This window comes from Bradysia coprophila, unplaced genomic scaffold (genome assembly GCF_014529535.1).
Source record: "Bradysia coprophila strain Holo2 unplaced genomic scaffold, BU_Bcop_v1 contig_24, whole genome shotgun sequence".
NCBI classification, from domain to species: Eukaryota; Metazoa; Arthropoda; class Insecta; order Diptera; family Sciaridae; genus Bradysia; species Bradysia coprophila.
Window position 1 is genome coordinate 6,076,055 of NW_023503501.1, and position 534,251 is coordinate 6,610,305.

A 534,251-nucleotide genomic window follows, 5' to 3' on the forward strand; every position below is an offset into this window, starting at 1 on the left:
ATTTCCAATCAATTACTCTTTGTAATAAGTAAAACTGGGTACATTTTAGCACTAAAAGTTAATTAAAATAACAAAATACTAATAATTAATTATGGATAAAATATCTGAATGAATTGAGTCTTTTTTATAAGAAAGAATAAAACAAAAATTGTAAATGTTTCATATCAGTAACGATGATTGTGTCCATGCGATTGTTAATCGTATCGAAATTGTTTCTCTTTTGTTAAGAAAAATTTAAAAATAAACTAACTACACATTGTATAAAAATGCCACACGTATTTTAATGGAAGACTTTTCGTTTTTAGAATTTCATTCAATTCTAAATAGCCGCCAGCTTTGAAAAAGGGTTGTGGGATCAGTGTTCTCCCATACAAGTTTTATACTTTCATTCTACCCTTACAAATAAATTGTTTGAGACGTTCTCGAAACTCTTAAAGAAGTTGCGGGACCCACTCTACTTCAAATCTCAAAAGATTGTTCAAAACAATGTTTAAAACGACTGCTAGGAATCTCGCGCCGCGTCATTCACAATAATTCACATTTTGACACATTTTGTATAAGGAAAATGTCACTTTGTAAGTCATTGTGAATGACGCGGCGCGAGATTCCTAAACACCTTTAAAACCGGTACGGCCAATCGAAATCAATCACGACTTTACCCAACAGTACACATCTTGAAGGTGTCGTTTTAAGCTGAAACACCGTATTACATAGTTTGTGTGCTTTGGAGAGCTTTTGAAAGCTCTGATCTTTTGAAAGCTCTGATCTTTTGAAAGCTCTGATCTTTTGAAAGCTCTGATCTTTTGAAAGCTCTGATCTTTTAAAAGCTATGATCTTTTGAAAGCTCTGATCTTTTGAAAGCTCTGATCTTTTGAAAGCTCTGATCTTTTAAAAGCTATAATCTTTTGAAAGCTATGATCTTTTGAAAGCTCTGATCTTTTGAAAGCTCTGATCTTTTGAAAGCTCTGATCTTTTGAAAGCTCTGATCTTTTGAAAGCTCTAATATTTTAAAAGCTCTGATATTTTGAAAGCTCTGATATTTTGAAAGCTCTGATATTTTGAAAGCTCTGATAATTTTAAAGCTCTGATATTTTGAAAGCTCTGATCTTTTGAAAGCTCTGATCATTTGAAAGCTTTGATCTTTTGAAAGCTTTGATCTTTTTTGGATTCCAATGGAAAACTTGCGTATTTCAGTATAATATTCACGAAGCTTACAGCTCTCGAAATCTCCTTAAGTGCAAAGACACAAATGCAATCTCCTTAAGTACAAAGACACAAATGCAATACGGTATTTCGGCCTAACACGACGGAAAATTTCTATTAGTTACAATTAGGGGTGTGTGCCGACAAGTCGTCGATTGTAATTTTCGGTAATTTATATTTAGTGTAAACAATTGGAATTTGGATGATGCTTTACCTCTTGAATTTCACTCTTGAATGTTTAATCATTCACTTCGGCCGAAGTGGAAACGGCGCTTATTGTGAGACGTGCGAAATAGTCATTTGTGTACCTGATTTGCACGATTGATTTTAGGTAATTTCGCGAGTTGTAGGCCGAACGGAGTGAGGCTTACAAGCGTAAGTGCCTAAAATCAATCGTCCAAAGCAGGTACACTTGTGATTTTTCATGCAAAGGGCCGAAAACTCGAGAAAAAAAAATCAAAAATTGCCCTCATTTTCGGCCCGAAGCATGAAAAAGCTATAGGAAGACTAGATAATCCGATGCATTTCTACGATAAATACTATTCACATAAGGTGTATCCCCGGGTCAAAGAGTCACATTTTTGTAATTTTTGTTCTCTAAAAATGGAGTTTATCCGCACTTGCGACACACCCGCAGTTATTTATGAACATTATTGCAAACACCTTCTCTCTAAGTGCCCTCAAATTTAGAAAATATAATGATCAATCAAGTCAAGTCAACAACGACGTCGAAGAAATAAGCTATGATCTCTCTACGGCAAAGTAAATGTTAAGACAATAAATTTGCATCGAGAGGTCATTCGATGGAACGCAGTAGCGAAGGTGAATTTTTAATCTTGTCATCGAGGTAAATTCACACCCTTCACATTTACAAGAAACTGCAATGATAGTTTCACAGATTTTTGGTTTTGTATTGCGATGTTAACTGTCGAATATAATATGAATTTTCACATAGGCTACAGTCGAGGATACCACTTGCAGTATGTGACGATTAAAGAGGGGCCAAGTCTTTGAGTGACTTCACATTCCACAGATTTTCTTTGGTGATTTTGATGATTTCACGAGAATTTTTGTGATTTTCTTTGAATTCCCTGGATTTTGAATTTTTTGCGAATGACCAACTGCAGTGACAAACATTAACGTTTTATGACAAACTACAAATTGTGCTCAAGTTATTCGGTAGTCCCACTAACACTACAATGAATTGAACGACACGTTGAAGTGAAGAGAATAGACTTATAGACCTCATAGGCTGATCCGTTGTTTACGACGTCTATTGTCTACAAAATAACTTTGCCTGAGCAAACTTTCGCTGTCTTATGGATTTTATGGACAAACATTGTTTGGGAGCTTGAAAAACCATATTTTGAAAAAGATACCATTTCCACAACCTTTCGTTCTTCTCGAGGTTCTTGTCGATCCACGGAGAAAACAACTTAAACTGAGTTCGTGATCATAATCGCTGTACGGTGCACAGAAACAAAAACGCATCTCCTGTTTCATGAGCATCAAACGCTTTAATTACGCGAACTTGTCTTACATAATTTACAATTAAAAGCAGTTGCCTAGAACGGTTTCAATTACACGCCAGTCTTATCCATAGATTCACAAAATCACTTTCAAATGTCCTCGACAAACAAATTCATTTTCAAAAACGTACTATCGTCCGCCAGCATTTCCAAAATCTTTCGCTCAAATTTACTGTTTATGTAGGAAAAGTCCATGATGCTGGTCGGTTTGCATTCCATCCAGTAGTGATCGAATTCGAAAAACAAGTAGCAGTAGAACTTATGAAAATCGTCCACATTCGGCCACTGGCGACGTAAATTATAAAAGTGTGTGCGTGCCGCTCCGGATCTCAGCAGATTGTATGCCATCGAGGTGAGATTTATACCCACAATGGCAAACGTATAACCGTGCACCGGATGATGTGAATGAGCTAAAACATGCCTTGCTGCACCGTTGTATTGCTTGCAGAAGAACACAAGATTGTCCAAGCCGAGCATCCCCATTCCACGAAAATCTGTCTTCGGATCATCGCCCTAAAACAAACATCGGAGACCGTTTCGAACGTTTCATCGACACAATGTTTCATCCAACACGTATACGTACCTGAAAGCCGATACATTGCCATTGCTTGGTGACTCTTTGCTCCAAACACTCGTTCGGCATCAACAAGTCCCACAGTTCCAAGAGCTTTTCTTCGTGAGATGAATCGTCCGAATTGTATGGCGTTACGCGAATCATTTCGATAGTGTGAAACAACCTCTTGTATCCCCAGATTTGTTCGATGGTTGCACGAAACGATGGTGCAAAGTCTGGATGGATTTTGCTATTGATTTTTTTGCACTTGACTACATTTAGCACAGCCGAATAAACCACACGCTCCCGAATAGTTCGATCGCTAATGTCATCCTGGACGATGTAGTTCAAATTTTTGACCATTGAAATGATCGCAGGTCTACGTGACAGATTCAAAGACGTCTCGACAGCCTTTGCTCGTGGGGCTCCCGCAGGTTGCCCATAGCATATACGCTGCAGTTCACATAGTCGTGTGAAGCGACGTAAAAACCATTTGATTAACGGTCGCAGGTACAAGTAAATTATGTTGGTCAGATTGAAAAACATTTTGCTGATTATCAACTCGTCGTAAACTGAATTCTTTGCTATTGGTTATGTCAATGTGAAAGAGTAAGCTATCATATTGGTACACGTTGTTTTGCAGTGGCTAAATTATTGCCATAACAACAAGAAGTTTTTTGTTTGTTATTTTGATGCCGAACCGTTTCGCTTAGAAACATCAACTCTTCACCATAGTCCGGACGATATGTTCTTTGAGCCAGCAAAGGGATGTTCAATCAACAGTTGAATTCATTTTATTCACAAATCGGTGGATTCCTTTCCGGTAAATTTCACTCTAATTTTATGTAAACAAATTTGCCCTCACTGGGGAAATGTCAAATGTCAGTTGAGCATCATGGAAACGGAACCGTAAACGTCAAAATCGAAGGCATTTGCAAAACAAAGCAGCGTCTTTTTAAAAGAAAAGTGGAACATTGAAAGTGGAACCTTTCGACTTTTCCTCCTAGCCCCAACGACCCTCAAATTATACTATTTGTATAGGTTTCTTCCAAGGTCGTTCAAAATGTCAATCGTCATCCACATAGAAGCCAACACAGCCTCACTATGAAGTTTTAACGAACAATTTTGTTTAAGAGCAATCTTCACATGGCAAATTTGTAGCCTACATTTGGGCACAAAAATGTTACATTTTTGACGATAATATTGCCCTCGCATCCTTTTTGGAAAAAGTAAAAACATCGTTTGGTGCTGAAATGTGTTAGCTTTGAATAAAAAATAGAAAGTTTTGTGATGCTGTAACTTAAGTTGGAGAAAACTCAATAGTTCATGAAAATTGACACAAATTTTGAGTTTTCTCGACCTAGGTTACATCAACCACACACCTTTCTATTTTTTATTCAAAGCTAACACATTTCAACACCAAACGATGTTTTTACTTTTTCCAAAAACGATGCGAGGACAATATTATCGTCAAAAATGTAATATTTTTGTGCCCAAATGTAGGCTACAAATTCGCAATGTGAAGATTGCTCTTAAGAGCGCTCACCCCTTGGCAATTTTCTAGCCTACATTTGTGCGCAAAAATATTCGTTTTTTGATGATTTCTCAGAACCAAAATCTTTTTTTGGAAAAAGTAAAACCATTAAAGCATGCAAAAATGTGTTACTTTTAAGGGAAAAATTGGTTTGTGGTCGATAACTTGACCCACTTGGAGAAACCTTTGCAAAACACATAAATTTACACATTTATTATTAGAAAATTGCCAAGGGGTGAGCACTCTTAAGTAGTGCTTATGTTCAGTAGGCACAATGTAGAAATTATCCGTTTCACAGAGTGGTTATGATATATGTTTGTCGACTTCTTGAGGTATTATTTCCTAATCTATGTCTTTGGTTGCGCTGGTTTCTTCAACCATACTTCTAACTTCATTATTGAGCGTTTGGGCTTATACATTTTAAACCATCAATACATCAGTAACAATGTAGAAATTTTCCGTTTCACAGTTAACCCCTCTGTGACGAAAGGACGACTATTTTTCAGAGAGATGCTAAGATAACGGCTGGGACGCCGTTTCGACGGATAGAGGGAATTTGTCAGCCTTTTTCATATAACGAATGAAATGTCAAAAATGGCTGACTTTTTCCAAAATTGGTCGGTTGTTTACAAAATAATTAATTTTTGACCACAATGATTCGAGAAGCAGAATATGGAAATACGTTTGCATCGGTGTCAAAATTAACGTAAAGAGTTTTATTTGCAAGGTACTTTCGTATTATCTGAGATATACGCGTTCAAAAATTGGTCTCCAAAATTGTTTTTTTCAATTCGGAAATTGTGTACGAATACTGAATCTGATTTATAGATAAATGGACTTACGTTCATTCTGATCCCACAAGGATCATGTTAGCAATTTATTTCATTAAAATTGGTGATGCTGGAAGTATTAAAAAAAAATCTGTGGTTATGTCTATTTCAATTTGACAGCTGGTCGCATACGGTTCAATTTTTTTCAGAAATGATGGACAAATTCCCTCTATCCGTCGAAACGGCGTCCCAGCCGTCATATTAGCATCTCTCTGCTATTTTTGGATGTTTGCTCTTGGTATTTGGTATTATTTCCTAATCTATGTCTTTGCTTACACTGGTTTTATTACAGTAGTTTTCCAGCGCGTTTTCGCACTAACATTTTAAACTTGCAAATCTACACCAGCAGGCAGAAGGGTTGAAATGGATGATTTATTTTATTTTTAAGTAGTTTCTGCCTTATTCCAATTTAAAATGTATTTCTTATAAGGCTCGGAACAGGTCAGGTTCAGTTCAGGTCATATCAAGGTTGAAAAAAAAATGGATTCAGGTCAGGTTCAGGTAATTTGTAAACCTAACCTACCTGAATCTGGCCTGATCCGATTTTTCGTTGACCTGACCTGACCTGATCTAATTTATTTTTAACCTGAAATACCTGACCTGACCTGATCGCCACTGAGAATTATCGAATAGATTCGGTAGAATTATATGATTGAAACCATATATAAACCATAAGATACAGTAAAATTGCTTTAAATTAGTTTTGATTCTACTATACAAATGTGCAGAATAATTTTTTGTCAGGTCAGGTCATAACAGGTCTGATCTAGTTTCAGGTCAAGTTTCCAGGTTAACCTGACCTGTTCCGAACATTATGTCTTAACGCTATCTTTTGTTGCTCGGTTCGCAATTAGTGGGGGACTTGTAATTGGATAGTTTACAAAAATGATTGTTTGCACTTGAGCTGCAGAGGGCGTTACTTTTCATAAAAGAGAGTGTGAGTGAAGATCACGAGTTGTCATGTCTCTCATTTTTCCATATATTTTTGACTTATTGTGAGCTTTGCTAAATAGTGCTGACCAATGAAAGTACAAACCAGGTATGGTCTGTCCATGCAAACCGGAGGAAATAGCGATTTCACATAAACAAACTACATTTCAATGAAAATCATTGAGAGGTGAGTTTGTTTATGTGAAATCGCTATTTACTCCGCTCCGTACAAATGACATTAGACCATACGAACATTACCTATAGTCTATAGAGTATACTTTCATTGGTGTTGCCAGGCTTGCACTTCAAGTGCCAATTCCATGTAAATGCATACCAATAGCAATGGAAGAACTTTTGTTTTTGCTAAAAGTTGTAACACTTTGCAATGCACTTCGTCGATACCGTTTAAATGGAATATTCTTCTGATTTTGGCTATTTGGAATTAAATTCAAGGCGTGAATAAAACAGGGAAGAAACATTTGTAAAACTCAAAGAGTTGTTTCTTGTAAAACGTTAAAGACTCCCATCTTTTTAGAGGAGGATCGTCTGGATGATAAGGAATAGACGCCAATGTTATAAGAGCTTACTGCTCATTGTCCAATCATTCCAAAATGTCTTGCATGGTGGGCTCTGTTTGCAAATTTTTTTGTAGAGTTTCAAGCAATTAATTTTAGCGAGCAGAAGTGTCTCGTAACACCTAATGCGTCCAACGTTCATAATATTTTCATTTCAATATGGAGTGTTTGGTCTCATCATACAGCTGAGATCTGCAGCTTTAAGCTGATGTTACTTATTTTCTGTTAGACCTGAGTGCGAGAGTTACAGTTTTGGTCAAAGTTTATAAGTGGTAACAAATTAGCGTAATAAACACCACTACCATAGATCATTTTCATGACCTTGTAAACGTCAGACACGATCCCAACTGTCAGACATGTCGAAAAATATCGAATGAATTGAACGAACGATTTTCATATAAAAATCAGTAAATTGAACGCAGTTAACGTCAATTGATTGAGGTTAAGGACTACTTGACGAAAAATTAAGTGGGGTTACGTTGACAAGTACCGTATAATGAAAATGATCAATAAACCCTGTCCCTAAATTGGAAAACGAACTATTTTACTATTCTTCAGTCATTTGGTAGTTTTAACAAGTAATCTGCTTAAAAAACGACCAAAAGTTTTTTTGTCAAAAAAATCTCTTTAAAAATAGCTCAAATTTAACACAAAAATGGCACCTGCTACGTTTGAAAAATCCAGAAGAGGTTTCTTCGGGAAAGTCTGGCAAATTAAATATTAAACAATAATCCAAAAAGAAGTTTTCATTTTCAAAACAAACTTTTGAAGATATTTAAATTTAACTTGCAAATTCATAACTACCCCTGAAGAAAAATTGGAAAATGTGTGGAAAATCGGAAAATTTTGGGAAATTTTAGGATCCTGAAAAAAAGCTTGAACCTTCCTCTTTCATTTGAGCTATATATCACTACGATAGGTGAAGAAATCATAATAATAATCATAATCATAATAATTCATTCAAGTTGCCTCTACACTGAAAACTTTGAATAGGGGTTAAGGGTGGGTTTCTTAAGGGCTAGTAATCGTTTTTAAAATTTACATATCTATATTAATCACTGGTCCAAAGCACACAATTCTACTATAGTTTGCACTATTTTTATGCTATGGACCCGCACTAATAGAGTTGAGAAGGTTTTGCCGTTATAGTGTCTTAGATAAAGGCTTGCCTCGTGCATCATTCGGACATATTCGTGATAAAAATGCGGGACGGTTTACATTTGATCAAAAGTTAAATTTATTATTCACATTGTTTGTGTAATTCATGTAACAGTTACAGTGTAAATTTTAAACTCGATTTGATTATCAGCAGAACAATAATACATTAATTGTTATTGTTATTGTAGAGTTATGGTAGGAAGCTAGAAGAACTAAAGTGACCGATATCATGGAACATTAACAATAAATGAATCTAATTGTATACACACTTTTTAGTCGCCTATTCAGTGTTCTCATAAAATACTAATTCCTTAAAACTTAAATCATAAGTACATTCGGTTTATACAAAAAGAATTTAAAAAAATAATAATTTGCTCAATATGAGCTACAACGACTACAGCTAACATTCAGTTGTGGCGAAACATTTGAATCCATAAAACTATTTTTATATGTTTAACCTTCCATTCGTTGCTCATTCATTAGTAGATAATATAAAGCTAATGGCACAATAATAAACTTATCGAAAATCGAAATAATTATCAACATTCCAATTTATTGCATTTTTGGTTAATTTAATCAAAACGAAATAACTAAGAAATAAAAAGCTAGCGTAAAAAAGGATTTTTTTTCTCTTTCTTCCACGTCAGAGTAAAGTAAACCAGGCAGGAGCGCTTGATTTGACTGGGTACCTTATTCGCCATTTCAAAAATGAACCGCTCCTGCCTGATTTATATTACTCTGTCGTATTCCTTCTCAATATATATTTCTAGATTTAAATAACAAATTTTATTTTTCGATTTTTTATATAACTTTAAAGAATTTCCTTCCGTTTTTCTATTCTAAGTCAGACTTTTCAATTTTCTAAATATTTTTTTTATATAAGAACTTTGTTTTTTCAGAAAAACCTAAACTTTCACAATATTTATAATTAACAATGTCGATTAGATCGATGGCCAATATCGATTTGAGCAGACGGTAAAATCTGTGTAGGGCAAAAATAAGGTCAGGGTCGGGAACACATTGAACAGGTATTATTTTAGCTCAAACATTTTGCTCTAACTTCGGGAAGTGGAACGGAACTGGATACAAAAATAAATCAATTTTTTATGAATAGATTTTTTAAGTGTGAACACGATGCTAGAATGTTTTTGAAGAACGTGTTAGTGTGCTAGTGAAATTTCAGCATGAATTTCTTCAGCTGATCCACACAAACAATCAAAACTGTTTGAAGGATTGTTTTGAAAAACGACCTACTTAAATCGAACACATTCCCTAAAAAAGTCCTTGCGCCTAGATAGGTATCGATCCCAAGAAGCAAAAACCACTTTCAAAAAAATTAGTTGATTTTTGTGGACATTGATCGGGCTTCTTTTTCAAATTTCGGGAACTAGAACAAATTCTAAGAGGACTTTCTTGAGTCGGGCATTTTCGCATTTAATTTTCAGGATGGAATGGACAATGACGACAATGGTCCACTAATGATTTATGACAATGGGCGTGAATTTTCTCTGTGAAAAAATGTGAAAAAATGTGAAAAAATTTGAATTTCAAAATTAAAACTTTTTTAAGATTTTGAAAAATCAATTGCTGCTGCTACGTAACTCGCGCCAAGACTGGACTGATTTTTGCTAAATATGCCAAAAGATGTTTTAGCAAATTTTGGAAACTTTAGCAAGGTAGTAGGGGAACATCATGTTCAACATAGGCGACTACTGGAGGAGGTATTTATTCCCTTTGGACCATTCTCTTCAACCATTTTCACGGCATTCAGGAGGAATCATTTCGTATTGATTGTCGGTCACTATTTCCACAGAAATCACTGCCAGTGAGTCGGTTTTTTGAGCTCCAAAATTTAAATAAAAGTAATCATTTGTTAACAGAAGAAGGACCTGCCGAAAGCGTTAATCAGTGACAGTACTGAGAAATATTGCTCAAAGCAACACTCTATTGTTCTTCTGAGTAATTCTAGGAGGGCATGTCCAGAAAGTTACGAATTCTCCAAATTTAAGAATTCGAATTAGCGGCACCGACCATTGAGAAATGCGATACTCTAGTTACGTTTTTTCGAGTATTTTCCTCTAAAAGGATTGTCAAGGAATTTCTTGAAGATGTTTTAAAAATTCTACAGATAAACCTGGTGGCCGGACAGCAATTTTTTTTTTCTTAGTTCAAATCTAGAGTTAGTTGGATCACATTAAATCTGCTTATCGAACAAACTCACACTTTGTAAAATTGCTGCTTCCTTAATCATCACATTCTCTCCGACCGTCCTCATCGACCTAATCTTATATAAACAACATAAATTTACACCTAATAGAGGTTCAGAGAAACCACAGCAGCCTCAATGACACTTGCATTAAAATACTATTTTTCAACAAAATTCTCAGCGTACGTAACATTGTACTACTGTTTCTACATCATGATCACTATACTGTTCGGTGTTGAATGTTTAGATGAATCTTAGATTCGTAAAATGGCATTCAACAATTCCTTGTTGACTGTACAACCGTCAACGCAATCCGATTAAAATTTATCGTCCTCGATTGATCGCACCGGTCGCACATTGTTTAGTCCATGCGAATTCCGTTTTATTGTAGCCGTGTCAATCTCGTACGATTTGGCCAGTGCTTTCGGTGTATTATTTACCGCCACATTCACGGACTTCGTTAGTGTTCCGTGGCCGTTCATTAGCAGTTTTGCATTAGCTCCCGTATCGCAGCCTTTAAACGATGTTTGGCGCTTTACCTTCGGTCGGTCGTCCTTGGTGGGTAGGCTGGAGTATTGATTCGGATACGAGTCGAAGCACGGTGATCCAATGTTTTTGATGTCTCTCGGCAAGAGAAATCGTTTCTTCATGTACAAGTAGGTCGAGAATGCCGTGCCGACGATACAAACCAACATAATCACTGCCATTAGGGAGAATAATGTTCCAGCTCCTATGGAGGCTGACTGAACAATTTCTGGAATTTGGTGGGATTTTTTGAAAATTAGTGTCCAACTTGCAACATGGCGAGAAGTTAGATTTACCGTTACTCTTGTACGAGTCACATTGATGCACTTCCTGCTCGTGACCTTGACATTCCTTTGGGCTTGGATTTGTCGTTAAACATTTTCGATGTCTTGTTTTTAAGCCATCTTCACTGCAAACGGTCCATTCGCTCCAACTGCTCCATCCCAAGAATGCTAAAAATTGGCACAAACGTGTTATGTCTGCGTCGAGCCGTAATTAGGGTTAAAGACTTACAGTCACACAGCGGTAGTTCACAAGTTTCAAATTCTGTGCTCAGTCCTTCACATCCATCTTTTCCTGGTGTCATGCAATCTCTTGTGCGAGATCTCTTTCCTAGACCGCACGTTACCGAGCATGGCGACCAATCTGTCCAACAACTCCAAACACCTACAAAAATAGAATTCTTCTCTCAATCAAGCTCAACTTAAACAGACCCTGTTTAGCTTACCTTTGCAAGAGTGTGTGTTACAAGCCCTCGCCATTTTCGACGTTCCATCACAATTGCCGCGTTCACAAGTTCTCGTTCTAAATTGCTGTCCGCCGCCACATTCTACACTGCATTGACTCCACGATCCCCAATCCGTCCAACCAGCTTCATCGCCTCCATCACCAGATCGTTGACACGAACCGTCGGTATGACAGATTCTTGTTTCCTCTTTAGCCAGTGAAACTTTTAGGCTGTTCGCATCGGGAACGTTGGCTTTACAGGAAAATCGGAATCGTCGTTCCAACTGTCCACCATCTCCAGTCGAACCGTTTAATTGTACCATCCACGGAGTCCAAGAGCCCATTTTCTTCACTTCAGTACAAGGGTGCGTGTTACACACTTCATAGTCCAAATGACATCCAGAACAATCCAGGCCTCCGTTTTGCGGCTCTGGATCATCACATTTTCTTCGCCGAATCTTATAGCCTCCACCGCATTCTGCACTACATTCGCTGTACGAACCCCAAGGACCTGTTTGTGTAAGAGTTGGAAATTTTCATTTATTTTCCGTGACAAGCAAAGTGTCTGATTGTCTTTACCCCATGCACCATCAATCGGCGTTTGTTTCGGTACAGGACAGGGTGGCAAATGACTACAGTATAGTTCGGCACGATCAGGACCAACGCATACTCTTCCACCATGAGCTGGTTTTGGATTGCCACAAGTTCGGCGCCTCGTTTTGACGGCCATACCACAACTAAACGCGATAAAGGTTCAATGAAAAAAAACGTTCGCAGGGGACAAATGTAACGTAATACCTTTGAGAACAAGCCGACCAAGCACTCCAATCTGTCCATCCACCATTAACCGTGCAATTTGTTACCATTATTGACACACCTTCACACATGGTACCTCCATTTTTCGGACTCGGATTATCGCAAGATCTCGTTCGACACAGACAAGAGTCTGGGGATGATAGATCGTCATTTAACTGGCCCGATGTTTGTGAACACTTATGCCATTCGCCCCATGCTGACCATCCTCCGTCAACAACACTGTAAAGAAGAAAAAATCAAATTTCGAATTCGCTCCAGTTACACGGTTGTCTCTATCTATACCCAGCAGTTAACAGTGGACATGTTGTGCTATTTTGCACCCAATATCTCGCCAATGTGTCACCGTTCGGTGGCGCCGTGCATGCCTCTTGAAGTTCGTTCCATCCACAATACGGGTCCATTGCGTTTAAGCAGCTAGCCTTCGAAACATGACGGTTACAATGCTGAGCTGGTATTCTCATAAGGCCCGTATCACTTCCGACATACAGCGATTCTGTTTCCTGTAATTAAACGAAAATCATTGGTTCTGCATTCCTCACTAGAGAGTGATCCTAGCGTCTCCATACCTTCAAAAAGTCAATCACTCTTATGCGACCGTTGTTCACATCCGGCTGCCACATCTCGATCACACACGTTTCTTTCGTCCGCGGCAAAACGGATATCTTTTTGATAAGGCCAGCCTCCGTCGATACGTAAATGATGCGAACGTTTTCGTGCAACTTTGTCGATATATTGTCGAGGGCAATGTGAATAAATCGTTCCAGTTTCGAGACATGTAGCGGATAGGCCGTTGTCGGCTGAACGGCCTGATCCATGAGCTGATAACGTGACGAGTCGAGCAATTGATTGTGTCGGAAGTTTGTTCCTTTATCAATTTTGCATTCAAAGTGAGCGCGGTTCGGGAGATCCTGACGCTCCCAAGCCGAATTTATCGATTCCTGATGTTTGAACGGACCACTGAATGCAGCTTGGATTGAAGACATATTGAATGCACAGATGGCCGATCCGTGGATGCTGTTTCTGTTGGTTGAATGAAAATTTAAAGTTGAAAAATCTGAGAACAAAATCTTTCATCTCCAAGCATCTTACTCTGGTGTGGTGAATGTCCCATACATAACACCCTCTTCAGCGGAATATTTAATTCCTTGCACTTCGTTGAAATAGAAAGGATATTCACCAGGCAACGAACAATTCAATCGTGCCTTTACAAACGACGTCCAATTGTCTTTAAGGATATGTTCACCACCTGGATCCGATTTGCATACACGTGCTATGCGAGAGTATACAACCTATAATACATCGTACAAAATACCGAATTTTAATTAATTTCTCAATGAACCATTCATGCATAAGCGACGGATGTAATTACCTTTCCACAATTGATGTATTCTACAGCCGTTTCGCGAAACACGAAATAAACAAATTCGCCAGCCTCAAAACTATTAACGAATTGTGGATCGTTTAACCACTTTGAGTTGTACTGACTGGAGCGCAGCATTCGCGTACCATCCTTTTGAATAAAACGAGAAATTTCAGGTTTTTGTTTGTTTTTTGTCGGTGTTAGGTTAACTAATTGTTTAAAAAAAAAAAAAAAAAAAACAGAAAAAGGATGTCGGAAATTACAAACCTGCGAAACATCTGCCCGCAAAATGGCTGGATCGCTACCGGAGAAATCGGTCGGTGAACCAACAAACATTTGTCCATTTTCCGTCATTAGTGTGGTAATGTTAGCATGAGGATTGAACGGGCATTTTGCAACACCTTTATCGTATCGTGTTACGTTCAGGTTTTCCATCTGTAATTAGAATTTGATTTTATTTCGCTCATCGTCACGGTGTTTGATGTAAGTTTTATATTTCGTTTGCAGTCATTTCGGTTTATTGAGCGTCCGCAATGTCTGTGCAATATTTTGTACTTTATTCCGATTGCATTACATTTGTTGTCCTTTGATTCAGTATTTATAAAGGATGGAGATTTACTTCAACAAGGGGAATGCTACAAAGCGTTTTTTTTATAAAGCGCTTGGGTCGATCAGGGCCTATTATTGATAATTTTATTTACCGAAATTTACCACAAATTTATTCAATTTACCAACATTTCCAGAGATTTAACGAAAACTTTTTCGGTAAATTTCTCCTAAATTTCAGTAAATGTTGGTAAATATCGGAAATTTTCAGTAAATAAAATTCTGAGTTATAGACCCAAGGTGCATTTCCATGAGTTTCTCTAGGTTTTTAGAGTTTATCATGGGCCTGCGTTAGTGAAGGGCCGTGACGCAAGTCCGTTCACACTGAAAAATTTGACAAAATTTTTTTCCGCAGACTGAGGAACATGAACTTTTTGATCTTTCCCCCTTTGCTCCCCCAAAGTATTTTATTCGTAATCTGGGCATCCATACGAGTTCAACGAGCTATCACACGCCTCATACGGTCAAGATTTGGCCGAGATATTAAATTTCAAAAAGTGGAAATTTGTATGAAGAAATGGATTTTCCTTCTTCGCTTTGTCACTTTGTTACAACGAAACTTTTGAATTTACCGGTGGATTTGGCTGAAATTTTCAGAATATGTTAAGGAGGCAATTCTAAGAAACTAATTTGAAGGAATTTTTATACAAGTTTATAATTTCGGAGCTATGAGCGTGTTAGGCTATTTTGCTATAGGACCGACCCATAACTCGGAAAATACTGCAGATTAAAGTTCGTTTAAAAGACAAATTTATAGAGTTTCACATTCTAGTCGATACATGTTTCATGGTTTTCCTAAAAGGTCGTCTATATATGAGGTTTGAAGCGTTTTAAATGTTGGCTAAAGTTGGGTAAAGTGCCACTTTTTGACGCAATTTTTTTTGTCATAATTTTCTTCCTAAAATTTTTCTGGTAAGATTTTTGTTGATAAAACGTTCGCGTACTATCCTCATCAGCTGTCATTTGTGACGCATATCTTTTTGCGTGTCGACTCTGTAAGCGTCACCTACACCGATATCAGTTCTTTTGTAAGCGGATAACAGGACTTGCGTCACACGTCCACTGTAAGTGGTTTTGGGCGATTAAAGGTTTTCTTGAATTTTTCTACTTTCTCAGAAAAAAAAATGTTGCCGAGAATTCAAGAAAATTTGCAATTCGAGAAACTAAAATAGGCCATGCTATCCGAAGTATATTTTGGAATTTTCCAAAAAAGTCCTAAAAATTTCCTAATCTGCAAATTCAGAAATATTAAGAAATTTTTTTTAGATTTTTTTTTTTAATAACCCCTGGTTGTGATGTTTGACGGTACGACACACAGAAAACATTTTCTTTTCCTTAAAAGTTCTCCATCAATTCCGAAACGATTTCCTTCCTTGAGCAGAAAACGTTTTTCTTTTCAAAGTAAATCTCATTCGAGTTTAAAATACGGACTCACCTGTCTCCACGAACAATACGGACTGAATGCATACGTTCCGCAGGCATACAATTGATTTCCATAGTTCTGCAGTACCATAATGTGATTTCGACAATCCAATTCACTTTGTCCCTTATTCTGGCACGTTTCCATCATGGACATTGATGCTTCCCATACCGATTTTTCTCGGGTCTTCAATGTGAACGACATGCGATACAATGTGTCCCTGAAAGGTAAATGAAAAAGTCGTAAATTATAGCCACATTTAGATTAAACAAGAAAAAATTGTCTATAAAAATATGAAAAACGAAACGAGATTTTATGGAAATATGGAATATGAGTGTCGTTGCGCTACGTTTATTCGTTTTTTTATTATTGAGTAAAACATTGTGTCAGTTTTAATATCTATGTGGGTGAAAATGTTCGGTATTTGAATCTTAAATTAATAATTTTTCTCTGCACACACGGCACATAACATTGTAACCGCTTTGTACACAATAAAACACTTAATTGCGACTTATATTGTTCGGTTGGAATGAAATATTTAAATTGCTTCAATGAACTCTACTGGTTCCATTAAATTATCTCTGGATAAATCAGGTGGTAGCCATATGTTCATAACTTATAAAGTTTTCCATATACATCTCAGGTTAATTATCTTATCACATTATCTGGACTCCCATTGGTTGGTCCATTAATTAATCATTTATAGAATTGTGTATGAGTTCAACACAATTCGGAATGATTATTATCAGATGAACAATGCTTTTGGGAGTATGAACGGTGCCGTGTTCAAACCAGTCAATTACAGACAGGGCTTATTATTGGAAATTTTAATTCTGAGCATTCCGAAAAATTCGGAATAAGTTCCCGAAAATTATGAAAAAGTTCCCAAAAATTCGGAAAAAGTTCCGAAAAATTCGGAAAAAGTTCAGAAAAGTTGGAATTTTCAAAAATAAGCCCTGATTGCTGAACACCTTCGCCCGTATCAAATTCTTACAATCTCGAGTAAAAAGTGTCCGCAAAGAAATGTGCCCGTTTTGGATTTAATGTGAAATGCACTAAAAGAATGATGGTGTCCATTTACGCGAGTTATGCACTCTGCCCGTAACAATAGAATGTCGATTCGATAATATCGACAACTGTTTTAAGCGAGAGAAAAGCAATTCGTACTTAAGTTGTTAAGCTAACGACCATTTAAAAGTCGACTTGAATGTCATTATAATGCACAAAAGAAAAGGTTTATTTTGCATATTGAGAAATTGTTTGGTTTTTTGAAATAGAAAGATAGGCATGTTACGTACACAAATAGATCGGTTATTGACGGAGACGTACCAGTGTGTATTTAGTGGTGGTATATATATTCAAATGTGCACTATCTCGAATATCATACCTTACCAATAATTTACAAGTGGCTTACGAAAAGTTCCCATTTAATTCTTATGTGTATGCTGTGTGTATTGTACCAGCAGAATATTAATGCATCGTTTAAACGGAATGAAATACCCGACAGCAAATCGAAATTTATTTTAAAATACGAAATTATATTTGAGAAGAGTTTTTATTAACGGCGATGCTTAAAGTTTATCAATGTTTTTCAGTTTGAAGTAGCAACAAAAAAATGTGTTTGCCTGAAGCGATTAGGTTACTAAACAAAACAAAATTGTATTTACAATAATAGCAACAGCAGCTTCACTTGAATTTCCATCATTAACAAAATGCACCATGTATCCCATCCGTACTGATAAGTATCGGGTTAACGCATTTATATTATATTTAAGTAGGTAAAATATCTACGACTATGCGGGCTTAATTCAATGGTTTATTCATAAATTTAGCTGTAACACATATTCAATGCATTGTATTCGCCGCTTCAAAAGTCGATCAAATGTCATTCGCTATCGATTTATTTAATCGGAGATTAGACTTGAATTAAGTTTTGATTGGGCTCAGAGGGGAGCTTGGCATGAAATGATTTCACGGTGGAAATGCAACTTTATTTGCATTTGTTTACGAGATATCAATTGAAAATATCGGCTTGGTGTGTTAGATTACCAGCATTTTTCGAAAGTAAATGAGCAGCAGAGCTTTGCAATAATCGGTTTTTTACCGTACGCTTCCCTAAGACACTCTTTCCCCTATTGAAGCAGGGAACTGTGAATTTACTGAAATTACCGAAAACTACGGAAAATTAACTAAATTTACCGAAAAACCTTCTTGGTAAATTCAGGAAATTTTCGGCAAATTTCGGAAAGTTTTGGCAATTTCGTAAATAATATATTCTAAGTTGAATCGTCCGTAATTTTTGAATGGACCCTGAAGGGCTGATGACTTATAGCTGAAGCTAGCACTTTTGAATTTTTTATCGAAATGGTACAGCCAATGTAACTGACGTGGGACTAATTTATTTAAACGCCATTTAGAGTGCCCATGAACACATCAATCAATTATACTTTTGACAAATTATATTATAATGGCTGGCTGTCACATCCCAGTCACAATACATATGAACAATTCATTAGAAATTGAGTTGAAAATAGTTTTGCGCACCTTAACGAACCTTTTTGGCGCGAGTCATAATAGACCTCTATATAGACACCAAATAACTTTTATGTAAATTTGTATTATATTTTGCTGCCCACCAGCATTTATATATACACACACACGCCTTCTTACAATAAATTGCCACTATATTTACATTCGAATCAAAATATGTTAAAAATTACTTAAGAAAAATTAAAAAATTTAATGAATAAACATAATCACATCGCGCAGTAAGTAGTGAAGGTGTCTCTCGGATATATTGTAAACGAGGGGATCTATCAAGAAGAAAATACTCAACATACAACAGGGCCTATTTTTAAGAATTTTATTCACTGAAATTAGGAAAACTTTCTGTACATTTTTGGTAAATTTTGGACAAGTTACACTTAACACATTCAAAATAATTGCGGCTTGTCAACTTTCGGCACCCTGGACTTTACTTAAATAGTCGTGGAATGCCTCCAAATAAATTTCTAAAAATCTAGAATTCAGTTTTGGATTTTTTAGAAATTTATTTGGAGGTATTCCTCGACTATTTTAGTAAAGTCCAGGGTGCCGAAAGTTGGCAAGCCGCAATTAATTTCAATGTGTTAAGTTCAGTAAACAAAATTCTAAACAATAGCCCCTGACAGACACTGCCGAATCATGTGTGTTGTGTGCGCTCTTATATACTGGCACAAGTTCATCATAAAAATTAAACATTAAAGTGTGACTATGTTGCCTATGTATCGTAAATATTGTCTTAAGTAAGTACTTGATGGGTTCGGATTGGGTTATATTGCGCACTCGACAGTTAGGTGTGTTAATAATTTTTAACTTCAAATATTTGATGAGAGAGAAAATTTAGAAATAAAACACAGAACGGAATCAGCAAAACGGAGATATTTTCTCTTAAGGTAACGAGTAAAGTATGTTATGAATAGTCCATCTTCTTCAACATGGCCTATTATTTACTGAAATTACTGAAAATGTCAGAAATCTGATTTCGGTAAATTATATTCCCAATAAGAAGCCTTGTCTGCAATCATCTTCGTCTTCGACAATTGGGTTCTAACTTTTTCTGTCAAGCTTACAAGAAATTGGAGACACCATCCTTAAAAGCGTTGTCGACCCATTAAAATAATCATCATGATCATAATAACGACAACAACCAGTCACAATAAACAAAAATGTGTATAACTGTAGCTGTTACAACCTCCGGAAATTTCTAAATTAATTTTTACGTTTCGCTATTTTGCTGTGTCTGTATACGTATGAAATGATAGGTCGATGTTTCGATGTTTTCTTGAAAATATCTGCTAATTAAATCAGAAATGTGGAGGCGCACGAGACAAAATGAATGGGTTAATCATACACTAGTCTTTTAATAAGCACATCTGTGTTGTGCATGAAACGTCTTTTAAATAACAATATTAATATTAAAAAAAGCTACAAATTGCGCCTCTTCATTTCAATCATTTGAGAGTGATTTCTCTTTAGGTTAGAGTTTGATTCAATTTTGATTTGATAAAAATATTTTCGCTCGATTTCCAACATGCAAAGGCTTCATCAAATTTCATATTCCAGTCAACGTTCGAACGATTTCGATTTTTTTTTTCTCAACAACAAACATCACGACAATGATTGAATATCTAGATATTACACGAAAGGGTCGTACGACGTGCCAGAGTCAGCAGAATGAGCTTTCGTCATTGCATTTATGACAGTATAACTATTGCTATCTTTTGATCTTTGTCATATTTCTCGAATTAATCGATTCTTACTGCTGAAAAGTAATTTTCGTTGCATCCTCACATCATATCGCCTTGAATGAGAATTTTCTTGCGAATCGAAATGTACATTCTTTCCTACAAAGGACATACATGGAATTTAACGTGTTGGTGTCATTCTTTCCAGTCTACACAATCGCTTTGAAAGTCACAGCGAAATATCGAGAGCATCTGAAATCCTTCGTGCAGCTGTCTTACTTCTCAATTTTATAAATATGAAAGGAATGACTCTAAGAATGATAAGACATACTGATAAAGGGATCGATTTTATTGAAAGTGGTGCGTCTATTTTATTCGTCGCAACTTTCTTTGAACTTCTAAAATATTTCACTGAAATGGATATCGAGACCCGTTGGCGATCTCATGGGGCTTAACGAAAACATAAAAAAAATGAATGAACGCATCCATTGTAAATTATCCGTGTATGTAACTGTTAATCGCATAAAATGCAATTTATTTTAATGACCGCCATAACTGCATGCGCTTTATGTTCGTCCACATAATCTTCAAATTGAATTCATATTTTGGCACAGCTTCATTTTTTTCCTGTTGGTGGACTGATGCGTGGTATGACCCTATAGAAATTGACATAATCGTAAATTTATTTATTTTACCAGAACATTTTTATGATATTTCATGGCTTTTAATTCGGATGAGATATACTCGCGGCACGCGATTTTTTATTGTTCCGAAATGATGTGAGTACATATATATATATATATATATATATATAAGAAGATAGCCACCAATAACATAATCACCATGAAGTTTTGATTGTAAAGATTTTATGATTTCAAATGTGGCAATTCATTTTTGCGGCTCTTCAAATAATTTCGATTTAAAAGTTTGCATATTTGACCAAACAAACGAAATGGCATAATAATTCACTGGGATTCATGAAGTGCCGGGCCATAGAACTGGGCTGTTAAGAATAAATGCGGATTCAGAACGCCAGGCCAATGAACTTCTTTTTTTTCTGCATTGCACAGTGGTTCAGAAACATTTTAATCTTTTGCACGATACCCGCATATAATTTGAATAAAAACGACGATCACGTTTCTTCGATATATATTTTGTTTTCAATTGATTTTTATTGGTTCTTTTGTTTTTGCTTAAGTATTATTCAAACGAGCAAACAATAAAAAAAGTTTGATTTTTTTGTAGCGCATAATGGAGATATGGGACACCTTTTTCTTTATTATTTTAACCTTTTTTCTTCTCTAAGTTTAAAAACATTCACCCACTGTACATCATCACTATAATACGTTTTAGGGTTTTAACAAGAAAAAGAAACTTTTCTGCCCAAAAATAAAGAATATAAGGGGTAGGATGAGGTCCAACAAACTGATGTAAAACTAAACTTCTAAATTGGTAAAACATGTTGAGTATTGTGACCACCTCCTAACTGGTAATTTTTAATTAAATTCTTTTATCGCACAACATGTTAGAGAAGCTGTAACGCTGACATACGTGTAACGATATTGAGACTATTTGGATCTGAGTGAAATACATCTTTATAAACATTTTTGATTATACATGTGAATCAGCTGAAAAACCGCTGAAGCAAATTCATGTTGAAATTTCACTGCCTCTGACTGAACATTTTCTGTCGACATTTTGTAATCATTAGATTTTGTTAACCGGGAGAAAATAGGAAATTCCACCAAGAGCGAAAGTTTGCGACCAGAGCGAAGCGAGTGCTGCTTTTCTGCTCAAAGTGGAATTTTCTATTTCTCCCCTAGGTGAACAAAACGTTTCAAAATCCGCATTTTTGTAAACTTTAAAGATAATAAAACAAATAGCGTCTTTTGGTATTCAGCAATTTTAGGTAAGAAAATGTTTTTTTTTCTCAACCAATATTATTATTTTCTCACCTAAAATGGCGCCTCTCAGAATGACAATAGTCATTTATGCAACCGATGTGCAAAGTACTTTATTAGGCTCTAGATGTGTAATTATGACACGAGGCCGCACGTTTCGTTTCTTTGTTCGGCCTACATCGTTCCACATGTTGTCAACAAAAGAAGCGGTTTCACTCACACGTACGTGTGGAATTGAAAAAACGTAAAGACAAGCGCTACTCCTGTGTGATGGAATGCGAGTGGAACGAATAGAACGAAAGAAACAAACGAAACCCACGGAAAATAGATCTAATAATGAGTTCAGTTTTTAAAGAATTTTTCAGACATTTGTTATCGACTGAGACGACAAAATGAACAAAGTGCTCGAACTAATGTGGTCTCTTATAACAAAAATGTATGTTTAAACTGATGAAATAGCAGATTTTGTTAGCATAATCTGTTAAAAACAGTTGGATCAAATGAAGTAAAAGATTCGATAATTCTATTATACTCCATGTGATATATGCTAGCTAGAGCGGGTCAATTTTGTATGAAAATTAAAAAAAAAAATAACTTTAGGCACTTTGCCATCATCATTATGTGAAACATCCCTTTGGCTCTTATAAGAAGAAAATCAATTTGATTCACACATTTGAAAAATTGGAATAATATCTGTAATTGTATACAGTCGTGCGCTAAAGCGCATAATAATCGCCAAAACAAAATGTGTTTTGTTCAGTCAATTCTTTTCTTACTCTCTTCTGTATACATCAAAGTTTTGTTTATTTTTAAAATAAAATTTTCCTTTTAAATGTTTATAAACAAAGGAACGAGAAAGTGTACCGAAAACCTCTTATAAATATACAGAGAGCGTTCCTCTGAAGTGTACGTGTTATTTATGTGGATATTTTACAATTGTATAGGCTTTAGAATTTGTAATTTATTTTTAATTTTATGTCCACTTGCATTATAACATACAAAATTTGTCGTTTAAAGAAAAACAATGTGGCTGGTTGTTGTTGTGGATTTGGTTTTGTTTTTTTTTTTTTTGTCAAAAAAAACCTCGTGAAACTTTAACGGCGTAGAGTCGTTAATTCTTGGCATTTATTTAATTTATGTTTTATTTAATGGTAACTTTCATAGCTCCGACCAAAAGAAATTGGATTTTATTTTCTCAAAGATCCGAGTATTGAAGTGCATTTCATAATGTCCATCATCGATTCAACATTATATATTAAAAATCAACCGTCCAGACGTTACTTTTTTAGTGAACCTTATGCCAATCGTTACGTTTCTCTGTTTCTTATTACACCCGAAGCCCTAAAGCCGTACAAACATTTTTAATTAAATAAATTTCCCAACCAAAAGTAACTTTACAATCGAATATACAAACGAAAGCTTATCGCCACATCGTGGGTAATGAAATAAGTCTGCCCCGTTTAATTCGACTCAATCAAGCAAATGATTGCGATAAAACGACATTATTGAACTCTAATCCGCATTATATAGTATTTGAAGTTGTTTAGTGTCACGGCTGGTATAGCCTCCGAGCGTTAATTGAAAAATATTTGATCCAAGGCAGTCATAGTAATTGTTACAATTAACATAGACACCGGCTCCACATCATTTATAAATAATATTTTCATCCGGATGTTAAATGAAAAAGAAAAAAAAAATTGTTGCTCCAAACATTCAAACATTTTAATTTATTCTGATCAGTGGTTCAGGTCAGTGTAAATGTTTTTTTTTCTGTTCGTTCGAAAAGTAATTTAGTTATTAATTGTTAAATGGCTAAATGATGTTGTTTTGAAAGTCTAATGTAAATTTTGAAATGACTTGTTTTATCGATCTTAACAGCCGATAAGACGTTCACATGTTTTGCGCTTTTCTTTCGGTACATAACATACCTATTTATCCCATCATGAACATAAAGTGTGTACTTCAGTACTACACTCAACGTTAGTGTACATTGTGTATAATTCTTATGTTGCGCGTTGGCTTCAGATTATCCATATTTAAAATATTGTTATATGCATAGACATGTAATTAATGGTGTATTTAATCCATCAAGGTAATAGTAGGAACATTTACTTACATCAACGAAAAAAAAAAACTGCTGTTCGTGTGAAAATTAAAAAGAGAAAATGGTATAAACGGTCGGCTTTTAATAACTTCCACCCTATGTATATTTATAGGCACACGCAATACGCGAAGTGTTAAGTTTTTGAAATTTGCACAAGTAATTATTCTATGAATATTTGTAACCAAATACTTGACCGATTGATGACGGTTTGTTAGCCGTTTTATGGAATGTTACAATTTTCTTTTGTGTAATTCATATTTGAATAATAAAGCCTACGAAACGGCAAACTTATTGATCTAATGATCATTAAGTCTGGTACTTCTTCTGTTCAAAGTACTGCCTTCTACTTAAAATACAATAGTACATTACTTTGCCAGTGAAGTAATTTGATATCTCGTTTCCAGATGAGGAAAAGTATCCGAGGGCTTCAGCCCGAAGCACTTTTACTCATCGTGATACGAGATATCAAATAATTTCACGTGTAAAGTATAGCGTTTTACTTTATGAGCGAGGAAAAAGGTTTTCACTAGTGAGGGAATAGCCACATTACCTCGCACATTACCTCACTAGCAAAGTAAAATCTAGGGAGGGAATAAGCCCTTTCCCTCACTAGGGAAAAGTCGGGCTAAAGCCCTCGGATTCTTTTACTCATCTGGATACGAGATATCAAATTCCTTCACTGGTATAGTAATGTACTATTACTTCACTTGTTCAACCATAAAGTTTACCATATAAGATCACATTGACTGTAGGTTATCGTCTATTTTTAATAGTCACTGTTGATAACAGATGATCAGCAGTTTCTGAAAGACTATAATTGGATGAAATTGTGGTTTTTTATTGTTTACAGCTGAAAGTTCAGGTAAGAACAGGAAAAGGTACAGACCTGAATCAGGGTTTACTCCAAAATGTGAAATTAGTCTCCAGATAATTCCAACTGTACGTTCATGAAAAAAAAACTCAATAACAAACTTCCATCAATCACATATCAAATGTTCACAATTGAGGGATTTCGGGGATTTCATTCTAAATTTACCGAGTAAATGAATATGCGGAAATATTTTGTAAATGTTATTGTAAAACGCATCATATCGCGACCATGACATTCGTTTGTTTTGTATTGATGGTGAAATTCTGTTTCGAGACAAATGGTTTTAAAGGATTACAATAAACTGGACGAATTAGTAGGTTAAATCGCAACATTTAATTGGATATTGAAATGATGTAATAAGCTGAACTGTTACACAAATATTGATTAACAAATATTGACAAATATTTTAGTGCAGCGATTTGGTTTGTATTTATTAAGTCAGAGATAATCAGGATTTGTTTACAGTTTGAGAATTATAAGGACGGACAATTACAAACTACTATGTAGTTCATTCCACATGTGATATTTGCGTTAATAAAAACTTTTGTTCGCGCTGTAAGTGCGCTTCAGTATTTAAATTTAGCGTTAGAATTGAACAATAAGATTCGAGAATATCGTAAACGGAAGTAATTCAGCGCTGGTTGAGATCTTGTCAATTTTATGTCCTGAAGCGTTTTAAAATCGAAATTCATATCAACTCGAAAACGGATACCAAGTGGTACCTTTTGATCGAACTTTTGAATCAACTGTATCAACATCTTTGTACCCGGCATGGTTTCTACAAATTTGTAAAACCTCAAGAGTACATATCTCTCCTAAGTGTCACGTAGGTATAAACACAAATTCATCGTGTTTAGATTACGTCATTCGAATCATTCCATGTGCCCACCGTTACGTAACTTGAGTAAACTATAGGAAGTTACACCCAGTTCGATATATTCGACAGATTAAATTCCATATGGAATTTTGTGAAACAAGGAATTCTACCCAAATTATGTTAACTTGAGTGAACTATAGGACATTACTAATGCGATGCATTCGCTTGATTGAATTCTACTTGGAATTTGACCATATACAGGAATTGAGCGGACACATACGAAGTGTCGTTTCGTTGGTAATGTATGTTGAATGAATAAATAGAAATCTTTTTCTCGATGACTACTCTACTTATACTACAGTCATATGACTTTTATGACAATAATTTCAAATTGGAAATTGTTTACAGTTCTGTGATCACCGTCCAATGTTGAGAATGAAAGATTTCTGTTATCAGGGCCTCTTATTTAGATTTTTTTTTAGAAATTCTAGAAAACTTCTCAAATTTCACAAAATTTTAAAAATCATTTAAGACGTACAGACGGGGAAAAATAAGAAGTAACAATTATGTATGTATTATATTTTGTACATCCCATCTGGATAGAATAACTGAAGTTGGATTGTATTCGTCGAAACTGTGCTTCGATTACTTTCGTACACGTAGAGAATTCTTTTGTGAGAATTTTTTAGAACTTGTGCAATTTCTAAAAGTCGAGACTTTACAAAATTTTAGAAACTTCTAGAAATTGTAGAACGGAATTAAATAGGTCCTGCATGTTGAAAAACCCAAGTCATTCAGGATTCAACAAAAGAGTCCGTTCTTATATTTCGCAAACTGTAATTTGATATTGTCTTCTCTTATACGAAACTATAATTTCGACTGTAAATATACCATCGGTTTATTGCAATTCATGTTCAATATCAATCAAAACTTTTTTAAATTAAGAAAAAAACATTGAAATATTCCTCTTCATTAAGTGGGCATATATGCATAAATTAATGTACATTATTTTACAGGTATGTCTTCATTAATACCAATCAACAATTAAAATCAAGATCTCTTACTTTTTTAAATGCACGTAATCATAATTTATGGTTTTAACTTTGCCGAAAATAAAAACCAATAAAATAACTTATATGAACAAATATTTAAAGAATGAGGCAGAAAAAAATGTACCAAAACAACAACAACATCGAAAAAAATCACCATATCCAAAGTGGACGTCTCTTGGTCAATTCAATATATATGGTGAATAAACACACCATTTTTATGTTACAAAATCTTTCCTGTTTGCATACGAAGCACACTGGAGCTAATATTCAATTTTTTACACATGCTGCGTCGAAAGAAAGTTGTTAAATCAATTTTTTTTCTTCGTTCTTCTTTGCGATTATGATTTTTAATTACCTCACCGAATTTTGATTATAAACGTGCAGTAAATTAAGGTCATTTATCGAAGGAACTTAAGACAACACAAAATATAATTTTTTTTAAATTAAATTGATGTTAAAACGAACGGCTGAATAAAATATAATAAAAAACAGAAGGAGTTAATGCGTTAATAAATGCATAAAATATAAAAAAAATTCAGATTAATCTCAACTCAATACAACACATGAACATAATCGAGAACAGGTTTGATAATTATTCTTCAAAGAAAAGAAGAAAAAATTAATAAAACAAAAAAAATTGCTTATTAAAATCACTGTAAACTTACTTGTCTCGCCATCAGCGATCAAAGATCAAAAAACAAAATCATCGTTGCGCACTTACCACTAAAGTATATATAGTGGAACTTAACATGACCTGTCATATTAAGTTGTATTTTAAAACAAATATTTTGATTGACAATTTGAATGCAATTAAATGTTACGATTGTACATGATTCTCGCACTGTATATCGCTCATTCCACCTGTTACCTTCGTTACATTTTCAAAATTCTACAAAATTCATCAGAAGGAAATTTTGGTGTTCACCTATTTCGATAAATTCTCTAAAATTCACAGAAATTCTTGTGTCTTGCGTTCTCTGCGAAACTCTGTGCAAAATATCATAAATGCCAAAATTCTACAAAATTCAAAATCAAGGAAATTTTGGGTTTCAATAAAAACTCACAGAAATTCTTTCTATATTTTGTTCTATCCAAAACACTGTGAAAAATTCTGTGGATGTAGTAAATGTAACGCTGGAATGAGCCATATGTACTCAAAATATGATGAATTAAGCATTCAGTTGCACATATGTGCATATTGTTAGCTCCATCGAGTATAACAAGGTCGTGGCAGAGTTCTTTTTTTTAAATTTCAATCCAAATTCAAATTGATTTACAATCGTACGATAAACAAGAAGAAAAAGCAAGCCTTGAACGGAAAAGACGTGAAAAAATTTGCTCCAATAAATTTTAAATTTATTTCATTTTCTAATATGGGAGATATCCGTTCAAATGTGGCAGGAAGCTCAGGAATAAACAATTTAAAGGACCTGATCGAGAAAGTCAAAAAAGAATATTCAATCTTGTTTCCAGAGATGAAAGAATGGCCCTGTCCATTTTGCTATACGAAAAGTAAAGATAAGCTACAATGCCGAATACATATTGCGAGAGAACATCCAAGTATAAGTAAGGCAGACAGATCCGATCTCCAAAAATTTTGTGAAGAATTTAATAAAGATGAAGAAATTTCGATTAATACAAATGAAAGTGCTGTCAGTACGTCAATGAGTCAAATGAATGAAGATATGTCTACTCAAGATAGACCAGGTTATGACACGCAATGCGAAATATGTAAACAATTTTGCAAGGGGAAAAGAGGTTTAGCCATTCACAAATCTAAGAAGCATAAAACTGAACAAAGAAAGAAGATCGTCGACACATACAGCAAGAAAAAAACAGATAAAGAAGACCCAGTTTCAAGTAGTGGTGATACAATCGATCCGGAAGTAATTCCTGAAAACAACGGCAGATCAGATTTTCAAATATTTTGCGAAAGAATTGAAAATCAATTAAATTGTCTCCTGATGTCTGAAATTAAAGAAACTGAAAAATTCGAAAATTTAGTTGCAGAAATTGTCGAGAAACTCAAATTAACTCAAGAGCTACTACCAGGACCGAAAAATCCAATGTCAAAATTCTACAGAATTAGAAAAAGCAAAAATTTTCAAGATGTAAATCGTCATTTTAAACAAAGTTCAAATCCACAAAGACAATCTAAGCAGGATAGAGAAAAGAGAAAACAAAAGTACCAAAGGGATTGGATACAATGGTTATATTATAATCAAAGGAAAAAAGCGGTTCGAGAAATTTCTGACGAAAAAGACAATAATTGCCCGATTCCAATAGCTTCTCTGTGCGATAAATTCCAAGAACGTTGGGGAACGAAAAATGACAAGACAATCAAACAGGCTCCATTTCCAATTAAAGATCAGGAAGTAATAGATGCCGAATATGACAATGAAATAAAAGCCGAGGAAATCAAATTGGCAATTAAGAAAACTTCAAGCGATACGGCTCCAGGACCGGACTATATCATTCCAAGAACATTGAAGACTCATTCTAACGAAATATCTACAGTTTTGTCGAAATTAGCTACACTAATGATGAAATGGAACTACGTGCCGACGTGCTTCAAGAAATCTAGAACGGTACTTGGATACAAAGGAAATGACAGAAACGACGTTAAGAATTGGCGACCAATTACAGTCTGTTCATTACTACGACGCATTATTGAAAAGGTACTTGATAAACATTTACGATTCCATTTAACGGTAAGCTCGACGCAAAATGGATTCACAAATATGCCAGGAACGTTCATTAATACTACGATATTGTCAGCTGCATTGAATTCAGCGAAAGCTAAGAAAGACACATTAGTGGTTGTGTTGCTCGATATCCGCCAAGCTTATGATAAGATAGGTCACAAACAGATTGAAATGTCATTGAACTCTCAACCATTACCATCGAAATTAAGAGCACTAGTCCTTAAGCTTGACGAAGAAAATTCCACGCAAATTCGAACTAAAAACGGTTTATCAAGAAGCATTCAATTCAATTGTGGTATATTGCAAGGTGCACCAACGTCTCCTCAGAAGTTTAATGCTGCAACAAAAATCGTATTGGATGAGCTAAATGAAATTGAAATTAAACAGAAATATGGTTACAAAATTGCTGATCAATTGGAGCCAATTACTAACTTGGCCTTTGCCGATGATACTGGAATATTTGGAAACTCGAGAGAATCTGCATCATTCTTAATAACGGAAACGGTAAATAACTTCAATCGAATAGGATTAGAAATCAATTATGAAAAATCGATAGCAATTGTGATTCAGAATGGAAAGTTAAACACAGAAAATCTATACGTTAATGAAGAAATCACGATACCGGCGTTGAAGTTGAATGAAACCATTCGATATTTGGGTGTAACATTTGCAGATGAAATAACTTTTGACGAGGAAAAAACGATTCAAAATTTAAATAGTAAATTGGACAAAATAGTATCTACAGTGACTTTGAGACCCGATCAGAAAATGAAGATCATAAACATGTACATCTTTCCAACTTTAACTTATCAGTTCCAAACAGCACCATTGAACAAACTGAAAAAGAGCTTTTTGGAAAATGTGGATAAAATCATTCGTCATGCGATCAAAGAAATACTGCAAATTCCCGATGACACTCCGAATAACATGTTGTACTCTTGCACTTCCATGAAAGGTCTCTCATTAATTCGAGTAGAATGGGAAGCTTACATACAGAACATTAATGCCATTTTGGTTCTCATTAAGTCAAATCACCCAATTGTGAACGAGGTGCGTGATTTAGAAAAAGAAATGACGATTTGCCTGAGAAAATTAAGCATACCAACGGACTTCTTAGACAATGAAGAAACGAGAACAAGGAAGCCATCCGAACTGGTAAGATCTGAATTAAGAAAGAGAGAATATGAAGATTGGCAAAGGTTAAAAAGTAAAGGCAAAGGGGTCGTATTGTTTCAAGAGAGTCCAAAATTAAATCGATTAATCTACGAAAAACACGGACTAACAACATCGGAATGGATAACGTATTTAAAGATGGTTGGAAATGTTGCAGCAGTAAGAGTTATTCCTGGTAGAAGCTCCGGAACAAACCGTTGTCGAATTGATTCGTGCAACGAGATCGAAACACTTTCACACGTTCTAGGATCATGTCCCCAGGGTGAACTTTTACGGCATAACAGACACAACAAAGTGGTGAATCAGCTTGCAAACGAATTACGCAAAAATTGGACAGTGTTGGTAGAATTTACCTGTATCAGTACAGACGGATCAATTAGACGAGTGGATTTAGTCATATACAACGAAGACAGTCGAAATGGATATATATTGGATCCTACAGTTCGATTCGAAAGCGACGAAAATCAACCAGAGTCAGTGAACGAAGAAAAGAAACGATTATACGAACCATGTATAGCCGATATTCAAACCAAATTAAAACTGAAACAATTAAGTGTAATCGGTCTCATGGTGGGTGCTAGAGGAACAATACCAAAATTTTTTGCGGAATTCTGTCAAAAATTCAAAATTAATAAGTCAGTGATTCAAGAGATTGTAACGGAAGTGGTGAGAGGCAGTTGTCGAATATTACACAATCACACTTATGATCCGGGAAGGACATAAATCAAACGAAATCAAAACAATTAAATTATTCATACATGTTGAGTATACTGTGTCATTTGGCAATCATTAATGTAATGACAGTGTTGTTCTTTTGAGAATAAATGTATATATATATATAATACAATACAGAGTATTTGAATAGTGCAGTTGTATTATAAGCTTTTATTACATTTTGACATGTACATTATTATATCGTATCGAATCGAGAATGATCTTAAAGCGAGTCGTGAGCTTTGAAATTTATTGAATAACTGAAATTATGATTTGACTTCTTTTTCTGTTATTAAACCAGATGGAATATTATATTGCGATTATAATTGTTGTGATTGCATAGTATTTATATTATGTCGTTTGTGAACACTCTTTGTCATTACAATTTCTTTGTACACACTTCACGTTGTGCAATCTGTATTTTTGGACTCAGGTTTTCATCGGAAATCGTGAACTGGATTAAATAAATAAGTTGTGCATGTCGTTTGTTCACAGAATTTGGTAATAGTTCGATGAAACACGAGCTTTTCATTCTCTTTTCTTTTGTTCGTTCGAACAGCATCTTATTGCAGCAGGGACTCGTATTTGGTAGTTTTACCCCATTCGATTCAGAACGCTTATGCTATTTAAATTTTTGAAAAAATTGACATCGGATTAGTGTGGTCAGAATTTTTGTAAAATGTAAAGTGGTTTTTAGAAACGATTTTCTTCCCTACTTTCTCAAAATATTCTTCACTAATAAATCACCTTCTCTTAGTAGAGCTTCATTTTTGTTTAGTGAAGACGATCTGTTACTGTTTCGTAAGATCAAATTATTTTTAATGTGAAACAGTGCCCTCCAGTGCACTATTGATTTTTCTATATTTGAATAGGAACTTGAATGTAATTTAACATCCAGTTTAACTACTCTTTGACTCTTCTACTACACGTGATACTGTTTCTGGCCATTTGGCAGTTTTAAAGGTGATAGTTCATTGTCACGCCAAAATGGGTCATTTTCGTTTTTTTTTTTCGTTATTTTGAAAACTTTGAAAAGTGTTGCGAAACAAGAAATAAATCATTTTGGCGTGACGATTTACCATACCCTTAAAAGTCTCTAAAATCTTGAGTTGTCCACTTAAATTTAATTAATTTCTTGCTATTGTAACTCAAATGAATTGCTCCGACAAAGAATTTACAATGAAAATCGTCATATAATATGATGAGCCTTCGAACCAAGGACTATTTTAGGAAAAGAAATTTTCCAAATTTTTTCTGCAATTTACGTTTTTCTAAAATTCGAGAATTGAGAAAATTAGAAAAAAAAAGTCGCCAAAATTTTGAAAAATGTTTTGCCTAATATAGTCCCTGCCTCCAACACTCCAAATTTAAAACAAGAAATTGCGTGAAACAATTAATTTAATTGCAAACTTTCACACTGTCACCTCCATATAGCTCTGATATAAATAGAATTTTCGCCCAAAGTATTTAAATGTTATGGTTGTAACTGTACATTCTGTGTGCCAATCAATCTCAATAATTTCGTCGTATAAATCAAAATCGATTTTATTGATTGTTACGAAATCATATGTGTGTGAAGCGTTAAAAAAAACTCTGTTTACTGTCTTGCGATCAATTTTAATTTTAAACTCGAAAGCGTTTAATAAAAATTGAAAAGAAACTCAATGGGTGGTTTCGCGTACATCTCCGAAATTATGATATGAATGATGTAATAATTGCAGGTTTCTTTTTAATTTACACTATCGGGAAAAAAAATTGTAATTAAATTTGATGAATAAAAAACCTCACAAGTTGAAGAGAAGACGATGATTAAAAAAAAACTGTGTGTTCTACTTGCATAATATACATTTCTACACTTTTTCATAATTTAAACTTTCAAGAGTTTAAATAAATTTACAAAATGGGGCAAAAAAAAAACTCGCGATTCGCGATATTGAAAGGGAATGATTATGAAGAGAATATATATTTGAAGTGGCTTATACGCTTTTCTGTTTGAAATGCTTGGACGAACTGACTGTTGCTTTTAATCAACATCATTTTCAATGTTGAACAGAATCAATGTTCATTAAGGTTTCACCATTCAGAAAAATAACATTCAAAAGCATGACCACACAATCCATAAAAAACCTACCTATCAATTAAGTCTGTATAATTCTATACAGCAAATGCACCAGTTTTGCTATACTAAAGGGTTGCGATATACACAGAAATTGAAACAAATTCGCTCAATATTTAACGAGTCAAGTCATTTCCACTCGAATGTTTTTTTTTAGTCATGTGCTTGTATATACATACTGTGGTGATTACACTCACACTGGTGAAAAGATTCAATTCAAATTCGTATCGTAGTATCCTCGTTTATCAACTATTCATTGATAAAATCATAGTCCATAAATACCGATGTATTTCCATTAATAAATTCATTCTGATATATGGAATAGAACTAACAACAACAACTTGTTTATTATATTAGTTCCCCACATAATTGGTGACCCCGACATTTGAATATCTTATTCAAGTCTATTTGAAGTTTAAATAAACTTCACAAATAAAATTCATTTGATAATTTAGCGAGTTTCGAAACTCTAAATTACAAATCAAAGATTTTGTTCTACCGTTCCAAATAAAACTCAAATTATTTGTGAGAACAAAAATTTCTTCCGCATTATAATGCAGAATCTACAACCCAATGGTCAACCACTAGCTAATGCTCAAGCAAATGCTGCAGCATTACCTATCGTTCCACCCATTAATCTAGCTAATGCTCAAGCAAATGCTCCAGTAAATGCTGCAGCCAATGCTCCAGCATTACCTATGGCTCTGCCGGTTAACAACCAAGTCAACCGAATTCAGGTGCGAGTTCCTCCTTTTTGGAAACTCAATCCTCAACTCTGGTTCAAACAAATCGAAGCTCAATTTGCTAATTCAGGTATAGTAAATGACCTTACGAAATACAACACAATTGTTGGAGTCCTAGATAGCGACATTCTCGACACTGTAAGCGACATTGTCCTAAACCCTCCAGCAGTTAATTTGTATGTAGCAATCAAAAATCGTTTGATAAAAAGATACACTGAAACTGATCGTAAAAAACTTAACAGTCTTTTTACGGATCTCACTATCGGTGACATGAAACCCTCCGACCTTCTCCGCAAAATGAAAGATCTTTCATGTGGAAAAGTCGGAGACGAACTACTTCAAACGTTATGGTTACAAAGACTTCCACAACAACTTCAAACAATTCTATCTGCAAGCAACGAAGCACTAGAACAATTAGTCATTCTAGCAGACAAAATTTTTGAAACACTGGAAATCTCTTCGATTCAAGCAATTTCATCACAAACTAAACGTTCTGATAACGATTTTACTAACGCAATCTGCCAGCTGGAAGACAAAATTAATTCTCTTCAAAAAGATATCAATAGGTCTAGATCTAGCACCAGGTTTATACGAAAAAATCGTTCAAATTCTCGATCCAAAAGTTCGAAACCAAAAACCAACAAACTTTGTTGGTATCACAGAACGTATAATGAAAAAGCTCAAAAATGTGTAAAACCTTGTTCATTCAACGATTCACAAAATTCACAAATAAATGCTCAACAAACGAAGTCTCATTCAGACAGAAAGATCATTAGTCGTTTGTATGTCAAAGAAAAATCTTCAGGTCGTGACTATCTAATCGATACGGGTGCTGATATCTCAGTCATTCCACCTACTTCTTCGGAAAAAGGTAATGCTCCATGTAAATTTAAATTGTTTGCCGCCAATGGTTCACAAATTAAAACTTACGGAAGTAAATCTGTAAAACTTAATCTGGGTCTCCGACGAAATATTAGTTGGATATTTATAATTGCAGACGTGCAAACACCCATTATTGGATCAGATTTATTAAAAAAATTCGATTTGCTAATTGATATTAAAAATCATCAATTAATTGATAGCCTTACGTCCATATCGGCTAAAGGTTCCGTCGTTACTACTGAAAATGAAATCCAAGTTAAAACAATTAGCAGCATTTCATTATATCTTCAATTAGTTAACGACTATCCAGACATTCTAGACATGTCTACCTTTAAATCAAATGTTCGCAAACACAATGTAAAACATTTTATTGCAACAAATTGTCCTCCGCTTTTCTCAAAACCGAGACGACTTAATGCAGACAAACTGAAAATAGCAAAGAAAGAATTTGATGAGATGTTACGTCTAGGAATATGTAGACCGTCAAACAGCCCCTGGGCTACACCGTTACATATTACACAAAAACCAACGGGAGGCTGGCGTCCTTGCGGTGACTATCGTAGATTGAACGCCAATACAATCCCAGACAAATATCCTATTTCTAACATTCAGGATTTTAATTACTTTCTTGAAGGAAAGACTATTTTTAGTGTCGTTGACCTCATCCGTGCTTATCATCAAATACCAATGAATGAAGACGACATACAAAAGACCGCCATTATTACACCTTTCGGTCTATATGAATTTCCATTCATGAGTTTTGGTCTCTGCAATGCAGCACAGACTTTCCAACGTTTTATGAATGAAGTCCTTCAAGGTTTAGATTTTTGTTTCGTTTACCTAGATGATATTTTGATTGCATCTAAAAACGAAAACGAACATTTACAACATTTACGTACCCTTTTCTCACGCCTCAATGAGTACGGTATAGTAATCAATGTAGATAAATGCGTTTTCGGACAAGAGGAAGTAACTTTTCTAGGTTACTTAATAAACAAAGATGGAACAATGCCACTACCAAGTAAAGTAAAAATCATTCAAGATTATCATCAACCAGAAACAGTCGATAAACTTAAACGATTTCTTGGAATCTTGAATTTTTACAGACGTTTTCTTCCTAATTCTGCTGAAACGCAAATACCTCTTTTAGAATGTCTCAAAGGAAACAAAAAGAATGACCACACTCCAATCATTTGGACTGAACAAAGGATCAAAGCTTTCACAAATTGCAAAAACGATTTAGCTAACGCCACACTGTTAGTTCATCCTTCCGCAAATGCTCCACTCAGCCTAATGGTAGATGCTTCCGATTACGCTATCGGTGGAGTAGTTAACCAATGGAAAGATAATTCGTGGCAACCACTGTCATTTTTCTCAGTCAAATTGACAAATGCACAAACAAAGTATTCAACTTACGACCGAGAATTACTTGCCATCTACCTTTCAATTAAACACTTTAGATCCATTGTCGAAGGTAACGAATTTACCATATTCACAGATCATAAGCCACTCATCTTCGCATTTAATAAAAAAAGTAATGATGCTGCTCCTCGTCAATTACGTCAATTAGACTTCATTTCACAATTCTCTACTGATATTCAACACATATCAGGAAAAGACAATATTGTTGCAGACGCACTTTCACGAATTGACTCCATTACTTTCCAAAGTTCTATAAATTATGAACTTATGGCACAAGAACAAACTTCAGAGTTTGAAACTATTGCCAAAAAAGATTCTAATCTCAAATTCATTAAAATGGACTACAATAACATATTAATAACTTGCGACATTTCAACAGGAATCCCAAGACCTTTGGTTCCACCAAGTTTTTGTAAAATAGTTTTTGATAATGTCCACAAAGCTTCACACCCAGGAATTAAAGCAACAACTGCTCTTATAAAGAAAAATTTTGTTTGGCCACAAATGGCTCGCCAAATTAAAAACTTTTGTCACACTTGCATTCCTTGTCAAAAATCAAAAGTTACAAGACATAATTCTAGTCCAATTACGCCGATTCTAGTTCCTAATGAACGCTTCAATCACGTACATATGGATTTAGTTGGCCCTCTTCCGTCATCTGAAGGATTCACATATTGTTTAACTTGTATCGACCGCTTTACAAGATGGCCTGAAGCCATTCCAATTGTCGATGCATCAGCCGAAACAATTGCTAAAGCGTTTCTCCTTCATTGGATATCTCGTTTCGGAGTTCCTCAAAGGATTACGACCGACAGAGGCCGACAATTTGAATCAGAACTATTTAAAGAGTTGAATAAATTGTTAGGTACCCAAAGACTTCACACTACAGCTTACCATCCTCAAGCTAATGGAATTCTTGAACGCTGGCATCGAACATTTAAAAATGCAATCAAATGCCATGCCAATTCACGATGGATGGAATCACTTCCAATAATAATGTTAGGTTTAAGATCTACCATCCTACCTAACATCAATGCTTCAACATCAGAATTAGTTTATGGTGTCAACTTACGTTTACCATACTATTTCTTTAATACTGCTGAAACAAACATCACTACAGATCCATCTAGTTTTGTTGAAAAGCTAAAAGAACACATGAACAATTTACAACCAACACAGAGTTCGAATCACAATAAACAAAAAATTTTTGTTTACAAGGAATTAGAGAAATGTTCTCATGCATTTGTGCGCATCGACAGCTACAAAAAACCTCTTACTCCTAACTATGATGGTCCTTACGAAATCATACATCGAGATCCTAAATATTTCACTCTTAAAATTAAAAATCAAGAGAAAACGATTTCGATAGATCGACTGAAACCTTGTTTCGAACTCCGTTGCATTTACATGCTTCCCGAAAGCAACGTACAAAAACACGTTACTTTCAATGCCACCGAATAAAAATTAAGCTTCAAAAACCATATGTCCACATTAAATTACAAATATCTGGGCATAGCTAATAATTCTGGAAACAAAAATCTATAAAAAGATAATTCTTTCCACAACAAAAACACTCAAACCGGAAAACACTTTACTTTTGTTATGTTGACTAGATTAAACTTAAAAACATTTTTACCACAGTAAACATACTAAAGTCAACCCATAAATACAGCCGTTTTCCTATTAATCGTCCTATTCAGTTTTTTAAACTTGTGAAGTACACAACTAAAACTCTAAAAATCAAAAATTCAATCAAAAAAAATTCAATTTTTGTGCATCATGGACAAATCAAATTCATCTGCTGAGAATACACCAGATTGGGTGCGTACTATCCTTGCCGAACTAAATCAGTTGCGCAACGATAACGCCACAAACCGCCATTTATTGAATCAGGTCTTAACCTTTCAACAAACGCTCGTTCCGGTTATCCAACCGATTCAACCAGCGAACCTGGCACATCAATTGCATGCAGCTGGTCCTTCAGTGGTCCCTCATCACCGAAGCCAATCAACGAATCTGGTTCGTCAACCGACTCAACCAGCAAACCCCGATTCATTGAAACTTTTCCAACTATGTGGGGAACTAATATAATAAACAAGTTGTTGTTGTTAGTTCTATTCCATATATCAGAATGAATTTATTAATGGAAATACATCGGTATTTATGGACTATGATTTTATCAATGAATAGTTGATAAACGAGGATACTACGATACGAATTTGAATTGAATCTTTTTTGGCAATAGTTTCAAACTCTGAAGTTTGTTCTTGTGCCATAAGTTCATAATTTATAGAACTTTGGAAAGTAATGGAGTCAATTCGTGAAAGTGCGTCTGCAACAATATTGTCTTTTCCTGATATGTGTTGAATATCAGTAGAGAATTGTGAAATGAAGTCTAATTGACGTAATTGACGAGGAGCAGCATCATTACTTTTTTTATTAAATGCGAAGATGAGTGGCTTATGATCTGTGAATATGGTAAATTCGTTACCTTCGACAATGGATCTAAAGTGTTTAATTGAAAGGTAGATGGCAAGTAATTCTCGGTCGTAAGTTGAATACTTTGTTTGTGCATTTGTCAATTTGACTGAGAAAAATGACAGTGGTTGCCACGAATTATCTTTCCATTGGTTAACTATTCGTTGTAGTTGGTACAATGAAATGAAGGTCTATGTGGATGAAATCCTCAATCCTCAAACAAACATAGTGCTTACAATACAAACCCATTACCCTCTCGCCATTACCTATTTTACCATCCGATCAGATTTAATTGCAATAAAAATCAGAGAATAGAAACGAACACCGAGAATAGTTCTTCGGTTTTTCGATTTATTTATTTTTTTCTTATGCAGATCGCGTCTTGTCTTCGTTTGCAAAAGAACACAAAACAAAACGAATTTGCAGTAACACCCACAAGACCATGGTAAAAATAACATGAGATATATGTTAAATTTCACCTTTGTATACACAAAAGGCAATTATTTTCAAACAGATCGCTGAAAATTGTCTCGAAGATTTAATAAAAAAAAATGCAAAAAACAAAAGTGGAAGAAGGGAAGAGAACAATGTCGAGGATTACCACAACACATTACTTCATTACCTTAGACACTTTTATTTGTTTTGGTTCTTTTCTTTATTGTTTTTTATCTTTTGGTGCATTGTAATTCAAAAGCTCGTCAAACGTGATGAATCAACTCGGTATATATACGTATATGCGTTATTAATATGCATGATTTTTTGCGTCTTTCTGATATTTTGGTGTTTCTTCTCGTTTATAATTTGTTTAACACCTTTCGGGCTCACGAAAGATGGCGTCAAATTGATTATTTCATTGAAATTGAGTCACGTGTTTTTGTTTGAAATTGTTGATCTCGTAGCAGATGTAACGGAGAGCGTACAGTAATTATTAGCAAGCATGTCAGCTTTGTTACTATCGGATCTATTACTTCATTTGATCTTATATCTAATATCTTATATCTACAGTGTCCCAAAATTGGACTTCATGATCAAAAACGTGGTAGTAATGCTGAAAATTGATCGGTGTCCGTGATAGTTTGGTAATTTTTTGGGGAAATAGTTTTGCATAGAGAAGTCATTATTAAGTTGACTGTCATAAAAGGATCAAATCGAAAAACGTTGAACAGTGGCGGTGACGTCGGCTCACTGTCTAAGTAAAATGCACAAAAAATATTTAGAATTCTAGCACTCGAAATAATTGCCCTATGTTGTTCATTGAAGCTAGGTTTTTGCTTACGACAAATATTCCAATTTTCACATTGAAGTTGAAATCTCTGACCATTTCGACTTGGGCCCACAATTGCTCGCTTTCCAGGAATTTTAGCTGAGTTCCGACAACGATTACAAATACATTTTTACCGGTCACCGTTCCTAATAAAGCCTGTTGAGTATCGTTGTCCTTGTTATCACCAAAGTTGAAAATTGTTTGAGGTATGTTATTGCTCTTGTTCGGAATGTATCGATTCTGGTCAATTGAAGAGTCCAGGAAAACGATGTTATGATCGAAGTCGAAAAAATCGTTCAGTCGAGTGATTAGATTCACTTCGTGATACTCTTGCTGGCACTGAACGGTTGCCCATCGAAAGAATAAAATTACTGGAATAATTGTCATAGCGTTGTGATCGTAATGATGGAAGAAGTAAAACTGGCAGTACGAAATATTGGAAATATTTCTAATAAAATCGGGAACCATTAGCCGTTGATGGTGATATGAATTGTGTATAATGAAGCTTTGATTTCGGGTATATGGAATTGTTGTAGGAAGAACATCAGTTCGTTAAGTCACATATCAATTATACATCCATTTTTCATGGTTAATTAAAAGAATAAATGAATTTTTCATTAGGTGGACATTCATTTCAATAAGTTGCCTCAAAAGTGAATAATCGATTAAGTCCATCGAAATTGTTATTTCAAATTTTCATGCAACATAAAGTTCATTTAAAAACGGTTTGATGAGATCTAATTTCCAGAGAAATTATAGTAGATGGTGCTGCGCCAGTTGCGCGGAAGCAACGCCATCTGTTATCACTTATCCGCAAAGGAAAGTGGTTTATATTTTCATTCAATGAAAGTCTTTCATTAAGAAAGGCTGCATATGTGGCCTTAGAACAAATGAAATAATAGATTTTTTAGTGACATTTTAAACAAAAGACGTAACAGATTTGAACGTTTCGCGTTAACAAAGTTCAACGGAACAAAATATATTTATAAATATTTATAAATATAAATTAGTTGCAAGATGTTCATAATACATACAACTAAAAGTAGACAAAAATAGAAAAATGATTAACAGTCTTTGCAGCTTGACTTTCATGTTAAAGTAAGTCACCAAGAACGACATACAAATGAGATAAGTCTTCAACCGAAACCTTGCATTAATTTTAAATCGTCGATTGAGGCGAATAAATTTCCATTGTGGTACTTTTTTACCATCAAACGATGCAATGATTCTCTACGAACGTTTTTGTTTTCTGTGTTAGACCTACATCGATGAATTTAACACGAAAAGGTCTGGGTAAGATATCGTTCGTCACTCCATTTTGTTGTTGTTGTATTCTAACATTTTAAGGTTTTTATTTATTATGGTAATTTGTTATGTGTTTAATCTTGTGGTACAAATATACTTTCCATATTTGGTTGTTTCTTTTTTCTGAAATAAATTTTTTGGAGTAGGTTGCCTATGGTTAACCATAGAGAGTTGCGGAGCATTTGATGTGTGTTTTGATTTAAAATGCACAACAATTTAATATTTCAAAATATCCAAAGAATTTTTGGTAGATCTTTTCAAAAGTGGTTTTTATTGTTGCGTAAGTTCATTAGTTTAGATACAATCATGGTAAGGAATGGTACGCATCGATCATGGCATAATATTTAAAAAACGATCCCATTTTGATGCAGTTACATCGAGAAAGATACTGAAGTTAATGTTCTGCTAATTTCGCTAAACAGGCTGAATGTTAGCAAAAATTCTTTCACAAAGACGAAATCCTGCAACAACTAGGAGAAATAAACTTTCATAGCATGACTGAGATGGGGCAAAAACTACACTCATTTACTAGGGTGGGACATTTCCCTTGACTGACTATCAATACTTTCAATAATTCCAGTCCCAGTTGTCTTATCATTTTAAAAAAAGCTGGTGATTTTAAGAACACAAAATTATAGTCAGATGAAAAAGCGAAACAAGAATGGTCTATTTGCTACATCATTAATTGAGTATCTCTTTTATTTTCACTGGACGTTTAGAAAACTCAAAATTAATTTAATTTTCTGAAGGGCTGCTTGAATCGAAGGTTCAGCGAGCGATGTTTTACATCCAATAAGTATGAGTACTTACAAACGCTTTTAAAATTGCATATTTCTTGCCTACCTCTTGAATAAATTAAACTCGTGTGAATTACACTCGTTCAAATTTTCATAAGTCTAAGCATGGAAAATAGGAAATTAAAACACGATATGATCAGGAGAGGCATTTTTGAGTATGTTGTACATATACTGAGAAGAATACAAACAAGCAATATTTACAACGATTGAATATTGTCTCCTAAAAAGCGCAATGAGTGGAAGGTCCAGTGAGTTACGTTTAACTCCTAATATGAGTCTCCTATATAGTCTACTAAAAGCGCTGAAAAGGTGGCGTATTTCTTGCCTCCCTCTTGAAAAAATTAAACTCGCTTCGCTCTGGCCGCAAAGTCACACTCGTTCAAACATTTTAGGAACGAAAAAATTCTTTAAAGATTGCTCGAGCTATCGGTTTCTCAAGCAAGCAAGCAAAACTCTTTTGGGAAGTACTTCTAAATTGTTAGACCAGAAATCCAGAATTTCACTACTCGTCAGATAAGAAATTGTTCTGGAAATCCGTTGCAAAAATGTCGTGGTATAACAAGTTATGTTTACAATTACTCCAAACTCACTACTTCAATATCATTCTCTGTCAATTAAAACAAAAAATTTGAAAATCGGGTAAAAATTACTCAAGTTATCGCGCGGTAACAAGAAAAAGCGTCTGTGTAGAATTTCTCCCATCTCGTTATTCGAATATTATCCATCTGCAAACTCAGCCTCAAGAGTTTCAATCTTCGTCGATTAAGACAAAATCTTTGAAAATCGGATAAGAACTATGGAAGTTATCGCGGTAACAAGTAAAAAATTATATTGAGAATTACTCCCATCTCATTACTCCAATATTGCCCATCTACGAACTCAACCTCATGATTTTCATTCTCCGTCGATTAAAACCAAAATTTTGCAAATCGGTAAAGAATTACTCGAGTACACAAGTGTACGGACGTTTTCTGTATTTAACGTTTTTTGCCAATGTAGAACACTTTCAAAATATCATAGTGAACTTAGCGTTACGGACATTTAAGGGTATTTTCTTTCAGGCAAGGGAATTATGGTCATCACCATTTTGTTTGCAAGGTTAAACGGTACGATGTACGATTTCAACGACGTATCGTTAGCCAGTTCTATATTAATGATTAACCTCTCAAGGAGCACTGTTCGAAACAGAGTTTATGTTGAGAAAATATGTTCTTGAATTTTCTCGAATTTTATACGTTTTCCAAAGATTAAAGCCTCTGAAATTGGTGAAACGCTAACATTGTTTCAAATTCTATACAAGGACAATCTAACTATGACAACACATAAAATCATTTTTGAATGAACTGTGATCTTTTCACAGATCAAAACTATTCATCAAAAACCACATTTTCGTACTTACATTGCTATTAAATTGAAATTAACCAAAAACAATTCATTCAAACAATTATACTCTTTCATGGCCTCTCGAAATACAACACACTCCATTCGCACATTAACCTTCAGTCAACTGCAGAACCTCGTCAATAACAATAAATAATTGTCAACCGTCTTAGATAGCTCTCTGCAGTCTGTGTTCTTTTTCTCGTATACATACAATCTAGCCTGCGCCAGACACTTTAACTGTAACGCGCATTAAATTTAAATGAAATTAATAAATAATTTATCGAATGAAAAAAAAAACAATTTTTATATTGAAAACAGCATAAATTTGTCGCCTTCTGAATATGATCACAGCTTGAAATCATATCTCAAATTGGAAGGTGACAACACAACATTCAATTAATTGATCGTATCATTGTGTATGTCAACACACGAGAAAAGTCGGTTTTATGTGCTCTAGTCATTTCGATGCAGGTCGAATATATAAATGGCAAAAAATCAAAATACAAAAATAATTAACATCGAATAAAATGTCGTTTTCCATACGACGACTGTTGCTGTACGTTTCAACCGCCTGGCTGTCCATTTTATATGATTATTTAACATATAACGTTATGGAAAATATATATTTGTTACGCATTACATATTATACAAAGTGTATAGTGCATGCATGTATATACCTCAACTAACTTGTAACAAATTGTATATTTTGTGATTTACTGAAACTTTTACGTTACCTGGACCATTGTCCAACTAACTGTAGAAATAAAAAAGCTGCACTTCATATACCCACTAAAATTTCCAACTTTGTGCATAATGACATGGTTAAAAAAAACAAGTTTCTACTTCACGATATACATTTCGCATTTTGAATCTGTCATATGTAATGCACTTAACTTTTTTCTAGAGAACTGTGCAGTGTTTTCAAAATAATTGTAAACTTTACCATATGCCATAAAGTTTTGATGTAGATGACTGTGGCGCTAAACGTATTCATCCTGACATTATACTGTTGGAGAGTATACAAGAGTAGAGAAGAGGATTACATGTAAATTTAGCTGGAGCATACTACAGAGTTTTGTCATGGAAACGTAACATGTTTTTTTAAATGCAAAGTCCTCTTTGCTTCGGGGCAACTTTTCAAGCAGCTCTATAACGAACGATAAAATTATGTCCAAAAGGAGTGATGCAATTTCGGTCAATAGCCGCGAATCACTCGTGAGTGATACTCGTGAGTTTCATAGTGTCGAAAGTGGCTTATTACATCACCTATTACAGAACTCAGAATAAAGGTAAAAAGTCACCCTTTGTGATTGTTGATCCAACTCTTCAGCTTTTTATCCCTTTCCATGTAATTTGTGATTTAAAGTAAACTTTACTTCACGGTGCCAAAACTTTACCTCAACTTTTTGAATAAAATACCATACTTGGCAATGGGGTATATGATGAAAATAGTATTTCATGTGTGGGTGCAAATTTCGCACAACAAGTACCATTGCCATGTTTTGTCACATTAATAAGTAGTGTACTGCATGTTATAGTACATTACTCTACCAGATGAGTAAAAGTATCCGCGGAAAACCATTTAATCATAGTGATACGAAATATCGAATTATTTCCCGATTGTAAAGACTTTTCCCTAGGGAGTGAAGGGCCACTTTACATCCCTAGTACAGTAAAGGTTATTTGTGTATCTGTTTTGGACGATTAGGCTATTTTGCGAATTGTAGGCCCAACGAAGTGATGTCGTCAAGCGAAAGTGTCTTAAATCAACCGTCCCAAACAGGTCCACATGTAAGTTTTCATACAAAGGGCGAAAGCCCTCATTTTCGCCCAAGGTATCACACCATTGCTTTGTTTGTAAGAAGAAAAATCAAAATAAATGTCTATCAACTGACCGTCACTGAATTCAGAGAACATAAAAGATTCCATAGTCAATCTAAATCGTAACTTTACAACATTGTTGGCTACAATCTCGCCACTTTCAATTTATATCGCTGTATCGGCTCCGCACTCTATTGAACAAATTGTAAATGGTTTTCAAAGTACACAATCATCCTATATGAACGACATGTTCTTTCTGCAGAATCAACTGTACAAAAAAACAACAACAACTGTAATGTTGCTGTTCGATTGAAAATGCGTTAATGCATTAAATAGTTGATTTGAAAAATTTAACAGCAGGTTTATTTGCGGTTGAAAAGAAAACGAAGAAACTTATGAACAGATAGAAAAATACTTGTGGCGACTCGGGTATAAAACACCGAGCCAACGATGGCGCCGGTCACTTGTCTTAAACAACAATTATACCACCACATTACTTCTACGAATGCCCACGAGAAAATATCTTTGGTATAATGTTTTTGTTTATCCAAGAATTAATGAAGGAAAATGATAATAATTATGTGAGGTGGTTTATACGTGCACAGATATGTGTGTAACCGTATAACCAGTGTTCCCGATCAAACAATATATTAAATACTCTCAGCCTATAAGTGACATGGTGTGTCCAACTGGTTTCTGTGTTAAATCGTAAGAATATTAAATCATTTTCGATTAATCAAAAATGATTTATTTTCAACATTTGAGCTTCTTCTTATCATAGAGTGGATATTTACTCGATATAATTTGTCATATGTACGGATAATGGTGGTAAATTGGTCAGATTTATAGAAGCCAATAGCGGAGGTAACGCCAACCAGCCACCAGTTCTAATCTCCGATTCAAATTAAATTTTAATTTTTAAAATTTTCCAGGTTTTATGTCTTTAGAAGTAGCCAGGATCAATCAACTTTTTTGTGATATAAATTTATTGGACCAGATTGTGTGCATAATATAAGTTGACTGAGTTCGTAGTATGGCAGACCTACATTTAAAACATCATAATATGACAATTTATTGTTGCGAATGTTAGTCTTTCATAAATTCATATTCATTTAAATGCCATGTGAAAATGTGACATGTTTTCAACCATAAGCACACGTTCGTTTTCGTATAATGTGTACACATCAACTCGTTTTTGTAGAGCGAATTTCATACATTATGCTCTCGTGAATGTTTCTTTTTTTTTCATTGGTTTTTTCTTCGGTTAACTTGAACATTGTTGGTTTGCTAAGCCATCTGTTTAGTCTGCGTCTAATTTATGGCTAATTACTGATGGTAAGCGTGTTGCAAATTATTTATTTTTAAATCTAGATGGATGAAAGAGTTCAACATCTTTTACTGTTAAAATCTAGCGCCGAATTTCGGAGATATTATATTCAATCGTTCCAATATGTGACGACTTAGTGTTAACCATTTCATAAATGTTGTGTATCGATGGTTAAAGAGTTGTAGAAAGTGCATACTTTTCATGAATTTTTGTTTATCTGTACGTCAGCATTAACGTAGGCAATTTAACCACAAAGTAAACTGTTGTGTGTTACATGAAAGAATAACTTTGTGTTCACGATCTTTTTTTAATTATTAATTAAGTCGTTAATGTTTAAAGAGGTCTGTCAGACAATTTTTTTTTGTGTGTTCTCCATCATTCCGATAAACGTTCACCTTGGATCATTACGATCCATAAGCAATTGGGTCAATCTTATGCGATCACAATGCAATTCGATTTTTCGAAATGTCACTCCCGAGAGATAAGTGATGATGAGCCATAGTTGAAAGGTTATGCAGAGACTAAAAAAAAAAGTTATTGATTTAAATGATTGCATGACATTGTTACGGTGCACATTTAAAAGATAATCAACATTAACCGTAAATGGTGAAGTCATCCATTTAAAAGTCAAAGTGAAATGAATCTGGAGAGATAAGTATATAATTCGTGATGATTATTCAGAAAGAGCAATGGTGGCCTTTATGGTCTGTAGCTTTCTTCTAGACAACATTTTCTAGAAGTTCGTTACAAAATAGGTAGTTGTTTTCATCATGTGTGCTTAAATGGAGCTTTTTTGCAACAGATGTCAAAATTATCAACCCGAGGCGAAGCCGAACTATACGCAAATTTTAGTTAAGGTACAATTTAGGAACAAGATTGGGATTCTTATTTTTACACTAGTGCAGTATTATGCACGCACAGTCACAGTCACAGAGAACGGACGTGTTTATGCGTTGCTCTCTAAAAGTGTTTCTTTTGTGTGGCTGTGTGTGAATTCATTTTCGATTTTGTCTAATTTCTGTGCCAACTTTTACGGCTTTGGTGTTTTTATTTTGCTGTAATGGTTAAATGGTGAAATTATTTTAAAGGTTTTATTAACGAAGTCAAAGTGTTGTTCTCGTAGGTCATTTTCTCTTTGATCAATAAAGTTGTTCTCGCCTCATTGTGCGATATCAACAATTGTGTTATTTCCTTTGTTATTTAACATGTGCTTCGTGGCGTCGGTGTACGGATTAACAATCGACTCTACCAGAAGCTAATGCTAAATTACGTGCTCGATTAATGTACGAAAATGACACATTGCCGTATGGCATCTGGCAGTCAATTTTAGTGCAGGTAAGGTACAAACGCCTCGGGTTCTCATTTGACACCCCAAAACCACATAGCAAATTTTTACAAATTTGCTGTGGTACAATCCCAAGATACAGAAACTATCTTGTACTCCAAAATGACCGCGAGGTTTAACAGATCTATTGATTGATACGTTGTATGGATGTCAAGGGATATGACGAAATACGAATCATTCAAACGCTACAACCTGCAACGCCAGAACGAGTTCAGTCACATGGTGGCATGGCGATTTATACGAAGAGGCAACTCATGGCCTATGGTGATTAGACACTTGCTATTACCTAAAACTAATAGCCGTAACCGTAACAAAGTCGGAAATATCAAAAAACCCAACATTCGCTTTCTCCATAAAAGAAACCATATCGACATAATGTCAATAGTAGAAAGAGCTACAACATGACAATGTTGATAGCGCCATCTTTGGGAAAATGTACAGGTCAATTAGTGATGGTTGTGGTATTCGCATACCACCCACGGCTTGGAGAATTCACAACGTATGGGACGTTAACACACGGTCGATTTGTGAACAATCTAAGTCGGGAGAGATATGATGTAAAATCACAGTCCATATGATCAAGAGACTTGTACAATAGCACAACAGGCCCATCTGAGGCTTAGGTGCTGGGCTTACACCCTCCCATCTAATCTAATCTAATCTAATCTATTATGCACGCACTAGTGCTTAAATGTATGTATTAAAGTCAAACTACTGCACACAAAATATTTCCAGCGAATTATATAACGCTCCTATGAGTCGTGCTGGAAATGTCTCATTCACATTTTTTTTTTAAACATGCACTATGCGTCAGGGGAACTGCTATTTTTTGTTCATTTATCATCCACAATCGATTAGAACTTTGCCTTACTGCTCTGGAAGTCGAATGAAATTCATTTCAGCACTTGTGTCGAAAAGAACGCCATGCCATATTAGAGCCCATAGACGATACTCTCTGCGTAAATTCGTAAGAAAAACGTTCTCTAGCTTCAGTAACATATAAGCTATAGACCATCGTTATGTATAATTACCGAAAAAATTGTATTATTCAAGGAGGTTTACTACTTGAAATTCTTGCATAAATTTCAAAACAATCAAATCAGAAAAAAGCAAATAATTGTTTAGTAATAAATAAAGTGTGTACATGAACTGTGTAAAACACAAATAGAGAAATATATCCAAGGCATATTGATTAAATCACGGAGTTCAAGACATATTATTTCCATTCATTGTATATTATATCAGCAGCCCGTCAGCTCCCATTAATAACTCATTCGAACAATTCATTAAATGTTAGCACATTTGATAATTATATGGTGGAAGTACGGACGGACACTTTAACATAATACTGCGAGTACTGAACATTAAATAATTTATTTTATGTCCTCTTCTTAATCTCTGATCGAATTCAGAAAATACGTGACAATGGTGTCAATAATTAAAAATATGAAAAATTATGTTCAATTTGACGCGCGAGTAATGTGTGTGTTTAATAAGCCATATAGCCTCTAAAGAAACGAATTCATTTTTTATTTACTTGTTGTTATTGATTTTATGGGCTTGTTTTGAATAACTATTAAAATGCAAAATTTATTTTATTAATTTTCTCATAATGAATGTTTCAAACAGCTACGTATGACATGCGGAGTTGATTTGGCAAATTACTGTTTACTGCTTATGTTAATTTTACGAGTACGAATTTAACGACTAATTGTACTATGCCCCAGTTGGTTTCTTAAGTTTTTTTTTCTGTTCGTGGTTTCAACTAGTAATCGACAGAGATCGATAAACGCGCATTCATTCAAATGCAAAAGCAAATTAAAGATCATCGAAGAATGTAATGACACTTTCGAATAGAGAGCAAGGCTGTTCTGTTAATTATTAGGTCAGGCTGTGTATTTCTGATTGAATGTAGAGCGTAACCTTTAAAATTAGTCGTCCACAGTTTTAACAACCGGCAAGCATAGTTTGCATAGTCTGTTACTTCTTTTGTTATGCAATATATTAACCGGTGTTTTGATATGAAATCTTTTACTTCGTTTGTTTTGACGCATTAAGAGACCACTATCCACAAACGATATAATCTGCATAGTTTGTTACTTCTTTTGTTGTAATATATTGCATCGTGTTTGATACAAAATCTTGTACTTCGTTTGTTTTAACATTCATTTTACTATACAAGAGAGCAATAACCTCAGATTTTCGCTTATTTTCTTGTCGATGCCAATAACAAATGGTGGAAATTTTAGAGAAAGCTTTTTTACGATGTGTCGACTTATCACGGTGGTGGTCCACAAGCAAGAAAACGTTTTACCCAAAAAATTAGCATTGCTGGTAGTAAAGGGACCCTAGATGATACAAAATAACCACACCGCAAGGTCTGAGCTGATCCCTTCTCATACAACATTTTTTTGAAATAAAATTATCGATGAATCACAATATCTGTTAAGAAACACCAAGAAAATCGACAAAAAATCGAAATTCAAAAAATGTTGTATGAGAAGGGATCAGCTCAGATTTTGTGGTGTGGTTTTTTAGTATCCCACTGAAAGAATTGTTGAATTTTGCATCAGTTAGAGAGTGTGAAAATGATTGGTTGTTGCTTCAATGAAATGTATATATAAGACGAGAACGTACACGAGTACTTGCGCAACATGCACAATTTAGTTTACAGAGACAGAATTAGTTGGTTGAAGTAGATTTGACATCAAGGCATGGATAGAAACAAGAATGGGAAAGCATAAACACTGAGAAATTATGAATGCATTTGTAAATCGTAATCAACGATAATGTTTTTCGAGAAACGATTCATCATTTATGGTAATAGAAAAATGGGATTTTAATCTCTGAAAATGGAAAAAAAAATCCGGGAAAAATTCCGATTTTAAAGGATTATTTTTCCAAAAGGCGCTTGGCAAGAGCTCATAAACGAACCATGATTTAACAGCTAAGAGAAACAAAATCAGAAATATGTTCTAATATTTGTTCATTTCTGGGGAGCCGCTGGGCACGTATTTATTTAAAAGCTAGAACTCCTAACATTATCTTCTACCTATATCGATAAAAAATGTTGAACATTTCGACGCACACCGATCAGAAATGCTAACCTTCCACAATATAAATATTAACATCCAACACAATCGATAAAAGTCGTGCGAAATGCTCAATTCTTGCATTGATTTGCATAATAATTTTATTTTAATTTAATTTCAAAAAGTCTATTTTTCTTGAGAGAACCACTTGTCATACAGATATAAATTATGGACAATTTTTTTTGCAATTCTTCGAATTCCAATTACATCTACGTTTATTATTATATTGAATCACCTAAGTTACCATATAATATTGAGAGAGAGACACACTCAAGACACAAAATAGTACTTTATTGGTAGGCGAGACAAATTCGAGAATTACTTCGTATGTACATATTGTATATAACAAGTGAGCGTAGCGAACGCGTGTGTATACAATATGTACATAAGAAGTGATTCGAGAATTTTTCTCGCCTACCAATACAATGCTTTATCTTCCATGTGTGACTATTTCATACATTCAGCGTTTCTGTATATAAACTCGATGACATACAAACACAAACACCACTGAAATATTTGGTGTATCTAGTACACAAGCATCATGTGTGACAATCAAGCAAAATCATGGCAACATCGAGACGTAATCGTAAGTCTCGGTGGCCGAATCGGCTAGAGCGCGTCAATTTTATGCACATGATCGTGAGTTCTATTCTCACAACGAACATTTGTTTGTTTTTTTTTTCAATCTTCTATCGTAGGTAGATTTTCAATCGAATGAATATCTGCTGTAAACCGAGACCTTAGCCTTTTTGTCATATTGATTTGCAATGACACATTTCTCGGCAGATATTTGTACAATTGAAAAACTAATAACGTTACAGAAATCCTGATATAAAACACTAAACAACGTAATTTTGAATAACGAGAATCCGTTTAGTCAAAATTTGATTATTTTTCGTTCTAAACATACACACGCGACATTTTGTCGTGCATATTTTAAATTGATCGGACTACCTGCGACAGACTTACTAACACATCTATGCGAGCATCTATGTTCATTGCTTTTATGTTCTACATACATGTGGGGTTTCATGACAACAAAACTAAGTGGAATCATCAATCTCAGTGGCCGAATTGGCTAGAGCGTGAACTTTTTATGCCTGAGGTCGTGAGTTCTCTTCCCGCACCAAACATTTTTTTTTTTTATTCATTTTATTAAAATAAATTGCAAATAAACTATGCTCATCTCTTTATCGTAAGTTGATTTTCATTCGTACGAATTTCTGCTGAGCACTGAGACCCTACGCTTTTTTACACATTTTTACACCACATTTGCGATGGCATATTTCTCGGCAGATAAGTTCAATCGGAACACTAAATAATTTACAGAAATCTTGAGATAAAACAAAAAAAGAAGAAATTTTTGAATGAAGAGTATCCGTTTCATCAAAATTTGATTATTTTTCGCTCTAAACGAATTCCAACATGGCATTCACACATACACGCGACACATTTTGCAGTACATGTTGCTTATATACTTTATAAATTGAGTCGTACAATGCGGCATAAGACAATCATGAGGGTATGTATATCTGATATACCCGAAGACTCTGTGGTCAAATGGTTAGCGTAGTTTGTTCATAAGTCGGAGGTTCCGTGTTCGAATCTCCGTCGGGTCACTGGTTTTTTTCTTCAAAATAAAAAAAAACGGAAATAAAATTTACCCTAGAAGAGTAATAATAGAATTATATCCCTAGAAAACCAGAATTAACGTATGTCTTAGAGTTTATATACAGAAACGAGTAATGTATGAAATAGTCACACATGGAAGATAAAAAAATTGATTTCAAAACGAAATTCCATTGAAAAACCTGCAATTTTTGTCGCGTAGGCTTTTCAGATTTTACTTTTTTTTGACATTGCGTTAGCGTTTGTTTCACTTTTTTATGTTTGGGTTGGCTGAGAAAATTATATGAAACTTTACATGGAAAATTTATGAATTTTATTAACTCGTTCCATCTGATGCATTTTTTTCGGATCAAGAACACAAATAAATTGAAACGGAGAGATATCAAGTTATTTGTGTGTTCGATTCGTTCGATATGTGTTTATTTATGTGTGGCTTGTTATATTAAATGATTGCATTGATTCGATCGATTCGCGTTCGATTTGTTTAGGCTCGAAATAATAAATGAATAATCTTACACTCTCCGTCCCAAACAAATTAAATTCAGAAATTTTAGAATGTTGTAATTGAGAGCATTTGAGTTTCTAATTAATGAAACCGTTAACGAGCTGGTGTTTTCTGAGACTTTATGCAACAATTTAACGATTGTTGATGTACTGAGGCGAACACTGGGAAAGTGTTACGATATGTAATCAAACCAATCAGAAATTAGCTGACGCTTAACTTGAGTTCGATATTAATGGTTGATAACGTCAGCATCGTAAATTTACACTGATCTCAAAACTGTAAGGGCTAAGACGTCTTATTTAAATATGAGAGAAGTTTAGAATCTTCACTCATAGGGTGCCCATCCAATGAATCATAGTTGTGACAATACAACCCATATATCAATCTCATTCGATTGTTAGTTTGAAAAACTCTTCACTGACTTCTTATCCTTCTTATCGAACTAATTGAGGTCATTATTTAATATGAGCTACACGTATGTACACCTTGTTCAACAGGATTATTTACAAAGGAATCGATTTAGATCTATTAGGAAACCCAATTTAATTAACGCTAGAAACACAGTCAACAATTGAATGTAAATATTGTACATAAAAGTGGTGCCCTTCCCTTCACATACGGCCTGCAAAGACTGACAAACATTATGAAATTTTCCGTTTTAAATTTTGTGTCAGTTAATTCTTGTAGCAATATTCCGAGCCTCAAAACACTTTACTCTCAAGTGTATCAACCCATTCGGAAAAGACCTAAACAGCTTATTAATCCTACGTACGAGAAACAAAGCCGCAAAACATTATGCGTAGGATTCCAGCAGCAAAGATACAAAGTGAAACCTCTATCCGATTATATTCACACAGTGTGTGTACAAGAAAAAGTTACATTCTTAATCTTGATGCAAAAGGCATATGGTGTTTCTTGTGTCTTTCTTTTTCTTTTTGGATCGATGGTTTTGTTTATGATAATATTTTATGCGCCATTTGTATACTAATATACGTTATACAATGTTCGTTTCATTTAAGTCATTTTTAAGTCAATTGAATTTACCTAATGCAATAAACAAACCAATCGACCATGAGTCCAAAATCAAAGAGCAATTTAAAATGTATTTTCCTCGTTGCAAAGGCGATTACAAACTCTCATGTCAATTGTTTCGTTTTTTTTTCCTCCATCGATTGCATTTTAAGATGACTTTCAATATAAAATTTTCCACATAAATGGACTTGCATTACTAATTATCGATTTCCATCTCGCATCTTGCATATCTCATTAAAATAAATTTCTGTTTTTCCTCATCTTGTTGGTTTGGCTTGTCTTTTTTTCGTTATATTTCCTTGTCAATTGAAAATGCGTAACGTACAGACCTGTGTTCGTACATATGTTTATAATATTAACAATTCACATTTCAAATCGTAATTAGAAGTGAATGTGAATGTTTTATGATACGGTCTTACAGATATGGATACGATAGCCTGCGCTTATAGCTGAAACATTTTTCTGGTATTCCTTCCATCAGATTGAAATTCATCGTTTGTTTTATATGAACGGTATAATAAGCAAAGAGTTGTAATAGAAAAACATTTGCTGTTGTTGTTGCAGTGATTATTAAGTGATCATAAAAAAAACGTGTTTGCATATTAAGACTTTGACATTATTCTTTCAATTGACAGTAATTGATAGGTAATGATGTAATAAATATTTGATGGGGACTCGGATTTGAAGCATTAAGTCAGATTATATTGAATTCGTATTGGGAAACATTGTAACGTTTCTTTTGCTATCACCATCAAAGTCCGTCTAACTTATACACGATTCTAAAAGCCAAGGCTACGAACTCAAATGTAGTAAAATAGAAATGCTGATTGACTATGTTTGTGCGTAGAGATAGAATAACATATGTCTTCACATTCCATTCCATACTTCGTGAGTGTTCAGACCTTAGCGACAGAGTATGTATTTTAATGGTGTGAACTTTTCGATGAAAATCCTGAGCATTCTCCTTGTTGTTATCTGACAGTTGTAATGGTGTAAGAAAGTAGTAAGATTCAACGTAATTGAGACTAGGTTTTGATTGTTCATATTGCAATAGAGATTCACTGTAAGAACTAAGATTCATTTGCCAAAAATACGTCGAAGATTCACCGACAATTCATCGATGATTCACCGACAATTCATCGACGATTCACCGACGATTCATCGACGATTCACCGACAATTCATCGACGATTCACCGACAATTTATCGACGATTCACCGACAATTCATCGACGATTCACCGACAATTCATCGACGATTCACCGACAATTCATCGACGATTCACCGACAATTCATCGACGATTCACCGACAATTCATCGACGATTCACCGACAATTCATCGACGATTCACCGACAATTCATCGACGATTCACCGACGATTCATAGACAACTTATTGACGCTTTTCGAAGGATTGTTACACACACCATGAGGTAGTTTCGGAAAATCTCTACATTCGAAGCAAAACAAGAAAAAATACTCTTACATAACCTCAAAGTTTTTCTTTACAATGTATAGCCGTTATTGAGGTTATGTCAGATGATTATTTCACGATTTGCTTCAAAAGTAGCGAATTCCAGTAACTCCACTATAACTATTAGCTACATCTACTTTAAATGCCAACTCAAAGTCAGAAACCAAATCCTATCTCGCGTATTATAATCTTCAAATTACACAAAGTAACATTACTATTCAAGGTATTCGGGCCAAACTTCTCAACGACATAAAATGTCTAATTAAATTCTGACACTCTTTCGATAAACCGACCTAGTGAGAAAGTACGATGCTTTGTTGAAGCTCTACATTTTCTGTTACAAATAACGAGACTGACTTTGTAATGGAAATTAGCAATCGTTAACTTTGTTTGCTCACCCAGCTTCTATAACTAAAAATCTGTAATAACTCGGTCATAATTGATGAGATAAACATGGAGTGGACGTTGTGTGTAGACGTTATTTTCGGTGCAAATTCACAGACGCACGCATTGCGTTTTTGGTTAACACATTACAACAATATGATGGCTAGGAATAGCCATAAGATATCGTCTCGCTGACAGTGTTTCAAATGTTAATGCTGCTTAAAAACACCCGATATGGGATACTCAGATGTGAGAATGTAGCACGAATTTATGTAAGAAGTAAATTATTAAAAGTAAAAGAAAGAAAGAAGAAAAAATTATTGTAAAAAGCGATATATCCAAAAATGGATGGTATGTTTAACGGTTTATTATAAACGACATATTTTTGATTTTAACGCACCGTACTACGTTTTAAAAATGTACGAGACGGTATGTGGGATTGAACATTGAAGAAAAACGTAATTTTTTATCGTAACATTTTCTCATTTCATTTTGAGTGTAAGTGCACTTTTATCATATGAGGAATCGTAGGTACAATATACCAAATGTTCCCGAGTATAACAATGTTCAATGCAGCTTATAAAGAATACACTTTATCATGCCGGTTCGACCACATAGAGACAAGGAAATATTATTATTATGAAGCGACAAGATGAATTATGGATTGAGTGGAGAATTTTTGATATTGATAATGTCAAATGATCATATGGTGGACCGTGAAACCATACATAAAAAAGACATAATCACCTCGTAAAATATGAGCTCATGTGTAAGATCGAAGAGATGCGAGTAAAAGAACTTTCTTTTAAGTTTTTGCGGGAGTTTTATTAATGCGCATTCATTGTATGAAAATCAATGAAATTCTTCCATCAATTTTTATTAATGCGATTGACGTGATGTTTAAGGACGTCTAAAGAAAGCTTTTGGAAGCAGGTTCCTCATCCGTTTTTGACAACAACAACAACAAACAAAAGCCATGACTGTAGTTAACATGCCAGCGAAAAATTGAAGATGCAATTTGATATCACATGTTAACTACTACTAGTAGTACTATGACCTCTGGTTGATGTTCTACTATATGGTAAAATTAATGGTTAAACTACAGAAGTAATAGATTTGGTTGAAAAAGGTCGAAAGAAATTGCCTCAATCAATATCGCCAGTGATGTGCGTTAACAATCTTTGCCTAGTTGCGTGAAATATTAGGCGAAATTAAATCTTAGGTCGAAAACACATACGTACAATTTTACGTTGCTGAGGTCGACATTTCTGCCCTACGACCTACAACCATAGAAAACTTAGAGTCCTCCTATGGCTTTCTATCACAAAATCGTGCATCTCTTTTCCACTGCGTTGTAGGGAAGATTTATGCTGTGTTTTCCGCTGTAATCCGAGCAGACACGTTAAACGGTAGAATAACGCAGAATAATTGTTATCTTGGTAACGCAAAGTTGCTTGTGTGTTTTATATTAATATTTTCGTACAGATGCCAGTTGCTTTGCGATGTTTTTATTTGGTAGGTTAAAACTAGGCTTAGGTAGAAAACACATTAAAATTGCTCGTGTGTTTTCGGCCTCAGGTATAACAGATTGAATGATTGAAAATAATGTAAATATGTCTTGTACTTTCACGTGAAGCCATCACATTACTCGTGTTCCACTAACAAGAAAAGAAGAAGCAGTAAGATCTTTGAAAACCGAGTATCTGACGTTTTGATTAAATTTTGATGAGAAGGCTAACACCCTGATCCATATTTGTCTGAGCGTGGACAAATACACTTCAATACACTTGTGATCTTAACACTATTCCTGGAATTATACTCATTAAAGTCAATAACATCGTATAGGGTTAATCACATCGCCGACTTTATCGTCATGTTGTTATTAATAACGTGGTTGTGGTAACATAGTCGTGTCCTATCTTGAAGTGAATATCAACGTAAATATAAACGCGGAATAAAAAACGACAAGACTGATTAAGGTTCTCTATTTTTATAAGTAAACAGACAGTTTTTTTTTTGTGATAATAAATCCCATCATTTCAACAAAAATTTGTTTATCAGCTTTCTTCATATAAATATTATGCTTGATAAATCATAAAATATTATAATACCTTTAAAGGTTTTTGTGTTTGGTAAGATATAGATATAGAAATGCTCTTAAGATCATAAATTGAATGTTTGTTATTTTATTTATTTATGAGTGAGAATGACTTAGCGAGAGATGTGTGCTGTGGTTGACTTAAGAAAAGAAAAAGAAGAAGAAAACAACACACCAAATACAAATACAAAGTGTGTCAGTGAACTTTCAAGATTCAGATTTGTAATGGATAGTCGTGTAAGCTGCAATGCATATATTTATACACACAACAGACTGGAGTATGGCTTCGTCAAAATGCCAGTTATAGTTTTGATTGATTAATGTCTGAGGAAATTATTTAAGTCCTTAGGTGAAGGTCGGACGGGTAAAAAATATTGAAAAATTTTATTGTAAGCCCAATGACAGACGAACGATTATGGTTGAGAAAATCGACATAAATCATGAAAATCCCCAGATTGGTATACAGCACTATTTGGAGACGACATTCAGTGGAGTCTCATAAAATTTCATGGCTTTAAAATGCATATACAGTTAATTTGCCTCTGGGTTTGCTACTATTTTGTCAAATGCTTCACAAGATCCTATGATTGGTAATTCAATTTACTGAAATTACTGAGAATTACTAAAATCGGAGAAGGTTTTACGGTAAATTTCCGTAAATTTTTCAGAGATTTGTACAGGAGACGGAAGTGAAAATTAGACATGAACTTGCTTCAACTGTTTTTCACCTGGCATATACAAACTTAAAAGCAAGGTGGAATAGTTAAACGCACGCTTGTGGCAGTGGCAAGACCGTATTAAAACCTATAGGCAGGTTTGTTTGTATTAGTGGCCCGGCTAAAAAACAACTGAAGCAAATTCATTTCTACATTTTATTGACGTCCATTGCAATTTTCGTCAATAAAATTAATAAATAATAAGCCCTGCACTGCAGTCTGTAATTTACCACTGGTAAAACCGTATGAACACGCATAAGTAGTGTGTTTGTATTAGTGGAACAACCGGCAAATCAGCTGGAGCTTACTTAGACACAAAATCGGTTGACATCAACTGTACATTCATCTTACTAACTGACAAATCAAAATCCATTTATCCTTTGAACATAAATTTGTATTCTCACAATTTGGAAGTTGCTGGCTTATTTATGATTGACCAAATTCTTCATTCCTTCACAACCAATTTCAAACTTTCATCTTTCCATTCTATAGCATGATGCAATAACTCAAAAATTGATTGTCCAATTTTCATTAACAAATCATTTTCCCACTTCTCTAAAACATGATCATTATACCCGTTCACAATCAAATTAGAAGAAAATAACAACTTTAATGATCGAATCTATTTTCAACGATATTAGCTGTGGTATGATGCCTGGAAACAATGCATTTTCAAACTTATAAATTGCATGGTGATCAATTACCGGCTAACAAGGTGATCAGACTTTTCCCTCTAAGATTAATAAGATAATCATCTCATACAACACGTAATGCTGGCATGATTGTAACTCATAACTGTATTCATATTGCCCCGCTAAGACAAGAGCGAAGAAAAAAACACTTTCTTTTGGCCTGTGGACAGCTTACTATTATCATAATTTTGCTGAAAAAAATTGTTTTTCATATACAAAAGACATCTCACGGTTAGTATACTCGTTCAATTTAAAAATGTGTACAACATGATCCCGCGCATGCAATTTTTTCTTCTTCTCTCTCTCTCTTATTATCATCAGGTTGAATAGTTTTTTTGGTGTTACGAATTACACTTGAAACTATCACAAAAAGTGACTGGACGTGATAATATCTCGACCGTGTGTACAACATGCACAGAAGATTGTAACAATGAGGTGATTATAATATATTTCAAAACGTGATTTATCCTACGGCTAGATTGTCGGTTGATGAATATCATATTGAATTCGTACCGTTTTTCAAGCACACAGATTTGTATATAATACAGATTCGGTTGACTGATATAGCCAAGAGCAAGAAAGTCATTGACATTTTTCTCTAAGTGCAATGGTTCCCATCTCTGTGGTAATTGTTCGACTTTCTTTCAATTTATTAAATTGATTTTATTCTTGAACGTATATTCAATCTTAAGGGATTTATATAGGTCATTATTAATGGTCGCGATGCAGGTAACCAGCTGAGACGAATAGATTTTATTTAGATTGACCAAGGGTTCCTCATTCTTTGGTTTTAATACTTTTACATTCAAATGGTTATTCAACTAAATTTCAGAAAAATATATGGACCGTAGACATTACTACACATAGACATAGAATCAGATAACTCTAGAAGTATGCATTTTCGGAAGTTAAATTTATGCTCTACCCCAGGGATGTATTTAAGGGTTCAATCATAAATTTAACACCCCAAAAATCTTATTTATGGAGTTATAAATGATTTGACAATAGTGAGCCTTTGAGGAGTAATAGGTATCGAGGTAAAAATCGAGGTGTAAGTGTTTCAAAGCGAAAACTTTTGACGAAGTCATTATTCTCGGCAAAATTGCTGGGTACACCATAGCTATGAAAGACAGTCACATTCACCGTTTCCGAAATGATTCTACCTGAAGTACTTTAAACATCAAAAACAGATAGATCCTTTCATCAATGACAGACTTATCGCGATTTAATCATTAAATCTGCTACTTCTTCTGTTTAAAGTATCACGGTCTTGTATAGAAAATCTTTTAGATTCATTTAAAATAGTGTGTAGAATACAACACCATTCGAGTCTACTCCAGTAAGTTTCTACTCTCTATTCTACACAATTGAAGGAATATGTTCCAACTTATGCCTAACATTATCACATTTTAACATAGTTTCATAGATTTGTTTAGTTGCTAAATTACAAAAAATTCTTACCGTGCACCGACAATCACTTGATCTCTGGACACATCGAACAATAGTCTGGAAAACGATGTCACATTTCCATCAGTAAAACGATCGGACGACGGTATTAGATCTGTAAACAATGAAATAAAAACGGATATGTCTTAATTATTGTATTCTTTGAACAAAAATACTACGAAAAAACGATGAAATTATGATCACATTAAAATGTAAAATATCCGAGTAAAACATGTGCATGTTTCAGCAGTAAATGCACGAGCATATTAATGTACATTATTACGTTGCACATTTAATTACTTTCCATTTGTACACACTGGTGTTCTAGTGTATATATATAGTTAGCTTTTATCGATCGAAAAAACAGAAACAGAAGGAAAATGTTTATTTATTTCGATGAAGGTGTATTTACCAGACGTATTTGTACTTATAGGCAATAATACAGAAAAGATCGAACATCAAACTAATAAAAAATAATAAAAATAAAACTCGTGAAACTTGTGTAAAATTTACAATCTGATTCTAATCGCGTTCCGTTCGAGCGTAGCTAATTGGGTCGTTGATCTGTTCTTATGTAGTATGACCAAACGGGATGCAGTTGAAAGAATTCTTTTTTTTTACATAAGAAAATATTCTCAATTTAATATTTTGTGTGTTAGAAGTCAATTGAACAGTTAGAAAAAGCCCTACAGGTGTCACCACTCGTACCCACCGATTGATCATATTGCAATTGGTTTTCTGAGGAATTTTGTATCTACAAAATATATTTCAAACCAACAATTGATTTCACCTCAGGGCTCGATGCTGTGAAAATTAACAAGAATAGACCGGCTATAAGCCTGGTGAGGTCTTTTTTCTTTCTCTCAATTTTTTCTGGAGCTTCCAACTACCAAATACGTGAGTTATAAGCAAGCAGGAAGAATAGTTTCATCAGTCGATATCCAGCTGTTGAACAGTAAAAATCTCTACCACCTTCCTATCAGTTTGGTATTCAACTACCCGTTTGGTAGTTATTAAATACTAGTTAACTAGCAAATTATCGAATTATAAATAGGCAAGCAGCCTAAATAATCTCATCAGTTGGTGTGCAGCTCTCAAAAAGTAAACATCTCTACCACCTCTCTGTCAACTTGGTAGTCAACTACCAATTTGGTATTAAACTACCAGTTTGGTCAGCTACCAAAAACTCAAGCCTCTTTAAATAGGCAAGCAGGTAGAATCATTTCGTCAGTCGGTGCGTAGTTCTCGAATAGTAAACATCTCTGTCGAAAATCGCGTTTGGTAGTCAACAATAATCTTGGTAGTCAGCTACCAACTACCAAATTTTCGAACTGCAATGTTAACTGTGAGCCATCGGTTATCAGATAACAGATAATTATTATTTGTCTGGTGTTGATTTGCTCATAGTGGCTTTGCAATTTTGAATACCAATCCAACTACCAGCTACCAAAACTACCAACTTCCAAAACTACCGACTCCAAAATTTTCTATTGATAAATAGGCGAGCAAGTAGAATCATTTCGTCAGTCGGTGCGTAATTCTCGAATAGTAAACATCTCTGTCGAGCATCACGTTTGGTAGTCAACAATAATCTTGGTAGTCAGCTACCAACTACCAAATTTTCGAATTGCAATGTTACCAGTGAGCTATAGGTTATCAGATAACAGATAATTATTATTTGCCTGGTGTTGATTTGCTCATGGTGGCTTTGCAATTTTGAATATCAATCCAACTACCTGCTACCAAAGCTACCAAAACTACCGACTACCAAATTTGTGGAACAGACACATGGACGGACAGACAGACAGACAGACGGACAGATGAAGTGTCCACAATAGGGTTTTTTTCTAAAAGAAAAAAGACCTAAAAACGAACAACACGGTGATGCTTGACATAATAATGATGAATGCATATTCAATATTGATATCCAAATGGAAGCCTTACATTTAAATATAGAAATTGTTCTATTGTCAGTGGTGTATATGACTCGTTCTCATAAATTATCATTTCACAAGCAGAAAGATCATCACCATTAACAGTTATAGTGTATGATACTTTATATGATAAGGTGAACCTACAAATTGATTCGATGAATTGACTCAGGGTAATGTTGTGTATTTGGCCATCAGCGACTGATGTTCACATCTTTAAGGATTTCCCACTGACAGTAGCTCTACCGACACGACATAAGCGTAAGACAGTTATCATCTGTTATCGATAAAGACTTCGACGATAAACGACAAGATCTGATTAATTGGATTTTATATAGCGAAAACCATATTCAAAACAAATGAAGTCAAAGATTTGAAATCAATCTCTTGAAAATAATTTAGATCAAAAGAAGTAATAGATGCGATAGTAAAATTGCTGATATGATTTCCGTCTGTGAAAGGGTAATCTAGGATAACGTAAAATCGGATATTAGGCTAAGAGAGCATATACTATAATTCAATCTAATGTTGTTACCCATCTGAAATGATCGAACCTTTTGCTAACATTCCGTAGAAAATAATTTTTATTTTTATTTTCACAAACACTTCGCATTATTCATAAAGCAAGAAACAAATGTGTTATTGCATAAACGGCAATGTTGGAAGTTATACGACCTTGTTGCTGTATTCATCGGGTTTTTTTTTGCCATATGTACATTATATTGAACGTCGAAAACAAATAAAATTTTTCAAACATCTGATGATGGTATGGTTTTTTTACTATTGAAGAGTACCGTGATTCTGGTGAGGAATTTCACAAGTACACCCAAACAAGTAAGAATGTAGAATTTTAGTTTCGTTTAGTGACTATGAGCTAAAATCAACAAGTGTGTTGATTGTCTAAGTGAAAAGATGTGTGATGTGATGTGGTGTTTCTATCAACAAGTTCCACAGAAATTAACTGCAATGTGTGAAATCGAAATATTTGAAGTCCGATTAACCATAATTGTTTAATGTATTTGGTAAATAGTGGAAGGTATTTGCGAAAATTGTGATTGTTGTACTCGGATAAAACCCGGTACTTGTGGTTTTTGCATATTCTAACATATTGTTCCGGATATGTGAAAACTTTTGCGAATTCATTTTATTGTTCGATGAATTCTATTGTCGGTTTAGTGAGTCGGACGAAAAGTTTCGATTGGTTTCAATTCAAATTCAATGTATATTAAAGGAAATTTTAGTTCAATTTCTCACAAAACAAACCGAAAGTCTTCCGTGAAGGCTGCGACAGCAGGAATCATTAAATGGGATTTTACACAATCTCGGAAGTCTACTCTACTGTAAAAATAAACACAACTTTCTGATGAAAATTGTCGACAAGAAAATTCTGAGTAAACTTTTACAACATTCTACTTCTTAAAATACATTTTGTTGTTAGTTCTTACCCGGTTGCATTTGCAACTTCTCTGTTGGTTTAGTTATTTACAACGAAAACCATCATCACGAAAATACAATATTATTTCTGTTCTATGCAAGCATCGCACCTACAGGTATACATCTGTATGATCTGCGAAATGCGGCTCCCGGGTGAAAATGTCGGTCTCATGAGACCACGAAATACGTATTCTCAACGGTCTAACTCCAGTCTCAAAATTGCTGGAATTTTCATTTCGGTCTCAAAATATTTTTTGTGTGCTAAATACATTTTGGATGAACGAATGAGAATGCTGTAGGCTGAACGAGTAGTCTCTTTTCGATAAATGTCTTTGCCAGACCTTGTGAGGCTGAATGAGTGGTCTCATTGCTTATATGTTTTCAGATCGCTTCAGACGGAACGAGTAGTCTCTTTGCTAACATCTATGCGTGATCTGTACGAGACTGGATGAGTGGTCTCGTAGCAGTCATATCTCCAGATCGCTTGAGACTGAACGAATAGTCTTTTTGCTAACATTTATTTGTGAACAGTGCGAGACTGAATGAGTGGTCTCTGTGGCAGAAAATATTTTTTTGAATTGTGGAGACTGACTGAGTGGTCTCACGATGGAAAAAATATTTCTTTGGACTTGTGAGACTGGACAAGTGGTCTCATTGTAGTTATGTTTTCATTTCGTTTTTTCTTGGACTTGTGCGCCCGGTTGAGACGTCACATTTTCAGAATTTTTTTTCCGTTTCTGAGACCGGTAGAGACGTCTCTTTGCTAGAATAATTTTTGTTGGACTTGTGAGACCGGTTGAGACGTCTCATTGCTAGAATAATTTTTGTTGGACTTGTGAGACCGGTTGAGACGTCTCATTTTCAGAAAATATTTTTTTCCGTTTCTGAGACCGGTAGAGACGTCTCTTTACTAGAAAAATTTTTGTTGGACTTCTGAGACCGGTTGAGACGTCTCATTTTCAGAAATTATTTTTTTCCGTTTCTGAGACCAGTAGAGACGTCTCTTTACTAGAAAATTTTTTGTTGGACTTGTGAGACCGGTTGAGACGTCTCATTTTCAGAAAATATTTTTTTCCGTTTCTGAGACCGGTAAAACGTCTCTTTGCTAGAATAATTTTTGTTGGACTTTTGAGACCGGTTGAGACGTCTCATTTTCAGAAAATATTTTTTTTTTCACTTCTGAGACCGGTAGAGACGTCTCTTTGCTAGAATAATTTTTGTTGGACTTGTGAGACCGGTTGAGACGTCTCATTTTCAGAAAATATTTTTTTCCGTTTCTGAGACCAGTAGAGACGTCTCTTTGCTAGAATAATTTTTGTTGGACTTGTGAGACCGGTTGAGACGTATCATTTTCAGAAAATATTTTTTTCCGTTTCTGAGATTGGTAGAGACGTCTCATTGCTAGAAAAAATTTTGTTGGACTTGTGAGACCGGTTGAGACGTCTCATTTTCAGAAAATATTTTTTTCCGTTTCTGAGACCGGTAGAGACGTCTCTTTGCTAGAATAATTTTTGTTGGACTTGTGAGACCGGTTGAGACGTCTCATTTTCAGAAAATATTTTTTTCCGTTTCTGAGACCGGTAGAGACGTCTCTTTACTAGAAAATATTATTTCTGTTTTTGAGACCGGTAGAGACGTCTCTTTGCTCGAATAATTTTTGTTGGACTTTTCGAGACCGATGGAGACGTCTCTTTTTCGTGTGGTCTCACAATGGAAATTTTTTCAAACTAGTGAGACTGACTGAGTGGTCTCATGATGGAAGAAAGTTTCACGTGAAGTCCACTGTAAATTCAAAATGAAACGCACAACAGCTAAATCAAATCGTTGAATTTAATCTACTCGCTTTATTGTCATTTATTTTTTGATTCATTGGTTCATCATTCAAATTCTGAAATGCGCTTATAGCGTGAAGATTAAAAAAATTTCTTCAGAACTGTGAGACTTGTGGTCCACGATGGATTTTTTTTTTTTAATTTTGTGAGTGTTAGTGCGTACAAACAATCATTCAATCAAAAAAAAAACGAAAATTGTACTTCGGGTTTTGAAATCGAAGTGCAGTGTAGAAATAACAACAGAGACATTCAGTCTGTGCAAGCTTTAGCGAACGAACTAAATAATTTTTGTTCAATTTACGCAAAGTTTTGCTTTCTTCCATCATGAGACCACTCAGTCAGTCTCACTAGTTTGAAAAAATATTTCTTCCATTGTGAGACCACACGAAAAAGAGACGTCTCAACCGGTCTCAGAAGTCCAACAAAAAGTTTTCTAGTAAAGAGACGTCTCTACTGGTCTCAGAAACGGAAAAAAATATTTTCTGAAAATGAGACGTCTCAACCGGTCTCACAAGTCCAACAAAAATTATTCTAGCAAAGAGACGTCTCTACCGGTCTCAGAAGTGAAAAAAAAAATATTTTCTGCCAAAGAGACGTCTCAACCGGTCTCAAACATCCGAAATAATATTTTCTGCCAAAGAGACGTCTCAACCGGTCTCAAACATCCGAAATAATATTTTCTGCCAAAGAGACGTTTCAACCGGTCTCAAAAATCCGAAATAATATTTTCTGCCAAAGAGACGTTTCAACCGGTCTCAAAAATCCGAAATAATATTTTCTGCCAAAGAGACGTTTCAACCGATCTCAAAAATCCGAAATAATATTTTCTACTAAAGAGACGTCTCCACCGGTCTCAGAAACAAAAAAAAATATTTTCTGAAAATGAGACGTCTCAACCGGTCTCAGAAGTCCAAAAAAAAAAATTTCTAGTAAAGAGACGTCTCTACCGGTCTCAGAAACGGAAAAAAATATTTTCTGAAAATGAGACGTCTCAACCGGTCTCAGAAGTCCAACAAAAATTATTCTAGCAAAGAGACGTCTCTACCGGTCTCAGAAGTGAAAAAAAAACATTTTCTGAAAAGAGACGTCTCAACCGGTCTCAAAAATCCGAAATAATATTTTCTGCCAAAGAGACGTTTCAACCGGTCTCAAAAATCCGAAATAATATTTTCTGCCAAAGAGACGTTTCAACCGATCTCAAAAATCCGAAATAATATTTTCTACTAAAGAGACGTCTCCACCGGTCTCAGAAACAAAAAAAAATATTTTCTGAAAATGAGACGTCTCAACCGGTCTCAGAAGTCCAAAAAAAAAATTTCTAGTAAAGAGACGTCTCTACCGGTCTCAGAAACGGAAAAAAATATTTTCTGAAAATGAGACGTCTCAACCGGTCTCAAACATCCGAAATAATATTTTCTGCCAAAGAGACGTTTCAACCGGTCTCAAAAATCCGAAATAATATTTTCTACTAAAGAGACGTCTCAACCGGTCTCAAAAATCCGAAATAATATTTTCTACTAAAGAGACGTCTCCACCAGTCTCAGAACGGAAAAAAAATATTTTCTGAAAATGAGACGTCTCAACCGGTCTCAGAAGTCCAACAAAAATTATTCTAGCAAAGAGACGTCTCTACCGGTCTCAGAAGTGAAAAAAAAACATTTTCTGAAAAGAGACGTCTCAACCGGTCTCAAAAATCCGAAATAATATTTTCTGCCAAAGAGACGTTTCAACCGGTCTCAAAAATCCGAAATAATATTTTCTACTAAAGAGACGTCTCCACCAGTCTCAGAACGGAAAAAAATATTTTCTGAAAATGAGACGTCTCAACCGGTCTCAAAAATCCGAAATAATATTTTCTACTAAAGAGACGTCTCCACCAGTCTCAGAACGGAAAAAAATATTTTCTGAAAATGAGACGTCTCAACCGGTCTCAGAAGTCCAACAAAAATTATTCTAGCAAAGAGACGTCTCTACCGGTCTCAGAAGTGAAAAAAAAAATATTTTCTGAAAATGAGACGTCTCAACCGGTCTCAAAAATCCGAAATAATATTTTCTGCCAAAGAGACGTTTCAACCGGTCTCAAAAATCCGAAATAATATTTTCTACTAAAGAGACGTCTCAACCGGTCTCAAAAATCCGAAATAATATTTTCTACTAAAGAGACGTCTCCACCAGTCTCAGAACGGAAAAAAAATATTTTCTGAAAATGAGACGTCTCAACCGGTCTCAGAAGTCCAACAAAAATTATTCTAGCAAAGAGACGTCTCTACCGGTCTCAGAAGTGAAAAGAAAACATTTTCTGAAAAAGAGACGTCTCAACCGGCCTCAAAAATCCGAAATAATATTTTCTGCCAAAGAGACTTTTCAACCGGTCTCAAAAATCCGAAATAATATTTTCTACTAAAGAGACGTCTCCACCAGTCTCAGAACGGAAAAAAATATTTTCTGAAAATGAGACGTCTCGACCGGTCTCAGAAGTCCAACAAAAATTATTCTAGCAAAGAGACGTCTCTACCGGTCTCAGAAGTGAAAAAAAAACATTTTCTGAAAAAGAGACGTCTCAACCGGTCTCAAAAATCCGAAATAATATTTTCTACTAAAAAGACGTCTCCGCCGGTCTCAAAAATCCGAAACAATATTTTCTACCAAAGAGACGTTTCAACCGGTCTCGCACTGTCCACACATATTTATTAGCGATGAGACTACGCACTTAGTCTAAAGCGATCTGGAAACCTAACTACAATGAGACCTTTCATCCAGTCTCAGCATTTGTAACAACGGTTCAAAAGTAGAACTACCAGTACATATGTCAGATTTTGCAGCAAGCGTAAGGTCGTTGGCGGTCCACACTGGAAAGTTAAGCATCATTGGTCGCGGTTAGTACTTGGATGGGTGACCGGAAAAAACATCACGAAATAAAAAAAAAGGTAAAAATAAAATTCATAAATTCATAAAATTTACTAACACTTCTCTACATTTACAATAGCGAATTATAAAAAAAAATGAAAAGTGGTGGCCATCTGTTGACTCAATAAAGAAGTATACGAACAAAAAACTCGAAAAATGAGAGACGTCTCAAACAGTCTAAAAAAAGCTCGAATATGAGAGACGTTTCAAACAGTCTAAAAAAACTCGAATATGGGAGACGTCTCAAACAGTCTAAAAAAAGCTCGAATATGGGAGACGTTTCAAACAGTCTAAAAAAAATCTATTTTTTCCTGTCTTTAAAATAGCAATTCGCAATGAGACCACTCAGTCAGTCTCACCAGGTCTAGCAAATCCAAAAAGAGACCACTCAGTCAGTCTCACCAGGTCTAGCAAATTCAAAACGAGACCACTCAGTCAGTCTCACCAGGTCTAGCAAATCCAAAACGAGACCACTCAGTCAGTCTCACCAGGTCTAGCAAATTCAAAACGAGACCACTCAGTCAGTCTCACCAGGTCTAGCAAATCCAAAACGAGACCACTCAGTCAGTCTCACCAGGTCTAGCAAATCCAAAACGAGACCACTCAGTCAGTCTCACCAGGTCTAGCAAATCCAAAACGAGACCACTCAGTCAGTCTCACCAGGTCTAGCAAATCCAAAACGAGACCACTCACTTAGTTTCAGGACGTCTCGCAAATTCAAAACCATTCTCGAATGAGACGTCTCACCATTCTCGGATGAATTCCGATGAACAATCTCGATGAATTTTCGGTCTCAAAGGTCAAAAATACGTAGTCTCACTGCCATACAAGCGAACCGGTCTAAAATAGGTCTCAGAGACCACTTTTTTTTTCACCCGGGCTCGCTTCTTGAAACTATCATAACTTTTTTTTCCCTTCTTCGCTTCTTTTTTTTTCTTCTCTTCTTGTATTTGATGTTGATTTATTCCATTAAGAGATAAAGAAGACGACAAAGATTGACATTCTTCGGAAACAAACCAGCAATGAAATGCATAATGGCATAATAGTGACTGGTGTGATGGTCTTTTATATAGAGAAGACGCGTATATAATGCACGACAAACGGACTGAAAATTGTTGATGGTAGTGAAGATGATGTTTATTCTTGAATTAATTGTCTATGTGGATGGGAAAACATAATTTATGATCGGTTGATCGTTTGCTGTATATAAAACCGTAAAAAAACACAGAAAATCTTTCCATGTAACTTGGATAACTTTTCTGGAGAGATCGGTTGTTTGTTTATCGTTAACCAATTTCTTAACAAATTATTACGATGTCTATTTATCGAGTCAACATCAATGTAATTACGATAGAGCGATGATTGAACAGTATATATTTGATGTAAAACATTAGAAGTACACAAAATTGTCTTTATGCCAACGGTGGCTAATTTCGTTCTCATCTAATTCATGTACATCGTAAATTTATTTAATCGAATTTATGGACAGAGACGGCGAGAGAGGAAAAAAAACCAGAAGCAACTTGAAATGTTTCGATAAAAGTAAAAAAAAATCTAAAGAAAACTGCAATTGGATATCCTCCTGGTGTACGTTTTGATATACGTGCCCGTTTTACAATTGATTAATTTTTCAGTTACACATATATAACCAACAATCGAACCGAGCGATATCGTTCGAGACACCGATCAATATTGATATTCTCATCGAGTTTAAACGCACGTAAAACGGCAATGACCGCGCTGCATTTCTTCATAGTTATCAAGTGGAAATTGAAAATATGTGCAACATGCACCCATCAATTGATTTAAAATGCAATCCATTATCTAGCCGGTTCTGGTAGAATTTCTACGAAGAGAGTTTATGGACTCATCACAAGGCATACGTTTTGTTTGTTCGGATTGCAGATTCATTTTCGGTGTGCACATTGATTTGGAATACTTTACTGATTTACGATTTTGTAACTGTTTGTTGAAGACAGAGTGCAATGTAGTTTTAAATATGGATAATACTCTAGATTGCAGGAGTTTACAGAATATTCCGAGCGAATAACCAGTAAAAGAAACTGATGGTACAAGATAATGAATATATAATGAATGTAACCTTGAATTCAAACTGGATTTAAACAATACGGAGCGCTTGGATTTACATTTCCTCTATATATAATATGCATAGCATCGTAAGATGAAGAATAATTACGACACCTTGATTCGATACTTTGATTTTGCAATGATATAATAACTGATACTCGTCCGTATTATACATAAATAATGGACTCAGGTATGGCAAACTGTAAGAAAAATAGTGCAATGACTTTGTTTTTTCTCGAAGAACAATCAACCGTTTTTTTGTCTCTCTTTTTTATGGAAAAAAAATTATAAATCAGCGGTATTATTGTGATCAGTGATCGCACAATGCTTTTATTATGTTCCTACAAGTATGTGAAGAAAAAAACATCCTCTTATGTGGCATAAAGTCAAGTGTTTTGCCATTTTTTTCTGTAATATTTTATTCGTTGTTGTTCGATTAAGCCAAAGGCATCATCCGTTTAAACCAACCTGAAAATGTACAGACACATCAAACATTATATTGTATATATGGTGCATGGCCTTACAAAGAATGTTCAACACATTGCTTCAAGTATCAATGTGGCTACATTTTTGTTGTCTTGTCCTTACCAAATCAGTCAAAAAGAGGTTTACGTGAACAGAGTGAACAGGTTTCTCTCTTTTTTAATTTATCAATTTTTGTGCATAATGGTTTCCAAGACGGTTAAAGGCCGCTATCGTATGAATTATTTGAGAAAATTAATTTATTTGTTACGATTGGATCTTCTTTTCTCTTCAAATTCAATCATCGGTTTTTACCGTGGCAGTACGATAAGAAAGGAGCTGCTTGCATCAGTAATTTATGAACCGCTATCATTTGTTATCGATACCGAATTCGGAACTAAGAGAAGCTTAATGTTAAATGCAGAAAGATGACATGTCGCTAATTAGCGAATTATAAGAAAAATGAAAATTAATTATTTTTACTTCTTTCTAAAGCTACCCGTTGTAGAATGTGTTTGGTCTTTTATCGAAAAGAAAAAAATAATAATTAAACTGTGCCAACCGAGGTAACAAAGCAACTTTCATTTTTCTTATAATTCACTAATACATCTTCCGTATCTGTAATTAAATACAGATCGCAAAAAGCATGTTTGAAAAAACGAAGTAATAGATTTGGAATCAATCTCTTCAAAATATTAAGATCAAACGAAGTAATAGATCCAATACTAAGACTGCCGATAGACTTGTCGGCTGTGAAAGGTTAATTGAATCATAAATTAACTTCGGTATTTACTCAACTGCCAATAGTTTAATCATAGACCGCATAAATTATCGTTAACCATACAAATAATTTGAATTCTAATTTTATTTGTCGGTTGATTGGGTCACACGACTGTTTTTTTCTGCATTTCTTTAATGAAATTAATGTTTTATTTGAAGAGAAGTTTTTTTATTGTTTATGGAATGGCCGCATGGCTCTTTCGGTATGAGGAAGGTAGGTAGATTGCTGCCAGTCGGTAAGAAAATTTATGTTAAAAATTCATGATAAGTTGTTGAATGATGAATCCGGTTGTCGTTTTGAATATTTTGTTTAATTTTCATTTTTTGTTGTTCAATGTTGATAAAATGAAGTGATTGATGCGCAAAATGTACAAGTTAAATGTTCACTGTTAAACAAAATGATTTTTTTTTATTTTTTCATATAAATTACGGAAACCGGCTGTTGAGATTGTTTTTCGATTCACAAGTATCTTGAGAACCATTAATTTACACGCATAAAATGTAATTACTTCTGATGTAATTTCACATCCTTCGTTTTGTCATTTGATTGAAGATTAAATTCATTCGATTAAGCAAACATCGTGAAATTCACAACTCTTAATTAATGTGTCTCGTATTTACAATAATCTCGTACTCTGCGTAATCAAGGGAAATTTGACGACGATGTCTCAAAATTCACTTCATAAAAATAACAAGTGTCTATAGTGCGACAACGTTGTTCAGCGAAGAATTGTTTTTTGTTCGAAATTGCGGTGCATTGCACTATTAAGCAAACTATAGCCGGAGGGAAACAATGTCCATAAGATAAACATTAACAAGAAAAGAATGACAGAAAAAAAAACTATTATTCAGCACTCGTACACCTCATAAATGTGTACATGACTTTCAAAAGAACTCTTAAACAATATACATGCAGCATAGTCCGCACATTGTAAACCATAGCCACATTTCTACATCTCGAATTCAAAGGCATCCAGTTTCAAATATGGTAACAAATTTCACATTTATACGTCTCGTCATATGGAGAATCTAATTGAAAATCTCATGGAACAAGTAAAGGAAGCTGTAATGAAAGAAAAATATTCATGCGTGATATGATGCTACTACACTGGATGCACAATGGTCGGGAATAAAAAAACATGTTTGAATTACCTATAACTAAAGCTCTGTTCGTCAGAATGATGTTAATGAACGTTGTATGAGTTTGTGATATAGAAAGGGTTTCTAATGGAAAAGGAAGTCTCTTGACTTCAAGAGCAACTTCTTTTGGAGCTAACTTTCAAGTAGTCAATACGAACGGTTATGCTTTTACACAAGGCATTAAATTTTGCAAGTTCAAACATGGCCTAATTGACATAATTTGTGTATTCAATTGAGAATTGAGTCTGAAGTACACACAATCTCAATTATACGCAGCTGCGCTGTTTCGCGGAAATTTTCGATAAATTTTAATTTATTTTGACTGCGAAATTCGATGCAAATGAATGTGTTTTACCTGAGTGATATCCAAAATTAATGTGAAAGATGTAAAATGACACCATGCCGAGAAAATGGACCAACAACGAGAAAAAATGAGTGTAGATTTGGCAGAAAGTAAAATAATAATTCAACGGCTAAGGGTGTTGTTCATAAAGTACGTAACGCTAATGCGAGAGAGAGAACGGTGCATGAGGCCTATACATTTTGTTTGAAAATTCTCATTCATTTTGTGTGACAGTAGGTCTCTAAAATCCTTAATTTTTCGTTACGTAGTTTATGAACAAACCCAAGTCCAGTATATCAACGACCTATGTATAGTTACCAATCGTCTGAGAACTGAGAACATAGATACGAAACTACGAAGTTCGATTAAAATAATCTTTATAGAATCGTCGTGTTCGATTACATTTTAAAATAAAATCTCGTGATGCACCATGTGTTTCTCTCTCTGTTTAAAATTAAAATTTCATTTCACAAGCTCTAAGGCACATAATGAAGGAGAAATACATTACTTACTCAAAAGATATATGCATTCGGTTCGTCATTATCTCGTTGAAAGTTTAAACTAGTCAGATGAAGAACTGTTAAAAAGCGTTCAAATTACCAAGTATAAAAGATTGCGGTGTGCATTAAGAAAAAAATGTATACGAAATTGGGACTGGAAAAAATTGTAATTTCAGTAAATTTAAAATGTCCAATTTGAAGACGAAATGATTTTCTCATTTATGCATTCTCAGATTTCATTAGCATATCCAATGTATATATATGTGTGTAACAACCTTGGATGTAACAACCGGCGACATATAAGTACAAGCACATTCAAAACCGTTTCACTTAAAAATTTTATTTAAATATTTTAATTTTAGCACGAGAAGAAATAAAATCACAAATTTCTTCTTAAAATGTATTTTCATGTAAATGTGAAGCACATTTGCACCATCTAAAAAAAATATTTTTTTTTTTTGTTTTGATCCATGCATATCGAATAGCAATGTATTACAAGAATATATCTTGATCGGTTCGGTTTTTTTATTTAGTTTACAAAATTAAAATTTATCACTCTCTCGAGTGCCTTTTGGTGGGTACCTTCAATATAAATGAAAGAAGAAACAATTTGCGTGGTCTTCGATTGTATGTATCGAATGGCTGAATGACGAAAATCAATTTAAATTAAGTCAATTAAAGCCGAGAGCCGAGAGCTCATTAAGTGATATTAAATTCGTAATATTTTACAACGAAGGTGGAAAATGTTCGTATAATTAATTTTTTGTTTACGATATCTTCTCGTTTCATGCGACCATCGGGAAGGTATTTTACCTTTTAAAGTGTTAAGCATGCAGAACACATTTTCGATTTATAAATTACGATTCGGTTTATTTGGGCTAATGTTGGATTCCAACATAATATCATTGTGGAGTTGATGTTTTTCTTAAAAATGTTAGCACCGTAAAAGACGATGGATACACGTAGGCGATGTTACTGTCATGCATGTAGTTGGGTAATTAGTTGAAGAAATATTTCGGAGTCATTTTTGGTTACTTCTTGAAAATATGAAAAATATGAAAAAGAAACAAATCCGACGAAATTAAAAATTATCTGAGATCATTATCAGGTTACATTAAAAAATGCAGTTGGCGCCATATAAGCAATTAGTGAATTTTAATTCGAACGTTAAAAACTCAAAATAAAGACTTTTTGGTCTAGGTTGTCATAACTGACGGTAGGTTTGGCGCAACACCAGGGCTCATTATTGGGACTTTTATTTCTAAAAAACCCCAAAAATTACGAAAAAAAAAACAAAATTTGGATTTTTTTAGAAGATTTTTCCGAATAATTCGGAGTTTTTGGCATTTTCAGAAATAAAATTCCATCCCAATAATAAGCCCTGTCTTAACTCTCGAACTATCAATACAGTTGTCGATTATAATCTCGTTCGGTCGATAACAAAAACTTTCTTTCTCCATTTAAGTCAAAAAACAAAGTTTACTTTCTTTGTGTCTGATTCAACTGAAGCTCGATTCCAACTATTATACAAATAGTTCCGTTCATGGGTTGTACAGCATGACACAACGACACTTCCCAAAATGTATTATGTTTTTCATGGAAGAGATTTTCCACGTTAAGATGTTAATTAAATTATAATTCCAGAAAATTGCTGCCATGATGAGGCGATAACTTAAATATTCACTTTGTTCTATTGTAATTTAAGCAATAATTATACGCTTGGTGGCATAATTTATGTAGCCCTCTGATTGCACAATGAAATATGTAATTACAAACGTTTTGGTTATAGTTAACTGAGCGTATAGCTGCGATTAAGTGTGTACAACGAATTTAGATTGTGATCTGACGATGTGATGTTTAGAGAAGAGACGCTTCCAGCGTTTACGATGAAATTACATTTGGGTCAGTAATAAGGGACTATTTTCAGGAATCAATTCAAGAATTTTGAAGAAATTCTTGAAGAGTTTTTAATTTTATAATTTTGAGCGTTTTCAAGGATTTTAAGAATTTTGAAGAATGTCGAGCATTTTAAATTAAATTCTGGAAATTCTTGAAAATACTCGAAAATTTCGAGTTGAAATTCTTAATTCGAGAATTTTCATGAATTTCGAGCATTTTCAAGAATTCTTAAAACTTTCATGGGCTTTTAGAATTTTCTAAAAATTCAAAGAAAATAGTCCCTGGTATAATAAACGAAAAAAAAACGATGAATTTTCTTACCTTGATAGGAAATGTATCGAAAATCATTTTCCGATGCCGATAAGTTGATCACTGAATTGAATACAATCACAAAAGTCGCCAGTACGTGCACGTTTGTCATTCTGAAAATAAAATAAAAATTTGATTAAAACATAGAAAGCAAACAAACGACATTGTGAAAATCTGGTTTATGTCAACTGAAACTCACTATTACAACCGAAAGCATTTTAACTTCGTCATTACTTTCCATTTTAGATTTTATAATGAAAGCAACCGTGAACGTCGTTACAAACAATGTGAACAAGGATTCTCGTAAACTATTATGATTCCGAAATCGGTATAACATCCCTTTTTCGTACATATCCACACACAAAAAAGCGAAGGTCTGGATTCAACAACCACAACAAATTAATTGGTTTTTATTCTCTTAATAGCATCTTCAGGACCATTAAACATAATTATAGTGTGAAGATTCTATTAAATTGTTGAAAATTAAACGTTTAGTTAATGGCATCGAACAAAAACCGTCGTGCATTAAAAGGTTGTTCATAATAGCATCCCATACATTTTCAATCAAAGTGGAAGAAGAAAAAGATCTAATTTATTGCTGCAGATTGCATCAACTCTAATTTAAATCGCTTTTTCAATTTTCAATGCTATCATCTTTCAATTAACGCCATAATTCCGATGTGTGTTTTTTGGGAGCCAGGATTAGCACCACAAAGACTAGGTAGATGAAACGGTAATTCCTTCAAAAGAATATGAATTGTTACCTATTCCTATGAATTGTTCAGTCGTACAACAAAATTTATTTTCAAAATATTGTTAAACGAAAACAGGATGAAGTGGTCTGTATATAAGTGGCAAAGGTAAATATGTACGCAGGTATTTTGTCACCATAAATTACTTAAATTTACATTGTGCACAACACAAAGAAATAATTTGTGTATAACCTTTGAGGAAGAAAGAAAGAAAAAACTTTGACCGAGAATTGGTATCTGTATGTGACCGTAAAAATATCTATTGAAGGACACAGGACGACACGATAGTAACTCTGTCTATTCAACATGCCTGTCAGAGACCAAGGTTCTGAGACTTCGTGTCTCGTCCACGTTATCTGCATCATAATCTGTGTACAACGATATAAATTCTTGCAAACGGTATGCGAATCATGGTACTCACCATCGAATCTGTTATTATATTGTTTAAAGCATGTCTAAGTGAATGAGGCAAAATCTTGCATTTCATCAATTTTACCATATGCTTTTAGAACTGTCTAGTGATTTGTTTTAGCATTACGTCATTTATCGATGAATCCATATGTAAATATCTCGATTTTCGTGGTTCAAACATGGAACAACAATTTACCCTTTGGTCTCGTGTAGAGGATATATAGATAACATACAAATTCTTTCGGAATCGAAGCCTTAGTGACCCCAGTCTATGAAAAACATTTTTTATACATTTACAGTGGAAGCCAGTTAATTTCCTTCAGCTGTTTATACAAACAAAATTGTTCATGCGTCTTTATATGGGCGTAATAGTAATATTAATATGCGCCCATAGTACAATGAAAATAAATTCAACCAAATTGACTGTCAATTTTGAACAAACTATCAAATTGGTACAATGTACCAATGATTTTGCAGAGCATACCAAAAAGAACTTAATAAGTTTGTATGATGTACCAATTTGGAATGTTCATTCCAAATCAACCAGGAAATCGGTACGTGCTACGAAAAAAGTTTGAAGGAATTTTCTGCGGTTTTTCCGTCATTCCAACCACGTCACACGGTTAGTAAACAGTATAAAGACGTATCAGTACGTAGGTTTGTTCGATTTGATCAGCTGAAGTATAGTAGATTACATTGGATGCTGCGGAGGTAGTTCATTACATGAGGGATCAATTTTGTGATACGAGCCGAACTCACAAGTGTGGTTTTAAGCAACAAGCTTTGGAAACGGTTATTTTGACAAGTGTAGAGTTTGCATATCCGAGCCGAAGGCGAGGTATGCAACTACACGAGTCAAAATAACCGTTTCCAAAGCGAGTTGCTTAAAACTACACGAGCGAGTTCGTGAGTTCACAAAATTGATTCCGAGTGTAATGAAATACCAAGCAGCATCCAATGTATGATGTTATTTCCTATCCACCCGGAATATTGTTGTTACGAGTACATTTTCCCACCCAAGGACCTGTCAGTTCAAAACCAAAAGTGTTCCAATAGACAACTAGCAGATTCTTGAATATCAAAAGATTATTCTAAATTAATGTATAATTTCACAACATTTATGTCGCGCTATTTCATTCACTGCCAGACTAATAATAAACATAAAAAATACCGTTAGCACAAAACCAACAAAACAAATCTATTGTGTTGCATTGAAATGTTTATAAACGAATCTAGTCTGCTGATGAAATCGGCTCACACCTCTTCATTATATGAATCCCGAAAGCATCACTGGCAACACTACTATTTTGATGACATGTTGACAAACTACTTCGACTGTTTTGTTTTTGTGAAGTGCTAGATTCATATTTTGCGTGATATTTGTCGATTTTGGTGGTGTTACAATAAATTTTGCTGTGAAGTAAAGTGAATACATGATAATAAAGACAAAAGTGCTGATTAGGGAATGCAATCCCGGACCGTTTTTACAAAACCGGGATTCGGGATTTGATTCAGTATCAATACCGGGAATACCGGTATTTTCGGGATTGGAAAGAAAAATCGAAATGACTTATTTCTTGATAAAAATTTGGATTTCTAAGAAGAAATTTTAAAAAGCAGAATTCAAAAAACTTATCGTCGTTTTGTTTGAAACTTTACAATGTAGTCTGTACTCTGGGTCCTGTAGTCAGGGTGGTTTTACAAGACGGGCTGTGTGCAATATTATGAAACTACATGAGTTTTCAAAAGCAAAGACATTTTCGTTTCAACTTACACAAATGTTAAGTCTAACATTGCTAATTATTAGATTTTCTTTGATTAGTAACTTATGCAAGATAAATGAAAAGTTAGAAATATGCCAGTGAGGAAAGTAAAGAATTTTTTGAATTTAAAAATTTTTTTGGCCTATTAGTATAAAATTTTTATTTTCTTTCTAAATCCCAAAAGGATCACAGCAAATTTCCTCCTAACTACGGACTTGACAAATTCTTAAATTTAACGTACAAACCTTAATATACTCATTTCTAATGACATTAGCAACGTCAATTTTCTCTCTGAAAAACGCTCAAAGAAAGCACAAGTGTTGCAGCGTCTCACCGTTAAATCTTGAACGACACAAATAACCGCAATCAGAAAAAGCCATCTCTACTCTACTTTACTCAACTCTACGCTAGTCGGTTTGATGAGTAGTTTACACTCATGAATATGTATGAACATTAAATCATGTACATTAAGACCATTTCATGATGCGACTTTTTTAAAAAGTGATCCAGTATCTCTGGACTTTATTCCGATGTTTGTATAAGATTCTCAGGACAGAAGGCGTGAATCAATCCTTGTGTAGGCAAATACCTGGAACCTTATCTATTGATATGTACAACATCTGCTCGCTTAAATGTATGTAGCCATGCCAAATCAAAGCTCAGGCACCTTATGATGCGTTGTAAACGCGTAGTTAACACGTTGTCATTTTGTCATATGCTTTTGATCACTAGATTCTCACCATTTTCGATAAAATTCAACTCCTGTCTAATCATCAAAAGCTGTTGCCATACGAAATCGCTTTGTAAATGCTAAAAATCCGACTAAAAATTTTCAATTTATTTAATTTTAATCTTTCGGGAAAAATCCCGGTATTTTTTGGTGAAAACCGGTTTTCGGTACTGGAGTTTTCCGGGATTAGTACCGGGATTAATCCCGAGATTGCATTCCCTAGTGCTGATTGTTTTTGAAAATAGGTGAAAAGTGAAAAAATTAAAATTGTTTGGCCATAGGTGTTCGTCGAAACTGAATAAATTGAAATTATGGCTATAGACAAAATGGCCGTCACTTATTTTTGTGTTTTTATTTTTTTTTCGAAAGTTTTTAATGAATTTGCTTAGATTGGTGTGCAATTAATTCAAGTGACAAAGTTTGTCATATTAAAACTAAAATAACATCGCGAGTATTGTTTCTCAGTGCTAAAGAATATTTCATGTGATACATTTTTGCTGATAAGTAATGCAATTCTGCTGGTATGTAATGAAAATCTCCTGATATGTAATGAATTTTCATATGAATATTCCTTCACTTGTGATGTAATGAAAAAGTTCTCACGTGTAACGACCGCTTTCCGCGGGTGGGAAATGTACGTGTTACAACAATATTCCGGGTAGATAGGCAATAATAGTACATTACTATGCAAGGGAAGTAAAGTGGTATCTCGTATCCAGATGAGAAAAAGTATCCGAGGGCGGTAGCCCGAGGTACTTTTACTCATCGTGATACGAGATATAACTTTATTTTCCGTGTGTAGTACGACGTTTTACTATGCGAGTGATGTAAAGGTTATTGCCTATACATGTAACAGCCTTATTACATGCACCAGCATAGTAAAATTTATTCCTAAATTTCACTGCCTTCCACTGTAAGGAATTACCTAATCATATATGTTGCGTTAACTTAATACTTAATACTTAATTTAACGGTTCTTCGTGCGAATCAACATTTAACAGTTCAAATTCATTAAAAATGAGCGCATATTCAAAATGGTATTTCTGTTTACACAGTTCAATAGTAATACGAAAGTGTATTTTGAGGAGAGGCATATTTGCTTCGCATTCACGAGTATATTATTACTTATCGCACAAAAACCATACGAAATGAATATGACTAAAACTCACGAACATGATTACCTGCAAGTGCAAAATGGAATAAAAAATTAACCTAAATTTGCTGCCGCACACACTTCAAGATAGGTATCATTATTGTTGTAATTTAGTCGGTTTGAATGAATGAGTGGATACATTCGTATAATACATATTAACGCTCTATTACACCACTCGGTGTTGTTCTGGTGCTGGTTGCATAAACTCCTAGTTTGTACATATGGAATTGGGTCGAGCTACACATAAGTTTTTCCGGTGGTAAGGGTGTCGGGTTTAGTGCTAAGTGTGATACTTTTGAGAGTCAAGCTGAGTAATCAACATTGGGTTTTGTTGTTATGGTCACACATAATGAATGAAATGAGAATTATCTGAGCTCTTAGGATCAAGTCAAACAAAGTTTTAGAATTGTCTAAAATATAGGGACAATACAATTATCAAAAATTAGGAATTATCACATTTTTGTTTTACGTAATTTTTATCTATTGAAAACGAAGATGTGATAATTCGCTAATTTTGTTTTCTGTACCTTCGTTCATTTGAATAAAATAAACAAATTGATTCAAAGTCAAGTTCTTACGATGATTGTAATTTTTAAATTTCAAGTGTCTCCTTCACTTTTGTCCATCACCACATGCCATATACGTCTTTTGCTGTTAAGATTTTATTCTCATAAATTGAAAGCGTAATACATATTGAATGCACTAACCTTTCGGCCGCAGATGTGTCGTTTTTTGTTTCATTTATTGTTACTTTAAATATTTGCGGTAAAATTCAATATCCATTACGTTGCACATAAACAGATCGTATGTATGTAGCACGTTGGTTATTAAGAAATTGAATGCTAACCACAGAGCAAAATGGTCTTGAACGTAAATCCTGTTATATATTGTAATGTGTGTTCATAATTTGGATCTAATGTTACGTTTTCAATAATTTGTATAAATCGGTTGAGAGGTTAAATCAATAAAAAAAGCTCCCATGAAGCTTCACGATAATTATGGTGCGTTTGATTTGCCTTTATCACGCCTCAACTTTGTCAGAGTTGTTAAACTGTGACGGACTGTAATTAGAGGTGTGCACCGCCGATTTTACGCCGGCGCGCCGCCGATTTTTTGCTAAATTTTCGGCTCGCCGCCGCCGAAAAATAATAGCTCACGCCGCCGCCGCCGCCGATTGTATTTTCGTCGCGCCGAAATTTTATACGTTTAGTGCTTTCAGCCATTTTAATGGGCGGCAATATAAACTTAAATTGAAAAATCTATACAAAAGTGTGTGCCTGAGTACAAGGTTTTAGCAAATGTTTATCTCTCTTAATAATTTATAAGTCAGGTTTCTATATGCGTAGAAAGGAGTTTTTGGTTAAAAATTTTTTGTTGTAACTTTGGGTTTTTCTTCTTACCTGCACTGTACGACGGTGAGTTTGTTTCTGATGCTACGATAGGGTTATCTGCGAAGTAGCTTTCTATAACGTATCCTATTTCCATCAGTAGATGGCAAGTGTTTTATGCAAATTTTTAAATACTAGTCCAAAGAAAAAGTTTGTTGCCGTCTTGGGAAGGGTATCGATGGATACAACTGAGGATCACCATCGATACCCGAGGTCGAAACAGCATTTGTATTTTCTGTATCCTCACTTAACGTGAACCCTTGGGTACGTTACTCTATTTTCTGTGCAATGGAATGGAGCGCGGCAGACGGCAGACGGCAGACGACGTTTCTCTTATTGTCTGTTGATGCAGATAAGAGGAAGAAGAAAGAGAACAAAATTCAGTGAATCAGTCAAAACTGTGTGATACTACTGTAATTGTAAAGTGGCAAACTTAAGACCTTATGTGGAATTTGGGTGGAAAATGGCGCAAATCACATGTTTCAGGAATTTATAAAGTGGAAAATCTTTCCGGTTTCAAGTTTTTTCGTCAAAAGACGAGACACAGATATCTTTATTTACAATTTTTAGCTGCTTTATGTAAAAAATTTGGGGAAAAAATCATTTTGGCGTAGTCTATGCACTTATTACGCTTAGTACTTATAAATTTAAGTTTATCTGAATCTCTTATTTGCGAAAACCTTCTACTACGATCTCACTCCTACATCGAAGATGAACTAAATGCAACGGGAACGGTTATTGCATAAATCGAAAGATAATAGTAGTGAGTTTGCGTAAATGACATAAATTATAGTTGGAAATAAGAAACCTGCAGAACATCTAGTATGAAGATGTGACTTAAAATTTCCAACTTATAAGTTAACTTATAGCTTATATGTCATTTACGCAAACTCACTAATAATTCTTGGATTCATTAAATTAGATGCTTTTAAAATAATAGGTCAGTGATTGTACATTCAAACTATAAAAGATGAGATGCGTCTCAGTTGATTCCCCTTGTAGAAGTGGTTGATACTTCAGATCGCAAGACAGTAAGAATTCAGTGTTTTTGCATTATTTTCGAAAGTTTAGATTTTTTGTAAATTTATCGGCGCGCCGATCGGCGCACCGCCGCCGACTATACATTTCTCCCGGCGCGCCGCCGCCGATTCCTTGCCAGTCGGCGCACCGCCGCCGATTATTTTAAGATCGGCGCACACCTCTAACTGTAATGAAGTATGAAGAGCATGACAAATTTATGTTCCAAATTACTGTTACATTTTTGTTGACTTTCAAGTGAAATCGATTTTGTGATAAAAGCAAATTCGCAAGTGTGTTTTTGAGCAACACGCCTCAGCAATTATACTTGTCGAAGAACAGTTACTGGAGCCAGTTTCTCAGTAACACACGAGTGAGTTTGCAAATATTACAAATGTGTCTTCGGCCAACTAACAATGCAAAAGTTGATTTTTCCACATAGTAAAATGAAAAAAATGAACCGAAAATGTAATCCACATGTAATGGATCATTTCCACAGGGGTCAAATTGCTGTGTAATGGTCAACTTTCGCATGGGGCGAGTAATAAAATCATTTTTTTTCGTCAAAGATTTCTTGCTCACTTTCATCGTGAAAACAGTGAGATTTAATTATAGATCGCATGTAATTTGCAATCCCATATGGTTTACCTCATCTATATCATTACGTCCATAATGAACATAAATTTATTCAAAGCCGGATGAATTAGAGATAAACGGCGAAGTGAATAATAACCGTTTTGAACGACATCCATATGTTAAGCTTGATTGTCATCACACCATTTTAAATGTACACTGCTCCCGTAGAGCGAAATTTAAACGCACGAAAAGCCATATTACATTTTATATATATATATAAAGTGGCTGCGGGGTCTTTGCATTTATAGATTGAGATTGGTTAATGTAATAATTAGAGACTCCTCTGCCCTGCTCAAACAGAAAATAAATGTCTAACACGCAAAACAAAAGAATTTCCCGTCTGAATTAAACAATGTGTTGAATTTAAGAAAAAATTAAAAATATTTTTTGTAAAATGCGAAAACAAACAATCCATTAAAGGCTGGACACACCTTAATATAGGTATATGTTCTTGAATGCACACGAACACAGTGTATATATGAGGTAGTCCCCATAATTTGATAAAATAAATACTCAACCAAAATCGTCGTTTATTTTTATCTTTCGAAGGGCTATTGTGATCTGCACACTTAACAAAAGAAAAGAAAAAAATAAGTCTGTTGTGTGTGTGTGTCTCTTTTTTTCTGGTCCACATGAAATGCACACAATGCCCCTGTCCTAAGCAAGCAAAATATTATTTAAAATTTTTATAAAAGACCATCAAGATTACGAAGAAGCAACCGAAATGTTAAGCAGGCAGAGAGCAAAAAAACAACAACACACAAACACAATATATAAGATGATAGGAATCAAAAAGACGTGAAGTTGAATAAAGACAAAAAAAAATTCAATAAAAAAAGAACCCAAAACTGAATACAGTAAAGTGAGATGATAAATGAATGCAAATATTTCGTTAGACATATTATTAAAGGTAGAATTAAGACAGCAGAAATCTTTGAAAAACAATTTTGAAGAGAAAAAAAAAACATTTCGTTGTGTATTACATCTATGGAACTGGAAGACCCCAAAATGCTAAATAATTACGATAAATTTAGCCGGGTCTCATTAAACAATTTGGCGTTCAGCATACAGAAAATGCACCAATGAATTGGCTCTTTAATACGAAAAAAAAAATCCCAAAACGCGTTACGTGATTATTAGGCAAATGTTTTTTAATGAAGAAAAACAGAGTCACGTTTTCGAGGTTCGAACGTACAAAAAAAAAGATTCGAATTTTTAAGTCGGTTTTTAGTTGTAAATGTATATACTTATCGGCTCTCTCATATATAAAATATAAACGAGCACCTGTATTGTAGAACCGTTCAAAGCATATAAATTATTGTGTAGCAATGAAAGCGTGTCTTGGTTATGCAATATTATGCTGCGCTCTTTTTTTGACAGAGATCCGTGATGAGATGGGACAGGTAAACAGCATACCTACAACAAATTATAACAACATAATGAGTTTCTTAACCAGAGTGCATGATTCGTGACAAGGCCGCTGTCGAGTTCAAGGAATTTTCGTTTTAATGGTCGCGATTTTTTTTTCGTTTCGTAAATCATACGGTGAGCGCGGACTGTTTCTTTTTTTTCGTTGATTTCATTTGTTTCCGTTTGGAAACAAACGAAAATAATAAAAAAAAAAATTGTTGAATTGGCAGGAGATTCTTTTTTAATTACCGAGCTTCTTCTAAAAATGCATGCAACATAAATCTAAATGAAATTAGCTACCTCTCCGCTTCGTCTAAATTCCCTATGGGTTGCCGTTTCTCGAGATGAATTGTTTTTGGTTTTGTTTCGGTTCATTTGTAATTCGAACAAGTTTTGCCTGTTCGTTTTCAATTTTGTTCGGATTATTTATTTGAATGCCCTAAAATTAATCTGTCATGGTTTGAAATTTGTTGGTTCGGAGTTGTTCTCATTGTTATTAAATATTTCCTTCACTATGTCTTCATTTTGGTGCTAATTTTTATCAATACAAATACAAAATACGTTCTCTTTGAAATCACCAGAAATTTCATGTCACTTTCAAAGATTTATTGTAATTATACTCAAAACTGATCTTTTCAGAATTGTTAATCTTCTGGACTGTAATGAACATCACGAACTTATTGGTGTGACGAATTATACTTCTCTCGGAGTATCACGCTCAATTTCAGAACAATGTACGTATTACGTATTACGTATTAAGATAAAATTAAAACTGTCTGGTTTTGACTGAGATGACAAAAAATTTAAGTTTTGAGAAGCGGCAGGCGTATCGCGCTGTAAATCTGCTACTTCAGTTGTTTAAAGCAATGTTTGATACAACATCTTTTACTTCATTTGTTGTGACATGCATTTCGGTATTCAAGGCTCTATTAACGAAATTCTCCGCTCTTTTTTTTCGGTTCTATCGATATCTGGCAGTTTGTAATACATGAGCGAGTTTGCTTATAAGACTACTGCTATCAATTTTGTGGCTTGGATTGGGTGTGATATAAGCCGAGCACTAAAACGATTTAACTAACAGTTTTCGTTTTATTTATTTATCTACAAACAAGAAACTGAACCTTAAGTTAAACCAGTAGTAAAACGTTATCATAGCTACAGATTCATATCAGCGATTTGTAATACTTTTTTCTTCGTTTACTGACTGGGTTATAGCCGCAATGGTGCGATGTAACAAATTTAATTTAGTGATAAGATTATGTCCTCGAACTTTTTAGCTGGAGTACACTCGTTATTTCAGTTGAATTGACATATATTTGATTTGGTTATGACAGATATTGAAAATAAAATTAGCACTTACGAAAGGCCATAGATAAAAAAATATGCAAATATTGCCGAAAAAAGTACATTGCGTCTGAAATTGTTGAAGAAAGTAAACAATTTTAACATCCGGTGCGATAATAGCTAGAGATATACCTGAGATTTGTAAAAAAATGTTTTTCCTGAATTTTTGTTCAACTACAGGATGATACACTGTAAATTGTTCCGTTTCATAAAAACATTTAGAAAGTAGTTTTACGACGATTGAAGTGTTATTGTATGTCTAATTAGGGATCGTTACAAGGAAGTGGTTTATGGAAGGGACTGTGGCGCCAATATGATGAAGAAAACTCATGCATATTGATCACAATATTGTTCTTTTATTCATCATTTTTTTTATTAATGAAGGAGCAATAGTTGTCGGCCTACTGGTACATATCCACGGAGACAAGGGCCTTCTTACAGGTAGCAATTCATTATGCTCTTTGTGAAACTCTAAATCATATTCAATGATTTCTGGCTGGTGTTCTTTATGTAGTAATGTTGTTTAAGTACTAGATTTCGTGTCGAAGATCCGCCGAAAAGCAAGCGTTATTCTACTTGAGGAAAATTTAATAAGACATACGTCTGTCAACCACCTACACAGACGACATTCAATGTGTAAGCTCAATCAAACGATACTTAAACTACACATTGTTAATGGATTAACTGATGAGCGAGATTCGAGGACAATGTCAATTTAGGATCTTAGTCCACTCCGTTTGCTCATCTTTTATAATTGTTCTAATTGTCTTTATAAAAACGAAGATACAAACGAAGTGACAGCGTTCAGTGAACAATAGAATGTGAGCGTTCTGGTACATCAACATTGTAGAGAAGAGAGAAGCCAACGGTCGGTGTTCGACATTGTTGATATTTACGGCATTGAAGCGACAGTGGTTATCAAAACAAAACAGATAAGGTTGTGGGAGAATTACCTGTCTGATTTTAATTCGTTTCAAAAATTACATGCTGATTACAGCTCAAGGAAACGTTTTTGGTAGCAAAAAACTGTCTACCGTTAGTCTCTTTTCTCTCTTTTCTCACTCTCACTCTAAAACCAGTTCTGGAATTTTTAATTAAAAATCAAAATTGATCGGCGTGAAGTATTGAATTTGTTTTTTCGCCTATTAAGGTGCCACATTCTCCCCAATTCCAATTCATTAACGAAGAATGTGCATATAACATCTGATTCAAATATTTTCAGCGAATCGCGTTGATAGCAATCAAAACAACATTTCAATCCTACATTCGAAGCTGAGATGGTAAAATTCACTGCTTGAAATCTGGTTGTCTTTTTAGTGATTTAATATGCAAAATATCAGCTTCACCATTGGCTAAGATAATTTATTGATAAATTCGAAACGATGAAAAATAAGTCGAAATCAGCTCAAAAAGCACAACAACTCTCCACTGCAAAAAAAATGTATTTAAAAAGTGTAATTGCATGAGGTGGTCGCCACCGGTTACACACAATAACGAATGTGTAATTTGCACATTTTGATATGTCGCGTGAGAGCACAAAATTGTAATTTATTATAACTTTTTGTGCTTTAATGCATATTATATACATTGCGTCTTGCATATGATTGCATTTCAGCAATCGATAGCGCATTTTTAAATAACATTGTTTGACCAATGATTTATGGTCTTTGATCGTACTTGTTGAATATGAAATTGACTTCTGGAACGAATCTTTTTGCACATGTACGTATGAGATATGTTAAACTATTGTACGCTGTTCAATAATTTATGAACATATCATTTTCGAAAAATAATATTTTATTGATGATATTGATGAAGAGTAATTATTTTTCGGTTGCATATTGCCATATCGATTGAAAGTTGTTAAAAGCCCGTGTAACTGATGTGAGGTAATTGCTTTTGATGGAAGCAACTAATCAGATTAATTTATTTGAAAACCGTTTCGCAATGATGGCCAAGACCTCACCGAATTGATATATTTATGATTCTCTTGGGTTGTTTTAGGTAAACGTTTTAAGTCCTAATTTGAGCTTAAATTTTCATGATTCGTGGCTGATAATAATTAAATGTTTCGCATTTAATTATAGACTGAACCCGGTGGAAAGCAACCGTTAGCAACCAATGTTATTTTTTGGTGTGGAACCAACGAAATTTTCATCGATTTTTTCTCTTATTCGGTACTATTCGATACTAAACCAATGATTATACAGTTGATCCTTTATGGTCTTGAAGTACTATACTTAGGTGAATACGGTGTGCCATGGTTCTAATTGAATGTCCAATGTAGTGAGGGCCTTAATTCGCGAATTTTCTTTCCTGAAAATACTTGGAAAATCTAAGTCTTGAAAATTCTATAATTCTTGAAAACTCTCCAATTCCAAATTGTGTAGCGGAGGACCATAATATGATATTATCATAAAAATGGTGAATTTGTGATAAAAGCGTGAAAATTCGACTATATCACGTGAATGATGGAAAAAAAACTTTGTACCTTCAGCTTTCTTTTAAGTTTAATATCGTCCCTGCAGCTTCAATGCTAGCTTCACAGAAATTCGCCCAAGTTACCATTGCATCGAAAATTTGGGGGGGATGGGGTGAAGAAGTGGAAGATTTTTAGGATATCCAGATCATTCAGAATTTGAATATTTATCGATGGTGAAAATACACGATTTTTTTGTTGCTTTTAGTGAATTGCTGAAGACATTCTTTAAATCGATTTTTCACCATGATGGCTCATTTTTGGCCAAATGGAGAAAATGTAGATCTGCTTGTGCCTTGTGCTCTACATTTTTTTCCGTTTGGCCAAAAAAGAGCCATTATGGCTTCATGGTGAAAAATCGATTTAAAAAATGTCTTGGCCATAAACAACATGTCACTAAGCTTTATGATAAAATTATTTTTTTTGATAATTCTCGAAATTCTTGGCTGTTTTCGAAACTTTCAAATTTCTTGAACATTGGCCGTGGAAGGTTGTAGCCCTTGTAACAAGGTCTGTGAAACATAAATGAATGATTTGGTTGAATTTATTAAAGTCAAAAAAAAGTTTTTTTTTTTGTATTTTTCTTGGGTAGAGCCAGACTCTTGGAATATTTGCAATGCTTAGAAATTCAGTGAATGTTTTACAATTTGCAATTTAGAACAAAATTTTTTTTGACTTTTCTCCCTAAAAAATCCACTAATCTGTATAAATCTATGTTTCGGCTTACGAAATCAAAAAGCAGAACAAAAGAGTTCATAAGCACTCTAATTTATAGCATCTATAAAAATGTAAGCACGGTCAACGTTTGGATATTCACCGACGAATCACCACAGTTTATCGGAATTAATTAGTAATAAATTACATTCATAAATGTTCTTTGATTAAATCGAGTATAATTTCTATGAAACTGATATGAATGTGGGTTCCCACAAATATAGCATCAAAGTCGATGATGATGGAATATTTTTCCATCATTTTCGTATCTGACACCAAACCACAAATTTTTAATAAAAACATTTTTTTTGCATAAATTATTGGTTTCGAAAATATTGTCGCACAGCCATGTTCGACATCAATAATATAAAATAGTTCTGTGTTTTGTGGTGTCGAGCGGCACTGATTATAGTAGTTAGTTGAATAGCGAAAAAATTTTAATTTTTTATTTATTAATTTGCGTGAGACGTTCGCTAAACTATTTTAAATTGAGATAATAAATCCATTTGGATACGAACACGTGAAACGGAAATAACTCAATAATTACAAGGCTTACGTTTCCAATCCGATATTCTTTATATTATATTCCAATTCCATTTCGTTTCGTATTATACAATGGCCTGCGGTAATTATTGACTGATGCTCGCATCGCCAACACTAGTGCATTGTGCAGCATATATATTCAGATTGTTTAATGTTTATCCAATTCAGTTGATTTTGTTTTGGATCGACACCACGAACCGATTAATTGAAAATAACCAACCGAAAGAAGATTTGATTTCGTGTTTCAATATCAAGTCAATTTAGTCTATTAAAAAGGTAGTTCGCTTCAGGTGCTTTGAAATTGGTATAGTTCAGTATAAAGCATGAGTTAAATTAAGAAAATCAACTAATTTGTCAACTAAAACTTCTTCTGCAATAAACTCGGAAAGTATCGAAGCAAGACAGCGTTCGATGTTGATGCGAACTTTTCAAGTTAAACTAAAGTATCTCCATCGATATACATAATGTGCAAGCTTGTTTATCAAAAACTCACAACTGAAAATCGGTGCTAAGATGTTGTTATCGACAAATTTGCAACAGTAAAGAACATACAAACTTATGAGGTGAGTGATGCTTCAACAATTCACCACAGCTAACGCATTTCAGATTGCACACAGAGAACCATCATACTTACGTTATGTAACATAAACAGAACACTTACGCTTCAAATCATTCTTCGTAACATAATAAACGGGACCCTTAACGTCTTCAATGCGCTTTCCGCGAACCCTGGGAAAGGTAAGAGGCAAGCTCTGATTGAGTGATTTTCTCCATTTAATTGTTACACGCGCCAAACAATAAATGACTAAAAGATCGTTTTCCGTCCTAGGAGTGCTTTCGCGTTCATTTAAAGACAGACATGAAAACATATCTTTTACGCATATCGTTTGATGATTAATATTAAGTGTTTTCGTTCATCTTATTGTCGTCATTACGGATCAATGCCTGAATTATCTATGGTTTGTGATTGCTGAGAGCTACACGAGGGATTCTTTTGAAAAATAGCCTAACGAAATCGGACGCATTTTCCAGTGACCCTGGAAGCCAAATCCACTTTCAAAAAAAAAATCTTCGAAGCTTGTGTGACTGGTGAAAGGTGATCAAAAACCGAAAACTTGCATTTTTCTTACAAAAATTTCTCCAGTTACACGAACCGTACAGGGTCGTGTGGGGTGTCATTAGAAAGGTAATCACAAGAACTTTTGACCCAAATAGGGTCTTACTGGGTTTAAAATTCATCCATACTGAAATATGTGCAGATACAGTTTTCAACCGAAGACTTACACTGTTCTTACTGAAATTTCTCGAGGTACACAAAACGTACATGGTCGTGTAGGGTGTCATTTGACAGGTAATTTAATGTGCTTTTGGGCCAAATAGGGTCTTATAGGGCTTATGTGGCTCGTGTAACTGGAGAAATTTTTGTAAGAAAAGTGCATGTTTTCAGTTTTTGATCACCTCACACTAGCCACACAAGTTTCGAAGAATTTTTTTGAAAGTGGTTTTGGCTTCTAGGGTCGAAGTCCTTTCTAGGTAAATATGAAAAATTCCACTAGAAAATGCGTCCAATTTCGGTAGGCTGTTTTTCAAAAGAATCCCTCACACAAGGTTAGAACCGAATCCTGGAAATACTACAATACTACATAACCCCTCGCATTAACCTGTTCCCGCGTATTTTACGTATACTCTACATTATACATCGTTCGTATGTACAGTGTAATGTTATGACATATGTTTCAAACCGTATGACTGATATGAGCACTTAGTGGTGTGCACCGGGTGGTTTTTCTTCTATCGGCGTAACCGTCGGCGTTGGGTCTAAATGACACCCTAGACCATTGCACTCTTCAGAAGACTTTTAAGTAATAAACTAAAGAATCATTTTTTTTAGTTTGTAGAAATCGGCGCGAGGTAAAGTTAAAAGTTATAACGGATACGCCGACAATTTTCGAGAGTTTCTTCAAAAAGTCAAAAAATTATCGGCGTAAACTCTATAACTTTGTAATTTGCCTCGCGCCGATTTCTCCAAATTAAAAAAAATGATTCTTTAGTTTATTACTTAAAAGTCTTCTGAAGAGTGCAATGGTCCAGGGTGTCATTTAGACCCAACCCCGACGGTTACGCCGATAGAAGAAAAACCACCCGGCGCACACCTCTATGAGCACTTCGGCATCTAAGTTAACATTTCTTTCTATACATTTCTTCCATAAGATCAAAGCGCTAGTACCCTAACATGTGCATTAAAAGCGAAAATGTAAACATTTTTATTGGTTAAGTTTTACAGGTTTTACTGTAATCAGCATTGAACATAAAACTTACGAAACACACCGTCAATAAGAAAACATTAAACATACAAAAGTATATAAAAAAACAACCTAGCATTTGTGATAAGACGTTCCTTCTAGCTTAACGAATATTAAGTTTTTCGTCTTTATGAAATATTAAAAAAAAAAAGATAAAAAACGAACTGAACATCAAGTGTTATGAAGTGTACTGATAACGGAGAACGAACGATGTATAATGTAGAGTATACGTAAAATACGCGGGAACAGGTTAATGCGAGGGGTTATGTAGTATTGTAGTACACACATTTTCTTATACATCGTGTGCGCGAGATATCTATAAATGCTTTTTCAATGCATAAAACGAAATGTAGGTATAATGATTAAATATTTACTTTTCTCTCTATGTATTTATTTGCTTATCTGTTTATAGTACTTACAGCAGTTTCGTAGAGAAAATTTATAGAAATTATTATTAAAAACAAAAAATGTAGAGCGTTCATCGTTATGATCAAAGCATATTCAAATATTTAATACTGAAACGAAATTGGTGTGCTGTAACATTTTAAAGGACTTAGAGAGCGAGATCTATTTCAATAGGAGTGTCTTCCACAATATGAAATGAAATCGAAACGTTTCTCATACAATAAACTTTTCGAATCACGATTTTTAATACTTGATTAAATTTCGATTCAAACGAATTACCGAAAAGTTGAACTCATTCTGATGAAATTGGAATCGACGCAAATCTTTTCAGATATAAAATTCTCGAAAAGTCGTGACGTTCTTTTAATACAAAGAATTTTTTTAATTTTCCAAAGATCTTGGTCTATTTTTTTTCGAAATCGAGACCATGATTTAGAACGATTTACACAATATCAAACTTGCGGGACGCCTTTAACATTATTATAATGTCAATCGTACCGGGATCAATACAGTTAATTCCATGGAAAAAGTGTGCACGAATGTGGGGCGGTTTGTCCACTATTTATGTGGATTTGGGATAATCGTTTCAATAACGTAACGAGTTTACATTTCAAACAATTAAATCGATTAAAAGAGTAATGCCCAGCTGTGGTCTTTGTTTTGAATTGTTGAAACAGATGGCTGGTATTGGATGGTGGATGCAATGTGCTGTCGTGTAGCCTTTTGAGACCAATAAAATGGAAAAAGAATTTGAAGTGTACACATTACATATTCAACATATACAAATCATCGTACTAAAGTTTATCTTTCATGAATATTTCTATTTTCATGGAATTAGTTCTTGAAAATTTTTGAAACTCTTCCAAATTCTTTAAATTCTTGATTAAGTGCTCAAAATTCTTGAAATTTCTTGAATCAAGAATTTTGATAATTTTCAATAATTTCGAGAATTTGAATTCTTGATATTTCTACAATTCTTCACAATTCTCAGAATTCTTGACATTTTCTAAACAGCTTTCAAACTTTCTAATTCACTTCCTAAACTAAGATAAACGTTTTAAAATCGTTAAGTCTGTTACTTCATTTGTCATGTATAGAGTTTGATACAAAATCTATTACTTCAATATTACGATCATACATTTCGGTACATTATAAGAGTCAGATTTCATAGCTTTATTTTTGTCGTCATGGTTGATAGCAAATGACTATTGTTTCCATGAGGTTATCTGCTTTTTTTGCAGGTCTATATAAAGTGAATGACCACGTGCATGAACTTGCAGACTGTAAGTTTTAATAATAATTGTGATGTAAGCTTCAGAAACACTTGTAACTTAATGATCACAGTCTGTATTCGCAATTCGCATAGAGTACTAGGCTACCATTATAAATAAATTACCATCATTTGAAACCCTTCAATTAAAAAATATTTTTCCAATGAAATTGCACATAATAATGCATGCAAATCATGTGTTTATGAATTGGTATTTTGAGCCTATAAATGGCGCCAACATTCCAATTTTAATTTTTTTTTCTCTTTGCGAAATTTGTTTCAGCTGAGAACAAAGTTCTTATGTAACATATTGACTTAATAATCCATAATATCGATTAAGTAATAAATAAGCAAGCAATGTGTGATCGAATTTATTTAACGATTTTCATAATTTTTTTTTTTGCTTTTCGTTTGAATGCTATCCGCAGCAATGCCAACGCCAAAGATGTTTATACATTTATTTCGTTAATATGGGTGAGGTGGTAATTGGATGCAATTAGTAATAAAAATTGCAACCTATTTAATGCGAAAAAAAATGGAACTTTATTTGCTTTTAATGAGGTACGTGATTAAATGCTCAAAATTGACACATTAACTGTGTGCCTGCACATATCATGCAACATAATTTATATATTTCTCTTTCGGATTTTATTTTTAATTTAATTTTCGAGAAAGGTAATTACTTTATATGAATTTAGATATCATTTGGTATAATGAGGAAAATGTTCAGCTGTGGGTATATGTAATTATCGACATTTTGTATTTGCACACTCCTCAATTAAGGTAGACAGTTCTTGAAGCATTACTGGATACGGATATATTGTATGTTGCATTATTCATTCAAGTGTTTATGTACCTTTCAGTCATCATTACAAACAGTCGTAGATAAACATATAGCCCAATTACAGTATGCATTACAGCGTTCACCGAATTCAACCTCTCAAAATGTCTTAATTTGTACGAGTCCTTTTTCAACATTTATAATACCCAACAATTATGTGAAGCTAACAAGGAAATCAATTATGGATTTAAATGAAAAGCCACTGACATTTGGCTCATACAACTTTTTATATGCAACGTTTTTGTCGATCCAGATGAAATCTACAAGTTGTTCCCATTTACCTCTAATGTCTTATCGACATCGACATGAAAACGATGAAAAAGTTAGTAGCTCGGAAAACGTTTTTATCGGAACATTTTCATTATGGTAAAAGTTCTTAGTATTACGAAATCTTACAATGTAATCGTCGGTGATAATATCTAAATTTCCTCCGTATGTATAATAACCAAATATCGATCGGCACAGTTACCAACAAATGCACTTACCCAAAGTTGTAACATTACAGAAAAACCATAACTTCAACTAGACCGACGAACTGAAACTTAATTATTGATACAATGGTAAACTGTGGCAGCTTATAAAAGGCGGAAATTCGAAGAATTTTCTGTCATCCTCTCTGGATAATGTTTATCAATTCATCACAAATGGAATGAACTTAACTTTTTCAGTAATTCCGATTAATTGAACGGATAATGCACAGCGAAGCGAATTTAATTTGATTCAATTAGAATTTCCTTCAAGCATTTCTTTCATCAGTACTATAATACAGCAGAGGTGAATAACATCGTCCATTTAAGCCACAATTGCTATCATTGTGACTTGCTGCGTTAGCAAGTTAAACGTAATAAATCAAAAAATGTAAACAAATTATTTTCATAACAAATGGACATTTGCTGCTTTCATTTATAACGAACCAAAAAAATCGAGAAATTTTTTTTCGAAATCGTAAATGAAATTATGTATTCAAACAGCTACTCATAATCCGTGCACATATTGACTTACATGGAACACACTAAAAAAAAAACTCGAAACTGGAACAATAATATTTTGGGTTTGAATATAAAATGCAAGCATTTGTGGGTAAAAAAAAAAAACGAGAGCTCGATTATATGCGATATCTTGCTGTGTTTTGTGATGTTATACAGTTTTGCAACAATCACAAATCAAAAGAAAAAAGTTCATTCGAAAAAAAAGGTTTGGCTTCGAGTATCGTGTATGCATCGATGTTAGTATATTTATAAGCATCAGAAAAGTATACTTAAAAGTTTGATTTATTGTAAAGATCTTTACACCGAGCACTGAAAAGAAGTTATTATTTATTCCCTTTGAATATAAACGAAAAGAAAAACTCATCTTCTTCACCTACCATCCTACAAAATGCTGCCAGGTAGAATAGCAAGGTAGGAGCTGAAGATGTTTACTTTCATTCGATATATTCGATTACATTTGGTAAAAAATTGAGGCGGGCGGATATAATGCACTGTGTAGGTGCAATGCAAAACGATGTAAATTTATTCGGAAAGATGTCTGCGCAGAATATCCTCTATTCGAGGACCTCGAATCTATCTTTGATGGAGAGACAATGAATTGACACTATAGATGTTTCAATAGATGTATGTTCACACACATAAAAGCGAGTTTTAGATCAAGAGACTTGAGATTTGGAAACTATTGAGCTGTTTCCTAAGCAAAAGTTAGGAGAAACGGACTCTAATGCGTTATTTGACGCGTTGACGTATTTGATGCATTGTTGTTGACGCTTGAAACGTTTTCAAACGTTATTTAACATGACCAGTGAAACCAGAGGAATGGGGAATAACCGAAGGAATAATAGCTTAGATCAGAAAATGGAAGTATTTACTGGTATAGAACAGTAAAAATATATCGTTTCTTTCTGTTTTTCCACTGTTTATTGAACTCACTTTGTTAAGTGAAATAAAACAAAAGACTTATTCTATCTCACAATACTCTCACTCTGTACATATTTCAATTGCTAAACATCACGATCATCCTCAGCAGAACATCTGAGACTAAATTTAGCAACAAATACATCCGAATCAAGAGCAAAATTAACAAAAAGTGAAAACATGTTTGAGAAAAAATTCTTTTCTCTGGAAGAAAAGTTTATTATTGATGTGAAAATACGGTTAGGGGCAGGGAAATTCAACAAAGGTACAGTGAACGACATCTCAAATGTCTCACTGTCATTTTTTTCAGAGAATGTCATTTTGAATTTGCAATGACACAATAAAATTCTCAGAAAAATTTGACAGTGAGACATTTGAGATGTCGTTCACTGTACAACCAAAACCTTGTGTGGATCAGCTGAAAAACAGCTGAAGCAAGTTCATGCTGAAATTTCACTGCCTCTGACTGTATAACATGCGTGGAAATGCATTGATTGCATTAAATTTTGTCCTGAGCAAATTTATTAGTCACTAGCCACTACTCCGCTAGTTGCTAAAGACACAATCTCAGAGTATTTTCACAACAAACCCAAAGAGAGATGCGGAAATGATCAAAATAAAATTATCTACAATTCTGCATCCTTTCCATAGAAATGTTGCATAACTCGTCATAAGATAATATCATCAAGATATGCTGCAGGAAGACCGGTTTACCGATAAGACCCTTGCAATAAAATTCCATTTTTAAATAACAAACCAATAAATGATTCAAGGAATGAGTCAGTCAGTTAGATTGATCGGCACAAAAAATGTATCTGACAAATTAGATGTATTGCTTCGTACATAATGAATTCGTAGACATTTCGGTGTCAGCATATTTATCGCTACAAACGAAGATAATCATTCAATTAATTAGATTGATATACAGCTTGATCAATCTTTGGGTGTGTAGATTTTTCTATTGAAAAGAATGATGTACGTAGTGATAAGGCTTACTATAGTCTTCATCACTCTCTCTAGGTCTTTAACTACTCTACTTCTTCTCTTCATTTTGCGTATATTACTAAAAACAAACAAAACGAATCAGCCTGTTGACGCAATTAAGGTCGTTCAGCTTAGTAGGTAAACTTTTTAATCTAATCGCGAGCTTATTTTGTATTTTATTTAATAAACCTATCAAAATCACTGAGTCTACACATTTCAATCGCTTTATATGTTTGTATTTATATAATAAAAAACCGATAAGATTCTGCACCGCGTTCTTTGCTAAAGAAAAATAATATTTAAAAAAAAAGGTTTTAAGAAGCCTGAAAGTATATTACTTTACTAACAAAAATAGTTAGAGGAGACACTAGGAATAATATCGCGCAGTAAATCACAGTGATAACAAAAACAAAATTTTAATGAAAAAGATTTGTGGTGTGGATGACCGAATTCGCAGAATAGTCACTTGACGAAGACAAAGACTGGTTTCAGTGGAATTAGAAGATAGGCTACAACGGAAATTAACGACGATAATATTACTGAACTGATAGGAATAAGTTTGGAGGACAATTTCGGAGTACAGATACACTAAGTCATCTTCAGTCAAAGTTTCGGAATCTCTGGTTTCTGCAAATTTTTCATATACCTCTTTGACTTCACTGTTTGGTGCTATGTAGCCATTATTACTATATAGGCATATAGTACGTAGTAGATATAGATATGACAGCTTCGTGTCAATCTAACAATAAACAATACTCTTGCGATTGATGGAAGTGTTCAGTATAATTGAAATACTATGAAGTACATGGAAGATAACTGAAATAACGACACACAATGAAACTGTGCAATAAATTGGTAAGCGTATTTATCATCAGTGCAGTGCGTCTGTTGAATTCATTAAAATTTAAAAATCTAAATGGACCCGCTGTAATGCAATATTTTTTGACGCTGAAGATCCGACCGAATACGACGAATTGACATCCAGCATTTTTGTTACCCGAGATTTGTATGTTCCACAATTTAATTTATCTTTTAAATGAGGCATCATCATTTTATCACTTACAAATTTTAGATCATCTCATTTACGGTTATGGCTGCGGCGGTATGGTATAATGAAATTTAAATGATGAAAGTTTTATACAGTTGGGGCACGCTCTCTCCAACTAACTTAAATATCATAGCTTATAACATATGTCAACAAAAAATTTAATTTTTTCTAATGTGTTGCCCCTTTAACCTTTAATCGCTCTAATATAATGTGTTATATGTGTGTAAAATGTGTACGCTGTAATCAGTTCAGTATATTTTAATTAAATTATGTTATTATGAAAATGTTCCGCGAAATATGAATTCACTTGATAAACCTCAACAGCGACAAATCGTTTTTGTATTTTGTAAATTACGTTCTTAGTAGTTTGTATAACGTAGTTTGAAAATAGCAATTTTGAGGAGAGAATGTATACTTAAATGCTTGAGCAAATTTCATTTAAACAAAATTATTGGAATGAAGTTAATATAACGAGTACGAGAGAAACGTAAAATGAAAAACTTTTCATAATTTCATATTTCTGGGAGGTCTAATTTTTCTTCTTGCTCGTTTTGTTTATAAAATTATGAAGATAAATCATTTTAGCTTTTAATTAATTAGTTTGTGTCAGTGTCAGCCGAATAAAAATATTCAAAGAGAGAGGTCCTTCACCGATAACTTTCAGAGTATGAACGAAAAATCGGTATTTTAGATTGGATTATAAATTCATTAGAAGAGCATTATACAGAAAAAAATATTTTAATCTTATTATCATGTTGTGCTTGTTATGTTGCCATGAAACAAAAATTACTATTGCATCGCATGATTCGTTCAGTAGAAAAATAGGCATTTCCGAGCAAGGCTGTCAACCTCCCCAAGTTTACAGCCTTGATTTCCGAGATTAAAAGAGAACACGAGAGTGATTACGGCATCAATGGGTTGTGATTTTCGCCATTTTAAGAAGAAGAATGACGTTTCAGGTCTATGACGCTCAGTAAATACACAATTTGTGAAACTAATTATGTTTTAGGCATGTATACGTTGAATAAATTGGTTTATTGAGTCTATAACTCAATTTCAATAGATCATTGAAGTGAAAAATCAAAAAGAAAATGTTGACATTGGCGCTGGCGATCAGTTTCGACGGTCAAACCATGAACTTTCATCACAACCCCATTCTCTTTCCCCTAATGTTAAGTCTACCGATAGAGCACGATTCAATATTTCACTGAAAGATGTCGCTACAACAAAGCCAATGTCAACAGTAAAATAAGAAAATTTCTTACTCGGCGGATTTTAGTCAAAATGACCACGTATTGCAGAGTATCAGGACTCTGGAACAGTAATCCGTTTTTCAATCGGTTCTAGATCGGCTTGGCGATAAGAGTTTTAAAAAGGGATCATCATCATGATGACACGATAGCAAACGTTTTTCTAAACCTTTGTCTCCAAGGACCGATTGGAAAATTGATAACTGTTCCGGAGTCCTGAGGTCATGTGCTATACGATGGCATTTTGTTTGACTAAAATCCGTCGAGTAAAAATTCAATTAGGGACCGTCCATAAAGGACGTCCGTGATTTTTTTGGAATTTTAGACCCCCCCTCCCCCCTTGTCCGCACTTTTCCACTACACAAATGTATGGCGGTCACACTTTGGCGAACCCCTTCTCACCCCCACAGTGCGGACGTCCTTTATGGATGGCCCCTTATTTATCTATTGACATTGCCTTGTTGCAGCGACATCTTTGAGTGAAATGGGGAATCGTACTCTATTAGTAGAGTTGACATAGAATAGAGGAAAGAGAATTGATGCCGCAATCTCTCTCCAATTCAGGAATAACAAATGAAGGATCTTATAAGTAGCTAGATCGGAATTAGGACGGATAGTTGATACGACTATGAATCACTGTAAACTTAACGATCTCATCCACAGAATAGATCTACTGACCGAGTCCGTTCTTGTTCAACCGGTGTGCTTATCCTTAGGGATTATTTGCTCTACATCAACGTCAGGCTTTGTTCGTTTTGTTCCCTTCATTTATTATTTAGAACATCAGGTAAAAGTTTTCGTATGTTTCTTGAAACCTTTCAGTTATCCACTAACTGATGCATTTTATAATTGCAATTCAAATTTGTTATTGCTTTACATAATTCACCGGATGATAGTCTCTAAAAGCTTCAACATCCTTTCAACATGCAAAAAAAGAAGAGGAATAAATTGCAGGTGATTTACGGAGGATAATTTTAATATTCGAATTAAGAACACACTTCAGCGAATAAAATTTACGTTACAATGCATTTTGTGCAGTGCGAAAAAAAAATGGTTTTCTGTTTTCAAAAAATGCAAATTAAAAATTAATGCAATTATGAAGCTTGTATAACACTTCTTCAACGCCATTGCAAAAAAAAAAAAATTACAATGTGACAATTATATATTTTTGTATGAATATATTAAAATTTGCAAGCATTATTTGGCAACATTGTTTTTGTTTTTTTGTTTTTGTTCATTGAGTACGCTTGCATGCTTATGTTTCACAGCTATCATTACAGGGCTATAAATGTTTTATAAAATGGAAATCATATTTGCAGACTGAGAGGCTTTAAATATTTAATCGGTGAAAATGCATTCGCACATTGTTAAATCTAAGCTTAAATTCTCATTTAAAATTTAATTACATTTAATGTGTAGGGGGAGTTTTTTGTTTGTTATGTTCTCGTTTTGAAAAATTTCATTGTTTTGCTTCTATTGTTAGAAAGCTAAGACGTATTCAAAATAGTAAGTGTGAATATTTAATTACGGCAGGGTTAAAAACACCTCATTCTCGTAATTTACCGAAATTTACCAGATTTCAGTATAATACAATTTTTGAATTTTCATTTTCGCGAAGCCAAGAATGTGTCATTCTGGGGAGACTATGAACGGTCAACTTAAAAACAACCAAATAGCCACAAATTGTTCCATGAGAAGTAGTAGCCTTCAGTAAATTTTGATAAATTTAATTAAATTTCGGTAAATTTTTTAGTAAGTGGAAGCAAAATAAAATGATCGATTCTGAGTGTATACAGATTTGAAAGCCAGTATAGTCTTACATACCGCCCATTTGAACTGTTTATGGTACATTTGTTAGGTTTTTTTATTTGTAAACAGTTCCAATGCATACGCATAAGCTCGAGTTCGAAGTATAAACGTGCACGCTCAAGCTCAATACTAGGCATGGGCGATAATGATAATGATTATCGATAATTATCGATAATCGATAATTATCGACTTTTTTTATCGAAAATTATCAAAAAATATCGACAATCGATAATTATTGATATTTTGATAATTATCAACATATCGATAATTCGATATACCGATATTTCGGCCCGAAAATCCGATATTTATCGATATATTCCGATATATCGGTATATTATCATAAATTTTTAGATAAATATCAAAATATCGATATTTTGATAATTATCGAATTTAGATATTTTGATAATTATCGATAATTACCAAAATATCGATAACGATATGATTAATCGAATATCGATAATTTCTTTCGATTGATATTATCGATAATTTTGAACGTCTCCCATCCCTACTCAATACACCTAAAAAACGTTGTGAATGTTATGCAAATCGACCGAAAGCTTGTTATTTAGACCTATACTCGTTTTCAAATCGCAATGCGCTAAAAATCTTAATAATCGATCATTTCAATTTACCCTGCCTTTAAATTTCGGTAAATTTCATTATTTTACCGCGACAGCATTATGCCCTGCCAACGCGAGTTTTGCTCCAAAAAAAGCCTAATCTAGTACTTCAAAGTTTTAGAAATATATTAAGTGATGTGACATGGAGTTTGTTAAAAGTAAGCAGAGTGTCTACCACAGGTTTGTTGGTTGTAGGTACAACTGACGGAAATATAAAAAAGGAGAAAGTGAACTCTTTGTTGATTAAATGTGACGCAACACCCTAAATTTATCTACTCAAGCAGAAACGTTTGGGCTAACAGATTTTATAATATCAAGTCAACGTATTTTCTGTTGGTTGACTTTGTAATCGATGAACAGCAATCCTTCCTATTATTTCAATGTAGACCAATCGCGACATTCCGAATGCAGTTATTCTGAAAATTCCCACGACTAATTTGCTTACAGACGCCAATATTAATTAATTCGAAAACCACTCAAAAATCAAATTTTTAAAAGTTCGTTCTATCATAAGAATAAATATGTGTTTCGCACAAAAACTTTAAGCGCCAATAGAGTCGGATATGTAAGACAGTACCTTCATAAAGTTTAACTACTTTAAACAATTTTTTTTGTGAATTCTTGTTTGAAAGCCACAGAATCCATCGTAAATACGATACTATTATGAGGCTTAATCAAATCTACCTTTCATCCGTTTAAATACAGCCCATTTAATTAATTATTTTTTCATGACACCGAGAGATCGACATTAAAATCCGAAACACGATTATGAAAATTTTAAATCTTTTTGTTAACGTTTAACAATTAAATTGAAGTTTTTACGATTGTTATTTCGTTAACGAATCCATAAAACAAGCCATCACTTAGCGGATTTTCTGATTATTTATTTTTTTGACGATTTCAAGTTCAATATTAATTTTGGTTATAAAAATGAACAAAATTAACGAAAATAAAATCTCTGGCAAAAGTCGATTTGAATGATGAGCAGAATCGCATAAATCAAATGGAAATAAATCATTCGTCTTTAAGAAATGGAAAATGGATTTCTTTCATTTCTGGATCCTTATTATGTTCCATGCACATGTTTTTAACAATCAACGAGACAACAACAACAACAACAAAAGTTTTCTTTTAACACACAATTTGGTGTGTCGTTGTCGTACACACATTATTAGCGTTGTTGCCCCGTTCTTTTTTGAAATTTCTTAGGTCATGTTTTTCTGCATTCGAAACATCTTCCATATATCTTCTTAACGATATACCACGTACGCTGCGAACACAATGGCTCTTTAATATTATTTTTTCTTCTTCTCTTGTATTTATATTCCTTTTGCTATTTTAAAATAAAAAAAAAATTAGAATTCGTATGCGTTATACGTGTTATTTTGAGTGTTTTCTCATATTTCTTTGGGTTCGGTTTTTTTTTCCTCTTCTTTTTCCTTAACAAAATGTAAGTTTTTTATTTGTATTGTATAGTTATGAAGTGGATAACATTTCAGTTTTAGGTCATGGTCTGGCTCTAATAAGGACATAAAAAAATATTAAAAACTCTCTGATGAATGCGTACTGTGATTTTTATGGTTGTCGGGGCGATTTTATTGCTTCGAGAATTATATGAAACAGAAATTGTTTTCAAGTTGATTTTAATACTCGGGATGGATTTTACCATATGATGATGATATATGCGTACCATTTGGTATAGCATGTTGTTGGTGTTGTTTTTTGTTTTGTTTCGGAATATGAGACGAAGTAATGAACAAATGGGAAAAGATTGGGTGTTTTGATGTCGTTAGTTAATTTAATTTTTCTATTTTATTCGAGATATTTACAATCAGTAAATTAATTTCTAGTGCAGAATTAGCAACAGCTGTTTTTCCACCAGCGTGTGTACAATTACATAAAGAGTTTTTTTTTTACTCACATGCATATGCAAAACGAGCGCCATAATTTTTTTTTACATTATTTGGCTATTTTGGCAAACAAATCTCTAACGTCAAATAAAATGTCTCCGCAAAACGAATTTTTCATCTGCGGTGATTTGGGAAACAGTTTTCAATTTGGTGGGAAAGAAGCTTTTATCAATTTACTAACTAAATGAAGGTGAAATCACTGTAAAAATAGGTTTTGGAAAGACATTTCATCTTAGTAAAAATTCCAATAGATGATCTTCAAGTTCGTTTGAAATGCCATCCACGTTAAGAAATACCATCCACGTAAAAAAAATCTCAAACAAATGAATGATTGAACGAAATATTTAACGAAACTTAAGTGAGGTTACGTCTGAAAATAGTAGATTACGTACTTGTTTACAACTTTCTATTTCGCCAAGTGTGATGTTTGCAGCTCGAGCCGAAGACGAGGGATCAAACCACACACGGCAAAATACAAAGTTCCAATTACGTAAGTTATTATCCTCATTAGCCACCGGGAAATGAGTTTTAACATTCATGTCAATGAAGTAATAACTCATTTCCAGTGGGCTTAGTGACACACGGTGCAAGTAAACAACGTTCTCATGTGATTGTGTACCAACTGGTGAATAAACAACTGTTTCAAATTCTGCACACGAAATTGATTTACTGATTGTACCAACAATTTGTGCTTGGTGGAAAATGCAATCCAATTTTACAATTCTGAAGAAAAATATATTGAGCAGAAAGGGCATCCAGCGGAAGAAATTAAAATCTTTTCACCCATTAGTCTCGGCTTTATTGAATGCTAATGTAACAGACATTTATTTAATTGCAAAATATTTAATATTCGTGCTTCGTGATATTACAAAATATTGTGCACGCTGTTGTTGCTGTTGTTCTTGTGTTTTGCTACAGTTGTTTAAATGTTACTTTGTGGGACGTTTAGTTTTCTTTCTGTATATGAATAGTTACAAATGATTGATATTTTAGATGATTCATGCTTTTTCCCTGGTTTATAGTTCAACTTCATGATTCCTGCATTTTTTTAAACATTATAATCTCACCGACAAACAACAACAAACTCGGTTCGAAAAGACTAGAAATTGATCATTCAGATAATATCCCAGAAAATTGACTAAACTTCCCGGTTGTAATCTGATGTTTGAGAAAACCATATACAATTTACCTCACATTTTATATTCTAATTGCTCAATTCGTGTTATTTATCTTCAATCATCAAGCTTGTCACCGCTTTGGGGAGGTCGCATGTTCGAAAATAATTTTTGTCTAAATATAATCAACGAAACGAACGATATTACAATGTAAATATCATTTAGCGGTGAAGAGGTGGTAATAATATACCTATTTATATCCGTGCAGTATTCATTTATTTATTTTTTTAATAAATTAAATGGCTTGAATTGTCTGATAAATGGCATATGGACTTGCGACATTTTTGATTTCACATGAATCGGTTGGACTAAATTCTAGAAATTGGATACTTCTCGTATTCCTCTTTAGTTAGTGGTATATAAATGTTAAATTTATCAGTTTGAAACATTTTTCGTTTCTGTTTTCTTTCTTTTTTGACGTCCTTGCTTGTTGCAAAGTGTTGAGAAATGGAAATGTGAGAATGATAATTAAATGCAACATTGCAAAACAATGAAAACCAAGAACTTTACAATTCTGAGACTTGAAGACACCGCTGGTAAGCATGTTTCTAATTTAAATGAACTGTCAGAAGCATTTTGGTTTGATGTCTACAGCGACTTTACAAGTGTTTCATTCTGGTTAAAGGATAATTAGTTGTCAGATTTTGCTTCACATTTTTGTCAATAAATTAAGGTTAGCTCGTTTAAATTGTGAATTGCCGTCAGGGCCCATTATTGGGAAGTTTAATTAACGAAATTTACTAAAAATGTATTGAACGGTTTTCGGTAAATTTCGTCAACTTTCAATAATTTCAGTAAATACAATTCTCGATAGCAGAATACTAGAGCAAAAATTTTTTGATATGACCTCAAAACAGTGTCTATTTTAGTGGAATTAAATTCCTGTCACGGGTTATCTATTTCTCTAAAATAACAATAAATAGAAGTTCCTCCGTTGTATACACACAACACACACTTGCACTTTTTATTTAAACGGTTCCAAGCCCACCATAAGCTGGTTGAGGTATAACCTAGGGCTATACTAGTAATGAGTGTTCTAACACTCACAACCAAAGTACCAGAACAAGTCTTGTTGAGGAAATTCTTTTTACTTTACTAGCGAAGAGCCTTTCCCTCATTCGTAAAGTAAAACGCCATACTTTACACGTGAAATAATTTGATATCTCGTATACAGATGAGTAAAAGTATCCGAGGGCTTCAGTCCGAGATATCAAATTACTTCACTGGTATAGTAATGTACTATTTTATGACAATATTCTGCTGAAATGAACTAATGTAATGGGTAATCAATATCAGTAAAATTAGGTAAGCTTTTAGAAACCACAAGCATAATCGAGATAAATTCGTTAAGTTTGTGACTGATTTTCCTTAAAATATTGCTCAGTGATTGTCACAAGACAGAGGTTTTCCAAGAATTTTTGCCCGTCACATGTAAGTAGGTTTTTATTTTCGTAACTCAGAAGCTTCGTGGAAATAGGTACTTTCAAATCTCAAGTTATAGTTGGGTCAAGTTTTATTCAATTTGACGTTCCTTGAGGGAATTGCAACAAAAGTGAATTTTGTTGCTTGCGTGCACGGCTTTTTTCGCTCATTTTAATTCTAATAATTGAAAATAGTTCTGAAAAATTCAAGACACAAAATTCTTAATTTTTGTGGTAAGAATTAAGAATACTGAGAATAAGTCCTACTATAGCGTAGGACATTTGACGGAAAGCATCAAGGAAAGCATAACACCAGCGAAAGTGTTCAATCTTTTACTTTTATTGATCTATATAATACAATTCGCTTCGCTCTCTTGATAAGAGACGATCTGAATAAATCTTATTATCTTCTTAACATTCGCTGTTCTCAGTTGTCAACAACCACTTCATAGTACGAAATTTTTACTTACGTTTGTCTGTTTCTTTGTGATTCCAATTTCGAATTTAACTTCTCATCCAAGTCTTGCTGTATATTCGTTTCAAGTCCAATGTTATTCTCACCAATTTTGTATATCCAACATTTTCATTGAACACCCATGTGTAAGCATTACTATCAAACTATTTCGTATTTGAAAGCTATAATATTTTCGTCTTGTGTTTGTTTAATTTTATTGGTTTAGTTATATTCCCTTTTTGTATAACAACACTTGTTGTTTCAGATGCGTATTTATTTTTCCTTCTTGAAAATCTTGTATGCACAACTTTTTTCTCGATTTTTTTTTTGTTCTTTATTTACTCAAATAAAAATCGTATTTTTTCAAATAAAATGAAGAATTGAATTTTTTTGGGCTTTTTTAGAAATAAAACACTCATCAACGCACTCGTCTTGCATATAAATTCATTTAAAAAAAAATATTTTGTTATTCATATGGTTAGAATGATTGTAAAAAAAACTCGTTTTCTTCGCTGTTGTTTTTTTTTATTTTCTTCTAAAATGGGTATATATACCTTATATAACTTCTTTTATATTTCTTCTTCTTATAGAATAAACACCATAACACAACAAAATAATTTCAACCGCAGCGACGATGTGTGTATTTCACTTTAAATGTTCCTTCGCAATATTGCAATAAGATTGAATGTCTTCGACTTCTTACAATTAATTTCAAATGTTTTATAACTGTACTCCAACTCCTTATAGATCGTCTAATATATTTCCATCCACTTTCTATCCACAATTATTTCTGTATGTAATTATCAACACTTCAATTCCGAACACCATGCACATTAAACTAGTGCTGTATTCGAATCATAATCGCGAGACTACACAAAAAATATGTTTAATCGAGCGTCTTAACGAAACCGCGTCTTGCAATGGTCTGAAACTGAAAAGACTTCCAATTCTGAAATTATTTACATTTCCCTCTTCTTTTAAAAATTTTAAGATTACAATGTTGCTTGTTTTGAACGCGAGAGAACGGTTTTCATGTACATCGGTGAATGAGAATGTGAAACGAAAGAGAGGAAACGCACGTGATCGAAGAGCAAATTTTGTCGATTTGTTTTCTACATTTTTTTTCGTAAATAAAAAAATAAACAAAAAATGCGATAAAATGCCACGCTGATTTTGTATGCCGGTTCTCGGTGTGTTTATATGCTTCATTTGTATATAAAAGTGAGACGTATGTCGTGTATTTTAAGGTCGTTTGTATATAGAAATTTTCTCGATGTTTTTTATAATATTTATTGAGAGAAACAAGCTCAGCCACTTATTTGTTTTTATACCTGCAACAGACGTTTCTTAGAAGATGCATATATGTAGCTGGCTATAGAAAGAAGTCTTAATAAATGATAAATCGTATACCTACAACAAAGTGTGTGTGGATGGATACACAACTTGTTCCTTTGATACAAATTAGGACATACACGGGAAATTAAGATTTAACCTCTCACAGACGATATGCGTATCACTAGCATTAAATATTGAATCTATTACTTTTGTCGTTTATTTTAAATTATTAGATTTGTTAAGGATTAAAACCAAATGCTTTTTCCTAACAAGTGTTGAAATATCACGACTTCGTCGCTTATTTCCCACGTCGTTTAAGAAAAACGTTGTTCCTAACTTATACTAAATGAATCTTTTAGCGAATTCGAACCTCCCATTCACTAAAAAGGCATTTTAGCATGCGTTAGGAAAATAACTGTTATTTAACAAGTTGCGAAAAGTAGTATGTGGAAAAACCGCCAATGGAAAAACGGCGATTTTTCTGATAATTCTGTGTATAAAGATAAAAATTTTATGCTATGTGTTCTTGCCAAATATTTGATGTGGGCCATTTAATTGCCGCTTGAATAAGAAAAAATATCAAGAACCTGCCGTCCATCGTTGAAATTAATTCTATTTGTTGTTTTACTTATATACCGTACAGACAGCAAGCATATGACCAGTATTATTATCGGGTCTATTATTTCAATCGATCAAAGTATTTTTAATCGGATGATTTCAAATCTTGTACTTACATTTTTTAACATGCATTTTACTATGTAAAAGTAGTATATTAAGCAGAGCTTGTCATCATTTTTGTCGTCGTTATCGATAACAGATGAATAGCCGTGGCAGTCCATGCAGTACCAGTATATACTCGGCAATTTTCGCAAGCACTCGTTCAGAACCGGTTGAGGTTATCTTCGGCCTTACACGATATGTGGTACAAATCACCACATTTGTTACAGCACCTTATCCAATCCTTTTCCCCAGCAAGCTCGACACATTGGTTAGCCATTTCGGCGAACCGACTACCACTACCGATTGCAACCAAAACCAGTTTTCAATAGCTCTCCTTGTAGACTACATGGCCTACAACTGACTGCCACCGGATGGTACGGATGAAAATACAAATTTCTTGACAAAGTTTGTTCAGGGCTTTGAGGTGACTAATAATATCCAAAAATACCAAAAGCGCATCGGAATATTCAATTAAAATTCATATTTTTACAAAATGTGACACATTTTTTTTTTTTTCAAAAACACCTTTTATTGGTATTAATAGTACAATCTTAACTTCCGTTAATTTATTACTACTGATGAGATGTACTGACTGTTATAGGGTAGAAGTCAGTAAGACGTGTGAGGGTTTATCAGTCCAGTGATTGATTCCCATGATTCTTCATTCTTCAGCTTTTGTGAGTTCCAGTTCCACTTTTTCCAATCGTTTTGAAAGCGTTTCGATGTTATTTTTGAATTCGGCTTGCATGTTGATGAGCATTTTTACAATATCTCCAAGAGACGGCTCGCTCGATTCTGGCAGTTGCGTGTCGTTTTTTGTCAGTTGTTTTGCATTTTTCGTAACTTGCGCATACGAAGTTCCTGTATTGTGATGAGTCGTTGAACTAGTTGAAATGTGGCAGTGTGTTTCACGAAGGCGATCCACTGCTGTTTTTGCTGGTTGATTTTGACTTTTTACCTTTTTCTGGTATATTGGACATCCCTTGTAGTTGGCTGTATGACCTTCTTGTTGGCAAAGGGCACATTTTGGAGTTGCATTTCGCTTTTTGGTACAAACGTTTGTTTCATGCTTTCCTGCACATTTGACACAGTTTGGTTCCCTAGTGCAGAAATTTTTTGTGTGGCCCAGCTGTTGACACTTTGTGCATTGTGGTATTCCTTTTATTTTCCTAGGAGGTTCCACGGTAACCTTGCAATGGAGTAGGTTTTTGACTTTATAGATATCTTTATTGTTTTCATTTTGTTTCATGTCTACGAAAAACATTGGGAATTTTCGTACTATTTTCTTCCCATCTTTATTGATAACTTTTTTTATAATGTTTGTGGTTTTCACAATTTCGTGACCAATTTTTTTTAGTTCATCAGTAATCTCTTGCTCTTCGCAAGTTGGAGGTAAACCTCTGATTACTGCTCTATAATTTTTTTCACTTTTCAGTTGATAAGTGTGGTACACTATGTCTGATAGATCATCTCCTTCTATCGAGGATAATTCCTCTAGGATCTTTTTTGTTTTTCTGTAGTCGTCTTCGTTCGCTCCAGTGACTTTTATATCGTTATCTGAAGTAGCTCGAAATCTGGCTGAGTTAGCAACCGATAAGATTTTTTCACTGAATTTATTAAAATTCGTGACGTTGCTCACGTAAATTGGTGGTGGTGTTGGTGGCATTTTTATTTTTTGTTTTTTGTCGTTTTTTGGAGATTCATCTGGTATCGTGGAACCTTGGCCAACCTTTCGTCTCCGTTTTGATGATTGTTTAACCGTCTGAAATTCGTTTTCAAGTTCATCTTCATCGGTGATGTATTCTATACGGTGTTCAGTTTCCGCATTTTTTGATTGAATTGATTTGATAGAGTTTTCGAGCTCTATTATTTTTTTTGCATTGTCATCATTTAACTTTTTAAGTTGTTCATTTTCACTAACTATTGCACATATATTGTCATATTCTGTTTTGGTTAATTTATAAACATTGCTGACTGATGTCGGGCTTGTTTTTTGTTTATCTTTTTTTGTGAACATTATGTCTGTTTGTTTAATTAGTTCAAGAACATGTTCAATTTATTGTTAACTTTTTCGGTTAACTTTTTAATAAATGATAAATCGTATACCTACAACAAAGTGTGTGTGGATGGATACACAACTTGTTCCTTTGATACAAATTAGGACATACACGGGAAATTAAGATTTAACCTCTCACAGACGATATGCGTATCACTAGCATTAAATATTGAATCTATTACTTTTGTCGTTTATTTTAAATTATTAGATTTGTTAAGGATTAAAACCAAATGCTTTTTCCTAACAAGTGTTGAAATATCACGACTTCGTCGCTTATTTCCCACGTCGTTTAAGAAAAACGTTGTTCCTAACTTATACTAAATGAATCTTTTAGCGAATTCGAACCTCCCATTCACTAAAAAGGCATTTTAGCATGCGTTAGGAAAATAACTGTTATTTAACAAGTTGCGAAAAGTAGTATGTGGAAAAACCGCCAATGGAAAAACGGCGATTTTTCTGATAATTCTGTGTATAAAGATAAAAATTTTATGCTATGTGTTCTTGCCAAATATTTGATGTGGGCCATTTAATTGCCGCTTGAATAAGAAAAAATATCAAGAACCTGCCGTCCATCGTTGAAATTAATTCTATTTGTTGTTTTACTTATATACCGTACAGACAGCAAGCATATGACCAGTATTATTATCGGGTCTATTATTTCAATCGATCAAAGTATTTTTAATCGGATGATTTCAAATCTTGTACTTACATTTTTTTAACATGCATTTTACTATGTAAAAGTAGTATATTAAGCAGAGCTTGTCATCATTTTTGTCGTCGTTATCGATAACAGATGAATAGCCGTGGCAGTCCATGCAGTACCAGTATATACTCGGCAATTTTCGCAAGCACTCGTTCAGAACCGGTTGAGGTTATCTTCGGCCTTACACGATATGTGGTACAAATCACCACATTTGTTACAGCACCTTATCCAATCCTTTTCCCCAGCAAGCTCGACACATTGGTTAGCCATTTCGGCGAACCGACTACCACTACCGATTGCAACCAAAACCAGTTTTCAATAGCTCTCCTTGTAGACTACATGGCCTACAACTGACTGCCACCGGATGGTACGGATGAAAATACAAATTTCTTGACAAAGTTTGTTCAGGGCTTTGAGGTGACTAATAATATCCAAAAATACCAAAAGCGCATCGGAATATTCAATTAAAATTCATATTTTTACAAAATGTGACACATTTTTTTTTTTTTCAAAAACACCTTTTATTGGTATTAATAGTACAATCTTAACTTCCGTTAATTTATTACTACTGATGAGATGTACTGACTGTTATAGGGTAGAAGTCAGTAAGACGTGTGAGGGTTTATCAGTCCAGTGATTGATTCCCATGATTCTTCATTCTTCAGCTTTTGTGAGTTCCAGTTCCACTTTTTCCAATCGTTTTGAAAGCGTTTCGATGTTATTTTTGAATTCGGCTTGCATGTTGATGAGCATTTTTACAATATCTCCAAGAGACGGCTCGCTCGATTCTGGCAGTTGCGTGTCGTTTTTTGTCAGTTGTTTTGCATTTTTCGTAACTTGCGCATACGAAGTTCCTGTATTGTGATGAGTCGTTGAACTAGTTGAAATGTGGCAGTGTGTTTCACGAAGGCGATCCACTGCTGTTTTTGCTGGTTGATTTTGACTTTTTACCTTTTTCTGGTATATTGGACATCCCTTGTAGTTGGCTGTATGACCTTCTTGTTGGCAAAGGGCACATTTTGGAGTTGCATTTCGCTTTTTGGTACAAACGTTTGTTTCATGCTTTCCTGCACATTTGACACAGTTTGGTTCCCTAGTGCAGAAATTTTTTGTGTGGCCCAGCTGTTGACACTTTGTGCATTGTGGTATTCCTTTTATTTTCCTAGGAGGTTCCACGGTAACCTTGCAATGGAGTAGGTTTTTGACTTTATAGATATCTTTATTGTTTTCATTTTGTTTCATGTCTACGAAAAACATTGGGAATTTTCGTACTATTTTCTTCCCATCTTTATTGATAACTTTTTTTATAATGTTTGTGGTTTTCACAATTTCGTGACCAATTTTTTTTAGTTCATCAGTAATCTCTTGCTCTTCGCAAGTTGGAGGTAAACCTCTGATTACTGCTCTATAATTTTTTTCACTTTTCAGTTGATAAGTGTGGTACACTATGTCTGATAGATCATCTCCTTCTATCGAGGATAATTCCTCTAGGATCTTTTTTGTTTTTCTGTAGTCGTCTTCGTTCGCTCCAGTGACTTTTATATCGTTATCTGAAGTAGCTCGAAATCTGGCTGAGTTAGCAACCGATAAGATTTTTTCACTGAATTTATTAAAATTCGTGACGTTGCTCACGTAAATTGGTGGTGGTGTTGGTGGCATTTTTATTTTTTGTTTTTTGTCGTTTTTTGGAGATTCATCTGGTATCGTGGAACCTTGGCCAACCTTTCGTCTCCGTTTTGATGATTGTTTAACCGTCTGAAATTCGTTTTCAAGTTCATCTTCATCGGTGATGTATTCTATACGGTGTTCAGTTTCCGCATTTTTTGATTGAATTGATTTGATAGAGTTTTCGAGCTCTATTATTTTTTTTGCATTGTCATCATTTAACTTTTTAAGTTGTTCATTTTCACTAACTATTGCACATATATTGTCATATTCTGTTTTGGTTAATTTATAAACATTGCTGACTGATGTCGGGCTTGTTTTTTGTTTATCTTTTTTTGTGAACATTATGTCTGTTTGTTTAATTAGTTCAAGAACATGTTCAATTTATTGTTAACTTTTTCGGTTAACTTTTTAATAAATGATAAATCGTATACCTACAACAAAGTGTGTGTGGATGGATACACAACTTGTTCCTTTGATACAAATTAGGACATACACGGGAAATTAAGATTTAACCTCTCACAGACGATATGCGTATCACTAGCATTAAATATTGAATCTATTACTTTTGTCGTTTATTTTAAATTATTAGATTTGTTAAGGATTAAAACCAAATGCTTTTTCCTAACAAGTGTTGAAATATCACGACTTCGTCGCTTATTTCCCACGTCGTTTAAGAAAAACGTTGTTCCTAACTTATACTAAATGAATCTTTTAGCGAATTCGAACCTCCCATTCACTAAAAAGGCATTTTAGCATGCGTTAGGAAAATAACTGTTATTTAACAAGTTGCGAAAAGTAGTATGTGGAAAAACCGCCAATGGAAAAACGGCGATTTTTCTGATAATTCTGTGTATAAAGATAAAAATTTTATGCTATGTGTTCTTGCCAAATATTTGATGTGGGCCATTTAATTGCCGCTTGAATAAGAAAAAATATCAAGAACCTGCCGTCCATCGTTGAAATTAATTCTATTTGTTGTTTTACTTATATACCGTACAGACAGCAAGCATATGACCAGTATTATTATCGGGTCTATTATTTCAATCGATCAAAGTATTTTTAATCGGATGATTTCAAATCTTGTACTTACATTTTTTTAACATGCATTTTACTATGTAAAAGTAGTATATTAAGCAGAGCTTGTCATCATTTTTGTCGTCGTTATCGATAACAGATGAATAGCCGTGGCAGTCCATGCAGTACCAGTATATACTCGGCAATTTTCGCAAGCACTCGTTCAGAACCGGTTGAGGTTATCTTCGGCCTTACACGATATGTGGTACAAATCACCACATTTGTTACAGCACCTTATCCAATCCTTTTCCCCAGCAAGCTCGACACATTGGTTAGCCATTTCGGCGAACCGACTACCACTACCGATTGCAACCAAAACCAGTTTTCAATAGCTCTCCTTGTAGACTACATGGCCTACAACTGACTGCCACCGGATGGTACGGATGAAAATACAAATTTCTTGACAAAGTTTGTTCAGGGCTTTGAGGTGACTAATAATATCCAAAAATACCAAAAGCGCATCGGAATATTCAATTAAAATTCATATTTTTACAAAATGTGACACATTTTTTTTTTTTTCAAAAACACCTTTTATTGGTATTAATAGTACAATCTTAACTTCCGTTAATTTATTACTACTGATGAGATGTACTGACTGTTATAGGGTAGAAGTCAGTAAGACGTGTGAGGGTTTATCAGTCCAGTGATTGATTCCCATGATTCTTCATTCTTCAGCTTTTGTGAGTTCCAGTTCCACTTTTTCCAATCGTTTTGAAAGCGTTTCGATGTTATTTTTGAATTCGGCTTGCATGTTGATGAGCATTTTTACAATATCTCCAAGAGACGGCTCGCTCGATTCTGGCAGTTGCGTGTCGTTTTTTGTCAGTTGTTTTGCATTTTTCGTAACTTGCGCATACGAAGTTCCTGTATTGTGATGAGTCGTTGAACTAGTTGAAATGTGGCAGTGTGTTTCACGAAGGCGATCCACTGCTGTTTTTGCTGGTTGATTTTGACTTTTTACCTTTTTCTGGTATATTGGACATCCCTTGTAGTTGGCTGTATGACCTTCTTGTTGGCAAAGGGCACATTTTGGAGTTGCATTTCGCTTTTTGGTACAAACGTTTGTTTCATGCTTTCCTGCACATTTGACACAGTTTGGTTCCCTAGTGCAGAAATTTTTTGTGTGGCCCAGCTGTTGACACTTTGTGCATTGTGGTATTCCTTTTATTTTCCTAGGAGGTTCCACGGTAACCTTGCAATGGAGTAGGTTTTTGACTTTATAGATATCTTTATTGTTTTCATTTTGTTTCATGTCTACGAAAAACATTGGGAATTTTCGTACTATTTTCTTCCCATCTTTATTGATAACTTTTTTTATAATGTTTGTGGTTTTCACAATTTCGTGACCAATTTTTTTTAGTTCATCAGTAATCTCTTGCTCTTCGCAAGTTGGAGGTAAACCTCTGATTACTGCTCTATAATTTTTTTCACTTTTCAGTTGATAAGTGTGGTACACTATGTCTGATAGATCATCTCCTTCTATCGAGGATAATTCCTCTAGGATCTTTTTTGTTTTTCTGTAGTCGTCTTCGTTCGCTCCAGTGACTTTTATATCGTTATCTGAAGTAGCTCGAAATCTGGCTGAGTTAGCAACCGATAAGATTTTTTCACTGAATTTATTAAAATTCGTGACGTTGCTCACGTAAATTGGTGGTGGTGTTGGTGGCATTTTTATTTTTTGTTTTTTGTCGTTTTTTGGAGATTCATCTGGTATCGTGGAACCTTGGCCAACCTTTCGTCTCCGTTTTGATGATTGTTTAACCGTCTGAAATTCGTTTTCAAGTTCATCTTCATCGGTGATGTATTCTATACGGTGTTCAGTTTCCGCATTTTTTGATTGAATTGATTTGATAGAGTTTTCGAGCTCTATTATTTTTTTTGCATTGTCATCATTTAACTTTTTAAGTTGTTCATTTTCACTAACTATTGCACATATATTGTCATATTCTGTTTTGGTTAATTTATAAACATTGCTGACTGATGTCGGGCTTGTTTTTTGTTTATCTTTTTTTGTGAACATTATGTCTGTTTGTTTAATTAGTTCAAGAACATGTTCAATTTATTGTTAACTTTTTCACTGCACTGTTATGATATTACTTAATTATGTAAAACACTTGCACCTGCACTTTGAGTGTATGCATATTACATTATTGTTTTGATACTTTTTTTTAAATTAGCTAACTGCTTAATTTTATGAGTGATTACAAAGCACGTCTGTTCACTCCGACTGTTGAATGATGAATGAAATGTGACACATGGAGCTTATGCTCCCTTTTGTATAATGTCACATTAAATGTAAATGTAAATTTTACAAAATGTGACGAAGTAACTCGTGTTTCCTTGTAAAAAAAGATAATAATAAAATTGGTGAAACTTTGTAATTTTTTGTGAAACTTTGACAATTTTTTGCTGAACGTCTGACCATCGCTAAAAAGCGGACGTCTTTTCTGAATGGAGCCTAAATTTCTAATGCGTTTCAAATAGTTGAAGTTTGTCAGCGTTTTGTCAAAAATTCTCTCAAAAGATCATATGGAAAAATTTTCTTTAACATGTCTTGATAAACCTACTGCACAACATGCTCAAATAATAAAGATAATAAATTGAAATAATAATATCAACTGGAGACAGTAAACCTGAAGTCGATGAATGAATTTTTTGTGTTACCTAATAATCCAGTAATGAATTTTATTGCCTATCCACCCGGAATATTGTTGTTACAAGTACATTTCCCACCCGCGGAAAGCAGTCGTTACATATGGGAACTTTTTCATTACATCACAACTGAAGGAATATTCATATGAAAATTCATTACATATCAGGAGATTTTCATTACATACCAGCAGATTTTCATTACTTATCAGTAAAAATGTATCACATGAAATAGTATATTATTTCCGAGGTTCCAAGTTGTGTATTTGATAAGTGGGGTGTTACAGCCCGACCCGAAGCAAATTTCTTTATGTAAAACGTTCTTTCACAAACTTTTTGAGTCAATTTTTTGTTGATAAAACTTTTGCGTACGACGCACAATGCGTCACCCTCAGCGATATCAGTTATTTTGTAAGTAAGATAAAGGACATTTACCCTTTAAGGGTTTTTTTTTGACTGATAGCCATAATTTCAATTTTTTCAACTTCGACGAACACCAATGGCCGCACAATTTTTTTTTGCATTTTTCACTTATTTTCAAAAACACTTAACACTTTCACTTATATTATCATATATTCACTTCACAGCAAAATTTATTGAAACACCACCAAAATCAACAAATATTACGCAAAATATGAATCTAGCACTTCACAAAAACAAAACAGTCGAAGTAGTTTGTCAACATGTCACCAAAACAGTAGTGTTGCCAGTGATGTTTTTGGGATTAATATAATGAAGAAGTGTGAGCCGATTTCATCAGCATACTAGATTCGTTTTGCAGACTAGATTCGTTTTTAAACGTTTCAATGCAACAACAGATATTTTTGTTGGTTTTGTTGTATCGGTAGTTTTTATGTTTATTAGTCTGGCAGTGAATGAAATAGCGCGACATAAATGTTGTGAAATTGTGCATTAATTTAGAATAATCTTTTGATATTCAAGAGTCTGCCAGTAGGTTTGTTCCAAGGCCATATGAATTGTCAAATTTCATCCATAGAACCATAACCTCAATAATATCTCTGTGTAAATCGCGTAGGCGACGTTGCTCGATTTGTATGAAATATCACGTAAGCGACGTTGCTATGGATGAAATTGTCGTTGTTCGGGTTGTCAAAGTTCGTGTTTACAGTTACTTGGAACAAACCTGTTGTCTACCAAGGCTGTATACTTTGGGGAGGTCACGCAGATACAGATACGCGGGTTACACACCACAGTTGATGATAAAATGGCCGATTTCATACAAAAACTCACCTACTCTGATGATTCTAGTCGTCTTGATGATGTGGTGAATTTTTTGTATATGTAAAGTCATCAGAAGTGGTGTGTTCCCGCGTATCTAATAAAATGGCGGTCTGCGTGACCTCCCCAAAGTATACAGCCTTGTTGTCTACTGGAACAGTGTTCCAGGAACACTTTTGGTTTTGAATTCTCAGGTCCTTAGGTGTTAAAAAGTTCTAGTAACAACAATATTCCGGGTGGATAGGCAATAAAACAGCATACATTGGATGCTGTTTGGTAGTTCATTACATGAGGGATCAATTTTGTGATACGAGCCGAACTCACAAGTGTGGTTATAAGCAACAAGCTTTGAAAACGGTTATTTTGACAAGTGTAGAGTTTGCATATCCGAACCGAAGGCGATGAACTACCTCCGCAGCATCCAATGTAATCTACTATAGATCTCTTCGTTTGGTGAAACTGATGACGGAAACGTGAGGAATGGTGGGGAAAAGTGTGCAAACTAATTGAAACCAACTTCACAATTTCACATAGTAATGAATAAGTGAGTGCGTCCAATTCTTTGAAATGAATGTAAATGAACTAAATACGGGGAATTCCCTTAGAAGCAAAGTTGGTTGTCATTAGTTTGCACACAAAACTGAACCGTCGATCGTCACGCTAGCGGTCATTTTAGTCGATTACAATGCAGTAAAAAGCTTTCGTATGAAGTGCCGCTACTCTTTGATTTCTATTGCTCACAAATAACGTCACGCTAAAATTAGGAATTTTCGATACTCCATCACATCGCTAAATTACATTTTTATACCACTCAACACCTTAAAAATACGTTGTATTGGCGGAAAAATGGCAAACTTTTGTGAAACTTTTTAAAAATTTTGTGAAACGTTTGACAATTATTAGGTACTGGATCTTTTTAACCAGGATAATTCGTCCTTTTTCAAAACGCTTCAACAAAACGATCTCTTTAACCAGATAGAATCCAATTAATCCTTTAACGAAATACTTCAAAAAAGCGAGGGTAGATAAGCAAACTCACTTACGTTCTAAGAAAGCGCACGGATTAAACAAATATTTGAACATATGTCAAATCTTAATGTCACTTTCCCTTTTTGAGTGCACTTTTTAATGTACTTTCTCTTCATTTTGTGTTGTAATTAAACTTTTGTGTGTCATATTTTTCCGAATTTCCGTTCGTCGTGTGTGCCAATATACCCTATATTATATCGATGCTCACAGCAACACTGAATTTATGCCAGGACCTCACAGTGTGATTAATTCGAAATTTCTCCACAACTTCAAGTAAAATGGTAGTCTGCTGGTGAGGCAAAATTACTCATTACGTTCGTTTGTATTTGTTTTTATTAATTTACGCAGTTTAACACAATAAATAAAAGTAAAAATTATAAGTAAAATCACAATTAAGAATTAAACTAAATGATTGATTCACTTAAAAAATATTGCAACGATGTGTTGGTGAATTAGCAATGAGAATTTCCATTCAATTCAGTTGAGTGGTGTCAATTAACCTATCGCTAAGTTGAATACGAATGCTATGCAACTGCTCGGTAATGACATACTGCATTTACCGCTATAAGCTAAAAACGGTATTGCATTAGAACCTGCCACCGACAGCAAGCATAATCGTCATAGTTATCGGAATCTATTACTTTATTTAATGTAGTAGGATCTTTGCGACACACTGAAATGGTATCTTTCGCATCATTTATTTTAACATTTTTGTCTTTGTCGATAACCTACCACTGACAATATTGTCTGGAACCAAAATTTCATTGCCAAATTCCTGCATAATTTCCCACCAAATTAGCAGGCAAAGGACCGCCAGCCGAAAACAGTCGAGTGCCACTGTGATCGTAACAATGTGTATAAATGGCCGGTACATACTTGATCTGTTGAAAACCGTCCACCTCTTGATCGTCAGGGTACTGCGCAAATGGAGAAACGAATATTTTATGAAAAATCGAGGCCAAAACAATTTTTGGACGCATACGAACCACATATCCCTTGCTTGCTTTCAAAACAACTGTCCGTGACGCATTTATACTGCTCTCCAAATATTTTCCAGCTCGAACATCGTAAAACATCAACATTCCCAAACCGGTGCCAACAGTTAGTGTATCGCCTTGAAAACTGGCTGATCGTATTCCGCAGCCACTGTATCGGGATGGTATTTTTTTCACCGCCTAAATTTCGGTTAACGCACGGGGTAAGATCTGAAGTTTTAACGACAGAGTTAAAAGGGGATGTTACCTGAAGCGTTCTTGGATCTAATAGTAATGTGTATGATCTACATCCAACTGCATAAATACCGTTCGGTTGACAAGCTATGCACACATTGTCCTGGCAATTCGGGAGCTTTCTGGATAATTTCTGTTGGATAGGAATGAAAAGTTTAGAATTTTCCTGTTCTTCTTACGACCACAGGTGAACGTTTCTTTCAGCAAACGCGTAATTGCTTCAGAACTCACCTGAGAAAATGTCTCAGCATTGAACAAGTGAATGTAACCATTCAATGATATTACGGCTATCTCTTTGTATTCTTTGTTGAAGCACAACGACCGAATCTAAACGAACGACAAGAGTTAAAGTCAACAAATCGGGCGACAATTTTCTACGTTTAACTCACCTTCTGGGCACTTCGACATTCTTTCACCACTAATGGTGCTTCATACGCATAGCTGGGACAACTTTCCTTATTGTCCTCGTATGTATCGTACTGGTCTTCAGTTATACGCCACAGTGCCATTTTAGCGTCCTTAGAACCGGAAACAATAAACTGATCGTCCAACCAACACATGTCCATGACCTGAAAGCATTGATAGATTGTAGGTCAGTCCTGAATTTCACTGATGCCCAATCTCATACCCAGTCTCGATGTCCATTTTCGCCGATGCAAACCGGATCTAGAGTAGGAAGTCGATAAATAGCAATATCGGATGAATGCCTAGCACCAGTGGCCAACAGTGTTCTGCTTGGATTGATTTGAATTGCGTGTATTCCGTTCTGGCTTTCCGGACCATTTGCGCGTTTATTCGGCAACGTTGGAATTGCATCCAGTCGTCGCATGTTAACATCGTATACCATCAACTGAAAAATGAAATTTCTATGATAGTCATACAGATGATTGTCGCCAAACACAAACCTTGTTACACTTTGTACCGAACACGACCTGTCGATTGCTCAACCATTGTGAGCAGAACACTTTGTTGATATTTCCCAAGGATATAGCGCATTCCTTGAACATGTCATGAGTTAATATGTGACGACTGGCATGGTATTGGTTGACGCTGCGTATTTCTTTCAGATCGAATTCTCGACTCCGCACATAGTCGACAAAGTTAAAGGATGTACGCAGTGTTTCATTTTGTTGTTGCGGTGTTTCGTCCTCACTCTCCGAATCCTCGTAGGTGACGAAATCATCGGGTTTGTCGGGTTTCCGGCGTCGTTCTTGCCTAGATGTTCGAGTAAGGGAAATTAAAAAGGGCAACAAATCTTCGCTCGTTCATTTCAACAAAACACAAAAGTTACACTCCCACGACATTCCTTGAATGTTACACGTTCTCGATGTACCATTTTTAATCGCTTTTTCGGTTTGATCTTAGTCTTTTCAACAAATTGAGAGAAAACACTTCACCTCAGTTGTTTTGACAAGCATTTGGCTATTTAACACGACCTTTTCTAGAGCTCACTATTGATTTTTGTCGTCGTTGTGACGATAACCGTCTTTGACCCAATTTTAAGATACTGCAAAGATGGTCTTACCTTTCAGATTTGGCTTTGGATCTTCGTTCTTCGAGACGACTAGGAATGTAAGTTGGTGGAAGACTGTAATAGATACGTAAATATCAGCAATATCACAACTGAGTTTACTACATTCACAATGCACATTTATATTACCTTCCGAACACAGTTTTACGAATAACTTTCGCCATATTTGTCTCCGAGAAATATGGTTCGTGAAACTCTACGCCTTTATGAGCTCATTGTACATTTCGACTATTTATCAATTTGGTCATACTACACGTATCACTATCGTTGTTTGTAAAACGATTTCAATTCAATCGATTTTATTCGGTGGACTTTCAGGATTTGTAAACTTTTTAATGAATGAAAACAAAAACAAAGAACTTGTGCTATGCGATTGCTGTCACTGTCAGCGTAATATCCCATCACTATGGTAAACTGTTCGTTCCAAAATGTCCACATGACATAGGTACATACAGTATGAGCAGGCGAAACTCAACAAGAAAACGGAGCAGCCGCTAATCTAGCTACTATTTTTGAATTAAGTTTGGTGTTGAAATTTTGATTTATTGACTCAAAGACATTAAATACACTGATAGAAGGAGGATGTCGAACAACAAATGCGAGATCAACACCTCGAGATATTCGACAGTGGGCGAGACTCGAGATATTCGACAATTGGAGAGATGAATTGGTATATACAGTCTGTTTCAACTATCTAGGTTGCCTGTATTTGTATATCTCTATCGAGATGTTCATCTCGCATTTTTTGTTTGATATCCTTGTTCTATCAGCAAATTTAGGTTCTTTGTAATAACTTATCGTAAGCTGCTTTGTGCTTACGGTAAACAGAAACACATTAGCATACTATGAATTACCAATTTACTCAAAGAATTCTTTATTTATTCAAACGAAAATTTTAGATTACTTTGCAAAAAACAGCTTGTTGTCCAAAGAAGATCAAAAAAGTATCAAATTCTGATACTGACAATGCCAATTTCGAAGGTTGTTTTTTCGTCAAAAATATTTAGACTTGAATCCGTTGAAAATAGTTTGTTCTAAGGAAGTAATAGATTCAACAATAATACTAGTGAGCTTGCCGTCCGTGAGGTTAGTCAGTCATTTCGAGCAAAGGTTCCGGATCATTTTAACAAAACGACGATAATAGGTTATAATAGTAGGCACTGCGTTTCTTTTGTTCCCTTGACTGAAAGTCAAGGGTCTTACGCCAGAAAATACTCTAAAATGTTAGTAACCATACAGTGTATGAAAAATTATCAAAACCTTAATTGTTTGTAAGCATTTTTTTTGTCACGACGATAACTTGAGTAATTCTTAACCGATTTTGATGATTTTTTTTTAATCGACGAGGAATGAAATTCCTGAGGTTAAGTTCGAAGATGAGCCATGTCGGGATAAGGTTCTGGAAACTATTCCAGAAAAACATGATTTTATTGATAATTGTAATTAATAATACAGTGCTGATAATTGATATTGTGATAATGATAATTTAATGATAACAAATTGACAACATTGACAACATTAATTTTGGCGATATTGTATGAAATGTTATCAAAAACGTAATTGTTGGCAACAATTTTTTTTGTCATGACGATAACTTGAGTAATAATTCTTAACCGATTTTAATAAAATTTCTTTTAATCGACGAGGAATGGAATTTCCGAGATTAAGGTCGGAAGCTATTCCATTTACTATGTTGATAATTGATAATTATTATTGGTAATATTATTGATATTATTGATCATTGATCATTGATGATTCCCTTCACTGAGAGAAGAAGATACGTCTGTTTTGAATGAAGTCGTTGTCGTTCCTGTTGTCAAAGTTCGGATTAACAGTTAATTGGAACAAACCTTTAGGACTGTCGTATGACTTTTAAGTAAACAAAATAATTTACCGCTTTAACTTAAGTATGGTTTCCACTCAACAAAAAAGTACTCCTTGAGATAGCAAACTGTCAAGTAAACAAAGCAAAAATTCATTTTTTTTTTCTTTCACACGGAATATTTTTGTGGTAAATGGTAAATGGAGAAATAGAAATGGTTCCTACAGTGGTATTATTGATATTTAAGTATTTGATGATGATGAAGGACATTTATTAATATAATATTGTTGAGTTGTGGATATAATAATATTATTTGGTTTAAATATAGAGTTGAACCTATGCCGGTTTTACATCTAAATTTTAGGGTTAGTAGGTTAATAGTTGATTTTATATAATTCAATGATTTGTTTATGTAGATTGTAAGGAAAATTATCTGAACAAAAACCTTATCTAGTATTTTTATTTTTACATACTAACTTATAATTAGGGACAAAAATTTGGAATATATTAGAAAAAGTTGATTATATTTCGCGTTGGCTGTTTATTAGTCAATTAAATTGAAAATCAAGGGGTTGTCGGATTGAATACATTTAGATATGAATTTGTTAGTACGAATGGGAATGATATCTCGTATTAGTTTGATATTGGTGTGTGTATGTAATTTCGTGGTTTTGTAGTAATATGGTTTGTTTAATATTAATTTGAGAATTCTATTTTGTGTAGTCTGTAGTGATTTAATATGTGTGATTGCACAATTACCCCATATTGGTGATGCATAGAGAAAAATTGGATGAAAGATATTTTTAAAAATCAGAAGCTTATTCTTATAGTTTAATTTTGATTTCTTGTTAATGAATGGATAAAGAATTTTTATGAACTTTAAAACTTTTAATTTCGTGTACTGAATATGCTTTGAGAATGTAAGAGTTTTGTCTAACTCTACACCTAAATACTTTACCGAATTTGACCAGTTAATTTGGTAGTTAGTGAGTTGGAGTTGTCGATGTGGAAGAAACCGTTTAGCACGTCTTTTTGTAAAAAATATGCTTTTGGATTTCGTTTCGTTAATTTTGATCTTCCATTTAAAATAATATTTTGATATTTTTTTAAAGGATTTTTCAAGTGTATATAGTATTGGAATTGGACGTGTATTGTGAGTTAGTATATTGGTGTCATCAGCGAATTGGGCAAGAGTTGTGTTTTGTGGAATTTTGAGATCGGATGTGTAAATGTTATATAAAATTGGACTCAATGTACTTCCTTGTGGAAGACCAGCTGGGATAGGAAATTGTGTTGATTTGTCATTATAAATTTGAATATAGAAGTATCGATTCGAAAGAAAAGATTTGATAATCTTTATTAATGGTAAAGGAAATTTGAACTTTAATAATTTATGGATCAGTCCATCGTGCCACGTGGTATCATATGCTTTTTCTATGTCTAACGTTATCATTCCTGTCGATCTGTGCCTGGAGAAGTTGTCCTTAATCAGTTTAGTAACTCTATAAAGCTGATGCGCGGTAGAATGATTTTTTCTAAACCCGAACTGATGGTCAGGAATGATATCATTGACAACAACATGCTTATTTATCCTTTTCAGCAAAACCCTTTCCAACAGTTTACTCAGTGAGCTCAACAGACTGATCGGACGGTAGCTGGAAGGATCCATAGGATCTTTATTTTGTTTTTGAATCGCAATTACTTTGGCAATTTTCCAATCACTTGGGAAATAAGAATTTAAAATACAAGCATTGACTATTTTCGTAATTAGCACTATTGCTCTCTGTGGAAGTTTTTTGAGTACGAAATTTTGAACATGGTCTTGGCCAGGAGCCACTTTCGTTTTTAATCTTTTGATCAGTTTTTTAACTTCAGACGGTTTCGAAAGGAACGGTGTAACATCAGAAGTTGAGAGCTGAGCATTGTTGACAACGTTTACGGATCGATTTACTTTATTAATTGTTGGCTGATGGTTATAACCTTGAGTGAGGATATGAGATTTGTAAACAGTTTCTCCTATTAACTGCGTTTTCTCATTATTGGTGTAAACCATCGTATTTGAATCTCTTTTCAGCGGAGGGAGATTGGTCCTTTTATTCTTGATCAACTTAGTAAATTTCCAAAATGATTGAGAAGCATACGCAAGCGTTTTTAATTTCGATCCGAAAGAGCTATTACGAAGGTTCGTAATTTGGAATTTTATTTGCTTTGTTAATGATCTGAGAAGCATTAATTTACTCTGGTCATGAGCTCGTTGACATTGTCTCTTAACAGTATTTTTATAACAAATCAATTCACGGATATAAGGCGTTAATCTGAGATGTTGAGCTACATGGGGCCTCTTGGGGATGGACTCATTCATGGTATCGAAAATATTTTTGGTGAATTTAGATATTTCCGAATCAATTTCATCAGAATTTGATAGGCGAATGTCATTAAGATTAATTTTACCGTTCATTTTCCGTTCGAATTCTTTCCAATCAGTTAGATCAAACCTGAACTTCTTTGATTTATCAACATTTTTGGCAATTAAACAATTAATTTTGAATTCAATTGCACAGTGATCAGACATAAGATTATAATTTGGAAGAATTTGTGACAAATCATGTAAATTATTTGATAAAACGATGTCAATATTCGATGGGTTTCTATTCGCTTGTGGTGGAAAATATGTTGGTGTAATGGAGTGATGAACTGAAAAAGGTTTTCGCGTGAGTTGATCGTAAATTATATTACCAAGACAATTTCCTCTGGTATTGTTCCAAAGCCTATGTTTTGAATTAAGGTCTCCACAAATGAAGTAACTGTTACGAATTGAAGTGAGCATTTTAATGTCGTTTTCAAATAAAATTTTTGATTGACTGGATAATTTTGAATTTGAAAAATAAACAGAAATCAACGTTATATCACCAGTAGGGGTTTTTATGTTAATTGCTACATTTTCAATTATGTTGGTTTTAATGAAAGTTTGCTTATGTGGTATGGATTTATGAATTGCAATCGCAACACCACCGTGATTATTAGTTTCTATATCAGTTCGATAGAATTTATGAGATGGTAAATATATAACATCTGTGATGATGAGCCAGGTTTCACTAAAACATATTACATCAAAGTGTGTAGAGCCGAGATAATCAACAATTTCATAATATTTTGGTCGAAAGCTTTGGGTGTTCCAACAAAGTATTCTTAGATTACGTGTTAGTGTGTTAGTCATTATTTATATATTGTATGGCTAATTTAGTTATAACTTGAAATTGATCAAGTTTGGTTCGGCAGTTTTTTAGGTTCATTATTAAATCGGTTGTTAATTGTAAAAGGGTTTCGGTAGAAAAAAGTGTTTCATGTAAATTGTGTGAAGTGTTAATGTTTTGTGGTGAATAATTTTGTTGGTGAGGATTTGTTTGACTTGGTGTGTTAATAGTACCTGTGAACCAATCGGAATATCTTGTAGATTTTTGTACTCTTAAAGCGGGAAACATCGTATGGTTTTGATAGTTGATCGGTTCATTTGTATTAATTATTTCTTTTTTGTTGTTTCCGTTCCGTGATTGTTTTAATTTCATTTGAATGTAATTGTTACGGTTCGGGCAGTGGCGATCTCGTGATGAATGTTGATTACCACATAGGCAGCATTTGAAATCTGATTCTGGTATTTCACAGGATGTTGTAACGTGTTTTCCACCACATTTTGCACATCGTGATTGTAGGGTGCAATTTTTGCTGCCATGTCCATGTAATTGGCAATTATTGCATTGGGTGGGACCATTTCTAGATGTAATGTATGGTTGCCATTTAACTACAACATTGAGGATGTATTTTGTTTGTTTCAGGTCTTGAATTTTTATCGATTTGTTCTCAAAATAGACCAAGAACAATGCAAAATCTTCACTTTTATGTTTGGTGTTCATTTTTTTGACATCCAGGAACTTTACGTTGGCTGTAGTAAGACCTTCTTTAACTTGTTCGATTTCTAAATTTGGTAATCCCTTTAGGACCATCTTAGTTGTTTTTTGTGAGGGAATGTCATGTGTGAAGAACTCTGTTTTGATTTGTTGTAAATTATTTTTCGTAGTATTGAAATCATTGATTGATTTGCATAGTATTTTGATTCCCAGTGAAATGTATTGAATGTTGTAATCGGTGATTTTACTTTCTGTCATGAAGCTTATAATTTGATTATGTTTCATGTTGACGACGATTATCGGAGGGATTTTGACTTTGTCGATTGGTTTCGACTGAACCATAATTTCTTCTTCGTTGTCTGTTAATTCGGCATATGCGTTGAAGGTACTGGTTGATGGTTCATTTTCAACTCGAGTTCTTTTTTTGTTCTTATGTGGGATTTTTACTGTAGCTGGTCTTTTCAATCTGACCTTATTTTTCATTATAATTGTTTCTGTAGTCGTAATTATCAATACTTTCTTTTGATTTGAGTAATTGAATTGAAAATTTAGAAATTCTTTTTTATTGAAATGTAGAGCTAAATTTTTTCGTGTCTGACTTCAAGGCTGGCTTGATGTGAATAATTATTTAAGTATTTATCTTCGCTCTGGTTACTTCATTTTCGCATTAATGCCACAGCGAAGAATTCGCCTAATTTAAAATACAATGCAGTATCGGCAATTATTTTTGATTTAATGCCTCCACGAAAAAGTCTGTTGGCGCAACCTTCTAATAATACAACCTTGGAAACCACAGCGGATCATACTGATACAGAGTGTGAGCTGTGTGGATTGAGTGGAATTCATGTTGGCCCCTGTACCTGAAATTACATATGCAGTGAGCATATAGTATTACAATTCTAACATTAGACAACTCCGACGAGTGTGAAGTTTTCGGCCCGAGCGAAGCGAGGGTCGTAATTCACACGAGTTGCGGTATCATATTGCAATATTAGACAGCTCGAACGAGTGAGAAGTTTGCGGCTAGGCCACACCTAATATTAGACAACTCGTACGAGTGTGAAGTTTGAGGCCCGAGCGAAGCGAGGGTCGTAATTCACACGAGTTGCGGTATCGTATTGCAATATTAGGTAGCTCGGACGAGTGATAAGTTTGCGGCTATAGCGAATCGAAGGCCGTAATTGACACGAGTTGCGGTATCTTACTACATTATTTAACAACTCGGGTCATATTGGATTATTGCACAATTTGAACGAATACAAAGTGACAACATTTCATTTTTGTAGAAGTAAATATATCAAATTGAGAATTGTGTTAGATTATTACATCCATACCGTGACAAAAAGGTTTGGACTTCAGGAATTGTCCATTCTCACCCAGATGAAAAATCAGTTAAAATAAAATAAGATAATCAAACCTGAAAGAACCAGGTTAAGACAACCCTGAGTTGATCACGAAGGCGGTGACACACAAAAACTAAATCCTTTCAGAACCTTGATTATAATAGTGTGTAATACGAGGGGTGACGCACTAAGGATTAAATGGATTTAAATCCATTTAATCCCATGTATTTCTTGGATTAAATGGATTAAATTTGAAGAAGTGCGTGACCCCTCGGTGTAATATAAGGTAAAAGCAAAATGAAATGATCTAATCTGGTTTTTGACAATTGAAATTCAATTGACAAAAATGAGGCTCGATAATTTTATTTTGCTTTCACTTTAATTGATTAATTATTTTGGAAAAATTATCAGTCAAGGGACCCGACCCGCCCAAAAGGTGGGACCTAGTATAGATAGATGACTTCAATGTGTGAGTTAATACATACAATACAAACAATCGTAAGCGGTAGCTCTTATCACTAAAGCCTCCAAGTTTGACACTTGTCAAATCAGTGTTCATGCTAGGAGCAGTGCTGTGGTAACAGCTATTAGAGCCACGGTCAATAATTGCAAATTTGGTGAAATTTTCCATAGTGTTCCCATTTTTTGCGAGAACGTAAACTACGTCTTATGTTGCCTTTACTACAACTGATATCCTAGAGTAAGTGGTCATCATCAGTACGGTTAATTGGAAAATGAATACAATGACGTTCTCCAGGAGCAGTGCAGTCGATACAGATTATTGGGTACAAAAATGTGTAGCAAAATTAAAGTGTCAATATGATCAAGGTTGTAAATTTTGGGGAGGTCACGCAGATACCGATACGAGGGTGACACACCGCACTTGACAATAATATGTCGGTTTTTAATACAAAAAAATTCACGTCTCGTTATGACTGTCGTCGCCGTGATGATGTGACGATTTTTTTTATATGAAAAATCATCAGAAATGGTGTATCTAATAAAGTGGCAATCTGCGCAACCTCTCCAAAACTTACAGCCTTGAACAGGATTGACTATAAGTCGGAAAAATATCTACACAATGCTCTGATAAAAATATCCTTTGGACCGACTCGATCCGAATCGATTCAGGGGTCGCTGAAGGACTATAACAAAATTGTATAGAAGTGTATGGGATTCCATGCAATTTTGAGATATTTGAAAGATAAAATTTTCGTTGACGGGTTGAGCTCAGTTTAATTTTCAACTTGCTCATTCTTCATTCGGCTCCAATATCTTCATTTCGACATGAATTTGGATTTTATATGATGTGCATTTGTCGAGACATACACTCCCCTCGTTCTAGCCCTTCAACGAAAGTCGAAGAACAACTGTTTTCGGGTCAGGTAATGCAGCAATGTGGAATATAGGTTTCAAGTATGAGGATTCAATGTGCCGTGTTGAATTGGTCTAGAGATTTCTCCTCGTTGAACTAAACTCAATCCGGGACAAGTTAATTACTAAAAATACTTTTTTTATTCCAACCATCATTAACTAAATCAACAATCATGTCGGTCAATATTTTTTTTCTGTCTTTACGAAATGCAACGATTAAAAGCACCACCAGCAATCACATCTTCCAACATTTTCCGCATTTTACTTTGTCGTCATCGATGGATTGTTCTCGATCACCAATTTTTCCGATGCATACAAGTGTCCAACGATAACCTTTACAAGAGAGAAAGGTGTATCAGAACATGAATTATTGGTAATCTCAATGGTTCGCTTAAAGAACGAATAGGTTGTGGATTGGAGAATGGTAAGGATAAATACATGACCGAAAGTGTTTTGACAGCATTGTCAGTTTTGATGAATTTCAATTTCTATCTCAAACTCAAGGATCACTTTTTGAGCCTGACTACATTTCGTCCAATGATGCAATTACGATAAGATCTCCGTACAAAACAAAGATCAGAGTCACACACAAATTACCTGTCTGTGAATGACGTCCAGATTTTTAGTAGCAAACTCTAATTCAGCCTGAATAGAGGATGCATCCTGTAAGCTCTTATTGTCTCTGAAAGCATCACGAATCCTCCGCTTTGCATAATTTCTGAGATAACAAAATGGTTTTGTTGGTTATAGTCATGAGACATTGGATAATATAAAAGGTAATGTCCATTGAAACGAATCAATTCACCTGAAATTATAGGCCGACAGCTTTTCCGATTCTCTTAAAAGAGATCGATAAACTTGAAGGACTTTAGTTTTTGAGGACATTACGATGAGAGATGCTCCAGCTGTTCCAATTGATAACTTGGTTTCGGAAAATTAAATTTTAATAAACAAAAAATGAAGGAATATGACATTTGGAGACGTGGTGCCATCTGCCGACGGTGTTCGAAACTAAATTACTTTACGCGCAAGAATCAAATTTGGTTCTGATATTGTAATGGAAGTCGGTTTTAGAGTGTTTTGAACTCATATCATGTACATTGGTTGTGACACCAGACATTACTGTTTTTCTAGTTCGAAAAACTTCCTGCTGGCTTCATTGCCACGAGTTAAATATAAAACGATTCTGTCGATAGCGTATAGCGACTAACAACATTCTAAAAGTTTCAACAATCCAACCAAAGATGGCACAATTCCTTCCAAAGATCCACGACCAAACATTCCGAAATGGGTAGTAGATTGTCCAACCTCTAAAAATGACCTTTTTATTTTCTAAAAGTCAATTCCATTCATTCATCGTATGATTTTGGTGACTGCAACAAGTACCTCTCGTGAAGCATTCCGAAAACTTTACATTGAGTTTGTCGATAAATTCTTTTTTCTTGTGTTAAACCAACAATTTACATTCCATCAACATGTCTCAGTAAGTGGAACCACAAAAAATGTGTGCCTGGTAGTAAAATTTGAAGTGAATTCTAATTTTCTTCCCCAATCAATTTCTAACAGAAAAGCTGACATTGCACTTATCGGCCTTGCTGTAATGGGACAGAATTTGATATTGAACATGGACTCGCGAAATTTCGTAGTATGTGCATACAATCGTACGGTTGATAAGGTATGTCATTGAGATAAACAACTTTATGCCAATTTACTCTACGTGAGTGATTTGTGAGTGATTTTCATTCAATTATAAAATTTACATGGTGCAATGTGTCGGTGCCATTCACTACGTCAAGCTCATTGATTTTTATGTATGGAAAAAATGTGCGCCAATTTGGAAATTTTGCAATTATTAAAGGTCATTGATCGTGTAGTTAATGTTGCGAAAGGGTTTACTATAGCTGGCAAGTTTTGTGACTTCATAAAAAAATGAACGAAGTTCGTACTTGCTTGAAAAACTGTTGTAATGAGCGGCTAGCCAAAGGCGACTGATGTAATCACTGTTAGACCAAGTCCATTAATTTTATGTTCTGGTACATGGTTGCGAAATGTAACAATAAGAAAGACCTCTGCGGTCAAGAGAGGCATAGTGGATGGACGTGTAAAACTTTTTCCATCTGAAGATTTCTTTCTTTATTCCATTACCAGGCTCAAATCACATTGTTTTTTTTTAAACAATTTCATACCTGTGACCAGTACAGAGGAGAATGTCCTCTATGTCTAATGCATTCACTGTCACGACTTCGCCTTGAGTTAATGCAAATGCAGAATTAATTTACAAATTACATCATATTGCTCTACAAAAGCGTAGACAAATTAAATTATTCGAATTTGACTAGCTATGAATTTATGTGTAGAGGTCGCGGTAAGGGCATTGCAATCTGTTCGTGCTCAACCATTTTTTATCTGCCGCTTCCAAATTGATAACAATTCCGTATGATGTACGGTCTCGTCTTTCATTGTTTGAAATTATTGAATTAAGTGTTTATGTGATGGGATAAAGAAAAAGGGAAAGTAAAGAGTCTGGTTACACATTGATATTATCTTCGCAGTATTTGCTGCCACAATGTCCACGGTTTTTAAGTTTGCATTAGGTACAGGAAAAAAGGGAGCGCCTAGTTGCTACTATACCAATGCTTTGGTAATACAAATTTCATAGTACCATGTGAATTTGGAGCTGGTTCTTCTACACAATCCTCAAAAAACTGAAGATTTTAAATGCAAAAGTAAGCAAGGGCTCAGCACAGATTAGTGTTTCAGGGCTTAGAAGCAGATCATTCCCAACCTGAAAATTCTAATTGGTGTTCAGAAAACAATTTAAATCCATAGAGGTACGTTGTCAGTTTGTTCTATTGAGAGCGCCCTTTTTAAGTCTATAAAACCGGAGATTACCTGCTGCCGTAAAGCGCATAAGAACTTGGTTCAAAAGAGATGCAAGATTTTGTAAGAGATTTTCATAGATTTACTCTCTCAAAATTTTGCATCTTCTTTTCACTGAGTTTTCTATGCGTTGTTAGGCTGTTACCACTCTGACTCTCTTATCAGTGTAAATTTTTTCGCGTCCTTTAGTCTATGGGTAGAATGTGGTGGAACATCGTTATTTAGTGGTTGCAAGCAACGCACTTCAAGCAAAAGTGCTTGGAGTGACAGCTGCCAAATAGAGTAACTATTTTGTATGAAAATTTGTTGCAGATTTTTATACATTGCCAAAATTTGTTCGATACACTGTTCCAATTCAGTAATCTATTAAGAGTACCACTCATGCTTGAAGTGCGTTGGTGGTTGCTATAATTAGTGAACGCTAGATCGAAGAGACAAACTTTTAACAGATGAAAATAGATATCTCACTTCGCTCATATTTATATTCCTTATACGAACAAAGTCGTATGTCACCCCCGTCCAGTGGTTGTTCGATAATGCTCTTTTGAGAACATGTATTTCGTTACACTGCTTTAAGAACTTACGGAATTGTGTGAATTTTCCTCTAACAGGTCACCCAATTTCTCAACAATGAAGCTAAAGGCACGAAAGTTATTGGAGCTACATCGTTGCAAGATATGGTCAATAAATTGAAGACTCCACGCAAAATCATGATGTTGGTTAAAGGTAAGTGAACAGCATAAATGTAACACATAAAAAACATCATGTTGAGCCGTCCAGTTTCATTCATAAATCTTACTGAAAACTCGTTTGGATTTAATCAAACAAAAAAATCATAACGAGACTGGTGGAGAGGTAGTTTTTGCAACTAAAAATTGTTACTTAATCAGCAACACTCTAACAATCAATGTAAAATTTCAAGTGATCTGTTCTCAGCTGTTAATTATGTGGAATATTAACAAGGTCAGAGATTGTTTTTCATTAACACTTTTTGAGCATTTGTTTTCTTGCCGTAGCGTGCGTGTCGATTTTTTTCTTCATTATATGGAACAGTGAGAGTAAAATTCGTCGAGTGTTTTTTAATCGCAATTTTACAGATTGATATTGATGTCATATCGCATTATTGGTATGTGATTGAAAACATCAAATTCAATTGGTTACGTATTTTGTATGGCTGGTATTTTGATGGAATTTTTTTTCGCTCATTCGTCGTTTTGTGTTGCTGGTTTTTGTTAACTTAAATTAATTTCAATAATTCAATTGAAACATTTTGATATCACCAAGAGAGATTCTTGTTCGTCGTAGATGTTTGTAAGCCATACCTTTTTGCACTTAAAGAACATGAAATTACCTTTCTAATGACACCCCGCACGATCATAAACGTTTAATGTAGCTGGAGAAGTTTCCATTTGAAAAGTGCATGTTTTCGGTCTTTGATCGGGAGCCAAAACAAGCTTCAAAGAATTTTTTTGAAAGTGGCTTTGGCCTCTAGGGTCGAATTCCTTTCTAGGCACATACAAAAATACCACTGAAAAATGCGTCCGATTTCGATAGGCTGTTCAAAAGAATCCCTCCAAACGTTCCCAACATGAAAATTCAACGGACTCGGACATTTTACACCGAATCTCTCATTGTTTACGACTTACCAACCATCTTAAAATAATCTAATTCTCCCAGCCGGATCAGCTGTCGACGATTTCATTAAACAGCTTATACCACTTCTATCACCTGGTGACCTAATCATCGATGGAGGAAACTCCGAATACCAGGACACAACGCGTCGCTGCGATGAATTGAAGAAACAAGGTTTCCTTTTCGTCGGGTCCGGAGTTAGTGGTGGAGAAGAAGGTGCTCGATACGGGCCATCATTGATGCCTGGCGGACACAAAGAAGCTTGGCCTCTAATTAAGGATATATTCCAGGTACTGAGTCTGTAAATTACTTCATAGACCATCGGCATCCAATCGGTTCGTTTTTTCGTTTTTTAGTCTATTTCGGCAAAGGCAGGCAAAGATCCATGCTGTGAATGGGTTGGTGAGGGTGGTGCTGGACATTTTGTTAAAATGGTACACAACGGCATCGAGTACGGTGATATGCAATTGATTTGCGAAGCATACGATTTGATGAAGGGATTGGGTATGACTCAAGCGGAAATGGCTAAGGAAATGGATGAGTGGAACAAGGGGGAATTGGATTCATTTTTGATTGAAATTACCAGAGATATTCTCAATTACAAGGATGACAAAGGATATTTGTTGGAGAGAATCAGAGATACTGCCGGACAAAAAGGAACTGGAAAATGGACAGCCATTTCTGGTAAGAATGTTGTGATTCGTCGAGATGATTGAGTTCGGTTTCAATGAAATTTGTATTCCCTAGCTTTACATTATGGCGTTCCTGTTACACTAATTGGTGAAGCGGTCTTCTCTCGTTGCCTGTCCGCGCTAAAAGATGAACGGGTTCATGCCAGCAAACACCTTAAGGGACCGGAACGAAAAATTACCGTGCAAAACAGAGCCGAATTTCTGACGCACATCAAGCATGCTTTGTACTGCGCCAAAATTGTATCCTACGCTCAAGGCTTCATGCTGATGAGGGAAGCTGCTCGCGAATTCAACTGGAAATTGAACTATGGTGGCATTGCGTTAATGTGGCGCGGTGGCTGCATCATTCGCAGTGTTTTCTTGGGCAACATCAAGGAAGCATTCGAACGCAATCCTGAATTGTCAAATCTACTGCTGGACGATTTCTTCAAAAATGCGATTAACCGTTGCCAAGAGTCTTGGCGTCAAGTTGTTAGCAACTCTGTTTTGTGGGGCGTACCGGTACCGGCGATGTCTGCTGCGTTGGCATTCTACGATGGATATCGTACGGAACGTTTACCGGCCAATTTATTGCAAGCACAGCGAGATTTCTTCGGTGCACATACGTACGAATTGTTGGGACAGGAAGGTAAATTCGTGCACACAAATTGGACCGGTACAGGCGGAAATGTATCGGCCAGCACATATTTGGCTTAGATGCGTCATATAGGGTGTATGACACCGGTTTGTTGTTATTTATTTGGGGGTCTTTGACACACTATTCACACGATTTTCATTCCAAATTGGTTTCTTCTTAGAAGAAAATATTTTTTTTTGTTCATTTTTATTATTCAGCGAATTGAAGGTTGATAAATAATTAAGGTGCCGAATAATTATTATACAACGACAGCATGTCAATCTATTTTTTGTAATAAAAAATTTATTATTTTTGGTAAAAAGGTTTCGACTGTTTGTTTGTTTGCTTACTACACCGCCACGACAGTCCAGAGATCTTATAAGAGTCAATTCGCAAAAACGTCGAACAGTCGGGATTCAAGCCGACGGCGATCCAAACGAGCTAACAATCTGTTCGTCAGTCTGTTCTCTACAAAAAAAAAACTAGGACACATTGTCTGGCTCGATATTGTCCTGAAATTTCGACGACATGAGTATCGGTGACATCCTGAAGAAACGGTGACTTACTGAAAAAACAACGAGAAGAAATGGTGACTTCCTGAAAAAACGACGAGAAGAACCGGCCACTATAGTCGCCGTTTCTTCTCGTCGTTTCTTCAGGAAGTTATCGTTTCTTCAGGTAGTCACCATTTCTATAGGATGTCGCCGTTTCTTTAGGAAGTCACCGTTTCTTCTCACCGTTTCATCAGAAAATCTGAAGAGTCGTCATTACATGTCACCTTTTTTTCAGAAAGTCACCGTTTCTTCGAAACCGTCGACTTCCTGAAGAAACGACGAGAAGAAACAACGACTTTCAGAAGCATCGCATCTCACCGTTCAATCTCTGATTGCAAGCAACTAAAACAAATAAAATAAAAAGCTTTGTATTTTATTTCAAATGAATAAAATCTACGTACACTGGCTTATTCTTGATTTGAGATGAAATTTCGATTTCAAGAAATTCTTCAGTTGCCAATCTCAACTCAAGATTACTAATTCAGCTGACATTGAGATCCCAAATCAACTCTAATTTTCGTCTCGCCGTAAAGGCGTTTTGTTGGTTCCTATGGAATTCATCCTTTTACGAAATGTAACGTAAAGAAGTTTAGTTCATCACTACAGAATTCATCTTTTTACAACATGAAAACCAATTTTCATTGCACATAAAAAGCGTTTTAATACGCCGAGCGATCCGGCCCATTGCCCCGGAGCGAAGCGGAGGGCCGCAATGCGAGCCGGGCGCCGGAACGGTGTCGGTAACTTAGGAGTTAATTTTTTTTTCTCTCGCATCGTGTCATAAATAGTCTGTGTAATTCATTGCACATAAAAAGCGTTTTAACACGCCGAGCGATCCGGCCCATCGGGCGCCGGAACGGTGTCGGTAACTTAGGAGTTAATTTTTTTTCTCTCGCATCGTGTCATAAAAAGTCTGTGTCATTTTTTATATATACACGCTCTGAATTTTGAAAACCGACACATTTTTTGTTTTGTGCTTTACTGCCTTTTTCTTAATTTTACATACATTTTTATATGTAGAAATCAAAAAACTCAAGTACAACACAGAAACATATCGCTCGGTGTCTTAAAACACTTTTATGTGACTAATTATGACACGATGCGAGAGAAAAAAAATTAACTCCTAAGTTACCGACACCGTTCCGGCGCCCGGCTCGCATTGCGGCCCTCCGCTTCGCTCCGGGGCAATGGGCCGGATCGCTCGGCGTGTTAAAACGCTGTTTATGTGCAATGAAAATTCGTAGAGGGATTACTTCCTCATGGTTGGTATTCAATACAGAAAGATTATTACAGCAAGACTATTCAACAACCAAAAAGTTACTGCCAAAAAGATACCGCCAAATCGCTTATTATCGACTTTCTGTATAGAGACGATAGAATTTCTACTTCATGTATAGAGACGATAGAATTTGGTTTTTGGCCTTATGAAGAAACGTTGACTTCCCGAAGAAACGATGAGAAGAAATGGTGAGTTCCTGAAAAAACGATTAGAACCTTCCGTCGCCGTTTCTTCAGGAACTTGTTATTTCTTATGAATTCACCGTTTCTTCTCGTTGTTTCTTCAGGAAGTCATCGTTTTCACAGAAAGTCAGCGCTTTTTACATAAAACGGCGACATCCTGAAGAAACTGTGACTTTCTGAAGAAACGACGAGAAGAAACGGCGAGTTCCTGAAGAAACGGTGACTTCCTGAAGAAACAGCGACTTCCTGAAGAAACGGCGACTACTCGCCGTTTCTTCAGGAAGTCGCCGATACTCATGTCGTCGAAATTTCAGGACAATTGGCTCGATCATGTTAGTTTTACTATTTATCATCTATTTACCACCTTATGGGTGGGTCAGGTCCCTTGACTGACTGATTGATATTTTCTCAATAGATTTTTGTAATTGTTACAAAAATATCATAGATTGATCTTGATCAAAGTAGCTCTTTGTCTTGTTTTGTCATAAATTGTTCGCTCCTTTTATTTTATTGAAAATCAAATTTCAGAATAAACAAAGGGAGCTTATTTTCAAGGTTCTGAACCTTGCTTATTTCTACATTGTCAAACAAAAGATGCTTCGATATTACTGTGTCTGCTAAAAAGACGCTGTAATGAGGACGTATTTCTTGTTAAACTCCTGAATAAATTTAAACTCGTGTGAATACGGCCCTCGCTTCGTTCTGGCCGCAAAGTTCACACTCGTTGAAATTTTCTAGATTATAAGTCTTTTTTAGCAAGGAAATATTTTCGTTCGACAAAGGTGTCGAATCAGCGTAGCTGAATGTTTCAAATGAAACGTCAAATATTTTCGATGTTCTACTGAAAATTGGCCCTATTTGCTTATGAATAAGGTATGCAACTCGTGTGAATACGGCCCTCGCGTCACTCTGGCCGCAAAGTTCACACTCGTTTTTTTTCTAGCATAGGCAGCAAGTTTTTTCGGAATAAATCGCAGATCGCTGTCGAAAATTACTTCGTATGATAAGTAGACTATATAGACAGATGATCTGGTTACCCTCACGAATTTCATTCTTAGTCGAATAATACTTTTTTTAAATCTGTTGAGGATTACTCAAGCTATCGTGCTATCAAGCGACGCAACAAAAATTCTTTTGGGAATATCTCTAAGATCAATCGTTCGTCCTCAAAATTAACCTCAGGAATTTAATTCCCCTTCGAATAAAAAGAAGTTTTTGGAAATCCGTTAAGAATTACTCGATCTATCATGTTAACAAGCGATAACTCAAAAATTCTTTTAAGAATATCTATACGATCACCCGTCTGTTATAGACCATCATCTTCGAAATTAACTTCAGAAATTTAATTCGTCGTCGAATAAAAAAAAAATGTAAATCTGTTGAAAACTACTCGAGTTATCGTGGCATCAAGCGACAAAACCAAAATTCTTTTGAGAATATCTCTAAGATCACCCGTCTCTTATAGTTCATCTTCGAACTTAACCTGAGGGATTTAATTCCTCGTCGATAAAAAAACGTTTTTGGAAATCCGTCGAAAACTACTCGAGTTATCGTGGCAACAAGCGACGAGACAAAAATTATTTTTGGAATATCTCTAAGATCATCGGTCCTTCATAGCCCATCTTCGAACTTAACTTGATATGGGTGACCCTGTTTTGGAATAAATATCGTGCAATGCCCAGGTCCTCTGTCTATGTATGCCATAAACCAGACAAAATTAAATTTCGTTTCGCCTCCATTGCGTTTGATGTAAGTGACCAATTTTTCCAGAATTGCAGATTATTTCCAGATTCTGGACAGTATCGACTGATATTTTAGACCATTTTTGACATGGGTGACCAAATTTAGAAACAAATATCGTGCAATGCCGAGGTCCTCTGTCTATGAGGACCATAAACCAGGCAAAATTCATTTTCCCTTCGCTTCCATTGCATTTGATGTACGGTATCACTGTCTCCAAGATTCACAGAATTCTGCAGAGTCTTCGAAACATGTTTCGGATCGGAGTGTTTCGATTTGTATGACTTGGTACAATTTTATTTGGTTATTTTTGGAACCTTCTACTGTATACTTTGTATTTGGTTGTTGTAGAACTCTGAGAGTATCTCACATTCACATTGTGATCAGCCACGAAACTGGAGACATAGAATTTTCACAGTTAAAAAAATCGATTCTTCATGTTTTAGCCAAAAATCCAAAGGTGTTTCTTCGTACGGTTAATAAGTTACTGTTACACAAAAAATTTAAGAGGATGCTGACCTATTTTTCTATGCATTAGTAAAGTTGTACGACTCAATTGTCTACACTAAAATCTTATCAAGCGATTTTAAATAGAATTTTTTTTTAAGGATGTAAATAAAAAATGTAGTTTTGTTTCTGATTTCCCGCATCTCCCTGAGGAATTTAATTCCTCGTCGATTAAAAAAAGTTTTTGGAAATCCGTTTAGAATTACTGAAGTTATCGTGGTAACAAGGAATGAACAAAGTGTAACAAACATTTTCTGTATTTTTGGTTTTTGGTCATACGTTTCATGTATTTTCAATCATAGTAGTGAACATCGTGTGACAAACATTTTCGTAAGACCCATGACTTTCAAGGGAATAAAGAATACAATTTTGATGAAGTCGCTCGAAAAAACGTTATTTGAGAAACGTCAAGGTTCAACCATTTTCCAGAATTTGATGGGTGAGCAAAATCAACTCCATTTCTATCTGTGACTGTGGCTATAGTCGTGTGGAGTGTCAATGGATTGGATAGGTCGTGCTTAAACGAGCAATTTTGCTATGTTAAGTGGAAACTATTTCGCCTTCATCTGTCTTTCGGATCTCTGTGAATCAGTTTTCCTCACAATTTCTTAATTCTGGGACTAGCACGCATGAATGACTACAATGCACGTATGAATGCTTCCTCCAATCATTCTTCTTATAGATTTCGTCATTAACTGGTTACACAACGAATGTTATGATTAAAGAATAGTATGTTGTGTTACAGTATTGTAGTGTTGATTTTTTCGCTCCGCTCGTAAGGAAAACTTGGGTCGTGTGCTGAAAAAATCTCATTACAATGAGAACGCTGGACGAATCAAGAAGATAAAAAAAAACAAGAAACTCAGCTAAATCAGAATCCAAAATTTTGCGGAGCCAATACCGCACCGTACGCTGGTCCAACAGCACCATCCATTTCCGGTGCAAATCGATTAGTTCCCAGCAAGGCGTGATTCGCGCCAATGAAAGTAGAGTTTTACACTTTCATTGATTCGCGCCACCTGTTAAACATAACGGGGTGACATTGATACAGTTTTCACACAACCAATCATTAATTAACTGACCACACTCGTTACATTTCGCTGTTTCCATTCCTCCGCCACATTCCCCAATGAGATACAAGTGACCATTTGGACACTTGAACCAATGACCTTGTTTCATATTCAAAGCCTTTATGATATCCATACGTTCAACGTCGGATATTCCCAATCCAGTTTGTAAAATCTTTTCCAGATCCTGCAACGACCGAACTGGATAGGTAGATGGGATACGACGACGTGTTTGGATTCCCTTACATTGGTGTAGTCGATTACTTTCTGTTGCGATTTTTCATCATAAGAATTCTTCGATGTTAAAACATGCCTTGAAAATTATCGACGCACGTAATGTGAATCGGCTTAAGACTCTGAGACATGTTGAACTGTGACTTCAACAAAAACATTTGTCCAGTGTACGTTGTCAATACGGTTATAGACGACGCTTTGTAGCCCTGTTTTAATAAGTATCCAGCCAGACCAGCAATGTAATGGGCTTCAAAATCATTCGATTTGCTCAGTGTGTCACCCTCCTAAATTGAGAAGAACTCATAAAAGAAAGTTTTTTTTTAAGAAAGACAAAAGCGAAACACTTTACAGATTTCTCGTGCTTGTTGTGGGTTAAAAAGAACAGATCCTTGGTCATTCCTGTAATATGTTCGTAGTCGTGAACGTTCGGGGCATCATTCAGATTTTCGTAGATTGAGCCGCGGACCAGGTCAGCGATTTAGAATCTCATACGATGCTGAGCCTGAAATGCAAATACATTCGGAACCGATTCTAAGCAAATAATTTTAACATGGAGATGGGAAATACGTTCAAATAACGATACATCGAGATCATATTTGATGGATAGGTCATATACTGCTGTGCTTGGTTTCAATTGCTGGTGGTCGCCTTTTGAAATAATCGCGGTCAATGCACAGAAGGGCATTTATTCAAAAATCAAATTAAAAATGTTTACCGATCAGTATCAAGTGATCCGTATATTTAGTCAAGGATGTGACAATGTGAGCTTCTAGTACTTCAGCCTCTTCTTCGACGATAACTGCAACAAAGGTTGAAATGACATTTTTTCGGAAACTAAGAAATCCGCAAGCTTACCGACTCGAGACCTCATTTGCCTCAAATTGCAATGCAATTTTAGTGCAATGTGGATCGAAATAAAGAGCATTTCTTTCCAGCATTGTGCCACACTGACAGCAACGACAAGTTTCTGGTAGAAATGCACATATTTGGCATGCTTCTGTCACCGAATATCCGATGAACGTCGAATGACAAATTCCACAACGTATGCGACCGATACGGTTTAGATGGCAGCCACACTGCTGGCAGTTTTCTATAGAGTCTACGGTCGCTGCTGTCCAGCGTTCGCCCAAAGCACTGTCGCGTCGGTGCTAGACAGTGCGTTGGTTCGCCACAATTTGCGCAAACTCTGACACGTGATAGATACTCGATTTGATGGCGATAGTACATGTTACTTTATAAATGGGAAAGGCGATCCAAAAAATCTTTCGTACTAGGTAAGCATTAGTTCCTCACGGAAACATTGTCCCTTTCCTGTTCTGCTACAAAAAAAAAACATTCTAAAATGTCCTTTTTCTTGTTCTGCTTCAAAAAAAGACATTGTTTCCGTGAGGGACTAATGCTAGCTTACTTAATGAAAAGCTACTTCCGCTCGTCTATCTCATTCGTTTAAAAGCTACTTGCGCTCGTGTGATTTAAATTCAACTGAAAAATTTTCGACATGGTTTGTTGGAATTGTGGCACGGAGGTCCGTAAAAAAAGATATTGTTCGGACGATTGTATCATTGCTACGAAAAACCGTCGACGAATGCAAAGAATTTTCCTCTACTCCTCGAACCTTGTGGATGTGGAAATTTTGGGCAGCGGTCGAAGTTGCATGTTCCGATCGACATGCACCAATGTCCATACAATCGAACGGCTGCTGAGATCCCTCCACAGACACAAGAACACCAGCTACAGATACAACTGCAGATGTGACGGCAAATCTGATCAGTTGCGTAAGGCCACAAATATGAAACGGTACAATGTACCGCATGTAACGCAACATCCGGACATTCGTGCTAAATCCATTCGGTCCAGTTTCGCACGCAAAGGTTTTGTGTGGCCGTCCGGCAGGGAAACTCCGTACCAAGGGTACGAGAACTGGTTGTACGAAGTGCTGCAGGAAACAAACGCTGAAGGGGATATCGAAACAGTCGCTGTACCGTGTTTCGATTACTCAGACTGGGAAGGTAGATATTTCCCCGACGCACTGGTTGGCAATGTGGTCTACGAAGTTAAAAGCTGGTACGGCTACATGAACGACGCAGAACTCGGCCGGAAGCGAGTGGCAGTGCAGCAGATGGGTTTCACCTTCGAATTGTGGATCTTCCAAACCGCCACTTTCTACTTCCGGTTCACATATCATCAAGATGGTACGAAGACGGTGCACACAAAAAAAAGTTCTACGTTTTAATCGCCCAAAAACACGATAAGACCAATGGTTTACTCATCCGTACACCATGTACATTTAAAACGTACAGTAAGTGTCATACAGACTTTGACGTTTATTTGTCAATTTAAAAATAGATCAAAGCTAATTAACGATTGGTAATGATACAATCATATCATATCATCTGTTTTTTAGTTTGGAAAAAGGATCACAAGCATAAATAATAAAAGAAAAAAAAAACAGGTTTAGCTGGATTTGAACCGGGTACCTCTCACACGTCAGGCTAAGACTTTCCTGCTGAGCTAACAGGCCGTTGAGATAATCAACGTGAATTTCGACCGGCTTCTAATTAACGGTTAAAAAGTAAAGTAAATAATTGATTGGCACAGTGGTGCTTTTTTAGTTTCAGATTCGACGATTTTGTAAAAGTTTTATTTCGTTTTAAAATATTTCCCGACTTATATATCCAAAAAGTATTTCAAATCGAAGTTGGCAAAATCTTTTAAAAAATGACGTTCATGTTAAAAACTGACACGACAAAATTCATAACTCTTGTCAGTCATTAACATCACCTGCCAAATGACAGTCTTCCGCCATCAGCAAATAGTTTTTTCTACTTCCTACGTCTGTTGTGCTTCAAGCCTGTAGTCACATTTTAACCTAAGTGGGAATGGTAGACAAACTAGCTGCAAATTTTACGAGCAACCTTACATTTATCAATCACCTTGATCGGCCTCATCAGATCAAAGTTAGGAATTCTTGATGTGGCTGCCCTCTCCGTAATTTCGAATCAAACCCGCATCAGATTTTTTTTAAACATTTTCATTTAATTTTTTTTAATTACAAATAAAAATTATTGTTGTCTAAGAAAATAATTGCAAAAAAGATATCTGAGGAGCGGAATGAGGTCAAATTGGTTGAAATATAGAATTCACAATTGCAACTATGACAGTTGAACTGTCACATGATAAGTACGGATTAAATGTACAACAATGTACGAATAAAGTGTACATCAACATACGGATAAAACCCCCAAAAACACGATAAAACCAATGGTTTACTCATCCGTAAATTGTACATCCAAAACGTACTTTCTACGGGTTACTCGTAGAAATTGGGCGATTTTAATGTACATCCAAAATTTCATTTTTTTGGGTGTGTATGTTCCGGAGGCTTAAAACAATAAGAAGTCGATGACGACCCTGGCAATTCACAACGGATTATCTACAAACAACCGGCCCTTTTCAGGGCCACCAAATACATATAAAAAAACGATTGTATCATGGAGTAGGGGAAAAGCGATTCTTTGGGATTCAACAGTTAGAAATACTCTGGCTACGTCTTATTTACATAATTCGTCTAGATCCGCTGGATCGGTTGCCGAAGAAGCAGAGAGACGTAAACACAATCATTATATTCTGTTAAAAAAGGATACGTAAATACGCCTCTTGCATTTGAAACACTTGGTCCTATGGGTCCAGATACGATTTATTTTAATTTAAATGAAATGTTTTGTAATGAAACTTAATTGTAATATTTTAAAATATTTTTTATCTCGGAGTTTTAGTGCGGAAGAAGACGCTTTCTCCGAAAATATAAATTACTATAGCAAAAAAAAAATTGTATCATAATACGTAAAATTTCTTATGCAAAAAACCGAGGAAGAAAACACTCAGGTAATTGATTACGCACCCTGCTCGGAATTGCCGTAGAATCCGGTAATTAAACGGAATTGAAAGAAAGTAGAGCGAATTCGGCAGTTAGATGATTTGATTTGGCAATTGAGGTAATTAAATGGAATTGACAGGAATTAATGGGAATTTCCTCTTCTGCTACAAAAAAAGACATTCTAAAATGTACCTTTTCCTGTTCTGCTTCAAAAAAAGACAAAAAAGACAAAATTTCGTCGTAGAAGGACACATTTCACTTATTCACGCAACATGTCGGCACTGTTGACATGAGTCATTGCAAGTGTGGTGTCGATGGACAGCTGAGATTTCCAGCATTTCAGAATTACCCATTTTAATAACAAAAAATTTGAAAGAGTAGGTTTCAGGTGCCTCTGAAACTCGCAAATTTTACTAAACATGAGGGAAAAACTTTGAGCTACTGTCGGCCTCTGCGTAGACTGTCTCCAAAAATCATTTTTTGGTAATTGGTAGAGGAGATGTTGCTCTACTGCGAGAACTATTTATTAGCTTCATCCCTCAAGTATCCACGCCTGTATGACTGTTTGAAAATAACGTTTTTTAAACTTTAGCGTGTCTTTGCCGGCTTCCCTTGCACTAATGGTAAAATTTTTTTGTACAATTGTTATTAGAATTTCAGGCACTACCGATTGCAACCATAACCAGTTTTGTACCACTCTCTCTGTCGACAGGATGGGCTATGCACCACTGTCACCGACGGTACGGATGAAAATCAAAAATTTTTGTGGAACCTTGTTCAGGGCTCCGAGCTGACTAATAATATCCAAAAATATCAAAAGTGCATCGAAATAATCAGTTAAAATTCATTCAACCGCACCGTGATTAGCTTCCAAGCTCCGTATCTTAAGAAAATTTTGTTCTCCAGAAATTGTGTGTACATACCGGTAGGCCACTCTAATTCCGCAGTGGTTTGTTTGTGATTCTTTATACGATCTTGGAGTTGCTTCATTTTCTCTTCGTTCTCCTTTAAATTTCTCCAATGGAGTCCACTCATGGATTCGTCGGACGATTTCTCGTAGATTAAATTCGCTCAAGATCGTTGATTTGCTTCGTCCTCCAACGCGCACTATTTTTGGGTTCAAGAAATTTTTATTCATTATGCCCACTATGCCTTCCAAAAACTGATCCAACGCATGATTTGTACAACAAATGCAAAGCAACGGCGATTTGTACTCCCAAAACATGTCCAAATCTTCGGGAAGTTCTTTTAGTCCAGTCCTGAACCGAGGATTCTGTAAGATCGCTTCAACGACACGAAGACCTGCAAATGTACATGTCAACCATATTGCCATCTTCAGAACACCCAAATCATCGTACCAACATAAGTTTTACCTGTTCCGGGTGCGCCCTGTATAATTACGAATCGTTTGGTTAAAGCCGCCCTGAAAGCTTCAAATTGATTGGCATCCAATCCAAGCACATCAGCTGATGACCAGGTTTGAACTGTCAAAGGATTTATATTGTACCGTCTTTGTTCGGAAGACAACATGATCTCTTGGTCAGGATCCAGTCGTGGATCTAAGAGTGCGGGTGGAGGTTCAACGTCGGTGATAGCACGAACAATATATTTTTCCAGGGGAAATGCGGTCAAGTTCAGCATTTGAGCGGTTTTCAAAACGTGCCTAAGATGCAGAGTTTATGAGTCACAGCATTCCGACTTCATGCAATAAAACCTACCTGAACGATTCCCAATAAACTTCGGACTCAATTAGCAATAAATTATTGCCATCGCAGAGAACGACAAAGTTGCACAATTGTGTGCTTTCGGGAATGATTGTCAGACAGATTTATCAGACATTTTTACCTCATAGCCAAATACTCTTGAATGCCTTGCTTCAATGCCTGCAAGAAATCCTCTCGCAGGAGACAAAACTGAACGTCGAAATAGTGTTCTGCGTTTGCGTACGAACCGGACTGTTCTGATTTGGTCTCAGGAATGATGACTGTGACGATAACAGCTCTTCGATCGTAGGAATTACACAAATTTCTCTGAAGTCATCCGGTGGCTTCAGTCGATCGAAGGAATTTAAGTCGTTGACAAGTTCTCGCTGATGAATAATTTGAAATCATGCCACAAGGCATTGTGAAACGTAATGTGATCTTGAAATTATAGCATCCATTCAAGGAATCGCGAGAATCACTATTAATTCGAAGATCATAATAGTTAATTCATTTTTCGGGGCCGGAAATGAGAGTAATTTAGGATTTTCTTTCTGATTTTCTGCCAGTTGCATAATGGTTATTTATATAACCGAGTGATAAATATGTACATAAAAAAAGCATTTATCATCGAGTTGTATACAACGTTTTTCGCAATAAAAGCAACGGAAAGTCTCACTTTTCGTCACTTGTTGCGAAAGAACTACATACGTATCTGTCTTGGACGATTGATTTTAGGCTAAATAAGGTAAACGATGTAGTTGCTGACCGTGCAGGTGTACCTGACCAGCTACATTATTTATCAGTTTTGGAAAATAATTGCGAATGAAAATACGCAAATTAACGTTCTAATTAATCTTTAGAGCCTAAAGATTAATTTTTTCATGAAAATAGTGCGATTATTATGTTTACTTATTTGATAAAACCATAAAATGAAACCAGTGCACTCAGTACAAAGTTGCACATTTCTTAAGAAAATCGTAAGATCGGTGTTGTCTAATTTAAGGTTTTTATTGACAAAAGAATTATTAACGGACAAAGTTTTGGTGTTTTGAGGTAGTAAATAGTTCGACAATTAATATGATTAACATAAATAGCGTCGTCTAAAAGTTAATATTTGATTAATTACATGGTGGTCAAAACATTGCATCAAAAATATGCCATGTTTGTGTAGTTTACCGCACCAAATTCCGTAAATTTTTCTTCATGTGACAAATTCACCTTCCATGTACTTTGTTGTGTTGTGTTGATTAAAATTCGTTGATATTTTATGTTTTTATTCATTTTTATCATTGAAAATGGTTAATATCAGTGAAATAAGAGTGAAAATGTGTCGAATAATGCGAAATTATTGCGAAAAATGTGAAAAATGTCTTAATTTTGTATCGGTCAACTACTGCAACAAGACTGGTCAGGTAAAAAAAACTTGTTTTTTTGTGGTCAGCTACTGCATCAAAAACAGTGCTTCAGTAAAATTAGTTTTTTACAATAAAAATTAATTAATTGTCAATAGTTCTGATATTCTACGGAATGGGAACAGATCAAATTAAATTCTGACGAAGCAAAAACTTAGCTTCATCGAAATCATCTTGAGATACTGATGACCAAAGTTGAAAAATTGCTTAGCCGGTCAGCTACTACCTCACTTACCTTATATGTATTCACGCCGTAAGTGCGCTTCAGAATTTGAATTTTCATTGAATCGGATGGATGAACAAATGAATAAAAAAATAAACTTCAACGCGTTCTTATGATATAGTGCGTTTCATTTTGAGTTTGCAGCGGAGCGAGATAACAAGCGGAAGTGTCTAAAATGAATCGTCCAAAAGAGTTACGTAAATATGAAATTTTTCATGCAAAGGTACCAAACTCTTGAAAAATTTACAATTGACCTCATTTGAAGCATGAAAATTAATAATAATTAAAGTATCAAGTGACTAGTCGTACTGAAAACGGTTTCAATATAATAGCAACTGCAAGTGTTAAAAGACCGAGAGTAAAATTGTGACTGAACGTTATTTCATTCAATAAGCCAAAATTTTATGCTATGCCATAGATTGCGAACGTAAGCATAATTGTTATGTCTTCAAACGATAGGGCCGAAATTCCACGAGCAAAACTGCGTTGATAGGATCGAAAGTTATGCTGCGTTTTTCATTGTATATTCAGATTATTTACCACAGGCTGAACAATGGAAATACATTTATATATTTTCATCTCCGTTTTAATGCTCCTCTCACTACGCATGCTCATTTTAATAATGCGCAAGCGCAAAGAGGCTGATTATTGTAGATCACATCAACCACGGCAGAGTAAAATAAACCAGGCAGGAGCGGTTCATTTTCGAAACGTCAAATAAGGGACCTAATACACTGGATGAAAATGAACTCAAATGAACACTGACATAAATTGAAAAATTTTATTCGCAAAAAATATGGGGCTACTAGATTATTCGGGTCCCTAGTCAAATCAGCGCTCCTGCCTGGTTAACTTTACTCTGTCGTGCATCAACACAACATGGCTTGTAAGTGTTTTCGGCCTGAATAACCCGCTGTTTTCCCTTCGATCATTACGTTTACGTGTTACAGCAATGTAAATGGCACTTAGCTCATAAGAAATTGGAATATAGGCATTTACATTTCTTAACCACTTAAAGCACAGTACGTCCCCAAAGTTTACAGCCTTGAATTGCACAACATGCATATTTTGCCTTACTTCAAGTATCTTGTCATTGCATTTTTTCATATAAATTTTTTGGGGATACAAGGCAAGTTAAAATAACTAATCTAAATTCTATTTCCTTCTCTCTCATCATAAAGTCTATACAGTGTTAAAAGAGAGTAGAAATTTTGTCATATCACCCATCTAGATCAATTGAATTTACTGTTTTTTTTCCTTTTTAGATACAAATTTTGACATATCAAGCTCAGTTAAATCCGTTAAATTAACTCGTTTTTCCCCTATTTTTATACTGCATACTCTGCATACTATGAGTACGGGATAGTCAGAGAGACGATAAGCGACGTCCTTCGCCAAATTACCATCTCTCTGGTAAATGTATAGTAATGTCCGTCCGTGCTTCCAAATTCTTATTTTGACGAGTTGGAGCGTTGTCACCCGATCCGAAGACACTCACTCGTCAAAATAAAAATTTGGAAGCACGGGCGTAATGTACTATCGATTTAATTGTTGAAGCTATATGTCTCTATGATTTTTTTTTCTTTTTTCCAGGATTCTGAAAGAATATTGGAAAAATTTATTGTTTTATTGTGTTGTGTGACCCTTGTCCAATATTAACAAACAATCGAGGGTATTTTGTTTTTTACAAATAAAATATTTCATTTAAATTTTTTGAAGGCGGAAGCGTACTGAGGATTGATGCAACGTTTCCTCGTTGAATTGCCACTGATATTCTTTGGAAGAGGTAGCTTGTTGTTCTTTTTTCTTTCGTCACTTCAGTGATTCTGCTTCCAATTTGTTTTAATAATTGAAGCCCAATTTTTCCAAAAACTCCTGTCGTTTCGGTTGCCACTGGTACAAAGAAAAATTGATCTCGTAAATGGGCATATTTTTCAAGTTTTTTGTCCTCGCAAAAAATAAGACTACTAGATGATGCAGATCCCCAGTCAAATCAAGCGCTCCTGCCTGGTTTAGTTTACTGTGCATGCCTTGACAGATTAATTTTGGTCAGACTAAGACTGACAATAAAGAAAAGTTCACCCGTTTAGACGAAAAATTGATCCATTTACAAACAATGTTCATCCGTTTACGTAAACCACGCTTCTATTTTATTGTTTGAACACAACTGTCAAGTAAACGGATGATTTTTAGACCCGTACGAAGTACTGGGGTCTTATAGGTTTACGCATACGTTTGTAACACGTCGAATTGGACTCCCTGAGTAAGGGGAAACCTATTGTGGTTGTCCAGAGATGCCAAATCAGCAAGAAAAAAAATGTCAGTCCGTCCGTCCGTCTGTCTGTCTGCACGATAACTTGAGTAAAACGCATCCGATTTTGAAAATTCTTTTTTTCCCCGTTTGGTAATGTCAAAAGACAGGCTAAGTTCGAAGATGAGTGATTTTGGATCGACCCCTCCTGAGCTGGGGCCCAATAAGTGCTTTACGGTTTTTCGAAGATATCTCCGGACATTTAAACGCTATACTCGTAAATGATACATCGAATAAAAGGTATTTACAATACCGATCGACAAAAAAAAAGTTTATGGAAATCGGATGACCGACTTGTGAGTTAGACCCCTTGGTGTGAAACAGGCACAGGGCGGCAAGCAGTTTTTGCTTGTAGGTCGGCCAAATTTGAACATATTTCGTTCGTTTTAGCTTTATTAGATAGGTATTGACCGTACCAATCAGGGACCGTACCAAGTTTATGAAATTATGTTCTCCGGAGCGTGAGCTAGGTCTCTTGGAGTGAGCTCTTATCTGGCTACTCGGCCGTACAGTGAACGTAGAGTATTTTGTCAATATCTCGAGTAAATTTTGACCGAATTTCATGATTTTTTTTTTGTTTGAAAGGTATTAACGAATGTAAAGCGTCGGTAAAATTTCCGGTCTCCTAACAAAATGGCTGCCGGTGGCCATATTGGATTTTAATAAAAGTGATATATATTGGGAAAAATGGTACTTAGAGTGTTTCTGTTAACATGGAAATAATTTGTTATGTGTGTTGGGTGTTTCAGGCATTCCATATATGGACATCTATATATATATCTATATTCACCTATATTGAGCTATATACAGGCATATAGAGCTATATAATAGCATATTCATCTGTGAAATGTTTATTTATAGGAAAATATAGGTAAATATAGCGGTATATAGCTGTTTAAATAGGAATTTATGAAAGTTGACTTCGTACGGGGCTGTCTATATTGCCTCCGGCAATTTATTTGTATATGCTAACAAGGCAAAGAATGATAATGTAGGTGATTTTAAAAGGCGAATAGCTTTTCAGTAGAGAATGAAGTAAAAGAAATGAAGAGTTTCACAGTAAAGGCTTTTGATACGAATAGGTGTTTCGTACGGGTCGGCGTTAGGTATGTTTTTTAGTCTGAATTCAATGCAATTCAATTCGAAAAATTTCTTTTTTGTTTAAATTTTGACACGTAAAGATTGGTATACCACTTGCTCAAATTTGGAAAAAGTTGGATCGATTTCAACTTTTTGCCCTTTTTGCCAATATCTGCCATATCTGTTAAAACGTATGGAAATACTGCATTTTGGTCATATTGTTTGACAAGGCCATTACAGCATTTAGCGGTTTACTTGGCAGTTTAGTTTGGATAAGAGATAGTTGACTCCGCCCTCTAATCCATTAAAGATCTATTCAAATCAGGTCACTTACATAGCAAACCGTCGTTTTCGCTCCTTGTACTCTTTGCGTGTAATTGCTAATAACATCGAATATTGAGAGACCAAAAAACTGTTATTCACGCCGTAAGTGCGGTCGAAATTCAAAATGGAAAGTGCGGAGGTCTTTCTAACGTAGCGGCATTTTCATACAAGTGCTCGTGCAGAAACTCTTCGTTAAGTTTCTCTGGTGAGAATTTTGACACATCTTTCATATAAAATATGTCAAAATCTTCACTTTGGGTAACGAATCGTTGAAATGTATTTCTCGGTTCACTTTTTCATCAAATTTACATTTTAGGCACACTTACGGCGTTAATTGACGACAACTTTCGACACTGATGTTTTGTTGTGGTTTCGTAACATGTGTACAATCAGTTATTTACATAACAAGGGATAAAAGGGATTTTGTTGATTCGAAGCGAAGCCGAGGTCAATAGACACACGAAAAGGAGACGTTACATTTTATCCCTAGTTGTGCAATGAAAGTATAAATCAGGTATGGTCTGTTCATACAAACCGGAGGACATAGCGATTTCTTATAAACAAACTCACCTCTCATAAGAGGTTAGTTTGTTTATATGAAATCGCTATGTCCTCCGCTACATACAAAGTTTGACATTCGACCATACCTTGTGTTGACGTTCATTGTAGTTATGCACATGGAATTTACATGCTACATGCATCGAAAACCATACTTTTCATGTTTGAAGCACGTCTTTCGACGCCCTCAACATGTAAAATCCATTACATAACTCGGGATAAAAGTGAAAAGTCTCGTTTTCGTGTGTTTATTGACCTCGGCTTCGCCTCGGATCAACAAAATTAACACGAAAACTCTACTTTTCATCTTTTTATCCCTAGTCATGTAAAATACTATTACATGCTTTTGAAACCTAAACCAATTTTCTTGTTTTCGCTAGGTGTTTTCGACCCTAGGGAACACAGAATCATGTAAATTACAAGGGTTGAAAAACGATTTTTAAAAATTCGAGCTATACGCATTCTTCAGATTAGTTTTAGATTACACTCGCGGAATTTTGAAAACCGACACATTTTCTATTTAGTCGTTTAGTGGTTTTTTGTGAATTTTGCATGTAATTTTATATGGAGAAATGAGAAACTCAAGTAAAACACAGAAACAGAAAATGTGTCGGTTTTTAAAAATCCGTGTGTGTAATTTGATAATTTTTGGTGATTCTCGTGAGCTTCAATGTAAGGCGAATGTGAAGTTACTTACCTTTTCTGAAATGTTCGACACTACTCAAAGAAAATTTTGTCTGACAAGGGACAAGGCAACTAACTTCCTTTTCTTTTCCTCGGCTTCTTGTCTCTGTTTTAACTTTTAGAAATAACAAAGTCAATAAAACTGTTATACAGTCTTTGACATTTCAAATGTCTTACTGTCAAATTTTTCTCAGAATTTCATTGTGTCATTGCGAATTCACAATGGCATTCTTTGAAAAAAATGTCAGTGAGACATTTGAAATGTTAAAGCCTGTAACGTTATTTCTACGTTACGCCTAGTGTCTGATCAACGTTTTTATAGTACATTTTGGTAAATAGGAACTACAGCTCGAACTTGTGACTATCGTGGTAGTCAACAGCAGATGAGTAACAGTAAGATTAAATGTTGAATGTAAAAGTGGTAAAAGTTCTGTCACGCAATTTATTTTTGCAGGTCACTTTTTAATCATCATAAAATATCATTTACAAAACTAAGAATTATCTTCTTTGTACAAAAGTTTTAACTTAAAACATCTAATTTTATCACTACAATCTTGGAAGCACCTTATAAGGATTCAAAATGCCGTTCGGATCCATCATGCGCTTAACCTCCCCCATCAAATCAATTGCTTGTTGATTCTTTGAAAGTTTCAGATATTTCGTTTTCATAAAACCAATACCATGTTCGGCACTAATACTTCCACGCAACGTCGATGTGTGTTCGTATACGAATGGTTCAATTTGTTTATGCAGATCGGCAGAGTATTCAGAACTGGATATGTTTAGATGTAAATTGGCATCGCCAAGATGACCGTAACCGCATATCCGTCTGGCTTGATTGCCCAGTCTCTTTTTCATGATATCCACAATTTCATAGAATTGTGGCAACGGCAACGAAATGTCGTATTTGAAGCAGTATCCATCTCTTAAAATTGCTGCACCTATTTGTTCGCGAAGCGCCCATATGTCCTGGAAAATTTTAATGTTAATCATCTTCTTTATTTAGCGTCTCTAGGGACAATTTCTTACTTTTATTTTTGTTGGATTGTTCGTCACGGTACCATCTTGTATAAGGCCATTGTTCATACTGGTTTCCAAAAAATAATTTAGTTTTTCCTCGTCATGAGCTCCATTACTACCAGATGTTTCCACTAGCATGTAGAATGGGAATGGAGTGATTGGTGACCTATTTAGAATATTATAACGATTCCGTTATGAGTAAGGTGTTCATTTTAATCTGAAAATGAAAAGTGCGCGGAAAAGAGTATCTCGCTCCACAGCAGAGTAAGATAAACCAGGCATGAGCGGTTCATTTTTGTAACGTCAAACAAGAGACCTAACACTCTGTATGAAAATGAACTCAAATGAACACTGACATAAATTGAAAAATTGTATTCGCAAAACACAAATACTACTAGATAATTCAAGTCCCTAGTCAAATCAAGCGCTCATGCCTGGTTTACTTTCCTCTGCCACATTTGTTGACTAAGTGTGTGTTCTCGAGCCATCGAAAACTTAGTGAACACTTCATGAAAGTGTGACTCATTTTTCGGGAATACTTAATTTAACGATCGATAAAGAGAATGAACCAGTATGATGATAATCCAAACTTTGGACTCCGAAGATTTATTTACTAAAAAACCTTTTTGCTCGATCACATAAATATATTTCTGATGAATTTACTGTAGAATGAATTGAAATAAAATTTTCCCTACTTTCTGATGATGTCAACAGTCAACAGATTGAAGTACATTGATTGTATATCCCTAAATACATTCATGGAATATACTAAAATCTCTCTGGAAGGACTTTGTAAGGATTCAATATACCATTGGGATCCATTAGGCGTTTCACTTCTTTCATAACATCAAAACATTCAGATTTCTTAGAATATTTCAAGTAATTCGTTTTCAAAAATCCAATTCCATGCTCTGAACTGATGCTACCACAAAGCTTTGACGTGTATGCGTACACGAACGGTTCCAGGCGTTGATACACTTTCGGGTCGAATTCACTACATCGCACAACTAAATGCAAATTTGAATCACCGATATGACCAAAGCCAAAAACTTTTACTGGTAATTCATCCAATTGTTTTCGAGTTGCATCAACCAAATCGTAGAAATGTTTTAACGGGAGGGATACATCGTATGAAAAGCTGTAAGTATCTTTAAATATGGCTTGGCCGATCGATTCCCGAGGCGTCCAGATTAGCTGTTGAGATAAATACATTGTAGCATCTATACAAAACCGAAGGCCAATGATTTTGTGAGTATCAAAGTTCTAAAAACGTTTGTAAGGAAGCATATAAAATGTGAACGATCCACAATGCAATTGTTAGTTTGGAAAAACGTTGTTAGTTGTTAGACAAAATGTTGTCAGTCGAACTTAATTAACAACACGACTTTTTCAGCTGTTAACGAGAGTAACGACAAAAGTCAGCGATGAACTTTGGTTGGTTATCCTTCGCTTTGAAAAACGAATGTTAAATTAGATGCTTATATCAAACGAAGTAAAAGATTTGGTATTGGTGATACGTAACGCCAGTAAAATTTTGATTTAGGAGGCATCGGTGCTTTGCTGAAAAGATCAGTTGTACATTTTAAAAAAAGGATACTGATGGAAAGATGTCATCAAAAATGAAATATGAGGCACACGAATGTAAGCTACAATTTTTGCTAAGTACCGGTGCCTCTTAAGAGATCTGATTAAAAAGAAACGTTTTTCATCCAAATAATTTATTAATTCGTGATGGTTAACTACCATTGTGTCCCATTTACCATAACATCTCCCAAATTGCGAACTAACATTTTACCCAAGCACTTTGTACGGATTTAAAATTCCATTGGGATCCATACGATTTTTAATATCTCCCATCAAGTGAACACACTCGTTACTTTTCGAAAATTTCATGTAATCCGTTTTCAAAAAACCGATTCCATGCTCTGCACTGATGCTACCACGAAGGTTCGCAGTGTACTCATAAACAAATGGTTCCAGCTTGCGATGAACATTCTCGTCGTATTCGCTGCATTTTACACTCAAATGCAAGTTTGCGTCGCCAATGTGACCGAAACTGTAGACTTTAGTCTGAAGGGAGCCAAGTTGCTTCTTAGTAGCTTGCACCATGTGGTGGAAATACTTTTGCGGAATGGATATGTCGTAGAGAAAACAATAACCATCTTTACATATCGCAGCGCTGATGCATTCTCTCGGATCCCAAATAGCCTTTTTGAGATAAGTTACACAGCGAGAATAAATTTAAATTTCTTAAATCAATCTGAAGTCTTTTGTCAAATGTGTCTAGTGGTTGTAAGAGGAAAAATTGCGCTTTTGACTCAGAACATAGCACTCTCAAGTACCGAAGCTGACACTTGAAATTCAAGTACGACAAGTCCAATTTGTAAATATTTGCATGACGAAGAGAAATCCAATTTTTAAGTCAAAAACGCAATCTCTCCGGTTAGACCTCGTGTACCCATTGAGTGGATGTTGTAACAGTTACATTACAATACAACGTTTGGCCTTAAGTAGGAAAGCTAGAAAACGTTCAGTCCACCTAGAGAGAAATGATAGCCCGTACCAGAGAAATGATAACGGCAGGTCACGCTCCGACTCTGCGAGAACCGATATCATTTCTCTGCCAAGTACCCATTTAAACATTAAGAACCCCGCACTTACTTAACGATGACCAACTTTATTTCGAGCGCTTTTAATTAATTTCATCATTTTACAACATTAAAACATTAAAAAAATCATTTCCTCTCAGCAAACATTAAAATTCAACAACTCTTCATACTTGAAGTTAACATTAAACAAATTTTTTAGGAAGAACCTTGTAAGGATTGAGTATACCATTGGGATCCATTAGGCGTTTCACCTCTTTCATCACATCAAAACATTCAGATTTCTTAGAATATTTCAAGTAATTCGTTTTTAAAAAGCCAATTCCATGCTCTGAACTGATACTGCCGCAAAGTTTCGATGTGTATTCATATACAAATGGCTCTAGTCGACGATGGATTTCTGTATCATATTCTTTACATTTGACAATTAAATGCAAATTTGAATCCCCAATATGACCAAAACCAAAAACTGTTGCCGGAAGTGAGCCGATTTGCTTTTTCGTCGCTTCCACCATATCGTAGAAATTCTTTAACGGCACGGATATGTCGTACGAGAAACTGTAACAATCTTCAAACATTGCGCTGCCGATGGTTTCGCGTGGTTCCCAAATAGCCTTTTAGATAAGTTTTGTTTGGTGGATCAATTTTGAAAATTTTCGTGAGAAAAGGTGAAGTGTGCCATACTCCACCGTCGCTTCTATAGCACGTCTTTTGTGTCACTTTGAAAATATTAATTTGTTAAGAGCTGGGACGCATCAATAATTCTAAGGTACATGCCGTTTTTAATTGACGACATGTCATAGTCATGACAAGGTTTCCGTCTTTTAATAGAGCATATTCACTATGGAGTTTCATCTTTCTCACTTTTGAATCTGATTTTAAAATTCCATTTTAAGCATGGCCAGGAAAAGTTAGCTTAGATAGATACGTAATGCAGTATAATGCTAATGTTTCTGTGATTTCAATAATTTGAGTGTGGATTTGTGTAAATAGAAACGAAGGATAGAAACATGTAACTGTTACTACATTGTAACATGTAGAATGTAGAGCATGTACCTAACATTTATAGAAAATAACAAGAACGGTAGAGGATAGTTGAAAGTTTTGCATAGTGCACACTTAAAAGCGATCTAAGTAGAAACGGCGGTGTGTTGGACATTAAACATTTGGTTAACCTTCATTTTCCCGGGCTCATTGGTCACCGTTCCATCAAGTACTAGTCGTTTTTCCATCACATGTTGCAAAAAATTATTTAACTTCTCTTCATCATGGTCCATGCGACTTCCGGAAGTTTCAATCAGCATGTAAAATGGATATTTGGATATAGGCGATCTGGTTGTGGAGGAAAAAGTGCTGATTATTTGAAACATCGAGGATAGTCGTACAGTTAACGTCAACCAGAGTTGTGTCTCTAAGCATGATTTAGTTTTTCTAGAAGTTGTTCATTTATCCGAACACACTACTGCTCTACCACATTCACATATGCAATGATCTATGGTTAAACGACATAAGCAGTGTAATTGTATGAGTAGACCCGCTGGTAAACAGTTGAAGCAAACTCAGGCACAAATTCGATTGACGTTAGTTGTACTTAAAATTTAAACATATTGGCACCATGTAGTGGTCAACGGTCACGTTGGTTGAGAAGTAATTTTTTTTTACGGAACGAGGAGAAAGTGATGATGTGATGAATTTCTTTTTTGAGGTAATTCTTAAAATGAGAGGTGCAAGAAGAAGTCAGAAGTTACTAAGCAGTGCTTAGTAAGCACTGCTATTTTGCATTTATTTTTAAGATTTATCTTCCTAATTTAATTTCTAAAATGCGCAACGACATTCACGCTACACCTCAAGGAAAATCATTTTTCCTATTAACGAAATGTAACAACTTTTTGTCAAAGCACCTAGAATAGAAATAGAATATTTGGCGTGTCTAAATACTACTTTTAGACGGCAAGGAGCGCTTGATTTGACTAGGAACCTGAATTATCAAGTAGCCTTACATTTTGCGAATTAAATTAACTCAATTCATGTCAATGTTCACGGTGGGGTTGAACAAAACTTAAATAGAGTCGCGACACCACCTCTGATTTTTTTTTCATGTTCTGGTTGAGGGGCTCGAGTACTATAAGAAACTGTATTGAGTTTTCGGATCTGTCCAGCCGTTTCGGAGAACCGGCACATGTGGCCGTGCGGGACCCACGAGTCAATTTAAACACATATGGTTATAGCAACGGATAGAGGAGTCGGTTAAAGCTGATTTCCACATATTTTTGGGGTAAATTTCCTCTAACATGTAGCGAAATCAGCTTTAACCGACTCCTGATACACGTAATTAATGTCAGAATTGCTTCAAATAACTTTATTTATGAATAATCGATATCAATACCACTCATCCTAAAGGAACGGGCACTTGAAGATGGATAATAAATTGAAAATTTCATCGTAGAGTGACCTCGCTGCAAACAAAATGTGTAAACAGATACTTGTTGTGAGGCTGGTATGGCAAGTGAGACTGCAGCCTGATCAGGCCTTATTGTTTTGTTGCAAGAAGGGTCTACCTGTGTATTACAGATGAGTTGAAGTTTCGCCGAGGATGGTGACAATAAATTTTTTCAAATATTGTACAATTGAGACACATTTTGTAAAATCCAAAAGACATACATCCTGTAAATATTTTTCATATGCAGAATGAGCATCAGCTGAATATCACCAGCTGGATCTGCTAACACACACTTATCGTATGATAAACAATCAAAACACATTCTTAACAATGTGTTTACTTCATTCACACGTGTTATGTGCGCGTAGATGACGTTAACGTAGAAATGCACTGTGTGTAGGTTGTCTTTGAATTGTATACAATACAAAGTGTTTTTGTTTGTACACCAGCTGGTGATATTCAGCTGGTGCTCATTCTGCATATGAGAAACATTTAGCAATTGTATCACCATTCAAAAATGGCGAAATTTCCAAATTTCGACTTTAGCTGGCAGTTGCTCCGTGGCCAGGTTGTTAAGAGAAGCAATTTTGACACGAATTAACTTACAATTAGTCCCTCTATCCGTTGCTATAACAATCTGTATTTAAATTGACTCGTGGGTCCCGCACGGCCACGTTTGCCGGTTCTCCAAAACTGCTGGACAGATCCGGAAACTGAATACAGTTTCTTATAGTACTCGAGTCCCTCAACCAGAACAAGAAAAAAAATCAGAGGTGGTGTCTCGACTCTATTTAAGTTTTGTTCAACCCCACCGTGGTTCATTTGAGTTTATTTTCATACAGTGTGTTAGGTCCATCATTTGACGTTCTAAAAATGAACTGCTCTTGCCTGGTTTATTTTTACTCTGCCATGACTCTATCTAATTCCTATAGACCATAATGATATTGTGATTGATAGGGTGACTACGATTTTCACTGTAATTATAAGTTGACGTAAAACTTGAAATATATAAGTAACTTCTTCATACAAAGTTTAAGTCAACGTTAGTGCTATAAATGGTATTAATATAAGTATAGAGTAGTATTTTGACACCCGAAATAATGTATTCCTATGCTAGGTGCTTTGGTTGAATGAAACTCGGTGATAGATAATTTTCTTGTTGTCGTATGTCAGAAGGCAGATTGCCAATAGGACATGGATTTAGTTCACAAGACGTTACACTAGAGGGCGACGTAAATTCAGGATAAATGGCAACTTTTGTTCGGAGAAAGGGAATTTTATACGAGTTGCTCAATACACAGGATTTAACATAATCAGGAAGTAACTTATTTTGGAATGAAATTAAATGTTCTAATTAAAGTTGGCAGCTGGTCCGAGTAATATGTGGATTTATATTTTGTATTAGCAAAAAACCATTTTTCTCCATACAAAATACGCCGTTTACACTGAACGGAACGATGGAAAGTAGAGCGTGATCTATAACATTTTGACATATTTTGACAAAAACTACTACTGCGTGCCATGTCCTCCTATTGCATAAATAACTAATTCATCGCTGATAAACATATTATTCTAAAGGAAATAAACAAGGCTTCGCGAATGGTAGCACATTACTTGCTGTTATTTTCGCTGTTGTGAACGTGGGTCTGGCAAAATTCCAACATATCTACAATTAGGATTCATGATTTGGCGCTCTTTTTGTACCTTTATTGAATTATTTCCAAGCTTTTACTGTGCTTTACTACATCTGGTTGACCGTCAAACCAAACAATAGGAGAAAAAAAATCATTTTGAGGACTAACATTGTCGTAAGAGGTATTATGTTACCTCACGTAAATATATTTTTCTACAAATTTTGTTTTCTGTGAGTTTTTCGTTTATGTAAAAATTCAAAGTCCCTTTTCGTACCATTTACGTTCATATTTCGTATCTGAATAATCTAAATCACAAAAAAAGAGAAGAAATAGGGCAGGTAAGTGGAGCGATAAATTGTGGTTAAGTTTCTCATTCACTGAACCGAAAGCCTGGAAATATCATTCGAACTTGAATTCGTTTCCTTTTAATGTAACTTTTCAGTTCAGCATCCCGTCCCTTAAGTTAAAATGAATCTAATTCGGAAAATTCCATCGAAATTAATCCGAACTTCCCAGGTGGGGACGACATCAATTCCCAAAAATCGATGGATCGTTCGCAATCCATTCACTAAAAAAGGTGAAAATCAAAGTCATGACGAACGAGACAGCCTTGCTGGTTTATATACACCGCTGGAAGAATATACTCGTTACCGAAAGGAGGTTCTCAACTTGTCGGCGAATGCTGAACTGGAAGCTCTTGCTCTTAAAAAGAATCATAGAAAGCGAGCCCGATCCCCTTCTCATGACGATCATTCGTATGCAAAGAGACTGTCATCAGGTAGTAATCATACCAGCCGAGAAGATGACAATATTTTCGTTCGAAAGACAAATTCATTTTCTGACGATCATCGTAAAAAGCGAGCTCGTGAATCCAATTCCGATGACCATAATGCAGCGAAGAAGCCACGATTGAATGATACGCCTATCCAGTATGCGATTAAACATCCGAGTCAGTATGCCGATCCAAACCGAAAGGTTTTGGAGAGTTTATTCGATCCTGAAATTACTGCTGAAGGATGGAAAAAGAAAAGCGATGGATTTGAATACCACACACAGATCCGTGGAACCACCTACTACAATATGGGCAATTCAATCGATGATGCTAGAGAGCATGTGGCCGAGAAAGTTCTCAAGGAGCTGTGTGATTTCAGACGAGAGTATATTCGTTGGCCTGACCATTTGTTGCCGTTTCGATTGAATCAAGAATTCGCTGATCAGATTGAACGGTCAGTTGTTGTTGTTTTTCTATTACCACCGTTTTAAACATCGACGTTTGTTACAGAATGGTAAAGACCAAATTCGATGACATTATGGTGCGCGATCTTCGTTACAAGGAACACAAAGTACTAGCTGGAATCGTAATGACTACACATGCACTGTCGCCGCCAAGTGCTAAAGTGGTTGCCATTGGTACTGGAACCAAGTGCTTCGAAAACGTGAACCGTGACGGAGGTGGTACCATTCTGCATGACATGCATGCAGAGGTGGTGGCTCGGCGAAGTTTCAAGCGATTCCTTTGTCATCAACTAAATGAAATGCGCAAGAGTTCGTTTACCTATCGGAACATTCCTTTCGCTGTTCTCACATTTCCATATCAACTTAATTCCAGAAAAATCGTCTGTATTTGAATGGCAAGGCAAAGATATTCGACTGAAAGACGGGGTGAAGTTTCATTTGTATTGCAATGCAATACCCTGCGGTGATGCTCGCGTGTTCAGTTTGAGAGGCCTGATGCAAGTTAAAAATGAGTAAGTCAGTGAATAAGTCCGTGCAATACTCAGACTATAATTGACGAAACTTTCACCTTAGGGCGAAAATGGGATCGTTGAGAATCAAAAAAATTGGAGGGACAGAACCAATATCGGAAAATGTAAATTTCATTGATGAAACAAGCTTTTATTTGCACTGTTGTTGGTCAATCAATCAATTATTCTATTTGCAGATTTTCCGCATCACCTCCCTTTCATGCTCCGACAAAATTGCGCGATGGAATGTACTCGGACTACAAGGTTCCCAGTTGGCTAAATTCATCAAACCAATTTATTTGGAATCTATTGTCCTGGGCAGCCGTTACAGTCCCGTTCACTTGTATCGAGCAATAGGTGGACGCTTAACAGACATTTTGCCCGTTCTACCTTCCGATTATCGCTTGAACAAGCCATACTTCGAATCCACATCACTAATTGAAACCGAAAACTCTCCTGCACGTGAGTCAATGAAGTATGGCATTTGTTGGAGCGATGTATCCGACGATGAAAACGGGCCAGAAGTTCTTGATTTGTTGACCGGTTTAACAAATCGCGGACACACATCGAAGATATCGAAGCTTTCCTTTATGCGTATGTTTAACAGCATAAATCAAAAGCTACCGTATCGGTCCAATGACGGAATTGCTAACTTTCAGAAAGTGAAAGAGCAATTTTATCTGGCGTTGAAGAAAGGAAATTATGGAGCCTGGGAGAAGATCGCTGTCTAGCTTCGTACACTTGCACTTGAATTATGTTTATCTGCATTTACATTATGTTTGCGTTAATCTGTTTTATTTTTTTATATTTTGAGACTCTGATGAATATTTTTCGTTTTCATAATAAATTTCTTTGGTTCCAAATGGATATTTGCTTTTTTAACACACTATGCTGCCCATTGTAGACGGAGAGTCTGCGATCATATCAGTACGTGAAAATACTAGTGCTATAAACTAGTGAAACTAGTGCTATAGTTTTACACTATCCCCAACGCCTGAATTGAAAAATGATTACAGGGGAAAAACAAAGATATTCCTGGTATATACCTCAGCCGTCACATAAAATCCAAAACGATCCAAGAAATTCTAAAATTTTACTCTTTTGGCACGTCGTCAACAACTAATTCATTTGAAAATTCAACGCACTTCGAGCCTGAGTGTTACTCTAAATAGGTTGACAGTGTGTAATTTAACTGCAAAATACGTGAAAGACCATTTCATACAAAATAATACTCTATATGGCAGCTGTCGACCATCACTTTTGCTTGAAGTTGGAAAAAGCATTATTCTTGCGGCAAATCCAGTATGGGACAAGTGTGTTACAAAGGTAAATATAGTGAGGAGGTAATGCCATATATAACCGAATCTCATCCCTTCGTTGAAAGCAAAAAATGGAATAGAAAGTCGGGCCATCTGCTGTGAGATAGCGAAAATATTTTTGTGAAATACAAGTAAATCGTAGGCAACCATTTAAAAAAAAAGATGTCATTGGCATCAAACTTATGTCCTAGGCGTCTGAATGGCATTACCTCCTCACTATATTTACCTTGGTCACTACAGAACAAATGTGAAGTTGGTTCACATGAAAATAAGCGCAGTGACAGCAGTAATTCTATGACAGAATGTTCTAAAATATGGGAAAACTCTATTAAATTTCTTCTTAGTTTCTAAACATCATTCTCCTATAGAATAATTGACATGTTAAAATACAACTGACAGAGTATTATTTTGACACTACCAACTCTTCTATTACTATAGGTTTCTTCGAAGCCGAACAAAATGAACCAAACACGAACCGATGTCATCCATAGAACCATAACCACAACTTATTTTTCTCTGTTATTTTGACAATTGCATTGTTAATAGTGTTGAGGTTATGGCTCTATGGATGACGGTTTGACATTTCATTTCACCTTAGAAGAAAACTATGCTATAGATCATCTTTAAGGCCGTTTGAAATGCCATCTATGTACATCAAAAAAAAAATCTCATACAAATGAACGAACGAAACATTTAACGAAACTTAAGTGAGGTTATGTCTGAAAGTACCTTATCTTTAAGATGATCTATTGAGCACCTTTACTCAGCACCAATTAGGACTTTCTACGATGGTACTGTATAGACTACGTAGTCGACAACCAACGACGACGAAAATCAGTTATAAACTGTTGCTATAATTGCAGTCTTTCATAGTAAAATGAAGGTTTTATTTTGTCGAAAATCAAATAGTTCGGTCATACAATCGCTGCACCAGCTGGTCACATACAATTCCAAATGGGACCAGCTGGTGCAAAATAACGTATGCACGCCAGTTCGGTTTAGCGATTATAAGAAATAACAGATTCAATAAATAATGTTGGCATAGCTCTGCTCCAAGCATGAACACAAGAAATTGGTCTTGCATTTCTTTGTAAAGACAGTAGTCATGATATTTTGGTGTGAATAAGAACACACAACACATTTAGTCGTACAAGCATGTTTGAAAATTTTACTTTTTGACATTGGAAAAATTAGTGCTCGGGCTAGTGCTCGGGTTATGACGTTAGTGAAATTTAGGCATGAATTTGCTACAACTGTTTTTCAGATGGTACACTTATACAAAACTACTCATGCGTCTTCAGAGTTTCACCAGAGCGGGCCAGCTGAAAACAACTGTAGCAAATTCACGTCTAAATTTCGTTGACGTCGACTGTATGCCTGTCTGCATTAAATTAATAGCTATTTTGTACTAACTTGCAAATGGTGTTGTTTTGCGCAATAGATGTGAGTTTGCTGATACGAGCGAAGCGAGGAATCTGACAACGCTTTTACTAAACTATATCGGAAATATCATACACGTAAACTACATAACTTACTGGTCGGATTATAATACTAGGCCCCATCTTTTGGATGGGTCAGATCCCTTGACTGACTGACTACTTTTCTCAAGAAGATTTTTGTAATCCGAGCAAAAAAAAATCACTCTAAAAGTATATAAAAGTATAGCAGGGTATGCCCACCCTACTTTCGATACAAAACACGTATATGAGAAATTCCAGCACTTGATCATATACTGGCTCATACGTATTTTCAGTACTTAAGAGGCATCGATGATTTGCTGAAAAGTATACATTTGGGTGATTTTAAAATACTGTCTTTTGGTGATATATTTCCACCAAAATTATCATTTTTCAAGTATGTACGACCGCAATAACGACCACGAATGTGTTAGCTTTCAACATAAAATAGATTTGGTTGTAGCAGTTTGACCAACCCTGAGAAAACTGAGCAGTTTATGAAAATTTCGGTACACTGGTCACTTTTTTCAGAACTGGTCAAGTGACTACAACCAAATCTACTTTCTGTTGAAAGCTGATACATTCGTGGTCGTTATTGCGGTCGTGTGTTTTGAAAAAAGGATTCTGATGAAAAGATACCATAAAAAAGGCAGCACGAGATACAGACCCTGGAAAGAGGCGAATTTCTTGCTTACATATTGAATAAAAATGAAACTCGTGTGATTACGGCCCTCGCTTCGCTCTGGCCGCAAAGTTCACACTCGTCCAAACTTTAATTTTTTCCTTATCATCGATATAAAGATATTACACACACAAAATTTTGGAATGAATCCTAGAATATTACTCCAGTATATTCCATTAACGAGGTTAACCCAAAAATGTCTTTCTTAGTGGGATAATTGTCTTTTGTGGACCATTAAGAATTACTCAACTAATAACACGATAATATCACGGGACGATACAAAAATTCTTTTAGGAATATTTCTGAGATCCCCCGACCGTCATAGCCCAACTTTGAACTTATCATCGGGAATGGAATTCCCCGTCGAATAAAAAAAGTTTTTGAAATCCGTTGAGGATTACGTCAAGCTATCGTGTTATCTAGGAACGAGACAAAAATTCTTTTGGGAATATCTCTAAGATCACCAGCCCGTTACGACCCATCTTCGAACGTAGCCTTCGTAATTTTATTCCCTGTCGATTAAAAAAAAGTTTTTGGAAATCCGTTGAGGATTACGTCAAGTTATCGTGTTATTAAGGAACGAGACAAAAATTCTTTTGGGAATATCTCTAAGATCACCAGCCCGTTACGACCCATCTCCAAACTTAGTCTCAGCAATTTAATTCCCCGTCGATTAAAAAAAAAGTTTTTGGAAATTCGTCGAAAACTACTCGAGTTATCGTGGAATCAAGCGACCAGACAAAAATTCTCTTGAGAATATCTCTAAGATCACCCGTCCGTTATAACCCATCTTCGAACTTAACCTGAGGAATTTAATTCCCCGTCAAATAAAAAAAAGTTTTTGGAAATCCGTCGAAAACTACTCGAGTTATCGTGGAATCAAGGGACGAGACAAAAATTCTTTTGGGAATATCTCTAAGAACACCCGACCGTAATAGCCCATCTTCGAACTTAACCTGAGGAATTTAATTCCCCGTCGATTAAAAAAAAGTTTTTGAAAATCCGTTGAAAATTACTCAAGTTATCGTGTTATCAACGAATCATCAAAGTGTGACAAACATTTTCTGTATTTAAGGTTTTTGGTCATACATTCATGCATTTTCAATCATAGTAGTGATCATTGTGTGACAAACATTTTAGGGTGTTTATCATCCGTAAGACCCATGACTTTCAGTCAAGGGAATTATTAAACAAATTGGAAAATCAACTATCTGGTTAGGAGAATTTGAATTAGGTTAATTCGTAAAAAAAGGGCTTATCAAAGTCGTGTGAGTTTAGTAGATGAAGAACCTTTGACAATCATGGATATTATACACCACTTCGTTGCAGTCGATAATAATTAGATGCCTCATGGCAAAGATTTGTCTGTTTAAACGGTAATTAAGAAGACATCTTCCAGGCAGAGAAAAGAATATTAATTATATCACAAGTGATATAGATTTAGATATTCTTGTTAAATATATATCAGTTATAGATGGGCTAAACGTTAACCGCCTTAACCTAATTCAATTAAAATTATTAGTGAAAAACCTACCTTAGATTAAAGGCATTCAGACTGCAATCCAGAGCTTCCTGATCTATCATCTCGCATGATGACAGAATTTCACCCAAATCTCTTTTCGCTGCAAGAAATGTTTTCAAAACAGCATCGTAACTCTCCAAACCTAAGCAAATTAAGGAAAACAAAAAATCTATAAAATTTGGTCTAACTCAGCCAATTTACTGCTCAATTACCGAGGAATGCAACATTAATTGCTCTGGATGCTGTTGGACAGAATATCGATACCTTGGTTAGAAATCCTAATGTGCCTTCCGAGCCAATGAACATGTGTTTAAGATGGTAGCCAGTATTGTCCTTCTTGAAATTCGACATCAAATCTAACACTGTACCGTCGGCTTTGACCGCTTCGACACCGAGGACAGAGCCATGTAAATTACCATAGCGTAGAAGTCTAATACCTCCAGCATTTGTGGAAACATTTCCTCCAATGTGACACGAACCTTTCGCACCAAGATCCAGTGGCATACCTGGATTTGAGTGAATATTTTGATGCTCAAGTTTTCGATTAATATTAAAAACGATTTGCGGAACTTACAAAGTCCTTTTTCGGAGACAGCTTGTTCCAGTTGCTCTAAAATACATCCTGATTGACACTCAAGAGTTCCTAAATTCATTTGGTTAATTTTGGTCCGGTTAAACGGCTTTTTATCGTAAGTAGCTACCTGAGAGTTCATCGATATTATCAATTCGATTCATTAATTGAGTCGAAACAACTATTTCATCGAATACTGGAACAGATCCACCGACCAAACCTGTATTTCCCCCTTGTGGACAAACGGCTAATTTTCTATCGTTACAGTAACGCAGAATTCCCGACACCTCCTCAGTTGTTTTCGGCTTTAGAACGACTCGACTAAAACCTGGAATATTTTTACTTCTTCGTTGTGTATTTGATGCTGGAAAAGGCATTAGTTTACCTCGAACACTTTTCATGAAATCAATGTTATAGCTCTGCGTGTCGCTTTCATCCAGTAAAACACGTGAATTTTCTAGAATTGACTGGAAAAATCCTACATCCGCATCCGTTACTTGTGAATAGTCTCCTCTTTTTACTTGGTATCGATCCTGTTTTTATGATGAATCATTTAGCAATAAAACAGAGATCAAATTCATTTCCTCAATGATTTACCTTTGTTAAGTCTGGTAACTGAGCGGATGCATTATAGGAACGCTTAATCAAAGACGCTTGCTTCCACACGATATTCCTTACTCTCAGTGAAGACAACATCTAAATTTAACGTAAATTTTAAATGAGAACTAGCGTAAAATTTTGAACAGAACAGTCTTTGTTCTTTACATTTTAAGATCATTTGTCAACAGTGTGCAATATTTAATCACTAACTGGTTTGGGTATGCATGTACAAAGTATAAGTACTGAGTGGCTTATTTGGATTTTCTATATTTTTGTTTCAATCTCATATTGGAGAAAAGTATCGTTAGACTTTATAATTGAGACATTGCATTAGAAATGTTTTCACAAATATAGTCACTGGGGACAAAGGATACTCCGAAAACTAGAATTATCTGTTTTTGTCAAACAAGCAACAATATAGTCTAAGGAAGCCTTACAGAACAGTTAACAGTGTTATAATCATCTGCTGTCGACAACGACGTGTTCTTCTCATTTATAGTATGGTAAAAATATTGAAGTACTAGATTTTGTATCAAACAATGATAGATACTTTACTCAAATTAATACTTAGTTTCCTCTTACCTAAAAAGTACTCCGTGTGAGAGACAAAATTGATTTTTTTCAATTTTTCCTTTGTTTATTTGACAGCTCTCTCTCTCTCGGCTCTCTCACGGAGTACTTTTTGTTGAGTGGAATGGACACTTAACAAAGTAACAATTTCCTACTAGCAAAGAGCTTGAAAAGCAACAGTTCGCCTTTTTTACAAAAAAGGATTTTTCCTATTTGCACTAAGGAACATCTTTTTAAAAAGTAATGCCTAAGTTGAATGATTTGATTATTATGTACTAAAATTTTCGAAAACTGGAGGAAAACAATTTTCCAAAGAAAAATCCTAACTGCTATGATAACATAAGATCTAAGAAATCGGTTGTTCTTTCATTTATCTCTACCTATTAGTGTGATACGTTTGCCATTTGCAAAAGGCTAGTCTGTGCAATATTAAATTAGAATGATAAAAAAAATAAACGAAACCATTAATTCAACATGATATAATACGAGTCTAAGTCCACCTTCATCTTCAATCATAATCATATTAAATGATAAGAGACAAAAATATCAAAATTGTTGTCATGCGCGGTAAAGCGCATTCATTCAAATCACAAATACATATGCAATTAGCCGCTATATTGGACATACATAATTTTATTGGTGGAAAATATTTATTAGCGTGTTATGCGCAATTCTTTTGAAGTGATTTAATTGCTTATTATAAATGTATATGTACAGTGGAGACATCAATAGGAGCAACATATATTTATTATAGGAAATAATATCTCTGATGGACCGAATCTAGTACTAACCGAAGCTACGAAAATCAGTGGTAATAAGAAACAACAACAACAAAAACAATCTATTCGGCTAATGTCGTCGTATCCCTTAGACGAATTATTCCTATATGGAAGTGGCAGCGACCGGTTTTTTAACGTTACGCTTTTGCAACGGACTAAATGCAACACCAGAACTCACCCACAGCGCGAGGCTATTAAACTACAAACCACTTTCACGCATAGGGTAAATGACTGAAACAGAACATTTAACAGAGCAGATGCTCGTCCCTTACCCAAAAGGATCACGTGAAGTGAATTTTAATGAAGCAAAGACACTGTTTGAACCTAGGGAGTCAGTGGCGGTCCGAGGCTAGCGTTGTCTAGCCATCATCAGTTGTTTCCACTGATTCCTTCCCCAGACAGCAGTATATTTTCAATTGGACGAGTTTTGAAAGTTTACAAAAATAAGTTCATCTTCTGATGGAAAATCGGGAATTATATAATTTGTCTAAGTCTTATCCAACAAAAAATAGGTTGAAACAATCTAAGTAAAAGATTTTAATAAAAGAAGGGAAATGTTGGATTGGGCCCAGTATCGACTATTGGGTCATTTTCGGAAGGTAGATATGGTGTGGGCGTAACGTCATATATAACCGAATCAGATGTGCGGTTGCACGGAAGATCGATACCAGCGCCATCTCCACACTATATCTACCTGGGATTTTCCTGATTTTCTTAATTTTAGTCCAAATTTTGTGTCATTGGCAAGTGACGGTTCTAAATTTCAATGAAAAAGGATTTCCAAAATTAAAATCCAACGATTTTCTGAGTTTTTTTTTCGATTTTTAAGGCTTTTGGGTCTAAAATGATTTTTAGTTTACAGTTATGCACATTTCAAAGTACCGTCTACAACTTTTCTCATTTCTCCATAACGAGAAATGAGAGAAGTATAAGCAAAATACAGAGAGATGCTAATTTCACGATTGGGTCGTTTCGACGGAATAAGAGAAATCTTCGAGTAATTATATCTGTAGTCCAGGTAGCTCAATCGGTAGAGCATAGGACTCATACCCAAGAGGTCCCGGGTTCGACTCCCGGTGCAAAAAAGCTTGCCTGGTTTTATTCTAATCACTTGGTGATTAAGCACTCGCTATTAGTTATCTAATGGCTGTACGACCGTAACAAAGTCGCAAATTTCAAAGAAATCCAATATTCGATTTCTTCGCAACAATCACGCCAAATTAACATAATGTCAATGACACAATTCACAATATACAACAGACTGTAGGGTAAGCGCCATCTATGATCGACTAGTCGCTCATTGGGAAAATGCATGAGTCATTAGTGGTGGTTGTGGCTTAGAGAATTCACAACGTATGGGACGTTTACACGGTCGATTTGTGAACTATCTGAGTCCGGAGAGATATGATGAAAAATCACAATTCATATGATCAAGTGACTTGTGCAATAGCACAACAGGCCCACTAGAGGCTTAGGTGCTGGGCTAACCTGACCCCCTTCCCATCCAATCCAATCCAATCCAATTATATCTAGAGAGGAGATTACGAACAGAATTACGTAAAATTTTTGGTCCCGACATGGTCCGATGGATTAAACGCTGAGTTAGATAGACATTGACCCGTTCTGTTTTGAATTGGAAGCGGAATTGTGGTTGATATGGTAATGTTTTTGAGTACTGAAATAATTGACGATATTTGAACACCTCTTAGTAAAATCCGTGGAGATTGAGATAGCCGACGGCTAAGCTCGACTTAATGAGCAATTTGTGGTTTATTCAATACAAGTGGAGTAACGCCCGCTTTGCTCTGGATTACTAAATTGAGAATAAACTTTATCCAAAGAATATTTTGAAGCTTTAAACTTTTCACGCGAAACAAAAACGTTTACGTGAATAGGTAAGATAACATTTCACGCATCAAATACTGCGAAAGTGATTTTTTTTGCCATAACCACAGCACTGCTAAGTAGGGATGGGAGACGGTCAAAATTATCGATAATATCAATCGAAAGAAATTATCGATAATCGATTAATCATATCGTTATCGATAATTTAATAATTGAGTTACAAACAATTTATTTTTTATTTTTTATCGATGGAGAACCTAATTATAAGACACTTTGTCTCGTATCATATGCCAAATAAAGTTAAAACTTTTTTTATAAATCATTTTGAAAGTCACTGAAAACACGAAAATTCGAATCGAAATACAAAATTTTTTGATGACATACTGTATTTGTCTTATAATTAGGTCCATCGATAAAAAAAAATGTTTGTAACTCAATTATCGATAATTATCAAGATATCGAAATTCGATAATTATTAAAATATCGATATTTTGATATTTATCTGAAAATTCATGATAATATATCGGAATATATCGATAAATATCGGATTTTCGGACCAAAATATCGATATATTGAATTATCGATATCTTGATATTATCAAAATATCAATAATTATCGATTATAGATATTTTTTTGATAATTTTCGATAAAAAAAGTCGATAATTATCGATTATCGATAATCATTAGCATTATCGCCCATGCCTAATTGCTACGCTAGTAGCAGAGCTGTGCCAGAACACATTCCTTTATCAGTCGGTAACTATGCTAATTTGCGTTGTAAATGCTATATATGATTTAAATTTAGAAAAATAAATTTCAACGTACTCTAATAGTATATTGTAAACTCAACTAATAGATCAGTTTCAAATAGCGGTTTCTTCTCTCAAATAGTGTCAAATGAGTTGTCAATTTCACAAAGCCAACTTCAAACGATGACAGCTTCATACAATTTTTTTAAATATTGTCAAGATGACAGCTTATTTGACGTCTCAAACGACATTGACAATGATCTATTCAACTCTGCGTTTATTTTGTTCCTGCCAATTTTCATTTTCAATTTTCAGCGCACTTACGACTCTTGGACTTTTCGTATTTGCTCATTTAAAGACAAATTTGCCAAGGGGAGAAAATAGGAAATTCCAATAAGAATGGAAATTTTCTATTTATCCTCGAGGTGAACACATAGTTATTCATCTGAGCGTGGCGTTAATAACTGTTTTTTATCCTTGAAACAACACATTCTTAGATTAAACAAGAGAAACTCTACCGAATCGAGAAAATACATTTTATTTGTTTTCAGATGGTCAATTTGTTGCAACATTTTCAAAAGAAATATAGAACTGCAAAGATAAATAGTATTTTTCGCAACAAGTGACAAAAAGTAGGACTTTCTGTTGCCTTTATTGCAAAAAACGTTGTATACTACGGCCTCGAGTGACAATCTACACATCTAGTGCCTAAAAAAGCATTTATCACTCGGTTGCATAATAGTATTTTGTGTTACAAGTATTGTAATGTTGATTTTTTCAGCACTAGACCCAAGTTTTCCTTACGAGCGGAGCGAAAGTGCCTAAAATCAATCGTCCAAAACAGATACTCAAAAAAAATTTCATGTAAGGGGTCAAAAACCAGAGAAAAATCTCAAAACTCCCTCATTTTCGACCCCGACACATGAAAATAACTATTGTTTAACTAGGGAAGAAAAGTTGAAAATTGCATGTCAACCAAGAAAATGCAATTTCCAACTTTTTTCCTGACACACAACGTTTTTCACAACAAAGGTTTCTGCAGTATTGGTAGAGGGGATAAAATAACTATTTTCTCGACTGCGTTGGTAAATGTTAAACTTTATAGATTTGACGTCACTTTTTCATTAGTTTAATTCCAACTAAAGAAATTCTGGAAAACGGAGGCAAAACGGCTGGAAAACAGACGACTGTGAGGCTCCCTCTAATGAAGGCGAATGATTTCGCAGGCGTTAATTAGTATCTATGAAAATACGACGAATTTTGCCGAAAATTATTAGTGTGAACAGCGAACCTTATCTATCGAAGCTAACAAAATTTTGAAAACAATCACCACCCATGTTCTCTATCTGAAAAAAAAAATGAAGTAAAACATTCGCCATTTATTTTAATTTTTTTCTTCTTCATGTGACAGCAATATTTCTTTTTTACTGCCTAATTATATTACCCATCAAGTTGTATGTATAATATTTACAATCGGACAAGCCGTATACAATCGTAACCCATCGCACCCATTCCTATCGCATACAACTGTCTCATTTCAATGTACACAATTAAAAATTGATCTTACGCAACACAGACATTTCTGAATGTAAAAAAGTAATAAAAGTTTATGGCTCGTATTGCGCATCATTTTCAAAAGCAAACGTAACAAAGAAAAAAAAAGAATCACGCCTAAATGCCACATGCGCAATAGCGTGATAAAATTTCTCCTAAAATGGGCGAGGTTTCTGATACAATTGGATTGGACAGTGAATGGAACCAATTGTGCAAATGCTTGAATTGTGAAACGTCACGAAAACGGTTTGAAAAGCATCACATCAACGAACCTTTGAAGATAGTTACCCGTCGGTTCCCGCGAACGATATATATTATCGAACTAGTGTGTATGGTTGTAAGTTACGTTTGCGGCATTTTTGTTTTGTTTAATATAATTGGGGTGAACAATACTGTGCAAGGGTGCTGTAATTGTGTGTGGAATTCAAAATAAAATTAAAATTGTTGTGATGGAGCCGTCATATTGGATAAATTTGCGGACAGTTGCTTAGGTAAGCTTCAATAAAATCTTCTCTTTAGTTCATTATTTAGTAAAGTGAAATCCGTTTCTTCTTCTGTTCTTGCTTTGTCAACATTTTTTTTTATACGAATGTTTTGAGTATATTCTGTAGAGAGTCTTATTCGAAATATCTCTGAATCATTTGAATCAACCTTACCAATGTGTTAAATTTTGCGTTAAATTTGAAAAGAAATTAAAATTTTGTGGCATTAAATTGCAGCGAAATGAGCCATTCGATTGTAGTTCAGATGAATTAAATTAAAATTCCTAAAAGTATACGTTGAATAAAACGCACACGTAAAGCTATGTCATCAATTATCGTGCCAGTGGCCCTTTTCTCGACGATTCTATTCCAACGTTTTGAGGGGAGTCCGTTACTACATTCTGAACAATCTGAATTCATTATATTGGTATGAATAAGTCAAAGTGAGACGATATAAATCCACCGTACGGTGGGGTGAAGAAGACAGACCTTTGGATATTTTTTTTCTTCGTATTGTTGTTTGGTAAACACGAACTTAGCGAACATGAAGACAGAAAAAAAAAGAAAAAAAAATTGGGCTCATGCGCTCAACGTTACTTCGTATAATCGTCTATCTATGTGGTATTTTCGACGTTATTAATGTATTGTATTTGCTTTGATGTGCTTCTTGAGATTGAACATTTCGTTTTTGAATAGAACCGAGAATAAAACCTCATACAAAATTAATTTGTTTGTACAACGCCAGAACAAACTTTCAGTGTGAAGCCCGTGAAGCCTTTCAGTGGTTTCGTTTGGTTTCTTTCCATTTTCCGTTCGAAATTTTATATAAACGACAACCGAAATTAGAAGTGAAATGTCGATTTTGTTGAGTTAATTAAAATTAAATATCAGAGCCTGAAAAGGTCAATTATTTATGGAATAAACGGACCGGAATTTAATATTCAATCAACAACTTGAAAGTGTGCAAATGTTGTGTTCAAATCTTTTGAAATTGGCAAGCGTACCGCTAAAATTTCTGTTACTTCGTTTGATTGAAGTATTGACGTGTGTGATACCACATCTTGTACTTCTTCAGTTTTACTCGCTTTACTATTTGTTATGATATAATAAAAGAACCTTAGTTAGAGACAACGCACTTCCAGCAAAAGTGCTATTAATGACAGCTGTCAAATATAGTACTATTTTGTATGAAAAAATTGTCTGAATTGTTTTACAGTGTCAAAATTTGTTCGATACAATGTCCAGTTTCAGTACTCTATTTAGAGTACCACTCATGCTTGAAGTGCGCTGCTAGACTCATTGACGTCGACAACAGAAGATTAGCGGTTTTTGAAGTTTGATTATTCGCATTGAGCGTGTCGAACTGATGAAAATAGTGAAATAGTGGGATGACTCCTACCAAAACCAATTGAATTCGTTTTTCACCTCTGGTGATTTAAACAACTATTACATGACTAGAGATTAAGAGCAAAGCGATACAATCAGTGACGAGTCTATCGCGTTATCATCACTCACACTCGGTAAATTTCATTAGCCGACAAATACACACTACTTTCGTTAACAATAGCATGAACAATAGCTGCAAAAAAAAAACAGCCGTTGCAAATTCAGAACTCGAGTGTAATTTACCGAGTCCTTGGATCACAATGAAAATCTGTTTATTTTCAGATAATTTTATTTCCAGGGTCCAGAGCCACAAACAACTGATTTAGGTTAGACCGGCATAAGATGCGATTACTTAACGATATTTCTTAGCATTTCACAAACGTTCCTTGTGATGTCTAAATGCATGCGATGGTGTCGAAGTGAATTCAAATTAAAACTTTACTTAGAATCCCTAAATAATTATTGTGTCGTTTGTGGTGGTATCGGAATAAATGTCCGCTCATACTTTTATAGATATTTGAATTCTTAAAGTGGAGTAATTTTTAAGATAATTGAGTTACGATCTGAAAAAGCCAACAATGAAGTTGAGAATAGTCGGCCTTTATACAAAACAACTCGGATCACTGATTCGCCAGGGCCTAACTTGATTGTAGACCTTCACACAAAAATTAAAAATTAAATTTTGGGCCTGGTAACCAACTATGGCCAGTTCAGGCATTGAATCCGCCGTCATTTTTTCCTAATAGGACACAGATGTTTGTAAACGTGTGCTTCATTTCACTGTACTATCAGATAGGTGGAAGACCTCACAAATACAATTCTATCTACTCATTCCATGAGAACAACAATACAACACTTTTGTACGTATAGCATCGATGTCGCATATGAACGTACGAATTGTATTGAAATTACCGGTAAATATAATTCTCTCCCTGTGCCATATTCCTAAAAAAATCTTTTTATAAAATTTCGCAAAAGAAATGTGACATCTGTTCGGCGGTCTTATAACTCTGGTGAATAGACGGTCTTCTTAGACTACCAAGCCGCTCGTTATAATAACTGAACTGTGTATAAACCTCACACTCAATTTAGAAATACAGACGGCTGGAAAGGTATTATTTTGTATAATCTTAGTTCGCTTTGATTTGTGGTCTGTTTAAACTGCGAACTGTAGTATTGTGTTAGACCAGCTGGATAAAGCCACTGGACACTATGTCTCGTTGTCCACGAGCTCATATCACATATATGGGATATCACGTCAGAACTATAATTATTTTGCTATGTAAGACCACATCTGCAAAATTTGCACGTGCGCGCTGCGAAAATTCTGTTTTTCGCAACAAGTGACGAAACGAAGGACTTTCCGTTGCCTTTATTGCGAAAAACGTTGTATACAACTCGATGATAAATGCTTTTTTAGGCACTCGATGTGTATTGTCACACTCGGCCTACGGCCTCAACACATCTAGTGCCTAAAAAATCATTTATCATCGAGTTGTATAAATAACTATTTCTCAACTCAGTGACGAAAAGTAAAACTTTCGTTTTGGCTTTTTTAAGATAAACGTTGTATGCAACTTGGTGATAAATGATTTTTTTTTAATTTTCGTCACTGAGTTGAGAAATAGTTATTTATGTCACCGAGTGACTAATGCTTCTTTAGGTACAAGATGAGTAGATAGCCGTAGGCTGAGTGTGACAATACATATAGTGTGCCAAAAAAACATTTATCACTCAGTGGCATAAATAACTATTTCTTCACTCAAATGCATTGAGGAAACGACACATTTTGTCACATGAACTGTCAATTCCGGTTTTTTATTGAATTGTTCCAGGATTTGCTTTTCGTGTACAAAAAACGAATTTTCGCAAAAATACTCAAATAAAAAACGTCCTAGGGAAAAATAGAAACTTCAAACCGAGTGGATTACAACCTTCGCTACGCTCTGATCGAAAATTTCGCACTTCTTGGAACCTATTTTGCCCACTTGGTAAACAAATAACTATTCTCTAAAGCAATGTCGTATGAACTTAATAAAAAAATAAAAAACGCCTTCGCATCCCAAAGAAGAATGTGTCTGTTTTGTGAACTGAAACAAAATCTTATAGATACGGATGAACGCTTTCTAGTCCAAGCATGAAGGGTCGTCTTCTTGTTGGATGTATAAGTACGAATTGTTAGATTTGTAAATTATTGTAATTGGCTTAGTTGAAAAGAGCGGACGTGACTGTGAGCTTCGAAAAATATATCTCGTGCATTTTCCTTTATTCTTATTTTCGCCGCACACTTTCTTTCTGATCAAGCTGTTATACGTGCAAATAAATAAGCTACCAAAACTACATTTTGTCTGAGAACATCATAAGCGAAAAAAAACTTAGTTTAACAGAAAAAGTATTTTGGAAGGTTAGTTCCTCTTTAATCTTGAAGTGTTAAAGCAACCATCACAGACGTATAGACCCATCTACTTTAATAAGCCAGACATAAACATCCCCTTTAAATGCGAAGTAAAATTTCTTTTCAGAAATAAAATATGAATGAATGTAGAATGAGGGAATAGCAGAAAAAGGTTGCAAGACGTGTATTATAATGGTATAATTTTGTCTATATACACACTAGCGAGCAGACACAAAATGTGAGGTAACTGGTTGAAGGCGGTATATGGATTTTAGACTTTAGTAGTTAGCACCGAATATGGCAGTGAATTTGGATGATTTCAACCCCGGCGTACATGAAAAGTTTTCGGTACCGAAATACAGATCATTACATTACCTACAGCTAGCAGAAGTTCAATTTTTTTTTTTGGCTAATCATTTGCAATAAGATGAAGTGAGTAATAGAGGACAAAGGACCCAAAATTCTTGAGATTTTTTAATTCCTCCTGTATTAGATAAATGAGAATACTGCCGTAATTTGCATTTGGGACTTAAGGGAAAATTTAACAAATTAAAAAGTTAAAATGTTCACTAATTCACTTATGCAAATTACGGCAGAATAGCGATCCAAGCGCAAATTGAATCAACTTAAAAGAAGTCTTCAATTTTTACCGGCAAATTGTCTAGACGTTTTTCACATATGACAGGTAGGAAGTGACTTGAGCAATGATTTCCGGACCTACCCATCAAGTATGTACTCATCTACGAGCAACTTTTCTAATCTCTTATCTAATATTGTTCGTCCTGTCATTAGGGTTAATTCGTTGGGGGGAAGGGAGTCAGAAGAATGCGTGCTCTTCCTTCATACGTTTAAAAAAAATGTCCACAAACATTTTAATTTGCGATGTGGAAGAAGAGGGTCTCATTTCCCGTGTACGTACTCTGTGAATGGCCCCTTACTTTCAATTTTCACATTGTGTTTACGAAGATAATAACTTATTCATGTTACCAGATCAATATTCCGGCTATCATTTATGTCCGGCCAACTTAAGTCTTGAATGACACATTTATGTTCAGAAATTCACTATATTTTTGAGTGAATCGAAAGAAAAATGTTAAATTCTACAGCTTCCAGTTAAATTCACAAAAAGTGTGGAGATCATCTTTTTTGCAGAGAAATGATAAGTTGGTACGCCTGTGGCGTGATAGAAAGTACATGTGAATGACAATTGGCTCCTATGGGAGAGAATGTGAGAGAATTGCATACAAATTCTCTCACATTCTCTGCCATAGGAGCCAACTGCCATTCATACGTTATGTTCCTTCTATCTCGCCGCAGACGTACCAACTTATCATTTCTTTGCCTTTTCGCCGGAATTTTTTGAATTCACGGAAAATGAAAATGTTTTAATCATGTCCCTTACATCAGAAAAGAAGATCTAACAAGTGACGACGATCATGGTCCAGTGCGCTGGAAAAATTGGGCGCTGGAATAAGATCAAGGGCAATTAAAAAAGACAATTTTTACCACAAAAAAATTTGTAAAGTAAAAGAGGTACTAGAGAGTTGAATGGTCCAGGTCGCGGAATATCCTAGATGCGGCACTGGCAATGCTTCACTCTAACATTCAAAGTACTAAGGGAATACTTGTGAACAGAATCTACCACGTACTAAGCACAGTGCGAGAAAATAAACAAGTCACATTTTTAACGAATACAATCCAATTGAAGTTATTCAATCAACATGCGATAGGACAAATAGATTGTAATTGTGACTTCTTATATTTCCTCGCCTGTACGAAGAAGTTTCCGGTCTTCGAACATATTTATTTTTGTTTATTATCATCGTACTCAGATAAAAACCCCAAAAGGAATTCATACCTAAAATGAGCCTCGTTATCCACAGCGGAACATAACTACAAAAGTCAATATTTGTCTTAAAATATATGCGGAAAACCATTTGGAGGATATAGCTTTGATAAGGGTTTTAGATTGATGCACCAACTCAATATCTTTGACGAAGCTCATGTACGGTACACGTGCTTAGTATAAAAAAAAATCTCTCTGAAACTGACTTCCATTTTGTGATTTGCCAACTTAAAAAAAGTTATTGCCTCTAATTTAGCTCTGGCCATTAAAACATAAAGAAAGCAATAAAAATTATAAAAAGGCTCCTACAGAGAGTCTATTAATCTTCATTGGACTCGTTCGAGTTTTTTTTTCTTTGTCGATTTATGGTCGTAAGTAAAAAAACTCCGATTTATAGTTTGAATATATTTTTTTTCAGCGTCCCATGTCCCTGGCCATGCTCACAATAAATAACCATGAACCGTTTTTGGTCTATTTTAAATTTCTATTTTGTTTCGTTAAGTTCATAAAATCATCAGAACGTATATTGTGTAACGTACAATGGCAGACAAAAAATATTTTATTTTCTCGAGACCATTCTCTTGAGTTGCGTAAGTAAATAAAACCGAGAGTCAATATAATCGTCGATTCGCTTTGGTTTTTATACCTGAAACCGTAATCCCTTATCGAGAATTAATGTTTATAATGTGCTATTTCCATCTAGAGATTTCGATCTGACGGAAGATACGTCTAATTTATTGGAATTAATCTAAATATTTTATCACATTTTCTAATTCTACAAAAAAAATTTCTCTTCTACACGCCTGCCCATATCCTGAACCTCTAACACTGTATGAAAGTATTGTTTGCCGACGGTTCAAAATTCGATAAGAGACGACAAGTAACAATCAGAGATATTTGCCTTATTCGCTTTTATATCGAGTTGAGCTGAAAGGAACGTTTTCTGTTCTATTCGTGTTGGTTTGATAAAATTATGAATTTCAGCTGTGGACACAGAAATGATAACTTTTTTCAATCAGACTACAAATGAATAAAAATGGGTTTTAAGGATCACACTATGACGGGCGTCATTCATAAATGCCATGTAGGAAAATAGGGGGTGCGTACAATAAAAGTTTTACAATTAACTTATTAGGGATAGGTGACGATAATGTTGTAAGGTTTAGGAAAGACTCAGACATAGTAGTAAGAGACAATGGAAAATCGGGAAAAATCGTACGTCCTTTATCAATGACAACTTATGAACGATTGAATGAAACCACAATATGAACGCTATCTGAAATTGTTTAAAAAAAATGTGTACCGTGCGTACACTGCAACTTACAGCAATTATTTCTTTAAAAAAAACATTTACACATGTCACTGTACTGTCTACGTGTATATTCGACTTACACGGAAACATTTGTGCGATTGATGTTAATTTTAGAGTATAAAAAACATCAGCTACAAAGAGAGGAACTGAATACTTTTGTGGTATTTGGTAAAACAACATTGTAAAGAGATATGCCATATGATCTAGTGTGATATGACCGATTGGAGCGTATTGTGAAACGAAGTGAGTAAAAATAGTTGTTTATGCAACCGAGTGATGTATAATTCCTTTTTAGGCACTAGATGTGTAGATTGTCACTCGAAGCCGTAGATCGAGTGTGACAATACACATCGTGTGCCTGAAAAATCAAATATCACCGAGTTGCATACAACGTTTTACTCAATAAAAACATCGAAAATTTTACTTTTCATTAGCATATCTGACGTATAATCATACATACTACTCGTGACTATTCTTGTCACTCGGTATGTTTGTACGTCGAACATGTACGATATACTTGTCAGACGTTGCATTATACATATCCGAAGTAAGGCAGAAATGAAGCTGTTTGCCAGCCATTTCATACACACTGCACGTATGTTGACGATTTTTTTAATCTGACGCCAGTTTGGATTTTCTATGATTTGTGACGGCTGAGATATACACTTCCTTACTCTTCCTATAAATCTGGAGTAGGTGAAGTCATAGAAGAAATCCTTTTCGTATCGGGTAATGTGACAATATGGCGGTTTCAAACCGTGTCCTTGGGGCGAACATGCTTTCGGGTTATTTATTTTTTAAGAAATGAGAGAAATGAGAATTAATAAGCATTGATAATAATTGGTGGTGCAAATTATTGTACTTACTTTGTTTTAACATACATTTTCCTGCAACACATAATAAACTAGTGCAAAAGAGATGCACGATTTTGAGAGAATTTCATAAGTGTACTCTCTCAAAATCTTGCATCTCTTTTGTACTAAGTTTTTTCTGCGTTATGTGAACATAAGATAGAGATTTATAAATATGATGGCCGTTGTAAACAGATGAACATTGATTACGTACACTCATCTTATTTATAAAGATCGTTCATGTTGATTGCTGAATTGCATTTTTTATCGCAGAATACGCTGTTGAAATATTTAATCAACTATAATGTATAATACTTTCATGAATGATTTACAGTGATCGGTTGGCGTTACGATAAACCACATATTTGTATTGTTAAGGAGACATTGTAAAGAGAATGCTTGAAGGTATAAAATGAGATAACAAACATTTTTGAAATGATAAGCTGTTATCATTTTGGCTTCGCTTCGAGCTAAATAAAGAGACAGGCCGTAGTTATTTAGCGCAATGTGTGTATTTTGTTGCTTGCGTTTACTTTAGCGGTTGGAGGAAAATTTTCATTTGTCTCAAACGAAATGCAAGATGTCCAATGATAAATTCGTTTCGTCTCAATAAATATCATTGTCCCACGTTAATAAGGAGCCTGCGTCCACACTGCAATACATTTCAAAAACCTTTTTTTTAGGACTAAGTAACGTTTCTAATTTCTTCAGGAAAAATTTTTCCGTTTGACGTGTCATTCTTATAACATTTCTATTTCTATCCTACCTATCCTACTCGCTCGAACGACGTTAAAATATAGTTGTCTAACTCATGTTCATGTGATAATCCAAAGTAATTTTGCTCAAAGTACTAAGGCGAAAGAATAGGAGTAGAACAAATAGAGTCAGGACAGTGCACAATGCAATTTAACATTTTTCGATTGTTTCAAGGTCATGCGATAAGAGGTATACTATTTTTCTAGGTGATTTGACAAAGGCAACATATAGTGAAACGTAGATGAATACTGAATTCATTTTCTCGGTTTATTTAGCAACAATCGACTCAATCCATGACAAATAACTTGTTTCAGGTAGGTATCATTAATGAATGTTTCAAGCTAATGATAACAGTACAGTCTGGTAATTAAATTTACATTTAAAAATTATTATTTTTTACTAACCTCAGCTTTACTTAAACCACCTAATTGACGAAACGTTTGCGTAGTCAACACTTTAAACTTAGCCGTATAATGACAAAACGTTCACTTCTATGTTTGTTTTTATTTTTAAAATCGAAATTAAAAACAGAAACCTATTCAATCACTGACTAATTGTTCTGTCAAAATATTTTTTTTTACTTTTCAATTCACACACGTTGAGTCCAACACCTAATCGGTGGTTATCAGCAATATTCTCTTTGCATTTTATACTTGATTCCAGTTTTAGAAAATGTTTCTTCTTTTCGTTAATCTCTTATCTGTGTTCAATGTCAATATTTTACACTGTCTTTGTAGCTATTTCGCTCGTGCGCATTTTAGTTTCAAACATATACTATGTGTTCATGTTCCACGTCTATACTTTTTTTCATTTGTCGTATACATATACCATCATCACTATTACGATTTACTTGGCAACATTGCAAGGTCTTCTGTTCGAATATGGCCAGTAGTTTTGAATGCAAGTCGTTTGTGTGAAGTCATGGAATATCGTGGTTTGTTGCTGTTGTGGTTAAATATTTACTGAGAATACTCTAATATAAGTTTTTCTTTAATCTTACAATGACTTCGTATGGCAGACATTGCTAGATGTTTGATTTTTAATTGAATTAGGAATGAGTGTGACTTGTAAGGAATTGAGGCTTGGTCCCTTTATTTATCTTAAATTTGGATTTCTTTAGCAAAATGTAGTTATTTGGTCTTTGTGGAGTTCTTGATAACCTTAATAAGATTGCAAAAATAATTCTAGCCTAAGTTGTATACTTGACTGTATACGAAAACAAAATTCTTGAAAAAAATCGTTCGTTTTCTGAAACCTATGCAACTATCACAACAATACTTCGATTGCAGCTGATACTTTTCCTCGCAAGCTAAAAATGTCCGAATATAATTGACGCTGTCATACATTTTATTATTAGACGTGTACAAACATCAAACAGCAAACACTTCGAAATAACTATTCACAAAACTGTATGTTGTGCCTGTTAAAACGGAAAGCATTTTCTTTGTATATACTTATACGTAGCGTATACTATTCACGAAAGAAAATTCTCACTCGACTCTCGACACTCACACAAAAGTACAATTTGTTTTCATAACATTTATAAATAATCGCTTTTGATATTTGATTTACATTCAAAACCATGCATTTCAAAGAATCGTATCGTATATCATGTGAATATACCATATATTCAAGCAGACATCAATCGACATCCAAACAGCTGATTTTAATAGCACACTGACCCGAGAACTGGCTTGTCTATCAAAATGAAAATAAACACGCTTTCACCCATACACTGGTGACGACCCACTTGAAATACCATTGCATTTTCATATCGTCTCTACCACATATACATTTCACAGCCACACATGTATAGGAGACGCGCTGTACTATCTGCAATTGTTTTGTGTGTAAATGTGTGTGCGATTCGAAGAAGATATCTTAAAATGCAATAGGCTAGTCGTCTTACCACTTTTTTCGATTGAAATATTTCTGATGTCAAAGAAATGAATTAACAAATTCTAAATTATCGCTAAAATGACTGGTTAATGGTCATCTGAACTTCAGAGTCTGAAGTTAAATAAATATCACTGATGGTTTAATTTAGGTGGGGCATGGTGGGTGGTAATGTAACGAGATATCTTATTTTTTAAATGTCAAAGAGGTTGTAAATTTAACGCGGTTAGCCTCAAAAACAATAATAATACATTTTTCGAACTTTGAAGTATATTCACGCCGTAAGTAAGTAGGTATAGTAAGTATACGCTTCAAAATTTGAATTTTGAGAGAATTAGTAGATGAATAAATGAGTTTGAGTTTGACCATAGCACTGCTACTAGCACGAACACTCATTCTATCAACGTCAAAATATCATCCAAATTTCAAAGATGTATGCGTGTAAGATTGCATGTGTTGTGCGTCTTTATTCACCTTAACAAAGCATGACTCCTGTCTTTACGAAAGAATTAAGATAGCATTAGCTTCCAAATATTTCTTAGCATAGCGGTTTGACACTTTAAATTTTGAATTTTCAGCAGACAACTTATTTGACATATCAAGTGACGTTGACAATGATGTGACAGTTTGATTAAACAATTAAACCCCGCCTCTTTTCTATTATTTGAACGGACTGTCAACTAAACGGAGAGCTAAACGGCGAAGGCTAAGCTCCTCCTACTTTTCATTGTTAAAAAGTAAACGAAGAGCTAAACGACGTAAGTGCGATTACAGCTTGCAGTTCGTCTACGTCTCCGTTAGCTTTACAACAAAAGAAAGTGGGAGGAGTTTACATTGTGTGGTCGTAGGCGGAAGGCTAAACGGCGTAAATTTCACGCACTTACGCGCTTAAGCCAGTTGACAAAAATTTGTAAGGGAAAATAATTATTTTAAATATTTGACAGCTACACCTGCAGCGATAATTATCAATTATTTTTCTACTTATTTGAAACCCTCTATGTCAAATTGTAGGTCCGCTGAATATCATTAATGGCTTTGAGCAAATAGTTATTTATGCAACAGGTTTCTTATTAAAATATTTTATCACAAGATTTTGTGGAATTATAAATCTGAGGAGAAGTCGAGGCTCGAAACACATCGTACAATTTTTCCATTTAACATACTTGAGAATGTTTCATTTTCATATGACATAATGGAAATTTTGACCATATAAGATCCTAATTTCTACAAACTTCAATTTTATGCTTTTTAAGCATTAGATGTGTAACTGACACTCGAGGTCGTAGACACTAACACTCAGTTTCGTGCATAGCCCGTTTATAAATAATGATCGTTTCAGTTACATCCCAAAAAGACAAACATTTAGTAGGATCCCTGAGTTGATCGTGAGCTTACAGAGAAAATAATGTCTGACTTTCAACATGTCCCCATTGGAAAAAAATGATACCTCCAGATCTGACAACCGCACGAGGACATTCTCGATTATTTAAATTAAAAGTTTCGTCATGTTTTTTGCACTTAGCACTGTCACATATCATCTGTTATCGATAACAATGACAAAAATAATGACAAGCTCTGGGTAATATGGTCCTTTATACAGTAAAATGCATGTTAAAAAAATTGAAGTATTAGATTTGAAATCAACAGATTAAAAACACTTTTATCGATGGAAGTAATAGATCTGAAAATAATGCTGGTCATATGCTTGTCGTCTGTAACAGGTTAAAACTGATGAAAAATGCAACTTAAACCAGAATCTTTCCATGTCACATTGAAAAGGTCTATTTTGCCGACGGTTAAATTGAAATGATCGTCTGTCAAAATGATCAAGCGAGATCATTAGCAACCTTCAACTGTAATAAGCTAATTCAATTTATCATGCTATTTTGGCATTTTTCTCTACTTGAAAGTTTCATTTTGTTACAAACATTAGTTATAAATGTCATTCACGCCATTTTAACCTTTCACTTAAAAATTATAAAATGGCAGCAACTTTACAACATCGTAATTATATTTTGGGAACCCCTTGTTATAAACCGACGAAAACATGACATAACACACACATTGTATACATGAGTTCCATTCACTCCAATATATTGTTTGAATGGTTTGAATAATTAATTCGTTGATTGCAGATGGAACGAGACAAAAATGTTCTCTCTGTTCCAGGTAAGAATTGTGTTCTTTCATTGCGTCCGTCTCCCACCACAAAAGCGAATGCATATCACTGAGTTGACGGTACACGCCCAGAAACCAAACATCCCTACTCTTGTGACATGCGCATCATCAGCGTCTTCGTTGATGTGGTGGGGATTTAAATGAAATTCAAAAAAAAAAAAATGAATGGAGGGATTAAGCTTTTTCGTTTACCTATATTTGAATAAGAATGAAGCCAAGCCAAACATAGAGTGGATAAGCGTATTAAATGAGTGAATAGAATGTAGGTATAGGGAATTGTTCGGCATTTTTTTGATTGCACGCAGCTTCGATTTGAATTATAATAAAGACCCTGGAGAATTAGATAACTGAAAGCGTTCATTGGTCATTCGTAATAGGTGCATTTGACAAATAGAAATGCATTTATGTTCCCTAGATTACTATATCATCAGCAACTCTTACCTGTTGTATATATCACAAAGGTAAACCAGTTCTTCAAATAAATAAATTCTTTTTATGGTAAATCCGCATTCGATTGCGTCATTTACTTCCGTGAATATTTTAGATCTTTTCAACCGAACTGATTGTAATTTCTTTCTTTACTGAAACACGTAACAAGTAATTTTGTCGGTATGATTCATTAACCATTGTCTATCCATTTGATTAACATTTCTTTTTTTTAATATTTATTGAATTTCCTTATCACATTCCATTGAGTTACGTAATTACTGTAGGAATGAAACAATCATATCACAATATTTTTGATATAGCTCAAAAGTTTCTGAGAATTTTAAAATCGAGTTCAATCTCTCTGGGGACTCGGATTTTGCAATTGTTTAACCTGTAAAATTCGGCAAGCGTTTAATGTTACTCCTTTTGTTTCAAGTAACCATTATAGTGCTTGACATCAAATCTTTTACTTCATTAATTTAAATTCACGTTTTCCTATATAAGATAATACTAGACACAGCCCATCATCGCTTATTTTTGGCGTCATTGTCAATAACAGACGTAAAAAGCTGTTCTAAAAGGTTTCTCATCAGTAAAACAAAATTTAATTTTTGTTGAAAATTCGGTCGCAAACTAAAATGGTGTTCAACTTTTATTGCTAACCAATCATTTGTAACAATTGTTCGCATTATTATATATAAACGTTATGCGTGTTTATATACAGAAACTCCCTCCGAGCAAACAAACACTGATGTCACACCGACCCCTTTTATGATATACCCGATATACTCTATACTGTTCTCTTATAGCAGTAAAAGATTGAAATAAGGAATTCAATTTTATTGTGTGCACAATAGAATTGCGCATATCCCTTCGAGAGTTTGTTTCTCGCTACTTTTTTTTGATGTGTTAGTGAGGTACAGTTTATATATAATCGCTTTTGTTATCTTTCAAAGATACCATTCTTTTGGACTGCCTCTTAAATGTCTCACAATGTCGTAATGTAGCTATTTCGATCAACAGCTTAGAATTACATCCTTCGTTTTGCATTTTTCTTCTATTCTTTTTGTTTGCATGTTAAGAAAAAGAAGTCTTGGAGAAAGCTTGGAGACATTATGATTCTTAGACTCTTAGACCTATGGAGACTTACCGGTTTTCCTTGTTTTCACATAAAATATTTAATTCAAATTTATTTAAAATGAATGAAGATCTGAGATAGTTGATAGTATGGTCTGAGAGTTAAAGCAAGAAGAAAATATTTAATTTACCTCATCATCATCAATCGAAACGACACTAACCGTTAAGGGTTTACACCTGTCCTCATACCCAAGCAAAAGCTAGTCAGGAACTTAAAATTTCACGAAAATATTACTCACTTTCTTAAAATTACTTCGAAGTGAAGGTTCTCCTTCCGAACCTGGGAACCTGAACCTGAAAAGGCTTCCACTGAAAAATGATTTGTAACCTTTAGTTGGAACTAATACCAAATCAATTCTAGTTTGAATTTAGGTTTAGGTTTAGAAGACCTAGGTTCATTGCATAAACAGTTTGTTTATTTACAGTTTGTTCGTGAATGTGATATCAATATCTCATTAATCTGAGACATTCAAATTCCAACTATTCCAATGTAAATATTTGTGTAATACTCCTACTGACAGAAGATGCATTGAGACTTAAACAAAAGCATTGTGGCGGGGTGAACAATAACAATATATAGTAATAAACGTGACACAAGAACACATTAACTTTTGGTATTCCTAAGCTTGGAGTGCGAGAAATATTTTTAAGGATGGTAGGTTGAAATTTCAAAAATATTCGGTGATTTGTTACCTGTTATTATTGTAAAGTTTGTCTAGGTAGAATTAAATCTAACATAAACGTTAAGGCAGGAGACATCTTCAGAAAAGAACCCATCCCTCTTCTCATCTCAATTCCTTATGATTTAGTAATAAGATTTTGCTAATGCTCGGAACAAGTCAAATTTTATCTGAACATGGACTGATTCACCTGATACCCGTTTTGACCTGAATTCGACTCCATCAATGACCTGATCTGGAGAGGGATTACGGCGTCATGATGTTAGGGCTCCGGAACAGTAATTAGTTTTTCAATCGACCCCATATCAACTTGGGGATAAGGGCTTGAAAAAACGTTTGCTGCCCGTTTCATCACATCCTTTTTTAAGACTCTTATCGCCAATCCGATATAGGACCGATTTAAAAAATAATTGCTGTTTCAGAGTCCAGCGATGGCATTTTGTTTGACTAAAATCCCCGTCGAGTAAAAAATTATTTAATTTCCTGTTGACAATGGTTTTGTTGCAGCGACATCTCTCAGTGAAAGAGTGAATCGTTCTCTATCAGTAGAGTGTTGATTGAATAGAGAAAAGTGAACTGACGTCGTAATCCATCTCCTGAATAGACCCGAAATCTGAAGTTAGGGATCAGATGAATAGACGACTATTTTTTAGGAAAATGGATTTTATAAATTTGCCAAACTTTTCTTGAATTTGTCGGGTTTGAATTTGAATTTTAATTCTTGAATTTGACTTACATCCATTATATAACTTGGAGGATCAAACGGTGGTTCTGTCGGTAACACTTTGTGCTACCAAAGGTCCAACGTTCATATCCTTCTGGTCGTGTGCAATGGCACCAAGCTTGATTGTGTCAGGTCAGGTCATGTGAGGTCAGTTCAGATCAGGTCAAACTTATCTTGAATTTGTCGGGTCGTTTGGGCAAATTTTGAAAAGTCAATCTGCCAAAAATATGAAATAAAATTACCTGAACTGATCTGAACTTCAGGTCGAGTCATATTGGTATGACTGATTTTGAACAATGAATTTATGATACACAAAAAATTGGGCAACATCAGAATAATGAGAGGGAGAGTAAGACAGATGTAATTAAAGTATTGATGTTAGAAGCGTGAAGAGAATATTGGACTTAACTGTGTTTGATACAACACTCCTCAGTTATGTATACATCAAATATGTCAGCATTAGAAATCAGAGGTTCGTACTTCGAACCTGGAAAACCAACGTGTCCTGGACCGATGGCTCTATTGCTAGATAGATATCCATTCAGGTTGGAACAAAGCTATTATTTTGAAATATTGAGACATTAGAGGCACATGTATTGAAAATAACCGAATTTAATCAAAATTTTTGTCGGTGAATTTTCAGTATATAAAATTGTTAATAATAGGCCCTGATACATGGATGGAATACTTCTGGTGCAAATAATCGAAAAGCCAGAGCAAAGTTTCATTGAAACGTCCGCGTGTATCATATTCTTACTACTTTTTTTACTCTTTACAAGCAGCAATGATTCACATCGTTTGATATAAAATTTCCTTCAACAATCGACAGGTTACTTCAAAAAAGGATTAAAAAATTCCTTAAATTATTCAAAATATTATTCCGATGGTATGCTGTTGTACCATCAGACAGATCTGCAAATTCTTTCATTTTCAACGAAAAAACCAACATGATGAATGATTCATCGATATAAATCGCCGAAAAGTAATTTATTTTTAAATGTAAAATGGCTGTTCTCTCGTTGACGACATTTTTTGTCGACATTTTATTGAATTTGAAAATATAATACAACCGTCGTCGTTCCGTTTAAATTGAATGAATTATGAGTTCTCAAAGAGGTCTCTTGCTTATTCAGCACAAAACGAACATTGCATTATACGGATCCCAACAACAATTCACGTTTTTTTGTGTGTTCTGTCCAAAGTATTTCTTCTACCATGCTATTATAGCTATGAATTAGAACGGAGGAGCTACAACATCGGTATAAACCAATATTTATGCGGTAGAAAAGAGTCTGCAAGCGTTCGTGTTATATTCATTACAGATCGCATGACTGGTTTTTACTGTGGGGCATTTTCAACCAGACTCTGAACATAATTTTTCTCTTCTTGCTGGCCTGTTGTGAAGAACCGACATCGGTGTGTATATATTTCCAATTTAATGTCTGGTTTTTGTACACAGCCGCTTTAATGATTTCGTTTCGGGAACATATATCTCTGTAGACTTGATAAACGAGTCGAATATTATACATTGTATGTGTAATTATATAGTTGTATGTCGTTTTGATCGAGGGAGAGTGAAGAGTACAGACAGATGGGGCAGCAAATGGTGTCAGGTGAGACAGTATACCAACGCGTAGTTATTTGTTATATGGATATATACATTGTTTACCTATACGGTCGGCAGATGTGAAATTATAAAATGAAAATTGGTAGGAATACATTGCTTTCATGCTTACAAAATGCTCATTTCGAATGTATGAGATATATTGGTCTGCGACTGCGCCAGATGGTTTCTACAACGATTGAGGGAATAAACAGATTGTTGTTGGTGCGAGTGAATGCGAAACAAGAGACTTCCAATGGCGGTGAAGAAATTTTTGGCTTTTCAATAAACCCCTCCACATTGTCGCTTTCGAAAAAAAAAACAGAGCGCTGTTTGTATTGCACACAACATTTTTTGTTGTACAAAATACAAATAATTCACATTTGTATTGGTGTTATAATATGAAGTCTGTGTGCCTTGTGACCCTCTGCGAGTTTAGTTTACCATTTACTTTCGAGTTTTATAGATCGGTTGTGAACGCGAAAACGTTTCTTCGGTGGTGGTGTTTTTATTTTTGGATTTAAAGAGCAAAAAAAAAAAACGAACAAGGTCTTGCTAAATTTGTGCAATTGCGAGCTTTATATCGTGTTAAGCATCGTTCTAAAATCTATCGTATATCTGTCAATATTTATGTGAAACTATGAAATGTGGATAAACATCGGCGAATCAATGACATTATTTGTTTATAATAATTTTGTGTTGCACTTTGATTTTGTTAATTTTCATTTGTAATATGGAACGCAGAACTTATCGTTTTTTTACAAAAAGGTATTTTATTTCATTGAGTATTTTCTTCTGTTCTTTTGTTTGATTTCGATTTTTTTAATTTTCTTTTCGTTAACAATCTTGGTTATGCCAAAACATAAAGTTAGTCATCCACCGTATACATTCCTAATGTTCAATTTTTTAAAAAAATATGAAATTTAAACCCGAAAGGAACTTGTATTATATGATTTACTAACATATACAGTCCCCAGTAAACCGGTTTTCGCTTTTAAGAAGACTTGTTATAAAGAAGGTTGGTAATAAAAATTTCTTACATTCGCTCGTAAAACAGTTTGTGTCTGAATGGTTCTGTGTGTTTGCCTGGATATGTGTGTGTGTATTCCCCAGATAATGGTATTGGTGCTGCTGAGTGTATTACAAAATAAAATTTAAAGTCCAACTTTAATGCACACTAAACAATCATTGTGCAAACTGCGCAAACTCTTCCATTTGTATATAAATGAAACGAACTCTCGACTACATTTTTGTTATACCCAGAATCAATATGAGACATTGCATTTTCGCAGTTCATGTCTCCCTAGAGCATTTGTGCAGGTTTCCATAGCGATAAGTAATAACATGGATACGAAAAGCATTGAGTGAGCACAATGTATGGATATATATTTCGCCATACTTTGGATATATACATTAATGGTACAATGGTTACATTACAATGAAGACTAGTCTTACAGCAGCACATACACCACGTTGAATTTGTATAAATGGTTTAAGATGAGAATTTCCATTTTTCGCGATATACTTGCTAGTCAGAATGAAGATTGAAGTTAGTGAAACATGGTAAAAAAAAGCAACAACACCGTTTGGTTATCTGAGACTTACTATAACTACACGGGCTGTGTATCAGAGGGACCTGCATTGTATTTTAATAATATTTTTTTTTAACGATGGTTACATATACAAAATGGGGTCTTTCTCGATAAATATAACTCTGCTGTTGATGTTTCGATTATGCATTCAACTGTTGTCGCTTTTTTTATATATCGTCGTATTGTGTGCAAATATAAAATACAATCTGGCATGAGAGCCATATTACTATACACATTCATAATGTTGGCTTTGTCGAGTGTGACATTATGAAATCGAATATGTTTTATGTTTATGGTGTATTTTAGTTGTGAGCTGTGATTTGTATTTTGATAAAAATTTTGCAATTTTGCTTTTTAAAAGGTAAATGTGAGACTATTACCTTCAAAAAAAAAAAAAACTTTGATTGCATGAGTTGTACATTTCTTTGAATACTCAAATCTTACTTCGAATCTGTCCCTAAAAAGTCTGCCGGATAATGCCTTCTTTTCGATTAGCACCGTTTCATTTTGATTCCGAATTAAACGAAATTTGTGTGTGAGTACTGCATAAAAACCGGAAACAATTTCCTTTAAACTTTCTAACGAATTTTTTTAGTCCTTCTTTGATGTTGACAAAACGTTGTATTGCTTTAACTTGACCAAAATTGTTGAAAAAATTTCTTTTATTGAACCAATGGCCTGTCGTCAAAGGCGAAGCTTAATTTTGCGAAAACTTAAGGCTTATTTTTCTGAATTTTTATCATCAGAGAAATGAAGCCATAATGAAACCGGCTAGCATACCACTACAACTGCACTTGTCGACTCAGTTACTTCCCATGAACTATATATTTTCAAGATATATGTGAATCCAACCGGTGAAAAATTGGAGTGAAATTTACCGGCAAGTTTCATACAGATTTTTTTCCGATATTGGTAAATGTAACGTATTTGTCTGAAAATGTAACATTTGCCGGTAATTTCATACAACGTTTTTAGCGGTTAGATTTGTATGCGACTTATCTGTAAATGTAACGTTTACCGGTACATTTCATATAAAGTTTTTTCCGGTGGTGTTTGCATGCAATTTATCTATAAATGTAATGTTTACAGGTAAATTTCATTCAAACATTTTACCGGTTGAATTTACAAACCTGAACAAAATCTTTTACTTCATTAGTCTGAACATAAACTTTAAGTAAGAATTAGAATACATTTGCCAATGCTGCAGCATCTTCGTTTGTCGTCGTGAACAATTAAGAGGTTCCGAGCGTACGCTGAAATCGTAGCCTACATTTCTGCGTTTCGAAATTTTTGATCGCTGATATCTTTTTACGAGAGCCCTTTTTGAAAAATGTACGACCACATTTTCGAGTAAAAATATGTCAGCTTTGAATAAAAAATAAAATTGTCTGTGAAAGTTTCATGTGCTTTGAGAAAACTGTACCGATGCCCCAAATTTGCATATTTGTTTTTTGATGATTTCTCTTTAATGGTTTTACTTTTTCAAAAAAAGATTTTCGTTCAGAGAAATCATCAAAAAACGAATATTTTTGCACACAAATGTAGGCTAGAATTTTGCCAAGGGGTGAGCGCTCTTAATAATTATAAATAGTCAATTGGTAAAAGTCCTAGATTTGATTAATAAGTTATAATATCATTGATGTCGACTTATTACATAAAAAATTGCATATCATGTGTAGTCGTCTGGTGACTAAGCAATCTTCACCAAAAAGTCATAATTACGACTATTTGAATACATCTGTTAGTTTTAGCATATTCTGAAATATTGAGGAAAACTGAAGTAGCCCAACCCTATTCAGGTTTAGTGTACTACTATAGAAGAATTGGGAATCAGATTTGTTGTGAAATGCATTAATTATTAGAATTGGGTATTAAAAATATTACATTACGTCCAAGGTTCCAAATTTCTATTTTGACGAGTGGGGACGTTATGGCCCGGCCCGAAGGGGACATCAGTATTCCAACTCGTCAAAATAAAAATTTGGAACCTCGTACGTACAGTGCTTTACGTGCTTCTGGTCGGTAAATGCGAAAAATTTACTCAAAAAATTGCATTTACTGACCAGAAGCACGTTAAATCTCATGATCGACTTTTGAATCCAAATCGACTTTTGAATCCAAATCGACTTTTGAATCCCAATCGAGTTTTGAATCCAGATAGACTTTTAAATGCAAATCGACTTTTGAATCCAGATCGACTTTTGAATCCAAATCGACTTTTGAGTCCAAATCAACTTTTGAATCCAAATCAACTTTTGAATCCAAATCAACTTTTGAATCCAAATCAACTTTTGAATCCAAATCGACTTTTGAATCCAAATCGACTTTTGAATCCAGATCGACTTTTAAATGCAAATCGACTTTTGAATCCAAATCGACTTTTGAATCCAAATCGACTTTTGAATCCAAATCGACTTTTGAATCCAAATCGACTTTTGAATCCAAATCGACTTTTGAATCCAAATCGACTTTTGAATCCAAATCGACTTTTGAATCCAAATCGACTTTTGAATCCAAATCGACTTTTGAATCCAAATCGACTTTTGAATCCAAATCGACTTTTGAATCTAAATCAACTTTTGAATCCAAATCGACTTTAGAATCCAAATCGACTTTTGATTCCAGATCGACTTTTGAATCCAGATCGACTTTTGAATCCAAATCGACTTTTGAATCCAGATAGACTTTTGAATCCAAATCGACTTTTGAATCCAAATCGACTTTTGAAACCAAATCGACTTTTGAATCCAAATCGATTGAATCCAAATCGACTTTTGAATCCAAATCGACTTTTAAATCGAAATCGACTTTTGAATCCAAATCGACTTTTAAATCCAAATCGACTTTTAAATTTTAATCGACATTTTTACTTCAGTTTAGCATCAGTTTTCCGACCTTCTGTCGTTCAATCATTCAAGTTTTTTTTATATCTAATGCTTCATTCCCGAAATGTTTTCATTAATATCATTGTCTCTCATGGACATTATAGCATCATTGAAGTTGACTTGATTACATAAACACAAGACGACAGTGTGGTATTGCATTAAATTCTAAAAAAGAACTTAAGGGTCGATAAAAAATTTGAAACGAAAAATCGAAATGTTAGCCACATCCATTATAAAGACATATATAAAAAGAGCTCGTTAACCTAGACTGATTAATAAATTAAATTATTTTCCGACATCTGACACGCTGCATCTACTACCATCTATTATCGAACACGATAACAGAAGAACCAATTTTTTCCCAAAGATGATAAGAGATTTTGCACAAAGATATTCTCTGTTCTTAAACTTTTTTTTGTTAAAAAATCGATTGTAGACGAAACATTGAATAAAACTACGAGAAAAAGTTGGAATGTGTTTACCAGATACAAAGTACGTCTTTGTCTGTTGGTAACACACTAACAGAAAAACCATCAACTAACTCAGTTATATTATGAGTCGTTATTTCATTAAATGGAACACTTGTTTACAGCCCCCATGTATGCGATTCTACACACATGTCGAATTCCTTATAAATCTCCGTATAATCTCCAATACAACACTCCATAGCCAATGCCACCATAAATCGTATATATACTTATATGGACATTATAACCGGTTCTGCTCGCCAGTTTCTTCTCGCAAGTTTTAAATTCACAATGTCAGACCATTAATGAAAAAAACACAGCTCTGTGTAAAATGTCGTTAGAACAAAGGGCTGAGGTTTTTCCTCTTTTTTTATGTTTGAGCTTTAATAGTTTCGTGTTCACATGCAGTTTTAATTTGTTCATGTTCAGTTAGTGGACTTAACTAATGCGAAAATGGATTTTTTTTTTAAGTTTATTGTATGCAAAAACAATAGCAACATCAGGCGATATCTAAAGCGAATATGCATCAATGGGTAGTAGTTTGATGAAATTATTTTATTGAATGGGAATCCAAATGAATGGTTTGCATAATTCGGTTACAACCTACGTCCTAGCGATGTTAGTAACCACCAAATTTTCATTTTTAAAATGCGAATTCGAAATTCTTTACCAAGGCATATTTAAAATGTTCCGACGGCCATTCGTACAAGGAATCTCTCCCCCCCTTTCCTACTATAGTGTCTGTGAGCATAAATAAAACCCCACAGAGCCTACAAATATGTGAGTTGCTTTCGTCATAGTCTTCGTCATAGCAACTCGTTTCAATAACGTCTCGACAATAAGAAAAGTAGACAAATAACTCTTCATGTTTGTGGTGTGAATAACCTTATTTTCTTCACTGAAAATAACTTTTTGTCTATTGACTGTTCAGTTTAGAAAATGACTGCTTTCTCTTCCGATGGCAGGAAAAAAGTCATATCGAATTGATGTTTTTTTTTTTCGTGTGAGGGGTATGAATAATCAATACTCTCTCTAGCAAACAAACTCTCTGAAGAAATCGAATTAGGGAGCAAAACAAGTCTGAAAAACTCCACTTCTTAATAAAGCTTATAAAACAAAGAAGCAGAGATTCACGCACGTCTTTACCACCTTAACAATTATAGTTTGTTTGTTAGAGAGAGAGTGTTGGAATATAGTATTTCCATCACTCCAAATACCTTTTGTCTGTTGACCATTCAGCCTTCAACCTTCTATCCCGTGGTGAAAAAATTGAACATTTCTCACCTGCATTGATGTTTTCATTTTGTGGATTCGCACAGATGAAAAACGTTGTGTTAACCTTTGGGTAAAATAGGAAATTTTAACTTGAGCAATTTCGATCTGGATGAAACTTCGCTCTTGTTGGAAATTTCCTATCTTCTCTCGGGGAACAAATAAAATTAAATTAATGTTCACCGACTCTAATTTTGCCGATTGCCACACCTTTTCGTTGGTATCATGTATGGTAAAGAAAATGGCCCATAATAAAGAAATGAAAAATTCAAAATTCTTCCTCCAAAGCTCATTTGAATTAATTATGATTTGAACGTAAACCACCCTTTCTAACCATACTAATTTTTGATGTTTATTCGAGTCTGTAACGTGTTTTTTTTTATAAACTCAAATAGTATACGCAACACACATCATTTTTGCTACCTACCTACATCTACCCCTGCCAATCAATCGATCGATCACCCCAAATAAAGTTAAAGGAAATAGAACGAAAAAAAATAATGGATTTTTTGCCATTTTTCATTTATAATAACAACTAACAGAGAAGAAAAAAAAATCAGTACGGTGTACGGTAGAGAATGCAATAATGCAATTTCTATTCATCTTTGGGATTAAATAGAAAATGGAACCGAAGAGTAATTTGTTTCATTTCGAAATGTTGTATCTGAAATGATATTTTTTCTGAAATCTATTCATTTTCTGGCAATATAGATGTTTGAAAGGCAATTTATATTATTCTTAGTATTGTAAAATTGACTTTTATAATTAGGCGAAAATGATTTGTAATCAAAAACTTCAAGAAACACATTATTCATGTGATATTTTTGAATTAAGACGAATCGATACAATGCTAAATTGTAGTCTACGTTTGTGCGTATTGTGTCTTTGATATCCTTTTACTAAAATTTGAGTTAATGTCAACCAAATTTGTGTCTTGGTTCGCTTCAGATCTGTTATCAGATGGTCCACTGCAATGACATTCTAGGTCAAAGTTCTAAACACCTCTCAGTTTCACAAAGGAACTGACGTCAAAACTGGTATTCGTCACAAAGAAATTCTGTTAAAATTCTCGACTTTGCCATGTTCAAAATAACTCAACTGTGATAAAACGTATTTTGAATTAATTGCAACGCCCCAAGTCCATTACTCTTTCAACTCTTTTAATCATGCATGATTTAAATATCTCTTTCTCATTTGCACTCACGATATTTACGCAATATATATATAAAGGGGACCTGACCCGTATTGGCAATTCGCTGTTCGTGGTATATTAATTAATATATCTGCAAGCAAATTTAAGAAATTTTCAGCAGCATCACTCCGCTTTTTATGTGTAGTGTTGATTTTCATGTGGTTTAGAGTGAATTGGATTGATACCCGTGTAAACCTGACTCCAGTAGTTTTACTGAGACTAATGAACGTATTGAAATTGAGATCGTGAATCGACTCTTATTGTGGTATTGCGGTTTTGAGCAGAATTTCAAAAACATTTCTACAATGGATATCGCAATCGAATACACTGCTAGAAGTTGTAATTCGATGGCTGTAACCCGACAATGTTTGGAGACGTTATAACGAACTTGAAAGCCATTTTTTGAACTTGCAATTATTTCGATCCATTAAAGAATAAAAGGAAATGTTCAACAAAATGATATAGTTGTAAGTGCCGTTGAACCCTGAAAGCTATTGTCTATAGTACATGCAATGATTTCAGTTAAACCTACAGTTTTAAATAATTGCACATTTTTACAATGTTATCTGTGTTGGATTTACAGATTTCCAAAAATAGTTACTAAACCAGAGAGATCCAAAATATGTAGAACTTTAATCAAAAACGTCTTCTTTAGCTAAACATTACAATTAGACTGACTTGCTCACTATGATTCAACATGAAATGAATTACGATTTGGTGAACTAGATTTCACCAAATCCAACGTACTCCCTTCAAGTTCAATCGTCCGTTCACAAGCGATCCAAAATCGATCAATGGTCGCCTGAGTCGTAAACTAAATTGCTCAATTTCGTGCACATTTTCTATATTCCAATCGTTATTCCACGCCATAATGCTTGCCGTTTCTATGTCACCCGTCTATTCTCGTTTTTCTCACGGAAATCAGCTGGACTATAGCTGGCTACTCCCAACATCACTAATACTGTTATACTCGTTTTCCAAGTCCTTAATTCGAGTTTCGTAAGTCCGATTCCGTAATCCGAGTTCCGTATTTCCATCTCGGTAATCTAATTCTGTAGTTTCCAATTCTGTATTCCGTAACTTCCTCACTTGTAATTGTCATGACTTCCTCAACTGTACTTGTTGCAACTTCCCCGAATGGCAGCATCTTTTAAGACTTTTCTGCAATCGTATTACAAGTTTCCGTACAATCGTATCATAATTTTCCTTCATTTCTGTTTGTCGAAATAAATATGTCCTGGGCCCATAACCTGTTAGATTTACAGATTTCCAGTAATAGTTAATAAACCAGAGAGATACGAAATAGGTATAACTTTAATGTTAAACGACTTTTTTAGCTGAATATTACAATTAGACTGACTTGCTCACTATGATTCAACATCAATAGAATTACGATTTGGTGAACTAAATTTGAGCAAATCCAACATACTGCTGGTGCCTTGAATAGTGGGATTGCGTCTACTTGCTATTCGGTTTAGGTTTCAAATGTATCCAAGAAGTTATAGGCACAATGTTTCACAGATTCTGGAACACAGAATGAATCCCTGCTGTTAAGTCTGGATCTGTAGATATATTAGTTTGAAGTCAAATGAGGATTCCATTTCTTCTAGCGGGTGAAAATAAAATCTCTTTTTCTTTTCAACGGAGTCCCTTTGACTTCAAATGGATTTATCTATAGATACAAACCTGATAGCAGAGATTCAATTTGTGTTCCATAGTTGTTCGGATTTATGTAACAACTAGACGTACTTTTAAAAAGAAGTCGCATTTAACGGACATTTTCCTTATGCAAAGTTTAATATTTCTTCAAGATAGGCAATTCAAATGAAATGTTAGTTTGATTTTGAATATAGCCAGCCATTTCATAACGAAACGTTTTACCGCTCGGAACATCTCCAAATTCTAATGGTTGCATTTCAGAATCACTGTACCTACAAAGGGCTCATATTCGAGAATAGCCAAACGCTTTGCATTATCCTCAACCAAATATGATGTATTGTGCCCTCTTACCTACTACTACCAATTAGAATTAACAAAAGGCTTTATACGAAGCCAAACGTGCTTATCTCTATCTCATACTGGTTCACTTCAAGAATATTTTCATTGAATTAAATACGTTTCAGTCCTTTTGATATCGTAATACGTTTAGGTTTATGGCGTACTGCTACTCTTTCATTCGTAAATAAATATGCAAACGTTCATTACATAATTCAAAGCATGTTTGTGGCTGAACATTACATGTTCTTTATGAATACTCGGTAAAGAGCCAAGTGTCTTATTAAGCATACCTCTAATATGCCAACCGAAACGCTTCATACAGAGTCAGATTCAGTTGAAAATCTAACGTATATAACCCGGCTTATATTAATGAGACGCAAAGTATGGCAGCGTTTGAATTTGATTGTTCACGATGTACGGCTCTATATATATACCTTCTTGTTAACTCAACACATCCCATTAAATTTATGCGATGCATGTGAAAACTGAAGCTAAACGACGCGACGATACGTATACCGTACACATGCCGAAAATTTAAATTTTACACCTTTTTTACTGCCATTCGCTCTTTTAATTGACTTAATGGCAATGATGATACCTCTCTCACTTTTATCGCAAGTAGATTTCATTGTATCGTGTCAATCTATTGGGTAATTTGCACACGAATATTTTCGCTCAATGCGGCTTAGTAAAAGAAAGTTTGGGGGAAAAAAATTTGGAAACAAAATGTGCTGTCTCCTGGTTTCCAGAATTTTTTTTTCACAAACTTTCTTCCATACCAAAAAATTGGCAAAGAAAGATGATGAGGGAGTTAAGTTCAACATGAGAGAATTGCAGACGTGACGTACTGTATAAACGATACCTAAAGCCCATCGAGAACATTGCTATAAGCTAAATCCTACAACTAACAAAACTCTGGATTTATTCATTTAAACGAAAGTGTTTCTTGTTCTAATTAGCATTGTAATTTCGAAAATGTGCACCTGCTGCACCACTCATAAATTATTAGAACACAGTTTCCGTTTCTGTGTAGCTTGCTATACTACATTATCAAGTACACGTTTTCTGTTGCGATTTGTTAATTATTATTGCAATTCCCTTTATGTTGAACATATATATGTTAGACAAACACTATACGATTTCAAGTGGAAACCATCGATTTCTTTCGATTTCGTTTATCCTATTATATGATCATCGAAATATTCAAGTATCATCATCATCATAAGGACCTACATGGTATCAATGCAACGATAAAAACCATTTGAATGAATATCAATGTTTGTCTGTTGTTGGAATGAAATGTGCGCTGCGAGCGTGATATGTACGTATACGTACACTCTCTGTGATATTAAGGGAAAGAATTCATAAATAAATATTATTTTCGTTTCAACCCCATCCGAAGCCAAGCAAGGGAGAAAAAAAATATTTGGAGTGTATATGCTCTGAGCTACAAGCAATATCAATGGCAGACACATTGTCGGCTGTTGTGTTGAGACATTAGATGGTAGGGTCACACCATCGGGGCGTAAATCATTTGTTATGTGACACTTTCGAATTTTGATATTGCACTCCGGTTCACTCGTATATATTTGAGCCAACGAAAGAAATTTATTGCAAATTTTATAATTAAAATTGTTCTCAACTTTGTCCTAATTTTGGTTTTTCTCAATTATTTTTCCAGATCAGAGCACTACAATAACCTCCAAAAAGAAGAAGAGAAATTGAATAATTCGATTAACAACAACAATTTACAAGTAGCGTCTGGTGGTGCCAGTCCTCTAAAAGATCATTCGAATATACAAAATAATCGTGTGCCTACATCAACTGCCAGTGAAACGTCCCGAGTAGAAAGTAGATTGGAAAGTACCAACACGCAGCCAACGGAACAAAATCAGAAAAATTCACCTTCACAGCCACAACAACGTCAACAACCGGCAGTATCATCACCAAATGTTCTAGCTAAGACTTACACCACAAAGAATACGGTTACGTCTACGCAATCATCGACTACATCGCACGTACAATCAAACACAACTACTACATCAAGCAACGAACGACCTCTAAAGTGTCTTGAAACCCTTGCCCAAAAGGCAGGCATAACCTTTGACGAAAAATACGAAGTAGCTAGTACACTCCTTACGCTGGAGAAATCACAGAGCCCCGCGCAGCAGGTTGCTGCGCCAACGTCGGTGCCCCTGCAAATATCACAAGAACAGTTGCAACAGCTGTACTTACAGCAAGCATATGGAGGAGCCGTTCAAGTGAAACAGGAGTTTCCGAACCAAACCATTAGCAATATGGAGTTGAAACAACAGATTGCCGACCACAATCAGCAACAAGTACAGCAAATGCAGATTGTCGAAGCACCACCCAGTCCACATCAACCGCCTAACAGTTCAGCGATGTCGATGCCTCAACAGAATCAACAGAATGCCACGATAAACACGATGTCGCCTCTTCAACTGTCCAGTGGTCAAATGCCAGCTGATTGGGGTGGTCGAGTACAAGTTGTGCAACAACAGATCCAAAACCCTCAGTATTTACAAGGAATGTACGGAGCGCCACAAGTTTTAATGAACGGAAACATTTTGACACCTGGACTTGGGCCACAAGTCCAAGTAATTGCTGCCGGAAAGCACTTTCAAGGCGGTCAGTTAACATCTCAAATGCTTGCTCAAGGTAAACAAATGATTGGTAATGGACAGGGATTTAGCGGAACTTACACGCTACCAACCATTCCATCGAGCCAACAGCAAACTTTGCTGTTTAGTCCAGTAAGTGCAGTAAATGTGATCAGCTCACCCCAGCAACAGCAACAACAAAATATTTTACCGGCACTTACGTCTAACCAAGGGAATGCTAACAAGCAACCGACCCAACAAGACTTACAAAAAGCCGCCTTAGGACAAAAAGTCTTGCAAAAAATCACTGCCAATGGAACGCTTAGCAATAATCAAATTCAGGGAAACAATCAGGCCGGCGGTCAATGTGTTCAAGTATCTCAGGCGATGCCCACAGCTCAAATGATCAGTCCAATACAGCAAGCTGGTGCTCAACATATGCAATTCGCTCCGTGGAATGCAATACCACAATTTCAGTGGACCAATGGACTGTCACCGCAGCCTATGTTAGCCCAAAACAATCGTTATATTATCGCAACAAATCAAGATGGAACAGCTGGTCTTCAATTCATTCAACATAATCCACAAACGAATCAAACAATTCAAACGCAACCTCAGACGCAGACCTTAGCACTGTCCAATTTGCAACAAGCTGTACAACAACAACAACAACAACAGCAGCAGGTAGATCTGTGCATTTAGCCATGTAACAATAAATTAATTGACGTTGTTTAATTTAGCAGCAACAACAGCAAGCCCAGCAAGTGCAACAAGCTCAGCAAGCACAACAGGCCCAACAACAAGCACAGCAGAATCAGCAGCAGCAACAACAGGTAATTATTCCGACGATTTTCATTCGCCGATTGCATTTCCTTTCAATTAATTCAAAATCTAATGAAATCGAAACTTTCAGCAACAACAACAAGCGCAGCAACAGCAACAGCAACAACAAAAACGAGCTGAGACTTTAGCACCGAAATTGCAAGCAAATCGTACACCAAATATCCTGCCACAAGGAGCTCAGGGTCAACTTATTCGGCCCGCAAGTTCTGTATCAACTCAAACGGCTCAGAACCAAGCAATGCTGAATCAAAAGCAGAGTAAAATGCGTACCAAACAGCATCCCACTGTTCGGCCAGCCGTTCCCAATTTGAAAACAGATGCGTCAAACCAAACAAAAACTGGAAATATGGCTGGTCAGCAACAACAGAGCGTACACACCGTTGCGACCTCAGCCGGAAACAAGTAAATAACATTTCTAAAGGTGATAGAGCTGTAACTAATCAAGACTTTTTACCATTTTAGGATGGTAGTGTTTGGTGGAACCACCATGATTTCTCAACAAATGCAAAACTCGTTAAACAATGTTGGCAATGATAAGCAACAGCAACAACTACAACAACAGATGAAAGTTCAACAACAACATATGATACAGGTAAGCGGTGGTTCATTAGCCAAGATGTTGAGGGCTCATAACTCTATCGGAGTTGCTACTACCGAGGAATTATGAATCTCGGATAGCAATAACTCTCGAAGGGTAATGACTGTCGGAAACTTTTCGCGCTCGGAATGGTTGCAATGGAAATTTGTTAATGAAAAAATTATTTACAGCAGCAACAACAACAGCAGGCTTTACTGCAGCAACAACAAGCCATTCAACAACAAATACAGCTTCAGCAGCAACTTCAGCTTCAACATCAAATTCAAATCCAACCAGCCCAACAGCAACAATTTAGTATCCAAAGTCAACAGCAACATCAGCAACAAGTGCAAAATCAATTAATTCAACAGCAACAAGCGCATGGAACAATACTTCAGCAACAAATTGTGGTTCAGCCACAGCAACAACAAACCCAAGTCAATCAAATGACAATCACCACATCCAGTCCGAACGTGCAACAACACGTCAACATTCAACCGAAGCCTCCACTCCTCATTAGTCAACAATCCACATCCCAGGCCCAACAAATTGACAATCATCGTCCTGTAATGTCTATGGTTTCCATATCCGGTAACACAACGATGTCCAGCGGACCAACGCTAATGGCCCAATCTCAGCCGATAAATTCAATGTGCCATTTGACCACACCGCTGACATCTCCACCACAAGTACCATTGATACCACCACCGAATCCATTGGTTGCAATGTCTACGCTCTCCGCCGGTCCATACAACAGCAACTCTGTGACAGTTACTCCGAGTCTGGTGCATTCGAACAAAGAGAAAACAAATGAAGTGGCTCCGAATACAGTTTCGTCGGAAAAGAATGCCGATAGTGAAAATGTTCTAAGTACACCCGTGACAACGACGACAACATCAAATGGGGACAGTAAAGAAAATGAAGTTACTCCAATGGACACAACACCAGCTGAAGGTTAGTAGGATCGGCACAAACGGGTAGATCTTGAATAGCATAGAATATAATTGTAAGAATGAGTCCACGACGTTAACTGCACGGGAAAATCGAACATACTTGTACTCACGAGAGATCGAGGTGTGTTTTTTAGCACTTGGGCCAAGGGCTGATAACGTGCCGATTCGGAACATTTTGTGTTAACTATTGCCATAATTTCCTAGCAGTAAATCGTGACAGGACTTCATGTTACGTTTTGGTGCATATCGTATCATCTTTGCTGTTATCGCAAATTGTGCAATATCGACGACCGTAGTATGACTGCATGTGATATACACTTGTATATAGAAGTACACCATGCCTGCAAAATTGTACAACTTACAGTCACATCACCACTTTTTCAGTGTGTAGTAGCGGCACCAGACTCCGGACTGGTACATGTTGGACACATATTGTTCTTTCATTCATAAAAAAGGTTAACAAGGAAATAACCATAGGTGTCCTGTTACATGTCCGGAAACTGGACCGTACTAAAAGCACATTTCTTAACTGACCGCTAGAATTTCGATAGGATTGTTGTAAAATCTGTTATCAATTCCTCCAGATAAGTGCGATGTCTCCTCACATTTCTATGTTTCTACATAACAAAGCACCAGGTAGAGCTCATCAAATAAGCGATGTTGTCTTTTCACAAATTCAGTTACAAAATTATTTATTTGTGGTCTGTGTCAATGGGGAATTGAGCAAAACAAAAAATAAAATGAAAAAGTAGGTTGATAAACAGATGACTTTACCTTCTCGCCTGCAGACTTCTATGGTTTCGATATCATTTTGACAATTAGGTTCTCTCCTAAATTTTTTTAAATTTCATTTATATGTCGAATATTATTTTCAGCGTTTTTAAATTCTAACATACATCAAATTTTTGCTTATTTGTTTTTTAATTGTAAAAATATTGGTAAAGTTAGCAGAATTACCAACGTTCGTCAACATGCGACCAACGCGCCATCTTAATTATTCACAAGAAGCTGTTACAATTTACATATAAAAGTATCAGGATGTTTAGCAAATAATCAAACCAAATATCCTTTAAATTTTAGAATTTGACCTTTTAAATTTTGTTATTTAAATTCGTCACTTTTTCAACTTTATAAAAAAAACAGCACATTTTTTGGCATAGTGTACAATAATTTTTGGTTGCTGTTTGTACATGGAATTGAAATAAATTCATATGCGAGACATTATCATTTCAATAGAAAATGTAAATTGTCTGAGTGGACTGGTTTTGTTGAATAAATTTCGTACATTCAATAAAACAAAGATCAAATGGATATGTGTAACAGAAATGAACTCAACTCTCTTCTCGCGTAGCAGGCAATAATTACGAAAGTAAACACCAAAATTGATTGATCAACGTGTTTACTGAATTTCACTAGAATTAATTTGAATTTAATAGAAGCCACACTGAAGTATTCAGCCAATTCGTTTTAACAACCTAAATCAGTGGAATGTATGTGGAATGTGATTAATTTGAAAATCTCGTTAGTGGCTGGTTCTTAGATGTTAAAAACTATGGTTCATAAATCGAATCTACTACAATTTTTGATCGAAATACGTTCAGCAGAGTTTAAAAAAATCTTTTACTTCTTTTACTCCCGAAGTTACAGAACTCGAAATACATGAGCACAACTAGAAAATTTTGTAAGAAAATGTTAGTCGACTATCATGTGCACTAGAACCATAAAGAATCATGAAAGTCGAAATCAGAAAAGGAGATAACATAAGAGATTATCATGATTATTTATGGTTCTAGTTCAGACTTAGCTGCTTTAGGTGACTTTCCTGTAAGTGACATTAAAGTCGTCGGATTATTCACAAATCAACACTAATACACGCTTATTTTTGATGTCTCTGTCACTGACGAATGAACCCTCCGAAAAAGGTTAATTATCCTAAATAATATTTGTTATCACACACTTACGTCACGGTGAGTGAAGTTATTTCAATCATTTAATTTTTATGGTTACTCTGGACAATACTGTTTTTTACCCATGCGACAAAAAGGACAAAAAAGTTGTAAAATCGGGGGTGTTGCCTGCGGCCAGAGCGTTGCGAGAGCCACAAGTCACTCGCGAAAATGAAATTTCCTACTTTTTCCCGATGTCAACGCAATGTTTTTTACAACCAAGGATCTCGAATCTGACAATTTTCTCGTCTGTTTGAAGAAAAGTATTTTTTTTTCGTTTTATTCGAATTTTTTTGATCCGAGGCGAGGCCGATTTGCCTTATTTTCTCCCCCCAATAAGCCATGAGAAAATTCAGTTTGACGACTGGTTAAATGACATTTCTAGTGAGAAAAGTGCAGCACTTTCTCTCCCATGAGGAGAAAATAGAACATTTCTCATTCAAACAGTCACTTTGTTTATGTTTTCGAAAATGGTATGCCGAATTGATGTTTTCGTTTTGTGGAGAAAAACTGCAAAACACAACATGCACACATGAAAAACGTTGTGTTCACCTCTGGGAGATATACGAAATTCCAACTCAAGCGAAGTTACGGTCATCGCTTCGCTCTGGCCACAAACATCACTCTTGTTGGAAATTCCTATTGTCTCCCCTCGGTACAAAAATAACTATTTCACAACTCAGACGAGAAAATAGCTATTTTCTCACCTCATCTGATACGTATTTTTGATATGCATGTTTGTGAAAAACATGTTGGTAACCTCGGGCAAAAAGTTGGAAATTCTGGTGCTCAAATAAAGAGTGTAGTTGTCGCTTTCCTCACTTACTGTAGGTACTGATATTACAAGCGCAAATGTACCAGCTGGTTTTCATCCGTTTCAAATTCTGCACCTCATTGAAATTCACCCGGTGTAACATTCATTTCCAAAACCGAGCCACCAGAACTCTTTTAATTACCACCAATTCAAGTCATAAAATCGAGAAAAAAAATTCAGACTCGAAATTTCAGTTAAATTTTCATATCAATGAACCACTAAATCCAAACAAATATTACTCCAGTATCAACCGCTGACACCTCTCAACCATAATAAATTAATCCAATTATAGTCATACAGTAAATTCCACTAACATCGCACTTCACACATATTATAATCGTCAATGGTGTACCGAAATCAACTCTCCACTTTTTATTGTGTATATATGACATGGCATACACGAAAGCTTTGCATGTACTAATGCTAACGATATATTCGGTTCTGAGAACAAATATAAATGAACGAGAAATAGAAGTAAAAAAAACCAACAAAACACGAAATTTAATTTTTCTTTCAAAAAACATATTTGCGCAGTTCCGTAAAAGACGCTTTTTTAGCCAGTGAGGTTTTTCGGTGAGAGAGCGAAACGAGGTGAATCATGAAGTGTTTTCAATTAATATTATACACATCGTCATAATGTGTTCGTCGTTTGAGCTCGAAACAATAAACCAACATCGCATTTGAATATTACATATTCGGTTAGTTTGCGTCAATATAGCAATTCATTTACAATAAAAAAATTTCTATGTATAACACTCTCGGTTGACTTTATAATATATTTATCCGAAATATCATTGATGGCATGTGTTGTGTACAAAAAATTAATATTTTTTTTTTATCATGAAAATTGTGCGTGTAAACGATGCAAACTAATGAAATCATTTTTATTCCATCAGGTGATGATGCATCGCAAACGGATTTAAAATCTAATACGGATACAACAGCAATCACAACAACAACCAGTACACCATCAACCACTGCAGTAAAACTTGAAAGCATATCGTCATTGACAACATCGACCAGCAATTCAACATTGACGACATCAACAACAACGTCCGTTGCAGATGCAAATGATAGTTGCATTGGTGGCACCGGCAGTAGTGGCAGCATCGTAACCAACGGTACAACGTGCAATGCGGCTTCATCGCCGAGCAGTAATTTGCTCAACAATAACAATAAAAATGAAAAAGGTCTGCCCAAAGCAATGGTGAAACCGAACGTTCTGACCCATGTGATTGGAGACTTTGTCATACAGGAAGCGAACGAACCGTTCCCGTTGACCCGACAACGTTATCCGGATGATGCGGCTGATGAACCGCCAAGTAAGTTTATATCTTTTATGATCCGTTCGAATATCGAAATAAATGTTATATTGATGCACCTCCTGCACCGACACCCTTCAGCGATTAATGTTCCGTTTCGTGTATAGAGGAATGAAAAAAAAAAATTGAATAACTATGAGCATGTCATTAAGTGAATGCTATTCAAGTGACCCATATTTTGCCAATTTTATATGTGGCACTTCACAAAATCATGGCTTCGATTGTGTATACACACCGTAGATATATATATCACGAGTATGGCTTGCTGTATCGATTTATTGAATATTTGATGTAACATTGAACATGTGAACGAGGCATTTTAACATTATTATCGGTGTTTGTATGATTGAATGAAACGATTTAAAGCTCGTGAATAATGAATTGTGAAGATAAATTTAAATTATTTTTCTGTTTCCTAAGAATTTCGAACTAGCGCTTTCACTGATATGTTAAACAGAATGTTTAGCTAAAATGTAGTAAAGCGTAGGATCGAAATTTTGAATGGCAGTTTTAAGAATGGAAATCTTTTTGCAAGTTAAAAAAGCTTCTGAGATCTGAGGTCATCACTGCTTCATTCCATCGTGTAAAGCGATTTATTATTCATCTTGCACACCGCACTGCTCCTAGCATGAACATAAAAAAAATGCTTAGGCTGATGAAATCACTGTTAGCACTACGTTACTTTTGTAAAGATAGATAACTTGTATCAAAAGCTCTATACCAGGCAAAAGATCAACATTTTTTGTCTGTCAAAAAAAGTCCCAAACATCCACCGTTTTCAAAACGTAAACAAACTGGAGCTCTTAGGGACCTTTTTTGACAGATAAGAAATGTTGATCTTTTGCCTGGTATAGAGCCTTTGCTTGTACTCGTTGTATGAGTTAAAACATAGAATCGTAAGGATCCTATGCAGTAGCTCTTATCACAAGAGCCTCCAAATTTGACACTTGTCAGTTCGGTGTTCATGCTCAGAGTGCTGTGCATTGCGTCATGCTGTGAAAAATTCGCTCCAATTCAACTGAGCTCTTCAATTGCATCTTCGATCAGATTTGTGGACTGCAGTCGTGTTAAGCCAAAAAACCGTACCGCATATTGTTTGTGCGCTTTGAAGAGCTTTCGAAATCTTAGAGCTTCTTTTGGATGCAATTGAATAAGTGGACTACAAACGAAGCTAAAAGCTATCGGAAGAGCCCCTTATGGTGTTTTGGATTGCTAATCCAAATCGAATATCGTTATGTTCGTTGTGACGTGTGTAGAAGACTTTGTGATCTCAGTTCAGTAGTTTTGTCTCAGTAATTTTTTCAACCGGTGGAGCAACCGGTATTGAGACTCAGTAGTTTTTATGCCACACGAATGAAATTGTTTGGAAACGACTTTGGAGGCTCTCTTATTCATTTATCAGGTGCTCATGACATGAGCCTCATGTAACTTACGCTTCACACGTCTTTTCTGAAGCCACTTCTTTGTTGGTACAATTTACACAAGTCACAGGATGACGCACTGTTCTCAGTTAATGGTACCCTGGGTTCCATGTTCTCCATGAAACCCTTTTTTGGGTGCAACTCATTTTCAGCAGCTTTTTTGCAACTCTTGTAACTGGTTCGTCCCTCGAATAATCCTTATCTTCTCTCAAGTTTTCTTGGATCAATTATAACGCGGAATTTTCTATATTCTAACTGAAACCACCTTAAGTACCACTTAACTAACGAACAATTTTGTGCATTTTTAGAAAAACGCCAAACCATCGAAGCCGTCGAAAAACCATCGTCCTGTGAAAATTGCCGCAAACTAGAAAAATCGTCGAAAAAGAAGAAGCAATACTGTTCTCAAGCCTGTGCCAAGGCAGCAAACAAATCAACCGACGATCAATCAACACTACAATCACCCGACCAAACCACACCGAACGAACCGACATCGAACGGTAATTCTCAAAAGCAACAAGCGAATGTATCGCGTACCCAGACCAATGACACAACAAACGCATCTGATAGCAGCACGAATGAAAAATCAGCATCGGAAGTGGTGGCAAAATGGACCGTTGCGGAAGTGTGTGAATTTATACGTAACTTACAGGAATGCAGCACCCATGCTGAAGACTTTGAGAATCAGGAAATTGATGGTCAAGCATTGCTACTGTTGAAGGAAGACAATTTGGTGAATGTGATGCAAATGAAATTGGGTCCGGCTGTTAAGTTAGTGGCACGCGTAAGGGAAATGGTTGAAAAGAATCAAGAGCAGTAGATTGTACGCTATGACGATTGCAGAAAGTGGTTTTTTGTTGTTGTCAGGAGCGAAGAAAATGCAATTTTGTAGATATCTGTAGTGTAAATAAGACACGGACATTATTGCTCTGGATAGGTATTATAATTGTAGTGAGTACGAAGAACATTTTCATTTTAATTAATTAATTAATCAATTGTAACTAGTGATAAGTTTAAGTAGAACAACAAGAAACATTTATTTATCGTAAAAGTTTAAGGTTACAAATGTACTTGATAATATGCACAGCTTCAGACCAGCATGCTAACAATTTTTAAAGATCTACGGAACAAAGAAATATTTTAACACTCAATAGGACAAAAGAATTGGCCGATGTTTTTTCCCCGGAAAACTTTTTTTTTTGAGTCTGTAATTTGAACATGTCTGCAACCATTAACAATTTTAAGTTGAATTTGTACAAAATTTTTACATTTTTTACGGTCATTCGTAATGATGTTAGTAAATATCTCGAAATTGAAAAATGGAATTGTGAATTTTCACCGGAGGAAATGTTGTACATTCGGAAAGTAATAAATTTTTTAAAAATTGTAAAATCTTAGTGTTTTTGTTACATTTTATTTTTGAACGTGTTTTGTTGTACACTTTTATAGCCTTAAGAGTCAATAGGCAATTTTTAGAGCTAGGCGTTGAATGATTCAAGGGACGTTTACTTACTCAGAAACCGGACAAATTTTTTCTTGAAACAACTTCGGTTTCATGCTGGAACTGGTCAAAGTTGGTCTACATTTGGGTAGTCGAAATCGTTTTTGATTGATATCTCTCACAATAAGAAACGGGTTTATCTGAAATTATAGTAGTTCTTAGGCATTTCCGAAACACAAACTTTGCACGTTTTAAAATTTCAAAAATCTTCGTGTGAACGGTGTAGGTGGCGACCTTAGATCATAGAATAAAAAATTACAAACTTCTCAATGTATTTACAAAAAAAACTACAGACGATTCATGACACCCTAAAATTTATCGCTCCCACTCATCCAGGAATCCACAATTTTGGTTCAACTACTTAAACTACTTCAACTACTTAAATCATTGCTTCAATTTATTTTTTTCTGACCTATGAGTTTTTTTTTGTGTCTAATGCTGTTTATTTTCGAAAGATATTAAAAATATATAAATTGATGATTGATGAATTATTGACGGTCTCTGACGTGCCAGTACATTTCTGAAAATAATTCTTCGTCGTCGAGATTTCTCTTCATAAGATCGTTTTTAACGGCCGATAGTGCGGTGCAACTAATGATATGGTCGGATGTCTGCTCGCTTCGATTGCAAAATGGACATTGTGAATTGCTTTTTACACCGATTCGATTGAGGTGTTTATATAACAGATCATGACCAGTCATTTTTCGGAAGTTCGCTACGTAGATCTTCCTGGTGGTAGATTTTATGTTGCGAAAGCTTGATCGGTGACGATTTTCTCGGTAATCTTTTGCCTAATTTCCTTTTTTGCAATTTTGAATTTTCTTTGATGCGATCTTCGTTTCTTTTTCGTTGTGAATCGACGGGTCTTCGATTGGGTAGGAATATCATATTTTCTGTGGAGTGCTTTTATGTTGTCTATGAATGAAACTTTCGACCTAAGTTCATTTTCGACCGGATTGAGGTTGTTCCAGAGACAGTTCGGTATTCTGCGAATCCGTTCATACATTTTTAAGGCAGCTTCTTCACAATGTGATTCGATCGGTCTGATTTTGCTGAACATTTCCATTGCAGTAATCGGAGTGGATTTGACGCCTCCAGTTATGATTCGAAGTGCCTTATTTTGAACGATTTCCAGCCTTTTCTTCTGAGATTTACTAGCACATATAAGCAATTCGCATCCGTTCATTAACACTGGTAAAATGTATGTTTTGTATGTTAATGTTAAAGTGTCTTTTGATGCGCCCCATTTTGTGCCAGCTAATCGTTTTAGTATTTTCAATCTCTTCTCTGATTTGGTGATCAACTCGGTTATGTGCGATTTGAAAGACAAGCGTTGGTCGAGCTTAACTCCTAGGTAGCGTTGTTCCGTTGTCTCTTTAACTTCTTCGTTGTTGTAGAATAAATTGAATTTTCTACAGTCATTTCGCATACTGAAGAGCTGGTATTTCGTTTTTTCCATGTTTACGACCATTTTATTCGATTTCACCCAACTTGATAGATTTTCTAGAGCGCAGTTCATAATCGATTCCATCATTGAAATGACGTCTCCGGATACCACGATAGCGATGTCATCGGCGAACACAATTACTTCCACACCAGGTATTGATTTTAGTAGTACGCATAGATCATTCAGCATACAATTGAATAGAGTTGTACTCGAAACAGCTCCTTGTGGTAATCCTTGACCTATGAGTGAGACAATATTAAGTCAAGACCGGATTGGATGCCAAAAGACTCTTGGGGAAATTTTGTTTCGGGCTTATAAAATTTGAAAGTCAATTAATTTAATTTTGCAACATAAAAATTTTTATGACCTTGGGGAATCGCCAGTATGTCCAGTGCGACACTGTATTAAGTGTTTATAGTGTATATATTAGCATACATACATTGACCGCGTAGTGGAAGGAATCGGAAAATTGTCGACATTTCTGTGTTCGTGAATTTGTGAAAATTTTTGCCGTTTAAATTCTAAAATTTTTAAAGAGTCGACACAGACTGACGACATAGTTTTTAGTCAAATGACGGAAAATATAAATCGGTAAAGAAATTCTTCGAAGCTTGTGTTGCTGATGTATGACGATTAAAAACCCAAAACATCCACTTCTTTTGTAAATTTGAGAGTAGGTTCCTCGAGAACAAAAAAAAATTTGATCCAAAAATATTTTTTCATTAGCATGTACGGCCCCTAGTTTACATTTCCGATATCAATCAAAGCTCAATATAAAACGAGCCATCAGAACAGTCGGAGCGTTTGCTGCGACTGAGCCCCGTACAAACCCGTATATCTATTGCGTACGTGACCCTAGTGCGTCTGTCACCCTACTTTGACCGTAAGCCTATGCGCCGGTTAATGAAGTTAAAGTAAAATTATTATGAAATGTGTATATCTTAGAACTTGCGCATAGCGCAATTACGAAGCCCCGTACGACGTTCCTTTCAAATAACACAAAAATTTCAAATAGCCCTAAAATTTTAATTTATTGAGTATAAATACACATAGGGCCTAGTATCGGCCTCAGTCCGAGGATCCAAATTTATTTATTTTTTTCAACTACATTCTATTCGGCCTTTGATTACCTTCCAAATGAAACAAAAAATACGAAAAACGGATGAAATTTGCTCGAGTAATATTTAAAATACGCATAGGGCCCTAGAAGCGGCCTTAGTCCGAGGACCCAAATTTAATTTTTTTTTCAACAACATTCTATTCGGCCTTTGATTACCTTCCAAATGACACAAAAATTACGAAGAACGAATGAAATTTACTCGAGTTCAATGTAAAATACACATAGGGCCCTAGTAGTGGCCTTAGTCCAAGGACCCAAATTTAATTTTTTTTTCAACAACTTTCTATTCGGCGTTCGATTACCTTCCAAATGAAACAAAAATTACGAAAAACGGATTAAATTTACTTGAGTTCTGTGTAAAATACACATAGGGCCCTAGTAGCTTTTCACTTCTAAGGCCCTAACTCACGGTCCACTCACCCGATTTAAAAAAAAACTTTTTTTTCCTGGATTGGTATTGACAATACCTAATACCTATCATTTGCCGTGTCATTTACGTTTCCATCGTTTATTTTGCCATAAATATCACCAAAAGACCTTAAATCACTTAGGTGGCCCTAACTCACGAAGGGCCGACCCGAATATGCTCATCTTCGAACTTGGCCTCACTATTTTGACTATCTTTCAGGGAAAAAAAAAATTTGAAATCGGATTTGATTTACTCAAGATATCGACGTGACAGACAGACCGTCTGCTTCGAATTCCATCAATTACACACGGCATCGTAATCCTATAAGCCCCTTCGTACTTCGTACGGGGCTAAAAACGAAATTCTGTTCACAATTTACTCCAAACTTAAATTTTTGCCTCTCACAGTGACAAGTTGTCAATAGCAATTGTGTAGATCCAGAGTTAATTTCGACTGAATTTTCGTCATTTATTATTAGTTTACGTTTCCTTATAACGAAAACGTAGGTCAACAGCATTTAACTTCATTTGGCCAAAAATGTGCCAATGTTCACGATAAAAGATTTAAACATTTAGAGAATGTCTCGGTCAAAAATAGGTCAACTAAGTATTGCGGCTCTGCATTAAATAAAGACGAAAACATATGACTTTTTTCAAAATTGTGAATGCCGAGCGTTGGCGTAATTTTTTTTCTATATCAGTTCACGATTTTGCAATAGTTCCTGTAAAAAAATAATTTGTGGTAAAAAAAGTCAAAGTCAAAGCTGAACTTGATCAATAAGCAGTCGATTTATTTGGAAATGTGTAGACTTGAAGGATGTAAATTATGTCCAAAAAGACCAATAACACAAGGCAACACTAGGTACACGGATGGTGACATAGTGCGTTGGATAGGTCTTGGTGCCCTGAATATGGAACGCACCTTGGTGTGGTAAGGTATTCGGAACTACTGAGTTCAAATAACAACTCCATTGGTCTCGATCACCTATCTGTGGTTCAGACCAGAAATTTTGTTTGACTTTGTGGGTGAAATTCCAGTATAAGCCCTAAGTCGTCACTGCTTCACAAGCCTTGGCTACAAACTCTGACACGTGATAGATACTCGATTTGATGGCGATCGTACATGTTACTTTATAAATGGGAAAGGCGATCCAAAAAATCTTTCATAACTATGTAAGCTGCATTAGTCACTCACGGAAACAATGTCCGTTTTCCTGTTCTGGCAGGAAAAAAGACATTGTTCCATTGTAAAATCTATTTTTTTCTGGCAGAACAATCGTTTTTTTATATGTATTTGGTGGTTGTTTATAGAATGTCCGTTGTGGATTGCCAGGGACCGTAGCTGTTTGGAAAATCCACAGTTCGAAGATGAAGCCCATTTGCTGAACTGCGACTCTCTTCCGGTCGATTTCGGTGTCCAGCATGCAGATGTACCAGCTTTTCACCTCGTACACCACATTACCAACCTTTGCGTCCGGGAAATATCTACGCCGGTGCTGGTTCTCAGAAACAGTTCAAGAGTTTTCGATAAAACTTGCTGAATAGTTGAATAGTCCATAAGTCCCCCATCCCAACTCACCTATGAAATACGTTCAGCGCCGCCGTGCAAATGTGAATTAATTTGATTGTGAGATTAGGCTGGCTCCGATGATGAGAAATCAAACGAGGACATCAAAAACAACTGAGTGAGTCAATGGAACGAAAATAGATATTTTGATAAGTAAGGCGAAAATGTTAGAATTTTTAAGAATATAATTTCATGAAAATACTGGATATTGGGATATTGGAAATGTGTTTTAAAGGAAAAATTGGTTTGTGTGTGATAACTTGGCCCACTTGAAGAAACCTGTGCAGATTACACAAATCTACAAAATCTTCTAAGGTTTCTCAAAGTGGTATAAGTTATCACCCACAAACCAATTTTTGCTTTAAAGGTAACACATTTTTGTATGCTTTAATGGTTTTACATTTTCGAAAAAGATTGTAGTTCAGAGAAATCATCGAAAAACGAATATTTTTCCGCCTAAATGTAGGCTACAAATATACAAAGGGGTTAGCGCTCTTAAGTATGTGTTCGAAGTTTATACGCGAACGGATTTAGAAACGATACTTTGGCCATGAACCGAAATATTCTCAAAATTGTCGAAAGAGTCGTAAAAAATTGTTACGAAAATTAAATATGGATAAGCTCGAACAAGCTGCCAAAGGGGACAAAATCAAGTTGCACAAATTTTGATTAGTAATAGAATATTGCATATTTCAAATAGGGTAATATTTCAATTCCCGCAACGCACTTCAAGCATGAGTGATACTCTAAATATATAACTGAAACGGGACAGTGCATCAAACAAATTTTGACACTGTAAAAAGAGTGGGGATAAAATTTCATACTAAATAGTACTCTATTTAGCAGCTGTCACTCGAAACACTTTTGCTTGAAGTGCGTTGACTCACAGCATGACATTGAAACAGTGTAAAAATAAAAAAGTGCATGGTACACTGTCGTAATTTATTACTCTATTTGACTTAAGCAACGCACTTCAAGCAAAAGTGCTATTAATGTCAGCTGCCAAATAGAGTACTATTTTATATGAAATTTTATTCCCACTCTTTTTACAGTGTGAAATTTTGTATGAAGCACTGTCAAGTTTCAGTACCCTATTCAGAGTACCACTTTTGCTTGAAGTGCGTTGACTTAAGCAATATTCTACTACTTTGTTTGGTAGGTTCTGGTTTCGTTTTTAAATAATGTTAAAACCATAATTTTGTGGGAATGATGGTAAACTGAAATGATTGACTGTACATAGGTTGTGCGTTTAGATATCTTGCCTTAAAATGTAGGCTACAGACAAAGTCATTGCATTTGGGTTACGCGGCGCTATGTGGAATTGTCTGACATCGGAATTGAGCACGTAACCACTGAGCACTACGGACGGATAGTGACACGTCCAAAGATTTTCTTCGTTTCGAGAAAGATCAAGCCGGCGCGGCGTTAAATCGAATGGAAATCAAAAATACTCTCAAAAACTTTGTATTTTACAACACTACTGCTGGTGTGATTCGGAAATTTTTCACTTGAGTGTCTCCTTTTTCTTTTTTGTTTAAAAAAGATATTTGCTACCGTTTGAAGCAGGTATAAGCTGAGTTTTAGCAGTTGCCATTGGATGTATAGAGTCATAAAGAATAGAAATTCAATTAACTGCAGAGCAGACAAAAATGTACTGACAATTATGCAACGTTCACATCATAAGAGCAATAGTAATGTGCGTTTCTTCGCACAGTATGTAATTTGCCAGTGATTCAACAAATCACACAATTAAATGTAAAAAACAATATGCAGTTTTGCATAAATTTGCATACTTAAATGGAAGAAAATACAACCTTGCATAATGCTGTTGATAAAAAATTTATTTACAAAAAAAATAATTTCTCATTGTGTGTTATAGAGAAGAGCCGAGCTTGGCGTTCGTTGGTTAGTATATTCGGTTGGTAATATATGTTATACCTTCATGGAATAATTCTGCGCACCTCATTGTCTACCTGTTTTGCTCCACTGCGTCCGATAATTTTTTCCATTCAACGATAACACAGAAAAAAAAAACATTTTCCCCCCATTTGTTCGTTTCTTTTTATTATTTCCCACGCAAAGGTCGTAGATCTTTGGATATAAAAATGTAATTTACAGAGAGAAGAACATCAAGACATAAAACATTTTCATTTCATTTATTTTATAATAAATTCGTCGTCGGTGATATTTACTTTATTACACATAATTGTAACTTAAGATACTTGAGAATTTTAGCTATGTCTCGTTTGCAAAATATCTAAAAAGTTGAAGATATTTGTTGCGTCTTCGTTTTTATTTCATTGTTATGTATTCATATTGGTTGGAGTAATATAAATTGATATGGACAAATTACTTATTTAGTGAAAATAATATTTGTCTTACCACCAAAACGATGCGATGGAAGGGTCGACTGAGTATATTGGAATTCATAATGGAGACCATTTTACAAGGTGTCGTCAGTTGTATTGAACTAAAATTAATAAACAAATTTCATTGCCGAAGGTGTCGATGGAAGTAATTGATACGAGGCTTGAAACATTACAGTTTCAGTCGTATGAAGTAGTAGATTAAGTCCCTGTTTATTTCTCAAGTCTAAGAGTCACATAAGGCAAAATATAAATTTCCAAACAATTAATTTTTTTTACTCACTGAGTCCGCGGAAAATGCATTTTAATTCCTGTCCCATGCGAAAATTCATGCCGTAAGTGTGCCTAAAATTTAAATTTCGAGTGAACGAATCGATGCATGCAAAAGTGAACCGAAAAATAAATTTCAACGCTGCGTTAGAAAGACTTGCGTGAGAAAGATTTTGAATTTCGACCGCACTTACGGCGTGAATTTGCCGTTACTGCGAAAATGATCCGTTCATTACACGAAAAATATTTTCGGTTCATTTCACTAGAATTCTTTCGCATGGAACATGCAGTAAACCAGAATATATTGGATGCTGCCACAGCTTCGTTATTCATTACTTCGAAAACAACCTTGTGATACTCGTAAGCCCACTTTTTTGTTTTTGTTTGAGCAACTTACTTCGTGAACAGTTTGTAAAGTTTGTGTATCTGAGCCGAAGGCGAGCGACAGTTACCAAAACTTGTTGCTCCAAAGATACACTTGTGAATTTGCTTTGACTTTGTTGTCTCGCGTAATGAATTACTTCCGCAGCACCTAATATAATCTACTATAAACACTCGTTTTATTAAAGTAGGGATTCATTCCGGACTCACTGAAGTTCAGTGCCTGAACCACCGTGAAACTCGTTTTCAATCAATGACAGTGACAGTAGCGTTAAAAGCCGCTTCTATCTTCTACCTTGGAATTAAAAAAAAAAAAACTCAAGTTGTGTTTTACTGATCTCACATTTTCATTGAAGAGCCGGAAGTTATTGCTTTTCTTTGATTTGTTCGTTTTGATTCTGATTCTTGTTCGCCTACAAATTGCAGCCATTGCAGCCTACAAACACACTATAACTACAGAAATGATGAAGCTTGAGTGAACTTTAGGATTCCATTTGGAATGGTCTGACATGGGATTCGAACCTGGATCATTTTGGTGAAAGGCTAATTTTTAGTCACTCTCATGGCGATCACTCGACCGCATTTAAAACTTTTCTCAAAATCTTTTTACTTCTTGGTTCCCTATAAACGTAGCTTTAAAATAAGCATTTTGTGGAAAAATCTGTAAAAGAAACCTCTCTCAAATAAAAATATCGGAAACCTGCGAAACTTTTTTACCCGGAAAAAGTATTTTCGTCACAAAAAGGATGTGTCTTTTGGGTTTGTTTAATTAGAGTAGACCCTGTATACTAAGACCGTTTTACCAACAATTCACTTTTTGGCATAGACAAGAAACTAAAGGCTAAAAGTGTCGATACCTCTAAAAACTAGACGATTTTCAAAAAATCGTCTTGGGCAAAGCATAGAACATTTTTGAAAATACTTTTTTTGGTCTTAAAATTTTCTTTAGACTTCTCTGAGTCGGAACAGCTAGGTCCAAAAGCTCGGATGGAAAATATTCGAAAATCGAACGACCCTATTGATTAGTCATTGACTCGTAAAATTATTGAGTTCATGTTTCATATAACGTAGTTTTTGAAAGACAGCACACATAATACGTTCCGCTTCCCTGATGAATCGATCATCTTAACCCATTCCAAAAATTTGTTATTACTCATTAGCATACAATAAAAAAATACCTTTTTTTTAACAATTGCGTGATATTATTTTTCTTTTCGTTTGTATAATATAAATATTCTTCTTTTTGACTGAACTAATTTCTGTACACTATATAATCATGATCGCCGTTCTTCAGGACTGAAATACTTTATTTCGGCATATTATATGCGAACATCCTCGCATTTAAGAATGTGCAATAGTATGATGAGCAGCGGTGAACATCCAAGACGAACGTAAACAACTTAAGGTAAAAAAGTGTTTACCTTTGGGTTAAACTCTTTAACCATGCTAACCCAACAGTTCACAGACAGCAACAATTTAACATTCCACGTAAAAAAAATTCAATTGTTTTTCGTTATTAGGTAGATATATGTACATAATAGTGTGCGTGTGGAGTACGACGAGAATAAAATAATAATAAAAAAGAACATAGAAATATATAGACAGGGCGCACGACGACTTCATACATCTATGACAATTTTGAAGGACTAAGTGGTAGTCAAGATATGAGCTTTTGAAGGGCTTTTCTTTCATATTTTAGTGCCAAACTATTCATTGTTCGCCTCTGTACCTATAACGCGATGCTAGTAATTGGTGATCCACGTAACCACAGCTCTGCTAGCAATATAGCAAAATATACACTAACATGAAGTACAAGATTTTACACACGTAGTGATGAGAAATCCATGCCAAAAGTTAAGCGATACCATCGTATGATGTTCATTGTGTGCTTGCAACAGAACCCCGGACTGGCTACTGAAGGGCGCACTGGTGAAATGCAGGAGAAAAAGCTTGAAATGTAGCAAAAGGTGCTTAAAGTGAAGAAAATTGAATGAATTCAGAAAATTTTGGCATCACAAGTTTGAGTGTGAATTCTTCTATAGCTATATCCCTGCGTGACGTAATGCTAATTGCAATCAGTGTACGCACATTCCATACATAAATACAACGCGACGCCCCGACTAAACATTATTTAAAGTGAGACAGAGTCATACTATATAATGGTAAAAAAAAGTTTTGTTTTGAGTTATAGATACCTACTCTTCGATTTTGTTTATGTTAACCGTAGTTACCGTGCCAAGTTAGTTTGTACAAATATGAAATAGTCTTCTATGGTTCAGTCGCGCGATATCAACACAGGTTCTTGTTTATATGTTGGATATAATACGAACCGAAAAGACTATCACCAAAATTCATTTGAAGAAAAAAAGTTTTTGGTTTCATTTATGTCATTTGATCAATTGGTGAGAGGGATACAAAAAAGCGATTATAACTCCAAATGAACTTTTTTTTTCGTCTTCTATTCTTCATTTCATTCACTTCATAAAGACACAATTAAATAAGCATTTTAATAATTTCATTTTTCGCTGAACTAATCAGTTTACATTCAGATACGATGGAGGACGGTCGTGCGGTCGGTCGACAATTCGAATTATAAAAAGTGTGGATTTTTTGTTTGATACTTTTTTAATATTTATATACTTATGCATCGAGGTGATGTTTGGGTTATCATTAGAAAATGTACAGTAATGAATAAATATTGAATTGTTTGAAATGTTTACACAGTGGGTTAACAGTTAAAACAGTTAACAGATGGTGCAAATATATATATATTGTGTTGAGTAAAATTGTTTTTCCAATAAAATGCATGTTCAGTTCATGTGGTATAAAACGAATTAATTTTACATTTTATTATTCAAAAATATAAGTGAGTTTTACGGTCAATCCTCGCTGGATATTGCACTGTAAAGTGTATTGTGTGTGATAAGAGAGTCTTCGCATTGAAGAATATTTATACCGTGTTGTGTAATAGTAAAAAAAATTCTTTTGGATAGCCGCAGCTGTGAGGTGCTCAACCAGCCGCAACGTAAATATTCAAGGTATGCTCAAAATATTAACTTTTTGATGGGTTGATTGAATTGTTGAGTTTTGGTCAAAATTTTATTTGCTTTGCGAAAAAAAAAATCTGGGCTTCATGATCTGAGATATAATATTCAACAGGCAGTCGTTGCCACAAAGTATCGGACTGTTTGACCAAATATTTTTTTGTTATCGGCAAAATACAACAAACAACTATTGAACTCTGTAACGAGTGTTTTGATACAAATAAAGTGAATGTTAACATAAAGTGAAGTAAAAGATTTGCCATTACTAGAATAAGGACAAGGTAAATATAGTGCGGAAGTAATGCCAATGTGTAGGTAGATAATGTCATTCAGATGCGCGGCGTAGCAAATAAGTTCGATGCCAATGACGTCGTTTGACGCCCATCTGATTCGGTTACGGCATTACCTCCTCACTATATTCACCTTGACTAGGGGATATTTCCAAGGTAAATATAGTGAGGAGGCAATGCCATATATAACCGAAAGATGCACGAAACGTCGATACAAACGCCATCTCATCCCTTCGGTAGAAGCAATAAAAAATGGAATGGAAAGTCGGGCCATCTGTTGTGAGATTGTGAAAATATTTTGTGAAATACGTAAATCGTAGTCAACCATTTTAAAAAAAGATGTCATCGGCATCGAACTTATGTGCTACGCTGCGCATCTGAATGGCATTATCTACCTACACACTGTATTTACCTTGGATATTTCAAACGAAAGAAGTAAAAAGACCTCTTATTTACCAATAATTCCATCGATTCCATCACTACATGGAAATAATGTTTTCTTCCCTGGGACCAGTGAAAGTTTCCCAAAAAAAACAGTAAAAATTACTCATGAGCCGGTGAAAATTTCCCGGTAATGAATAATTGAAAATTGATTCCATCCATACATTGCGCGGTGTTTTGTTCAGTAAAGGATACATCTTCCGGAAATAAAATCAGTTCCGAAAAAAATACCAGGAAACTCGGTTCGCGAGTTTACAAATTATTTCCATGATTGGATTCGAATTTATCTGTATAAAATTGGGACCACAATACCTCTCGTAAAATTCAATAATGATATGACGAGGACCATAAACTTACTGTTTGTTAACATATTGTCTTAAAAGTCATTGACTCTTTTTGCGAGATATCACATTTTAGAATCGGCTAACCATCTGTTATCAAAAGCAACAAAAATAATAAACGATTTACACTGGTCATTGTTGACTTACATATAGCAAAATCGGTGGTTTAACAATTGAAGTAAAAGATTTTCTGCGAAGCGTTATACGATACTATAATCAGAACCAGAAGCAGATTCAACTAGCCATTTATATCAGGTTGATTAGAAGTGCACGTCCTGTCGTATGTCACTGTTAACTTCATGTCTATTAGGTTAGGTAAATTTTACTCCAGGCAATTTTTTTCCGGTTGACACAATAATTGGTCGTTAATTACAATCCATTAGCTTAATCTTTAGAAAAATAATAATACGTGAAACCGTTTGTTTTACCTTTCTAGCTATTTTTTTCACCAATTTTTAGCAATCTTGTGTTGTTAATTGTCGTGTGGATTTATTTGTAATAATAAAAAATATTATTGTTGTCGTATAAAATAAAAATTATTTTCATAATAAAACAATTTTCGAATTACTCGCAACGGTATCCCATTTAGATATATAAAGGTATACTTAGCATGAAAGGTTAGAAAATAAACAAAATATTCTCTTGATAAATATTTGCGGTCTCGTGTGTATTTTATGTTAGAAAACTTAAATATAGGACACATTGTTTGTACGGTAGATTATGATGCGGGGACAAAATAAGTAGAACAATTTTTGGAAATAGAATTTTTCGTTTAATATTTTTAGCCCATTCATCGAACATTCACAATTTGGTAATACCTTCTCTACCTGTTCTACCAAAGTCTGTCGAAATGAATATAACCTGTAATATTTACATAATTTTTAAATATATTGCGGTAGTTTGAGGTATGAGATGTCGTTATGTTTAGTAATTTATGTTCAGAGCTTCATTTCTTTTATCCGAATTTTTAATGAATTTATTGTCTCGATGAAAAAATTTCTTAGAATATAAGCCGAAGATAATGGGAATGTTTAGAGTATCTTTGATGCCTGTCACGTTCTGTCTTGTCACAACAGGTAAAAGAAGTGCCTTAGAGAAAATATTATCTAAAATTTCATTTGCTCGGATTTTTAAAAATTTTCTTGAAATGCTTTCAAGAAATTATAGAGAATCCATCGAAAGTATTTCCTTTTACCTTTCACATACATCAGACTTACTTTTATTATTGAATCTATAACTTCATTTGATCTAGTTATTTTAGCGAAATTGATTTCAAATCTTGTACTTCAATTTTCTTGAACATGATTTTTGTTATATAAGAACACATTAGTCAGAGCTTGTCGTTTATTCCTGAATTCGTTATCAGTAACATATGGTAGTCGTTCGAAGTGGATTTATCTTTGATGATTTTAAAGATTTCGGTAAATCAACAGTACCTAATACGTAATTATATTCAGAACGCTTCAATCAGTGAAACAAGTTGTTACAAAAAGTTGTATTCTTTGACGAAATTGGCCATAACAACATTTCTTTTGCAATAGCGTACCAACCCTCTGACAAGAATGAGTCTTCGGACACGGGACACCTATTGTTCTCAATTTTTGATTTCTATAATATTTTGTCAATGGCGCCCTGGCGTGTTAATACGCAGGTAAAGCGACTGATCTTACAAAAAAAAATCTGAAATGTTTGCATGGTCAATAGATCAGATCCGAACTCAAGAGTGTGGGCCGTAAACCTACTCTGACTTAGACTTACATCAGTATAGTTGAATTGAACGTTCTCACAAACAAACAAAACCATCATTTAAAAAGGCAAAAATCTTTAATTTAATCGCATGGTACTTTCAAGTAGCACAACCAAATATATCCAAATTCCTAGCATATCTTCCTCCGTGATCGATGGTCAGATATTCAAAATTTTGTTCAGAAAAAAAAAATTTAATCAAATGAACTCGGAACAATCAAACTATTTAGTGTGCCATTCACCTGTATCTGTTGAACAATCTATGTTATATAAGACGATTTATACATACACACAGGTGACTGAAACCAATTCCATCGTCAACCAAATGAACCATTGCCGTACATAATATACTGGTTAAATGTGGAAAAGTGTTGTTGTAGAATATGAAGAAATAATACACCGAATGCCGTTATACACTCCATAAAGAACGCTAAACGTGTGTTCGATTTTTTTTTTATCTCTTTGGAGGAAAATACAAATTAAATTATACCAAATACGGTTTATGATAAAACGACGAAGAAGATATTTAAAACTGGTTTTTTCGGATATGAACACGTTGTTCGTGAAACTTTTTCTGCTATTGTTGATGGTGATTTGCCATGGAAGATTTAATGGTGAATTATACTGACAATGGTGTCGAAAAGAATTAGTTATGTACAATTTCATGGAGTTTTTTTTTTACTCGCTTCAAATAGATTGGAATTGAAGAAACTGAAAAAAGTGACACTTCGATGTGTGGGTGTAATTTCTCGGAATGATTTAAATTGGAACGTTATTGCGTTCGGATTGATTTGAATTTGATGGGCTGGTTTTCGATTCACTTTAAATCATCATAAACTTTCGTAGTGAATTGGATTGTAGAATACTTTAGGTTAATACAGGTCAATCCTAAATTCGTCGCTTTGTTTGTTGTTGTTGCCGCTAAAAATTAACCTGTTACGGACTGATATGACGTTGCGTTGTAACGATAACGACTTCAGGAATAAACGAAGAGCTGCCACTGATGTGGTCTTATATAGTGAGACAAATGAAGTAACAGATTTTAAATCAATATCTTATATATCAATCAATCAATCAATCAATACTTAATAATGAAGTAATAGATGCTGTAGTAAACCTGCGGATATGCTCGCCTTTAGTCAATCAATTAAACTAGATTGCTAACACTCATGCACTAATGTTTCTAACGTCAGAAGTCCTGACCTGTAATGATATCTCAATAGACCAGTGTGATGCACTGTGTCACGCACGTCACTTTAAGACCTGTGCCATATATTAGATATAGCAGCAACTAAAAAACGAGCCATCAGAACAGTCGGAGCGACTGCTGCGACTGAGCCCCGTACAAACCCGTATATCTATTGCTAAACAGCCTCGATGAAGCGCTTCATCGAGGCTGTTTATCTATTGCGTACGTGACCCTAGTGCGTCTGTCACCCTACTTTGACCGTAGACCTATTGCACCCGTAAACGTAGTTGAAGTCAAATTATTATGTAATGTGTACATCTTAGAAATTGCGCATAGTGCAATTACGAAGCCCCGTACGACGTTCCTTTCAAATAAAACAAAAATTTCAAATAGCCCTAAAATTTAAATTTATTTAGTATAAATACACATAGGGCCTAGTATCGGCCTCAGTCCGAGGATCCAAATTTATTTTTTTTTTTCAACAACATTCTATTCGGTGTTCGATTATCTTTCAAATGAAACAAAAATTACGAAAAACGGATGAAATATACTCGAGTTATATGTGAAATACACATAGGGCCCTAGTAGCGGCCTTAGGCCAGGGACCCAAATTTAATTTTTTTTCAACAACATTCTATTCGGCCTTTGATTACCTTCCAAATGATACAAAAATTACGAAAAACGGATTAAATTTACTTGAGTTCTATGTAAAATACACATAGGGCCCTAGTAGCTTTTCACTTCTAAGGCCCTAACTCACGGTCCACTCACCCGATTTTAAAAAACTTTTTCTTCCTGGATTGGTATTGACAATACCTATCATTTGCCGTGTCATTTACATTTCCATCGTTTATTTTGCCATAAATATCACCAAAAGACCTTAAATCACTTAGGTGGCCCTAACTCACGAAGGGCCGACCCGAATATGCCCATCTTCGAACTTAGCCTCACTATTTTGACTATCTTTCAGGGAAAAAAAAATTTGAAATCGAATTTGATTTACTCAAGACAAGATATCGACGTGACGGACAGACGGCCCAAATTTTTATTGCGGATTCGTCATCTATGAACATAGGCAAACACTTTGCCCTTACCATCTGCTTCGAATTCCATCAATTACACACGGCATCGTAATCCTATAAGCCCCATCGTACTTCGTACGGGGCTAAAAACGCACTTTGGGAACTTAAATGTATGCTCTCGATTTAAGCGGTGTATGGTCATACATTTCACACCCCAGAAAAGCATACCAATGGAGCTAACAACGATTTTAAATCTGAGTGGCAACACTCAATCGCAGACGTCGTGTAGAAGGATCCTAATGAGGATAAGCCTAGTGTATATCTCGGCAAGTTAACTCAAATTTTCGGATTTTCGGAACTTCTCAGAATTTTAAGATGATTATGATATTTGTCGGATGTGTCTTTTTTAACGAAGGCGATCTGGGAAGGTTTGCTAAAGAACATTTTAGAGGTCGCATGAACAATCATATCTGATTATGAGGAATATTCGAGAAAGAATTTAGCCCAAAATAACGTAGCCAGTCTACGGTATTGACAAGGACTTTCACATATAGTCATATCTTTCTACGACATAAATTTCATTTGTTCCTAACAAATGGGTTCAATGTTTTGAGACTTTCGCACTACGTAAATTATTTTAAAAATGGTTGAGATCCAGTAGAGCATATTTTTCAACACATAAAGTTACAGCTCCACAATATTCTTGGCAAATATACTTTTCATGCGATTACTGTACTCTCCGCATCAATCTTCATAATGATTTTTTATATTTTATCCAAATTTAAACAGATTTCTGAAAAGAATGAAAAACAATGTTGGATATGCTTGAAATTTGCATGTGTTTTCTATCTTAGACGATGATGATCGTTTAAGATGATTAAATTGAATAGATATAATCCCCCTCGAAATGGAAGGTATATTTTCAGAAAAATATTTCGCCAAATTAGGGTATTGAAGGTATTGAAGCTTCGTGCCCAACAATACCAAAATTAATTGACTTTATTAATATACCTTCCAGACAATCCGCTATTCATACCCTCTTCATGGCCTCTTACACAACGTATTATTGCTATCGCAACGGTCAAAATAAATGAAATTACAGTGAATAGGAGAGGACTGAAAATAATCCTTTTAAGAGTTTTATGTCTGGCTATAAATAGTTTAGCAGAGTTCGAATGTCAGACATTTCCCCAGCTACTGTTTCTTCTTTTCTTCTAACAGAAAACCATTATCCATATCGAAGAAAATTTTATTCAAAATATTCCTATTTCGACATGTGCATAAAATACGAAAACAACAATTCGTACGTTGACTCTTCGATACATAAAACGGATGGCGCTAATAACATATCATCAGCTTCTACCTACAGCATTTATGGTTTGATATTAACCGTGTGGTATAATATTACATAGGAGAAAATAGAATTGTCACAAAAAACATGCTGTTGTAACTGTTTGATTGATATAATTGATAGTTGTTCGGTACATGCCAGCAACGATGCTAAGCTTTCACATTTATGAAACCATTAAATTTTTTTTTGTACAAATTTGTTCTCTCTATCCACAGACACAATATCAGTCATGCAATATGTCAGCCATTCGAAGAGAACAACAAAATACGTCGCCAGACTATTGGCAAAATTGCCAAGATATTCAAAATTTAACCAGCGATCGAGTTCAGTCACCCAGTTCGCCAGACAAAAATATTGAATTTGTTTACTTGCCAAAGACAACGCAATCACCAACGATCGTTGGCGTTGCCATTAAGCGTTCGTTGAAGGTATCGGACGAGTCCGGCCTTGAACTTTTAGACAAGCTTCAGAAAACTGTGCTAAGTCATTGCGCTCCAATTGCTTCCACAAACGAAATCATTGATGCAAATGATGAATTCTTTGAGTGCAATTCCAATTACCACACCGATGAAGATATTACCATCAACAACGTAAATAACAATGAACCGAATGCAGATCAGCTACAACATGAAGACGAATTTAACTGTGAGAATGAAAATCGTTACGGTTGTGATTCGCTGAAAAATTTATTTTGGAATAAATTGATAGCAACGGAACGTATTGCAGACGATATACACGACCGGACGAATGTAAAAAACTTTGAAAATATCATCAATTTGTTGAACGATGACAATGAAAGTGGTGGCAACATCGGTGGTGGTGGTGGTGGTGGTAGTGGTGGTCGTATCAAAATAAACAATGGAATTGATGATGGCGAAAGAAAATGTAATCGAGGCAAGAATGTTGTTGATAAACAAAAAATGGCCGGAAGTAGTAAAGACATTATTGTTGTGCGACACGAATGTGAAGTGACAAATAATAATATCAACGATGAAAACCGTAATTCAAGCCATAGTGGTGCAGATGGGGTCATGGTACCGTTGGTGGTGGTTGGCAATAGTGAGGAATCAATAGTTGGCAATAGTCGTGACGTTGAACGGAACGTGTTTTGTGAACGTATAGAACAACAAGACAATGGATGGTTGAATTGTGAAAATAGATTTTCTGTGAAAAATAGCGTGACGGTTGATAGTGACGGTAATTGTGCTATTAAGGAAATCGATTGCGATACTTTCAATAATGGATGTCATCATGACAAAGGTAAATATGAAATTTCAATGCGACGAAAAAGTGCTTACGATTTATGTACATTGAATTCTATAGTCTGATGCCTTACCTTTTGTAAACCCATTTCCTACATCAATGTATAGCAATGTAGAGTGTAGTGAATACTTTGAACTAAAGAAAGGATAAACGGTGTTCTCTTATTAATCGCTAAATGCATATTCGGTGTCTTTTATGTCGATTTGAGTTCGACGATTCCTTTATAGACTGAGAGCCACTGTATATATTAGTCTGGCCAAGCGGTTTCGAACATTACGAAGTTACTACTTTGAGTTGAGTGTAGTAGAGAGTGGAGTGGACTAAGAGGAATTTAAGGAGAGTAAGACTAGAAAGAAACACATGGACTTTAGGTGGTGTACAAATCGTGCGTGTGATAGATTCATTTTGACATTATTTCCAGTCAAATTACATTCTTTGGTGCTTGCCAGTTCCTATATTCGCGAAAATATTTTCACGAATTTTCTCAAATTTTCGCGATTTTCTCCAATTTTCACACAAAAAACTTTTTGGCGAAAGTTCATCGTGAAATAACAAAATTTCGAAATTTTTCAAATCTATTGGGAATTTTCAGTAATATAAAGAATCTTTCATCGCGGGCTAATCATACGTTATCTGCTGAAAGTCAAATTCATAAATTTTACATCAAACACTAGGCGATGCATTGAACAAATGAAGTAACAGATCTAATCACGAATAGCGATATGCCGTTTTTAAAGGGCTAACTGTGTTGATGTTGTTTGTTTTTCAAAATAATAAAAAAAAACTCCATTGGAAACTGAATAAAATATCAAAATTCATCGTACCCTGCGGCTGTTATAACATTTACCTATATTCAATACGAAATGTAAATGTAAATGGGTGGAACGAATGGATTTTTTTTGTTATTGTGTACACAACATTGCATTTTTGGGATAAGTGATGCATTAAAATTTCAATATTTTCGCAATTTAAAGTCCAACTTTCCGAGAAATTGATGCAGCATTGCTATATAGTTCTATGCAGCAGTTTAGCTTTCGTGAAATTGTATTTAAAATTCGATTTCGTAATGAAGTTTTTGATGAAAATGTTGGTAATTACGTTAATGATGCTAATAAAATAATCCTGCTCCTTCAAGGTAATCCCGATTTTTTAGTAGAATTTTCATCTCGGTTTTGAGTGCAAATTTATAATTTCAGTTTCTTCATTTAAAAATAAAGTTTGTTAATCGTTCTTATGAACAACGGATTGAAAAATATATTAATTACCCAACAACGTACATAAAATAGTTACATAAATCTGTGACTTCCTCTGTTGAAAGTTTCAGTTAGTGCTTGAAACCTAAGAGTAATTATACCTAGAGAGTAAGACCTTTCGACCACTGTTTCGATCGGTGAGAAAATTAAATACGTCTTTTGACGTTTTGCATTAATATGTAGTTCAAAATTCCATTTCTCATCAGGCCATGGCGACAGTGGTACTCGATACAGTGCTCATTGCACCTTGTATCTATAAAAGAATCACCCACGTTACATGAATACGTGCGACTTATGAAGTTAAAAAAAAAAACTCGCATAAGTTTAACGCGTCTGTACGATACTTAGTATACCTAGAAGAAATTTAGAAAAAAATTACGTAAAATATGTGGTCCCAACATAAAATACGAAATGTTTATTGGTTCATTGGCCCATTTTTGTCGTCGGTGACGATAACAATTATCTGTTTCTTATAGCCTGAAATTGAGCGTTTTCATCACACAAAATCTCTCTATTGTGTTCATTTAAGAATCATGTGGCAGGTAAATGATTTTCCATAGCAGTTTTCAAGGCCCGTCATTGGGAAATGACAGGACAGTTTCCCGAAAATATATGGAAAATTTTATCACAAAAATTCACCGAAAAGATTCAAAGAAACTCACCCTTGATGCTTTCCATTGGATTCGTGCACCGTCTCTTTATGTCCCCAAGGCATATTTAAACACTAAAACACTTTTTACTCGATGCAAAAACAATTTTTTTTTTGTTTTGTCGCAATAAAACACAGAAAATATTTCGACACAACTGTGACACTCCGCTATTATAAGGACTAGAATGAATATTTGCTGTGTTCACTTCGGCGGTAAAATATTTTCATTTAAAAAAGTCGCCGACACTTCAACGATGGTAGACATTTATTAAAATTGTAACCTCTCCCACTTCTTTAGTAAGCTAACAAGACTTCGCTGAGTCTAATTATGCCATCTCTTCGAACAAAAATATCGGCTGAGGTCGAATAATTCTCCGCTGAGCTTTACCAACCTCCGCTGAGCTCTAATAATTCTCCGCTGAGCTTTGACAAACCTCTAATGAGTTCTAATAATTCTCCGCTAGGCTTCAGTAAGAGTCCGTCAGGCCTTAGCACGTTGTAGTAAGGCAATGAAGCTAAGCGAACACTCAATAAGCATCAGCGGATACCTAGTAAGTGTTCGCTATGATTTAATAAAACTCCATTTAGCTGTGGTAGATCTCCGCTGAGTGTCCGATTCGCTCCATTAAGCCTTCCTGCAACTTGCTTAGGCCTAACGGACACTTCCTGAAGCTTACCGGAGAATTATTAGAGCTCAGCGGAGAATTATTAGAACTCAGCCGATATTTGTATTCAAAGAGGTGGCATAATTAGACTTCGCGAAGTCTTCTTAGCTTACTAAAGAGGAACGAACATTTATTTACGCTCAGCGCAGTCTTACGAGAGGCTAAATTTTTAATAAATGCTCTCCCATCGTTGAGAGAATGTCCGCTGAGCTCTCGTAAAGCTTTAAAAAATGGTCGATGATTATTATTAAATGTATACGCTACCCTTTGTCAACCGTTTGATGATTGTTTTAAATGTCCGCCACTTTTTTGAATGAAAATATTTTACTGCCGAAGTGAACACAGCAAACATTGATTCTAGTACTTATAGTAGCGGAGTGTCACAGTTGCGTCGAAATATTTTCTGTGTTTTTGTCGAGTAAAAAGTGTTTTAGTGCTCAAATATGCCTTGGCGACCTAAAAAGACTATGCCCGAATACAATGGAAAGCATAAGAGGTAAGTTTCTTTGAATTTTTTCGGTGAATTTTTGTGATACAATTTTACATACATTTTCGGGAAACTGTCCTGTCATTTCCCAATGACGGGCCTTAGATCTATAACAATATTTTCCAACACAGATGACTGATCCGTATACGATCAAAGCTTATAGGAGGTTAGGATAATTGGGCTAAATCCGCAACAGTTAAATTGTATTTTGATGAAAGATACTACTGCCTATGTATTATGCTGTATTCGTGGGAAGGAACACCAAACTAAGAATCGATTTTATTGACGAAGTCTCAATAAGAATATTAGAATTGACCAATCTCCTTCCGTGGTGTAATACTTACTTACTTAGCAGCCTTTGTCAACACAAGCGGGTTTTGGCTGACTCTTCTAACTTACGAGACGTAATGGATTTTCATTGATATTTTACAACCCTTGGGTTGTGACGTATATGAATTGGGAATGATAGTGAAAAGTCACGTTTACGTGTAATTTTATTGACCTTCGGCTTCGCCTGAGATCAACAAAATGTACAACGTAAACTCTTTGTTCCTACTTATGTAGATGACTAATAAAATTTAGATTGCAAAAGTTCAACTGATCTTACATTTAAATTAAACAAATATGCCAAGTGTTCCCGCCTCGAAAAGCTATAAAACTTTCAACACTTTCCGAATAACTACTTTACAAAGGCAGTAAATTTCTCAGCGAATTTTCCTTAATTATCTTAGCATACTGGTAAGATGCAATGAAAATTCAAAACTTTTGATTGTCGTTGGATTTGCATATATTATAGCAAGCACCGTGAGGAAAGTACACTGGCATATGGACAGGTTTTCTTTATAGATTCGAATTCTGAAGCAGTATCTGGTAGTTGATATTCTACAAACTGTTTCATCGACTTGATTATATGGAGGTGTGATCCGAAATTAATGGCTTACCGTTTTGTAGATGGTATCTAAATTTTTTCAAACACTATTGTATATCAATCGTATACCGACTTTTTTACGATACAGATAATGTTCTTCTAACAGGACAAGTAATTCTTTTCCCTTTCGCCATTCGTAAAATATCAATGAAATCCCATAAATCAACCATTTAATGGATGATATTCATGCAATCCACTCCCCGAAAGAACAGAAAGGAATATTCTTTGTATAGCATCATTCATTATCCCTCCCGTTCCATTTTCTATCCCGTCTACAACCGAACTCTACCGTTCGACTTATACATAAACAATTAATTGAATCCTTCAATCTTTGCAGAAAATGCTCATTCATTCTACGAAGAAAATGTAATTAAGTCGACGTCAATAGAACCAACATCGATCCACAGCTACGATAACAGTCTGATAAATGCCACACCATCTGAGCGTGATGTATCGCAGACACCAACTAGTCCAACACTGGGTCCCAAAGGCAATGACTACGTAAATCATACTGAGTGCAATAACGAAGTGTACTCAGAGCAAATAAATGTTTGCTTCAAGTGTAACAATGTCTGCAATAACATTGATAGTGCACATAATATTGCCAACGACATTCTAAACACCGAAACGGTCCAGTGCGCATCCACGTCTCATACATCTGAACGAAATGTAGATGGTAACCTGAACCTTCTTTCAACTGACACGGCTACCATCGTTCCACATAACCCATGCATTGCAATTTTATGTGGCGCATGTGCACAACAGGTCACCACCAACAATACTTCGTACGAAAATCGTCAACGGAATAAATCGATTCATTCACACGAACAAGTTGAAAATATTAGCCAGGACATCGTCGTTATTGGTGGCGAGACACAATCGCGAGGTAACAGAGCAGACAGTTTGCGGACAGCATTGAAGATTGATGTTGTCGATGTGATACCAGCGATAGACATTAATCAGCTGAACCAAATTAACGTTCAGGATGATGTTAAGTTGAAGAATTTAAAAAATCTGTGCCACTTTCTACATCTACAAGGTCAAAATAAACACCAATTTGTGGAACAAGGTGTTCAAGTACCCTCAACACCCTCAAAGTGCAACGAATCCAGTCCAATAAATTGCCATCAATCGAAAAATGATGGAAATGAAACCAGCAATAAGCAATTTACATTAAACGAATTGTGTAGTGATAGCAAAAGCAGCTGTAAATCGGACCACATTGAATCAGCTTCAAACAGTGTCGATAACAATTGTGTTCGCAACGAAAGCTTCATTAAGTGCTTAACGAGCCACTCGGACGAGTGTAATAACCTTGTGTCGGTAGAAGAGTCATTGTGTGAAAAAACAGAAGAAAATCGATTAGGTGCTTTGCATTGTACCGAAAACAATAAGAAAAAGGATATCAGTGAACAGTGTCATATAAGTGGCTCACATGTAAATAACGATACAAAGCATGAACATCGACAGTGTTCGCCAAATTGTGAAAATTTCGAGGCCAGTAATCGGTTAAGACGTCTGGAAAATCGGTTCAAAGATTTAGCATTTACGAAAAAGTTACTACAACATCGCGAAGACCCATCTGTTGTCGAAAATTGGTCTGAAAAATCCACGTTACATTGTTCGGTCACAGATGAACATCATAGTACATCGGATACGGTACGTTGTGCGTCGTCTCAGCTATTGATCGATCCACCAACATCCACAATAATCTCCAATTACGACCATTCATGCTGCAGAAGTTCCATTAAAGAAGTTGAGTGGAAAGTTGGCAGAAACGAACAGCAAAGCAAATACACACCACACCACCACCGTCGTCCGACTAACGGCAACGGGAATGGTATTGACACTTTTTCATCTTGCGATAAATGTGGAGGAAAAATACAACAGCGACTGAAACCACACACAACATATGATAACAATTTAGACGATACTCAACAGCACCATCAAAAGGAGTTGTTCAGCATATCACCGACAAAGGGACAATTATTGTCTGTTGACGAAAGCAATTTCAAAAGCAACCCATCAACGTGTAAAAAGGATTTTTTAAATGAAAACAGGAACGATGAATCCGAGCTAAATGGGAATGTGGTGGGTGAGCAAATAATTTCAGATACGCTCGAGTCAACAGCCGATTCAGAGGAAATTTCGAAATTATTTTTTGAACAAGATATTAGTAAGAGTGAGATTGATGACGATAAAAGTGAGAACAATGTCACATCTGCGACAAACAGTTTAAAAACAATTTTGCAGGGTGGTGATTTGCACACAAATTGTGAATTTGATGTACGCCACTTACAAGACTATTCAACCCAATTAGGCCGTGTATTCGAGTGTTACGATGAATTAGACTTTGATTCAAACGAGGACGATGATTGCAGTTCGTCGTCGTGTGATTGTTCTGTAGAACCAATTGTGCCCTCGGTCGTATCGTATTCAACTATGCGAGAGACAATTGGACCGTTGCGGGGTTTGCTAAAAAATCCGAATCGGGCGGCACCGGTGCGGAAAAATCGCGTTGTGTTTGATGAGACTCGTAATCAGTTTTTCGATGCCGATTACATTATTCTAATTCGCGAAGATTGCCAATATGACGAAGAGGACGAAGAGCCGTGTACGTGTGGTGAACATGAGCTGGTACGGCTCTGCTGTGAAGAGAATTGCCAATGTACAGGCTACAGTGAGGATAATCGAACGCCACAGGTAAGACAGACAAATTTTCAATCAAAATTTTTGTTGATTTTTTCCCCCCGACGATTGATTTAGATTTACTGTCTACTGATATGCCGTCGTAAATATTGATTTCCATGGGCCTAATAAATTCCATCTATTTGACGCCCTTTTGTCGAAGGGGTAATGACTTTTTAATCTGTTTATTTTCTTGGCTGCCGAACTTCGAACTTTTTCAGGAAAGCGAAAAAGTAAATTTCGTCTCGATTGTTGTGTTGTTTGCGAAAACACAACGAGAATCGGTTGTCTCAGAGACGTAAAATTTTTTCTCAAAAATAACAAACATCTTCCACTGAATGTTGAGAAAGTAAAATAAAGAAAACAAGAATCGTCTTTCGGGATTTGACTGTAAAGCATAACGAAGACACCCTGGCAAAAGCCGCAGGTTCAATATTACATTTCGTCTTCCATCAAATGTGGGAAAAACCGAATTGATTTCTAATTTGATTTCAAAAGTAAATTTGAAAAGGGGAGAAACATGCAAACGACCATTTATTGGATAACACGTATGGAAAGAGGAAGAGAGATGCTTGTGCGTACCAGTTAATTGAATTCAATTTTGTTGTGTGCTTTATATAATTCTGCGATATGTCGCCCCATTTCACACCTGTATGCACAGATGCAAATCGATTATTAGTCAATTACAATCATTTTCCAATTTTCGAAGGGATTTCTGATCGTGTCGCATTGTTGGTTCTCGTGCATCGGTAGATTTCAAATTTTAAAAGCCAGTATTGTAGGGGTGATGAAAAGTCATGCACGGGACCTGTACTGAATCACTTAGAAACTGTCCTTTTAGAATTTTTCATCACCCCGACAAAACTGGGTTTTAAAATTGAAATCTATCGATGAACGAAAAGAGGGATTCTTCTGTAAAACAGCAGACCGAAATCGTACGCATTTTCCATTGGAATTTTTTATGTGTGCCCAGTAAGGTAGAAGCTAAAACCACTTTCAAAAAAATTCTTCGAAGCTTGTGTGGCTTGTGTGAAAACATGCACTTTTCTTACAAAAATTTCTCCAGTGACACGAACCGGACAGGGTCTTGTGGGGTGTCATTAGAAAGGTAATTGTATGTACTTTCGGGGTAAATAGGGTCTTAATGGGTATAAAATTCATCCACACTGAGATATGTGCAGTTGTAGTTTTCAACCGAAAAAAGTCTGAGAACTTACACTTTTCTTACAGAAATTTGTCGAGGTACACGAAACGTCCATGGTCGTGTGTGGTATCATTAGAAAGGTAATTGCATTTTCTTCCAGGACAAATAGGGTCTTATGGGGGTTTAGAAGCATCTACGATGAAATATGAGAAGTTGAAATGTTTAAACGGTTATATTTCATCGTAGATGGTAGCTAACTTCCGTAAGACTGTACTTCCCCTGAAAGTACATGCAATTACCTTTCTAGTGACACCACTATGTGGCTATGTCTAGTGACTATGAACGTTTTGTGTACCTCGAGAAATTTCTGTAAGAAAAGTGTAAGTTTTCAGTCTTTTTTTGGTTGAAAACTTCAACTGCAAATATCTCAGTGTGGATGAATTTTAAACCCAACAAGCACTAGTTGCCCCGAAAGTACATTCAATTACCCTGTACGGCTCGTGTAGCTGGAGAAATTTTTGTAAGAAAAGTGCATGTTTTCGGTTTATTATCACCTCACACTAGCCACACAAGCTTCGAAGAATTTTTTGAAAGGGGTTTTGGCTTCTACCTTACTGGGCACATATAAAAAATTCCAATGGAAAATGCGTATTTTCAGAAGAGTCTCTCAAACAAACAACACTCCGAAACTGAATTAATCTGTTAAACAATAATGTAAATAAGAGATAAGCTCCAGATATTGCTGTCTTATACATCAATGTAGCAAAACTATTTAAGTAAAAGATTTTCAGTCAAATTAGTCAAACTTTAAACAAAATAAGTAACGGATTTATGAACGCGTACAACAGTTCTACATTAAATTTCTGTTCTCGAATGAACCATAACTCTGGATATCAGCAATGAGCAATGAGCAATGTGGTAGAGGAATATACAACAGTCAACAGTCGCTGTTTAATGCATCGGTAAACGTAAAATGCTGTGTGTAAGAAAATATAATTAGTTTGCTGCAACGTATACAAGGAAGAAAATGTCATTACAGAATGCCGATAAAATTCCACTATAACACGAAAAAACATACGTCTACAAATTCTGTTCGGCCTAATTTGATATTACTATGTCAACAAGATAAAAATCCCAACGAACAAATACTTCGCACAAAATCGCTCCCACTTTGTACACAAGTATATCCTGCATATTTAACATCACTAAGAATTAGCATATTTGGACCATCTAGTCTGTACTACCGATGTTAGCAAAAAAACCGACAAGGAATTTAATTAATTAAAACATAATTTGAATACCAACTCTACCAACCAATATGTAACCAAGTTAGTAACGAGTTATGCAGATGGTTGGCAGTAAATATAGTAACGGGTAATATAGGCAAAGTTAAATAAATTTCCATTGCAACTATAAATTCACCCACAACAAAATTTATCTTTTGTTTGTGGAGTTTGATTTCAGTATATCATTTGTGTGAAACTCTGCACCGAACGTTTTAGTTATTATTATGGAATTCGAATACATCAGGTAGTTAGTGTAACTTTTCGAATCTATTCGACAAAACATAATGGTATGAATTCGTTATTGTTGGTCTATCCCTTTTTGTTTTTCTGCAAATTCGGTCACAATATTGATTAAGGTACAAATAGATTTAGGTAAATTGGGATTGTGCAAAAGGTTGATAAAGTGTTTTATATACGAAATGGTCCCAATTTTGATGTCAAGAGGCGGGTGAATAAAAGGAAATCGTTTAGGAAAACCATTAAAAATATGGAAGGTACTTGAAAAATTGATTTGAGTTGGTACGTACTTCAAAGCTCTTGAATCAAAAGAATCATTAAAAATAGATGGAAGAGAGTTTAGGTCAGTAATACTTTACATTCAATCAATATCCCCTCTACACGCTAATAGTTACGATTATATTTGTCTCCACCAGCTAATATCGCTTCTTCGGTAATAGACAAGAATCGGCAAGCGTATCGCAACAAAATAACTAAATCTGTTACTTCATTTGTGCGAATTATTTTTACATTGTTTTGTTTTATCTAGCGTCGAAAATGGTTTATTACACCCCTAGATATGAAAATGGTTTATTACAACCCTAGGGATGAAAATTAAATTGAATTTAAGCTTAAAAGCGTGTAATAGTTATTTGTTCAACGATAGAAGAAAAGTTGGCAATTGCATTTCTGTGAGAGCGTAGCGAGAGCCAAAATTCACTCGAGAAAATGCAACTTCCAACTTTTTCCCCGACTTAAACACCAACGTTCTTTACAACAAAGGCTTCACAACTTTCGGCAGATGGGAGAAAATGATTATTTTCTCGCATACGTTTTGAAAAATCCATTACACAACTCGGAATAAAAATGAAAAATCTCGTTTTCGTGTGTTCGGCTTAGCCTCAGATCAACACTATTTACAACTTGATACAAAATCTATCACTTCGATATCATACATTTCGCCATAAATTAGAGAATTAGCCAGAGCTAAACGCTTATTCTAGTCGTCGGTATCGATCTGCTAGCCGTTTCGAATCCCATATTTGTAACAAAGCCAATGACCTCACACCGAATTGCCAATCATCTGTTAACCATAACGTCAAATAAATCGGTGGGGTTTGACTATACTTGTCCTTTAAATAGTGGAGAATGTCAGATTTTTTAAACGCTAAATCCCAAAATGCCAGTGTGTAGCGTATGATCTGAGGACTCCGCTATACGTCCTTGTTTGGAGATTTTTATTTTGCCGAGAGGGAAGTTTAAAGCCAGAGCTGAAGGCGAGGGCTATAATCCCTCGTGGCAAAATAACAATATCTAAACAATTACGTAAGGTATTTATTTTTCATTACATCACAAGTGAAGGAATATTCATATGAAAATTCATTACATATCAGGAGATTTTCATTACTTGTCAGTAAAAATGTGTCACATGAAATATTCTTTAACACTGAAATGGAAACAATACTTGCGATGTTATTTTAGTTTTGATATCACAAACTTTGTCACTTGAATTAAGTGCACACCAATCTAAGCAAATTCATTAAAAACTTTCGAAAAAAAAATTAAAACACAAAAATAAGTGACGGCCATTTTGTCTATAGCCATAATTTCAATTTTTTCAACTTCGACGAACACCTATGGCCAAACAATTTTAATTTTTGCATTTTTCACTTATTTTCATGTATTCACTTCACTTCACAGCAAAATTTATTGAAACACCACCAAAATCGACAAATATTACGCTAAATATTAATCTAGCACTTCACAAAAACAAAACAGTGGAAGTAGTTTGTCAACATGTCACCAAAACAGTAGTGTTGCCAGTGATGCTTTCGGGATTAATATAATGAAGAAGTGTGAGCCGATTTCATCAACAGACTAGATTCGTTTTTAAACGTTTCAATGCAACAACAGATATTTTTGTTGGTTTTGTTGTATCGGTAGTATTTATGTTTAGTATTAGTCTGGCAGTGAATGAAATAGCGCGACATAAATGTTGTGAAATTGTGCATTAATTTAGAATAATCTTTTGATATTCAAGAGTCTGCCAGTTGTCTACTGGAACAGTGTTCCAGGAACACTTTTGGTTTTGAACTCTCAGGTCCTTGGGTGGGAAAATGTACTCGTAACAACAATATTCCGGGTGGATAGGCAATAAAACAGCACAATGGGCCCAAACGGTGGCCCCCGTGCGTGTTTTACTTAGTAAAACAGCTGCATTTAATAAAAAAAAAACAGCATACATTGGATGCTGCTTGGTAGTTCATTACACTCGGAATCAATTTTGTGAACTCGCGAACTCACTCGTGTGGTTTTAAGCAACTCGCTTTGGAAACGGTTATTTTGACTCGTGTAGTCTCTACACTTGTCAAAATAACCGTTTCCTAAGCTTTTTGCTTATAACCACACTTGTGAGTTCGGCTCGTATCACAAAATTGATCCCTCATGTAATGAACTACCTCCGCAGCATCCAATGTAATCTACTATTACTTGCGAAGCCCTGCGAAAATGAAAATTATCGCAGGTGTCAACGATGTGCCCCTTGCAAAAATTTCATTTTCATGAGTTTCATGAGTACGCTTTCAATTAGTTAAGATGTAAAAAACTATTGTATTGTCTTGTCGCAACGCACTTCAAGCAAAAGTGCTATTAATGACAGCTGCCAAATAGAGTACTATTTTGTATTTTGTCAAGTTTCAGTACCCTATTTAGAGTGCCACTTTCGCTTGAAGTGCGTTACTTGTCGTCATAGTATCAATAGCTGCCTTTGATAGTTTTGGGTAATTATGGGTACTTTGATGTAAATAAATAGTTTTAAAAAAGTTCTTCTTTCGCTAAAATATTTTAAGACTAAAGTATCTTGAAAATCGTCTAGTTGTTTAGCAATAATTTGAAAAACTTCCAACTTTAGCTCTGTTCCAAGCATACTTAATTAGAATGCTCAAAGTTAACATAAAATTGCATCCTGTTTACTACGGATAAATAGGTCAATACAGCTGCGAATCGGAAACCCAAAACTCGAGGCCGCCGTTATACGTGCAGCTTTGCATCTGACATTTTACATAATAATATTTTATACAAATGTTAAGCTTTCAAGACGTGTTCAGTTTGCATGTTCAATCGAAAGTATACTCGGAATTGAATTTTTCAACGATTTGTTGAAAGTGCTCGACAAAATTGTTATTTTCAATCATCTTCTCGATTTACCAACCCATCACTTTATCTTGCATGAATCGATAGAGAGGAATGAATGCAAGCAGAAACTTGTAAGGGAAACCTACAATTTAGTTTTGATGTTAACTTAAGTAGAGCAACTCAATGTATCGTATGGTTTTTGTTGCATTTTTTTTTATAGAAAAATAAATGCGAACGAAGAGCAGAAAAGCTTCTATAAAGGGAGACTGAATGTTTTTTTTTGATATTTTTAAATTGATCGACGGTTTTCTTTCTTTGAATATCCTGAAAATATTGTGTCAAGGTTTTTTATTTCTACGGTCTCCTTTTATCGTATACACAGAAAATGAAGCAATTTAATGAATATAAAGAGAACGCTTTTTCAGTTCACGAGTATATTTTCATCGAACCGATATGCTGAAAACATTTTTTAATTTTTGATTAGATTTGATTGATGTGTAAATATTATTGATTATGGTGTGTTTCAAGGATGGAGTACCTTCCCATATTTCAACTCATTCCATGTAAAAAAAATCGTTTTTTATTCACTTTTGTTTGTGTTTTATTCCAAATTTCAAATTACTTTCCGTAATTTGAATGTAAACTTTGATTCGAAAAAAAAACTCAATTTCGACTAAATTACCTCTCGTTTAACTGCGAAAGATTGAATATGGCTTTGGATTCAAAACGTTACATAAATGTAGAGTTTGAGCCTGTACACACCCTCAATACAATTATTTCCGCTATGATTTTTTTCTTCTCTGTCGTCATGTTTCTGCGTTTTTTTTTTAAAGGTTCACTGCCGTGTGATTATGCAGACAAAACGAATATCTTTTGTTTCAACAGAAATGGAACGGAATACCTCGCCCGTGATTGTTATAAAAATTATTCAGCTCCAAAGGTTTTTATGGATATAAATTTTCATGAAACAAACCGTTTCGCAAGGCATATAGACTAAACATTCTTGTACCTTAATGGAAGAAGCTCGATCAACTGAAACTATCACAACAACACCGCCGCGCTCATTAATTCTTGTCCTTTCAATTTTCAGAGTCCCAAATACGCTCCTCCAATCGAATTTGTTGATCCAGCTGCATTGAGTCCGCCCGAAGGATACAAAGATGGCGGATCTCTGTCCAATGCACTGGGTGGAGCGCTTGGTGGACATGTGTTCGGTGCACAGCATATGCAACAGTTGCAGGTTATTCAACGACTCCAGGCCCAACGAGCTGCTATGCTGGCAGCAAGGGCGTCGAACGGACAACAAGGTCAGACTGCTCAGAATGTAAATAATAGTGGACCAATAGTGGACTCGAATCCAAGTACTGTTTGTACCGAGTGTGCTGAATGTGCGGAATGTGCTGCTAAGCAGTTACAAGATGAGGGTGAGTTGCAAAAGATCTCTTTTTTTGTGGAATTAAATTTGAATTTTAAAGTAGAAAGTGGTTCTGGGTGGTGTTTTTATAGTTGCTACACGACTCATAGCGAAGACATTTTTTATGACTTTGCAAACATTAAACCCATTAAGCGACATTGCTTGTGAACATTTTGATAAGAGGTGAAACACATACAGTGAACGACATCTCAAATGTCTCACTGTCATTTTTTTCAGAGAATGTCATTGTGAATTTGCAATGACCAACGCACTGCTCCTAGCATGAACATAAGAAATATTTGGAGGCTGATGAAGTCACAGTAGGCACTGCGTTTCTTTCGTGAAGATAGGTGACTTGTTTTAGTTGTGTGAGTTCAAACACACAATACAATCAATCTTAAGCGGTAGCTCTCATCACAAAAGCCTCCAAATTCGACGTTTGTCAAAGTAGTGTTCATGCTAGGAGCAGTGCGTTGCAATGACACAATAAAATTCTCAGAAAAATTTGACAGTGAGACATTTGAGATGTCGTTCACTGCAGGAGAAAAGCTACAGCAAAACCCTTACAAGGTATTTTATACCTACTCATGATGGAACGTCAAGCATAAATTTGTTGTTCATCAATATTGATCTTAAATCATTCAAGGACATATTTGACCATTGGTAATACGTTATCTGTCATGTCACTACAATCTCCGATTATGTATTTGACACACCTACAATGAGCACGTTTGTTCACCCAAAATTCTTATCTTAAATATTTGCTGTTTACTCAACTTGCAAACCTAACATAAAGGGGTCGACACGCGCAAAATATAATGCCTTATGTCTCATCAAATGTTTATCTATTCCCAGCTTATGTTTACACTTCAAGACTCATTCGTAGCGCACATATATCCCTTTAAATAATAAATGAATGCTGCAAATAAACATTTTCGCTATAAAAATAATCAGAAATGGACCTTTCCTTTCCATCATCGTCGTCGGTTGTTTTTTTTTCTTCTTCTTCTTCGTCTTCCTTCTTTGCTTTTTATATTCAACCATTCGTTATCGTATGTACGATTGTCTCGATTGAAGCAATGGTTTTTTTTGTTTGTTATTATAAAAAAGGAAGTATCGACGTCATAAAAATGCTTCATTTACATTGGGTCGTCTATATGCTTTCGTTCATTAATGTGGATTCATCTTTAAAGGTTATTGATAGATAATGAACTGACCGTTTTTAGTACAAACATTCATCTTTCGTTTATTTTACCGTTTTTGTATGTTTAAGGAAAATGTGTAATTTTCGTGGGTTCGACTAAAAATATTATGAATAGCTTAATACGCAACTTCTAGGAAATTCATTTTTGATGAAATACATTCTCGTAAAAATGAGAAATAAATAAATTCGTCTCCTTTTCAAGCTTTTTTTTATCAAAACTTTTTTCAATGTGTGATTTACCTTTTTTCCCACTCAAAATACCATGAGAAAATGACGTTTTGTTCTGATGACAGTTTGCGGTAGAAAATGCTTATTTTCTTCCCTCTTGTTTTGACAGAATGGAACTATTTTGAAAAATCGTGTAACAAATTGATGTAAAACTTCCTGTTTTCTTCCCTCGATAAACAAATAACTATTTCGCTGACCATTCAGAAACGGTTAGCTTTGACTATGTAAAAAAAACGACGAATAATTGATTTAATTTTATATGGCATCTGAGAGCTACAGTTAGAGGCTGTAAAATTTCAGCATAAATGTTTCAGCTGATCGTTTTTATACGGTTTTCACGCTGAAATCTCATTGTCTCTGACTGGATCTCCCATAATATAAGGCAAATGTTTGGTTTGCTTATAATTGCCTTTTCTTTTTGCACTTACCCCATGATAAAGGATCTCGAATTTGATTTGTTAAACAGCTACGTCTCCAACTGCAATGATTCTCTTTTGCGTGTAATTGTGCATTACGCATCTGTGGGAAAAAGTAGATTACGTCTTTGTTTGAAACTTTTTATTTTGCCAAATATGGTGTTTGCAAGTCGAGCCGAAGGTGAGGGACCATACCATTCAAAATGTAAAGTTCCAAAAAATTACGTAAGTTGTTTTAGACTGAGGTGCATAATCTACTATTACTCACCAAGTCCCCTGAAACTCAGTTTTAACGCTCATATCAATAAATTAATGACTCATTTCCCGGGTGTTGAGTGAGTAAATCCTAGTCGATTGGAAATCGTTGTTTTGATTGGTGCATTATAGTCCTTATACCTTCGTCTCGTCTACTAGTCAAAACAACAAACTGATGAAGTTTTATGGATGCGACATTTTTACACGTCTTTAGTCAGAGATAGTTTGTTTTGACAATGTTTATGATCGCTTGGCAGAATGAAGGTATTGTCACAAATTTAGTTTCTTTGTGAGTTAGGCTAACTGGAAGTATACACTATAGGCCCAGCTCTTGTTATGACTAGAGCACTGCGCCGTTCAGCCACACCGAGGCCGCCGCCGAAAAAGCACATTAGCCGGAACCGCCGCCGATACCTATCTCAGCCGCCTCAGCCGTGTTAAAAATCGGCGGCGGAAGATGGCTTGCGAAAGTTTTGGTTTCAACACAGTTTGGGAGACTTTTGCAGCATTCTTTTTCGTTGGCTTACAAAATTGTGTACGCACCTGTCGACTGGTAGAGGGCAGTACAATAAAGGCATGAATGTACTACATGTGAAATGGTAAAACGTGCGCGTGTTGTAGTTGTAGTACTAGTGAGATCAGCTTAAACAGCTAAAGCCTTTGTTGAATGTTTGATTCCATTTTTGAATAGAAGCGGTTTCGCCTAATTCATATGAAACAAATATCTCTGTAACTGACTTCTGACTTGCGTACTTCTATGAGATTTGATTCGATTGTTGCAATACAGGAGAAAAAAAGTGAATATCGTCAGGTATTTTGATTTGGGACTCATTGTGGATTCCAAATGATTCCACACAAAATGTGTTTAACAAAAGAGGACCTAGATTAATTTCATTTCAGCTGGCGATCGCGTGCCTACCAAAAATTCCGAATATTTATTTATTTATTTAAACTTTAAATTTTGTTATTCAACCGGCTGAGCCGGCTAGCCGCCATAAATATCATACTAGCCGGCCGCCGAAGGGTGTCGGCTACGTTTTAGCCGCCAACTGTCCATCGGCTGAACGGCGCAGTGCTCTAGTTATGACGAAGGTCTGTTTTAAGAAATTTGAATTTCCAAAATTGCTAAAAATTACCAAAGAATTTTTGGGTAAGTTTTACTAGTAATTTTCGTCCTTTTAAATTCCTTAAAATAGGTCCTGGTTATCACTCATACCAAAAGCACAAAAGCATACATATATATTTCAATGGACTATGATATGTGCGAAACCACTAGATCTCTAACTTTGTATGAGTATATCCACACTTCGTGAAAAAAAAACCAAAAAAAAAAAATAATTGGGAGCTCATAATTCAATTGGTAATAAACAAAATTACATTGAATTGAAACATATTTTGAATGAATTCAGCACAATTTCGTAAATCAAACCCCACTATGTTGCTCGTATTTTATGTGTGGAATGTGCTAAAAAAACAAAATTGTACGAAAAGGGCGTAATTGTCCTGTTTATTTTTCCGCATAAATAATGGGATTGGGGATGGGATGGAGAGGTTGAGGTTTAATTAAAATTGTAATCAAATTCGATATACCTTTTTTTTAAAGCTTCATCATTTGGTCTTTAAACACAAAAAAAAGATTTTCTAAAATGTGAGATAAATTTAGAAATTTAGAAATAAATACACCTATGACAAGTTAGACTGGTTGATAACGGTTTTCTGTGTTTGATGTTCCTTGGTTTTTGTTGTTAATTGAAAACAAAGTGGGAAGGTTGTATATAACACGTCTATTTTGGTACCGGACCGAAAGGACTGGTATTTTTCTTCCGATTAAAATGCAACGAGTTCATTACCGAAAACAAAACTACAAATCATTTCCCCCCGGGAAATAAATATTTTTCCACCTAATTTAACTTAGAAAATCGGACGCAATTTATATACTTGGATGCAACAGTTTTCGCATTACGAAACAAAATGAAAAGATAAATGCTTCCACTTCCACCCATCAATGTTAAATGTGAAATACACACCGAGCCTATAACCCCTTCAGAAAAGAGTTATACCGAACCAACCGAATAAATAACAAATAAATTTACGGTTATTGAGTAAACGAATAGCTGCGATAAAAGAAATGTTTTTAAAAATTCGTATGCGTCAGTGAACTTCCGGCCTTGACCAGTGCTGGATACTCTTCCTCTTTGCCGTCACATCAACAGTAATTATTTATAATTAAGCAAAACTGCATTTAAATGGAAGATTATTCAACAACAACCATGTAAAAATAGCTCAACAAACAATCCTATATTCTGAAATATCAATACTTTCGACGGTAACACGGATTTTAACTCACAACTTTCTCATGCGTGGCTCCGGTCTATGTTTTGTATGATTCCATTTTTTTGAATTTAAATAAATTCGTTTGACTTGTAGCATTTTTGTTCATTTTAATCCCGTAGGTAAATTTACCTTGATTGTGCGGGTATGAATGCTCCCTCCACTAAATGTTTTGATTTTGTTCATTATGCAGTCGTTACTACATTATTACATTATATCGCTCATGATAAAACATGTAAATTGTCCCAAGCATATACAACACAATGTCAGTCCGAACTCTCCGTCAGCTGAAATCAAATTAAATTCTGATGTTCAACATCATAAAGTGTCTAACAAAAATAAAGTTTGTGTGTTGCAAAAAACATTCTTTTTTTAATTGATTTACTTTGCACATGGTGTCGATTGTTAATTAAAAATTTAAATGAAAATTTTTATGAAGTGGATAATATGTTAAACAATTGAAAGTTGCTGGGCATATTGTGGTGAATAAACCCATATTATAAATGTGGTGATACGTTGCCCAAACATTTTGTATGTTAGGTAATTATATACGACAGTATAACATTGTCATCATAATAGCATTATGTTGTATAGCTAGAGCGGTTGTAGGTCGTGCCAATGAAATTTGAAACGGATTTCTGGTTTTAAATTTAATTTAAATTTTGTTTTTGTTTAAATTTAAAACGGTCGACGATTTGAAACTTGATATGACAGAAATAGTTAACTATTTCGATGGCTCCAGACGGTTGTACGTTTTAATTAAAATGTGAACGCTAAACGTACATTCAAAACGTTTTTGCTGGAAAATTTTCGTAAACGATTCATGCAATTATGCCACACAACGACGTACACTTTATTTTTTAATTCAATGGGAAACCAACCGCTCTATGAAATATAAAGAAGCTTGTTGTGCAGAGTGTATAATACTCTTAACTAGCGAATCATTTTCTCGCGGATGTTTTTAATTAAAATTCTTTTCTTTAATTCTACCATTATTGTTCTTATCAAATTTTAACACGGATATTTTCTGCATGTCTTTTTTTCTGTAGTAACTGTTTAATGTTGGATGAGGTTCTGGAACTCTTTATGTCTTTGAAAATGTTTCTGGTATTAGTTTGTTGCTATTCAGCCGTTTTAGCTTTCATAAATGGTCTGTTACATTTGTTATCGACAGTTGTCTTATATAATAAAATGAATGGCTAAACAAATGAAGTAAAAGATTTTGTGTTCAACCACAGAGTGTTAAACAGGAGAAGTAACAGATCTAATGATAAAATTTCTAAAAATAGACTCTTTTGAAAAACAGCCAACAAAATTTAACGCATTTTCCAGTGGACTTTTTTATATGGGCCAAAGCTATTCCACCCTAGGGACCAAAGCCACTTTCAAAAAAAATCCGCGACACTTGCGTGGCTGGAGGAAGGTGTTCGAAAACCGAAACTATCTATTTTTCTTTTGGAAATTTTAAAGGTCGAGTAGGGCGTTATTAGATGAGTAATTGCATTTCGGGTCAAAAATGTCATTATTGGGTTTAACATTGGTCCACATTGAAATATGAGGAGCTGAAAAAATAGGTCAAAATTCGAATATTTCGGTGTCCTTCTAGCGGTTCCCCTGCATCCGAAACCCAACAAAAACTGCTAGCCACTGGTCTCAGATTTAAAATAACACCAAACATGCATGGATAGTGTCATGATGAATGTACCTTTGAAGTGTAAATTTGAGACTCAGTTCCTCAAGTCGAATATGCAATGTAAAGATTTTATCAAAAAATATTCCTTTCAAAGTAGTTTCGGCTAGTAGGGACCTTTCTAAGTACATGTTGAATGACTCCCTGTCTAATATCAATCTATTTCGCTGATCTTTTGTGCCAAATGACCAACATTTATGTAAGAAGTAAAAACTTTGCGAATGGACTGTAAACTCTCACTGTTACTGTTTGGGAAAAAGTGTCTTGGAAAATGTTGGAGTCGTGGTTCGTGCATCTGATATGAAGAAGTGAAACAATAACAATATTTTTAACCCTGTCTCGCATAATTTTTATCGATAGTCTCGCTTCGTCATCATGCTCGGAGTTATGCGACAAAGACTATTTCCTTGAAAGCAATATTTGACTCCAAATTACTAGCTGCACTCCTGCAGAGAGCTCATATAACTGAAGACGCTACTGACTGTTCTAGAAAGTAGAGAAATAATCAAGCTGAATTATCTCTATAGAGGTATGTTAGGTATCGAGTCTGTTGCTGTCACTTCATTAATTTTAACATGCAATTTACTTTGATGTTCACTGTACAGTGTACAGCACGTCATATGGTTTAACTGATTATTGATTTTTGTCATTGTTCTCGATTACATAATGATATAGTCGTCCGTAAAAGGCTAAAAGCTCTTGACGATAATTACATTGCTGTCACTATAAATTTATGCTCGGAAATTATAGCCCATCTCCCATACTCCCACAGTCTTTATTATTTTTAATTTGATCCAAAAGTTGAATAACTTTTACACGATTCTTCTTCTAATGTACGAAATCTTTCAACGGCTTGTGTCTTCTTGAAAGGACAATCTCCTCCAAATATTCGATTTAAATTCAAGCGATGAAGGATGTGGTATCCAATTTCTTTTGTCGTGCTTTCCTTTCATTCCGCTATTCTACCCCCATCCCATATGTATGCCATTCGGAAAAGCTTCAACACATTGGAACCGAAATACGAATTTAACAAATTCACATTCGCTTCGGCTTACATAAATAAAATATGATCTCGATATCTATCTGAGGAAAAGATATACATTTTTCAGTTGTAATCTTTGAATCATGAACGTAGAGCGTGGGAATAAAACGTGGTGCAAGTCGTCTTTTATTGTTATATTATCGTATTCTAACGTCAAATATAAAGGAAATTACATTTTCGTTTCGATTCATAAAATACGTTGATCAAATCCGAATACATTCGTCATTTGTCAGATTAATTAAACTGAAAATAAATAAATCACCAAAGGAACTTTTGGTTTATATTCATGAATTTAAATTAGGATAATGGTGTTATCCGGCACTCACTGGGGGTACGACACACATTTACAGCCAACAGCCAACGGATTCTGTCGGCACAAAGACAAAATTTAATACACGACACAATTTGCTAAGTAGGTTCTCTCGAATCGAGCATACATAATTTTCATTTCCATCAGCAAAATGTAGCCTAATCACTTATGATTTTCAACAACAACGTTTCCATTATTTACATCGTTCTTCGGGTATCATATATCTCCACCTCTGCCATGTTTAGTTATTGTGTATACAATGTGATATTGTACTCAAATAAATTCCATATTTATAAACAACAAGAACAGCAACTTTCAATAGAAGGGAGGTGTGTTGTATACATGAGTATGTGGGTTTTAGGTGAAACGACTTCTGTTTGGGTAGTTTGTAACATGAAAATTTTTGTCAGGAATCATGACCTAGTTTGAATTTTACTCCTAAATGGTGCTTTGTAGTTTCTCTCCATTTAAAAGCAAACTTATTTGCCTCTAGAAATTTAAATTGAACTGTGATCGTCGAAATTGTTTTGTTCGTTTGTTTCAAAGCGAATACTTTGAATTTTTGAGATATCTGCTTTACAATGACGTTGCTGTTTTAGGTGGGGTGTTGGGTATAAGGTTAATAAAAATCAGGAATGTGTTGACTCTCCCATTTACCTATAATTAATTATGTGTTTAGTCCTTGAACAAATGTTAATGGAAATAATTAATCAAGTCGCAATCGTATCCACGTATCTGGTCAGCTGAAGGATTGAGTTTGGGAATTGTATATTGTGCACGGTGTTGAGCAAAATCGATCTTTGTAGCACCTTAAGAAAATTAGGACTCTTGCTACAAAAAATCAAATTGTGCAAATTCACAGCTCTGCTACTAGCATGAACATAAGAAATATTTGGAGGCTAATGCTATCTTAATAGGCGTTGCATTTCTTTGGTAAAGACAGGAGTCATGATTTTTTAGTGTGAATAAAAACGCACAACACATGCAATCGTAACACGCATACATCTTTGAAATTGGAAGGCTATTTTGACGTTGATACAATGAGTGGTCGAGCTAGTAGCAGTGCTATGGCAAATTTCATTATGATATTATTATGATTTTGTAATTGTTTTAATTTCTAGCGCACTATGCGTGCATTATAAGATCTATTCCCACAACGACAAAGCTGATAAGAATTACTAGTATGGTTCGTAAAGTTCGTAAGTGTGGCGAGTTCGTGAACGTTTGACATTTGTGCTATATGTTTTATGTCAAAAGTGTACGAAATCGTCATTCTCACGAACTTCACGAACCATAATGGTTTACCCCTACTATATGTAACATTTTTGGTAAAAATCATAGCAAATGTTCAAGGAATATTTATAATTTGCAATAACCTTTGAATTTTTTAAGTTTTCTTCCGATTTTGAAGAATTTTAAGAATTTCGAAAATTGTTTCTTCAAAATTCCGAAATTTTAAATTTTTTTGAAGAACTTCAAGAATTTTACGATATTTTTAAAAATATTTGGAGATTCTTCTAATTCCCAGGATTCTTCCCTTTCCTCAAAAACTTCGTTTGGCCAGGTTATAGTCTTGTTGGATTTTGAGTAATCAGAATAATCTAGGAATCGGTGCATTCGTTTTAGTTTGCTGAGACGAAATATTTTTTACTATGCTGGTGCATGTAATAAGGCTATTACATGTATAGGCAATAGCCTTTACATCACTCGCATAGTAAAACGTCGTACTACACACGGAAAATAAAGTGATATCTCGTATCACGATGAGTAAATGTACCTCGGGCTAAAGCCCTCGGTTACTTTTACTCATCTGGATACGAGATATCACTTTACTTCCCTTGCATAGTAATGTACTATAGTTAGTCTTTTGATAATCGTTTACACAAACAGACGTTTACAATAAAGTTGCTTATATTTTGTATGTGATTGGTCTATTTGTCGTTCCTGATACTGTGGAAAACCAGGAAGTCTCATATATCGCACAGATGTAAGAGAGCATAGCCTGGCTAACAAGATTTTTATTTTCATTTTTTTTTTGTTAGGTACGCTTGCGACCTGCAACAAATTACTAAAATATAGAATCTAGACTTTTATTTGTTACACGAAATCTATGTGGTAAGAATTTCAAGCAACAACTCCCAAATCAGAAATTCTAAAGGAATCTGTTTCGCGAGTGGGAAAATTTTAAAGAATTTTACGGAATTTAACTCCTAAAATATGTTTGTTCACCCGTATGAAACTAAAATAAATGATAAAATCGAGTGGCTGATTCAGGCAATCAATTCGTGCATTTTTCGTGAAACTTTTAATTTTTATTTGGCTCCGTTGCATACATATACTCTTTATAGAAACGACCCCGCTATAAACTGATAAAACAATCGTTTGTCGAAATTAATTCAGAATTCAATTGCATACCTAAAAAAACTTATCCAAATGGATTACTTTAAAATGCGAACGTTATCAAAACAAATGCTTTCAATTAATTGTTTGTTTGCTTTTCGGAATCTGCAGTTCAACCATGAAATCGATAACTGTGTTAGTTAATGAACAGAAAAATTTAAAAATTGTTTACTGTTTTAATCGATAGAATAGGTACGAAATCGAAATTACATTATGAACACTTGAAGAAATATGTGAGAAATTTAATCAAATTATTAAATTGAATGGATGTAGAGGATGGACGAGACCATCACTTCGTTTTTGGGGTTTATTTCGTTTATACTTATAACTTGTTTAAGCCAAGGTCCTAATGCTCGTCGCTAATAATTCAGTAACATCGTTGATTATATCACAAGAAATATTAGAGGAGCAATACCACTGACAACCCTAATTAATATTAATACATCGCTCATGTGGAAATAATGTACCCGGCACAGAAACATGCAAAAGGCACAAGGCCACATGTGAAAATTGTGAGCGATTTTCGTCCTATGTTCACACTATTTCTATTGGAAATTTTAACGTTATGCTGAACTTTGATCACTGAAAAGGGAACTAAAATATCTTACAATTGGATCACACTCCAGATAAATTTTCTTAGAAGTGTGTAGTGTATCTCAACAGCTGCCAGTCGAAGCAGATTTTTGTTGAAAAATTTTTCAGTCAAAATTTTCTTGATCAAATTTTTTTGCATACTCTCGCAGAATGCGTCAACAACAGCCTTATCAGATGTTTTGGAAGTTGGAAAAGATCTGAACTGCGTCAGTTATTTCTCTTTAGAGGTTTTTGTGGGATGAATAATAGCCTGGAAAAAATTTTAATTTTGGAGATGGGAAGTTTTTCTAATCTACAATCGCTAAACCGAACTGGTGTGCATACGTTATTTTGCACCAGCTGGTCCCATTTGAAATTGTATGTGACCAGCTGGTGCAAAATAACGTATGCACACCAGTTTGGTTTAGCGATTGTAACACCATTCCTCTACAACGACAAAAATTTCAAATAAAATTCACGGAACGATAACAAATGGGTCGCGGTTTCATCGTTGTACAGATTCAACAAATTTTTTGTTGATATTCGGCATGAGGATAATGGTCACCTGTTCGTGCTGAATTTGAGTGCTTTGAAAGTAAGCACTCTCACATAATTGTCCTAATTGCAGGGACTATTTTTAAGGACAGTCGGCATTCGGCTCAAAAAAAATTAAGCCACCCAAATGGCGGTCAATCGGCTCTTCTTTCATTTTTTCATATACCTTTCCTTAACATTCGTACAGCTAAGTGAAAATCATCCATCACTTCATTTTCAAGCAAGACAAAGGATATTCTGTTGTATAATGATGCAGATCTGGGTTTAGTGGGATGATGGAGAACATAGAATGTTCTGCTGAGTCCTGCATGTTCTTTTCATTAAAGTATTTTTAAGCCAAAGGCTATACAATAGATCAATAACTGTAGGTTATGTGTCGTGTTGAATGGCAAAATGGTGTTCTCCTTAATAGCCAGAAAAAAATTACAATTTTGGAGATGGGGTGTCATATTTCCGATCTAACACCATTCCTCTACAAAGAGAACAATTTCAGATAAAATTCACAGAACGGTAACAAATGGGTCGCTGGTAATTTCCTTATTAATAAATCTTTTGTAGACTGAAAGGTTTTCGACCGTTTTCTATAAAAATAGATTTCACAATTAAACTTTTCCGAGAAAATTCTTTACGAACTCAACTGTGAATTATTAGCGAAGTTAATCAGCTACATCCGACTCACATAATTGAATAACATAGCCGAAAAATGCAATATCATGAACAGAAGTGAATAAAAACGAAACTTTTCGGTAAGTTTTGATGTACATACTCTCTCTCAATAGAATATTTCGTCCTTTGAATTTGTATTACGAAAATTGAGAATAATCCGAAAAAACTAAAAAGAAAGTTTCCGACATCATTTCTAGCCCATCTGTTTAGGTTCCCATTAATTTATCTGTGAAGTTAAAAAGGAACTTGTTCATTCTGTGCGCTACATAACTCTATATGCATTACAGCGTCACAGATTTATACGTGCTGAATGCGAAAGTATGATGTGAATAATATTTCCTTTGAAACATGAGTTAGCTTCTTCATAACATGTTTACATTGTTGACGATCGTTTTTCTCTCTGAATGGAAGCCAATTTATAACAAATACGAAAATCAATAAACAGAAAATATATATTTTTCCGAGACGAATGTGTGTATAGGCTAAATTGAAGTTATTTATTTTAAAGTTACACTTTTAACACCCCCATCATGTTTGGTGTAAATAACATTATAACACGGTAAAAGAGAAATTGGATGTGTGATTTTTCTCAAAAGTTATTTTTTTGAAAAATTCATTTACAGATGTCGAAACGTATTCACCACATTTTCGATTTGTAAAGGACGTCACAGCAAAAGTTCACATTCGTTTATGTTAGACTCAATGAAGTCATCCGTGATTCGATAACACAACATTCCATAAGGGTTCACGGGTGCTAGGAATTGATTTTATCTCACCATTAGTCATTCCTGGCAATATTTTTTAAAGAAATTTCATGACGTTCTGTAATTGTTAATATAGAAAAATGTAACGTTTATTCAGGAAACCTTTCATAGACGGCAAGCATCCATCGAAAAAGTTCAATGCTTATTTTCGTCGTCGCTTTCATCAACAGATGAGTTAATTGTTTTTCTTCTTATTGTGTTGGACCTTCATATTATACATGTTGTAAAACGATTTTTGAAACGAAATGGAGTAGTATGTGTGTGGTGAAAACCCTTTGAAACCTGAAACGGTACAAGCGCGTTTGTAACAAGATTCTTGTTACAAGAAGTCTCAATTCGATCTCTTTGCAACCACCCCTCCATTAACACAATGTCAATAATTCACAATACAAAGTTTTTTAAAAACAACTTCCTATATGTATTTAAAACACTTCATGGCCACTCACATCAGGCACGAGTTAGGAAACAAACATTTATTGTAAGGAGGCGAATATATAATTTCATCTCTTTCTATGGCTAGAACGTTTTTATGTTCCACAATATTCGTAGGCTTTCCATTTCTGATGAGTCAGTGAATTTTAGATGATGTATTGATCCAGATGCAGTAGTTATTGGGTGTAATGCTCTTACGGAAATGTTTCATGCTGAAATTATTTTTTTTATTGAGAGGATCGAGCGAATGTAAGGATTTTTTTTCTGAAGGAAGTTTCGAATATTTCATATTTCGATCAACCCAGCATTTCAAGCGGCCGGAGAGCCTGATTAAACTTTACAACACTTACGTCCGCAGTAGACTGGAATATTGTTGTGCTGTGTGGAATCCGCACTATGACAAGTACAAGGAACAATTGTAAAAGGTACAACGGAAATTTACGCGGATGCTCCACTACAGGTTCAACTGGGCCAAACCAGCCTATCCGGCTAGGCTTAAACGACTCAAAATGAAAACCCTTGAGACCAGGAGACTAGAAATGGATGAGTTGGTTCTGTACAAGCTAATTCATAATAAGATTGTTACCAACCTGTCGTCACGAATCTCAATTCATCAACCCCAACGGTTTACTCGACAAAATGTCCACGTTCTCTTCCACCTATCAACACCTTCATCCAATGTACAATTCAACTCGCCAATCTACCGTTTACAGAATCACCATAACATTTATTTTAAGTCCAATGATGTTTTCAGTTTAACGCTTAATCAGTACAAAAGGCTTGTGAAGAGTATGTATCAGTTTTGATGAGTGAAGTGTGACTTTGATTTGATAAGTTTCTTTTGCTTTCTCTTTTCTCTTTACTGCTTATTAATTGAATTATTATTTTTATTATAATCCGATCGATGTATAATTGGGCGTCATGCCTGTTCGTTTGATCTAAATAAATAAATAAATAAATAAATAAATAAATATGTCGCGTTTATTGAATCCCAACTATATTTGTGACGAAATTTGCTTCAACTATTTTTCAGCTGATCCACTCATGCAATCTCACTGCTTATATGTGTTTAATAGTCGTGATAAAACGGTATAAACGCGTATATTACAGTAAGACTGAATGGACTGAATGAGTGGACCAACTTAAAAATAGTTGAAGCAAAATGTGTCACAAGTTTGGTTGTGTCACTCTTAATCTCAGCTCGTATCATATTTAGTTCTGAACACTTGTATTTTGTCCTTTCGTCCTCTCGTTTCGTTTTCTCTTTGATTTCCTGTTTGAGACACCAAGATTTTTCGTAGTGACTATTCGCAGGCGCCTGCCAATAGCCAAATTAATAGCCTATACAAAATGCTATTGACAGGCGAACTTGCCTGCGAATAGGGTTTTTCCTTTTACGGAGGCTATTGGCAGGCGCCTTCCAATAGCATTTTTCCTTTTACAAAGACAATTTGCAGGTGAAATGGCCTGGCAGTAGCATCTACGAAGATTTTTATAATTTTCTAAGTCAATAACATCAACATTCACAAACATCCATTGATTTTACTAGCAAATTTTGCTCTATGATGCGAATCTTTGTCCGTTCTTTGTTTCAACCCAAAGTGGAATTTGCCATAAACTTTTTCGAAAATCGAATCATAAATGTGAAAAAGTGAATAAGAAACAGAACAGGACACCTGTGGAGGTGTGTGTTGAAGAAAACGTTGTTTGTAACCTTTGTATGAAGGTTGAAATAATATCTGTGTCCCACTACCAGGGCCTATTTTTTAGAAAACGATTTCTAAAATTTTCTAAAATTTTCTTGAATTTTCATGGACTGATAATTAGTTTTAAATTACTCCCAAAAATATTATATTCAGCACAGCTGAACTTTGTTTTTGAGGCGGGACAAGTACAAATGTGTACTTACAACTAAAATGCATTAATATTCAGCTGAGCAAAGCATCTTCTATCTTCTATATAGTACAGCACAACAGACAATAATACTGTTCAAAAGTACAATAGTACTGTTCAACAACAACGAAAAATATACTGCTATACTGTACAAATTCGGGGCAAGTATGTACAATTGTTAACGTAGCAGTACAATGTACATCTTAGATGCACTTAGTGAGGTATGTAAAATGTACATTTATGCGGAACATAATATTCAGCTGTCTTGTAAAATAGTTCTGCACAGTTAATAACATACTCAGATAAAAAAAAATTCCGTGATAGGTACCAGTTCTTTTTGAAAATTTGTTTGACATGCTTCTGTTTTCCGTAGGGTCAAAAGTGGCTTATTACACAACTAGGTAAAACAAGAAATTTGCTTTAGTTTTATCTTGTTATATAAATAACAATTTTTTTGTTTTAACGTTCAAAATTTAATTAAATAGTCAGAAGCAGTCTTGATATGGTTTTACCTCTATCACGCTCGTGCGTGAAGCAGTTAGCTTCAACCATGTCAACAAGTATTAACAGTTTCGATTGTATCAGCTAAAAAACAGCTGGAGCAAATTTCTGCTGAAATTTCTCTGCCTATCACTGTATTTTTAATAATTTTCTTTTTTCGCAACAAGTGACGAAAAGTTGCCTCTTTTGCGTAAAACGTTTTATACAACCGAGGGATAAATGCTTTTTTTAGGCACACGATGTGTATTGTCACACTCGACCTGCGGATAATCTACACATCTAGTTCCTAGAAAAGGATTTATCCCTCGGTTGTATAAATAACTATTTCGCATCTGTTTTACATCGGAACATCATCACTTGGATCGAATAATAAAGTTAATTAAAGAAAGTATCGGGTGATTTTTGAATAGATTGTGAACTCCTGAACAAAAAATGTGTTGTTATTCAACCTTCGTAAACATAATATGATGAAATTACTTTGCCGAATAATTCCCAACATTGATTAACGTGGCTTATGATCGATATTCAGTCACTACGAGGTTTACTTCTACTAATTTTATTACATGTTTCCAGTCAAACTTATTTCGTTCAGTAAAATGTTTTTCACGATTTCTGTCACTGGATTTTTCCGTTTGATTTTTGAGAGCAATTCAAATGCTGATTGCTTGTTCTACTGGTTTGTTGTGTTACGATTCGGATCACTTGGAAGTTTTTGCCTTCTCCAATTTATTTATTTCAGTTTTTAGGCATTTTAATGGCTGGAAACGACATGAAAGTTAAATTCAAGACTATGACCGTCGTTACCATTGCGTAGCACCCTTTCTATTCTGTTCGAGAATATGAAAGTGATTTTTAAGAATATTTCATTTAAGTATATATGAAAAAGTCGTCCAAATTACAAAAAAAATAACGAGCAAAATATAATCCACGTTATTATCCATTTATTTTCAGACGTTTTCTCGAAATTTTCTTCAATATTCTAGAAATTTCTAGATATTTCTAAAACTTTCTAGAATTTTCTAAAATTTTCTAAAAATTCTAGAAATTTCTACATTTTTCTAAAACTTCTAGAAATTTCTAAAATTCTAAAATTTTCTACAATATTCTTAAAATTCTAGAAATTCTTTAAAATATTCTAAAAAAAAATAGGCCCTGCCCACTACAGTCACAAAAAACACTTGAACGAACACTTGATCATTTCTCATCAAACTATTAATAAAGCTCCACAGAGGGTAATCCAAAGTCAATTAATTTCACCCAGCTGCCTTTACGCTTGTGATATTAGCACAATGACTATAAACAAAATGTACCTACTATACGTACCCAAATGGTTCGTCAATCCTCGAATACTCACTCAATTTCTTATTTTTAATGTATTAGAGTAATCTGGATGTGGATGTTAATTGTTTAACCTTTCTAAATTTATGAAAATTTTATACGGAAAATATATACACGCGCTGTTTTGTGGGTATAAATAATGTTAGTCATATTTAAAACGAAGCAACGATATGCAAATTTGTATCTTGGTACAGAGAAAGTCCTTAGGAAAATCAAGAAAATCAATTATGTAAATTAAATTATTTTCTCTCTAAAAAAACGGGAAAAAAATCGCCAAGCAATGGCTTTGTTTACAGATAAACATTTCGCTCGGTCCTTCGAGGAAAACTGTCCGAGAAAATGAAAATTCTCTTGGTAAATTGCAAAGTGGTTTCGTTGTTTACACAAAAGTTTACTAATTTAATTTATATTTTGGCGTTTTGTGTGCCTTACGCGTCTGCATTCTTAAAAAAGAAAATATTTATTTTATCCCGACAACAACCAGCCACAATGTATAACTGTAAATATAAAAAAAATAAACATTTTCCTTTTTCTCATTCGACGTGAAATATGTGACCTTAAAAGTTATAAAAAAAATCCAAATATATAAATCCGCCAACTGAACCATACATTATACGCTCAAATCCCTTCTATTAATAAAATTTTTATGGATTTCTTTTATTCGTCCTTGCAGAATGTGTTTCACCGTGCTCGGATGAAAATACAACGCTAGAGGTTCCCCACGTAGCTTTAGTGCCTATTCAAACAAGTTCACCAGAACGACGAATTACATCACAAAAGGAAATTATTGCTGGAGAGGAACGACCAAAATATTTGCTCATAAAACAGTTACAGGAAGCACAAGGTATGTTTGGTTGTGTCATATAGTGGTTTTGTACGAAATTTATTGTAATTTGATATTCTGTGTTGGTGTTTGAAGTTCACTGAATACTTCGATCTCGTGAGGTAGTTCTCCTATAAATACATGTTGTTGATGCGCTTTATGTCATAAAATTGAATGAGGTAAACCTTTGCTACACGTTAATGAAAACGTTTCCCAATTACGAGTAGAGTTGCAGCATGTGGGAGTCGCTCGATTTTAATGGAATTTAGTGAGTGTACCTTCAAAATGGGAATTGTGTCTATTCATGAAATCATTAAAAGGACATCGGTCCATGGAATCTTATCACAAACTTGTTCATTACAAACTTCCAAATTCTAACAAAAACCATAATCCCTGTTCCGGTAAAACACACCAGGTGTGACTACAATTTATTTAATCCAATTTATCATTTCACAATACCAAAACCGTCTGCTCATTACATCCTAATGATCTGTAAAAGGGATCCGTTCGTACGAAAAGGACAGAGAAAATGTCAATGAAATTATTTTCACCCATCTTAAAGTTGTGTCGACTCTAAAACACGTAACTTTACCACCCCATTACCGTTGGAAACATATTTTCGTACATCGTTTCCACTTCGCCCTTTCTTTTCATTTCATTCCATTCCATTTCTTTCTTTGTTATCTAGCCACAGCAAAATTTCTCGCAACTCATCAATAATTTCTTTTTAATAAATTTATGTTAAACAAACCCATCGAGGTTATTTTCATCTCGACTGTAATTTGAATATATTGATAAGGCATGCCCATGTACCACAAAATGGAACACTGAAAAAAAGAATCGAAAGAAAATGAAATATTTCCATTTCCCAACAAAACATCTGAGAAATATATTACGTAGTCGTCGACGACGTCGGTCCACAATTATCTTTGTGAGGATTCCCCATATCCACACGCCGCTAAGCTTTTTAACATATGAGTAGAAATATTTTGCTGGCATTAAAAAGGGATAGAAGTTAGAGCAAAATTTTGTGGAATTAAATTTTGTGAAATTTTTGTTGTTCGTATTGTCCTTGTATACATCCCTCCATTTTTATTTTTTTTCGTTTTCAGTGCTGTTTTATTTTATTGGCTTTGTGAAAAGTAATTGAATGAGTTAAAGCTTAAAACAAATCAATTTAAAGCTAATGTAGTGTAGTGGCTACGCTGTAAATAAGTCCTTTGTCGTAAATTCAAAAAAATCCTTCAGCATTACTCACCCCCACAAAGTTGGTGCGACGAATAAAAATAGTCCTCGGTTGACATAGATATACATTCTCTCTCTCTCTCTCTCTGTCCATATAGTTGGTAATTTAGATGGAAAATTAAATCACTGAATATCGTGTGCGCTTGAAAATGACGGCAATTATATTGTATGACATCGTGGGTGTATTGAAAATAGCACCCAGCACACAATAAATTAGTTTTGTCGTAGGTGTTTGCTTTGGCCAAACACCACGATATACGCTTTTAACACCGAAATAATTATGCTAAATGTTGCAGAGAATGAATAGCGGTTTTTATTGTGTATATGGCGCGGTACAAATGTTCTGTTTGTTGTTGTTGGTTTTTTTAATGTTTCCTCTGTATCTGTCGGGGGTCTTTCCATTCAACGGTCGCTCCTTCATAAAATCGTATTTTGTTTTGGAAACATTTTGGTGTTCTCTTTGTGGATTTTATGATATTTTTTTCCCACATCAAAAATGATTACATTTAAAACAGTTTGGTGTACTGATTCGTCGTACAATAATTTGTTGAATTAAAAAAAGAAACCCACTAAATTACCGAGAAAGAAAAAGGTTAACGAACAACGTCTCGTTATCTGCGAAATAATCGTTCTAAATTACGAAACTCCTAGAAGTTAAAAAAAAATTATTTCTTCCGACCTACAACATAAATACCAACGTACATTCCAGTCGAATCGTAATTGAGTTCTTTCCGTTGAACTAATAATCCCTTAAATAATCCCAGTAGCTAATGTTATACCCATTTCCTAATTAAGTATTGTAACCGTATATTGCATGTATATCTATCGTATTTTGTGTATTTCTTTTTTCTATATAAATCAATACATTGATGCCGTACGCAACATCTTCAATCAATGGTCCCATAAAAACATCAATCTGTTTGTGGCAACCAAATGATAAAACATTTTGTTTGTTTTGATAAAAACTAAAAAACTTTCAAACCAAAAAAAAAAAAATTGAACCAAAATGTGAAGATGGAATGGAAAAAATCCGTTCGGCGGCGCATCAAAATCAAAGCTATGTTGTTGAAACAATCACAATGACTACCGTAACAGAACGACGGATCATTCGAGAACGCGAAGCCATCGAAAATCGTACGGCCAGCGGTCAAACGACAACGGTGAACAAAGCTTGCAGCGAAACGGAGAAGACTGTGGAGGACAATGAAAGCAACGGCGGCGTGAAATCAACACTCGTGACTGCCATTTTGCAGCCCTCTATCGAACGAAGCACATATCTAAACAATTCATCGGATGGGAAGTTAACAACATCGGCACAAATAGCAGGAATTTTGAAGGGTGGCAAATTGTGGAAGAGTGAGGTCACTCAGGTGAGTTTTGAAAAATATTCTTTAAAAAATGTTCGGTGAATAGGTCTGGTAAAGCTTGTATTTGATGTTATGAACTTTTTGGTACATATTTTTCCATATTACGTTCGATTCTATTTTAAATCCACATTACGTATTCAATATAACAGGAGCTTAAAATTCTATAAAAAGCGAAACGTTCCAATCACAAAATGCTTTGTATTGAGGCTTTTTATGTTTCTAGGGATACGTACCTACGGATTAATGATCTCGTTTACTACGTTACAATCTCATTTTTACAAACTTTCGTCTTTAATTTATATCCGAAAAAACGTTTTTATTCGTAATACCATGTAGGCTGTAGGTATGAATGAATGTCTATTACAAAGACATTTTTTCTCGGTTTGACTGTTTTTACCTGGAATTTAAAAATTCATGACTCTGGTTCAACGGACTTTTGTGCGGTTATAATATTAATGTATCGTTGAGAATTCGTCGTAGTTACATTGCATTGAGTGGTATTAAAAAGAATTTCTTAGAAAATTGAAACTAAAAGACTGAAATTTCAAGAGACTTCAGGCGATTGGGGAACAAGCGGTCTCCGATTTTAATGAGTGGACTCGGTGGATTCGTCTTTCAATTCTAGAAAACACGTATCTTTCACTTTTTCTAAAAAAAAATTATTTTCTGTCAAAAGCTCTCAAAAGTAAAGACATGTCAGAGGGTACCGAAAACCGTTTTTCGGCAATAACTCAAGAAAAAATTATTTTAAATTGTTGTAATGTTTAGGCCTTGGAAAGACCTACAGATAGAGTATACGCACTGCGTTCCACAAGAGTTATGACTGAAAATATAGTGAATGTTCGGAGAGTCCGGATGAGTATGGGGTGTTGTAGCTGGCCTCACCCACTATCGTTGCACATATAAATGAACCCAGTACTTTTGCCCACAGATGCCTTGGAAAAAAAGTTGGTGCCAAAATGCAGATTTTTTCTTTTTTTCTGAGGGCTCTACAGCTGGAACAGCATCTGGAACGGTACTACGGCAGTCATTTTTTATCGTCTACTATTCTTTTACCTTATCAATAGAAAAACGCTTCGATATGTCGCGAATATATCAGATCCACTATTAGTAATATCAAGAAGAAAATCGTTAAATTTTTCTCCGAGGATTTTAGTCAAATAAAGTGTTAGCGTATAGCAAATGACCTCAGGACTCCGGAACCGTAATTATTTTTTCAATTGGACCAATATTTGCTACGTGACAGAAGATTGGGAAACCGTTTGCTCCCACTTGATCATATCTGCAGAGAATCCGGACTCTCCGAACATTCACTATATTTTTAGTCATAACTCTCGTGGATGTACTCGCACCAAGCAGTGCGTATATTCTATCTGTAGGTCTTTCCAAGGCCGACATTCGTACAACATTACAACAATTTAAAATAATTTTTTCTTGAGTTATTGCCGAAAAACTGTTTTCGGTACCCTCTGACTTGTCTTCACTTTTGAGCTCTTTTCACAGAAAATTTTTTTTTTTAGAAAAAGTGAAAGATACGTGTTTCCTAGAATTGAAAGACGAATCCAACGACCTATCACTCATTAAAATCGGAGACCGCTTGTTCCCAAAGTTAAAAAAACGCCTGAAGATTTGGCGATATGACTCTCAAGACTTCACGTACCTACTTCAGAGATGAGGATTCTTTGAGACTCTTACATATTTCAAATATATTTTTTAGAGGCAATGGCGTCACAGTAGGATCCATTAGACGCTGTTTCTACAACAAAACAATAAAAAAAAGAATAATTGTATGTCATGAACAGCTACAAAACCCATAGTCAGGTCGTCAAAATTTCCATAACGTCGGCTTGCTGAAATATTTTCGTGACACTGCATGGCCTTGGTTTTCTGACCAGTTTATGTGAACACTTTACAAAAAATACTTTTGAGGTTGCGTCTTTATGACTTGGAAAACATGAGTTCCATAAAATGAAACATTTGTCTAAATTCGTTATAATATCACTGTCAAACGAATTCATATTGAACATCTGACGTAGTAGATCTAACTATAGCACTTACGAATTAATAATTCCATTGCTGTGATCGCACAGCATTAAATTAATTATTTAAATGGAAGTATCAAGCGCATACAGCAAATAAAAATCAACCTTCATTAAAGTGCTCTCATAAAACCTCGTTCGGAGACATCATTCATCCTAAAATTAACATGAAAATGTTTTCTGCAAAAGCTGTTTTTCCACCATTACAAGCCGCCAGATATACGGACGAACATAAGCACACTCTCATAAGATTTTCACATTTTATACTTTACGCTATTCCTGCCAGCGCAAAAATTTATTATCAACATCCTTGAGATATCACAAAAAGAACGAAAGGTGCTGTGCATGTCTGTATGTGACGTTGGCATATGTATGGAAAGATGTAAGACATTTTAGAGAAAAAAGAAATCTTCAGCATTTCGAGGATTTTATATTTCATTAAATGTGTAAAGGCAAACACGACAGAATTTTTTTTCGTATTTTTATGCAAAATATTCGGTTTTCGAAGAAAAAGAAAAAAGTTTCTCTTTTCATCTTCGTACATTTTCCATCACCAAGGGGTTGGAAAAATCCACAACTTTCATCTGTTTAGAGCTTGTAATATTAAATTGTTATGTATATTGTGTGTGTACCAGTACCTGCACATATACTTTACATACATACATACGTCTTCTTCTTCTTCTTCTTCATGCATAAACATATCTATGCTACTGAAATCCGGATTAAAGTGTCACAAGTATATCTTAGGTGTATAAGCTTTCCACTGAAGTTCATGTTATTGATGTAGAATAGGGTTGTTTGCATATGGTATTTGTTTTCTGAAAATCTACCGAGATATACTGACGTTGTAAGAAAAGCGCTGTTGAATCACATCTCAAGAAAACTAAGTGTTACTGCCGTAGCAAACGGTTTTTTTTTCTCCTTTAAGATGGAAATATCGTCTGTAGAGAAAGATAAATGGCTGAAGTTCTGTAGTAAGCCTTTTGTGATTTTAAAAGTTTGTGTGGAATGCAAATGCATTGTTTTCAACGCGTGCTATTGACTTTTTCAATAATCTGTCGTCGCTGAATGAGTACCTTAACAGGTAGAGTATAGTAAGTTTATGGATGAAATCGAACAGTACTTACTTTCGAACAATTAGAGAAAGAACTAATATAAAATCCGATAAGACGATTATAAGGACAATCAGAATGGGGAATTGAAATTCAATATCAATCTATAAGACTGTAAAAGTGGGAGATTAACTGTCAGCTTATCATGAACGGAGCATATTAAAATTTCCATGTTCAAAAATGCGAACTAGAATAGAAAATATTTACCTCATTTTAAGACTCATACCTCAGACCTAATTTTAGCTTTATCCTCTCATTACTCAATCATTCCAATAAATCTCTTAATCTTCAGTGCGAAGAGTCAACAAACGTAACATCAGACGACGAAGGATCGAAGCGTTCTGTACGTTTCACCGATAACACCAAAGAGGATCTAGACGAACATTTGCTCAACGGTCGAGATGTGTGCGATGGTCAAGCGCAAAATGATCAAAACGAAGACGACAGTCAGAGCAATGATGCGGCTCCAATGAAAAAACATTCCAGCCTCTATCACAATGCACTTCGGCCAAATTCAGCTGTTCGACAGCTATTTCCAACGACTGTTCAACAACAGCCAGCTGCTCCGTTAACGCACGAAGTTTTGCGTGCGTTTGAAGACTCGAAGAAGACCATCATGTCAACAGTTGTTCATCCTAGCAGCGACTCTGAAACGGATACGATTCGTCGAACAATTGAAAGAAACGCTCTGAGGCGCTCCTTGATTAAATACGAACCAAAGTACGTATTGAATTTGCTGTGCTGGCCAATTAGGTTGTTGATGCGACGAAACGTTTAAAATTTCAGGAAGAAAATGCAACGGGCAGAAACCTCGTTAGAAGAACGAATTCGGCGCTTAACATGCGATGTTGACGAGAACGTCAATTCGGAAACTGACTCCGTTCAAGATGGATTCAATTCGAACTCTTTGGAGAGACGAGACAGTCCCGCAGGTGAAGAAAATCCTCAGCAGCCGAAATACGACAAAAGTTTTTCGCCAAGTTCATCGGCTAGTAGTTCTTCTAGCGGTTCCACATCGGCGTATCGGAAAATTACTGACATTTTCAACCGAGATCGTCGTCAAGAGCGAATCCCAGAAGCCGATGAAAATCCAATTGTAATCATTCCACAGGTACTTTTAGCACAATGTACAAGTTTAAAGTTAACGCTTTTCGTTTCGCAGCAGTTACAAGAGTTGCCGTGTCGTTGTCCTGCTGCACCAGATCTTGGTATGGGTATACAGATGCCAGCCTCACATACCCAAATCCATCAAACACCGCCACGCCAACAAGAAGCTAGGAGACAATTCCTGTCAACGTTAGCACCATTGACTTCCTGTGTTGCCGGACAACGGGACGATCTGTCGTATTACACACTTGCACCTGGCGACCGTACTTCAGCTGCCAGTTCTCAGTGTTCCGAATATAGTTTAGGTGACATTGAAGCGGTCCTGCAACACAATGACGAAGTTAAGAAAGTTGCGCCAGATGTAATTGCTGGTACACCAGGACAGGAACAGGACGAATTAGCAGCATTTGCACAACAAGAAGCTTTAAGAACTGAAAGACTTAAGAAACGATATAGTGCCGAAACGTCGGCCTCAGCGCCAAATTCGAATGCTGGTTCCGATGATGATGAGCAAAATGATTACGGGTTCAATAAGCGTCCATCGGTTCGCGGTATCAAACCCAGATTTAGTTCCACCAACGAAATATTACAGCAAATGCAAGCGCAATTATCGACTCCAACACACCCACAAACTCAGGTAAAAATGTCTCATTCATTCGTATAGCAACAGGTTGAGTTACATCGTCAACATCACTTTAGGTTCAACAACAAATCGAACATTCGAACACATTACCAAAGACTCACAATCACGCAATGCAATTAGCAGCAACACCAAAGAATCAACCGACAGCACCAAATCAGCAAATCGCAACGTTACCTAACCAAACGACTCATCAACAGCACATCGCTGCGTGGAACTATTTAAATTATAATGAACAACACCAACGGCACGTCGGCGCTGCCGCCCACTTACCTGGTAATCCCAACTCTAATTACTATCATCATTTGCCTATCAATAGCCGTCACAGCTTTGGCCATGAAGAAGCCACCGTCTATCAGAATTGTCAGAGTCAAAGTGTTGCCGTGGGTCAACATTACGGCACGTATGCACGAAGTCCGACCAGAAGACCGGAATCACCGCCTCCACTTCGCAATTATCATCAAACAATGGTGTTGATTCCGTACAACACCGAATCGTATGCACATTTCTCTACGAATGAAGTTGCTGGTCAACCGTTCCAACGTCACAACGTACTTGAATATCAGCAGGTAAGGCATGAATAAAACGGAATGTCGTTGTTCGAATAGGTGAATGTAATCACGTTGGATAGTTGTGGATAACGAAACACCCCCAGACAAAACCCAGCATCGTGACAAAGATTTCATTACAGGTCACCCAGCAAACCATTCGCGTTCCAATGGGCTATCCTCTTCCCGGTATGCAATTGCATGTTGTTGCCGGACGAGGTAATGCGATTGGTGCTCAACAATATGCTCAGTATGCGCGCCATCAGGGAGCGCAACGTAACTATGCCTACTTGCCCGAAAAGCCAGCAGTTAAGTTCACAGAACGTGGCGTTCCTGAAGGTGCGGCTAGCGTAACCCAATCGGACGCGAACAACGGCTTAATGTCTCCGACATCAAGTAATGCCCAAAGTTCACAAAATGGTTTGCACATCACAACACAAACCAGCACAACGACACAGCCTGGCGTCTTTTATGCGATGAATGTTTGACCAAACGAATAGGAATTTATTCAATTTTCTACATTTAAGTCAACTGCATTCCATTTTCGCTCATAAGATTTGAACTGTGAAATTTACGTTGGACGTGACAGTATTTTAACATTTAGAGATTTTTTCGGTCTGTTCGTTCCGTGGTCAATGATCATTCACCGTGATTCTTATCAAGGAATGTCTGATCTGGATGCTCATATGATAAATCAATTTTTCGAGTCCAGAGTCTTGGGGACTTTTTTGTCAAAACATAGGCAATGTATTGCTTAATTTTGAAGTCTTGGAAGGTTGGGGGAAATGGGGGAAGTGAAGTACACACAGGAAAATATCTCCTCTTCAATGTAAAACAGTCACTCTCAAAGAACATTGAAAAGAAATGTTGAAATAGTCCTAGTATCACAAGACCTTTAGGTCGTCCATCTCTTTGCCATTTGGTAAATTTCAGTTCGAGAAAATATTAGACCAAATATATTGGACTGTAACTCGATGCAACTCATTCTTGTACTTCCTCCGCCTAATTCACAAAGTTGTCAATATTGGTGTATTATGAACCGTTGCAAAACAGGCACAATTATAGGCCGTGTCTGTATCTTATAATACCGAAAGATATGCAATTATAGGCCAGAGACATTTAAGTTTATCTACTGTCTTCACCATATTAATGTCAGTGTACAGCTCAAACGGTCGTAATTCTGATCGGTATTCTTGTGTAGCCATATTATGTCCTGGTAGTTATGCGTCATTTGACGAAGTTAGAATGATTTGTTTCCATAAAAAAAATGAAATTAACTACCGATCCGACAGTCAAACCTTTCATAAAGTTCCGCACATCTTGGACTAAATTGAAGTTTGACAAGGGGACACCCAAAGGGAGGCTCTAATCCTATTGAATCATTTCAAAGGCTCTCTACCTTTGATCATAATATATTACACTCGCCAAACCATGAAAGCACTGAATATCACGCGTCAAAAGTTATCGGGAACCACACTTTTTTAGTTCTCTTTCAGCAGACCTTGCAAACAGGTCTAGGGATCCAGGCGATGTTTTCCTTAATGGTGGAGTTTGTTTACGAATAACAATAACGAATAACAGTCAAAGAGAGAAATTTGATATGAAGGCGGAGCTTACTCTCAGTATCAACGAGTAGTGTGATGCACATCGAACGATCAACTGGTTCGGCTTTATATCGCGTATTTTCGGTTTCGTTTTTATTCTCATTCTTCTTCTATACATTCAAGTTCAACCATGACGGGTGTGCATTATATTTGGTTTTGTTGTTTCGACCCATTACATAACTCGGGATAAAAATTAAAAGTCTCGTATGTCTCGGTTTCGCCTCGGATCAACAAACTTCACACGAAAACTCTACTTTCCATCTTTTTCCTAGTTTTGCACAAAATTATTTAAGGGTGCACCAAAGCAACTTTTACTTTTTTTCCCGACGTAACGACGATATGTTTACAACAAAAGAACCCACACTCTGATCTGTTGTGAGAAAATATCTCGTTATGTGTTGTGAAAAATTCATTGAACTACATGAAAATAGAAAGTTGTTAAACTAGAAGACCAAAATCGATAAATTGATTTATTTCTGAAGCAACGCAGGTCATCATCATTTATATTAATCCAATCATCTCGTTACGAAATAAATAAAAATTAATTGGACGGCAATTACCAAAAAAAAAGAATTATATTTAATCAAACTTTAAGCATTTAAAAATAAATTAAATGGAAAACTTTGAAGAAGAGTATAAAAAATTGTAGACAAAGAAGAGTATAGTTTATGAGATAAGGTAAACCGGTTATTTTTATATTTCTCATCAATGTAAATAATTTCTTGAATGGCTACTAATATTGTGGTTTGTAAATTTAAAAACATAACAAAAAATAAAGAAAAAAATATTTTAAAAAAATTAAAAAAATTATTGACAAAAAAATTATATTTATTACAATGAAATGAGTTACGATTATGAATAATAATTAAAAAAAACTCCGACAGGGGGCCTAAATGCGACGTGAAAAAAATGGCAACATTAAAAAAATTAATTTAAAGAAATCACTTAGTGATGTTACGTAAAAAATTATTTTAAAAAAAATGGAAAACAAGGAAATTATTGTAAAACAATTTCCAGATTGTTGATTGAAAAGTTTTTTCGAATTAAAAAAAAAAGGTAAACCATCAAGGTAAATATTAGGTAAATATGGGAACGTGGATTTTAAATGAAAATTATTATAAAATTTATAAAAAGACAGAAAAAGAAAATTAGAAAAAACAAACAGAGAAACAACAAACTAGAAATCGAAACTTTATTAACATATAAACAAACATACAAATATATGTCTTTGGTTATTATAAGAACCTACCCCAAAATAAAAATTTAAAAAAAATTTATGGAAAGGCAAACTAATACAAATAATTTCCAATAAAAAAGAATTTAAGAAGAAAAAAAACAAAAATTTAATCGACTTAACAAGAAAGAATAATTGACAAATACTATAAACAAGAGGGTATGATAAATAATCAAAAACATGTTTCTTTATAGACTAAGTAAACAAAACAAAAAAAAAGTATTAAAACATGTTGGTCAGTACGCAAATTGTTTCATTATTGGATCGAGGAAAATGGGTTTCAGACCGAGGCCCAATATTTATGAAATTGAATATCGCAAAAAATTCAAAAAAAATCGAATGTGAAACTTACATTTTGATATCTTTACACAGAGGCGCCGACTACGGTATTGCCGCGAGGCTCGAGCAACACTATGACCAAATTCGACGAGGCTGAGCAACACTCGACGACACAATAAACATTTTTAAATCAAAAATGGTTTAAACTGTAGAAGAAAACGAAGTAAGTCAAAAATTCTCGCTGCGCGGCATTTCACTTTATATGACTAATTTCAGCGTTACCTTCACTACATTCTCGGAATTACGTTACCTCCATTTTCAATTTTATTTTTAATCGGTGCGGAACTTTATTCTGATAAAAATTTGGAGATTTTGAGGATCCACAGCAACAATGCAATCTCCATTTCTTAAAAAATGTTTCACTGAAACGAAGCGAAATGAATGAGATTTATCAAACTGAATCAAATTTGTTTTACGGGACAATAATCAAAAATCTCATTCCAGTTTTGTAACAGTATGTTAATTACATGACGAATGTGTGCGTGCGTATATATATCCAAGTGTGAATGTTTATGTACGAGAGCGTTAGCGAAGTTTTTGAGGGTCCGTCTAGGAACGAACTTTATCTTCATTCGAATTTACGACAACATTTGATCTTTTTAGCAGCATAATTATAAAAAAAGATCGCTACGCTCGCAATTATCTTATTTTTTGTACAGTCGTTGTCATTTCATTTTACTTGCTATCAAAATTCAGCTGTTTTGCCAATTCAAAATGCATTGAAAAAACAGCTGAAATTTGACAGTAAGTAAAATGAAATAACAACGACTGTATATCATGGGTCCTATAAAGCAGTCTTACCCAATGTTCAAGTGTCCAGTACACGGCTGTTATCGATAAGTAAATTTTACAAAAATATCAATTTCGGATTATACGAAAAAGGGACTTTTTTGGGCAACACTATTCGAAAAATGAAGTCGGCGCCTCTGTCTTTACAGTGTAAAAATTTCTGTACCGTTTCAGTACTCTATTTAGAGTACCACTCATGCTTGAAGTGCGTTGAAGAGCCTTTTCACTTAAATGTCAATTTTTGGCCTACACATTTTTTAAATCGATATTTAACCGTGAAGGCACTTTGGCACTTTGGCACTTTTTTGGCCAAATGGAGAAAAATGTAGAAGACAGCATTAAAATCAATTTTAAGAATGTGTAGGCCAAAAATCTTCTAGAAATCAGGATTTTTAAACGAAAATGCTTTTTATTTACTTCAAAACATTTTCGGTCAGTACAGTGGTGGTAGCTCGATCAAATTGTGAAATAAGTTGGAAAACTTTCCTGTCTTGAATTCTTTTAAATTATCTATCGCAATCTCATATCGACATACTCTTAGTCACATTTTTTATCAAAATTTCAATTTTTGTATGACGAGACAAACATCGTTAACTTTGACTCAATCTTCAAACCGTACAATCCAACTTTTTTGACTTTCTTATGTGCTATGGACCCTCAGAAAAACACCGAATGAAAATATCGTAAAATGTAAATTTGGTGTAGAAATGTCCAAAATCGAACTTAGAGCTTTTTGGTATCTTCAAGTGACTACAATTTTTCTGGATAGATCCATTTCCGATCCTGTAAAATAGGCCAAGTACCCAGTCTAAGAGTATGCTACAACATGAGTTTAATTTTGATGCAACACTTTGCACGTAGGAAGGATGTTATAAGAAATAGAGACTTGCCAGCAACAGCAAAGAAAAATTGGGCTTGTCAACCTATTTGTAGAAGGAAACATAAAAGGTTGGTAACAAATTTCATTCTTCCCAGCAACGTAAGTTTAAATATTTTAGGAGATCCGATTGGTGAATGTTCAACGAAGTCTAGAGGACTATGAAATTTCAACAAATCCCGGTTATTGGTGACTCTGACCCACGAATCGTCTTATGAGACCGCATTAACTTTCCGTTGCACTTATCTTTTAAAGTTGTGAACATTTTCAAGCTTAATATCCTAACAGATCAACTTCAAAGACATAAATACCATCCTGTGTTCCAAGCTTTTCAAGAAATCGGTGTTCAAGGTGTTTACGGTTCTTATTCCAACACGACGGTCCACGTTAATAAACAACACAATTTTACAATTTTTCGGTATTTTTTTTTTCCTTTCAGTATTTCACATCTCGCATGTGTCACATGCAATAGTGACACCATATTTTCCATTCATCAGATTAGACATTAACAATTTTAAGTTTGAATTACTGAGCCACAACAATTTACGATCTTCGACGATTTCTACCACTGCGAACTTTACGACCAGACTTATCATTAGATCGACTGCTGCTTTCGTTGCCACTCGGTCTTCGTCGACTTTCATTCCCATTATCAAAACGACTGCCACCTCGCCTATTGTCACCATCACGGCCATCACGTACATCCCGTCGCCGTCCTCTATCGTCACGATTTCGGCCATTGTCACCCGACCGTCGATCCCAATTCCCATTGGAATTATCTGTCGGTGACATATCGGGCGGCTGTATAGTGATGTTCAGTAGACTGGGCGGCATATTATTATTGGAATTGAATGATGGTCCGTTCGAGCCCCATGGATTGTTTGGATTGGATTGCCAAATATCACGATCGTTAGTACCGTTTGTGTTGCGTTTGTAGTCTTTATCAGCACTTGGATCAGGTAAAACATTTAGTGCCATCAATGGTGGTATAAATGTCGGTGGATTTGTGCTGTCCTTCTCAAACACTAGCTGAGCGTTATGATCGTACGGTTGCTTTCGGCGCTTACGTTCAGATGGTTTATCGTAGCTACTGTCTGAATCGTAGTCATCGTCTTTCATAGGAGGTAAAAGATCGTTAAGTTCTTCAATTTCACCGGAACTGATGTACTCATTTAGTGCCGTGGAACCTTCTGAAATGACTTGATCGAGACGTGATCCGGCTGAAAAATAAACGATTCAATGAGACCTTCGTTTGATGATTGTATACAACAATAGGCTTACGAGTAACTGGTATCGTTTTTCCGTAAACGATTATTGCTGTTGGTGCAACTTTCTGCAGAGGTATCATTGGTACATCGATAATTTGCGTCATCGAATCTTTAATATCTTTGGACATCAGTTCATCATCTTCTGTTCGGCCCGTATCATTCCAATGGGCCTGGAAGTTTCGCGGAATGGGTTTACTGTATGGTACTTTCTTATCTCGATCAGATCGTCTGTCGTTCAAGTGAGAAGTGTCCAGATCCAGGCCAGGTATAAACCCACGATCGCTCGTAAGACTTTCGGTGAAATCGACTTTGTCTTCAGGTCCCATACCAGGAATAATTGCAGCACTGTCATCTGTAATGTTCAAACGGTGAATGTAGGACGAAGCACGCAAACAGCAAATTCTCAAGTTATTACCGATATCACAATCGTCCATTCCTTGCAATCCAGCTGGCAACGTATTCAGATTGTATTTGTCAGTCATTCGATCTCCGGGGCGATTTCTCGTCCAAAATTTTATTGTGTGATCGTTTGATCCAGAACACAAAATATGTCCCAGGGGATGCCATGCCAATGTCCAGACAATACTGTCATGAGCTGTGTCAATAGCACCAACTTCCTTGCTGTAATTTTAAAGAAAACATTAGGAAAAACACCGAAAATTGAGTCAGAATTCAAGAGAATCGTTTACTCACTCTGTTCCAACATTCCAGAATAGAATAGAACCATCTGATCCACCCGAACTGAACAATCCTTCGTGTATTGGATGCCATGACACAGCGCTGGCCTCCTTTTTGTGGCCTCGGAAAACTTGTACCTCTTCTCTCAGATTACGCAGATCGAACAGTTTCAACAGATGATCTCTGGACGCTGTGATTAACCAATTTCCGTTGTCATTCCACTTCAAATCCATTACAGTTGACTTATGTGCATGACTGAAAGTAGCAAACCAAAAATTCATTTCGATTCAAGATGTTAGTCGAATGATTCCAGACTACTAACAGTGTTGCTAAGGCTTGTCCACTTTTTGGATCCCATAATTTTATTGGCTGTTGGTTATCTTTGCTACCGGATACTATTAAAGCTTTTTGCGGATGCCAGTGAACACATTTGACGTCAGCACCATGACCTATAAGTTTTTTAATTGGTAGGTTACGTAATTTCATTAAGATTGACTACTAACAGAAGCTTTTGTGAAGTATAGGGAAATAAGTTGAAACGATAAAATGCCCTCAATATGAGCAGAAAGAGCTGAAAAGAAAATTACAAGAAACGCACTTGTGATTCTCTAAGTCGCCACAAATGACCAGGTCGGGTCTGGATTCTAAAGCTATCTTTCAGAGACGGCTAATCATCTCCTATCGAGAGTAACGACAAAAATAACCTTTGACCTCCGACTGACGTGGTATTATTGAATAAAATGTGTCGTAAAACAAATGAAGTAAAAGATTTTTTTTATCAAGAAACAGACGATACGTTGAACAAATTTCATTATTATATGCCGCACCGTTTCTTAAAGATTTAAATGTGGGAAGTCAATTATAAGAAATGAAATGAAGAAGAGACTGATACTCGTCAATGGTTATTGTTCTTTGAAGGAAGATTTACTGACTCTTAACATATGACTGTGTGAGTGTGTATTGATTGTAGCCAGGATATAAAAATAAAATTTTGCATCATCATTTGCATCACGTTTCATTCACAACAATTGATGAAGATAAATGCGAAAAAGAAGAAATGAATGATGTGTTTGTTGGGCGACAGTCGTTTTGTATCATAATGTCAAATATATATGCATGGCATGGCACACAGTTCGGCGTAAGTATATTTATGCTTTGAAATGAATATGCCAGAGCGATACATAGTAACATCAATATTCAGTTATGTGGAAAACACCGTAATGATTCGCAAAATTCAGTAAACTTTCGGAAAGCTTAAATTCCTCTGTTCATGCCTACAGCTGTCCAACCTTTGTAAAACTTACCCCTTAAAACTTTTTCCTCTTGGCATCGCATAAAGTCCCACACCCTCAATGTTCCATCATCGCTGCAGCTAACGAATTTACTATCCGATGGGCTAAAACTGTGAAATTAAACGTTTCTTTCATCAAAAAATGCAGTCAAAGTAAAATAAATTAAATAAATTTTAATGAAAAAGGATTGAGAATATAAAACGCAGTCGTTAAGCGCGGACATTTTCACTTTTCTGTGGAATTTTTTATAAGCATCCCAATCGAACCGAAAATTTAGCCAATAACATGAGAAAATCGGATCTCGATTTTCTATCATTTTTAGAGTTGATTGCCTTTAGCCGACTCATAAATTAACCAGGAAATACTTCACACAAATGAAGTAACAGATTTCCTAGCTTAGTTGCGATACGTTTGCCGTTCGCAGAAGGTCAACAGCATTATACATGAAAAATGGGATCAATAATCAGCTTTGTTGATTTTTAGTGAAGTCTCAACTTTACAGATCTCTATTCTATAGACGCTAAAAATCCTAAAAATTATGATGAAAATTGTAAAGTACAACGCTTAAATAAATAATAGGGAGAGTAAAGGTTGAAAAGTTCAGTATTCGAGCGAATTGAGGCGAGGTTGAGGTCAATAAAAACACGAATGCGGTAAAAGAAGTGCTTCAACTTGAACTATGAAAGCTACAGCTTCCGAAGTATTGGTGAAATCTGGCCATACAAAACTGGAAGTCTTTTTGTAGCTACAAGTGTGAATGTACTACTGACGAAATAGTACATTAGTGTCTTGACAGTGGTGTGTGTGAACGTTGTACTCGCATCGAAACAGTACCGTATTTTGTTTGCTTGTGGCCAGAAAATACAAAAAACTTGTTTTTTATTTATTTACAAGCATTTAATGAAGTGTCTATGATGATAGCTCGGATTTTGTTTGTGTTTCGACATGTGGGATGTACTTTCCATCTTCGGCTCAAAGTTGTTTTTTTGGAATTCTGGGCCATAGTTCTCACCTTTCCATGCATCGACTTGATGTAAATAGACATGTTTTCATCGAATACAAGAAAATATTTCTTGCACTACAAATGAGTTTAAGGCGTGTAAGGATAAGATATAACTTTTGTGAGAAAAATTTTCGCCAGTGACGACAAAACTAAATGATGAGCTCTGGATATTGAGATCTTTTATAGTAAAATGTGTGTTAGAACTAATGAAGTAAAAGATTTTTATTTATGTCGAAAAACTTCGATCAAATGAAGCATTGAGTGTGATGAGGTCATTACGGTTTTGTGATGAATGATCATACTGAAAATCATCAGCTCGGCCTGTATGACTAGTACATCTACTACATCAAACTCAGTCTTTTAATTAAAAGGAAACGCAATAGGTTTATTTTCCATATAATTACGATATCGAAATTCCTCAGCGGCCCACGTTTTTACAACGAAATTATTTTCCTTTTCTCACTTTTAATTAATTTCATAATAATCCGATTAGTCTCCCGCGCCACGAATTATGTATACATCATTGCATTCAGAAAAAATGGTTATTTTGTAGAGTGTAACGCGTAACAAAACAAAATTAAAGCGAAAAAGGACTACGGTGTGACCGTCAAAATAAACGGCTCGATGCACGTTTCACACTAATTAATATTTTCGTGTTCTTATTTGTTGACTGTCTGGTTTTTTTTAACAAATTCAAATTGAGTATTATGGAAAGACCTACAAATTCCATTAATTAAAGAAAATTAAACGGAAACGATGAACACATTTTTGGTCAATAAATTTGGTCGGCCACTGATAAAATTGGTTTAATAATATTTTTCTGTACTTTTCTCGAGTTTTTCCTTGTCCGACGATACAAATTATTGATTTTTTACTAAGTACTAAGTGAGTATAACTGTAAATTGTAAAAGTTCGAGGCGAAACAAATGAAGCCTTCTGTGAAGTAAGATCATATTTGAAGACGGGCGCTAGCCCTTGTATGTTTACAGTGTTTTTTTTAAATAAAAATCTCAAACGTACAAACTCCTGAAGTAAAAGTACTACAGGTGATAGTTTAAACAAAAGAAGTAACAGATTTCGTTGCAAATCGGTGTGAAGCCATTAAATCTCAAATATTTGCAGACTTCTGTATACTACCAAATACGACTAGCGGACAGACTAAATTGACTACGATATCCCCGATAAAAATTCATGTTTGTTTACTGTAGCGAAAGAATTTACGTTTTCACCACTATCAGCAAACAGAACCGAATCTATTACATTACGTTAAAATCATGTTGACGAAGTTTTTATTGCAAAATATCTCAGCATCCGCAACTCGTTCATCACGGTAGAAAAGATTTTATGACAATAAAGAGTTATCGCTGAACGCGTATATACCATGCAGTTAATTGGTATGCTTTCGTTCCACATATAAGTCATCGTTTTCGTCTGAATGATTTCATTGTCTAACAACGAACGAACTCTGATTTTCAAACTGACTTCATTACAAATCTAAATTATTTTAATTTGTTGGTTTTTATCGTTGTGTACTTTCTTGTACATACAAATGCAACCAGCAATTTCAGACTTTAATTTACTCACGCCGTTTGATTACACATTCGTACGTAATATACGCTTTGGAAATTTGTTGTTTTCCGGAACAGCCGAGGGCGAGTGAAATAATCACACAAATCAAAACAACAAGCAATAACGTATATTTCATTATAAATATTGGCGAGATGTAAAGTCTAGAAGTGCTATTTACTCAGAGATAGCAAATAATAGAGAAATACATAAAGTTTTAAACTTGAGCTTGATGTTTTCCACGCCTGAAGCATATTTTATGATTGACCGCTTGCAAATTAGCAAGCATATCGCGATCTTTACATTTTTTGTTTGATATACAGGAAAGGGTTATCAAATTTCAGCCGAAATTTGCGTCAGCTGATTTTCACTCACCCATAGGCTGAAATTTGATTTCCCTTTCCAGTATCGTCTAATACTTGATACAAATTCCTTTACTTCATTTGTTTTAGCAAATATTTTGCTACAAAAGATAATTAGCTATCAGTCGCCGTTGTCGATGACAGATAACAGAACTGAATTCAAACACAGTCCAATACATCTATGGACTCAAGAACATCATGCTGCAGTAGTTACGTTCAACTTTCAGTATTCAAATAACTGCAAGTCATCTGCTGGCGACGACGACGACAAAAATAAAAGCGGAACTCTAGCTAGTGTTCTCGTTTAAGTATAGCTTAATGTACTATTAAAACTGACGAGGTCAAACTCTCGACGATAGTTTAGAAAAATGTATAGTAAACAGACTTAAACGTGGTACTCTTAACTACACAGACGATATTTCGTTATTTCATGGTTCAAATTCTGTTTCTTTTTGTAATTACAAAGGAAAACATACACCTATGCCAGTACTTCATAAAGTGTTCGATTGAAACCTTTCTTAAGACGAACCATTTTTGCGTTGACCTTTTTTGGTATTTGCAAGACATATTAAAATTCAAAAATTTGAGGGGTCTCGAACGACAAGTTTTTCAATAAATAGTTGATTGTAAGTCCTTGTTTTAGTTATTTGTGTATCTGTTTTGTACGATTGTTTTTAGGCAATTTCCCGAGTTGTAGTCCGAACGAAGTCAAACAAATTTTCATGTAAGGGGTCGAAAACCAGAGAAAAATCTCAAAACTCCCTCATTTTCGGCCGACACATGAAAAGATCTTTTTATTTTTCCTAGTGTGTGGGCTGCGGACCGAGCCGAGCAAAATACAAAGTGAGTTTTCCCGCTAATATCAATGAAGTAATGAATTATTTCCTGAGGGACACAGTGAGTAAAATTTTATTTACACGCCTATGCACGGTAAGGTGCACTTACCATCACTGTTTGTGACAGTGAAAATGCACTTACCGTACACAAGCATTTATAATATCTGACGTAATTGCTTGTTAGTGTTTTGACTTGTGTGATTACTCCACTCGCCTTCGGCTCGTTCCGCAAAGCTCACACTTGCCTAAACAGCAAACTTACAAGCAAGGACGTAATATACTATTCAAAATTTCATTCTTCTCGTGTTAATTAAGAATACGTTAGGTTTGAAACCAATTTTTTTTTGTCTAAGAGGTAAACAAACTGAGGTACTCGCTTGTTGTCCTCTTAGCGTGCAAAAACGAAAATGTGAAAAAATCAAAAAATTAAAAAAAAAAAATTTAAACCGACGTCATATAATATACTCTAAGTCTTAGGACAGCTACATGAAATGATTTCACAAAAAAATGGAAATTTCCATCATAAACCAGTATGCCATAGTATTGCAGTAAATGATACGGAAAACGTGCGTTCTGGCTTTCAATCTGTTAGTTGTAGGATGACCCTAAGAGATAGCAAGGTATAGCAAAGGAATATTATTTGGAAAGTTCTCAAATTTTCACAGACTTTTTTTTTCTCTAAAGTGTCAGTGACAAACGAAGTTAATAGTTATTTCCTTTACTAGTGAGGGAAAATTGACTTTCCGTCCCTAGGTAAAAGTCTTTCCCTCCTTCCTAAAGGAAAACGTCATACTACACTCGGGAAATAATTTGATATTTCGTATCACGATGAGTAAAACTACATCTGGCCCTCGGACACTTTTACTCATCTCGATACGAAATAACAAATTCCTTCCCTTGTATAGTAATATACTATTACTTTACGTATGAGAGTGTATTGGTATGAATGTAACGGCGATACATAACAAAGAATGAACATCACATAAGTAGGGAATGAATATTACTTGACCTTTTCGCGTGTATAGTAAAATGTGATACAGCTACTTGAAGTATGTAACTCGAAATGTACTACCACTCGGACAAGCCCTCAGGTACGGTACATACATGTCTCATAATATACTTCATGTACAGCAGAATTTTTTTATAAAAATAATTTTGAGTACTGCAATGTGTTTTGAACTGTCAAAATTATTTTTACTGTAACATACTATTACGTAACAAAGGATAAAAAGTTGAAAAGTGGAGTTTTCGTGGGAATTTTGTTGATCCGAGGCAAAGCCGATGTCAATAAACACACGAAAACGAGACTTTTCATTCTTATACCGAGTTATGTAATGGCTTTTTCATGCTTTTGAAACCTAATAGGCAATAGGCAATTTAGGCAATTCCGCGAGCTGCAGCACTTTCGCCTAAAATAAAACATCCAAAACAGATGCATACACAACATTTCATGCTGAGTGCCTAAATTAAGAGAAAAATTCCGTAATTTTATGACCAAGACATTAAAATAATTTGTTTTTATCAAAATATTTGTCATGCCAGACTTTTATATTTGGCACCATTTTGACACGAATATGTTGTGAATACTAGAAGTACCGTTATAAACTCTCAAATGACCGTCTTTTTCTAAATTTCTTATTTCTCTTAATTCTCTCATTTCTCTTAAAAATTCGTTATGGAAAAATGAGAGAAGTTGGAAAAATAAGAGATTTAGAAAAAGACGGTAATTTAGAGAGCTTATCGCTGTCAGACAACTCTTTTAGGCCCTCCTTAGCATTCAATTTAAAAAGTCGTACAACGAATGTGTTTACTTTCAGGTAATGTAACAGTGTTGCATAGGTTTCAAACGTGTAACAAAGTTAAAAAATCTTGTTTTTTACCCAAAATAAATTGACCCCAAAAAAGGTAAAAAATTAAAAGTATTGACATTAATGTAGCGACAAATTTCTAATTCTACCATTTCACAATTAAGACAATTAAATTGGGTTAGTTTGAAAAATTAATTTTTTATTCCTTTAATAATTTGACCCTAATTTGTTAATGGATTTGTGATAGACCCGTATAGAAAAACACATTTCACAAATTCGTTTGATTTTTTTTTGTTCTAATTTATTCGAATTCAGCGAACAATGTTCGATCGCCGTTAGGTGAGGACTAGAAATTAAACAACTTTTGAAATTTTCTAAAGTTTTTCATTTCATTTTTTCTTTATTGATCCCCATTGCTGCATTTTTGCGCGATTTTTAGCTAATGAAAAAAAACTTGAAATTTGATTTGATAAAAATGCATTTATTCCAGTCAAATACAATTTGTGTTGTTAAAATTTTAAAATTGAAATGCAATTTTTGTGTAAAATTAACTTTTTAATTTTTTTCTCTCTATTTTTTCAGTATTTTATTTTGTTTATGACAAAAAAAACTCTATCACAGCTAAGATCACAGACAAATTTTCTCGTTTATTTTTTTACATTATAAAAATATCAGTTCGTTATGGAGATACGGATGGGGGAATGCCATTATAAAGCAAAATTAAAAAAATTCTTTATTCAATCAAATCACATAATAATCGTTCGTTGGTGCGCAGAGACTTGCAGACCAAAAGAGGAAGAGAGATACAGAGCGAGAATATCAGATTTTATGGAATCGAATGGTTTCTTTATTTCATCTCAACAACCAGTTTTCGAAAATAGATTAGCAATGAGTGAATGAGTGTTGTCGCAGTTAGACATCGCTTCTATGATGATCGAGATTCGGAAACCGCTAGCGAAATTTTCATCGGATATCGTCAAATTCTACATTTCTATTGAGTGTGTTATCCATATCCCAGCCCGAAATTATCTCGTGTCGGAGATGAAGACGGAGAGGGAAAGGGTGAGACGGAGAGAGTGAGACACGCCACATTTATTTAACACAATCGATCGTACGCTACAATTTTTCGTACGTGTTTGGTCGGAACGTTTAAAGTAAAAAAAAAAATATTTTTTGTTTAGATCTACCTTATTCCTCGGACGGGCTCCTTATGCGCTTGAAACATGCGAACATTATTCATGTTTGACTGCCAGTATTTGACGAAGCCAGCATGATCACCGGTCACCATCCAGTTGTCATTGTGCGACCACACCATGGTACGAACGGGAACGTCATGAGCCTGTAATTTTTTTTTTATGAAAATGTAAATCTTTGAAACTGAAGGATTTGGCAGAATTCCCCTACCAAACCATTTATATGTCATCTGTTGTCGACATCGACGACAAACGAATGTTAAAACTAGTCAAGTAGAAGATTTTGTATCAATCTTTCGAAAATATTAAAATCAAAGGAAGTAACAGGCACTTAACACTGGTGATATGCTTGACAGTCATGTCAAGCCTTGCGAACAGATAAAACGATGCCGTTATAGATGGACCAACAGGTCAAGAAAAAAATAAGACGAGACGGCGATACAAAAGAAACGGATCGTTCTGCCGACTGCCACAGACAGTGAAATCAGAGACGCAAATGTCGGATAAGAACTTGTAACGAAAAGTTGAATAGCCAGACTAGAGACACACGGACTAGAGTAGAGTAACACCTCTGAAGTGTCTAGACCAATTGATAAAACACATGTGCTGTCACCATGCGACATAACTTACTTGTAAAATCGTCTCGAAGTTAAATGTCAATCCATTCCAAAGGGTAAACTCTCCCGAACTAGCACCAGTAACTAATCGTCGACCCTCCGGCGTCCAAGCCAATGTAAATATGGGACAGCGCATTTTGTTTGTAGCAGTTTTGACAAATCGCGTCGTAACGGCATTGGTGGGATTATCCATGTAACTCGGTGGCGGCATCATTTCCGGTGCATAGATACTTTCCGGCTGAAGTGCTCGTCTATCCCGAAAGTCTCGTTGCCAGATGCGATTCTTTGAATATAACACGAGTTTAGACGGGGTGCTTATCACACCGACAATCAAAATGCACACTAACCTCTAACGCCTTAATTATAGCTGCATTGTAGTCGACCGTCTTTCGCATAACACTTTTCCGTAGTCGTTTGCCATCGAAATCATCTTGTGTCATTGGCAGTGCACCCGGACCGCGATTGAAATTTACAAAGGGTCTGAAAAATGGCTGACCTGGTTTGCCCGCATGATAGATTTGTCCAGCTGGCCGATGATTCGATTGAACGGGTGGCGGAACGCTGAAATTATTGAATTGATTGCCCATATTGGACATATCGGGAGGTGGTTGCGAAAACTCCATTTTTTTTCGGTGAAAAAATTATAATTTTTGTGCACGCACAGTAAAACTTCAGAAAATAATGTTCAGGGTCATAGTTCAAAAGCACTAAAATCAACGTATCAACGTTTTAACCAATCTGGTTTTTGAAACGATTATATTGTCGGACCGCTTTTTGAGTAGATCTACAGCAAAGCACGAACGCGCGAATAAATAAATTCTGTTAGAAAACGCTTTCACACACCGCGTCACAAAAAAGCAAAAATTATGGATACTAAACACATAGTTCGCCTGACAGCAATGTGGCCATATTTTTTGTCAATTCGAATGTCATGGATGTCGGTTTTCGAAATGGACTAATGCGCCGCAGCGTAATGCTTTTAAAATTAAATGAATCACTTCACGGTTTGTAGTTCCAATTAACTGTAAACCCGAACTTTGACAACACGAACGACAACGATCTAATCAACAGAGAACATAGCCTAAACTTCTTGTAAATTCTTTGTAAATTTTTAGTTAAAAATTATCGTCAGCCTGAAAGTTGAAGTTAAGTTGCTTTCTGTAGCATTTTGTAAAAGTAAGAGCAAGTTTTAATAAGCTGGTCTTAGGTCCTCTCGCTCGCATCATAACATGTTGAAAGAGAAGCAAACACTTTGACAAGTACCCGAAGGCAAGTCTTAACTAGTCTTCGATCTTCTCGCTCCGATCATAACAAAACATTTAAGAAATCGTAACTTGACAATTATCGACAACTGTCAAGTTACGAATTCTTAAGGACAGATTATTATATTATTGATTCGTTTAACGTCGGTATAGTGCACGCAGAATACAATTGTGCAATTTGAATATTAAATTATCACTGTGATAATCACAGTCTATAAGATCATTCTGTAGACTTAGGTCAACAATTCAAAATAAGTTGAAAACTCATAGATACAGTTTTTAACATTCAAAATTATCGACATATTATACATTTCTTATTTTGCTTACTTCTCTCATTTCTCCATATACTCGTTATGGAGAAATGAGAGAAGTTGGAGAAATATAGTTTGTTCATTTCATTTTTACACAGTTTTAGATATGTCAGAGTTTTAAATGTCACCCAGTCAATTAAGTTCTTCCCAAATTATGAATTTTTGGCGCAAAATTTAAAATTTCTATCGCGAATTCAAATACCAGAAGGAATAAAGAATAAACAGAAAGTAAATAAATAGAAAAATAAATGGTAAAGATATAAAGGTGAAGTTTAAAAATAAAAAATTGCATAAATACTCCATTTGGGATAAATTTTTCTGTGAAAAGCAAACAACCCACAGTTAACCATTTTAAAATACGATATCATTAGCATCGAATGGCATTGCCTCCCCAACATCTACCTTCGAAGTTACTTATCAGACAAACATGGCAAGACACCTTTGAGTGGATCACAAAGCACAAAAATTTCTGTTCATTCGCCTAATCGGTTGGCCTGTAGAGGCGCCACATTTTTTTATAGTACTTCATTCTCACTGTACTATTTTTTTGTGTAACAACTTCACATTGATCCATTTCCATGAAATGTCACTGCAGTGAAGTTTGTTCATGAAAAAATAATTCAGTGACAGCAGACTTTCGATGAAGAAAAGTACTAAATTGTAATAGATTTTACCCTTAGTTTCTAAACTCCATTCTCCTATACAAACCGGAGGTCATAGCGATTTCATATTAATAAATTCACCTCTCATGAAAGGTGAGTTTGTTTATATGAAATCGCTATGTCCTCCGCTACAAGTTTGACATTCGACCATACCTTGTGTTAACGTTCCTTCCGGGGCACCTCCTAGGTTTATGAAAGTTTACTTGACAATTTCACAAAATAAAAAATTCTTCCAGTGGACTTCTCACACAATCTCACACGCCGTCGTGCGGGATAGTATAAGAATAGACTAGACCTACAAGAATAATGTTTTTAAATTAATACCGCCGAAACTATCGTACTGTAGGTGCATCGGCGCACATGTCTTTCGAAAATCTAAAACGTCTCACTACTGTCACTTACTCATAAACAAATTATTGGGAAATGGAAATCTATTTTTATAATTGAATTTTGTAGAATCTTCTCGGTTTCTCAGTAAGGTGATATTAATGAGGGCAGACTGCTTTTGAGTGAAAAGTCTTCTTAAGGTGCTTTTAGTGACAATATTCAAATAATTCAATGGTGAGAATGGCCGAACCGCAAGTGGATCAAGTGATTGAACTCAAAGATAAAGGAAATGAAGCGTTTAAGTCCGGCGAATGGCAAACGGCAATTCAATTTTACACCAACGCAATCAAAGTTGGTGAAAAACACAAGGACCTAGCTACCTTCTATAAAAATCGGGCGGCTGCTTACTTAAAAACCGAAAACTATGAGGAAGCCATAAACGACTGTTCCAAGGCTTTAAGTTCACTACCCACCGATCCGAAAGCACTGTTCCGTCGATCGCAGGCGCTCGAAGCGTTGGGTCGTGTCGAAGAGTCCTACCAAGATCTTCAAAGCATCTGGAAATCAGATCCCGGTAACAAGTCAATCCAAGATTCAATGGTACGTCTGCATGCCATTGTCCAAGAACGTGTTCATCAAAACTCACAAACAACGAACAAGGTTTCACAAATGAGTCAAATTGCCTTCGACTTGAATGAACCTGAGGACAAACGTAAGGGTGCAATGAACAATTTGTTGGTATTGGCAAGGGAACCGGTTGCTGCTGATTTGATGCAGAAAGCGGGAGTGATTGAGAAAATTGTGTCGCTGGTTAAAATAGAAAAAAATCCGGAGATTTACTTGAACGCCATTCGTACGGTCGATGAAATGTGCACGAAATCAGTGCAGCGCACGAAGGCAATTCTTCGAGTCATTGGCATACCGTGGTTTTTGGAGATTTTGGACAGCACCAACGATGATCGAGTAACTGCATCGCAGCATTGTATGCAAACCATTCTGAACACATTTTCCGGTATGGGAAACAAAATCGATTCGAAACCGGACAAACAAATGTGCGACGATAACAGCAAGGAGATCGACACTTTGCTGACCTGTCTGACGTATTCGATTTCCAACCGTACGATCAGTGGAAAGGCTCGCGACGCTATAATGGAACTGTTAACTCGTAATATTCACCACACCGCTTTGAATTGGGCTGAACGTTTGGTGGACATCCGGGGATTGATTCGCTTGTTAGACGTTTGCAGCGAATTGGAAGAGTACAAGTACGAGAGTGCTATGGACATTACACCGTCATCCAGAACCATTGCGTCCGTTTGTTTGGCTCGTATTTACGAGAACATGTACTACGACGAGCTACGAGCCAAATACACCGAACAAATTGACGAATACATCAAGGATAAGCTCCTGGCTCCCGATCTTGAAGCGAAAGTACGTGTCACTGTGGCTATAACTTCACTACTTCAAGGAGCTGTTGATGTGGGAAATTCCATCATTTCAAGAGAGGGCATTTTGCCAATGATCCTGGTCATGGCCACCACCGAAGACGTGTTACAGCAAAAAGTGGCGTGTGAATGTATCGTTGCTGCCACATCGAAAAAGGAAAAAGCGAAGGCCATCATTACGCAGGGAGTGGACATTTTGAAAAAGTTATATCACTCGAAGGATGATGGTGTTCGTGTTCGAGCTTTGGTTGGATTGTGCAAACTTGGCAGTTACGGCGGATTGGATGCATCAATTCGACCGTTTGCTGACGGATCTACAATGAAATTGGCCGAGGCTTGTAGACGATTTCTAATTAAACCTGGTGAGTGGAATGTGATTTTTTGTCTTCTCAAGCAATTCTAACGACAAACCGACTTTATAGGGAAAGACAAGGACATTCGTAAGTGGGCGACAGATGGTCTAGCATATCTTACTTTGGACGCTGAAGTAAAAGAAAAATTGATCGAAGATCGACCGGCAATTCAAGCTCTCATTCAATTAGCAAAGACCGGCGATCAAAATGTTCTCTATGGTGCTGTCACCACGTTCGTGAATCTGTGCAACGCCTATGACAAACAGGAACTGGTTCCGGAAATGGTTGAATTGGCCAAATTTGCCAAACATCACATACCGGAAGAGCATGAATTGGACGATCCGGACTTTGTCAACAAACGATTGACCATTTTAGCCGATGAGGGAATAACAACAGCGCTGGTGGCTCTAGCCAAAACTGAAAGTCACAACAGTCGTGAGTTGATTGCCCGCGTCATGAATGCTCTATGTGGACTGCAGGAGCTACGTGGAAAAGTGGTTCAACACGGTGGTGCTAAGGCACTGTTGCCGTTATGTTTCGAAGGCACCGAAAAAGGAAAGCGACAAGCAGCACAGGCTCTATCCCGTATCGGAATCACAATCAACCCGGAAGTTGCATTCCCTGGGCAGCGTAAGTTTAAAAAGTGTGTGCACAATAGACGGACGCCCTTTACTAATTTGTATAAATTTCAGGCAACTTAGAAGTGATTCGACCGTTGCTGAACCAACTGCACATGGACTGTACGGCCCTCGAGAATTTCGAATCAATGATGGCTCTGTGCAATTTAGCTGCAATGAACGAAACCGTACGTCAGCGCATTTTGAAAGAGGGCGGTCTGCAAAAAGTCGAACTTTATCTGATGGAAGATCATCTTCTGTTATGTCGTGCTGCTGCACAAGTTATATGCAATATGGTCGTGTCCGAAGATGTGGTGAAAATTCATGAAAAGGAAAACGATCGAGTCAAATTTTTGGCATTACTGTGCCAGGAAGAGGATGAGGATACGGCAATGGCAGCGGCCGGCGCACTGGCATGCCTAACATCAAGCAGTGAGATTTGTTGCAAGAAAATGATAGAACCGGAAAGTTGGCTCGACGTACTTCATACATTGATTGCGAATCCCAGTCCACAAGTGCAACATCGCGGTACTGTTATCGTGTTGAATATGATCAACAGCAGCAATGAAGTAGCCGAAAAGTTATTCGACACAGACATTATGCAATTGCTGATGGGATTGACGCAATTACCCGACGATTCTAGGGCCAAGGCAAGAGACGTAGCAAAGTTATGTCTGGCCGCGGCGGAAAAGAAGAAATTGATTGTGAAGACAGACGAAATCGAAAAAACAGACGACATCGAAGTTCTGCCGAACGTAATTGAACCGCCAACTGTTGAGGAAATCATTGAATGAATGGTTTCACCCGAAAATGTGCCTTAATTGTGCTGGGAGCACTTTTTATTGTAAGGATTAATGTAAAGTTTGTCTGACAATTTTTCGTACTTGAAAATAAATTGAAAAATTATTTATTCCGAAAAAAAACTTTTGTTTCACGAACAGCAAACGTATCATCACCACTTTACGATCAGTTAATATTTTTTTTGGTTCAAGAATCGCACGATGTTTGATACGAAATCTTGTACTGCTTAAGTCTACTATACAAGCCGGAGTTGATCTTTTACTTCTGACGTCGTCTGAAACCACATTAGTTTCTATTTGGCTCAAAAGCACATAAAATTACCTTTCAAATGATACCCCACACGACCATGTACATTTTGTGTACCTCGAGAAATTTCAGTAAGAACAGTGTACGTCTTCGGTTAAAAACTTTATCTGCACATATTTCAGTGTGGATGAATTCTAAACCCAATAAGACCCTATTCGGCTCAATAGTACATGTGATTACCTTTCTAATGACACCCCACACGACCCTGTACGGCTCGTGTAACTGGAGCAATTTTTGTAAGAAAATTGCAATTTTTCGGCTTTTGCTCACCTTTGACCAGCCACACAAACTTCGAAGAATTTTTTTGAAAGTGGTTTTGGCCACTAGGGTCGAAGTCCTTTCTAGGCACATATAAAAAATTCCAATAGAAAATGCGTCCGATTTCGGTAGGCTGTTTTTCAAAAGAATCCCTCTGTAGTATCATTTATGTTAAAGCCAATGAAGTGAAAGATTTTGCATCAAAGAGTATATGACACTTGAAGTAGGAAGTAGTAGATTTATGGATTATATTTACTTAAAATGAAAACAATAGTTATTTGTGTATCTGTTTTGGACGATTGTTTTTAGGCAATTTCGCTTGTTGTAGCCCGAACGAAGTGAGGGCTACATGCGAAAGTGCCTAAAAACAATCGTCCAAAACAGATACTCAAAAAATTTTTCATGTAAGGGGTCGAAAACCTGAGAAAAATATCGAAACTCCCTCATTTTCGGCCCCGACACATGAAAATAGTATTTTGCATAACAAGGGGCGAAAGTAAAAAAATTCAAACGTGTGAAGTTTGCAGCCCGCGCCGCAGGCAAGGGCGGCAATCACACGATTTGATTTTTTTTACTTTTGCCCCGAGTGATGCATACTATTTTTTATGCCAAATACTGCGGAAGATTTGTATTTTCGGTCCGAAACAAAACATAATTTTAATTAAACTGTTGAGTTATCAACAAAATTTGCTGTAGAAACACCAAAATGCCGAAAAGCGCGGGGGTCCAGGGGGCGGCAGCCCCCTGGTATAAAAATAAAAACAATTTAACAAATGAAATTACTGTAAACATACATTCACTTGCTCACAAAACATTTGGCTATCGTCAACACAACACAACACTCAATGCGTACTTTCAATCAAGTGAACATGTGTTTTCGAGACATATGAGGACCGAAAGTAAAATGATGACAGTGACATTTACTTTCGGCCCGCAAATACGCAAGCCCACGGGGCGAAAGTAAAATGATGACAGTGACATTTACTTTCGGCCCAAGGCCTGAATTTTTTTACTTTCGGTCACCATTTGAGGACCGAAAATACAAACTTTCGCAGTATTTGGCATAAAAATAAAATGATCGAGTCTGGGTTTTTGACAATTGAAATTCAATTGTCAAAAACCAGACTCGATCATTTTATTTTGCTTTTACCTTATTCAGTTTTTTTACGTACGATAAACCGAAAACAACATGGCTATCGAAAACAACATATGCCGGATTTCATCACTTATTATTTTGTTGCTGTTATCGAAAAAATTATCGGTTTCTGAAGTTAAAACGAGGATCTCCGTTTCGTCATTTTATGCGGCCGAAGAGTGAATCATTGTTAAAACATAGAAAGAAAAATTGGAGTCAATTCCGTTCCACAAAATGTTCCCACGGTCCAAAAAAAATTCCTTCATCTGTTAAAGTTCCAGTTCCATGTAGAATGTTCAGAAGGCAAATACCCTTTGTCATTTTTCATTTCATTTATTATCTCTCACAAATCTACGCTTCAAAAGAAAAATTTTCATACTCGGCCAGACGCCTTTTCGATCCAAGTCAGAAGAAAAAGATAAACAAAACCCCTACATGATTAAGAGTCGCCCATACGACGAAAACGTCGACCATACCAATTGAAATTCAAGGGGTCTCCACATATAGCTTTTTTGGTATGGATGGATTCCTTGGACTATGTTAAGTCATCCGTAGAACGACACCTTGGGTGTCTATAGGAAAAGGTTGTTTTGAAACTAATACTAAAATGTAATAAATTTTTCTTTTAAACTATTACATTTTAGTACGTTTTGTCATGTGTCACTGATTCTATTTTTTCGTGAACAAACTTCACTGCTGTGACATTTCATGGGAATGAACCTATGTGAAGTTGTTACACAAGAAAATAGTACAGCGAGAATGAAGTACTATAAAAAAATGTGGCTCCTCTACAGTCCAACCGACTAGGCGAATCTCTGAGAAAAATGCACTACACCGGATGGTGCAAAAGTGTATTTAGGCAATATTCTCCTTACAACTAATCTCAAAAATGTAAAATTATGGTCAACTACCAGCCTAAACAAGGTACAATTTAACAGTATCGATATGTTCGAATAAGTTCTGATGAGTGGCTCCAGCAGCAATTTTACCTCGAAAACTTGACGATTTTCAAAGAGGTCCGTAGGACGGCGTGATCCGGATACCTGCATGGTATGGGATGTCGGCACTATGCACCTAGATTAGAACCATATATAAATCACTTTGGTTAAATAGGCTCGCAGGGAGCAGTATCACTTTTTCGAAAAATAAAGCAGGAAAATGGAACACTCGTGAAACTTGAGTCGCTTCAGCCAACGCACTGACAGTGCGATGCTTCAGCCAACGCACTGACAGTGCGATGCTTCAGCCAACGCACTGACAGTGCGATGCATCAGCCAACGCACTGACAGTGCGATGCTTCAGCTCATCCGTATCAAAATTTTGCGAAACAAGTTGCGAAATGGGGTTGTTTTCGTCACTGAATGTGATGTTATCAAACGAGCGAAGCGATTTCTCTCATTTTGACGTGTGACCCCGAGACCAGTTTAAACAAAGTGGTCAAAAATCGCTCTTCTTAAACACTGTATTAATCATAGCTTTTTTCGAGCCATAAATTGGCAAACTTTTCTCACACAATTTTTTCGCTAAATCTTTAATAGACGTCATTTTTCGGTAGAATGTAACGTATAAGAGCTGATTGTTGAAACAAAAAAATCTAACTTCGTTTACGTTTACTGTTCGAATTTTCGGAGTTCCTTTTTTTCTACACTTGGGAATGTTCATTCTACACTTGGGAATATTCATTCCACTGTTTCGTGTTACATAGAGTCATCAACCGGTATATGACGTCATAGTAGATTCCACGATTCGCTCGTATTTACTAGACTGAAAAAAGCTTATTATGACGTAATTAATTACTTTCATTAAATGTGACAGTTAATCTCTCGTAATTCGTATTCACCATCTCCTACAAACATTTTGTAAAAGGAAGCATTTTTGTTATAATTTTGTAGTAATGCTACCTTTTACAGAACGTTTGTAGATGGGAGTGATATTTTGCTCTACAAAGTGTTTGTAGATGGGAGGGATAGCACTTTGTACGATTAGACTTTATTTCGCTATCCGCACTTTGTGTGAAAATTCCGAAAAAATTGAGAAAAGTTCCTAAACATTCCCTGTCTTTAAATGATGCGATTTTTCCTAGAAATCAAATTTGTACAGATGAATGAGTCACATTATTACTCAATATTTTATTGGTATATCGAAAATGTACACAGAATCTCTACACGCTCCTCCAATTTGAAACGTCTGCAGTTATTTTATTTATTAAACCAGAGATAATTCCAAATTGTTGAATTGTATTAAACAAACCATTGCTACTGACTGTTTTAAATGTTTTATGATATTTTCTATGAAATTAAAACCTTTTATCATTTCATTCATGGTAAATATTTTTTTATTAAAAAAACATACAAAATGCTTGGGAATGTTTGCTTACGAATTCTATATAAAAGCACCGAATAAGCAAAGATAAAAATTAGAAAATTTGGGGTAATTGCATTAAAATCATTTCCTCGTAGACATTGAGAGTTGGATTGTCGCCTGAATAACATTAACACAACAGTGAATATAATATGGAATTATTAAATGACAAAATTGTTCTGTGTCCATCAGTGAATCTGAATTGTAAAAATCATTTAACTTCAGTGAAAGTTGATGCAGAAATGAATGATAAGCGATCAACAGTTCCATCACCGAAACCTTTGAAAATCACGAATTTTGCCTCGAATGCAGAATCGTACGATCTGCTGCATCAGAGTTCGTTCAATGTAAATATTCAGGACGTTTCAATTGAACCGAAAATTTTGTAGAGATCACAAATGAAGGAGATGCTTTCAAATTCGCTCCACCTGTATATCGTTTAGTTCTAAGATCGTTTGTGAATAACAACATATTCAGACAACATCTTGTATATCAGGTGACTAAATACGATCTCCGAACATGATACGAAAGTGAAATAACTTGACCAATTCGGGTTCCACAAATTACCTTTATATTTTTGTCCTAATTAAGCAAAAGCTTGTTCCCTTATTCACAAGTTATTTCTTTTGAAGTTTTGTGTGTAGAATGTTGAAGGCATCTCAATTGTCTCGATTGTCCATATTTTCGTGCAAAAGTACCTTAAATTCACGTGTACAGTGAGATTTAGCATTAAGGTTACACTCTTTTGTTTCGGATTTAGCTGGTCGTTCGCTCTGATTTGAAACATCAGTGTGTGATTGCTTGTTCCCTTCCTCAATCGTACGTGTAGAGAGAGATTTCCGTAGAGATGTGTATCAAAACAATGTAATGACCAAGTGAATCGAAGAAAGGAAACGTAGCAACACTAGTTTAGATACCCTTAATGTTGAATCTTGTTGTACCAAGCATAGCATGCATTAATTATTATATTAACTGACTAGCAACAGCGAATAGGATGTTCAAAAAACATTTGCAAGGGCAGCCTAGTTTCAGTGAACGTTCTACCAAACACCCTTCGCGAACCAGAAGCCATTCTTGAGCATGCCACAGATTTTATGATACAATATTACCAGTCCTTGAATGATGAAAACTCTGATCAGCACATTTCGAGATTGCGACAAGTCGAAGAGGACCTTACACAAACGGGCACATATCATCTAAGTGAAGATGAGCTGCTGTTTGGATGCAAAACTGCGTGGAGAAATGCTGCACGGTGTATAGCAAGGATTCAATGGAATAAATTGAAAGTAAAGTTTGAGATGAATATCTTTCTTAAAATTTAAAACTGCGTTCACTCTAACGCCTCTAACGTTAACTTTCGATTTAAAAAAAAGCTCTTCGATTGCCGTCATGTCACGACTGCGTCGGAAATGTTTGAAGCTTTATGCAATCAGTTGAGCTACAGCCAAAACGGTGGAAACGTGAGGTGAATCCAAATAAAACGAATTTGTATTTACAAGCCACCACTCATCCTATCTAAACAGATCTGCAGTTACCGTCTTTCCGCAAAGGACAAACTTGTCGTCCGATTTCAGAATATGGAACAGTTTACTCGTCTCCTATGCAGGCTATCAGGAGGCTGATGGATCCATTCTAGGAGACCCGAAAAACGTAGAACTAACGAAAATTTGTATTCAACTTGGATGGAAACCAGCACGGACGAATTTTGATGTTCTGCCACTCGTCCTCTCGGCAAACGGAAATGAGTAAAGATATTTGTCCACACTGGGAAAGTTGCCGACAATGGTCAGTTATTTAGGTGGACGAATTACAGTGAGCTGAGTACACTGATGTACTCAAAATGCTACGATTCATCCGACTAAAAATTTCCATCCATTTTAGCGACAACTTATCCCCGACTCTTTGTGGAATCATTAAAAATTTAACGAAAATAATAAAATTTCCAATTTTAGCCCAGAATATTTTGAGTATCCGAAAAATTTCATTATCGAAGTTCCTCTGACCCACCCAAAGTAAGCACTCTGTGATTTGTATGCATCGATTTACCATCTTCAAAACCATTCTTTCAGATTCGATTGGTTTGAAAAAATGAACTTGAAATGGTATGCATTACCGGCTGTAGCTAATATGAAATTAGACTGTGGTGGTTTAATATTTACCGGTTGTGTGTTCACCGCCTGGTACACATCGTATGAAATCGCTTGCCGCAATCTTTGCGAAGAAACGCGCCTGAATCTCATGAAGGTGCATATGATTGAGATAATTCATCATAATTGCCACACTCGAAATCATCAATTCTCTCATTAAACATTTGTTTAAACAGCCAATCGGTTTGAAGATGGGACTCAATACGAGAAACTCCACTTCCCTATGGAAGGACAAAGTTCTCGTAGAAGTGAACGTGGCAGTTCTCTACAGTTATCGAAAGGCGAAAGTAACGATTATGGATCATTACACGGCCAGTGAAAGTTTCATGAAGCATATGGACAATGAATCCAAGCTAAGACGAGGTTGTCCAGCTGATTGGGTGTGGATCGTTCCGTGAGTAACGAGTGAATTTCCGATTGCGATCAATGCGGAAGTTTCTATTTCACATTTCTCTTTATCCCTCTGTAGTCCCATTTCGTCGTCATTAACGCAAGTCTTTCATCAAGAAATGTTGAACTATCGGCTGTGGCCATCTTACGAGTATCAGGATAGTCCAAGTAAAATTCTTATCAACCACTTGTCGCAAATAACCAAAAAATGATAAAATTTCAGTCAAATCACACCAGTGGAGGGGACTTAACAAGAAATCATATGCAGGACATTTCAAGCATTTAAAGGAGGTCGCAATGTTAGGGAATTTCGAGACAGATATTCTAACAAATTGAGAATAAATATATTCCCTTTAGATCCGTTCTTTTCGCTGATGTCTTATATCGGAGAGCATTGAGAACACGAACCAATGTGACCGTTTTATATGCAACAGAAACGGGAAACGCCCAGTGCTATGCCGAAAAACTGGTGAAACTTATGAGCACTATTTTTAACGCAAAAGTGAGTGCTAAGTGATGATTCAGCAAGCTTCTTTTATCAATTTCCTTGGTTTCAGATTTATAATATGTCTGATTATAATGTTGAATCACTAGACAAGGAAACTATACTGTTCTGCATTGTCTCGACTACTGGAAATGGAGATCCACCAGAAAATGCGATAGAATTCTTTAAACATTTGGAGACTCTGAAGAACGATGACTTTCATCTAGCTCTCAAGTGAGTTCATTTTAGTTTCTAAAGAGGCCATCCAAGACGCACTCCATTTCTCAAAAATGTCCAACAGATTTTCCGTTTTCGCTCTCGGATCATCAGCATATCCTAATCTATGTAAGTTCGGAATTTCGCTGGACAGAACCATCAACGAACTTGGTGGGGAACGAATTTTGCCCGTTGTGCTTGGTGATGAGTTGTGCGACCAGAAACACGATTTTCAACAGTGGGCTGGAGATATTTTCAAGATATGCTGCGACAAATTCCTAGTTGATTTCAGTCATGTCCCGAAACACCTAATCTCATTGGAGACCTCGATTCGGACCGAGAAAAATGTACGACTGGCATCAGTTTGTGATGGCGCGTATGTTCGTGATTCTCTAGAGGAATTGCTCGGTAGATTCCACCGTAAAAATATTTATTCCTGTCAACTGAAGTGCAGACCACTAAATCTTCGGAGAGATACAGCCTCGGTCTGCATACTCGTGGAAATTTGTATTGATGGGGTAATGATGTGTTCAAAAGATTGTTCTCCTATCAGTCAGTATTATCTCTAACTCCATTAAAATGTCTTAAATTCGGATCTAGAGCGAAATCAACTACGAACCGGGTGATCATGTGGGCATATGTCCAGTCAACGATCCTCAACTTGTCAATGGATTGATAGAAAAGTTCAACGAAGTTGAAGATCCGGACGAAATACTCCGCATGGAAATCTTGGCTGATGCCAACGGAGAGGTCATTCAAACCTGGCGACATCACAACAAAATTCCCAAAGCCTCGATTCGCACATTGCTCTCAAGATTTTTGAATATTACAACCCCTCCATCGAAGCAATTTTTATCATTTCTGGCTGCTCACTGTCACAACGAAGAGGAAATGCTTCGAATGGAATTGCTTTCAACTGATAATGACCGTTATGAATTGTGGAAATCAAGAAAGTTACCACATATGTTGGCTGTTCTCGACGAGTTCCCATCATGTCGACCACCAATCGCGCCATTCCTTGCTAATTTGGATACACTCCAACCTCGATTCTACTCGATTTCGTCATCACAACGGAAGTATCCGGATGAAGTTCATTTGACTGTTGACATCGTTAAATATGAATCTGACGGTTCGTGGAAGTGCCATTGGTTTTTAAATTTTTTAAATTCTATTTTCCACTTCTTGTAGATGGAGAAATCCGATCAGGTGTCTGCTCAAATTATCTTAACAGCTTGACTGCCAACGATGAGATTCTATTGTATTTTCGTAGTGCCCACAATTTTCATTTGCCCACAACAGTGAGTGCTGATCCATCTCCGTTGATATTGATTGGACCAGGTGAGCATCGTTAAGTTATTCCGGAGACGGAATGATGACTCTGATCTCTATTTAGCCGATTGTTGTGGTCACAAGACTTTCACTTCTCTGATACGATATTATCATCGTTATCTTATCCGTTTTCCAGGTACTGGAATTGCACCTTTTAGAAGTTTCTGGCAGGAATACGAAATGCTCAAGCATAACAACTCTTCAACTGAAGGACCAAAAATTTGGATATTTTCTGGCAATCGAACTAAGAACCATGAGATTTACATGGACGAGAAGCTTGAAATGTTAGCGAAACAAGTTTTAGAGAAGAGCTACTTGGCTCTGTCACGCGAACCCGGTCAGAAAAGGGTAAGAGTTTGCAACATTTGAATCAAAAATCAATTGAAATTAACAATCAACTATCCATCAGACCTACGTCCAGGACCTTTTACTCCGTGACTTTAGCCAGATATATCAACTTACTAAGCACGAAAATGCACATGTCTATGTTTGCGGTGATGTTCGCATGGCCGAGGGTGTGCATGAAACCTTCAAGTATGGCTCTTGACTATGAATCCTCGAATTGACGATGGTGCAATCTAAAATTTTGTTTTTTTAAAGGAAAATCGTCGCGATTAAAGAACAAGTCGATGAGATGTCAGCTGAGAAATTCTTACAACAGTTGAAGGTTAGTTGAAACTTTTAGTTTTGTATTTCTAACATTCCGAGAGCCTAGTTTCTCCAGAGGACTCTATCCTAGCTATCTACAAAATCGTAGCTGAATTCTCAGTCATTTATCGTTGGCACATTTTCAGAACCAAAACCGCTATCACGTGGACTCATTTGGCGCCATTCATCATACAGCTAAGATCTAACGTACGGCATCTGCTATCGACAACATCAACAAAAAAACATCAAGACGAATGTTTGAAAATTGTAACATGCAAATTTGATACAATAATGCGTTTCTGTCGTGTTCAGCCAAAACACCGCATCATATTTGCTTTTCAAGAGCTTCCGAGAGCTTTAAGCTTCTTTTGTATTCCACTTTTCCAATGGAATCTAAAAGAAGCTCAAATCTATTGAAAGGTCTATAAAGTACACAAGCAATGCGATACGAGGATTTGGCTCAACACGGCAGGGCTGGAAAAGGTTTTAGATTTAAGAAAGCTATTTTTTACCTTAAAAAGATTTAAATTAATAAAATGAAAGCATTTTCTCCATCAATTTGTTTCTCATCGAACGATCCCCGCAATAAAACAAAAAGATTGATTTTTGAAGAGGTCAAAACATATCCGAAAATGGGTCATATAAGTTCACCAAAATATATGGAAAATTTGAGAATTGAAATGTCTCGTGTGGAATGAGTAGCCTGGGATTTTTGTATTTATTAAAAAAAAGTCAAGATTGAACTTGCCGAGAAAAATCCTCATCGCCACCGACAGCCCTATACTCGGCTAGCCACCGATGAGATTTTTCAATTGCCTTTATGAGTAACAAGCTATCCGACAACAATTTTTTTTTTCTTGAGCCGACCTTTGAAGAACACTTAATCGAACCTAATTGTTCAGACATTATTTTGCTTAGTTACTGTCTTTCAGTACCTCTAAAACGATATGTCACACATTTGGTCACGAAATGTGCTTTTGGTTCGAAGATTAAATAATCATAAAAAGCCTACAGCTCTAAATTACTTACTTAGACTTGCAACTTTAAAAACAAATCAAGAGCCAATAATAATCTCATGCCTCAAATAACTCTCTAGAAAGTTATTCAATGTATCTCTTCGAATAACAACCATTACAATAAAAAACAACAACTTCCTGTTGCGTATTTGGCGTGTAATTTATTTTGCCTGCCCAATGCGAAAGTCGAACATTACATAGCAATTTGCCCCCTCCGAAAATGATCGATTGCATGTGCAATATTTTCGGGTCATTTTTCGTGGAGTTTTATGCTATATTCAACTTTTGCGAATGTGGTAGAATACATTGGAAGCCTCGAAAGTAATTCATTCAGTAACTCTTGAGTATTTTTGAGGAGCAGCATCCAAAGTAATGTACTCTTATTATAAATTAGCAAAGCGATAAAATGGGCAGCATTTAAAACAATTGCAATGTCTTTTTCACAGGGAAAAATTCTATATTCGCCAACTTAATTTCAAACAAAATTCAAAGAAACAATTTTACATTTAAAAAACGATTTTCTCTCAAGAGGATTACAGTATTCCACGTAAATCGCGTTGTGTATTTAGTCAATTTATAGGTAAGTTCGTGTTAGCACACACATTTTTCGTTAAATTAGTATCACCAACTGAAAAGATCTGTTTGAGACAAAAATATTCACGTTGATTTACTGTGTCTGATTCCACCGAAATACACGTGTGACACTCTGTTAGTGTGTTGAGTTATGCGAATTGCATTAAATTAAGATAAACTTTCTTCTGTGAATTAACATAAACAAATCTAATCCAACCAGACTATGTTTAATTTACTCGACTTCATCAGAATTTGACTCTAGTGACTCCGGAATATTTGCCAAGCGTGAGATTTTAATTGTTTTCCCAGTTTCTCACCCGAATTCGAGATGAAGAAGGTGGATCTGGTAAGTGGGAATTCCGGTTATGCTATCACGACTAACACTACATAATGTGTTATCAAAAAATTGTGCTTAAAAGGTAACTATGAAACATGGCTAAAGTGTTATCAAGAATAGAAAAAAAAATTCTTTAGGCAACATAAGACAGATCGATATATCAAGACAATCCATTTTCGAACATAACCTTGAGAATATATTTCCTCGACGAATAAAAAAAGATCGAGATTTATTCAAGCCAAGGATCCACATTTCTAAGATTACAGCGCGACCTTCATACATTCTTAATCAGTGTGCTAAAAATTTTTAAATGTGGATAACCAAAACAGACAAACCGGACTACCATTGCCGATTTATATCGCCATGTCAAAAATCTTGCGAGGTGTTGATCTCGCATTCCTTGTTCGATATCCACCTTCTATCAAGTATATAAATTCATTGACTTAAGACGAATCTACACATGGCCAAATTGTTGCAACGCCATCTGTTATCATCTCTATGCGACTTTATGTTCATACAAATTGTTCCAAGGATAGTTTAAATAACTGATCCAAATAATATTTCCTTTTTCACATCATCACAGTCTTCATGGTTAACTATGGTTTCCACTGAACAAAAAGTACTCCGTGATAGAGAAAAAAAAATCAATCTAAAGTCTATTCGTAAAGTTTTGACCTGACGAGCGGAGTGAGTAAGGAAAACTGGGTCGTGTGCTGAAATAGTATGTTGTGTTACAAGTAATGTAATGTTGATTTTTTCAGCACTAGACCCAAGTTTTCCTTACGAGCGGAGCGAGTAAGGAAAATTGGGTCGTGTGCTGAAAAAGTCAACATTACAATACGTTTAACACATCATGCTTTGTGCCAACCGAGAATTGAAATAGACAAGAGCACAAAAAATCATAATTTTCATTGTAAACAATCACTCTTCAAATTTGATCGATCACATTGCTTTGCATTTTCTCAAACGAATGCTGTAACAACTCATACAAATTCCATTTCAACACTGCTTTGAGTGTTGTAATATCACATCAAACGGGTGCGGAAATAAATCACTTTACAACACTAAAATGAGTGCTGAAAAGAGTCGTATTTCAATTCTCGGTGGCACAAAAATCTCATTACAATACGTGTAACACATCATGCTTTGTGCCAACCGAGAATTGAAATAGACAAGAGCACAAAAAATCATAATTTTCATTGTAAACAATCACTCTTCAAATTTGATCGATCACATTGCTTTGCATTTTCTCAAACGAATGCTGTAACAACTCATAAAAATTCCATATCAACACTGAGTGTTGTAATATCACATCAAACGAGTGCTGAAATAAGTCACTTTACAACACTAAAATGAGTGCTGAAAAGAGTCATATTTTAATTATCGGTGGCACAAATACATTTTCCATCAAAAAATTATTCTGTTAAGTTACGATGATTTGCAGTGTCGAATTCCTCCGAAACACACGTGTACGACACTAATTTAGTGTCTTGTTATGCAAATTTCATTAAATCATGATAAATTTCTTCTGCGAATATTTAATACAATCCAATTTAATCCAACCAAAGCCTTTGTTTAATTTTCTCGAGTTTCGTTGTCAGACTTTGTTTTGTTGATGAGATTTCGCCTCTTAAATATTTGCCAAATAAAAGAGATACAAAGAAGCGTGAGATTTTAATTCTTTCCCAGTTAAACATTGAAATCGAGATGAAGAAGATGGATCAGGTAAATGAGAATTGCGGCAACGCCAACACTACGGACGCCAGCAGTGATACACTAGATAATGTGTTATCAAAAATTGGTTTCGGAAAATTCAATTATGTCGTTATCGCCCTGGCCGGCATCACATTGGCCTGTGTTTTTCTCGAGACCGTTACCATAAATGTAATTTTACCTCTTGCACAATGTGACTTGGACATGACTACTCAAGACAAGAGTATTTTGAGTTCGATCGGATTCGTCGGTATAATTCTGTCGTCGCATTTGTGGGGTTTTTTGGCGGATACAAGAGGACGAAAAAAGGTGATCGTTCCGACGCTGTTCATAGCGTCATTCTTATCGCTAGTATCGAGTATCGCAACATCATTTTGGTTATTGTTGCTTTTGAGATTTTTGAACGGAGTATTGTGAGTTAGATTGCTAATAGTTTTATGACTGAAATTACAATTCTGACCGATTTCTCCAGCATTTCCGGTCCGTCAGCAACAGTGTATGCGTATGTGGGTGAATTTCACTCTGTTGAAATGAGATCTAGAGCACTGATGTACGGTGAGTTGCAATTTGAACGATGTGTTGTGTTTCAATGGACCGAATTTTGATAGACAACACTCGCATTTACAGGATGTATAACAATTCTAGTGCCAATACCACTTTGAGTGGCGTAATCAGCGTGTAAATATTTATTTTTTGTTTAGTCTCTGCCGTCCTCGGGCTGGCATGCTACTGGTATCCAGGCACTGCTAGCTGGATCCTGAATCAAGAATGGTCTCATTACTTTGCAGCCTTGGATATAACGCTCAAGCCATGGAGATTGTTTATCATCATTGCAACCTTACCGACCATCGTTTGTGCAATCTGTCTGTTGATCTTCGTACCCGAGTCACCGAAATACACTTTCGCTCAGGGCGACGAAGCAGAAACTTTGAGTATTCTGCAGCTGGCCTACCGAAAAAATAAGGGGAATTCTTTCCATTTAAAAATCAAGTCACTCACCAAGGACGACGAATTCGGTGTCGGATTGAAAGAACGAAATCAAAATGTATTTGAATTTATGTGGAATCAAACGAAACCGCTGTTTCAGCATCCTCACCTGAAGAACACTTTACGCGCTTGTTTTATTCAATTTTCCATATTCAGTTCGACTAACGGATTCTGGACTTTTTTCCCAGAAATTGCTAATGGAATCGGTATATGGAGATATGATGGTGACCAGCCGGCGACAATTTGTGAGATTTACAATGCAACTCGGTCATTGCAAGTGAATTCCAACGTATCCCTTGCAAGCAATCAATGTCTGACTAAATTGGAACCCTCAACTTTTATCAATATTTTGGTGGAGCATACGATTTATGCTGTGGGATGGATCATATTGGCGGTGATTATCAACAAAATTGGAAAATTAATTGCAATCAATTCGATATTTACAATTTGCACGATTTCCGCTATCACACTGATTTTTTCAAAAAGTTCACTGCTCTCAAACATTTCCTATGTTACGGTAATGGCCGTTGGACTCACCATCACAGTTGTCAGTGCATCGACAGCCGAACTTTGTCCAACTCAATACAGGGCAATGGCATTATGCCTCTCGTTAATGGTTGGTCGACTCGGAGGAGTTTGTGGATCGCTGTTCATCGGATTTTTAATGGATCATTATTGCACTTACATATTTTTGATGCCAGCGGTTTTGTTAGCTATAAGTGCATGTCTTACGTTTACCATTCCGAATATTGGTAACATTGATTGACAAGGAATGTAGCGACGAATCTTACTATAAGATAGGTTTTGTATAAATAAGTTTTTTATGTGACAAATACGAGTCTTTAAATAAAACAACTCAATAGTTTTTCAAAGTTTGTTTTAAGCGACAGAATATTTTTAGCCCCGTACGAAGTACGAAGGGGCTTATAGGATTACGATGCCGTGTGTAATTGATGGAATTCGGTAAGACGGTAAGGGCAAATTGTTTGCCTATGTTCATAGATGACGAATCCGCAATAAAAATTTGGGCCGTCTGTCCGTCTGTCCGTCTGTACGTCACGTCGATATCTTGAGTAAATCAAATCCGATTTCAAAAATTTTTTTTTTCCCTGAAAGATAGTCAAAATAGTGAGACTAAGTTCGAAGATGGGCATATTCGGGTCGGCCCTTCGTGAGATAGGGCCACCAAAGTGATTTAAGGTCTTTTGGTGATATTTATGGCAAAATAAACGATGGAAATGTAAATGACACGGCAAATGATAGGTATTGTCAATACCAATCCAGGAAAAAAAAGTTTTTTAAAATCGGGTGAGTGGACCGTGAGTTAGGGCCTTAGAAGTGAAAAGCTACTAGGGCCCTATGTGTATTTTACATATAACTCGAGTAAATTTCATTCGTTTTTCGTAATTTTTGTGTCATTTGGAAGGTAATCGAACGCCGAATAGAAAGTTGTTGAAAAAAAAATTAAATTTGGGTCCTTGGACTAAGGCCACTACTAGGGCCCTATGTGTATTTTACATAGAACTCGAGTAAATTTCATTCGTTTTTCGTAATTTTTGTGTCATTTGGAAGGTAATCGAACGCCGAATAGAAAGTTGTTGAAAAAAAATTAAACTTGGGTCCTTGGACTAAGGCCACTATTAGGGCCCTATGTGTATTTTACATTGAACTCGAGTAAATTTCATTCGTTTTTCGTAATTTTTGTGTCATTTGGAAGGTAATCAAAGGCCGAATAGAATGTTGTTGAAAAAAAATTAAATTTGGGTCCTCGGACTAAGGCCGCTACTAGGGCCCTATGTGTATTTTACATACAACTCGAGTAAATTTCATCCGTTTTTCGTAATTTTTGTTTCATTTGAAAGATAATCGAACACCGAATAGAATGTTGTTGAAAAAAAAATTAAATTTGGGTCCTTGGACTAAGGCCGTTACTAGGGCCCTATGTGTATTTTACATATAACTCGAGCAAATTTCATCCGTTTTTCGTAATTTTTGTTTCATTTGGAAGGTAATCAAAGGCCGAATAGAATGTTGTTGAAAAAAAATTAAATTTGGGTCCTCGGACTAAGGCCGCTACTAGGGCCCTATGTGTATTTTACATATAACTCGAGCAAATTTCATACGTTTTTCGTATTTTTTGTTTCATTTGGAAGGTAATCAAAGGCCGAATAGAATGTAGTTGAAAAAAAAAAATTTGGATCCTCGGACTGAGGCCGATACTAGGCCTATGTGTATTTATACTCAATAAATTAAAATTTTAGGGCTATTTGAAAGTTTTGTTTTATTTGAAAGGAACGTCGTACGGGGCTTCGTAATTGCGCTATGCGCAATTTCTAAGATGTACACATTTCATAATAATTTTACTTTAACTACTTTAACCGGCGCATAGGCTTACGGTCAAAGTAGGGTGACAGACGCACTAGGGTCACGTACGCAATAGATATACGGGTTTGTACGGGGCTCAGTCGCAGCAAACGCTCCGACTGTTCTGATGGCTCGTTTTAAAATAATTAAATGAGGAGTCAAATCCCAGTTCCTTCGCCTTGGTCTCGGACTACAAACTTCCGAAGCGTCTCCACAACAAATATCTCAGCAAGAGAGTAGTATGCTATTACACATTTTATGTCCACAATTATCCTATAAGTAATTCTAAAAGTGGCGTAATAACACCTCACAGTTTACATCGAAAGATAAGACCAATTTGATAAGATAAAGTTTGGTGAGGTCTTGTTATTATGGTTTTGATAAAAAAATGTGTTCTGCAACGTCATTTTCAATCGCACAGAAGTATGTGAGTGTTTGTTCTATCCGAAGGCGAGGCAACACATCCGCACACTTAAGCAAAAATTATTACTAAGGTGAATTTACTGTAATTGAGTGGTTTTCGATGAGATGACGCACAAAGTTTTACACAAAGGGTGCAAAACGAAATAAAAATCGAAGATAAAGAGAGAGAAAGGGATATAGATCCGCCCTTGTATCAACCAAGCACTATAATCACTATGATCATCGTATCGAAGTAGTAGATTCTCTGATAATTTTACAATACATTTGTCGTTCAAACCGTTGGTTTACATGGAAAATCTTACATGTCCTTTATAGAACACTTATCTTACGGCAGTAATTCCTAGGCAAGGAAAGAAAATTCTAATTTTATCTAGAATTACAACAACAAAATGCGTTAGCTTAAGTAAGCCCCTCTTTCTTATAACGTAGGAGTAGTATATAATTGATAGGGAAAAGCTTACAAATTATTTACCGCTGATGTGATAAGATATGAACCTTCCGAACTGATAACCGCATAGCATATTGTATTTCATTGAGTTTACAATTTCAGTTCAGTTGATCAATAAGCAAGACTCATCTTTTTCAAGAAATAGACGATGATTCGAAGCAAATTTGGTCGATCCTTTCCTGTCGTTAGTGTCGTCCTCGCCGTTGCATTATTGAAAGGGTATGCAATTTAATGCAGATTTTAATGAGGTTTTGTTTCCTTCGGTCGTAAATGAATTGAAATTTTCACAAGATCTTCAAATGCAGTCACATCAGACATCAAAGATTGGACGAACCAGAACTGGACTTCTTTGGATCATGATGAAATTACCGCCAATTTGAAACTAATTCAAATCGATGTAAGCGATAATAACATCACCGAACTGAACTCAACGATGCTGGTCGACCATCGTTACCTGGAAGTTTTCATTTTATCGCGCAACAAACTGTACGATTTCCCACCGGACTCAAGCTTTCTGTCCAGCATATCATTGGAACGATTCGAATGTTGTTCGTGCGCGATTACAACCATCTTCAATGCCACATTCTCCGAATTGCCGAAACTGAAGGAATTGGATTTGAGTGGGAACGAGTTGTCAGTGATTCAACCGGCGGCATTCAGTACACAGTTTTTCTTGCAAAAATTAAATTTTGATTTCAACAAATTGACAAGCCTGCCGGTTAACATTCTGAAACAATCTAAGGTGAATGCGAGTATATCGATGAGTCACAATTCCGATTTCAACTTTCAACCTTACGAAGTGTTGATAAAAAGTAAAATTTTAAAAGAGTTCCGGTGCAGTTATTGTGGCATCTCAGCCATCTACGACGAGACCTTTTCCGAGTTGCCCAGCATTGAGAGCATTGATTTGAATAACAACAAGATATCAACGATAAATGCCAAAATGTTTGACAAGAATCGCAATCTAATTTCACTATCCATTGAACAGAACGATCTAAACGACTTTCCACAGAGCGTGTTCGATGCAATTCCAATGATAAAATCACTGTGCATTGACGGAAATCCGTTTATCATGACCGCTAAAAATGCGTTCAAAAGTTACTATGCAAGATTCTCATTGCGAACGAACTGCACCGAGGTGGACGGTACAAACTATTTTGAATATAATTTAAATCCGGCTGAGCCTACGAAAAATAAGGGCATTTCGGATGCATTCATTGCCAGCTACCTGTTAATTATACTGGTTGCACAGGCAGCCGTTATTGGCATCTTAGTTTTGTATTATTTTAAAATTGTCTTTACCGACAAGGACGATGAGTTTGACTACTCATCCAATGTACTCAACGATCATGATGTCTACAATGTTTCCTAGAAATTCAAGCAGCCTTAATGTCACGTCACATTAAAACCTTTTTTAGATTTTTATACCAAGTTTGTTTGTTATATGACTAACGGGTGTATACTTTCCAACGGCTATTTCATCTCTTATCGATTGCGACGACAAAAATAAGCCACCAACGTTCGTACAGCTCAACCAAGTTTGTGTCTAAGTTTGTTTCATAGTCACAGGCGTAGAAGTAGCAAAAGCGAGTAGGCGAGTAAGCAGAGTGATTGTACAGCTGGTAAAGCTGCTGAAGCAAACTTAGACACAAATTTGGTTGACATTAATTGTACTGTTAAATCTGATGAAGTACAAGATTGAAAATACTTCGATTGATTGCTTTATTTCACACGACAAAAACTTCATTTAATAAAAGATTTTCCTTCTTCTGTGCTTTCTTCCAATGATGGTTTGTACCTTTTGGCTAAGAACGCGAATAGAATCATATCGAGGAACATCAGTACGGCAAACAGAATAAACTCACACGCCTGTGACTCAAACAAATTCAACTTGACCACAATTATCACTAGGAGATTTCCCAAACCCATTGTCAAATTATTGCATGTTTGTAACATCGTCTTCATGCTCTTCGGTGCGACGGTGTACGAAAAGTTCATCATCGGAATGGTGACCAATATTTCGGCCATTGACATTATGGTGATTTGCGGTAGTAACCACGTCATATGCAAATATTTTCCATTTTCCAATTGCCACTCAACCATTGCAGACAATAGAAAAGCTACACCAGCTAGCACACCACCCATGGTTGTCTTTTGCAAATCGGTGATAATTCGTAGATTTGCTAGCAGTGGGTTGACAACTCTTTCGAATACTGGAATAAGTAATAAAACTAGCAGTGGATTGATGACACTGAGCTGTTCCGGAATGACAGTGAAAAGCCCTATGTCGCCATTCATTCGCATTGCTTGAAATATCCATCTCGATCCTTGTTGAAAAAATAGTGCCCAGAACAAAATAATTGGAACGTAGAGTACGAGTACGTTAACCATCACTCGTGTCTCCCACACAAGCGTCTTTCCATATTTTTTCTCGGAATATTTAAGCCAATGATCTTCAATCGATATACTACGCGTCACTTTCGATCTGATCTTTGCAACAGCTGCGTGCTAAGCAAGACAACAGTTATTTTAAAAAGGGTTTCTCGAATCTTGCCACATCTTACCCTTATGCAGGCAAAAAAGTCCTGCAGATTCCTACTTGCTGCGTGTGTAGTTTCCGAATATTGATTCGCGATAGCAGTCAATACTGCTACTAGTACCATACCAAATCCGGAAATACCGAATGCCACCGGAAAACAGTCATCATTGCCGAAACATTGAACTTCCTGACGTAGAAATGGATTGACTAGACGAGAGATTATACTACCTACATTGTAGGCGAAATAGTATAAAACAAAAAACAAAGCGATGCTGTCGACTTCAGTTGAATGATACTGATACGCTCCATATGTGGAAATTAATGGTGTAATGCATCCATCACCAATTGCCATTACCACTAAGCCGACGGCACTAAAGACTCTGAAAATATGATAATATTATGGTCGGCGGAAATTAGCGCTTCAATCTTGGGTGACACTCTTTGTAGTGTGGGTGCTAACATATGTGGAAATGTAGGACAACAAGCAGTGAGAGCTCACAGTTATAATAAGTTGTGGCAAGCGTTTGATGCTAAATCTTTTACTTCACAACACTTAACAAACTCTTTACTATTGTTAGGAAAAGCGACGTACACGTACTCACGAGTTGTCACTGACTTCCCGTTAGCACCCACATTATTTGACTCAAATGCAATTTACTGTATTGGAAGGTCGAATACATCAACGACTCCGATGGTAATTATAACACAACCAACTGCATAAACAATCGACACCAAAACTATGGTCCTGTAAATGCCGAACCGACTCTCTGCAATAATCGCTCCGATAACAGAGAAAGTAGATGCCATGAAAGTGTAAAAGTGATATACTGTCGTTGACATGTCCTTATCGTATTCCAGTTTCAAGTTAATGAAAATGGTTAAAATTGCTGAAAAGGAGATAGGTTCGATTGGTTCTTTTTCTCTCTAGTTAACTGGACATCCTGGACAATCTCACTTGTAATTGCAGCGGTACTATATCGTTTACAAATTACACTTAACAGTACGAATACTGCTGGTTTGGGAACACGTCGTTTTTGTCGTTCTGGAACGACTATATCGTGCAGTTCCATTGGAATATCTAAATGTTTCAGCTAGATGAACTTGAACTTGATATAGTCGAGTGTAAATATTAAAAGAAAATAGTGTACGGTATAAGCGCGAACATTTTCTTAAACGTGCTTATATCCACAAAATACAACGACTGACTGAGTAAGTAAAAGTGATGGCAAAATAACAAATTCGAAATTATGAAGTTCAGACAGTGCATCGACAACGATTGCGTTTGGAACCACAAAGTGTCGCTAAGTAGAACAAATTCGAAATATTGCTTGTATCAGCGATTAAGCTAAGGGCAAGGTGTTTACTATCGCAAAATATGAAGTTGTTTACATATTTTGCGATAGGAATAGGAAACACCTTCTCCTGGCCTTAAAACCTTTTTCTGGCAAAACTTGGTTGAATATGAATGTGACACGTGTGGAGGTTGGTGCATAATATCTAATCAAACGGATATTTAAAAAGAAAATGTGTGCCTTACTCGCAACCTCCAGCCAACACATAATTTTTTATATGACTGATGTGATCTCGTTATAATCAAAAGACGTAATTTATTCGATAACAAAGCTGTTGATATGTTTGCCATATGTGAAAGGTTGAGCTGTAGAATTATCTAAATTTGTGACTTAGAAAATTACAGCTCTCACAACACTATACTCTAGCATCGGTAAAAGTTTGTCAGATTGCATCGGTAAAAGTTTGTCCGATTTTGTTTCCTATAACTGATTTGCTGAATTGAATTGGATGGATCTGGTGGTTGAATTGAAAGAAATGAAGAATTGATGGTAACATCACCTCTGAGTTTTCACTTTAGAACTCTAAGGTGGTTGTCCAAAGAGAGACGAAAACTGTGATAGGAAAAGTGGAACGTATGGAAACTACAAATTGATAATTATAGGAACGAATCATTTCATAGTATGTCTGCGGGAAAATTTGCTGAGGTAAAGTTAGCTTTGCCTCACGGAGCCAAAACTTTACCTCAAGTTTTTGAATAAAATATCTTACTCGGCAATGGGTCAAATGATGGAAATGGTACTTCTTGTGTAAATTTCACTCATTTGCCCCATTGGTATGTAATGTACTTTTACATGCCAGCATCCGGTAAGCACTTCACAGTCACAAACCGCACGCTGTCATGTAATAGTATATTATGTTACTAGGAACAAAAAGATGCGTTTTTGACCCAGGTGGTGAAAGCATCCGAGGATGGAGCAGAGCTCCGCGAAGCGCAGTCCGACGACGTTTTCACTCCCGTGGTCAAAAACAAGCACCTTTTTGTTCCGTATGAAGTTAACATAACTGGGCACGAAAAAGGACGTGATTGGGAACGAAAAGTGACGTGATTGGGAACGAAAAGTGTAAAGAAGTGAGAGAAATGGTGAAAGCACAGCACTGCTACTAGCACAAACATAGAAAATATTCGGAGGTTGATGAAATCTCAGTAGGCACTGCGTTTCTGTTATACAGATCGATGACTTGTTTTCGTTGTATGAGTTAAAACATACAATACAAACAATCCGAAGCGTTAGCTCGTATCCAAATTTGACACTTGTCAATTCAGTAGCATTGAAGCTCATGAAGCAAAACTTTGATTAGCCCGAAAAATTCAGCTCAACGTTGTAAATTACCCGTCGTAAGATATACCGTGAATTACCGATCCCCCGATCCGTTGCAAAATTTCAAAAATTGAGCGGATTGACTTCGTGAATTCTTCTCTCACTACGATGAAAGAAACATTTTGGAAATATTTCTAACTTTCACGAAATTAACGAAACCAATCAGACGTTTCCCCAGTTTAAGTTAAAGATTCGTAACTTCGACTCGTACTTGTAAGGAACGGCTGGTTTTTCAACAAAAAATTTCTATCGCTCAAAGTCGATCTCGAGAGGAAAACTATGCGAGCAAATACTAGGAAAGGATTTTTTGCTATTGTTGACCAATGAAAGCCAATGAAAGTAGTAGGGACAGAGTTCGCCAAAGGTCGTAAAGCGAATGTTTGTTTATCTATAGTGATAAAATATTGCGGCGGCGTCTCGACGTTGTTCCTAACTTATTGTAAAAGGCATTTGCAGCGAATTCGATTCCAGAACTCACCTCCGGCTCGTGTCGGAAACCACTCATTCGTGATGAAAATTTGAAAGTGTGCCGAAAAATTCCACTTTCAACACGCTAAAAAATCAAACATCGAAGTCATCCAAACATGCCAAAACAAATTTCTACGAATGATCACCAACGCATACCGTTTTGTGACGAACAAAGAAATACACAGTGATCTAGAAATAAAATGGGTAGCCGAAGTATTTTAAGAATATGCCATCAAACACGAAACGAGACTGTTGAACCACACCAACATAGAAGCCATTCTCCTGCTCGACATCACAAGCGAAGTAAGGAGGCTGAACCGACTCAAACCACACGACGTAATGAAGAATCAGAACACTTCATTTGGGCCCGGTCAATGGATCGTCAAACTCGCACACGTTTTACAAATTTCGATGCATTCGTAAAGAAATTAGAAGTGTACTAATCAGTAGTAATAAATTAACGTCATGTTAAGATTGTACTATTCATAACCAATAAAAATTTTCGAAAAAAAAAACTTTCAACACGAGTCAGAAACGACGTTTTTTGAAATTCGACGGATTTTTACACTTCCAAACTACGAATAGTTCAATTTTTCTGTACTTCTCAAAAAGAGATATTTACGGCCGAAAAAACAGCCGAAAATGGTTGTAGAGGGATTTCTTTGTTTGTGTTGTTTCGTCTCATTTCAGCTTTCAAGCGCAAAAACAGTCGTTTCTGACTCGTGATGGAAGTGGAATTTTTCGGAACACGTCGCGACGTGTACCAAAACGTTACTATCACATTCATAAATCTATATGTGCATCCGACAACTGAAATACGACCTATTTTGCCATGATTTTTCATTTAGAAATGTCAGTTTTTCCCGAACTATATATCGTGCGGGAAAAAACTTCATTTCTTTACGATTTATAGTGCGGGAAAAGAATTACATGAATTTTTCTATGACTATACGATTGATTAAATTTAATATGGTGAATGTGAAGTGTGTATGTTTTCAAATAAATTGATGTGTTTTGTCTATTTCAGTTGTCCGATGCACAAAACGTTGTTCGTACCTCGACAGGAAATGGATTTTTTCAGCAAAATCGTCATTTCCTGTTGTCAGGTATTCTTGCAAGTCACTCGAGAGAAAATATAAGAAACAATCAAGAAGGCGAGTTTCGGGGGAGAAGAATCTAGACAGCGAGAAAAGGTGTGTGTCATAATGGTGTAATCGAGGAAGAAATAAAGAGATTGTCGGACAAGAGTTCGGGGGACAACATCCCCAAGTAAATAGTTTCAATGTAGAAAATAGTATTCCCAACACCTGTCTTGGTACGAAAAATACTATTTTGACATCAGTACGTCACTTTGCGACTTCTTTATGTACCGAATTATCCTACAGTAACAGTAGACTTTCGAAAAACCAAGAAAAAATGTTCTCGGTTTTTTGGTTTTTGGAGCCCATTTTCCCCTTGAGGGTTTTGTAAATTTTCCTTGTTAAATATAAAAATCCTAAAGACGTTGCAATTTGCATTGAGACACCTCAAGCATACACCTTATGGTATTTTCTATGTTCCCGAACCAACCTGCTCACCAATCGCTGTAAAACAGATCTCTTATTCCACATTTTCATCAATAACCAAAAAATTTCAAAAAAGCCTCATGAAATAAAATCGTTGTCTCTAACATTTCTGCAGCAGTAAGTGAAGGCGAGAGGCAGGGGAGTTGCAAGTTGCAACGTCCTTAAGAGGAATCACCCCTTTTTCCTAGCACAAAACCCGAAAAAACGGCCTGAAAACTGCAGCCCTAGCGCTTCGGCGGACGCACTACACGGCTTATGGCCTATTTACACTATTAATTCACACCTTTTCTGACATAATAATGGTTCCACATTTTTGAAAAAACAATTAAATGTGTTTTTTTTTAATATTTAAAAATGCGTCTTTTTGACTGAATTTTTCCACAAACTGCACGTTTATCTCGTCACACAATAATTTTCACTATATAGTGTTGAAAGAGAATGTCAAAAAGAGTGTTCACCCATCGAGCTCAGTTAAATTAACTGGTTTTTTCCTAGTTAACTGGACTTTTACATACAAATTTTGACGTATCACCCAACGGAACCAGTTAATTTTTCTCTCTTTTACGCTCTTTGAACACTGTATACTAAATGTTCAAACAAAACATTTCTGCGGTCGAAACTGACAAAGTAATGGTTCCATTTTTTTAAATCTCGTTTTGTAATTTGAACAAACTAATAAAAACCATTTTTATTGAAGCGAATATTCAAAATGGCGGCAGCCATTTTTGTCAGTTCATTTTGAGATTTCTATGGAATTTTTCACAATTTCCGCTATGCAATACCAGGTGGCAGAGTGAATTTGAATATTTTGGTGAGTGAATAAGCTAAAGGAATGGAAGCTCTTAAGATTTTTAACAAGGAAAATTTACAAAACCCTCAAGGGGAAAATGGGCTCCAAAACCCGAAAAACCAAGAAAAATTTTTCTTGGTTTTTCGAAAGTCTACTGTTACTGTAGGGTCGCAAAGGTTACATAAAGAGGTCGCAAAGTGACGTACTGATGTCAAAAATAGATTTATGAATGTGGGAGTAACGTTTTGGAACACTGTGGCGTCGTAAGCGTCCTGAGCACTGCCTACCTTTTAGAAAATTTTTCTTGATTTTCTCAAATTTTCTAAAATTTTCTAAATTTTCTAAAATTTTCTAAATTTTCTAAAATTTTCTAAATTTTCTAAAATTTTCTAAATTTTCTAAAATTTTCTAAATTTTCTAAAATTTTCTTGATTTTCTCAAAAAAATTTCTAAAACACAGGCAGTGGTCCTGAGCCAAAAAATTCAATATTTCATCACTCGTTACAAAATATCGTATCTGATTCGGGTACTAATATACGTTTTGAGATGTGGTCTTCTGAATACTTTTTTCCAGGGCACATTTTTGGAAAATAATTTTGGCTAAATTTAGCAAGTTTTCTAAAAATAGGCCCTGCTCGGGGAAATACGTTATCGTTATAATGACGAAGTCAGTGAGCTTAACTACTTGCAAATTCGTCGTCCAGATCATAATATCGTGCAAAGGTGAACACAGACAGAGAAAGAAACGAAACTGGCAGTGGTTCTCTTTTCTTCTTTTATTTTTATAAAATAAGTAAGGCGTTAAATCAAACATAATACTTAATTCTGATGATGTTCTGGCTACAATCTAGGAACAAAACGTTAGATTAATTCGCTAAAATTCTATTTCAATTCAATACGCCATTTCTCGTTCCAATTTATTTTTATTCTTCAATCAAAAAAAAGGTTTTAATTTTGTGTGTCATAGTCATATATTAGCATTAAAACGAGAGATTGAAACTGCAATCAAAAGTCAAAAACGATTTTTCATCTGGCGTACAAAAGGAAATGGAAAATACTAATTCAAATAAGTGAAACCCTTCACGTCGTACATTGCTGTGATTCTAAAGTAATAAATTCGAAAAAAAAGATCAACCGAAATTGAGAATTGAAATTGAGATAATTGCGCTAAAGACTTGGTATATCAAATGGTATATTGAATTGAGATGTCGAATTCAATAATGAATTATATTCCCAGACCGAAGATGATGTCAAATTGTTGGTATATCGAATATATTAAATTTTTGTGCTCTATGTACATAATTCTACATAATACACATACACGCACGCACACACATAATCCCATCATGAGTGAACAATGAGCATGGAAATTCAGTGTTGAAAACAAGTTACAAAAATGTCTTTTCGCCATCATCCGTTTAAGTACGTCCCGTTCAACTCTTCCTCTACCATTCAGCGTCACCATTTGATTTTTGGAAAACATAATCCTTACCGCCTATGTTCATGATGCCGTCTTTGAGATAAAATTTCCACTTGTTTCTCGATCGGGTGATCTGTACGGACAACAAAGTATGAGTGCAGTCTATAATAAGGAATAACCATCCACAATCTTTACCTTATCGTATTGACAAACAACCACATTGTCTGTGTCAAATAAATCAGCTTGTTCCTCTTCGGAAACATCATCGTCACTGTTTAAAGGCTCATCCTCTGGTCCTCCTTCACCTTCCGCTTCGTCATCGTCCTCTTTGTCTAAGTCGTCGTCATCATCTCCATCCAGGTTATCATCGCTGACATCACTTGCATCCTCGTCCGATGTATCGGCCGCACCATCCAATTGTTTCTGAACAGTCACAGCATCTGTAAAGCAGAATGGAATTCGTTACTGTCAATCTCTGGTCATGGTCCACAATAGCAGCCAGCGTTTCACTTACTTGAAACCATTACGATATTCTGAAGCATCGCAGTCACGTGCTGTTGCAGCACCGACGATGCCAATGTGGGCGGCAATTGCATTATTGACGATATTATTGGACCGGTGAGCACTTGTTGCAATTGATTCGCCTGGATTGCCGATGCGGGCACTTGAATGGTAAGTACACGGGGCTCGGAATTCGGAACATTTGGCTGGGGTGGGAGTGTTATCTGAATGGGAACAATTTTTGACGGATCCAGTCCAGCTACGATCGCTGGTGGAGCAGGCGGCGTCTGAGTCTGAGGTTGGGCCGTTGATTGTTGTGTTGTATTTGGCTGGCTTAATGGCTTGTGGGTACCATTTGTCTGATTGGGAAATGTTTGGTTTGAGGCGTTTCCATTGTTTTCGGTTGTATTTTGAGACGGTTGTTGTTGTTGCTGCTGCTGCTGCTGCTGCTGCGGTTGTGTTTGTTGCTGCGATTGCTGTAACAAGAATTGTTTTTATTAAAAATATTTTCTTTCAAGCATTTAAACTGCTCATTTCTCTTGTGGTACATATAATTCATGGATGTTCCTTTATATTTTAGTGAAATGTAGTTGAATTTAGTTAGAGTGAAAAGTTGAAAAGCAAAAGGTTTTACGGTTCAAAGACACCTATGAGATCATCATCGAATATTTTCAATTGTTAGATTTTTTCAAATTACCTGCTGTTGTTGCTGTTGCTGTTGCTGAGGTCGATTTTTTGATTTTGTCCCATTCGACTACAATAAAAAGAAATTATTTTTCTGAGCAATTCAACTTAACAATATGACAATAGATATGGGATATACCTTTGAGTTAAGTGATAAAATTGGTGGCGGTTGAGGTTCCAACGGATCTATTGATACTTCGATAGCTTTGCTAGCTAACAATTTATTGGTCCAGACTTGTTTCATTTCCTGTAGCACTTGTTCGTCCACACCTTCGTCCAAAAACGCATCCCGAACACCGGCGATAACATCGTCGATGACGGTGTGATAAAGTTTGAGCTGCAAAAATGTTCAAATTATTTTGAGATTCGGAAATGTGTTTGGCTGAACAAGAAATAGACGAATTTCCGCACATTCATTGAGACATTGAGTCACAAACATATATTGTCTCGCATACAGCTGATACATATTACAAAAGATAATTGCATCAATGCATCAGTCACGACCAGACAACGTACACATAAATGAAAATGAAATTAAAGTGATGCAAATTGATGCGACCTGAAGTTATTTATATCCGGAACCTATTAGTCATCTTAACCATAGCTCTGAACTTAATTAACATTGCAATGGAATCGACAATTGCATTGTGTGCTACATACATACTACATGCACACATACATTAGCAACATTCTCTCATTCTAATTATTGGTTCTCTTATCTTCATCCATACGTACCCGGATATCCCTAATGTCCTGCTGTTTACACTATTTAGACCTATAGCTAAGAATAAGCGCAACGTATATTGTCTAATGTGACGGGGTGTGGCAAATTTATCAATTTAGAAACGAAGGAAACTACCGTTGCGCTAACCGGATTCCCGAGTTGTCCCGTTGCTGGTGTAATCATTTCGAATCATTGCGTTATTAGCAAGTCATCAGCATTAAAGAAACAGTAACATGACTTTTTGTCGTCGTTGACGATAGAGGTTTCGGAGAATCCCAGAAGCCACGTATGTATCACGTGTACGCTGAATTTTTTACCATATTTACAATTTATCGAAATTAATCATTTTTGCATCTTTACGACTCTGCTTTTAAATATATTCGTCCGCTAATATTGTTTCACGTTCAGTGCTAATTTTTATGAAATTAAAATCCGGCGAAGTTTCCATATGGTACGGTGGAAAATTACCGAAATGTTAGCAAACAAATGTCAGTGCGGATATATCAGTCAACCTTTAAGACACAACGAATTATCATCGACATCGACAAAATGAAGGTATGAGAACTGTCTGGCAAAATGTAAGTTAGGGTAAATGAAGTAAAAGATTCTGTATAAAACTCAAGATTTATGAATGCTCGTCGTTTTTTTGTAAAGAATATTAAATCATTCAAATCGCGGACTCCGCTAGGGAACCCAACAAATTAAAATGTTTATACAAAACACCGACTTGTTGCAAACATTAGCAACTTGAATCAACGTAATATAGCGCGTATATAAGAATAGATTAAAATGAATGAATGTTGAAAAATCCGACAATGGTTTTAACAATCTCACACTCGCATGTATGCATAACAAAAAAAAATGTACGTGCTGCGAGTTCGGAACTGATAAGGTAATGCTAAGTATCGGGAAAACAATACTCCATTTCCACTATATTTTGCGGAAAATATGGAATAAAATTCGTAAATTTTCATAAAAAGAATTCGTTTCAGCGTTATCGACACCTCATTGTAATTCTGACGGAAAAGTCATTTGAATATAAATTCACTCACCACCGATGTCTGACTCAAAGCCATTTTTTTATTTAAATGGAAAAATTAATTCAAATCTACTGGCGTCTACTGCACTAAATTAAATTTAATGAAAAAATTCACAAATTTGTCGATAATTTCCCAGTCGGATTTCGACCTTTTGTATCGTTAAAAATCCAAAAACTGCTACGCAGCAATATTCTTTAGCGATATATTTTCAATGGCTAACTAAATGAAAGTGGAGACCTAACTACATATATCATTTCATCGAATACGACGATTACGAAGTTGACTTGCTTTTATATTCGACTTCATGCTTTCATACCAACGTAAAACTCACTAACACAGTCTCATTTGCTCTGTCATAAACAGTTTTCGTTAATCAAATCAGACACTAAGTGTCCGGTTAAATTGAAAATGATGAAGGCATAAATGCTTGATCGTTGATGGAATATTATTAGATTTGATTAGAAGAAATTTAATGTAAAAGATAAGTTCACAGAGGTGAACAAAAGTTTATTTTATTAAAATAAGACGTTAAATTGGAAAGTGTGTGCGTTTAGAGATTTTCTATTCAAAACGGACTTCAATCTATTACAATCATGCATACAGTGAGACCAGTAAGACACAATGAAAGTGTAACACATCAGGTATGATGGGTATGATCGATTCGGGGCTTTGTCTTAAGCGCTCACAATTTATGTCAAAATAATATAATTACTTAATCTTTGGATTGCTTTGATTTATTGAAATCGAAGCAATATAAAGATTAAGCAATTTAGATAGTATGTACATACCAGGCAAAACAACAATAGTAGATTATCATCATAGTCGAGGCTTGCCGAGAATTCTCTTTATATGCAAGGTTCTGAAAGAAGGCAGTTGAAACACAAATTCCGACACACTCATTAAAGATTGTACGAAAAGAAAACTTGAAGAAATTTTATTTTTATCAAGTTGAAATTTCACACAATCTCTAATTAGTGTGTCTAACAAAACCTGTCTAAATTGTCAAAATGCGTGTTTCACCACATTCGTGATCAACTCAATATCCTCAGATGTGTTAACCTGTTCTTTCCGAACCTTGAGAAAACGAGACAACCAAATGGGGAAATGACAATTTGCCCTAAAATTGTATGACTTAGACCTCTAGGGATATAATGATGACGTCGCAACATGGCGCGAATTCGATAAATCAAAATAATATACAAATGAGTTTATTTATCTCTGTATTATATGACTGTTAGAACACATTGAACACAGTTTAGTGGATTTTTGTTATAGAAAATTTCTAGTACACAAAACCTACTTTTCTTAGTCAATTTAAGAGCGGAATTTAAATATGACGCGGAATACAGCTGACAAGTTAACTCGAACTTTCGTTCTTGAGTACATACCGTAACGTGTCGCTTGTGGAATTAATTGAGTTGAAATTATGCATTTACATTGTCTAATCACAAAAAGTGCAGTACGCCTGACTGAGTATACGTGTGTAATCTGGTTCCAAATTTTTACTTTTGGGAACGTCAAAATAAAAATTTGAATCACGGACCACCGACGTTTCGAAGACGAATAATAAATATTTTCTTTGAATGCCTGCTAAGATTTCGTTTCTCTTAGCAGGTTAACAAAACTCACACGGAAAAGTACTTTCGGACTTACATCAGTCCTTGTGACGTAATAGTTATTCATGCTTGCTAAGAGAGACAAAAGTTTACTTTCGCCCCTCAAAATTGACAATTTTACTCTCGGCTCTCTTAGCAAGCATGAAATGGTTATTTGGATCACAAGGGACGAAAGTAAAAAAATTCAACCGTGTGCGAAGTTTGCAGCCCGTGGCCGAAGGCCAGGGCGGCAATCGCACAGGTTGAATTTTTTTACGTCGTGCCATGTGATCCACACAACTTTTCATTACAATAACTACGAAAATTGTAATTTGAGCTTCCTTATAATGTTCCAACTGATGAAATTTACCGAAATAAGCTGAAATATGCGGGGGTCCAGGGGGCGGTAAAAGAAAAATTTATAAATTATTGGCAACGTTCTTTTCTATCACAACAATCACAGTGATCACAACGACACCAGACGGAACACATGTTGTTGCTGTCATTTACTTTCGCATCCTCGTTTGAGGGGCGAAAGTACTTTCGCTCCTCTGTTGGGAGGCGAAAGTATTTTCGCACCTCTTGTGATATCGTGGCTAACTGAGAGTTGAATTTTTATACTTTCGCATCTCGTTCGGGAAGCGAAAATTACAACTTTCGTAGTTGGTGTAATGAAAATAACTATTTGTCTTTGCTGGCTGTACGAGACTACCTTGAGTGCGTCTAGTATGTAATGGTACATCTGCTTTACTGACTCTACTCTACAGACTGCATACATGCAACTCATTCACTTTTCGTGACAGCTCTGACAGCTCACACACATGCACAGACACCGTGAACAATTGTGAATTATTTACATTTTTGAACTAAACCACACGTGCATTTGCGGAAAAACTAAAGAAATAATTGGGAATTCGGTCGAAAAATGGCAGTGGTAGGTTAATTTTGCAAATATGACATTGAAATGTACCCAGCATATCAAATGCCGTTCAATTTTTAGAAAAAGAAAATCAAAATCAGCCATGTGAAGCACTCACAACACTTGAAACACAAGAAAAATTACACAAAACCGCTGAAGAAGAAGGAACAACTACAGGCCAGTCAGAACTCTAAGCTACAGAGCAGCAATGCCAAAGGCGGTAAGAAAAAAGTGTTTGGGAAGCCGACTGGCACGAGTTCTCATAAAAAGAAGCGAACGGTACAAAGTGTTCCGGTGGCTGTGACCGAAACTGAAATGGACGACGACACCGTTCAGGATATTTTAGAAAATGTTGCAATGGATGATGACGGTCACGATACATCCAGGCTCAAATCGAAAAAACGCAAACGGCTAGCAGCCGATTATGATGCGGAAGATGAGGCCAAAAATGCGAAACATTTCGAAAAGGAATATGCACAAATGACGCTGGCTGAAGAGAAAACGAAAAAACGGGTCGTGAGTTTGTTGCCAATCAAAACGAAGGCTGGCGAGGTTGTTACAAGAACAGCCGAGATGGAATACAAGGACCGTGAGGAAGAGAATGAATCCGACGAAGAGGAAGATGAAGAAGAAGAGATTGAAGAGGAGGTTGACTCGGACGACGATATTATTAAAGATAATGTGGCGGTAAGTGATTTGATTCAATGTGACCGATGACATCCAGTTTGACGAAGAAAATTTTCAGATGTCAACCGACCTTGCAGAATTGTCAAAGAACGCCGTGTCCACGGCTGATTTGTTGATCTATCGAGAGCAGGAAATTGCCCGACAAAAGTATCGCATCGGAATCATTTGCTCTGGGATACTCGAGAAACCAGAAGACAAGATGAAGAACTTTTCAGCTCTTTTCGAGTTAATGAGCGAACGTAGTGGTGACCAGACCAATCTGGTGACGGTTCGAAAAATTGCCGCCTTGTCATTGCTCGAGGTATTCAAAGATATTCTGCCCGAGTACAGAATCGGCCAATTGAATTTGAGAATGCAGACCGGTTAGTATTTTGCGGCCTTCTTATGTTAACAGTTCGGTCGTGAGTGTTATATCAATTTCAATATTCCAGTTCGCAAAAACACCATGGAACGCATAACCTACGAGAACAATCTGCTGGATCAGTTCAAAAAATATTTGCAGAAATTGGAGAAAATGTCAACGCTGCTGACCAAGAGACAAAATGCCAATCGCCAGTTCAGCCAGGAAAATATTAAATTGGGAGAGACAGCCGTCATCTGCTTGTGTGACCTGCTCACCGCTCATCCGTACTTTAATTTCGGACAAAATATAGCGCAACTGTTGGTCTATCTGCTGAATAGCAATTTTCCATCGACCAGAGCGAGGATATTGAAATGTTTCGAAGAAATATTCCAAAACGACAAGAAATTCGATTTGACGTTGTATGTAAGTATTTCAATCACCTATATTCGGTAAATTCAACATTTGAAGTATGCCAGCCAGCCCAATATTATCCAACAGTCGTTCACAGTTTCTTCCCTGTTCTGACCACACTTTTCCCTTAATTTTTAGATCGTTCGTCGACTCAACCATCTCATCAAATCTAAGTCAAATAATGTCCATGTGGAGGTGTTAACCTGTCTGCTCTCTCTGCAAATCAAAAGTATCAATTTGGACGTTGAAAAGGAAACCGAACTGAAGCAGAAAAAATTGGAAGCGCACAAGGCCCGTTTGATGAACATGTCGAAAAAGGAGAAGAAACGCCACAAGAAACTGTCCCAGCTGGACAAAGAATTGCAGGAGACGAAAGCCGAGGAGAATAAGCAAACGAAGCATTATAAGCTGACCGAAATAACGAAAATGGTTTTCACGATTTATTTTCGCATTTTGAAGAATGATCCCAATTCACAGCTGTTGAGTGCTACACTGGAGGGACTGGCTGAGTAAGTGGTGGATTTGGGGAATCTTAAACTATTTTTTATTAACTTACCATTCACCTAGATTTGCCCATGTCATCAATTTGGAGTTTTTCTCCGATTTGGTCGAGGTGCTGAACAACATCATGGAAATGGACGAACTCGGTTATCGTGAAGAATTGCATTGCATTCAAACGGTGTTCACAATACTTTCCGGTCAGGGAGAAGTTCTGAACATCGATCCGCTACGATTTTACGGCCATCTCTATCGCAATCTTCTCGTAGTGAATGCTGGCAAAAATCACACCGATTTCCTCATCATTCTACGAACGCTGCACGAAGTTCTGGTGAAACGTCGCAAAAATATCACACACCATCGGATGCTAGCGTTCGTCAAACGAATCGTAACGCTCAGTTTACAGTTGCTGCACAATGGCACCCTTGCCGGCTTAGGAATTGTGAAACAAGTGATGCAATTGACATCGTCATTGGAAATCATCCTGGACACAGACGCCGATATCGGTTCGGGTCGATACAATCCGGAATTGGACGATCCGGAATACTGTAACGCCAATTGTACGGCGTTGTACGAATTGACCACACTCAGTCGACATTATCATCCAACGGTTAGAAAGATGTCGCAGCATATAGCATCTGGAGTTCCAGCCACAGGTGAAGGCAGTTTGAATCCAGAAATCGGTAAACTGTAAGTGTGCACCAGGTTTGGACGAAAGAGATTTGAACTGAATTGTAACGTGAATTACAGGTCAGCCGTGGATCTTTACGACAAATATGACAGTTCACTAATGTCATTCAATCCGGCGATTCCAACTCCACGTCCGCAAGAGTTTAAAGACATGAAAGGGCGACATTTCTACATTAATGACACGTTCAAGACGGAATGTGAAAACCAGCTGAATTGCCGTCTGAACGGAGATGGCAATATTCTGAATTTCCTCGCTGATTTTACTAAATGAAAAAATCAATAAAATTTGGTGGGGAAGTAGTTGCCATCGTTTTATTTCATTAAATGGCTAGAAACGGTACAGTCGACGACGAATTGTCCATGTTGCGGTACAGGCCCAGCGTTCTGGTTGAAGCGATTGTGTGCCGACGAACGGCTTCCTGAATCTCCTGCACTGTAATCGGTTTGATGCCATCCATTCCACGACCCTGGGTCACTTCGGGACATAGATGAAGCATATTGTGTGACGCACCTGAAAAGCAGAATTGATGTGAATTTGGGATCCGAGAAGTTGAAACAAAGTCCACAAACCTGATGTCATGATTCGGCTGTAAGGTTCCGTTTGACGGTTAGCTGAATTCAGTCGGGTCAGTATACTAAAATCGACAATAGCTGCAATTGTCTCATGCGCTAGATACGATAGGATCGTGTACACTCTATTCGACATAACTGTGTCACTGGGTGGTTTCAACCACAACCGTAGCTTATTTCTGATGGTAGTTGAGTTTCTGATGACACTGAATGATGTGCGTCGTGACTCTGAGTATTCTTTGTATTGAGCTCCGCCAAGTATTTGCGATATTCTATCGGCTCGGAAGTGTCGACGAAGCTTCTCCTCATCGTTTTTTTGCTCAGGAATTGTTCTATCTTCTTCATCCTCAGCATCTTCATTTGATTCCAATTCGTTGTGATAACTGGATGGTATGACATTGTTCATTTCCTGGATGCGGCGAATCTTTTGTAGATTTGTCAAGTAATGCTGCAGTCGGTACACTCGAACCGGATTCTTTCTCATTAAAAATTCGAAGTCTCGCAGTGACGGTTCCGGTTTACCCTTCCGTTCTACTGCCAATTGAATAACTTCCTGTAAAATGCCGCGCAATTGTTGCAGCAAAATTTTGTCCACCAAAATGATGGATTCTTTTAATGGCTTCTGACAGTCACCGAATCCCCGCATAATATCCGAAATTTCATTGTAAAATATTGGCACATACTCATCCGATTCGGTTTTGCTGGTGGAATTGGCATTTTGCACCGAATTGTTATGGTTTAAGAGATTCGTTATTGTGGACATGGAGTTTTGTCGACCCACTTTCTGCTTAAAGCCGTCTCGACTGGATGACATATTATAAACCGACAGATATTTTGTTAACGAGCGATGTATAGCTGATATAGGTATACCCCCGAACTTAGGTATACTAGAAGCGGTATGCTATGGTAAGTAAATAAAAACAAATTTTAGTTCAACGCACCCTGTCACGACTGTCATCCATTTGTACAAAAATATGAAATGTCACATTTTTGCTGGAGATAAAAGCCATCTGCACTGCAGCCGTTCATGAGGAAAAACAGTCTTCTGAGAGAAAAATATATTTTCAACGAAAATTCAAGACGACCTTTCATTGAACTCATGGTTTATGGATTTCTCTGAATTTTCTTTAAGATTTCCTTTAGCTCATCTCTCATTGCAATGTCGTTGTGATTGGAAATCGTCATCGAGCACTGACAACATAGAACCACAAAGAAAATATTTTGATTTGGCTTATAAATACTTGCGGCTTTGGTACAGTCAGTTGTCGGAAAATATTCGAGGTTATTTTTCACTGTGCTGTCGAAGAGTTGTTTTGTTGCACAAAAAGTAATTTTCGAAAATTAGACAAAATGAACTTAACGCGCCAACTAACTCGTAACACTTTGATGTATAAATCAAGTGGAATGTCGACAGGTACTTTGTGGTGTTACACCATGAATATTCGTCAACTAATCTAACAATCTTTCGTTACCAGTTCACTACCGACTTCTCACATCAAAATCGGATCCTCTATTAGAGGCTACTGCAAATCCATTTAGCAAAGAACCCACCGATGTCCGGAAACCACTGGCACCAGCGGAATATCGTTTCATTTACCCGGAATTTCTACCCGATCCAACGATTGAGTTCCGCAATCCCATCAGAGAGAAAATCGAACGCATGGACATGTTAAACCGGCGAGTTCATCTCGACATACCCGAATTTTATGTTGGTTCGATTCTAGCCGTAACTAGTTCCGATCCACATGCAGCCGGCAAGACTTCTCGTTTCCTTGGGATATGTATTCAACGCACTGGTTGTGGATTACGAGCTCAATTCACTTTGCGAAATTTTGTCGATAATCAAGGTGTGGAGATCGCTTATCAACTGTACGATCCGACAATTCAGAAAATCGATTTAATTCGATTGGAAAAAAGACTTGATTCAGAGCTGCTCTACTTGCGTGATGCCTATCCGGAATACAGTACGTTCGATTTGAATATGGAACCGGAAATATTGCCAGAAGGTGTACCAGTGCCGCTGAATAAAGTAATGGTGAAACTGAGACCCCGTCCGTGGGAAAAACAGTGGGAACGGAAAAATTTTATCGGAATTGCCAACGTATCGGAACACATCACCGAGAAAATGGCTGCTAAAGCGGAAACGTTGAAAACGCCCTGGGAGAAATACGATCTTGTGAAAGAATATCGTAAGACGATACCGGAAGAAGAGCAACAAGAAATTTACGCTGAAGTCTATTCGAAATTGCATCAATTAGAAATTCAGCGCCGCAAAATCAAGAGATCGAGAACGTTTGTAAAGCCCACAAAATTAGCATAGAGTTTGTACGAATTGGTAGCTGGTTTCGGCACCCATTAAATAGTTGACACCTAAATTGTTTGTTTTACCATATTAGCGACTCTACACAAAATGTAAGCTGCATCGTCCTATGCTTGACTATTTCTTAGACAGACTCAGGCCTCAGGCGTGTATACTTCCAAGGTTAGCTAGGACAGATCCTCCTAACGGAATATAAAATTTGTTTGTAGGGCATACTTTGGTTGACTAGATTAGCCTTCTGCTTCTGCCCCCAATCAATCAAATCGAATTCAGCGTCAGCATAGGGAGTCAGTTAATTCACGCTGCTGAAACATAATTAAATTACAAAATCAGAATCAGAGCTACCTACAGTGCCTTTTCCTGATGGAATGATAAGGACAGACGGTCTACGTCTTCTGATATCAAAAAATTGTTCGAGTAAACAGGCTGCCAGTACATACATACACTATAATATTACTACAATGGCAACACGAATTGCAAATTTATAAATTCAGAAAACTAAAGATTTAGAAGAAAAGAGCGCATTCCATACTAAAGCTAGTTTAGCTAAAGCTAAATTTTTTCATTGAACTTACATTAGACGTTGCATAGAAACAATGCGCAAAGTGCGTTGGTAGAAATGATGCGTAGAGAAGTAGTTACTTTAGGGTCGTAAAATCTGTTACTTCCTTTGTATTTAGCAACGGCTAGAGGTTACCACGTTTACCAACAAATCTTCGTCTTACTGGACTCGAGGAGTATTTAAGGAAAATTGATCGGCTAAATTTTTAAAATTTGTCAATATTTTTAGCAAATTTAGCAAATTAATTTTCCAACACGCTACGAGCTTACCACTTTTTTTTGTCGTAAGTAGGTGTTTCTAAAAAGCCAACAGTTCGACCTCTTCACTCACTCCAATGTATCTAAATCCATTCAAACCCTGGTATCGTCAATACTTTCTTCAATGTTTCAATCGCACAAAACCAACCAATAGCTTGAGTTTTTGGTAGCTGACCAAACTTGGTAGTTGAATACCAACTTGGTATTATTGGGACCATTTGAAGGCTGCATTTTTTGCGTTACAATTTGGCAACGGGCTACCCACATATACATGTTGCTCGGACTGCAACTACGAATAAAACACATCTTTTTCAACAAATTTATTCAAGAACCAAAACAGCAGCTCCTTTCTTTTAATTTATTAGGGAAAGCACAGACGAGACAGTAAAACAAAACGCTCCTTTGCCTTATATTATTTACTGAAGATCCCCTGTAGATCAAATCGTTGCGTCCTTATCCAGGACGTTTGGAATTCCTTAAATAACCTCCCAGCTGAAATGCCTATAGAAGAAAAGCTAAAATAAAAGACAAAATTTCAAGAACAAACGAAGCTTTTTGCTTTTCCCTTTCCCATGGTTCACGTTTAGTGAATAAACTTGAGGCAAAGACGCTGTTTCGACCTCCGAATGTGATGGTGGTCACAGAACAGTACAGAACTGCTCATCTTCAATTGCTTTCATCACATTCGTTCACAAGACAGCATAAAATCGCAACGTTGAACAAGTAGTTGACGATTTTACTGAAAAATTGACAAATATAATCTGATGATTCTCGTCGTCTTGATGATGTGGTCAATTTTTTTACATGTAAAATCATCAGAAGTGGTGTGTTCCCGCGTATCTAATAAAATGGCGGTCTGCGTGACCTACCTCCTCAAAGTATACAGCCTTGATTAAGAGTCCCTTTTACTGTCTGTACGCGAAGCTGTCACACACACAATTAAATATATGATTTTTCATTTTAATTTGTCAGTTTGTTCTATTAAGAGGGCCCTTGGTTTAAGCTGATGAACGAAAAACACATTGAGGGTTTTCTGCGATTCATGAAGTTCTTATTATAAATTCTGACCTGCAGAGCACGAACGTTGTTTTTAACGACATTGTGTACATAGCAGAAAATGAAGAAGTAGATTGTGTATTACCGGACCAAACTCACACTGAACATCCGAATGAATCTGGATCGTCAAATGAAACTGCTATGTTTTCTGAATTGAGTGATCGATATCAGATATTTCGTTCAAATGTGGATACTGATTTTGATATGTTTGATTTTGGGATGTCTGACCATCGCAAAATCAAAATAAACTAACCAAGCTGACCCAAAAAATTCGACGGGACGTAAGAGAGCTGGGATTGTTATGTACTGCCACTGACTGACAAGAAGCAACTGATCAACACACTTGTCCTCTCTCGTGTGGGGCTGCTAAAGAATTGCTTCAATGACACAATGTGACCCAATGTGAGACTCGTAAGGGCTCACTAGCTGTATTTGAAAAAGTGACCTATAGCGCCATCTACATCCGGTTGAAGTTTTCGATGCAGAGGTAACTTTGATGAATTTCTGTGTAGCGGCAATCGAAACTACACAGGTGACATTGGACTCAAACGAAAGCTAAAGGTTCAAAGTTTTTTATACCACAAAATGCACAAAAAAATGTATTTTTCATACTTAGGACCTTTTTTCCGTCCAATATGAAAAATACTATTCGTACCACGGACTAAGTATTTTTTAGTGTATTCAGTTCCAGACCTAACCTTCGGCTCTGTCTGGAAACCTCTCATACGCGACTTTTAGTCCGTGGTCCGAAATGTACTTGTTCAACTAGTGAGCCCTACTATCGAGACAGAAAGCTTTCGAAAAGACGTTTTTTGCTTTACAAATTTATTTTCGACGAATTTATTGTCCGACATAAATCTCACTGGACTAAATATATCAATTTTAACAACAAAATTCTTCTTTTTTTTTTGTAAATATTTGATACACAACGGCATGATATTAAACTTAAGTCTATAAATTATGATGTTGATGAAAACCATCACGAGCGAACAAACTGTGCCGATTTTTCTCTGTTTTGTACAAGGACTATTGATGGAATTTTTAAAACTAAATTTGGCTCAGCGGCACAGGTAATTTTCGTTCGTTGGTTTCATCAAAGTAGCACCACTAAATTAAGTCACCATTTTAACGAACATTTAAGGCAGCCATTTTATTAAGAACATGAAATTTATATATTTTTTTTTAAACAAACCCAGTGCTTTGCACTCAATATTTATATTTACGCGTGTACAAACAATGTTTTTTGTGGAATGCGTATTATCATACAGCGGTGATATATCACGTTTATATCCATCTCCGCTCGCGATAAACCAGATTTTGATTCGATTTCTATTTTTAATCTGACTTATTCAGACGTTGTTCGTGCAGTTGCTTAGTGATCTGAAATAGTTTGTCGTATGTGCCACGGCCAGTTTCTTGCACCATCCCGTGGAATATTCGTGGACCGGTTTTTGTTGTTAGCAATTCATACGGCGAACCGAATTCGACAGCACGGCCAGCATCCATTACCAGCACTTTGTCACTGTCCATCACTGTATGTAACCGATGTGCAATTGTTAAAATCGTGCAATTGGCAAATTTGTCGCGAATTGTAGCTTGGATGAGAGCATCGGTTCTGAAAACGATCGAGTAGCATATTAACGACCGGAACGTTTTACAAACATAGCTAACGCCGACCCGTACGAAACACCTATTCGTATCAAAAGCCTTTAATGTGAAACTCTTCATTTCTCTTACTTCATTTTCTTCTCTGCTGAAAAACTATTCTTCCTTTAAAATCACTTACATTATACACTCTTTGCCTTGTTATCATATACAACTAAATTGCCGGAGGCAATATAGACAGCCCCGTACGAAGACAAATTTCATAAATTCCTATTTAAACAGCTATATACCGCTATATTTAACTATATTTCACTATAAATAAACATTTCACAGATAAATATATGCTATTATATAGCTCTATATGCCTGTATATAGCTCAATATAGCTGTATATAGGTATATTTAGATGTCCGTATATGGAATCCCTGAAACCCCACACACATAACAAATTATTTCCATGTTAACAGAAACTCTCTAAGTATCATTTTTCCCACTTTATATCACTTTTAATAAAATCCAATATGGCCGCCGGCAGCCATTTTGTTAGGAGACCGGAAATAGTACCGACGCTTTACATTCGTTAATACCTTTCAAACAAAAAAAAATTCATGAAATTCGGTCAAAATTTACTCGAGATATTGTCACTGTACTTCCGAGTAGCCAGATAAGAGCTCACTCCAAGAGACCTAGCTCACGCTCCGGAGAACATAATCTCATAAATTTTTTTTTCCCTGATTGGTACGGTCAGTACCTATCTAATAAAGCTAAAACAGACGAAATATGTTCAAATGTGGCCGACCTACAAGCAAAAACTGCTTGCCGCCCTGTGCCTGTTCTACACCAAGGGGTCTAACTCACGAGTCGGTCATCCGATTTCCATAAACTTTTTTTTTGTCGATCGGTATTGTAAATACCTTTTATTTGACGTATCACTTACAAGTTTAACGTTTAAATGTCCGGAGATATCTTCGAAAAACCGTAAAGCACTTATTGGGCCACAGCTCGGGAGGGGTCGATCCAAAATCACTCATCTTCGAACTTAGCCTGTCTTTTGACATTACCAAACGGAAAAAAAAAAGAATTTTCAAAATCGGATGCGTTTTACTCAAGTTATCGTGCAGACAGACAGACAGACAGACGGACAGACGGACATTTTTTTTTCGCGGATTTGGCATCTCTAGACAACCACAATAGGTTTCCCCTTACTCAGGGAGTCCAATTCGACGTGTTACAAACGTATGCGTAAACCTATAAGACCCCAGTACTTCGTACGGGTCTAAAAATTCCATTTAACTTAGGTTTGGTCATTAACCATTCCACATGAGAGTATACTATTGGCACTCAAGCGCCATTACTAGTCCACGTGACAGTGTTATACTGGTACTAGCGTACCAACAGCCAATTCAATATGAACTAGTTTTAGTGCACATAAACCCAATATGTACACGCTTAGCCTAGCGTGCCAATAGTCTACTCTTTTATGGATTAGCTTCGTTTAACTTACTGCGGATCCACATTCGCCGTTGCTTCATCCATCACTAATATTCGATTTTCTCGCAGAATAGCTCTTGCTAGACAAACCAATTGCCTCTGTCCTATGCTAAAGTTTCCGCCTCCTTCCGATATGCGACTGTTCAATCCTTGTGGCAACTCTTGGACGGCAGCTTTCAGCTTTACTTCTTCTAATGCACTCCACAGTTTATCGTCCGAATAGTCATCGAATGGATCCAAATTGTAGCGCATGGTTCCGGAAAACAGTACCGGCTCCTGTGGAATAATCGATATTTTTGTGCGAAGATCGTGTAGGCCCATGGAATTTGTGTCACGACTGTCAATTATGATGGAACCTGAAAATGGAATTGAAAAGTTTTAAATCCGAACACATGAAATGGAGGGATCGTTTACCATCGTTGTAAGACAAACGGAACAAAGCGTTGATCAGTGATGACTTCCCGGCTCCCGTTCTACCGACAATCTATAACCAGGGTTCATTTTATTGGCAAATTTGACGAAGGAACTCTAAATGAAATGTTACCCCAACTTTCTCCTTCGGCATGATATGAAATTCGAGATCCTTCAGCACCAAATCCGTACCAGGGTCTGGGAAGTATCTTAGCGACACTCGATCGAATTTTACTTCACCATTTTCTGGCCATTCCGCTGGCGGTTTCTTACTGGAATCGCTTGTTTCAAGTGCTGGTTCCGGATCGACCGATTCGTATTCAACCACACGTTCAACTGCAGTCATTGTGTTTTCCAGTTCCTAAAATTTTTTTAAATGAGTTGCAAGGCACAATGCAATTGTCGTCGATTTTAGGAACCGTACCGCTGACTGACGCATTCCCCATTGTACCATTCCTGTCATTCCCATTGCTTGGGTAATTGCCAGACCAACATTACCGCCTCCATCTCCCATTAGGAAGAACGACAAGGTAACAATAGCTATGTAGACAACACACCAAACGTCCAACCAAAACCCGAAAGCCCTTGATGTCGATATAAACAAATAGAACGCTGAACTGTGAAGATCTTGCAGACTGTCGAATTCCTTGACAAGAATTTCTTGCGCTCCAAAGGCACGTATCGTGGAAAGACCATTCAGCGAAGCGCCAAGATGGGAATAGATAGGGGACCGAGCTAAACAAAGATCGAGTTAGTCAGAACCGTTCATCTGAAACACAAGAAGTCGAATACATACTGGTGGCTTCCATTCGCTTGACGTTTCTCGAAGTCATCAAGTAGAAATTTCGCAAAAAGTAGAAAATGACGCCGATTATGAGCGTAGGCACCAAGAACCAATAGTTGACAATAGCGACGACGACAATGATACCGCCCAGTGAGAGGAAAATTTGAATCACATCGATCATCACTGATGGTAGGATTTCGTCCACTTGACCCATGTCTTTCGAGAATCGATTCAATATACGGCCGGAAGGATTTGTATTGAAGAAGAACATTGTAGCACGTGTCACACCTTGGAACATTAGGTTGTGCAGGTGGGTGGAAGCTTTCATTGCTAACTGTAAGAATTGGTTGTGTTAGTCGGGAGGATGACGAGTAAGTTCGCATTACACTTACACTGAAGAACAAGAAACTCCTAGACAGAGTTATAACCACCGTCGCTACCGTAATTGCCGAAAATATGTAAATATCTGTGAAAGGTTTACGGGTTATCGTCGGCGAAATGGTCTTTTCAAAATAAGATTTATTTTTACCAATCATTTGTTCGTCATTTTCCAGGCTACGCAGGCCAATATCTGATAGGAATTTGCTGAAGAAACCGACATCAGGACCCAATGTTGTCGTTTCTGTGTACAGTGAGTCGTTTGTGACACTCGATGTATTTAACATACGGGAATCGGCGACGATTTCTTCTTGGCGTTTTTCCTCTTTTGTGACCCTAAAACATCACATTTTGTTTGGACAACCAACATTTTCAAACCTTTCTGTTTCTTTCTTACCAAAACGATACGAAAAAGTCTCCACCAGAAGCAAGTAACTGCGACATCAAACAGAACACAATCATAATGTAGAACATGCAAAATCCACCGCCAGCCTTAAAGTATTTGTTGTACATCGACATGCCAATGGCTCCTTCAGCACTTTTCTCTTCCACTTGCATGGCGCTATCGTTTCCCTTATCATCCAGTGACGTTGTGCTCACCTCACTGCTTTGTCTGTTCAACTTACTGTTGGACCGTGATTTTTGCATACTTCCGTCCTTTTCATCATCTTTACTCTCAGCGGCTAATAATTTGGCAAAATCCAGACCTGTTTCACGTAGACTGTCGTAGGTGCCGACACCTTCAACTCGACCGTGGTTCAATATTACGATCTGATCAACGTGTTGCAGGTATTGCAATTGATGAGTGACCAGTATGACGATTTTGTTCCGCAGCAGGTCACGTAAACATTGATCGAACAAATGCTTTCCGACGTGAGTATCACTGTTTCAATTGAAGAGGCAAAGTGTAAGTTGGCATCGGATTTCGATTGAGTGTCTACTTACACAGCGCTCAGTGGATCATCCAATAAATATATTTCAGCTTCACGATAACAAGCTCGCGCTAAGCTTATACGCGCTTTTTGACCGCCAGATAATGATGTTCCTCGCTCGCCCACAATTGTTTTGTCGCCATACGGGAATAAGTCAAAATCACCTGAGACGGAAGTTCTTTATCAGGTTGCCAAACAAAATGAAAACAAATTCCTTACGTTCCAGCGCACATTTCCTCACAACTTTATTGTAGCGCTCCTTGTTCATTGGCAGACCGAATAAAATATTCGATCGAACAGTTCCTGAAAACAGCCATGGCTCTTGTGAAGCATACGACACGACTCTGCGAATCAAAACGCGTATAATGTCTGGACTTGTTGAATGGGGAGAAAAGCGACTTACCCGTTGACATCTATGGATCCCGCATCAATCTTAAGTTCACCGAGAATGGCTTGTATCAAACTTGATTTGCCAGAACCGACAGGTCCGATAATGCATGCCAACGTTCCCGGTTGAACCAATAGACTCACATTATCCAATGTTTCTTCGGTGTTCTCTTTATCCTAATATGATACACAAATCTAGTTACAATCCATCCTATTACAATCCATCAAATTATTAGTGTATTACCCAACGTGCGGTCACATTTTTAACATTTATGCCAGCCTCGGATAAGTGCGCAGAATATCGTTTTTCATCATTGAATACCTTATCATCCTCAAAATCGACATTCGACATTTTCTCCTTCACCTTTTCCTTTAAGACTATGTCAGTTTCATCATCGGCGAAGTTATCCGATGACTTATCTGATTGCTCCTCGTACAGCATGTATTTTTGGACTCTCTGGATGGAAACGAGCGTTTCGGCCTGGTGAACGAAACAATTTTACATTTTCGATTCGAAGACTGGCAAAGTGTTTGCACTTACGAATTGACCGATTCCTTGCGGGAAGAATACCGTCATCGTTTGACGGAGAATATTATAGTAAGCGGTGATAACGAATGCTTTCTCGGCAGTTACTACATTACCGAGTAAGGCAAATGCGACTAGACTCACGAAAATCGACACTCTTGTTGTGAACATAATGAAGGACAGCAATATACCACGGATATAAGACACATATCGGATCACCCTGATTTCTTTTCTGCGGAACGTGAACAACATTCAATGAAAGTTTCCATAATCTGCGTAGCTCAAATATTTCACTTACTTTCTAGCCATCGCTACCATCTTTCCGAACGGTTTCTCCCACGCATACATTTTTATAACCTGAATTCCCTGAATAATTTCATTCATCATTCGCACTCGTTCGTCGGTTCTCAGTGCCGTTTTCAATCGCAAACTCGATGTCTTCTTACCGAGAAAGGCTTGCAGAGGTATAAAGGCTAGTAGAAAGGCAACGCCGATCACAGACGAAATTCCAATCTGATGGTTAGAAATTGCAATTTCATTGTCACATGCTTCGCATTCACCTATGTCTCCAACTCACCTCACGATACATTAAATAAGTAACAACAATCGTTTCCAATGGCCCCACCCACAAGTGGTGGATAAACATGATGGACAGATCAAGGCGAGCAACATCGTTGGAAATCAAATTGACCACTTGTCCAGCAGTCGTATCACCCAACGCATTTTTGCTTAGTTTCAGCGCTTTCCTGTAGATCATACTACATACTGCCACTCGAATCTTCATACCACAATGCAATTGACCGAGAACGAATGGATGCATCAAAACGACGTTGATGGCACTGCAAAGTTGTAACGAAAAGAATTTTCAATTTTTGATGGTTGCATTCAATGATTCTTGTAGCAAACCTTGTCAGGACGACAGCAGCTGCGTATCCATATGCATCATAAATGGTCGATCCAGTGCCCGAATAATACGAAATTAGACCGCCAAGGAAAATCGGTTGGGTTACTCTGTATGTCAATGGAACGGAAATTAGTTTATCAATTTAATAATAGGTTGGGTGACGCGGAGCTATTGTACAGATTAGTTTGAATCGAATGAAAATTAGATAACACAATAGAATGCATGTTTATGGAACTCATGGTCATCCATCCATAAGGCATGAGATTGAACAGAAAAAAAAATTGTTAACAGAACTGCAGAGCCATTTTCATTACTGGCTATGTAGAAAAAAAAAACGGTGCTGATTATTGTAATCTGAATATAATTTGTTATTAATGGAGGTGGTATGCATGACAAGACAAAGAGTGCATTCCATTATGCAATTTTCACTTGGTAAGCATTCGCTATAATTTTGTCGAAATAACATGCTGAGTATGAGTATCGATGAACGTAAAAGACACACTTCGATTTACATTTTTTGCTGGTTTTGCGGTTTCTCCCATGTACATGGTATATAAATGGCTTTGTAAACGAAGTGTCCCCATAAAAGATAGCGTGCGATTTTGTGGTCTCTGCTTGAAATATTAAATTTCAACTGGGTTTTATGATCAATTGGTTATTTAGATTGAAGGCTTTTTTATGTTGATCATTGATTGATATCGGTGCCAAGATAAATAAATTAAGAAAATTATCATTTCGATTTGCGGTTCGCTGCGATATTTAGTAATAACCTAAAACATATTACGTCTGTCTGCTAATTTGGCGACAAACTAAGAAAAGATCGGAGTGAAAATGAACATTTTACGTAACTAAGTTAATAGAAACTATAGGCCTAGACTGGCTATTAGTGGGTGATCGGGCTGAGTATGATAGGTAGTTAACTCTTTTACATTCCGCTTGGATCATCTAAACTTGATTTAGACAGCCGTTCAGAGATCGGCCGTCGGGTAGTTCATCTGGCATTGCGAAATTCTCTCTCAGAACATTCTGAATTTTCCTGAAAATATTTCGCTATTGTCTGAAATAAAAGTGTCGGATTGGTGTCATAACTATTGGGGTATATCCGGTATATCGTAACACCTAAACGATTCATATAATCCGTCATGGCTGAAGTCTAATTAGTCCATTTAATGCACAGCCAATTATGAAACATGAAAATTATTCAGACTTTCCCATCAATAAAATTGGCAAAGGTTGAGGCTTTGTTAAAAACAACGATGCAATTAGAGTTTAAGATAAGATAAAATTGAAGAGTAAAACAAATCCGTTTTATCCATACAGTACAATTTTATCACTTTTAGTATTCGTGAATTGGTTGTGATAACGGCATGGAGAAAATAATTGCTTAAAGAATTGTGCACTTCCGTATTCTGTATGGTCTAGACCAGGTTAAGAAACTCTCCGCATGAAATCGTGTCGAACATAATGCGCTTCATTTTAGCAAAACATTTGAAAATTATCCTTTCAGAAACGACTAGCCTTTTGTTTTCGACCATGGTGACAAAAAGAAGTGGTGATCTTTGACTAGTATCCTGTTATATAGCAAAAATGAAAATTTTAACAATTAAAGTACAAGATTTTCTCATTGAATACGAGGTACAAAAAATGGAGATTCAATGATTATATCGTGGTTAAAAGGTTAAAATTGATGGCGACGACTGGATGGCAAACAAAATCATAAAATTTGAAATTCCAAAAATTTGAAGGATTTTTCGAAAAATTAAGCGTAGAATGTTGGTTATTAAAGCGAATAGATTAGTAATTGCTGCTCCTAATAATACTAATGCAAAACTATAAATAAATTACAAACGTGCGGCTACAATCTAGTGCATACATTTAGTGACTGCCAATTAGTTAGTATAGAAGCATCCGTAACATACAGTTTTTGTTCGGGAGAGAGACGAATAACTAAAGAAAGTGGCGAAAGAGTTTCGATATAGCAAAACAATTGCCACACATTTCGCGTAACGAATAATTGGAAGACAAACAATAATACGACAAAACGACTGCGGTTGAAACGCGCACAGATGGAATCAGAGGTCGAATTTGTTTAATCAATTTCCATACGGTCATGGACAAATAAATAAATCGTTAAACTTCTCTCAGCTGTTTTTAGTTCAGCTGGCAGACAAAAAATATGCAAACACAGTTGCGTTGCCATACGTCACTTTTACGTGTTTATAATAAGCTGAACGAAAACAATTAAAAGAAGATTCCATCTGTTACATACTAATGAGGCGAAAACCGTACTTTTCGTAATTCGAGCACCTCTTTCGATCTTATCTGCATGAAGAACAGTTTCCATAATTTGGGATAAAAATTAAAATTCTCGTATCCCGGTGTCTATTGACCTCGACCCCCTCTCGGATCAATATATTTCACACGAAAACTGAGCACGTATGTTTTGTCCCTAGTTGTGTAAATGACTATTGACGGTTTCTGTATTCGTCGACGTGTGCCATTTCTGTTTTCGATCAATTTTTGACTGTCGTCCTGTGGATTTGTGATATTGTGTCGGATATTGTGTTAACATTTCAAAAGTGATCAAAAACTGCACCGTTTCGAATAGTCAAAGACAATTTCTGTCCTTGATGTAATATACTGATAGAAACAAGGGAAATGTTTCGTTGATTTGATTCACCAAGGGATGTGTTTCGTTGATTCGGTTAAATAAGGCAAAATGCTACATCTCCACTCTCAAATTGCTTTCGTTATTCTTGAACTTCTCTCTTAGCAAAACTTTTGTACGTTAATGACGTTCTCCAATAGCTTTCAAAATTTCTATCGCTAATGTAGAAGTTACAGATAAAAAGTGTAATCAAATTATCAAACCGATAAACAGTATTTACGTTGTGTTCGTCATATTTGCGGATACCCTGCTAAAATGGGCAACGAGCGCTCCAAGGTATTGCGGTTGTTGTACTCTATATTATATATACACATTGTACAATATTGATAAAGAAAAACGGTAATCGAGTGTTTGAAGAGTTAAAAACTTGCTTCCAAAAAAACTCTACAGTTGGCGTCAGTGACATTTAAACATCAGTTTGCTTCAGCTGTTTTTCAGCTGGTTCACTCATACAAACAAAATTGAAGCCGTGTAAAAAGACGTGTGAGCAGTTTTGTTTGTATTAGTGGACCAACTGAAAAACAACTGAAGCAAATTGATGTCGAAATCTCACTGACGTTTACTCTATTTCGTTGAAAAAAAGAAAGGAAAATAATAAACTCAAATCACTCAACTCACCTTAGGAAAAATTCTAAGCATGCTAATATCAGGCCCAACAACAAAATTTGCCATCCAAAAACACTCAGTATAGCTTTCAGTAGACTTGGCTTTTTACCATTTTGTTCACTCTTTTTAATTTCGTTGTTCCACGCTTTGCTGAGCTTATCGCCGAGAACGTTTGATTTGTGGCTGTCCAGCGCTTGATACAAATCATCTTGAACCAGTTCACGTTTGCGTCCTTTGAAAAACACTGGAAATACCCAACTTGAAGACAGTTTTTTTTGGAAGGGTCTTGTTAGCTAAGAAGTAGTGCTACAAATTACAGGAAATTGCTCACCAAAAACACAGAAACGATAAACAGTTCGCTGATTCACGTGGATTTTTTGGCAGTTGTTTCGCTTTTAAATACTCCATTGAAACTGAAAAATGAGAAACAATATCATCATCACGTAACAGGTAATCTAATGTCTTATCAAAATGAGAGCCTCTTATGATTGAAAAAAAAAACTTGTCGACACAATCAACATCTTATTTCTGAGCGCATGTTTAGCGTCAAGTTTTGATAATGATTTTATAGTACAATCATTACAATACAACACTTTGTATATAAAAGAGAAACTACTCTCCTTCGCAACTGATAATATAGTTACACTAGACGGTGCAGTACTTGTAATGAATGCTAAGAAGCAAAATTTAATCAGTAGTTTGTCAAGTCAGCCACTTTTTATCTGTCTAGAAATCATGTTTCCTATGACGAATTTTGATGTAAGGGAGGGACACATACTGTTTCAGTTATAGAGCAAACAATTAGAACAATAAGCGACAGGCATATCGCGATGTAATCACTAAATCTGTTACTTCTTTAAAGTTAAGCAGTGTCATTCGATACAGTTAATGTCAGATAAGTCTGTGGCAACGTTTTACCACCTGTTTTGTGGCGTCAAATTTTTCAGCCTGTTTTACTATCTGGTCCACTCCAAACACATTCACTATTTCTACCTTTAGCTACACATCGCGACTGAAAAAGAACCTAATCCAATTTTTCCTTTTGTTCTTCTGTCAAGTTTGACAGTACAACAAAAGAAAAATATGAATTAGGTCTATTTCACGTCGCTGTGCCACAATCGTATAAGTGTAAGTAGTGTGATTGTTGAGTGGACCAGCTGATAACACAAATTCGGTTGACATCAACTGTATAAAATCTACTACTTCACTAGATTTACCAAATGCTTTTATGTATAAGAAAACACTGACCATAGATCATCGTTCACTTTTGTCGTTATTGTCGATCGCACATCACTAGCCGTTTCTAACAGGTAAACCTGGTCGTAACTACATCATTGTTGGCATATGGCATACACTTTCTTCTTCTAGAGCAAAGAACTCTCGACAATGACTCTGCAACAAATTTTATTGCCCAGAAATAAATTCTCGAAGATTTTATCGTCGACTCCGACACTAGCCTATAGCCAATGATAACCATAATTGTGTAATTGATAAAGCAATTAAACTTTACGTTAATTGTCTGTGACCAAGAAATTATTGAGTGTTTACCGAACGATAGTTAAATTCAATTCATGTCAGGTATTAAAAAGGTGTTGTACTGAAATCAGCGTATTATTTATGCGCGGTGATGTGAAGCACCAGAAATAATTTTGTTTTTCGTTTTACAAAACGCTGTTGTTTGTTACTGGTGATTGATAACTGTTAAGAGTTTGCTTTATCAATTTTTATTGAATGAAGTCATTATTATCGAATAAAAATGAAGAATTACATTTTGCATGCAAATGAAATGTCGAGGTTCAAAGCATGTAATCTCGGGCGAATGTCAAAGCACCGAAAATTGTGCCGTAGAATTGTTGTGGAGACAAGAATCTGAGCAATTAAAAAAATTGTTTTAAGTCTGTTCTAAAATGATACCGAAAGGAGCTCAAATGATTGTTAATTGATCTTGTTTCAACAAAAGATTTTTGAATTAATTCCATTGCTAGACTAGAGAAGAATAATAACGAAATGCAATACTGGCATATACAACTGGTATCCATTTAAATTATGTAACAATTGATGACACAATTGTCAATCTCGTAAAAAAGATTCATTTACGAGGATTGTTTTAGGTTTTTATGTTGTTAAAAAATGTCAATTCAATTGCATTACTACCTTGACACAATCGGATGCAATTAGACTTTTAAGAAATAGAGACAATGCGATTATACTGTCATAACAAACTTGTTGTGAAAATAGAAAATATCAACAAAGATGAGACACCTTCAAATATAGTGTCGATTAATTCAGAGACTTAATTCATTAACACTACTTAGTAAGCAGATTTATTTGATTTGGTTAGGGTGGTGTGAAAATATTCATTTATGCCACTCAGCATCATAAGATGCAAAACTTGCAAACTTTAGTTGCCTCTCTTCCATAAAACGTTATATGAATCTCAGCACAATCTCAGTGATCCCGTACACATCTAGCCACATCAAACCAGGCAGGACCAGAAGATGCGGGAAAAGGCAACAAAAACGCATATGATTCAATTCGATACAATTAGGCCGTGTCACATTCTTCAAAAGAATTAAAAATTCTCAAATAAGTTGACATTTTTAGTTCGAACATTTCTAACAACAAACTTGATGCAAGCCTGTACGCCAAATTTTCCAGTAGTTCAACAAACTAATCCGCGCCGAGTTAATACTACAAAATACACGTATAATATTGCAAGGTTCAGTGAGCGAATCTAACTACTAAGACCCAACTTTTTCTGGGTTCAGCAGGGCAATTTGGTGAACTTTTGTGAGTACTTTATAAGTTCACAAACCAAAAAATTTTATCATGTCCAAGGATGGCTTGAGAAATCAAAGGTGCAGTTTGTAACGCTACATTCATGTGCAATGTGTAATGTAATGTGTAATGCAGATGTAATGTTGGATTTCTTTAGTTATTTAGTGTTATTTCTTGAAAAGTGTACAAAAGTGTGCTGTAAAGCCCAAGAAAGATTAGGTCCATGTCTTCAGGATCGCTCACAGGACTCAGTGAAACACGTGGATTATTAGTACCACATTAAGATTTTTGGAGTTATGTTAGCGACTTAAAATTAGATTTTAGTGGGTTCAATAGCCTGCTGTGACGAGCTTTTGCATGTTCCCTAAAAATACGCAAATCGCAAGGTATATTGCCTAAAGACCTTGGAAGTGGAGAGTCTGGCTTTCAGTTAAAATAAGTGTGGTGAACTTGTAGGACAGTGTTGTGTTTATTCAATTTTTGTTAGCGATCAACTCTGATGCTATTATATTGACAATTTGTTTTTGTTTGGCAAAGTCCAAGTCAAAAATTGTGTCTTGTATTCGTATTTTGTAGTATTAACTCGGCGCAGATTAGTTTGTTGAACTACTGGAAAATTTGGCGTATAGGCTTACATCAAGTTTGTTGTTAGAAATGTTCAGACTAAAAATGTCAACTTATTTAATTACTTAACTTAATTCTTTTGAAGAATGTGCGGTGACACGAACTAATTGTACCGAATTGAATCATAATGCGTTTTTATTGCCTTTTCCCGCATCTTCCAGATGTCGCAAATACATTCAAAGGAGGGACCTTAATCCCGTTACAATCATTTACGTATTCCTTTCATGCATTTGCATTAGTAAGCATTTTACACCAAAATCAAAAGCCTTACTGTGCATTAAGGACCTTAACTTCTGGTCCCTCATCAAATCGACTGCTCTTGCCTGGTTTACTTTACTCTGTAGTGCTTTGCACTCGATGTCATAAATAGCCATTACATCTCGGTGATATAAATACCTATTTCCTACAGTAGTTCTAACGATTGTTTGGATTCCAACGCGAGCGAGAAGCTAAGACTATGACACTATTGTAGCGACAGTAAGTCCGATACAACTAAGGTGTAACGGCGAAAGTGAAATAATCGGCTAATCAATATGCTTTATCATTGAACAATTTGGGAAATTTTACAAAAACAAAAAGCAAACGTTCACAATTGTTCTGGTTGTAATCTCAACGATAAAACGAACAATAGAATGATGATTCTCGACACCACATACTTGGGTTATTTACGTTGAGATCTGTATTTCGTCACCACCTTTCATAATAAAACGAAAGACTTAGCTAAGATTAACTACGACAATGTTTCATTACAGTAATTTCAACTTAATATTGATTTCACAAAAAGCCTGAATTTAGAACCAATATAGTCCAGATGTTTCATTAAAGTCAATGTGATAACGTCGATGGACTCAATAAAAAATTGACATTGAATTGACTTGCTGATATACCGATAGCTAGCGAGTGTAATTTCACTTTGTCTGCATAATATATTAAGCAGAAACGAACAATTATTTGATGTCCACTAAACGCATTGATCAAATTAATTCGACTATTCCATACATGCTGGCATTATGCTGCCTATACAGTCTGTATTGTTAATCTTTCTTCTTTTTTAACTACTACCTGTATCTACAGCAAAAGTTATGAGCCGGTGGAAATTTTAATTGAATTTGCTTTAATAATGACATGGCAATATTGTATATTATTTCATCACAATGCAAAGAGAGGGAGAGAGAAGTCAACAATCATTTTGAGTTTGAATACATCATAAAAGTCACTTTTTGGTACATATTAAAATTTTTGTCTTTAGAGATCTTGAAGATCTTCTATACCAACCAAAATTGAGCGAAAAAAAGCTTCTTTGATTCACGGTTTACTCTTCGTTTAATTGATTCTGAAAAGCACAGTTTGTTTATTCAGTTTCGCGGGGTATATACGATATTACACCCAATAGTTACAACGAAAGACTTAATTATAAATAGATCTATAATTGAGGTTCTTCAGCATAACTACGCACACAACTCATACAAAATTGTACATAGAAAATGTACGAACTAAACGAACGTACCAATTATATATTTTTCAGTGAAGATAAAATCGACTACAGCACAGTAAATGAGTGAGCACCAGCAAAAATTGTATTGAAATATTCCTCTTTTTTTATCTAAAAAGGCACTTTTTATTACTGAGAATATTCTTATTCACTCAATGTTTTGTTAGTTTGTAAATCATAATTTAAGGTTAAATCGATGTTTATGTATTCGATTGTTATCACAAACTATTTCACTTTGAATTCCCGACGATTTTTTTTTTCGAACATTCTATTGAACGAGTCGCTGTTGCACATATAACAACCGCTATTGTCGAAATGCGAGTAGCAACTAAAAAGTGTCGGCAACGTTTTCATCGTAATGTCATGCTGAAGCTCTCTCTTTTTTTTACGAGTGGTGATTTATAACATGACGTTTTCCGATGAGAAGGCACACGTTGGTTGTATTCATTGCAACATCGAAATGTCAAACGTCATAACCATATATGACGCAACTAAACAAAATGTATAGAGTGTCATGATCTGAGCGAGACAACCGAATACCAGTTACTTATAACTTGCCTTGGGGTACTTGTCAAAGTATTTGCTTCTCTTTCAACATCTTACGATGTGAGCGAGAGGACCGAAGATCAGTCAATTATAACTCTCCTTGGGGTACTTGTCTTTCTCTTTCATCATAACACTATGAAAGATCTTTAAGGTTATGGCTCTGTGGATGACGTTTGACAGTAAACTGGACTTTACACCTGCCCTTGGAACAGATCTATTGGGTATGGTCTTGCTTGGATACCGTGAGTAGTGAGTAGAGCTTGCATAAGGAAGAGCCATACCAACACTTAGTACCGAAATGAAGAAATCTTTCACCTCTAGCTAGTGCCCTCCTTGAATTGACTTGTCTTGTCAAGCTAGTGCCCTCGTATATAAGAATATAGGACATTCGATATTTTTAACGTTATACTTTGGCAACAGACCATCAGAGCAACATATGACGTAACGTAGTAATAGACTTGGCATCTCGGTTTAAGCCGCAGTAAGTCGTTTCATATAGTTTTCAAATTCGTTCCCGCCATATTTCATCAAACATCGACACGCCCGACATTAGATCGACATCGACAACATCGATTGTCATGATGTTTGACGTCTTAATATATTCATACAGAAAGAGATCCTAGAGTGTCGTTTATCACTTTTGCATCAAAATTTTTTTAGAAATTATTTGGAAATTACGCAAATGGAACAACCGATTGATATTCGAGCTTTGGAAGAAGCTGTTTTAATATTTTATCGTTCTAATTCAACGGAACAGGCAGCGGCACACGATTGGCTGACAAGAGTACAATGTAGCCACCAAGCTTGGTCATTTGTCTGGGAGCTGATGAAACCAAACAAGGTTGGTCAAAATGTTGTGATTGGTTTTTCTGGTTGAAATAGGTGCTAATCGTCATTGTGTGTTCAGTCATCAGAAATACAATTTTTCGGAGCCTCCACACTGCATGCCAAACTAATGAAATTCTGGCATGAAGTTCCCAAAGAGAACCATGAAGAATTGAAACAAAAATTATTGGAGACCATTGTCGCTTTTGGTGCTGGTCCGAAGATCGTTCTAAACAGGCTCTGCATAGCGGTGAGTTGACCAGTGTTCGAATGTTACCTCGACATTTTCAAATATTTTTTTTTTCCTTTTGTGTTAGCTGAGCGCCCTGATCGTCAATATGCTATCGGACTGGCCCACAGCTATACCAGACGTGGTGAACACATTCCAGAATCAACAGCTACCGAATGTCAGCGAAAATACACAAATTTGGATTATGATGGAAGTGCTATGTGGTGTACCTGAAGAAGTGACGGCCATACATACGTCAGTGCAGCGAGTGGCACTACGCAGTACAGTCAATTCACATGCTCCGTTTGTGTTCAAAACAGTGGAACAGTACATTAGTCAAAAGTGCGAAGCAGTTCTCGATGACCAAGTGATGGCCACACTGTTACGGGCAGCCAAGTGTGCTACGATATGGTTTAAGTGAGTTTTGATGTTAACAATGAGGTGGATGTCGTGGAAACAATTTTTTTCTTGTTCATTTTGCAGACTGAACGGTTTCCCATTAGACTCTTGCCAGCTGTTGGCTTCGTCTTTGCTCAATTTGATTCACAATTGCTATTGGCGTGGTATTCAGAGTGACGGATGTATGTCGGCGGATGAGAATGAATTAGCAGAGGCATGCTTAGAAGCACTATCGGTAAGTTAGCACGTAGAAATGATAGTAACAATACGTACCAGCCAGACCACCCACACAATTTTCCGATCAAAATGGATTCCAATTTCTTAAACGACTTCGATTGAAATCAGAACTCAGCCAAATACCAACTGAACTGGCGTGTTGTATACTGTTCCCAACTTAACTTCGACAAAATAAATCAAAAAATAAATCAAGTTTAATGACACAAACAATCAATCTTCCCAGGCAATGATGACGCAACCGGATTCACAGCGATATTCGAACACAGCGCTCATACTGCTGAACATGTTTTTGTCGAAATTATCGCCGATAACGCAAGCCGAATGGAAGGAAAATAACTCGAACGAAGACATTGCCGTCAATATTTACACATTGTTTATCTCGTCGATTGAATGCCATTCACGTCTGCTGCTAGCTGGTTTAACGCGCGAAAGCTCCGAACATCGCGACTTGTATATGAGACTCATTCAAGAAATAATCAACTGCACCAGCAAACCGGGCATTTATCCAGTTGAAGAATCGTGCAGTACATTGGCTATGGGATTTTGGTATATGTTACAGGTGAGATGGGAGTGAATTTCTGGTAGTGTTTTCTTATGGAACCACATTAACTCCTTTAGGACGAAATATTATCGAAGGATCACCACAGTGAGAGTCAGACTGCTTGTTTGGAGATGATAGTTGAATTGTACAAGCAGCTGACGAAAATTTTGGTACGAAAAGCTCAGCAACCGGACGAATCATCCATTGATAAGTGGAGTTTGGACGATTTGGAGGCTTTTAGATGCTATAGGGAGGATATATCAGACACTTTGGTGAGATTGACTTTCCCAATTTTTAGTTTATCGGACGCGGCGAATTAATTTTCCACAATTTCCCGTGCAACAGATGTACTGCAATGAGGTTTTACATAGCGAATTATTAGAAATTTTATCAAATTTACTGGAAGAGAGTCTGGTTGCAATACAGCAAAATTGGACGCAATTGGAGTCGTGCATTTTTGCATTCTATTCGTTGGCCGAACATGTGGACGTTTCGGAGAAGAAGCATATACCAAAGTTGATGAGAGTCATACATGAGTTACCATACGACAAACTGAATGATAAACTACTGGGTACAGCCCTGGAGACGATAGGTAAGCGACGAACGAAAGAACAACGGACCGACGCTCACCGAACTTATTCAAATTCCAGGCGGCTATTGCGAATGGTTCAAAGCCAATCCCGAATATCTACTGTCAGCAACGGAACTTCTAGTCAAAGGATTGAATTCATCACAAGCTTCCCTGGCAACGCTAGGCTTAAAGGATCTGTGTCGTGAATGTCAGTTGGAAATGAAATCATATGCCGAACCATTGCTGCAGGCGTGTCAACAATCATTAGCCAGTGGTCGGTTAAAGAATCCCGAATCGGTTCGATTGATGTATTCCGTTGGGAAGATACTGAGCGTTCTGCAATACGACAAAATCATCCAGTACTTGAATTTGATGGTGTCACCGTGTTTCGAGGAATTACAGCAATTGACTCAAAGTGAACAAGTACGGAAAATGGTCTGTGTCCAGTTGATCGCATGACTCAGACGTTTCTCTTATTCCAGTTAAATGAATCAGCCAAAATTAGGACTACTTTCCGGCTCAATATGATAGCGACATTATTTCAATCGTTAAATATAAATATTGACGAGCCGCAACGTGATAGTGCACAATCGGAGAAATTGGTGCAACCGGTGCTATTTGTGATGCGAAATATGATGCACATTTTTACGACGATAGGAAAATTGTGGAGTAAGGAACCGCTTGTGATTGAAGTAAGTGAAGAGATTCTTTATTGTGATAGATTCAACGAAGAGGCAATTTTAGCATTGTCGACAGTGGCGGACGTTAGCGTCTAAAATGTAAAATTTTAAAATATTGTCTGGACGATGTTTATCGTTTTCTGGACGATATTATCGTACTAAATGATAATACCGTCCTGGACGTCTAAGAAACGATATTATTGTTCCTGACGATATTGACCGTATAGAAATTCCCCACGAGTCAGTCGAATTTTAAATTAGAAAGGGAAACTCGAGTTGAAAAATCGCTTCTTCATCACGAAAAACGTTCGAGTCTGCGGCTTCGTTCTTTAAATTAACTAAGTGGCTGATGGTGATGGAAAAAGTGTGGGAATGAGACGGAACGATTTACCCACTTTCCCGATAAATTTTTCCAGTTTTTTTTTACGAAACGGCAAAGCGGAAAGATTTTCAGTGGAGTAGGACCAAGAACTCCATTTTCTGTATCATTATCGAAAAAACAACAAATTTTCTTCATTATTCGCTCGCGATAGCAAATTTTATCTTTAGTGGAAATTTATTGAACTTCCACAGTCAATAAGTCATTCCTGTCGACAGTGCCTTTCAACATCCCTCCATATCATGTAACACAATTTTATACACAGCATAATCTGAAAGACAGAAACAGAGACGTAGAGAGAGGTATTCCCACATTTGTATGCATCGAGAGTAAAAGGTCTGTTTCGCACCCTGGACTGTTTGCAAGAACTTTCGTTCATTGAACGTCATATATTTCCCCTACTAAAAACCGATTCTTTCGAATAACTCACGTCGTGAGTAAAGCACTCTTTCGTTTCAATTACGAACTTATTTCAAGACGGGAAAATATTACTTCCATCAGCGAAGTATGTGATGCATATCTCGTGAGGACATGGTTATTTGTTCAACGCGGAAAAAAAATGGAAATTGGATTTCCAGTGTGTTGTCATAAGAGTCACCTGACAAAATGCAATTTCCAACTTTTTTACCAAGGTAAGAAATAGTCATCTCAGCTGAAACTTCAGGAGAAATTGTTGTCAAAAACGTTATGTTGACCTCGGGGAAAAACCGAGGAAAGTTCATTTTCTCTGGTGACTTGTTGCCCTCGCTACGCTCTGGCCACAAAACACACCCTCGAAATTAAATTTCCAACTTTTTTCCCTGTGTGAACAATAGTTTTTTGTGAGGGAAGAAAAGTTGGAAATTGTATTTCTAGTGTGTTGTCACTCGAGAAAATACATTTCCCGGCTTTTTCCCCCAGTTAAACACAAAGTTTTTCACAACAAAGGCTTCTGAAGTTTCAGCGGAGAGGAGAAAATGACCGTTTTCTCGACTGCGTTGTGAAAAATGCTATTACATCCTTCGGTTCCGTTTCAGTTCATCCATTGAACACCAAGTGAAATGGGGAACGTTATGAAGAGAAATGATACGGAGAGTCCTTGCGTTCCTAGACGAAACTAAGAAAATTTGTGGTTCCTTTAATAAAACATTGATCTGTTAGGTTCTTTATCGAAAATTTAGCGAATCCATATCAGTGAAAGCCCTGCATGATATATGAAAACAATTTTCCTTCTATTCCAGTCGCTGTGCAATGCTTTGAAGTTTGCATTGAACAATTTGTTAAACGACTTCAAGCCGATGTTACCGGATTTGTGCGGTCTTGTGGTGTCCATTATTTATTCGAAATTTGTACCCCCAGTGGAAATCGCCCAGAAATGTATAATTTTATTCTATAAAGATGCAGAGTGCCAAAGTATAATGAAACAATGTTTTATCGAGGTGGTCAGCTATAATATCCTCGTATTTGAGGTCTGTGATTCGGAGTATGACTAGGCCACTTCCCTCTCTCTAAATATTAAACTTTTGCCCACAGCAAACACCAGACAATGCATATTCCGACATTGCCGATTTGATGGAATCATTTTGCCAATTCAATTCGCAACTTGTCAACAAAGTTCCTTTAGCTTACATAGACACCAATGTCGATTGCAGTAAATTGATTGACTACGGTAATTCGCCTCTAATTTAGTCCCAACTAGAACATCCACCAATGAAATCGAAATCTATCCAACAGCGCTCAAAGCAATCACACTACCAGAAACTGGTCCGCGTGGTCACGGGGTCGCATTCATCACCCATTTCATAATGCAATCACGAACATATAACAACATTTACACAACTGTTCTGCAGAAGGGATCGGACATTTTGCGCACCGTTATCATGTGCATCGGTGCTATAACACCGCGAACGCATGTTGATACATTTGCGTCCATTTTTGTCGCATTGAACAAGAACTTCCCGTCGGAATACATTGTTTGGATGCAAGTGTTGGAAATACCACAGTATCCCACCAATTTGATTAGTGACAAGGAGAAGGAACATTTTGCCAAAGCTCTTATTAAGTGAGTTGCCATCATAAAATGAGTGAAAAGGAGACGTGGGACTAATGGATCTGTTTTTTTAATTCAAGGGAACGTGTTAATAAACGATTGGTGCAGACGCATATTCGGGTATTTGCAGCACAATGCCGGGGAATAATTGAAAAGGTTTAATTGGGACAAGTCAACCGTTGTGATCATTTTAGTATTTATGTCGAAAAGTAATTTTTGTGAGTGAATTTGTGAATAAATTTTTCGAAGCTTAACATTTTGATGGGTTTGATGGGTACTGAAAGCTACTGAAAGGAACTGCATCAAAGTGCTGCAGTGGAACTTCACATGCAACAAAAATTTATTGTCCAAAAGAAACTTTCTTTGACAATTCCTCTTGCTATCACAGTGAGATGCAACATTCAGGTTGCACTTTTCAGATGCTTCAGATGGTCGGTTCTATATTTTCGTACACATGTCTGTGTAAACATGCATGTTTGCCTACGTCTCTCTACCTACACGGATGATTGATTTGAGAACAGTGATGTAAGAAAACAGAGAAACTGCCAGCTGAATCCGAACTTCGAACTTCTGTCGAGGATTTGGAGCACTTTCCGTTGAGTCGCGACTATGTTTCTGCCTGCACTGACAAAAAAGAGTTGAAATTCTTACCTGTAGAAGGTAAATTTGTCGCCGGGTAATCTAGAATAGCTGCTACAGCTGTATCTTTTGTATGAGGCGCTACAGCTGAGACAGCTTTCGAAATTACCTGGAGACAAAGTTACCTGCTAACGAGGATAATCTCGACGTCACCATTGATCAGCTCGGTAGGAGTAGTCTTCGTAAAACAGGAACAGAGTTTTAAATAACTTGGGCGCTGTTGTCAAACAATAGGGCAAATCATTGAGTGTTCGGTGACGTTTCTGGACACAACAACAGATATTGATGTTCCAGAATCCTTCGATTCACTTCAAAATTAGTTTTGTTTGCTCAACTTCCGTTCATCATTTTTCAATTACATTTTTATTGAACAGATCTTGGAATGTGAAAATAAACAAATTTTTAATAAATTCAGAACTGGTGCGTTGACGCACTTAAACCACCAAAGTTTTCAGTTTCGTCAGAATGTCTCGAATTTCAGCGATGCTTGCGCCATTGGCCACCATAATTTTCGACACCAATTTCCGCTTCAAAGCTTCTGCTTCGACTTTCTTTGAGAGCTAAACAGAGAAGCAATTACCAATTTGGACGTTCAATTCAGTCAAAACTTCCGTACCTCGTGGGCTCTTTTAATGACGCCATTCGGCATTCCAGCCAGCTTAGCCGCGTTGAATCCATACGATTTTGGACACGCACCATCCGAATACTTATACAAAAAGGTGACGGTCTCTTGAGTGGGATCGTCATCGTTCTCATTCTCCACCATACAAGCCTGGAATAGAGTTGACAATTTTGTGAATTTGTTGAAGGAAATTTTGGATTGAAAAAGACCGTACCATATGTCCCAAGCTGACTCGGTTGTCTTTGTGGAAATTGTCGACGAGATTGTGGTAATGTGTCGAGAAGAGTGTACGACATTTCAGGTCTGCCAGAAAGTTGACGACAGACTGATTTGTGATTGGGAATGCAAAAAAATTTCAAAATTTAAATTTAAATTCCGAATCAAAACCCGCAAATCTTTTCACTTACAGCTGCGATTGCTGTGCCATCGTATGTTGCCGTTCCTCGTCCCAATTCATCCAACAGCACCAAACTCGATAGCGTAGCATGTTTTAGAATGGACGACGTTTCACTCAGTTCAACCAAAAATGTACTGTGACCAGCCATTATATCATCTTGGGCTCCGAGCCGGGTGAAAATACGATCAACCAAAGTCATTCGGCAACTCGTCGCTGGTATTGGGCATCCCTGAAACGTAAAGTCCGTCAAAAATCCGTAGTTTCTCGAACGTCAACCGTTTTCGAGCCATACCATTTGTGTCATGATAACAAGAATGGCCACTTGACGCATCAATGTGCTTTTACCACCCATATTCGGTCCTGTTAACAGTGCCAGTGGAGGCGAGCTGCCACCAAGAGTAATGCCATTCGGAATGAAGTCGTCAGTGAGTTTCATGCATGGATGGTAGCCGTCTTCCATTTCCAATATTGGCTGAAAATTGAGTCATTGAATCGAGGAACGTGATGAGAAAAGACGCATCTATCAATCACTTACACCGTCAGCACCATCAACAATATCTGGGAAACATAAATGTCCCTGAGTATTTCCATATGTTGCCATTGATAGCAGAACGTCCAACGTAGCGGCCAGGTCGACGCATTTCTTCCACTGTTGATACTCATTGGAAAACTTTTCGAACATTCTGCGCGACAGATCCTTTAGAATGGCGTTCCGTTGTTCTTCCGTTTCGATCATGCGTTTTAGCATGTCCTGGATGGAGGAGTTCATTTGTGTTATTCAAATCATTAATTCAATGGCTAGGCCGGAGGGTATTTTACCTTTAAATCCTCGGTATGGTACCGTTTGAAGCCCTTTTTCTGTCCCTCTAAAGTGTATTCGATATCACTTTTGTCCACCAAGTGGCAACATTTCTCTGGTACTTCGATCTGGAATCGTTTCTTATCCGTTCCGCTGTAACTGAGACGACAGCCGAAATATTTTTCTTGTTTCTTCAGGTACGCTTGCAATTCATTGTTGATCGACGCGATTTCACGGTTCACATAGTCGAATTCTCTGTCGACTCCTGCACCAGGTGCGATTACCCCTTTCTCGAGGGCGTCATTATGATCGAATCCGGTCTGTTGAATTGAGAAAAATTATATGAAAAGTCCACACAGAAACTGCCACAGTTCAAACCTTGAACACTTTCAGCGCTTCTCGTATGTCAGGAAAATTGCCGTTCGGCGAACATTGTGTCAGTGTCCGTAGATATTTCGATTTGCAATTTTTGAACATTGCTGGCAGCTTAGTGAGGGCATCGAACCCATCCAGTACAGCTATGAAATCTCGGATTTTGTTTTTATTGTAGCTCTTCTGTTCGAAGAAAACTGCCCGTCCATCCGGATGATCTTTGCTTCGTTTCACATTTCCGAATGCATGAATTTGGTTCAGTAATCGATCCAAGTCGGGCAACTGTCCAAGAATGGTTTTCGCTTCGTTCAGTAAATCGTCGTCGTCCATCAGATGTTTTATAGCGTCTTGCCGGTCGATTATGACTCCCTTTTCACAGCTTGGATTGTAAATCCAATTCTTGAGCATTCGTTTCCCGAATTTCGTGCAACAATGGTCCAACGTGTTCAGAAGCGAATGACTTTCTTCGGTCAATTTCAAATTGGACAATGTAATGGAATCGAGAACCATGTGGCGATTGGTCATTTTGGAACTGATCGTTCTGTTCAAGCTTCTCTCCAAATTCTCGACCGAATCCGAAGTCATATTGTCTGGTGGAATGTAGGTAGTGTATCGACCCAACGAAACAATCTGCTCGTCGATTAGACATTGAGACAAGTACCACAAACAGGCACCGATCGATCGTAGAGCCAGTGAATGGCTGGGTTTCGGCGTCAAGCCCAAATGGTCGGAGTCGCATTGAAGCGCCTTAATTTCTTCCGGCCAAACAATTTGGTTGTCCACCTTGTAGTATTTCTCAGCCATCATTTTCAACGTTTTGTCCGCAGCTAGGAACTGTGTTCCAGGAAGCAGCTGCTCTTTCTGAGTTTTGTTCAGCATCGACTTGAAAATTTGACTTGTACGAGCGGAAAGGCCGTTTCGTTCGTAGAGAATGAAAACAGGTAGGTTGTGTGAGAGTAATGTTAACAATCTGGAGCAGTGTTTGTCATCGTCAAACTCGCCGATGTTAAATTCTCCCAGAGATGTGTCGATGAAACATACACCGAAGCGGTTGGAAGTTAATGTGTGCTGAAATGGTCGAAATTACAAGAAAATTACTGTTGCAAACAAACAGTGAGGAGGTGTAGCTACCAACAGCAGAACGTTTCAGTAATTGTTTCGTCCAATGTGTGGAGCAGTAACACACTTTGAATAAGCTACTCACCTTTTCACAAACTGCCAGCATGTAGTTCGGTTCATAGTTGTTCGTCACACCAACTTGTTGAGAAAAAACCTGAGTGCCACGATTGGTTACTTGACAAATTTCGCGTCTGAGTCCCTTTTCAAATTTCGTTGCTCTTGGCGTGGTCTTTACTCGTTCGGCATTCATTTCTGGTGTTTCAGTTTGTTCAATTCGAGCCACCTGTAATCATCAGACATTTCACAATTGGCTGCGAATGCAACGAAACGAACAACAATTATGTCACCTTATAACCTTTGGCTACTAAAGTTGTAACCATGCGATCGTAAGATTGCTCCGGAAACCCGGAATGCGCAGCTTCACCTTTCATCGCTTTCATGTAAGTGAAGCCTAACTCAGTAACGCCAACATCCGCATCCATGTGATACAATTCGTAGAACTTTCCGATTTTGAAGAACAAAACGCAATCCATGGCTCTGGATTTCATATCCCACCATTGTCGTGTTGTCTGAAAAATGTTATTTTTTATTCGTTCAACCTGTTTCACTGACAATGGGCCAAATAGATGATCTTACCGGTGTCAGTTTGTCCAGGAAACTTTTTGGTACGTACAATGTTCTCGGATCATATTCCGGATCGGATTTCTTGTGTCCATTGATATCTTTGATGTTTTCCGGTTTTAAGAATTCCAGATTGTTGTGCATATATTCAACCGGTTCGTCAAATATATCTTCTACGACATCGTCGACATCTTGCACCTCCATCGCCTTCAGTTTCTCTTCGAAAGTCATAGGTTCTTTCGGTTCCATTTTCATTTTCTTCTTGGGCTGTGGAGTTGATGGTGCACTAGTGGCTGATCGTGCAGCTTTCTTCGGTGGAACAGTTTCAACGGATGGCACATTGTCGCATTCATTTTCGCGATCTGATTCCGAATCGGAATCGATTAATTTCAAACGCTTCGGCTTGACAGGACGAATTGGACTTTCATCATCATCCTGACGTTCATCCACAGCCTCTTTTTTATTGGATTGAACTTTTTGTTCGGTTGATTTGTCCTTGTTCAATGAACTTTTTGGTGTTGCACCGTCACCATTGGATACAGAGGTATTTCGATTTTGTTGCGGGGTTTGAGGTGATGCGGCTGGTGATCTTGCGAAATATTTGAATAAAGTGTTTGAGCCACTTGTATTGCCCAAACTGTTACGTTTCGACATCGTTTTTCGTTTTCAATTTACGCAAAAAAACATAGAGGTACGGAAACGACAACAGAAAATCATTCAACTCCTCACTTTGTTTGAGACGATTTTAGCGCGAATTGATTAACTGTCATTGAAAGCAGTGTTGGTAGCTAATTTACGAAAATAGATTGTCAGTGATGAATCTCCTAAGTTTGCCATGAAACATTCAAAATTTTACGGCAATTATTTAAGTGAACAATTAATTTCTTTATGAGTTACATATTGGTTGGTTAACATGATCAAGTACTAGATTATGAAAAATCGTGATTACATACAATTCGGTTTGTTACCAACCGGTTCATTGTTTTGTACACAATATCTTTAGAATTTGAATTTTCTCATAACTGCTGAACTTTACCAAATCACTCAATGAATAATACCCTACGTTAGTGAAGAACGCAAGTCCGTGAATTTTTTTTTTTCAGCAGGACTAAGGACTTTTCCACAAAAATCACCCATTTGGAAGCTATGATCGTTTTAAGTGCGAGATTTTGGAGCTATGAACATTTTAACCGTAATACAGAATTCTCAAAAAAATCTTCTTACAAAAGAACTGATATCGGTGGGGGTGACGCTTAAAGCTTCTATTCGCAACAAGAAACGCAAAAATTTTACCAACAAAATTCTAGAAAGAAATATCAAAAAAATTTTGCGTCACAAGTGGCAGATGTTGAGGAAAGAACTGTTAAAATAATTGTTACATATGGCTGTCATCTGTTATCGACAACGACAGCAATAATAAACAACAAGCTCTGACTAATGACGCCTTATACGCATAGCAAAAAGCATGTTCAAAACAAATGAAGTAAAAGATTTCTGAAATCAATCTCTGAAAATCTTCCATCAAATGAAGTAATTGATCAGATAGTAAAACTGTTAATATGCTTGCCGTCTATGACAGGTTAAAATAAATTAAGATTGGCTCACCTAGTTTGTGTATATTACGTAGGTGGAAGCACGGGGTTTCAGGGGGTTTCGAACATTTAGTTTTTTCATGCTGCAGATATTGCAGTGTCAAATTCTGTCCAAGATGTGACATATTTGCAAGGTATTGGCCTTTTTCACAAAGTATAATCAGCGTAACCTTCGTAAAAAGAATCTTGAATCTGACAAGAGCACGTGTGCCAACGTGTAAAAAACAAATGTTCAAAATCCCCTGCTGAACCGTGGCGATCCTCTTGTCAAACGGACAGTATGTACATAAACAAATTCCATCATTTATAGGGAAAAATACATCCTAAAAAAAACTGGAAACGCAAAATGTTTTTGCTATTTTTTTTTTTTGCGAGTCGAAGCTGTAAGCGATATCAGTTATTTTGTGAGAGGATAAAAGGATTTGCGTCACACCTCCACTGTAAGTGGTTTTGGGCGACAAGCTTACCTCAAAATAGATGACTGAGCCTAAGGCTTGTTGGATCCGTTATTTCAAGAGTGACAATAAAATTTCTGATGTCACTACAACTTAGAGGAAATGTTGTAGATTCTCCAGAATTTATAAAGTCCTCAACATAACGTTGACATAGATTCAGCGAATTGAAGACTCAACTGCCATGTTACACAAAAGAGTTTTCGGGAGCTTTAAGATTCTTCAGTGTTCCACTGAAATCTGAAATGAAGCAAATCAAGGCTTTTCACGAGTTTCGGTAATTTTCGTATTTTGAGAATTTTCAAGAATCAATTTCACGAAAAATTGCAATTTGGTCGAAAATAGTTGAGGTTAGGTATCTGTGGATGATATTGGATATTTTCGGTACGTCATTGTTCTGTTGTTACCGTAACTTGGAACGAACCTATTACAGTTGAGTCCTGTAACGATCATCACTACAATAGTTCGATGTTTAAGTGGTGTAAGTATAATCTCTTGTGGAGTTACCAACTTCTCTATGTTCTGTTTAGTTTAAAAAATCATTTTTTCAGACATATTCCAAACCATTTATTGTTTCAAATATCATTCTCATAATTCAATTGTTACAAAATAAATTTATTAAATTGTTGAAAACACTTCCCGTATCTTAGGGTTTCAATTAACAATTATAGAGTCTTGAGTATTAAATTGGTTAGTCAGTTATATTCTCAGCTACTGAAGGCAAATCTTCGGCCTCGGTAACATCATGATCTAATTCTTCGGTAAAAGCTTCACCATTCACAGGCGAGTGTAGTAATGCAGGCATACTCTCTTCAGATATACCTGAAGCCATATCATTAACACATAATGTTGCTTCATTAAGATTACATTCTTCAACGGTTTCCGTATCAGTTTTACTTGTTTCACCACCAGGTTCCTTGTCTCCAAATTTACTATGCAAAGCATCTAACGAAGTTTCGATATTTTTTGCTCTGCTGGATGACTGGGCCATTCTGTCCAATAATTCAGCACTCTGTTGTTCCAGCCTTTTTAGTCTTTCTGCTCGTCTAGCTGTGTACGCCTCTTCCGTCTCGGTTAGTACAACCTCTTTGGTTTCAGATGTGGTGGCTTCGGAGCTCTCTTGTGATCCATACCGTTGATGTAATTTATCCAATTTGTTGCTCATTTCGTTGGCACGAAGCTTGGATTGGTTTCGTTTGTTCAAGAATTCTTTGCATTCTTCCTCCAACCGTTTCAGACGTTCAGCTCTCCTGGATGTATATTCTTGTTCCTTTTGAGTTAGGCCTGCCATGTCGTCTTTGGAAACCGTCTCTGTGGAACATCCTGCAGCTCCTTCTTCATCAGTTTTGTCGATAGATTTACTACTTTCTCTCAAAGGAGTGAACCGTCGCTGAACGTTGTCCAAATGTGAATTTAATTCGTCGCCCCGAGTTGAATTGTTAATTACTTGAGTTATGAGTTGTTGACATTGTTCTTCCAATCGCTTGAATCTAGCTGCTCGCTGTACACGGCGCTCTTCGTCCTCTTCCGATAAAATCACATTAGAAATATCTTCGGGATTAGGTGATTCGTCGACCTGAATTGGTGGACAGACCTGAGCAGGTGGATTTACTTGTAGAACATCGTCTTCGAGTATTGTTGCTTGGTCATTTTTCGATTTGTCGTCGAGTTCTTCGTCATCGTCTTCCTCATCATTTGAAGAGTCTTCATGTTGTGGTGGCTCCTGTCCGCTAAGTCTAAAGAACATTTCTTCTAGAGTCTCTTCACCTTTTCGTTTTTCCTTGACTTTTGTTGATTTCTTTCTAATTTCCCTAGACAATCTCGGGCGAATTTCGTCGACACATTTTGGTCTGACCCCGCTATTAGATGTTGAAGGCCCCTCAGATGAAACATTGTTTACAGTAATCTTTGTCACAGTCTGTGGTACCACAACGGATGCACTAGCGGCATATTTCAAATCTAAGCTCTCTACAGGCTTAGTAACAACTGATGCCTCTAAGGTTAAATTCGGCGGCACAATTTCCGTTGTGGTTTGAAACACTTGGGTGGATAATGTGGCAATTGGTGGTGTTACACTCTCCTCTGCCTTTTTCGATGGTTCGTTTCGGACTGGCGAAACGCTTCTCACTCTAGTCGAATTTTTCGATGACGAACCCAAATCTGACTCTACGACTCGCTCATTTTTCGACTTTAGTGGTTCGTTATCCGAATTATCATCATCATCGGATACTGGCTCATCACTGTATCCACTTTCTCCGGAGTTGTTAGCGTCCTGTTGCTTACGTTTGGCGAATTCGGATCGCAGATCGTTCCACTGACTTTGAGATTCGTTATTCTTTTCGCGAGCTAGTGCCCATTTGCGACGGCAGTATTCCAATTCGTCTTTTAATTCATTCAACATGCGACGCTTCTGCTGCAATTGATAACGTAGAACTTGCTCATGTGTATGCAGTTGACGATGTTGTCGCTAAATAACGGAAAATCAGTTGCCTTCTACGACTTTCTTAGACAAAAATCTCATTTTACCTGCATTTTACCAACTAGGTTCCATGTCTTATTGAGCTCGATAGTGACGGCCCCTAGGCGTTTTTCCTGATGACTTAATCTGTGCTCCAGGTGATTGTTCAAGTTCTTCAATTTATTTGTTTCCTTTTGAAGGAATTTTTTCTCCAGAATGAGATCCTGAAACAATTTGGATGATAGAGAATGCCAATAAATTTGAACCAAGTCAAGTTAAAATATTTACCTTTAGCCTGATATACGTCTTGCTGACGCTCAGAACCAATTTTGGACCTGTCGGTGTTTGTACCGAGTTGTAACATTCCTCACTTTCACCGTTCTCCTGTCGAATAGTTTTCGTTTACAAAATGAATATTTTCTCAAAGTTATCCTAACTCACAGTGAATGAAACTTGTTCAGTTTTCTGGTGATTCAACAATTCAATCAGCACCTTCCAAACCTTCGGTAAATTGTGGCATATTTCTTGAGCTGTTGACACATTCGATTGTCCGGATGCCCCTTCCTCAACATTTTGTTCCACATTTGAACTGCTTGCTTCGTCTTTGCTCAAAAAATTTTCTTCAGCTTGCGTTACCAAATCGAACAGCAATTTTGGTATCGCAGCTGCACCGTCCTTACAAGTTTCCCGCTTCGTGATATCATTCAAAAGATCTCGATTGTCCTCAAGCATATTCGAAAGTTTGTCGATGTTAATATCGTTGCCACCATTGAAACCCATTAACAATTGACTGAACAGCTGGAATGAGAGATCGATTCGCAATTTAATTGGATGATTACGAGAGCTTAATTTCCAAACCCCTCACTTCATTTATGACTTTCATTTCCTCGTGAAGTTCACGGTTTTCGGATTTGTATTCACTGAGTTCATCTTTCGTTGAATTCAATTCGTCAATTGTTTTTTGCAAATCTGCTTCCAATGTTGCTACCCTTTCAGCTAAATCTGTACTTCTGAAATGATAAGTAATATTGGTTTCACCTTTAGTATAACTCTATTGGTAGTGAGGCTGAAAGTGTTTTTATTCCATGCACAATTGCACATATTCATAACTGTTAGCACAGCGATGAGATGATAGACATAATGAGCTTTGGTTAGTGTTCTGTTCAACGGAAAAACATTTTCTGAGAAGTAAATGATTACGACGATACTCTTTCCGTTTGTAAAATGTTAATTAAACTCAGAGGACTCAGGCATTATTAGTATATTGCAAACGGCAAGCATATCGCCGTCAGTATAATTGTTGAATCTATTACTTCGTTTGATCTAAGTATTTTCAACAGATCTTTTACTTCGTTTGTTGTAACATTTATTTTGCTATAAAAGACAGTGTAAGCAGGAGTAGAATTATTATTTTTGTCATCGCTGTCGTTAACAGATGAAGTAGATGTATGTAAGTGTATGGCTCGGTATGGCTTTGTTTAACTATTTAACAATGCATATAGATTCGAGATATCAAATTATAGTCCTTGTGTTGCAATGTGCTATTGGTATTCCCGGGATCTATTCGGATCTATTAATTCAAAAAAAGTGAAATCATCCTATTGCATCATGTCCACATTAAATGGAAACCATTAGCCGTTGCTATTTTGGAATTATTAAAAGCAAAAAATACTTGGAAAAAGAGAAACTGTGGTAACGGTAGTGAAAAATGAATTTGTTGATTGAGTGAAAATGGGAAATGACTTGCCACGCATGGAAAATCCACTTCAAAATTTCGTTACGGTTTGGTGTGAAATTTTAAATGAGTTTTTGAGTCATTGTAATAAGGAGTCGACTTAATGTAAAATTAAATCAATTTTTTCTTTTCAAATACAATTTGAGATGACTATGAGGACTATTAACCATAATCAGGCAACTTCTTTTGGGAAAGCGTTTTCCAATTTTTCTTAAATGAGTTGTTCCTCAAAATGTTCCCTGTTGTCGCAAAAAATGTTTTAGAGAGTGTTGAGAAATATTGGAAAATTGGGAAAATGTTTTCCTAAAAATAGTCGCTTCCGATTAACTAAATTTTCTTTGTGCGAATTCTCTGCAGGAAATTTATTTTTAACTAAAACTAAAATTGATAATATGAATCAACCTGTAGAATCAACCCGTGCAATTAAAGAATTTAAGAAAAGAATTCGTCAGATAAGAAAATTTAATCTTATTCGTTTCTTTAATTGCAATTACTATTTTAAAATAAATAACAAAACACCACCGCTTCAACCACACAATGAGACATAACACAGAAATAACACGGTGACTGACAGAAGATTTTTATTTAAAAAAACAACAAGAATTCGATTCTCATTTTCTGCTTGTGTTATATAGAATGCGAAGAAGAAAAAAAACTGTGGCGAAAGTCAATATATATTTACAACGATAGGTACTAGTCGTGTCGCCGTACGGATAGAGTACAGTTTTCTTTAAAAAAAAAAATGAAAATAAAATCGAGGAAAATGTTTGAGATTTTCTTTTTTATGCGTCGTCCATATACCATTTCGAATAAATTATGTCGATTAAAATGTGTACATGTGTTGATGCAACATAAATGTGAATAAAGAAAATATTTGCGTTGTTCTTTGTAAATATTTATACTTTAAAGATTCGGTAGCTGCGTTTAACTTTTCATTTTTAATTACTTTGTATGCACGCCGAATTTCGAAACTTCGTTGTAGATGAAGACATAAAACAAACGGTGCGTTGAAGGAAAAATCGCTCTAAACATTTCGGTTAAATGTTTGCTGGATGTCTGGACATGAAAGCATTTTTTTAAAGAGAGTAAAAAGCTGGAAAAATCCAACAAAACAGCTTAACTTGGCTTTATGTCATAGCTAGAAATCATTGTTTTTTAAGTTCAAATCCTCATTCACTCACCACATTCAATTTAACATTTCATTCATTCGTTGCTCTTTGAATTCTTTCAATTACTTCAATAGGTCAAGATACTTTCATAAAATTTATTTTTAATCGATCCAAGAAAATTGTCTTTTAGAGGCGTAAGAAAGTGTTATTCGTCTCAATGTTATTAAAAGAAAGGGTCCATTGCGCATCACTTACTTTTCAGTTTCTGCTTCCAATTCCGCCTTTTTTGTGTCCAACTGTCGATTCAAATTCTCCCTTTCTGCTGCACTCACGCGAGCTCTTTCTTCATACAAACTTCTCAAATTTCGAATATTTGCAAGCTGACGGTCATACTCTTGCCTCAAGCTCTCCGACATAAGTTTCAACTCTCGATCGGCTAGTGATTCTTCGATTGTCTTCAATTTATCGCGAAGCTGCAAAGGAGAAATTTGTCGAAATTATTTTTGCGAAATTTCAATGGTCAAAATTGCAAATCACTTGATTTAGTTGATCTTCCTTTATTTGGATCATTTGCTTGCTCACAACGTTTACTTCTTTCAATGTGTCGGTCTGCTTTTGGCGCACATTTAACTCGGCTTGCAACGACAATATTTCTGAATTGGCCAATTGCAATGATAATTGCACGTTTGCCAACTCACTTTTCAGTGATATTTGACTTTGATGTGGTTCATCGTATTCATTGATAGCCGTGGCAATGTCCTCAAATATTTCTTCTGTTCCCACAAGATCGGGATTTGTAGACGAACCACACAGGTTTTCCCTTCTCAGTCGTCTGTTCATTTCTTTCTCTTCGCTTAATTGCTGACGAAGGCTCGAAATTTCATTTCTTAGATCTGCTATAGCATTTTGTCGTTTTTCTCGTTTAATGCGAAGCTCTTCTTTGAATTCCTCCAACGTTTGCTCTTTCTTTTGCACATTTTCAACTTTGTTAGCATTGTCAGTCTCATCACAAATTTCCTCACTATTTTCACTTTGACTTTCACTATTCAAATTTTCACTACGAAGAACTTCACTAATTTCACAATTTTCATCAATTTCATCGATTACAGTAGCACTTTGACCTTGTCGATCCATTGCGACAACATTTAATGGAGACTGATCTAAAATGAAATTCTGATTTTCAATCGGCCACCAAGGATCGTCTGTACTGTCGGGGGTTGACGGTGTACTGCCCATTATTGCGCGGAAAATTGTACGATTTTAGCTTTAAGATGAAACGAAAGAAAAATGAAAAAGTTTTTCTTTATTCGACAGAAATTTTCATTGTAAATGTATTTATATCTTACTCTAAATTTGAAAATGAGACGTATTAACAAACGTATACGTACGTAAGGAACGGTCGAGTTTTCGTGAAAAACTGAACGTCTGTGGAAGAGATTTGTTATAAATAGAAAACGACGGACTTTTAGCGATTCAAAATTACAGTATGTTTTCATGTGAATTCGTCGGTTTTCGTTTTGAGAATCTTTTGCGTAAAATGAAAACCAAACCGTACGACTTGATGAATATCGTCTAGCACGTGTTTCGTCTTTTCTTCTTCTCTCTTTTTACCGAACCATCATTTAGTGACTCGTAAAGTCATTTCGATTCTACTTTATTTTCAAATGTTTCTTCGAATAAACGATGCGAAAACTGAACTTATTAATAGTTCGTGTTCGTGAAGTGTCTTTTTGAGTCAATAAACGATTGATTTATTGTAGTGTATTGAACTGGTGGCACTTTGAGCACGATCAGTATTTCAGTACAAATTTAACAGACAGGGTGGACCACTTATAACTTGCAATTAAAAGCAAACTTAAGTGTAATTGAATTTAATTTTAAACACACTTGACGCAACTTCATCATTTGATGGTCTATTAATGCCTTTTGTTTTTATTACCATTAACAATCTAACTCCCTCACTAGAACTGTTCTTCAAATCACGTCACGTTCAGAGCACTTTTGATACTTACTTACACCACATCCATCTTTTAGAAACTCTCAAAACATTACTGTACCAAGATAGTAGCAGTCGCGTTGACGAGACATACTTTATGGTTGAGTACTAGGTCCATAAAGTCATGGAATTTAAAATAGTGTTTTATGCAACCGAGTGATAAATGCTTTTTTAGGCACTAGAGGTGTGTAGATTGTCACTCGAGGCCGCAGGCTGCCTAAAAAATCATTTACCAACAAGTTGCATACAACGATTTCGTCAGAAAAGTCGAGAGTGAGTTGAGAAAAATAAAAGTGAACTTTTACATGCGTCATTCGAGTGGCCTTTTTGCTATGTTTTCTTATATTTTGCTTTTTGTCACTGGTGGCGAAACGGATTTTATAACATATTTTTTGGCACTCCTTTTGAACCATTACTCGTAAATAAAAATCCTATCCTGACCGAATTTCGAACCCCCGACACCCACGAAACCCAATGTATATCGATCAACACCTCTAACTCGATTCGCTTGTTTGATAATATGTAGTGACACAAACAAGCCCATTTCTCAACTTGTTGCATATCTCATCGTCTTTATCAACTGATAAGTGAATTAACTCTAAGCAACATCGCTGCCCTATCATCGTCATCTGAAAAAATCGATCACATTTCCGATACGATATTTTCTCAAAGCAGACATCATCATGATCTACATTTAATGCATGCCAATACGGTGCGTACCAAAAAAAGATTAGTTAAATTTACACTACTAGAACGACAGCAATTATGTAACCCATACGGATTACGATTGACGATACAATTAATTGATTAACATTTGACAAAACAGTACACTCAGCCAAAACATTTTACGCGCTCGAGCTGTTTTAGTTAGTTGGTTTTGTGTTTCATTTGCTGAGAGGAGAAGAGTATGCGCTTCACATCCATAATCGGTGTTGGCTTTTCATTTGATCCGTGACAAAAATCAACGACCGATATTGACCTAACTTGGCACTTTTCTCATTTATTTTCGAATATCTAAACATGAACTGCGTTTTTGATTACTTTTGAACCGACGGGGGGAATCAAAGAATTGTCTCGTATACCTAAAATATTTGGAATTTAATTTTGGTAAATCTAGATTTCCAAATGCAAGACAATCTTAGTGTATTAACTTCACATTCTCTATTATCAGGAATTTGTTATCAGATCATGCTTCGTCCCCCAGTTTATCCACTCAATTATATAACTTTTGTTCTAAGGTAAAAAAAAACCGACGAAAATCTACTACTTCATTGGTGTTAACAATTAATTATTTCCGCATAAAATACTACATTGCTGTCATCACTACGATCTAACTTCGTATCGAATTTAATTGTAGCTGTTCAGTCGTTCAACTAACGTACCGACAAAATTGCTCACAACACATTTTCTCAAAGACATACCCAACTTGATTACATTGTTGCAAAATGCAACATAGTTGGTGGTTCTACGAAGTTAATAGAGTAGCATAAGTGTAAAACTGAAAATCTTTTAGACATGAACACATAAATATTCGCTTATGAACTTGTTATGTGTATACAGTTGCAGACCTCCTTTCTTGTTGCTCAGTGTAAATACATTTTACTTGTACGATGTGGTGCATGCCAAGCCACACACGCCATTTGAAATAACAATTTTTTCCCCCCCGTTGAATTCAATTTATTATTCCACCGTATATAAACCTCCCGTCTCATATGCAATCCCATACCCAAATGAAAGAGAATTTAGTTTATAATTTTGTTTTGCATTCATAAACTCTCTGCGAATTGTGCGATCCTAATAACGTTGAATGTTGCAATGATTTTTTTATAGTTTAACTAGTTGAACCACACAGTATACGGAGGCCCAATCATTTCAACGTTTGCCATCATTTCAATATTAATTATACATAAAATGGTAAATGAACGGGGCACACGAATCAGAGACTCATTTATTCGCGTATATAGTCGGCATGGCATTTAATTCATTCATTTTACTCTTTCTCTGCTGGTCAGTTTAAACAATTTGCTTACCTTTTGCATCGCATTCGTTGAACTCTAAATTGCTGTAGCCTAATAATGAACGTCTTTTACCTTTAGTGGGTAAAACAGCTATTAGGAGTGCATACTATTGAATCATTATTCGAGTTGGTTACGCTATATAGCAAGGTATATACAGACGTTCAGGAGCTTTAAATTCTATGTTCAATACATACCGTACTACAATATAGAATGTTAGTGCCATACAACAGCTAATTTGGCAGACGAATTGCAATGCGATCACTTAAGATTATTTTGTTAAACTTTTCTCAGACGTTAGGCATGATTATCGACGACAGCATAAACGAACCAGTTGAATCAATTTATTTTTCAATTGATTGAAACAAAAACCACGTAAGTGGTAACAAAAGTGTTTCACCCGTCGAAATAAAAATAGCCCCAATGTGATGTCCATCGAAAGATTGCTCAGTTAAGTACCATTCAATCAACTATTAGTATGATATTGAAGTAAAAACAAATTAACCGAAAACCGGATAAAATCAACGAAGCTGTTACAGCTGTTACAGCTGTTACCATGATTCCATTTTCGTTTTTACCTGTTATTTTTACACAACAAATCGCTACCCATGAGTACTCGCTCAATGACATTTTTTCCACTAAATGTATATATCGACACAATTTTACCTTACAGCCGCACAAAACACAACACAACGAAATAACATATACCTTTCGTCAGGGCGATACAACAGCTGATAGAAAAAAAGGTGGATGTAGAGTGTGTGGGCTGTCGACATTTATTTTAGCTGCCATGAAGTTATGCTAGCCTGGCTTAAGTAGAGCATTGTTGTACAATACGACAGGTGATATTGCACACCTGTATCAACGGATACACCACCTTTACGGTTATTAAACGAATTTTCTGGTTAATTGTTTTGATTATACAGAAAAAAAAAATTTGTTGGAAGGTAGAATGGCTCATCGCATTCAATGACTGATGTCTATTATGCACGTAATAAGGAGGGTTATAAAGTGATATGATTTATGAATGGAAACAAGGTGTGTTCAACGAACAAAGTGTATTCGAACAGCCTAAAGAAGGGTGTATATCAGCACGTCGAGTTTACATTGTACAAGTAGGATGTACAGAAATCGTTCATCAAATACATATAGTAGCTGGTTTGTATCTCATATACGATTTTCGTTTACGCACTAACACAACAAGAAAACAGCGCGTCTTATGTGTTTGCTCTTATACAACTTGCTTGAATGATGGGTCTACCGAAAATTTTATTAAAGATGAGTTCCTGTTACAGTTGAACTACATAAAAGAAAAGGAAAGGTGTGCTCAATTTATAACGATAAAAGTAGAGAGAGGCCATTGCCAAGGTACTCGAGTTCATGTTGCTTTGTACTCGTAACAAGCTATCAGAGAAAGTTTTTCGTTTGAAGTTTTTAAAGAAACTAAAACTTTGAAGTCTGGGTTAATGAACTGTATGCCATAACTTAAAGGTAATCATCAATTCATGCCTTTGACTGTTACTTCATTCGCCAAGCTACGTAAAAAAAATCAAGAAATTCTGTCACTTTTATTACGATAGAAACGTCAGTTTCTTGCTGAACAACGTCAAATAATGTGCATCACGTACATTTTCGACGAAGAACAATATTCCGATAAGTTGTGATAATCGGTTCTCATCATGATTTTGCATTGTGTGTGTATGTCATGTGCGTTACTTTAACAGTCATTTTGCCAGTTTTGCCATGACTTTTTAAAGTCAATTAACAGGGGAACAGAATATGTTAGCAATGCTCTTACTTGTGCTGTGAATTGAGAAATATATTCAGTTTCGAATGTAACACATCGTTCATTCACGTTCTGCGCAAGGTTATACTGTGTCATTGTATATGGTAGATATTCGTTATAAATGTTCCGTCGACATGATACAATTGTTGTGTTAGGTCATGAATGAAATTTTGGTGTTGTGCACTTTTGAATCTTTGCTTGACACAGCGACAATCAGCTTTGGATATACTGTAGTCTATCGGGCAAAATGTAAAGTATGTCTACAAGAATGACTTTGTCTCGAATATTGGACTTGCGGTATCTCGAACGTTATTCATCTGTTCTCGATAACGACAACAAAAATAATGACAAGCTCTGGGTAATATGGTAATTTATATAGTAAAATGCATGTTAAAAAAATTGAAGTACAAGATTTTAAATCAACAGATATGGTCTAACTAGACAGGTCATATTCTTGCCATATGTAACATGTTAAATTGGAGCCTTAAATTTCATGGAAACTAATTGAACGAAAGATATCAGTTGAAAGTTTTTCTTTAAAACGAATTTTTTTAACGGACAGAACAACGACTCTCCTCATTTAAAGAAATCTACCGTGATCAAGACATAATAAAATCTACTTCAAGCTCTACTACAGGCAGTATATAATCATAATGTCCTAATTTTTGCCATTTACTTTTCAAAATCAACTTCATTAACTTCCACAATTATTTTGTTCACGCAGGATTTAAGGATGAGTGATTATTATTAGTTATTTTCGTATCTGTGGTGGACGGTAGATCTTAGGCAAAATCATTAGGCAAATTCGCGAGTTGTTGCCCGAAGGAATTAACCATCCAGAACAGATGCGTATACAACCTTTCGAAAGTGGCTGATTACAATAGTTATTTGTTCAACAAGAAAAACAAAAAGTTTAAAATTGGATTTCGATGGTGTTCCGAGTCATCCGAAAAAATGCAATTTCCAACTTTTTTCCCTAGGTAAACACAACGTTTTTCACAACTAAGGTTCAGCGGGGGAGGAAAATGACTGTTTTCTTAGGTGTGTTGTGAAATAGTATTTGACATGCTTATGCACGGTAAAGTGCACTTTACATCACTGCTTGCAAATGCTTGTTTAGGCACGTGACGTAACATACTATTACATAGATAGTAAATTTTGTGAATTTTGTCTATCCGAGGCGTCGAAAGTAGTGCTTGAAACATGAAAAGTACGGTGTTCGACACATGTAGCATGTAAAATATATTTATGCCACTCAACATCATAATATGTAAAATTCGCAAACTTTAGATGCCTCTGTCTGTGGCATAAAACGTTTTATGCAACTCGATGCAAAGTTCTTTAGAGGGCTCACGGTGTTTATTATGACACACAATGCCTGCGGCCTTGTCACATCTATAGCCTAATAAAGTACTTTGCACCTCGATTGCATAAATCACTATTATTGACCTCGGCTTCACCTCGGATCAACAAAATGCACACAAAAACTCTACTTTTCATCTTTTTATCCCTTGTTATGTAACACTACCAGTAATAAAATCTCCAAAAGTAGGACCTATCGTACCGTAGGTACATATACCAACTGAAAAATCAATTCGAAAATTCAAAATAACATTTTATAGGTAGGTGAACGAGACGCGACCGTATATATACGTATTTACCGGTATTATATGGAAGTGATACGACATCGCTAATTGATAACAATTTGCACAAGTGTTTTTTTGTATCAGCACCATGTGAGATTACGAGTGAGTATTTTTTAAGTAAATGTTGGAACACAATATTCGCAATGTGTGCAAAATGTTTTGCAATTTTTATGTCTGCTTGGTAGATAGTTTGCGAATATTGCTACAAAAGACAGTTCGCAAAATGGAGAAAGTTCAATTTACGAAATTTATTTACAATTTTAATATGAAGCGGCTGGTGTACGAGCACTGGTTGTAGACAAGTTAGTTTGAAGTGTACCTACTGTTGCGTCTATAGGTACAGTAGGTTCGTCATTCCAATAAATTTAAAATCGTAGCGATTGGAACCAAATTTGCAACATTGCAATTTACACGACTACATTCATTTTTAGTACGAAAGCATTCGTATTGTCCCTGTTTATTGAGGTACGTGTATTGAATATGCATATTCAACTCAAAAACATTTTCTTCCACTCTACCAACACAACGACTTACAAACCCAGTATATACACACACGTTCCATCTATACCCAACCATACCTTCGTAAAAGTCACCAGCGGAGAACATCACAGAGCTTCACTGCATCGTCAAAGTTTCGCGCGTAAAATTCACCCGATTCTACCAGGCTAACATAAACGCAAAGCAGTTTCATTTTCTTTGATTTAGCCCATGATGGTACACTCAGTATGATACACACACAAGTTGGTGTTATCTGTATAAGAACAGAAACGTACACGTGAATGGTATTGGTATATAAACGCTGCATGCATATACTGTACATTTCCCACACAGAAATATTGTTGCAGGAGAATGGTCAGGAGAAACTAAAAAAAAAAATTGTTTGAGTCTGGTCATACTGATAAGTGAACACGATCAATAAAATCCCACTGAAAAATTTTGATTAAATAATGAGTAGGAAAACAAAGAGCCAAAGTTTGCTGTGTTTGACTTCATTCCTCTGCAGTTTCCCCATTAATTCGAAGAATTAATTTTTATGTTGAACAATTGCATTTTATGAAAAAGGGGCTATTTTAGGTAGTTACACAGATCATACACATTTCTTCAGGTCCGACAATCCCAGCTGCGCTGATCTTACACTTCCACTTATCGTGTTTCAAGAATTGTATTTCAATCCACCTTAATCCACCAGCATTTTTGCAAAAATGTTTAACAACGAACGACCAGGTCCCGAACGTACGTATACATTTTAAAAGGGAAACAGCGTAAACCTTGCATTCACGATAATCTTCACCACTTCTAAATATGGCCAACTCAAAAACCACGTCATATGACTCACCAATATCAGCAGGCAATCATAACAGCAATAAAAGTGACTCCATTGAATTTCATGTGCAAAGAGAACTTTCCGCCTGAATAACGCAACATGGAAAAGTTCGTTAACCTGAACAGATATATTTAGAGGAAACTTGGCTGTTTAACCGCGAGCACATAAACACACCACATCTGAAATTAATGTTAGCATCGAAATTGTCATATTGCATAATACCGAAACACGTAACCCTATCCCCCAACTAATATTGTTTTGTTTCACTTTCATTTTCTTGTTCCTACCTTTGGCTAGCTTTGTATCAGGCAACCATCATTTCAAGGCATTAAACTGTTTTCTAATAAAATTTTGCAATGGCAATGGTAATGTCCTTGGATGAAAAACAGTCGGAGAGAACCGGAATGCATGATTTTGAAGCTGCAAAGTTGATGTGTATGTTTTCTACATTTGGTCAGACGTTGTGCATTGCTATACGTGTTGAATGCTTGTGAAATGTATCGAGAAAAAGGTTGTGTTCAGTGATGCTTTCTGTGTAGAAATTTGCTTCATCAGACTGTGTGTATGGTGAACGTATAGGAACCGAGCTCGCAATCTTGCAGTTTAGAACGTACTCCAACAATGAAAATACCGAGGAACGGAGCGCGAACAGTACCATGCGGTGTATGTTGCGCACATTTTGTGTTTTATGTGAGCCTAGTAAAAAATATACACTTTGAAGACGACTGACGGTCGCTTAAGATTGATTGAGTATGTAAAACACAGTGTTATCTTCTTCTCCTCTTCATTTCGGTAATACTTCAGTGGGAAGGGGACATTATAAGAATACCTTTTGTACCATCAATATGCCAACAATCCAGTTTATTACTCCGCTGTAATAAGTGGTGGCTGTTGCCTGCTGACGAATTTGACCCCTCCTTGCAGAACGAAAAAAAAAGCACCAAAAATTACATGGTGCCGTAGTCGTACGTACGCTATTTTAACCTTCATCGAATGTAATCTGTTCATACCCGAACCGAATGTGTATACTTTTCGCACAGAGCAGACCTGGCGAACATGTTTTCGTTGTATTTAAAGGGGATGATATTCTGTTCCCTTCGTTTTGTGTATATTGTCACTATTTGTGTGATTTTAAGTGATGTCGGTAGTGCTGATATTACATAATTTCATAGCCCAATTTTAAATGGTTGTTGGGGTCGCCCTACAAATACTTTTGCACAGGAAAAGTGGGATTGCAGTATGAGTACACACTTAACGGAAGCCCCAGACTTTGATTGCATACAACCTATACTTTGTAGACAGGGTACAAGAAAAATTCGAAAGACTTATGGTACACGCCCTAGATACGCCTCGATTTTATCAACTGTACCAGGAGAACAGAATCCGAGCTGGTAAACAGGTGAATTGGACGGATTTTTTTCTGTCTGCTATTTGACTGTTTCGGTGCGAAGATGTGTACGAATAATAAATCGAATAATCAAAACAACCAAATGGAACAAGACCAACGGAAATATTGGACACGTTTTTTTTTTCAACGAACAAAATGTGTTCAGCGACTAGCATAACAAAAAACGGTATACTTCAACCAGCAAATTGAAGAAAAAAAAAGCTGGAACTGAAACCACTGAAAAAGCAATCACAAATTTCTGCGCTTTTGTTTCCTCATCAATTCAAAAAATTTCAAATATTTTCGGAATGGAACGTCGATACTACACCGCATTATATACACACCAAACTAGCAAATTGAACATTTCGAATAACTTCACCGACGACGAGAGAATTTATTCGGAATTTTCATAGTCAAGTGATTTTCACTAAAACTTTCTGACAAATCGGTCATTTGAATACGGTTTATGCCATCAGTGGTCACTATTATCACACTCGGTTGGGAAATGCAACTCTATAAAAATTAATGAGCTTGGAATCGATTGGAACGTCTACCATTCGATGTAAACAAAGGAAATATTCACTCGTCTATTGAAAAATATTCCGATTTTGATACTATGAGCAAGTTATGCACTCCTATTCACTCACAAATAATTCAAATCTTTCAGTTGTCCATTAATATGAGCTGTAAATATTTTGAATATTATCGACATATTTCGAATGTGTGCCCCACCACTAGTAGAACTTCTATAATGTAGATGAATAGTACATTACACGCTGGTTTGGAAATTTTTATTTTGCCAAGTGTGAGGCTTGCAGCCAGATCCGAAGGCGAGGGCTGCAATCACACAAGGCAAAATAAAAATTTCCAAATTTATGGTATTTTACTTGTTAAGCCCTGCGGTAATAAGTTTTCCTGCAAGCACCCGTGACGGAAAACAAGTTTTCCTGCAAGCATCCGTGACGGAATAGTACATTACTATGCAAGGGAAGTAAAGTGACATCTCGTATCCAGATGAGTAAAAGTAACCGAGGGCTTTAGCCCGAGGTACATTTACTCATCGTGATACGAGATATCACTTTATTTTCCGTGTGTAGTACGACGTTTTACTATGCGAGTGATGTAAAGGCTATTGCCTATACATGTAATAGTCTTATTACATGCACCAGCATAGTAAAACGATTTTCCGCGGGGTGTAGCGAGTAAAATATTTAATTGATCTGGTTCGTGAGCGAGCATTTGACGGCATTCAATAGCTTTAAACAAAATCAATTTAATTTTAGATTTAGTTGAAGTTAGAACAAATATGAATTCTCTCATGTCGTCGAACGACCCTCATATTATTAATATTATATGCAAATTATTTATCAAAATATACTAGGAGGACATAACGCATGCATGAAACTAGCCGAATACAACAATGGAATTTCGTTAGGATGAAACTAAACCTCTTTCACAACACAGAGGATGAGTTAAAAAAAAACACACGCTTTAATGACACACCCACCATATTATACAGCACACACATTATATGGCTTTGTTGCAATAAATCACCGTAATATACATGGTAAACTTTTGAGTGAACGAATCTTTAACAACAATCAAATTTTGGCGTTCGATATAAGATGACTGTAGCTTTAAGAGTAGCTTCGTATCGTCGAATTGAATCATATCAAACGACTAAACATTCAATGAACCAAAAATGTAACTCGGAACGGTTGCTTTCTTTCATATTTATTTTGATGGTCATTGCTGATGGCTTTTTTGAATAATTTTTTTTTTCCTTCACAAAATGTTTTACATTAAATATTGAAGATGTTTTTCTTCTACACTTATTTATCTACCTACCGTGGGTTGTGTATCTCGTGTACACGAATATGCCTAGCGACGCATTGACTGGAAAGAATAACATGTTGTTCGTTTCGGTTTCATTTTATAAGCGCCTGATACAAGAAACAGTGTTTTTCTGGAAAAAGTAAAAAACGAAATTCACATGACTAGGGAAACTCGTGAATTTTGGTTGTTAAACTTGATAAAAATAAATTGACTTCACTGATATTGCAACATATAGCGGAATTTGAATCGATTCATTTTTGTGTGTTGTTTCATTTTTTTAAAGAAAATTGTGTCTCTTTATCTGATGAGCTGCAACCGTTTGAAAGCAAGTCTTGTTTTTGATTTTATGTGATTTTTTGTTCACCTGTTCTTACGCTATACCGTCACTGAGAGTGTGCATTGAAAGTCGAACGTATTGTAGGCACGTAATATTTATGTTGTCTATGAATTATTTGTTCATGCTTCTTTTACATGCTTATGCACGGTAAAGTGCACTTTACATCACTGCTTGTGACAGGGAAAATGCACTTACCGTCCACAAACATGTAAATATTTGTTTAGGCACGTGGGATTTCTTCACTCGCCTTCGGCTCGTTCCGCAAACCTCACACTTGCCTAAACAAATATTTACAAACATTGACGTAACATACTATAACGATATAACGAGAAAAGCTCGTGGTAACGTTTGCTTATCGTTTGTTAAATTAAATTGCATGAACTAAATAGTTAATTTTTACGAACACTATTTGCACCCGGGTGCAAATAGTCAATATAAACACTATTTGCACCCGGGTGCAAATAGTCAATATGAACGCTATTTGCACCCAACTTTTTGAAACTATCGGAAATAATTAAAAAATTATTGTTCGCAACCTGTGCGAATTATATTATAGAAAATGCTACTCGCACAATTCGCTGCAAATTGTATATACAAAGTGTCTAGTTTGATCTAGCCGAATTCTATAGCTTCTACAAACTCAGTAGGGAAGGAGTTTTGTTCCTACTGAATTCATCCTTCTACAAACTTTGTAAGGAAGGAGTTTGGCTTGTTCCAACTGAAACTGTCCTTCTACAAGCTGTGTAAGGAGGGACTTTCGTTTGTTGAATTCATTCTTCTAGAAACTGTGTAAGGAAAGAGTTTGGTTTGGTCCAACTGAATTCATCCTTCTACAAACTGTGTAAGGAAGGACTTTTGTTGGTTCCTATTGAATTCATCCTTCTAGAAACTATGTAAGGAAGGAGTTTGGTTTGCTCCTACTGAATTCATCCTTCTACAAACTGTGTAATGAAGGACTTTCGTTTGTTCCCACTGAATTCATCCTTCTAGAAACTATGGTCGGAGTTTGATGTGTTTCTACTGAATTCATCCTTCCACAAACTTTGTGAGGAAGGAGTTTGGTTCGTTCCTACTGACTTCATTCTTCTACAATTTGTGTAAGGAAGGATTTCGGCATTTTCCTACTGAATTCATCCTTCTACAAACTGTGTAAGGAAGGAGTTTGGTTTGTTCCAACTGAATTCATCCTTCTACAATTTGCGTAAGGAAGGACTTTCGTTTGTTCCTACTGAGTTCATCCTTCTAGAAACTATGTTTGCAGTTTGTGGTGTTTTTATTGAATTCATCCTTCTACAAACTTTGTGAGGAAGGAGTTTAATTCGTTCCTACTGACTTCATCCTCCTACAATTTGTGTAAGGAAGGATTTCGGCTTGTTCCTACTGAATTCATCCTTCTACAAACTGTGTAAGGAAGGAGTTTGGTTTGTCCCAACTGAATTCATCCTTCTACAATTTGTGTAAGAAAGGACTTTCGTTTGTTCCAACTGAATTCGTCCTTCTAGAAACTATGTTTGGAGTTTGTTGTGTTCCTACTAAATAAGGTAAGCCAAAAACGGTTTTTTATTAAAAATTTTTGCAGAAAATATTAAAAAATGAAAATAAAGATACCCGTGTCTCGTCTTTTGACGAAAAGACTTAAAACCGAAAATACTTTTCACTTTATAAATTCCTAAAATATGTGATTTGCCCCATTTTCCACATAAATTCCACATAAGGTATTAAGTTTGCCACTTTGATTTGTTCACCCATTCACCCATAGTTCAATGGATTTTTGTTTCGACAAATGTCAAATGGCCACAGTAATTTTTTTATTTTAATCAAATTTGAGTTGAAAGTTTGTGATATTACGTTAAATAGGAAGTGATTTAGTGTAATTTTTGGACAGGAAGCAGATAAGTGTGTACATTAGTTACTGTCCTAAATAGATCATTGTCAATGTCGTTTGAGATGTCAAATGAGCTGTCATTTTCACAAAGCTAAACCTCAATGTTAAACAAATTTAGATGTCATTGTTTGGGGTTAGCTTTGTGAAATTGACAGCTCATTTGACAATATTTGAGAGAAGAAACCGTTATTTGACACTGATCTATAGAAGTGATGAAAAATTCTCCCAAATAGTTTTAATCTCAAACTAATTCCCTTGAACCGTGTGTGTGATCAGAAAATGTAATTTTTCTGCACAATTTAACGTTTTTTGTACATTCCAATGTAAAATTTTCGAAATTTTTGTGTTTAGCAGCTTCCTGAAATAAATATGTTTTGCAAATTCAGTCGTAGAATTTTGTAGAAATCAAATAAAAAATATGTTGTCATTCAGGTGAACAAAATTTCTGACAAGTTTCGACAGTTTGACAAATTCTTGCTGTGAAGCTAGCCGTAAATTACACAGGAAATCTCAAATTATTTTAGGCGCTAATTTACAAAAAGGCTGTTTTGCGGAAATGCTTTAATTTAATTATGTGCACATTTCCGGTAAAATAAATAAGTGTCGAAGCAATCATTATTAGGGACTTTTAAGATATCATCGTCAATTTATATAAATAAGCATACCTTATTCATCCTTTTACAAACGTTGTGAGGAAGGAGTTTGGTTCGTTCCTACTGACTTCATCCTTCTACAATTTGTATAAGGAAGTGGTTTAGTTTGTTCTAACTGAATTCATCCTTCTACAAACTGTATAAGGAAGGAGTTTGGTTTGTTCCACCTGAATTCATTCTTCTACAAACTGTGTAATGAAGGACTTTCGTTTGTTCCTACTGAATTCATCGAAGTGGTTTGGTTTGTTCCAACTGAATTCATCCTTCTACAAAATGTGTAAGCAAGGAGTTTGGTTTGTTCCTACTGAATTTATCCTCCTACAATTTGTGTAAGGAAGGATTTCGGTTTGTTCCAACTGAATTCATCCTTCTACAATTTGTGTAAGGAAGTGGTTTGGTTTGTTCCAACTGAACTCATCCTTCTACAATACAAAATATGTAAGGGGACTAATTTGTTACTGAATTCTTTCATCTACCAACTGTTTATACGGGAGGAGTTTGGTGTGTTCCAAATAAGTAGCCTTTGTCGAAATGCGCCATATTTAGGCGCCCTTCTGAGACCTTGAGGAAATTCAATTTCCACAAAACGTCGGAAAGCGCCGAAAAATAAAATATTGATTATTTCTGCTTTGTCACAATTCAACGTAATTCGCTGAAACTATTTTCTAACGAAATGAATTTTTTGTTTGAAAAACATGTTTTTTTGTTAGTTGAAACGAAGGAGTAGTCAATGTATGAGCTATTTGCAGTCAAATGGTCTGTTAACATTATGAAATTTGATTTCGTGCGGCGCGAAATCATATTTCATAATGTTAACAGACCATTCGACTGCAAATAGCTCATACATTGACTATTTGCACCCGATTGCAAATAATGTTCATATTGACTATTTGCACTTGGGTGCAAATAGTGTTCACATTGACTATTTGCACTCGGGTGCAAATAGCATCTGCCTAATTTTTATTGATGAGACTTCTTTGACAAATTCTGACGTTTTGGGTAAGACAATTATGACGAAAAATATGCTGTACAAATGCCAAACATAGCATGGGGTCATAAAATCTGCTACTTCTTTTGTTAAAAATATCAATACTCGATAGAATCTACTACTTTAATGGTCTTAACATATGTTTTGTTGTGTACGAGAACACTAACAAAGGTTTTTTTTTGTTATTGTTGTCGTCATTGTCGGCAATAGATGACTTTCATGAAACCTAGAAAGGTTTCTTTATTTATTGCTCGTATCTCAGTGAAGACTATTCCATAACAAGCGTTTGATTCCTTCATATATAAAGTGAAAATTTAAGAAACACTCTGTGACAATATGAACAGAGCTTCGGAAATAAAAACACTGAAAATGATGTGTACTCTTGTTTATATAGCTTAATACTTTCGGTAAAATATTTCCAAAGCTTTGTTGTTGTGCAGAGTTCGTTACAATTAAACAAGATGGCGCTTTACACCTTTCTGGTGTTTTCGATGTTATGGAGATGCCTTCTTTCGTGCACCACGATGTTTTCACCAGTATCTTATACAAGAGCAAAAAGAGTCGACAATTTGGATAGGGAAATTAGTTATACCAAAAGTATGAAAATATTCATAATAATGCACAGACAGCAAGTGAAATGATAAATTCCGTTGCATATCGACGAGCGAATATAAATTCTGTACCAACTTTTTCGTTATTCTTTTCTCCCGAATGCTTCCATTTTAATTGCATTTAAAAGAAAAAGTGCTCTACCAGAATCTAAGACTTATTTTCAGGAAAACGTTTTCCCATTATCTTCTTCATTTACACAAATTTTTATACATTTTTCTGAATTTTACCAAGAATTTTTTTTTGAGAAGATTTAGTGAAATATTGGAAAATTCAAGAAAATGTGGAAAAATTTCTTCCCAAAAATCGTTGACCTTAATCGCTAACAGCAATAATCTTCACTTTCTTTTAGACTTTCTAAGCAGTGCAAGCTTAATAAACCTTTTAGAACTTTTTTCGGGTTTGCAACCCTTATTAAATGATTCGGTGGAGATCCCATCTGCAACTTTCAAACAAGTAACGCATTTTGTATAAGCTATTTTTCAGCTAATGTACTCATACAAAATAAATTGTTTTAACATCTTTGAACGGTCTTACCACAACAACGAGTGTGTTGTAAATGTAACTCATGTAACTATATCACCCATATAAACAAGTCTAAGCTCTTTCGTTTGTATGAGTGAATCAGCTGAAAAACAGCTGAAACGAAATTAGCAATTTATTTGAAAGTCGACGACTGTATAGCTCATATCTCATATGTGCAGAGTAATCAGTAATCGGGGTGCCGACTTCTAAGGACAAGTGAGGCCTGGGCACCACAACTCGAAGGTTGATTCATACTGAACACCAGCACTTTTACAGCAAAATAAATAAAAAGGGTCTCATGGGTCTCATGGTCTCACAAATACAAGTTAGCGCCTCTGAGAGTAATAAACAATTTTGATTGCTATTAGATTAAGAAATTTGTTCATGTAGTGTCCGTTTGACGAGTGGATCGCCACCGGTTTTCAGGTGGTTTTGATTTTTGTTGTTGCAAGTTGCCACACGCACTGTTGTCAAATTGAATATTCTTATATGAAGACTACGTAGATTGCTTCGTGAAAAAGAGCTTCACCTTGCACAAATTTGAGAACTTGGACAGAATTTGACACTGCAATATCTGCAACATGATACGTACGTGATACGTAAAAACTCTGATCCGCTGAGGGACCTTCAGTGGTTTATATACTTTGCTTCAAACCCCGTGCTTCCTCTTAACCTGTTACGGACGACTGTCATCTGTTATCTAAATAGCCTCAATACCAATACCTCAATAGGAGTGTGTGTGTACGTTGTATTGAGGCTATTTACTGTTATCGACAACGACAGCAATAATAAACAACAAGCTCTGACTGATGAGGCCTTATATAGCAAAAATCATGTTCAAAACAAATGAAGTAAAAGATTTCTGAAATCAATTTCTAAAAATCTTCGATCAAATGAAGCAAATGAAGTTGGAATAGTAAAACTTTTAATATGCTTGCCGTCTACGACAGGCTAATAGAGAAGTGTCAAACGAATTTGTATACTTTATGGTATTCTTTGTGACTGACTCTATGGGCGCTGTCTGTTGTACGTGTCCAAATTGTCTGGAGTTCCCTATTAACTGTCTCATTTGATTCATTCGACTTTTTTTTGTATACAGGTCGGTCAAAATTTTATCGCCCGTATGAAAAGCAACTATGGAATGTTTTACCTGTTAGACTAAACAGGTTCAACTCTCGATGGTGGATTTGTTGGCCGAATGCATTTAATTGTTTCAAGTTGGTCTGCAATTGTCACCGATTGCAATCTAGTGGCTTCTTCGAACTGTTTGACCCGATCCTTAAGGCTTGTAACAAGTACCATGAGAATTTTCAGATTTTGACGACCATTAGAATCAGAAGGTTAGGGTTAAGTGAAAATGCAAAGAGTTGAATTATTTTTTTTTTGATACAGATAATTTTTATTTAAGTTTAGAAATTCTTAAAGAAGACAATAATATAATATAATAATAATATAATTAATTGTAATTAATTAATAATTAATAATAATTATGATATGATAATAAATATTTACAGGGTCATCACTTATATAAACCATTTTTTTTGTTTCTTTCTTTTCCATTCTTCTGGTTTTCATTTTAAAATTTTTTGTTTTTTCTTGTTTCTTTTTTGTGTAGTTCTTTCATTAATAATAATAATAATAATAATAATATTTTTAATAATAATTTTCTTCTTCTTTGTCTCTCCCACTACCTATGCTCGGTTTTATCATTTCTTCTTCTTTTTTAATTCAATTATAATAATCATAATGATATAATAATTCGTTAAGAATTTAAAACTTTTTTTATCTTGTTACTTTCATTACATTTTTCGTTCCAGTAACAATTATACACGATTCGTCTACTTGTTTTTTTTTTAATTTTTTTTTCTAATTTTCTTCTTTTTATAAAAATTATGAAAATTAAAAAATATTTTATTAAAAAAATCCAGTAAAATAAAAAGACAAAAAGGAGGATAATACACGTGTACACAAAATGGAAACATATTTAAAATATAAAACGAATTGACTTTCGAAAAGTCTTTATTGCAATTTTGTTCTTTTTTGTATTTTGGTTTTTTTAATTATTTTTTTCTTCTTTTATAATTTAAACGTATTTCTTACTTCATTCCGCTCATTTTTTCCATCATTTAAATAAGTATCTTTTATATTTTGATTATAATAGTTTTTTTTTTGTTTTTAATTTACAATCTTCGAAATATTTTTTTTTGTTTTTACTTTTAATGTACAGCATTAACTTCGTTTGTATAATTTTTCTTTCTTTACTTTTAGTTTTTTACGTATTGAGTTCTTTTTTTTGTTTAAGTTTACGTTTAATATTCAAATATTTTGTTTTTTGCTGGAAAAGGATTTCTATTAAAAAGGGAGAAAAAAGAAAGACTTTCGGTGAAATAATTTTTCATTTTTGGAATGCAAATTTAGTTTTCATTTTTATTTCGTCAGACAACATAACAAGTTTCTTGTAATTAAAAAAAAAATCATTAATAAAATTAAAGAAAATGCAATAACAAAATTAAAGGAAAAAAAACTTTTTTTCATTGTTTAACAACACGTAATGGAAGAATTTGAATTTCAAGTCTATTTTTTACAGCTCCACTACTTCTAATATAGAATACAGAAAATACAGAAAATGAAAAAATTGATAAAAAATTGACAACGAAACGAAAGAAAAAACTTTTTTTTTAAATCAATAAAAGATTTGAATTTCATTTTTTTTTTTGGTATTTTTATATTTTTGTAACACTTCGATGACCATTGATTGAATGGGTTTCATCGGGTGTGAAGCCAACAAATTTATTTTTCTTTTTTTTTAAATACAATTTTTGTTTCTTTTTTATTTAATTTTTGTTTATTTAAATTCATTATTTTTCGTTAAATAATTTTCATTTTATGTTTTTCATATTATGCAAGGATTATGGTTCCTTTTAATGTTCATTCACAAGTCGTTTTTTAAATTGGGTGGAATAATTTTGTTGTTTCTTTTTCTATTTTCTGTTCAATATTAGAGAATAATTTTTTGTTCTTTTTACATAATGCATTTTCTTTTCATTTCATTTCCATTTCCGTTTGTTCCGTGTCTCCAAAAAACCTCTAGTCTAAATGTAACTGTTTTTTTTTTCTTTCTTCAATTTAATCTTTCCATCCTGTCGATATGCGTTGAAATTATTATTTTTTTTATTCTCTCTTTAAATGAATTTCTTAAAATTTTCTACATTTTGAATATAAATTTTTAGATTTTTTTTTGTATCTGCAATATTTACAATATTTACACGATTCGAAAATCATATTAACTGAAAACAGAAAAAAATGTTGTTCATTTTTTCGGTACGTTTTTTTTTGCATTTCTATAATTGATTTATTTTATAGAAATTAAGTAAGATTCATAGTTTTAAACTTCTAAAATTAAATTTTATTTTCTCTTTTTCATTTTTTTTTAAATTTTATTTGGTGTGAATGTGAGATCAACAAAAAATTATATTTTTTCGTTTTGTTTGAAGAAAATAAAAACGAAAATTTATTTAAAAAAATGTTTTGCGGTTTTTTAAATTAAATTAAAATTTTTAAAACAAAAATCTTTTTCACTGAAAATTATTTTATATGAGAAAATCTGGACTAGTTTATCCCTTCGTTTTACTATTCACTTGATCTGTTCGCCTATTTTTTCACTTATTTTTTTACTTTAAATTATTCCTTTCTCTAAATTTATAATCTTTCTTGCTATTTTGTTTCTGTTTTTTTTTCTTTAAATTTAATTTTTGGTATATTTATAAATGGATCTATTCTATGTTTTTCTGTTTTAAACGTTATCCCATACACCAAATACCATTTTCTCTCAAAGACAGAAAAAATAAATTTGGCTTATTTGTTAAGTTTCTTCTTTTTGTAAAGAAAAAAAAAACTAAACAAATGTTTTTTTCTTTGTTTTAAAAAGGCTAATCATTGAAACTAATTTATTGGTTTAGCTAAAAATTATTTTCATGCGGTTTTGTTGTTTGCATTTTATTATTTTTCATCATTTTAAAAACTTACTTTGATAATAATCTTGGTAACAGTCTTATAATATTTTGATTAAACCAGGCGTTTATGTATTGTGTGTGTAAAGTATATGTGTGTGCTGTATTGATTGAAGAGAAGCCATCCATTCGATCAAAAAATTGTCTGTTTTTCTTTTTTGTTCATTTAAATTAAATTTAATTGCACACCGGGACAAAATTAAGTACACTTTTTGATTCGTGTAATTAGTACGGTTTTTTTTTAAAGAAGAAATTATTTTAATATTTGGTATAAAGTTCTTTCGGATCCTTCAATCAATGTAAAATGAATGACGAACTAACAAAAAAAATGTTTTTTTGATTTTTAAGAAACTAAGATTTCGATTGGATTCGTTTTTTTTTCGTGATGGGTCGTGCAATTTTATAAATTTTTAGAAAATTTAATAAAATCAATTTTCACTAATGCAACAGAAAAAGAAAGAAAATTTAGATTTTTTCTTAATTAATTAATTTTCTTGATTTTTTTAATTTGTTTACACATCCGCTTCTTATTTACAACTCTATTTTGTTTTTATTTTTAACAAATTAATTAGGAAAATTATGACAAAAAAAATGTTCGTAACATAAAAAAAGGTTTCTCTTAAAAATCACAATAATTTTACTTTTAAAAATGTTTTCGAGTTTTCATTTATTTCATTCTTTGTTTTATTTATGAAATTTTCATATTCATTCAATTGCACTGATATTTCAATATTTTTTTTTTATTTTTTATTTTGAGCGATTTGATCGTCTTAATACATTTTCGATTTTCTTTCTACCTCTCTTCCATTTACTTCTTTTTGTTTTAATTCTTTAAGCTAATGAACACACAATTTCTCACTCTTTAATAGTCCCAACGTTCACCATCCCCATCATCCTCTTCACTTTTGATATTCGTTTGCAATTCACCCGCAGCCGCATCATCCTTATCCTCCACTTTATCGTTCTTCATCGCTTCATCGTCTTTGTCCGTTCGATCTTCATCGTCACTCCGTTCATCGTCATTATCACCGGCGAATCGATCTTGGACATCTTGCGGTTCGATGCGAACCGTCTCCTCACTACGACTGTAGTCAGCAGCTTGTTGCATCACACACACACCGTTGATAATCACTTCATCTTCGGCTGGTGTCGGTTTCGGTGCAGATTTCTTATCATCCTGATGCCATACCGGATTCACCCATTGTGGTGCGGCCGGTTTGCGTCGGTTTGTACGGGCTTGTATGGCAGCTAGTGATGCTGAGATATCTTCTTTGTTCGAATCACTTTTGGCATCGCCGTCGCCACCATCGTCGTCTTCACCATCGGACACATGATCGTCATCACCGTCAGCATCCATTTCATCGAAATCGTCATCACGTTCGCGTTTCAATGAGCTCATTGTCAGATCCAAACCATTCATTTGCTCTTTGAATGCGTTGTTCAGTGCAGACAGATCGGCTTCGTTCGACTGTAACAAGCCACGGCCGATCAATGCGGCTAAATTCGGATTTGCGGCAAAATATGGTGGATATGGTAATGGAATGCCAGCCAAGCCCATACGTTCTTTTTGCAGTTCCATTAACCGTTGATTCAACAGAATTCTAAATTGAACCGGATCGAATGGTGCGCCGGATTGATTTTCTCTGGATGGAACAGGTTCGGCTGGTCCACCGTGTGGTACCTGTTGCTTCAAACGCATTCGATGATTGTGGAACCAATTTGTTATCGTTCGCGTGGACAATCCTAATTCCGTTGCTAAAAATTCAATTGTTGCTACATTTGGATATGGATCTAAGGCGAACGCCAGCCGCAAGGCTTCCTTTTGTTCTTCGGAGAACAGTACTCGTTGCTTTTTGTTGGGAGGAGCGCCGGCCGATCCTACTGAACCAGGTCCAGGCGAATTCGATGTGTAAAATTCGGATGTATCGTTGCTGCTTGTGTCAGAACTGTTATCTTGCACACCAGGACCAGTTGAACGACGTCGCTTGTTGGCTTCACGTCTTTCATTTTTCAGTGCTTGTAAACGATCAACATTGTTTGCGTCAGCCAACCATAATTGCATACGAATAAATGGTTCGCGTCCCTTAATGCTGAGCATGTGCCACGGTTTGGGTTTCGATAAAAGTTCCGAAACGGAGCCTTGAGACAGACCAAGAACAGCTTCACCGAATATCTGAAATTAACAGAGAAAACATCGTTGAAGCCATCAGTTCAACAAATCCTTTGAAAATGTCTTACCTTTTGGCCAATATTGTTAGCCAGTAGAGCCTCTTTGATTTTTGTGGTAATAATTTGGGTGTCTAGATCTTGGGTTAGCGCTGCCATTTCGTACACTGTCGGAGACATGTGTTGATGCATTCCTCTCATTGCATTTGCCTGTTGTTGTTGTTGATGGTGGTGTTGTTGAGCTTGTTGTTGCTGTTGTTGTTGGTGTTGCTGTTGTTGCTGTTGCGGAGAGTGTGTCGGCATAGACATGGGTTTCTTTTCTTCTGAAGGCAGACTGATTCGGTGATGTGGTGGCATACCAGGCGGCGTTAGTAGCATCGCCTGTTGTTGGCTATTTCCAATTTGCTGTTGCATTTGTTGCATGTGAATCAAATGTTGTTCTTGTTGCAACTTCGACATTTCGTTCATCATCTTCTGCATGGGGGGCATTTGCTTTATACCTTGTGGTAGTTGCGGTGTGCCACTGTAATTACCAGTTCGCATTAGTTTTTCTGGGGCGATTTTGTATTGACTGGCGACTAACTTATGAACGGCATTGTCGTCTTCCAAAAACATTTTCATTCGAATGAATGGTTCACGTCCTTTCTGTGTGAGCATATGCCATGGCTTCGGTCTTGCCAATAAATCACTAACCGAACCTTGAGACAGTCCAAGCACTGACTCACCGAACAACCTCTGGCTTATTGAGTATTGAGACAGTGCTTCTTTGACACGTCGTACAATGTCTTCGGTGTTCAAATTGTTGAACATGTCGAATTGTTGTTGGGTAATTGGTGGTAGAACAGCCTTCAACGGCCGCTGTGGACTATTGTGATGACTCGAGACTGGTGATTGTGATATTAGGGAATTTGTAATCGAAGCCATTCGCTGCAATGGACTTGCGGCTGAAGAGAAATCATCAGTTGGAGTCATTGCGGGCGGAAGAATTGAGTTTCCCAATGGACTTGGAGCGGCTGACGACGCCGTCGTTGTAGGCGTTGTGCCCGGTTCTTGTTTTGGTCGTACTAGACTAAATGCACTGCCTGAGTGTCGAGGATCTTCACTGTCCTTACTCAATTCGTCGATATTCGACGGAGGTTGACCATTCATTTTGGTTTGTTCCTTTTTCACCGATAGATCTTGAGCCCCATTCAGTGCCTGCTGTTGCAAAGCCAATAATCCCGGTAAATTTGGAAAATTTGGTATGTTACCGCCACTTTGTTGCAATTTGGCTAATTCACGGTGATATGCTTCGAGTGCCATCCGAATGTTATCGTCAGGCATTTGGGATGTTGGTGGCATCCCACCACTAAAAAAATGTGGAAAGAGAATACTAAATTAATTCTAGCAGCCGCTTCACTAGTTGAATAATTTCGTTACACATACCTTGGAAATGAATCTCTCGAACCACGGCCCATCAGCTTAGCCAATTCCTCTTGATAGATTCGCGTAACCTTGTCGTGAGGTATGTCATCGTTGTCGTACTTTTTCAGCCGGCGATTTTGTGAGTCGCGCGAAAACGGCGATGTACACTGATTCGGTGGCGATTTGGAATCATCGTTACTGTTCATTGAATCATCATGTTGTTTGAGCATATGGTGTTGTTGTTGTAAATGTTGCTGTTGCTGCTGGCTTAAATGATGTTGCTGTTGCGGCGATGGTTTGATCATGCTTGAAGCTTCCGATAGAATATGAGCGATGCGATCATCAGCCATACCATCCTCGGATCGACCAAATGACGGCATTCCGGAATCTGGAGCGTCTGAAATTGTTAGGAGATCTGTACCAAATTTATACTAGGTGGCCTACCACCATACTTGTGATTTATATGGTGTGATTGCTTAAAATCTATTGACATCTGTTCAACCACTTAGACATAGACACATGCAGTCCACAAAGGAAAGAAAGGTGAACCTAATCCTTAAATCTTAAAACTTCCGAATCTCAAGATCAGTTGCAATAAGTTAATCAATTTCAACTCAATAGCAGAATGTTAGAACAACTCAACACACAGATTCATTAAGTGAACAGTTGTGCACACATAATACAATTTGAAGACGAAATTCCCGTATGGATCACATCGATATAAAGACAGAAATATATAAAACCAAAACCAACCTCTCGAAACGAACCATCTCACAAAACAACAACAAAAAAAACTCACATAAACCCAGCAGTATATATCGCACAGAAGAGAAGAACACATAATGTATAATCGGAAAGGATGAACTAATTGGCTGTCGGGCAACCTAGCAATAATACAAAACACAAAACTGATGCAAAAACAAGACGTGAAAACAACGAAAGAGTTCGATTTATAATTGGAAAATGCTTGTGCCAGCTTTTTGAACCGCCATGGTATGGTGATGATATGATATGCGGTTTAGAGATACATATATATGATGTACGTGTAACATTCAATTCATGTGGCATCGTCTATATATGTTGGGGCTTTGCTTCAATGCTTCAGCCATTTATAATCGTGAGGTATAAATAACCCAGCATAAAATAATCAAAAGTATTCGTTTATTAATATGAGATATGCGAAAGGTAGAAAATAACCGAAAAATATATGATTCGAGATTTGAGATGGGAGGAAAAGGGATGCTCACTTTCGGATATAATGTAATACAACACATTCATATTCGTCTCATCGAATATTCTGTCTGTGAACGGATAGACAGAAAGGATGAAGAGCATATATTATTTCAATCCATCCAAGATGTGGAATTTTATTCAGGAAAAAAAATTGAAAATAAAAATCTGTGTACCGCTCTCCGCCACATATACCTGATCATCGGCATCATTCGACTTGGTAATTTATTTTATATTGTTGGGGCTATGCGAGATGATTATGATGACGATATAATTAAACTTTATATATTGAGAATCGGTTGTAGTCGCTCGGTGATTTAGCGAGAAGGCGTACCACTCAGCCAATGTGCATGGGTATTTTGATTTGTTTTCGGTATTATTACCTCGGCAATATTAATGCAGATTAATTGCCTAGAAGATTCTTTTATATTCTTTCGTGTATGCTGAGTTGTTTCTAAGTGAAAACAACAAAGGAATTTGCCAACGGCACAACAACAGTGTTCATTAAGACGCGAATACAGTGTATATGATACAACACTCATGACTTCAGTCATGTATCAATCGTTTAAATATAAATCGAGACGTAATGTAATTTTGAATGTATAATTCAAGGATTCATCATGTAGGCTGTTTACAAGTGAAACAAGTACGTTGTAACGATTTTTGAGATGATCCAAATAAAAATGAAAATTGTCGACGAAATATTCATCGAACTGGATTAGACTGAACGGCATGCCGCAGTCAGAGTATCCTCGAAAGGAAGAGCAATAACAATTATTTCATTTAATTTATTGTCACATTAAAATATCAGACTGAGAAATATGCTGAATGTATTGGCAAAAATGTCTACCCATCGTCTCCGAACTTAATTACTACCTTAAATTACACACATAGTAATTGGAAATCGGCCAAAATGTCGCGTTTATGTAGCTCTGTGTTGATCTGAATGTATTTAAAAAGCGAAATAAAACTGAGGAAATTTTTATTTATTTTAATTTTCCACAAAATTCAGATCATTTCCATTCCATATTGCATTTCTCAACGAAATGAGAAAATGAACCGAACGAAATATGAAAGTTGGATATACTATACACACATCGAAATTTAATGATGTTTGACCCTAATTAATGTTTAAGCAATATTCCAGACAAAAATTGTCACTTGGCTATAATATAATACGAAAATTGCATGAAGATGAAAAAGAAATGAAACTCAAATGGTCTCATATGCCGTTACAAATCTCTTATTTATTTTCACCATTTGAGAGATTTATTTTATAGTTGGGCATGGGTCGCATGAGCACACATACACACACATCGTCCGTCGACATCGATATATATCAGAAATTTTGAATTCATAAAGCTTAGATAAGTGAATTAACGTGTATAAAGCGATGGAAAATATGAAAGGAAACCGACCATTGCATTATCGAGCAATTAACCCATGAACTGAATTCGTACCGAAACCCTTTAGTCTTTAACCCTTCTACTTAATTTTCACAGTCGTCCAATCTATAATACAACACCATCCCATAACATAAACTCTCAGCAAATGTGTTTCAAACACAACTTTCATAACATAGCAAAATGAGCATATTATTATACACACATGTATGTATAGATCGGGATCGACGAAAAGTGTTGTTAGGTACACAAAGCCCTACACTCTCTACACACTCCACCACCACTTGCAATGTAAATGTCCTAGATTATTTTAGATATTACAAATATACGATGTATAAAATAATATAAAAGGAAAAGGAATGGAGGGTGTCGTCCGACGAAAAGGCAATGTCACTTGACCAGAAAACCCTCTTAACCTTATACCTCAAACCATATCAAGCCGCTTCGCTCTCTCAAAATTTTCACAATTTATGTTATTTAATGTGCCGGGCGATATTCGAATGGAGATATGAACCAAAAATATTTATGCATATTGTTAGGTTATGGCGAATGAATGTCCTTATTACTTTATTTTATTCATTCAATTGCTTTCAATTGCATTATATGTATATAGAATGGAAGTTATATAAACGAAGAACCATTGGTGATTTACATAACCTTTAAAAGCATTCCGTTACACATATCCATACATAACATACATAACAATACATGTTCACAAGTTTAACCTTAACCTATTCCTAGCGTTATGAATAAAATGCCCTCAATGTTTATGCGAACAATAAAGTTTGTACGATAGGCGAATGTACTAAAAAGTAATTTAAACGGAATATTATGAAGTTCAAACTAGTAGACAAAATGTTTGGTCGTGGTTAAAACCTTCTCGTCCCTTGCATCTATTAATTTACAGTCAAATGTTTAAGGTTAATGGCGAGCTGGTTCTTTTTTTTTAAGTCAAAGAAATAAGTTTTAATTGGACCAACAAAACGATTATCAGTTATTTATGACCACTGACGGACACATTGGATATGATGGAAGTAGTAAGGATATAGGGAAGATCATACGAAGATTTTTTGGTTATCTAATGGCCATAGATCTACTCTTCTCGTTTTAATCTCACGATCAAAATCTGTCTCCTAACATCCAATTTGCAACAGTGTAAAGCAATCACCAAAAAATTAATGAAAAACCATTCCAATATCAATTGAATAAAACGAGGCGACAAAGCTTTGTATCGACACACAGACAACAACGAAAAAAAATCAAACAAAAAAATAGAAAATCAAAAGCAAAGTTCAATTGCATCCTGGTATTCCCAGTCAAAAAAAAACTCTGCAGCAAATTTTCAAATGAAAATCATTTTACCTAAACAGCCTCGATGAAGCGGGTAACAGTGGCAGAGTCGTTTTGTCGTTGCGTCATATTGCGACAAAGTGGTTCAACGAAAAAGTGACAGTTGTGAAAATTCTAAATTAATTTTTTTTGTTTTGATGTGGTTGATTGTGATGATTTTTCGTTTTGTGTGTGAAAAAGTGTGCAAAATTATGATTTTATTATATTAATAATTGATTAATAATGTGCCACCCGTGACAGTGTTCTCATAAATAATAAAATCGGTGTTGTTAAATGTTTTCAAAAACGAAAAATTCCATGGCCAATGTTCTCGTTCTCATAAACATTAAAATTGGTTTTATGTGAATAGATCCAAAGAAATTGTTACGTTGAGATACGAACCTAGGAAAGCACTCCAACGACCTGATTCATTTCATATGATCCCGTCGGTCTAGATTCTAGATCTGAGATTTTTTCTGATTCAGTTTATGTGAAGAGATTTTCTCTGATTAAATTCCTGTGATCAATCAAAAGCCTCAACCCAACATGATTTTAATTAGACTTTCTTGTTTCAGGCCAGGTTTGATCTGTTGCGAGCATTAATTATGAAAATATTTATTATTTCTTGTGTTCAATCAATTAAAATCGAATTCTTGAAAATTAACATTCAAAAATGTTGCGCTAAAAAAATCCAAATTTTACGACAGATCCACTTTGTCGCATTTTCTCATGTCGCATATTTCTGTCTCTGCCACTGTTACCCGCTTCATCGAGGCTGTTTAATTTTACCTATCAAAATTCGACAGAGAATAAAAAAACAATTCGCAAATTTACCTTCGTTCTCTGGTTTATGGTTACCTATAAAAACACTTGCAATTCATCGGATAAAAAAATATTTTTCGATGAGTTTTGAATGTCAAAAGAATTTTTATGCAAATGATTGTATGCATTTAGAAGGGTAATAACGCAGTGGATGTACCATTGATACGGATTGTTAAATACTAAATTCCAGAACAACAACAAAAAAGAACCGATGATAATGAAAGTACTTCTCTATCAAATCGGTTGAACAATATTTTGTGCAGTATTTTGTGGTACGGATAGGAAAACACTGAATGGAAAAACTCAAATGAATTTATAGATAATCTTGTACATTCGCGTTTCTATAGCTCGTTATATAACCGGCGATCGTCATCAGGTAAACTGGATATCAGACTCAGCGAGCTGCAGACAGCAAATTCCCTCAAGTGCAATCGAATTTTATCGTTTGGTATTTATACGTGTGTGTTGTCTCTTGCATTTGTATTTATGGATAAAACCGCAGTTCTGTCATTATAGTACTTAAAAAGAGCCCTAAGCTCTCCGAAGAAGTATAATATTTTCTATTGCATTAAATAGCGAACGAAAAATGGTAGAAAAGCGGATGCAAAAGAAAAACGAAAATAAAATCGGCTTTGTAAATGAAATTTTCTGAAGAGTTTGAATAGTTCGCTGAACATATATGCGCATTCGAACGGATTTAATTTTTTGTTTATTTTTATTAAAATAAAAAAAAAATCGAAAAAAAGGATTAGATGTATAGAGTGTAGTGATGTTAGTAACTGGCATAGCAAGTTAAATTACATGTCACTTATAGCTGTGCGTCTAAACCACGACGGTATACAGTGAGAAGGTTTCTGAACTTATATGTATGAATGGGTGTCCCACGTCATGTACGATCATCGGTAAGAATTTTATGTTACAATATAAATGAAATCAGCAGAAGCCTCGCGGAATGTTGATAAACATGTGCTCGTCGGTTCAATTAACATGCGACTAAATCAAAATATTTTATTTTCACGCAGAAAAAAAAAGAATTATTAAGAAGAAGAAGCGAGAGTCACTTAATAAAAAGTCTATTGACCACAAGTTGAACCGCAAAAATCAAACAAAAATCTCATCAAGTCGTTAAGAATGCAAAAATTGCCATGTAACCCATCAAATAAACAATAATAAATAATTAAAAATAGAAGAAGCAAAAAATTATTAACAACCGAAAATCAGAAACATAATCTGGCGGTGTGAGATGAGGTGTTGATTTTTTGATATTATTTTCGAGCAATAAATTATTGCATTCAGGTTGAAAGTTTGTCGCCTTTTATACTTTGTAGAAACAAAGAAGAGGAAAATTAGACGGATGAAAGAACATGACTTCTCACAGAGCAACGGTCGCCAAAATCCCAACAGAAAAAAAAAATTGTAAAAAATATTGAACTCATTATAAATTAGAGAGTGAGTAGGATAACTTGTCCGTTATTAATACAAAATACATTTTCATTAATTGTTCGAATTTTCTTTTTTTTTCTTCCTATTTTTTTAACATTTTAAGTACACAGTGTGTTTTGGTGGATATTTATTATATATTCACATAGAGATGATGTTGATTGGTCCCGAAATTACTCTGCGAAAGAGTGATATGTGTTATTTTGCCATACAAATAACATTGTTTAATTGAGTTGATGTACAAGCGATTGTGTGTACCAACACACAATATTATTATATTGAGAAGTGAAATACTGATTTTGATCCGATGCCAAAATGGTTATTTGGAAAAGTATATTGAGCTAAATGTTTAATTGGATTATTTAGACTTTTTATTTTGTTTTTATTTTGCACAAATTCTTTTTTCGATGTCGTTGTTGTTGTTGTGCTTAAAAGTGTATGAAAATGGCAACGTATAAATATCTTGATTTATATGAGGTTGATAGGCATATTTAGAGTGGCAGACGGGACATGTTTATTTTTGATTATTTGTTTGGCTTTTTGGGTGAAAGTGAATATTTATATTTTAAGACCTTGAAGGTGTACTGACTTTTAATTGTGAAACTAATTAATTTTTCTGTACATTCATTTATACACCAAAAATATATAATAGATCTCTGCTCTGATTCGAATCGATTTATCTCATCTTACACGCCCTAGAAACATTCATTCCGAATATATTACGTTTCCTGTAATCCTATCCTCAAACAAACACAAAATAAAAAATAAAAATTTCTTCCATAAGTGATCATAACGCACTCCATTCAAACATTCAAATTTCCCATTCATTCACAGCAAATAGACATATTATTCCACCGAAAGAGAGAAAAATAAAATTTAAAAAAATATATAAATCCATCGATGTAATGTACACACATAAATCAGCACTTTCATTCATTTCCATTCCAAATAAACACACAAAGTGGATTTTATAAATCGTTTCGATACATAAAATGTCTATAAGATACAATTTGAGACGCAATCCATAACTCCGAACTCTCATCCTTTCACAAAATATGTGTGCACACAGTTTATGAATGTACCAATTCCAATCCGTCAATCCAATAGTACAACTCTTCAAATGTTTAAAATGCTTTTAATTATCCGAGTATTTATTGATGATGTGTGCGTATCGAAGTTTAATTTTCAGGAAAATATATACTTTCAATTTTACATGAAGAGATGTGTGATGTTTGTTATTAATGTTCGAAAATATATATGCTCGTTTATGCTGTTATACTGTTTTTAATATGTACATAAATATCGTTCTCGAATTGCGTAATTAGAGGAGGATGGTTCATATAGTCAAAGTTTTTCTGTTAAAAAAAAAGTTTTTTTTTTACGATGTTGATGTTCTTAGAGGATACATTCATAAAGTGGATTATTAAGATGCTCGTTAACAAAATATTTGAATAAATTTTATTTTGATGTGGTTAATCGGTGTACGATTTTCTGCGAGTAATGATTTTCTGTTTGATTTTATACTTTAATGGCAATTTACTTAGGGACTTTTCGAATCACTTTATGAATGTAGTTTTCTTTGAATAGAAATCTCTTAAGACTGCCGCTCTTCAAAGTATGTATATAATGTACCGCGGTATGCTCAGAACGGAACTCGGAAATACGGAACAACCACAATGTATATAAAACTCAAATTATGATTGAGAAAATATTTGGTCGTTTAAATATACAAATTATCCAATGATGTTGCCAGAAGAAAGCGAATTTGTGATTAATAAATTCTTCAGTAATCTGGATTCGTTATTTTAATTGCAGAAACTGTAGTCATATGTTATCAAGAAGGACAACAAAAATAAGCAATGAGTGATGCCTTTTAAATGACATAAAAAACAAATGAAGTAATAGATTTTGCTTCAAACACTAGTCGATTCTTTCAACAATAGAAGTAATAGATTTAATTATTATAATGGTGACTCACTTGCCGTTGATTGCAGATTAAAACGTGTGATCAACGTACACAAATTTATAATATTTAGGTCAAGACTCACTTATCATAATTTTTCCATTTGCTTTCCACTTAAATACACAACGTCACACATTCAATTCTCACTTAGTTCATTGTGATATTTTAACAAACATTAGCATATCGAAAAAAATCATAAAAAAATGGGAAATAAAAACTGAAAATAAAAGCAGAAACAAACGAAAAATTCTAATTTATTCACCCTATTTAATCGATTTCGTTTGGGAAAATTTATTTCTTTATTTTTCTTTGCCATTTTTTTTTTGTCTCGATAATAATTGTGAAACGTGAGTGTGGTAATAAATTTCGATATAAATACCAAAGAAATAAACAACAACAACATAACATAAATTCCATCCACCGACATAAAATGGAATTCAAAAACTGATATGTTCATTTCTCCTTCCAATACAACAATCCGAATAATCGGCTCGCAATTTCAAGTAGAAAAATAAAAAAACCTAATCAGCACCGTGTTCTACACACGTTAACATACATTAACCTGGTGAACAGCTCTTTTTTTCCCGATATTATATCCTCGGATATATCATTGAAAACGCAATATATACAAATGCCAACGAACGAACGAAAAAAAAAACATTTTTTTTTCTTAGCGGAAATCTACCCTCGAAAATCGGCGGAATCGAAAAAAAACATTTCCCCCAAATTCCGAATGTGAGTTATACCTCAATGCATGTAAACATTGCGGTATGATATTTATAGGTATTTTCACCAGTGGTACCATGCATATCGAATAATTATCGGTTTTGGAATGAAGTAATGAATCAGAAAACTATACAACAAGAACATTTATAGTTTTTTGATGTTAAATTCGACTTGCTAATACTAATATATGGAATTGCTATAATTCAGCGACCGTGTACCCCCCTCCTTATTTTCCCATATATTCGTTTTCTTTTTTCCGATTTTCTACCATGCACAAAATCAACCCATTCATAATTCGTACCTCATACCACACCGCGCGCCCGCCCCGATGAAAACGTTACAGTTTCACCGTTAATATATTCAGTAATATTGTGTTAAGTTAAATTTTATTTAAGGGCATTCTCGAATACGGAATATTGATATATTTCCATACACATTTACAGGTAACCCGGGCATATCTATAATATGAATCGAAAGAAAAGAACTTTTTTCTTTATTATGAATTTTCATGTATATATTCACATAAAACGTGTATGACGTCACGCTATCACGATTAAAGTCTTTTTCGATAGTAGGTTGCCCTATGATATACTTGGGTGTATAAAAAGACCTGTAACATACCCCATTGCGGTAGAATATAAATTAACTAGCTGGCAATTAAATTTAATCGAAGATTGGTAAAGACTTATGCAAATTTTTGTGGTTTTGTTGTAATTTTTTTTTCTACTCTTTATTATAAGCTTGGGTATATACTGCTGATATTGTATGAACGGACGTATATAAATCAATTGATTTAATTGCATAGCAAGGTTTATCGTCTGATGAGTTTTCATTTCGCTGCTATTAATATGGAAAACTACAGTAATTGCAGTAAGTTTTGGATTTTAGTTGATCATTAGCATAAAGTTGATGGATAAAATGTTCTTTGCGAAAGAAAATTCGTTCGTCATGTTTTACCAAACGATAAGCTTATCGCGATGTAATCTAGGATATAATCATGAAATCTACTACTTCTTTTGCTTAATGTATCACGTTGGGTTTGATATGTATAATCTATTACTTCATTGGATTAGCTTTAAGACTTATTTCGCTGTAGAAGAAACCATTTGCTAGATCCAGCTCAGTAGAGCTCATCACTTGATTTTGTGGAAGTCAAACTTTCGTTTTGAGAAATTAAACAAAAATTGGAAATTTGATCAAATATAATTTCGTAATTGCAGCGATTGTTTGAGTCTGTCATTTGATATGTATTTACATGCGTGTACTCATCAAAAGTTAAATTAAACTTTCCGCCATAACAACTTGTATATATACTAATACAGCCAGCAAATGTTAAAGATTTGTTTTGATTATTTTGCAGTTCATCAAACGATATAAAACTTAATGAGGTGTCAATTTTAACAGAATGATAATTTCTGACTTTGTGGCGCATTTCAAAATTTCTATTTTCTATTTCGCAAAACCTTTGTAATGTCGTTGCTTCTCTGTGAAAGTGTCTATCATCATTTGTAATATATAAAATTAATTTTCGAATTATTTCATATATTTCTTGCGGAATAGCATAAATGAATCCCTATACCGAACCAGCGCAGACAATTAGAAGTGTTTTGTAGTTTTCAGTTCAAATTGTCTATAAATTGCGAAACGTTTTGAGAAATTATGAAAAGGGAAAATGAATTAAATTTTACTTCAATTACGCATGAAATTTTAAATTGCTTTTATTGATTAAATTTTCTGTGTTAGATTTACGAGCGTTTTAAAATGGAATCTATTGTCTGGTAAACATACCAGAACTCGGTAGGGACGGGTGGCTCAGTGGTGAACGCACTGGACTGCCACCAAAATGACCCGGGTTCGATCCCCGGTGTTGGCATAGTAGAAATTTTTCTCTAACGAAATAGTACATTGTACAACGTCCCTAAGTCCACCCAAGCTTCTTGAAATTGGGTAGTCGCTGTGGAGCGACGAAAACGTATCAGGAAAAAATTGTTCATAATGTGACTTCACAAGCATATGACATTCCTGTATACAAACACGCATACAGTGCATCGCATATAATGCATGCCAACGGCGACAAGACAGAAATGTCAAGCAATAAATGGATGGGAAAAAACGTTGGCACACTCCCCACTACTCCCCCATAGATGGCGCTGTACTGGACATACATCACATTTGAAAAATATGGCGGGACAACGAACATGGTGTGAACGATGATGGCCATTCTCAATGGATCGCACAAAATGGACAACATCATCACTTTGGCTTATCGGACCTGTTACGACGTAACCTCCCGATGAAGTGATCATCGTAAATATCAACAGAACAAACAGAATACATAACTTAGACTTAAGACATTGTAATAAGAATAGAAAAATGTTAGATATTAGATGACATAACATGTAACCATACGATTAATAAAAACCAGAACTTAGCCTTTGCATAATGCTTAATGCGTACACACACTGAACGTTTTGGAAGTAAATTGTCAATTTAAAGTTTAATGTTATCCATCTTCTGGCCGCTTCGACCAACATCATAAGACGAATCAACATCTCAAATAACAATCAACTTATATAGCTGATGTTATACCAACTTATATGCTCAATAAAAACGAACCATCGCGATTGGAGTGATAAAATATTAAATTGAACCAAAGAGCAAAAATACCTACGAAGCAAAAAATGATTTTTTTTTGATTGACAGTCACGATGAGGGGGGACGGTTCTCTTCAACGTTTATACCGTGTGTATTAAATTCAGTCCAATATTATCATAAATAATGATGTGGCCGTGTCTTCTTCGCATCCATTATATAAAGCGAATGACGATTTGTATGTTATATTGAGAAGACATAAAAACAAAACGGGAACATCATTAGTTAATTGCCTTTTTCCGATATCCAAATTATAGGCGGATGATGGTTGTATATGTTAATCATACAACAGCCAAAAAAAAATTATTTGTTAACAAAATTTTTCAGAAGCCAATTTCTGGTATAACCATAATGAATCTGGTTTTTGTGAATGTTATTTCTAATATAAATTATCAGAAATGTGACTTGGCTAGCAAAAAAAAATGTGTTTTTCGAGAGGAATGAGTAAAAGGAATCCGAAAAAATAGATCGGTTTTTCGTAGCATAATTTAATCTGTCGCGTGAGTTGATGAATTTAATTTGGATTGATATTTTGCCTGTTGCTGAATGATGGTTAATACAGCTGTTGTACGTATATACATGGTGTTCGGTAAGAGATTGAGTGGTTTTTTTTTTCTCTCCCCCCATCTATACGTTTCGGTAAAAGATGGGCTTCGAGCACGGAATCTCATGTAGTATTTGATTCGGTTATACCGAGAAAATGGGTTATGTTTCCGTAGTGAAAAATAATTAAGTAATTGTGATTGATTGATCACAATGGCGCAGTGCGGTTAGTTTAAACTGCACCGGAAATTATGAACAAGAGTTTCAATTGAAACGTACCATACGATTTATAGAAGAAGAAAAATGCAAAATCAACAAAATTGTCAGATGCAGAATGAGCATACGACTTGAATTCTGTGATATGACAGAGAAGTTATCAGATTTGTTCTATGAATAAGATTTTACTTCCAACGATTCAACTACCTGTCTCCACTTCTACAATTCCCATTCAACTGATCTCATATCACCTCCCCTATCCGAAAATCTTTAATTCATCCACCCCATCATTCATGCATGGAATACTACCACAAACGACATTTTATACTAGATATATCGTCAAGCAATTATGTCGGAGAATGCGAGATGGTTATCAATTTGAAATTAGTTTTTCATTTTAAAATATAAATATCGCAAAGAACAATAACGCTACGGTCTTTTTCGGTAATGAAGCAACGGCAAAAAGTTAAATGTCATCCATATCAGAAACACACGCTAGAGCAGTGTTTTATAGCGGTTTATCCACATTCATCCAATAAGAAGGGGTGATAGGATCGAAATCACAGATTTGCTGAATAAATAGTTTCTATTTCGTAGAATCAATTAGATTTGATTATCACACTGTCGAGTTGACATTTAAACTTTTTCTTGACTTATAAAATATCCTGCGAGTAGCTTGTGGGAAAGGGAAATGTTTTCGCATGGGCCTGTAGCATCTTTATAATGGTAACAGGTTCCTTCGAACAATTACTTCGTTTTCAAAACATTGATTAAACGTTAACTGGAATAGGAAACATTTAGTAAGATTTATGCTTTCATGAGTCCTTCTCTTGATATTTTCAAAAATTTATTATCAAAGCAATTCCATCTTCGATATGAATTGCGTCAACGCTACATAATTGCTGTGCTACAATGGAAATTACCCCAATAAATATACAGCGAAAAATGAAAAAAAAAATGTTTTTATCGGTTTAATTGTAACATGGAATCTAATTATTATTACTGGCGCATAAATACACGGTAAATATTAGCACCCCGTACGATGTGTTATTTTTCGGTTAACGAAATTTTAAAATTTAATTCTACACAGAGGAAAAAAATACTTTCAGACACAAACACAAAGTATAAACTAAAATGGGGAGGCAACAACAAATTTGTACAATGGAAAAAAAAAGTTTATAATTTGAATAATATGAGCGATGTGTTATAATAGTTGGTTAAGCGATTCAGAAAAGTAATTTTGTTTTATTAAATTCAAATATATATCAGGAAATTCGTCTATTTGTACTAAGACTGTATACACACAAGTAATAATACCCACAAAGTACAAAAACTTCTCATTTACATTTTTTTCTGTAATTTTACTGATGTTATAAAAAGAATGAAAAAAAAAATGGAAATGACATGAGTTAATCATTCATTACGATCAAAGTTAATGTGTCTCCTCTCTACTCATTTCATTTAAACTTTTGAATCTTTCAAGCATGATGATGAACCGTGTATGTTGATGATGATCATATACGTAACATAATTTAAAACAATGCTCATGATGGTGGATTTAAGTAGTTTAAAGTTAAGAGACGAGAAGAAAAAAAAAATCAAATAAATTGTGTAGTAAGAGTTCAATAGTTTTACTGAAACAATGGCTCTGAAAATTCCCATGGATTTTTTTTTATTATTTTCCGAATGTTTAAGTTAACTGTGTTATTACTTAAAGACTGTAATATTACATCGGTTACATGGTAACGCAACTAGAGAATCGAGCAGAAAAAAAAAATAAAAAAAATACTTCGAAAATATTCACATTCAATAATGAACTATATTCATCATACACACCAGCTAAATAAAGTAAAGTTAAGAAAATGATTAAGATGCCGATTAGGAAATAGTTTAGATTGCAATACGGCTGGTTGCGATTTTTAAAATGAGATTGATGAATGGTATTATGCAATCGAAAATATACAAAGTCAATTTGAATTTTATTTATTAAAAATATATCTATTGGGATCGTTCACACACAGCATTATTACGGTAAGGTGCTATTGTTTCGATCAAAATACATTTTCTTTAAGTTGTAAAATTATACCAATGTTTAGTGTTTCAGTTTCAATTAAAAAGTCTTATTGAGCGCTACAGCATTTTTCTCGGATATAATAACATGACTGCGGGCACACACTCTGTTGTTTAATATACAGTGGAAACATATTTATGATTTAAGATAGAAAAATTATGAAAATAATTTCCATTTAAGTTATTCATTGCATTGGATTGTTGGAAGAATGAATAGCACCCGACTAAATCCAAAGAATCCGAAAGAATTTGGAAGCACATTAACCTCCCTCCGGTTCAAGTCCGTTAAGTTCAATAAATCCCAGTCTCATTCCACACCGCCGCGTACTGAGCGTAATGTTTGTTCTGTCGCCATTATTAGTACATTAATCAAACCTTAAATATTTCGATTTAATCAACTTGAAACACTTAGAAACATTCATTAGACGAGAAAACAAAAACATTGAAACTGCCACATCACATTTCATTTTGAAAAACGAAAAGAAGAGACAGAAATTCTTGATATGTCGCCAAGAGTAGTTTCCTACTCTTCTCATCCACTTATGAGACATTTAATGTATGAAACAGTGAATAATGCACGAGGATCGAGGATGAGTGTGTGTATTTTTACCAGCAAACAAAAGATATACACACACTGAGCATACATTCCCCGAAAATATCTATTAGAGAAAACTCATTGTAAAAACACACTCTGCAACATTGAAGATAAACTTGCATCGACATAATCACATGCAATGACACAATGATTTGTGTACTGAAAGGTGTATATATAGCTGAGAAGATATCGTATTTGAATGGAGCAATTTGTCCAGGTCGCGACCTATCATCAAACCGTTTGACCTCAAAAGTTTTCCAACTTAATTTGTATCGAATGTGAACTCTGGCACACACACACAACACTTCATTTCGGATGGATTTTCTTCGAAGTGAAAATGTGAACATGTGTGGAATTTCATATTTGATATTGAGAAGTGCTTTCTGGCATGCACCAACATCGTTCGATGTATAATAAATTTTTGCTATGCCGAGAAAAACATGTTTTTATAATGAAGCGAACATTGGAAGGAAAAAAAAACGAGTCTCATGGCATTATATTCACGGTTGATTGATTTAATCGATTTATTGCCAATAATTACCCTAATATAAAAGCAAATAAAATGTAAATATAACAAAAAAGGATCGATTTAACAACTCATTCGGGTTGAATTCGAATTGCAGAAAACATTTACAGGTTTTTTTTTGTGTATTAGGTATCGTATAAAGACGGGCGCAAATACACGCCAACTAAACTCGTTATATTTATAACATTTGGTTCAACATTTATTTAGAATTAAGGAAAAACAAAAAGGCGGCATCGTAAAATTTTATTTTAAAACTTTCAACTGAAAAAAAAACTTTTTTGCCTTATCAGTTTCCCAACCCAACCACCAAACCCGAACCATATATACCACATAAAAATCAGTTTTTTTTTAATGAGATGTATGAATTTAAACCAAAAATTTAATTGATGGAGTTTTTATATATACCAGGCTCAAACCGCTGTTTGCATTCGAATGCATTTAATGCCATTTTATACGGTGCTATAGTTTCGGTGTTCTTTCCTATTTGATTATTCAGTATTGAGCTGGTATTTTGATATTTTTCATTTTCGGGTGTTTTGTATTAGGTTAGAAAATAAGGATCAGACGTAATAAGCATTGTGTGCATACAATTTTCGGGGGGGGTATTTAAAACCTTTTCCGAACGAAAAGAAACCACCAAAATTTCGCGTGCTCAATCTCGATCTATTTGGCATGCACATATAAATTAGCCATGCCACCACCCCAGAGGCACACAAGGAGAGCGACGAAAAACTATAAATATATATGCGAGGATTTTGGATTGAGTCTTGTGCATACAGCAGGGATGGTGAGACAATCGTTGTCTAAATGTCGATGGATTCAATTTCGGTGAAATATACAATTTGTTAAAATGAGTTGAAGACCTAGATTCATCTAATAAATTCTAAAATTTATAGAATTACCTTTACCTTAAACTAGCTCCGAGCTCTTCGTTGTTTTCTTTTTTCTGTTCATTCACACCAAGAACTGGCTGAATTTATCGCATAGACGATAGACAATGTCAACAAAACTGTGAACGATTTCTGTTTTTTTCATATTTTATGTCACCGTATAAGGGTTATAAATTTCAGTGGTATGGAGAACTTCGCAGTGTTTCGAGAATGGGGTTGGAAAAATGTGTACGTCTATATTCCGTGAAAAACGCATAAAAATCACATAAAATCGAAGAAAATAGAGTTGTATCGAAACTCCCCAATGTTCTTATTTGTCGATGTTGCCATTTGTCATTTAGATGCTAATCAGAGCATATTTTTTTCCAACGAATAACATGAAATTTGGGTCAATAGATTTGTTTCTCATGTCGTAAATTTGTTTGGAATGTATCAAAAAATGGAATCTATATACCATTCGAAAATGGGTTGGGTTTGTTTTCGAATCGACATGAAAAAAAAAGTCAAACGAAAAACAGCAAGAAAGGCAAATCTGTTTCGGTCACACTCAATCAATTCGATAATTCGGTAGAACTTGTTTGCATTATTCATTCTCACAAATTTACTACCAATCGAATTTATTGTACAAAACAAAATTAAAAATTTTTGATTATTAAATTGTTTCTGACTCATTAATTTTGATGCGAAGGCGTTGGAGCGTATCATTTTGTTGTATTTTATTTTACGATTTTTTTTCCTTCATTTATAAAAAATATAAAAATAAGAAGAAGAAAAAATTACGCGGAGGCCGATGGAACATAAATAAGTTACATTTTCTTACCTTCTATTACACAGCTCGAAAATATAATGAATGATAAGCAAACGTAGACTCACAGAACCGTGGTATCGTAATGTGTGTATGAGTGTGTGCAAGCTTTCTGATTGGGTGATTAATTAAATTGAATGAAATAGAAAAATAAACGTTTCCAAAGACGCGCATTCGACTTGCTACAAAATCACATTATATGGAAAAGATTATTTATTGGCTACCATGTAATTTTCAGTGTAAAAGATTTGTCTGTTCACGACGCGGTGTGGTATTTAATAAAAAAAAGTTCCATTTGAAAAAGATGGGTGCATAACACTGGATGATGTATTTAGAGAGGTGTATGAAGCGCGAGCATATACTCACATTGTATGGGATGCTTTTTGAGCTGATTAATTGCATATTTTGATATATATTTAATTTTGTTGTGGGTTTTGTGCCGTGTTTTTCGAGCTCAACGCTGACTTATGAGGCGTGTACAAACCGCACATATATATATGGATGGTGTATGGTCAATGATTCGATCAGTTTCATTGACTGAATGCGATAAGATTTTGTGGGAAGTTTAACTGGTTATGAAAAGACATTTTTAACACGATAAATATGTCATCAATAAAAAATGTTTTGCTTCCGCTAGTAGGCAAATCGAAGGTCACGACAGATATTTTTAAAGGTTAAATAAAATTTGTCAAAAAGACAAACAATGAACCCATCTCTCTGACTCTTAACACATCTCACACCGAAATGAAAACTGGGGGAAAAATTCCGACCGTTCCTTTCTAGATGACAATTTAATTATGGCTGTATCGATCAACATTGTCACTATTGTGAGACGATAGACGATTAATAATGAAAATATTTATTTAATAAAATCCATAAGCCCATAATGCCGTACATAAGACTCATCCCTTTTATTTGATATAGTATCGATACGCAATATTGTCCCATATTTTAATAATCCCCTTGATATTGTTCAGACTCATGTCAGAAAGATGTATATCATCTTCGGCGACTGTTTCAAACAATGGTTTAATGTAAGGAAATTTTGTGATCGATTAATCTTTGGCATTAAACATACCTACTATAAATTCGGTATAAATTACGGAGAGAAAAAAAAAATCTTTTTTAAAAAAGGGGAGTTATTGATTGAGCATGAAAAAGTGAAGGTATAAAGGAATTAGCCATGAAATGCCCTGGTTTCTTTCTTTTTGTTAAAATTTTTCGTTTGAATGTAGGAAAAAAATTGGTTGCACACAAAACACGATACAACAAAAGCTCCATTTTTTTCGGTGTATAAACTCGCATATTCTTTCACTTTCTTTTGTGTATCAATTAATTGGCTCATTGGACTTTGTTGAGCATTAAAGGATAATAGGAAATTTGCCCGGGGAAGATGACGATGACAATCGAAAAGAATTTTATGCGAATCAATTACGTACAGTGAATTTTCGGTTCAATTAGTTAATGATGATGACTAATAAAGTGCAGAATAAAAATTTATTATACTTGACGGCTCAACTCTCGGCAACGCAATTAATTTCGACCATAAAATTTTATTCCGACGAAAAAAAAACAAACCGAGAATGTCTTTCAACACTGAATGGTTATACCACCAGAATATCCAAATCATTTTAAATTTACCACAGAAAAGTTCATTAAAACTAGACGTTCAACTGTAAAACCTGATGTCACATTCACTCGTTGCACTTACACTTAACTCCATCAACATAATCACACAAACAATGAGCATTTCATATAAGGAACTTACCTTTTTTTGGTATCAACGATTTCAGCAATAGAACGGCGTTATCATCACATGCCCAGGCGTGCATCTTTCGATAGCTGTCACGTCCTTTTTCCGTTAACTTGTCCCATGGCTTTGGTTTGGACAGCAATTCAGAGACGGTACCTTGGGATAAGCCCAGTACATATTTGGCAAACAGACGCTGTCCAATGTTGTGTACGGATAATAGTTCACGTACGCGACGAGATATGTGCAATGTATCTAAATTTTGATTGGCATATTTGTCCATGTTGTAGCGCAACATTTCCTGCAGTTTCGCTTCCATTGGATCGCCTTTCGGTATGAGCGAATCACCCAAACGGCCAGCCATCGAACCGGGAGGCATTTGAAGATCTTCAGCGAAACGAAAATGTGGCGGGCGATCTTGGAATTGAAATGGAAGTCCTAATGGAAAACCAGCTGGACCGTGCGGTAAAGCACCCAAGTGATTGTTGTTGTCTTCTGGACTTTTCGATCGCGGCAATGACATCGGCGTTATACCACCGTTTAGATGTTCGTCGGATCGTGAGTCTTGTAAAACGGGTGTACTGGCTGTCGACGAGGCATCGTGATGACTGCTTTTATCGTCGTGACGATGGCTCAGATGATCATCTGCAGTGGGTGAAGTAATTTGATGATTTAGTTGCATGGATTGCATGGACGAACGAAGTGTGGCAATGCCGGGTGGTGGTGGTGGTAATTCTAGACCACGACGCCAATTGCTCACAATTTCTTCGCCCAGAAATGAACCGAATGCTTCGACATTTTGAAGCGATGGCGGAAGCAATGTGGATTGGGCAGATGGAGTGGTAGTGTTGGTTTGATTGTGATGATTATTCACGGAACTAGCACCAGACACTGGTGTCGATGCTGGTGTGTGAATTGGTGTTGAGGGAGAAGAGAGTGGATGATTGCTTTGGTGATGGAGTGGTGTCGCTACGGCCGAAGGAGATCCTGCAACACGAGCGTTTTTGGTTCGGTTTTGTTTGGTAAACAAATTGAGGTAAACATATACATTGTAACACACATTCAATGGCAAATTATAATTAGAAAAAAACAAACAAAATGACAATGTGTTCGATTTTAACATTTAATTTCCAAACAACGACAACTTGCTGATGTTTTCAATAATAAAAATTAGAAATAAAAATTATAAAATGTAGGTCAAGGGTTTCGCAATCATTTCATTAATAATTTTTTTTTAATGAATGCAACAGAAATCATTAATTAACATCCATTGATAATTATGGAATAATAAAATGAAACGAAAATGTGAATTTAAAAAAAAAACATCATGCGAAAAATGTCTGTTGCGTATCTGGTTTTAATGAATGAAAAATCTTGCATTTTGTTGTTGGAAATAAAAAATAATTGTTTGAAAAGTGTGGAAAACTGGTTGAGTATGAAAGAAGGTCTGAATGGAATTCTATTTTTAAATGTAAAAGAACTGTTAGCGGTTGTGTTGTAATGTGGGTGGATGAGATAAAATATTTGAAACTTTTACCTATAGCGACAGTGGGCGAGGATTTGGAGATAAGGATTTGGAAGGGTTTTTTACATTAAGAAAAAGATCTGGTGGTTATGTTATTATAGGTCACAATTATTCAATCAGCAATGGTGCTGCAGGTGTCGGTCATTTTTGTATTAAAGTTTACCTCAGCTGAACGTTTTCCTATACATATTTAGACACGTGCCTCATAAGCACTGGTTTTTCTTACCCGTCCCACGGTTGTGTGAATGACTATTGTACCTTGTTAAGCACGTTCCTAAAAATGTATAAAAATTCGTACCAGCTGTTGATTGCAAACCTCGATAAAAAAAAACTGAATGTCGCCGACTGCAGCTCCAATTTTAGTTCTTTTATGATACGATAAGGAATGACGCGCATTTCATATAATAAATAGAATCAATTGTTTGCGACTGAATGTAGAAGTGCGTCATCCTCTGGGATTGGGATACCCAATTGTTGATTGAATGATTGAATAATTGAATAATTGTGGGAGTAGAAATATCGTCACTGGATCGAAACTTACCATCAGAATGTGACGATGACTTCAAAGCTTCTGTTTGTGCCGCCAATGCTTTCGTTCGTTCCAGAAGTAGTTCTTGAAACTTATTAGAATCGGTTGAGACATCGACCAGTCGAAGTGCACTGTTTTTTGTGAGTAGACAAAATATAGAGCGTTATTATTAGTTGTAGCGAAGAGCTAAATAAATTTGCTTTAAACAATAAAATGAAATTCGATATGTCGATAGCACTGAACTGATTCCGAACACAGAAAAAAAATTGACCTAAAAATCTCTTACAAATCATAGATATGTTCGATGCGGCAAAATAATTTTTATTACAGGGTGGTGTTGTTAATATTATATTAGGGGTCGTGTTTATCTCTATTTTATGTATACAAAGAGTTTTCTGTTGTTATTTGAAATTGACTAAGGCACCGACTTTTTAATTTTTCAAAATGTGTTAATTCTTTAGTTTTTATGGACCGAAATTGACTTTAGGATTTATTCCGTCTAAATAAAATACAACATCCCATATACCGAAAGTGAATTTTTGGTTTCTAATATTGAATGGAAACGAGAACAAAGTCGTAAAAGATTTGGGTTTTTTAGTCTCCCTTTTTCTATTATAACAAATACATTCGAAAAGTATATGAAAAGTGAAAACGGATATTTTATATTTTCGGTATTTTTGTGGACTGTTTGTTTCGGTAAAATTATCAAATTAGTGATATTTTCAAGTTTTTATGATTGTAAACATCAGTGGTGGATGATGGGTATGTTTACAAAGGATCAGAAGTAAACAGAAAAAATTTGTTTATTTATCGAATTCTTGTATTTGTTGATTCCGAGTTTCGTTTTTTTTTTATTTGGATAAAATATATTTTCGCGTAACCTGAATGCCGTAATTGTAAGACATATAGTTTGTGCCAGACTAGTGAAACCACGGAATAAAAAATTTCTATGAAATTTAACTGTTAAGTGTAACGTTTACCGACAAATTTCATACAAATGGTTTTCCGGTAAGTTTCATTGTTTACCGGTAAACGTACAAATTATTTACCGGTAAATTTCATACAAATTTTTTACCTGTTGTATTGACAATTCTACGAAAACTTAGTTTGTTCCACACTAGTGAAACCAAACGGTAAAATTTATTAATGAAATTTACCGGCAAAATTTACTTCTACCGGTAAATGTCATACAAATTTGTAACCGCTTGGATTCACTATTCCTCATTTCTTCCTCAAAATGCTTACCTATTCTCCTTCTTCACATCATCATAATCAGACTGTTTATCTAAACGACTTTCCAGTCGATTAATATGTTGTTGTTTAGCATCTAGCCGCTCCTCGAGCCGTTGAATTTGTGTATTGTGTGATTCCTGTAATACAGTTAACGCACTTCTCAGTCTTGATATTTCTTCCACTAACGCCAAAATCTGCAATAAAACAAAAACAAAACTTCAGTTATTTTCTCAATAGATATATCAATGTAAAATGTAACACATCAATCATACAATGTTCATATCCCGTAACGCGATGATGCACAAAACGTATCAGTTCAATTGAAATTTATTGATCATTAAATCAATTAATATAAATAGATTTTCATAGACGGTATACTGTATCCAACAATGGGTGATAAATGAATTATTGCTTCTTAACACTGGGTAACATACAATTGCAATTAAGCCAAATCAATATAAATCTCTCTATCGTGCACCAGATGTGGATGTTACGTCTTGTTTTCGAGTCGGGATGATATTGGATATATTGAAATCTTCCCGTAACATCGTACTCTACGTATGATATTATATTTGAATGGATAATTAATATATATCAATAATATTCCGTCATAATATCTTGTGCCATGGAATTGTTATTGTCTATTATTTGGCAGGCCCAAACATACATAGATACAGTATGTACGTACACACAAAACATTGGAAAATCTGAGCTATTCTACCTCAGCTATTAAACATCATCTGAATTCAAATCGATGAATTTCACTTGATACAAATAACTGACTGTGTGTATTCGATTCATTAATTTCCCGTCTTTAAAACGATAAATCAAAACCTTGTAATATATTTTGGTAATGGATACAATTTCGACTCCTTCAATAAATTTTCCCATTCCCGGAGTTCTCAATTCTAGACAATCAAATCGAACATTTGAAACCATCTAATTTCTCAATGGCATTTTCCTTGCCAATTTTATATTATGCTGTATGGCATTGGTGGATGGGATATATTTCAACTCTTCTTTTTTTTAATAGGGATGGCATGAATTTCGCTTCCTTGTTTTATGTGCGGGAAAATGTTTGCCAGTTTATCGAAAATGGTATATTTTCCCGAAGTAATCCCATCTTACAGACACGATTCGGTCTTCTTTCTGAATGTACCAACTAAACTACCAAAACTCATACCAGTCAGTCATACAAAAACAATTAATATTTTGTGAGGTTTCCAATTTTGATTGGAAAATATTATCCCGAAATGGGATGGGGTAGGAAATATTGCTTCGAAATATTATACTTCAATGTACATATAGAAACGTATGTACACATATGCATCACAGAAAGTCATACACAACAATAAAATGAAAATTTTCTTCCCCGAGAAAATATTTCCCCAAAAAAAACCTCAACCATCTCCCGCATTGTATATATCATTGTAGAAACCATATCGCCGTTATATAAATTAGCTCTTATAAAACGATGTTCTCTATATCCAATTCGTCTAATGTGTGTTATAGCATAGCGACTCATCCACGTGTATTTTCGAACATTTTCCGTGTATATCTTTTTGCGAGAGGTAGTGTTTTTTGGGGAATGCATATAAAATGTTTGAACGATACGGTTTTTCGGTGTATCTATCTGTCTATATATCTAGCTTTTTTCGGTGTAAATGTATAGATGGGGATTCTCGGTGGAGGAAAATATTGCTCATCAATTCCATGTTTTCTCGTCTTTCTCGTCTTTTGTTTTGCATCCATACAAATACGTAATACACATTACATTATCCATTTTACCTCTGCGTAGATATGTGAAACAATAGTCAAAAACCTGACAATAATAAATCGCAAAAAGGCAAATTTTTCTGAATAAATATGGATTGAAGCTTTAAAATTGGGTGTATGTATACTTTCAATACAAATGATGATCTATTCCACATCTATAATACATACATTATACGTCTAGTTGTACGAATTGAAGGGAATTAATACGGTAATAGAAGGTGAGGAGCGATTTTGATGCGGGCTTTTATGCGAGGGGGTAATATATATTGAAATATACAGATAATTGATTGGGATCGTAATTTTACATTAAAATATAGAAAATGATGAAGGGTTTCGATGTTAATTATTGAAAATGAAATTGATGTATTTTCGGGAAAACATTCAAATGAAATTGTATCACACTGTATCAAGCCCGTTCATGTAGGATTTTTACCCTCCCAATGTTCTTTTCTACACATTTCGTACGATACGTTATGCGAAAGGTTTCCATATGTTTCACACCGAATAATAACCGGGAAAGACAGACAATATTGATATTTCAGATTGTACTAATGAAGGTAGATTTTGATGCGACTGACTGAGCATAACAATGGATATTTTTTGTGTCTTAAAATCGATTAATGACCATATGCTGAGCTTTTCAATTTTGATTTTTTATTGTCTCCCGAGCCCGAAAAACTTTGTAAACTAAAGGCACATGGAAATTGGTAAGGCAAGGGAAGAGATGTATGTTTTTCGGAACGGAATCAGAGAGTTAATTCAATTTACGATTGATTCAATTTCCGCACACATTCGTCGAATTGTAACTGTTTGTCTGATAGTTTCAATTCGTAAAGGTTGTATCACGTACAGCGTTCGGAGATAATAAATTCAACACAATTTTCAGCCAAATCACCAGAACCGATGTTTTAGTCAATAGATGCGAATTTCTATAATCAAAATTGATATGCACGGCATTGTTTCTTCTGCACGCTGGTGTGCCATCAAATAATATTACTCTGCTGCTGATGATATCGTTTCCAATACAAAATCAACTGAAACAATCAGTGGAACTTATAAAATCCATCAACGTGATTGTTGTGCTCTACATTTGATAATACCTCTATCAAAATGATTTGTACAAATTGAAGGAGAAATATGTGTTCAGTTTAGTCGGGTAAAATATTCTAAATTGATCGTTTCCTTATTTCGATAAGCTAAATGTATCCACAATATATATTCTGTGACGTTATAACGACATTTATATATACAAACTCTCTATATATATCTACGTACAACGTTGTTACGTACTTGAAACGTTTTAATGTGCCGTTATTGTTGGATGAGAAATTTATTTTACATTTTATTTATTAAGCTTTAATTTTCAATGACTTACAATATAATCGCAAATGACACACAGCATCAACAACAATAAAATCAGTCAATTCAAATACTGTGGGAAACACATCATCAATAAATGTACGTACATAAACAAACAACAAGATTATTAACAGCTCTGGGCACTGGGTTGTTTCACTGGGCACAACACTTCAACAAATCTATCTCTCCGACTAGAGCTGTGTGACAATATATATACGCATTCAATAAATAAATCAATTTTAATAATTCGTTTACAACGGACGATAATTTACGTATATCAATGCGGTTTAGTAATACAGAAAGGCATGTTCCAAACGGTGAACAAATTACATTTTATTGTACAATGGTACACACATGGTCGGGTAAATGCGGAGACCCAGAGAAATTATTTCAAATTAAAATACATTTTGATAGAGGCCACTTACTCTTATTTTCATTTTGAAATGTATGAACAGATTTAGATTGATTGTGTTTTTTGTTTTAAATAAAAAATAAATTTATATATCGACCGGATGCACAGGCTGAATTGTGTTCAGTGGATTTTTTAATTTGAAGAAAATTGTGGGAGAGAAATTGGCAATTTGTTATTTCTTTCATTTCAAACTTTTAATTCAATTTAATTTTTATGTTAAATTGATCATTTTGATGACACGAAGTTTTCGTTTTATCGCATAAAATATCCATCACACAATTCACGCAATTCAACTGGTGAAATCGAAAGAAATGTAATTGCATCAGTAATTAAACACATAAGACTGTATATATCTCTCAAATCGAAACCTGCTTCTCTGTACAGATCAATAAACCCTTGCACAGCATCCCATAACAGTCATATTTATTTACTTCAAGATTTCAGTTCTCTATCTGAAATATCTCTTCTATTCTATCAATAGAATTGGAATTCTTCAAAATGATTGTTGAATAATGCGTAAAAATCTTCAAATAATAAGCCTGATTGTTCAACAAAAGCGTTCAATATAAATATCTCGAATGTTTTTTTCCGTTTGTTTATTCATTTATTTATTACAAACGAACGACAAGTACCCCCCTAAATAGTTTGTCATGTCAAATATGTTCAATGATTTTTTTTTCATTTGATTATTTTCAATTAAATGGAACGCAATGGAGAGATTATCGAGCACTTGAGGATGCTATATGGACAATTGACAATTTTTTTTTAATTTTTATTTATTTCATTCTTCCATTTGAACATCTATCGTCATGTGTTGTATTATTCAGTTTGTTCAGTTTTTAGAATGAATGGTAAAACTTTTCTGAATGGAATGGAAAAGGAAGAAGTGAAAGGAGTATTTCTATTATCTCAATACTCAATATCATTTCCGTAGAATCAGAACGGTGAAGAGTTTAAAAACAGAAAATTCAATGGAAATTGTCAATTTATAGTTTAACTACAAAATGATGAAAATCCCAATAAAAACCAGTTAACTAACACTTTTAGTTAAAGCGACAGTTATATTATCTAGCCGTAGGAATGGCAATTCGTTATAATGATTCAGTCGTAACATAAACAATAACTGTTTCATAGAATTCTGTGAATTCTATCTACCAACATACATGAGATGGTGTAACACCACACCACCTATCGAATTTCAATTTATATCTCAAAAAGCGAATCATTCCAACTTTTTTTACGACTTTATTAAAAGCCGGTATAAATGAAGGGTTTTGTATCCATCAATATCAGCATTTAATGGTTTGGGATGTTTATCGTGAGCATTATACGATTTGTATACACAGTGTCTATATACATCAGGTGATATCATGATACACGGGTAGCCATATATGCTCAAATAAAAGCACCAATTTAATCACACATCTCCAACAAAACCGGTTATTGATACGAAATCTGTGTAGACAAAGCTAACACAAACTTTTAGCTGCAATAGCTCCCGTATTATTTTGTGTTGTTTTTGTCCCCATAATTGAACAACCCTTATCAAATGTTTGGAGATGTACACACAAGTGTATTACATCTTAACAAATGTTTAATCAGGCTGAATCCAATCAATAGAAAATGGGATGAGAAAATTGTTTAGGCCATGGAATCTATAAACGGAGACATCATTATTTTCGTTTCCAATGTTTGCCATCGAAAATATAATGTTTAGGTGTAGTGACTGACGACGAACACATAAAACGAATATCGCATCCATAAAGATGTGGATCTGTCGGTGTGCTGCCGCACCATGTTAACTTATTATAACGGGAGGATAATATAGTTACACATAGTTTTGTGTGACAGGACGATTTTCTCATTCGAGACGATATTCAATCAGATATTTATACAATTTCGGTAATATTAGATGTGTCAGGGAAATTGATAATAAATTAAATCATGTCTGGGAATTGCAAAATCGTCGTTTAGTTTATTGGAATTTATGTTGTAATTTGGGTTGATGGCTCTTGCGATGGCTCAAGATTATAGTTCAACGTTTGAACACAAATTGGATTCGATGAGTCCTCACTGTTTGGGCGAGTGTATTTCTTGGAAATCGATTACTTTTAACGATTTATTTACTTTGCATGTTTTAATTGAATTACGATTTTAGGTCATATGCTTGATAAAATGTCTTCTCATTCGGCATTGGCGCTCATTTTATTTGCAATAAATTAACAATTTCCTCTGATTATGTAAACTCCACCTATATTCCAAATTTTTGTTTGTTTTATCAACAAAATGCGAACGTTTTAATCTCTGCAATAATCACTTAACTACCAAGCATTCGGTTCTTATCGTAAATAATGTGGTGGTGATAAATAATGAACAGAGGATGTTTCACAGCTTGACGGAAAACAAAATCTGTTACCTCAGAACAAGCAGTACAGTATGTCCACACAAAAATATGTTTATGAGTTCTCCGAAAAATAACTTCTGATATGGGTCTGATTGTTAAAGGGTGCCAATGCCGGTGGAAAAAATTTTTCTTTCGAAATTTTTCGAAATCTCGAAATAAAAATCCAGAAAAAGAACCTTTTTATGAAACAACCTGTCTTGCGCGACAAACAATTTTATCAATAACATGTTATCAATTTCGATAAACGAAAATCCTTTTCAGCACTCCACAGAACAATGGAATTGAGATGATAAAAGTGTGCTACAGCAAATAAAGAAAATCTCGTTAATAAATCTCTGATAAGGCAATTAATTATTTCGACAGCACGGAAAGAGTGTCATTACGGCAAACATCCACAATAAATTCAAACAAAATCAAACAAATCAAAATTCTTATTATCAACTGATGTATGGGTATGGGTATATGTGGATATAGATCTGAGTTGTTCAGAGCGCCATTTTCGTATGAGTTGTGTTCAGTTTTTTTTTATTACTCCCATTTTTTTCTCTCAAAAATGTATCACAAAACACCATTTTAGATTTTATAGATATTTCATTAAATCAAATAATAAAAAATCGCAGAGAAATATATTTATAAACTGTGTCATCCATAAAATTACTATCTGGTGTTTATCACAAACAACCTACCTAGTATATATATTGCAGTGTTAGATGAAAATACACATTTCTGATGGAATCATACACATATCTATCTAATATAGATGTGAGTGTGCATCGTTTAGATATTTTAATGAGGCGAATGTACAGTGTGTGTTCAGGTATTTTGATTTCATTTCAAATTTATTGCTGTAGGTGATTATAATGATTAAATTAGTTGGAACATAGCACACATCACATGGAAAATCAAATATCTATTTTTATGTACATTTTGAAATGACACTAATGTTATTATTGTTAATTAAGTACTGGTGAATGTGAACATACAATATGTCTGTATACGCATGTTGTAGTCAATTCAAGTATATATACTGGAGAATAATACATTTTTTTCTGTGATTTTGTGATGTCGTTGATGTTCGTGATAAAGTTATATAGATAAAAGCCATATAGTCGTCGTCTTATGATATATTTTTTTCGTAATTAAATTATTATTTTTTTTATCTATGGGAGCTTTAAAAAAAGTGAACTCCGTATTATCTATTATGCTAATATTGTATGTGATTTCAATTTGATAGATTTATTAATAACAGACAATTAAGGTTATTTCGAAAACAATTTGATTGTACTATCAATTAAAAACAGTTACACACACAGACAGACAAACACACAGATCATCTATTTATGAGCGTATAATTGTATGCTATTTAATTGCACAATATATTTGTTTTATTGTACTCAGATATTCGCTTTTCCTGCGATCTTTTTTTTTGTAAACCAGATTATTATCGGTTCCGTCAAATATATAAAATCATTCAATCATACAATAAATTCCGAAAACAATAACATCTGATTACATTGTAAATGAAAAGAGAATATATTTTTTCTATGGGGCATCAACCCAAGTAGCTTATACACAGCAACAATTTTTCGGGGGTAAAACTTTTCCGCGGGAGATTTCATCATCTTACCCAATAAATGCTTGACTTAATTTTCAATAAATTTTACAACTTTCAACGTAGACGAACAATGTTTTATAATTACAAAAATGGAAATTTCTCATTGAGTAATAGCACCAAATCTATATATTTAAAGCGTAGAACGTTTTATTTCCACCACCAATTCAAAACCAGCTTTTTCTGTGAAAGAATAGACCGCAAAAAGAAAAACTAAATATTTTCCATACATACCCTTCTCGTCATAAGTAAAATTGATTGAATCAAACAAGATGAAAATATCAAAAAGCCATCTGTTGAAAAAGTTTTCCATCTCCAGAAACTTTTCATTCGGCAAAGAATATATACTTTTCTTTTACAGATAAGTACTAGACATTGAAAATTGTTCGGTTGTTTTACATTTTTGGAAATTCAACGTTAAGTTGGTCGAAATGGTAAAAACACCACCCCCTTACAATATTGGAATTGAATGAAAATTTCCGAGTTTTTACAATGGATTTTAAATGAAAACATGAAAAGCTATTACAGGTTTCTCGTGAATTGCATCGTCAATCATTAATGAAATATTATTTTATTGAAAAATGTTTCTGATAAATGATTTTCCGGTATTAAGAATTCGGTTACGTTTTGTTACCGGGGGTTTAAAACATTTGTGTGTGTTTCGCTTTCGACTTTAGTTACGGTGAAGTATTTTGGAACACAATTTAGTGAACTTTGAGAATTTGTTGTAATTACTTTTACCTGAAATTACTTATAAAGTGGTAGTAGGTGGTAGTAGTCGGTAGTAGGAGTAAGATGCCTAAGCTATAGAACATCATGTGGGATAATTAAATAAATCGAACCCATTCATAACGTACACCCATTCCCTGAAGCTTGACATTAAAATAACAGAAACATTCTCCCCACAAAAATCATCGTCAACATCGTCTGAAGCCATTATAACCGTTGAGGGACTATAACGTTATGGATGCGGTTTGTTTTTTTCAATTCCAACATATTCATTCGACTATACGTGTTTACTGTGTCATGAAACAGAAATATTTTTCCATCGAAATGACTAAATGTTGAAATGACAATAATAAAAAAATCTCTTTATCTAAAGAATACGCTGATCCGGGACTCTCATCCTTTAACTTCACATACAATATTTTTGGTTAAGCATTTCGTAACAAATGTTTATGCCAATCCTTAGCGTGTATTTGAACGGAACATATGGATCCCCAATTTCTGACTGATATTTTTTTTTACTCCCAATTCAAGAGATGTGTATGATTACGGGTACACACCCTTATTCTCCACGATAGCATGACCATCATAACGAATGGGTTATAAGGACGAAGCTCTTTTTGTGCGTTTTTTTCCATCATCTATTCTATTTTGCTTACATTTTTACTGGTGATACATACACATAACTCGCCTCGAATTATTATTATTATTTGAAGTGAGAGAGATGAGGGAAATTCATTTTCGTATTTTATAGATTAATACGTGGATGAATATAGACACCAATGGAGAAGGTTCTTTTTATGCGATAAAAAGTTAAAGGGTTTGTTTGAATTCGACAAAAAAAAAATGGAAAACACAAAAAATTAAAAAAAAATATTTACGGTTGCCATCTCTATATATATTTGGGCTTGCAAAGTCTCGTTCCTCCGGAACCAAAGTCCCCAAAAATATGAATGATGATGAGGGACACATAACATTGAATATAATGCAATACAGAGAAAATGGTAATATTTTCGAAGAGATATGTGTTCTTTGCCTTGTTTTTTTTGTGTCGTCATATATTTTATGTAATATTCAAATTTCGTATATGCCCAGACAATTACCACAGAGAAAAAAAACCCTTTTACCCCATAACACATTCTCGTCCCTCCATCTCCAATTTGGGATTATGAATAAATGCAATTTACCTTTTTTTTCTGCTACTCGTTTGATATTATTTGGGGGTTTTGTTGTGTTTGTTTGCTGGTTGGAAATTTGTTTGCTCGAAGAATATAAAATTGATACAAATTGGGAAATTCATTTGTCAATCTCATTGTTTCGCTGTGTAATATGAAACACAGAGGAAAAAAATGCCACAGCAAGACAATAAAAACGACGAAATGGTAGCGCTGGAGATGCAGAGCAAAAAAAATGGATTCAGCAAAATGTGGTTTCGTTTTAAGTATAGCAAAGGGAGATGCTTGATGTAACTAAATTATTAATAATTCAATCATACCGACTGTACGGTATCCTAACAGTCCGACTGCATCGACGGTAAAAGCTGAATAAATTTGAAAATTTTAGGGCAAAATATTAAGTCTGCTGGACATAAAATGACAATAAATTAAAATTCAAGAGCTTCAAACAAAAAAGGAACGATATTGGCTGAGTCACTCAATACATAATTTAGATCACTGTGATGACTATTCCCATACAAAGAAATCTAGTAAAATAATATTGCCAACAAAGATCCTTTTCCCAGGACATACATCGTTGTTACGACCATGAACCATAATGTAAATTCATTCAGCCTATAATGCGAATACACAACTCGGAACATAAATATAGAAAAAAAAAACTATATACGCGACCATGCATACACACGATTCTTCTCTTCGACACCCATAGATGTGATACAAGAGCCATCATATAAGCCATCACTCTACCAGTCATGAATTTTAATTATTTGATTATGGGCGACAGAAACAGAAAAATGGGTTTTAAAAGAATTTTTATGATATATATCTTTTGCATATCATAATAATAAGGGTGTAGTAGCAGCTACTACACCACCGAAGAGTTATAGATAGATATATGGAATCCGGTTCTCTATATGTCACACTATCCATATTTATCGTACAGATGCATAAAGATGTGAGTGAATATATATAGGGATTCGGTAAAAATCGGGGATTGTGTGTGCGGAAAAAAAGAATGTGAAAGCATATATACCAGCATGGGGGGATGGAGAATGTCTATGTGGACGGGGGAAAAAACACAATTTTTTTTCATCACTCGAATTAAAAATTATAAGAGAGCAGTCATTATTTCTGCAGAAGTCATTAAATATTAAAAAGTACTATCAACTGTGTCGGAACATTGTGTGTACAGGATATGATAAAATTGAGATATATTTGCCGCAATCACATAATTTTTTTTTTTGGTTGGATACGATGTCGTTGGTTGTGCATAAAATATGGTGGAATGTGTCTAACGATCATATGAGTACCAGAACATATGCAATATTACTGCAGTAAAAAGTGATATACTCTTGGCCGCACTAATGAATTGATGTACTGTACTGAATATTAATCAGTTGTTGAACAAATGAATGAGAAAACGAAAGACATCAACCGATGAAAGATTGGTTATTGACGGTTGTAATGAGTTTCAGTAGTATTAGATTAGGTTTAATATCACTGCAATGATATTGCAGAACCGACTTACTACCAATTCACCATTATTCTTTCATTGAACCGCTAACAAACATGCCCAGTGAATTTTATGCTTCACAATTAAATTAAACATTCGGATAATTAAATTCCTTGTGCTTTATCCTCATCGAAAGTTGGTTATAATTCCTAATAGATAAATTCAATTAATACTCATTATCCTCTTTACATGCTCCAACAATGTCGCACAAGAACGAAAAGATAATTTAAAAAAAAATCGAAAGTTTGCCGTTTGAAAATTCAATCGACGCATTTAGCGCCGTCTCTGACAAAGCACACTGTTCCATACGACAAAATGTAACATTTTTCCTTTAAAATTAATTAATTGAATCAAAATAAGGGATTACACACGGAGTATCTCCTCTCGTCCCCGAATATATTTATAGTAGATCTGCACATACACACAGAACTGAATGATGGGAAGAAAATAACTTAAGTCTCCTTTTGTATTTAGTCATTGTATTAGTATAAATAATTCCAATCAAATTATCCAATCATTCGGTACATTTAATTCTGTGTCTTAGTCCTTCTTTAAATATCCGTGCACATTGCAAAATGTATAAAATGTATAACGTTTTGTGTGTTGTTGCTTTTTCTATGATGAGTGTGAGGTTTTCTACAGATTTTGTGAAAAGAAAATTTGTTTTTCAATGTTTCTGGTAAAATTGTATATATACCATTCGGAAACGTAAACGAAAACGAGAGTTGCGCTTCAACGTACACCGAGTAGGGTGAGAGAAATTTTCCACTTTTATACTCCAGAAGTTCAACTAAAATACACTTAGAACAAACATAAAATTTCGGATGTATAGCACAACAAAATACATATAATCGGCGAATAGTAAAATTCAGCGTTTTAGTATTCAGACATTAACTCTTAATGATAATTGGATTTAGATATTTACCCATTTTCCATTTTAAAGAATATATTCCAAGCTTTTCGGTAATTCTCATTATGCTATTGAAGTAAAATGGAAAACTTATGAATTTTCTCTTAATTTTGGTGTACATACACGTAAATAGGGTGGATACTGTCTGTGGTTTCGATTCATTTCCCTAATTTTGCGAAATTTTCTTTTTCCTTCGCCACAACACAGAATATGTATGCACATACCAAAGATTGTGTTTTTCAAAATTGTTATATTAGCGATAAATGGAAAGATAACGATTTCATGTGTAATGAGTAATACGTGGACTCGACGACGACGACGCGATTAAAAACAATGAAAATTTATTGCCATTTTTTTATGAAATCGCAAATATTTAATTTTATTATTTTCGTCTTTTTTTCTTCATTAAATTAAAATCTTTTGATTTCTCAATGAAAATTGTCATGATGCAGTGGTAATTAATTATAAAAGATAATCATATAGGCGTTACAAACTAACCATATTGTCAACGAAAATATACATTTTTTCGCTGAATATATAGCTAATAATTACGAACGAGCTTTTACGACGACATAGTTGTTGGATTTCATTTGAAAAAAAAAATTATTTTATTTATCTGGAAATAAAATAATTTTATTTTATTAGGAAGCTATCTGGTAGTTTTATGAGTCTGAGCGATCGTCACACGGTTGTTATTATATATGCATGATACGAGCGTACAAATATTTGAATGTCGTTTTATTTAACTGGAAAAATATATGTGTCATGTGGTTCATTGTAACACATTTCGTGTTCGGTTCGATAAATAAAGAGGTGGTCCCCCAAGAAAAATCTCGATCAGGCGTTGTCTTATTCTCTAAGCGTTTTTTTTTTTATTAATGACGAAAATTGTTTGTTGGATCTGCGTAGATAGTATCCCATTTCCGTTTAATTTCAGCTTAAAAACATTCACCAAAAATAATCAAATAATAATTTCGATTTGAGTATAATCAGATTCGTTTAAAAAAACTCATTAAATCGCCAATATTAAAGCAATCAAATCAAACCAACTTAGCATGAAAAACAACCAGAGCACAAACCCTCAACACAAACCCCCAACGAAGGAAAAAAAAGTCCTAAAATCAAACCATAAAATCTCAACAATTTTTTCGTCTTCCAAAACCATCCTTCATTCTAAGTGTTCTCCTCGCAAGAAACACTTTTTTTTCTACTTAAATCCATTTAAGAGTGATTTCTTCTTCCTTATTTTGCGGCAACATTCCATACACAACGTGGCATATAAAACCTATTGAATTAATTTTAAAAAGATCATTCAATTAGGACGTTCATCTGTTTTATTAGCAGAAGAGGCAATCTATAGATAAACATATCGGACGATTTTGAGTATTTTTTTTTTCTGGTGTGTCCTTTGTGGACTCAAGGGTATAATTTTTTCCCTTCGTGCACCCTTCGTCTTATTTAAATTGCACAGAAAAAAAATTAAAGAATTTGTTAGATATAAAGTGTAGATACACAACACAGATTTCAATGAAAAAAAATTGTATAACAACCCAGAACTGAACGACATAATATCGACCTTATAAAATTGAAGGAATCGTGCATGATTCGTCGGCATAATTTTATGTGAATTTTTTTTTTCGATGTTTTAATTGGAAATAGAAGCGGAACGCTAAATAAAGAAAGTTTGAAGGTACATTAAGCAACCCTCGTACACTGTCGATGGTTGTAAAATACATAGACAGGAATAAAGTGTCTTTAATTGTTTAATTTAACAAACGAACCGTGAAAATTACATTGGCTATAAATGATAATTGAATTATCTATAAGCAATTTGAAATGTTGAATGATTAGGGTGGGAAAGTTAGACAATTTCTGTGCGTTTAAAATGAAGTGTCTGACTGACTAATTCATATCAAAATCCAATGAAACATGACAGACTCCTCAAAACCATCGATTCTTTGCGTACATAGAGTTTCCTTTGACTTGGTTATTGATATTTATGTAGCATTTTTCGTTTCGTATGGCAACCGATTTTACATCGGTAGCCGTACATGCAAACTTCCGTCTCTAGCTCAATTAATCACATCGATATAATGAAACCCGCTTATCTCCAAACCGTGTATGTATTTCAAAACACCCTACCATTCACAGTGATATATACATTGTAAAGTTCATCATAAAATGTGTACACATACACACACTACACACAAAAAGACCCATTACCCCGAATGTTTCCCGCCAAACGACTGATTACTCTTCTTCGTCTGGATCCCCCGATTAATATATATACATGTGCCGTACATGACATAAATTCCATACACACCACATTCATATTATTTGTCTACCCTTTTTATAAAAAAGAGCCGACCATCATATTTTCGAATTATACTCGGAAAATACTTTTCTCTTAATGGTAAATTGGTAGATACAAACGATTTTCTACATCCCCATCTTTTCGTAAATTACTTCGTTTTCTGTATGATGTGTGTTTGTGTGCATGAATGTGGAGCGGTTACCTCCGTATTATTTGATTGAAAAACACATTCAACTGAAACGTATTCTATATAATGCTTACAGTTATTAATATCTAGGTCATTAATAATCAAACTTTGCATTCAAAATTGAGAATTATAACTGAACAAAAATTCATTTAAAATTTTCATTTTATACATGACAGGGGTGGGTAATATGTGTACAAATATCGACTCTGGGTTTTAATAAGGAATGAAAGGGAGTTGCTTGCTACAATTTATACAATTTTTTATTTTAAATGTTATTTTGAATATCTGAATCTGAAAATATTATAAATTGGACATGTCAATTGCATTTACATGCTCAATGGCAACGGAAATTTTGTTTAGAAAATTTAAATTTTCGAAATGAATGCGGTCGGATTGAGAAACAAAGGATAATTGCTAACATTTGGAGAAAATAATCAATAAATTGTTTACGCGTTCCGTCTATCGCATTAACCTTACACAGACGGCTGGAATATCACAATTGCTTCAAATGATCAAATCTGTTTTTTTTTCATTTTTGCTTTAAATTTTCGAAAGATCGACTCAGAATCTAGTACTTCATTTGTTCTTACACACATTTTTCGTTAACAAAACACACTAGCAAGAGTAAGTTGCTTATATTTGTCATTGGTGTCGATAACAGATACCTTAAAAACGAAAATTTATACTCACGGAAACAACTTGCTTAGATTCAGTAAAAAATGTATGGCTCACCTGAAAAGTAAAAATAAGAAAAATCAGTTTGTGATAACTTTTAGTAACACACAACAAGTTAAATAAACTGGCTTGCCCTTAGCTTCTATTCTGAAGCCATCAGGCGAACGCTGATAAAATTATACAAATTCAATAGGATTGTCCTATCTACACTTTAATGTTACAGTAAACTAATCAATAAACATGCAATCACCCAATATTTACCAACACACCGAAAGCCCATTAAAAAGTCCTCCTCTCTTTCATTTCTAATTTGAAATATAACATAAATAAGACAAGGGCTTAATTTACATTCACTAAATGTATATTATTTTAAGTCGTTTCCCGTATAACAAAATACGTATATGCTGTAAGCATATATCTTCCACACGCACAAAAACCACCCTCTTATTTCGATCAGAAAAAGCCTACTTGCAACCCATCAAAAATCATCCCAAGTATCTGGAAAAGGCCGCATTAATCCGATGTCATTGATTTCTGATGCTTCAAAACATTTCTCCCCAATTCAAAAACATTATTTTCTCTTATTCTCTCTCACACCCATTTTACATGTAATATACTTAAAAAGCCTATACCCCCAAACCAGCTGATTGTAAAATATAAACTCATACCAAGGTAAATATACACAGCAACAAATTAATATTACCCACCCAGTTCGAACTTAAGTAGTTGAAACGCAACATCTCGAACGTTATACAACACACGAACACAACTCATCATCATCCATCTACCCATCTGTGTATCTCTGTGTGTATATGGCTTGGCTGAGTTATACATTATTTTAACATTTATTTTTGTTATATATTCAAATTGGGAATAACAGAGACGATTGTACGATACCAATACCATCTTTTGGTTTTATAAGCCATTGCTACCGAGCCAACACCATCACTCAACCGATTCTATACAACCCATTCAAATATACATATCTATAAACAACCACCTCATACCACCGAATCTGGCATCTACTCATAAAATTTTAGACAAAATCACCCATACCATAATTATTGGCAGCCACACTGTGATGGCTCTTCTTTAAAGGAAAATGTTAACCCTTTTGCCAGCACACATATGTATCCATACCACGTAATATTACATTGAAATTCCCTTTGCAGAAATTTTAATGTTCGTACTTGGGTGGTGTTATGGATTTGAGTGTATACTTATAGTGTGTATGCGAGGACATGTGCGTAAGCGGAATATGTAGGAAATATTCGATGGTAATATCGGATTGGGAGTCGATGGAAAGTCTGATTTGTTGCGGAATGATTTTTACCCCTTTTTTCTTTGTACATAATTCTTCTATTGTATTGTTTATTATAACATAGAATCAAACTGACTGTATGTATACATTTGATTCTATACGAGTGTACTCGTATAATCTTTAAACATTGTCCCATTTCACAGTCATCATCTTCGTCGTCTTACATTTCCCACCTACATTTTGCCGTATAAATCAATCCGAAAAATATATAACACACAGAGACAGGCCCGGAGAAGATACATTGTATTGATGTTGATTAGTAATTGTCATTTGATATTAAAATTTGAATAATTTAGAATTTAATTTCTGCCGAAGGAAATATTTTGCGAACCAAGGCATTTCGGAATGGAAAATTTTAATGCAAAAGAGAGAAAATGTCGAAACTTTATCCTTCGATTTCAATATGGTAAAATTTTCATTTAATTTGTTTCAATTCGATTAAAATGTCAAAACTCGTAATCTATAAATTTTGTGAAAACACAGAAAGTTTCGACAATTTTTGACTTAATAAACATGGAATGCAAAAGGCATTTTAGACGATGGATGATTATATTGGATTTTTGGGTTTGTTTTTCTTTGGAAAATGGAAGCAGTAATAATATGTTAACAAATAATTGATAACTGAAGGAAATGATGAACACAGTCTCACAGTCGAATAGATTGTTCGTAAAATTTAAATCACTTAATCCTTTGATCCTCCGATGAGGTACAACACGTTTTTGAACAAATAATTTACTAACAAAACTCTGTATTAAGCTGTGCATGCATTTGATTCCTATCAAATACTGTGATCTGTATCAATAATGTAAAACTCAGCCAACTCATTACTCAAATAAGCCATTGGCTAAAACATTATTGTCACTCAAGTATAAATAACTCGGCAGCAAAATATCGAGCCAATCATTCAAATTGCAATTCACGAAAATTCAAGTTCCTTTTACAATGTTGATGGGATATTGTATCTAGCGTTGTTTTGTGACCTGTTTTTTTTTTTCAGAAGAACATTTTCGTTTACCAAGTTTATATGAATACATAACCCAAATCGATTGATTAGTATCGGTAATTTATTTATTTTTGCCTGTACGGCTGTTTACAAGAATTAGTTTTTTGTTTTGCCAAGGTTAATTTTAGTCACGCGATTTTGGTATTCATATAAAATATCCGAGACCTTGCTGCTTTGATTGAGATTGGATGGATATTCACATCGAAATGAATCAAGAAAGTTATTGTTTTCTTACAGTATACGTAACTGCACATGCGAAACATAGACGTTGTATGGTAAATCGAAGCTCTGCGAATTGAAACAAAATTTGGTGGTTTATGTCTGGAGACATACTTGCAATTAAAATGAAATTTCCAATCTGACTCAATTTCAAACCATTCACAATGGTGCAATAGCATAATTACAAGCAATTTGAAATGAGACGAAAAATCCTGACTAGCATTGAATTGAAAGCATCTCAAATCCCCAAAATTAAAATTCATTTTTAAAATAAAATTACCCGGAGAACAACCGACAGGGATTACAGAAAAAAAAACGCACCCACCAAAATCCTTTCTAGAGGATTTCTGAATCGATACGAATTTTGATTTACTGTTTTCATTTAAATTATCCAACCGTTTTGTTTGGGAGATGCTTCTCTTTTGTTTTCCGATTTTTTTTTTACGTGTGTGAGTATCATAACGTGTGGTTGACTATAGTTCTGTACAGCCATTTTCACAGTTGTCTTCTGGTTTTCTGTGTTATTAAAATAAACCTCGATTTCATGTTATTATGCTAGGGGGATTGTCGTACAATTTGCGTGTACTATATGCAGAAAACGGCTCTATCAATAATCTGACTAAAGTTGTTTTCATTCTTTTTTTTTATTTCGCCGTAATACTCGCATTGTTCGGTCGCCGTTACAGATCGATTCAATTCAACGATAGGCAATCATTTCACAAATAGAAGATTATGGCTCGGCTTTTTTTTTTGGTCGAGGATTACATGATTTTCGATGGAGCAAGTTCACAATTTCCAAGAGTTTAATTTAACCTTTTAATTTCGGTTTTTGTGTGCATCTATACACTCACTCTCATTCTATCTTCTTCCGATCCCTGTTGGTTATCAGAAAGAACTCATCTTCGTCCTCCATCTCCACTTATACATCCATACATTGTTGTCTGTTCCACATTTTGATATTTATTATTAGAGGATTGAATTGAAAGAATAATATTATTATTCGGCAACCCTCCTTTTTTGTATAACCATAGGCCGCACTGAAGGTATATTAAATTCATTTTTTTTTTCTCTTCTTTTCCATTGCAAAAAGAGTTGGAATGAGAATTATAAAAACAATTGAATGAATTGACAATGAGGACGGAGATGTACCATAACACACAGCACCGAAAGGAAAAACGACGAATAGAAAATGCAAATTTTCCAGGTTCGGTTATAATAATTGAATGGTGTTGTCGAATGAATGTGAATGTGTATATAGGCTATAGGCTACATAGATGGATACATATATACCATAGGCAAGACATTGTTGTTTATAACACGATGATGAAAGATTTTTATATGAAAATATTGGGTGTATGGGGTGGGCATGTATAAAAGCCTATTGTTTTCGGTTATTATGGGAAGAAGGAAAATAAATAAATTTATTAAAAACGAAACGATAAGGTGTTTATTACAGTTGATGTTATACTTATCTCGGTTTTTTCGTATGCAATACACTCTCACTGTGTATAGAGGAGACGGTTTTATTGTTGGCATCGGAATAATGCGAAAACATTTTTTTTATTAAGGGTTGAAGGAAATAATTTTATTTCGTTGCGGTGATGATGATGAAGATTCGGTATTCATCTGTGCGGTGTTTTCGTTTCGGGGGTGGAAAGATAAGGTGCAACCGATTCGATTTGAATGGATTTTGATGGGAGACGGACATCCGAATCAAATAAAAAATATAAAAAAATTTGTTGAGTGGTAACAATAGCGGTCACAAATGAAATGAAACAGTCAGCAAAGATGTTGAAACTTTGTTTACACATTTTTTAGTGAAATTGTTGTGCACCATTCACAGACCACTAACGAACACCGTTGAAACACCAAATATCACAAATTTCCATTGGCACAAACCGAATTCTCTCCTCAACGATTTGAGTGTAACTACAAGTGTAAGAAAAAACGTAAACTTTGCCCAACGTGTCACAAATTTGTGTAATTCCTTGTAAATATCCCATCAAATGAAGGCCATTAAATATACTTTATACTTTATAGAATATCGACTGAGGTATTATGGGATGAATAAAATGGCTAAGACGAGAGGCATAACTTCCCAGTTATATTTATGTGTATAAACGTGGCAATCAACCATATTTCGAAAGATGTAAAATTTCTTGTTACGACATTGCCGATAATATTATATAGCCTCTTTTCTCACTACACTATGGCAAGATTACATAATAAAATCATAGCTGCCGGCACCATTTCGATTTAGATGACGATTTAATAAGTTTGAAATGAGATTTGGTATGGATTAATTAAGCCCTACATATCTAACAACTTTCTATAATGTATATACATGTATATTACGTCTTGTTATACACTCGCAGCCATAGCATTAACCGTATATTGAATATTTTATTTTGCTGATGGGAAATGGTGAAAAGGTATTGATTGGAGTTTTCTTGATGAAAATGGTAATGTATACAGACAGGAATTTTAAAGGAGATTAAAAATTATGATCAAAGGAATATCTAATGAAAGTATAATTTTTTCGATGGGATAGAGAGAGAGAGAGAGAGAGAGAGAAAGAAATTTAAAAAAAAACCGACAAGAAGAAAATTTCGTTTGAAATTACATTTTTCGTTACAGACGAGCGACTTTTCATATAAATTTTTTAAATTTTTATTTTTCATTTCAATTTATTCATTTGAACATCACGGAGCAATTTTTTTTGTTTGTCCGTTTATTATTTATGCATTCAAAATGACATGGAATTTTGTGTTTGTCGATTTAGAATACCATTGGCGATTAATTACATTACGCTAATGCACACACATGAACACACAAACACACTGAATTCATCGACTGCATATATGTGCAGCACATTCATATACATATAATACAAAATCCAGCTAAATACAACAGGTTGTTCAATTGTTCCTTTTAACTGCTTCCGTTAATACTCCGCACTGTGTTATTAACTAGATGCTCCGTACAATTATATGTGTCCGTGAATAAAAATGAGGAGTAGAAAAACAACAACATTGTTTCGATAATGTTGGATGGTCGGACGTTTTACTGGATTTTGCTACATGAACCGTAACCATTTTACGTATAGGAAATTCTTTTGGTTCTTTTATCGGGGGTACTGGGTACATTTTTTTCATTGGTTAAACAGGTGAATCATTGTCATAATAACTGTTGTGAGTGAATTCTTCAAAAAAAAAAAAAAATGAAATATTCTATCAAATGCGAATGCAGCCAATGCGGTTGTTAATGCCATATCATTGGATTTAAATCTGATGAATTTCAATTTTCATTTTAGAAATCTAACGAGATCTTACGATTAGTTTAATTTATTTGCGACAGTCGACTAAGCTCAATTATAAATTTTAAAATTGGAAACTAGCTCGACAAAATCAAACAAATTTTTTTTAAATCTATTTACACGAAGTCACAACATCAAAATAATGAATTTTTCTTGTGCAATTTTCTTCAATCAACTTGTCACAAATCACCAATCTTGAATTCACTTCCACTCATTATGCCATTATTAGATGGAGGCTTTTTTCCATACGTAAAAAATATATTTTTCATTCACATAAAACCGAACAGGTTACTTCTCGGGATGTCATTAAAAAATTGAAAATATTTTTTTAAAACCATAATTCGATTTGTTAAATTTTTTTTTTCGTCAGAATTCATTCAAACGTATCCAAATATAACAAATGATTCGAGATATAATAAATAATTTAAATGAAAACATAATAAAAACGAAAAAAAAAATTGAAAATATTCTGATGACGAGACTAGTGCATGTGTAGCAATATATGTGTAGTATATTTGGCTATGGCTCGTCAACTCATCTAAATGAGCAATTTTCAACGCCAATCATTTGTGTTTCATGAGTTTTGGTATTTTTGTTCAAAAAATAGAATTATGACAATATTATATATGTACACAGTGGAGGATGTGCATTTTTACCTGTTTGCGGTTAACAACATTGATTTAATATTGTGACTTCAGTCATGGATTATCATTCGAATGAACACATTTTTTTTATTATTATTTAACGTTATGTGTCCCTTGTATGATCGGAACCAATTTTCAGTATTTTATGTCCATTCAATTAACGAATTAAATTTTTGTTTAAACAAAATACAGAACGTCGATTGAACACAACTTTTAACAACGGCTGTTCGTTAACTAAATTAATAATTTTTATCTCGCTACCAATGCCGAAAAACCTCTTTCGTATATTATATCAAAAATCACATAAAAAGACAAACTTATCAATAATTACGAATGAACTGGATGTACCCCAAATCTATAAATTTAATATTTTTTAATAAATGATTACGAAAATATGTGTATTAATGAGCATTAAAACACACGATCTGTAATATTTTTATTTATGTGTGTAGTTTCGATCCATACTTCAGTCATTTTTTATTTGGAATATATACCCGATAACCCAATCTATAAAAAAGTATTTTTTACAAATGATTTTTTGTAATTTCGTTCGTTCCTAAATTTGAACGCATAATCCAAATATTGTTGAAAAAATAAAAACATAAAACAATATCGAGAATATATAGATAGATAGATGAGGTCAGTCGGTGTCACTCGAGTCATTTAACAAAAAAAAAAAAAAATAATTTCTACGTTTCCTCTATTGATTTGAAATTTATGTGTAGTCGAACATATTAACTAACTCTATGAAACGATTTAGAATTTTTGTATATTATTTATTCCAGATAAGTTTCGACCGACAAGTGGGAAGTGTTATCAAGAAACGAAGTGAAAATATTGCTAAATTTACGTCTTTTTATGCGATGTCTTTCTTATTAGCTTGATTTGACGATTTTTGTTTTCATCAGTTTGATTAGTTCGATTTGTGAATGTATTTGTCAGAAAAATAGGATGTCAGTACTATTATAATGACCTCATTGCACTTATTGCAGTTTTGTATGACATCAAAGGATATATGGGTACCACAATTAATTATTAATTTAAATAGCATGTCAATTGAATGGACACACATCTGAAAGAAGAAAAACTCAAACCGCATTTTCTTTTCAAATATTAAAACGTTATGTACTCAACCGAATTCACATAAATTTAAATTTTAATTGACTTCCATTTTATATCGGTATTAATATGAAATGTTAACAAACTTTAAGTATATGCAGCATGCACTACACCATCATATCATCATCATCATCATCATCTTCGTTCCCATAAATAAAAATGTTAAACATACGTTTTATCAAAATGCACTTAAAACTAATTAGTCAAAGTCTCGCTTTTATTAAACATTAAATAAATAAAGAAAAATTATTTGAACTCTCGCTCGTACATGAATCCTAAAAAAAATAATTTTTCGGAATAAAGTACCGAGATGAAGAGTGGAAACAAAATAAAAGGAAGTTAAATAACACAACGACCCGCATATATCACCTAATATTAATTTCATTGTTTTTTTTTGTCGATGGAAAAGCTCATAATGGACTTTAGATTGTCAGATTAATAAGGGGCCAGTTATCCAATTTCTAATTAACCATAATGAATATTGAAATTTTTCCTTAAACATTGCTATATTGATGAACGTGTGTCAATTGTTTGTTTTATTTCTTTTAGAATGTTAATTGACAGAATGGCGACCACGATATTGTTCTCATGGTATTTTGAATTATAATCGAGTTTCATTTACTTATTTAATTATGGTGTTGGAGATTCCATAAGGATCTCTTTTCATTCATTTCATCTACATAGATGAACTGAATTCGCTGCATTTCTGGGTGTTTTACCAGAATGGTATTTACCATAACGAAAATTGAGAAGCTAGAGCAACGTTATTAAATTCCTTGAATAAGAATTATGTCAAATGTTTGTGGAGCCGCTAGTCATTTGCTATTAACAAGGGCCTGTTTCTCCGTTTAGGGTAAAACAAATGAAGTAAAAGATTATGTGTGAAACACTGGAAAAATAGCTTGAAAAAAGCTGCTGAAACAACGGGCGACACTCTTCAATTTAAAATAACACGAAATTCTTGTTTGTGCACGGCAAGCATATTGCGATATAAATCTTTTACTTATTTTGTTTAAAGTATAGATCGTCTAATGCGTCGTGCAAAATCTGTTGCTTCATTTGTTGTAAAACACATTTTGCTATTTAACGAGAGCACTTAGAGGTTTTCATTTGTTAATGCAATCGTTGTCGATAACAGATGCAAATATAATCAAGCTAGATTTTCTCTTATTAATCCTTATGCATAAGCAGCAAAAGATCCATAGTTTATATCGAATTATTGAGCTTCTCCTTTTATTCTTATTACTTATTACTTAAAAAAGAGAGGAAAACAAAAGAAAACCTCTTCATCTATCTCAACGTTTTTAACAGCCAGACATTTTTGCTATTATCCAAAGTGGTTTTTCCTTTAATATCTTTTTTGAAATAGCAATTTCGATGCTATATTCCTAATAATGCAGCAGTTCTACACGATGTATAGATGTGTACATACAAAGATATATCTTCTGATTATAATGATACCATATTTTCAATTTTTTTTCTTCACTTTTCTCCTCTTTTTCTTCGTTTTAACAGATAAATTTTCGACTAAAATACAGAAACATCCATACTCCCACCCACATAACCGTTTATACCCTTTTTATTTTTCCTTTCAATAATCACCTGCCTTTTATACCTCTCAAACCTTATTCGACGGCAATCCCACGATTATCCATTTCCACATTGTATACATTTAAAACGCGTCTAGTCATTTCTTCTGCATCATCAGACCGCGTCTATACATTAACCGCGCATAGATTACGTTATATTTTCCATGGATACATTCTTCGAACACAAAACGTTGGGTTCAAAAATAATTTTTTATCTTGAATTTTTTTTTAATTCAGAAAAACATTTATATGGTAACAGATATCCACTCCTCATGCATCCCACACTGTCTCGGTGAATACGGTGAACAGCCACCACATTTTATAGGAGTGATATTGATACACTAAGTTCTAAGTACGAATCTGGGTTCGGAGGAAAAAAATTTCAATCTATGCATAATGCATATGGATTGTTTGAAAACCCCAAGGGGGGTGTTAAATGCTAAAATGACGTCCGCCACCCGTTTGAATGCACCTCAATTTTGTAAATATTAACGGGTATAAATACAAGAGAAAAGAAAAGAAAATTATTTAGGAAAAAAGGGGTTGATGAGATACTGTACAGATAACTGCGGTACAAGAGTTAAAAATAAAATTGAAAGGATGTGGGGGTTTCGAGAGTGAAGAAAATTTTTAATGTAAATTTTAATAAATATTTTTTGTATCAGGGAAAACATTTTATGAAAATTTATTAATCAGCGAAGGGTGGGTTAAATGATTTTTTTTTTGAATTAAGGTATTACGTCCAGGCTAACGATCTAAAGGTGAAAATTTCAATAAATTTAAATAGAAATTAGAAAAAAATTATAATTTCTTAGCAGTCGATGGTTGCGATGCGCCACGGTCAGAATATACATCATGTTTCACATTAAAGAATAATGAATCATTTATACCTTCCATAAAATAGCAGACTATATACATACACGGCCGGTGGTAATGACTATGAAAAACACCTTATAAAACTCGCTTGCCGAACACATAAAACACATTTTCCCATTAATTTTCAATACAAAAACGCCATTAATTCATGGATGCATTATAAAAACGATGCAAAGGCATTAGCAATATGGGTTTCAGTAATCTGAACCTATCTACGTCGCTACATGTAGACGTTTGATTTTTGTACATCTCGTCTCAACATTTCAACTTGAATTTTTGGTTTTGTTTATTTTTTGTTTTTCCTGTATTTTTCACAATGAATGGGTGCTGTGGAGATAACAGAAAAATGATACCTGTCCTACTGTAATGTACATTATTTTTCGAAAAGCATTTTCAAACGAATGACGTTTTTCGTGCAATTTAGACATGTAAAAAGGAATGAACTTTGAGCGTTATACGAATAAGGAGACGCCTTTCATTCAAGAATGTCACTATGTGTTCAAAAATATTATTACGAATGCATTAAATGATACTATGGATTGTGATAAGGATAAATGGAAAAAGGCGACAGACCTCAATAACATCTGAATACAAATTTTCTATCACATTTTTCTGTTGCGAATTCAAATGCCATAGTGATATATGGAACATCAACCTCTCGTAACAGCTAGATTATATGTCTGAATTCCATTTTATATTTCTTAAACAAATGAAAATGTGTGTTTTACTCATTTTGCCCGAAGCATTTTACATTGCCATTTCCAACGTGGTTTTCTGGAGAAAAAAAAACTTTAACATTTTGCTGTTCTGCAGAGAGTGAAAAAATAAATCCAACAAAAAAATATAACATCGCGATGCCTGTTCCTTTTTCAAGAAAGTCGATTTTTCCCATTTTTTTTGCGCTGCGATTGTTTCTTTCAATTAATTGTGTTATTTCATTTTCTTTGTCTTTTCCCTTGGAATTAAAATTGGTGTGTCATTGAAATTATAATTCAATACACGCGTATAGTAATGTACGTAACAACAAATATGTAATATGGTTCTGTGAGTATGACTATGGGTGTTGATGGAATCGCGGGGGATTGTTTTGTTTTTAATTTAATTTTTTCTTTCTTCAACTTCTCTCTACCTCTCCGAATGGTACAAAAAAAATATTCCCGAAAAGGAAATAAGATTTTGCTTTTGTATTATAGTATACACTGGAGTTGTGAATATGACTTGCAACCATAGACTAACATTTATGCCAATGAAACTTAAGTCTGTGAATTTAATTAATATTTTTTTCCCATTATTTTCGATTCAAAAGATGTGGAAAAAATGCGAAAAAAAAATTATTGAAATATGAATAATGGTTCGTGTTTGACGTGGAGCAGAGTAGGAGTTGTTGTATACGAAAGAAAAAATCTTTTTTGTTTTATGTCCATGTCATCCATAACGTTTCATTAAATATGACATTGCAGTCGCTTCATAATATATATTAGTAAACCACAAAGAAAGTTGCAGATAATTGGATTTTTGGACTCCTCTCTCTGCATAATGTTCACAGATAAAAGGTATCCGAATGAAAAGTGTAGTTTCATTTCAACAATTTTCCGGCACACAAAATGGTGAACCCTTTCTCAATCCCAAATATCATAAATACTGTTTCGTCCTGAATGGAAAATAAATACACGAAAAGCGAAAGTCAACGCTAGAGGTTTTGTAGAAAACATTTCCATATATGTTTCCACCGAACGAACCAACAATTTATTATTATTTCCATAACGAAAAGCAATAAATGTAAGGAAGAGATGGTGGATTGAGTTGTGAGTTGAGATATGATTTTTCTGGTGGCATTTGTAACTCCAGTCATACTGGTCTGACTGAACGTTCTCGTATATATTTTATAAAATGTTAAATCAAAGGAAATTATACGAATGTATGATTGAAAACCAAAAATTATTTTAGGAAAATTTCGAAGCGTCTCTGTCTGGGTGTGTGTTCCCGTTCCGTATACGGTTTATGTATTAATTTTTTGGGTGTGTAGCTGATATGGAAAAAGGGTTTGAAAATATTTTATTAATTGAGGGTTATTGTTTGATTGAATAATATTTTCTCTCCCGAATTTTAATACGATATTTTCACTTTGATCTGGACTTGACTTGTATTGAAGCTGTATAGCATTTCGAGTGGTCAGTGACCAGTAAGGGATAAAATGTTTTTCAAATAAATTTAAATGCTAATGTTGATTTTGAACTTACGCTTTGATCTGCGCTACAAATGTCGGTACATACCTGAAATTTAGAAAGAAGGAAAATGTTTAATAAAAATATTCTGCAAAGGATTTTAAAATTAATAAAATTGTTTTTCATGAGCTACCAGCGTTCTAAGAATCAGTAAAATAAGAACACAATTCCTATACCCGCAGTCATTTCCACTCAATTGATTAAAAACATGAAAAGCACATCCAACAAAGTCCATTCCTAGTTTTCATTTTAATGAAACGAAACGTCGATCTAATAAAACTAGGTCCCACCTTTTGGGCGGGTCAGGTCCCTTGACTGACAATTTTTTCAATATATTTTTGACCAATTTCATTGTTGAACTTCCGATAAAAATGCCTACATTTAATATATCGATTACTCTAAACATGACAACGAAATTTGACAGAAAAAGTTCTTCAAATAAACCTTCGAAGACCGAATGATCTTTGAGTTCTGATTTTTCTTATAAATTTGCAGAAAGATTTTCAATCAACCACACAAATCGTAAATAAAATGCGACTCGTGTGATTTACGGCCCTCGCTTCGCTCTGGCCGCAAACTTCCCACTCGTATGAGCTATCTATTATTCTGTTTGATTGCCATTTTGTCGAATTTAATCAGAGTAGATGCGAAGTTTTACAAATGTGGAACGATGAGACAACTCTTTCACTTTGGTAAAAATTAAAAAAAAAAACGATAGATGTTCTTCTCTTACAGTTTTGTACAAAAAGGAAGTCCCCCGGTATTTTACAAAACCGTCACTCGTGAATAAAATGTGGATGGTAATAAACGACCGATAAATTAATTTTTTTTTTCGTTTCTTCACTTTTGTCGATTCAGAAAACGACAAAAGTGAGGGATTGACAAAACGTCTTTAAGTTACATTTCGTAGAAGGATGAATTTCCCTAGGAACGAACAAAACGTCTTTAAGTTACATTTTGTAAAAGGATGAATTCCCTTGGAACGAACAAAACGCCTTCTCGTTACATTTTGTAAAAGGATGAATTCGCTAGGAAATCGACAAAGAGTGAAGCAAAGACAATTTTTTTTACTTTTTACTGATTTCTTGAAGAGGTGCCAGCGACATGTACCACATTTCTATCGGTATTTTATTATTTTTTATCGGTAAAATTGAATTTTTCTATTGGTCGAATATAATATCCCATAAAATTATTACGACTCGTGAGAATTACGGCCCTCGCTTCGCTCTGGCCGCAAACTTTCCACTCGTATGGGAGTTGTAACATATTTTGTTTGATTGTTGGAATAATGAATTTAAAAAAAATATTCAGAAATTTGTTGAGAATGACTTATATCTTATATTGCCTACAAAGAATGATGGTTACATTTAACGTTTTTCATAAAATTTCCTACACTTTTCAATCATAGTATAGTGTGCTCATGAAATTTTTGCCGTAAGACCTTGAGTAAAAAAACATCTTTCTTTGGTAGTAGACGCATTAAATTTGATAGTCAACTATCAAGTTGATAGTCAACTATCAAATTTGATAGTTGACTATCAAATTTGATAGTCAACTATCAAGTTGATAGTCAACTATCAAATTTGATAGTTGACTATCAACTTGATAGTTGACTATCAACTTGATAGTTGACTATCAACTTGATAGTTGACTATCAACTTGATAGTTGACTATCAACTTGATAGTTGACTATCAACTTGATAGTTGACTATCAACTTGATAGTTGACTATCAACTTGATAGTTGACTATCAACTTGATAGTTGACTATCAACTTGATAGTTGACTATCAACTTGATAGTTGACTATCAACTTGATAGTTGACTATCAACTTGATAGTTGACTATCAACTTGATAGTTGACTATCAACTTGATAGTTGACTATCAACTTGATAGTTGACTATCAACTTGATAGTTGACTATCAACTTGATAGTTGACTATCAACTTGATAGTTGACTATCAACTTGATAGTTGACTATCACTTGATAGTTGACTATCAACTTGATAGTTGACTATCAACTTGATAGTTGACTATCAACTTGATAGTTGACTATCAACTTGATAGTTGACTATCAACTTGATAGTTGACTATCAACTTGATAGTTGACTATCAACTTGATAGTTGATATCACTTGAAACAAACAACTTGATAGTTGACTATCAACTTGATAGTTGACTATCAAATTTGATAGTTGACTATCAAATTTGATAATTGGCTAGCAGGAGATGTTTACCGGTTCAAAGCTGGACATCGACTGATGGAATTGTTCTTTCCACTTATTAAATAAACTCTATCGAGAACATACTTATACGATTTACACACACTACGCAACCAAATCAAATTTCATCAAAGTAATCTTTTTCGATTGAGGCTATAATCAACAGTGTAAAATCCTGTTTTTCCTGGATAGCTTCCAGATCCTTCGTCCCACATTGCCCATCTTCGAACTTAGCCTCGAGATTTTAATTCCACATATTTAAAAAAAAGATTCATCCAAATTGCTTGAGAATTACTCAAGTTATCGTGCCTTCAACGATTTTTTGTCACCCACATTTAACGTTTTTCATACCATTTCATACATTTTCAATCATAGTGAACTTTTTTGTCACCCACATATTTCGGTATTTTCTGGTGTAAGACCCTGACTTTCAGTCAAGGGAATACTTCGTTTAAAGAAAAAATTCTAAAACTGTTGAATTCACAGCAAGAGTACGACACATTCCTGTAACTCTCTCCTTTTGTCATAAAATCATGAATATAATGGACAAGAATATCAAACACAGTGAGTGCATATATGAGCAAAAGATACAACATAGAACACAATAGGAGACATAGTCAACTTGTAGACGGTAAAATGGGATACGATAGGGACGATTTTGTTGCCCAGTTTAAGTTATAAATACACCGTTGGGGGTCGGAGAAAAGTTAACGTAAAACCACTATTCTCCGGTATGCGAAAATGTTCAAGGCAAATATATAATGTCTCTATATCGACTGAAATGGACATTTGTCCTTCATTCGGAGGCTATTTTGTGTTTTAATGCTGTCCTTTTTCGGTGAGTTCAACTAAACGAAAATGCAAATAATTTATTAAGAGATAAAACAATATTTACCGAAGCCATTTGTTTTTGGGTATTGTTGTGGATTGTTTAGTTTTTGTGGGTAATTTGGATGTTTTTATTCGAAATTGGTCAAAGAGAAGTGTATATATTGTCGAGGTTGATTGATTCGAAATTTGTTTTGCAGTGCATTTAGAAACTTAAACAACGAAGGCTCAATGCGATGAAAAATTTTCAATTCCATACCAGACCATCTAAGATATTCATACATTTTATACCAGACACTCATTCCTTTGCCAAAAGAACGGAACTTTAATGAAACGAAATTTTCCACGTTCCATTTCTAGTCCAACTTGACTGTAGACAGCAACGGTTGGAAAAAGAAAACTTCCCGGTGCCCATATTTTACATTATAACACAAGATTCATTCGACAAATCGGATTATTATTCAAATGACATAACACACGGAAATCATCTCAATCCACTTTTCGGATAGGTTATTCAAATTTCCGAATAGAAAGTTTGGAATAAATTCACTGAAATGAACAGGGTAGAGAAAAAAAAAAGTTCAAACGAAAAATGATTTTAGCTTATTATTCTTTTTGACAACCAGATATCCGTTTTTGTGCTCAAAAATATTATTTTCTCTTTTCGCATTTATATATGGATAAAGTATATCAGAGATAATTCGTACACGACCGGACCCAGCGTCCTCTTGTTCGAATCTGGTTTGATTATATGAAAGGTATATGGATGTGGAAAATATACAGACGGCGTTACGGTGTAGTGAATGGGTAATGTGTAAAACCCTTTCTACACAATACTTAAACATCATCTATAGCCGAATAAAGTGAAATGGTCTCAATTCAAAAATTTTTGAATGTATTATATGACTATAAGCGCGATTATATTATCCACTCAACTCATTCCAATGCATATAGCATCTCTCTCGCCCCATTCTTCAAAAAGTATTACCCCCATGGATATCCGAATTTTCATAAAATACACACGAGGAAAGGTGGTGTCGGTCAATTGTAGAATGAGAAAAAACGATATATGGTATATAAGTCGGGTGAGCGGACGAAGAGAATGGTGAATCGCCAGAAAAAACCCTTTTCTATCTTTTGATGTGAAATAGGTTGCTTAGCAATTTTACTTGGTGGCCGAAACAAGATCGCCACGGGGTGGTAATACAGAGCAAAAACGAAATATTTTCCATCTACAAACTTCGTTCGGTAGATGCAGTGTAGATATGAGCGTTGAGAGAAAATATTGTAAAATTTGAAAGGATATTAGTCGTATGAGAGTTGACTTTATAAGCAATGCGATGAACTTAGTTAGGTTAGATTGTGGGTGCAATAGTTCTTATTTGTTGTTGATGCTTTCAAATTTGATTGGACTGCGAACAAATGGAATTGGGTTGCTAGAAATGTCGGTTTATGGATTGAGAATTTCGGGATGAGGTCATTGACGTTAGTATTATCGCTCTGCGTAGTTCAACTACTTTAATGTTTGTTACAAAAATAATTAAGAAGAAAATTACAATTGGCAAGAGTCAAGCGTATCACATTGTAATGCCTCAATCTGTTACTTCATTTGTTGAAAGCATCGTACAGTGTCTTTTATATTAGTAGTGTTGTATAAATGAGCCCTCACCATAACCCACCATATATTCTTGTCCTGGATAACAGATGAGTATCCAAATGCAAAAGATTAATCAGAAGTTTAACGCACTTCCTTTTACAAATAACCAATTTGTATCGAAAATAACTCGTTTTAGTAAAGAATGCAAAAATGAATCAAATGTGCATACGAATAAGTACTGAAAAGAAAAGAAAATGTCAACCTAAATACACTGAAGTCTGATGTGAATGAAAAATAACGAGAGTCTTTCACGACGCGACGTGGTTAAACGACAAATGACTTTTTTGTTAAATTAGTCACATCAATGACAGAGTGTCAGTCAAATTAGATAATAGACACTTGACGTTGACAACAACAACCAATGCGTAGATACCAGACTAAACCCCCTTGAGCTATTTATTTATTTTACGTTTTTGTTTGATCTCGAATTTAAAAAAAAAAGTTCCAAAATGCGCTCAATAAAACCGATTATTTTTCCATTCAATTCTTTTTTCAAGCAAATTTCAATTGGAAAGTGATGATTTCCACAAATTGATTAATTGAACCAGAAAACCAAAATTTCTCCATTTGAATAATGTTGGAAATGAATTTATGAAAAAAAAACCATCGAAATTTCATAGCAATGAAAACGGAAAAATCAAAAAGTTGGAAAAGTGCATCCACATCCACACACATTCAATACACAGAACAATTTTTTTTTCTGTTCGCTTGTTTGATGTTTTCAATGCACAAATTTCCCATTGAATTAAAATCGACAAATAAAAAGGCAAATATAATTAAAACCGAACCGCACATGTTGCACAACCAAAACGAATTTTTCAATTTTGCGACAATTCGGTTGTTTTTTTTCTCTCTCGTTTTTTATGCGTTAATATGAGTGTTCTACATGCAATATTTTTTTTGTGCAACTGTAAAAAAACGACGAATACATTAAATGATATAAAGATTGGGTTAGATATGTTAGGGTTCTACACAGATATGCAGGGCAAAAAGAAGAAGATTAAGAAATAAATGCCGTTCGGTGATGATGCGCTGAGAGTAAACCAACATTTACGTCTGAATGATCAGTATCGAGACAATTTTCTTAGAATTTTTCTTAAATGGAATGGTGCATATTGTACGTTTCAAAAATTTCGAATTTAAATGCATTGAAATATGGTAATATAGAAGAGGATATTGTAATTGGAAAATTTATAATTATAAAATATATGAGAAAACATATTGTGAGTGGTTGTACAGCAAGAACAGCAACAACAACAAAAAAATAATGAAACGGAGAAAATGCGAGAAATAATTTTTTTTGTAAATGAAATGTTTTTCAGATGACTTTTTTGTGTGCTGTACAAAGTGTGCATAAAAAGTGCATTCAAAAGAAGTCATTTATCATGTGGCTTGGTATGGTTTTTTGCATGAAATGCAATTGAAATATTTTTAAAACTGATTTATAGGACAAATTTGTTTTTAGAGTACGAGTCGAGGTTAAAAGATCTGTCAAAGGGAAATGCACATTGCACACAGAACCAAAAAAAAAGTTGATCTCATGTTCAGCATCAGATATAGAAATCCATTTAAGAATAAAAAGCTTTCGCAGATCGAAAAGAAATTATTCAGAAAAAAAAATCAATTCTTAACTGGCATATAAATCCAACAGCTGAACAGTTGAACGAGTAACTCCATCATTAAATTCTACATGTAGATTACAAGAGTTCTATATGCTTAAATGATACACTTTCTGTTCATTGACATTTCATATCCATTTTTGAAATGAAAGATGGAAAAAAACAACAAAATAACGTTAAATGTGCATCGTATCAGAGAAAGACCGGAAAGTTTGCCTATACCGGATCTGTTGTGAGTTGATAGTCAATACCAGCGATAGTACATGGGGACATAAATATACAGTGGGTTTAGTTATACTAAAAATAACATTTAATACAAAAATGGAACAACGTCTGTAAATGTCGTTATAGATATGGCATTTTAAGATGCTAATGATGGAAACTGGTAAATGAAAAAAAAAAATGAATTTAGTTGGACTTCAATAGTATGCTGGACATTATTTAGCAATATTCACTTCAAATTAGCTTGGCCATCATAACACGTTAACAAATATTTTAAATCCTTCGAAACTATTGTGATTGTGTGTATGCATATCAAACGTGTGTGTTTGACTTATCAGATTGTCTGTCCTAACCATACCAATATCAAACACGATTTAATAAAATCCGAAATGAGTCAATGCATATTGTTTTTATGGAACGCAGACAGGGTCGGAAGAGCCTTACCATATACAAATATTGTTATACATACCTTTTGCAACCGTATTGTTTTTACACTATCACAACCCTTTTATCTATAAGTGTAAAATTGCATGTTTGCATTTGACTTGGCTTGCATTTCACTCAAACAAATCATGTTGTAATGATTAGATTACTATTTACTTGGCCGAAAAAAAACCCTACCAATTCTGCATAAGAATGTATTGAGTAGATAGCACAGTCTCAATGGAAATGGGTTCAGATAAACTAACAACATTGGCTAACACATCAACCCATATGTGATTCCTTTCGTATAATTATTATTTGAGTTTTTACATTTTAAATTTTTGTTTTATTGTATTTTACTGAAGAAAGAACGAACCGAAAAAAAATATTTACCAAACAAATGTGCAATAGTTCGGAAAGATTTGTTTCGGCGATAAAAATTTCCGTCGACAGTTTTGGTTTTAAAGCGGGGCAATATAAAATCGCATTGTACACATAAGTATATCTATAGCCATAATTGAAATACAATGCGAAATGATATAGAGGATATAGCTGGATGGCGAAAACGTGCGGGCTGTAGGGTATGTTTTTATGAATTTCCAAACGTTTTTACTAAAAAAAAACCGAACGGAGAAGAAGGGGTTATTTCGTTTCGTAAGAAAATGAGTCACGAACGGCTTTAAATTACAGTTTAGTGAAAGAGCTTTTTTTCCCTCATTTTCCCAAGTTACCATTCATTCTATGGGTGCATTAAGCATTTCTCGTATAGTTTTAAACTAAAAATTATTTTAATGGATAGACAATAACTACAATTTTCGAAGGCGAACCGATAAAAAAATTGAATTATGTTTTCCACAAGCAACTGCTTAATGCGATATAGGACGACGCTGATGGTTATTTTCTTTGATAAATCTGAGTGATTTTGTAAATATATTTGCTTCAATTCTTTCAACATCTAAATGTGAAACTCTAGCTACTTTGAAGATGGAGATACAGTTTATATACGGTGTTTATACCACCGCCAGTCATAACAATATTTTGAAATATATTAATATTCACTTCAATAAATTGTTAAAAATAATTTTTCTTTTATTTTATCGTAAGGTCTGGTACGAACCAACCGCCACACACAAGAAAAATATTTTTTTTTTTCGCTTTTCATTTTCTTATAAATTTATATTAACACAATTTATGAGCATAGGGTTCATTTGACATTTTCTAAATATATGTAATATGCGGCTATAAATTATAGATGGGGACAGATACACATTGAAAATGTTTTCTTCGATTCTAAAAATAATATCGGTGAGTGTATCTCTTTATAATGTGAATTTGAATACATCATTCTTTATATACACACACATAACATATTCTAAATCCCTTGATGCGTTAAGAAAATCGGCTATATTACACACGAAAAACGGATGACTGTATTATTATTTCGAATCGAATCGTCATTTATATATGTACCAAACGGAATCGTAAAGATTTTACCACTTATTTCACCAAGACTTCGACTTAAATTTTTCTTTATTCAGAAAATACATTACACAAATGGATGCATCTCGACTAATGAATGCAGTGTTGTAATTACTTTTTCGTTAACACCACACCGAGCACAATTCAATTTCCAATTACATTTTTGAATTAAGCAAAACTTTACGTTTGATTAAAACGTACAATTTGAATTGCACTCGAAGAACTTTTACTATTTAAAATTGTCATTACTTGATTGCTAACGCGTTTGCTTGACGAATACAAAGGAAACATCAGCGATGTACCTGTTTATTCGTTGTTCGACGAGGAGTTGATTCGATAGGCCGTTACAACTAATTATTGTTGGAATGAAATGAGGCTCACAATTAAATTTTCACGGAAAAAAAATATTTCCAAACCGCCAGACAAAAGTTTTGCACTCCATAATAGTTGTTTTCGGTGTATTATGTATATCATGAAATTTTCCAAACTTTTCGTTGAACATGACTACCTCTACATAGTTACTATGACCGCCCGATTGAGCAGTGTGCTATCTGATAAATATTTTAAATAAATTCATTAGGCAATTTACATTACCGAAAAAAAGAACTCTACAACAACAACCAACCCAGCCGGGGTATATATTTCGCTGATTTGAATATTTAAGGTTTTACGCTGTGTACAACTCATTTTAACTACCCGCGCCGGGGTAGTGATGTTAAAAACAAAATCGAATTCAAGTTGCATGTGGTTTATTGCAGTTCTTATGTCTAGATTTCTGTGTTTGATACGATGTTTAATTAGAAATTACGAGGAAAATAAAAATAAATAAAAGGAACATTACGAAAATTGTTAATTACTTTTTGGTAATTTCGTGTGTTCTGTTCGTTTTGTGTACGAACGAAAAAAAAAATAAATAAAATAACACAAAACAAATCATGCCCCCATAATTTCAAATAGAAAATAGGATAAGGAATCGGAAGACTTTTGCATTCTACTGCATTGGGTTTTTTGCCTTTATGAATATCAATTCGGAATTATGTTAACCCATTCGCTACCCCTATCAAATCCAACGAGAAAGAAAATTAATGTTCCTTAACCATCGAACTGATTGCGATCCGCAAATGTTACTGAATAAAGGAAACCAATTAAAATTGATCCAATTAGCATTACGTTTCCACTACCCCACAACACATCACAAACAATCACGGGCAAGCGTAACATCAGGATAATGACATGAGGTGTGATAATTGGGTTGGATTTATTGTTAATTGCTGTAACGTTGTAATACATACAAGCGCATGAAGGTAGTGACCATGATTGTTTTTTTTTTAACTGGACTTCGACGGATACATGGAATTGAATTTCTAATAAAATCCATGTCGCAAACTATCTCAACCCCATACCATACAAATCCCATTCACAATTACATCGAAAAGAAAAGCGACTGAAACGGAAGCCAACACAACACATAGACTAATTAAATCCCAATTGAATTTCATCTAATTTTCTAATTATAACTAAATTCCTTTAACGCTCCTCGAGAAATCAATTTACAGATCTTACAATGTAACGCGCGTCTCGGTGTAGACGAGAAACTACGAACATGTCTCTGCTGAAAATAAAAATGGGAGAGATCTTCACATTGTTTCGAATTTAATTAATTACCTTTCGGCAATGACTTATCGGTAACAGCTGCATCATGTTATGCATTGAAATTCTATACGAAATGTTGTATGTGTGTACCGACACCAAGTACCACTGATATTATATTTGGGTAAAAGGTGGATTTATTTATAGCTTATTGAGAGATGTTTCGACAGTGATGGCGCATATATTAACACATCGTGATCTCTTATTAAATTGGTTTGTCTGTCTCACTTTATTAAAACAAAACAAAAAACAAACGTTCAAGGCGATGAGTAAATTTACATAAAAATTTGTATTCACTTTCATCGTAACGCTATTAGTCTTCCCTTCATTTAGCTTCGTAATATGAACGCAAATTAATAGACCCGACAAAAATCATTCGAAAGAATCACAACAAAGTGTCATAAATACGAAAAGTATTTCCTCAATAAAAAAATCAAACAAGTTTCCCCATCATTCTGAACACACAAAAGTTTTCATTCACACCTTATGAACCCTTTTTCCCCGTCTTCGAATCTCTGTCCTAAAAAACCACTCTGCCTCTATTAACAAAAAAAACTTCTAAAATAAACACAATAAACAAATCTCATAAGAATCTATATTTACACTGTATCATCCATGGCCCTTCCTTTCACCAATATTTTCTATAAGCGATGTCGTTCTATATATACAGCCCGAGTACTACACTCTTTAAACAACATAATTCACGACGAAAAAAATAACAAACCTTTAAAATATGACATAAATATCCCTTCAAATCAACAAAGGATTGTGCAATAATAAGATGTGTTTTTGCTTGTAAGATATATCGGAATGAAGAAGGAAAGTTACCGCGGAAGAAAAAAAAATATTTATTTGGGGTGGAAAATCGTGGAAAATTCAATGTGAATATATATTGTATGGAAAATAAATTATACTGTTACGGTTGATTGAGAGGAAATCGGTGCGAAAATGATCGGATCTGTTTTGCATAAATAGCTTGAGTCGAATAAACACTCTTGTGAACTTTGGGGCTTAGCAGAAGGAGAGGAAAAAAAACTTTATGCCGGTACATCTCATAAGAAGAAAGGGTCCTTCTCTGTTGTTCTTATCTTACATAGTCTGTTGTCAATAGGCGTTGGTAATATTTTTCTTAATGAAATGATTCAAAAAGTTAATTCTTTCCGTACAACTTGTTACGTATGACGAAAATCTACGATAGATTTTGTTCCATTCAATAATTACCCCTGTAAACTCCCGAGTCTTTTAAATAATAGACAACGACAACATACCTAATCGTAACTTTTTCTAAGGAAATATTTTCGGTTGTTCAATTATTTGGGGTTTGATGTTTTAAACAACCATCTAAAATTTGCTTACATCTTGGGGAATTTATTGAAATAAAGAATTTTCCATTGAATGAATGATTTGGATTCTTTTATATTCTCCCAGTGAATAGCCTGTATAAGTGCACGTGATTTGCGAAGACCCTTTTTCCAATGGGGAGCACAGAATGTAAAAATGAAACTCTGTTTGGAAACAAAATATAATAACAGACTGTGATCGCTTTTTTGAATAAAAAAGCAAATACTAGAAAACGAAATTCTTTAAGAGGGTCGTAGAGTCATATCATTGCGTAAAATGACTCGTAAGATATCATTCCCGGCAGACAATTCAGTAGGGGTTTCTGTGAACTCCAAGTGAACATTTTTTTTTATTTCACTTTTCTGTTCAGAATCAACAAGCTAGATTCGAGTTTACTTAGGTTGACAAGGGGATGCGTATACAATACGGTTCGATTGCTTTGTGACTCTTGTGCAGTATTTGTCTTAATGAGATTCGATTTGTTTCGATGATGTAATTGCGAAGCCCTTTGTTAAAATAATACACGTCACTTAGAATGTTCTTCTTCTGATACTTGTAGATTTATAAAAAATGCGAAAATGAGAAGGTTACTATAACAAAGTTGAAGGAAATGGAAACTCGAATTCCACCACAACGTCAGAAGCCACACTGTCTGCCTGAATCCTTCTATCTTTAGATACAAAAACATCGTTGACAATTACCTCAAACTCCTTAACACATATTCACTCAAATCCCAAACTTGCTGCTGCTGACTTTCATCGCTTAAATAATTTTATGGTAATCAACCTGTTGCGCTCCAGTCCTTTATCCTGGCATTAGATCTTTACCATAAATAAATTGATTCTTCCAATGAAACTGTTTCACCTCTTTAAACAAAGTTAAATTAATAGGAAATCCATTAAGTAAAAGCATTTCTAATTAGAACCGATATTCCATTTCAAACAAAACCGAACATTTTCCATCTTTTCGCATTCCTTTTTGCTATCTATTACCGATAAAGTTTTCCTTATACCTAAAGCACACACACATACTACACGACAAAAACACTTGTTATGGTTTTGGTAATCTCCTTATTAGATATAGATGGGATGTCAGGTTTGTTAGTTTGTTAAAATGGAAATTTTCTAATTCGGACGTTTTGTATGATAAATGGAATCGGGGAGAGGGAATCGAAATGGACAGTTTCTGAGGATTAGAAAATTCAGAGGTCATTTTTTTGGAAGGGGTTTATAATAAGTCCTGTAGATATGAATGACACCATTTGAATATTCATTGGCTTTACAATCAGTCGATATGAAACGTTTTTGTAACGCCTAAATGTATGCAGTCGTCAGCAACTACAAAAAAGGAAATGACACTATGGTCTTCGTTTACAATAGTGAAACGTAGTTAAGTAATCAGACAATACTATAAACAAAAGAAGTAAAAGATTCTATATAATTATGTGACGATACGATTGTTGGTTTTCAAAGGCTAATGTATCGACACCTTGTTTTATACTGTACAGTACAGTAAGTATAAATATTGATGAAAAGTGTCAAAATGTCAAAAAGTGGGTTTTTGCCATGAGTACTATGTATATGCCAACACGATCTTTTCTAGCAGTTGCCGAACGAATTCTGTTAATTAAATCGTTTTTTTTTTCATATTCCATATCAAATCAATCTGTCATTCATTGGAGCCAATTACGATTTCATCAAAATAAATTTGAAAAAAAAACTCAATTCGATTCAATATCGCAAAATATAAATCTTAAATTTAAAATCTATTTCTCGAAATCTCGAAATTGTGCGGGCGTTATTTAATGAAATTTCCTGTAGCCATTAATATAACCATAAACCAATTCCAAAATATGTCATATCACTCATTACATAAATAACCCATTTTATCATTAATAAAGATCAAAAGCCAAAACGATTTTATAAAATTCCTCATCGCAAATTAACATAGTTTATGTGATCAATGGTGGAAAATTATTTTCAAAAAAGAAAAAAATTTCGTCGAAAATTTTTGTTTGGTCGGTTTTAAGTCAAGTGAATAATTTTCATGTGAAAAATATTTACTAATTTTTCGAAGCAATAAAGTAATACCATTCGCCTTAAAAATAAACCAAACAAATTTATTCAAGACAAGAATTCCAAATATAGGAAAACCCCCTGTTTTCAACGGTCCTCTTTATAGTCTAACTCTAACATTTGGAAAATTTTCTGTTAATCATAAACAACGTCGACAACATGCATAATGCAAATAGTTTTCTCTTCGTTTGTAGCGATAATTTATGCTACATAATCACACACCTTCTACCATATGGATATATAGATCCATAATAACCCCCCCATATATACACATTCGAAGCAATCCCCGAAAAAGCATTAACAACGATTGCCCTCGCACACACAATAATCATAATTTTACTCATTTTAAGCATTGGAACTTAAATGCCATTCCTCTGATGTTAGATTATACGTACAGTTGAATGTATATTCTTGAAAGTAAACTACCCCCACCACCGTGTAGATAGGTTACCATCCAAAGAAACTCATTCTGCTATTACATCCAAATGCATTTTCATAATATAATCGAGTGAAAATCATCAAAATACTATAGAAAATGGAATATGGTTTTTGAAAATGGTATAGAACAGCACTTTCGTAATAAATAAAACTGAATGAACATATAAGCGCATACATTGTACGATATGTATATATATAACGGGTTAAAATTTGTGTATTTATATGATACGATACACCTAGCGCGCATTTTCTGCTTTTGACATTTTCGACTTTGCAATATGCAACTATTTACTCCTTGAAGCCAGATATGGATCTTTCGACGTTTTGAAAAGTGCTTCAGAATATGTTTATTTGTGGTGGTGGTGGTGGTGTGTGTCTCCTCTCTCTCTACGATAATACCATTTTCCATAAGATGGGTGGCTCGGTTCCTAGTACTACCATATATATAAATGAAAAGCGTTCGTTTTATTGTTCTTATCTGGGAAAATTGTTGTCGTATCCATATTTGAAAGTGTTTAGTAATGGAAAATGGTGACAGGTCACATATTTAAGAAACGTGTTCAGTTTACGGGGCATACTTTACGGATAATGAAGTGAATATTGAGATAATTGTGGTTACATGTTCGATGATAGAGTTGAATGTCAAACTTGGAATGAAATTTATTTTTCAATCAAGAAAATTACGAGTATTCTGTAACTGGAAGGTAAATTTATTGACGAGAATCGCAACCTGTCAGAAAAGAGCGGTACAATCACTAAATCTGTTACTTCTTTTGATCATAGTAACGTCTAGTGTTAAACACAAAATCTTCTACTTCATTTGTTTCAACATTCATTTCAGCGATAGGTCATCAAAAAGTTTAAAAATAAACTTCAACTCACCTCTTTGTCCTTTGTCGAACAATCGTTGCTCATCGACGTTCTCGTACTGCCATTATTATTATTGCATGCCAAATCTCCGCCACTCGCATCCTTTTGATTTTCCATAACATTCGGCGATCCTCTGCTATTGTTATTGTGCTGATCGGGCGTACTGTTACTGTGCTCCATTTTATTTTCATTTATTTCGTCTATTTTATTATTGTTTATCGATTTACTACTTAAACTATGTACGCTACAATCATCGGCCGATATTGGCGATGATAGGGGTGGCGGTATGCCGTTTGTTAGTGTTGGCGTTTTTGGCGTTGACGAATTTATTGGAGTTGTTGTGTTCGATGATAGTTGTTCCTTTAATGTGTTCACTTCTTTTTCTGCTAGAGTTGCTCTCTGTAAATAGATAAACAAAAAAACATCCGAAATCAGTTTAATTGATCGACACAGGATAAATATAGTAAATCAAATTATCATATTGGCGGGTAATAAAATTCTATAAACGATACGTTTCCAAGAACCGAAAGCAAAGCCATAAAAAAGTCATCTTTTAACGACAGTTTTGAGTCATTATACAATTTTCATTTTATAGCTACGATCGGTTTATGCCAATTTATAAATTTTCATTCATATTCCCCATGACATATGGCATCCACGCCAAGCATTGTGAAAACATTGAAAATTGAAACATCGAAGAAATATTATGGTTACATGGCATACAATCTATATATGCTATGCACTGCACATAGTATGGAGAGTATCATCATCAAAATATGTGTATGTGTACGAGGAGTTGTAGATGATCGCGGTTATTAAAAGTTCAGCTGTTCATTCATTATATTATCACGGGTATTATATGGACGAATATTTATAGCATGGAAGAGACACATCGAGCCTATTGAATATTATTTGTATACGAAATGAACACGAATTTCTTAATTCATATTTTATATTTGCCCATATTGTACTTAGTTTTATTTATTTTAATGATCATGAATCATGCTTAACAGTGTGAATTTTAAATTTGTTATGCATCAATATGTTACTGTTGTTTCTTGTGTGTCGGTGAATAAAATAAAATACGAAAAAAATATTTGTTTGCTTCAGAGAAAAGACGAGACGAAGAATGTTTTCGAATTATTTTTTTTTTCTTATTCGCAACGAGACGGTTGTCAGAAAAAAATTCTTTGAAGTTTAAGTGGAACCAATATAGGTTAAATGTCGCATCTTGATTGGTTAACCTATGACTGGGGTTCATTTCGTGTGGCGTCAATTGAGTTTTTTAAACGGGTTGAATCTTTTGTTTTTGTTCGTTCAGTATGAGAAATGACTTGATCGGTTGATATTAATTCCGCGAATCCTTGGGTTATGTACAACTTCTATATACAATTTCAACGAATTTTCTTGGCATAAATTTGACGCCGACAATAATATCAACATCCGGTCAGATGGCGAAAAAAAAGCAACGAGTTTAATTTCTCGGTGATATCAATATAGATAATCAAAACTGCCAAAAAACCCAATGATGCTTCCGCGGATGTAATTTGTATTTTCACGATACTTTATTTAACAAAAAACGAATCATTCAATCATTCAAGAAATTATTTAAATAAATCGTGCACTATGAATGGTTGAACGTCTACGAGTGAATTAATTTCGTTTTTTTTATTTATTTATTTTTATTTATGAACACATCAATGAAGGTATACATCCCAGTCATGTCTTTTATTTTCGGCTGAGAGATGGATATAATATAATATGGAGAGAAAAGACATCAATGCTCATTTGAATAATATCATCTTTTGTGATTTATGATTGTGTAATTTAAGAATTCAATTTCAATGGATTTATATATACACAACACACAATGGGATTTTGTTTTGCCGATTTTCCATTTCGATGTATAAGACATTACGGGTTTTTTTCGGATTTATAAACCGTGTGGTACAGACATATAAGCAAACCTATCCGACTGTCTTATATATGCATATAATGTAACTCGTATTGGGAAAATAATTTTGTTTTTTTTTTATTCGAAGATAATTTGTGAATAGGATTAGTTTATCAATGAATGGTTATATGGTTAAGTTGATTATTATATTTCAAACTTTGCGCCATTGAATTGGCTTGAAGTGATGGGAATATTTCTATAATAAAATAATGTGTGTAGGTTGTGTGTGAGAATTTTTTATTTCGATTTCTTAGATTATTATGATGTGTATGACGCGATTGATTAGCTTTGACTCAACAAATTGATTTTCTGTGTCAATAACATTTTCTCATTTAAAACGAGACAGTAATCCCACATGTTCAACACAAAAAAAGTATCATTCACCTCAGTTTGTCGCTCGTGTTTTTCTGCTTAATTAAATTAAAGCAAAAATTTTCCAACAAAGACAAAACTCTAATAATTCAATTTGATTTATCTCGACACACTCTATAAATAATATAAAATACTCAAAGACACAGTGTTCGAGTTTTATTATAACAGTTTGTACACACATATCGAATCTATATACAGTTCAAATCGTACAAGATTGTGTACCCCATGTACATATACTTTATGTGGATACACCAGTAATATGCAATTATAATACATCTTCGAATAGATCACTCTCTCAGTGAATCTATTAAGTATTGGACGATGCATTCACTGTGTGGATATATATTCGCTCATTCTCCTAGCACAATCCAACAATCCAATTTCGAAAATTCAAACAGTATCAAACGACACTCATATAAATTGGATATGGCGTTAAATAGAAATGACATTTTCTTATATTGTATACGGTCGATTTATTCGCATAAGCAATAATTAATTTAATTAATTTGGTTTTATTCTGTTTAGCACAAAGAATAAGTTAATTTTAGTTTTCTTATTCAGTACAGTGTTGTCTGAGTCTGAGAGTATATGGGTTTCGATAAAAATTGTGATTAAACGACAGTGTAGTTTAAGCGATTTTTCAAACAGGTTTTGCAATTTGAATGCGATCTCTAGCGTGTACAAGAAGTCGATATGGTTTGCAACGAATTTGATTGAATATAATTTTAGTCCTTGGCGACAAGTACAAGTTGCATAACCGGCAAAACATATTTCGAATTTCATAAATTCATTAAGAAAGATGTAATAGATCGTGTAATCAACTATCTTCGTAAGAAATGACTCCTATGCCAATTTCAGGTATTCATATACTCACACATCTGCCAATACAGGTTTCAGGGAACCAATTTATTTCACAGATTGAATATATTGTTCTTCGATAAATCTAACGAAATTTTTCTTTGAATATCAAATTATTAAGTGTCATGTCACCAACTAATCTTTAAGTGCTATCACAATGTGAATAATGAAATTTATCATAAAACTTCTACGAATCATTTTTGACGAGAAATTACCAAAACATATTTTATTGACACTCAAGCTTGCCATAAAATATTATATTGAAACATCAACACCATTTACAACGAATGACCTAATGAGAAAAAAAAATTAATAAACGAAAGACGAAGAAAAAAGTCTGAAAAGACCAGAAGCCATATTTCCATCAATATATTTCAGAGCTCAACCAGTTCTGTTGATTTTTTTATTATTTCTTTTCTCCTTCCAGTTTTTTTTTCTTTACTTCTATCCAAACTGAACAGATTCAATCACAAACCTATTTGAATATTAAATGCCATCTTTTGTTAAAACGGATATAGAAAAATCTTTATTTATTGTTTGCCTAATATCAAAAATATAATACTTACGACTTGTTTGTATTTCGAGAAAAGACCTGGTAAAATATAAATGAATAAAAAAAACGAAATTACAAAGGCTATTGCGTACACATGAAAGTCGTCGTTACATGGTTCATGTTTCAACCGTGATGAGTGGGTAAAAGCAACCAATAACTCCCTTTCTATGAGACTTGAACGCACATATTATATCATGGCTCTTTCATAATATAAGAATTTGTGCACTAGAACTTAGACATTTTTTTTGTTCGTCTTCCTCACCACCGTATCTGCTTTGTTACTATTTATGTGATTATGAGTTTTCTTTGTTGGACGCGAGAAGTCTTATTTCTCCTTATTTCATTTTCGGAATATAGATATCTTTATGGATTTATTAACAACTTTAATATTACTATACACACATCATGAATTCGGTTCTTCTTCTCTTTTTGATAGCAATAAACGAATACAATAGACTCCGGAAATTGAGATGTTTGTTTGCTATATAGATTGAATAATGATTCATGGACACGAATCTTCTTACAATTCAATTGAAATATTTTTTATATTTTTGTTCAATTAATAATCTTTGAAGCATATGCGCGTTAATACGAATTCAATAGATTTTTTTTTCATTCGTTGGTCGATTGTGGAATGAATTTTCAAATTTCAAATATAAATTTTTTCAATTGGATTAACGTTTGGATAGGGATTGGATGCTTAAATTTAGTGATGCACCAAAAAAATATATTTTTAAAGCTCTTTCTGTGTGCTACACGACAAAAAAACAGTCTTTTGTGTTTTCTGTCCGATTCAAAAGAGTTGAACGAACTATAAGAAGTTGCATCAATACCGTCACGAAGAATTGAATGTTATGAAGACGATTTTTGAACATTTGTATCTGAGAATGCTCAATTTGGCATCCAAATTTAAACTTGATCGGTTCAACGTTTCTTATAAATTCCCTAATCAGTATGCGACAAATGGCACAAACCTCTCAACCCAAAACTCAAAAGCATCGAAAATTCAAATGACTTTTATTGGTGAATGACCAAGAGCCTTTTAACACAAGAAGCCACAGTATAAGCACCTAAATGCTCCAAGAAGCATGTCGAAATTGAATGGAAAATTTATTCAACTTATCCGATACGTCGAGCAAAAAAAGAAGAAGATTTTTTCTTTGCTTTGAATTAAATCCAAAAATTGACTTCAATTTATATCGTCGTCGTTCTTGATATTTCGTTTCATGGATTTCTCGTTTCATGCCATTTCTAAGGATATTGGGCGTTCGTATTGGGTGGCGAATGACGATGTTTGTCTTTTTTTTTCTCTCATTTATTTATTTTCTTAATCCTGAAACGTTTTTTCTTCGTTTCGTATTTTACTTTTTTCTGGTATATAATGTTTCAATTTTTGACGATGGTATGGTTTAACACATACTTTGCGCAATTGAAAACCATAATGGAAATTATCAGTATAGAGACAGAGAAGATTGGGTGGAAGGATTGTGCTGGGTGGAATCTATAACTTTGTCTGCCAGAATGGGTTCTTTGATATGTTATGTTGTTGTTGTACGTAAAGAGAGACAATACAAAATTGACGGCATAGATATTTTCTGACTGTTTATCTCCGTGGGAACTAAAACATTTGGTTAAATTTAATTTAAATGTAAATGGAAAATATTTTTCTGTATCAAATTCATTCTGTCGGAAGATTAATTTTCTGATTTTAAATTTGTATCAGAAGTGTACACTTCTTCCTGCTACTGCCCGCCAACCTCATCCATCCGCAATAATCTTATCCATAATTAACATTCAAAAGCCAACGATGGATTTCACGTGAAATCTTTTGAAATATTTTTGATTAATGAAAAACCTTTAAATCGGTCGTCTATAAGTCAAAAATCGATAAAAACAAAGGGTTGGCATGCTGGTAAATATATGAAAAAGATAAGAGAAAATCGTATCGAGCTTTGATTCAAGCATGAATGGAGTGATGAGGCAAACCCTAAATTGGAAAATTTTGTATAGAAGAGGCACAGACACACATTCAAAAATTCCCGATCCACTTCAACCGATTTATTTCGGGAGAAGTGAGATGAGAGTATAGATTGAATGGGTGGTAAAATGAATGGTGGTTTTTCGGTGTACATCACCAGAACCGATTATTTAAAATATATATTTTGTAAGGAAAGATATTGCTGGGTGTCTTTACTATGTGTTTGAATGATACTTTTCGATTAAATAATTTCTCTCTGGGTTATCATTCACCCATATAGATATTATATACAATGTGTATATCGATAGCAAAACTCATCGAACATAGACTTAAATCAAGCTTCGAAAAAAGGGTTGCACGTATTTCTTCATCTTATCGTTAGGTATCGTGTATAGATTTTGAAAAGGGATATAATATTCGTATACGAATATAGCTTTTAGTTAATTAACATGGAATATACATATATAATACACAAAATTTGCCGGATGAGGGTGTCTTTATCAATGCCTTGATTATTTTGCTTCATTAAGTCTTGTTATAGATTGGTTTTTACATTTCAGTCCCTTTATAATGAGATGTCGTTACATTTGAATAACATTTTATGCTTTCGTGAGACAAAATCATTTTATGAAAGACGAGCCGTACTTTCATTTGGAATTCTTTATTTTGGCCCGGGTATTGTTCCGGCTGGTTAGATATGACATCCTAATCACTCGTATTATTTATTTGTATCTGGATTGTTGGGGATTTTCGTATGGTTGTTTCTATGTTTGAAATTTGAAATCGAAGGTGGTTGTGTGCAAAAGATTATGGAAGGGAAGCCAGGGCCTATTATTGATAGATTTATTTACTGAAATTTATTGAAATTTACTGAAATTTAACGAATAATACTGAAATTTAACGAATAATACTGAAATTTAACGAATAATCTACCAATAATAGACCCTGAGGGAAGCGTGGGGAAGCTATATACAATGGAATTCGGCCATACGGTCTTTAATAGTCTTAATATTTGACATACGTATGATATAACATTCCATCTACGTAACCTTTTAGCGAACATTACGTTAAATAGTTCCCTTTATGTCTATCCACTTTTATGAATATAAAAACCCCTACATAACATAGCGAAAACATAACGTTTTTTTTCGCAAATATGTTTGACACTTTGTGGATCTTTGATGTATCACATGTGACATAAAACAAATCATGCATTCAACGAGAAATGATCTTGAATGATGTTTTATTATGGGTATATGTTATGTTCACATACATGTACAATTTGCTGATACACAACCCCTTTATTTCGGTGTATGAAACGGAAAAGAAAAATTGTAATAACTGTCAAATCAATGGGAAAATTTCGAAGAAAAGCGCGTCATTATTTTAATATTATGAAATGTTTTACATTTTATTAACATGTCTGACATGTATATGACTTTTCAACGAACTTGTACAACTCAGTGAAAGTATACAAAACGTTCACATTTTTGCCGTATTAAATAGCAAAAACAATTTTAATTCAATTATTTCACGTTCAACGACATCAAAATATCTGGCGTTTGATGTTTGAAAAATGAAAATGAAAAAAAAAAGTAAATTATCAAATGCCAGCGCAGACGAAAAACTATTTGCCGGTAATTTACAAAACCAGAACGAGCTAACAATGAGTCTAATTTCACTGTACTATCTATCTGGTTATTTCACTACTTCCTTCATAATATATTTCGGAACACAACGCAGCGGCAGCACATATATACGAAAAGCAAACCGAATATAGGATAAAAAAAGACTTGTAATATTATCAAACATTTTCAAAAGCTAATCAAAAAACAGACGTTCAAGAGTATAGCCATAAATAATATGCAAATATTAGACATTAAAATTATTTTCCAACCCCCTTCTCTTCTTCACATATTATAAAATCATGGAACACCGAATAGATGATGGTGTATAAACATATAAAATATAAAATACACAAATATGGCGAAAATATACTAAATGCGAAGAACACATTCGATCTGGTAAAAAGGATGGGTGGCGAACGTGTGGGTGGTTAATTTTTTTCATCCACATTCACATTGGTATGGGGGATTTTGTGATGAGAGATGATGCTACTCCTTTCCGAACATACATATATATTCTATAATATATGTAATATGTCGGTATAAGTTATATGTGCATACATATTATTGGTTGGATATGGGAAAAGGAGCGGGTATGATGGGGGGGCATATAAAGGAGATTTGATGGAGAAAATTTTATTATTCAGGACGACGTATACACCACATCCCTCATCTCTCTAACATAGAGACGTTCTGTAAAAAGCTCCTCTTTTGTATATTTTATATTTATGTTGTGCATGAGCTGTGTGATGTATTTTGTATTCGTAGCCTCTCCACTGTATGAATATGTAGAAAACTCATACCAGAAGTATAAATTCGCGTTTTACTTTGTTGTTTTTTTTTTCGTTTGTGATTGATATCGTCCCACCCTTTGCATTTTATACACGTTTATTACAAATATTATTTCACGAACTGAGGAATACGGGAAAAATTTATCTCGAAGCGGATTCTCAAAAATTTTTATTTTGCTTTTTCTTCGTTTTAATCATTTAAGTGGCATATGCTTGTCGAACGAATGAACACAGTTTGACATCGATTATTTATTCAGTATGTTTATAGACAATATACAACAAATTCTCATTAGTGGCGCTCTTCCTCACATCCATACAATTTCCCTACAAACGACGAAAACCGTTTTTTTTATTACATCTTCAATATGTTAAATGCAAAAACTTTTTTTTCTTCTTCTTCCTTCCATTGAAAAATCTTCTTCATTCCAATTTTCACGAGATGAGACATACACACGGAATACTATATACCCCAACCCCACCATCACCTTTGTGTATTATAAATTAAGGGTGGTTTGAGGGAAGTTATAGGAAAAAATTGACTAACGCCTCAATGCTGGCAATAACAATAAATTTTGATCAATTCAGAATATTCATATTTTCATTGTTATTTATATTGGAGGTAATTCCCATGAGAAAGCTTCAGCCGTATTGCTCATTGTGTGTATGTAATATTTGGAAATAAATTTTCGCGAGGTAACACAGAGAGGATTTTGTGTTTTCAAGCGATGAGATGAATGGAACATGTATAACAAGTTAATGTTTTGTGCTTAGAACGGGAATGTAACATTGAAATAAATATGTATTCAGAAAAATGCAAAGAAACACGAAAGAAAATTGATCGGTAAAATTTTTAATGTTTCCCATAGACACAATATTAAACGTTATGAACGTTGACTATGTATAACCAACATGAATGTATGAAAAATGATTAAATTTTCCTCTTCAATTTTCTTTATTACTATTTTGTTGCATGTAAACGAATATACAATTCTTTGAACTTCTCTCCCAAATTGAATTCAACTGAGGAAACATCATCCCCAACAGATATGTATCCTTTTAACGTTGGATCGAATTTTTTTTTATTGCAAAACGTAAATGAAAAAACGATTTTAAAATACAAAAAAAATATTTAAAAAAAACGCTTCGCATAAGTGTGATAGCGATAATATGCTAATACAAAATCATTTTCATTGAATGAACATCAATTTAATAATAGGAGAGAAATAAAAAAAAACGGAAAAGCGAAAAAAAACACCGTGTGATGTTCAAGTGGGTATTAATAATTGTGGCAAATTTGTTGAGCTATTTGCATTTTTTTCTCCTGTTTTGTATCAGTTTTCATCTGATCGTGTTTTAATAACTCATCACCATTATACCGCCTATTCAACTGGTGGGTTCAATACAGTTGAAAATCAGTTGCAGCCTTTTATGCACACACCACACAACAGTGTTTGCGTTGTGTAAAAATCTAACATTTTTTCCTCATTTTTTATCGTGCATTGAAGGTAGGATATTCTGTTTCGATATTCTGTTGCATCATTTGCTGATTTTAAAGGGTTGTAAATGGAGTGGTTTTTGTGAATTCAAACTATTGTGCGATGTGAGAATGAAAAATTAAAAAAAAATAGAAAATGGAGTGATGCCCAGCAGCAATGTTTGTTTTTAATCAGCACAAAATTTGTCGGATCGAAAAATTAATGATCAAGTCAAACGACCTCTCGTGCTTCTGTTTCAACCGAAAATATGGAAATTGAATTATTTCTAATTGCTACCACCGCAGAGAGTCGAGGCTAATTTCAAAACCAAATGTAACGCCTGAATAAACAATTAACAATCTAACCTAAAATATTTATTTAAAATTGAAAATTTTATCGAAAATAAAAATAACAAAAGCCTCGATCTGAAGACCCTCTCTCATTCCGGCCTGAACACAACAGAAATTTACCCCTTTGCCAAACCAAAACATTATCTAAAATATTTATTTAACTTCAACAATTTCCATCCCGTTACAACCAAATGTTATCCCTTCAAATATCAGAATGTACACACACATTCAATTCCATGTATGACCGTCAAATGTATACAAAACGAAAATTGTTATTATTCAAACATTTTTCGAGGAAAAAGAAACAAATTTTGTACCGAAAAAACATATCTCATTCCTGCCATGCCTTCACATACAATATATATGCATATATGTGCGGATACATATTTAATTAGTCTTAATGAACTCATACAAACATAAAGCAAATATCTATTGATTTCTTTATCCTAAGCACACAATGAGCCCATTACCCTTTAACGTATGTATATCATTATCCCTTCGGAAAATAAAGGAAATTTTAAGCGTCGCAACTTCCCTCGGTCTGTTCAAACAGACATTTTACCTATTATATAATTCGCTGAAACGAAAACAGTAGCAAAAAACCTAAGGTTTAATATTAAAAAAAAACTCTGAACATAAAGCGAGTAAGAGAAAGAGATTTATAAAAGACCTTTGCTGCTGACCATTATCACTGGATGTATGGGTTTTTCTATTTGTTATACTTTATCGTCCAGCCTGTGTGTGTGTATGTGTGGTGTTACTAAGAGCTTTTCATAGATACCCTTTTTCCACATTCGGTAACAGTTTACAATAATTATACACCCATTTCAGACATCTTTCATCAGGTCTTGCTGTATCTCCAAATGCATTGACGTAAAAAATTACCCTTATGCCGTTTTACATAAATAAGTTCCATACAACATTCGTGTCCTTGCGTTCAGATTCACAGATTCAACACTGCCATTATTTTTGTATTTAAGTAAATACGTTCTGTTCCAATGGATAATAAAAAGTTGAAAAGAGACACCACCACATCATACATATCCTTAGATTGCAAATCATATATAGCACAATACATAATACACACAAGAGCACTTTATCGCCTATACCCTTTGATACCTAATTAGCGATTTCCCGACCCTTATTTCGAAAGACCAAAGCCATTATATCCCATTCACATACAGTTGGGAAAAAAACCCCACATCTAATATATGCTCGAGGAACCGAATGGTGGCTTTTGAAAATTATAGAAAGTCCGAACGTGGTTCGGTCTCTTTTATCACATCTCAACCCTTTTTCCAGAATTTTAATTTCACTTCTTGTTGATGTAGTGTTCATCTGTTGTGTATTTCTCGGATATTGTTTTAGAGTCATTTGGTCCGGGTTTTAATAAGTCAGTCGTCTGTGTATATATGTGTGTGGTAGATTTGACGGGCGCTTCGTGATACAAAATTTTGTTGAAATACGTGAAAGATATACTATTGCAAGCCGGTCGGTTTTTATTCGGGGGATACTGGAACTAATGCATATGGTAGTGTTGAATAAGATCAATGGTTTTTGATTATAAAGTGAATAAATGAGGGTACTTTTACCCAGTCCTAATTTGGAATACCGATGAAACTGAACATTACATCCGTTAGAACTGTAGTGCATTTGGCATTCTTTAGCACTATAAAATAGTAATGCAAGTACCGCTTACGGAAATATATTCAATTAGAATGCACACGAAATGATTCAAACAAAAGACGCACTAATTAGTTGAAGATGCAAATTTTACCAAACAATTCTATCTTTCTAGGTGCGCATTTGATAAAATGTACGACAGAATAGTTTTCAATCAACCAAGACTCACAATATAATTTCATTAGATTTCAAAATTACTTCGAAAGCTTTCGTCATTACTCGTCGACTCTGTTCGATAAATAAAGAAGCTTCTGAATGCATAACTATGTCACTATGTGTAACAAAATTTACTGAACGAACTGACATTGGAAGAGCTGGAATATCTCAAAAATATACATTTTACAAAATATAGACAGACATTTGTCAGTTGATTCGTTGGATGTGCTCAAATTCAGCAATTTCATTTGAATTCTTCAAATACCAAAACTCATTTCAAGCTTTTATAATAACTACACTTTAAACTCCCCTTGATTTTCATCTCATCAGAAATCTTGGTTTACGAATAGAATATGAAGTATCTCACCGAAAAAGTATATATAGAAAACGTTCAAGCATTGGCACAACTTTCAGTTGTATAACGTTCCGCACAGAATAGATACAAACACAGTTTTCTGTTCCAAAACACTAAAATATGCTTCGATGGATAGAATTATATAAAATTTGGAAAATATGTACAACAGCACAGCGAGACAAATAATTTCGTTTGAAACATCAGTGTGTGTATGTTTGGGAAAATTAAAGCATATTTGGAATGTATGCAAGGTAGAGTGAAAAATTAACAAAACAGACAATGTTACGGAGATGGGATGTTGTATACATATCAGATAGATTCCTAAGGTTAACATAATAGAGGTTGAACATTGGTAATCCGAAGACGTCAGACAATGTTTCTCACTAAGAAGATTGTTAAAAACGATTTCGGTGGAGTGTGTTTCAATTAATCAGTCTATCGGTTAATTAAAGAGAAAGAAGCAACTAAAGCTCTAATTCGGATCAGTCGCCCCTAACAAATTAACATCGTTTCGATGTATCAACGATGACAATTGCTTTGCAAATTATATTCTAATTAACTTGCTGCCATTCTTTTAGTTAAAATTTGTTGTTTCCGAATAAATCGAAATTTGTTCTCACATATTTTAAAATCGAATGAACTGCTGCTGCTACATACACACGAAACACGAAACAAATGAAATAAAAAATATCAGCGTAAAATCAAACAGAACAAAACAAAAGAGTAATACAAAAAATAAGCAATACGATCAACAGGAAAATTGAGGTTTCGACAATTGCCATTTATTAGTCGAATGTTGATTATATTTCTCGTGGATATTGTGTGTGCGTTGCTGGAACACAGAGAGGAAAATTCCGCACACACAAAACAAAAACGAAAAATGAATCAAAGTGAAATAAAAACCAAACAATAAGCAGCAAACAATGATGAAAAAAAATAGTAGCAAAATAGTTTTATTAATGAAGTTATTTGTGCGTTACAAACAAGTGGTTTATGGTGGGACATTTGTTTTGTTTCGTGTGTATGATGGTATGTGGTTTTTTTTCTGTATTATTCTTTCGGTGGATGAGCGTTGTATACACGAATAATGAATTTTTGTTTGTTGGTTAATTGATGGAAAGTTCAATTGCTTTTTGAAAACTGTGATTACTTCGTTAGATAAAAAATTGTGTTTTAATTAACTTCTCGTTTTTTTTCGATGTTATTGTCAAATGATAGGAATCTGCCTACGCTTCAATAATTATTTGTTGTAATATGCAATGAAATCGTGCTCGGTTAAACAAAACAAAAAAAACGTTAATGATCATCTATCGTATTGTATGTACGTATTCGTACATTGTTTCGGTCTTTGTTGTGGAGAGGATTTTTTTTTAATCCATCCGTACGCCCCAATATATTTCACGTATACAATTTATTAAAATATCAAATATCAAACATGTCAACCATATTTGCATAATAACAAACGAAAAAAGAAAGAAGGAAAATCGCATAATTAAAAATAAATTTGAAATATGAAAAATAAAACAATAAACGAACATAAAAATAATGAATAATGTTTGATCTGACGAACAGAAAACAATAAACGACAATTTTCTTATTATGATTTTTTATTCCTTCGCTCTCTCTCTCTCTCTCTCTCCACATATAAATGCCAAGTTAAATGACAGCTAAATGCAAATTAAAATATATGACGAAACCCACGCATACGACTTTTTTTTTCTGCGGGGCATACAATCATCGCACAAAAGGGATTTGGTTGATTTTTTTATTCATTCTTTGTGAATGAAATCGTATTGAAAAATCGATTGTAAAGAATCGTTTCATAAATTGATAGGCGAGTGAATACGATTTTAAAAAATGAAGTAAATTTTACTGACGCACGACCAGCGAGTACAGCTTTATTGAGTAAAATGTGGTACATAAGGCCACAAACCATGTGTTCCAAAATCGTCATTGAAATTACTAGTTCACAACGAAGAGTAGAGGCCTGTGTTGCCTTATAATATTAAATTAAACGCATGTTAAAACTAATGAAGTAACAGATTTTGCGCAGCCAATAAATTTAAATTCAGTTTTTTTCAGTTCAGTACACAGTTTGGTCTTTGAAGTAGAAGATTTTGTTGAGAACAAACCGCAGATTCTGTAAAATCTATTACTTCAACGCCAATATAAAATTTGTGATTTACATGACATGTTGAATCAAAAAGATATTGAGTATTTCGAACATCCGAACATGTTTTAAAGATCAGAAGTAATAGATTTATCGACTGTACGCCTATTATAAAGCTGTTTAATTAGCCTAATAAGATTTTAACAGCCTGGCACTAATTCCAATCTTTCGTGTACTATCTGTTGCTAATTCAATACGATGAATAAATAATTAAAGAATTCAATTTTCGTTACACACATTTCCTATTCCCATTACTAAAAATTAGATTGTTTGGACCATCCTATGTAACATTAATTCAACGAAACAAAGAAGTTTTTTTTTTAATCGTTTGAATGAGTTTTTACTTGCTGCTTCTTGTTCTGAATACAATTAACATAATTAATTAATCAACGAATACAATTAAAAAATTAACTTGAAAACCGACTTCATTCAAACATTTCCTGCGGGCTATTAAATTGATTTTAATTCAGTCGGTTTATTTTAAATAATTTTTTTTCTTGTTATTAAGTTGATGGCAAATACCGAGGCAAATACAGCACATTTTTTAATATCGAAAACTAAATGTACTCCCTGCTCGTTGTGTGTCGCTACATCAATATCTTTTTATACTACCCTTCCCCATCAAGGAATATATATCACATTCACCAAGACAGTGTTAATACCTCGAAAACGCCTGATGTAGCAACAAATCCAATCCCCAATATTTATGATCGAATATGCCGTTTATTAAAAATAGAAAATAATAAAAAATTGGTACAGCAGAATGAGAGGAAAAAAAAAACAATATTCCGCTATGCAAATTCCTTTTTGAAGCCCATAAAAAGCATTAACCAAGTTGGCAATATTCAATGTTCAAACCATTTAACCAATTTTTACCGAACGAAAATCGCTATGATGTTCCCGTTTTCCCATCTATTCGGCATGAATATTTTGCCTATAGAATCACGCGCCACACCACACCACACACCACGTAACACATTATTTTATGTGTTATGGTTGCATATTGAAAACGGGGTTATAAAAAAACCGCCAATATTATCCCCTCAAATGAGAAAACAAAACAATGTTCGAGTTCGTGGCGTTCTTTTTTTTATTCTGTGTGTTGATGTTCCTCGTGAATATGTACGTTAGTTCTCTGTATGCGGTTTTTTTGATATATCTGCTTGGATGACTCAGGTTTGCGCTGTATCAAGTGTCAGATAATTTCAGTTTTTGTTCCAAAATACAACTTTAGATTATGTAATCCAAATGGGATTAACTCAAACGTTAGATGCAGTGGTATGAAATTGAAATGGTTTTTTCAGCACCGGTGTGGTGATATATTTTGATTTTTAATTCACTTCGATGACAGGTGAATATTTCATTTTCGGTGTGCTAGTGATAATGGAAAAATTCATTTTTTTTTTAAACTGAATGTCTGTATACGATGGTTAATAGCCAGGAAATTTTGCGTTGACGAAAAGACAAAACTGTTAATGGTTCGTTCGTTCACAAATCACTATTAAGTTGATGGATGTACGTCTGGTCCATACATGACGAGTGTCAGTTGTCTTTCTATTTTATGATCTGCCCAGAAACTTGATTCTTATCGCTTATAAAAATACCGGGAGATATTTTAATGGGTTGACAACAGGGACTATTTTGAGAAATCGAATTTCTCAAAATTTCTCAATTATTTCTCAAAGAATTTCTCAAGAATTTCTCAAATTTCTCAAAATTTCTCAAAGAATTTCTCAAAAATAGTCCCTGGTTGACAATCATTATTAATATGGACCATGCAGAACTTCTGCAAACAACATTTGATGACCTGCCGATTTTTCTTTTCTTTTAATCTTCACTATAAACTCATTAATGATCCTCCTTATAGACATCTTCAAAATGAATCACGAAATTTCATTTTTTTTTTCTTTTAAATATATCGACGCGGTCTCATTTAAATATTTCGATGGATATGAGTGGAATATGCTTCATTGTTATAACGAAAAAATATTGATTTAATATCCCATTATTTGGTAATTTTCAATGCGCATTATAATTATTACAAAATAAGATTCTTATAGCGAGAGAGCACGGCAAAAAAAAAACGATCATTTCATTCACATAAAATTTATTAGGGCCACACTCAATTCATTCATGTCTGCAAGATTCGTTTTTTTTCTTATTTCTTAAATATATTTCATTCAATAAACTACACGATAGAGCATACATAATGAAAATATAAGTGTGAGCAAAATAAATAAATGAAGAAAAAAAAACGAGAAGAAATTAATGTGCAATTTTCGATGCATTCAATGTCAATGCCTTTTATGGTTGATTGTGTATTAATTTGAGATGAGGTGTGGCAGACACAAGAATTGGTAATAAATTCGAAAGATTTTTTTTTCTGTTTGTTTGTTTGGTCTAGAGACTTGCTGAAGTAATAATGAAATGAAATGAAAAAAAAAATTATAATATTTTGAACACCCACAATTAAAGTCTAAAAATTGCAATCAAATTCTGTTTAGTTTAACAATGTATAATGGCTATAGAAAAAACAAAATCGGAAAGGTAAATAATGATTTTGACTTAATTTTGACAGAATTACCTTCTGTTGTAAAGACCGAATTTTTACGTTTCTCCCCAACGACAATCTCGATTTCAATTAGTACAATAACGTGGAAGTGAATTTTTTTTTGACTTAAATTAACACCAACTATACAGAGAGCAAAATACTAAGCTACTGGCGATGACGACCGTCGACAATTAACCGTCGTCATTCATTTTCTTTAATTGCATTGTAAAGTAAATTATTTTTTTCTCTATTTTTTCCATAAAAAAGCTTCCTATCCACTGTCAGAAAAGGAGAGAGAAAAAAAAATCACGAAAGCAATTCACTAATAGCGTTCTTCTGTTTATTCAAAAATTGAATTGTGAATGGTGGAATGCAAATAATTGTTATGCCAAACTATGTCACCACTATGTACCACATATTATATAAAATTTCTATATAAATCTATCTACCATAACAATCACGTTTGTAGTTTTGCACAATGAACAAACGTCACGTTTAAGTATACAGAAGAACGTGTCAAAGCAGCATTTTATTTTTGCATGTCCTTTGAATAGAAATTTGAATCCTTTGTCTTTCGCAAATTCAATAGCAATTAAATCTAAACCCCCAACGAAATATAAATTGTTTTTCTCATTATTATTTTTTTTATTCTTCATTTAATTGGTAAACAGCAGTGAATAGATTTGTATGGGTTGAAAGCTCGGCGCTTACATTTGTTTCATGAAAAGGAAAACTTTCAATTTCCCTAATGTTCTACCTGGCATACAGTTCATATCACTTGTTTCTCGGAAATGGTAGATTAAAAATTGGTCTGAATTTACCGTAGAAATCCGACACTTTCTAGAAAATTCCATAAATTTGAAAAGTAAGCAACGATAGAAACCGTGATGCATCGTAATGTTGCTCTCTTAACTACATCTGATGCATTGTTGGAATTAATTCAAGGAATGTATTCACTAAGTGCCGCTTCAATGAAAAACACTTAGCGATTTAATGTAATTACATTGGCTAATAGTTCTCAAATAAATTATCATTACTCAATTAGTAAAATTCCAACAGATCAAAGGTCGGTATATTGGGGGAATGAAGACATTTTTTGGAATTTCCTTAAGCCTTTTTTGGGGAATTTTGATTCCGATCAGTTCAGAATTCTTAAGTTCTTGCTTGAGCTTGACTTCAATTTTCGATGACGTTGCAGAGTATTGAACTATTTTTCCATTGGTTTTTTATTTATCCGACCAATACCTTTACGTGAATCCGTATGAAATTACCTTGTAAAAATTCTTCATAATTATTACCTATTGATCCCAATGATCTATAACAATATGAACGACACCTGAAAAGCCCACATGCACAAGCCGCTTTCAAACAAAATATCTCGGCTCTCACATCTGATTGCGATCAAACAAAAAGCTGTAAGATTTCAATAATCATATCTGTGTGTTGAAATCCGAAATTGCAAAAAAATGAATGGTCATATCACAAAACGAAAAAAAAAACAGTAATAATGGAAAAATAATGTGTGGGAGCTTTTTAACTTTCAACATATTACATTCAAAAGCTGTGTGTATGGTACTCTACTCATGACACATAAGCATAATAATACATCAACATCAAAAGTTTTTATTTTTTGTATATTGTACTGTATGCTCTATTAACATTATCATATTTTTTCATATATCTACTCGTATACGTATTTATATATGAAGCGATGTCGGTTTGATATGTAAAACAACAAAAATAAATACCATAAATACCCTGAGTTCAAGGGACTTTGCATTGTTGTTACAAAAATGATATTAAAGTCTCAAATATGCATATAATATGAAAATGTGTGGTGAAGTTTTTTATTGTTGTTGTAATTTTGTTGGTGAAAAAAAAAATGATTTTCAGTAAAAACGAGTCTTTTTCATTAAAATAAAAAACAAAAAAAATTGTGTACATATGTACCGACACACACTATGTATGCTTATATTCATCAACACGCAATATTTCGATATGTTATCAATCATTGTAGACTATTTCCTTCCTTTTAGCATTTGCATTTATTTATTACCAAACGCGATAGAGAAAATGTTTTGGGTTTTTTTTTTAAATTTAATTTTGATTGAATTCTGTTTTCGTATAATTTGTGTTGTTGTTGTTGTTCTTTGTTTGATATTGGTTATATTTTTGGAAGGTTTTTTTTTCTTTGTTTTTTTTCCAAATGATATTGATATCATGCATACATAATCCCAAGAACATTTTTTTCCAACGAATTTCGTTTAATACTTATCATGCTACTTATATGTATCAATTGTTGTTATACATTCTCGAAAGGAGTGGGAGTATGTATCGTGCATGTATGATTGAAATTCGTTGTTAATTTCAATAAATTTAGTTTTGATATTTTTGTCATATAACAAAAAAATGGTCGTGCTGATAAGAATAATAGGACTCCTAATTTGTTAACGTCCACGAATGATAGAAATAACCGATGAGCTAGCATCTTTTCATAAAGCAAAATTTATGTTTTAACAAACGAAGTAAAAGATTATTTTGTATAAATCATCCAGTATCAACAAAAGAAGTAGTAGACTTAATCTACATATAAATATCTACTTGCCGTTTCCAACAGGTTAATTTAACTAAATTGTTCCTGCATTTCCTTCCTGTACAAATCTTTCCTCATTTCATTTATACTTTCAAGATTAATTTACGCCCAACAAAAATACACGATCTGGTTGTCTTGTCCCTGCAATTACTCAATGAGTTGTCTTAAACTGCATCATGTTCTGATAATTTAAATTTAATTTTCGGAGAGAAAAAAGGAGAAGAACAAATTGCTAAACAACCCACATTCAACATAATTTTGGGTGTACGCAAACATTATTAAATTATTTACCACAACATCAGACGACAATGTGACATTGTTTTCTATACATAAAGAAGAGCCATACGTTTTCTCTGGTTTTACTTTAAGAAAATACATTGCATTATAACAGCTATGTGTAATGTGGTATATGTCTGTAGTATTATACATAACAACAGACACACCGTTTAATGTGTTTGCACAGTACTATGTGAACGTACCATTTTGATACGTAAAGAGCATGTTTTATCAAAATTGTCGTTAAATTTAAACGAGGGAGCGAGCGCGTGTCTTCACAGTGTTGTTATAATCGTATACCTTATTTTGCTCAATAATTTTGATTCATAAGAAAGCATAAAGACTGAAACAGTATGTGTAAACGTCTCGACAAACATATATCCCGACCCCATACACATTTAAGATTTTCTTTTTGGCGAAAAGTTTTGTTGTGTCACAACAAGGAAAATTGGAAAATTGTGTATACGATGTGGAGTTTGATTTTATGATGCGGTCGTTGGTGGATTTAATTGGAAAATTAAAAGGACCCCAAAATTACATTGTTTTCCAAAAATGATATTGTTTATGTTGTCTATAAAATTGGGTGATTTATGTGAATCGGTTGCAAATGCTGTTGTAACTACATGTAATGTATGAATAAGTAAAACTTTTTGATTGACAAACGGGAAGGGAGTTATAGGTGTAAGTGGTTGAGGTAACAGGTAAAATGAGTTACTTACTGGTTTGTGACATATAGTATGTGTAAATCGATTAGTTTCGCAAGATCTGTTGCTTACCTGAAAAAGATAAAGGAAAATCATTAGTTTAGTTGTTAGGAGAGGCTGCGGAACAGTTGTGAATAATAAACATTACTGGCTCGCCTTCATGCGCAGCCGAAACATATATAATCCTTCAAACGATATTTTCTAAATAAATATATTTTTCGAGGTATGCCGAACTCTCGGATCTAACAAAATAAAAATCAAGTCAAACCACTCACAGTTGAATGAATTAATTGACTTGACTCGAAAACTTTTCCTTCAATTGCTGTATTCAATTATTGTTTATGTCATTCATGGTTTCAGTTTAAATTAAATTACCTTAAATGCCAATTAATTCCCTTTTATGTGTTTTGAATCATTTGGAGGTAAATCTGACATGAAAAATATTTTCAGTAAAACCATCGATTTCTTGATAGTGTTAACTATTGAGCTGACCTGCCCCATCTTATTTCCTAGCTTACCGGGACGTACATATCATAGTCCGAGATCATGTTTATGAAAATCAGTACTTTTTATCCGGTGGTATATGATGGATCTATTATTACACTACCGATACGAAAACCTTAAGAGAGCACACGACGTAACAAAAATAAAATCATTATGGAAAAACCTGTCGTACCAGACGAACTGAAAATTTAAAAATTTGACGTGTCTGGCACGACAGACCTTTTAATAATTCTTTTTTCAATTCCTTTCTTCGTGGATTCCCTACTTATAATTCGACTATCATCAGATTTGCAAAATTGCAACAATATTTTTTTACATTAATGCATTGACCTGAATAAATAAAAAGCTCAAAGTTCAAATCAGCAATTCAAATAAAGTGCTTGAAAATATGATTTATGATTTTTCATAATTTCCAGACGAAAATAGCCAAGTCTTTCTATGTATAGTTCGAAAGTGAAAATTAATAAAATTATAGCATCAAATTAAGCTCAATTCATTTAAGAAAATTGTCTCGTCGATGACTATTTAAATTATTTTTATCGCCAAGTACGAAATATACAAAATAGATGTGAGTCTCTCTCTATATATATACAGAGGAGCTGCTCTCTATCTATGATTCAGTCCTTCGGTCTGCAGACGAAAATCTTTAATAAAATCAAATATTATCATGGTATAACCCACAATTTTACATTATATGCATGGAAATGTTCCGTTTTATATACTTGTTGTTAAAGAATCAACTTTCCTTTTGTCTCGTTATTCGCCTATTTCTTCCATTTTCCACAACTTTTACATAACACGATCCGAATATACTATGAGAATTCTAAAATTCTCTCTTTCTCTGAACATAACCATTCTATGTGTATACTGTATGTACAGCACAAACAATACACATGTTTTGTAACACTTATTTGAACAAGAAAGACTTTTACATGCTTGGAAAAACTCGCCACAAATTTTATAATTTTCATTTCAACACGTTGTTTGGACGAATTAAAGTGGCATTAGGAGTGAACTCAATAGCCCAGAGGAAATTTTCTTATTTCATTATACATCAGTGTGTCTACAGACCTAACAAAAAGAAAAAAGAAAATATCAATTTTATCCTTCGACGCATATTGTTTATATGTGGTGTGTGTACATAGTCCTAAAAAGGAAAATAAATTTCATTTTATTCGATTTTATTCAATACATAAGCTCTTCCACTCCAAGGTTCACACAGCGTGTGTATATAGAAAAAGTTCTTCGATATTGCTAATGCGCGTTGCTGCAAAAGCTTTTTTTTTATTCGTTCGTTTTATTTATTTCATCATTCCTTTCGTCAACGTTTTCTCTATACACTCAATTTATATACCCGGAGTGTGTTTTTTTTATATTGTATCAGAATCGAATTCGAATCACAGCGCACTAAAATACGATCACGATGGATTTTTTTTTATTTCTTTTTCCTAAACGAAAAGGCGACTGGTCCAATATCGATGTTAGAGGCGTTGCCAATAAATGATAGTGCTCCGCCCCAATATGTATAGATGTGTATTATATATATATATATGGGCCCCCCGATCCCCACCAATATTATTATATCCACACCATAGTACACAGCAGATAATATTTTATTTTACAACCATATAAGTACTACTATACAATATTTATATTTTTTTTGTGTTATTTATTTTTACCAACAAACGTACGAATACAATATGAACGTGTACACGAAGTTCGCTTCAGATAATTTATGAATAAAGAAAAACAAATCAAATTATATGGTTCAGCATTTCAAAAACAAATATAAAATCCAATTGTACAATGTATGTTAGAATGTATTTTGGTTATTGACTCAGTAGGTACTACATCTCGGAGACGATGGATGGATAAGAGAATAAGGAAGACGGGAATATGTGTAACCCAGAAAGGAATTCAATAAAAACAAATTTCTTCCCATATCATTTCTAACGTAATGAAATGAAATTTTCCGTTGATGGTATTCTAACTCGTTTATTTGTCAGTTCGTTATGAACCAACAATTCCATTTTACTTTGTGCATTATCCTATAGGTGCTGAAGAAGCGAAGAAGAATACATACTGCATTGAATTGATACGAACAGTTATTTTGCTTAATATATTTTTTCGGGTCTTGTTCTCGTGTTCAATACACACGAGTGTATATACACATACACCGAAAAATTGTACAAATATTTTTTCTTGCTATCAGACGAAATACACATACTCTACATATAAGGTGTTCAGATCAGCAGCAAAGAAAATTAAAAAAAAACCTTCAAGACTGTTACCGAACATACGATTCACATTGCAGTCGTATAAAACGAATTCTTTCTCGTATGTATACAAACCTAGAAAAACAACACTTCTATTCCATACATAAAATAAAACATTATCATCACAACCTCCTAGCGCGCATGAAAGGTGTGAATTGAAATTGGCAGGTCACATAGTGTTGTCGCATACAATCATAAGTCCACAACATTATCACTCGTATGTATACTCGTATTCGGTTTATATACTCAAAATTATGTGAAAACATATTCAATAGTGTACTTACAGCGTATTTGGATGCAAGCCCCCCCGTTGCACATAGATCAATAAAGTGTATTGGAGTACTTTGTGCAATTTTCTTTTTCTACAATTTTCCTTTTCCTTTTCCATGCACCTTTGGTGGAAATGCACTCGGTGTTGAAATGCTTGAAATTATGCTAATTGTAAAAGCACTTGAATAATGAAAATAAGATGTTTGAGTATACGTGTAGATATGATGGCACGAAGTGAGAAAATATTTGAATGATTATCTGGTAGCATTGTCAAAAACTATCAAATTTCAACTCAAATTCAATTTCTTGAAGGCAGTAGACACGTGTTACGTTGAAAATATCAATGTTGTACCATTTGAACAAAATTTAAATTGAGATAAACATTTGAAGTAATAGATTGTCAATTAGTCTTCCATAAAATTAGCATGTTTAATGGCTCACAGAAAAGATGATTAAGTCAGTGAAACTATTGTCATTCTACGTATCTGAGAGATCAACAACGGTATAGAGGAACAAACGAATAATATAAATTTTTGTGACCATTGTAGATGTCTTCATCAAATGGCAATCCAGTTAATTTGGTCCATAAAATTAATTATCCATAATTTGTATATATCTAGATACAAATGACCTCTATAATTCACCAAAAACCGACCGCCACTCTGCGTGTAACAGTAGACACACATTTCTACAGAAAATTACGTCAAATTACCCGTTGATAGCTTAAAGTTTTTCTTCGACTGCACAAAGCTTTTATTATATAAACAAATTACTAGCGAGAGAGTGAGAGTAAATCAACATATTTATATAGAGAAAAACGAGTAAAATTCAACTAAACAATGTTGAAAATAAATTTATATAAAACCTGTGTGTGCGGTTGCGGCCATTAAATAATAATTTTCAACGATTTAGCTTTAGCATCTTTATTATAGAGTCTACCACAATACAGCTCAGATATACGATCTCATCCGTTCCTTCAGATATTTTTTTTTTTGACTTTTCGTACATGTTTATATAGTTTTTCCCGTATATTATGTAATGTTGAATGGATTATATAGAGACCTTATATATTATGTATAGCAGGTACAATAAAAGTTAATTGAGATATTTGGATGGGTACATAAAAGTTTGTATTTTATGTAAAACGGAGAAACGTATATGTAAAAATGTTGGAAAAGTTTTTTAGTCAAGTGGAAAACGTTGAAAGTTGACTGACGAATCATTTGGGAAAATAGAGAGAGTTATTATTTATTGAGTGTTGAGGAACGAGTCTGACGAGGATTTTCTTGATAAATGCTCGGCTGTTCAGGCATTATCGAAAAGTTTATTTAATTTCCATAAACTTTTTTAATAATGACGCGGTTTTAGTTTTTAGGTCCAATTTTAGCGGAACGAATGAACACTGCTTGGTAATGAAGTCTGTACGATTTCTGAGAACTTAACATTTAAATGGGAAACAATTTTGCTGACAGATCAATATATTAATATTCAAAAGTTTTGAGAAATAATTGTGTGGATTCATCGTCAGTCATCGGATTGTTAAAATGTCTTGAACCCGTTATATCCAACACAATAATATGGTGGTGTGAGACTCAAGGTCTATACTTCCGAAAATCAATAAAGAATTTTGTTTCCGAAAATAATTCGTTGTGACATCTGAAATGAGCAATTAAAAATTATTGCACTCCATAAAAATTGTCCTTTTCAATCATAAAACGCGGTTGATGGTTGAAACTCACTTGGCTATTCGAGAAAAATTCTTAATATTTTTTAGAAATTTGAACATAAAAAAATAATTTTTATTTTCCCCCAACGACAAACATATAAATCAAAATTTGAATCGCATACGGTCCGAATTGAGTTGATATGTTAAAAAATTATTTTTATTTCAAAATATTAGAATTTAATTTAATTAAAAATTTATTCTTCTTGTTGACAATTAATCCGCTCGCGATATTCGTTTTTTATTAACATTTATTTCGTTGTGGTGTGTATTTTTGGAAAATTTTCGGAAAGTCTTCCAAATGCATTTTTATGTATTTTTAAAATCATTTCAGTGGTGACGGATTAAAAGCTGTTCCGAGTCAGACTAAACGAACAGATTTCATTTATCAAGATTTAAGTTTCGTATAGCGACACACATTAAAGATTGAATAATAAAATTTCAATAAATAGATTTATGTCGTCAATTCGAGTCTTTTATTTACAACAACAACAAAAAAATAATTCTTCTAAACGAGAAGTAGTTAGACATTATGAAAACACATGAGATCTATTTTTCAGCGCATTAATTTATATATTCCAGAATGAACAGACAAATAATATTTTATTATTTCAAAATAATGCTGTAAAAAAGTTACGACATTTATTTGTTTTAATTTCGAATATATATTTCGTTTTAATATCAAATTTGAATATCGCATGAATCAGATGGAAAACGAGGATTAAAACTATTTATAAAACAATAAATTGGCAAAAATGTACAGCACTGAAAGCAAAGAAAAAAAAAATATTCGAATTAATGAAAACACCCACCCGAAAATAATTTTCAAATTAAAATTTATCAAAAAAAAAACCGAACAAAAAGACAAAAAACCGCACATTTTCACTCTTGATTTTATATGTTTTGATTGTTATTTTCGATTCTTTTTTTTCTGTAAATTTCTATTCACTTCAAAAATTGTTGACTTCTGTTTCAGTTTTATTAGTTTGAATACATTTAAATATAGATATTTTTGCACAATAGATTTTGTTTTCTTTCGAATTAAGTTTCGTGAAAATTTTATGTTCCTTTTAAATTGTCTGTTTATTTTAAAAACATTGATGGGAGAACATGAAATAATAAAAAAAAAATAAGATTTCGACCAGATATAATATTATTGGGAGAGTCTAAAAAATGTTTAGAAATTTCGATAAAATTTATGTCGTCTGAGAATTCCGATAAATTTACGGTTTCAATGTGCCGTTCCGTCACACATTATACAATCAAATTTATTTTTGATACGAAAATAAATGTTCCAAAATCACTCGGATTAGTTTCAAAGTCGATTGGGAAACTGGCTCACTCTATCAGTGAATTACCAATCATCAAAATTCCAATGAAATCATGTCACCTCAATTTCCAAACTCATTTTCTCGTCCGAACAATAACCCAAATTCTAAAATGTATTCGACAAAGATTTCGTTCGTTTGTCTACGACATTGTTTTGTGTTAATTAATGTTCGTCTTCCAAAACTGAACAAGAAAAGTAAACAAATAAACAAAATATTCGAGTCGGAGAGACCTACCCCAATACAGTTCCGATGAAGAACTGCACACAATCGAGAATTCCATCAAAACCTTCAGCCAAACACACATTCATGACATGAAAACATAAAACATTTTTAATTTTTTGTTTATTTTTCTTTCGTTTTTTTTTCCTCAGTTCTCCATCAATGTTATTTCAAGCAGAAACACCACTTAAATATCTGCATTTATTATACACAAATCGAATCGAATTCAAACAATTTTTTCATTGTGGACAAGCCCAATGTGAGAAGATCTTCATTATATAAAGAACAGATGATCAATTCAGTTAGTTAAAGATGGATTAAACATTTGTTGCATAAAAAACGATTTTCGTTTTATTGATTTCGTTCGGTTGTAGTCATCACATATTGAACGAAGTGTTATTTAATCATCTCTCATATTTTCAATAAACATTTTCCTTTTCAGCTTCCTATTTTTTTCCCTCTCTCATTCAAAACCGATCGTTTAACCATATGCCCACGTATGGTTTGCGTTATGATTACAATTATTATTTTATCTGTGCTTACAATGTGATGCGATCTGTGATGGAAGGAGTTTTGCTGCTAAGAGTGTATTCAAATAAGTGGTAGAAAAACAACAACGAAAAAAAAGTAAAAGGAAAAAAGACTAACCGAACCGAACAGAAAAAAAATTGGAATGGTAATGGAATGATATTTTCATTCGTTCTTTAAATATGGTTAACATAAATAATGTTTCTCAATACACACTGTTGTTGAGCAGATGGTTGACATGAAGGAATCAATACATTTTTTCTTCCAAATTATATGTTAAGTATAAAAACACGACGATATTACCAATGCAAAGGCTTCGAGTCATTGAAATGGTATAACGGTTTTTCGGAGCATATGTAGAATTTCTGTTATTCGATCGATCGACCAGAGCAATCATTCGATTTAATTTTTATTGTCTAACAATATAACTACCATTACGAACATAACATAACGTTATCCAAGCATTTAAAAAGCTCGGTTGTATTCCCTTACGTCCATTTCAATCTCAACCAATAAGCATATCCGATCTGATTAGTTCACCGTTTCTAGGCGGGCACGTTACTTGAATTGCTTTCCATTTTAACGAGAACAATTAATATTTTCATCAATTTTTTATTAATTTTTCTTCTGAATTTTTCATCTTTTATCAATTCGAAATTACTTTTTCTCTTATGTACGACGATATCATACACACAGCCGTACATTATTCCCATAATTCGAGCATCTATATTCCACTTGCCATCCACACCTATCATAAACACTCTTGCACATAATACCCTATACACAACCTACACATAAAACTCCGTGTCTATATTTTATTTCTTTCAATCATAGATTTATATGCGCTGAACATTCCTCCACTCAGATGCTCTATCCTTTACCTCCCATTCCAGTCGTATCGTATACCTTCTTCAGTGCCAAATATATAGAAAAAAATAATTTTATATTGAAGTACCTTACACACAAATCCGAAAAGAGTAGATTGTATAGATAAAACCTCTCAATACAAGGATAACGGGGGCCCCGGCGATGGAAGAAGCAAAAAAAAGCACACAAGAAAATGGTATTTATATATATAGGAAAAGTGAAATAAAAAGAAAAATCGGTTCGGGCGGACTGAGGAGGAGTAGGTAGGGTGGAGCCACTGTCGTCTTATCAGAAAGCTCGTATCGCTTTTTATTTTGCAGCAGAAAAAAAAATTACTTGAATATATAAAAGTGGAATAGAGAAAAATCCTGACTAGCTATTGAGTTTTTTTCCTTTTTATATATTTAAGTTTTGTGTATACATGTGAACTGTGGGTGTACGGTTGGTATTTTATATATCCGAACCCAATATAAAAGCTTTTCGTTTTTCGTATAGATTTGGAAGATTCTTTTATACATTATATGTTTAGATAGAGATGATATAAAAGTCCATGTCCTAGACGTAAATATTTGATTTAGTTTTTTTTTTATTTTTTTTTTAAAGGATTTCTTTTCTGTGGATTGAATGTATCTTCTATACCGTAATGTACATTTACTATCATACCTTTATGTATAGAGAGATAGCGATTTTTTTTTCGCCCAGAGAATTTTATATTTTTCTTCATTTGAGCTGTGTTTTATGTGCGCTTGTACATTCAGAAACAGATTCGGACGTAAATTGAATTTTGTTATTAGCATAGCTAGCGAAAGACTCTACGTGGAAAAAAATTACTTTTTTATTCTATCATGATTTCTATATTGGTTTTCTTAACTTTTCTTCAAATGAGTTATGTTGAAGCTTTAGACAAAAGAGATTTTTTTTTACAAAAAAAAAAGATTTAATTTAAATGGTCTCTCTATTCGGATATAAATGAAACTGAAGATAATACAGAAAGATGGGACCGAAAAAAAATTGGTTTTGTCTCTACGTAATATTTTCATAAAAATAATTGCAGACGTCTTCAATAACCATCATACCTAAAGGTCATGAAACCCTCCCGTTGTCGTCTTCGTCGTCTCACCCGTATTCTATGTATGTTTCAAAAATTTATTCGATGTAAAGATTACCTATTTATTGATTAAAATATGGAGCGGATTATATACATGTAATGAAAATTATATTCGAAAATTTAATTATCTTATTTAAATTAGTTGGAACGATAGAATCGGGATAGAGTGTGGAGGGTGCGAAAACAATTTATTGTATTTGAGTGTTGGTTTTGAGAAGTCTAATTGAATATTATAATCGATCGAATGGCTGGAAGCGATTTTCGGTTTAAATATTTTATCGAAATTCACATTGATAACAGGGTAAGGGAAGTTTACCAAGTCTTGCCGATATTTTTGGTATAAATATGTGCGTGCGAATCGTACAGATGTAAATTAAATTAAAGATTTCTATTAAATGATGTTGGCACAAGAATTGAGTGAATCACAGTATTCCTCGATTCAATGGAAAGCATTGAACAATACGATCGCCTTTACTCGTAAATTAGAATCAGTTTCGCTTTGTCATAATTACATTTTACTGCTGCGGCTCAAGGGTATTTTCAATTAATTTGCTTAATGAATTTCTTTGACATCTATAAATCAAAACTAACTGAATGTGATCATCGATCATCGATTCAATTTTATTTTTTCTAATTTCGTAACGTGCCCATCTTTTTTGTACTCAAAATTTTATTCAAATTGAATTTTGAATATTGAAAACACTTGAATATTTATAATAATATTCAATTTTCAATCAGATGTTTTGAAATTCAAATTGATTATAAATAAAAGATTTTTTTTCTTCTTTCCATTCTCCATTAAATTAAACTCACGGATGTTTCAAAACACAACCGTCGCCCTGACAGAATAGATTCTGTAGCACATAGTGAGTCTAAATATCCAAAATTCGAAATAAATAAATTAGTTTTATGAGTCATAATTATATTCATAAATACAATATTCTATAATAGCGATGATGAACGGTATCATACAGTATATGTGATTTGGTGGAGAGAGAAAAAAGTGTTAATTTATTAATTCATCGTGTGTTTGATGATATGCATACATTATGATGTTGTGTGTGGGAGTACTCCATTATGTAGGCTCATTGAAGATGACGAAAAAAATATATATCAAATAAAACGAGAAAATAGACCACATATTCAATAAGCTGTTGTGTTGTTGTTGTTGTGGTTTTGTTGACAAAAAGAAACGATAATTTTTCTCCAGACAAAATCCACTTAAGTCGACGGTTTTTCTTTCTTTCTTTAATCAATAAAAAAATTATCACGACTTCTATTCCACTGTCATAATGTCTTCAGCATTCGTTATGTTTGTTTTCAAGATATTTTTAATCTGCTTAATCGATACTTTTCATCTTGAAAATACACTCAGTCGCCATAAAATCAACCCTAAATGCATCAACAACATAGTCATACAGTTCGACCGCAAAACAAAAAATAAAAATGTTTCCGTGAGAGAACCACTTGATAAATTTCTTCTTCTTGTTTTCTTTTAAAATAAATTGAGAAAAAAATATATTTTATATTGAACTTCGGCTATCTGAACTATAGAGAGCCTTTATAGGATATTCGACAAATATACATTTTTCAAAAATATAAACAGAATCCTCTTATGGTTTATGCAACAACGAATGCTGCTACAGCATAGAACATTTCACCGTTGTTCGTAGACAAATTATTGTTTATAGTTCTGAAAATGGTTTACGACCATTTTCCATTTACGAAACACTTCAGAATTAGAGGCAAATTGAATGACACGATATGTATTATAATGGAAGAAAGTAAAGTTATTGATAGTTTCTTGACTTTTTCAAGTTGGTTGGCTGCGTTGGTATGCTGCGTTGGTATACAAGGATGGTTTTGTTTTATTCAATTGATATTGTGTTTATTTGATTGTCATAAAATGTTCAAGAAAAAAAATGTTTTACCAGAATCATTACAGCCATGCAATCACGATATTTTAAAATATTTTGAGTATTTAATTGGTCTCGTCGTTTCTATGTAATTACAATGTCAAGTTGAACGTTCGGAGTAGAATAAAAAAAACCATTGGTGGGATAAAGGGATGAAGAATGATTTTGGGTATACCTTCCTGAACTTATTGACCTCTCCCACATAACTATCCCAATTGGTTAAGAAACGATTATACATTTCACGCAATTTAAGCTTCCCACTTCTTTTGATATATTCATCCATACTCGTACATGTATATTCAGCTAAGTAAACCGTACAATTGAATGCGTGTAATTACTTTGTTTGATAAAGGGTCATTGCGAACCGAATTGTTAATCCATGTGAGTAATTCAATTGAACATTCTTTGATCTAAAACATTGAATATCAAAATACAAATCCATAAAATATTCAACCTAAATAACCTAACCTACATAATTATCATCAAACAGTCGTTTTGATTTAATTAACTTCAATATTGTAGTCCATTACCCCCAAAAATATCTCACAAAAGGCATGTCTGTCGGTATATGTATAACATACACACCGCCTAAATCTCTAAATCTTCTCTTCTGCAACTTTGTCTATTATCTAACATAAATAATATCCACACGCACGCCGCATGTCTATTAAATAGCTTCATCCATGATTTGGTAAACCATTGGAGAACGACTGAAGGGGCATAACGCACCATATTACAAGACGAAACATCATTTTCGATTTATTAGAAACAAAACTATGGAAGAGTTCAACATCAAGTCAAAGTCTGACCCAAAAAAACCCTTTTGCCTATCGTCTTACACACAATATCAAAACCAAATCATCCCTCAAGCATAATTTCTCAATTCTTAAAGATGTGAGATGAATGAAATCTTTCTGCACACAAATTACATCATGTAATACCTTTCACACAACAAATGAATATTTTCCAACCCTCGAGATTTTTACTCGGTTCTTTTTTTTGGATGGTTTTCCACAGTTATTCCATGGGATATGTATCTATTACATTATCCGATGTATAACACGTATAAAATGCTTATGCAGTGGCCATAGACCCATTCAAAAACATTGCCGTCACCCTTCCCATCTAATGCTGTGTATAATATGAATTTGCAACAACTGTGTGTGTATATACACAAAACACCAGTCGGCAAACCCTGGTCCATCTTAAAACTTATTTTCGGGTTGAAGTATGAAGGCCACTCGTGTTGTGCTTTTGGTATACCGTTAACTGTATGGTAAAATGGAATTACTTTGGTATGTTAAGACACCAAGACGATCAACAATTTTGTTACGGGAAGCATAACACTTCCTTGGAAATGTAAGTCTTACGTTTGAAGTTGTGTGCGTTTCTGTGTACATAACCGAAACACTAAAAGTGTAAAAGTGGGTCCCGAACAAAAACAATAAAATTCAATTCAAGGGATGTGCTTTAATATGCAAGATAGACACGAGAGGATTTAATATCTCGAAAGTGATTTGGTTTTTATTCGAAAACAATAAATTGAATTGAATTGTTTTTCTTCGTTATGTTTTTTTTTTTCGACTTCTTCTTCTTCCTTTTCCTATCAATTAATGGGAAATTTCTTCTTAATAAATTTTGTTTCCGAGTTTAAGGGCTGTTTTTGTGTGTGCATATCTGGATTTTGTGTTCCAAATTGAAGGATTGTCTCGACTCAAGTGTTTGACTTATGTTATTCTGTCTGTATACTTGTAGATTTGGTTTTAATGTTTTACTTTTCGATTGGAAGGGTTGAGAAATGGATTGATTGAAATATAAAAGAAAAAGGGTCGGGAATAACTTTGTACTTAGACGCAATTAGATGTTGTTAAAAAAAAATTGTTTCATTGAATGGTATACAACGTAGAATGCTTTTAATTGTTTGAAAACAGATTTTATTGCAAATTAATTAAATGATGGTTATGGTGGTAGACAAATATTATACCACGACTATAAAGAATAAATTCAAAGCGAGAAAAAACATCAAACAAAGGACTTTCTGTTTGTACGTCCATCCATACAACAACGGCAGAAAAACAGATTTATCCCCTTCCCATTCCCATATTATATACATCATTCGAACATCGAACAACAAAAATAAATCTGTACAAAAACAAACCCCAGATGGATGCGATATTTATGACTCAAAAATCAAGTGTTGCGTGGATGAAAGTCTAATTCGACACCACATGTTGTCGTCCCATAGTATCGTTCTGTAGACGTTTGTGTATATAAACAGAAAGACTTATTATACACCGAAATTTTTATGCACAGCAAAATATAAAACTAAGTAACACACTGGATGGAAAGGCACCAAATCGCATTACACAATATATATCTGATAAATACATAAAAACTCACCATGGTGTTGTATGTATGAAAGGACACTTTTTTCTCCATCGAATTTGAGCTCAATAATAACGCAATGTAATAATCTTTTATATCAAAAAGAAAGAAAAAATTGTTGATACAATACGACATTACGTACTTTGTCTACACACATTCGGATATTATAACCGATATGGGCCAAAAACGAATATAAAAACACGTCTTGTGGATTATGGATTAAAATAAAAATATCTTTCCACATCCGTTTTATATCTGTGTATTATTATACGTTCCATTGGAGAGATAAAGAATTAATTTCGATCGCATGTAAGAGTATATCAGTTTCGAAAGAAAGAATTCTTTATACTAGAAATGGTTGGTCCTCTCAATTTATCCATGTCTGAAGATCATTTTCATTATGACTACAATTCGAATTTCGTGCATTTAGTGCTCGTCGGGGTAGGTCAAATTTAGGTATACTAATGTATGTCTGAGTATGATAAGCTGTTTTGTGTACACAATCTCAATTAAATATCAAAGAATTTTATGTCCGCCAAATCAATAAATATCTACAATTCCATTGATTGCTTGTTAACCAATATTACTTTTTGTTATCGGAATTAGTTCCAATAATTGTTTGATATTGTGCACTATATATCGATTAAAGACGATAAAATTAATGCGGTGTCGGTGTCTCAGTACCGAGACTGTGCAATTCAATATTTACTCAAAAGCAATTAAATTTCTTTGGTTTTTCAGTTCGACAAATTATTATACTGCGAACTTATTCACTTATTGAATGTGTCATAAAATGTGCGCCAATAAACTGCATATAACGATTTCCTATTGTCGATAAAGAAAAAAAAATGAAAAAGAAAAAAATTTGTAGCCTCCAATTAGTCATGCCAAAATCAATTAAACAATATGACACAGACTAAACGAAGTAATGACTCAAGCAATAAACTTAAAAACAAAGAAACAAAACAAAAAATTTATTTATTGATTTTAATCGAAAAAATTTAAAGTTAATTTTCCATCAATCTGCCTGGAAAAATATATCCATTTATCATGCTCATTCATCAATATTGATTGTGATTGTCAAGCAACGAAATTAAACATCAAACTGTTGTATGGTGTGTAGAATGTAATGTGGATTTCGATTTATAACTTGAACGACAATTCTAATTCCGAGATGTGGCAATGAGTAACCGAAAATTTATTTAAAAAAGTTTTTCAACCGAAAAATGTTATGATGAAGAACTGTTAATCAATTAAAGTTTAACTTAAATTTTAAATTGAATAAATTTATTGACCTTTTGAATGTCTAATATTTTATATCATTTTCTGGTTTATCTACTAGAGTTTCTATGAGCCTTATATTTCTCTCCTATTGAAAATTGAAATGAAATTCGCTATGAGATGACAAGAGTTCGTCTGTATTTTGCCCATCACTCTGACTCACATCCGTTTAAGGTTTTGAAAATTGTAGTCAAACTTTGACTGTAACTTATTTTCCATGGAGTGCATTTCGCATATGTCGAAGACCAGAACTTCGAATCACAATGCATAGATTTTAAGTGGACTCTGACATCGGAACAAAGTTTTTTTTTTCATTTCAATGGAGTGATCTCTAAAAATAACTTTACCGAAACTTCCATTATTTCATTTTAATATGCATTTATCGTTACAATGACTTTTTCAATTCTATATGTTCGTGTGATAAAATATTTAAAGCCATTAGAGTATGATGTTGTTACACGTATAGTATACACGACGCTTAATTGTAAATATTTAGATTGAAGACAAAAACACAATTTGAATGTAGCTGATATTACTTTTGGGGATAATAACTTTTACTTTCACTAAATTATTCAGTATAAACTGATCTGGCAACTGTTACCTATGTACCTACAGTGCCATTTGAAGCATATGAAAGGTTTTTCATTGAACTTGAACGAAAGCACTTTCTGAATTTTTAATCTTCCTTTTTAATGTTGGGAAATTTTTTCCAAGAATTCAGGATGTGTAGATCGATCATAAAGTGTCTTATTGATCCAGATTTAAAAAAAAATGATTTCGCTACTAATTTGCGGTTCTTTTCGGAATTAGCATAATAGTTCCGAAAAGACTGTCAAATTAAGCATCCTTGACATCCTGAAAATGTTTGTTCCACGGAAGCAATTCCGTTTTAATTGCATACTCTCAAAACACAGTTCTGTCACCATCCAAGACATTTTCAGTTTGGGAAAACTTTTCACATTTAAATTCAAGTTCCTCTTTAAGATGAAAGTAGAAGACGACGATTCTGGTTAACAGGTGCTAACCGGATAATGAATATCCCCAAGAATAAATGAATAAAATTAAGTTTAACGTTGACTTCGAAATAAAAGACAAAATATTAATCGCTCAGAGCTAAACGTAGTGTCATTATAAATGTGTATATAATAGTAGCCCGTAACTATATACATGCGACAATATCCGTTCTATATAAGCGACAGTGAACCGAAAACCGTTGTTGTCTTTTGTTTTGATTTCGAAATGACCATTTACATTTGACACAATTTCAGATTATATTTACTACATGAGGAGTTATAAAATTTGATCCATTCATGTGTTATGCATTGTGGTGTCGCTGTTGAATGTCGTGTGTTTTATACTCGTATATATGTGTATATGTATGAAGTGTCTATCCGGGTAGTCAACACCGTTTATAGCGTACACCAACCAACCCATTCTTCGGTTGATTTTTAGTAGGGCAATCAAGTGTACAGTGTGAAATGTATACAGAGGAAACAACACACTTTCTATAACTCGGAAAATTATGTGCCTATACAGAGTAGTTCGTAACGTTTTCCATTTTATCCGATATATTCTATAACTAACGGTGATAGAAAATTTATAATGGGGGATCGTTAGAAAACATCATATGATTGTCTATCTATCTATCTATATATCTGTATACGCATATATATCGTTCTGCATCATCTACACACTTTCATCCCCATATAACGTTATACAAAAATATATCTCTACACACAAAGTACTGAAGTGTACAGAAGTTTTGTGTGTGCCATCGAATGTGGATAATGTGATGTGAAAACAGATAAACCAATAAAATTGATATAAGGGTATAATGGCTTTAAGTATTTATTTATATATGGTTTATTGATATTTGTTCTTTGTGTTTGGATTTTAAGTAGCTGGGCTAGGATGTTTTAGATGGGATATAGATACTAAGTTAATGTTGCCAGGGAACATTTTACGCCCAAGACATTTCTGGTTGTACGGAATGGAATATATATATATATGTATGCTGCGATGTAATGGATCCGAATACTGCTATTTAGCTTTATGGGTGTTCTACTGTTTCATATTTAAAGCGTGAAGCTAGTTTTATATGGGAGCGATAAAGTTAAATTGGTTTGATGGTGAGAAACTGAGCAATCGAAAGTTATGGTAAATATTTAAATTAAACGAATATAATCTGGTTTGGTTGGTGTGAGGAGGTGTGAATCTTGTGCACTTATTGTTGAACTTTATTAAATTAGAGTTAACTGAAGGATTCCTAGGGACTCCCCACCATCGTTGATTTCGTTGCATTTAGAATGGTTGGTGTAGTTTGAATGGCTAAATTTAAAAAGGGGATGTGTCGCATTAGTGAATTATTTGAAAAATGAAGCATTTCTTTCTTAAATCTATATGATGTAAGAAAAATATTTTGAGGATTCCTGTGCCAGAAGTGTTATCAAAAAGACAAATTTCAATTTTCTTATAATTCACTAATGTGACACATATCCTTTCTGCATTTACCTACCCATATAGTCGTGTCAATTAATTTATCAGTTAAGCATTAAACAATGGCTAAGGTACATAAAATGTTAACGAATTAGCATAAAGCTCGAGATATACATTCAATTCAACATTGCCAAATAATATTTAAAAATAACATAAAATATTCAATAAAAAATTTCCATTTTTTTTTTCGTTCCTGAATTATTTATGTCCGTATCATCCTCTCAATAAAATATTATTTCTGTAACGACACCATTCAGTATATTATTGTCTCATTGCCATTAAAAAATCGAGGGGAATTTAAATGACTGATGAAATAAACGAAAATATTCGGTGAAAAAAATATATCGAAAAATGAAAACAAAAACAAAATTTATTTGAAAAAAAAAGTTTTCAAGCGACTAACTCAAAGATTTTTTTTTTCTCTGAACAGTTTATTTCAGGACACACCAATGCGATTGTAAATCGATCGACGATGTGATTTTATTTATTTCATTTTTTTTTGTCTGTTTGTTTTGTTTTTGTTGTTATTTTATATTTTTCATCTTGTGATATTTAATGAGAAAATGTCGTATTTGGTGTATTATAAGCATGGAATATTGCTTCTTTGAAACCATCGTAATGTGTTTTTATTTCGGTGATGTGTAATGTATCGCTTTTTTTGTCACCCGCGTTTTTAACGACTTCGACGTTCGACTCTTCACATTTTAATCATTTTCATGGTTTTCGATTTGACATCGCGTTATATACATATTCCAACCGACAACGAATAAATCGAATTTCTTTTTTTTTCTGTGTGTATTTCGCTTCGTTCGTTAACTTAAAAAGATATGCGTGTTGGATTATAGATAGATGTCTATTTTCATAACAACCGTTCAGTATTTTTTGATATTTTTTTTTCTATCTTCGTAAGAAAGAAGTAGTTAATATAATATTAGATAGATGGATATTTTCATGTGATTCAAATGGTGGCGATGGGAACAACAACAAAAAAAAAATTTCTTAATCTCAATAATGGGACATGAGAATTATAAATTGGAAGCATATGAAAAAGAAATGTTTTTGTCAATATCGTTTATGATGTCGCGCACAGCTAAATATAAAATTTGGCTTTAATAGTGCGTTACAAAAAATCGAAAACTTTTCTCAGAAATTTTAATGAGTATAGAGAGCTAGTCATTGGAAACAAATGACATTTGAGAGAAGAAAAAAATAATTTGAATTTATGTTTCATTTCAAATTTTATTAACCGAAATGTAGAGTGGATAATGTACATATGTGGTGTGTTAGACAGTATAACAAATTTCGTTTCAATTTCTTCTAAATCCCAATCCATTACCAATCTATTTTTGAGACATTAACCCCCTAAAAATAAAATTCGAACCGTTGCGTTGCAATATATCTATACTCAGATAGATATCACGTTCCCTTGGCTAAAAGTTCATTGACAACACACCAACCCGCATGATTTCAGTTTTCCGTCTTCATCAATAACACAAAACATATAAGTTTTCAATCGAATTCCGAAAAAGCAATAACACAAACGATTGATGTTCATTAAATAATTATCTCTAACATCTCCTTCCATCCGAACATACAATTGTTTTCATTCATCTAGACAGTAAAAACGTACGAACGTATATTGAATATATATACTGTTCCAGGGACATAACTTGATGTGTTTCATTTAACGCACAAACTAACCATATTGTCGAGAAAATTCAATACTTGAAGATATAGATCAATTTCAATGAAAATTGATTATTTCATTTGCAGCGACTGTAAGTCTAATTCGTCGACGATGAGTGGCATTGTATGTGTATAAGTTGTGTGTACAGATACACACGACTACAATTTTCAGCAGCGATACAAACGATGTTGTTTTTACAAGACATATATATGTACAATCATTTTGACGAGGCATTATAATAGTCAATGAGTCAAACAGATTAAATGACAATAAACATTGATTAGGATATATCTTATTGAGTTCAATTGAAAATAATAATATAATCTGCGAATAAATAATAATTTTTTGTGATATGTGTTATGAATTCAGTCGTGTCATATAACTCTATGCATTAAGCAATAAAATTACCATCACTCCAGATCAAGTATGTTTGTTAAACTAACGTTACGTTTTGGTATTTGTTTTATTTTTTGTCTTGGTTATTGTTTAACTGGACATTAATCGATAACTTTGGTCTGCGATTTTTAATTCTCAGAGATCAAAGATTGTCAATAATGAATATTTTGCGAAGGTAGTTATATCAGTTGTTATTGACACAGCGACAATTAACAAAGTTGTTCTGTTTTATGTGGTATTATTTTTAAAAAAATGTTCAAATTAATGAAGTAATAGATTTTGTATGAATCTGTTTAAAACATTTGAATCAAAAGACTTTTAACAGATTAGATAACTACTATACTGTGGATACGTTTTCCGTCTGCAGAAGGTTGAAAATAATGTGGCGACTATCGGCAGCGACTATGTTCCCATTTCGAAATCATACCAGCTTCTGGACTAATACATAAAACTCAAAAACCAAATACATATCCATCTAAAATCCATATCGACATTGTAGTTTTTTCCGTGTTTAAATAAAATTAACATTAAAATCGAATCATTTAAGACGTATTGGATAATTTAATGAATGCAGTATTCAGAACTTCCACTCGTAAACAATATAAAAAATAAATCCACCGAAAACATGCAATTTACTTGTTGTTGGATTTTTATTTTATTCTTTTTTTATTTTTAAATGAATCATGGTTCAATATATATGCAAACAGTTGTAAAAAAAGTATTTTTTTTATTTATAAATTAGCCTCCATCAAATTATATCCACCTTGTGTGTAGAGTATGTGCTCTCGTATAGTTAAACTAGAGGCACTTAATGAAAATTTAGCAGAACGATGGAAATAATAAAAAGTGAGGCAACAAACCAGCAAGAATAAAAAAAGAGTGAGTTGAAGGTGAACACCAAAAGTAATATACTCTGACAACAAACGATATACCACACATAAATTGATATCAAAATTAAATTTATTACTTCAGTTTGGTATTATTGCCATTAATAAGTGTATAAAATGAAGATAAAGAAGGCAAAAAAAGAAATAATACGAAGGCACCAAAAAAAAGCAACAGAAAACTGTATGCATAACTAACACACCAATGGAAATAGATTCATTTCCATGATGTATGTGTGTTCCAAGCAAAATAAGAAACAGAAAAAAAAAATTGAAAAAGATCTATGAGAACATTATTGTTAAATAAATTTTAAAATAATTCATACCAATAAAATATGAAATACAATAAAATCGCGTGATTGTAGGTTGTAAGTGTTGGGTTGTCTTCGAGGAAAACAAAGAGAATTATTTTTTTTTGACGTGGAATTAGTATCGGTGTTCGTTTTTATAAATATTTTTTTTTAAAGAGTAAAATATGTGCAAGCACGTTGTAATTTATTAATAATTTACCATTATAAAAGAGTTCTAAAACAATTTGGTGAATTTTATTAAGAACATAAAAGAAAACCTTCTTGATTACATGTTTAATGTCGATTAGGTCACGTGGTCACCATCAGACCAATACCACCAGAATTCTACGGTAATTTGACGACTCCATAAAATCAAATTCATTTGTTCTCTGTCCGAAAACGTTGGCAAATTATACAAACGACTAACAACTAAAAATAATAAAAAATTCGCACAACGACAACCACAAATAAAAACCCGATCGGAATATTTGTTTCTCATGAGACGTTTCACGTAATCCGTTTTGGGTCTATTGATTAACTGAGCTGTCCGCTTGAAATGTGCAACATTACGAATATATATTTATATTGAATTTTAACATATGTAGAAATTGAAAAATAAAAAAAAAATTGAAAAAGGTTGCATCACCATAAGGGACTCTACACACACACTCCGTATGTGTTGTGTGCAATTTTATATATTTTAAAATACCCAACCGTTCTGTGGAGTGTTTTTTTTTATTCGTATTTTATATGCACATTCATGGAAAGATAGCTACTTTATAATGTTGTTTTCAGGAGTCTACTATTTTGGCGTTGTTACACACAAGTTGAGTTGAATGAAGAAAAACGTTTTCGAAAATTGAATGTAACACACGGATACAACACATAAGGGTTAAATGCGAATGAGGTTTTAAAACTGGGTGAATGTTGTGAATGTGTGTTTATGGTTATGTGCATGTTGTTGTTGCGATATGTACAAAGATACTTGTAATGGGGGATGAAAGCAACTGGTTTCTATGCCTGCTACTACTATACACTACATTCGGTTGTACCTATAGCTGCGAGTCGTGTACTTTTTATAGGTCAAACATTTTCAGCTTTATTTAATGATTAAATACCGCGAAAGTAGGCAAACAGCACGAATTGAAGCACCTTTAACGAAGCAAAAAAAAAAAAATCAAAAAAATTTCAGCAAACGTTTACCAATTAAAGCTGGTAAATTGAGTGAGAAATTACAGATAATTCAGTCCATCAAAATATTTCGATTAAAAATGTCGTTGCAAAAACATTTTTCTCCAAACCTTCACTTGACGCAACAATGTGCAGTTTGTCGATTTGTTGATCGGGACTTATACATATTTTGATAAACATTTTGACGACGCTCTAACTGAAACTTTCCGAGATTAGACTAGTGCATTTATGGCACGTAGTTAATTCCTCTAAGAATGGAACGATAATAATATCATGTAACAATGAACATGTGCGCATTATACAACGTTCAAATGCGCTGATTTGATGATGCATAATAACAATCCATGCAAAGTGTTAGAAGTCGATATATATAAACGAAATGGCAAGATCCTACGGGGAAATGAATTGAGATAATCTTAAGTGATAGCTAAGAATCTCTGTGGCAGTGAGTGGTAGTAAAATTTGGAAAGTTTTCGGTTTCAAATTCAAGTTCATTCCAGTGTATATGCAACAACATTTCCCATTATATCCCCGGACTATATAACACAGCATAATGTTATGAGCCGAATGTTTTGATTATTTTTATGGTTTTGTTTGCATATATTTAGCTGTATATGCTAATGGGTTCTTCGACCACATGCTGCGACCACGTGTTTGGCGACAGTCATACTTTCACATATGCTTCGTTAGCTACATGATGCTGAATATAACGTGAATGTTAGCAGACACAATTATTGATTATTTTTTCGGTGCAATAACAGTATGGATCGTGTAAAGTGATTTTCAATTTGTCACTTGCTTTTACGCCGAACGAACCGAAAAAAAAATCCAAATTACAAAGTTCACCAAACTAATCTTCTTCGTTTTTTTTGTCGAACATTTTACTACAACAAAGCGTAATTCTTCAATAAATCAACGCAATTAATCTTGACGATTTTCCGTTCATTTTATATTTATAGACTCGACACGTATGGGAGCGAGAGGAGACGTTGGTGACCAATAAATAATAAACAATAGCAAATCGAGGTTACCATTTTACAGTAAAAATAATCTGTTTTATAGATGTCTTTGCCAAAATTTATTTATTACCTGGCTCTTTGGCATTTGAAAATCTTTGAATTTATTGCCATCAAATGCGATATAAATATCTTGTTACCGAGCGATTGCTCTGGGGACAAAAGATGGTGCTGAAATATTTTATTATTATCGTTTTCGTTTAGACATTGTGTTAATTCAATGAAATAATTCTAAATGGTTCGACCCATCCCTTGGCTACGGAAGTGTTTATGAAGTAGATATATTGATTGTTTAAAAATGGAAACATATCGACTGACGATTGGGAGTGTGATGTGGATATAGACTAGTGATTAGTCTGTCTAAAAAATCCCATTCAATCTGTTCAAAGTTCCTTAACTCTGTATCCCGAAAAAAAACTCGAATCGTTAAGTCAACCAATTTAACGGCTGTGTTTGACACATTTTTTTTATACTGCCACCATATCTCACTCATCTACTTCAATCCGTCAAAAAATGTGTCACTGCAACGTTACGATACGAAGGAACAGTGACAATAAATCTATAATACATAATGTCATCATCGCCAAACAAACATCCCAAATGGATGGCATTATTGCCAATTTGCTTGCTCAATATGTGGCCGTTGTTACAAATTTGTGCTACACGCACGTATATATGTATATCTATAAAACGGACAACTGACATCAGCAAATACAGCAAAAGGCAGCAACAATAATATCGTTATAGCGAAACACACCGAGCTGAGTGATATTTCTAATAAAAACGTTTCATATCCAATATAAAATCAGTAAATCTAGTTCAACTTGCCTGATATGAAATGATTGGCCAATAATTTGTTATTAGAAAATTGCCCGTTTCTTGTTTTCGAATCAATTTTCTGTTCGGCGCAGAGAATATTATGTGAGGCTATGTATGTCGGTTATTAAATTGGTGCGAGATATGACTTGATGATGATGTGTTTCTCCGTATAATATTTTCGTTGGCGGACTGCTGTTGCTGCTGCTGTTGGTAAGTTTTTTTTTTTACTTTTTGATATAAAAGTTGTGATGTCATACATCCGGTCTAATCATCGAGTACATACATCATTTGTCAGTTATTATTATGATCGTTATGATTGTTGGAAGGTTGATATTAGCCATAAATATTAATTGAATACGAATTGGTGGTTTCGTTTGAGGTTCTTCGGTTTTGATATGAATGGCCACTGTGTAATTTGAACACAGTATTCTGATAAGGATTCTGTGGTAGTTGACTATATAGCTTGGCTTTATGTAAACAGCAACAGTTTCCATTACATAAATCTACAGTTTATTGTACGTTCGGGAGAAACGATTTGTCATAACATTTTGAATAAATATTTGAGAAGTCATACAGATCCGAGTACATAAAACTCTCGTCTCTGACTGTCTAAACTGTGTGTTGCCAACGAATTCAAGGAATCGATATCGTCTCTAATTGGAAAGAAATAGGCACCGGCGCGTGCAACAATACACAAATGCATTTTGAAAGCATAGAGAAACACATAAAACACTTTTCATCGCATCACCCCTTACATCTCGCAACCTCAATCAATATGCAATACGTTACCATTCATCAAGTCATTCCCCACGGGGTACTTTATCTTTGATTTGCAATGAGACTCAGCCAACGTTTTCACATAACATTTTTCCTACCCATCCTACACCATACCCGGATTTATGGAAAATGGATAACAAACGTGTATGATAGATAGCTCATAAACAGAATTCCAGTTGCCATATGATACACATCTTATATAGAGAGGTATGAAATCCTCTAAAACATATCGAAACAAGAGAAAATTTTCATGTTATGCAGAGACGTTGAGTAGGCATTAATGCCTCTCGTAGTGTAACCATTCACCAAACTCCAAGGGGATCGCTTAGACGATTGTTTTTCCGTTGCACATAGTCACAATAACTAAAAATTATTTTTCATAATAGAAGATGTCTGTTTAGGTTTACATGGGCATATAGAGACATTTACTTATACTTGATGGGGAACACGGGTTTTTAATACCGAACCAGAGACAATATTTATAGAGAAAAGATGCTTTGCCTATTGTCTTTTTGCTATATTTCGAATATCTTTTACATTTGTTGATGTTTATTGGCATAATGGATATAAATCTCTCTCTAGTTGGATATTACCAACGATTTTTTTGTGTGTTTTGTTTTTACTGTTCGAGTTTTTCAACTGACAGAATATTCATATGAGCACAAACACAAGACTTATTATTACGGAAAAAAAGCAGAACTGAAGAGAATAAAAGAAAATGCATTGCAATTGCAGACGTATTATGAAGCCTACGTAAACACGACGCTATGCTACACAGAGCTTAAAATAATTTTTTTCTTCTTCATCTTCTCGTTTTATACTTTCGGTGACAATAAGCTTTGGTGCATTTGATTAATTACTTATCATCATCTCTCATACATCATGCCATATAAAGAGTCGTTTTAGGAATTATTTGTATAAATCCTACGATATACAACCGAAAAAAAAAGTTATTTATGAGAGTGTTGAAGAAAATTGAAAGACAAACGTTGAATAGCACATCTTTTGTGCATTGAAATTGAAAACAAACACACGTTACAATGTGTACACGTTAATGGATTTCGGAATATATATTCATTCGGATATATATGATGGGGGCTACAGCTTAGTATAATATCGTGTTGTTGTTGTTTATTCGTAATAATTGTTGAAGGCAGGTGCATTGTAAACGTAATTTATTCATTCCAATTTATCGACGAATACCACTTTTAATTTACAGTGCTAGGAAGTTGATTGGTTCAAATGTAATCAATTAATAAAGGTCAAAAACGGAGACGATAAGAGGTCTTTGACATTATATATACGAACTTATTCCCAAACTACCCATTAAAACGAAAAGCAATTTCTTCTTCGTTGTATATGGTTCCATCTAGCTTCAAATTCAATTTGTCATACTTCACCCTTTACATAAATCATCGCATTCGAAATGAAACGAACAGCGACATATTCTTCAATAATTTATAATTTAATTTAATTGTTTGGCGTGTCAAGGATCTAGCACCTTGGTTCGTGTATGTGTGGCTGTGTGAGAGACAAACCCTCCAGTAAAATTGATGATTTTTTTTTACATCGTGTGATTTGCTTACTTTTCGTACAATTGATTTTTAGTCGAACAGGCTTTGTTATTAAGCTCGTATGCATATTATGTGATCATACCCTCTTTCTTCCGGAAAGTTTTTTTTGGAGATAGCGAAAAAAAACCGGTTCGTTGATTAATATTGAAAACAGTTTTTTATGAAGCTTTTTTAGTGAACACAGGACATATAAGCCAGATAATGCAAATACAATTATTAATAATAACGTACCAACCCTAGCTCTAATTTTTTGCTGTATGGATAAATCCCCCTAGTCATAGTGTTATACTATACCACAGCGTTACCAGTGGAAATTTTTTCGAAAAAGTCTTACACTGCTAAACTACTACAAACTCGTCTCTTGGCTTGATTAAGATTAAGAAAAATGGACACTTATAACGGACACCCTATAAATATAAATCATTTAACATATGGACCGTTCCAATACATCTACGGAAACGAACTCACTCAAAAAATAATTCATTTTCGAAATATAATAATTTTTTGTCATCTGTCGCTGATGATTGTTCAATGTTCATCGCTAATAAATATTGCTGCTTATAATTGTACACATATAAAGTACAACAGCGCATAAAAACAGTGTGGAAAATTTCGTTAACATTATATTTCACTCCCGCAAAACAAAAACTCTTCGATAATTTATCATATTGGACATAGTCCATGATGTTTTATTATTATATTATGAATGGTTTTATAGACGGAATAATTTTTATAGCCGCCCTTGCGGAGAGTGCGGAGAGAGAGAGAGAGTGTGAGGTTTTAGTTCCTTATTATCCCTTAATCTGATGATACAATATTTCATATTTTTGATGGTCGATGGTAAAAGTTACTTCACTTACGACAGATACATATTATTAGCTGGGTATATGATATGGATCGGCCCTATTTGATTTTGTTTTTATAGCCAGAAGGGTGGGCACAGACCCAACTCTACACAAAGCTGTGTAATCACAATTTGGAGATGTGGCAAAAAAATATATCGATTCATAAACTGGCTTAATGATTAAGTTAATGATAAATTGGCGAATTTATTTTTCTTCGTTGTATTTTTTTTGGTATAAAAATAAAATCCAGAAAAACTATTTGTCGTTTTACAAGATAAAAATTGTATACGCAAAAAAGCAACAACGAAGAGAGTCACAATATTTATGGTCATCAATAACAATAAATAAAATAAGATTAATCGGTTTGAATATCAATTTAATGTTTTTGCATATATTTCTGTGTAAAGAAACGATGAAAATGTTTTTTTTTATTATTTTTTCTGTATAATTGCTAACAATCAATAAAAGTTTTCTCAGCAAGACTGCACACACCTACACATTACCTGTATCTTATATCTCATATTTGATTTTTATACCTAATTTGTTATTGATTTTGCCATTTAGTTGATTCAATATAACGTATAAAAGTGGAACTAATGAGATTAATTTGAACGTTTTTTTTTTCTCGGTCTTGGTGTATTGTGAACGGAATTTTGACCAAAAAAAATTGAATTTAAAAAAAATTGAATTAAAAAAAATCTCTGACAATACCGAGCAATGGGAGATTTTAATGTAAAGTCATAATTTGAACTGTGAAGTCAAGAAGCACAGACATGACTGACAAACCGGTAGTTTTAATTTAAGAATTTACTTTGATTGAATGTGTATTGAATTAGAACTAGTTTTATGAAATAAACATAATTTACGATAGCAATTGAGGTCTTGTCAGAAATTTTATTGTCACTCGGAATATTTGACTAATTTTTTATATAAGAAAATGTCTCGTACGTAACACGATATCGGAACATATTGAAGGAAATATTAAAAAAAAACGATTTTTAGGAATGTGAGAGAACTCGCGCCAACGTCATTAAATATTACACTAACTAGGTAAGTGTCAATCAATTTTTAAGGACGACAAAGACAATGAATTTACCTAAACCTCGTAATAGCATCACAATCGTTAGTAGAAAATTAGATATCATCTTCATCTCAGACCGAAAAAAACAACCCGAGTTCCCTTAATCGTTAAACATGGCTTGTTACCGCTCTTTTACACCAACAAAGCATAATACAAAATTTGTACTATCCCCAAGAGTGGATTGATTGTATAACATACATTGTATATATATAATATAGGCGCACGATTTTGTCACTCTCGTAAAAATAACCGACCACCAACCCCTTTAGAGTTTCACTGGTGCCATCTATTGGCAAATTGCTCTACAACCGAAATAGCGATATGTATAACATGAAACTTGGTATATCGATTCAACCGCTGTGGAATTTCTGCACATTTATCTGAGAGTGGTTGTATACACTACGGGTGTACATATATGTTAAAGCATAATCATACATAATGTATATATATATATAGCGGTAATGACAACATTTTTTGTTGTTGTTGTTGTCATGCTTTCAATATTCATGACGCAATTATATATCGGTATATGCATGAACCGCCATTAATCAATTAAAATTTATCTAAACAAATCATAATTATTATTAGAAACATATTGCGGTTGACGGATTGCAACATTGGAAATTTTTTTAATTTTAATTTTAATTTTTTTCTCATTTCAAATCTATCAGATCTAATAAGTTTGGTTCGGTACAGAATATTAATTAGTTGTAAGCAAATAAGCAAACGGCGATGTAAATCAACGTAATGATTTCAACGATTATTACGAATCATTTCCAGCAAAATTATCAGCTGAATCGTTGGATATAAAATGTAATTGTAAAGGCTAAATGTGATGACCGATGAATAATATTCGCAGAGACATGGAACGAGTCTAAAGTGCGTAGACGTGATGATTTCGTTATATTAAACCATATTAAACATCGAATGTATTAATTAATTAAACGGATTTAAATGAGTGCATATAATTAACAAAACAAGATATTATGAACCGAACAGTTTGTTTAATGAATAATTTGTGCGCACAATTCTAGTTTATTAGATTATAATGTTATGAATGAACGTTTGGTATATAATATCGGTCCCGGTTTTCAAAATAGAAAATAATGATTTTCTTGTTGAGCCAGTGGGGTCTGTTGAATATATATTTATTGAAATTGAACGCAATTATCGCATTAGACAAAATATTATACAAACGTTCGAAAGAAGAAGAGGTGACACGAAACCCGATCCATTTTGACTATTTAAAACAATCAACAACGTTTCCTATAACAGAAAAAGTATTTCAATCTCAGCAATAAACAATTTGCCATTAGTTGTTGCATTGGATCGAATCGTGAATAACTTCCTGAGAACATATTTGTCTTATCAATTAAAATAATAGAAAATTCAGACGAAATAACACCGGTGTCTAATGACAATTAGATGTGAGACAATGTACGAGCATCGTACCATTAGGTCTAGAGACGAAAGAATTATCTATCTAAACAGAAAACTAACAAATGTGGATTGAGTTACACACACGAAAAAAAAAAACTGAATGTGTGTTGTAATGTCGTACAATTAAAATCATAATAATAAATGAGAATGTAATCGACTCTGTAAATATTTAATAATGTTGCATATCGTAAGTGATATGTTGGAAATTTATACAAATTTACATGGACATGTACGTGCATTGTATGTGGTTATAATAGCGAGAGAATGAATGCCATGCACTTTTTTATTATTTGCTGACAGAAACAAATTTTTTTATTTTATTGTCTACTCTGGACTTGGTTGAATTATTGATCTATTTGGAAGATTTATCGATTTTATTGAATGTTTTGTCATGGTAAAATTTGCAAAATGTGCTACTACTTCCCCGTTCTCTTGTGAAGGTTGTTTGGGGTTTTCGATTTCAAATTAAAAGAAAAGGAAAATTTCATAAAAATACAATTCGTTCGACGTTTTCTCAAGTTACATGACAAACAATACAGTGAAATGATTAAAATTTAATCCATCGAAAACGTGTGCCCTATTCGCTTGTGCTAAAGGACACATGAAATTTGCCAATCAAGCAAAATGTGGTCGAAATAAAGCGAGAAAATAAAAATTTCCAAAGAATATTTATATCGAATGCGTGAAATTGATATCAGTTGCATGTGAAGTGCAGTCACAAATATATCATAATAATTACCGTGTACGAATTTACATATTTAACAAATTCAATAATAAACATTTGACCTAAGCAATTTTTGTTTGACTACAATTTCCAGTGTTACTTTTGTTAAGTTTGAATTTAAAAAAATTTCGATATTGTTTTTCGTATACTTTCCTACAAGCCAATTATGTAATTATGGAACGACTTGATATATACTATATTGTCTGTATTGTATGTGAAGTAATTGTATCAATTTTTAATTTGATTATTGCATAAATATATCAAAATACAAACACTACGGATATATAATTGTGTACAAACAATAATTATTGCAGAGTTCTAGATTTTGAATTTTTATTTTTATTTTCGCTTGAAATTATTTTTTTTTTTTTCGTATTTTGTTTAGTTTATATATTGAAAATTGGGTCAAGATTATTGGGTGTTTGGAATTGGTTTTGTTGTTATTTAGCTGGGTAAGAAATGCAAGAAGTTATCCAACAGTTCTGTATGTGGGACACTGGTGTTTTTGTTTTCGTATTAGTTTATCATTTAAATTTGGGTTACAATTCATCATTCGTCATCAACTATTGAGATTTAAGTTGATTTTGAATCATCGATTGAAGGAAAATTGAAACTGGAAGTGATGTTAGTTTCAGACACGACAATATTCATCTGTTTTCTATAACAAAGAGAAGAGACATCAGAACGGAGTTCTCTAAAATAACTAACAAACTTTATGCTAAATTTAATCAAGTGTCTTGTATCAATGACTAGAACAAGAGAATAGCTGAAGTAACAGTAGGAACAGATTTAATGACTCTTCTCTTGCTGACTGTATACTGTAATCTAATAAATAGAGCAGCTCAGCTGTAAATTAGAATAAAAAACTTTTCAAAATGGTACCGATCATTAGCCCCATGTTTCAGCAAAACAAAAAGTTAATTGAAAACATTATTTCACATCAATCTACTAATAAACTCATGAATATCATCAAAAATGCATTAAAAAACTTACATTAACGAATAATGAATTTAAAAAAAAAATACTTGAGAGAGAAGCTTCGTTTAACTGAAAAGTCTATAGACAAGGCACACATTATGTTGTATTATTGATTAGGACAGCTGATAATTAATAACAATTTGCCCATCAAACATAAATTTAATTACGTCTGTTGAAATTGACATTTTCTTTAAATAAAAAAAGTTTTCTTTGTACTATAAACTAAGTTAACGTAAGCGAACGTATTTTATAACACCTGCCTGCATTAATTTAATATTCGTAAATTTACCATTTACCGATGTTAATGTTCGGAAATAATCATAAAAATTGAAACGAATATATCGGACGAGTGTGAGTGGTATGTAAACTCTTAGATTATGTTCGTTGTTATTTTAACCATTGTTGGTTAGTTAATACTTAACCGCGCACTTAACTCTTGTTTTACCATTATATGTTAATCCATCTTCTATCTATAAAAGACCCGGGCAATTTTAACGATATGTTTGAAGTACTTCGTCATTTTACAAAAACATTCCATCAAAATGTGAAATAAATTTCGTTGAACAGAAATGTATTTTTCCGATGAAAAATCGTTATTTTTTTTTTGTGCGGGTCATAATTATACAAAAATATTTTTTTCTCCTCGGTTCGAGCAAACTAAAAAAAAAACTTCAATAAATAATGACATTCAATCATCCAACCGACCAATAATATCCGAAATAATTATTGTGCCAATACGATTTTTTCTTCGTCATTTTTTATTTCTCGATAAACCAAAATTATTTTTGGTAATATCAAACCATAATGATGATGATGATATTTTGATGTTTGAAAAGCTGAATATTTTTTTGTGTGGTTCCGGTACATTAGAAAAATCTATCGCACCGTTACTTGTCGTTCGTTGGTGGAAAAAAGTATTTTGTCATTAAACTATCGATTTCTTTGTCGAATATATTTCGCTCCGAAATTTGGTCGATTAAATTAAATAGAAAAAAATCTTTCTCCGAATTTAGCGACTTAATGATGCGCTCTAATTTTGGTCGAAACAATTGGAGGTTTCTCACCATTTTTTTTGTCTCAATTCCACAAAATCAGAATTTGCAAATTTAGTATAGATGGATCACTTGAAAAACTCTATTTATCAGTCTAAAATAATATTGGAGAATATTAAATCTCGTAGCCTGATTGCTGCACTGCAACAAAACTCTGAGCTATATCTTTAAAACATATAAATATTTCCAGATATCCCTAACGAGAATTTGATTATTTATTAATGACGAGACTGAGAGATTGTTTTTTTCTTTCTTTAAATTCATTTCATTTTCCACAACTGACCATGTTGGTTTATTAAGGTTTTTTTCTTATTCCTCCTCGCTTTCAAGACAAGCCTTACAATATGAAGAAGAAAAAAAAATTGTGGAAGGTATTGAGGAGGATGCGACTTCAATGATGGGCGATTATTATTTATTTATAAAATTAAATATATTAAGCGGCGCGTCGGCTTTATTTTTGATATGATATTGATGTTTTTAGACTTCTTAATATACAACGTCTGAAATAGGAATATAGACGGGAGAGTTGATACATGGAAATTAAGACTTTTTTCTTCAGACTTTGAAATTTGTTTTTTTTTTTCGTCTTTAACTTTTATGATTTGTTGAATTAGTGGTGTGGATATTGTGAATTGTAATTTATCTGCTTTAATAGCACATTTCGTACGCTGATTACTGTGTGTGGTTGGTGGTAATAGACGTCTGATAATTTTTTAATGACTTGTTGGAATCGGTGAAGTTTAAAGATGCATTGCAGCATCAATTGCTGTGAGTTTTATGAGTTTGATTAAGTCAAACATTTTATTGTACAGATTTTTAGAACCGTTTGTTGTCATTAGGAACATTAAACGAAAGTGAAAATAAAATTTCGAATTTTTTTTCGAGGTTTCTCGCCTAAGTCTTTCGATTAAACAATTTTTATTTTTTTGGTCCAAAGACCGATTCCTATCAGATGATTTGGAATTATTATGTCACTAATAACTTAATGTGATGGTTTTTTGCTTACGAACCAACTTTATTCTTATACTTCACGAAATTCAATTCAATTGGACGATATCAATAAAAACAATTTTTTTTTTCATTTGTCACAACACCAAAAAGACACACAAATTCGGAGGTGCAAAAAATTTGTAAAAAAAAATTCTTTGTCGTGAAAACATACCTGTTGCCAAAATTGTGCTAATAAATAAATGCGTTCCTTTTTGAATAACCAATCCATGGATTGTACAGCCGGCAGATCCATATCGGCTGCTCCAGCGCTTTGTGGTAACGTTGGCTGCATTCGGGCCTGTTGTCTGGAGGCAACACCCTCCAATCCAACGAGACCTTGCAGACTTTGTAGTCCACTGAACCCCTCCGAAGAGGGTACGTTCGCTAAATAGGCCGTGATTTAAATTTTAACACAAAACACTTGTTGGAAATATCACACGGTTATGCATTTGGTATTTATTCGAAAAATAGAAATATATTCTTGTTGTCACCGATTGTTTTCTTCGTTTAGATTTGTTTGAGTGCAAGTTTGATTCGGTCACAAACACAGATTTTCTTTTTCGGTTCACTTAGACTTGGTCTATGAAGTTTATTTTTAGTTTTTTTTTTTAATTTCTTCAAAAATAAACTTTCTGAAATCTTTTGAATGCCGAAACGTCACTATTTGATCATTGCTTTGTTTTCTACTTTGTTTTTATTGTTTTTCCCTTTCAATGTCAAAACACTTGTCATCATCATAAACTCGAATGGTATTTGGTATGTAATAGAGTACACAACATTTTCGTTTTTCTCTTTCAAATTCAAAATCACCATACTTCGATCATAACAATTTTCTTCGTATTCACTGTTTAGCCACACAAATTTTCTTCAAAAATTTTAATTTTTAATTCAACTTGTCAAGTCTCGCCAATCTCGATATAGAATGAGTGTCACAGTGTATCACTATTTGCACTTGTTCTATTACTTCAAAATTGAGAGTATTTTCTGTTTCTTTTTGAAAATATTGTTCAAAAAGTCAAAAATAAACAAACAAAAGAACTCAAATCCACCACGAAAGGAAAACGAAATTATCTTCCCTCAGAGTCCATGTATTCTTTGCAAAATCATCAAAATTTGAATCTTTAAATTCAATTTCATATAATTTCCGATATTCAATTAGGAATAGTACGACATTTAATGAGAAAAAAATCACACGGTCAATGTACGTATTGTGTCGTAGACGTCAAGTGACTAAATGATATACAAACGGTATTGAATGTGCGGACTATCCGTATCCGATACAATATACAAAAAAAACCACGATGTAGTCTGGCATATAACCAGCCGTTGACTGATTCTACTCAGCAATTCGCTCTCTCATTGAGCGCCACTGCACAATAATACCACACAAATACAATACCATCATAAATGCTACACGGTAAAATCGGAATATCGGTTCATAAGAGATATGCGCTCACACCGTTCGTTGTTCGGGTTTTTTTTTTCTTCTATACGACAAATACAATATACGTACATGTAAACGTATATTTATGGGACGGGTATCGTTCGGATTGCTTCTTTGGAAAATATAATATCGGCTCTGAATAAGAATATCAACATAACCATATAAATACACATATTTCCTGTATTTGTGTTTATTCATTTTGTAATTGTATTGATATCTATTGCTATCCTATTTCAACAATAATTATTGGCTCCGCCCGTTTATTGTGTGCGGCCTAGTGTATGTACTTCCAAAGAATGTACGTCATCTCATCTCTTTTTTTGAGGTTCTTTCCGTTCTTTAAAGATTTTTGCCCAATGGAAAGGACTTTGAGAAATTCCTTTTTTTTTCACGTTTTACTTCTGTTTTGTGAAATCAACGCAAATTCTGATGCGCATCGACTAATGTCATATATTTTATAATAGGAGAGGATTTTTTATCCTTTCTTTCGAACGACGTTTATGATACCTACCCGATTGTAAGGTGTTTAATGTGTTATTGAGATGGTTTTGTTTTGTTTTTGTGTGTGCAGTATTGGTAATAATTTTATTGGCAACATTTTTTTGTTGGTTTGTTGGGAAAGAACAGTAAATTGGTTGACATTTTGATATGGAAATTGGTTGGCTAATTTATTCGGAAAGTATGTCCTAATTGGATTTTTACGGACAAATTCTAAATTATAAGAAATATCGATGAATTGTGCTGCGACGAATACTATGAATTGGAATGAGAATTGGGCAACATTCACCTATGGGTTTTAATAGAAATATTTTTTTTTTAATGAATTCGTCTTCCAGACATAATCTATAAATGGTCATAAAAATTGCATTAAAAATTCAATCTAAATTTCTTCCATTCTTTTCTCAATGATATATCCCATGATCGAAACCAAAACATTACTGTATTTTGTATCCAAAGATATTTTCACATCCCGTCTAATACAAAACTCTACATCCACATTCACAGATCTCTGTCTCACTTTAATCCTTACGAGAAAAAAATCCCTCCTTTTTTAAGTGTGCATAACATCAGATCTATGTCTGTTTTTACTACATAAAATTTCATTCACACACTAAGACGGATTACGTATCCTTTAAAAATACGTATACACGTGCACACACACATATTCAGACCCACAGCGCCAGATCTAATATTGCTATCGGGTTCGATATATGAAAACACATGTATAACGGGGTACAGAACGTCTATCATGGCATGTCCTTTTTATATGCACCAAATCTATATATAGATCTACATTAAATCAAGTTTTGTTTCTTTTGTTGCCATTTTTTTTATGTATTGTCTCAGTGTATATAGCAAACGGTACCACCGATTCCAACCCAATGTACATTACACAAACTTTCTATATAATTTTCCTTCATCCCGGAGAGAAATGATATCTTTTTGGTTCAGAATCAAATATCATTTAAAAATGGAATTTTTCGTTTCGAGCTTTTTGCTACACTTTTCTTTCTATATGGCCATGTCGGGCTGTATGTGGATAAGCTCTAGGTATGGAATATGCCATGATTTTCGAATGGCAATAGCAGTATTTTATATATTATTATGTGTACAGAGTACATGTTCAAGATGGAATTGGGTGTTGGGTGATTCGAGCGGGTGATTCCTGTAGTTTTCTGGGATTCTCTCGTAATGGTCATGAAATGTTTTTCTTCGGTGGCGATGATGATGCTTTATTTAAATAATTGCATCAAATTTTCGTATGGAAAAATCTTTTGTCTGGATCTGGTGCGGTTTTCGTATTACTATTTTATTGGTGTAACAAAGAAGGTTGATGGAGAGAAGAAAAACAAAAAGTCTTTTTGGTAAATAATTGAGAGTTAACGGATGATTCGAATTACACGTTTGGTTTACCATTTCATATAAGGGAAAGGCTTGTGTCCCTGAATAGCAATTACAAAGAGAATTTATTGACCAAATCGAAGACAAAAACACAACCCACAATGTTGCCCTTTTTTAACATTTGAAGTACTTGATTTTTGCATTTATGAGTTTATATTTGAACGGGAAGTGTGAAATTAATTTGCCTGCGCAACAGCCGCCCTTTAGAACTTTTATTTCTAACCAAAGTCTTTGGTTTGTATTTCGATGATTGCATTTATCTGTTTTGGCAGACCAGTGAGGGAGACGGTAAGAGTAGATGAAACCTTTTTTACACGGAATTAGTTATGAATTTGTAAAAAGTTGGTGTGCCAAGTAGAAGCAGTAGCCCCAGCAACCATGACGAGTAGTAGTAAGTGCTCTAATAACTCGAATGTGATGAACCTTTTTTGGGTTAAAAGTTTCTCCCTGGATTATAGCCAGAATCCCTAAATTGACTCTGAAATTTAATCAGACAGATTTTTTGGAACTGAAAAGAAATTACCTTCTGCCTTTTGTAGCACAGAAACAAATTGAAACAATTGATAAATTGAAAACTTCGTTCTAATAGCTCCCATAAATGAAATAATGCAACAAGTTGTGCATGCCAGCTCCGAATGTGAACCTGTCAAGTGATGTCAACCGATGCTTCTCTACCAATCTTTTTTTGATTCAGCAAATATAATGAGAAATGACAATACAATCAACATTTTACCATGAAATCGTGCACATCGAATTCATGTTTCATCTTTTGCTAAAATTGTAAAGTTTTATTACTCTCGTCAGCATTATGTCTGTAGATAAAAGAAACCCCGAACTTTCGTGATATTAAACTGAAACAATGAAATTTAATCTGAAACGTCTGTAGATCCACAGACTATGGAGAGAAATACCTGGATGCTAATAATATTGAAACCTACTAAAAATATATTGAGCAAGTCTGCACATTTGAATTTGTAATATGACAAAAGAAATGTAGCATTTCTCACTCGTTTAAAGTAACAAATTTTACGAAGAATCGTACAATATCCCAGAGCTCAAAAGTTTCATTTTCCAGCTAAAAAAAAATTATCCTTCACATGAGAGCACTATAACAAACCGAAAAGATATTTTACCATATCATCAAAGACATTCAGATTTTATTCCTATCTATATTGTACACGAACCCGTGTACATATATCTATATAGAGTGCTCTATGCTGCCACATTACAGAGTATAAAAATATACAAAGTAATTAAATATTTCATTAAAATTATTGTAATTCGCATATTATGTGAAATATTAATAAAATGGATGTAACATATAAGTATATATGGAAAATGAAAAATAAAATGGAAAAAAAAATTTGATATTTTATTTGCAAGATTAAATACTCTCATTTGAATATTGTAATCAGAAACGTGATATGTTTTAAAGACATGATACGAATAAAATATTTTCTAATAAAAACGTCTCTCACTGATGCGTTATATGAGATGATATTTTATTTTATTTTTTTTTCTGCTATTCTCGTTCGCTGTTATGTACGTACAGAAATATTAGTATGGTATTTGGAACACGAGGAATATCAAACGAAAGGAACCGACATATTTTTATGGAACGATTTCGATGTTTTATTGTTAGCCGTTATCTATACACTGCGCCAAGGATATAATTTCTAAAAAAAAATCACAGCGCTTTTGTAATACACTCCTCCAATTTGTGCAACTCCTAGTGATAAATCCTTTTTTTTTGCTTCCTCAAATAATTCAAAATTCCAGACTTGAAAACTGCTAATTAACAATTTTTTTTGCAGATCGCTTATTCATAGTCCGTTTTGCTGTGATTAATTAATTATTAAATCATTTAAATTCTTTTTATAACAACCGTTCGGTCGTCTCGTCTCACATTGTTGAAAAAAAATGTAATAATTTTGCAATTAAGATTGGCAAATAGAAATGTTTTTCCCCAGTTTTGATATTTACTTTTTTCTCTCGTGCTACAATTTTCGTTGGTTGCAATGAGAGTGACAATTGATTCAACAATCAATTTTATAACATCAAAAGATAATGTCCAGAGCGTCTTATACGTCAAGCTTTTCATTAAAGTTTTTCAATTTCCGTTGATTGATGGGTACATCCATTGTCAAAATTTTTATTTTTCCAGATTGCAGCTGAATATAATCGTTTGACATTATCTGATGTTGATAATTATACTGAGTGATTCTAGTGAAAAGAACTCCAGAAATCGGAATGTTTCAATTGAATCGTATGACCTCAGCCTGGTTTATGCTGCAGAGTTAGAATAGTTCAATCGTTTTAATTTCACCCAAACCTTATTGGTTAAGGATTCCTAAATCTTTGATTGACTATTGCTAATAGTAGTTTCCTTACCGCAAAGTTAATGAAGAGTATTGCGTAGATTGAATGATGAAATTTACCAAAGTACAGAAAGAGCCAAAAACATTCGCTGCCAACTACTACAAAATCTATCAATCTTCTTTTTGGTATCCTTCTATAGACGGTATTGATATGTTAATAACCTAATCGTCGCTTCTACTACTACTTTTGATCCGATTGTTTTCAACAGATTGAAGAAAATCTTTTACTTCAATTGTTTTACCGTACTTTTTCTATATAAAACCAAAACAGTCAAATCGCAACAGTTATTTTGTTGTCCTTTTCGATAACAGATGATATAGTCGTGGACTTTGGCAGGTATTGGAAATTTCGACATCTACGATTAAAAGACTTCTTAAAAGACTAGGACTTGCGTCCCATACAATTTAATTTTATTGAATACAAATGTTCCTTACATGTATACCGAATTTACAGGCATAAACTGCACTGTATAAATCTATGATGATGGTTGTAATATTTCACTAAGATTGAGATGGTTTCTTTCTGACTCAAGTCTATTAATTGGTTAATAATTATTTGGCAAACAATAATTTTTGTTGTGCAAATATGTCTAATACCAGGGTTTATCGATGCATTAGCTTCGTGAGCTCATAGTATAATATGTACATTATCTCAATATATACTTTACCTACACAGTCTTGTATCGAAATCTTGTTGAACATAACAAAATTCATGTTCATTGTATATAATATTCAATGAAGCTATTGTGCTGTCGTAAGTTGACGAACACTCGTACTAAGCATATAAATAACCTCCCCTGTTCATCGTATACTCAAATGCATACTGTTTACAGCTGAAAATTATGAAAAAACCATTTCTCCACCGGCAATACTACTCGGAATACATAGAAAATATTGTTGTGTGATATATATTTGCATGCTCTGTTGAAAGAGAGAATCAGGGGAAACGCATGAGCAATGTGGTTCACTTGCTGCCTTTGTAAAATTTTCCTTCAATGAGTTGTAGAAAATTGTAAGAAAATGGAAAATAAGAAAATTGGTTGGAGAAATTGAAAGGAATAATTATTATATTGGGCATAGGTGGAATAGGGTGACACTCAGGTAAGAAAAGTCACTTATAAGATTGCTGTCGCAACACGAAATATGAGTTGTGATGGTGATGTTCCAAAAGATTTGAGCTTTAGAGGCAGACGGAGGCCTCCATTATAAACGTTTGTTTTACAAGATTTCCAAAAGTTTTAGTTATACGCCAATATAACCCGGCGGTTTGCTATTTTTTTTGTGTTTTAACCACTTTCAAGTAGAAAATCTTAAACTTACTGACTGTCTTCACCTACTACTAAGTACAATACTCATCTTCTTTCCGCTCAACATTTAACATTTATTAGGTATAAGATGTTAAAACGAGATATTACATCTGTAAACTGCACCGACTTTAGATTGCAAAGTATCGAAAGATTCATCTAAATTAAACTTTTTTTCAAATATAACCTTCATGTGTTAGCAGACGTCGAAAATTACGATGTTCTCTGCTTAGACTGGTCTTATGTCCTAAAACTTGTGTCAAAACAAATGAAGTAATAGATTTTGTCGAACACGCTTTCATTAAAAGAAGTAAGGTTGCCGTCTGTAAACGGGTATATTGCAACAAATGACTGATTTTGAACCATCGACAAATGAATAAAGAAAAAAAATGATTCAAATCCTCATGAAAAGTCATGCGTGGCATTAGCATTCTTCAAATTAAATTTCTCCTATACAATCAAATGCCTGTTTTGTTTACCCATTTCCAAACAGTGCATAAATTGATCCTCTTCAATACCCATCGAATGAATTCCATACAAAGGCGAAAATATTCTCCGATTTCAAAACATTCAAACCTCGCTTCCCAAAAAAACCATCTACACAATAAATTTATAATTAAAATTCAACGCATAATTTTCCTACAGTTTGAGCAATTGTGCACACAAAACATTAATTTCTTGAACGAACAATCGGTAGTCGAGAGTGTGTGTATTCGACACACAAAAAAAAGTATCCTTTTCCCATTTCGTCTATGTCTCACGGCAATAAATTAGATTTTTTTTTAACAATTGATTATTTGTTCCCTTTTCCTTTTTTGATATAATACACCTTTGTCATATGGTATGCAAATTGGTTTTGATCAAACTTTTTTTTCTCTTCTTCTGCATATCTCCACCGAATCCTTTCTAAAAAATTTTAATATTCCTACCAATTCTAATAAATAAAATTTTTCTTTCGATTGCTATAAGCTTCACGGCATAAATAACATCATCAAACGTCGTACACGATGGGTTATACCTGTGTGTAATATTATACGCAAATGAAAAGGATGATATGCAAATTCGAGTTCGGAAATATAGTTTCTCATGCCGATTGAATAATTTTTTTTTCTTCTTATTAAGTTTTTGTGTTATTATACAGCACACACAGATGAAGGACATGTGCTTGTTCGCGTCGCATTGTGTGCTATAGATTTGATCGAAGGATTACTTTTTGATATCTTTGATATTTGAATGGAGACGATGATGTTGAATCAAAAGATGTTTTTGGTGTGGAATTTTTCATCGGTTTAAATACATTTAATGGCGATGTGAATTTGGGGACGGATGGAATCATCCGCTTGATTAATAAGTTTATTGAAAAGAAAAGTATTGAAGGGTTGGTGTAGACAACGGTGCAATGAGAACAAAAACTCGGTAGGATAGTAATTATGGATGTATGCCATCACTGCAGAGATTTTATCTGTTCCTTAATGCTTATGATTTGGAAAAAAGAATTTTGAAGTAAATACTTCTGCAAAGGATTTTTGTCTGACATGGTTCATTTTTTCACAGCTCTGACAGGATCAAAAAACTCAAGAGTTTTGACCGTCATTGGGTCAAGGACAGGGCCTATTTTTAGGAATTTAAATCCAATAAAATTTCTAAAAATTAATAAAAAGGCCCAACAAATTCATTCCTATTGAATCACAAAACAACTGTACTCAGAGTAGAAGACAATGTGGCACACTGATATTCAACCTTCTTTTTATCACCGATTTGATTTTTTGAATTTGTAATGAATCATAAACCTTACTGACATATTCCTGGCCAAGAGATTCTTTAAATCGATATTTCACTATGAAGCCATGATGGCTCATTTTTGAACAAATGGAGAAAAATGTAGACCACGACCAGATCTACATTTTTCTCCATTCGACCAAAAATGAGTCATCATGGCTTCATGGTGAAAAATCGATTTAAAGAATCTCTTGGCCAGGAATATGTCAGTAAGGTTTATGATTCATTACAAATTCAAAAAATCCAATCGGTGATAAAAAGAAGGTTGAATATCAGTGTGCCACATTGTCTTCTACTCTGAGTTCTTTCTATGCAAATCATCTGACTGTGGATTAGAAATTTGTTTCTTGACTACATGGACGTTTGTAGCTTGCGTTGAAGCCAAGGCCTATAATAAGCAAGTCCGTACAACATTTTTTGAGCATATAACACCTTTGACTTAGTAAGTTTCAAACAGACCTCTCGTGGATCCAATTTATTTGACCTGAATGATTTCAGTGCATAATCCACTTGGATCTGATATGTCAAATAATTTTGGTTTTTCTACTTGCGTCGGAAACCAACCAATCATCCACCAAGGTTTTACTGAAAAGAAATTGTAATGGTAGTAGCACGACAGGGAAATTGTATCAAATTATCACCAAGTGCATTGTTTAAATAATAAAAATTCAACGAAAACCATAATTTAAATTTAAAATTGTACCCGAAATTTTAAAAATCGTGTCAATTGAGCCATAAAAATAAAAACAAATAATAGCAAATATAATAATAAAAAAACTCGAAACTTGAAACAAAAAAGCGAACATACAAAAAATAAATTTTGTCGAAACAAATTAATAAATTTTATTTAAAATTATGTCGTTACCATTACCATAATGTTTTAACGAACACAGAATTTTTAATTAAACAAACATTTTATGAGCAATAAATAATTGTGATTATTCGGTTTAATAATGAGTGTACGGAAAACTATACGAATGTAAGTGAAATTGCAAATTTCCAGATTTGTTTTTTATATAAAAATGCGAAAAAAAAAGTTAAAAAGTTTCTCTACATGCAGTATAAAGGGTTAACCGTATTTTTTAACAACAAAAGCGCATAATTAGATGGACGTTAATTGGATAGTTAATGCCAGTACATACGTTGCCCGAAATGTTTAAAAAACTTTATCAGCGAAGTGAATAGACCAAGAGCAGTTCCTCATAAGATCACTATTTGAAACCTTTGACATATTGTTAAATTAACCGATGCGAAAAACATTTGTTTGACTAGTTTTTTTTCAGCGTTAGGAGGAGGATCCTCATTTGATAACTATAAAATTCAAAACTCTGACCTGTCAACAAAAAATTTCATTTGTCAATTTTATTCTTTATCTGGATTCAATACCATCATTTCGACACCACTTTCGATTTTCTAAAACGGGCGACGTTAGGACCCTCCTTAAACTCTCAGAAATGAAATTTGTCGAAGAACTGATTTTCGTATCAGTGGTCATATTGTTACATACGCCATTTATTTCATGCCTCGTGCAGGCGTGATATGCATGTAGGCTCTTGGACAATAACGTAAATTCGCAGATATGAAATTGAGGCGCAGAAATTGGAAAAAATTCTGTAAAATCCCGTGAAGAATAAGGTTCATTGTTCAATGTTCATGTTCCCTGCACTACACTTGTAGGATGTTATTATGAAAATATTACGTTTGAAGAAGCGTGGAAGCGAAAAACTAACTTAATTAATAACTTTTTCAACATTCATTTTGTCCTCGATGAATTTTAGTAACTAATTAGCAAAGCACTTCTAAAGCGGTTAGTCATCTGCTATCGACAACGACATTAATTTCAGTAACTAATTAGTAAAGCACTTATAAAACGGTTCGTCATCTGCTAACGACAACGATGACACGAATAAGCGATGAGTCCTGGCTATGGTTCTCTTATGTAGCGAAATGTATGATAAAAATATTGAAGTAATAGATTTTGTATGCTAATTTTGCTTCTTCGCCGTTGGATATAGTTAATTGGTGGGTTTTTCGATTTTTCGATATTCTTGTCGTTTCTACAGAGTTCAGTTGTTTGTTAAATTTTTTTTTTTAAAACGTAATCTTCATTCATTTCGACAAAAAAGTCTATATAAGAGAAGATTGGCTGCAGCGTCTGTAACTTATTGCATAATGTTCCATGTGTTTGTTGTTGATAACAAATGAGAGTGAGATAGTTGAATATTTTGTATGTATTTCTAACATCATAATTAATTAAAATATTTCATAACAAGAAACAAGGATATCTATAGCAGATATAATCAGCCTTTCTCAACAATTTTCCAAGAACCTAATCTTGGTACTTCTTTGACAACCTTGGATAACATTACTGCTCTGAAAAATTATATCGGAAATTTACAATTAATTGCTGAAAATAAATCAAAAAGTTATTTAAATTCAAATGTCAGTCAATTTCTATTACTTCTCAATATGTATGCACATTCGAAATTATGCTACTCCCATATATGGTTTACCCGTTACTGTATTCGAATGGAATTTTATATATTCATAAAAAAGGAAACTCTGTGTAGGAAAATAAATCACAAACAAGAAAAATGATATAATTTGACGTATATAAATTGAAAACACTCTGATCTCAAATACACCATCATAAATAACATTTTAAAATATTTATTTCATATGCAAAATAACAAACAACCCCGGCCAAAAGTAACGTTTCGTATTATTATAGAACTAGAAAAATACACCGTGTGTTCACTGCATTTATATCATACATATAATATTGGCAACCCCATCATCCAAACGGCACACCATATACATTTCCATTCACCGATCTAATATTACAAAATAAAAAAAGTTCACATTAACGATGCATATTAAAATTGACATCAATTGTAAATCTTTAACACACAAAATGTACATTTGAACGATGCAAATGATACCATAATGACACTCAAGTGACGATTTTTTGATGATCGATTTTCTATTCATTTGAAAATTGCATTCAAAAAACCATCATCATCCAATTCATTCAGAAACGATTTCTGTTTGTGTATTTTTTAATCCCTCAATGAGTTTCGGGTGCCGATTTGCAACTAAATTGTCGGTTTTATAAAATCTGCATTAGCTCTATTGTGTATAAAATTTTTGCTTTCGGTTTACAATACCAGAAACATGCACAGTGAAAAAGTAACGGAGGGTTGCACTTTCACTTTCCCAATCGGGATACAACAAAAAAGGTGACTGAATGCTGAGCTCGCAAAGGCTAAAATGTTTGTTTATTGTTGTCTATGTCGAGAGTGCATCAGGTAGATAAATGCTATTATTGCAAATTGCAACCGAAAATCCATTCAAAGTCGAGAATTAAATGCAGAAAGGAAAATTGGCATTGTGCTGGCATTTAAACCCCCGTTCCGAGAAAGTATTGAAGTAATTTATTCGGGATGCATTAAAAATCAACCTGTTTGCACATTGCAAATGCAGAAATATTTGTGGAAACTGAGAATTTGTGATTAGATAACAGAATTATGCAACTACTTTGTCGTTCCGATGATGGGAGGTTTGTAATAGAGCCGAGACATGGTGGCGTTAATATCTCTTTTCATTTTTCAAGTATAGATCCGTTATGAGCGCAGTTTTAAGAGCGCGTACAGGAACGATATTTTGACCGTAAGCCATAAGTCAAATATCATTTAGATTTAACTGAATCAGGGTTTTTAAGTTTTTGTACGCTAGTTGTCTTGTTGAAAGTGTCGATATGTTTGAACTGGCGAAAAATTTAAATTTCACACCCAAGGAGAAACGTCGAGACAAACTATGGTAATAGTAATACATAAATGTGTTCATTGAAAACGGTTCCACCTAGAATCATATGTTGGACTCCCAATTTGTACTGTCGGCCAAAAACTGTACCAGAAATTTTGAAGCCGTATATCACTGCATGTTTAAAGTAATGAAGTAAAAGATTTCTTATCAATCTCTTGAATCTTGCCAGATCGAAAGAAGTTATACAACCGATAATAACACTTGTGATTTGCCTGAAAGGTCATCAAGGTTTTCACGTAATAACAAACAAATAAAATGCGCTCACTGCCCTTGAAAAATGTCTGGGAAAAAAATAAAATTTTATGGCTTCGCTTAATATGGCCGTAATGACCGACAGTTAGATATTATTCCTATAAACAACGTAAAATTTTGTAAACATCTTTTTTTTACCAGAACCACATATAGCACGCAATTTCGGAAATATAATATCAAAATGTAAGTTTTCTTGTTCACTCACTTAAATTAAATTAAAAAAATTTATTAATAAGAAAAAAAGACAACCTAAGTTAATAACTGAAGTTTTAGTTACATAACAATGGCAGCGGACAAATCGTAAAAAATTTCTCCGAAATTCAAAATTAACAAAAGTCATAATTTTCTTAAATCAGTGACAAAAAGTAAAACTTTCGTTGCCTCTGACTGAGAGATAGTCTTTTACTTGTTCGCGGGTCGAAAATCGTTCGTTTTTTCGAAATTTGTGAATTTTCGACGGCATTAACACGTAAAACTCGTTATAAAAGTGAAAATTCATGTTCTGCTTCGCCTCGGATCAACGAAATTTATACTAAAATGGAAGTTTATATAAAACTGAATTAACTATTAAATAACTAGGGATAAAAGTAGAGTTTTCATGTGAATATTGTAGATCCGAGGCGAAGCCGAGGTTAGTAAACACCCGAAACTGTGACTTTTTATATATCTATTGACTAAAAATACATGTATCCCTCAGCAGCATAAATAACTAATTATTGTAAGTATACTCAGAAAAAAACTATGAAATAAATAAAAAATAATAATTAAATTCAGCGGACATCCAATTCACATATGTAGAATAAAATTTAATTCAAAAATTGCTTAATCGTACAAGATATAATAGTAAATAATACGCAAAGATTTAATTTATTTTTTTCTTTTAGTTTTTACAATAATAAAACACATTAATTAGTTGATTTTAAGTACATTTTTTACTACTTTTCCGGTACGTCTGTGTGTTTTTATATTTTTTGTATATATTTTATGCGTATCGTCACAGAACTTACTCGCTACATGCATTTTATTTGCTCGTATATTTTCCGAAAAAAACAAGTTTTAAAAAACAACAAACAACAGTTAGACAAATTCAAATAGCGAACCGACAGAAACATTTATTTACAAATTCTACACTCGTTCGCAATAGTCTTTAGTTTCCGTGTCTGTGAAAAGAATTAAAATTTTATCATTCCATTTCATACTCAAATAGTCACAAAATTTAACTGCAAAATCAATTCTGAAATCGATAATTAATGGTGAACAAGGACTTTTTTCCATGCACCTATACACATCATGGAGAGAAGAAGAATTCATTCAAGCGGATTAAATTAATATTAACGGATTTTGTAATCATTCTGTTCGTATCGACTAAAATTACATTGAATTTGCATTTGAAATCTAAATACATAAGCTTCGATTCATCGTAAATCAATTTGAACGTGAACATGATTGATGACATGAATCACGATTTGCACAGTTGTGAGCATGAGCATAATCTGGCAACGTTTTGAATGAAAAGACACGAATTGACAGAGGTTTCGTCTTTCAAGGATATTCAAATCTGCTAGAAATTTGATAAATCTAACACAACTCATAAAAAGTTACCAAAAGCCTAAAAAATTCCATACAGTCCCCAGGGCCGCATTTTGAGTCACCTAAGGGATGTACGCATGGCATTTAACGATGGGTGTCCCATGTTCAAAAATTAGATAAAATGAAAGAAATCGGCCAGTAAAGTTTTTCAAAGAGTTGATCATTCTGAAAACTACCACTGCGATTGTAACCACTGTGACGCTGTTTTGTATGAATTCTACGAATTCTAAATATCGGCAAAGCCTTGACGAGTGAAACTAACTTGATAACATTCCTCTACTATCAAGCTTATCGGAAAAGAACGATAAGTCTAATACTTCCATTGTTTAACCTGCTTGCAGACCAGTATTATCGGGTCTATTACTTCCATCTATCAAAATATGTTCAATCAGTTGATTTCAAATCTTGTCCTTCAATTTTTTAACATGCATTTTACTATATGAAAGACCATATTACACAGAGCTTGTCATTATTATCATCGTCGTTGTCGCTAGCAGATGACTAACCGTCTATCCAATGATATTGGTGTACCTTTAAATATCATTTTCATCAATTTCGTTTTTCTTCCAAATATTCGTTTTCTACAAAGGGATCAAAAGATGAAAGATACTGATTAAACACAACGTTCAACATCGACAAAGACGAAAGCTGCAACAAACGTTCAATCATATGCAAACCTTGTAACCTTCAAATGTAATTAATTCCAGAAAAAAAAGTATTAAAATCGAAATGTGATCATATTGTGGTCTTATGTAGGTTCTGTACTCCTATCAATTGAACAAAAAGGGTTGATGACATGTGATAGAAAACTAAAAGCGAAAAAAATAATCGACCAAAAGAAAATCCATACTTGAAATGTACGGCATAAATGCCATCAGGTCTATAAGAATAACAAAAAGAAAAAAAAAAGATTTTTTTAATATCTACAAAGGGTGCATACGTTTTTCACTCCGCACACACATATCGTCAAAGTGCTTGCATAATTTATTTAAAAAGAAACCAAGAACTAGATCTCTTTTGGATATATGCAAATTAGTTCGACGGACAGCTGGGGTTGTGTGTGATATATGAAATGGATTTTTTTTTTAAGAAACATAGTTTCTCGTTTATTTGTTACAGTTTGAATTAAATATACGAGACATTGAATATAATCAATTGTTTACTAAGATTTATTATTGATGGTTGTTTTGAACCGATTCTATGTGAGCCGATCCGCATTATGTCTTATAACTCTTTAGAGTTGGAGAACCTTTTTGGAATTTTTAATGATGAGAAAATTGTCGAGTAATTGGTAATGGAAATTTAACAGATACGATTCGGTATGGATTCGTCTTGCATTGGCGAAATAGAATCAGATATCATATCGATGAAATCTATCATATATATCGGTGTGAAGAGTCCGATACGTTCACACAATTTCCTTTCTGCAGAGAATCAGAACAATCTCGTAAAACTTGAACTTGATTACATGTTTGATTTATCGAAGTGCAGATAAAATATCTGAAGAAATTTCATTCTCAAAGACATAAGCTTTAGCCACACGAAACGTATACGCAAAACCCAACCAACCAAATCAAATGAAATATTATCAAAGAACCACGCAAGCATACCATTGGGATTTATCCCATATCATGTAATAGCAAAATAATTTTCTTTTCTTCTGCTTCTTTTTTTTGAAAATCCATTTATAAGACAACAAAATAGAACAAAACAAAACAATATTCTTCCATTATCCTCCCGACAAAACAGTTCCCAGACACTTTTTATAATTAATTATTAATTTATTCTCGTTTAAAACATAATCTAAAATACAAAAACAATAATGCTAAACATCAATAATTATGCAAATCATATTCAATATTCCTTAAGTTTGATTTACTTTGTTCATGCAACCGAGCATGCAATATCGCTCAGCGTCAGTTCTCAATGTCTTGTTTGAAAACGTATAATGTGTAATGGAAAATGGAAAATATTTTCCGAAGAAGAACTTATAATACGAATTGAGCGAAGAAGACAAGTGAAGCAATATATATATATCATGAACGTTGTGTGTAAAACGCTATGAACTCTTTACTATTAAAGGAATACCAATACATAAGATGGAAAGCAATGAAATTAAGAATTACTTCGTTTACTCAAGAGACTCGCACATCGATTTACACTTCTATTTGACTATTCCCTTTTTAATAAATCAGTAAAGCTTGTTGCAGAGACATAAACGACTTAAAGGAGAACTCATAGTCTCTTATAAAAGAAACTTTATAATCAGATCAAGCCCAACGTAAACCCCAGTACAGTCGGAGCTGATTTTAGTCTATGGACTTCCTCTCAACATCAAGTATGTTAAATAGAATCAAGTAAAAGATCGTACATGAAGATTCGACAACCATATTTTCCCGCTTTCAAGCACTACAATTATCAAAAGATTTGTATGTGCAGAATAAACACCAGCTGAATATCACCAGCTGGTGTGCAAACAAAAACACTTTGTATTGGAAACAAATCAAAGACAACCTACACACAGTGAATGTCTACGTGAACATCACATTGTTAAGAATGTGTTTTGTTTGTTTATCATACAAGAGTGTGCTAGTAGATCAGCTGGTGATATTCAGCTGATGCTTATTCTGTACATACAAATCTTTTAATAATTGTATCTCATGTAATAGTATGCACCTCCGTCCAAAATGTTTATTTTGAGTATTTCAAAGTTACGAGCCGAAGGAGTAAAAACATGAACGTCTCGTTTTCGTGTGTCTATTGATCTTGGCTTCGTCACGGGTATCCAAGAGTAACAGATTCAATTGCTAAATAGTGATACCGTTTTTTTGGATCTTTAATAAATCATTTGTTGTACTTACAAGTGTTTTACTCAAGCACCTAGTTCTGACCGGAGATGGTTTCCAAGAGTAACTAAGAACGAGCTTTCCTAACTGATGACGAAAAGTAAATATTTTCTAAAATCATTCGATCGATGTTTGAGTGGCTCAGATGTTTCAGTATCAACACTTTTAATCTAAGGTAACGATTCGGAATTAGTAATTCCAACCAAAATTGTTTCAAATCGTCGTAAATGCAAATTAAAATAAATAAATAATGACAAACTCTCTATCTATATTTCTTATTGACTTATGCGTTGTAATGGTACTGTGTCGAGGAAATGTGTCGTCATATTTTTAAATTATCAGTAATTATTAAATTTAAATGGCTAATTAGCAAAAAACGTACTGGCAATATCAAACAACGGTCTACTGAATTCAGTTCACCCTTATGTTTCGCTTCTGTGGATTCGAGTAATTCAGTGCTTTTGCGACATTCATCAACGACACTAATTATTCAGAGGAACAATTGCTGAAAAAATGTTACACGACCATTTTATCTATCCGTCGATGTAAAATGGGTGTGTAAGAAACTTTGAAAATTCGCTTTATTCATGCGAATAAGTAAACGATAAAAATTCTTCAGTTCATCATATAGAATTTTCCAGTTTAATTTGTAAGCAATGATGGTATAGTTACACATTTATATGTATATAATTGTATATGTACTCGATCATCTTTATTGTTATTTCTTGTTTATAGTTCTCGGCAATTTTATTCTTTTATATAGTTTTTAGTCATAAAAATATTTTCTCCGCTAAGGAATGTATTATTTGATATCGTGCTCACTACCTCCATTATTAGAACAAAGAATTTCATTTACTTCACAACGAATTTCAGTTCAGAAAAAAATCTCTGTTTTCAAGATTAACATCAAGAGCATCAGATACAAAAATGACAACATCAAAAAAATTGTTGCAGAGTCAGAAAAGACAATAGATCAGCGTCGTTTGATTATTATTGCAATCAATTCCCATGATCACAATTCAATTGACACACAAGTAGTAATCATGTTATCGTCATACTAAAAACTTGCTTACCTAGAAATTAATTGCTCAGTTTAAATACAAAACAAGCGTATCACCACATTATGAATAAATCTTTTACTTTCATTGTTTAAAGTCCTCCTCAGTGTTTCGACACAAAATCTCTTACTTCATTTGTTTTACAAATTGTGCTGTATACGACAACACATATCTAGAGAGTCTCTAGTAGAGAATCTAGCCTAGAGTTCATTGTTTATTTATGTAGTCTTTGTCAATAACAGATGATAAGCAATATGTCCTTAGTCTCACGAGTTTCGCACGAAATTCGACATGTTTTCTGATTCGGGAGTTGTTTGGGCTTGCAAAAGATTCCACACAAAATTTGTTTAGCAAAAGAAAATATAGATTTTTCATTTTAGTATTTCGTTCTTGTTGCGAGTGTCTAACAAAAATTTAGAAAGAAATATCTGAAAATGTCTGTTCAACGTAATTCATGTTTTTGGTCACCTCTTGCTAGCCACACAAGCTTCGACGAATTTTTTTTGAAAGCGGTTTTGTCTTCTAGGGACTATTACCTATCTGTCAAAAAATCCACTAGAAGATGCGTTCGATCTCGGCAGGCTGTTTTTCAAAAGAAACCCTCTGTCTGATTTTCACACAGACTCTAGCTCTACATAGCGTTCGATTGAGCTACAACCTACAGTTCATTCGTTACAAGAAGAATCTCCCTTGTACAAGAGTGTAATAATCGACATTTAACCGAGACAGAGCGAGGATTTAACACATTGTAAACATGTAAGGATCAAATTTCCACATCTTCCAGTCCAATAAATAAAATTTAAAGTTAAATTAATTACGGAAAGTAATATCCACAGCATTGTTAATTATTTTAGATGCGATCCTATATTTACAACAAGCAAAATACGCTTAATCTTGTAGAATGAAACGCAGGACCGATTGGTGTGTGCATGGAATGGATGGATGGATATATATGTTTAAGTATTATACGTACGTACAATTTATTTTTATTAATCGCAGTCAGAGCCCGCACATTCAGCGCCGAGAAATAAATATATATACGAAAGTAAAACAGGCCTGTTTTTTAAAAGCAATTTTTATCATCAGAAATAATCAAAATTCTGAAAATCGCCGAACCGTGTATAAAATGTATTAGCAATATATCTATCAAACACGTTATTTTTCGAATAGCCTCCCGGTATTATTACTCGTATTTTTTTTGACTTTTAATTACCATCGAAAAATACGAAGGCATTTTCGTCACGATATGTAAACACACCGAAAAAAATAAAATTATTTATTCAATTTAATATATTATATGCGTCTATAATAATATTATTCGATAAATTTATGTATCAATTTAGTTGTTGAACCGAGTTGTTATTCCTATTTGGTTATTTTTATACAAAAAAAAATTTTGTGTGTTTTTATGTTAGGTTTTTATTTTGTTTTTATTCCGACAGTGCAGAGTGTGAATAAATACAAGAATCGACGGTGTGTTCGCTCTAAAATTTTCACGTACAGAAAATTTGTGGGAGGGGGTGTAATATTGACTGCGGTTATGTGATATGGAAAATATAATGTAAATAACACGAACAAATGAACGAACATAATGTAGTAATACAAATTTGGTTTCTATTAATTAGTCATTTCATTTGCATAATAATTTTATGCATAAAATACGAATGTACGCCATTCATCTATATGAATACACCTCTATAGTCACACATTAGTTCAGGGTTTAATGGTATGACCGTTATGTAGATATTTGAATTGGGTGTATTAAAACATCAAATATATCAAGTTATCAATATCAGATCAGAATTGTGGTCAGACCATTCCGTAACATATGTTCGGTGGTATTAATTATGCAGTTTAAGTCATTTGGCTTTATACTGTAGTTTTAAGAATCGATTTGTGGTTGACTGTAACGTTTTCGTAGAGGGTATGAAAGAGACAAAGGTGACGAAGAAGATGAAGTGGTAGTAGACGACGTATGGTTTGTCTCAATGGTTATGTTTATTGTCAAACTTTCGAACTAGCGTCGGATCTTTGATCTTAGCATTAGTAACTCTAAAATCGATGTTAGGTTTCATTCATAGAAGACGACCGCTGTTTAGAGGCGAGTGTCATTGCGTTTGATGAAGTAAAATAAAATCATACATGAAAAAAGGACACTCTGGAAGAAGTATGTATGTACGTTGTTTAAGTTCCTTAACGTAGAGTCCGAGCGTAATTATCGAATCTATTACTTCGTTTTTGATCTAAGTATTTTAGATAGATCGAAATCTGCTACTTCACTAGTTTCAACACACATTTTACTGTATAAGACAGCAATAGTCAGAGATCAACATAAGTAAGAGTAAGAGTTTGACTTAAAAATTCAACTCTACATTCGATAAGTTTCGTAATTTTATGTAAGTCGTATTTAAGTAAGTATGTATTATTGAGAAAATGTTTTCTCGCAATTTTCTTGAAACAGGTTTTGAAGAAATTTCGATAAAACTAAAAAAATTGGCAAAAATCCAAGAACATATTTTCTCAAAAAAGGCTTTGGTCGTTGCGAGACCGAGAGCTTTCCAGTGGACAAGACACCTCCACATAAAGATCGCTACTCTTCAAGTGAAAGATCCGTTGATTCCTTGGTGGGTGCTCAATATTACCTCACATAATGTACAAATGTTCTCATTCTCAGTCAATACTTGGCGTTAAATCCCAACCACTTTCCATAATTATAAACTGAAAAACATGTATAAATTGTCGGATGACGTGTCGAACAAAAACCAGTAAATTTAAACTGCAATAAGTTTACTAATACTAGAGTCTTTAGATTAATGAAGGTTTACCATAATTTCATGGGATCTGCTTTACTATATAAATTCAGTGCACAATACTGTGACAGCACAACGTCACAAATCAAGAAAAAAGACGTAACATACAATGAAATAATTGTACTTGTCCGTCCATGGTAATATAAATTCGGCCTGACCGAATCCTAATTAATTAAATTTTAATTGTGTCCGCAGTTTATGGTAACTGATAAATATGAAAAGATGAGCGCGATCATATCGTTCAACCGCAATTATAAATGGTGCGTTAACATTTTGCTAATATTCATTTTTCGGTGGCTTGTCTCGCGTTTTTGTGGTGTGTGATTTTTTGGTTTTGTTTTTCTAGGACAATAATCGTGGTGTGTCTGCTTTTATAGCGTACAAACGCGAGTCAGTAGCCATTAAAATGTCAAAATACTAAGAAAAATAATTTTTGAGTTGGAAATAAATATTTTTTTTTCGTTGTTCGTTGATTCGTAAACTTGTTTGAAAGAGGAGTGAAGCGTAGTACGTGATATTTAATATCATTATGTGAGTGTTGACTTTATTGTTAACTTATAAATTAAATTTTTTTTTATTTAATTTTATTTCATATCTTTTCATATATTGTGAATCGTCGTATATATGATTTGGTTACTGCACGGCGATCGTTTTTCTTTTGAACTCACGGATCCGTATCTTTCCCATTATCATTTCATCGCTCATTTTATGTGGAGTTCTATAATAACGTTATGTGTTCGTTTGGTGTGCTTTTTGTGTCCGATATCTAATTTCGATTTCAACATTTTCAGCGTAATATTTCGAAAATATTTTGCCGTTTCAGTTTCTGTTCACCTGAGTCAGGCTTATGAGGTCAATCATTGTCTGTCCGCTTTCGCACATAAACACACACGTTTTTCGCAATGAGTCATGGCCGTTTAATTGTTGATAAATGGCGGTGAACACAATTTTTGAATTTAGTTTCGAGAGCTGGTTTCTAATAAATTTTCTTTCGTATTTTGGATATTTTTTTTGTTGGTGGTCCTTTCCAGTGATTTCTCGAAAACGATTTTGCATTGGATTAATTGCTGCTGTTGCCGTTAGTGTTTAGCAACGTGTTACAGTAATTAATAATCAAAATTTGTAGTCGCGGTGTTGCTGCAATAATTTCTCGATTCCAAGAAATCAATTTAACCCAGCGACCGTAAATAGATGAGTTATCAACATGTTAACAAGAAGCGAAAATAATTTATCACAAAGATCGTTTTGATTATAAAAGGCACACGAGACACGAATTGAATAGGGAATATAAAATGCAAATTTACAAGAACTTTGAAATATCAACCGTCTTCAATATGACGAGCTCTATTGAACCTCAAGATCATCTGCTATGAACATCAGCAGTCATAATTAGCGATGAGTTCTTCCTGACATGGTCTTATATAGGAACCAGTGAAGTAATAGATTTTGGGGTAAAAACACAAAAATCAAAAGAAGTAGCAAACGGTCCAACAAATAATTTCTGTGTCCTTTTTCACAATTTTGCAACCATGAAACATTTCCAACTGCGTCGAGCCTTTGGTCCCTGTGCTTTGCCTCCCTACTTATTGATTCAGTTCCATTAAAAGATAAAAGTGAAAAGAATATCAAATTTATGGCACAAAAAACCAAATGATACTAAAAAAACTAATAAAACTAGTTCCACAATGCCTCGAAGCAAGGATTGCATGTTGGTAAAAAATAACAAAAAAAAAAAAAATTGTAATCACACTTATTGCACATCGACCCAATGTCTGATTTGCATATCATCCATTAAAGAAAATAAATCAAAATCAACCCTTTTATTGTTCCTATTCCGAATCTATTGAGAGACATGCATTACATACGTATAATATACAATCGGTAGCACAAAATACAAAATTTATATTTATCGTGCAGGCATATTTTTATTAGTAATATCGTCCATTTTATATCTTTGAATAATTTGATAAATTTGTAGGGCATTCATGGGGTTTGTTACATTTTTTTTCTCATGGAGATTTATTGGTTTCCTTTATATTTTCGGTTTAGATATGACTACGAATTAATGAGTTTTTGTTTCCATTTGAAAATTAACAACAATGGATGTAGATTAGGTGATCGATTGGAGTATATGTAAGGATTTAAGATGCCTGTGTTGTGTATACGTCTTTAGAATAGGGTTGCTAGCATTCAGAATGCTACATTACGTTGTGTGTGTATATTTCGTGGCCTGGAACTCTAAGATTCACACGGGGCAAGACTTTTGAAAATCGGCACACACAACATATAGCTATTTTATCCGTGTTTTTGGACATTTGTTCCTCAATTCACACTGTTATTTACTGTCATAACCCGTATTTATCAGAATTTCCTTTGCTGTTAATTGGTCTTTACCCAATTTACAAGTGTTCGTTCATTGGCAGCTATTCGCACTTTGGGAGTTTTACCCCCCATTTCGCGCTTATTACCCGAATTTGGCGAAAATCACAATACAAA

The 534,251-nt window shown here is 34.7% G+C and overlaps 25 protein-coding genes and 6 long non-coding RNA genes across 57 annotated transcripts; 14 read left to right on the forward strand and 17 right to left on the reverse strand.

Moving 5' to 3' along the window:
* Positions 1-2,698: 2,698 nt before the first annotated feature.
* LOC119078085 (ELMO domain-containing protein 2) lies at positions 2,699-4,165 on the reverse strand. Its single transcript, XM_037185547.1, has 2 exons — positions 3,316-4,165; positions 2,699-3,245 (listed from the first exon to the last, which is right to left on the reverse strand). The coding sequence occupies exons 1-2, from the start codon at positions 3,829-3,831 to the stop codon at positions 2,823-2,825; spliced, it is 939 nt and encodes a 312-aa protein (XP_037041442.1). The 5' UTR covers positions 3,832-4,165; the 3' UTR covers positions 2,699-2,822.
* Positions 4,166-8,962: 4,797 nt separating this feature from the next.
* LOC119078056 (semaphorin-5A) lies at positions 8,963-109,767 on the reverse strand. Its single transcript, XM_037185483.1, has 15 exons — positions 108,860-109,767; positions 77,119-77,219; positions 61,497-61,596; positions 15,987-16,191; positions 14,213-14,380; positions 13,955-14,095; positions 13,675-13,874; positions 13,152-13,605; positions 12,868-13,085; positions 12,568-12,804; positions 12,349-12,506; positions 11,771-12,280; positions 11,557-11,709; positions 11,340-11,495; positions 8,963-11,272 (listed from the first exon to the last, which is right to left on the reverse strand). The coding sequence occupies exons 2-15, from the start codon at positions 77,216-77,218 to the stop codon at positions 10,836-10,838; spliced, it is 3,237 nt and encodes a 1,078-aa protein (XP_037041378.1). The 5' UTR covers position 77,219; positions 108,860-109,767; the 3' UTR covers positions 8,963-10,835.
* LOC119078075 (DDB1- and CUL4-associated factor 12) lies at positions 98,364-124,485 on the reverse strand. Of its 3 annotated transcripts, none has more exons than XM_037185532.1 (10): positions 124,206-124,483; positions 124,071-124,133; positions 123,451-123,760; positions 123,174-123,395; positions 122,935-123,114; positions 122,777-122,872; positions 122,559-122,678; positions 122,060-122,491; positions 106,861-106,876; positions 98,364-98,374 (listed from the first exon to the last, which is right to left on the reverse strand). In XM_037185532.1, the coding sequence occupies exons 1-8, from the start codon at positions 124,238-124,240 to the stop codon at positions 122,078-122,080; spliced, it is 1,440 nt and encodes a 479-aa protein (XP_037041427.1). In that variant the 5' UTR covers positions 124,241-124,483; the 3' UTR covers positions 98,364-98,374; positions 106,861-106,876; positions 122,060-122,077. The 3 variants fall into 3 exon arrangements, with proteins under 3 accessions (XP_037041427.1, XP_037041428.1, XP_037041426.1); XM_037185533.1 differs by lacking the exons at positions 98,364-98,374; positions 106,861-106,876 and adding an exon at positions 121,632-121,989 and having other exon boundaries at positions 122,049-122,233; positions 122,303-122,491; positions 124,206-124,485; XM_037185531.1 differs by lacking the exons at positions 98,364-98,374; positions 106,861-106,876 and adding an exon at positions 121,632-121,989 and having other exon boundaries at positions 122,049-122,491; positions 124,206-124,482.
* Positions 124,486-128,268: 3,783 nt separating this feature from the next.
* On the forward strand, positions 128,269-148,139 carry LOC119078107. Its single transcript, XR_005087938.1, has 3 exons — positions 128,269-128,279; positions 144,346-144,351; positions 148,008-148,139. It is a non-coding gene; the product is annotated as an uncharacterized LOC119078107 (long non-coding RNA).
* On the reverse strand, positions 132,639-133,489 carry LOC119078098 (protein bcn92). The gene is made up of 3 exons (XM_037185563.1): positions 133,326-133,489; positions 133,118-133,238; positions 132,639-132,853 (listed from the first exon to the last, which is right to left on the reverse strand). Exons 1-3 carry the CDS (start codon positions 133,403-133,405, stop codon positions 132,782-132,784), a joined length of 273 nt encoding a protein of 90 aa, XP_037041458.1. The 5' UTR covers positions 133,406-133,489; the 3' UTR covers positions 132,639-132,781.
* LOC119078074 (6-phosphogluconate dehydrogenase, decarboxylating) lies at positions 133,800-138,662 on the forward strand. The gene is made up of 6 exons (XM_037185530.1): positions 133,800-134,003; positions 134,087-134,195; positions 136,012-136,126; positions 137,078-137,322; positions 137,389-137,716; positions 137,780-138,662. Exons 1-6 carry the CDS (start codon positions 133,996-133,998, stop codon positions 138,418-138,420), a joined length of 1,446 nt encoding a protein of 481 aa, XP_037041425.1. The 5' UTR covers positions 133,800-133,995; the 3' UTR covers positions 138,421-138,662.
* LOC119078100 lies at positions 143,610-144,413 on the reverse strand. The gene is made up of 4 exons (XR_005087931.1): positions 144,253-144,413; positions 143,916-144,187; positions 143,666-143,856; positions 143,610-143,621 (listed from the first exon to the last, which is right to left on the reverse strand). It is a non-coding gene; the product is annotated as an uncharacterized LOC119078100 (long non-coding RNA).
* LOC119078101 lies at positions 144,504-144,823 on the reverse strand. The gene is made up of 3 exons (XR_005087932.1): positions 144,759-144,823; positions 144,619-144,702; positions 144,504-144,551 (listed from the first exon to the last, which is right to left on the reverse strand). It is a non-coding gene; the product is annotated as an uncharacterized LOC119078101 (long non-coding RNA).
* A 485-nt stretch (positions 148,140-148,624) lies between the features above and the next one.
* Positions 148,625-149,596, reverse strand: LOC119078155 (helicase required for RNAi-mediated heterochromatin assembly 1-like). Its single transcript, XM_037185629.1, has 3 exons — positions 149,499-149,596; positions 149,139-149,443; positions 148,625-149,082 (listed from the first exon to the last, which is right to left on the reverse strand). Exons 2-3 carry the CDS (start codon positions 149,419-149,421, stop codon positions 148,625-148,627), a joined length of 741 nt encoding a protein of 246 aa, XP_037041524.1. The 5' UTR covers positions 149,422-149,443; positions 149,499-149,596.
* A 6,917-nt stretch (positions 149,597-156,513) lies between these two features.
* On the reverse strand, positions 156,514-187,130 carry LOC119078072 (D-2-hydroxyglutarate dehydrogenase, mitochondrial). Of its 5 annotated transcripts, XM_037185527.1 has the most exons (10): positions 186,601-187,120; positions 171,669-171,767; positions 171,457-171,604; positions 171,202-171,399; positions 171,075-171,143; positions 170,713-171,006; positions 170,513-170,642; positions 160,877-161,033; positions 158,152-158,289; positions 157,970-158,089 (listed from the first exon to the last, which is right to left on the reverse strand). In XM_037185527.1, the coding sequence occupies exons 2-10, from the start codon at positions 171,765-171,767 to the stop codon at positions 158,087-158,089; spliced, it is 1,236 nt and encodes a 411-aa protein (XP_037041422.1). In that variant the 5' UTR covers positions 186,601-187,120; the 3' UTR covers positions 157,970-158,086. The 5 variants fall into 5 exon arrangements, with proteins under 5 accessions (XP_037041420.1, XP_037041419.1, XP_037041422.1 ...); XM_037185525.1 differs by lacking the exons at positions 157,970-158,089; positions 158,152-158,289; positions 160,877-161,033 and adding exons at positions 156,514-157,044; positions 157,105-157,261 and having other exon boundaries at positions 186,601-187,119; XM_037185524.1 differs by having other exon boundaries at positions 157,574-158,289; positions 186,601-187,127.
* On the forward strand, positions 163,896-166,387 carry LOC119078068 (double-stranded RNA-specific editase Adar-like). Of its 3 annotated transcripts, XM_037185515.1 has the most exons (7): positions 163,921-164,113; positions 164,218-164,593; positions 164,624-165,001; positions 165,058-165,320; positions 165,385-165,523; positions 165,585-165,645; positions 165,718-166,381. In XM_037185515.1, the coding sequence occupies exons 2-7, from the start codon at positions 164,244-164,246 to the stop codon at positions 166,249-166,251; spliced, it is 1,725 nt and encodes a 574-aa protein (XP_037041410.1). In that variant the 5' UTR covers positions 163,921-164,113; positions 164,218-164,243; the 3' UTR covers positions 166,252-166,381. The 3 variants fall into 3 exon arrangements, with proteins under 3 accessions (XP_037041408.1, XP_037041410.1, XP_037041409.1); XM_037185513.1 differs by having other exon boundaries at positions 163,896-164,113; positions 164,218-165,001; positions 165,718-166,387; XM_037185514.1 differs by having other exon boundaries at positions 163,921-164,109; positions 164,218-165,001.
* Positions 179,886-188,584, forward strand: LOC119078109. Its single transcript, XR_005087940.1, has 3 exons — positions 179,886-179,896; positions 182,976-182,982; positions 188,453-188,584. It is a non-coding gene; the product is annotated as an uncharacterized LOC119078109 (long non-coding RNA).
* Positions 188,585-195,276: 6,692 nt separating this feature from the next.
* LOC119078052 (polyhomeotic-proximal chromatin protein-like) lies at positions 195,277-216,138 on the forward strand. 6 transcript variants are annotated; one of them, XM_037185477.1, is made up of 8 exons: positions 195,277-195,611; positions 205,931-207,554; positions 207,611-207,703; positions 207,784-208,115; positions 208,176-208,305; positions 208,482-209,244; positions 212,900-213,329; positions 215,055-215,246. In XM_037185477.1, the coding sequence occupies exons 1-8, from the start codon at positions 195,577-195,579 to the stop codon at positions 215,098-215,100; spliced, it is 3,453 nt and encodes a 1,150-aa protein (XP_037041372.1). In that variant the 5' UTR covers positions 195,277-195,576; the 3' UTR covers positions 215,101-215,246. The 6 variants fall into 6 exon arrangements, with proteins under 6 accessions (XP_037041372.1, XP_037041367.1, XP_037041368.1 ...); XM_037185472.1 differs by having other exon boundaries at positions 195,282-195,611; positions 212,900-213,325; positions 215,055-216,138; XM_037185473.1 differs by having other exon boundaries at positions 195,282-195,611; positions 208,485-209,244; positions 212,900-213,325; positions 215,055-216,138.
* A 9,942-nt stretch (positions 216,139-226,080) lies between these two features.
* On the forward strand, positions 226,081-285,881 carry LOC119078050. 7 transcript variants are annotated; one of them, XR_005087930.1, is made up of 12 exons: positions 226,081-226,844; positions 233,446-234,490; positions 238,813-241,178; positions 248,035-248,368; positions 265,630-265,800; positions 268,009-268,394; positions 271,835-272,262; positions 272,329-272,653; positions 272,705-273,286; positions 273,349-273,858; positions 273,981-276,341; positions 285,870-285,881. XR_005087930.1 is itself a non-coding variant. In XM_037185464.1 (11 exons), exons 2-11 carry the CDS (start codon positions 233,467-233,469, stop codon positions 274,323-274,325), a joined length of 6,471 nt encoding a protein of 2,156 aa, XP_037041359.1. In that variant the 5' UTR covers positions 226,081-226,844; positions 233,446-233,466; the 3' UTR covers positions 274,326-276,917. The 7 variants fall into 7 exon arrangements, 6 of the variants coding, with proteins under 6 accessions (XP_037041359.1, XP_037041360.1, XP_037041361.1 ...); XM_037185464.1 differs by lacking the exon at positions 285,870-285,881 and having other exon boundaries at positions 273,981-276,917; XM_037185465.1 differs by lacking the exon at positions 285,870-285,881 and having other exon boundaries at positions 272,708-273,286; positions 273,981-276,917.
* On the reverse strand, positions 279,072-290,229 carry LOC119078062 (pre-mRNA 3' end processing protein WDR33). The gene is made up of 9 exons (XM_037185499.1): positions 289,651-290,229; positions 289,317-289,586; positions 288,681-288,832; positions 281,931-282,028; positions 280,949-281,075; positions 280,642-280,881; positions 280,364-280,569; positions 279,962-280,300; positions 279,072-279,900 (listed from the first exon to the last, which is right to left on the reverse strand). The coding sequence occupies exons 1-9, from the start codon at positions 289,924-289,926 to the stop codon at positions 279,224-279,226; spliced, it is 2,385 nt and encodes a 794-aa protein (XP_037041394.1). The 5' UTR covers positions 289,927-290,229; the 3' UTR covers positions 279,072-279,223.
* A 1,699-nt stretch (positions 290,230-291,928) lies between these two features.
* On the forward strand, positions 291,929-295,193 carry LOC119078114 (protein unc-45 homolog B). Its single transcript, XM_037185566.1, has 3 exons — positions 291,929-293,672; positions 293,733-294,293; positions 294,356-295,193. The coding sequence occupies exons 1-3, from the start codon at positions 292,097-292,099 to the stop codon at positions 295,072-295,074; spliced, it is 2,856 nt and encodes a 951-aa protein (XP_037041461.1). The 5' UTR covers positions 291,929-292,096; the 3' UTR covers positions 295,075-295,193.
* A 4,008-nt stretch (positions 295,194-299,201) lies between these two features.
* On the forward strand, positions 299,202-304,907 carry LOC119078115 (nitric oxide synthase-like). Its single transcript, XM_037185568.1, has 18 exons — positions 299,202-299,488; positions 300,128-300,427; positions 300,515-300,606; positions 300,665-300,886; positions 301,094-301,153; positions 301,211-301,385; positions 301,465-301,682; positions 301,758-301,846; positions 301,902-301,977; positions 302,036-302,180; positions 302,236-302,396; positions 302,464-302,896; positions 302,979-303,507; positions 303,567-303,716; positions 303,844-304,055; positions 304,117-304,241; positions 304,308-304,374; positions 304,502-304,907. The coding sequence occupies exons 1-18, from the start codon at positions 299,294-299,296 to the stop codon at positions 304,559-304,561; spliced, it is 3,309 nt and encodes a 1,102-aa protein (XP_037041463.1). The 5' UTR covers positions 299,202-299,293; the 3' UTR covers positions 304,562-304,907.
* Positions 304,908-307,948: 3,041 nt separating this feature from the next.
* On the forward strand, positions 307,949-309,841 carry LOC119078116 (synaptic vesicle glycoprotein 2C-like). The gene is made up of 3 exons (XM_037185569.1): positions 307,949-308,407; positions 308,467-308,549; positions 308,696-309,841. The coding sequence occupies exons 1-3, from the start codon at positions 307,989-307,991 to the stop codon at positions 309,745-309,747; spliced, it is 1,554 nt and encodes a 517-aa protein (XP_037041464.1). The 5' UTR covers positions 307,949-307,988; the 3' UTR covers positions 309,748-309,841.
* A 2,454-nt stretch (positions 309,842-312,295) lies between these two features.
* LOC119078117 (leucine-rich repeat-containing G-protein coupled receptor 5A-like) lies at positions 312,296-313,641 on the forward strand. The gene is made up of 2 exons (XM_037185570.1): positions 312,296-312,435; positions 312,508-313,641. Exons 1-2 carry the CDS (start codon positions 312,365-312,367, stop codon positions 313,586-313,588), a joined length of 1,152 nt encoding a protein of 383 aa, XP_037041465.1. The 5' UTR covers positions 312,296-312,364; the 3' UTR covers positions 313,589-313,641.
* A 287-nt stretch (positions 313,642-313,928) lies between these two features.
* On the reverse strand, positions 313,929-314,924 carry LOC119078119 (solute carrier family 15 member 2-like). The gene is made up of 2 exons (XM_037185573.1): positions 314,781-314,924; positions 313,929-314,724 (listed from the first exon to the last, which is right to left on the reverse strand). Exons 1-2 carry the CDS (start codon positions 314,877-314,879, stop codon positions 313,960-313,962), a joined length of 864 nt encoding a protein of 287 aa, XP_037041468.1. The 5' UTR covers positions 314,880-314,924; the 3' UTR covers positions 313,929-313,959.
* Positions 314,925-314,948: 24 nt separating this feature from the next.
* LOC119078120 lies at positions 314,949-315,928 on the reverse strand. The gene is made up of 3 exons (XR_005087944.1): positions 315,711-315,928; positions 315,414-315,642; positions 314,949-315,135 (listed from the first exon to the last, which is right to left on the reverse strand). It is a non-coding gene; the product is annotated as an uncharacterized LOC119078120 (long non-coding RNA).
* Positions 315,929-321,429: 5,501 nt separating this feature from the next.
* LOC119078118 (transcription initiation factor IIA subunit 1) lies at positions 321,430-324,867 on the reverse strand. 2 transcript variants are annotated; one of them, XM_037185571.1, is made up of 6 exons: positions 324,632-324,867; positions 322,995-323,192; positions 322,869-322,925; positions 322,185-322,647; positions 321,866-322,110; positions 321,430-321,803 (listed from the first exon to the last, which is right to left on the reverse strand). In XM_037185571.1, the coding sequence occupies exons 1-6, from the start codon at positions 324,653-324,655 to the stop codon at positions 321,696-321,698; spliced, it is 1,095 nt and encodes a 364-aa protein (XP_037041466.1). In that variant the 5' UTR covers positions 324,656-324,867; the 3' UTR covers positions 321,430-321,695. The 2 variants fall into 2 exon arrangements, with proteins under 2 accessions (XP_037041466.1, XP_037041467.1); XM_037185572.1 differs by lacking the exon at positions 324,632-324,867 and adding an exon at positions 323,591-323,717.
* Positions 324,868-327,032: 2,165 nt separating this feature from the next.
* On the forward strand, positions 327,033-330,062 carry LOC119078172 (nucleolar complex protein 3 homolog). Its single transcript, XM_037185646.1, has 7 exons — positions 327,033-327,148; positions 327,215-327,820; positions 327,879-328,182; positions 328,252-328,586; positions 328,713-329,083; positions 329,142-329,762; positions 329,823-330,062. Exons 1-7 carry the CDS (start codon positions 327,140-327,142, stop codon positions 330,031-330,033), a joined length of 2,457 nt encoding a protein of 818 aa, XP_037041541.1. The 5' UTR covers positions 327,033-327,139; the 3' UTR covers positions 330,034-330,062.
* Positions 330,030-331,299, reverse strand: LOC119078173. Its single transcript, XM_037185647.1, has 2 exons — positions 330,333-331,299; positions 330,030-330,273 (listed from the first exon to the last, which is right to left on the reverse strand). Exons 1-2 carry the CDS (start codon positions 331,144-331,146, stop codon positions 330,083-330,085), a joined length of 1,005 nt encoding a protein of 334 aa, XP_037041542.1. The 5' UTR covers positions 331,147-331,299; the 3' UTR covers positions 330,030-330,082.
* A 283-nt stretch (positions 331,300-331,582) lies between these two features.
* LOC119077578 (39S ribosomal protein L19, mitochondrial) lies at positions 331,583-332,709 on the forward strand. The gene is made up of 2 exons (XM_037184788.1): positions 331,583-331,746; positions 331,808-332,709. Exons 1-2 carry the CDS (start codon positions 331,683-331,685, stop codon positions 332,650-332,652), a joined length of 909 nt encoding a protein of 302 aa, XP_037040683.1. The 5' UTR covers positions 331,583-331,682; the 3' UTR covers positions 332,653-332,709.
* A 2,634-nt stretch (positions 332,710-335,343) lies between these two features.
* LOC119077634 (probable multidrug resistance-associated protein lethal(2)03659) lies at positions 335,344-350,440 on the reverse strand. Of its 3 annotated transcripts, XM_037184852.1 has the most exons (21): positions 350,128-350,440; positions 345,550-345,631; positions 345,231-345,476; positions 344,833-344,907; positions 341,947-342,051; positions 341,618-341,879; positions 341,339-341,553; positions 341,056-341,272; positions 340,759-340,995; positions 340,531-340,691; positions 340,347-340,471; positions 340,141-340,291; positions 339,593-340,078; positions 339,347-339,531; positions 339,210-339,283; positions 338,830-339,151; positions 338,458-338,768; positions 338,167-338,394; positions 338,037-338,106; positions 337,636-337,978; positions 335,344-336,142 (listed from the first exon to the last, which is right to left on the reverse strand). In XM_037184852.1, the coding sequence occupies exons 2-21, from the start codon at positions 345,624-345,626 to the stop codon at positions 335,863-335,865; spliced, it is 4,170 nt and encodes a 1,389-aa protein (XP_037040747.1). In that variant the 5' UTR covers positions 345,627-345,631; positions 350,128-350,440; the 3' UTR covers positions 335,344-335,862. The 3 variants fall into 3 exon arrangements, with proteins under 3 accessions (XP_037040747.1, XP_037040748.1, XP_037040749.1); XM_037184853.1 differs by lacking the exon at positions 344,833-344,907; XM_037184854.1 differs by lacking the exon at positions 350,128-350,440 and having other exon boundaries at positions 345,231-345,462.
* Positions 350,441-351,233: 793 nt separating this feature from the next.
* On the forward strand, positions 351,234-356,802 carry LOC119077637 (importin-13). The gene is made up of 13 exons (XM_037184858.1): positions 351,234-351,499; positions 351,566-351,733; positions 351,801-352,129; positions 352,196-352,346; positions 352,572-352,907; positions 352,967-353,161; positions 353,235-353,481; positions 353,540-353,883; positions 353,943-354,152; positions 355,740-355,967; positions 356,032-356,167; positions 356,233-356,560; positions 356,629-356,802. Exons 1-13 carry the CDS (start codon positions 351,341-351,343, stop codon positions 356,708-356,710), a joined length of 2,913 nt encoding a protein of 970 aa, XP_037040753.1. The 5' UTR covers positions 351,234-351,340; the 3' UTR covers positions 356,711-356,802.
* A 729-nt stretch (positions 356,803-357,531) lies between these two features.
* Positions 357,532-361,887, reverse strand: LOC119077636 (probable DNA mismatch repair protein Msh6). The gene is made up of 11 exons (XM_037184857.1): positions 361,133-361,887; positions 360,844-361,065; positions 360,582-360,779; positions 359,384-360,445; positions 359,026-359,325; positions 358,742-358,957; positions 358,499-358,678; positions 358,217-358,435; positions 358,024-358,134; positions 357,804-357,959; positions 357,532-357,747 (listed from the first exon to the last, which is right to left on the reverse strand). The coding sequence occupies exons 1-11, from the start codon at positions 361,769-361,771 to the stop codon at positions 357,622-357,624; spliced, it is 3,429 nt and encodes a 1,142-aa protein (XP_037040752.1). The 5' UTR covers positions 361,772-361,887; the 3' UTR covers positions 357,532-357,621.
* Positions 361,888-363,703: 1,816 nt separating this feature from the next.
* LOC119077635 (putative leucine-rich repeat-containing protein DDB_G0290503) lies at positions 363,704-369,965 on the reverse strand. Its single transcript, XM_037184856.1, has 9 exons — positions 369,947-369,965; positions 369,810-369,888; positions 369,001-369,727; positions 368,719-368,936; positions 366,485-366,629; positions 366,061-366,417; positions 365,908-366,003; positions 365,688-365,843; positions 363,704-365,628 (listed from the first exon to the last, which is right to left on the reverse strand). Exons 3-9 carry the CDS (start codon positions 369,697-369,699, stop codon positions 363,853-363,855), a joined length of 3,447 nt encoding a protein of 1,148 aa, XP_037040751.1. The 5' UTR covers positions 369,700-369,727; positions 369,810-369,888; positions 369,947-369,965; the 3' UTR covers positions 363,704-363,852.
* Positions 369,966-390,215: 20,250 nt separating this feature from the next.
* LOC119077633 (homeobox protein cut) lies at positions 390,216-511,903 on the reverse strand. 5 transcript variants are annotated; one of them, XM_037184849.1, is made up of 9 exons: positions 510,740-511,903; positions 457,488-457,874; positions 415,290-415,471; positions 414,057-414,175; positions 412,009-412,977; positions 393,052-393,427; positions 392,210-392,998; positions 391,699-392,149; positions 390,216-391,633 (listed from the first exon to the last, which is right to left on the reverse strand). In XM_037184849.1, the coding sequence occupies exons 1-9, from the start codon at positions 510,857-510,859 to the stop codon at positions 390,323-390,325; spliced, it is 4,704 nt and encodes a 1,567-aa protein (XP_037040744.1). In that variant the 5' UTR covers positions 510,860-511,903; the 3' UTR covers positions 390,216-390,322. The 5 variants fall into 5 exon arrangements, with proteins under 5 accessions (XP_037040744.1, XP_037040742.1, XP_037040743.1 ...); XM_037184847.1 differs by having other exon boundaries at positions 391,699-392,998; positions 393,052-393,418; XM_037184848.1 differs by having other exon boundaries at positions 391,699-392,974.
* On the forward strand, positions 393,017-404,364 carry LOC119077648. Its single transcript, XR_005087848.1, has 3 exons — positions 393,017-393,027; positions 397,111-397,115; positions 403,745-404,364. It is a non-coding gene; the product is annotated as an uncharacterized LOC119077648 (long non-coding RNA).
* Positions 511,904-534,251: the final 22,348 nt, after the last annotated feature.

Excerpts from the sequence above, each read along its gene's own strand:
- LOC119078085 (XM_037185547.1), bottom strand. The coding sequence starts at position 3,831 with ATGTTTTTCAATCTGACCAACATAATTTACTTGTACCTGCGACCGTTA. Across the intron at positions 3,246-3,315 it reads GGCAATGTATCGGCTTTCAG|GGCGATGATCCGAAGACAGA; the intron begins GTACGTATACGT and ends TGTTTGTTTTAG.
- LOC119078056 (XM_037185483.1), bottom strand. The coding sequence starts at position 77,218 with ATGACAAACGTGCACGTACTGGCGACTTTTGTGATTGTATTCAATTCA. Across the intron at positions 12,507-12,567 it reads TGGTCGGCTTGTTCTCAAAG|TTGTGGTATGGCCGTCAAAA; the intron begins GTATTACGTTAC and ends TATCGCGTTTAG. Across the intron at positions 12,281-12,348 it reads GCCGATTGATGGTGCATGGG|GTCCTTGGGGTTCGTACAGC; the intron begins GTAAAGACAATC and ends TTACACAAACAG.
- LOC119078075 (XM_037185532.1), bottom strand. The coding sequence starts at position 124,240 with ATGGCGAAAGTTATTCGTAAAACTGTGTTCGGAAG. Across the intron at positions 124,134-124,205 it reads CGTAAAACTGTGTTCGGAAG|TCTTCCACCAACTTACATTC; the intron begins GTAATATAAATG and ends TATCTATTACAG. Across the intron at positions 123,115-123,173 it reads AAAATGGACATCGAGACTGG|GTCATGGACATGTGTTGGTT; the intron begins GTATGAGATTGG and ends CAATGCTTTCAG.
- LOC119078098 (XM_037185563.1), bottom strand. The coding sequence starts at position 133,405 with ATGTCCTCAAAAACTAAAGTCCTTCAAGTTTATCGATCTCTTTTAAGA. Across the intron at positions 133,239-133,325 it reads CTGTCGGCCTATAATTTCAG|AAATTATGCAAAGCGGAGGA; the intron begins GTGAATTGATTC and ends TTGTTATCTCAG. Across the intron at positions 132,854-133,117 it reads TGGACGTCATTCACAGACAG|GTTATCGTTGGACACTTGTA; the intron begins GTAATTTGTGTG and ends TCTCTTGTAAAG.
- LOC119078074 (XM_037185530.1), top strand. Across the intron at positions 134,196-136,011 it reads ACAATCGTACGGTTGATAAG|GTCACCCAATTTCTCAACAA; the intron begins GTATGTCATTGA and ends TTCCTCTAACAG. Across the intron at positions 137,323-137,388 it reads TAATTAAGGATATATTCCAG|TCTATTTCGGCAAAGGCAGG; the intron begins GTACTGAGTCTG and ends TTCGTTTTTTAG.
- LOC119078155 (XM_037185629.1), bottom strand. The coding sequence starts at position 149,421 with ATGCTGAACTTGACCGCATTTCCCCTGGAAAAATATATTGTTCGTGCT. Across the intron at positions 149,083-149,138 it reads AACAGGTAAAACTTATGTTG|GTCTTCGTGTCGTTGAAGCG; the intron begins GTACGATGATTT and ends GTACATTTGCAG.
- LOC119078068 (XM_037185513.1), top strand. The coding sequence starts at position 164,244 with ATGAATCTAATTCGGAAAATTCCATCGAAATTAATCCGAACTTCCCAG. Across the intron at positions 165,002-165,057 it reads TTCGCTGATCAGATTGAACG|AATGGTAAAGACCAAATTCG; the intron begins GTCAGTTGTTGT and ends CGTTTGTTACAG. Across the intron at positions 165,524-165,584 it reads CTGATGCAAGTTAAAAATGA|GGCGAAAATGGGATCGTTGA; the intron begins GTAAGTCAGTGA and ends CTTTCACCTTAG.
- LOC119078072 (XM_037185523.1), bottom strand. The coding sequence starts at position 171,767 with ATGTTGTCTTCACTGAGAGTAAGGAATATCGTGTGGAAGCAAGCGTCT. Across the intron at positions 171,400-171,456 it reads TTTCATGAAAAGTGTTCGAG|GTTTTAGTCGAGTCGTTCTA; the intron begins GTAAACTAATGC and ends AAAATATTCCAG. Across the intron at positions 161,034-170,512 it reads CTGAATGCCTTTAATCTAAG|ATCGCCTATATCCAAATATC; the intron begins GTAGGTTTTTCA and ends CTCCACAACCAG.
- LOC119078052 (XM_037185472.1), top strand. The coding sequence starts at position 195,577 with ATGGAACGCAGAACTTATCGTTTTTTTACAAAAAG. Across the intron at positions 195,612-205,930 it reads TATCGTTTTTTTACAAAAAG|ATCAGAGCACTACAATAACC; the intron begins GTATTTTATTTC and ends TTATTTTTCCAG. Across the intron at positions 208,116-208,175 it reads GCGACCTCAGCCGGAAACAA|GATGGTAGTGTTTGGTGGAA; the intron begins GTAAATAACATT and ends TTACCATTTTAG.
- LOC119078050 (XM_037185464.1), top strand. The coding sequence starts at position 233,467 with ATGTCAGCCATTCGAAGAGAACAACAAAATACGTCGCCAGACTATTGG. Across the intron at positions 268,395-271,834 it reads GGAAGAGTGAGGTCACTCAG|TGCGAAGAGTCAACAAACGT; the intron begins GTGAGTTTTGAA and ends CTTAATCTTCAG. Across the intron at positions 273,859-273,980 it reads ACGTACTTGAATATCAGCAG|GTCACCCAGCAAACCATTCG; the intron begins GTAAGGCATGAA and ends ATTTCATTACAG.
- LOC119078062 (XM_037185499.1), bottom strand. The coding sequence starts at position 289,926 with ATGGAGTTTTCGCAACCACCTCCCGATATGTCCAATATGGGCAATCAA. Across the intron at positions 288,833-289,316 it reads ACTTCGAGACGATTTTACAA|GCTCATGACGTTCCCGTTCG; the intron begins GTAAGTTATGTC and ends AAAAAATTACAG. Across the intron at positions 280,301-280,363 it reads AATGGACGATTGTGATATCG|ATGACAGTGCTGCAATTATT; the intron begins GTAATAACTTGA and ends TGAACATTACAG.
- LOC119078114 (XM_037185566.1), top strand. The coding sequence starts at position 292,097 with ATGGTGAGAATGGCCGAACCGCAAGTGGATCAAGTGATTGAACTCAAA. Across the intron at positions 293,673-293,732 it reads ACGATTTCTAATTAAACCTG|GGAAAGACAAGGACATTCGT; the intron begins GTGAGTGGAATG and ends CCGACTTTATAG. Across the intron at positions 294,294-294,355 it reads AGTTGCATTCCCTGGGCAGC|GCAACTTAGAAGTGATTCGA; the intron begins GTAAGTTTAAAA and ends TATAAATTTCAG.
- LOC119078115 (XM_037185568.1), top strand. The coding sequence starts at position 299,294 with ATGGAATTATTAAATGACAAAATTGTTCTGTGTCCATCAGTGAATCTG. Across the intron at positions 301,386-301,464 it reads CGCGCCTGAATCTCATGAAG|CCAATCGGTTTGAAGATGGG; the intron begins GTGCATATGATT and ends TTGTTTAAACAG. Across the intron at positions 302,181-302,235 it reads GCACTATTTTTAACGCAAAA|ATTTATAATATGTCTGATTA; the intron begins GTGAGTGCTAAG and ends CCTTGGTTTCAG.
- LOC119078116 (XM_037185569.1), top strand. The coding sequence starts at position 307,989 with ATGAAGAAGATGGATCAGGTAAATGAGAATTGCGGCAACGCCAACACT. Across the intron at positions 308,408-308,466 it reads AGATTTTTGAACGGAGTATT|CATTTCCGGTCCGTCAGCAA; the intron begins GTGAGTTAGATT and ends CGATTTCTCCAG. Across the intron at positions 308,550-308,695 it reads ATCTAGAGCACTGATGTACG|TCTCTGCCGTCCTCGGGCTG; the intron begins GTGAGTTGCAAT and ends TTTTTTGTTTAG.
- LOC119078117 (XM_037185570.1), top strand. The coding sequence starts at position 312,365 with ATGATTCGAAGCAAATTTGGTCGATCCTTTCCTGTCGTTAGTGTCGTC. Across the intron at positions 312,436-312,507 it reads GCCGTTGCATTATTGAAAGG|ATCTTCAAATGCAGTCACAT; the intron begins GTATGCAATTTA and ends AATTTTCACAAG.
- LOC119078119 (XM_037185573.1), bottom strand. The coding sequence starts at position 314,879 with ATGGTACTAGTAGCAGTATTGACTGCTATCGCGAATCAATATTCGGAA. Across the intron at positions 314,725-314,780 it reads ACTTTTTTGCCTGCATAAGG|CACGCAGCTGTTGCAAAGAT; the intron begins GTAAGATGTGGC and ends TGTCTTGCTTAG.
- LOC119078118 (XM_037185571.1), bottom strand. The coding sequence starts at position 324,655 with ATGGCTTTGAGTCAGACATCGGTG. Across the intron at positions 323,193-324,631 it reads CTTTGAGTCAGACATCGGTG|CTCAAACTTTATCACACCGT; the intron begins GTGAGTGAATTT and ends ACATTTTTGCAG. Across the intron at positions 322,648-322,868 it reads AGCAACAGCAACAACAGCAG|CAATCGCAGCAACAAACACA; the intron begins GTAATTTGAAAA and ends TTCTTGTTACAG.
- LOC119078172 (XM_037185646.1), top strand. Across the intron at positions 327,821-327,878 it reads TTATTAAAGATAATGTGGCG|ATGTCAACCGACCTTGCAGA; the intron begins GTAAGTGATTTG and ends GAAAATTTTCAG. Across the intron at positions 329,084-329,141 it reads ACACTGGAGGGACTGGCTGA|ATTTGCCCATGTCATCAATT; the intron begins GTAAGTGGTGGA and ends CCATTCACCTAG.
- LOC119078173 (XM_037185647.1), bottom strand. The coding sequence starts at position 331,146 with ATGTCATCCAGTCGAGACGGCTTTAAGCAGAAAGTGGGTCGACAAAAC. Across the intron at positions 330,274-330,332 it reads CAGCCGAATCATGACATCAG|GTGCGTCACACAATATGCTT; the intron begins GTTTGTGGACTT and ends TCTGCTTTTCAG.
- LOC119077578 (XM_037184788.1), top strand. The coding sequence starts at position 331,683 with ATGAACTTAACGCGCCAACTAACTCGTAACACTTTGATGTATAAATCA. Across the intron at positions 331,747-331,807 it reads ATCAAGTGGAATGTCGACAG|TTCACTACCGACTTCTCACA; the intron begins GTACTTTGTGGT and ends TTTCGTTACCAG.
- LOC119077634 (XM_037184852.1), bottom strand. The coding sequence starts at position 345,626 with ATGGAGTATTTAAAAGCGAAACAACTGCCAAAAAATCCACGTGAATCA. Across the intron at positions 344,908-345,230 it reads TGCTTAGAATTTTTCCTAAG|AGTACAACAACCGCAATACC; the intron begins GTGAGTTGAGTG and ends TATATAATATAG. Across the intron at positions 342,052-344,832 it reads GCAAATATGACGAACACAAC|AGTAACCCAACCGATTTTCC; the intron begins GTAAATACTGTT and ends ATTGACATACAG.
- LOC119077637 (XM_037184858.1), top strand. The coding sequence starts at position 351,341 with ATGGAACAACCGATTGATATTCGAGCTTTGGAAGAAGCTGTTTTAATA. Across the intron at positions 355,968-356,031 it reads ATAATATCCTCGTATTTGAG|CAAACACCAGACAATGCATA; the intron begins GTCTGTGATTCG and ends TTTTGCCCACAG. Across the intron at positions 356,168-356,232 it reads CAGTAAATTGATTGACTACG|CGCTCAAAGCAATCACACTA; the intron begins GTAATTCGCCTC and ends TCTATCCAACAG.
- LOC119077636 (XM_037184857.1), bottom strand. The coding sequence starts at position 361,771 with ATGTCGAAACGTAACAGTTTGGGCAATACAAGTGGCTCAAACACTTTA. Across the intron at positions 361,066-361,132 it reads TCCTGGACAAACTGACACCG|ACAACACGACAATGGTGGGA; the intron begins GTAAGATCATCT and ends AACATTTTTCAG. Across the intron at positions 357,960-358,023 it reads GAGTCAGCTTGGGACATATG|GCTTGTATGGTGGAGAATGA; the intron begins GTACGGTCTTTT and ends ACTCTATTCCAG.
- LOC119077635 (XM_037184856.1), bottom strand. The coding sequence starts at position 369,699 with ATGGGCAGTACACCGTCAACCCCCGACAGTACAGACGATCCTTGGTGG. Across the intron at positions 366,630-368,718 it reads TTGGAAGCAGAAACTGAAAA|AAGTACAGATTTAGCTGAAA; the intron begins GTAAGTGATGCG and ends TTATCATTTCAG. Across the intron at positions 365,844-365,907 it reads AGACGTATATCAGGCTAAAG|GATCTCATTCTGGAGAAAAA; the intron begins GTAAATATTTTA and ends AAATTGTTTCAG.
- LOC119077633 (XM_037184846.1), bottom strand. The coding sequence starts at position 510,859 with ATGCAGCCAACGTTACCACAAAGCGCTGGAGCAGCCGATATGGATCTG. Across the intron at positions 392,999-393,051 it reads TCGAGAGATTCATTTCCAAG|TATTCTCTTTCCACATTTTT; the intron begins GTATGTGTAACG and ends GAATTAATTTAG. Across the intron at positions 391,634-391,698 it reads CTAACAATATTGGCCAAAAG|ATATTCGGTGAAGCTGTTCT; the intron begins GTAAGACATTTT and ends TGTTAATTTCAG.